The sequence below is a fragment of the Doryrhamphus excisus genome, linkage group LG18 (assembly GCF_037039965.1).
Source record: "Doryrhamphus excisus strain RoL-2023G ecotype Guam linkage group LG18, RoL_Dexc_Guam_v1.1, whole genome shotgun sequence".
In the NCBI taxonomy this organism is placed as follows: domain Eukaryota; kingdom Metazoa; phylum Chordata; class Actinopteri; order Syngnathiformes; family Syngnathidae; genus Doryrhamphus; species Doryrhamphus excisus.
In genome coordinates this window covers 5888796-6384177 of record NC_136374.1, presented here as the reverse complement: position 1 = coordinate 6384177, position 495382 = coordinate 5888796, and the positions used below count along the sequence as shown (strand labels likewise).

Sequence of the window (495382 nt, the reverse complement as noted above, 5' to 3'; positions counted from 1 at the left end):
CATTAGTTTGTTAAGTTTTGTCTCTTTGTTTGTCTATATATATGTACCTAAAACACAGAGCAATAGTCATAAACCATTTTATCCAAATTGCAAACTCAATGCCATTTAATTTCACTTTTAAAACGCATTAAAATACATAGAAATTAATTATTATATTACAGTAAATATTATTGTATTACAATATGGTAACTATTCATTAGAAATCCCACAGTTTATGGTAATGGTAATGGTTTTATTTCATTTGAACATGCATCAGATTACAATTGAGTGCATCCCATAATCAGTTCACAGTTCCACATGTCCAAAAGGAGTAGGAAGAAGCAAAGCTTATTAAATCATACCCTTCTATCTGGTACTTTTACAACCAGTTACATTTGTTCACTTCCTGCTTTCCATAATACAGTTGAAGGTTTTTTTGTTTCTTTTTTAATAATGTACCTCGTACCAAAGTAGGAAGTGATATGAGCATCCAATGACATAATGGGTACCATAGTAAGTGTCAATAATTCTCTTGTAGAGAAGTACTGGATGACATTTTTAGCTAATTGGTTATTTTTAGCCTTATGCGTTATTTTAGCTGTTTGAAGGTGAACTATATCAGCAAGTTGAAGTATTGGTGATTTTAGAATGTGTTTTTAGAATGTTTATGAATGTTTCATGCGAGTTGCCATTTGTCTTACTTTGCTGACGGTCATTGAAGGCACCATCTACCGTTCTATGATGCAAAGAGGGATGTATTTGGATGTATTTTACCCCTTTTTCTTTCACCTCATACTTGTACCCGAATGCTGATACTATGTGGGAACCCATAAAGGTAAGATTTGATGACTTTGAGTGCTAATGTGCATCATTGTGATAGTTCGATGCTAAATGGCTAATGCTAGCAAAACACTGGACTTCAGTTGCAGTCATCACATTGACAGCCCGTCAATAGCACCTGGAAGTCCAATTTAGCTGGCAGTTCAATGCCAAAATCATCAGAGAGATGTAAAAATGTAAAAACCACTGGTTAGTTGGGCCACTCTTATGCCAAGGTAGGATTCTATATGACAATAAAAACAATACCTGCACTGCCATGTAATCTGTGATAAGTCAAACACAGTGACAGTAGATACAAATAACTTTGGTTTTGCTACAAGAGCCATCTGCCAGCGCTTTGAAGCTGATTGACCCTAACACAATACACATACATATGCAGTATATATGAAATTACAAATAATTAATGATATTGTGCCCAACCCGCTTCAGCTGTGAGGGTGAAGGCCCGTACTGGGAAATTCCTCTTCTGCACTGAGCTACCCGTTAGTGACAGCCCCGCCAACCCGCATGCCTGACCACTCTTTTTAATGTACTTCATATGCAATGGAAAACCCCTCACAAAAAACACATGAAAGTATAGGGTAAGCGCCATGCTGATGTTAATGCACAACACGCCAATGTAGGGAGAAAGATGGGGGGAAAAAAATAACACAAAAACAAAACAAGAAAATCTACGAATTGGGGTTGGGGTGGGAGGCGATGTGTGGCGGCCTGGCGGGGGTTTGGATTTGTGTGTGCTGGGCCCTGCCAGCATTTGAGGTGGTCTCACCAAGGGGAATAGGAAACCAGTCAGTAAACGTACATAAAAATAGTAATTAAAATTATAATTTCAAAGTTAAAACATATAACGTTTAAAAATCAAATCAATAACAAGAAGTACAATGAAAAAAATGTACACAAAATAAAATACATAAAAATTACAAAAATTACATACGAATACAAAGCTAACATTTCCACCTCCATGCAACTGATCAAAATTACGGAGGAAATCACTAATGCTATAGATCATAAGAGGATTAGTTCTGAACTGGGTCAAAAGCTATACTTAGCTGACAGGAAGCAATACATAAAGCTAGGAGAATACACATCTGCAAGTTCATATATTATGTGCGGAGTTCCCCAGGGGTCAATACTAGGACCAAAACTGTTCAACTCGTACATCAATGATATCTCCAAAGTCATGAAAGACTTAGTTTGAATTATTTGTGGATGATGCAACTGCTTTTTGTTCCGGAGGGAGCACAGAAGAAATCAGGTCAGACAAGAAATGGTAAAAAAGATGGTTTGATGATAATAGATTGTCCTTGAAAAACTAAAATCATGCTGTTTGGTAACAGCAGAAAGGACACGCACCAGCAAATACAAATAGATGGTTAGACATTGAAAGGGTGAAGGAAAATACATTTCTGGGGATCACAATAGATGAAAATATGAGCTGGAAACCTCATATTACAAATATACAACATAAGGTGGCCAGAAATATTTCAGTATTGAACAAAGCAAAATTTGTTCTCAATCAGAAATCACTCCACACTCTTTATTGCTCTCTGGTTCGACCATATCTTACTTATTGTGTGGAAATATGGGCTAATAACTATAAAAGCAATCTTCACTCGCTAAATGTACTGCAAAAAAGGGCAGTAAGGATAATTCATAATGCCGCCTACCGAAAACATATTAACTCCTTATTTCTAAAATTTCTAAAACTTGCTGATATAGTTCATCTTCAAACAGCTAAAATAATGCATAAGGCTAAAAATAACCAATTAGCTAAAAATGTCATCCAATACTTCTCTACAAGAGAGGAGAAATATGATCTCAGGGAAGAAGTACATTTGAAACACTTATATGCTAGGACTACGTTAAAAAGCCATAGTATTTCAGTATGTGGAAGCGAACTATGGAATGGATTGAGTAAGGACCTCAAACAATGCACAACGATGAGCCAATTCAAGAAACAATACAAGCAGTTGATGTTTGCTAAATACAAGGATGAAGAGTCTTGAACCAGTCATATATAGTGACTGGTTATATAGTCACCAGTAGTCACCAGTGCTATATATATCACTATATTGACACTTACTATAGTACCCATTATGTCACTGGATGGTCATATCACCTCGTACTTTGGTACAAGGTACATTATTTAAAAAAAACCTTAAACTGTATTATGAAAGCAGGAAGTGAACAAATGTAACAGTTACTGATTGTAAAAGTACCAGATGGAGGGGTAGGATTTAATAAGCTTTGCTTCTTCCTACTCCTTTTGGACATGTGGAACTGTGAACTGATTATGGGATGCACTCAATTGTAATCTGATGCATGTTCAAATGAAATTAAACTATTACAATTACCATTACCAAATTAGTTTGTCTTAAAAACCAGTCTATAAAGTGTTTTTAGGTAGTGACTTGAAAAAAAATCAAAATTTGCAAAAGAAAAAACAATATTTGCTGCATTGGTGTGAGTTCTTTCACAAATAAGAACTAGTTCTTTTGACCTGTTCGTTCATGACTGATTTTTAGGTTGATATCGGGCCAATAATTATGGATGAGCGATAGTAATGGACAGCTCTAGTCAGGACCCATAGGACGGAGGACTGTTAGAAGTACAGCAGTAGATATTGCGAGGGGTTGTACATCGGGTTGTACATCAAAGCTTTCTCGATCTTACAATATTTCAGTGGACTTCCTGCTTCCGACCCAAACGGTGTGTTTAATTTATTCCACGCCCACTCCACTGCGATTGATCACACTTCCAAGTGCTCCCGAGGACTTCCAAAAATACGTATCAGAGTTTATTGAGTGCAGGAAATCTGGAAAAATTAGGAAGTCCATGTTGCATTTACGTCAGTAGAATGTCGTAAACCCGAGCGTGCAGAGCCACCCAACACTTCTTTCAGGGCTCATTTCCAAATACGCAAACCTCGTTATTTGAAACTTTGGCATCGTTTAACACGATAATTACACATTTTTGGGTCAGAAAAGTGGAAAAGCATTTAATTAAAGTCCTTTTCTAGAGAAAAAATATTGGGGGTACAGATGAATAAGGCAAAACAAAAAATACGTCTATTGTTCACACATTTGTTCCATATGCAATAACTTGAAATAACATCCTTTTTATGTGTTAGAATTTAGGGCTATTATAATTGATTTCATTGTATGAAACCACACTGTAATTTATTGTGGCTTTTGTTTGCAGGGTGTGAAGAAATAAACATGCATAGTCTATAAAGCATAAATAACGAAACCACTTCATGTTCAATATTGTTCTATAAGGATATCACATAATTGTAAACAGTGAACGGTTTTAGGTGTTGATGGATGTCATCATTTTCTTAAAAAAACAAGGTCAGCCTTTCATTATACATTCATATATACGTTATTTTGATGAGTTTATTATTATTCAGCTGTATGTGTCTAAGTGAGCTGTCAGACTTACTAGTTTTTAGTATTAACTCTCCTACAACTTTCATTTTTTTCTGCAGGGTTACTTTTTCTGCAATGTGCCGGTCACAGGCTCATAAAAAATGTGGTCCACAAATGGCCCACGGGCCACACCGATAACAGTGTGTGTGTGTGTTGTGTGTGCGTGTGCGTGTGCGTGTGTCTAGTATGGATAGTGGGAGGGAGGGGCTTTCTTTGTAATTGTTTTTCTTTTTTATTTGTTTTTAATTCTGTAAAGCACTTTGTGTTGCATGTCCTTGCAGGAAAAGTGCTCTACAAATAAAGTTGATTTGATTCGATATAAAGGCAGAGCACATAACCCTGTGGGATGCCATGACTAATCTCCACCTGTATAGAGTCCTTATTACTAATGGATATACAGTGAAGAAAATAAGTATTTGAACACCCTGCTATTTTGCTATTTCTCCCACTTAGAAATCATGGAGGGGTCTGAAATTTTCATCGTAGGTGCATGTCCACTGTGAGAGAGATAAACTAAAAAGAAAAATCCAGAAATCACAATGCATGATTTTTTAACAATTTATTTGTGTGATACAGCTGCAAATAAGTATTTGAACACCTGTGTATCATCTAGAATTCTGACCCTGAAAGACCTGTTAGTCTGCCCATTAGAAGTCCACCTGCACTCCATGTATCATCCTGAATCAGATGCACCTGTTTGAGGTCGTTAGCTGCATAAAGACACCTGTCCACCCCATACAATCAGTAAGACTTTAACTTGTAACATGGCGAAGACCAAAGAGCTGTCCAAAGACACCAGAGACAAAATTGTACACCTCCACAAGGCTGGAAAGGGCTACGGAGCAATTACCAAGCAGCTTGGTGAAAAAAGGTCCACTGTTGGAGCTATCATTAGAAAATGGAAGAAGCTAAACATGACGGTCAATCTCAATCGGAGTGGAGCCCCATGCAAGATATCACCTCGTGGGGTCTCAATGATTCTAAGAAAGGTGAGGAATCAGCCCAGAACTACACGACAGGACTTGGTCAATGACCTGAAAAGAGCTGGGACCACCGTTTCCAAGGTTACTGTAGGTAATACACTAAGACGTCATGATGTGAAATCATGCATGGCACGAAAGGTTCCCCTGCTTAAACCAGCACATGTCAAGGCCCGTCTTAAGTTTGCATATGACCATTTGGATGATACAGAGGAGTCATGGGAGAAAGTTTTATGGTCAGATGAGACCAAAATAGAACTTTTTGGTCATAATTCCAATAAGCGTGTTTGGAGGAAGAAGAATGAAGAGTACAATCCGAAGAACACCATCCCTACTGTGAAGCATGGGGGTGGTAGCATCATGCTTTGGGGGTGTTTTTCTGCACATGGGACAGGACGAGTGCACTGCATTAAAGAGAGGATGACTGGGGCCGTGTATTGTGAGATTTTGGGGAACAACCTCCTTCCCTCTGTCAGAGCATTGAAGATGGGTCGTGGCTGGGTCTTCCAACACGACAACGACCCGAAGCACACAGCCAGGAAAACCAAGGAGTGGCTCCGTAAGAAGCATATCAAGGTTCTAGCATGGCCCAGCCAGTCTCCAGACCTGAACCCAATCGAAAATCTTTGGAGGGAGCTCAAACTCCGTGTTTCTCAGCGACAGCCCAGAAACCTGACTGATCTAGAGAAGATCTGTGTGGAGGAGTGGGCCAAGATCCCTCCTGCAGTGTGTGCAAACCTGGTGAAAAACTACAGGAAACGTTTGACCTCTGTAATAGCAAACAAAGGCTACTGTACCAAATATTAACATTCATTTTCTCAGGTGTTCAAATACTTATTAGCAGCTGTATCACACAAATAAATTGTTAAAAAATCATGCATTGTGATTTCTGGATTTTTCTTTTTAGTTTATCTCTCTCACAGTGGACATGCACCTACGATGAAAATTTCAGACCCCTCCATGATTTCTAAGTGGGAGAAATAGCAAAATAGCAGGGTGTTCAAATACTTATTTTCTTCACTGTATATACACACTGCAGGTGATTTGAAAAATAGGACTGAAAGCATTTATTACAGTTCATTCAATGTTCTAATCTCCTTTTTTACAATTTGTTGGTCTACTGTGTCAAAAAATAAACAAGTACTGGAGCAAGGCCTTTCTGAGGCAGTGAATGGTAATGGTAATGGTTTTTATTTCATTTGAACATGCATCAGATTACAATTGAGTGCATCCCATAATCAGTTCACAGTTCCACATGTCCAAAAGGAGTAGGAAGAAGCAAAGCTTATTAAATCCTACCCCTCCATGTGGTACTTTTACAATCAGTAACTGTTACATTTGTTCACTTCCTGCTTTCCTAATTTTAATTTTGATTTTAATTTTAATTTTAATTTTAATTTTAATTTTAATTTTAATTTTAATTTTAATTTTAATTTTAATTTTAATTTTAATTTTAATTTTAATTTTAATTTTAATTTTAATTTTAATTTTAATTTTAATTTTAATTTCACAACAACACAAATTTTAATTTTCACAAATTTCAATTTCCACATACTGAAATGCTATGGCTTTTTAACGTAGTCCTAGCAGTGTTTCATATGTACTTCTTCCCTGAGATCATATTTCTCCTCTCTTGTAGAGAAGTATTGGATGACATTTTTAGCTAATTGGTTGTTTTTAGCCTTATGCATTATTTTAGCTGTTTGAAGATGAACTATATATAGTTCATATATGTTATCATATCATATCATGATATATCAGCAAGTTTAAGTAATTGTGATTTTAGAAATAAGGAGTTAGTATGTTCTCTGTAGGTGGCATTATGAATTATCCTTACTGACCTTTTTTGCAGTACATTTAGCGCGTGAAGATTGCTTTTATAGTTATTAGCCCATATTTCCACACAATAAGTAAGATATGGTAGAACCAGAGAGCAATAAAGAGTGTGGAGTGATTTCTGATTGAGAACAAATTTTGCTTTGTTCAATACTGAAATATTTCTGGCCACCTTATGTTGTATATTTGTAATATGAGGTTTCCAGCTCATATTTTCATCTATTGTGATCCCCAGAAATTTTTTTGTCCTTTTATAACTTTTCTGTGAGCTGTTCTTTGCATCCTAAATCCTGATTGAAAGTCCTCCAGTAGACAATGAACACATTTTGCATCAGCATTTTCTATATTCATAAGTAGTATTTCAACAATATTTTACATTGGTCTCAGCTCCATTCAAAGAGGGAGACTAGCAGCCACGTTTCTTTGTGTTTTTGGCTCTTTCTTGAAATTATTTCATTTAATGATGTCATAACTCTCGCAATAATGTTTCCCGTAATCCCTATTTGAACGATTTCCACATGCGAGAATAAAGCATGTTGCGCCATTTTGTTTGTAGTGCGGAGGAGCCTGATGAGGTGGATCCGATCAAGATGCCTTCAGGGCATGTCCACCTTGGGGTAGAAGACCCAGGACACGTTGAAGAACTGAACTGGCCTTCCCACCCACCGAGAAGAGGGAAGTCTGGGCTTCTCTGCTTAGGTTTCTTCCCCTGCCATCCGACCCTGGAAAAATATAAGAAAAGATGGATGGAAGTTTGTTTTTGTATTTGTAGTATTCTCCTTACTGGAATACTTATGTACATTTTGTCTTATTTTGCACATATTTGTGTTCCGTGAGGCATGGCGGTCTAGTGGTTAGCACGCACAGACCTCACAGCTAGGAAACTAGGGTTCAATTCCTCCCTCGACGATCTCTGTGTGGAGTTTGCATGTTCTCCCCGTGCATGAATGGGTTTTCTCCGGGTACTCCGGTTTCCTCCCACATTCCAAAAACATGCTAGGTTAATTAGCAACTCCAAATTGTCCATAGGTATGAATGTGAGTGTGAATGGTTGTTTGTCTATATGTGCCCTGTGATTGGCTGGCGACCAGTCAAGGGTGTACCCCACCTCTCGCCCGAAGACAGCTGGGATAGGCTCCAGCACCCCCTGCGACCCACGTGAGGATAAGCAATAGAAAATGAATGAATGAGTTCTCCTCCTATTTACTGTGGAAGTGGTAACTTTTTGTCTTATTTTGTCTTTCCCCAACCTCGGCCATCTCTGTGTGGAGTTTGCATGTTCTCCCCGTGCATGTGTGGGTTTTTTCCGGGTACTCCGGTTTCCTCCCACATTCCAAAAACATGCTAGGTTAATTGGCAACTCCAAATTGTCCATAGGTATGAATGTGAGTGTGAATGGTTGTTTGTCGATATGTGCCCTGTGATTGGCTGGCAACCAGTCCAGGGTGTACCCCGCCTCTTGCCCGAAGACATCTGGGATAGGCTCCAGCACCCCCATGACCCTCGTGAGGAAAAAGCGGTAGAAAATGAATGAATGAATGTGTTCTGTGATAAGATGTTCATCCATGCATTTATAATATGATAAGATTTGTGCATTTAAGAGTTATTCATCAACAAATATCCCTACAGTAACTACGCAGAGATAAAATCACCACAATTTATTGCAACTTTCACAACAAAGACTCAAAAAGACAAGTGCCACTATTGGGAAAAACTATTGGGAAATCAGGCGTCTCAAAAAAAAGCCTGAAAACTCCGGGCGGGGCTGCAGGATTTATGTTCCATAATTTCCAAGTGTCGTTTTTCTTATCCTGCTGTTTTAACGTGGAGCCCAGCAGCGTTCATGGCCGCATGTCGCTTGCTGTTAATTGGTAGCAGCTCTCAACCCCCCATTTTGGTTCCAGCTGGGGGGGCGGGAGTCATGAGGTGGTCTGCCACTGACACCAACATCATGCTTAGCTTTGTCTAAGCGTGAATGAGTGAATGTGAGATGTGCAAAAGTGAGCCTAGACACACAAACACTTATTAAGTTAAGTGTGTGCTAACAATGTGTTTACTGTGAGTCTGTCGCCAGCCACTTAAATGTTGTTTTAAATGTGTGTGTGTGTGTGTGTGTGTGTTGTTGTTGCTCTGATGTTGTTGTTCTGACGCAGCCTCCAGCTTGGCAAAATGGGATTTAGTTTAGATAGAATGCACCATGTGTGGAATGTGCTTTAAAATAACTTGAACTCACACAATCAGCATTTCCCTTACCATAGTAGAACCTACACAAGACTGGAATGCACCACAAGACCATCAACAAGATTGTAAAACCCACACAAGACTGGAATGGACTACACAACTATTAACAAGACGTTAACAAGACTGTAGAACCTACACAAGACCGGAATGGACTACACAACTATTAACAAGGTTGTAGAACCTACACAAGACCGGAATGGACAACACAATTATTAACAATATTGTAGAACCTACACAAGACTGGAATGGACTACACAACTATTAACAAGATTGTAGAACCTACACAAGACTGGAATGGACTACACGATTATTAACAAGACTGTAGAACCTACACAAGACCGGAATGGACTACACAACTATTAACAAGGTTGTAGAACCTACACAAGACCGTAATGGACTACACAATTATTAACAATATTGTAGAACCTACACAAGACTGGAATGCACCACAAGACCATCAACAAGATTGTAAAACCCACACAAGACTGGAATGGACTACACAACTATTAACAAGACGTTAACAAGACTGTAGAACCTACACAAGACCGGAATGGACTACACAACTATTAACAAGGTTGTAGAACCTACACAAGACCGGAATGGACAACACAATTATTAACAATATTGTAGAACCTACACAAGACTGGAATGGACTACACAACTATTAACAAGATTGTAGAACCTACACAAGACTGGAATGGACTACACGATTATTAACAAGACTGTAGAACCTACACAAGACCGGAATGGACTACACAACTATTAACAAGGTTGTAGAACCTACACAAGACCGTAATGGACTACACAATTATTAACAATATTGTAGAACCTACACAAGACTGGAATGGACTACACAACTATTAACAAGATTGTAGAACCTACACAAGACCGGAATGGACTACGCAATTATTAACAAGATTGTAGAACCTACACAAGACCGGAATGGACTACACAATTATTAACAAGATTGTAGAACCTACACAAGACCGGAATGGACTACACAACTATTAACAATATTGTAGAACCTACACTAGACCGGAATGCACCACAAGATCATCAAGATTGTAGAACCTACACAAGACCGGAATGGACTACACAATTATTAACAATATTGTAGAACCTACACAAGACCGGAATGGACTACACAACTATTAACAAGATTGTAGAACCTACACAAGACCGGAATGGACTACACGATTATTAACAAGACTGTAGAACCTACACAAGACTGGAATGGACTACACAACTATTAACAAGATTGTAGAACCTACACAAGACCGGAATGGACTACACAATTATTAACAATATTGTAGAACCTACACAAGACTGGAATGGACTACACAACTATTAACAAGACTGTAGAACCTACACAAGACCGGAATGGACTACACAATTATTAACAATATTGTAGAACCTACACAAGACCGGAATGGACTACACAACTATTAACAAGACTGTAGAACCTACACTAAACCGGAATGGACTACACAATTATTAACAATATTGTAGAACCTACACAAGACCGGAATGGACTACACAACTATTAACAAGATTGTAGAACCTACACAAGACTGGAATGGACTACACGATTATTAACAAGACTGTAGAACCTACACAAGACTGGAATGGACTACACAATTATAAACAAAATTGTTGGACCTACACAAGACTGGAATGGACTACACGATTATTAACAAGACTGTAGAACCTACACAAGACTGGAATGGACTACACAATTATTAACAAGATTGTAGAACCTACACAAGACCGGAATGCACCACAAGACCATCAACAAGATTGTAGAACCTACACAAGACTGGAATGCACCACAGGACCATCAACAAGATTGTAGACCTTTGCAAGACTGTAATGGACTATACAAGGCCATCAACAAAATTGTAGACCCACAGAAGACTGGAATGGACTATACAAGACCATCAACAAGATTGTAGAACCTACACAAGACTGGAATGGACTAAACAATTATTAACAAGATTGTAGAACCTACACAAGACTGGAATGGACTAAACAATTATTAACAAGATTGTAGAACCTACACAAGACTGGAATGGACTATATACAAGGCCATTAACAAAATTGTAGACCTACAGAAGACTGGAATGCATCACAAGACCATCAACAAGATTGCAGACCAATGCAAGACTGGATTGCACAACAAGACCACCAACAAGATTGTAGAACCTACACAAGACCGGAATGGACTACACAATTATTAACAATATTGTAGAACCTACACAAGACCGGAATGGACTACACAATTATTAACAAGATTGTAGAACCTATACAAGACTGGAATGGACTCCAAGGCCATCAACAAGATTGTAGGCCCACAGAAGACTGGAATGGACTATACAAGACCGTCAACAAGATTGTAGACCTACAGAAGACTGGAATGGACTACAAGACTCCCACCAGATTGTAGACCTGTACAAGACTAGAATGAACTACACAATTAACAAGACTGTAGACTGTAGGATATGTGCACAACAAAAAAAGATTTCTTTCTATTTGTGTTGTCTTAGTTTTTGCCCATTAATTATGATATTTTTGTAGTTATTATTATATTACAATATTAATATTTACGTCTTTCTGTTGAAGTAAATCAAACATGAAAATCATCATTATAAGGAGGTAATCTTACACAATCACCGGGGGATCAAATACTTTTATTCGCCACTCTCAGTGGCCACAACATTAGGTACAGCTAATGTGATCCAGCCAACTGTTGTTTCCGCCCCCCCACCGCACGTGTTTTTTATACGGAACATTCCACGAGATGACACATTTAATTGGCTTTTGGTAAATGCTTTATTAGGCCACAAAAACTTTCCAACAGGAGTCAGCTCAAAGAGAACCACAGCAAAGAGGATTTACGAGTACCTCAGAGTAATGGAATACTTCCTGGGAGGAGACCAGAATGTTTCGGGAATCGGCGGCGGCTCCTTCCTCAGCACAACAGTGGGATATGCTGCCCTCTGCTGGTCACTACTGGTTAGTGCATGTTATTCTGGTGCCGGCCCTCCATGTATTTTACTACAGTGTGCTACATGGAGGCTACTTCGGTTCGTTTTGAATTAACTTTTTTTTTTATCAGTAAAAGTATTTTAATTATTAAAAGTGTTATATTGTGTCTACTTCATCATACACACATAACATAACAACTGTAACAAAGTAGCTTAGTGTCCTTATCTACAACAAGAACAATTACATTCAAACTCACTTAACTCACTTGGTGTTATAATAATTTATACCACTAGATGGCAGCATTCACTCCGTATTTATTCTCCCCATTATGTGTGTGTGTGTGTGTGTGTGTGGTAGGGATTAGTTTTAGTGGAGAAGATTATCCAGTGCGAGGACTTGCCGCCTTTCCAGTGCCTCTCTCTTCTCACCTGTCAATCATCCTCAGCAGCGCCAACGGGGATGAGATGAGAAGCTCAGCAAGACACCATCCTCATCCTCACCCTCACCCTCATCCTCCATCCTGATTGATTACCTCCGCCAAGCAGACAAGGTTAGTTAGTCAGCTGAAGTACTACAAATCTTTATACAAACTTTACGCAGTGACTACTTCATATTTTAATAATGCTCATAAACAATGATAAAGTCTACAGTGGCTATTAAACTGATAGTTTGACATGAGTGTGATGGAAATACACCTTGTCCTGTGTTTGCTCCAATAATCCCGACCGGCTAACAGGATTGTTGGGGTCACGCCGGGACATGGCAGCGAGTCCACGGTACTCATTTAATAGATGGTTCAGGTCAGACCAGGAGAGGAAAACTGATCTTCATTATACGTTCAAGTTGCATCATCACAGCAGTGAAACTCATTCATGCAAACACGGACAAATAAGTCAATACTTCATCCAACGCTACGCTAGGTTGTCAAGATTTAAGTTATTGTTTTAAAAAGTAAAAACGACAAGAAAGACCTCTTTATCTAGAACAAGGGTCTCAAACACGCGGCCCCCGCCTTGATATGAGTTATAAGTTTGATATAAGTTTGATATGGATGCTGTATGGTATCATGTACCCAGAAAACATGATTACATTTGATTAATGTTCATGTTAAAGGTTAAATAACTGTTAATAGTTATCCTCCCTATCCGTGTGGAAGTGGTAAGTTTTTGGCTATTTAAGTTTAAAGGAAATAACTTGAAGGCTACCGTTTAGGTCGCTAGCTCTCTAGTTTGCGAGTTAGCATGTGTCTCAAGACCCTGCAGTTGCGCAATATGTTGTAAATAAAAAGAGTATAAATGTGACTATAGTCGTGTTTTGTCATGTCTACAGGGCTCTAATAATGCTTTGTTCATTTTAATCTGAAAAAATAATTTGTCTACCCACCAACTATATGTGGTTTCTTAAGTTTTTATTATTTGCCGTTTTATTATTATTATTATATTTATTTATTACTGATTGATTTTCTTTATTCTTGATTTGTTTATTTATTTTTCATCTTATTTTGTGGAGAACAGTGGAATGTTTTATCAGGGCTTTTATTGTAGAAAATCGGAACCAAAGCACTGAAAAAGTTTGTATATTTTTCTGTTTTTAATAAATGCGTTTTTTTTTTGGGGGGGGGGGGGGGGGTTGGAAAACCTGATGCGCCCCAGCCTTGCCCAGCTCCAGTGGTCCCCAGGTAAATTAAGTTTGAGACCCCTGATCTAGAAAGCGGGGAGTTGCACCCTCTAAGTGCTCCAGCAGGGGGCAGCAAAACATTTTCAGATGTTTTAAAGTACCAGGAAATACAAAGAAGAAGAAAAAATAGTGCCTAAAAAGTTGCTAACAGGCTAACATGCTTTTACGTTGAAAGTTGTCAACGGAAGAACGTTTAGCTTCATAGGAAAATGACGAGGCAAACATGGATGTTTATCTTTCTAAGATAAAGGCAGTTCCGCATTTGAGATGCATTAATAATTCAAGCTAAAAGGAAGCAGCTTTTAGCCAATTATGCTAATCATGCTCCTCAAATGTTTCAAGCTGAGTGCGTAAGTGCACACTCGCGTACCTATACTTTTGAGTGCACTCGCATGTGCATTCGCAGTGCTATATACTCAAAATGGTGAGTATGCGGCCATCTTGGGTGTGTAGCAAAAGGGGAGGGGCCAACTACGTACTGAATGTTGTCAAGCATGAAGAAAGGACATGAGTAAAAGACACAAGAAGTCTTCGATCGATGCTTTTAGAATAAAAACAGTCTTTTGTACCGAATGATCCACTACGGAAGAACTGCAACCAGCAGGTGGCGCACAAGAGCGTGCTGCTTGGAAAAGGAAGTGTCAGGTTTGAAAAGGTGTTTCCTAGCAAGCACAGGTTGCCGCCCACTGCTGTTGTTAAGCCGCTAAAAGGATTGACGTCTTCGGCCATGTCAGCAAGGTTAACCGCCAGCTGGACATGCGCTCGCATGGGGACGCTTCTCGGCCCGGCGACGTTTAACATGACATGTGTTGCGCCCTCATGAGGATGCGTCGCCGGCCTGCTAAGTTGGCGGCGACTTAGAGGATTGACCCGTGTGGCCGTGTCAGCGTGGTCAGTCTGAGTGGCCTTAATCACGCCACCTCAAACTGTCATGTGATAGAAAAACGCCTCCATAGATGTTTCTTTGACTTTGTGTTTTATTTTGGTCAGGAATTCTAATGATGGTCATGTGCAACTTCCATATAATCATCTACACCGAAAGTCCCTGAAGGCATCCTGTACTTTCACTGTTTCCCATTCATTCATTTTATGTGTGACGGCCTGCCTTGAATACATTTGGACCACCACAGATAGATTTGGCACTCGCATGTTTTTCTTTTAGATTTTAATCTATCTTTGATGCTTTCAGATTTTAAGCTACCATTTTTTTTTATATTTGGTCAAAAACGTTTTAAAATATTTGACTCTATCTTTTTCTTTTTGATTTGGCGCTGCCTTTTTTTAGACCTGCTACAACCTTGCTAGATTTGGTGTGACATTTTATTAGATTTGGTGCCTCTTGATGCTCTCAGATTTGAAGCTACCATTTTTTTTAGATTTGGTCAAAAACTTTAAAAATATTTAACTCTATCTTTTTCTTTTTGATTTGGCGCTGTCTTTTTTTTTTAGACCTAATTAATTTAGTGCTACCTATTTTTGGATGTGCTACAACCTTGGCAAAAAAAATAATTTAGATTTGGTACTATTTTTAAGAAAATGTTTTGGCGCTACCCTTTTTAAGGATTTGATGCTACCTCTTGATGCTTTTAGATTTGAAGCTACCATTTTTTTTAGATTTGGTCAAAAACTTTTTTTCTTTTTGATTTGGCGCTGCCTTTTTTTTTAGATCTGCTACAACCTTACTGGATTTGGTGTAACATTTTATTAGATTTGGTGAGATCTTTTTTTTTCAAGATTTGGCATAATTATTTCAACCTATTTTTGGATTTGCTACAACCTTGGCCAAAAAAAAATTATTTAGATTTGGTACTATTTTTTTTAAAAAATTTGGCGCTACCTTTTTTAAGGATTTGATGCTACCTTTTGACGCTCTCAGATTTGAAGCTACCATTTTTTTTTAGATTTGGTCAAAAACTTTTTAAAATATTTGACTCTATCTTTTTTACTTGGCGCTGCCTTTTTTTTGGACCTGCTACAACCTTGCTAGATTTAGTATGACATTTTATTAGATTTGGTGAAATCTTTTTTTCAAGATTATTAAAATTTAGATTTGGTACTATTTCAATTTGGCGCTACCTATTGTTACGTTTGATGCTCTGATTTGAAGCTACCATTTTTTTGGTGCCATTTTAAACTATTTCAATTTGGCGCTACCTATTAAAAAATATAGTTGCTGCTGCTTTTGACGCTCTGATTTGAAGCTACCATTTTGTTTATGGTTTGGTGAAAACTTTTAAAAAGATTTGACACATCTCATTATTATATTAACATTTGGTGCTACCTTTTTAAAGATTCAGTGAGATCTTTTTCTTTTTAATTTGGCGCTGCCTATTTTTGGATGTGCTACAACCTTGGCCAAAAAAAATTAATTTAGATTTGGTGCTATTTAAAAAAAATTGTTTTGGCGCTACCTTTTTTTAAGGATTTGATGCTACCTCTTGATGCTCTCAGATTTGAAGCTACTATTTTTTTTAGATTTAGTGACAACTTTTAAAAGGATTTGACACTTTTTGATCTTTTTTAAATTCTTTCTTTTTGATTTGGCGCTACCTTATTTTGAACGTGCTACAACCTTGCTAGATTTGCCATGAACTTATTTTCCGATTTAGTGAGATCTTTTTAAAAATTTGACACAATTCATTTCCAGAGATTTGATGCTACCTTTCATAGTCTCAAGTTTGAAGCTAGTTTGGGTGAAAACTTCTTTTGGTGCTACCTTTTTTTGGAACTGCTACAACCCTGGTAGATTGGTGAGATTTTTTTTTAGAGTTGGTGAGATCTTTTAGATTTGATTTGGTACTACTTTAAAGGTTTGAAGTTACTTTTTCTCAGATTTGAAGCTACTTTTAAAAAATTAGACCATTCCGTTTCAAAAAATTGTCCCAACCCTGTTTTTTGTAAATGTTTTCAAGTTGGTGAAATATTTTTCTTTTAGATTTGTTGCAACTTTTTTTTTTAGATTAGGTGAACATTTTTAATAAATTTTGCGTGCTATTTTTTAAAGTAGATTTGCTGCTATTTTTTTTATTTGGTATGACTTTTTTTGAATTATGTGGAAAGGTTTTAAAAGTTTTTGGTGTGACTATTTTGTGCTACATTTTTCTGAGTTTTTCTTTTTTTGCATTTGTCTTGAAATTTGGCCCAACCCTGTTTTTTGTAGATTTTCTCAAGTTGGTGAAATCTCTTTCTTTTAGATTTGATGCAATTTTTTTTTTTTAGATTAGGTGAAAATTTTAATAAATTTTGTATGCTATCTCTTTTAAAGTAGATTTGCTGCTACTTTTTTTTTAGATTTGGTATGACTTTTTTTGAATTATGTGGAAAGTTTTTAAAGGTTTTTGGTGTGACTATTTTGAGTTTTTTTTTACATTTGTCTTTAAATTTGGCACTACCTTTTATTTTTAGACTTATTGCAACCTTTTTTTTAGACTTAAACTTAACTTTTTTCCAATTTGGCGTGACCTTCTTTTTTAGACTTTGGACTTTTATTTTTAAGCATTTCGGTCCTAACTTTTGTTTTTGTTTTTTTTTTTGATTTGACACAACCTTTAAAAGATTTGGCGCTGTGCATGTGCATGCGTGTGAATGTGTATTCGGCATGCCAATCTCCACCAAGGTATTTCCAAAGCAGTCCAGATGAGAAACAAACAGCATTTTGTGCTCAATATCCTTCCAAGCTACAAGCAGCAATAAGACTGACCTATTGTGATAAAAGCTACAAGAAAACATTTAGTGGGGGCAAAAAGCACAGAGTAATGTCTTTCTCTCTTTCTTTGTGTGTGTGTGTGTGTGTGTGTGTGTGTGTGTGTGTGCAGAAATCCAATTGCTCTCGTCCTGGCTGAGCTTTGGAGGCTGAGAGGTGAAGTCGAGGAGTAGCGGGAGGTGGATGTTTTGGCTGGGTAATAACAGGGCTCCTTGCACTTCAAGACACTTTCTGTTTTAATGTCACATATTGGGCTGAGTTGGCCCCGCCGACGGGCGCAAGTTGCACATGAACTAACAAGCTTCCTGATGCGGGTTGCTTTGATATCTGACGTACGTATCGACTCCTGCTGCTCTTTAGTCGTAGTAAGGGTGGATTGGACAACATGGATGCTGTTGGGAATGAGGATGCATCGTTGTAAACATGACGTCGGCATCTTATTAACCTGTTTGCTCTGCGTTGACTTCCTGCGCATGACTCATCATCACGTGTGTGTGTGTGTGTGTAGACAGGACGTTTGTATCATTAAGTGCGTCCTCGCTAATGGAGCTGACTTTGAAGCGTGTGTGTGAGTGTGGGCATCAAAGGATGTGTGAATGCGAGCAAAAAATGACATCAGTGTTTCCCGATGTGACAGAAGGCACCACAGCATGTGGAAATGTTGTTAAAATGTATTTTTGTAGTTTTTTCATGGAAAGAAATATAAAGGCGGCCATGTTGCTTTGATAATATCAGCAGTCGGGATGAGCTTGCTGAATGTACACCTCCTTAAACATGCGGAAGGTGCGCTTTGTTTTTTCCATCCCACCAGACTTTTACAAACCCTTGTATTATGTCACCTGGAAGAGGTCGGAGGGGGAGGAGCCAGCCGATGTAGCTTATACGTACGCTGGTGCATTTTGTGTATTTCTGCATTCAAACTGTGGGTCGAGGTGAGTCCGACTATGTCTAGTCGGAATATCTCAACCTCTCAGGATCTTTCCCCACCAGAGAAGTGACATTCCATGTCCCAAGAACCAGATTTGGCTGCCGAAGACCAGGTCGCCCAGGCACCCGCCCTTGACCGCCACCCAACACACAATGCACCGGACTCTTATGCTTGCCCCTGTAGGTGGTGGGTCTACGAGGGGGAGATCCCGTGTGGATTCTTCGGGCTGGGCCCGGCCGGGCCCCACGGGTGAATGCCCGACCACCAGGCGCTCGCCTGCGAGCCCCTCCCCCAAGCTTGGCTCCAGGGTGAGGCCCCGGTAGCCCCGGTATATTTAATTATGTAAATGTGGATTTAAGTCAAATACAATTTAAAGGGAGCTTCATTCACACCCTGGACTGGTGGCCAGCCAATCACAGGGCACATATAGACAAACAACCATTCACACTCACATTCATACCTATGGACAATTTGGAGTCGCTAATTAACCTAGCATGTTTTTGGAATGTGGGAGGAAACCGGAGTACCCGGAGAAAACCCACGCATGCACGGGGAGAACATGCAAACTCCACACAGAGATGGCCGAGGGTGGAATTGAACCCTGGTCTCCTAGCTGTGAGGTCTGCACGCTAACCACTCGACCCCATTTTTCACTGTAATATTTTCATTCCAATATTTTCAATATTTTCATTCATTCTGGTTAGTACTCATTTAAGCTATGCCATCTTTTATGACCCCGCCTCTAAAAACCATCAGGAATCGAAACCAAGAATCTGAATCTGAGCCTGATCTATTTTTTATACCACTCATTAGGGTCGTGGGCATGCTGGAGTCTATCCCAGCTGTCTTCGGGTGAGAGGCGGGGTACACCCTGGACTGGTGGCCAGCCAATCACAGGGCACATATAGATAAACAACCATTCACACTCACATTCATACAATTTTCAGTCCCAAAAATTCCAGTCCCAAGGTTCTTCATTCGGTTCTCACACCTACACCCCGACTATTCCTGCACCAGGTGATAGTCTGGCCCATCCAGCACTATCGAAACAGGCAATGAAGTGGATGCTCTCACTCAATCTGTGGCTACATCCTGGTCCCTTCTCTTCCCATAACCCTTCCCCAATGTGCCAGACTCAGATTTTGATGACAGTCAATGATGTTACCTCATTCATTTTTTTCTACTTATCTGGTTCCAGGTTGCGAGGGCGGCAGTCTCAGTAGGGAAGCCCAGACCACCTCTTCCAGGTCTACCAGGAGGATAGCTACTGTATGTAACAGAATCCCTCCAGCGTGTCCAAGGACTTCCCCAGGGTCTTCTCCCGTCACCAGGGAGGCATCCGAGAAGCATCCAGCCACCTCAAGTGGCTCGGAGCAGCGGCTCGACTCCAAGCCCCTCCTGGATCACGGATCTTGGGGTGAGTCCAAGCTCATTTCAGCCACTCATTTCCGTCCGCAATCTCGTTTATTTGGTCGTGACCCGAGCTCTCTGTTCACCACGGCGGTCTGGTAAAGCAACCGCATTACTGCAGACTTTGCGCCGATCCACCTATCAAACCTCGCGCTCCAACCTTCTCTCACTCGTGAACAAGAGATACTTGCACTCCTCCACCTCATTCCCAATCCAACCTGTTTTGACTGAGAACATTGGCCTCGGATCGGCCATCAGAACCACAATGTCTGCAAATAGATGAGATCCTAAGGCCCCTGAACTGGACTCCCTTGAGTAAACCAGACTCGACAATTAAAAAATATTAAAGAAAACGTATGGTATTTTTGAAAGTTGTGATATATATTTTTTAAAAAGTTTAAGTTGATCTTTTTTTAAAAAGATTTGGGAAAATGTTACAATGTGGGAATAAAGTCAAAATATTTTTTTTCTTCTTTTTTTAAGTCCAAATATCATGGAAATAAAGTCAGAATATCACAAAATCTTTTAATATTTTCAAATATATATAATATATAAATATATAAAATAATATATAAATAATATATAAAAAATATATTTTATACAATATTTTACAAACATCATTTACAGATCAAGTTGAAATATTTGGGTAAAAAATTGCAAAAATTAGGTAGAAAAACAGCAAAGTTGACACTAATACTGTATACAGTATGACAGTGCTTAAATGGAGTTTCTTCTTCAAATACAGTATCTATAACTTCTTAGTAGACCCCGGTTCGATTCCCCCTCGGGCATTTCTCTGTGTGGAGTTTGCATGTTCTCCCCGTGCATGCGTGGGTTTTCTCCGGGTACTCCGGTTTCCTCCCACATTCCAAAAACATGCTAGGTTAATTAGCGACTCCAAATTGTCCATAGGTATGAATGTGAGTGTGAATGGTTGTTTGTCTATATGTGCCCTGTGATTGGCTGGCTGGCGACCAGTCCAGGGTGTACCCCGCCTCTCGTCCGAAGACAGCTGGGATAGGCTCCAGCAACCCTCGTGAGGATAAGCAGTATAGAAAATTGTCACTGTGATCATATGTCTTTAATAAAAAGGTGATTTAACACACTGAGCATTGAGATTGTCTTTAAGGAGGCCATCTATGTGTGTGTGTGTTTGTGTGTGTGTGTGTGTGTGTGTCCCAGTGCAGGCGACGTGGAGACAAGCGAGCCCACTATAAATCATAAACACAAGTGTCGGCTTTGTGTTGACGGCACCTCTGACTACACATCTTTGTAACACAAAACGTCCTTGGAAGACGCACACACAAACAAGATGCGGGGTTCAACCGACAACCCTCAAAATGTAAACATGCTGTTCCTAAGTAATACAAATAGAAATGGTCTGTTCCGGGGTCAAACTGCCTCTTTTACTCCTCTTGGTCAATTCTGTTAGGATGAGACAGTGGTCCAGACAAGGAGGGTGTGTCCACAGTGGACCATGTGATGCACACACAGTGGACGTCTGCGGACAATACAAAGTCATGTGCACGCTGAGTACTGATGCAGACCTTCATGCCTTGCAAGGACACTTGTTAGTGTGTTGTTGTTGCCGGGACAAAATGGACAACACTGTTGCTATGGAGACTTGAACTCAATAAAACACTTTGCCAGACAGTGTTTGTCTATGGTCCCCTTGTGGTAGCAATACACACACACAAACGCATGTCCTCTAGCAGTGTTCTTCATGAGCGGTGACTTCTTCTGTTGTACAAATGAAGCAGGTGGACACACAAGTTCATGATGTATCTTCTGCCATCTAGTGGAAGAACCTCAAAGTGTTTGTGCATTGAGACAAACAAACCCCCCTAATTCAAAAGTCAAATTCATGAATGACTTTGCTTTCACATCAAAGGAGGACAACACGCTTTACCCCCCCCCCCCCATCGCCCCCACCCATCCAAGGACGGGACAGTGGCACCGACGTCCTACTCGTAACCTCTGCCACCTGCTGATTGAATAACCTCGTCATCCAGACAACTAAATCCTTTTAACGTCTTCTTGCTGGATGACACGTCGCACCGTGAAGGATGAGCACGAACGCTGCCTTCAAGGAAAGTGGGAAAGGGGAAATATCCCATCTTATCAGGCCTGACCTCAAAGCATTCCTGTCCAAAAAAATGGCTGACAACCTTGGTAAACATTTTAAGAACATTAGTTGATATGCTGAAACATCTACTGTATAAGAAAACAACAAGGATGCAGGATTAGGGTGTACGCAGTAGGGTATAAAGTGTAAGATGTAGGGTGAAGGCTACAGATTAGAAGAGGATGTTCGATGCCGGATGTAGGGTGGAGGATTTAAGATGCAGGATAGGTTGTAGGGTGCAAGGTTATCAAAGTATCTGATCCAGAAGAGAAAGACAAGGATGTAGGATGCTGGGAGTACAATAGGATGCAGGTTGCAGGAGGGAATAGTTAGATGTAGGATGTATTCTGTAGGATCCAGGAAGTACAATGTGGGGTGTAGGATGCAGGATGACGGGTACAGGGTGTAAGATGTCAGATGTAGGTTAAGGGGGTGTAGACTGCCAGGGTGTAAGATGGATGGAATTAGGATGGAGATTTAGGGTACAGATACGTATACTGGGTCCAAGATGTAGGATGCAGGGTGTAGGATGTAGTAGGCTAAAGGGGGTATGGAGGATGTGGTAGGTAGGTAGGTAGGTAGGTAGGTAGGTAGGTAGGTAGGTAGGTAGGTAGGTAGGTAGGTAGGTAGGTAGGTAGGTAGGTAGGTAGGTAGGTAGGTAGGTAGGTAGGTCGGTCGATCGGTCGGTAGGTCGGTCGGTCGGTCGGTCGGTCGGTAGGTCGGTCGGTAGGTAGGTCGGTCGGTAGGTAGGTAGTGAGATATAGGATACAGAATGAAGGGTACTGGGTGTAAGATGTAGGATGCAAGGGGCTATAGGATGCAGGGTGGTAGGTAGGTAGGTAGGTAGGTAGGTAGGTAGGTAGGTAGGTAGGTAGGTAGGTAGGTAGGTAGGTAGGTAGGTAGGTCGGTCGGTCGGTCGGTCGGTCGGTCGGTCGGTCGGTAGGTTGATCGGTCGATCGATCGGTCGGTCGGTCGGTCGGTAGGTAGGTCGGTCAGTAGGTAGGTAGTGAGATATAGGATACAGAATGAAGGGTACTGGGTGTAAGATGTAGGACGCAAGGGGCTATAGGATGCAGGGTGGTAGGTAGGTAGGTAGGTAGGTAGGTAGGTAGGTAGGTAGGTAGGTAGGTCGGTAGGTAGTGAGATATAGGATACAGAATGAAGGGTACTGGGTGTAAGATGTAGGACGCAAGGGGCTATAGGATGCAGGGTGGTAGGTAGGTAGGTAGGTAGGTAGGTAGGTAGGTCGGTTGGTAGGTAGGGTGTGAGATATAGGATACAGAATGAAGGGTACAGGGTGTAAGATGTAGGACACATGGTGTAGGATAAGGGGCTATAGGATGCAGGGTGTGAGATTTAGGGTACAGAATGAAGGGTTTAAGATGCAGGGTGTGGGCTATGTAGGACGCAGGGTGCAGAGCTACGATGGTTTTCCATCCAGTGACTAATATGGTGGTGTGATCCAGTTGGAGTCAAGCGGAGGTCACACAGGATGCTTTCCTGCTGTGATGTAACAAAGCGTCACGTTTAACATCCTGCTGCAGCCATCATGTCATTTCCTCATCATCTCATCCCCTCCACACTCATTACGTTTTCATTTGTACAGGTGCTTTCATTCACTCGAGGTCATTTCCTTTTGACAGGCCTGCTTTTTATTCTCATTTCCTGTATATGCATATACAACATGTATACAACAATATACAACATATACAACATATAAAACATATACAACATATACAACATATACAACATATACAACATATACAGCATATACAACATATACAACATATACAACATATACAACATATACAACATATACAACATATACAACATATACAACATATACAACATACAGTGAAGAAAATAAGTATTTGAACACCCTGCTATTTTGCTATTTCTCCCACTTAGAAATCATGGAGGGGTCTGAAATTTTCATCGTAGGTGCATGTCCACTGTGAGAGAGATAAACTAAAAAGAAAAATCCAGAAATCACAATGCATGATTTTTTAACAATTTATTTGTGTGATACAGCTGCAAATAAGTATTTGAACACCTGAGAAAATGAATGTTAATATTTGGTACAGTAGCCTTTGTTTGCTATTACAGAGGTCAAACGTTTCCTGTAGTTTTTCACCAGGTTTGCACACACTGCAGGAGGGATCTTGGCCCACTCCTCCATACAGATCTTCTCTAGATCAGTCAGGTTTCTGGGCTGTCGCTGAGAAACACGGAGTTTGAGCTCCCTCCAAAGATTTTCGATTGGGTTCAGGTCTGGAGACTGGCTGGGCCATGCTAGAACCTTGATATGCTTCTTACGGAGCCACTCCTTGGTTTTCCTGGCTGTGTGCTTCGGGTCGTTGTCGTGTTGGAAGACCCAGCCACGACCCATCTTCAATGCTCTGACAGAGGGAAGGAGGTTGTTCCCCAAAATCTCACAATACACGGCCCCAGTCATCCTCTCTTTAATGCAGTGCACTCGTCCTGTCCCATGTGCAGAAAAACACCCCCAAAGCATGATGCTACCACCCCCATGCTTCACAGTAGGGATGGTGTTCTTCGGATTGTACTCTTCATTCTTCTTCCTCCAAACACGCTTATTGGAATTATGACCAAAAAGTTCTATTTTGGTCTCATCTGACCATAAAACTTTCTCCCATGACTCCTCTGTATCATCCAAATGGTCATATGCAAACTTAAGACGGGCCTTGACATGTGCTGGTTTAAGCAGGGGAACCTTTCGTGCCATGCATGATTTCACATCATGACGTCTTAGTGTATTACCTACAGTAACCTTGGAAACGGTGGTCCCAGCTCTTTTCAGGTCATTGACCAAGTCCTGTCGTGTAGTTCTGGGCTGATTCCTCACCTTTCTTAGAATCATTGAGACCCCACGAGGTGATATCTTGCATGGGGCTCCACTCCGATTGAGATTGACCGTCATGTTTAGCTTCTTCCATTTTCTAATGATAGCTCCAACAGTGGACCTTTTTTCACCAAGCTGCTTGGTAATTGCTCCGTAGCCCTTTCCAGCCTTGTGGAGGTGTACAATTTTGTCTCTGGTGTCTTTGGACAGCTCTTTGGTCTTCGCCATGTTACAAGTTAAAGTCTTACTGATTGTATGGGGTGGACAGGTGTCTTTATGCAGCTAACGACCTCAAACAGGTGCATCTGATTCAGGATGATACATGGAGTGCAGGTGGACTTCTAATGGGCAGACTAACAGGTCTTTCAGGGTCAGAATTCTAGATGATACACAGGTGTTCAAATACTTATTTGCAGCTGTATCACACAAATAAATTGTTAAAAAATCATGCATTGTGATTTCTGGATTTTTCTTTTTAGTTTATCTCTCTCACAGTGGACATGCACCTACGATGAAAATTTCAGACCCCTCCATGATTTCTAAGTGGGAGAAATAGCAAAATAGCAGGGTGTTCAAATACTTATTTTCTTCACTGTATATAACATTCATTCATTCATTCATTCATTCATTCATTCATTTTCTACCGCTTTTTCCTCACAAGGGTCGCGGGGGGGTGCTGGAGCCTATCCCAGCTGTCTTTGGGCGTGAGGCGGGGTACACCCTGGACTGCCAATCACAGGGCACATATAGACAAACAACCATTCACACTCACATTCATACCTATGGACAATTTGGAGTCGCTAATTAACCTAGCATGCTTTTGGAATGTGGGAGGAAACCGGAATACCCGGCGAAAACATACGCATGCACGGAGAGAACATGCAAACTCCACACAGAGATGGCCGAGGTTGGGGAAAGACAAAATAAGAAGCCAAAAAGTTACCACTTCCACATTAAATAGGAGGAGAACTCATTCATTCATTCATTTTCTATTGCTTATCCTCACGTGTGTTGCAGGGGGTGCCGGAGCCTATTGGAATTGAACCCTGGTCTCCTCGAGAGACCACTAGACCGCCGTGCCGCCCCATATACAACATATATTCTGCTTTTCTCGGTATGCAATACCAGGGCTAGCTTAGGACAATTTCAAGGGCCCCTGGCAGGGGCCTCGGAAAATTGTAAAATTGTAAAATGTTTTTTTTTAGTGGAGCCCAAAATCACATAGTATTTTTCATGGGGCCCCAAACCCCCAGGGGGGCACACCTATCCGCACGTAGAGGGGTGGCTCCGATTCTTATTCATGACTAGCAACCAAGAGTATACCACCATCACCACGTTGAGATGACAACCTGTAAATATGTCATCCTAACGAGGCGCCTTCACTCCTGACTGGGGGAGTTATTATGGGATGTCGTTACATCCCTCCGACCCTGCTGGCTTGTGTCATGGCTTCATAAATCTCTTTGGTGCTCATCCACAAATGTGACATCATGAAACAACTTAAACTTAACACACACACACATACACCATGCTGGGTAGGTATGTTTATGAACAAGTACTACTTTTTAAAATTGTATGATGGGACACATACTGTATTATCTACTGAAACTCCAAATGGGGACCCCTGATGTGTGTGTGTTACTGAAAATACCCAGAGAAGACCCTAAATCTGCCGCTGACCCCCTTGGCGGAGAGGTTGTGAGGGGTGTGCACAATGGATCAATACGAAATAAGTGATGATGCAGAGGTGAGAAGATGTCCTCATGCTAATCATCATTGATCCTCGCATCGCTAAATCGTGGAAATATTCATTAGCTGTCACTGTGACACACGTCATGTGACCACGGAGGACGACTCAAAGTGAGAGCAAATGTTGGCACAGCAGGATATGATGGCTATTTGGACACAAAAATAGGACTTTTTTTTTTTACACAACTATTTTTTTTACACGTACTGAGGAGTTCATCAGACATTTTCTTTGGGGTGAATTTTTCATTATTATTCACGGTCGGCAATAAGTTGATACCTGAATTGTCTAGATAGCCAATGGGGTGGCTGGAGAGGGAGCAGTTTGGCCACTCCCACCACTGACTTTTATTAGGACCGTCGATTAGAGCACTTAATAACTGTTTCTCCATACCTGTGCAAGGCCTTTTATCGACAGATCCTTCACACGGAAAGTTGTGTGTCGCAGTGAAATGAGGTGGTTAGGCTGAACTAATGTTCTGCGCCACAAAGCCCCGTTTGACAAAATTGTCCCCCAGCTGTGGGACTGGCCAAGGGTGGCCATCTCCACCCCGTAGCTTCGTCACTATGGTAGGATGCAAGATGGAGGACGCAGGTTGCAATGTGAGGATAGTAATAGCAAGGGACTTTTTAACATCCTCATACCCGTCATAGGCGGCACGGGGGATGAGTGGTTAGCGCGCTGATCTCACAGCTAGGAGACCAGGGTTCAATTCCACCCTCGGCCATCTCTGTGTGGAGTTTGCATGTTCTCCCCGTGCATGCGTAGGTTTTCTCCTCCCACATTCCAAAAACATGCTAGGTAAATTAGCGACTCCAAATTGTCCATAGGTATGAATGTGAGTGTGAATGGTTGTTTGTCTATATGTGCCCTGTGATTGGCTGGCGACCAGTCCAGGGTGTACCCCGCCTCTTGCCCGAAGATGGCTGGGATAGCCTCCAGCACCCCCCCCCCTCGTGAGGAATGAATGAATGAATGAAACCAACATTATTATATGTATAGTCGATCCAATCAGAGGAAATGATCACATTTGATTGAATCATGTGACCTTTGAACCCAGCCCCCTCGCTCAAGTTGTAAACGTCAATAGTGTTTTTATTCATACAAATGAGTGTTCTTGCACTGCTAGAGCACATTAATGCCATATCTAAACATTCATTTATTACTTGATAACATTTCCTCCTCAAACGGCTCGTACGGGCCCCGCCCCCTCCGCTCAGGATCGCGGAGAATTCAGGCGCTAAGACCTAGGGGAGCAGAAAGCCTTCGTCAAGCTACTATATTGAAGGAAGTACAAGCTGTGTCTTTACAAAGTTAAAGCTTATCTGGAATACGATAATGAGAAATAGTTCGAAAATACATGTTTTTTTATTTACATTCTTTGTGTGAAGCACGTAAAAAATGAAATATAGCAGTTATATTGTTTGTTGTTGTTGTTAGTTTTGCTTTAACTTAACGCCACGTCTTAGCTTATTAGCACGATTCGTGCACTGTGTATATGTGTGTGTGTGTGTGCGCGCGAGCGGCAAAGAGTCTCCGGTTGCTGCGTCTTATTTTGAAACGTCTCACCGGAAGCTGTGCTGTCCTCCACGCACGCGGGGCGTGTGACACCGGGTGAGGTTGCGCGCTGCCGCACGAGCCTCCTTCAGTCCGACACAGAGCCTCTGAGTGCGCGCCCACACGCACGAAACCCCGCGCCCAAGTTGAAATATGTGCGTTCATTAAGCGGCGTGTTTGGCGCCAACGGAGGCAATCTCTGTGTGCACGTGTTGTCACTCTTTGACTGAACTGACCATCGCAGGAGACACGCGCACGGGAGCTGGCGGGAGCATGTGAAAGAAGTTTGTCGGAAGACCAAAAAAAAGGAGAAAAAGAAATGGACGCGTGGGATCGCGTGCTTCTTTTACGCGCACTTTTCTTCTACTTGGCGCGTTTGGGAATTACTGGCGCTCAATTCTTCCCAGGTGAAGTAACTGCAAGCTGTTATTTTATTCTGTATTTGATTCTGCCTTGTTGTTAAGATGAGGGATGCTGCACCGGTTGGGGTGGTGTTGGTGGTGTCACCCCCCCCATCTTAAAGACTCTTAAAAAACTGCAATAGTGTTAATTGCTGACACTCTTTTGTAACAATTCAATAACAATTCAATTCAATACAATAACACAATATTACTAATAATATTTAATTTGTGTTATTGATGTTTCACAGTTTTGAGTCCCTTTGTAGTACTTATTGGGGGGGTACTTTCATATCCGCTTTGTAACTCGTCTATTTTATTTAATATGTACTTGTTAGGTTCCAGTGTATTTATAAAAGTGTGCAACTTTCAAAGCGTCTTGTGTTTAGTATTCAGAACCCGCACGCCCGTGAAAAGCAGGCTGAATGCAAGAGGCACAGACCCCCCCACCCCTCCCCCCGCACACACACACACACACACACGCACACAAACACCACCTTCAGCTTGGTTTGTTTAATAATAATAATAATGATAGCACAATAATGTGACACCTTTATTTAGTTTTATTATACAGTCAAATTGTTCTAATGTTAGCATGCTAAAGTTGATTTGATGGATTTCATTTACTTTATTCTGTAATGTCTGTATTTTTGAATGCGTGTGCGTGTGTGTGTGTGTGTGTGTTTTGAGTTCACTCTTGAGTAATTGTTGAACGTGTCATTCGCTTCTGCGTCTTTAGGGGGCGGTAGCGGCCCATCAGTTCTCGCTCGCTGTCTCACTCGCTCTGTTTCTCACACACAAACACACGCGCACACATGCGCGCGCATACGCACAGTGGCCTCACAGAGGAGATCATGTTGCTTCTCATAAAAAAAAGGCGTAATTTTTGTAAGATTCATTGCTGAATGAATGAGTTGAGTCTTTTATTTGTAAGCGCGTGGTCTTTTCAGCAGTTAAGTATGTTTAAAAAGTTGTTTATTACAGAAAAGACTTGCTTTGTCTTTTTTTAATAATTCACTTTAAATCATGATGAGTTCAAAACAATACGTAGAAATCAACTTCATTCTGTTTAATGGTTCTGTACGTCCTAGAAGATCTCATGTTGACATTTTTGCAGCACAAAATCATTGCTGCTGTGTGTGTGTAAAAATGTAAAAGCCCACATAGCAAACTTCAAATAACAAATATCATGCACTGTAGTGGTTTCCAAAGTGCGGCCCAATGGCTAATTTTGGCCTGTGGCTCATTTTTTAATGGCCCGGATTATATGTTAAAATAAAACGTGAATGTGATGTCTTATTAGATATTAGGCTATTTGGCTTAGTAGGCTATCACACAAAGTTGAGATGTTTTTTTCCGATAGTTAGCATATGTTGACCTACAATGGATCGGCCCCCATGTTTTAAAAAGTTAGGACACCCCATATTGCCGTTTGCGATATTGCTGTTTAACGTGTGAAAATGGTTCTTTTGGATTTTTTCTGACTGAGTAGTTGCAAAAGACAAAAAAGGCAGCGTTGTATTCTTGACCTTGAGAGGTGCTTGGCTGTGACCTTGAAGTAGGCTTTTCATCTTTAGTCGACACTTAACAAGATTTGTTTGGGAGCAGGAGGACTCTTTGATTTGTGCACAGACTCTATTAGGGAGCCCTTGATGGGACGCACGTGCACACCCTTTGGATGGACGTGCACGTTGGGGGAGAGTGAAGGGTTAATGGAGGAAGAGGACGTGTGTGACCTGGAGGACGATGAAGAAGACAACTTTAGCTCCGCCTCCTCAACACAGGCTGTTTGTTTCTATCACCTCTTGATTATTGATGAAGTCTAACAGTATTTCCCAAAGGGCTGCAATTCCTTTGTGGGGCTGGGTGGTGGCTTGGATACCAAATGGTTGGGTCAATGGCATGGATGCTGAATGACGAGGATACTGAAGGACGAGAATGCTGAATGATATGGTCGCTAAATGACGAGGATGCTGAATGATATGGTCGCTAAATGACTAGGATGCTGAATGATATGGTTGCTAAATGACGAGGATGCTGAAAGGCGAGAATGCTGAATGATGTGAATGTCGAATGATGAGGATGCTGAAAGATGAAAATGCTGAATGATGCTGCTACTGAATGATGAGGATGCTGAATGATGAGGATACCGAATGATGAGAATGCGGAATGATGAGGATGCTGAATGACAAGGATGCTGAATGATGTAGTTGTTGAATGATGGCAATGCTGAATGATGAGGATGCCGAAAGACAAGGATGCTGAATGATGAGGATACTTAATAACAAGGATGGTGAATGACAAGGATGCTGAAAGATGAGAATGCTGAATGATGCGCATACTGAATCTTTGAGGATGCTGAATGATGAGAATGCGGAATAATGAGGATGCTGAAAGATGAGGATGCTGAATGATGAGAATGCGGAATGATGAGGATGCTGAAAAATGAGGATGCTGAATGATGCAGGTACTGAATGATGTGGATGTTGAATGATGAAGATACCGAATGATGAGAATGTGGAATGATGAGAATGCGGAATGATGAGAATGTGGAATGATGATGATGCTGAAAGATGCTGATGCTGAATGATGCAAGTACTGAATGACTAGGATGATGAATGATGTGGATGCTGAATGATGAGGATACCGAATGATGAGAATGTTGAATGATGAGAATGCGGAATGATGAGGATGCTGAATCTTTGAGGACGCTGAATGACGAGGATGCTGAATGATGAGAGTGCGGAATGCTGAGGATGCTGAATCTTTGAGAACACTGAATGACGAGGATGCTGAATGATGAGAATGTGGAATGATGAGGATGCTGAAAAATGAGGATGCTGAATGATGCAGGTACTGAATGATGAGGATGCTGAATGATGTGGATGCTGAATGATGAGGATACCGAATGATGAGAATGTTGAATGATGAGAATGTGGAATGATGAGGATGCTGAATCTCTGAGGATGCTGAATGACGAGGATGCTGAATCTTTGAGGATGCTGAATGACGAGGATGCTGAATGATGAGAATGCGGAATGATGAGGATGCTGGAAAATGAGGATGCTGAATGATGCAGGTACTGAATGACTAGGATGCTGAATGATGTGGATGCTGAATGATGAGGATAACGAATGATGAGAATGTTGATTGATGAGAATGCAGAACGATGAGGATTCTGAATCTTTGAGGATACCGAATGATGAGACTGTTGAATGATGGGAATGCGGAATGATGAGGATGCTGAATCTTTGAGGATGCTGAATGACGAGGATGCTGAATGATGAGAATGCGGAATGGCGAGGATGCTGAAAAATGAGGATGCTGAATGATGCAGGTACTGAATGACTAGGATGCTGAATGATGTGGACGCTGAATGATGAGGATAACGAATGATGAGAATGTTGAATAATGAGAATGCGGAATGATGAGGATGCTGAATCTTTGAGGACGCTGAATGACGAGGATGCTGAATCTTTGAGGATGCTGAATGACGAGGATGCTGAATGATGGGAATGCGGAATGATGAGGATGCTGGAAAATGAGGATGCTGAATGATGCAGGTAATCAATGACTAGGATGCTGAATGATGTGGATGCTGAATGATGAGGATAACGAATGATGAGAATGTTGAATGATGGGAATGCGGAATGATGAGGATGCTGAATCTTTGAGGATGCTGAATGACGAGGATGCTGAATGATGAGAATGCGGAATGACGAGGATGCTGAAAAATGAGGATGCTGAATGATGCAGGTACTGAATGACTAGGATGCTGAATGATGTGGATGCTGAATGATGAGGATAACGAATGATGAGAATGTTGATTGATGAGAAAGCAGAATGATGAGGATGCTGAATCTTTGAGGATACCGAATGATGAGAATGTTGAATGATGGGAATGCGGAATGATGAGGATGCTGAATCTTTGAGGATGCTGAATGATGAGGATGCTGAATGATGTGGATGCTGAATGATGAGGATGCTGAATGATGAGGATAACGAATTATGAGAATGTTGAATGATGAGATTGTGGAATGATGAGGATGCTGAATCTTTGAGGATGCTGAATGATGAGAATGTGGAATGATGAGGATGCTGAAAAATGAGGATGCTGAATGACGTGGATGCTGAATGATGGGAATGCGGAATGATGAGGATGCTGGAAAATGAGGATGCTGAATGATGCAGGTAATCAATGACTAGGATGCTGAATGATGTGGATGCTGAATGATGAGGATAACGAATGATGAGAATGTTGAATGATGGGAATGCGGAATGATGAGGATGCTGAATCTTTGAGGATGCTGAATGACGAGGATGCTGAATGATGAGAATGCGGAATGACGAGGATGCTGAAAAATGAGGATGCTGAATGATGCAGGTACTGAATGACTAGGATGCTGAATGATGTGGATGCTGAATGATGAGGATAACGAATGATGAGAATGTTGATTGATGAGAAAGCAGAATGATGAGGATGCTGAATCTTTGAGGATACCGAATGATGAGAATGTTGAATGATGGGAATGCGGAATGATGAGGATGCTGAATCTTTGAGGATGCTGAATGATGAGGATGCTGAATGATGTGGATGCTGAATGATGAGGATGCTGAATGATGAGGATAACGAATTATGAGAATGTTGAATGATGAGATTGTGGAATGATGAGGATGCTGAATCTTTGAGGATGCTGAATGATGAGAATGTGGAATGATGAGGATGCTGAAAAATGAGGATGCTGAATGACGTGGATGCTGAATGATGAGAATGCGGAATGATGAGGATGCTGAAAAATGAGGATGCTGAATGACTTGGTTACGTTGTGCTGAATGACTCGAATGCTGGCTGATGCGGCGAATGATTTCGACGCTGAAATGGTGTCGATGCGAAATGAGTGGCGACTAATTAGAGGAGCACTTAAAGCTCTCCACGCTTGCATTGGCTGAGGTAATGGCGCAGTAAAACACTCCTACCATTGCCAGGACCCGTGTTGAGCAGGTGTGCGGCCAATTTCTCTTCTATAAGTGTGCGTTAAAGCTCCCGAGTCAAGTCCCAATTATTCAGCGAACGCCATCATGCTGAGGTGCTGTGAATTTCCAACTCTCTTTCTGCCAACTTCAAAACATCACAAAGTTTTAGTGCGTCCTCATGTTGGCACCCTCACATTAGCATTAGCATTGACTTGAAAATAGAGCCAGTGGTAAACAAATAGAGATAGCATTACTGTAAGTGTTAGCATGGTTGCTAATCAAGGAGCCTGGTGTGTGCAAAGGTTAATCGGGCCTCAAGAGGGTAAGACAATGAGGCAGGCCTTGTTAGCTTCTCTCGCTTTCTCTCTCTCTCTCTCTCTCTCACACACACACACACACACACACACACCGAGGAGTGAGTTAATTGGTTGTGTGAGGTAAATATTGTGCAGTGATTTAATGTCACTGTCGCACATACACGGCCCCCTGTGGACTGACTGTGTGTGTGTGTTTTCCTAATGAGCGCTTAAATCTCTTCATTTTAAATCATCGCCAAGTCAAATAGGAAACTGAGCCGAAAGGTCAAAGTCCTTACGTCAGGGGTCTCAAACTCAATTTACCTGGGGGCCACTGGAGCTAGGGTCTGGGCAAGGCTGGGCCGCATCAGGTTTTCAAAAAAAACCAAAAAAAAACGCATTTATTAAAAACAGAAAAATATACAAACTTTTTCAGTGCTTTGGTTCCAATTTTCTACAATAAAAGCTCTGATAAAACATTCCACTGTTCTCAAATATCTTAATTTTTATTTTTCTGCACAAAATAAGATGAAAAATAAACAAATCAAGAATAAAGAAAATCAATCAATCAGTAATAAATAAATATAATAATAATAACAAAACGGCAAATAATAAAAACTTTATTAGTTGGTGGGTAGACAAATTATTTTTTTCAGATTAAAATGAACAAAGCATTATTAGAGCCCTGTAGACATGACAAAACACGACTATAGTCACATTTATACTCTTTTTATTTACAACATATTGCGCAACTGCAGGGTCTTGAGACACATGCTAACTCGTAAACTAGAGAGCTAGCGACCTAAGCGGTAGCCTTCAAGTTATTTCCTTTAAACTTAAATAGCCCAAAACTTACCACTTCCACACCGGTAGGGAGGATAACTATTAACAGTTATTTAACCTTTAACATGAACATTAATCAAAGGTAATAATTTTTTCTGGGTACATGATACCATACAGCATCCATATCAAACTTGCGCGGGCCGCTCTAACATTAAACTTTCATATCAAGGCGGGGGCCTCAAACTAGTATCTTGCGGGCCACATTTGGCCCGCGGGCCACGGGCCGCGTGTTTGAGACCCCTGCCTTACGTCGTTTCCATCCTCAGCTGAACTTCGGGAAGGCTTCTGTGTCCGAACAAGGGCCTCGCTGACTTTTAATATCTGACCCGAGCCGACCGAGGCGGCGGGTCACACTGGTGCTCAAAAGGCATCCGTCGTGATGAGCATGAATCCACATGATTTTGACACGCTGCCTTTGAGCAACATTGTGTCCTTGTTGAGCTGGCCTTGTATGCTAATGAGATGCAAATGAGGCCAACATGCTTTATTGCACTCATTGTTGTCACTAACCAGTTGAAGACTTTATTGCATTTTTATATCATGCTAATCTATAGATATAAATGTGTGTGTGTGTGTGTGATAGGCAGCACTGATTGCTGCCCATTGTGCGGAAAACAACATAGTACGCTGTCATGGAATTCTGATGGTGTGTGTTCATGCTGTGAATGTCCAAATAAATGACTGACACGCAAACACGCACAGTATGGGGTAAAGACGCTCCATGACATTTGCAATCAGCGCTGCGTTCCCGTGTTTTCCCAGGATGAGCGCAAGTCCGAGGTTAATTCTCATTAATACTGATCTGACTTATTGATCATTCCTTCCTACTCTCCTCCGTGTCTTTCTTTACCTTTTTGTCCTTCTTCGCTCACACACCATCAGTCAAGAGAGGAAAAACAAGCAAATCTCCACAAGTAGCATCAACCAGGTGCCGCATGGTAATGAGTGGAGTACTTATCTATGCACTGTTGAAGCACTGCTTGCTTTGTGTTTATGCATGTTTGATTCAGCGGACGTGGATGTCATATTTCATATTTCATCATATTTGTGCAAATATTCTCTTACGCCAAAAGATTGTAATAGCAGTAGATTGACAAAATAAACAAATGCTATTTCCTGTGTTGACATATTGGATGTGCACTCTTAAATAAAGAGTAAAATTGATATTTTGATGATAATCTCGACTGTCTATCCCTCTACTTTGTCGCTCGTGGTAGAAAATGAATGAATGAATGAATGAATGAATAATAATTGACAAAAAATAATTTATTATTTTATAAATAAGTATTAATATGAATATTAATATTAATTATTATAAAGGATAAATAGAAATATATTTAATTAATAGTACTATATAATTAATATTAATATTAAATATTAATAAATGATATTAAAATATTAATACATAATAAACATAAATATAAATATAACTATATGAGTATGAATATGAATATGAATATGAATGTTAACATTAACATTAACATTAACATTAACATTAACATTAACATTAACATTAACATTAACATTAATAAATGATAGCATTTATAAAATATTAATAAATGATAGCATTTATAAAATATTAATAAATAATAAATATAAATATATTTTATTAGTATTAATATTTTAGGCTTAAATGAAGCATTTTCAAGCATAAAAATGGGAAAAATACAAGGCATTCAGAGGATTCAAAGATGTTGCGATGGTATTTAGTATTCTACAATGGCCACTGGGTGTCAGTAATGTTACCGGGGCTCGACAATAACGATGTACTGATGCCAAGTAGTTCTCACCTCAAGGATTCCCCATTTTTGTTTTTAATGTAGAGCCGTGATTACATTAATGAGACAATAGAGACCTCACAAAGTACTGTACAAAAACAGAAAAGAACAACAAACTTTCTCAGTGCTAATGTCTGTCTATGTTATTTCTCAATTATGTCTACTATATTGGTTAATAGGAGTGTAAAAGTGACTATAGGGGTGCTATTTCATGTATAGAGACCTCTAATGATGTTAAAAATGTATTTAGAAGGTGGTAAACAGATTTTCTATGCCCTAACTACCAGAATATTCAATTCACAAATAAGGAATTGACTGGGACCAATTAATTGTGATGAATGAGGGATCACTGTCTATAAGACTGAATTGGAAAAAAATATTAATGGATGCTAATCAAGGTTAGCATTGTGACAAAGAGTAAAAAGGATCTTTGGTGGAGCCTCCATGAGCCGATGCCCAAATGTTCTTGATGCTAAATGAGGCGTGAGGCACAAAGATAGCAGTGGGTTGTTAGCATGTTAGCATGGTTGGTTGCTAAGTGGTCAATGAGTGTGAAACAGCTGCAAAGACACTAACGTGCTGCAGGAGCACACGTGCGTGATCGTGATCTCCGGCGTTATTCCGAGTCAGTGACTTCAATGCTGGCAATCTGGAGGAGGAGACATGTGGTGGCCTTCTTTGAAAAGTTCGGAGAGGAGATCTTTTAAGGCTGGCGATATGGGCAACGATCTAAGAACATATTTGACACTGAACACCAAGTCTTAGGTGCCTGAGCACAGACAAAGGCCTTTCCTAAAACTGCTATGTTTATTCTTATTTTTTATTGTACTGTATGCATTTTGCTACTTTTCTTGTATTTTTAGGACCTTAATATTCATGAAAAATCACAAAAAATTGCAAGCATGTCAGTTTTGACAATAATAACTGAACACGAACCCCCCAAATTCACTCAGTAGTTCCCTCTTTAAACTTTTAAACTTTGACAACATGCCTCAGTAACCCATGTTTCAAAACAAACAGAAAGTCAGCCATTTTGGTTTCTGGCAGCAAATTTGGGCAGAGACCAAAGGAACCCAAATGAATATCCTGGATACTAGACAGACGATTGATATTATACTTATATTAAGAAGGATTTTAGGGCGTTCCATAAGATGTGGGTGGGGCGTGGTGTCAAAGTTGATGATCAATCGGACAATTTGTCACTAAACTGACTGACGAATACATCAGTTCCACAAGGTCAGGTCTTCATTAGAATTATACATATGATGAAAATGACACCTTCTTCATTTTTGACATACACAAAATTTTTGGTTTTGCACTGAATTCCACATTTTCATCACCATCATGGCATTTTCCCATATTTCTCAACCCATTCCAACTATTTTAGCATCAAATCATTCATCATTTCCCACTTTCCCCCCAATTGTTTAATCCTAAGAATTCTTACTACTTCTGCCTATCTCAAACCGATTCAAACCATCCTAATTAGGGATGTTCCGATCGGTATCGGCTGCTTTCAGTGAAAAAAGGATGGTATCGATATCGGCCAATACTTGCTTTAAAACAACGATTCCCTCCACCAATCAGCTTGTCTCATGGATGATCATGATCAGTATGGGTATTGGTATTGGACAATTTCACTCATGGATGATCGGGATTGGTATCAGTATCGGACGATTCCACTCATGGATGATTGGTATTGGTGTCGGTATTGGACAAATTCACTCATGGATGATCGGTATTGGACAATTTCACTCATGGATGATCGGGATTGGTATCGGTATCGGGCGATTCCACTCATGGATGATCGGAATCGGTATTGGACAATTTCACTCATGCATGATCGGGATTGGTATCGGGATTGGTATCGTATTGGACGATTCCACTCATGGATGATCGGAATCGGTATTGGACAATTTCACTCATGGATGATCGGAATCGGTATTGGACAATTTCACTCATGGATGATCGGGATTGGTATTGGTGTCGGACAATTTCACTCATTGATGATCAGGCTCGGTATTGGTACCGGATGATTTCACTCATGGATGATCGGTATTGGTATCAGATGATTTCACTCATTGATGATCGTGATCGGATGATTTCACTCATGGATGATCGGTATTGGTATCAGATGATTTCACTCATTGATGATCGTGATCGGATGATTTCACTCATGGATGATCGGAATCGGTATTGGACAATTTCACTCATGGATGATTGGGATCGGTATTGGTATCAGACAATTTCACTCAATAATCAGGCTCGGTATTGGTCTCTGTATCGGATGATTTCACTCACGAATGATCGGTATTGGTATCAGACAATTTCACTCGATGATCAGGCACGGTATTGGTATCGGATGATTTCACTCATGAACGATCGGTATTGGACAATTTCACTCATAGATGACCAGGATCGGTATTGGTATCGGACTATTTCACTCATTGATGATCGGGATCAGTATTGGTATCAGTATTGGACAATTTCACTCATGGATGATCGATACTGGCATTGGACGATTTCACTCATTGATGATCGGGATCGGTATTGGTATCAGATGATTTCACTCATTGATGATTGTGATCGGATGATTTCACTCATGGATGATCGGAATCGGTATTGCACAATTTCACTAATGGATGATCGGTATTGGTATCGGACAATTTCACTCATTGATGATCAGGCTCGATATTGGTATCGGATTTCACTCATGAATGATCGGTATTGGTATCTGTATTGGACAATTTCACCCATAGATGATCAGGATCGGTATTGGTATCGGACTATTTCACTCATAGATGATCAGGCTCGGTATTAGTATTGGTATTGGATGATTTCACCATGAATGATCGGTATTGGTCTTGGTATTGGACAATTTCACTCATAGATGATCATGGATCGGTATTGGTATGGGACTATTTCACTCATTGATGAACGGGATCGGTATTGGTATTGGACAATTTCACTCATGGATGATCGATACTGGTATTGGACGATTTCACTAATTGATGATTGGGATTGGTATCAGATGATTTCACTCATTGATGATCGTGATCGGATGATTTCACTCATGGATGATCGGAATCGGTATTGGACAATTTCACTCATGGATGATCGGGATCGGTATTGGTATCAGTATTGGACAATTTCACTGATGGATGATCGATACTGGCATCAAACGATTTCACTCATTGATGATCGGGATCGGTATTAGCAGCATTAAATCCTGATCGGAAGATCCCAAATCCTATGAAGATTTAAAAAAAACTTATTTGAGACACCATGGTCCATCAATTGACACATTTGAAAAAATTCCTGCATTTTCCGCAATTCCACATTTCCCACCACACAAATATATTCACTTTGAAAAACAACTGACAACTTTTCCAAGACCTACATGAAAAAATTCCGCTTAATTTCCCTCATTTGCCAAATTCTCACCTTTCTCAAAATTCCACATTTTCCAGAACACACATTTCCTTTTCATCTTAAGAATTCTTACTGTTTCCAAATTTCATAACAGAGTCAAATTGTCCTAAATTCCCGCATTTTTCCACCACTCTGCACAAATGTATTCCCATTGAAAATAAATGGACGAATTTTACAAAATCCACATGGAAACTGTAAAAAACCTTTCTTAACCAATTCAAGCCATTCCAACATCATGAATTCACTAACTAACAAATTCCCACATTCCAAAAATTCCACATCTTCCGTACAGCAATCATGCAATCTCACCTTTACTCTTTCACTTGTACGCGTGTGTGTGTGTCTGAGAAGTAGTTAGGACAAGTGGAAGAGAGTGAAAGTGTCCTTGGGCTTTTACAAGTTGGTGTTCTGACCCGAGTCAGAGGAAAGCTGTCTGTGCCGATGAAGGAGGTTATGGGAAGTGTGTGTGTGTGTGTGTGTGTGTGTGTTTTGAAGGCTGTCATAGCAAACAAGTGGAGGTGAAGAGAAGTCCCTGTGGTCTTTGTGTTTCTTTGTATGCTAGAGTGTGTGTGTGACTGTTCCACTCGAGCGCTTCGGTCTAGACCGGCTGTCAATCAATTAACCCCCCTCCTCCCCTCCAACTCACCGTGACACCCCGGAATCTGTAGCTGCTGTGCTAAAAAAATACTAAATAAATAAATAAAAAAAACACACTCAGAGAGTTAATTTGTTCTCAATCAGAAATCACTCCACACTCTTTATTGCTCTCTGGTTCTACCATATCTTACTTATTGTGTGGAAATATGGGCTAATAACTATAAAAGCAATCTTCACTCGCTAAATGTACTGCAAAAAAGGTCAGTAAGGATAATTCATAATGCCGCCTACAGAGAACATACTAACTCCTTATTTCTAAAATCACAAATACTTCAACTTGCTGATATAGTTCATCTTCAAACAGCTAAAATAATGCATAAGGCTAAAAATAACCAATTAGCTAAAAATGTCATCCAATACTTCTCTACAAGAGAGGAGAAATATGATCTCAGGGAAGAAGTACATTTGAAACACTTCTATGCTAGGACTACGTTATGCTAGCCATAGCATTTCAGTATGTGGAATCAAATTATGGAATGGATTGAGTAAGGAAATCAAACAATGCACAACGATGAGCCAATTCAAGAAACAATACAAGCAGTTGATGTTTGCTAAATACAAGGATGAAGAGTCTTGAACCAGTCATGATGTGCTATATATATCACTATGTTGACACTTACTATGGTAATGGTAATGGTTTTATTTCATTTGAACATGCATCAGATTACAATTGAGTGCATCCCATAATCAGTTCACAGTTCCACATGTCCAAAAGGAGTAGGAAGAAGCAAAGCTTATTAAATCCTACCCCTCCACCTGGTACTTTTACAATCACTAACTGTTACATTTGTTCACTTCCTGCTTTCCATAATACAGTTTAAGTTTTTTTTTGTTTGTTTTTTTTAATAATGTACCTCGTACCGAAGTACAAGGTGATATGAGCATCCAATGCCATAATGGGTACCATAGTAAGTGTCAGTATAGTGATATATATAGCACATCATGACTGGTTCAAGACTCTTCATCCTTGTATTTAGCAAACATCAACTGCTTCTATTGTTTCTTGTATTTCTACTATTATGTCATTGTATGGTCATATCACCTTGTACTTCGGTACGAGGTGCATTATTAAAAAAAACAACAACCCTAAACTGTATTATGGAAAGCAGGAAGTGAACAAATGTAACAGTTCCTGATTGTAAAAGTACCAGATGGAGGGGTAGGATTTAATAGGCTTTGCTTCTTCCTACTCCTTTTGGAAATGTGGAACTGTGAACTGATTATGGGATGCACTCAATTGTAATCTGATGCATGTTCAAATGAAATAAAACCATTAGCATTACACACTCAAACATTGTAAAGCTGAGGTATCTCAGCATCAGGCCTACAGAAATAATCTGTTCCAGTGTCAAACTGTGGCTGTCATCAGACTTTTATTCATGTAAAAGTGTAAAAATAAGTAAAGGACTGTGTTTCCTTGTTTGGAAGGCAGGGCCATTGAATCAAGTTGAATGTACAGACTTTGGTGTGTACTCTGAAGTACGCACATACAGTAGTGCATACAATACACAAGACCTCGTTAGCAGTTCAATTAGTGTACTTGACAGTCTGCTCCAAGGTCAGTGACAGCTTAGCAAACATTAGACTGTCAAATAGGCCAATGGAAGTCCCTGTGTGTGTGAGGAGGGAAAAATGGGGCCAGTGCTGAAAGGTGCATGCACCTGTCTAAAAGTATAAATATAAAAATACACATTCATGCCCTCGGCCATGACTGTCCTTGCTCTTTGGACCGCACCCCCAGTATGACCCGCTTTCACCACTGTGACCTCAGGTGGTTAAAACACGTGTGTGTGTGTGTGTGTGTGTGTGTGTGTGTGTGTGTGTGAAATACACCTAACATGATCACCAATGGAAACATCAAACTATTTTTCATCCTCCATTTGCTGTCATGTTGTGTTTTCTGCAAATGACTTTCTTCATGCTTCTGATTGCTATAGCGCCACCTGCTGCTTTGACATGCATAAGTGGGTACATTTCCATAGTGTGCTTTTTTTTTTCTTGATGAATTTTTTCCTGTTTTTTTTTTTCCCACATCGCCTTTAGCCTTCTCCGATATTGCCTAATGGACTAGCTGGTTCTATATGGTCTTACTTGGAGTGATGGAGTGTAGGCTGCTGTTAAGTCATTCTCTACCAAAGATGTATTGATGGTTGCAAAATGGTAATGGTAATGGTAATGGTAATGGTAATGGTAATGGTAATGGTAATGGTAATGGTAATGGTAATGGTAATGGTAATGGTAATGGTAATGGTTTTATTTCATTTGAACATGCATCAGATTACAATTGAGTGCATCCAATAATCAGTTCACAGTTCCACATGTCCAAAAGGAGTCCTACTCCTCCATCTGGTACTTTTACAATCAGTAACTGTTACATTTGTTCACTTCCTGCTTTCCATAATACAGTTTAAGGTTTTTTTCTTTTTTTTTCTTTTTTTTAAATAATGCACCTCGTACAAAGTGATGTGACCATACAATGACATAATGGGTACCATAGTAGAAATACAAGAAACAATACAAGCAGTTGATGTTTGCTAAATACAAGGATGAAGAGTCTTGAACCAGTCATGATGTGCTATATATATCACTATATTGACACTTACTATGGTACCCATTATGTCATTGGATGCTCATATCACCTTGTACTTCGGTACGAGGTACATTATTAAAACAAACAAACAAACAAAAAAACTTAAACTGTATTATGGAAAGCAGGAAGTGAACAAATGTAACAGTTACTGATTGTCAAAGTACCAGATGGAGGGGTAGGATTTAATAAGCTTTGCTTCTTGACTGGTTCAAGACTCTTCATCCTTGTATTTAGCAAACATCAACTGCTTGTATTGTTTCTTGAATTGGCTCATCGTTGTGCATTGTTTGAGGTCCTTACTCAAGGTCCTTACTCAATTGTAAATCGTTCATGGTGTTATGTTTTTTTTTTACACACTTTGGAAAAATATAGAGGGCTAAATTTGTTAAGATTGAAAATTATGATTGAAATGTATTGTTTCCCAAAAAGCCTTTTTAGTACATACCATGTTTATATATCCGGAGGACACGATATTCTGTGAGCCTTGAAAAATCCCAAAATTGCTGGGATTTAATGGGTTATGGTATGCCCCAGTATGAAAAAGGTACGTTTTTAAATTTGCTAGAATAGTCCATCATGCGGTCCTATTGTATGAGAAAGGGGAGACTTTGTCATGTCCCGTGTTATTCCTGACAGTTGGAACTGGGTTTTGATGTGCTGAAACCACAGGTGTGAGATGTGTCGCCAAAGTTGTGCAAATTATTTGTCATGGCATAACTAGCAGTGACATTAGCTACCTCTTTAGTACGCAGCGCCGGTGTGACAAGAGGTGTGTCTTCGTAGAGTTTTATATGTTGTATAATGTGGATTTACAGCAGTATCTCGGTTAACATCCGCCCTGGTTAGTGTGTTCTTTGGTTAACATCCAACATGTTTGCTAAAATGTTTGTGTTTTTTTTTAGTGTCCAAAATACCATCTGATTTGTTTACACCACCATCTTGGATCACACGACGAAGATCAATTTGTGGGCAGTGGGTGCCATTTTAGAGCAACAGTGTTTGTTTATGTCGGATTTTACTTGGCCACATAACAAAATACATGGACCGCACGAGGTGGCTCAAAACATAAACATTCAACTTACTTTAACATGTTTGCAGCTGGGAGTCAAACATAGCACACGTATCCTCGCTATCCTCGTTAAATGTTCAGTTGTCCATTCATTTGTTATTATTTTTGTATAATTTTCTGCATATAAAAATACACTTATTGACTATGAAATGTATTTTATGTTAACATTTTCTTCTGAAATAGATTCACTGGATTGACATTATTTTCTATGGGAAAATTGGCTTTGGTTAAAATTCAATTTGGTTTGAGTCGGACCTTCTGTTATGGATTAATGATGTTAACCAAGGCACCGCCGGCAGAACTTGATGGAGGCACTCATGTTGTCATTCCATCGATACTGTCCATCTGCGGTCACTGTTGTCAGTCGACATATTACTCACATCGAGGGTCACCAAGTGTGGAGATGTGATATTTCAAAATAAGACATTTTTAAGTACTTTAAGTATAATATGGTTAAACCATGAATCTGTGATATTTTTACTTAAGGTCATCATAGCGTTCAAATCAATTCACAGAAGTTAACAAGACAATTATGCATATATGGCAATGCTGCTCAGATTTTTATTCCATTCTTTCTTTTTTGTTGTCTTTTTTTGCTTTTATGTGCTTGGTTAAAAAAAAACAAAAAACAAAACTATCCAGTAAAAATCCTTTTGCTTTCCAAGGCTGCTGTAAAATGATGAATAGCTCAGTAAAAAAGCAGCAAACTCGTAAAATTTGTCAGTTCAAGATGATTAGCTCCTGCTTTTTTATGTCACACACACACACGCACACACAGACGCACACACACACACACACACACACTGCAGTGCTGCTGGGACGTGCAGGCGGATAAATAAAGCGCACGTTGACTGGTCTCGTGAGTGTTTGCTTACACGCGAGCTTGAATAACAATAACAATGCTGTTATATTTCATAACACACATTTTCAAATGTTTGCAAATGAAAAGGTGGTGTTAAAGCAGAATGCAGCCTTACTCCCTGACTAGTAGTATATATTATATATTATATATTATATATTATATATTATATATTATATATTATATATTATATATTATATATTATATATTATATATTATATATTATATATTATATATTATATATTATATATTCTATATTATATATTATATATTATATATTATATATTATATATTATATATTATGTATTATGTATTATGTATTATGTATTATATATTATATATTATACACAAACACACACAGTGTATATATTTATATATGCAGACATATACCACATTTAACACACATTTAATCCTCAACACCACAGGAACTCTACTATAGTGACAGGACCTGATCTCTCTGTATGTGTGTGTGTGTGCGTGTGTGTGTGAGACATTAGTATCAAAGTGGATTAGACGGCCTTTCGATGTGTCTAAGATTGAGGTCAACCTCAACAGCTTTGTGTTCCTGTCAAAGGTTAACATGATCCCCGTTTTTGGAGGCAGAAAAACAATTACAGCAGCATGAATCTAATCAAGTGTGTGTGTGTGTAGTAGTGATGAGTGTTGACATTGTATTGTGTGTTCCCTCATGCAGAACTAAAGGTTACAAGGTAATGCCCCCCCCCCCCCCCCCGGTACCCCAATTCATGTTGCAGTTAATTAAAGTGCCAACACAACCTTCTTGAAAACGTTTGGCCAGCGAGTAAGCCTTTCTTTCGCCCGCTCTCTCACACACACACACACAAATACGCACACAAGCGCACATACCATACTGATTAACCCCCCCCCCCCGTTTTCCTCAGGAAACTGGTGTTTCCTTTGCCTGTGTCCTCCTGATCCCACATTTTTAACAAAAAATATTGAATATAATTAATGATTATTCATTCATTTCGCGGGCGTGCTGGAGCCTATCCCAGCTGTCTTTGGGTGAGAGGCGGGGTACACCCTGGACTGGTGGCCAGCCAATCACAGGGCACATATAGACAAACAACCATTCACACTCACATTCATACCTATGGACAATTTGTAGTCGGCAATTAACCTAGCATGTTTTTGGAATGTGGGAGGAAACCGGAGTACCCGGAGAAAACCCACGGAGATGGCCGAGGGTGGAATTGAACTCGGGTCTCCTAGCTATGTGGCCTGCATGCTAACCACTGGTCCACCGTGAAGCCTTTTTGGGTAAGACACAGAAAAATGATAGCAACAAAGTGACATTCAAAATTATTGAATAGATTTAATGTACTATGATACAAAATTAAAATTTTGTAAGAACTCTTTAAATGTGTTCAATTAAGCAACAATAAGCTAGAATATGAGTTGATATAATTAATTTTATTAAATCCATAGCCTATCACAGCCTCAAACACTCACTGTTTTCCCCAGAGGGTGACAGTGGTATTACAAGACAAGAAAGCCTGTCTTTTTTTCACTCACATTTATTGGGGTAGTGGTAAATGACATTTAGATGTTGTGTGTGTGTGTGTGAGTGTGTATTTCTTACTGCACGTTCCCTTGGCGCCTCTTTGTTAACAGTTATTAAATCAGCTGTCAGCAAACATGGTGATGCCTTTAAATATTCCCATTAAGTTGCTTTAAAGCATATGCTGACTTATGCCATCTGCCCCCCCCCCCCGTACTCCTGGCGCACACATGCACACACACACACAAACGCACACACACAGAGTTAGGATGTGATGTAAGCGAGCAGTAAACAGACTCTTTCTGGCTCTTGGCTGCAGGCCTCGTCTAGTCTGGTCTGGTCTGGTCTCATGGATTCGGCGCTACTTTTTGACTCGCTGTGTTGCGTCGCCGCGCGTTATCTGTATCTGCACGTGAAGGCCTCTGATGGATGCACGGCTGCCTCAGGGGTAGCGAGGGGGATCAGTGCACGGAGACGATGGGGGGATTCAAAACACTGCAGGGTGTGTGTGTGTGTGTGTGTGTGTTTGCTTGCGTGACTTCCATGAGCACTTCAGTTCATGTGAATATTCATAAGATGTTTATGGTTGTTGTTGTTAAAGAATAAATGAGACGAGTCTAATGAGATATCTTCCATGTGGCTGTTTAGGCTCACATACTTTACATATCACCTACTGACCTTCCTTTAGCCTGCAGCCATCAAAACAGATACATATTTCATAAAAAACACAACCAAGGGTCAGCCAGGGGCTCCAAAAATAGCTACAAATACAAATATTTATAGTATATATATATATATATATAAAACATATATATTATACATATAACAATAGCCACCACTAATGTAAATTTATAGCATACTGCTATTAATGGATGTCATCCATCATCCATCCATCATTCATGTTTAACCCTTAGATGCATAAGTGCGGCAAAAATGATCCGGTCAGGTTGTTTTCTTGAAATATCTTCGTCATGAAAATTTTCGTATTCCAGGTATTCCTCAAAAAACATGTTTTTGCTATCATACCATTCACATTTTTAACTTACCTTTTATACATTTTAAGAAATTTTAGTTTTTGTGTTACTACCCCAACCTTCCATAAGTGCGGCAAAAATGATCCGGTCAGGTTGTTTTCTTGAAATATCTTCGTCATGAAAATTTTCATATTCCAGGTATTCCTCAAAAAACATGTTTTTGCTATCATACCATTCACATTTTTAACTTACCTTTTATACATTTTAAGAAATTTTAGTTTTTGTGTTACTACCCCAACCTTCCATAAGTGCGTCAAAAATGACCCGGTCAGGTTATTTTCTTGAAATATCTTTGTAATGAAAAATTGTTATCATTTCATATTCCAGGTATTCCTCAAAAATCATATTTTTGATATCATGCCGTTCACATTTTAACTTATCTTTTATACATTTTAAGAAAGTTTTGTTTTTGTGTTACTACCCCAACCTTCCATAAGTGGGTCAAAAATGACCTGGTTAGGTTGTTTTCTTGAAATATCTTCGTAATGAAAATTTTCATATTCCAGGTATTCCTAAAACATGTTTTTGCTATCATACCATTCACATTTTTAACTTACCTTTTATAAATTTTAAGAAATTTTAGTTTTTGTGTTACTACCCCAAGCTTCCATAAGTGGATCAAAAATGACCCGGTCAGGTTGTTTTCTTGAAATATCTTCGTCATGAAAATTTTCATAGTCCAGGTATTCCTCAAAAAACATGTTTTTGCTATCATACCATTCACATTTTTAACTAACCTTTTATAGATTTTAAGAAATTTTAGTTTTTGTGTTACTACCCCAAGCTTCCATAAGTGGGTCAAAAATGACCCGGTCAGGTTGTTTTCTTGAAAACAAAAAAGAACAGCAAAAATGAAATATATCTAACTTCTTAGCATCTTTCCAGCATTGTTTTAGCATTTTAGCAACACCCCTGGGGTTAGCTTTTGTGTTCATGGCTTTCATGATAAAAAAAATTATCAAATATATCTATAATATATATATAATATAAAATAAAAAAATATAAAATACATAAATAATATTAAAAAACTATAAAGACGATTCTCAGATTAAAAAATATATAATGTATATATAAAAGACTATTTAATATATAATTGATGTGGGACAGCAGTACTGTCAGTAGTGCTATAGAGTACGTATACAGTGTACTGACAGAAGTATACTTGCAACAACTGTGTATAAATCAGAGTGAACTTGAAGTCAAATATAATAAAATGAATGTGTTTCATGCCCTGCTTTTTATGCCGTTAGCGCCCCCCACCACCGCCCCCCCCCACCGCCGCCATATCTGTGCCACATGTGCACATAAATTAGCATGTCCTTGTGTACGTTGTACATGCTAACATTTTCCCTGATCACATTCGTTTTCATTACGCCCCTTTCCTGACATAGATCCTAATTGTGTGTGTGTGTGTTTGCATGTGTTTGCATGTGTGTGTGAGTTGCGCCCCCCTTCAAAAAGTAGAACTGCGCTATAGCTGTGGGCCCGCCCCCCCGACCGCAATGATGTTGAATATTGATGCCGCCCCCCCCCACCTGTTTACATCAGTGATCCAAGTAGATGTCTTTGATTTCTATTCCTTTCTAATGAGATGACTGAAAACGAGGGGGCGATAAATGCTAATTATGCTCATTGATGAATTCGTAGCGACTAGTTAGAGAAATGTTTTGCTGGTTTTTGAACTGCTGGAGGTTTTTGTTTTTTTTAATTTTTCCACTCATCTCACAGTGGATGCGAACGTTGATGCAAGTGTTGCTCCTGAAGGCATCAGCGTGTCTTCATCAAACGTCTTTAACGCTTTACATTTGCTTTAAAAGGCGGCCGACTGTCAGGCCGCACGGGAGCGTCGACTCTTCGACTTGAAAACTACATTTATTTACTTTTACTTGTTTACAAATTGCTGCTTTTATACATAAGTACTTGTAACAACATCCACCATGTTTGCGTGAATGTGATATTCCCGTTAACCTGCATGAAAATGTGGTGACGACGCCATTTTCAATGTGTTAAAACCTCTTCTGTATTATATACGTACTTAGTACTCATTCACTTCCTGTAGGGAACATTTAAGAACGGTTGTCATGTGACTAATGGTCACTAGCCATTCATTCATTCATTCATTCATTTTTAACCGCTTTTCCTCATGATGGTCGCGGCGATGCTTGAGCCTATCCCAGCTGTCTTCGTATGAGAGGCGGGGTACACCCTGGACTGGTGGCCAGCCAATCACAGGGCACATATAGACAAACAACCATTCACACTCACATTCATACCTATGGACAATTTGGAGTGGCCAATTAACCTAGCATGTTTTTGGAATGTGGGAGGAAACCGGAGTACCCGGAGAAAACCCACGCATGCACGGGGAGAACATGCAAACTCCACACAGAGATGGCCATGGGTGGAATTGAACCCTGGTCTCCTAGCTGTGAGGTCTGCGCGCTAACCACTTAACTGCCGTGCAACCCGGTCACTAGCCATTATTTCTATAAATATTATCAACAATTGTTTTTGAAGATTATAATCTTCAAAATGTAATATAACGTGAAATAATTTCATAGATTTTAAATTCTACTAATTGATTAAAAAGTATTGAATACATTAACTTCACTTAAGCCAAAAAAAAATGAGTACATGTTAATAAAAACAACAGTTGAAATGAGTTATGTACCCCGCCTCTCGCCCAAAGACAGATGGGATAGGCTCCAGCACCCCCGCGGCCTTCAAGAGGAAAAAGCGTTAGAAAATGAATGAATGTTAGTTTTCCAGCTGCACGGTGTGCACGTGGTTTGCCTACAGGCCACACAGCGCGACGACCCGAGTTCAGTTCCACCCTCAGCCATCTCTGTGTGGAGTTTGCATGTTCTCCCCGTGCATGCGTGGGTTTTCTCCGGGTACTCCGGTTTCCTCCCACATTCCAAAAACATGCTAGGTTAATTAGCGACTCCAAATTGTCCATAGGTATGAATGTGAGTGTGAATGGTTGTTTGTCTATATGTGCCATGTGATTGGCTGGCCAGCCGTGTTTTTGGAATGTGGGAGGAAACCGGAGTACCCGGAGAAAACCCACGCATGCACGGTGGAGAACATGCAAACTCAACACAGAGAAACCGAGGGTGGAATTGAACCCTGGTCTCCTAGCTGTGAGGTCTCCGCGCTAACCACTAGACCACCGTGCTGCCTCAATCAATTATATGTGTGAAAATAAACCTTACTATTGCGGTGTGCCACGGCCCAAGGACTGGAATACACCATCGCATTTCGGTGAGCGACGTCTGCCAAACGCCGGCAGCCGCAAACGAGGCGCATGAAGAAGCGAGCGTTAATTGATTCCACGACTTAAAGCGAGGCTTCTATTTTCAAACGCTTCTCAACAAATTAAAGGGGCTGTGCGTCAAAGCATATGCCTAATTAGCGGAGTGGGGTGCGTGCGCGACGCCGGAGGCTAGCGGAGAAGGCTAATGTACTGGAAAAAAATGTGCCTTCGCGCAATGTAGTGATGAGCATTTGGGACTTAATCATGTTGACACTTGGTCCGCCTCTCAGTCATCGGCGAAGCAGCTTCAGGAGCCAAAACATCCCTCAAGACAATCCCCGACAAAACGTGTAGCGCCACAGTGTGGGGGAAACCGGAATGATTCATATGGGTGGAATGAGTTCTTGATCATTCTGATGCCGATGCTGATGCTGATGCTGATGCTGATGCTGATGCTGATGCTGATGCTGATGCTGATGCTGATGCTGATTGACCCGTGTTATCTCTGTGGCAGGCGGCTGTAACTTTGAGGAGTCGTACAGCAGTTGTGGCTACAGTGTCTCTCTGGGAACCAATGGCTTCACCTGGGAACAAGTGGGCTCATGGGACAAGCCCACCTTGGACCACGCCTCGCATCCAGGTAAGTGTCAATCAATCATTCATCAATCAGTCAATCTCCAATTCGTACTGTATTTGCATCATTTTCATTGTGTTTGATTGTCAAGTTTTTACATAAAACACTTGCTATGTTAGTTAGTGCTATGTATTGATTGAATTTGCAATAATAACAATAATAACAATAATAATAATAATAATAATAATAATAATAATAATAATAATAATAATAATAATAATAATAATAATAATAATAATAATAATAATAATAATAATAATAATAATAATAATCTCTCTCTTATATCCCTACTATAGACGTAATATGAATGTAAATGTGACTATAGGGGTGTTATTTCATGTCTACAGGGCTCTAATACTGTTAAAGTTTGTATTTAGAATGGGTTTTCTATGATCTAACTCTTTTTGTTTTAATGACAACTAAAAATTTTTGATTAATCACACAAGCCCACATGATTACCAGGATTAATTGCATTTCTTTGTGATTAATTGTAATTAATTGATTAATTGATTTATTGTGATGTGCTGTGATAAATTGTGGAATCCGACTGCACGAGTGGTTAGCGCGCAGACCTCACAGCTGGGAGATCAGGGTTCAATTCCATCTTCGGCCATCTCTGTGTGGGGTTTGCATGTTCTCCCCGTGCACGCGTGGGTTTTCTCCGGGTACTCCGGTTTCCTCCCACATTCCAAAAACATGCTAGGTTAATTGGTGGGTGACTCCAAATTGTCCATAGGTATGAATGTGAGTGTGAATGAAAAGAAAAGTGTAAAAAGTATAATAGGTCCCCTTTAATGAGAATAATTCTTTCATCAGGTCTGGACTACTGTGACGCACTTTATTCTGGAATAAGTCACAATGCACGATAGCACTTAAAACTAGTTAGTCTAGAACTTTTGGGATGGCATTTTAGGGTACCAAAAAACAAAAAAACCTCTCCTCTCTGCATTGGCTGCTTGTTGGTTTTAAAATGTTATATCTTGTTTTTAATGCGTTGGCCCCACAGGGGAGACCTTGCCTTCTCTGTAATTGGCCCCCAAGCTGTGGCACTCTCTCCCCAGTTATGTACGCTTTGTCTATTTTCTGGCTTTTAACTCTGCATGAGTTGTGTGCTCCTCTTTGTCTTTTTAGTTTTGATTGGTTTACTTGATTGGTCTCACTTTTTATTTTATTTTGCCCATTTCTTGTATTTATTGTTTTTAATGTTGTTTTAATGTATTAAATGTTTTAGATAATATTTGTTTTATTGGTTTGACTGGATTCATTTGGTATTTTTATTTTTTTTACTTCTTAGTATTTATTATTTTACTAGTTTGTGCAGCACTTTGGAAACATCCATCCATCCATATGCTGGAGTCTATCCCAGCTGTCTTTGGGCGAGAGGCGGGATACACCCTGGACTGGTCGCCAGCCTATCACAGGGCACATATAGACAAACAACCATTCACACTCACATTCATACCCATGGACAATCTGGAGTGGTCAATTAACCTAACATGCATGTTTTTGTTGCTTAATTTAAAGGTTTTGGGCGGCACGGCGGTCGAGTGGTTAGCGCGCAGACCTCACAGCTAGGAGTCCAGGGTTCAATTCCACCCTCGGCTATCTCTGTGTGGAGTTTGCATGTTCTCCCCGTGCATGTGTGGGTTTTCTTCGGGTACTCCGGTTTCCTCCCACATTCCAAAAACATGCTAGGTTAATTAGCGACTCCAAATTGTCCATAGGTATGAATGTGAGTGTGAATGGTTGTTTGTCTATATGTGCCCTGTGATTGGCTGGCCACCAGTCCAGGGTGTACCCCGCCTCTCACCCGAAGACAGCTGCGATACAAAAGCGGTACAAAATGAATGAATGAATTTAAAGGTTTCTAATTGTATTGAAAAATAAAAGGAATATGGATTGGCTTACGGTTCGGGATGGATCTCAAACTCAATGTACCTGGGGTTCATTGGAGCTAGGGTCTGGGCAAGGCTGGGCCGCATCAGGTTTTCCAAAAAAAAACAAACGCATTTATTAAAAACAGAAAAATACACAAACTTTTTCAGTGCTTTGGTTCCGATTTTCTACAATAAAAGCTCTAATAAAACATTCCACTGCACAAAATAAGATGAAAAATAAATAAACAAATCAAGAATAAAAAAAATCAATCAATCAGTAATAAATAAATATAATAATAATAATAATAAAACGGCAAATAATAAAAACTTAAGAAACCACATATAGTTGGTGGGTAGACAAATAATTTTTTTCAGATTAAAATGAACAAAGCATTATTAGAGCCCTGTAGACATGACAAAACACGACTATAGTCACATTTATACTCTTTTTATTTACAACATATTGTGCAACTGCAGCGTCTTGAGACACATGCTAACTCGCAAACTAGAGAGCTAGCGACCTAAACGGTAGCCTTCAAGTTATTTCCTTTAAACTTAAATAGCCAAAAACTTACCACTTCCACACCGATAGGGAGGATAATTATTAACAGTTATTTAACCTTTAACATGAACATTAATCAAACGTAATAATTTTGTCTGGGTACATGATACCATACAGCATCCATATCAAACATATATCTCAAACATTAAACTTTCATATCAAGGCGGGGGCCTCAAACTATTGTGGCCCGCAGGCCGCGTGTTTGAGACCCCTGCTCTAGAAAGTGAAATTTAAGCTTGTGTAAGTGAGTGAAAAAAATTTGTGTTGTGTTGGCCTCCTCCTCTTTTCTCCCAGTATTTTTCCATCAGTCATATGTAAGTGTTGTGCAGCTGTGAGGATCTATGTGTCTTCTATGAGACTGAAAATGCACTGCGCAAATAGACTGCAAAGCATTTCGTCATAAACAGTTTTGACATCTGCAAGCAACTCTTAAAGGGACACACACAGAGCTTATACTCTGTAATTTATCAATCACTTTTCCTTCTTTGACGTTGCCGCCAGTCAAAGCTCTGTGATGTCGGCCAGTGATCACACACCGATGATTGGCATCTGTCAGATGCGGTGGAGGGAGATCCGTCAGGCTCCACCCGGCCGACCGTGATCTGATTCGAGTGAACGAATGCTCCTTGCCTCCATATGCTTGTCTCTCGGCGGCTATCTGTCTCATCTCTGGTTGCGGGCGGTGCTTGTCGTCGCCGATAACCATCATGCCTGTCACGTCGAAGGCGACTTATTGAGCGCACGTTGCTGTGGCGGCTATATAGATGTGATAGAGCGAGATGAGGACAAATTGTGTCTGTCAAGTCTCTTTTGTCTCCTGCTTAGAAGACTTTTGATGTGCACGCGCGTCTTTCAAAATGAACCTGTTTAATGTATTGTTAGTGTATAGCAGGATGCTACTATATATATATATATATATATATATATATATATATATATATATATATATATATATATATATATATATATAAACATTGTCTAGATTATCAAATCAACTTTATTTGTAGAGCACTTTTCCTGCCTGATTAAAAAAGTGTGTCTTTAATCTTCTTTTAAAAATATCAACAGTCTCTGCACCTCAAAAGAATCATATTAATAAATTGAATTCTTTTGTTACCTGGCTATTACTGAGGGATATAGAACATATGTCTTAAATCAATTAGTTTTATTTATTTTCTCATTTTAGTATTAATCTATAAAGAAACATCTATGGTGTTGGGGTGAATTTTGACCCATATATATTAATGTCAAGAAAAGGTAGAAAAAGTTATTGTTTTCAGCAACAGGTTCCCAGTATTTAAATTAAAATTGAGTGGTATAGTGACAAAAAAAGGCCTACATGCCCACACCAAAAGTATTAAAACCAAGTAACCAAGTAAGGAATAAATAAAAGGAATTAAAATTAAAATTAAAATTAAAATTAAAATTAAAATTAAAATTAAAATTAAAATTAAAATTAAAATTAAAATTAAAATTAAAATTAAAATTAAAATTAAAATTAAAATTAAAATTAAAATTAAAATTAAAATTAAAATTAATTAAATTAAATTAAATTAAATTAAATTTAATTGTGAAAGCAGGAAGTGAACAAATGTAACAGTTACTGATTGTAAAAGTACCAGATGGAGGGGTAAGATTTAATAAGCTTTGCTTCTTCCTACTCCTTTTGGACATATGGAACTGTGAACTGATTATGGGATGCACTCAATTGTAATCTGATGCATGTTCTAATGAAATGAAACCATTAGCATTACCATGATACCAGAAAGCTAACACAAGAGGTAGGTTAAACTCTTATGTAGGTGCAGCATAATTACAATATGCCCAAGGTAATATATATATATATATATATATATATATATATACAATGACAGAAAACAACAAAGCCATATAAAGTATGTGAAAATAGTGTAGTTTTGAACAATAAAAAAGTAAAATAATTAGGCTGACATCAAATTTGATGCCCCTGAACTACAACAAAGGTCTGCATTTTCCAACAAGGCTTTCTCTACCATATACTCCAAAACAAATGAATTTAGGGTTAGGCTTAATAAATGAGCATGCAAATACTATAATAATAATAGGCTCACTGAGCCTCTGCGTATGTCATCACCACCACAGTTGTCGTCTAATCTTTTCCTCTCTCGGCCTCCAAAGAGCGATGAGGCCGATGCAGTCGTCACTTGACAGCTCGTAGATCTGACAAGACCCGATCGGTGGCAACACCGCTCGCGCTCCGTCTTCATCTGCGTTCAGACGTGGTTGTCAAGTTCCTGACGGCTCGTAGATCTCTGGGAACGCCGCCGTTGGATTTGTGCAAATGCTTTGTTAACTTTTTATCGTCTTTGTTTTGGCACGCTGATGAAATCGTCTTTGGACGTATGACAGCGAGCGTTTGCGAGACGGCTAATGATGATGCATACGGTCCATACCAGAGAGCGTCACATGACCTTTTCATCTCTGCAAAACCACCACTGAAACTTTTCCTGTTGTTGGAATCCATCATCTTACTTTGCATTTTTTCTTCACTGATATGATATAAGTAATATAATCGTTTCATCTTTATTTGAGATTCTCATGTGATGCCACAAAAATGAGATGATATCATTATGGCAGTCTTTTCATTTTACATGGGGCAAGTTCGGGCAAGTAGTTCTCATCTTAAGGCAGGGGTCTCAAACTCAATTTACCTGGGGGCCACCAGAGCTCGGTTCTGCGTGAAGCCGGGCCGCATCAGGTTTTCAAAAAAACAAAAAAAAAAACGCATTTATTAAAAACTGGCAAAAAAATCAATAAAAAACCTATCTTCAATGCTTTTGCTTCTGCTATACCCTACACTTTTTCAGTACTTTGGTTCCGGTTTTCCACACCAAAATATCTGATAAAACATTCCACTGTTCTCAAATATCTTCATTTTTATTTTTCTATACACAAAATAAGATAAAAAATAAATAACAAACAAATTAACTAACCCTAACCACATACAGTTGGTAGAGAAATTATTTTTTTCAGATTCAAATGTACAGTATTAACAGTTATTTAACCTTTAACATGAACATTAATGAAACTTAATCATTTGACCCAATTAGCAAGTTAGCATCGTACTCAGTTCCATCTGGGAGCAGCGTGGTAACTTTAACAACATGTTTGACGAGATGCTTTATCTTGACGTGTATTTTCCCTTTTATTCCAAATCATTTCCTGCATTTATTTGTACCCGGCGTCATAAGCCTTTAGCTTCATTGCTAATACAAAGCAAAACAGGGCGGGGTAACAGGGTAGGGTAACAGTATGGGCGGGGCAAAACCATGTTAATTGTGTCCGGTGTGCACACAGCTTTAAGCTGTCATTTCAACATTAAACTTTGGCTTCAAGGTGGGGGCCTCAAACTAGCGTCTCACGGGCTGCATTTGGCCCGCGGGTTGCGAGTTTGAGACCCCTGCCTTAAGGATTTCCCATGGGCAGTAATTTTTGTTTTTAATGTAGAGCCCTGTAGTATCGCATGGTATCGTATCGTGAAGAGGGCGAATCGTATTGCATCGTATCGCCAGAAAATTCTATGTATCGTTAAAGTATGGTATCGCTGGCAGTGCATCGAGATGTGTATCGAATCGTCCTCAGTGCTGAGATTCACACCCCTATTCCATATGTGTTTATTTTCTATTGATGCATTTGGTTTGATGACCTCCAGTTCCTTTCTGCAGTTTAAATGTGCATGTGTTAAGATGAAAAATGTACTACTAGTACTTCCTTCTGACTCGCTTCTTTCCAATTCAACTCGAGAGTCGGTCCCATTATAATGTGTTCCATGCAACGTCATGATCTATGTAGGAAAACAACCACAAGAAATGATAATCATTTCATCTTTATTTGAGATTCTCATGTGATGCCACAAAAATTAGATGATATCATTATGGCAGTCTTTTCATTTTACATGGGGCAAGTTTGGGCAAGTAGTTCTCACCTTAAGGCAGGGGTCTCAAACACGCAGCCCGCGGGCCAAATGTGGCCCGTAGGACACTACTTTGAGGCCCCGCCTTGATATGAAAGTTTAATGTTAGTGCGGCCCACGCAAGTTTGATATGGTTGCTGTATGGTATCATGTACCCAGAAACAATTATTACGTTTGATTAATGTTCATGTTAAAGGTTAAATAACTGTTAATAGTTATCCTCCCTATCCATGTGGAAGTGGTAAGTTTTTGGCTATTTAAGTTTAAAGGAAATAACTTGAAGGCTACCGTTTAGGTCGCTCGCTCTCTAGTTTGCGAGTTAGCATGTGTCTCAAGACCCTGCAGTTGCGCAATATGTTGTAAATAAAAAGAGTATAAATGTGACTATAGTCGTGTTTTGTCATGTCTACAGGGCTCTAATAATGCTTTGTTCATTTTAATCTGAAAAAAATAATTTGTCTACCCACCAACTATATGTGGTTTCTTAAGTTTTTATTATTTGCCATTTTATTATTATTATTATTATATTATTATTATTGGTTTGTTTATTTATTTTTCATCTTATTTTGTGTAGAAAAATAAAAAGTAAGATATTTGACAACAGTGGAATGTTTTATCAGAGCTTTTCTTGTAGAAAATTGGAACCAAAGCAAATTAAAAAAAAAATTTTGTTTTTTATAAATGCGTTTTTTTTTTTTTGAAAACCTGATTCAAGTAAATTGAGTTTGAGACCCCCTGCCTTAAGGATTCCCCATTGGCAGTAATTTTTGTTTTTAATGTAGAGCCCTGAATATGTTCTTAGATTTGAACAGAATAAATAATGACTGGTCTTTATGTGAAATCCATCTCCAGAAGCTCCGGCCTTTCGCTTTAGTTTTCAGTCTTTAGCCTGCATTTGACAACCCAAACCTCTTTTTACTCTTTTTGTCATTGGAGGCAATTTGGGAAAGTCTGCTCGGGCTCAGCTGACAATGTCGAAGCAAAACAAAGTCTGTTTTTAGACTTTTTTTGAACAGCGACTGACAAGCAAACTGCGGCGTACGTGAAGCCTCTCGGCTCCGCCTGTCCTCGCGTTGCCTTTCAAGATTTCCATCGCAGACGTCCCCGCCTCCTGAGGCGACTCTGTCCTAAAATGTGCCTCCAGGTTTCCATCAGTGATCTTATTTTAACTTTGACAGCTTGACAGCAAAGAGTTGTACTTTGACATTTGTCTGCTTGTTTGTGTGTGTGTGTGTGTGTTGTGTGTGTGCTCAGCATTTTTTTTCTCCTTCAGAGGCTGAAAACAAACCAAGCCTAATCAGAGACACACACACACACACACACACACATGGTAATAGACTTGTAAATGACAGTGTTTGAACGTGTGTGTGTGGATCAAGTGGGGCTGATGGCTGCAGAGGTTAAACATCTCGTCTGCTTTTTTGGTCCGGGGTGCTGATTGGAGAGCTCTCGTGAGGCTGGACTTGATTGCGTTTGTGATTTGTGGGCAGATCTTGCAGCACAAATGGCAAGCGGCGGTAATGACATGTTGACGAACAGATCAACGTCGTTTCCCCCGTGTTTCAGTTGCCGCACTTCTGTACTCACTCTTGGTGATTTGACTGCATTCACGTTGAGAAGTATTGCGCAATGCAGTCATAATGCTGAAAAACGGCAAAAGGGGAGGGACTAAGTTGAAATAATGTAGCGGCGGAACGTAGTGAACAGAAAATGGGCGCATTTTGTGATCATCATTTCCAGTAAGTTCAATACCCTGTCAAACCTCGTGCCCTCAGGCGCTAAGTACACCGTGTACAATGTACACTTATTGAAGTATACTGACTGAAATATTCCATTTGAGACGCAGCCTTTGTTCTTTGTCAGCGTTGAAGCTCCGCTTCATACAAGCTCCTCGCTTTTGACGGGAAATGCAAGCCGTGTTTGAAGGCGAGTGAAACGTGCTCTCAGACATGAGGCACTTCTTTTTCTTTTGGGATCATTGGAATTCAGCATGGAGTCATCTCGTGCTTTGAGACGAGACGACTTAGCTAACGCACACACAACTTGTCTATGTAGGAAAAGCTGATTTTTCCAGAAAAAGCTTAAAGGTGACCTTTTGGCCATCTTTTGGTGCATATCACAATGTTGCTATGAAACCAGGGGTGTCCAAAGTACAGCCTAAGGGCCACTGGCGGCCCACAGTGCTGTTTTTTTTTTTTACTAAAAAATATTTTTTTACAAGAAAACTAATAAAAAAAACAAAACACTAAAAACACAAAAAATGAAAAAATAATTTTAGTCATTTTATAAGAAGAAAGTTGGAACATTAAGAGAAAAATATTGTAATATTATGAGGAAAAGTAAAATGTTACTATGTTGAAATATTGACGAAAAAATATTTTTTTAAGTCATAATATTATGAAAACAAACAGAACAACAAAAAGCTGTAATTTTTTGCCGTAAAAGGTTCTAATGTTAGAAGAAAAAGTTATTATGAGAATACATAATTCCAGGAAGAAAATTTACAAGACCAAAGTTGTAATTGTCAAGGGGAAAAAAACACCAAAAATTAAGAAAACAGTTGCCATTTTACCAAAATAAAGTAAAAATAGTTATAGAAAAAAAGTCATACATTAAAGAGAAAAAATGGCAATTTTAGAACAATAAACATGTAATATTATGAGGAGAAATAATGTTGTTTTAGTAGCGTAGAGTTGACATATTAATTAAAAAACTGAAATATTATATTTAAAAATCCTAATATGAGAAATAAAACAAAATTAAGTTGTCTGTTTTGGAAAATTAGTTAGGGGGAAAATGTGAATAAAGTCAAAATAGTATTGGAATATAGTAAAAATATTATGGAAATAAAGTCAAAATATTATTGGAATGAAGTCAAAATATTGTGAGAATAAAGTGAAAATATTATGGAAAATAAAGTCAACATATTATAGGAATAAAGAAAAAATAATATGGGAATAATGTCAAAATATTGTGAGAATTAAGTCAAAAGATTATGGAAATAAAGTCAAAATATGAGAGGAATAATGTCAAAATATTATGGGAATAAAGTCAAAATATTATGTGAATAAAGGTCAAATATTGTTGGAATAAGTCATAATTACAAGAAGAAAATGTATAAATAGAATGTTCAAATAGTTGGAAAAAAATAAAAAACACAACAGCAAAAATTAGAAAAACAGCTTTAATTTTACATATAAATTCTAAATATTTAGAGGGAAAAGGTCACAATTTTATGAGGATAAACTTGTAATATTGTGAGAAAAAATAACATTTTAGTAGTTGAAATATTAAAGAAAAAGTTTTTAATTCATAATATTATGGAAAAAGGTTATAATGTTAAATATAAATATGTAAATAAATATATAATATTTAAATATGTATAAATATTATGAGAATATACTCATAGTAATTTGACAAGAATAAAATAAAAAGGATCCTCCTCAAAGGTTTTCATATTATGAGGAAGAATAATATCATTTTGGAAACATAGAAATGAAACATTAAAGAAATACTGTATATACGTATGTTATATACATACGTTGATGAGTTGTTACGTTGATACGTTGGCATATCACCTCGTACTTTAAAATAAAAATTAAAATTAAAATTAAAATTAAAATTAAAATTAAAATTAAAATTAAAATTAAAATTAAAATTAAAATTAAAATTAAAATTAAAATTAAAATTAAAATTAAAATTAAAATTAAAATTAAAATTAAAATTAAAATTAAAATTAAAATTAAATAATTAATAATTAAATAATTAAATACAAAAATAATTTTAAAAATTCAATTAAATTATATTAGGAAAGCAGGAAGTGAACAAATGTAACAGTTACTGATTGTAAAAGTACCAGATGGAGGGGTAGGATTTAATAAGCTTTGCTTCTTCCTACTCCTTTTGGACATGTGGAACTGTGAACTGATTATGGGATGCACTCAATTGTAATCTGATGTATGTTCAAATGAAATAAAACCATTACCATTACCATTACCATTACCATTACCATTACCATTACCATTACCATTACCATTACCATTACCATTACCATTACCATTACCATACAGAATAACCTCTTAGCATATCTACATGTGTGGCAAAGTTCTTCACTAGGTGGCCCCCGCTGGATAGAGTTTTGACCCCTGGATTAAATGAAATCCACAAACTCCAATGAAACACTGAAGACTAAAGTCAAGTTTGATGCTTCCACGTTGCTTCCCGTGACGGCTCAGCCTGCAACAGCATGCGTTCATCTTGAAAGTCTTCATATTTTCTCCATCTTGCGGGTAAAGATCTGCGCCGGAGTCTTTCCTCTGCGTGTGAATAAGAGCAAGAAAGCAGCCAGCAGACGGAATGAATAAAAAACACACAAGACACTCTCACACGATTCATCAGGGGGAGCAATAAATGCCCATTTTTAAGAGCAAGGCAGCATATAAAAGCGGGGATGGCAGGAGTAATGGCTCCCTGTGGGCCCGTGATAACTCTCTGTGTTTATTTGTGAGCGCCAGCTAGACGGGGAGGCAATAATGTCTGGAAATGACACACAAGCTGCAAGGAAAGGAGCGCCAGCTCCGTTCCTTTCATTTTTCCATCCAGTCGGAGCCCCTGATGGCTTTCTTCTTCATTTGCAGTTAGCGGCGAGATGATACGCCCGCCGCCCGGCTGCCGGGTCCTCATTACCCGCTCCAAATGGGCCCCCGGGCCCGGCCGTGCTGCGCCTTTGTGCGCGCTTACCTGCGTGTCTTCGCGGATCCTGCTGCTGTCAGGCCATATAAATGACCGTAATATTCCCAAAGTGATTCTTGGCTTGAGGCAAATGGAAAAGAAATAAGCTCTTAGAGGAAATAACTGAACGTGTGTGCGCAACGAGGACGGCAAAAAGCTTCACTTGCAGACCTGGATGCTGAAAGCGGAGCCAGGTGATCCCAAAATACTCCATGCAGTCGCTTTGTGACTTTACTGGATGCAAGTTTTAGCATTGTTGCTAACTACGCAGCATATGCAGTATGACGTACTTTTCTTCTGGTTCTGAATTGTTTAGCGTCTAGGAGTTGTTCCACTGTGACGATTTATTTGAAGGGGTGTTAAATTAAAATTAAAATTAAAATTAAAATTGAAATTAAAATTAAAATTAAAATTAAAATTAAAATTAAAATTAAAATTAAAATTAAAATTAAAATTAAAATTAAAATTAAAATTAAAATTAAAATTAAAATTAAAATTAAAATTAAAATTAAAATTAAAATTAAATAGATATTTTTTAAAAATTAAATTAAATTATATTAGGAAAGCAGGAAGTGAACAAATGTAACACTTACTGATTATAAAAGTACCAGATGGAGGGGTAGGATTTAATAAGTTTTGCTTCTTCTTACTCCTTTTGGACATCTGGAACTGGGAACTGATTATGGGATGCACTCAATTGTAATCTGATGCATGTTCAAATGAAATAAAACCATTACCATTACCATGCTGAGAATTGTTCCGTGATTCATTGACTCGATTGTATCTTTCCAACAGGTCATTACTCTCATTCCACACAAATAACACATTCGTGCTTGCGTTCACCGTCGCTGACATGCAATCCACTGCAATATTTTAGACAGAAGCAAAAGATCTTTGACTGTTGACACTCAACTCGAGTTGACTCAACACTCAACAAAAATATGAATGCAACACTTTTGTTTTTGTTTTATGTACGTGTTTTGGCATTTTATAGCATGGAGCAGGCTAATGAATTAAAATACAAATACAAGGCATTCAGAAGACACATTAAACACTCGATATTCAACGCTGGTCACTAGGTGTCAGTAATGTTACATCGATGAGACAATAGCCAATAGTCTGCAATCTTGTTGATGGTCTTGGAGTCCATCCCAGTCTTGCTTTGGTCTGCAATCTTGTTGATGGTCTATTAGTGCATTCAGGTCTTGCGTAGGTCTACAATCTTGTTGATGGTCTTGTGGTGCATTCCAGTCTTATGTAGGTCTACAATCTTGTTGATGGTCTTGTGGTACATTCCAGTCTTGTGTAGGTCTACAATCTTGTTGATGGTCTTGTGGTGCATTCCAGTCTTGTGTAGGTCTACAATCTTGTTGATGGTCTTGGAGTCCATCTCAGTCTTGTATTGGTCTGCAATCTTGTTGATGGTCTATTAGTGCATTTCAGCCTTGCGTAGGTCTACAATCTTGTTGATGGTCTTGGAGTCCATCTCAGTCTTGCTTTGGTCTGCAATCTTGTTGATGGTCTTGTGGTGCATTCCAGTCTTGTGTAGGTCTACAATCTTATTGATGGCCTTGTACTCCATTCCAGTCTTTTGTAGGTCTACAATCTTGTTGATGGCCTTGTATAGTCCATTCCGGTCTTGTGTAGGTCTACAATCTTGTTGGTGGTCTTGTTGTGCAAACCAGTCTTGTGTAGGTCTACAATCTTGTTGATGGTCTTGGAGTCCACCTCAGTCTTGTATTGGTCTGCGATCTTGTTGATGGTCTTGTGGTGCATTCCAGTCTTGTGTAGGTCTACAATCTTGTTGGCAGTCTCGGAGTTCATCCCAGTCCTGCGTAGATTTACTATTGTGTTGGTGGCTTTGTTGTCCATCCCAGTCTTACAGTAGGTCTACAGTCTTGTCCCATGGTCTTGTCTTTTATCCACATACATAATGAGTTGAGCGACAGGACTCATTGAAAACGAAATTATTGTCTGAATTATTGCCAGATGTTTTGGGAATTCTCCATCCCTACTGTTTATATTTTGACTGATCGGATGTAATAGTATGCATGATTTAATTGAATGCAAATTTAAAATAATAATAATTAAAAATAAAATAAGATGGTCACTACAGGCACCACAGTGGAACGGATCCTTTTTTTTTGTCTCTTGGATACAAATAGCATTGTGTTGCATCACACTGCTGAATAATCCTCAAACATCATATGGTCGTCTTGTGGCTGACAGTTAAGCAGAAGAGGCTCCTTCGCCAAATGCATTATTTATTAATCAGCCGTGTTTCCATCAGACCGTGTTTCTGAAACGTCAGAGTCTCACACAGTCTCAAAGTCCTGCGGGTGTGAAGAGATTCGTTTTAGATCTCCAAAGGGTTCTTTAGCAAAGAGAAGGTGTCGCTTGCGCATCACAAAGTTGCAAAGACGAAAAGAAGAATGTTGGTAAAGTTTGGCAAGTTTGACCTTGTTCGTTCAAAGGGGGACAGTGGTTGTTTCCATGGCAACCGCTTGAAAACACCAACATTTGATGAGTGAAAATGACAGCGTTGCATTTAGAAACTGAAAGCATGTAAGACGTCAATGAAGACTTTAAAGGGGACCTATTTATTCATTCATTCATTTTCTACCGCTTTTTCCTCACAAGAGTCGCGGGATTGCTGGAGCCTATCCCAGCTGTCTTTGGGCAGGGCACACCCTGGACTGGTGGCCAGCCAATCACAGGGCACATATAGACAAACAACCATTCACACTCACATTCATACCTATGGACAATTTGGAGTGGCCAATTAACCTAGCATGTTTTTGGAATGTGGGAGGAAACTGGAGTACCCGGAGAAAACCCACGCATGCACGGGGAGAACATGCAAACTCCACACAGAGATGGCCGAGGGTGGAATTGAACCCTGGTCTCCTAGCTGTGAGGTCTGCGTGCTAACCACTCGTCCGCCATGCCGCCTATTTTGACATTATTCCAATCATATTTTTACTTTATTCCTATAATATTTTGACTTTATTCCCATAATATTTTGACTTTATTCCTGGAATATTTTGACTTTGTTCCCATAATATTTTGAATTTAGTCCTATAATATTTTGACATTATTGCCATAATATATTGACTTCATTATTTCCATAACGTTTTGACTTTATTCCTGTAATATTTTGACTTTATTTCCAGAATATTTTGACTTTATTTCCATATTATTTTTACTTTATTCCTATAATATTTTGACTTCATTTCCATAATATTTTGACTTTATTCTTGTAATATTTTGACTTTGTTCCCATAATATTTTGAATTTAGTCCTATAATATTTTGACATTATTGCCATAATATATTGACTTCATTCCTATATTATTGTGACTTTATTCCTGTAATATTTTGACTTTATTTCCAGAATATTTGGACTTTATTCCCATATTATTTTTACTTTATTCCTATAATATTTTGACTCTGTGCGCTAACCACTCGACCACCGTGCCGCCCGGGACCTATTATGTTTATAGTAATAATGTGTTGTTAGATTGTTGGATCGTATCAGCGTGCATTAATGGCGGACACACTATGCCTTCACTCAGTCAGTGTGGACCTACGTTACCACCCTTTGAGTTCAAACATGGTAACACTCATGAGCAACCAGCAACCTCTCCAAAGGCTTCATTTCTTTATTATCAACTCCTATACCCACAAAATTAGAAAGTGGGGTTCGTCAGTAGTCCGGAAGTCCTCGGGTGTCTCTGCTCTATAGGAGTCCACAACTCAATGCAAATGCAAAGGACTGAAATAATTGATAGAAACTGGAATTTTTGGAATTCAGTTGTCATTTTACCAAAATAAAGTAAAAATAGTTATAGAAAAAAAGTTATACATTAAAGAGAAAAAATTGGCAATTTTAGGACAATAACATGTAATATTATGAGTCGAAATAATGACGTTTTAGTAGCATAGAGTTGGCATATTCATTCAAAAACTGAAATATTATATTTAAAAATCCTAATATGAGAAATAAAACAAAATTAAGTTGTCTGTTTTGGAAAATTTGTGAAAAATGTGAATAAAGTCAAAATATTGTGAGATTAAAGTCAAAATATTATGGAAATAAAGTCAAAATATTATAGGACTAAATTCAAACTATGATGGGAATGAAGTCAAAATATTCTGGAAATAAAGTCAAAATATTCTGGGAATAAAGTCAAAATATTACAGGAATAAAGTCAAAACATTGTGGGAATAAAGTCCAAATATTATGGGAACAAAGTCAAAATATTATAGGAATAAAGTCAAAATATTACAGGAATAAAGTCAAAATATTATGGGAATAAAGGTAAAATATTGTTGGAAGTAAGTCATAATTACAAGAAGAAAATGTATAAATAGAAAGTTCAAATAGTTGTGGACTCCTATAGAGCTGCAACACCCGAGGACTTCTGGACTACTGCCGAACCCCACTTTCTAATTTTGTGGGTATATAATAAAGGGTTGATAATAAAGAAATGAAGCCTTTGGAGGGGTGGTTGCTGGTTGCTCATCAGTGTTAAAGTGTTTGTGAATATTCTCATTTGTTTAGGTCATTGTTGTGTATTGGACAACTTGAACAGTCCAGTTGCGATCAATTCAAGTCCCTGAGAATAGTAATAATAGGAAAAAAACTACAGTTTAGTTGTTACTGTTGCTTTCATTAGTGTGGGGCCTTTAAAATGTTCAAGGATACTGTTATGTGTTGTGTTAAAGAGTTTTGTGATATCCGACTGTCTGTGAATGTGACATGGGCCCTGATTGTGTGTGTGTGTGTTTATAAATCAATACGGCAAAGACTCACTTATGTGTAATTCAGTGTCTCGAATTTGCCTCAAAGGATGAATATGAGTACAAACACAGTACCAACTGTGTTTTTTGGGTATTTCATGTCATGTGTTGTGCGTAACGCATGTGTATCACTCCCACATGGCCGACCGACCTTGGGTATCTGAAAGGTCAACACAACCAATACGGTAAAGGCTTTTGGGATTTGGACTTCCCAGTTGCCCGATGTGTCAGTGGGATTGAGTGTGTCATGTGACTTATTGCCCCCCCCTCTGGGGGGGTGGTGAGGGGGCTTTCCTAAAGGCCTGATCGATAACGCCAATCCCACCTGTCTTTAACACCTTATTAGGAAAGGATTATGGCCGCCTCGCTTTGGCCTGCAGGTGTGTGTGTGTGTGTCATCCGTCCTTCTTTAACGGCAGGAAATCGATGAGCAGCCTCCACAGTGTGAATACACAAACATCCACGACCCTAAAATATCGACACCCACACCATATATACAGTATATAATACATCCAAATATGATATATTCGAATGCTCTTTATGTTTCGTGTGTGTGTTTGCGATGCACACATTCGGGGATGTGATGGAAATTAACATTTAGCATTGAATAAAACACAGTAGTACTATCTATCGTACTTGTATTGTACTTCATTCTACCATTACAGAATGAAGACTCTTGAACCAGTCATGATGTGCTATATATATCACTATATTGACACATACTATGGTACCCATTATGGCATTGGATGCTCATATCACCTTGTACTTCGGACCAAGGTACATTATTAAAAAAAAACAAAAAACAAAAAAAAAAACTTAAACTGTATTATGGAAAGCAGGAAGTGAACAAATGTAACAGTTACTGATTGTAAAAGTACCAGATGGAGGGGTAGGATTTAATAAGCTTTGCTTCTTCCTACTCCTTTTGGACATGTGGAACTGTGAACTGATTATGGGATGCACTCAATTGTAATCTGATGCATGTTCAAATGAAATAAAAACATTACCATTACCATTACCATTACCATTACCATTACCATTACCATTACCATTACCATTACCATTACCATTACCATTACCATTACTTCATGTCAATTGTCGTCATGATGCATGGAGGACGATCCAAATGAAATTGACAGCTTGGACACAACGGACTGATGTAGAGTCGCCAGTCCGCCTCTCGATCTCACGTTCCATCCTTCGCTCACTTGTGAACAAGACCCAGAGGTACTTTACCTTCTCGGACTGGACTTGGTTCTCATCCCCTGACCCGGAGATGGGACATTCCACCCTGCTCGGATGTGAACTGATCCAATGATCCAGTTGAAGATCACGTCTCAATGAAGCCAGCACGACCGCATCATCTGCAAAAACCAGAGAGCCAATCCTGCATCCTGAATCTGAGCCAAAGGGCACGCTGGTGGAGTCCAACTTTCACTGGAAATGAGTCTGACTTATTACTGGCAACGCTGACAAAGCCACCTGAATTAGAAGGTCTGGTACCCCATACTCCTGGAGTTCACCCCACAGCATTTCTCCAGTCGCATTATGGAATGCCTTCTCCAAGTCCACAGTTCCACAGTTTTTGTAAATTTGCATACAACCATCTCTGTGTGAAGTTTGCATGTTCTCCCCGTGCATGCGTGGGTTTTCTCCGGGTACTCCGGTTTCCTCCCACATTCCAAAAACATGTCCATAGGTATGAATGTGAGTGTGAATGGTTGTTTGTCTATATGTGCCCTGTGATTGGCTGGCCACCAGTCCAGGGTGTACCCCGCCTCTTGCCCGAAGACAGCTGGGATAGGCTCCAGCATCCCCCACGACCCTCGTGAGGAAAAAGCGGTAGAAAATGATTGAATGAATGAATGAATGAATGAATGCATACAACCAATTCTAATGCCAGCTCTGGAGGGAGCCATAAGCCACTTCACCAAAGTCTTAGCAAAGCCCAAGCGATCTCTAAAGTGAAGTTCCTCTTCCTCATCAGCCTTCTGTTGGGGCGGGGCCAATGATCAGGAAACGTCCCGGGAACTGTTTGCTGGTGCGTTGGTATGATCGGGCTGATGGCCAAGATGGCCTTGTCTCATATTTCCGCAACAAACAAGTCTCAGGTATATCTCAGCACTTAATTACAACAGAGGGAACATATTCCATTCTTAACAGCAACATGTTTCCCATGATGCATTTGTTTGCTCATTCAGAGAGCAGCTTCTTCTTATCTTCTGGTGGTCAATGAAGAGTCATCATGAAGATGCTTTTGGAGCCGTAAAGCCGTATGTGATATTGCATCGGCCAAATAAAGTCAAGTAAAGCTCGTAAAAGTAGTCTGCTGCTTCTTAACGACGGCCGTGAGAAGGAACCCTGTGAAGGTCAGCATGTAGCACACCTGCAGAGTTCACTTGTCTCTTCAAGGAATGTCTCATCAGTGTGATGATACACCAAAACATTCTCATCCTATCAAGCGTGGGCCTTTCCAAGGCGTGCAAACAGCGTTTTCCCGCGGTCAACTTGTCCAAATAACAAAGTCATGTCTCACTTGGAGCTCCCGGGCTCTTTGATCCAAAAGAAGACGCAGACAAAACAGCCCATCAGCCAAATGAAAGCGAGGTTTAAGAGCGACACGCGGTTGAAGAAAAACAAAAATAAGGAGAGAGCTTTGAGCCGAGACCCGAGGGAACAATTTGAGCTCCATGAGAAGATCTCGCAGCGCTCTCCATGCCATTGATCTCTCAAAAAGCTGCTTTCTGCTTTGCCGCTTTCATTTCTCGGCGTGAAAACTTGTTGTGTTTGTTGCTGACGGAGCTCAGAGAACGTGCTAGTTTGTTCTCACGCGGCTCACTGCTCTGTTAGCGTAGCGTGACACGTAGCGGTGGGGATGCTGTTCATTTTGTACCCACAGAAAATGTAGAAGAAAAATTTGAGCATCTTTGCATGGAATATTTTCTTTAATGTGTTTATACAGTGTATATCAGGGGTCTCAAACTCAATTTACCTGGGGGCCACTGGAGCTAGGGTCTGGGCAAGGCTGGGCCGCATCAGGTTTTCCCCCCAAAAAACGCATTTATTAAAAACAGAAAATTTTTCAAACTTTTTCAGTGCTTTGGTTCCGATTTTCTACAATAAAAGCTCTGATAAAACATTCCACTGTTCTCAAATATCTTAATTTTTATTTTTCTGCACAAAATAAGATGAAAAATAAATAAACAAATCAAGAATAAAGAAAATCAATCAATCAGTAATAAATAAATATAATAATAATAGTAAAATGGCAAATAATAAAAACTTAAGAAACCACATATAGTTGGTGGGTAGACAAATTTTTTTTTCAGATTAAAATGAACAAAGCATTATTAGAGCCCTGTAGACATGACAAAACACGACTATAGTCACATTTATACTCTTTTTATTTACAACATATTGCGCAACTGCAGGGTCTTGAGACACATGCTAACTCGCAAACTAGAGAGCTAGCGACCTAAACGGTAGCCTTCAAGTTATTTCCTTTAAACTTAAATAGCCAAAAACTTACCACTTCCACACGGATAGGGAGGATAACTATTCCTTGAACATGAACATTAATCAAACGTAATAATTTTTTCTGGGTACATGATACCATACAGCATCCATATCAAACTTGCGCAGCCCGCACTAACATTAAACTTTCATATCAAGGCGGGGGCCTCAAACTAGTGTCCTGCGGCAGACTAGTTTGAGACATGTTTGAGACCACTGGTGTATATATATATATATGTTAGGGTGCATCAAATTTGAATGGGAAATTTTAATTTCATAATATCAATTTGGCTGGCATTCCATTTTTTTCTAATGAACATAAAAATGTCTTTTGCAAAGTTTTAGGAAATCCATTGAGATTTAGGGGTGCCAACTCACACATAAACTTTTGTAAAATTTCGGAAAATGTGCAATTTCTAGTCTAATTGCCAAAATTTGACCTGGAAATGTTGGTTATAATGGACTTCTATATAGCATAATTTTCTATAGGGTTATCAAACTAAATATATTTGTTTTCGCTTTTGATTGTGTATTTCTCAGAATTCAACTTTCAAAATTCTCCATTCATTTGTCCTTATTGACAAAATGAATGGCGGTAAATGGGACATGTTCACATGGCCTTACCTTGAATTTTATGTAGCAGTGATGGATATTTGACATACATATAAAGTTTAAACACTTTCTTTTTTTTATTTTATTTGTATTTTATTGTAAACACAAAGTGCAATAGTGACACATTTAAATAACAAACAAATAAAAAATTCAAATAACAAACAGAACATTAACTAAACTTCAAACTTAATTGCTCAGTCTATTGTAAATATGAAGCATCAGTAATACTGTCTACTCTATATTACTGTTGTTGATGATAGGCTAGCTCAGCTATTAGCTAACTGTCATTAGCTAACTGTAGCTAGCTAATGTTAGCTACAGTAGAGGCAATGCACACTAAATACCTATAAATATGACTACAAATCATTCAAATTACAAAGACAAAACCACAAATTTGGTAGTAATATGTAATAAGAGTATAAATACCAACAAAAACATAAAGATCACATCAGAGTTCTTGAGCTGCAGTCTTTGCTGATCTCAAATCTCCATGGCGACCATTGAACTGTTCACCACTTTATTCCACAAAAACAGATATACGTATGGTGGCACCCCTAAATAATCATGTATTGGAAAAATATTTTGTATGTGTTGTTTCTACATATATTGGAACACTTTTAGTACCCAGCCATTTCAAAAGTCAATAATTGTGTTTTTTGATGCACCCTAATATATATATATATATATATATATATATATATATATATATATATATATATATATATATACACATATATATATACTGTGCTGGGTCCATTACACATCCAGGACACAAAACATATGGGACCTTGTGTGTGTGTGTGTGTGAAAAGGCTCAGAGGGGGAATTGGGTGCAATGAATGCCTGAAATGGAGGTCAAATGTGACATGTGTGTTACTGAGTCCATCATGATGATGATGATTATTCATCCTTTTATTCAACAAGTGTGTATTTTGTCTCATCAGCACCATATCCTCTTGGACCCCACCCTTTCATTAGAATCCCACATCAAACAGTTAACCCGGACTGCATTTTTCCATCTTAAGAACTCCGCCCATAACTAAAAACCCACCTCTTTAAATCTGTTTTTAATGTCTCACTTTTTATACCTGATTGCTGTGCCCCGCCCCGCTTTTACTCATGTTTTAACTGCGTATTAACCAATGAGTGTTGTATTTTAATGTATCTTTTACTCTCTTTACTTGTTTTTATTCAACTCCATTCTTCTGTAAAGTGTCTTGAGTATTTTGAAAAGCGCTATACAAATAAAATGTATTATTATTGAGCACTTCCTGGTTCCCAGCGTGCTTTGCGGCACCGTCGATGTAAATAGTTTGTCAGTTTGTAGTTAAAGTTGCATAGTTGTTCATTCTTGGTCTGCTGAACTAGTGAGAGTGCTTTTATTCGTCTGTTGTGGTCTTTCTTGTTGATTTTGAATTTAATGGGCTTAGTAAGGTGTGAAAAGCAAGCTAATTCTATTACTTGTGAAAACGCGCCTTAGATGTGATTCAACAGTGGGGCGGAGTACCGCGAATGCGTGTTTTGCGGGGTCCTCTGTAGCCAGGGCAACACAAAGCTGCCCCGGCGGATGCCTGACTGTAAATCATGCGGCGGAAAAATATATTGGCGAACCCACGCGTGTATCGGCCGATACGATTCAAGGAAAAAACACAAATATCGGCCCGATGTATCGGTCGAGCCTTAGTTTGTCCTAAACGGCCTCCCATAGAGGCTTCAATAAATGGTTACCATGTCAGGAAGGGAAAAAGTGAATCCTCAGTGTAGTGACGACTCACAACTTCTTTGAATTAATCTTACTTAGCCTTTTTAATGCTTGAAAATGCTTCATTTCGGGCAGAAATATGTACAATTGCTTAAATATGGATATTTCTGGACTAATAACAGGCTGTATTCATGTTATGTTACCATGAAATATCATAACATGAGCTTCTGATGTCATAATAAGTAATAAGAGCATCTTGAGTCACATTCAAAGTAGATAACTTTATTTAAAACACGAGTCTCAAATTAAACAAAACACTTGACAGAGTGGCAAAAGCAACATAAATCTTAATACGAGGAGTGTGTACCTGCGTGTGTATGTGTTAAGTGTGTGATGTGTGAGTGTGTTTATGTGTGTGAATAGGAAATGTAATCAGGACTGGTTCACTTTGGAGAGACCTGTTTAGACCAAGGCTGTAGTACTTTAACACACACACACACACACATGCATCGCTGCTATTTGCACCATTTACTCAAAGCAATTTCTCTTCCTGTGTGTGTGTGTGTGTGTGTGTGTGTGTGTGTGTGTGTCTGATGTTCTTATGGGGTGAAAGGCAGGTGAGGGGTTCAAGGTCACCTTCTAGCACAGACATTACTTTTGCTCTCTAACGCTCTAAAAGTCACCGCACTGGCCTTTCAAAATAAAATGTCATGACTCCACGTCGGCTATTAAAGCAACAATAAGGGACAGATCCCGGAAAAGTAGCATCATCACAAACCTTGCTTGCAGACTGCTTTATGCATGATATTGTGTCTTGTTAAGTACCTGCTTCATAAACAGGAAGTACACACACACACACACACACACACATCTATCCCACCTGCGTGATTCAGGATGTACAGTAAATCTGCTTGTGCACTGTGGAAGCGCTCCAAAGAGCAGATCTGCGCCGTAAAATACAGTTAGAGCGCCAGGCGACAGGCACAAAGTTCTTTATGTGGTCCTGCTGAGCCCTCAGGGAAGGATGCATTAATACCACACACACACACACACACTGTGGCAGTGATCATGTGAACATCTCATCACTTTATCAAATAAAAGAACCATTTCGCCTTCTGATGACTTTTCATTTCAATTGATGACATTTAAAATGTAAACAAGCCATCATGCTCATCTTTGTCCCTCTGTGGGCGTGGCTACAGGCGGCTTCATGGCGGTGAACGCGTCGGGCCGGGCGTCGGGTCAGAGGGCGCATCTGTACATGCCCAAGCTGAAGGAGAACGACACCCACTGCATCGACTTCCTCTACTCGCTCTCCAGCCGGGACGGAGCCAGCCCGGGCACGCTCAATATCTACATCAAGGTGTGTGTGTGTGTGCTGCTCTCCGAAATCCATTCTTGTTGATACGAACTGTACCAACCAAAATGTTGCATTTTTATGGGAATAAATATTAAACCAGGGCGGCACGGCGGTCTAGTGGTTAGCACGCAGACCTCACAGCTAGGAGACCAGGGTTCAATTCCACCCTCGGCCATCTCTGTGTGGAGTTTGCATGTTCTCCCCGTGCATGCGTGGGTTTTCTCCGGGTACTCCGGTTTCCTCCCACATTCCAAAAACATGCTAGGTTAATTGGCCACTCCAAATTGTCCATAGGTATGAATGTGAGTGTGAATGGTTGTTTGTCTATATGTGCCCTGTGATTGGCTGGCGACCAGTCCAGGGTGTACCCCGCCTCTCGCCCGAAGACAGCTGGGATAGGCTCCAGCACCCCCCGCGACCCTTGTGAGGAAAAAGCGGTAGAAAATGAATGAATGAAATATTAAACCAGGACACCCTCCCAAACCTACCCACCCCCAACACACATACACACACACTGACGCTAATTTTGTAGCTTATTTAAATAATTTGATGTCGGGGGCCGTAAGTGAGTAAGAAAGACTTCTTTAGAAAAAAATATAGTATTGTTATTTTTGTGAAATTTACATCTTTTTAAAAAAATGCATTTTTTTTTACATTGTCTTGAAATAAATTCACTGTGGGTAATTTTTACATAACAAAAAATAGAAATTTTTCCTAAAAAAGATGCATTACTTTTTGGGAATCTGGAAATATTTTTGAAAAAAATGACAATTTTATTGTCCTGCAAATCTCGACATTTTCCCAAAGAAAACTTACTACATTTCCCTCCAAAATATACTTATTAAAAAAACAATATAATAATGTAAATATATAGACATCTTTCCTAAAAAATACATGACCATTTTTTTCAAAATAAATATATATTTTTGAAAATATATAAAATTCTTCCCTACAAAAAATACTACTTATTTAAAGAATAATTTTTAGGAATTATACATCTTTTAAAAAGAAAATCTCGAAAAAAATACATTACATTTTTCTTCAAAATAAAATTTTTTTTTGAAAATATAGAAAATTCTTCCCTACAAAAAAAACTACTTATTTAAAGAATAATTTTTGGGACATATACATCTTTAAAAAAATTCCTTGAAAAAAAAATCATCTTTTAAAAAAAAATATTGACCTTTTTCCCCTTTAAAAGTACATTACTTCTTTCCTTGAAAATAATGATTTTTATAAAAATTTAAAATATAGAAAATTACCTAGAAATAAACATATTTTTTTTCTTGAAAATCTGGATATTTTCCATCCAGTCCATCTTGTGTCTGTCTATAAAAATATATTTTTTTCCTAAAAAGATGCATTACATTTTGGGAATCTATAAATATTTTTGAAAAAATAGCCAATTTTATTGTCCTGAAAATCTTCCTGGAAATAAACATATTTTATCTTGTGTCTATCTTGTGTCCATCTATAAGCTCTCTTGCTTGTGAGTGTTGTGTTTCCCCACGATGACATCACTCCTTTGAACGTGTGTGTCTGTGTGTTGCAGGTCAACGGTGGCGCTCAGAGTAACCCGGTATGGAACGTGTCTGACACCGTTACCGATGGTTGGGTGAAGGCTGAGCTCGCCATCTCCACGTTTTGGCCCAACTCCTACCAGGTGACCCCACCATCTCATTGGTTTGCTAACGCTACATTAACACCACACTTTATTAGCTACATATGACTCAGCCTTTACAGTTTTCCGAGGAAGAATATTTTGTAATATTGTCAGCACCGTGTGTTGAGCCGCATGTGAGGTCATAATATTAGAAACGGTAGGACTCAACGGTGGTCACACTTCACCGTTTCCACTGCTGAATCCTCACCGCAAGTCGTTGATATGCAGCCCGGGTCACAACACTGACAAGTACAGCCCGCTATGGATGCGTGTGTGTGGGTCAGGAGTGCACGGCCCTGCTGGCAGCCTGTCACTCTGCTGAATGTTTCAAGAGGAAGGCACACAGCCGTGAAAATAAAGCCAAGGAATATCAAGTCAGGGGATGACGACGACGACGATGAGGAGGAGGAAGAGCCGTGAGACAAATGAGGATTGATGACAAGACGACGGAGAGGCTCCATGAGACTGAAGAAGAAGTGCATTAGGACACTTGCTGACACTTTCTTTACTGGAAAACTCCCTCAGGAGTCCATCAGAGTGTGAAGTATGTGTGTGTGTGTGTGTGTGTGTTTCACCCATACTTGTTTTTTCCTCTTCCCAAGGTAATATTTGAAGCAGTTTCGGTCCAGGGACATCCGGGTGTCATTGCTGTTGACGACATTCGAGTTCTGGCTCATCCATGCCGTAAGTGTGTGTGTGTGTTAATAGCTGACCCTGCACAACTGTAGCCCCACTGAGCATCATCTGTTTCTCTCAAACACACACACACACACACGAACACACACACACGTAGAGAGTGATTGTGAGGCTTGCAGACAGATTGCAGGGAGGCAGGAAGAAGGTCCTAACTCAGGGTCTTCATCGCTCAAATCTGACAAGAAACTCCGCTCCAACAAACTCGCAGCATCGGCCCCCGCAGGCTCCTCCCCCTCCCACTGTTCACCCAGCCTGCCGACAACATTCCCTGTCCTCGCCCGCCTTTTTCTGTCGGCATCACACCTGAAGTCCAGTTTGTAGACGTGGGCCTGGGTCACAAGTCAGTCTGGGACTAGACTTTGTAGAACCTGTACACCCTTGAACTTGGTTGATACTTCTTCATCCCCGCCAACACCATTGTGAAACTTTTGTTCCGTGCAGTTCCCCTCCAAAACACTAGAGGCGTTGTGGGCCGTGGAATCGACTCAGTGAAGATGGTCTTAGAAGGGGGAGGAGCGAGCCGATGTTAGAAAAGCTTACCATTTCCACATTTTTTATGCTTCATTGAATGCATCATGGGCGGTCGAGTGTTTAGCGCGCAGACCTCACAGCTAGGAGACCAGGATTCAATTCCACCTTTGTCCATCTCTGTGTGGAGTTTGCATGCGTGGGTTTTCTCCGGGTACTCCGGTTTCCTCCCACATTCCAAAAACATGCTAGGTTAATTGGCCACTCCAAATTGTCCATAGGTATGAATGTGAGTGTGAATGGTTGTTTGTCTATATGTGCCCTGGGATTGGCTGGCCACCAGTCCAGGGTGTACCCCGCCGCTCGCCCGAAGACAGCTGGGATAGGCTCCAGCACGCCCGCAACCCTCGTGAGGATAAGCAATAGAAATTGAACAAATTAATGAGTTCTCCTCTTATTTTGTGTGGAAGTGGTAACTTTTTGGCTTCTTATTTTGTCTTTCCCCACCCTCGGCCATACGTGGGTTTTCTCCGGGTACTCCGGTTTTCCTCCCACATTCCAAAAACATGCTAGGTTAATTAGCGACTCCAAATTGTCCATAGGTATGAATGTGAGTGTGAATGGTTGTTTGTCTATATGTGCCCTGTGATTGGCTGGCCACCAGTCCAGGGTGTACCCCGCCTCTCGGCCAAAGACAGCTGGGATAGGCTCCAGCACCTCCGCGACCCTTGTGAGGAAAAAGCGGTAGAAAATGAATGAATGAATGAATGCATCATGGGCGGCACAGCGGTCGAGTGGACCTCACAGCTAAGAGACCAGGGTTCAATTCCACCCTCGGCCATCTCTGTGTGGAGTTTGCATGTTTTCCCCGTGCATGCGTGGGTTTTCTCCGAGTACTCCGGTTTCCTCCCACATTCCAAAAACATGCTAGGTTAATTAACGACTCCAATATGTGCCCTGTGATTGGCTGGCTACCAGTCCAGAGTGTACCCCGTCTCTCGGCCAAAGACAGCTGGGATAGGCTCCAGCACACCCGCGACTCTCATGAGGAGAAAGCCATAGAAAATGAATGAATGAATGCATCATTGTTGCCTCATCTTCCATTCCATCTTCAATTAGTGGCGATTCGCCATACATTTTGTACTTGAAGCTAAAAACTAGAAAGCATTTTTAGGGTTTAAATCTGCATTGCATCGTGAGTGAAAGATGGCAGTTGAAGAGTGAAGGGAGTTGAATGAAATCTGATCACTACACCAGCCACTGGAAATGGGAGGAGAACTTCAACGTCAAGCTGTCAGGAGGGTTTTGGAGAGAGAGGAGCGAGTCGTGTCAAAAAATTTTATGGACGGGGGATCTGTAAACATCTCACCTCGTATATTTCTGGAGTGTTTGGTCGAGAGAAATAATAGCTCAGCTGATTTTGGACCACCCTCAAAATCAGTAAGTGATGTTTTGTTCTACTGCGTGAAAAGAGTCACGTATGTTTCTCCAATGTTTGCTGCAGGGAAGGCGCCTCACTTCCTGCGTCTCCAGAACGTGGAGGTGAATGTGGGCCAGAACGCTTCCTTCCAGTGTACGGCCGGAGGAAAGTGGTCTCAGCATGATAAGCTGTGGCTCCAGGTCGGTACCATACCTTCACTCGTGCTGACCACTCTTGTCTGGTCCGCCAACATTTTTACAGTAATCCCTTTTGCTTTTCATTGCTTCACTGTTGAGACAATAGCCACCGCAGGAAGTACTGTATACAACAGGAAATTAAAAAAAGTCACGTGTGAGACTCTATTATGACTTTTATGTCTTATTCCTATATATGTCGACTTTATTGGGAATAGGAGTGTAAAGGTGACATCGTCACGAAGGCTTTAATGATGTTACAAAACACATTTAGAAAGTCAGAAACAGGAAAAATAATGTAATTTATGAATTATTTATTAATCTAATCAATTAATATAATATAATATAAATATAATATATATATATTAATATTACAATATATATATATATATAATAACTAATTTAATTCATATTATTAAGAATAAAGACGTTGTAATCTAACAAGGATCAATAACATTTTAATATTATGAGGAAAAATGATGTCATTTTAGTAGCATAAAGTTGAAATACGAATGTAAAACGTTATTTAATGTTGTCATAATATGGAAACAAAGAAAATAAAAAATAAAGTTGTCATTTTTACAAAATGTCACAATGTTACAAAAATGTAGTCAAAATATTATGGGAATACAAATATGACAAAAACATTTCCAAGATGATAAAATGGCAATTTTATGCGAATAAACTTGTGACATTGGAGGGAAAATAATGTAATTCATTAATTAGTTATTAATCTAATCAATTAATTTAATAACTAATTTAAGACATATTATTAAGAATAGAAAAGTCGCAATCTAACAAGGATCAATAACATTTTAATATTATGAGGAAAAATTATGTCATTTTAGTGGCATAAAGTTGAAATACGAATGAAAAACGTTATAAAAATAAGTTGTCATTTTTACAAAATGTCACAATGTTACAAAAATGTAGTCAAAATATTATGGGAATAAATTATGAAAAAAAACAAGACGATAAAATGGCAATTTTATGCGAATAAACTAATTTATGAATTACTTATTAATCTAATCAATTAATTTAATAACTATTTAATCTATTTTTTTAGTAATATTGGTAACAAATAAAACATAATAAAGTTGTAATTACTGGAAAATTTAGTTTGGGAAAAATGTATGGTATTATGGGAATAAAGTAAAAATTGAAAATGAAAATGTAGGATTTATTACGATTTACAAGGTATGTCCAAAAATTATCGGTTCTGATAATTATGGGCTTGATATCAGCATAAATATGGGGTGATATCAGTAGGCATTTAACTTTTAAGGAAAGCCAATGTAGAGCATGTAGCACAGATGTTAAAACGCCACATAGCAATGTAATAAGTAGATACCAACAGACAAGACACTACCACCGAATAATGCAGAATAACCAACATCTATGTAAACATGTAACTTATTAGCAATTTACAACAACAGTACAGCAAAGTATTCTGGCATGTTGGGGATTCCGCATCGAGCGCTAAGCATACGGACGCCAACATCGCCACCATATTGGATGTGGCAAGTGACAAAGAAATATAAGTTAATGCTACTTAAGTTAATCTACTCAGAGATGGGTTGAGTAGCCAACACAACAATTGTACTCATTTAAGAGTATTTTTATTCGACAACAATTGTGATGTTACACATATCCGTATCGATACCAGAATTCGAAATATCAGAAATATCGGCAACAAAGCCTATTGGACATCCCTAATAAGAGGAAAGTTTAAATATTTTGAAATTACAAAAGACACAAATAATAGGATTTTTTCTTAGCATATCTTCATGTGTTGCATCCTTTCATTTTTCCACCATGTCGTCCTCCCTGGAAAAATGTTTGGATCCCCCTGTCTAACTACAAAGCTACGGAATCCTACTTTGTAGGAATTGACTGATCAGGTCAGGTCTGGAACTAATTAAGCGCCTTACGGTAATACCATCTTAACTAACTTAACTTTATGTGCGTTGTTATGAATTCTAACAAATGGAACCATATTTCATCATTTATGCTAATTGCTAAGAAAAAAACCCAGGCAGTGTTTTGGACCACCTCAGCGTTCCCAGCTGTAATTCAAAGCTGATTAAAAAGCGTTTGTCGTGTTTTGCACCAATGACTCCATCTGTTTGCTTTCCCGCCTGCATTTATGTGACCAGCATGGAGATCCGGCGTGCGTACAAAACACTACTATGACGTGTGGGTGGGTTGTGGGGTGTGCTTCTGCAATAGATCCCTATGTCCATCTCTTGGTCCGTAGTGGATGTTCTGCTTCATCGTCATGGCAACCGAACACAATAACAATAACTATATGGCCCCCCCCTATGTGGCCCCATTGGCTAACATGGACGCTTCTGTGGTTACAGCAGTGGAACGGGAAAGACACGGCGCTCATGGTCACCAGAGTGGTCAACCACCGACGCTTCTCGTCCACCGTCAGCGTGGGCGACACGTCACAGCGTAGCACCAGCCGCTACCGTTGCGTCATCCGAACAGAAGGTGGCTCGGGAGTGTCCAACTACGCCGACCTCATCGTTAAAGGTCAGTTTCGGGCAAATATGCATCAACAGTCTTTGAAGATGTTTGCAAGCATTGTTGCAGTCTGAGCAAGCAGACCAGCACCATGGACAGCACCACGGCTGATAGAAACCCCTAATGCAGCAAACACTGAAAAATAACAATATTCATTCATTCATTTTATACCGCTTTTCCTCATGAGGGTCGCGGGGGGGTGCTGGAGCCTATCCCAGCTGTCTTCGGGCGAGAGGCGGGGTACACCCTGGACTGGTGGCCAGCCAATCACAGGGCACATATAGACAAACAACCATTCACACTCACATTCATTCGCCCTTGATGATAACATAAAGAGTTTAATTTAAGCAATGACATATTTTTACATCCATCCATTTTCTATACCGCTTATCCTCACGAGGGTCACGGGTATGCTGGAGCCTATCCCAGCTGGTACACCCTGGTCGTATATTTTCACATGATTAACTACAATATTGTATATCCAAAAATTTTTACTCTTATGAGCTATTTTTGTTGTCATCTTTATATTTGTCAAAACAACTGAGTCTTTAGATGGCATTCAAGGCATTACGAGGCATTAAAAGGAACACAAAACTGAAGAAACAAAGTGGTCTAATTAATTGTTTTTCCTATTATTACTTTATTCTCATAATATTTTGAATTTTTTCCCACAATTGTGTAACTTTTTCCACAAAAAAATCATAATATTACAACTTGTAAAAAATAACACCAATAATTTTAAATATTTCAACTAATTTTTCCTAATAAAAAAAATTATTTGTGTAAAATTGTGGCTTTTTTCTCTCATTAGAAAAAACTTTTATTCATTATTTTTATTTATTCTTGTAAAATTACAGTTGTTTTTTTTATTTCTGCTGGGTTTCTTCCACTTCTTCAACTTTCTTCTTGTAAATTTTATTCTTGTAACTATGCCTTTATTCTCATAATATTTTGACTTTGTTTCCAAAATTTACAACTTCATTCGTGGTGTTGTTTCTAATAATATTACCACTTTTCAACAATCATTTTTCTTCAATATTTCATCTCTGTGTGACTAAAATGCCATTATTTTTCTTCCTAATATTCTTTTTATGAAATGTTAGACTACACATTTTTCTCTTAATATTTTCACTATTCTCGTAAAATTTGTGTTGTATTTTCTATTTCTGCTGTTGTGGTTTTTTTTGTTATATTATCCAACTATTTAAACTTGCCTCAAAATGTCTTCTTTTCTTTTTGAATGACAGCATAATATTTCTTATTTTATTCTCATAACATGAAAATATTTTCTCCAATCAAATTTTCCGAAAAATTGCATGGTTTGTTTCTCATAATATTCTCAAAATATTCAACTTTATGCTACTGAAAGAGTGGCATTTTTGCTGGTAATATTATTCTCGTAAAATGCCGACTTTTTCTTGTTTGATTACAACTTTTTTGACTTAGTATTTATCCTTTAAAAATTAGTTATTTTTACCATTTCTGCTGTTAATTTTTTGTTAATTTATGTCATGTTTCTTCCATAAATTCCAACTTTATTTTGTTTTGTTGTTTCTCATCATATTAAGACTTTTATATAGACTTGTGTCCTATATATTTGAAGAGGGTAGAAGATGCAAGTCCCATGTGCACACACACGCTGCCCTGGGCACACCTGGATGAAGGCAGCACTAATTAACCTCCATTTCGCTTAGCCACCCAGGAGGACACACAAACACATGCAAACCCAAACTGCACACAACACGCACACAAACTCAGGTGACAAACGTGCACTCTGCATGAAAGCAGGAAGATACACACACACACACACACCTAAAATAATACACAAATGGAGCACAACGGGGAAAAAGTACAGACAGATTTAGCAACACACTCAGGCTGTATGTGTGTGTATGTGTGTGTGTATGATATTGTTCACTGATGGCATCATGGACTATTCCCCCTGGCAGTACGCATGGCACCTGAGCTTCACACACGTACGCCGAGGCAAACACACATTCATGCACACACACATACACACACACACACACAGGGTGCATGAGTGTGTGTTGCGCTAACAGATGGTAATGACACTTCGGGTCCCTGAACTCATCAAAATGTGGCACGCTCACACACTCACACACACACACACATGCGGCAGCTTTGCCACCAGATGCAAACATCCTTCACAGCCAATAAAAGGTTAACTGCGTCATTTATAGCAAATATTCACTGGCTCTTATTATTTCATTGCAATTTTCATTCCATTTCAAACCATAAATGTCAGCCAGGAAGTTGAAGCGTTGTGTGAAATGTCTTTGCACGTTAGCAAACATTTTAAGAAACCGAAACACACCAGATCATTTATTAGGTACCCATTCAACCTCATGGGCCAGAAATACTCATAGTGCGGGGAGGGGCTTGAGGAGGCTCTGGCAATAGTGCTATACCAGTGGTGTCTAAAGTGCAGCCCGCGTGCCATTTGCAACCTACAGCTTTTTTTTTCCATTCTAAAAATGTAATTTTACAAGAAAAAAGTCAAAATATTAAATGAATGTTAATGATGTTAACTGTAACTGATGTTAAATGTTAACTGTAAGTATTATATGAAATGCAATGTTCAAATTAATGTCATTTTTAAGTCATGATGTTGTGAGAATAAAGTAAAATATTAAAAAAAAAAAAGTCAAAATATTAAGTATGATGCTAACTGAAATACAATGTTCAAATTAATGTCATTTTTGAGTCATAATGTTGTGAGAATAAAGTAAAATATTAAAAAAAAAAGTCAAAATATTAAGTATGATCCTAACTGAAATACAATGTTCAAATTAATGTCATTTTTGAGTCATAATGTTGTGAGAATAAAGTCAAATATTATGGGAATATGACTGGAAAATGGAAAGAATACAAGTAATTTTGCAATTTGTTACAATCTGATGAGAGAAAAAGCTGTTAATTCATGGAAATAAAGTAATAAGCATCGCTTTAATAGCATAAAGTTGAAATATGAATATATTATAATATATAATATAGTGGCAATAGTGCTATACCAGTGGTGTCTAAAGTACAGCTTTTTTTTAATTCTAAAAATGTAATTTTACAAGAAAAAAGCTGCAAAAAGTCAAAATATTAAGTATGATGCTAACTGAAATACAACGTTCAAATTAATGTCATTTTTGAGTCATAATGTTGTGTAAAGTCAAATATTATGGGAATATGACTGGAAAATGGAAAGAACACGAGTAATTGAAAAGAATTGTAGAATAAAGTCAAATTATTAAGAGAATAAAGTTACAATCTGATGAGAGAAAAAGCCGTGAATTCATGGAAATAAAGTAATATGCATCGCTTTAATGACATAAAGTTGAAATATGAATATATTATAATATATAATATATTGGCAATAGTGCTATACCAGTGGTGTATAAAGTACAGCTTTTTTTCATTTTAAAAATGTAATTTTACAAGAAAAAAAGCTGCAAAAAAGTCAAAATATTAAGTATGATGCTAACTGAAATGCAATGTTCAAATTAATGTCATGTTCAAGTTAATGTTGTGAGAATAAAGTAAAATATTATGGGAATATGACCACTTTTCAAGTAGCTCTCCAAAGACTTTATTCATTTATTATCAACTCCCAAACCAACAAAATTAGAAAATGGGATTCAGCAGTTGTCCGGAAGTCTTCTGGAGGACTGCAGGAGTGTGACCAATCACGGGTGAACGGGCGTGACCAGAGGCGGGCTGTGGGAGGAAGAAACTAAAACAGACTGTTTTGGAAATTCATGGCATTACAGTCAGAATAGGTGGAGATTCTGGAAGATCTATAAAGTTTGTGAGCTTGTTATTGTGTGTAGCTACTCTATAGGAGTCCACGACTCAATACAAAGGGACCAAAATAGGTCTTCTTTCTTTTATGATGAGGAGAACATAATGTCATTTTAACAGAAAATTGGAAAATGATTCATTTTCTACCGCTTTTCCTCACGAGGGTCGCGGGGGGGCTGGAGCCTATCCCAGCAATCTTTGGGTGGGAGGCGGGGTTCACCCTGGACTGGTGGCCAGCCAGCCAATCACAGGGCACATATAGACAAACAACCATTCACACTCACATTCATACCTATGGACAATTTGGAGTGGCCAATTAACCTAGCATGTTTTTGGAATGTGGGAGGAAACCGGAGTACCCGGAGAAAACCCACGCATGCACGGGGAGAACATGCAAACTCCACACAGAGATGGCCGAGGGTGGAATTGAACTGTGGTCTCCTAGCTGTGAGGTCTGCGCGCTAACCACTCTCCCACCGTGCTGAAAATTGGAAATTGAGATTATTAGAAAATAAAAATTCCTACTTTCGATGATGAGCCGAGGATGGACCCGGAAACCATCAGGTTTCCATGTCTCGTGTTAAATGTAATGCTACATGTTATGCTATTTTCTACCAATAGGGGGGCGACATACTGTACAGTGGGAAGAGAGAACCAAGAGGGGCGGGGTCATGACAGTAAAGCAATGTTGCTGATTTGATTGATACTTTAGTTGCTGATGAAGAACAAAGAATCAGGTCTTCCGAGGAAAAGTGGGCGGAGCCAAGAATGTCATCACGTGTGACAGCGACAGATCGCTGCGGATGGTGTAATTCTATGAAAGGCTAACCACATTAGCCCACCTCCGCCGCACATCCAGCTTATTCTTCCTGCCGTTGTTGGCATCGGGATGGAACACGGCAAAGATTCCTTCCTCTTTCACAGTCTAGCGTGTTGATGACATGAGAGGCTGTTCCTTTGCTGAGGGTGCAGAGGCCAGCACGAACGAACGCAAGAGGAAATGTCTGCTTTCAGATCGTCTTTCAGGCGCTTTGCAAAGGCTAAATGTGCGTATCAGCAAAACATGCCGATAAACGACTTTCACACACGGCAGCGAGGCAGAGGTTATCCCGCCTCTCGCTGTCTCATTATTTCAACGCAATATAAAAACCTACAGAACAATCTTTGACCCCTATTTCAAGTCCGACGAGCAGCCAAACGGGTCAAAGGGTTCTCCATGTTGGTGGAGGTCACACAAGCCTTCATTTCAATGCATGGGCTTCTCTGAGGAGCACACCGCAGCATTCTCATGTCAAAAACCCTGAGCTCTTACGTAAGACACGCCTTCCAAAGCACACTTTACTATACGTACAACACAGGTGTCAAACTCAATTCCCAACATATCATTTACAGCAGGGGTCTCAAACTCAATTTACTTGGGGGCCACTGGAGCTAGGGTCTGGGCAAGGCTGGGCCGCATCAGGTTTTCCAAAAAAAAAAAAAACATTTATTAAAAACAGAAAAATGAATAAACTTTGCTTTGGTACCGAATTTCTACAGGAAAAGCTCTGATAAAACATTCCACTGTTCTCAAATATCTTAATTTTTATTTTTGTACACAAAATAAATAAACAAATCAAGAATAAAGAAAATCAATCAATCAGCAATAAATAAATATAATAATAATAATAAAACGGCAAATAATAAAAACTTAAGAAACCACATATAGTTGGTGGGTAGACAAATTATTTTTTTCAGATTAAAATGAACAAAGCATTATTAGAGCCCTGTAGACATGACAAAACACGACTATAGTCACATTTATACTCTTTTTATTTACAACATATTGCGCAACTTGCTTTATTGCTTTATAAAAATTGCATATATTTGAAAACGGCATCATATTTATACTGTATATCACATATATTTATGGAGGGCATCATATTTATACTGTATTTCACGTATATATTTATAGATGACATCATATTTATACTGTATTGCACATATATATATTATCATACATGTTCTTCATATATCAAATATATCACAGCATATAGATGTATCACATATCTTTATAAATATTGCATATATTTGAAAATGGCATCATATTTATACTGTATATCACATATATTTATAGATGACATCATATTTATACTGTATTTCCCATACATATCATATTATCAGGGCGGCACGGTGGTCTAGTGGTTAGCGTGCAGACCTCACAGCTAGGAGACCAGGGTTCAATTCCACCCTTGGGCATCTCTGTGTGGAGTTTGCATGTTCTCCCTGTTCTCTCCGGGTACTCCGGTTTCCTCCCACATTCCAAAAACATGCTAGGTTAATTGGCGACTCCAAATTGTCCATAGGTATGAATGTGAGTGTGAATGGTTGTTTGTCTATATGTGCCCTGTGATTGGCTGGCCACCAGTCCAGGGTGTACCCCGCCTCACGCCCAAAGACAGCTGGGATAGGCTCCAGCACCCCCCGCGACCCTCGTGAGGAAAAGCGGTAGAAAATGAATGAATGAATGAATCATATTATCATATAATCATATTATCTTCATATATCAAATATATCACAGCATGTAGATGTATCACATATCTACATGCATAGCTTTATAAATTTTGCATATATTTGAAAATGGCATCATATTTATACTGTATATCACATATATTTATAGATGGCATATTTATACTGTATTTCACGTATATATTTATAGATGACATCATATTTATACTGTATATCACATATATTTATAGATGGCATATTTATACTGTATTTCACGTATATATTTATAGATGACATCATATTTATATTGTATATCACATATATATCATATTTATACTGTATATTACAGATGTTTATTTGTAAAGTTGCAGCCTATATGGCCCTTGCTGTAAAAAGGTTTGGACCCCCCCCCCCCCCCCCCCCCCGCGTGATGTCGCTGGACTGTGTTGTGTGGATGCCTCACACTGTGTAGTTGCACTGCAGTAAAACTGCCTTTTGTGTCATTATGCTGTTGTGTGTGTGTGTATGTGTGTGTGTGTGTTGCCTGCCTGCCAGAGATAAGACTCAGCGGGGCGTAGCTCAGATTCACAACTGTCACTCTCAGAGGTGTATATGCGTGTGTGTGTGTGTGTGTGTGTGTGTCTGGGTGGTCATGAACCTGGGTATGGTTCAGAAATAACTCCTTGCAGCGTGTTTGTGTGTGTGTGTGTGTGTGTGTGTGTGTGTGATTCCTTGCCCACATACTGTACATCTTCTATATATTCTACCAGAACAAAAAAAAATCAATAGGAGCGTGGACACAGTACGACTGGTTCTGCGGAGGCCGGGTGGGCTCAGCCGTCCACCCACAGTGTCCACAAATAAAACCCTGCACGCTAGCGCCACCACAAGGCAACTCTTGCTGTTGAGTGCACACACTGTGAAGCACAACAACATGCAATACACTGACAGAACGGTGAGTCCACAGTGTCCAACGCGTAGCATCCTGAATAGTCACCGTTTTGCCGAGGTAGCAGAAGGGGAGGGGCTAACTGGAGTGGTTGCAATTCACCACTAAAAAAGGAGAGAAGAAGAAATGAGTAGATATGGTGATGTCAAGTTCACAGTGTACTTACTGAAGTGTACTCACATAAGTATTTGATGATTGGTATTCTATGGCCATCACTCTTTCTTTCATGTGCATCATCCTGCGTGTGTGTGTGTGTGTGTGTGTGTGTGTGTAAGAGCAGAATAGGGCACTTCTTAGAGAATTTGTGAGGAGACGTATAAGTAATGCATGAGCAGGTATGAGGTGTGGGGGATGACTGAAGGAGGCGCAGGAGGAGCAGAGGGGTGAGGGTGAAAAGTTGAAAGCAATGGAGGATGCGGATGATGATGATGATGATGATGTAAACACCAATGGAAGTGTCTTCAAACTGCTGAGCTCGCCCAGCCCAAGACATGCTCCGATGTGGACGTTCTCATGTCCGCTAGACAAGGGCATCGACATATTAGAAACAGGAGGATAATAATGGAACAGGAATGATAATAATATACATTGTCCGCCTCATCTCATCGGTGTGTGTGTTGCACTGTCAGCAACACACACACACACACACACACACGAGTGAACCCTCTGCTGAGACATTAACAGTAAAAAAGAAACACAGTGTCCTTCTTAACCCTCCGGGCGTTGTAACACGGCTCACTTTTAAAATTTTTTTTTTTGCACCCCACTGTAAACGCACCCCACTAAGATGAAACCAACACTATTTACTCCTAACACACACACACACACACACAGAGTGTTGATTTTAGCAACAGTGTGACTTCAGCAGAGTGTAAACGGCAGCCATCAACTCCTCCAGACATTCGCAGGCAGCTGCTGTCAATCAAACACACCAACACACATAGCGTCAACACACACATCACTGTGTTTTCTCCAAATAAAATGACACTAATGAAGGAACACTAACAAGGAATCATGTTCATAGTTTTCCCATCACTGTAGCAAGCTAGCTAGAATTATCCGCCTAGTTTCTGGTCTTTGGACTCCAAATCTGACTTTTACTACAGTGACATTTTGTTGTCAAAGAAGACCTATTATGAAAATTTTTCATCCCTTAATATAAATTCCGGACTCCTATAGGACAGCTACACAAAACTGTCTAGATCATCCAGAGTCTGCACCTATTCCAGCTGTATTTCCCTGAATGTCAGGCACATTTCAATGCAACCAGCAGCCACTGCTGAATGTAAGCATCTGAACCAGCATATACATTTTTTTCACATTTGATGTCAGATCAAAGTCGTCACGCATAATGGGAACTCAACCTACACTGGGGTGGGGGGGTCATTTGAGAGGGGTTAAAATTACACTCGACTGTGTTAAACCCTCCCACGCCTTCTATCTTCCCTCTTTACCATTTGCGCCTGTGGGAGGGACGGAGGCATGGGTGCGTCTACAGAATTAGATCCCGTAGAGTGTCCAGCCTTACAATGGTGGTACCACCACGGGGTGTCATTTTGTTGTCAAAGAAGACCTATTATAAAAAAAATTTCGTCCCTTTATATTGAGTTGTGGACTCCCATAGGGCAGCTACACACAGAAAACTGTCTAGATCATCCAGAGTCTGCACCTATTCCAGCTGTATTTCCTTGAATTAATTCATTCCACCCACGACCCACTTTCTGTGATTGGTCGCACTCATCTTCTATAGCTTACAGCTTGTTCCCTGGCACGCCCATATAAGGAGTGAGCCTGTGTTAGAAAAAATTATAAATAACTATGCACAATGCAGACACGTCACCAAAACCTCATAGGCAGGTTTTTCAGAGTGTCAGGCACATTTCAATGCAACCAGCAACCACTGTTGAATGTAAGCATCTAAACCAGCATATGCATTTTTGTCACCTTTGATGTCAGATCAAAGTCGTCACGCATAATGGGAACTCAACCTACATGGGGTGGGGTGGGGTGGGTGGGTCATTTGAAGGGGACCCCCACTGGGTCCAAGAATATTTGCTTCAACTCTTGTTATTGTTTTCATTATTAACTATTGAATTCAGACTGCGTGCCTTTATATAATGACAAATGGGGACAGAATAGCATAAAAATTCCCATCTGAAAACAATTATTATATTTTCTAACCTATTTAATCACATTATCAAAACATTCAGCTCAGGCTATTGATGTTCCACACCCCCCACATTCCCACTTTCCTTGGAATTCCACACTTTCCAAACACCAGTTTCCTTTGATCTAACAAATTGTTACTACTTCCACATTATAAATTTCCACAATTTTTGCCATCCCACAAAATTCCATTTAAAATAAAAAAAAAAAAATATTTAGTTCATTCATTACATCAAAATTTCCACATCTTAAAATGTCCCCCAAAATTCCACATTTTCTGGCCCGTAAAGTCCCATAGAAATAAATTGCCTTTCTCAAACCATTCCGGTGCCAAACCATTGGGGCTGTCTATTCCTCACGTTCCATCAATTCCCACTTTTTCCCCAATTCCACGTCCTTCATTTGGGCTCTTCAGCTCAGCATTCACACCCAATTTCCACACAAATTGCCCTCTCTAGTTTGTTTTATTGTTCTCGCTCATTCTGGAAATGACATCTACATTGGAATTATTCTCAGTGGATTGTTACACACACACACGCACACACACACACACAGTATAAAGGTGTGTGTGCATGTGTGAGTGATTGACAGCTGGCTCACTGGGCCTGCAGACTTCATCCATAATTCTATTCATAAATATTCTGATGCGGTCTTGAGGGAAGCCAAATATTCGGGTCAGTTCACCTTCTCCCACATGTTAATACTGTCAGCTAGTATATAAATATAAATATGAATATATGTCTGTGTGCTTGCAATGGAAGCAATAAAGCAAGCAAATGCTTTTAGAGTTGACAGCCTTGTTTTTTTTTCAAATGAGAAAGTCAAGTTGCTGTCAACAAAATGACAAATGAGTTTTCTAACCAAGCACTTTCACTTATCCAACGTCTCCTTTTTTTATTTTGGCGTATTGAAAGAGAGACGCACATGTCTCCCTTCAGTTCACATTAGCATCAGTTAGCATTGTGGCGTTGACAGCTGTAGCAGCAGGAAAGATCCATACAGTGGATCCCGCCCCCTTTCTGAAAATCAGCAAGCAAAGTCGCAAAGCTTGCTCCAAAAAAATACTTTTGTTAGAAAGCAGGTTGTTTATCCTGCAGAAAACACATCTCATTCCAACAGGCACTTATATTGCAAATGTTGATCAGAAAGTGGACGAGGACGTCAGCCAGCACCAAAGTTTGGAGGCGGAGGAGTAAGCCGTATGTCAAATTAAGATTAATTATGCAGAAAATAATATGAACAAGGGCTGCACGGTGGTCTAGTGGTTAGCGCGCGGACCTCATAGCTAGGAAACCCGAGTTCAATTCCACCCTCGGCCATCTCTGTGTGGAGTTTGCATGTTCTCCCCGTGCATGTGTGGGTTTTCTCCGGGTACTCCGGTTTCCTCCCACATTCCAAAAACATGCTAGGTTAATTTAGCGACTCCAAATTGCCCATAGGTATGAATGTGAGTGTGAATGTCTTACTGAGAACAAACACTTTGCTAACAGCACTCGATTCATCACACTGCAACTTAAAACTCAAAAGGTGTATAAACAAATACACAAACATGCCCCAAACATGCCGAATGGTTAGCATGTAGGCCACACAGTTAGGAGATCAGGAAGACGTGGGTTTGATTCTCATTGTGGAGTTTGCATGTTCTCCCCAAAACATGCTAGGTTAATTGGCCACTCCAAATTGTCCATAGGTATGAATGTGAGTGTGAATGGTTGTTTGTCTATATGTGCCCTGTGATTGGCTGGCCACCAGTCCAGGGTGTACCCCGCCTCTTGCCCCAATACAGCTGGGATAGGCTCCAGCACCCCTGCAACCCTCGTGAGGATAAGAATGAATGAATCAATAATATGAACAAATGTTTTCTTTCTTCCATTTTGTAGCTCCGCCCACTCCCATCGCCCCACCCGAGCTTCTGGCGGTGGGCGCCACCTACCTGTGGATCAAACCCAACGCTAACAGCATCATCGGCGACGGGCCTATCATCCTGAAAGAGGTGGAGTACCGCACCACCTCGGGAAACTGGGCCGAGACGCACGTGGTGGACGCCCCCACCTACAAGCTCTGGCACCTGGACCCCGATGTGGAATACGAGATCAAGGTCTTGCTGTCCAGACCTGGAGAGGGAGGAACGGGTCCCCCGGGACCGCCGCTGGTCACCAGGACCAAATGTGCAGGTAAGAGTCTTCCTGTTTGCTCGTCAGGCTTGTGATTGGCTGAAATGGAAGCACGCTCACACCAGCAAGGACGAAAAAGGGACAAGAACATATTTCCTTCGTCTTCTCAGAGAGAATCAAAGATGAGGATAATTGGGACATTAGGAAGCTGCTGGGAGATGAAGGCGGGGTGGGGGTGGGTGTGAGGGCAGGTTGGGGCAATCATGGCAAATAATGATGATGCCGGCGGGGGTGTGGAGTGCTCCTTCATCTGATCAAGTGGCCGCTTGTCACATCTTCATCCCCGCACACTTCCTGTCGTCTTGCTGCGTCTCAATTTGCACACTTGCCAACTTACACTCAGTGTACTTGCACTTAGTCTTTTGAGTGCATTAGTGCTTTCACACTAAGAAGTACTGCAAAATGCAGTACATTGCATTTCAGGATGCACTCCAAAAACAGTCGCCATCTTGCCTTGATAGCATAGTGGTGAACGACAATGTATTTTAGTCTAAAAGTACGGGAAACAGGAAAAACGGGAAGTTGGAGGGAAAAACACATGGATACTTTATTTAATTTCTTAAAATTAAAATTAAAATTAAAATTAAAATTAAAATTAAAATTAAAATTAAAATTAAAATTAAAATTAAAATTAAAATTAAAATTAAAATTAAAATTAAAATTAAAATTAAAATTAAAATTAAAATTAAAATTAAAATTAAAATTTAAATTTAAATTTAAATTTAAATTAAAATTAAAATTATTTTAATTTAAATTTTTTTTACTTTTTACTTTTTACTTTTTACTTTTTACTTTTTACTTTTTATTTATTTTTATTTATTTTTATTTATTTATTTATTTATTTTTATTTTTTATTTAATTAATAAAAAAGAATTGAATTTAAATAAATTTGAAATTAATTAAAATTAAAATTAAAATTAAAATTAAAATTAAAATTAAAATTAAAATTAAAATTAAAATTAAAATTAAAATTAAAATTAAAATTAAAATTAAAATTAAAATTCAGGAAATGCACTGAAACAATATGTAGTATTATACATGTATTATACACTGGTCACGTGGTGTCAGAAATGTTCGCCGCCATAAATCCAGGAACTAAAAAAAGCAAAAAAACAACAACAAGGAACTCTCCCAATGTCTTATTTTTTCTTATTATGTCTACTATATTGGGTAATAGGAGTGTGAAGATGACTATAGGGTTGTTATTTCAAGTCAGGAGTTATCTAATGATGTTAGGAAACATACTTAGAAGGTGGCGAATACGTTCTGTATTCTCTATGAAAGTATTTCATTTACACATAAAGAATCCCGTCAGGTCTGTAACCAGTTCACCGCAATAGAAGAGGGATTACTGCACATAGTTTAGACGGCGGTGACCAAATGTCCTCTTTTTTTCTACCTTGTCCTGGTAAGTGATGAAAATATCCCGGTTGTCATTGTTTCCATTTGAGTGTCGCTCCATTGCTCCATGCCACTTTGTGGCTTTTACAATTTGTGTTGCCAAAAAAGCCAAAGAAAAAGCCAAAGATAGTACTTGCCTAGATTAAGCCTGATAGAATCGGGGGTGTCATATCTCCCAAGTTCTTGCGATTCTTTAAGCACCGCTCAAACAAACCTGCCGCCACTTCCTGTTTACAAAAGAATAGATGCTGGCTGATGGGAAGTGATGGTGAACAGAGTTGCTGTGTTCAGTGTGTGTGTGTGTAGTAGAGATGAACATGTGTTTCAGGGCTATTTGCACTGTGTTAAGCTGTCACAACCATTCACAGGATGGTGTGTGTGTGTGTGCGTGTGTGTGTGATGGTATTGGAGCAGGCAGGTATGACAGGTGTTTTAAAGCCTGCTGGCTACGAGTAGCTTTGGTGTGTGTGTGTGTTCCTGGTTGTGTACCTTTTGTGTTTCTCTCTGTGTTCATGTTAGCATCTTTAACCGAGCCAAACATAAAATACATAAAAGCATAAATTATTATGAAGTTGAAAGGAAGAGGACAGTCATTCTTCATTTGTGGCGGATAATTGGTTTCAGACCCGACTGCAAAGTAGCGTTCCTTATTTATAAATGGAATATTTTGGAATAGAAAACCCATTTGCCACCTTCTAAATACTCTTTTTAACATTGTTAGAGACCTCTTGACATCAAATTACATCGCTATAAGAGAATAAGACGTAAATAAGCCTTCACATGTTAGTGTTGGGAGAGATTTCTCCACAGTGTACTTCCTGTGATGCTATTGTCTCATCAATGTCACATTAATGACACCTAGTGACCACTGTAGAGTACTACATATCATATCAAAGGTCTTTGAAAGCGTCTTCTGAATGCATTATATATGTATTTTATTTCATTCAGTCACTTTTATACTTGAAAATACTTCATTTGGGGCAGAAAACATGGAAAAAAGCAAATAACGTTCTCCTTATTTCTAAAATCACAAAAAAATCACAGGAAAGTGAGGCTGAAGTGTAACAACACAGCACTTGTTCAATGTTCCCCTAAATATACAACATAAGGTGGCCAGAAATATTTCAGTATTGAACAAAGCAAAATTTGTTCTCAATCAGAAATCACTCCACACTCTTTATTGCTCTCTGGTTCTACCATATCTTACTTATTGTGTGGAAATATGGGCTAATAACTATAAAAGCAATCTTCACTCGCTAAATGTTCTGCAAAAAAGGTCAGTAAGGATAATTCAAAATGCCGCCTACAGAGAACATACTAACTCCTTATTTCTAAAATCACAAATACTTCAACTTGCTGATATAGTTCATCTTCAAACAGCTAAAATAATGCATAAGGCTAAAAAAAACAATTAGCTAAAAATGTCATTTCAGTATGTGGAAATTGAAATTTGTGAAAATTACAATTTGTGTTGTTGTGAAATTAAAATTAAAATTAAAATTAAAATTAAAATTAAAATTAAAATTAAAATTAAAATTAAAATTAAAATTAAAATTAAAATTAAAATTAAAATTAAAATTAAAATTAAAATTAAAATTAAAATTAAAATTAAAATTGGAAAGCAGGAAGTGAACAAATGTAACAGTTACTGATTGTAAAAGTACCAGATGGAGGGGTAGGATTTAATAAGCTTTGCTTCTTCCTACTCCTTTTGGACATGTGGAACTGTGAACTGATTATGGGATGCACTCAATTGTAATCTGATGCATGTTCAAATGAAATAAAACCATTACCATTACCATTACCATTACCAAATGTGCATACTTTTGACTAATCAACCACCAGACATCAGGATTTATTTATTTTACTATATTTGCAAAAAACTGTGAAGCAGAAAACTCGGACGCGCTACATGGTGAGGGATTACTGTAAAGCGGGGGTCACATCTTGTGTACTTGTGTACGTGTGCTGTGTACATGCAAACCCGCATTGTGATTCACAGTTTTCCAAGCGCACTGACCATTTTTTGTGGAATGCTTCCCATTTTAGTTATGAAACAACATGTTTGAGACTCTTGGTATGCCAAGTAATGAACATAATAGAATAATAACAATGATAATAACAATGACATGTTTTATTTTGTCGCAACTGCAGATGTCTTTATGTGCTATTCATCAACCATCATGTTGTGCATAAATATGACATGATCCTCTATTCTCCTGGAAATCCATATAGGATTTTTATTTTTTAGCATTACCTGAATAAAATAGCCTTTTAATTCCCCAGCTGGCCATAAATCCTCCATTTTTCTGCCGTTCCTCCTGCTGCTTTACGGACAGCAGATGTTAATGTGAGTGCTGGCTAACTGGCCTCCATGACGCTCACATATGCATCCATAAATGATACACACCCATAAAGATGTTAATGTAAGTGTTGGCTCCTCCGCAATAAAGATGCTCTTCTCTGATTTGACTTTTCACCAAGGTGAGCAGCAGATGCTCGCTTAACCTGGCTCTCATGGACATACCAAACACAGTCAAAATGATACGACAGTTTGGTTCAGTCATCGAAATGTGTGGTAAAATCATCTTATTTAATAACAGAATATGATCTTATTGAATTATTGTGGGTTTATTTATTTATTTTTCTTATTTTTTTATTTTTTGGTGTGTCAAGGGGAGCTGCTAGCTCTCAAACAAGCCAGTTTTTTTGAGAATGAGACTTGAGACTTGAGAATTTTTTTTGTATTTTTTTCTTTAATTTCTTTATTCATTTCTTTATTCACCTGGTTAATTCAATTAATTCATTATGTTTTTTTTATCAATTGGAGTTTTCAAATCAATTTTTATTATTCATTTTCCATTTTTTTGTCAATTTAGTATTTTTTTCTTTAATTTCTTTATTCAATTCTTTATTCACCTGGTTAATTCAATTAATTTATTATGTTTTTTTTATCCACTGGAGTTTTCAAATCAATTTTTATTTTTAATTTTCCCATAATTTTTTTTAGTCAATGTAGTATTTTTTTCTTTAATTTCTTTATTAATTTCTTTATTCACGTGGTTAATTCAATTAAGTTATTATGTTTTTTTTATGCATTCGAGTTTTTAAATACATTTTTATTATTAATTTTTCCATAATTTTTTTTGTCAATTTAGTATTTTTTTCTTTAATTTCTTTATTCGTTTCTTTATTTACCTGGTTAATTCAATTAATTTATTATGTTTTTTTATCCATTGGAGTTTTCAAATCAATTTTTATCATTAATTTTTTCATATTTTTTTGTTCAATTTAGTATTTTTTCTTTAATTTCTTTATTCATTATTATTTTTTCCTAAACGTAATAAAAATTGCACCTAAGTAGACAAATTGATACAACCTGTAAAGACTGCTCGTAAAGACAATGTGTGACTATTCATTCAATATAGGAAAGCAGGTAAACTGTATATGAGTGGAGTTATACGTTATATAAAAGTTATATAAAATAGTTATATTAAATGATACGGAATATTATTTTGTCTTGTTCTCCGTTTTGAGTGAGAAGCGTGTGCTTGTCATTGTGGGGTGAGGGGGTGGGGTGTGTGAAGTTGGTCTCGCGAGCTGGAAGAGTGTGAAGCGTCGAATCGGCGGCGACAGACACACAAAGAAACACACCAAGCTGCAAACTCATGGCTTTATTGGGACATGAACATGTACCATGCCGACATGCGCTCTCACGGTGTATGCACATATACTCTATACTATACTATACATACATATACTATATACCACTACTATACTCTACTACAGTATACTTTATGTGTGTGTGAGGGATAGTGCCTGTTTCCTGCAGAACATTAGTGTGCAGTTCACACTCAGTAGTGTAGCAGCTTTAATCAACACTTGACTGAGCTGTGAGGAGACGATGAGTAACGCTAACGTTAGTGTGTGTGTGTGTGTGTGTGTGTGTGTCTCACACAGGGAGTTTGGATGAAAGCTGTCTGAGAAATTCTATCAGAGACAAAAAACATCTTAGATTAAGACAAGATAAATGGTTAGATAAAGGATTTTTTGCAAAAAGGAGAGAATAAATTGACAAATGCATGGCGATGTCACTTCCGCAAATGTGCGGATGATTCGGGATTCGGTAGTGTAGGCTCCACGACCACTCAGCGAACTTTGGAAGCATACGGAAGAGCCGAGTGACTAACGTCAGTCCCGGTTTAGGTTACAAGTATTTGACACATAGTCCACGTTCTTTCTTAAGTGTCATTACACATACAAAATGAAACACAATTAATCTATCTTAAAAGTAACTATTTCATCCTGATTAATCATAATTAATCCACTGCAACCTTAAAAGAAACATGAGTACTTACAATTCCAATCCCATAGTCCACATTCTTTCTTAAGTGTCATTACACATACAAAATGAAACACAATTAATCTATCTTAAAAGTAACTATTTCATCCTGATTAATCATAATTAATCCACTGCAACCTTAAAAGAAACATGAGTACTTACAATTCCAATCCCATAGTCCACATTCTTTCTTAAGTGTCATTACACATACAAAATGAAACACAATTAATCTATCTTAAAAGTAACTATTTCATCCTGATTAATCATAATTAATCCACTGCAACCTTAAAAGAAACATGAGTACTTACAATTCCAATCCCATAGTCCACATTCTTTCTTAAGTGTCATTACACATACAAAATGAAACACAATTAATCTATCTTAAAAGTAACTATTTCATCCTGATTAATCATAATTAATCCACTGCAACCTTAAAAGAAACATGAGTACTTACAATTCCAATCCCATAGTCCACATTCTTTCTTAAGTGTCATTACTCATACAAAATGAAACACAATTAATCTATCTTAAAAATAACTATTTCATCCTGATTAATCATAATTAATCCACTGCAACCTTAAAAGAAACATGAGTACTTACAATTCCAATCCAATCCCATAGTCCACATTCTTTCTCAAGTGTCATTACTCATACAAAATGAAACACAATGAATCTATCTTAAAAATAACAATTTCATCCTGATTAATCGTAATTAAACCACTGCAACCTTAAAAGAAACATGGGTACTTACAATTCCAATCCAATCCCATCGTCCACATTCTTTCTTAAGTGTCATTACTCATACAAAATGAAACACAATGAATCTATCTTAAAACTAACTATTTCATCCTGATTAATCATAATTAATCCACTGCAACCTTAAAAGAAACATGAGTACTTACAATTCCAATCCAATCCCATAGTCCACATTCTTTCTCAAGTGTCATTACTCATACAAAATGAAACACAATGAATCTATCTTAAAAATAACAATTTCATCCTGATTAATCATAATTAATCCACTGCAACCTTAAAAGAAACATGGGTACTTACAATTCCAATCCAATCCCATCGTCCACATTCTTTCTTAAGTGTCATTACTCATACAAAATGAAACACAATGAATCTATCTTAAAAATAACTATTTCATCCTGATTAATCATAATTAATCCACTGCAACCTTAAAAAAAACATGAGTTCTTACGATTCCAATCCCATAGTACACATTCTTTCTTACTTTTTATGAATTTTATGAAATTGTAGTTTTTGTGTTACTCCCCCAACCTTCCATAAGTGGGTCAAAAATGACCCGGTCCGGTTGTTTTCTTGAAATATCCTCGTAATGAAATTTTTTCATCATTTCATATTCCAGGTATTCCTAAAAAAACACGTTTTTAATATCGTGCCATTCACTTTTTTAACTTACCTTTTATAAATTTTAAGAAATTTTAGTTTTTGTGTTACTACCCCAACCTTCCATAAGTGGGTCAAAAATTTCTCAGATTCTCCTATGGTGTTCTTCTATATTTGTCTTTGACTTTCTTTGGTGTTTTGTAATAAAACAACAACATTATGCTTCAGCACACACACACACACACTTTGTGAATGTGTTGTTATTCCTCTATGGCAGGAACTCAAAGTGTGCTTTTTATTGGCGTCTGCGTTCTCGTCTTGTTTGAGTGTCTTTTTATTTGTGTGTTGCCTTTGTTGTTACAAAGGACTGATGTGTCTCGTTTAGAGCGGGATAAGGGGCTGTTTGGACCCTTTGTGTGTGTGTGGGGGGGGGTAGGGGGGCACCTACGGGCTGTAGTCGTACTCACAATTAACGAAGCAGAAATTGGATCCTTTGCTGCAGCCTTGCTCTTGTGTGTTTGGATCTTATTTGAGGGCAAAATGGGAACATCTTGCTTCCTTGTCAAACTCCTACAGTGATTGTGTGTGTGTGTGTGTGTGTGTGTGTGTGTGTGTGCGTGTGTGTGTTATAGCCCATTGGCTGACAAGATGAAAGCCATTAAAGACCACAGGTTGCGCTTTAATTGGTGCTCTTTCATAATTGGCCTGTTGGGGCAGATTTGTTTCCAGGGCAACAAGCTAGTTTCTCTGTCTCTAAAGTTAGTGTGCTCGGGGGAGGGGAGGTGGAGGGCGAGGAGGAGGTGGTGTTGATGCTAAGGGGAATTGAGGGTGATGATGCTTGGATGGAGTCAAGAGAGAAGCAATGAGGGATGAAGCCAGGGTGTCAGCACTCATTGCGTACGCTGAAACCACAACATTATCTCACACAACGTTATCCTTGTCAGGTCTTTGGCTGGAATGTGTGCGGAATAGAATGGTTTGTGTAAATGCTGGAGAAGGAACAATGGGAGGATGTTGGGGGAGATACCGTACATGATGTCTTTGTGTCATTTGCATAATCGGCCGTGACGCAAAACCCAATGTAAAACAAATCTGTTTGGTTTAAGTCGTTAGAAATGTCTCAAAATCTTATTTAATAACAGAATATGATCTTATTGACTTATTGTGGGTTGTTTTTTTGGTGTGTCAAGGGGAGCTGCTAGCTCCCGGGCGAGAGGCGGGGCATACCCCGGACTGGTGGCCAGCCAATCACAGGGCACATATAGACAAACAACCATTCACACTCACATTCATACCTATGGACAATTTGGAGTGGCCAATTAACCTAGCATGTTTTTGGAATGTGGGAGGAAACCGGAATACCCGGAGAAAACCCACGCATGCACGGGGAGAACATGCAAACTCCACACAGAGATGGCCAAGGATGGAATTGAACTTGGGTCTCCTAGCTGTGAAGCCTATGTGCTAACCACCCGGCGTCTGTGCAGCCCTGGTTCTGTATATTTTTAATAGAAATAGTAGTCATGCCAAAATGTTGTGTTGCTGCTGGATGTTCACAGTATCTGAGTGATACTGTAGTGGGGGTGCTGGAGCCTATCCCAGCTGACTTCAGGTGAAAGGCGGGGTACACCCTGGACTGGTGGCCAGCCAATCACAGGGCACATATAGACAAACAACCATTCACACTCACATTCATACCTAGCATGTTTTTGGAATGTGGGAGGAAACCGGAGTACCCGGAGAAAACCCACGTATGCACGGGGAGAACATGCAAACTCCACACAGAGATGGCGGAGGGTGGAATTGAACCCTGGTCTCCTAGCTGTGAGATCTGCGCGCTAACCACTTGACCGCCGTACAGCCCTCCTAGTTAATTTAATTAATTTATTATGTTTTTTTAATCCAATGGAGTTTTAAAATCAATTTTTATTAATTTTTCCATATTTTTTTTGTCAATTTAGTATTTTTTCTTTAATTTCTTTATTCATTGTTTTTTTTCCTAAACATAATAAAAGTTGCACCTAAGTAGACAAATTGATACAACCTGTAAAGACTGCTTCTAAAGACAATGTGTGACTATTCATTCAATATAGGAAAGCAGGTATACTGTATATGAGTGGAGACGAAATGAGGAAGGGCAGACTCGCATGCCCAGACGCCCACGGCTATCAAAATCAGGTGATAAGCATGTAGAAACAAGTGGATAAAAATAGTAGCAAGTCACTGTGACGTTAATGTATACTAATATTAGCATAATGGAATGGAGTAATGGACACATAGCATTGCTGAAACTAACCATATTTTCCCAACATAGTGTAACCGTGTTATATTACTAGCATGCTTTAATTTTGAGTATTGTGTATTGTGTACGTAGAATCGTCATCAGCTACAGAGGCCGGTGGCTATGGCTTGCAAAGGGAAAAAATCCTTAACGAAGCTAATGTGTTTCGTTATATGCAGACGGAAAAGTAACGACCAGCCATTCATTGACATTATAGTGTGAATGTGCCCCTAATATTAAATGAAATGCATAGTAAGCCCTGTGGTGGAGTAGTATGTAGCGTATGTAGCGTATGTAGCGTATGTAGCGTATGTAGCGTATGTAGCGTATGTAGCGTATGTAGCGTATGTAGCGTATGTAGCGTATGTAGCGTATGTAGCGTATGTAGCGTATGTAGCATATGTAGCGTATAGCATGAGCTGCACGAATGCAACGCGTGTATTTGTTTTTAACCTCTTCAACAAAGTGATACACATACACACACATAGGAATAAAACCAAGATGAATAGCATTCACTGATCGGGGCTGCAAGTGTGTATGTGTGTGTGATGCGGTCATACACAGTTGTGTGTGTGTGTGTGTGTGTGTGTGTTGAGCTCATTAAGAGCAGCCAGCAGACTTGAGTGACCCCTCTGTTCTTTGTCCGGCGTCTAACGAGCGATGAGAGCTGGAGGGAAGAGGAGGCTGATGAAGAGGCGCATGTAAAGTAGACGCACGGGGGGGGGGGGGGGGGGACTACCGTAATGCTACACAACACAACACAAGAAGAAAGAGTACAAAGGCGTGGGGTGGAGATGGAGAGAGAAATCGAAGGAGGAATCATTGAGGACAAACTGACTCCATGTCTGCTTTTTGTCCGTCAAACGTACTTTTATCGCTCGTATTTTTACTGAAAGCAACGCCGACTCCTTCGCTTTCCACCTGTTCTAGCTCCGCCTTTCTTTATTTCACATCCAAGCCAAGTATGACACGCTGGAAGATGAACATGCTGATAGATAAACATGAACAGGTGGTCGGAATTATGCCTTATTCATTCATTTCCTATGCAGCGTAGTCCTATTTGGATCACGGGAGAATGCTGGAGCCTATCCCAGCTGACTTACCAATCGCATATGCCTAAGTTAACACCAAAAATAGAGTAATAAAACATGAAATACAAGAATTAAATAGAAATGGTAATACGGTGAAAGCTTGGTTAGCATCATGAAGCCGTTCCAGAAGGTCTCACTCTAACCAAAATGTACTCTAACCAAGGGGTTCTCAAATGGTCTCAACTTGGGAACACATTTTCCAATGTTTGTTATTTATTGAAATCATTTTTCTTTTTATTGTTTACACACGGCGGTCGATTGGTTAGCGCGCAGACCTCACAGCTAGGAAACCAGGGTTCAATTCCACCCTCGGCCATCTCTGTGTGGACATGAACAGGTGGTCGGAATTATGCCTTATTTTCATTTCCTATGCAGCTTAATCCTATTTGGGTCACGGGAGAATGCTGGAGCCTATCCCAGCTGACTGGCAAAAAAATATGGAAAAATTCACAACAAATTGATTTAAAAACTCAAATGGATTAAAAAAAACATAATAAATTAATTAAATTAACTAGGAGGGCGGCATGGCGGACAAGTGGTTAGCGCGCAGACCTCACAGCTAGGAGACCAGGGTTCAATTCCACCCTCGGCCATCTCTGTGTGGAGTTTGCATGTTCTCCCTGTGCATGCGTGGGTTTTCTCCGGGTACTCCGGTTTCCTCCCACATTCCAAAAACATGCTAGGTTAATTAGCGACTCCAAATTGTCCATAGGTATGAATGTGAGTGTGAATGGTTGTTTGTCTATACAGTGAAGAAAATAAGTATTTGAACACCCTGCTATTTTGCTATTTCTCCCACTTAGAAATCATGGAGGGGTCTGAAATTTTCATCGTAGGTGCATGTCCACTGTGAGAGAGATAAACTAAAAAGAAAAATCCAGAAATCACAATGCATGATTTTTTAACAATTTATTTGTGTGATACAGCTGCAAATAAGTATTTGAACACCTGAGAAAATGAATGTTAATATTTGGTACAGTAGCCTTTGTTTGCTATTACAGAGGTCAAACGTTTCCTGTAGTTTTTCACCAGGTTTGCACACACTGCAGGAGGGATCTTGGCCCACTCCTCCACACAGATCTTCTCTAGATCAGTCAGGTTTCTGGGCTGTCGCTGAGAAACACGGAGTTTGAGCTCCCTCCAAAGATTTTCGATTGGGTTCAGGTCTGGAGACTGGCTGGGCCATGCTAGAACCTTGATATGCTTCTTACGGAGCCACTCCTTGGTTTTCCTGGCTGTGTGCTTCGGGTCGTTGTCGTGTTGGAAGACCCAGCCACGACCCATCTTCAATGCTCTGACAGAGGGAAGGAGGTTGTTCCCCAAAATCTCACAATACACGGCCCCAGTCATCCTCTCTTTAATGCAGTGCACTCGTCCTGTCCCATGTGCAGAAAAACACCCCCAAAGCATGATGCTACCACCCCCATGCTTCACAGTAGGGATGGTGTTCTTCGGATTGTACTCTTCATTCTTCTTCCTCCAAACACGCTTATTGGAATTATGACCAAAAAGTTCTATTTTGGTCTCATCTGACCATAAAACTTTCTCCCATGACTCCTCTGTATCATCCAAATGGTCATATGCAAACTTAAGACGGGCCTTGACATGTGCTGGTTTAAGCAGGGGAACCTTTCGTGCCATGCATGATTTCACATCATGACGTCTTAGTGTATTACCTACAGTAACCTTGGAAACGGTGGTCCCAGCTCTTTTCAGGTCATTGACCAAGTCCTGTCGTGTAGTTCTGGGCTGATTCCTCACCTTTCTTAGAATCATTGAGACCCCACGAGGTGATATCTTGCATGGGGCTCCACTCCGATTGAGATTGACCGTCATGTTTAGCTTCTTCCATTTTCTAATGATAGCTCCAACAGTGGACCTTTTTTCACCAAGCTGCTTGGTAATTGCTCCGTAGCCCTTTCCAGCCTTGTGGAGGTGTACAATTTTGTCTCTGGTGTCTTTGGACAGCTCTTTGGTCTTCGCCATGTTACAAGTTAAAGTCTTACTGATTGTATGGGGTGGACAGGTGTCTTTATGCAGCTAACGACCTCAAACAGGTGCATCTGATTCAGGATGATACATGGAGTGCAGGTGGACTTCTAATGGGCAGACTAACAGGTCTTTCAGGGTCAGAATTCTAGATGATACACAGGTGTTCAAATACTTATTTGCAGCTGTATCACACAAATAAATTGTTAAAAAATCATGCATTGTGATTTCTGGATTTTTCTTTTTAGTTTATCTCTCTCACAGTGGACATGCACCTACGATGAAAATTTCAGACCCCTCCATGATTTCTAAGTGGGAGAAATAGCAAAATAGCAGGGTGTTCAAATACTTATTTTCTTCACTGTATGTGCCCTGTGATTGGCTGTACCCCGCCTCTTGCCCAAAGATAGCTGGGATAGGCTCCAGCACCCCCTGCAACCCTCGTGAGGAAAAGCAGTCGAAAATGAATGAATGAATGTTTACACATTTATTTAAATTGTTATAATTTTTATTTGTATTATCTTGAAGTCATTTTGAACATCCATCCATCCATTTTCAATGCCGCTTATTCTCATTAGTTTTGGTTTAAGTATAAGGTGTCCCACGTGTGCTGTCTTAAATGGTGATGGGATTATTAAAGGCGGGCCTTCCATCTCTGTTAGTTGAAGATGCTGTGAGATGAACACGGCCTCGTTAAAATCACCTCCACTTTGCACTTTTTCACTCGCGATCAAAGCACTGAAAATACCAAGATCCTAACACGCTACCGCTTCCTTCCACACTTGTTTTTTTTTTTTGTCAAACTTGTTTTTGTTGAACTTTGTTGTCATCTCCTGGAGGGAAAGATCACTCTCAAAGGCCTCCAGGACAATGAGCTTCAATTAGTATAGTTGGTATAGTTTCAATTATACTACACACTGTACTCGTCTTCCTGTGCTACTGCAGTTTGTGCCAACATTATTTATGGTAATGGTAATGGTAATGGTTTTATTTCATTTGAACATGCATCAGATTACAATTGAGTGCATCCCATAATCAGTTCACAGTTCCACATGTCCAAAAAGAGTAGGAAGAAGCAAAGCTTATTAAATCCTACCCCTCCATCTGGTATTTTTACAATCAGTAACTGTTACATTTGTTCGCTTCCTGCTTTCCATAATACAGTTTAAGGTTTTATTTTTATTTTTATTTTTATTTTTATTTTTATTTTTATTTTTATTTTTATTTTTATTTTTATTTTTATTTTTATTTTTATTTTTATTTTTATTTTTATTTTTATTTTTATTTTTATTTTTATTTTTCACAACAACACAAATTTTAATTTTCACAAATTTCAATTCAAATTTCTCTGTAGGCGGCATTATGAATTATCCTTACTGACCTTTTTTGCAGTACATTTAGCGAGTGAAGATTGCTTTTATAGTTATTAGCCCATATTTCCACACAATAAGTAAGATATGGTAGAACCAGAGAGCAATAAAGAGTGTGGAGCGATTTCTGATTGAGAAAAAATTTTGCTTTGTTCAATACTGAAATATTTCTGGCCTATTTATCACTCCCGTCCTAAAATATGTCTGGTCAATTGTAAGATGGCATTTAGTTACCAATATTAGGGATGCTCCCATCAGGGTTTTGCACACACCTATCACATAGTTGAAGTGTGGATGTCTCGTCCTGTCACTAATGGAGCTCCTCAGTGCAGTGAGTGTGTGTTGGAGGGGGTGGCAGCCTCTTGTCCACCTCCTCCACCTGTTCCAGAGGACACCCCAGGACAGAGCTGGCCTTCTTATTCAGCTTCCTGTCAGCTGCCATGATGCTGCTCCCCCAGCAGACCACACCATAGAAGATGGCAGAGTCATAAACGGTCTTCAGGAGTGCCCACTGCACCCCACAGGACCAGATCCTCCAGAGCAGATTTTTTTGTTGTCTTGTCAGTCCAGTCCAGTTTACGGTTCAGATGAACACCCAGGTACTTATAAGATGTCACGTCTCAGTGGATGTCATCTCTCCTTGGATGTTCACTGGTGACGGGGAGGTGTGGGTGCGCCACCAAAATCCACAATCATTTCCTTGGTCTTGCTGGTATTTATCACAAGGTGGTCTCTGACCCACAGTCCTCACACACACTGTGAGGTAGTCCACAATGCAGTATGTGATGTGATGGTCCACCCCGGAACGGAACATTCCATTTTATACTTGAAAAGTGGGTGTTGCATATTTGGGGATTAAACCCGCATTGTGTCGGCAGTTAACAATGGCAATTGAAGAGAGAAGTGGAGGGTTCTGGAGCTGTGTCTGGTTTAATAACTACAACAGTCACTTTTATTGGAAATGTTGATCCGAAATTGGACGAGAACATCAATGTCAAGCTAGCAGGAGAGTTTGGAGTGTGATTTTTCAGCATACATACGTAAGCTATATGATGAAATATATAGTTATTGTAGAAGATATGTATTATTGTTGAAAGAGACGATGACAAGTGAGTCAGCGTGCAGACAAAGATTGACGATGGACACTTTGAAAACATTCTTATGTTCCTTTACGGCGTATCAATCCTTTTTGTTTTATGAATCCTTTCCCCTTTATGGCGTCTTTTTATGGCTGCTTTTTATGAATCCATCGTGTTGCTCGCTGCTGCTGGCTTCCGTGCAAATGTTGGAGCGAGGCCATCAGTCGTCACAATCTTTTCCTTCTGCAGTGGAGTGTTCCGCCTCTAATTGGCTGAAGGACATTATGCTAACGAGCCGTCTTCATAACTTTCCTCTCGGCCCCTCGGCCCCGCCGTGACATTTCCTCTTGGAGAACCCCCCCCTCTCTCCCCCAAGCCCCCTCAGGTCACAGCCCAAATCTGTGGGCCCGTCACTCTGTCTTTGTCAGCCAATTAGAGGCCGGCTTCAGGTGCTTAACCCCCCCAGCCTGCCCGTCAATCCACTCATTATCCGGCCGACTAATGCTGCAGATCCTTCTCCTTATTCGTGATCACATCAGCTTTGATCCTTTTGATACTTTTACACTTTTACACTTCCCTTGTTACCTGCCCCCCCCCCCTTTTATTCATCTACTTCCTCTTCTCCCCCCCCCTCCCCAACGTCAACAGCGGTTATTTGAGCGATCTTCAACCCTCCAGGCGTCACATCAAACTCCCGTCTGTCAATGTGAATTAACCTGCGTCAGCACACAATGGAGGTAGCTCGATGTGGAGGAGGGGGAGTGTGGGGGGGGCAATGCAGGCTCGGTGGATATTCATGAAAAAAAAAAAAACGCTTGACGTTATTTTTCCATCCTGCGCTAAGAAGGTCAGATTTTTTTAAGAAACATGCCTTTTTGTCAATTTCAGGATCAACCGTTTAAGACCATAGCCCAAAAAAAGTAGAAATTCATTCATTTTCTACCGCTTTTTCCTCACGATGGTCGCAGGGGGTGCTGGAGCCTATCCCAGCCTATCTTTGGGCGAGAGGCGGGGTACACCCTGGACTGGTCGCCAGCCAAGCACAGGGCACATATAGACAAACAACCATTCACACTCACATTCATACCTATGGACAATTTGGAGTCGCTAATTAACCTAGCATGTTTTTGGAATGTGGGAGGAAACCGGAGTACCCGGAGTACCCGGAGAAAACCCACGCATGCATGGTGGAGAACATGCAAACTCCACACAGAGATGGAGGGTGGAATTGAACCCTGGTCTCCTAGCTGTGAGGTCTGCGTGCTAACCATTCGACCGCCGTGCCGCCTAATGTGTAAACAATAAAAAGAAAAATGATTTCAATAAATAACAAACATTGGAAAATGTGTTCCCAAGTTGAGACCATTTGAGAACCCCTTGGTTAGAGTACATTTTGGTTAGAGTGTGACCTTCTGGAACGGCTTCATGATGCTAACAAAGCTTTCACCGTATTACCATTTCAATTTAATTATTGTATTTCATGTTTTATTACTCTATTTTAGGTGTTAACTTAGGCATATGCGATTGGTAAGTCAGCTGGGATAGGCTCCAGCATTCTCCCGTGACCCAAATAGGATTAAGCTGCATAGGAAATGAAAATAAGGCATAATTCCGACCACCTGTTCATGTTTATCTATCAGCATGTTCATCTTGCAGCGTAAACTCCACACAGAGATGGCCGAGGGTGGAATTGAACCCTGGTCTTCTAGCTGTGAGGTCTGCGCGCTAACCACTCGACCGCCGTGCCGCCCAAAAAGTAGAAATAAACACTTTAAAAAAGGACTCAGTAACGAGTAGCTGCGTCATTCTTGTCGCGTCATCACCTCAAAGATGGGTTGATGATTGATGCCAGCGTTTCCAGGAGGCTCCAGGCGGCTGAAACTGTTGTCCAGTTTTGTAAACTAAGCTTTGCCGTCCATTCCCAAATGTTCTCAATTGTATTTAGATGAGGGAAAGATCCAGGGTGGTCCAAAAGAGTGAGCTTAGTCCTTTGTCAGACGGGCATTGTGTTCTTTTGAAAAAGCCAGTCATTCCCGCACAGATGAGGGCCTTCAGGCATTTGGGACGCCCCCTGCAATACCTCTGCATAGCTACTTCGAAGCCCACTTAGCACCTCCTGAAGAAGCAACAGTGCAAAATATTGAAACATTTTCTATCTGGTATCTCTATCTTAATAACAAGTGTATATGTTACATTATTGATGCTAAATGTCTTCCTTATTTACATACCGGAGGTGTTTTTAACTCATGTTTTTCTCTCTCCGACGAGGTTCGGCTTTGTAAAAAAATAATACTGCTCAAAGTATTTCTGAGCTGTTGCTGACATTTAAAAATAACGCCTTAAACGGGGCACTTTATTACATATGTTGATCTTTTGTGCTTTTGGTATTAGCTGAGGATTTCAGCGTAGCTAAAGGTTTGTCGTGAGGAAGATTATTATGCTTATATTTTATATGTTTATTAAAAAAAGAGAATGGTTGCACAGCGGTTGAGTGGTTAGCGCACAGACCTCGCAGCGAGGAGATCCGAGTTGAGTCTCGGGCATCTCTGTGTGGAGGTTGTTCTTCCCGTGCATGCGTGGATTTTAACATGCTACGTTAATTCGCGACTCCAAATTGTCCATAGGTATGAATGTGAGTGTGAATGGTTGTTTGTCTCTATGTGCTCTGTGATTGGCTGGCCACCAGTCCAGGGTGGACCCCACCTCTCGCCCAAAGAGAGCTGGGATAGGCTCCAGCACCTCCTTGACCCTTGTGAGGATAAGCTGTAGAAAATGAATGAATGAATGAATGAAGATATACATTGGGGGCTGCACGGTGGTCGAGTGGTTAGCGCGCAGACCTCACAGCTAGGACACCCGAGTTCAGTCTCACCCTTTTCTCCGGGTACTCCGGTTTCCTCCCACATTCCAAAAAAACATGCTAGGTTAATTAGCGACTCCAAATTGTCCATAGGTATGAATGTGAGTGTGAATGGTGGTTTGTCTATATGTGCCCTGTGTTTGGCTGGCCACCTGAAGACAGCTGGGAAAATGAATGAATGAATGAATATTTACATTTTAATGAAACAACTTATGTTATTTGACTTATATTGACATTCAATATAAATATATTGAGGTCCATATCGAGGTCCATATGGTCCAACTCTATTACATCACTTATGGGGACTAGTCCAAGTCACATTTTAGGACATTTATAGTATGTCTTTTCATGTGTTAATGACAAAAAAAGCATGTTTTGTTTTAGTAACAACATTGTAATTTTCAATCAATCAATGGCAGCTTCAATAAATGGGAGGTGAAACATTCAACTTATATGTATAGTTTTCATTTTTCATTTTTCATTCTCAGCGGCTTCTCTCTCTCTCTCTCTCTGTCTCATACTGCCACAACTCAATTGCCCCCCCCCCGTTCGCTCCTCAGCAGCCTGCAGGCTACCACCATATTAATAAAAGTAGATTTCAGGCTGATTTACTTTCTACTGTACTGTTTCAGCTCTGAGCGTCTTCTCCTTGCAGTTTATGACATTACTGAATGTCTTCATCTTGTCTCCAAGCAACCAGCATGGCGGCGCACTGAAGACCAAACGACACTCTGACCCACAGTATCAGAGTATCATGTACCCAGAAAAAAGTATTACTTTTGATTAATGTTCATGTTAAAGGTTAAATAGTAACTGTTAATAGTTATCCTCCCTATTCGTGTGGAAGTGGTAAGTTTTTGGCTATTTAAGTTTAAAGGAAATAACTTGAAGGCTACCGTTTAGGTCGCTAGCCCTCGAGTTAGCATGTGTCTCAAGACCCTGCAGTTGCGCAATATGTTGTAAATAAAAAGAGTATAAATGTGACTATAGTCGTGTTTTGTCATGTCTACAGGGCTCTAATAATGCTTTGTTCATTTTAATCTGAAAAATTAATTTGTCTACCCACCAACTATATGTTGTTTCTTAAGTTTTTATTATTTGCCATTTTATTATTATTATTATATTTATTTATTACTGATTGATTTTTTTTATTCTTGATTTGTTTATTTATTTTTCATCTTATTTTGTGCAGAAAAATAAAAATTAAGATATTTGAGAACAGTGGAATGTTTTATCAGAGCTTAATTTTTTCTGGGTACATGATACCATACAGCATCCATATCAAACTTGCGCGGGCCGCACTAACATTAAACTTTCATATCAAGGCAGGGGCCTCAAACTAGGGGCCGCGTGTTTGAGACCCCTGGGTTAAAGGAATATTCCATCCCCGTTCAATTCTTTCCGTTTGAGCAAATAAACCAAATACAATTGGAATATTTGTGTCCATGTATACTATTGACATGATGGCTATTGACATAATATTTGCAAATGATGATTAATAAATGTTAATTATAAAAAGTGATATTGGATAATTCCTCACGGCTCACCTGACGGTTTCTCAAGGTACACTAGTGTGGTGGAACATCACTGGGCTAGTTCATTATTTGCTTTAACAACAAGTTATTAGTTCCACTATAAACGATGTTGTTCACTGAGAAATGAAAGAAAATGTCAAATTAGAGCCTATGGGAGGGGAGAGGGGGGGGGGGGGGGCACGGAAAGTTGCCCTGAGTCAGACGCTTTCAAACGAGCGCTCGGTCCCTCGCAGGGAGACGTAATTAAAATCCACTAAAAGGCATCTGCTTCTTGTCGATTTAATCCAATTTACCCGAGTCGTGAAGCCACAGGGTGTCGCTTTGTGTGCCTTTTACGACTTTTATGTGCGTCTGAGTGTTGCTGCGCATGATGAGCGTTCGGTTGGTTGCCGATGCTAATGTTTGGAGGTTGGCTGCTAATATAACATTATTCTCTATCTCCAAATATTAGGCACAGCACTGCGGTCGCAATAATAACCAGTTGAACCTCCATGCAGTGACTGGGGTGCAGGAGGCAGGATTTTGATGTGTTCAAATTTTTCATAACTATTTCTCATATATCATTGTCGATCAAGCGCAAATATTATTATAGAAATAACCTTGTCAGGACAGAAGGCAGCAGAGGAGAAGTCATTTGGAGTTTTCCATCCATGAAGAGAGAAGTCTTGCTGAGATCTAGACCACGTAGAGATGTCTGAAATAAGAGCAGGAAGCGAGTGAAATGGGAATGAGGGGGGGACTCCGAGAACAGAGAGGAAAATGAGAAGCGTCTGGAGGCAGCAAGATTGATTTCCGCTCTTCCTTTTCTCCCCCTCTTCTCCCCGGACCCTCTCCCTCAAGTCTTTGGATTAATGGCTCCATACCTACTGCTCATTCATCACATTTAGAAAGGCTTCCCAAAACACACGGCCTTGCCGGATTCTTCCCGCGTGAACTAGATTCCAACCTGCCCAAACATCCAAACATCCATTTAAGAGCTGCAAAAACATCAAGAACATTGTTGTGTTCTCTTGTGGGCGCCATAGGAAGGATGCTGCAGTAGTCACATGACACATACCTCTTACAATTGGAGACAAGGGAGATCAGCTGATGACAAGCTTGTCTCTGGTTCTGTTGTTGGGGCCGTCCTTGGATGTGGTTGTCAGACCCAAGGATTCCAAAGTTCACTACTGACCAAGTGTCCTTTAAGACTAAACGGGATAGTCAAAGACACTCAAGGGGGAGTCACACTCAGAGGGGAGTCATCGTGTTAAGCTAACTCGGACCCTAACTCCAACCCAAAAGCAGTATTTTTAGTCATGCCATTAAATGATCTTGACTAGCTGACTGGATGTGAACCACATACTGTTTTGTTTTGGTCGACCTTGCCATGTCCTATCGAGGGTCACTTGTATGAGTTTGTCCATGGGACGGGGCGCCATGCGATGCTGCGACACGCTTCAATGTTTCACCTTGTCACTCTGTGTCAACTGTGACCTTTCACAGTGAGTGTGATTGCTAACATAACAAGCTTCGACCCTTCCTGACTCAGGAGGACGCAAACCCTCTGGTCTCTCTGGAAATCTTTGTCTCTGACTTTCCAACATTCCATTTTGTTTTTATATCATTTATATCAGGCTGGGTACACCCTGGACTGGTGGCCAGCCAATCACAGGGCACATATAGACAAACAACCATTCACACTCACATTCATACCTATGGACAATTTGGAGTCGCCAATTAACCTAGCATGTTTTTGGAATGTGGGAGGAAACCGGAGTACCCGGAGAAAACCCACGCATGCACGGGGAGAACATGCAAACTCCACACAGAGATGGCCGAGGGTGGAATTGAACCCTGGTCTCCTAGCTGTGAGGTCTGCGCGCTAACCACTCGACCGCCGTGCCGCCCAGCATTCGATTTAACCATCTGAAAATTCCAATAAAGACATGAATTTCCAAAGGAATCTGGCGATGCTAGTTCTTACCTTTTCCATTCAATTCTTAGTGTTAGCATGTAGTAATGCTAGCAATGCAGAAAGCTAAAGTACAATAAAAACAGCATTAGATTTAACCGTCTGAAAATTCCAATAAAGTGATGAATTTCCAAAAGAATCTGGTGATGCTGGTTCTTACCTCATTCATTCAATTCTTAGTCTTAGCATGTGGTAATGCTAGCATTAGATTTAACCATCTGAAAATTCCAATAACGACATGAATTTCCAAAGGAATCTGGCGATGCTAGTTCTTACCTTTTCCATTAAATTCTTAGTGTTAGCATGTAGTAATGCTAGCAATGCAGAAAGCTAAAGTACAATTAAAACAGCATTACATTTAACCGTCTGAAAATTCCAATAAAGACATGAATTTCCAAAGGCATCTGGTGATGCTGGTTCTTACCTTTTCCATTCAATTCTTAGTGTTGGAGTCAAAGAGAAATTAGCAATCTGTCCCGCTGGGCTGCGACTGACTGCCAGACGGTCAGATTATCCTGAAAGATTAGCTTCTTTATTTCCACTGCTGGATTAAGATGGCCGCCATGCTTGGGATTTACTTGGCTGCTGTTCACCGTTTGGCTCATTGGTCTCGTAAATCAGATTTTGCTAACGTAGTTTGAGTCTTTGTAGACCATAGAGGGCTTTGATTTATTGCTAATCCTGGCCGGATCTGATTATTTGGCTCTGTTTCCTGTGTGTTGGTGTTTGTGGGGTTGAGGAACGGGATGGTACATAATGTAGAGATGGTATAACATGTTGAGAATATCATGGCGGTAATCTATCTAATCGCATGTCGAAATTCTTCAGCATTACGTAGGTTACATGAACTTTTGCCAGGACATATGATGCTGAGTTTCACCACTGACTTATTGAACGATTGTTTTGTCACTGACATAAGACAAAAGCTAGGTTGGAGAATAGTCATTGATTCTGAGTGATTCAACATTATGTCTGAAAGTATTCAGACATATTTTGTCTTGATCAGATCAAAAAATGGTATTTCTCGGCTTATGATAAGATTTCACTCAAGCACCGATACTGTCGATAAGTAATCGTCCTGCATATCTTTTATTCATGATGTTCTGATGTTGGGGTCTGTCCATTTGATATGTTGAATTTGAGCTTTCCTTTCCTTTTTCTATCCCCTTAAAATTGCTATGATTTAAGTCTGGTTATAAAGCCAACCATCCCTCCGTCTGTCCGTTTGTCCATCCATGCGTCCATTCATCCATCCATCCATCCATCCATCCATCCATCCATCCATCTATCCATGCGTCCATCCATCCGTCCATCAATCATCCGTCTGTCCATCCGTCCATCCATCCATTTGATCGTTTGTCCATTCATGCATCCATCCATCCATCCATGCGTCCATCCATCCATCCGTCCATTTGTCCATCCATGCATCCATCAGTCCATCCATCCATCCATCCATCCATCGAGCCATCAATCCATCAATCCACCCGTCTGACCGTTTGTCCATCCATGCGTCCATCCATCCATTTGACCGTTTGTCCATTCATGCATCCATCGATCCATCCATGCGTCCATCCATCCGTCCATTCATCCATCCATCCGTCCATTTGTCCATTTGTCCATCCATGCATCCATCAGTCCATCCATCCATTTATCCATCGATCCATCAATCCACCCGTCTGACCGTTTGTCCATCCATGCGTCCATCCATCCATCCGTACATCCATGCGTCCATCCATCCGTCCATCCATCCATCCATCCATCCATGCGTCCATCCATCTGTCCATCCATCCATCCATGCGTCCATCCATCTGTCCGTTTGTCCATCCATCCGTCCATCCATCCGTCTGACCGTTTGTCCAGCCATGCGTCCATCCATCCGTCTGTCCATTTGTCCATCCATGCGTCCATCCGTCCATCCATCTATCCATCCATCCATCCATCCACCCATCCATGCGTCCATCCATCCATGCGTCCATCCATCTGTCCGTTTGTCCATCCATCCATCCATCCATCCATCCGTCTGACCGTTTGTCCAGCCATGCGTCCATCCATCCATCCGTCCATCCATCCATCTATTCATGCGTCCATCCATCCATCAATCCGTCTGTCCATCCGTCCATCCATCCATCTGACCGTTTGTCCATCCATGCGTCCATCCATCCATCCATGCGTCCATCCATCCGTCCATCCATCCATCCGTCCACCCGTCTGACCGTTTGTCCATCCATGCGTCCATCCATCCGTACGTCCATCCATCCATCCATGCGTCCATCCATGTGTCCATCCATACATCCATACATCCATCCATCCATCCATGCGTCCATCCATTCGTCCATCCATCCATCCATCCATCCATCTATCCATCCATCCGTATGTCCATTTGTCCATCCATGCGCCCATCCATCCGTCCATCCATCCATGCGTCCATCCATCCGTCCATCCATCCATCTATCCATCCATCCGTCTGTCCATTTGTCCATCCATGCGTCCATCCATCCATCCATCCATCCATCCATCCATCCATCCATCCATCCATCCATCCATCCATCTCCAATGTGTCATGGGTCTTCCCCGAGTCCTTCTACCGGTCCAACGCACACCAAGGGAGGTCGTCCGGAAGTCATCCCCAAGCAACCTCATCTGGCTCCGTCCGGTTCTACTCAGAACCTCTCACAGACAATGCTTCTCACCTTACCTCTAAAAGAGACAGCCTAGTCATCCTACGGCGAAAACTCATTTTAACCCGCTTGTATCCATATCTTTGTCCTTAGGGTCACAACCTAAATCTCATGACCATAGGTGAGGGTAGGAACTTAGATCAACCGACAGATTGAGAGCACCCCTCGTGACACTCGTGAGGAAAAAGCGGTAGAAAATGAATGAATGAACATTATATATTATATACATTATATATTACCTTATCACTCTGTGTGATACAGAATTTATCAAAGTGGCCCCATGTTGTTCTATTTTTCACTGAAAAAATGTTGGACACCCCTCATGTTCAGCAGGGGATGGTGTGGTCTTCAAAGGCGGACCTAGACTTCTGGGCGGTTGTCCATGGTGGAAGTGAGGAATCACATAGATGTACATTATTTGAGTTTAGTCACTGTCTTGATGGGGTTTTCATGACTTTGAGGCCACTTCAGGTACTCTTTTTTTATTTCTTGTGGGAAAGCTGATGGCCCACTGTGCTGACCTGTACATGGGGCCAGACGTCATCTTCTCAGAAGGCTTCCAAATGTCAGTCTGTGGTGGTCTGATCCAGGAACGGTAGATTACTTTACAGGATTTGCTCTTTAAGTCAAAACACAGACTCTTAAAATCCCTCAGCATCCGCAGGGAGTCGGAAGTAGGCAGCCAAACACGGACACGGTATCTCTGACTTTGTGGAACACCACCACCTCTTATCCTCCTCGGTTCTGCCGCTTCGAGCCCCCCTGTTGCCAGAAATGAAACATATCAACGCAATCCCGTCTCAGATGGCTTTATCTGTCATGTCTAATCTGCTCTCATTGGGCTAATCCATAAATCCATTGGTCAACGCAACATGATGTGTTTACTTGTAAGGCTATTTACTTGTAAGGCTATTTGTTTGGACTGGGGTTGATATCCCTAATTGGGATTTTTTTTTTAAAATCCAATCACAGCTTAATTTCTTTTATGTAGAAAATGTAATCAGTGCTAACGGTTATAATGTTAGAATGGAATTACATTGGTTGTTTGTTTAGCAGTAAGGACTTTAAAATTGGTCCCGGTGGCGTTCTAACAAGACAAAAGCCTCTTTAAATCCCAAAACTAGTTGTTCTTTTACACACAGAATGTGTTTCTCTCAGCGTGTTGCAAATCATTCATTGATTAGCGGAACACGAGTAAAAGCACGTGGCTAATGAGTGCATCTTGTGACCTGCTCAAGTTTCCGCTGTTGGCTGATTGACGCTAATTAGGCAAAACCAGCTTTGTGGCACTGCGGCTTTAAACGAGCTTGTTAGCTCACCGTCAGTCAAGCTACATAAAGCGCGGTATGGGAGTCCAGCATATGGTGGACAACAATGGTGCGTTTGTGTTTTGCCCGCAATGTGGATGCTTAGAAAGACACGAAGTTGGCAAAGTGATATTACATCACATTGCTTACACACTTTATGTCTTTGTTTTAATGACTAGTTAGTGGAAGACATAGTTTTTTGCATTAATCTGATGCGTAAAAGACAACAGCACAGTTAACATATTTTTGGGTGCGTACATTTTTCTGGTTTTGATGCGTTATTAATATACTGTGGGAATCCAATTAATCACAAAACATCTTTGTTAGCAGCCCGGCAACCAGAACCAAAAGGCGTTGTCCTTCATTGATGTCATCAGTGGTTGACTCTGTCGTACTTTGCGAACTAAGCACAAGTCTGCTTTTAAGAGGAGCCAAAGAAAGTGGAAACACGACTGAATTCAAGAAATAACTCATAGCAAAACAGGAAGGTAGTGTCCAAGTGGATCTCTCTGCCACATCGTTTCTTTGTCAACAGTCAAGTTTTTAATGAGGGTAAAATTAACCCTTATTTATCCCTGTTCATTCACAATTGATTGTCATATAGAAACGTCTTTCATGTACTATAATTGTACATTGAATTGAAGCAAAATTTGTTCTCAATCAGAAATCACTTCACTTTAATAATCAGAATAATGATAATAATAATGATAATAAGAATAAGAATAATAGTAAAAAAAATAAGAATTATGATGATGGTGATGATGATGAAGATTAGGATGATGATGGTGATTTCTACACCGATTTCTATACCAATTACATTATTAAAACAAAAAACAACCTTAAACTGTATTATGGAAAGCAGGAAGTGAACAAATGTAACAGTTACTGATTGTAAAAGTAGAGATAAAGATGGAGGGGTAGGATTTAATAAGCTTTGCTTCTTCCTACTCCTTTTGGACATGTGGAACTGTGACCTGATTATGGGATGCACTCAATTGTAATCTGATGCATGTTCAAATGAAATTAAACCATTAGCATTACCATTACCATTACCATTACCATTACCATTACCATTACCATTACCATTACCATTACCATTACCATTACCATTACCATTACCATTACCATTACCATTTTTATGAACATGTTTTGTGCTAACATTGTTGAGACTTGTGGTGTTACCGTGCTAGCTAGCAAAGAATTAGGGTCAACCGCTGAGGACACCATAGACCAGAGGTAGGGAACCTATGGCTCGGGAGCCAGGTAGGGCTCTTTTGATGACTGTATCTGGCTCTCAAGCATTTCTTACCACAATAAAAAGGTATTTTTGCTAACATTTTAAAGTAAACCATCACAGAAATGACTGTTAAAAATAATATTCAAAATCAACAACTTTCTTATGCATTTTAATTCGTCCATCTATATTCTGCTGCAATACGGCCAACCATATCTATCTTTCCTGATGATATTTCCCAGGTCAAACACCAAAACTTGATTATTACTGGGTAATGCTGTAGTCTACCTCGGTCATTGAGATGTCAAAAAAACATGTAAATGTAAACTTTCCTCCTTTAGTCAAATAGCTAAAGCTGCAGAACCAAGCCTTCTGACGAAGATGGCCAAAAGAATGAAATACGTCTACGGAGTACGGTGCAAAACTATGCAGCAGCAGAAGTTGTATTAATGGCAACAAGTATTTGATTTATTATTAGACACTGCGCTGCTCACGAAAGTGTGCTGGCCACACCCCATTGGTGTGGGGTAGTGTGCCTGGTCTACGTAATTAGAGTCCATTATATCTAAAACTGTTGGTCTTACATAAAAATGCACACATTTTATTGTATTCAATGTTTAAAAAAATGTATATGGCTCTCACAGATACACATTTTAAAATATCTGGCCTTCATGGCTCTCTTCGCCAAAAAGGTTCCCGACCCCTGCCATAGACTGACTTCCACTTCCTGTTTCCATGTATTGGCAAGCTAATATGCTGTGCTTTGTGATGAAAATACATGAAGAACATTAAGAACACGACATATTGTATGCTAACCGTAAAATGTACGGACACATTTTGGTGTGAGCTTTCAACATTGACCAAAAACATGCTATGCTAACCTTGCTGGAAATAACCAACATAGACAAAAAAAACAAAACCTTAAACTGTAATATGGAAAGCAGGAAGTAAAAAAATGCAACAGTTAGTGATTGTAAAAGTACCAGATGGAGGGGTAGGATTTAATAAGCTTTGCTTCTTCCTACTCCTTTTGGACATGTGGAACTGTGAACTGATTATGGGATGCACTCAATTGTAATCTGATGCATGTTCAAATGAAATAAAACCATTACCATTACCATTACCAATTAATCGTAGTTCAACCCAACATAGACTAGCTAGCTACCTGTAATTACCGCCATTGTGTTTTCAGCAACAGCTTGGAATTCCTGGAACAGGAATGTAAATTGCCAAGTAACTTTTATTCCGGTCCAACTATGTCTCCTCCAGATCCAGTCCACGGTCCCCAGAACGTCAATGTGGTGGACGTCCGGGCGCGTCTTTTGACCATACAATGGGAGACGTTTGGCTACGCTGTGACACGCTGTCACAGCTACAATCTGACGGTACGATACACTCTTTTGATACGGCATTATTTCACAAGACAACAGTGTTTCATCACACTTGTAGCATAAACCTTGTCAATAATAACAACTTTGCTGTTTTCCTGTGCAGGTGCAGTACCAGTACGTCTTCAACCAGCAGGAATTTGTGGCCGAGGAGCTCATCCAGACGTCGTCCCGCTATACCCTGAGGGACCTCAGGCCCTTTGTTACGGTTCGACTGAGACTGGTTCTAGCCAACCCCGAGGGCAGCAAAGAGAGTGAAGAGATCGTCAAGCAAACGGAGGAGGACGGTGAGTGCAAACACAACACCACAACAGACCAATTTGTGTAGAATCCTCAATCATTTTTGTGTGTGGACGGGTAAAACCGAGCTCTTTGTTTTGTGCTGTAAGAAATATCGGACATTATCTCATGTTGAACCTCGTTTAACAACAGAACATTAAATTATTGGCTTATGGGAGTAGGTTTCACACAGGCGTTAAAAAATAAACATTTCTGTTGTGTGTACACTGATTTTCAAGATGGCGTACACATCATTGTACATGTAGATTCTTATTATTAATATCATTAATTATAGGGATATTTATGTTTGTATTATTTATTTATTATTATTTATTATTTATTTATTATTTATTTATGTATTATGATTTATTTATTATATGTATATTATATATATATATATATATATATATATATATATATATATGTATGTATGTATATATATATATATATATATATATATATACGTATATGTATACGTATATATATATATATATATATATATATATATATGTATATATTATTTTATAGTCTGTAACACATTCTGATTTGAAGTTATATTACAAATTTAAATTATCAGTGATTTTAATTAAATCATAAATATTCTTATAAATTCTTAAACATATTCTTATTATTAGTCCTATTATTAATTATAGGAATATTTATGTTTGTATTCATTGTATTTATTTGTGTTGTATTTATTTATTATATGTATATTATTATATATATATATATATATATATATATATATATATTATTTTATATGATGTAACACATTATGATTTTAAGTTATATTACAAATTGAAATTATTAGTGATTTTAATTCAATCATAAATATTCTTATAAATTCTTAAACATATTCTTATTATTATTCCTATTATTAATTATATGAATATTATTGTATTTATTTGTGTTGTATTTATTTATTATATGTATCTTATTATTATATATATATTATTTTATATGATGTAACACATTCTGATTTGAAGTTATATTACAAATTGAAATTATCAGTGATTTTAATTCAATCATAAATATTCTTATAAATTCTTAAATATATTCTTATTTTTCTTATTATTAATTATAGGAATATCTATGTTTGTATTTATTTGTGTTGTATTTATTTATTATATGTATCTTATTATTATATGTATATTATTTTATATTATGTAACACATTCTGATTTGAAGTTATATTACAAATTTAAATTACCACTGATTTTAATTCAATCATAAATATTTTTATAAATTCTTAAATATATTCTTCTTCTTATTCTTATTATTAGTTATAGGAATATTTATGTTTGTATTTATTTGTGTTGTATTTATTTATGTATTAATGATATTTTTGTGTTGTATAAGAGTGTGTATGAGGGCTGACCGCGTGATGCCTGATGGAGAAAGAGCATTCCAAAAGTGATTTCCATGTTTGTGTAATAACGCTTTGATGGCTGTCGGCTCTCGGCACAACATGTCTGTGATAAAGTGGAATAGCTTGACTCCATTATTGCAGCGTGCATGATAAGCAGGTTAAAAAGTTCCTTCTAATGATCCCACACGTCCTCAGGCCTTGCCGCCCGCCTGATGATATCCACGCTAATATACACGGAATTAGCTTCCAGGGAACATCGCATCCCAGCCAAGTGCATGCTCGTCTTACAAAGCCTTTAAAACCCACCCGGCATGACTGTGGAGCAGCATTTGCTTGGGGGGAGGTTGGGGGGGGTGTACGGGAGGAGGGAAAAGGCATAATTGCTTTGTTCTTAATTGTTTTTTATTTAACCGTCGTTGATCTCCAGTTTGTAATTCCCTAATTAGAGAGCGGAAAAGCAATTGTACGCATGGAGGCTAATTACTGTTTGCGCTGGATGGCATTTTATAGCGATGACTGCACGGAAGCCAAACGTGCACGCGCACACACCTTTTGTTACATTGTAACAGGCCTGTAGAAGCCTGGAAATAATACATATTTTATTTTAATATTATTTTTCCAAATATTTGCATAAAGAGTGTTATTATTCATTTTATTTGTTTACTATTTAACATAGTTATATATTATTTTTATTATTTTTAATATGATTGTTAAAAATAAATAACTTATTTCTTACGCATGGCGGTCGAGTGGTTAGCGTGCAGACCTCACAGCTAGGAGACTAGAGTTCTAGAGGTATGAATGTGAGTGTGAATGGTTGTTTGTCTATATGTGCCCTGTGATTGGCTGGCCACCAGTCCAGGGTGTACCCCACCTCTCGCCCAAAGACAGATGGGATAGGCTCCAGCACCCCCCGCGACCCTCGTGAGGAAAAAGCGGTAGAAAATGAATGAATTTTAATATATTTTTTATTATTTTAAGTATAATAAGTAATAAAAAATAATATATATTTCTTTACGATCAAAAAGACACTGGCAATTTTTGGGAGCGGAAATTTTTACTGTCAAAAAACAGATGAATTAATAAATACCTAAACATAATTTCTTTAATAAAAGCAGAATGTATAGTTGTGTTCTATATGGAAGCTACCTTTAAATTATTTCTGTAATATAATAAATAAAACCTTTTCAAGGTGGTGAAGGGTGCCTGCCATTGGGTATTGGGGGGGGGGGGGTGCCTCGCTAATATAATAACCACCGCTCTATCACACATCTTGCTATGTGCACTCCTCTGTTGTTATTTTCATCCACTTTTCCATACGCCGGTAATTTCAAACGACAGTTTGACACTACAAACCCAGGGTGAGGCACCCGAAGGTGCCTGGGAGACAAATGTTGCGTGCCGTCATTGTTCACAGCAGCCCATTAACCTAAACGTGACACTGGTATTTGTCAGGAAGCTGTCAGGTGGACCTGATGCAGCTGCTTTCCCGCCAGGCGTCCTATTTGTCAAAGCTATGTCACCTCTACAGCCCCGTGCCGCCTTCACACTTCTTCACTATTCATTCTCACACCGTGTCACAAGTTGGTTACACTTTTTTTTATGATGCTGAGAAATAATCATGTCTGTTTAGATGCACACATGACTCTATGTGTTGTCATTTATGATCTGTATTTGTACGTCTATTCACGTCAAAGGTTTTTGCGTCAACATGATTGAACCAACAATGGCTGCCGAGCACAAATGAGTACTTGTTGACGTGACATTTTCAATATTGCCCCCCCCACACCCCCTCTCATAAGAAGTAATGGACACATGCCTTGTAATCCCATGCTGACTTAATCCAGACAAGCTTGAAGATGAGCAATGATTACTGCATGTCCTCGCTGGAGCCCAGATGAGGATTTGGTCCAAGAACAGCACAGACCAGCTGTGTGGTGATGAAAACCATGGAATTACACAATATCACAACCCCCCCACGACAGATTAGATAATATCAGGATACTATTGATTTTAAGTCTAAATGTTGAGTAGCATTCAAGCACCAAAATTCTTCTATTTCTTTTTGTTCTTATTCCGCCTTGTTTTTTTGACACTCAACTACTTCCACATTTCTGAACCAAATCAAACCATTCCAACTTCAAAATGTTAAGATCATTCCGGACATTTGGCATATCGAGTCACATTTTTTTTTCTCATGTCTTCTGTAACATTCCGATTTGGAAATTGGTAATGGTTTTATTTCATTTGAACATGCATCAGATTACAATTGAGTGCATCCCATAATCAGTTCCCAGTTCCACATGTCCAAAAGGAGTAGGAAGCAGCAAAGCAGTAAGTATTATTAAAAAATAAAAATAAAACCTTAAACTGTATTATGGAAAGCAGGAAGTGAACAAATGTAACAGTTACAAAACATGACTATAGTCACATTTATACTCTTTTTATTTACAACATATTGCGCAACTGCAGGGTCTTGAGACACATGCTAACTCGCAAACTAGAGAGCTAGCGACCTAAACGGTAGCCTTCAAGTTATTTCCTTTAAACTTAAATAGCCTAAAAAATACCACTTCCACACGGATAGGGAGGATAACTATTAACAGTTATTTAACCTTTGACATGAACATTAATCAAATAATTTATAATTTTTTCTGGGTACATGATACCATACAGCATCCATAACAAACATTAAACTTTCATATCAAGGCGGGGGCCTCAAACTAGTGTCCTGCGGGCCACATTTGGCCCGCGGGCCGCGTGTTTGAGACCCCTGGTATACACCAAACAATGCAGTAGAATATGTGAGGGGCATGCTGGCACCTCATGGCACCCCCCCACCAGTCAGTAATAAAGTGATGACTGTAAGTCAGCTCAACAACACACCAGGCTTACAAATAAAAGTTTTCACAAAGAGTCAAACTTCCAAACGAGGCTGAGCTGAGGATCAGACGAAAATGCTGGAAGCAGACATGAGGAACATCATTTTTGTAATCAAAGTGGTTTCCTTTTGAGCCGTTTAGTCGCTCCTTTGGCATGGCACTCCCATACGTGGAGGCAGGGGGGGTGCATTAGGATGTCATACATCCAGGCGGTGCTGGGAGGTTTTGGAACACCAGCAGAGCAAATGTGGGGGCCTGCATGAGAAGGGAATTGAGGCGAAAGTAGATGTTCACATGAAAGCCTTGATTAAAGAGTGAAAGTAGTGCTGCTAATGACGAGGAATCGTGTTTTGGGGGCACAGGGAGGGAGACGGGGAAAGGAAAGCCAAAGAAGGAAAAGTAAATTGATTTCATGGCGCTAAAGACAATTAAACATGTAGGACTTCGTCACAAGAATAGCACATTTTTAAAAGTGGAGCATGCTGGAAGTTAATCAAGTTGAGGTCAGCATTATCTGCTCAATCCTCAAGGTGCACGGCAACGTGCACACACACACACACACACACACACACACACACACATGCTCACATGCACAAGTGAATGATAAGGTGTTGAATGGAAATGACAGAATCTAATTGCGTTTCTTTGTTAGGCTGATTTCATTTGCAGGCGCGGCCTTAATCAACACATTTTAATTACTAAATCAAAACAGTCCGTAATTATTTGGAGGCTATTTGTCAGTGTCCATCATACACCACCACTGGTAAACCATCGTTGTCGCTGGCGTGACAGAAAAACATTAATCACAGCTGAAACAAAACAATTACACAACTTGACATATGAATTTGCAACAACTTTTAACGTCTTTTTTGTCAAGGAGCTGGAAACTATCATAACTGGTACAAAACTGGTTTTGGGTGAGAGAGCAAATAAGGTTACATAAGCCATTGATGGGGCTGCACGGTGGACGAGTGGTTGGCGCACAGGCCTCACAGCTAGGAGACCCCAGTTCAATTCCACCCTCAGGCATCTCTGTGTGGAGTCTGCATGTTCTCCCCGTGCATGCTTGGGTTTTCTCCCGGTACTCCGGTTTCCTCCCACATTCCAAAATTTATTATTATTATAATTATTTAATAATTTGGTCTTTGCTAGTTTAAAATATATAGGATACATAGGAAAAATGTTGTGCTTCTTATAGATATGTATATGGGCTAGAACGGCAACAATGAATCGATGGTTAAACGATGACCCAATTAATCGATGTCAGCCGCTCCTTTTGTGGCAGGGCTGAAATGTAGTGGAAATATTTTTGGGTATTAGCTTAATTTCTGGCGGCACGGCGGTCGAGTGGTTAGCACGCAGACCTCACAGCTAGGAGACCAGGGTTCAATTCCACCCTCGACCATCTCTGTGTGGAGTTTGCATGTTCTCCCCGTGCATGTGTGGGTTTTCTCCGGGTACTCCGGTTTCCTCCCACATTCCAAAAACATGCTCAGTTTTGGAATGCTCATTCCAGTGTTCCAAATTTGCTCTCTTAATAGAATACATCGGAAAAATGTTGTGCTTCTTGTAGATATGTATATGAGCTAGAACAGCAACAATTAATCAATTAATTGATGGTTAAATGATGACCCAATTAATCGATGTCAGCTGCTCCTTTTGTGACAGGGCTGAAATGCAGTGGAAATTCATTCATTCATTTTCTACCGCTTATCCTCACGAGGGTCGCGGGGGGTGCTGGAGCCTATCCCAGCTGTCTTTGTGTGAGAGGCGGGGTACACCCTGGACGGGTGGCCAGCCAATCACAGGGCACATATAGACAAACAACCATTCACACTCACATTCATACCTAATTAACCTAGCATGTTTTTGGAATGTGGGAGGAAACCGGAGTACCCGGAGAAAACCCACGCATACACAGGGAGAACATACAAACTCCACACAGAGATGGCCGAGGGTGGAATTGAACTGGGTCTCCTGCGTGCAAGCCACTCTTCATAACATTCTGGAGTATATGCAAATTGCCATCATAAAAACCGAGGCAGTAGACTTGGTGAAAATTCACATTTGTGTCATTCTTAAAACATTTGGCTGTGATTGTACATGATCACACTTTGCAGTTGGAGTTTGATTATAGACACCGTTAGTGTGCAGTTTTGAAGGTGTGAAGGTGTGTCATCGTGTTTGTGGCGCGTACTCACCGTGAGTGTGCAGTGTATTGTGTAGCGCAGCGTGTAGTGTGATGTGTTGCACAGCTTAACACTGTGATTTATTTTTTTTAATGCTTGCCAGCTTCACGTGCTGACAACAAATCTGACACGTCTGCTTGCACTCAAAGAGTCTTTGGGAAAACGTACAAGAAGACACTTTGGCATGTTTATTAATAGACAGATTTTAGTAGTTTCAGTTTGATGGTTTCCAGGTTTCATTTTATTTTTGAGAATTACTCGGACACGGCTTAACCTTTACTTTCATTACAAATTTACAAATATGTGCTGGAAACCTCATATTACAAATATACAACATAAGGTGGCCAGAAATATTTCAGTATTGAACAAAGCAAAATTTGTTCTCAATCAGAAATCACTCCACACTCTTTATTGCTCTTTGGTTCTACCATATCTTACTTATTGTGTGGAAATATGGGCTAATAACTATAAAAGCAATCTTCACTCGCTAAATGTACTGCAAAAAAGGTCAGTAAGGATAATTCATAATGCCGCCTACAGAGAACATACTAACTCCTTATTTCTAAAATCACAAATACTTCAACTTGCTGATATAGTTCATCTTCAAACAGCTAAAATAATGCATAAGGCTAAAAATAACCAATTAGCTAAAAATGTCATCCAATACTTCTCTACAAGAGAGGAGAAATATGATCTCAGGGAAGAAGTACATTTGAAACACTTCTATGCTAGGACTACGTTATGCTAGCCATCGCATTTCAGTATGTGGAATCAAACTATGGAATGGATTGAGTAAGGAAATCAAACAATGCACAACGATGAGCCAATTCAAGAAACAATACAAGCAGTTGATGTTTGCTAAATACAAGGATGAAGAGTCTTGAACCAGTCATGATGTGCTATATATATCACTATATTGACACTTACTATGGTACCCATTATGGCATTGGATGCTCATATCACCTTGTACTCGGTACGAGGTACATTTTTAAAACATAAAAAAAAACCTTAAACTGTATTATGGAAAGCAGGAAGTGAACAAATGTAACAGTTACTGATTGTAAAAGTACCAGATGGAGGGGTAGGATTTAATAAGCTTTGCTTCTTCCTACTCCTTTTGGACATGTGGAACTGTGAACTGATTATGGGATGCACTCAATTGTAATCTGATGCATGTTCAAATGAAATTAAACCATTACCATTCATTGTCATATTCCAAATAATTGCCATCATTTGCTGGTGATAACAGATTAGAGAACATAAAAAGTCCAATGTCCAGTCGGTACTCATGTGGACGTGTTTGATGTTCTGGTGCAGTGCCTGGCTCGGTGCCCATGGAGTCCCTACAGAACACGCCCTATGAGGAAAAGATCTTCCTCCAGTGGAAGGCTCCCAATGAGACCAACGGAATCATCACGCAGTACGAGGTGAGTCAGCAGTCCTTCATCATACCAGTTCTCAAACACAAACCATCCACCGATATGAAGTGGTCTTTGTGGAAGCCAGTTGATTAGCTGAAGTGGTTCATCCATTATTTTAGTGTGCTTTGTTACACCTGGTCCAGTTTTTTCAGTGATGTGGTTAAGTCTTCTGTACTTTAGGTTTTAACTTAGAGGTCAAGAGGTCTTTGCAACCTCACTCAGTACAAATATATAATAATAATAACAATATTTCCAAACACGACTTTAGGGGTCTATGGATACTTAAGTAAATATCAGACCTACTCAGTGGGAAATTAATATTTCATGCCAACTTCCATTCACATTACGTATGACCCGTATCCAGGAATAGATATGAAGAGTCAGAGGAAGTTATTAAAAAGTTCTCTTAGCGTGATCCAAGAACTATGTGGAAATACAAGCGGGTGGTCCGTGGAGTTACTCCCTGACAGCCTTCACGTGCTCTTTGGGAAGGGATTGACTGGGATAGACGTCTGTGTGTGTATGTATGTGTGTGTGTGTGTGTGTGTGTGTGTGTGTGGGAGATGGTTTCTTCAGGCTAAAGTTGAGTTGAACCTTCCAACTAATGAATTATTGACCTCCATCTCTTTGGCTGTCACTGCGTCTGTCTCGCTACTCCCCAAGATGACAAAAATGATCCCGAAAGAATAAAGTGCTTTTTTTTTTTGACACTCACTCTGGGCAATGAGACACATTCCTGCGTTGAAATCTTGACTTGGCTTTTGGAAATTGGGACAATTCAGCAGCAGTACTTGGCACTTGTTTTCTGTCCTTTCATCTGTGAAATGCAAATTTACATCATTTTTAATGGACTGTAACCATTGATGTGAGGTTCATAATGGCTGGTGAGGCACTTGGAGGTTTTTCATGTTAATACAGGTTGATCATAAACCAGAAAAAAACAGAATCATTCACATTTATAAAACATGTTATGAAATAGTTCTTAGTTACAGTCGTCCACTAAGAATAGTATGCGTAAAATCGTGTACATTTGTCAAATATACAGTCTGGTCCCTAGGCCAATTTTGGTAATGGTAATGGTTTTATTTCGTTTGAACATGCATCAGATTGCAATTGAATGCAACACATAATCACTTCACAGTTCCACATGTCCAAAAGGAGTAGGAAGATGTAAAAACAGGTTGGTGCCGACCCCAACACAAGAGGAGGGTTAAAATGGCAGTGATTGAAAAAAATACACTTTTGCAAATTGTCCAGTTCCTTCACATGTGTTGTTACATGTATATCACTTAGGGACTTGATGAGTACAAGTAAAGCAAAAAAGCAGTACTGAAGCCATTTTAACACACTTACAGTGTTTGTATGGCTTCCTATGGTTTAGTCAAAAATACAGATTGAATGCTTAGAGATGATGTCACCAAGCAGCAGCAGCACTTTAGTAACTTCTTAACCCTCCTCTTGTGTTAGGGTCGGCACCGACCTGTTTTATATTTTAATGCATAAAAAGAATCACATAACATTTGTTTATTGCATCAAGGCTTTTGACTTTGTCAGGAAACTCTATTTCAACAAAATAAAACCAAAAAAATTTTTTCTTACTACATTTTAAAATGGTCCGGTTGAAATTATGACCACTGTATTGTTAGGGTCGGTTTCGACCCGGTTATAATAATATGACTATGAAGCAATATTTTGAGCTAAAACTGAAATCATAAGTGTACAATTAGCCAACACAATGACAACCAGCTCCTCTTCTCATCATGTAAGCTTCAGGGGATTCTCATTTTGACCGCTTTTCCAATATACCAGCAGAAAAACAATGTCCAGACATGTGAGGTGAATTCACTCATTTGATTGGCTGATTTCACATTTACAATTTGGATCATGGAAAGAATGGCAAGAAGTACAGTGAACCAAGATCTGGACCTGTTCTGCTTTTTCATTTCACTTTATACTAAAGTTCTGTTGCTGAAAACAATCACTTTTTCTACCTTTTCTTGACATTAATATATATGGGTCAAAATTCACCCCAACATCATAGATGTTTCTTTAGTGATTAATACTAAAATGAGAAAATAAATCAAACTAATTGATTTAAGAGATATGTTCTATAGCCCTCAGTAATAGCCAGGTAACAAAATAATTCAATTTATTAATATGATTCTTTTGAGGTTCATTTTGGAAATTAAAATGGAGGGGTATAGTGACAAAAAAAGGCCTACATGCCCACACCAAAAGTATTAAAACCAACATTTTCATGGATGAGGAAGCCTAAGAAGGTAACCAAGACATGAGAAGCAAATTTGATGGTAACTTATTGTTTTTAGTGTATTTTATAGCTGATTTAATACATGGGTCAAAACCGACCCGTTAACATAAGAGATGATACCAGAACGCTAACACAAGAGGAAGGTTAATGTTGTATTGCAAATCCTCCTGTGTCTATATTGTCAAGCCATCTCCGTCTGCCGCCATCTTCTTCTCACAAAATTGCCTCTATTTTCTCTGGCGCACATTTCCTCCACCATTACTTCAATCTCCTGTCTCTTCGTGCACGGCGGAGACCACTCAAAACGGTCTCTGAGGCCTCCATTGGCCCTCGACCCACTGCTTGAGAAGCAATTTGTGCAGCTCTCAGGAGCTTTGCTTGGTTTGGTTTCCTTCATTAACATAAATTTCGGCTTTCTCAGCGCTCAGGCCGGCGGAGGCGGCGGGACGCGGCATAATCTATTAAACTTATCAGAGCCTGCACACAATGCGCTGCTATTAGGGATAATTACTATAATTGCAGCTATTGTGGGGATTAAAGGCATCATCTGCAACATCTAAAGGGGCTCTTGTCACATCCCATCCTGCTCTGTTGTCTCTTGTCTTTTCTCTTTTTAACCCTACTCTGCCCCCGTCGCTTTTGAGGAGGGAGACCAGATGATCTGGTCTGTGGACAAAGACAGGGAGGAGGGGGGGAGGAGATAGGATAGGAATAGGAGGGTGCAGGTGGAGAACTGTGAGGAGAGATAAGCCGGAATGAGAAGAACCAGAGGAGAAGATAAAGGTCCTGAATGAGCCAAGCACTACCACCTGAATGCAAATCACTACATCACGTCTCTTCAATGTTCGAGGATAATTGCAGCTAATTATGGGATTAAAGCAAGCATCGTCAGGGATCTAATGGGGTCGGAGTACAGACCCTCGCTGTTTATGAAAGATAGGAGAGACAACGCCATGAAGGAGCAATAGGAGAATAAAGATGATAGTTTGAAGGGCGGCGTGTCAAATAGCTCAAAATCTTTGAAACGCGAGGACATGGTGCGTGTTTCTTTGCGGGTATTTGGAAAACACCTTGGAATGACATTGGAATGACTAAATAGCGGTGGCATGAGATCATAACATGATGAGACTGATGATGAAAAAATGAACTGGACATTTTTCCGGATTCCATATATTGCCATGCCTGTTTTCCTCGTCTCTGGCCTCCAAAAAAAGGCAGCACGAGGGTTCACTCTGTGCATTGGTTCAGCACCAAGTTGCTTCATAGAACAGCTTGAACAAAACGGGATCTCTTTTAGTCATACAATCACGTTTATTGCCAATTGCGCCCCCTTCCGGTGCTCACAGGAAGTTGGTCCCAAATGAAAGCCTGTGCCCACTTATGGGGGGGGGGAGTCGGCCTCGGGAAAAATGCCGTAGCACGTACCGTTCTCCAGTTATTTGGTTTTGGTACAAGCTACCAAGACCTCCTTCACTCCTATACCTAACCCTAACCCCTAACCCTGTGTATGTTTTGCGGACTACCACTAGCACTAGCATGCACACAGCAAAAGAGTGGAACCTCGTGAGAAGCAATGCAACATAACATCGTAGAAATTAGCAAGGAAAAAAGATAATTGCAAAGCTAAATCGCAAAGCTCCCATGGAGTAAAGAGCAAGGAGCCCATCAACAGGATGTCTGCAGAATGTGTTTGATGGTAACATAAAAGGCAACAAAACTAACTTTCCCGCCTGAAACATATCCACCTGACCCAGTTTTCAAATCTGAGAGAAAAAAAAAGCTACACACCCTCAGTCAACACTCACAAAGTCAATACAAACTAACAGCACAAAACGGTATGCATTCAAATAAAGTCATGGCAAAAGAAATGATGCTCTTTAAACATTTGCAGCATTTCTGGAAATGCTGCAAATGTTTCATAGACAGTACAGATTTAGGGCTGGCCATCAATTAAACTATGATTAATTGGTAATGGTAATGGTGATGGTTTTATTTCATTTGAACATGCATCAGATTCCAATTGAGTGCATCCCATAATCAGTTCACAGTTCCACATGTCCAAAAGGAGTAGGAAGAAGCAAAGCTTATTAAATCCTACCCCTCCATCTGGTACTTTTACAATCAGTAACTGTTACATTTGTTCACTTCCTGCTTTCCATAATACAGTTTAAAGTTGTTGTTTTTTAATAATGTACCTCGTACCGAGTACAAGGTGATATGAGCATCCAATGACATAATGGGTACCATAGTAAGTGTCAATATAGTGATATATATAGCACATCATGACTGGTTCAAGACTCTTCATCCTTGTATTTAGCAAACATCAACTGCTTGTATTGTTTCTTGAATTGGCTCATCGTTGTGCATTGTTTGATTTCCTTACTCAATCCATTCCATAGTTTGATTCCACATACTGAAATGCTATGGCTAGCATAACGTAGTCCTAGCATAGAAGTGTTTCAAATGTACTTCTTCCCTGAGATCATATTTCTCCTCTCTTGTAGAGAAGTATTGGATGACATTTTTAGCTAATTGGTTATTTTTAGCCTTATGCATCATTTTAGCTGTTTGAAGATGAACTATATCAGCAAGTTGAAGTATTTGTGATCTTAGAAATAAGGAGTTAGTATGTTCTCTGTAGGCGGCATTATGAATTATCCTTACTGACCTTTTTTGCAGTACATTTAGCGAGTGAAGATTGCTTTTATAGTTATTAGCCCATATTTCCACACAATAAATAAGATATGGTAGAACCAGAGAGCAACAAAGAGTGTGGAGTGATTTCTGATTGAGAACAAATTTTGCTTTGTTCAATATTGGAATATTTCTGGCCACCTTATGTTTTATCTTTGAAAGACCATTTCAAAGTTTTTAATGCACCTATCAATGTGAGATTGGATAATATGTTTGCTCTTGGCTAATCTTAGTTTATTAAGCATTCTGTTTTTTAACAGCTCAACACAATTTGAACATTAATGTATAAAATCTGGTGTGAGTACACATAAAGTTCCGACAAGGTTGGCAAGTCTGCTAGTGTTCCGTACCAAAATACCTGATCACAAATACACGTACAGTGGGGAATCAAGTATAGAAGTTAAGTAGAGAATGTAATTGTCCATAAATCTTAATTATGGAAAGACATTTTGGATAATTGTATGTTCCTTCCTGCCTATGGTGTTGGGGTGCCTTCCTGAGGGAACTCTAAAGGTCCTGTTATTTTTCCAGCGCACAAAGTAGGATGTTGACATGTAGTTTAGACTCTGGTGGAAGGACAAAAGGTGGTCGGACTAAAGAGAAGTTCATTTGTGTACGGAAGCAGCAGGATGTAGACACCACTTTCATCTTATGTGAAGCCGAAAGCGTCCTCGGGAATCAATGAAGTAAATGTTTTTGCTTCATCCTCAACGGCTCCTCATGGATTCGGTATTGACGGTTTGGTGATGCCACCCACGGATCATGACCTCGTCAATCCCATCTTTGATCCACTCATCAGAACATCCCAGCATGAGGGGGGTCCTCTCCCATCGGCCACCTTGCCCTCCCCCCTGCAGGTTCTTTATTATTCCCAGATACCTGCAAACCCCGCAGATGCCGGCTCCGACATCGATTAGATCAAAGCAGTGAAGCAAAGGGTGAGGCTCGCCGAGCAACCGATAAGTCAAAGAGCTTCCGTGCACCGCCTCGTCTTGTGGCTTCAATTAGCTACATCTGAAATTTCCTCCATTGATTTCCTTTTGTGCTGCCGATTTGTTGTGAAGACCACCTAAAAAGAGAACAGGGATGCACTCAGAAAGGAAGCGAGCGCCGAATGTCAATGAAATGCGGCAGCAAAGAGCAACTCTTGGCCAAATATCATGTGACGCATGATTGACAGCTGGAGAAATGTCACTGTCATTCCGCACAACCAGGGCTGCCAAAGGTGACTTTGGAATCTTTGTCATTTCAAGCACAAAAGTATAGCATAAGATTGAATGTAATTTACTAGTATTTGATCAGAACTGCACTCAGAAGGCACCTCACACGTTGGTCCCAGTCCAGCATTCAGTCCTGCATTCATGTTCCAAGGCTTGTATCAATCATTGACGTGTAGTGAGATTCACGACTGGCGAGGCACTGCCTTTGGACGCTTTTTTAATGTTAATGCAGGTTGTTCATTTACAGCAGTGGTTGCCAACCCTTTTGAATTTATGGACTAGTTTGCAGTTCAATAAACGTCTGGTGACCTATGCCGCATGAAAGGGCCGTTGAACATGCTCAGACATACATAATGAAAGTAAAGGCAAAAACATGTGGACTTTCTAACTTAATAAAGGCCTTTTACATACAGTAGTTCTTTGCAAAGCTATGTGTGTGAAAGTTTCCTTCCACCCTACCCACACACCGGTACTGCTTGGGGTTGAGTGGTTAGCAAGGAAGGAAAGAAGGAAGGAAGGATGGAAGGATGGGAAGGAAGGAAGGATAGGAAGGAAGGAAGGAAGGATGGGAAGGAAGGATGGGAAGGAAGGAAGTAAGGAAGGAAGGAAGGAAGGAAGGAAAGAAGGAAGGATGGGAAGGAAGGAAGGAGGGATGGGAAGGAAGGATGGGAAGGATGGAAGGATGGGAAGGAAGGATGGGAAGGGAGGAAGGAGGGATGGGAAGGAGGGATGGGAAGGAAGAAAGGAAGGAAGGATGGAAGGAAGGATGGGAAGGAAGGAAGGAAGGATGGGAAGGAAGGAAGGAAGGAAAGATGGGAAGGAAGGAAGTAAGGAAGGAGGGATGGGAAGGAAGGATGGAAGGATGGGAATGAAGGAAGAATGGGAAGGATGGGAAGGAAGGAAGGAAGGGAGGGACGGAAGGAAGGATGGGATGGAAGGAAGAATGGGAAGGAAGGAAGGGAAGGAAGGATGGGAAGGAAGGAAGGAAGAAAGGATGGGAAGGAAGGAGGGATGGGAAGGAGAGATGGGAAGGAGGGATGGGAAGGAAGGAAGGAAGCATGGGAGGGAAGGAAGGAAGGAAAGATGGGAAGGAAGGAAGTAAGGAAGGAGGGATGGGAAGGAAGGATGGGAAGGAAGGATGGAAGGAAGGTTGGGAAGGATGGGAAGGATGGGAAGGAAGGAAGGAAGGGAGGGAAGGGAGGGAAGGGAGGGAAGGAAGGAAGGATGGGAAGGAAGGAAGGATGGGAAGGAAGGAAGGGAAGGAAGGATGGGAAGGAAGGAAGGAAGGAAGAAAGGATGGGAAGGGAGGAGGGATGGGAAGGAGAGATGGGAAGGAGGGATGGGAATGAAGGAAGGAAGGAAGGAAGGATGGGAAGGAAGGAAGGAAGGAAGGATGGGAAGGAGGGATGGGAAGGAGGGATGGGAAGGAAGGATGGAAAGATGGGAAGGAAGGAAGGGAAGGAAGGATGGGAAGGAAGGAAGGAATGAAGGATGGGAAGGAAGGAAGGATAGAAAGGATGGGAATGATGGGAAGGATGGGAAGGATGGGAAGGATGGGAAGGATGGGAAGGATGGGAAAGAAGGATGGAAGTAAGTAAGTAAGTAAGTAAGTAAGTAAGGAAGGAAGGAAGGGTTCTGCTGCTTGCAGCCTGTAGAGTCTGTAGAGTCGGTGTATGACCGGCCAATCACAGAACACGAGTAAACATACGTGTTTTATGTTCGTACTCATGAAAAATGCATTACCCGTCATACGCTACGTCTATTGTAGGCGTTTTTGTTTCCATATATTTTTCCACTCTGGAAAGCGTTTTTTAAAAATACTGTTTCAAGTCATCTAGAACAGCGTTTCCATGCAGATGAGAGGCTAAAGTGATGAAATACTTTGCTATTTTGACCTGGAAAAGTTGCCGTTTGCATAGCCCCTGACACAAGCCCCGGGAAATAGCTGTCTTTTGCTATGCCTGCCGGTAACGTGCAACTCGTAACCCAAATTTGAGGTCATAGTTCAAAGCAAAGAATGAGCCGATAGACAGCTTGCATTTAAAAACCACTCGTTAGTTAGGACACTTGTATGATGCCAGGGTACCACTGTAGAAATTACAATATAAATGCTCTCTTCTTTCTGCCATTTAAAGCTCGACACCTCAACTCACAATGGCAGTAGGCACAAATAACTTTGGTTATTATTTGGAATAATACCCATTCCTGCTGAAACTTTGTTGCCGCTTGTGGCGCCACATCAACTGCTACACCCCTGCATTTCCACAAACTTCGACTCCTGGTTGATTATGGTCAAACTGTGTTATAAAAACCATAAAAGTTTTACTTTGATCATAAGATCATATATATAGACCTTGTAGATGCATAGAACAGTCTGTCAAGCCCATGGATTAATAAAGCCCTTGTGAAGTATCCATTCCGACTTATGATTTATGACTTCATATCCTTAGGCCACCGGTCTTATATTCCAAAATATTTTGTATATTCCAAAGAGTCGACGCTGATAAAGATGTTGCAGACATACCTTGTTACTCATCACATTCTAGCTCCCAGCTATCACAGCACAAAGTTGTGTCATTACTGTGAATAACCAAACGCTGTAGTCTGCACGCAGGGCTTTAATCAATCACCATAATCAATACCGGCAAGCAATTTGGCATTTACTCCAGAGAGTTGTTGTGATGCAGCTGTTGCGTTGAGTAAAAAGAGCAGCCGCAAACTTGTGAGCATCTCTGCCGCCGTCTCTGGTGTGCTCACAAAAGACATCATTGATTCAGCAGCATCACACTTGGGGGAGAGGCTGCATGTGGAAGTATTGTTTTTGCATTCACGGCTCAAAATATATCTTAAATGTTATAGAAAATGACTCTTCCATGGCTCATTGTCTGCCGTGTGGCATTGTTGCATTGTCAATGATGGATGATGTTTAGCTGGGCTTTCAAGTCCTTGAGCTGCCGACCCCATTTACTCCGTCATGTCGCCTCTTTGGCCTGCAGGGGAATAGCGCGCTATCGCTTACACCTGTGTCGACTCTCAGCGCCTTTGTGCCGGCCCGACTCATTTACTCATCATAGCCTAGTGTGGACCAACTCCCGCAGGAACATCTCAATCGGTAAAAGGGTTCAAGTTTCTGCACGGCTGCAATTATGAGCTCTGTAAGACGGGAGGAAAAAGCATGCAAAATATTCCGATGTCACTCAGTAGACTGCAGAGCTCAACAATCCTGGTTGGGTTTGTTTCTCGTTTGTGGATGCTACTGACCACTGTACATTCCAACACAGTCACATGACTTACATATGTATTTTATATACTCCGAAACCGGAGTACACGGAGAAAACCAGCATTCCAGCATGTGGAATCAAATTATGGAACACATTGAGCAAGTTTGTTAAAGTGCAACCACTGTTTTTTTTTCCCCAGATTGGCTGCTTCAAATAACAATGGCTCACTTCCTGTTTGGTTCTTGAGCCTTTCTTATGTGTCCTCTGTGCTTGCAAATTTTGGCTAGTTTTTGTGCATTTTAAGACTCTTAAAAATGCAAGAAAAGTCGCGGAATAATAATAATAATAATAATAAGCAGCAGTTTCAAGAGGGTCTTCACACAGCTACCACTTGCTACTCTGGCTCTAATAATAACTTAATCATTATTCTGTATTTAATTGAAGGGAATAAGCATTTTTTGTAGGTGGTATGGAAAGTCATGTTGGCAAGCCCAGAGGTCCAAGTAAAATGTGCAGTATTGCTTTAAAAAAAGCCCACAGTTTTGTATTTTTTCTACTACTGCTATACTTTTTTACAGCCTAGTATACAGCTTAGATAGTTCCTGTGAGAAATCGTAGAACATCAACGTTACATTTTGGAGTGAGGGCAGGGGTAGCAAGTTGTGTGTCCAAAATAGACATTTTCATGGCCATATCAACTCTTGGTTTTTCGCCATTCACTGGTGGTCCCGGAAGGTAAAAGCGAGGATATACTGCAGGGGTCTCAAACACAATTTACTTGGGGATCAGTGGGTGAGACTGGGCCGCATCAGGTTTTCCAAAAAAAAAACAAAAAAAAACGCATTTATTAAAAAAAAAAATTAAAACTTCATTTGGTTCCAATTTTCTACAAAAAAACCTGTGATAAAACATTCCACTGTTCTCAAATATCTTACTTTTTATTTTTCTACACAAAATAAGATGAAAAATAAATAAACAAATCAAGAATAAAGAAAATCAATCAACCAGTAATAAATAAATATAATAATAATAATAATAAAACGGCAAATAATAAAAACTTAAGAAACCACATATAGTTGGTGGGTAGACAAATTATTTTTTTCAGATTAAAATGAACAAAGCATTATTAGAGCCCTGTAGACATGAGAAAACACGACTATAGTCACATTTATACTCTTTTTATTTACAATATATTTATATATTTATTTATTGCGCAACTGCAGGGTCTTGAGACACATGCTAACTCGCAAACTAGAGAGCTAGCGACCTAAACGGTAGCCTTCAAGTTATTTCCTTTAAACTTAAATAGCCAAAAACTTACCACTTCCACACGGATAGGGAGGATAACTATTAACAGTTATTTAACCTTTAACATGAACATTAATCAAACGTAATAATTTTTTCTGGGTACATGATACCATACAGCATCCATATCAAACTTGCGTGGGCCGCACTAACATTAAACTTTCATATCAAGGCGGGGGCCTCAAACTAGTGTCCTGCGGGCCACATTTTGCCCGCGGGCCGCGTGTTTGAGACCCCTGATCTAGTGTATTCTAAAAATGTCAAACGAAACAGACATGACAGAGAAACAGCGAGATTGTCTGGGCTCTTTGGGAAGAGGATTGTGCGATGAAGCGGGTCATGAACACGCTTGAAGGAGGAGCTTCACTGGCCCTTGGCTGGGGCCGGGGCGGGGGCGCAGGGGGGTGTCCCTAAGAGACCGTGTCCAAGTGTCCTTGAGCAAGACACTTTTATGCCCCTCAAAGAATAGTCTTGCACATTTTATACTGTCATGGGAGTGTGTGTGTGTGTGTGTGTGTATGAACAAGGCCACACCGCTCTTTGAGTACCATTAAGGGAGAGTCGGTGGCGTATGAAGCATCCATCTCCATTTCTCTACACACAATTATCCACTATACGCTCATTTGTCAGGAACGACTACTTCCTGCCAGCAAACACTCATCCTGGCCATTCCCAATCTTTCCGTCCCACCAGACGTCACAAGGACAACTGCTTAAATGGCTTGTCAGGTAAAAAGCTAATGAGGTGTATTAGCATACACATCCTTCCTCTCTCCACTTGTCCAGAATTCACTTCCTGTTTCAAAAGTAGCATTGAGCTGGTTGGTCTGCCGGATGACGAGGTTGCGTCCTCTGTTGGAAGATTAGCGTCCCAGCTGCTCACAAGCTTTGATGATGGTTGGTCCCGGGCTTGTGGTCTTTGTGCGGCTCTGGTGTGTTGATTCATCTCAGGCAGAAATAACAACTGTTACTGGGCTGTTGAGGCTGTTTGGTTGCTTTTCTCGCTGAAGGCTTATCAAGGGCGAGCACGAGGAAAGAAGCAGCTCTGCAAGGAAGAATTATTACACTGTCGCTCTCAGGTTAGCTGGTCTAATGAGTAACGGAAGGTATTTGGGACGGAGAGCAGACCAGAGATTGTGTTTTTGTTATGTGTTGTGCTGGGCTTTATTTTGCCCTCACATTGTATGATTCAGATGCTGATTCAGAACTGCAAATTTATTTCTGGAGGTTCAGTATTTTCTAATTAGACTGTTTGGACCAGCTCTTCTCCACCCAGATTTGGGTTTTCACAATGTACTTGCCGTATTTTATGAATCTATTCCCTCAGCTGAGGGACAGCTGAGCAATTTCCACAAATGTCAGGTTCCCTCTCATCATTGTGGGAGTCAGTCTCATTCTCAAGTTCAGTAATGATGCAGCGAAACTTGGACAACATTTAAAGCCCAGATTCTTTTATTCCAACAGCTGTGAAATAAGTCCAAGAGTCTTGAGGACAGTTTACAATTGAATTCGAGCAAGACTAGATACATAAAATTCCAATGCCGGCTCTGGAGAGAGAAATGAGTGGCCAAAAAAGGTTTAACAAAGTACAGTCTTTCTCTGAAGAGGCACCCTGTTCCATCCAAGTCACAAACATCAAATGGTGTCAATCAGTTGACATCAAAATCCCCTCCTGATTGGCTGTTGCTTCTCCGCAACCTGGTCGGCTGACAGCATCTCATCTGGCAGGCAAAACTCTTTTTTACTTTTCTATTATCCAAACAAGTCAGCGGTAAGATGCAAATATTGTACATGCAATAAACGTGTTACGCTAGGTGGCACTTGTGCCAGATGTTGAGGACCCCAGAGCATGCACCAAGGAAGCATGCAATGTGCAGGCGGGACGAGGCATGCCAGGGGAACAATGGAAGTGGAATGGTATAAGAAGGCCTAATGGCTGATGGGCAACAGGTGTGCAGACCAGGAGAACAAGGCAGGAGTCTGCTGCAGGATAGAACAGAGACAACAGGGGGCAGTAGACTAAATCATAGATCATTGCATTTGTTGTGCTTGGTCCCATGCAAAACCTTCAAAAAGCATGCACTGAACTCTGATACGGAAATGTGTTGTTGGTTTTTTGACTCATTCATTCTTGTTGCTATTATTTTACAGTGGGCTGATAAAAACTCAATAATCTTCTTATGGCTGAGTTTTTTTCCTTAACTATGGGTAATTACCTTTATGCCGAGGGTGCGGCGTTCTCCAGGGGTCAATACTGGGGCCAAAACTGTTCAACTTGTATATAAATGATATCTCCAAAATAACGAAAGACTTAAAGTTGGTATTATTTGTGGATGATACCACTGCTTTTTGTTCTGGTGGGAGTACAGACGAAATCATTAGAAAGGTCAGAGAAGAAATGGTCTCACTAAAAAGATGGTTTGATGATAATAGATTGTCCTTGAACTTAAGTAAAACTAAAATCATGCTGTTTGGTAACAGCAGAAAGGACACGCACCAGCAAATACAAATAGATGGTTAGACATTGAAAGGGTGAACGAAAATACATTTCTGGGGATCACAATAGATGAAAATATGAGCTGGAAACCTCATATTACAAATATACAACATAAGGTGGCCAGAAATATTTCAGTATTGAACAAAGCAAAATTTGTTCTCAATCAGAAATCACTCCACAATCTTTATTGCTCTCTGGTTCTACCATATCTTACTTATTGTGTGGAAATATGGGCTAATAACTATAAAAGCAATCTTCACTCGCTAAATGTACTGCAAAAAAGGTCAGTAAGGATAATTCATAATGCCGCCTACAGAGAACATACTAACTCCTTATTTCTAAAATTTCTAAAACTTGCTGATATAGTTTATCTTCAAACAGCTAAAATAATGCATAAGGCTAAAAATAACCAATTAGCTAAAAATGTCACCCAATATTTCTCTACAAGAGAAGAGAAATATGATCTCAGGGAAGAAGTACATTTGAAACACTTCTATGCTAGGACTACGTTAAAAAGCCATCACATTTCAGTATGTGGAATCAAACTATGGAATGGATTGAGTAAGGAAATCAAACAATGCACAACGATGAGCCAATTCAAGAAACAATACAAGCAGTTGATGTTTGCTAAATACAAGGATGAAGAGTCTTGAACCAGTCATGATGTGCTATAAATATCACTATATTGACACTTACTATGGTACCCATTATGGCATTGGATGCTCATATCACCTCGTACTTAGGTACGAGGTACATTATTAAAAAAAAACCTGAAACTGTATTATGAAAGCAGGAAGTGAACAAATGTAACAGTTACTGATTGTAAAAGTACCAGATGGAGGGGTAGGATTTAATAAGCTTTGCTTCTTCCTACTCCTTTTGGACATGTGGAACTGTGAACTGATTATGGGATGCACTCAATTGTAATCTGATGCATGTTCAAATGAAATAAAACCATTACCATTACCATTACCATTACCATTACCATTACCATTACCATTACCATTACCATTACCATTACCATTACCATTACCATTACCATTACCATTACCATTACCATTACCATTACCATTACCATTACCATGCACAGCAAAAAGTGAGGCAGTCATAGCTGCTCGTCTGCACCGCATGCATTTCATTTCAAAAGTCTACTTTTCAGTTGAGACTATAATGCGTTCCCCTCAAATGTTCCATTAAAGAAAGCTTGCAGGTGTTTATTGTTGTGTGAGTGAGAGTTTGCATCTATTCATATCTGGCCGGAAGGAACGACTGTGACATCCCAAATTGGAGGAGAAGGAGACTGCTGCGTTCCAAAAGGAAAGTTGTGAAAAGAGAACAGCTTACGCGACAGTGGAGAACTTTCAGTTTATTTTGGTTTTATTTTGCTCTTTGCAGCTGAAAGACAATGCTGAGTATCACGCCATCACCGCAGGGAACTGCTGCAGAAGCAGAGCATTATGGGATGCACGGTACTTACATGCGGGGATCACGTTGAGAAGCTTGAGAGTGTCTGTCCTTTTTTTTTTTTTCGCATGTATTCTTGGAAGGAGAAGGTGACCGAAATCTGACAGGCTATTGGCGAGATTAGCACCAAACCGCATGCTGACCACAATTTCTGACGTTGATGTTTTCACTTGAATGTGACGGTACAAATACAGGAGGGTTGTCATATGGGAATGGCAAATGTGAAATTATTATTATTGTTGTGTGAACAGTATTCACACCATAATAATAGTAATAATAATAATTCAGCATCACGTCAAGGTGTGAAGTATGTAAATAATAATTTCTGGTTACACAAGTGCAGGATGAAGAGGTGTTTAAGTTCTAATTCAGTGCTCTTGTGTGGGCGTCACTCCGATGGGAGCGTGCCCAGTGCAGCTTCCTGTGAGCTCAGACGCGTGTCTTTCATTTACCTCAAGATAATGCTTTGTTTACTGGGAATGCTCCAATCAGGCTTTTATGCTGCTGATACCGATAACGATAATTTGGGAGTGAAATCTGCACTTGCAAGTGTGGACAAAGATGATCAGCATATGATATGATGCTTTTTCACTGAACTTCTGATACCGATTGGTAGCCGACTGATCAGAGCACCCGTGGTGTTTACACCAGGGGTCTCAAACTCAATGTACCTGGGGGCCACTGGAGCTAGGGTCTGGGCAAGGCTGGGCCGCATCAGTTTTTCCAAAAAAACAAAAACAAAAAAAAAACGCATTTATTAAAAACAGAAAAATATACAAACTTTTTCAGTGCTTTGGTTCCGATTTTCTACAATAAAAGCTCTGATAAAACATTCCACTGTTCTCAAATATCTTAATTTTTATTTTTCTGCACAAAATAAAATGAAAAATAAACAAATCAAGAATGAAGAAAATCAATCAATCAGGAATAAATAAATATAATAATAATAATAATAAAACGGCAAATAATAAAAACTTAAGAAACCACATATAGTTGGTGGGTAGACAAATTATTTTTTTCAGATTAAAATGAACAAAGCATTATTAGAGCCCTGTAGACATGACAAAACACGACTATAGTCACATTTATACTCTTTTTATTTACAACATATTGCGCAACTGCAGGGTCTTGAGACACATGCTAACTCGCAATCTAGAGAGCTAGCGACCTAAACGGTAGCCTTCAAGTTATTTCCTTTAAACTTAAATAGCCAAAAACTTACCACTTCCACACGGATAGGGAGGATAACTATTAACAGTTATTTAACCTTTAACATGAACATTAATCAAAGGTAATAATTTTTTCTGGGTACATGATACCATATAGCATCCATATCAAACTTGCGCGGGCCGCACTAACATTAAACTTTCATATCAAGGCGGGGGCCTCAAACTAGTGTCCTGCGGGCCACATTTGGCCCGCGGGCCACATGTTTTAGACCCCTGGTTTACACGTAATAGCTTCAACTACTCGGTCTTGAAAACTATCACTGCACGCAACAGACAAGATTTCAAATTAAAGTACAAGATAGTAAATGTGGATGAAAAAATATCATTGTGTAGTTCCGACTGTTTGAATTCATATTTCTAATCAATAGTTCAGAGAGAATGGAGCGGGCTGATTTAGTAAGGCAACAATACAACCGCTGCAGAGGCCTCGGAGATGGCCAAAAGGGAAGCTTTATTCAATAACGATGCTTTTATTGGCTTCAGATGATGAGAGCATCAACTCAAAGCATAAAAAGGACAGAAGTAAAAAGATCAATTGGAAGTTCCGCAGGAGTAAGAGACAGCAAAGCACATTACGGGAGTCCAAAGATGTCTTTTCTCGTAGAATAATAAAACATGGAAAATGGAAAAAACTGAATTGAAATAGCGTTGCTGCCGCACACATCCCACAGCGGTGCCTCGTAAACATTGTTTATTTCTCTAAAGACACACACACACACACACACACACACTGTGGAATGTATTTGTAAGCTCCTTCAAGGGTCGGAACGCAGTCCACTTCTTTCTTTCTTTCTGTCATTAAGCTCGATAATAATCAACAGTGGATCATCGGAAACAACGTTCAGCTTGACAGCTTATTAAAAAAATGGCTGCGTCTGTCTATGAGACAATCATCTTATTATTGAAGGGAAAGATTAATAAACTGCAGTCATTAATTATGATAAAGCCTGCTAGGGCGTATGTTAAAGTGCCGTATACACAACCATGTTTACCGTACATTCATTTATTTATTTGTGGCAGCCCACCATGGGTACTTTTTTTTTTTTTTTTTAGAATTGGCACTACCTTTTTTTAGATGTGGTTCTTCCTTTTTTTTTGATTTTGTGGCACCTTTTTTAGATGAGGTGCATTGTGGTCCTTTTTAGGATTTTGGCAGTACTTTTCTTTCAAAATTGGCACTATTTAAAAAAAAACGTGCAACCTTTTTTTTTAGTACCTTTTTGTACCTTTTTTGATTCCTTTTCTAGCTCTCTAGCACAACCTTTTTTTTAAAGATTTGGTGCTACCCGGGCGGCACGGCGGTCGAGTGGTTAGCGTGCAGACCTCACAGCTAGGACACCAAGGTTCAATTCCACCCTCGGCCATCTCTGTGTGGAGTTTGCATGTTCTCCCCGTGCATGCGTGGGTTTTCTCCGGGTACACCGGTTTCCTCCCACATTCCAAAAACATGCTAGGTTAATTAGCGACTCCAAATTGTCCATAGGTATGAATGTGAGTGTGAATGGTTGTTTGTCTATATGTGCCCTGTGATTGGCTGGCGACCAGTCCAGGGTGTACCCCGCTTCTCGCCCAAAGACAGCTGGGATAGGCTCCAGCACCCCCGCGACCCTCGTGAGGAAAATGCGGTAGAAAATGAATGAATGTTTGGGGTTCAATTAGTTAGGTCCCAATGATGTGTATTGTTAGCTAGCTCATTCTAACTCGTTTTCTTTTTTTTTTTCCTTTCTTTTTTTTTTTTTTTTTACAAATGCTTGTGTGCGTGTGGCTGGATGGAGTCCATCATCCACGGAGACCAAGTTATGAAGATAAATTGGGAGGTTGGGGGTTTGGTGTTGAGAGGATGACTCAGTCAATAACGTTGAGCGTAAAAAACTTTGAGAGATTCCTGACACCATGCAAGCGTAGATAAAATAGATGATATTTTATTGTACAGCCTTTCAATCCAGCTTCTGTAAATGGTTATTGATTGCTTTGCTGAGGGGGCGGGCCGGCGTCCGTATCTGCAGCGGCGCTTTGTGTGCCATTGCAGAGCGACGTTTCATTGGGCAAAGGTTTTGTCCCGCGTGGCTCAATCTGAGAGGCGCTTACTTGTTTTGTCGCGGGGGAGTTAAATGCCAAGAAAGATGATGGAGAAAAAAAAAAGGGTAAAAAGAGAAGAAATAGACCGTCACATTTGCAGACGCTTAGATGGAGTGTCCATTCTGGCCCAGGCGACCTGGTGACCTCTGCTGGAGCGTTCACTACACTCACAAACAGCAGCGCAATGCAGATGATGACTTTTCCAAATGTCGTCTTGAGGTACGCATCACATGACCAGTTTAGGCTTTTAAAACCTTGGACTTGAAAGAAACCACTGAACAAGATGGTGTGTTAAAAACAACAGACTTGAATTGAAAGTACATTCGTAAACCCTTATGGGGGGCACAGTAGTACTTAGGAGAGTTAGGTATCTTTATATATACATATATATATATTGTTTTTTTTTGAAATGATAAGCAGTGCCCGAACCGGTACTTTAAAAAAAACAAAAACATACAAATTATATCCCTTAAATAGTTGAATTATATAAATAAAATGCTAACTAAGTTAAAAATTCAGCAATATGATGTAAAACTGGGCGGCACGGTGTTGGAGTGATTAGCGCGCAGACCTCACAGCTAGGAGACCAGTGTTCAATTCCGCTCTCGGCCATCTCTGTGTGGAGTTTGCATGTTCTCCCTGTGCATGTGTGGGTTTTCTCCGGGTACTCCGGTTTCCTCCCACATTCCAAAAACATGCTAGGCTAATTCATTTTTTACCACTTTCCCTCACGAGGGTCGCGGGGGGTGCTGGAGCCTATCCCAGTTGTCTTCGGGCAAGAGGTGGGGTACACCCTGGACTGGTGGCCAGCCAATCACAGGGCACATATAGACAAACAACCATTCACACTCACATTCATACCTATGGACAATTTGGAGTCGCCAATTAACCTAGCATGTTTTTGGAATGTGGGAGGAAACCGGAGTACCCGGAGAAAACCCACGCATGCACGGGGAGAACATGCAAACTCCACACAGAGATGGCCGAGGGTGGGATTGAACCCTGGTCTCCTATCTGTGAGGTCTATGCGCTAACCACTCGACCGCCGTGCCGCCGCCCACTTGGACCATTCATTCATTCATTTTCTACCGCTTTTCCTCACGAGGGTCGCGAGGGGTGCTGGAGCCTATCCCAGCTGTCTTTGGCCGAGAGGCGGGGTACACCCTGGACTGGTGGCCAGCCAATCACAGGGCACATATAGACAAACAACCATTCACACTCACATTCATACCTATGGACAATTTGGAGTCGCTAATTAACCTAGCATGTTTTTGGAATGTGGGAGGAAACCGGAGTACCCGGAGAAAACCCACACATGCACGGGGAGAACATGCAAACTCCACACAGAAATGGCCGAGGGTGGACTTGAACCCTGGTCTCCTAGCTATGAGGTCTGCGGCTAACCACTCGACCGCCCTTGCCACCCGCTAGGTTAATTAGCGACTCCAAATTGTCCATAGGTATGAATGTGAGTGTGAATGGTTGTTTGTCTATATGTGCCCTGTGATTGGCTGGCCACCAGTCCAGGGTGTACCCCACCTCTCGCTCGAAGACAGCTGGGATAGGCTCCAGCACCCCCGCGACCCTCGTGAGGATAAGAGGTAGAAAATGAATGAATGGGGCACCAAGGGCCACACAGTGGCTAGCATGTAGGCCACAGTAGTTTGCATGTTTTTCCTGTGTCTTTTCCGGGTACTCCATATTGGAATGGATTCAGTGGATTTACTTTAATTGGGAAAATTTGATTCATTTTTTGTATGATTTATGAGTTAGGGTTAGGGTTAGTGTGTGGATTGTTTTGCCTCTACACTCCCTATTTTCTGACTTTCAGGCTGACATTGAGGCGTCGTGCACACAAACGCACATGAGGAAGTGTTTGGGCTGGAACTATTAATGTGTTTACCCCCGTCCGTCAGTTCTGTCATCCACATTGACGACTGAGACTGTGTGTGTGTGCGTGTTGTGGTGGGTGGTCATCGACTGGAAGCTAGCCCAGGGCAATATGGCGCCGCACACTGACAGTTCTTTTGACAGACGCTTTAGTGGAGTGCGTCTGCTGGGTTTGTGGCCCCGAGTCAATTTGGGGAATGGGGATTGCTTGAAGTGCTAAATTGATTTGTATGACAATTTAGTCGAGTGCAGTCGATGAGCTAGTTAGATAGCGGGGGCCGTACAGAAACTAGCATGTTGGGTTAACTGGAGACTCTAATCCAGGGGTCTCAAACTCAATTTACCTGGGGGCCACTGGAACTAGGGTCTGGGTGAGACTGGGCCGCATGAGGTTTTCCAAAAAAAAACAAAAAACGCATTTATTAAAAACAGAAAAATGAATAAACTTTGCTTTGGTTCTGATTCTCTACAAGAAAAGCTCTGATAAAACATTCCACTGTTCTCAAATGTCTTAATTATTATTTTTCTACACAAAATAAGATGAAAAATAAATAAACAAATCAAGAATAAAGAAAATCAATCAATCAGTAATAAATAAATATAATAATAATAATAAAACGAAACCACATATAGTTGGTGGGTAGACAAATTATTTTTTTCTGATTAAAATTAACAAAGCATTATTAGAGCCCTGTAGACATGACAAAACACAACTAAACAAACAAAAAAAACACAACTGCAGACACATGCTAACTCGCAAACTAGAGAGCTAGCGACCTAAATGGTAGCCTTCAAGTTATTTCCTTTAAACCTAAATAGCCCAAAACATACCACTTCCACACGGATAGGGAGGATAACTATTAACAGTTATTTAACCTTTAACATGAACATTAATCAAACGTAATAATTTTTTCTGGGTACATGATACCATACAGCATCCATATCAAACTTGCGCGGGCCGCACTAGCATTAAACTTTCATATCAAGGCGGGGCCTCAAACTAGTTTCCTGCGGGCCACATTTGGCCCGCGGGCCGCGTGTTTGAGACCCCTGCTCTAATCCGTAGGTGGGGTTATGAATGCTTGTTTCTAAGAGTTTCTTTTCATTGCGAGTACTTCTCCAAGATGTCCATTCAGCTGCAGTGTCCTGAAAGTGTCCTGTCCTCCTCCAGATCACCTACAAGGGCCTGAGCTCGCTGGACCCAAGCGCTGATTTAACCACCCAGTGGGGAAAGGTGACCAAGCCCACCAACGAGACCCACCACCTGTTTGTAGCCCTCTACCCGGGCACCACCTACTTCTTCACGCTCAAAGCCTCCACCAGTAAAGGCTCCGGCCCACCCGTCACCACCCGCATCACCACCAAGATAGCAGGTGAGACTTTCACGTGTCCTGGTTGCTTTCTGGTGACATTTCCTTGCTCCCTTTTACATTCCCCATAGACTGTTTTTCTTTTGGCTATCACAGAGTCCATTTTGAGATGACTTTCGACGTCACAGTCGAAATGTCACCACAAGAAAGGATATCGGTAAAGTTTGAAAGCTGAGCTGAGAAAAGCTCCTCCAGTGTGGATCTGAATAATTTCTTTACGCTTAGAAGGTCTGCTTTGCTTCACAATGGAACTCATGACTGCTAAATGAAATGCTAATGGTGAGGTTTACGTTTCAATGTTCTCAGTGAATGGCCAAAAGGAATCGATACGCCCGTTTTCCATACACGGCTCGCTCCTCCCCCTCCAAACCTGACATTTTGGATCAACATTTGCAATAAAAATGACTGTATTGTAAATAGTCCCACCTCCAGAATCCTCCCCCTTCTTTCTTTTGTTGCTAGGGGGTGTCCAAACTTTTTCCATTTGGGCCACTTAGTGAAAAATGAAAGGATGCAACTTTGTCATTTTTATATTTTCTAAAGCAACACATGTGATATGCTAAGAGGTTAGATACAGCATCTTAGCTTTAGGCATATAGGTGAAAAATACTATTATTTGTATCAACTTTATTAGTTAGGCTTCACGGCGGTCAAGTGGTTAGCTTGCAGGCCACACAGCTAGCAGACCCGAATTTGATTCCACCCTCGGCCATCTCTGTGTGGAGTATGCATGTTCTCCCCCCCCCTCACATTCCAAAAAAACATGCTAGGTTAATTGGCGACTCCAAATTGTCCATATGTATGAATGTGAGTGTGAATGGTTGTTTGTCTATATGTGCCCTGTGATTGGCTGGCCACCAGTCCAGGGTGTACCCCGCCTCTCGCCCCAAGACAGCTGGGATAGGCTCCAGCACCACCGACCCCTGTGAGGATAATCGGTAGAAAATGAATGAATGAATGAACTTTACTAGTTACTCTTTTCCCCCCATTTTTTTCATTAACAAAAAAATATTTTTAAAATAATTGTATATTCAATTTTTGTAATATTGAAGAGCTGCTTTAAAATGTGAATTTCTCTTGGAGATTGACATTATTCCCATATAATATATCGTTCCCCAGCCTACTTCTCCAATTATAAAAAAATAATTGCTTTTGTTTACTTCCCATAATAGTAATAATAATAATAATTATTATTATATTATTATTATTATTATTATTAATAATAATAATAAAATAATTATTCATGTTAAATTTCATTACATTATTAATTGATTAATTAATTAATATTAAATTATATTAAATATAATTAAATATTACAAATATTATAATAATATAAATATAATATAAATATAACATAACAATAATATAATAATAATAATAATAATAATAATAATATACTATTAAACTATCATTATTATTATTATTATTATTATTATTATTATATAAGTAATAATAAACTATTATTATTATTATTATATTACAAAAAAATAAAAATAAATAAATAATAATAATAATAATAATAATAATAATAATAATAATAATAATAATAATAATAATAATAATAATAATAATAATAATAATAATAATAATAATAATAATAATAATAATAATAATAATAATAACAATAATACTATTTTATTATTATTATTATTACTATATAAATAATAATAAACTATTATTATTATATTAAAAATCCAAATCCAAATACAAATACAAATAATTGCCTTTAAAAAATATATATATAAATCATTCTTAGAATTATCATTCTCATAAATCATTCCTCCTCCTTTGCTGCAGCACGTACGACTATCGTGACCCAGAGAACCAGAGTGTAGAGCGGGTGAAGCCGCCCGCCATGGCCGGGCAAGGCGCATTAATGTCGGATACGCTGTCCTGCCGTGTGTTGTGTATTGCTGGTGGAATGTGGGAGGAGTCACTGCATTGGCGGTGTACACAATTTAATTTTACACTTGCGCCACACGCACTCCTCCTGGATGAGTTCTGGTTGTCCTTAGACCCAACAGGGTCCGACTGGTCTTGTTGAGTTGTGGTTAGACCATGTCTTTGTCGGCCTCAATCCTGCACTATTGACGTTGACACATCTTCAGCGTGACCTTTCCAGCGAACCTCCATTCCTCCATCATCCTCTTCTACGTGTTGCCAAGAGACAGGAAGTATCAAAAGAAGAAGATGGGAAAAAGTTTCATCCACGTGTGGAACACGGACGGCTCGCTGGAAATGTCACGCCATGGCCAATCTTGTTGATCTCACTCAGAAGTCCGAAGATAAAATGGTGATAGATGCATGGTGTGAGGGTGGGGTGGCCGGGGCGTGGGGGCTGGGGTTGTTAATTACCGAAATGCCACAGCAATGTGGGAAAAATGTGGATGCTCTGGTCCAGTTCACACATTGGTGACATTCATGATGACAACATGGCAGACATTCATAAGTTCAGGAAGAGGAAACCTTCACTTTCATCAGTCACGGAAAAGCGGAATGTTAGCATTTAGTTCGGAATAATAGACACAATCACTGTGCTTTCTGGCCATAGATTTGATTCTATGTTCATTTTTATGATTATAAGTTAGTCATCAACCAAAGCTGTCCTCTCCCCCAGCCCCCACCATGCCAGAGTACGAGTCCGAGGCGCCGTTGAACGAGACCGAGTCAACCATCACCGTCCTGCTCAAGCCTGCCAAGTCCCGTGGAGCGCCCATCAGGTATCCCGACCTCACTGCCCCCCCCATTTTTTTTTACCTCCTCCAAGGATGAATGTAAAAGAGAGATTGTGTATTAACATAACCATGTATTTTATTTGAAAACTATTTAAAAACTATTATCAAAATATATTAAAATCTACTGTATATGCAAATATTATTTAAAAATTATTTATAAATAACTGTATTAATATATAAATATAAATGTATTTATATATAGTATATATGCAATATACATAAAATGAATAGCATATTATATATTCATATAGATAATAAAACATATATGGTTGTTTGTCTATATGTGCCCTGTGATTGGCTGGCGACCAGTCCAGGGTGTACCCAGCCTCGCGCCCGAAGACAGCTGGGAAAATTATATATATATATGAAAATTGTAAATACCATTTAATATTTTCATATTATATTTATTATTGTATAAAACTAAATATAAAACAAAATTGCATTCAAATAAAAATATTGCTTAAAAAACGGATTTAAATCTATGTTTAAAAATTAAAATATTTAAACAATTGTAAATGTGTATTTATATGTATCTTTATATCACAACAATTGATACATACATACATTTATTACATAGATTAATTTATAATGTAATATATATATATACAGTAATGTAGTATATATTATAATCAATTCTAAATGTATAATCAATTCTATTCATTTTTAAATGCAATTTAATATGTCCGTATTATATTTAAACCTTTTTTGGACAAAATGTGCAATCAATTTCAATATAAAGTGGCCAGAATATTTTTGAAATAAATAATAACATATGTCTTTGGTATGTTTTGGTTGACCATTCTGCTTGCATGTATGATTTATGTATGGATTCATTGTGAATGGAAAGAAAGTAGTATTGTCCCAATGGGTGCAGCCTTTGCGGAGGTCCAGCTTCCATCATTTTGAAAAGCAAACAAACTAGTTCAATTTGAACTTGTTAGCAGTCGTGTGGTATTTGACTTTATTGCTGGTTTGTGTAAAATCCCTTTGCTAATCTTCTGATTTTTCTGAAATACAATTATGGTCTTCCTCTGGTGTAAAGACGGCTGGGCTGTAATTACTGGCAGCTTTTTCAATCTGAGATCAATCCAATGAAATTGGTGCCAGTAGACATAAGGAGAGCGAGCATGGAGGTGGTTTTCCTTTCTTTTTTCAGCTTTTATGAATTCTCCAAGACAGATTGACTTGCTCCCCAGAGGAAGAGGTAGCAACACTTTGGAACGGATTATTCCCCAACATGGTTTTGGTCATCAGCAATGATCTTAACCTTCCTCTTGTATTAGCTTTCTGGTATCATCTCTTATGTTAACGGGTCGGTTTTGACCTGTGTATTAAATCAGCTATAAAATACACTAAAAACAATAAGTTACCATCAAATTTGCTTCTCATGTCTTGGTTACCTTCTTAGGCTTCCTCATCCATGAAAATGTTGCTTTTAATACTTTTGGTGTGGGCATGTAGGCCTTTTTTGTCACTATACCCCTCCATTTTAATTTCCAAAAATGGTCAAATGAACCTCAAAAGAATCATATTAATAAATTGAATTCTTTTGTTACCTGGCTATTACTGAGGGATATAGAACATATCTCTTAAATCAATTAGTTTGATTTATTTTCTCATTTTAGTATTAATCACTAAAGAAACATCTATGGTGTTGGGGTGAATTTTGACCCATATATATTAATGTCAAGAAAAGGTAGAAAAAGTGATTGTTTTCAGCAACAGAACTTTAGTATAAAGTGAAATGAAAAAGCAGAACAGGTCCAGATCTTGGTTCACTGTACTTCTTGCCATTCTTTCCATGATCCAAATATCTTACTTATTGTGTGGAAATATGGGCTAATAACTATAAAAGCAATCTTCACTCGCTAAATGTACTGCAAAAAAGGTCAGTAAGGATAATTCATAATGCCGCCTACAGAGAACATACTAACTCCTTATTTCTAAAATCACAAATACTTCAACTTGCTGATATAGTTCATCTTCAAACAGCTAAAATAATGCATAAGGCTAAAAATAACCAATTAGCTAAAAATGTCATCCAATACTTCTCTACAAGAGAGGAGAAATATGATCTCAGGGAAGAAGTACATTTGAAACACTTCTATGCTAGGACTACGTTATGCTAGCCATAGCATTTCAGTATGTGGAATCAAACTATGGAATGGATTGAGTAAGGAAATCAAACAAAGCAATTGTATGGTCATATCACCTCGTACTTCGGTACGAGGTGCAAAAACAAAAACACCCTTAAACTGTATTATGGAAAGCAGGAAGTGAACAAATGTAACAGTTACTGATTGTAAAAGTACCAGATGATAAAATAGAATCACAGGGCACATATAGACAAACAACCATTCACACTCACATTCATACCTATGGACAATTTGGAGTGGCCAATTAACCTAGCATGTTTTTGGAATGTGGGAGGAAACCGGAGTACCCGGAGAAAACCCACGCATGCACGGGGAGAACATGCAAACTCCACACAGAGATGGCCGAGGGTGGAATTGAACCTGGTCTCCGAGCTGTGAGGTCTGCGTGCTAACCACTAGACCACCGTGCCGAGAATAAAAACATCTTTCTCGTTGTTTTGACGTTATTTTCATAAAATCCCCCCTGCTTGGGTTTTTTTTTCCAACTATTTCAACTTCATTCTTGTTAATATTCTTCTCATAAAATTGACTTTATTTTCATGATATTTGGACTTTATTTTTGTAACATAAACTTTCCATCAAACCTCATTTGATTTATTTGTTGTTTGTTTTTCATCAAATTATGATTTAAAAAAAACATCTATCTGTAATATTTCAACTTTTTTCCTCATAATATTAATATTACTTATTCTCATGAAATTACAACTTTTTCTCTTCACTCTTTTGACTTTATTGTTGCAAAATTACTGCAGATTTTTCAGTTTTTGTCATTTTTCATGTGAAATTCTATTTTTTTGGCTCAAAATATTGCTTCATCGTTATATTATTATAACCGGGTTGAAACCGACCCTAACAATACAGTGGTCATAATTTCAACCAGACCATTTTAAAATGTAGTAAAAATGATTTTTTTGTTTTTATTTTGTTGAAATAGTTTCCTGACAAAGTCAAAAAGCCTTGATGCAATAAACAAATGTTATGTGATTCTTTTTATGCATTAAAATGTAAAACGGGTCGGTGCCGACCCTAACACAAGAGGAGGGTTAATGAAAGTGGGCAATGATTGGCCCCCGCCACGCAAACATACATTAGCATCAATGTGCTTGAAGTATAAGCACTGACATGCCTTGGAGGAGGTAATACCCCTTCAATGTGGTTGTGTCATTTTAAATAGGAGTCATATTGTTGTGTCATCAGCTCCTACCAGCTGGTCGTGAGAGAAGAGCGCAAGTCCAAGGCCCGTCGCGCCGCCTCCGAAGCCCCCGAGTGCTTTGCTGCCCCCTTCAGCGTCCGCAACGCCTCCGTGTTGAACTCGCCTTACTACATGGCGGCCGAGCTGCCGCCGTCCAGTCTCACCATGGTGCAGCCCTTCACGGTGGGGGACAACAAGAGCTACGGCGGCTTCTGGAACCCCCCGCTGTCCCCTGCCAAGAGCTACAGTATCTACTTCCAGGCCGTGAGCAGAGCCAGTGGGGTGAGTCACTTCATTAGGGGCACAAGGGTACGACATTTATTGTGAATATGTTCAATATTTGTGTTTATGTTTATGAAGCTTTGAAGCTTTGGTGCTTTTATTCTTGTCATGTTTTACCGCAAGCAAAACTTTTTGGCAAGCAGGGGAGTGGGGCGGCATCTGGTCTGGTGATGCTGCCATGTACCGAAAAGCAGATTCCTCACCGTGTGCTGCCTTGGAGACGAGCTGGGGTCTCGCATGGCGGCCTGGTTTGGGGCCGGGGGGGATCACGTGGAGAGTGATGTGTGCCAGATGTTTGTAGCAGCATCATCTCTGCTCCTCGTTTCAGGGCATCAGTCAGTCCAATCGATGGGGTTACTTATAGATATTTTTATTGTTAATAAGCTTGCTCAGCTTGGTTTAATTCATATAATAAGTCGAGTGGTGGTTAGCGCACAGACGTCACAGCTAGGAGACCAACAAAACAAAAAGCAACGTTGTATTTTTATTTGATATAATAAAAAAATAAAAGTAATTAAAAAAGTAATTTCAAAGTAAAGTAATTTCAAATGAAAATATTATAATATAATATTATAATATAATTAATTAATTATAATATTAATATTATAATTTTTTATCTAATAAAAAATCATGTAACAATGATATATATATTTTTTTAATTCAAAAATAAATTATATAATTTAAATATTTTGAACTGGGCGGCATGGCGGTCTAGTGGTTAGCACAAAGACCTCACAGCTAGGAGACCAGGGCTCAATTTCACCCTCTGCCATCTCTGTGTGGAGTTTGCATGTTCTCCCCGTGCATGCGTGGGGTTTCTCCGGGTACTCCGGTTTCCTCCCACATTCCAAAAACATGCTAGGTTAATTAGCGACTCCAAATTGTCCATAGGTATGAATGTGAGTGTGAATGGTTGTTTGTCTATATGTGCCCTGTGATTGGCTGGCCACCAGTCCAGGGTGTACCCCGCCTCTCGCCCAAAGACAGCTGGGATAGGCTCCAGCTTTTCCTTGAAGCATGAATGACGATGGGCTCTCATGGGTCGGAACTGCTCATCAGCTCACGTAATGCGCTCAAACAAACACGCAAACATTCACACAGCCGCCATTGTTGCAAAGACAGGAGGAGGTTGAGGAGACGATGGCACATCATAGAGAAACAACAACAGGCATCTCACTAGGTGGAAAAATGTTTTTGACAAGTAAGAAAAAATGTAAACTGTCCAAGATGCTCTGTCAATCAAAGTCACACTCACACAAAAACACACACACACACACACACAGCAGTTGACAGGTGATGGTGCTAAACGTGCACCCACTCTGAACATGTCGGAGTTGTCCCTCCTCTGCAGCTGGAAGGGCTTTTCCTCTCCTGGGAAAGACTTTCTACAAGATGTTGGAGTGTGTCCATTTGTGAGGTCACAGATGTTGGAGATGCTTTAGTTCTTCCACAGCAAACTCTTCCAAGCATGTCTTTATAGTGCAGTGGGGACAGAACAATTTGGAAGCATTAAAATGTCCAAAATGTCTTGAAGCATGAAGATTCAGGTACATTCAGGTACATTCAGGTACATTCAGTCATGATGAGATCCATAATATCATTGTTTCATTCATTCATTTTCTTCCACTTATTCTCATGATGGTGCTGGAGCCTATCCCAGCTATTCACACTCACATTCATACCTATGGACAATTTGGAGTCACCAATTAACCTAGCATGTTTTTGGAATGTGGGAGGAAACCGGAATACCCAGAGAAAACCCACGCATGCACGGAGAGAACATGCAAAGCTCTACACAGAGATGGCCGAGGGTGGAATTGAACTCGGGTCTTCTAGTTGTTGTCATGAAGTACTCATGAACAAATTCATGCACAGCACTTCTACCTGATGATTGGACAGAAATAGGTACAGGAGAGGAGGTTGCATTGCAGCTGCATCATCCACACTCACTTAGAATTCTTATCTGGTTTCACACACACACACACACACACACACACACACACACACACACACACACACACACATCTTCACCATAAACAACATGCAGCCTCTCTGGATGGAGGCAATAAATTAGTCCTCCATTTATTAACTTTGCTGCTATAGCATCCTCCTGAGGTTTGGCCCATTAGCATCCACGAAGGCGAGGCAGCGCGGTGGATTGGTGGAGAGAACTGGTCCTCTGAGTGGACTCTCTCTCCACGGACACAACTGTGGCTGTTGGCTTGATACGGACTCCCCCAAAAAAATCAGTCTATGCAGTCGAACCTCTGAAGTCCAACAGTGGTTGTACACGTACATCTGCAGGAAGTCAGTGGGTTCTGAAATATTCCATGTTATTAGACAGTGTACCTAATGACGTGTATTTAGATAAGTTAAATAAAATATAATAAAATAAATGTAATTAAATAAATTAATATAAAAATAAAAAAAATATTCAAATTAATTTAAATTAAATACATTAATTTTAACATTTAATTTATTAATAAATTAATTTAAATTAAATACATTAATTTTAAAAATAATTAAAATTAAATTAATTAATTGTAAAAATATTAATAAATTAATTCATCAATAAATTAATTTTAAAATACTTTATTAATACATTAATTTATTGATAAATTAATTTATTGATAAATTAATTTAAATTTAATAAATTTAATAAATTTAATAAAATTAATAAATTTAATGAAATACATTTACTATATACAGTAAATGTTTGGATGTAAATGCAGCAGTAATGCAGGCAACGGAAGCAGGTGCACAGCGGACATCACCATCCATCACCCCCGGGTGCTGCTCCTGGATGCTGGCGCTCGCCATCTCACATCTTAAAATGTTTTCTTTTTGGCGTCAGAGGCGAGCAGCTGTTGCGTCCCCGACAACCCGCGCACTGGAAAGCGATTGTCTGGTAAATGAATTCCGCCCGAACGGCGTGAAGTCGTCTTTTCAACACCTCCGCTAAATGCAAATGTGTCGCCAGCTTAAGTCGTTAACTCTGAAGGAATTCCGTTGACTTTCAACTCAGCGGGGAGAAATGGAGTTACCAGGGTTTAACCTGTTGCAGAAAAGAATGAACATAAGTAATTATATGCAGTAGGGGAATAAATATTGCTGATTTTGTAGGTTTACAAAAATACATATGAACAGTCTACAGTATTACAGCAAACTTTCTTACTAATACTTGTCTTGCTAACTGTCCTCCCAACTCCCTCGACATCGTTAAGAAGTGTAGTCCATTCCAGTCTTGAGTAGGTCTACAATCTTATCAATGGTCTTGTAGTCTATATTTGCAATGGTGGTCTTGTAGTCCACTTCAGTGTTGTGCAGATTGACCATTTTGTTGATGGTTTAGCATCTATTCCAGTCTTAAGGTCCACTGTCTTGTCAATTGTCTTGTAGTCCACTCCAGTCTTGTGCAGGTCTACCATTTTGTTGATGGTTTAGCATCTATTCCAGTCTTAAGGTTCACTGTCTTGTCAATTGTCTTGTAGTCCACTCCAGTCTTGTGCAGGTCTACCATTTTGTTGATTGTTTAGTATCTATTCCAGTCTTAAGGTCCACTGTCTTGTCAATTGTCATGTAGTCAACTCCAGTCTTGTGCAGGTCTACCATTTTGTTGATGGTTTAGTATCTATTCCAGTCTTTTGGTTCACTGTCTTGTTAATTGTGTTGTAGTCCACTCCAGACTTGTTGATGGTCTTGTAGTCCATTCCAGTCCCGTGCAGGTCTACAATCTTTTCAGTCATCTTGTAGTCTGTGCCAGTCTTATATTGGTCTACAATCTTGTCAATGGTGGTCTTGTAGTCCACTCCAGACTTGTGCAGATTTACCATTTTGTTGATGGTTTATTATCTATTCCAGTCTTTAGGTCCACTGTCTTGTTAATTGTCTTGTAGTCCACTACAGTCTTGTGCAGGTCTACCATTTTGTGAATTGAATTGGCTCATCGTTGTGCATTGTTTGATTTCCTTACTCAATCCATTCCATAGTTTGATTCCACATACTGAAATGCTATGGCTAGCATAACGTAGTCCTAGCATAGAAGTGTTTCAAATGTACTTCTTCCCTGAGATCATATTTCTCCTCTCTTGTAGAGAAGTATTGGATGACATTTTTAGCTAATTGGTTATTTTTAGCCTTATGCATTATTTTAGCTGTTTGAAGATGAACTATATCAGCAAGTTGAAGTATTTGTGATTTTAGAAATAAGGAGTTAGTATGTTCTCTGTAGGCGGCATTATGAATTATCCTTACTGACCTTTTTTGCAGTACATTTAGCGAGTGAAGATTGCTTTTATAGTTATTAGCCCATATTTCCACACAATAAGTAAGATATGGTAGAACCAGAGAGCAATAAAGAGTGTGGAGTGATTTCTGATTGAGAACAAATTTTGCTTTGTTCAATACTGAAATATTTCTGGCCACCTTATGTTGTATATTTTGTAATATGAGGTTTCCAGCTCATATTTTCATCTATTGTGATCCCCAGAAATGTATTTTCGTTCACCCTTTCAATGTCCACACCGTCTATTTGTATTTGCTGGTGCGTGTCCTTTCTGCTGTTACCAAACAGCATGATTTTAGTTTTATTTAAGTTCAGTACCATAAAAAGGATCAACTTTACACCAATTATTTTCTTAAATTTTGGAATTTTCCAGCAGGTGAGTGAAGCATTTGATGGAAACATTATAACGTAGGCGTCAATAAAAGTTGTCCAGAAGCAATACTCAGTGGTGTGATTGTTAGCATCAGTCAGTTGTCGTCTGACCTAAACGTTCTCTCCGGTCTCTTTTCATTGCAGGAAACCAAGATCAACTGCGTGCGTCTGGCGAACAAAGGTATGAGCAGCCCTCCACTCACGCACCACTCATGTAGTTGTTCATATAGCGGCGTCTATGCTAATGCTAGAGTAACACGTACACGATGAGGCTGAGGTGCTCAATCAACTCACACACATTCAACTCACTCCCATCCTAACCTCACATCATGTGACCCTGCATGATTCCATGACTCAGCATCATTACTCGAGATTCCTACCTTCATCCTACTCCATCATCCCGACTTGGATCACGTCGGGATGCAGAGCGTGACACGTACTTCCACACCTCCTTGTTCTTCATGTCATCTTTGTGTGTGTGTGTATGTGTGTGTGTGTGTGTGCACGGAGGTGTGCAGTGTGTCCATGCAGCATGCACGTGTGCTCACGTTTAACTTTGTGGCCATCTTCACGTACGCATGGAGGCAGGCGGCTGGCGAGTGGGCTCCGGTGACTCACTCCTGCTACTCGCTGCAGCCACGCAAGTCCACATCTGAGGGCGTTTGGACCGTTGTCGTACGGAACAAGCTATATTTAAGAGCCAGCCTGATCTGACGAAAAACACACTGGAAACTTAATAGACTTCATTCTGGACCTAAATTCATACACTTAATCTCATAATTGGATTTGGAGCTCAAATTTGGAACTCAACGTCCCTATCGTGTATGCATATAAACTGAATAGTTCTGTAAACAATGCTAGAAAATATGCTTAAATAATTGCAATGAACCTGTAGTGTTCAATCAGCCATAATAGCCAATTTGTTTAGCAGTCAGATGCTATTTATTACATAAACACAGATGTCTTTATGACTATAATGATAGCAGAACATGAATAAAACATCACACAAACTTGAAATACAGTATTTAAGTGCTTAAACATGGAGAATTTTTGATTGGTAGATGCAAATGATCTGTGGTCAGAATGAATCAGTGGCGGGCCGCCACAAATAAATAAATGTATGGGAAACACTGGGGAGGGACGAAACAAAAAGCATCGTTGTATTTTTATTTGATATAATAAAAAAATAAATGTAATTAAAAAAGTAATTTCAAAGTAAAGTAATTTCAAATGAAAATATTATAATATTATAATATAATTAATTAATTATAATATTAATATTATAATTTTTTATCAAATAAAAATTATTGTAACAATGATATATATGTTTTTAATTCAAAAATAAATTATATAATTTAAATATTTTGAACTGGGTGGCCCGGCGGTCTAGTGGTTAGCGCGCAGACCTCACAGCTAGGAGACCAGGGTTCAATTTCACCCTCGGCCATCTCTGTGTGGAGTTTGCATGTTCTCCCTGTGCATGTGTGGGTTTTCTCCGGGTACTCCGGTTTCCTCCCACATTCCAAAAACATGCTAGGTTAATTAGCGACTCCAAATTGTCCATAGGTATGAATGTGAGTGTGAATGGTTGTTTGTCTATATGTGCCCTGTGATTGGCTAGCCGCCAGTCCAGGGTGTACCCCGCCTCTCGCCCGAAGACAGCTGGGATAGGCTCCAGCACCCCTGCGACCCTCGTGAGGAAAAAGCGGTAGAAAATGAATGAATGAATATAAATATAATAAAAATTAAAAGTAATTAAAAAAGCAATTTCAAATGAAAATATTATAATATAATATTATAATATAATTAATTAATTGTAATATTCATATTATAATTTTTATATAATAAAAATGTATGTAACAATTATATATATTTTTTAATTCAAAAATAAATTATATAATTTAAATATTTTTACATAAATTTTGAACTAAAATAAGGATAATTTTTTTTTATAATATGTACTGACAGAAATATTATGTTTGAGACATCATTAATTCATTAGCTTAGACGTGGGAGTGCGTGATCAGGCTGCTTTCACGTAAGCAACGAGCCACAAAGTTATTGTTTGTGTTTCTTGTCCACTGTCTTATCCTTGTCCATTCTTTTATTTCTTTATTTCATGTGTAAATTTAAAAAAAATGTTTTCCAAACCTCCAGCCCTCAGGCTGACATGGATCAGATCCCAGTTGTCACCACATTTGCATTAACCCAAAACTTAACACCACCTCAAACGCACCTTGTGGGCCCTAACCTGGCAGAGGGTATCAGAGCTCCACCATGATTGTTGATGAGAATGTTCTAGAATGATCTGCTTCTGTCCTCTAGAACACACTGAAGCTTGATGCAACCCTTCCTGCGCCTTTTTGCTTAGACTATTCTTTCTTCTGTCCTTTTTTTGTGGTTGTTTTTTTTTTTTTTCTCTCTCCTGCCTGTCTCTCTTGCTGGCCGGCGGGGATGTGCGGCGCGGGGCCTTAGTGGTGATAGGTAGGGGACAAATAACCACGCCGTACATTCTAGTCATCCCAAGCGAAGGTGATTATTGCTTTACAGGCAGAATATTTGCTTCCCCCGTGTCATCACAGTCAACACAACACAAACCCTCACTCATTTTTGGTGGTCGCAAACCTAACACCCCGTCCCCAATGCACCCACCCCTACCTGTACGACCTGTCCCCTTCCCCATCTTTGTGTTGACGGATGTTATTTTTGTAAGTTTAGTTGTTGTCGTGTTTCCTTGTCATTATCATTTTGCCGCATTTGTTTGCTTGTCTGCTTTCAGTGTCGCTGGCTGTGTTTGAGCATGTACACACACACACACACACACACTTGAGCAGCTTTCATGTGTCGCTTCCTGACACAGGGTAACCCAACAAAAGTCTGGGCTCAGGGGTGAAACACACAAAAATTAAAAATTTAATAATTTCTACATTTTTTTTTTTGTAAATGGATACAAAATAGTTTTATTCAGAAAAATAACATATGGTTAGAAATCCTTCAATTTATACATGTTTAATGCAAGCGCCGACTTCTTCCCTGGTCCTTGAACGCATCGCTTAACTTTGCCAATGCATTTCCACCCACGATGCACAGATATGACTACTTTAGTGTACTTTTCTGTTTTTTTCTTTCACCTCCTATTTGATCCCAAATGCTGATTTCAGTAGTGTTTTAAATCATCAAAATACGGGAATATACTGCAAACTTTGACATGTTATCATCATAGTACGTGTTAATGCATGGTCACAGTATGTATATTACAGGGCTTCATAATCGAAATGCGTGTATCCCAATTGCAGCATTGTAAGCTAGCTCCTATTAACTTGTTTTGTTGTGTTATAATGCACAGAAAGAAATATGAGTTCATGTCTCACATAAGGATTGTTAAGGATGGGCAAAATTTTAAAAAGATGCAGTGCCCAGTGATGACGTGGAATTACGAGAAGCACGTTTATTTTATAAGGTAGCTCATCTTAGCCGTAAATACACATTGTCATGAAAATATCTTCCATACACAATTGGAATTGCATGGGTGACTGCATCTTCCTTAATCACATGCACAGGCATTACAGTTTGTTAAAGACATAGTAGCACATGAGTTTCTGTGATTAATCTCATTTTTAATTTCAAATATGCCTGTCATGTATTTTTGACTGGGGCATCACATTAATTTCTTCAACATTTCCGATACTCGTAATGAAAAGGCTTTCTGACAAAATGACTAATAAAAATACGGGAATATACTGCAAACTATTACATGTTATCATCATAGTACGTGTTAATGCATGGTCACAGTATGTATATTACAGGGCTTCATAATCGAAATAGGTATATCCCGATGGTGGCATTGTAAGCTAGCTCCTAGCTAGCAAAATTTTAAAAATATGCAGTGCCCAGTGACGACGTGGAATTAATGTATGTAGCTCATCTTAGCCTTAAATACACATTAAATACACATATCTTCCATACACAATTGGAATTGCATGGGTGACTGCATCTTCCTTAATCACATGCACAGGCATTACTTTTACAGTTTGTTAAAGACATAGTAGCCATGTGTACTTTCATTCTTTATGTAGACCTCGTTGGAAAAAGTTAAGGCACCCCTGAGGTACCGTGATTGGATGAAGGCGTGTCCCAAGAAGCATAACTCGTATAAGAGTACTTATTACTCGCGTGACAAAACGTTCTCATAAACCTGCTCCTCACCTCGTCCTTTTTTTTTTTTTTTTAACAGGCTTTTATCAGATGATTTGTGCCGTGTGTTTTATCACAGTTGACAAGCTTATATTGGCACGTGAGCGTATACAGTTTATGTGAAGTGAGAATATACTGTGATATATGAGATGTGCATCCACTGAAAGAGCACATTTATATTGGATGATTCTTCCAATTATCCAGCAAGGCCTGAGGCTTTTCCATACCAGGTGCATTTCCAGTCATCCTAAATCAATTTCTGTCTGACATGACAGCAATTAATCTGATGCCAATACCCCCTAGTCTCATTTGTTGTAGTAATAAATGTATTCTAATAATAAATGAAGATATTATGATGACAGGCGTTTGTAGTAAATCCAGTCATGCATGTGATCTGAATCGTGTTTTCCGTGCACGTCTGCTTTAATCCGAAATACAATGATGCCTGCCGCTCGTCGTCCCACGGGAAACGCAACTTGCGATGATATGAAAATGTACGAGTGGAATGAGATGCAAATATTACCTCTGTTGTTATTACTATTACAGTACTACAGTACTACTAGGTTCAAGAGGGGCATTCCTGAAAGTGCAAGAAACTAATTTGGTGGTTTTGACACGTAAATAGGTGATCGGTTCCGTTCTAATTAGACCTTTGACCCCAGCTACCTCCTCCAGTCTGTTGCTACTGAGAAAATCAATAGTGAGCTTGCTGCGGTTCATCAAGCTAGTCGTGCTGACTTGTACTTGGAAATGACCCGTACCTAGTCAGGAGGGTGGCGGTCGGCCGTGACTTGAATGCAGATGCTTCATTAGAGAGGAGACGTTGCTGCTGCGTGCGTTGCTACCGTGAGGTGTCACTTTCAATCGTCTTTGCCATTAGCGGCGAGGTGCGCTGCCGCCGCTGCCGTCGCTGCTGCCCCTGATGCAACAAGGTGCTGGTAGTTAGCTGAACGCAAACGTGGGCGTGAGCGAGCGTGACTGAAATACAAGAAGAGTCAAAGACCCAATCAGAGCCGTCTAAACCACCACTGACCCGCGCTGGCTCACACGCACACGCTCACCCACACAGACAGGACACACACACACAGAAATTGAACAACCCACTATGTTTGTGTTCTCTCACGACAGCACAAACATCTCACTGGGGCGGTTCTTCGGGGGTGTAAGAGGTGCCTGGCTATATCTTTGACTGGGGTGTCTTGATTATTTCTGACAAAATGACTGATGATCAATTATTGCAAAACTTCTTCTCGATTAATTAATCTCAGTTTGTGATTATGGCAAGTGACTATTCGGAATTAATCACCTGTTTGCTTTGTTATTCCCCATCAATACGCAGGCCATGTGCACCAATCCATGATTAATCAAACACAGTAATCACATGGGTTTGTGTGATTAATCTCATTTTTAATCTCAAATATGCCTGTCATGTATTTTTGACTGGGGCATCACATTAATTTCGTCATCATTTCCGATACTCATAATGAAAAGGCTTTCTGACAAAATAACTGATGTGCAATTATTCCAAATCTTCTTCTTGATTAATTAATCTCAGTTTGTGATTATGGCAAGTGACTATTCGGAATTAATCACCTGTTTGCTTTGTTATTCCCCATCAATACGCAGGCCATGTGCACCAATCCATGATTAATCAAACACAGTAATCACATGGGTTTGTGTGATTAATCTCATTTTTAATCTCAAATATGCCCAGCTGTCTTTGGGCGAGAGGCGGGGTACACTCTGGACTGGTGGCCAGCCAATCACAGGGCACATTTAGACAAACAACCATTCACACTCACATTCATACCTATGGACAATTTGGAGTCGCCAATTAACCTAGCATGTTTTTGGAATGTGGGAGGAAACCGGAGTACCCGGAGAAAACCCACGCATGCAAAGTCCACACAGAGATGGCCGAGGGTGGAATTGAACCCTGGTCTCCTAGCTGTGAGGTCTGCACACTAACCACTCGGCAACTGTGCAGCCGGATTCCACAATTAATCACAAAGAAATGCAATTAATCCTGGTAATCATGTGGGCTTGTGTGATTAATCTCAATTTTAACCACTCCCACTATTTGGTAATTCCATGAAACCTCAGTTTCCCTGTGGTTTCAGTTTCCGGATGCCTTAATCATTGCTGTAATAAGGGGTTAACTGGTGCTGCTCAACAGAAAACACACACTTTTCATACCTGATGTGATTTTTAGTTTAGTGTAGTTTAAAGCTGACAGAGGGATAAGATACTCAACACAACAACACACGGCAAACATTCATCGTGTGTTAATGCACACACAAATAATACATCTTTAAAGTACGCACACATACACACACTGTCACATGCAGCATAGTTCAGATCAGTAATCCAGTTAAACATACTCAGTCATGCTAACGCTAATCCGCAGAGGATGCACCCCCCCCCCCCCCCCCCATCATGAAACTTGCATAAGGTGCACGCTGCAGACAGACTTGCAGTCAGGAGTTGCATTCATTTTCCGCACATTATGCATACATGCATGCATGTGTAAGTACCAACGCTAAAAGTCAACATATGTTTGAATGAATATGTAATCATATAAGATAATTTATATTTACATGCACTTCTCTGCCTGGCTGGGAACAGCCAGCCTATGCAAGAACACACACACACACACACAAGATAAAAATAAAGACGCACCTAATATCTCATTCGGGGCCTCTGTGAGAATCAATCTTCTGTGTTTGGATGAGATTAACTTTTTAATATCTGCGGTCTTACCCATAATTCCCCTGTGAACATTTCATCGTGGAATCTGAGCGGGATAAACAACAGGAACAAATAAAAAATGTAGACAAACGCATTATTATACCACACGTACACATCGCATAAGAATGCTGTTGTCATGGTTACTGTTGCAAATGCAATAAATTAAATGCTCCATGTTTATAAAGTCTGTTTTTGGCCGTGGCAACATCTCATTTTCATTTGTTGTTTTTTTTTACGTTAGGGCAAGAACCCTCGTGGTTTTTACTGCTATCTGGACACTTGGTGTTGCTAAGCTAGCTCAGTTCAATGAAATTATTGATTTGCTTCTTTTTAGCTCCTTTTTAATGGTGAATTGCAACCACCCGACAGAGCATTTTTTGCAACGTAAAGTTAAATACACAAGTGTGTACTTATGCACTCAAAAGTGTAAGTATGCAAGCATGCACTTATTAGGGTTAGGCGATCATTTTTATATACTGGTATACGGGTCATACGTAAACAAGCCGCTGCTGACTTTTTTGATACATGAGATAAATGAAATATTGTCAGCTTCAGGAGAAGGAACATTCATGTGGGGACCCCTCAAAAAAACACTAAACCGGGTGGCACAGTGGTCTAGTGGTTAGCACGCAGACCTCACAGCTAGGAGACCAGGGTTCAATTCCACCCTCGGCCATCTCTGTGTGGAGTTTGCATGTTCTCCCCGTGCATACGTGGGTTTTCTCCGGGTACACCGGTTTCCAAACATGCTAGGTTAATTAGCGACTCCAAATTGTCCATAGGTATGAATGTGAGTGCGAATGGTTGGCCCGCAGGACACTAGTTTGAGGCTTAATATGAAAGTTTAATGTTAGTGCGGCCCGGCAAGTTTGATATGGATGCTGTATGGTATCATGTACCCAGAAAAAATTATTACGTTTGATTAATGTTCATGTTAAAGGTTAAATAACTGTTAATAGTTATCCTCCCTATCCGTGTGGAAGTGGTAAGTTTTTGGCTATTTAAGTTTAAAGGAAATAACTTGAAGGCTACCGTTTAGGTCGCTAGCTATCTAGTTTGCAAGTTAGCATGTGTCTCAAGACGCTGCAGTTGCGCAATATGTTGTAAATAAAAAGAGTATAAATGTGACTATAGTCGTGTTTTGTCATGTCTACAGGGCTCTAATAATGCTTTGTTCATTTTATTCTGAAAAAAATAATTTGTCTACCCACCAACTATATGTGGTTTCTTAAGTTTTTATTATTTGCCGTTTTATTATTATTATATTTATTTATTACTGATTGATTGATTTTCTTTATTCTTGATTTGTTCATGTATTTTCCATCTTATTTTGTGTAGAAAAATAAAAAGTAAGATATTTGAGAACAGTGGAATGTTTTATCAGAGCTTTTCTTGTAGAAAATTCGAACCAAAGCAAAGTTTAAATTTTTTTTTTGTTTTTAATAAATGCGTTTTTTTGCAAAGCAATTGCATGGGTGACTACATCTTCCGTAATCACAACAGACATTACAGTTATTTTTAAAAAAATAAATAGTAGCAGTGTGTAGTGGTGTGTAGTTTGTTACCAATAAATAAATGTGCTTTACAATTTAAGACAAAGGTATTGTCCATCAGTCTTCTTTAGCCGTGCTGGCTGCTAATCACCCCCCCTCCCTCAAGCCACAATAGCTCTAGCTCAGTCAGGCCGAGGGTGGGATGGGTGGAGGAGGCAGGGGGGTCTTTGGAATGGCCCAGAGTGCTGTTAAATGGAGCTGAACCCTTCAGCAGATGGCCTCCTCCACTGTGACATGTCGAACTGGTCAAGCCGGTCCACGGCGGGCCGGTTAAGTGTGGACAAATGGGGGTCGTGTGCTAATGTGCCAGGTGACGCTTAGCGGGGAATGATGGAACCGTGATGAACCTCTGAGGCTGATTAGGAGGTCAGGGACCAGACGGAGGTGCTTGAACTCACCTCTGTCTCCCTTGTAAGAACAACGTGCATGACGGGGGTGGTCTTTATGATATCGGAAGGGAGCAGAACAGGAAGTGAAGAACAAAGCATCAAAATTCTTCAAGTCCACTTGTTGTTTATTTATCCTAAGGACTTAATTGTAAACATTTTCTTCTTGATTCCAATATTTGAAATATTGTATTTGGTATTATTGTCTTTCTTTGTCCTTTTATATTATTTTGACCCCCATCGTTTTCACTTAGGAGACCTCTGACCTTTCCCTGAAAATATTTTCTCTTTACTGCACACACACACACGCACACACACACGCACACATGCCCTCCCGATCTTTTAAGCTTGGATAACCACAGCTCATCTTTGACTCGCACCCCTGAGGCCCCCCCCTGTGTTTACAATTCACTGCATGTTGCACGTGACCTTGAATGAACCGTGACCTTGACCGTGTGCATCGGTGCACCTGACAAAGTGTAGAGTTTTTGCTTGTGTGAACATTGGAGGATGCTCTCTGGATGAAGCTTGGTGTTTTTGAGCACTTGACATTTTGAAAGAATCTTTCGCCGCTTTGGCAAGGATGGTCTTAAAGTGAGGATACCTTCTCTTTACAACCGTACAAATGTCAAACTGAACTTTTCGTCATCTTCCAAATAAAGCAGAGATAATAAGTATTTGATCCCCTGTAACAGTACATATTTTTTATGGTAGTTTTACTCTTAACAAAGAGAGACAGAATCTAAGAAAAATATCTTCCATAAACATGATAAAAAAAACAAATACATGTAATTCAGTTCATATAAAAGTCACACAAACACTTTCTTACATGCAAAACTATCCACCATGGGCAAGACCAAAGAGCTGCCCTCAGAGACTTTAGATTTTAGACCTGGAATGGACTACAAGACCACCAAGAAGTTTGTATACCTGCACAAGACTGGAATTGACTACAGGACCATCAAAAAGATTGTAGACCTATCTGAGGCATCAAGAAGATTCGAGACCTACACAAGACTGGAATTGACTACAAGACCGTTGAAAAAATAGAAGACCTACACAAGACTAACAAACTACATGACAATCAAGAAGATCATTGATCTGCACAATACATAGAATGGACTACAAGACCATCAAGATGATTGTAGAACTACACAAGACTGGACCGGACTACAAGACCATCGAAAAGATTGTAGACTGGAGCTTGGTGAGAAAGAGAGCACTATTGGCGCAATCATTGATCAATGGAAGAAATCCAAAATAAAAGTAAAAACAAAAAATAAAACCCTCACTCTGGAGCTCCAGCCAAGGTTTCACTTTATGGGGTAAGGAGGATAATGGTGAGAAAGATGAAGGAGCAGCCCGCAATGACAAGAGTGGAGCTGCTTGATGATGTCAAGGGATTTGGGAGCAAGGAACTTGAATGGAACTCTAGACAGAGAAATAGAGAATCAGAATTAGAATGGCCTTTATTGTCATTGTATCATAACAACAAAATTTGAATGCAACTCCACGGTGCATTGTGTAGAAAGTAAAAATAATAATAAGGAACAGGATCAAAATTGCACATTTCCACTAATAATGCAGTATCCTGTAGTAATGCATAAGGCTAAAAACAACCAATTAGCCAAAAATGTCATCCAATACTTCTCTACAAGAGAGGAGAAATATGATCTCAGGGAAGAAGTACATTTGAAACACTTCTATGCTAGGACTACGTTATGCTAGCCATAGCATTTCAGTATGTGGAATCAAACTATGGAATGGATTGAGTAAGGAAATCAAACAATGCACAACGATGAGCCAATTCAAGAAACAATACAAGCAGTTGATGTTTGCTAAATACAAGGATGAAGAGTCTTGAACCAGTCATGATGTGCTATATATATCACTATATTGACACTTACTATGGTACCCATTATGGCATTGGATGCTCATATCACCTTGTACTTCGGTATGTGACAAAAATTAAAATTAAAATTAAAATTGTAGAACTATTTTATTTTATTTTATTTTATTTTATTTTATTTTATTTTATTTTATTTTATTTTATTTTATTTTATTTTATTTTATTTTATTTTATTTAAATTTAAATGTAAATTGTAGAACTTTTTATTTTTATTTTTATTTTTATTTTTAATTTTATTTTTATTTTTATTTTTATTTTTATTTTTATTTTTATTTTTATTTTTATTTTTATTTTTATTAAGATAAAATAAAATAAAATAAAATAAAATAAAATAAAAACTTAAACTATATTAGGAAAGCAGGAAGTGAACAAATGTAACAGTTACTGATTGTAAAAGTACCAGATGGAGGGGTAGGATCTAATAAGCTTTGCTTCTTCCTACTCCTTTTGGACATGTGGAACTGTGAACTGATTATGGAATGCACTCAATTGTCATCTGATGCATGTTCAAATGAAATAAAACCATTACCATTACCATTACCATTACCATTGAAGCTTAGAATATAAAATGCATGAGAATGATAATATAAAACCAACAAAATGGAGGTTTGACAGAAACATTCTGCTTGGTCCTCTACCTCCTGATAGCATCCTCCTTGCTATAGTTAGTGTTTGAAAGAAGTGATCATGCCATTCTTCCAAAGCAAACACACACAACGCTTCAACACACTCTTCCACAGCAAGCCTGCACTGTGTTCATCGTTTGTGATGTTGCCTCCTGCATGCTGACTTTCCAACATCTTCACCTTGGGATTGTTGCCTGGGTGTGTGTGTTTGCTACGTGTGTAATGTGTTTGCATCACTTGGCTTATTATACACTATTACTTTCCCATGACTGCGTGTGTGTTTGTGTGTGTGTGTGTGTGTGCGTGCGCACGTGTGTATTGTGATATATAGGCGCGTCCACACAGGACTCGGACGCCATCGAGCCCGAGAAGCCCGTTGATGGCACGGTCAAGCTAGCCGGTGTGATCACCGGCATCCTCATGTTCATCATCATCCTCCTGGGCGTGGTTCTCACCTTCAAGCGCAGGTTGGTCATAAGAGTCAAAAGTTGTATTTGTGTATTGGGGGAACATCTCTGACACTGGAACCTCTCATGTTTGATGTAGTCGTTTTTCCACACCTGTAAAATGTGTCAACATTGGCCAGGTATGTTAAAGAATGATTTAGTAGCTGAAATACTAATATTTGGAATAATATTAGCATCTTTGGTGAGTTACAATGTAAAAGATGACACTCCTTAATCCAGGGGTTTTGACATTTTTTCCAGTGAGGGACACATAGTGAAAAATGAAAGGATGCAACGTTTTTTGCAAAGCACCACATTACATATGCTAATACGTTATATATATTTAAAAAAAAACCAGCCTGTTATTACTGTCAACCATTTTTTCCCAATTATTTGAACTTTCTTCTTAAATAATAAATTTAAATATTATTTTTGTAATTTTATCACTTCACTCCCATAATATTATAACATAACCCAATCTAACTTTCCAAGCAAATTTATTTTTTAATTTTTTAAATTTTATTCTCCTTAATTCCATTTTTTTTCTTCCAATATTTTGACTTTATTTTATGAATTTCTGCTGTTTTATTTTACATTTTCCAACCATTCCAATTACTTCTTGCGAATTGTATTTGTGTAATTATTTACCCTTTTATTATTTCCATAATATTTTGACTTCATTCTCCTTTTAGGTTTTTACTTTTGTTTCTCATTATACAGGGTCAGGCAAAATGATCTGACACATTTGTAGATTAAGTAAAAGAAGAAAAGAAAGTAAAGAAAAAAAAATTGTTTTTATTTTTGAAAAGTATATATAATGCCATTCTGTTTCATTGTGTTTTAAAAATTAAATCAGTTCTGCCGGTGCGAGGTCGGCCTATTGATTTTGGTTTCAATGCAGATCCAGTAGCTCTGAAGTTGTCACCAGTCCAATTCATGGCAGCAACTGAAAAAAAAAAAAAAAAAAACAATGGCATTATAAAGAAACAAAGCAAAATGGCATTATATGAAAAAAATGGCATTATATGTACAACAATAAAAACACTTTTTTGTTGTTTTACTTTATTTGCCTTTTATTTAACCTGCAAATGTGTCAGATCATTTTGCCATCATATAGCCATCAATTTTCTATGCCACTTATTCTCATTAGGTTATATCTGTTAAAAAATATTTTGTCTTTAACATTTTCAACTTTTTGTAAATTCTGGTAAAATTACGACTTTTTCATGTTAGGTTACAACTTTTTACTCAGAACATTTTGACTATTGTTCGATTTTTCTATGCCACTTATCCTCATTAGGTTATATCCGTTAAAGTATTTTGTCTTTAACATTTTCAACTTTTTATACATTTTTGTAAAATTACGACTTTTTCATGTTAGATAACAACTTTTTACTCTGAATATTTTGAAAATGTTTCGATTTTTCTATGCCACTTAGCCTCATTAGGTTATATCTGTTAAAAAAAAGTATTTTGTCTTTAACATTTTCAATTTTTTGTAAATTCTTGTAAAATTATGACTTTTTCATGTTAGGTTACAACTTTTTACTCAGAATATTTTGACTATTTTTCGATGAGGATATCTGTTAAAAAAGGTATTTTGTCTTTAACATTTTCAACTTTTTCTAAATTCTTGTAAAATTACGACTTTTTCATGTTAGGTTACAACTTTTTACTCTGAATATTTTGACTATTTTTCGATTTTTCTATGCCACTTATCCTCATTAGGTTATATCTGTTAAAAAGTGTTTTGTCTTTAACATTTTCAACTTTTTGTAAATTCTTGTAAAATTACAACTTTTTCATGTTAGGTTACAACTTTTTACTCGGAATATTTTGACTATTTTTTGATGAGGATGTCTGTTAAAAAAGTATTTTGTCTTTAACATTTTCAACTTTTTGTAAATTCTTGTAAAATTACGACTTTTTCATGTTAGGTTACAACTTTTTACTCTGAATATTTGGACTTCATTCTTATGAAATTACTTCCATTTTTACTGTTATTTTGTTTTCTTTGGACATCCCTGCTTTAATATTCTTATGCTTTTTATACTGACTAAGCGTTGCCTATTGGTCACTTTCTAACTGGTTGGTGTTATGCCACGTTCAAGCATGCTAGAGGTTCCAGTGTCGTTTGTAACTCACATTCACTCACTGGCCACTTCATTAGGTACACCGTCTAATGAGATCCAAAAATGATCACATGCTCCATCAGGGAGCTTTTGATGTTATGATCATTTTTTGTTATTGTGTAATGGTACAGTACATTTCAAAGTAAAAGACACCCAAAAATTTGAGAGTTTAATTTGAAAGAAACCATCTTAAGTAGTCTCACCGCCAAATGTTTTATTAATTTATCCATGTATGGTTTAACATGCGCACCATCACCTGCTTCTCTTTCTCTCTCTTCTTCTCTCCATCACACCGGTGTGCACGCCTCACTTCCACCTGTGCACACCTTTTGTATGTATTTGTGTGTGTGTGTGTGTGTGTGTGTGAGACATACAGGCACGTCTTCACCTCCTCACTGTTGCCAGTCAGAAAAAAACAAGCATCGTTCAACTTAGCGGCGTGTTTTAAGCGTCTTTAATTTAGGTACGTTAGTTAAGACAATGAAGCCTTCCAGACGTTTCGTGCCACGCGTGTCACTTTTGACAGAGGACGGCGAGTAAGTGCTTTGTTGCTGATTGCATTAGCATTTTTCTCAGATGCTTGCCACTCTTCAAAATCACCGTCAGGTTCCGTTGACATATAGAATTTTCCACAGCGAGGAGCCACTCATGCTTGTGTGTATTCTAAGCAAAAAAAAAAAATGTAATTTTTGCGGAACTGTGTGGGAGGCTGGAAAGGTGTCTCAGCCTCAATGTGTGAATGGGGCCAAAAACAAGACGCTCAAGCAATCAGGGAGCTCAAAGTCACACTGATTTCCTGGTAATAATAATTGTACGTGTACACTTCACAGCTCCATTTTAAAACCAGTTGAAAAATGTTGCGCTGTTGGATCTTATGCTAAGAGTCCACTGGGCCGGTGCCAGTTGGTGCCAGTTCACGCCAAAGATTGTGTGACGTTCGCTCAGCATATTGCCATGTTGCCGTTATTCGGCACCACAGCGAGCCAACTACGCGTCAATCACATCATCTTTCGTGTGAACTGGCCCGGTGGACTCCTAGCATCATTGGCGCAACTCGGCTCACGCCATTACATTCCAGTGGATTCCAATAGGCGGATTGTTTGTGACATTTGGTTCCACTTGGTGGACACTTCACACTAATTGCTTGAAGCAAGATTTGAAATTTTAGACATTTTCTTGCCGCCAAATTCAATTTTTGCCACCATTACGGGCCACCATGTGCCACTTGGAAGGCAGTTTGAGCCACTGCACCCCACTAGGCACCTTATTGGTGACACAAGGTGCCACAGCAAATTGCATTGGCGCAAGAAAACAAGCATGAAAGTGAAATAGGCTCTTCATCATAAGGTCAAGCTTTAAAAGACATGAAAATAGAAATAAAAAAATTGCAGGCTGCATGGTGGTTGAGTGGGTAGCGCACAGACCTCACAGCTAGGGTACTCCGGTTTCCTCCCACATTCCAAAAACATGCTAAGTTAATTGGCGACTCCAAATTGTCCATAGGTATGAATGTGAGTGTGAATGGTTGTTTGTCAATATGTGCCCTGTGATTGGCTGGCCACCAGTCCAGGGTGTACCCCGCCTCTCGCCCAAAGTCAGCTGGGAGAGGCTCCAGCACCCCCGCGACCCTCGTGAGCATAAAAGAAAATGAATGAATGAATGTAAAATACAAATATTCACAAATAAGACATTCAGAAGATGCATTCAAAGACACTGTGGTGGTATGTAGTACTCTATATGATCACTAGGTGTCAGTAATGTTGGGTATGTCTTATATGTATTATTTTGTTTAAATACGTCAACCATTTTGGGTAGTATTTAAGGTAACATGACTTTGTTTGTTTCTTTTGGCTTTTTCCTGACTTTGAGGTGTTACTTTAAGTCTCCAGGACTCTCATTTAGAAGGTTTTAAACAGGTTTTCCACCAAAAAAATCCATTTATAAATCAGGAATCCTACTTTGTGGAAGTCTTATCACGGTCGGGTCTGGAAGCCATTAACTACCATGAAGGAGGGATTACTGTATCATGTATATTCTATAGTCCACTTGATGATGGATACAACCCTAGTGCAGCGCGGCTCAAATGGGGCGGTGGTCACCTCCCAATCCGAAGGTCCGATCTTCCGTACTCCCTTGAGCTTGTCGACTATATCCTTGTGCAAGATACTGAAGTCCCTTTTGTGTAGTATGAAGAATAAATCCAAAGAGTATAAAAGATTAACAGAAAGCCTGGCCGGGGTCAAGCGTTTATGCTAATCAGATGCTAACAAGGCTTACAGGTTATTGTGTCAGCTGGAGGGCAGTGGGAGGAGAGAAGCAGAGAATGCGTGATGGGGAGCATCCCAACGGTGCAACGGAAAAGCTATGAGGAGCATCATATCATGGATGCCATAAGAGGAGGAACGTCTTTATGTCGTTTTCCTGTACAGAATGTCGTCTAGACATAGGAACGTTGGCCGTATCATGGAGCGACATCCATATTTCATTCCACACATTTAAGTACTGTTTTCCCTCCCCAATCAAAAATGTCTCCCAAGCCTTTCAGAGCCTATAAATTATTCCCGGGTAAAAAAAAAATATATAATAATTGTGATGTGAGCACGCAGGATTGTCTGATTAATCTTGCAGAGCGACGTTTACACGCATTTCTCCTGGAGTTTGTCTTCCAGGCAAGACCGAACATGTTGCTAATAAAGAAGCGTACAAGCCAGGAATGTTGGACACGAGTGAAGTCTTAATGGGAATGTGATGTTCCTGCAGCCGGGGCGGCCCTCAGGGCTTGAAGGACCGGCACCGGAGGGTCCGCTTCCATCCAAAAGAAGACCATCAATAAATAATGAAAGGCTGCCTCTAACGTGCCTGATAGAAAACACGTTTTATTTAAACCTTTTACACGCCTGATGGCCTTCAACTCCGCACATCAAAAATCCGACCTGCGGCCATCTCGCAAAAAAGTGCATTAGCTCCCTGCCACGCCCTCAGGAGAACACTCTGGTTCTACCAGTGGTGGGAAGTTCATTTGGTGTCTCGTCCCTCAGTGGGGGCTTACAATAGCACCAGTATCACGTCACAATCATACGAACCATCAATAATAGGAATAGTAATAATAATAATTGTAATAATATAATAATAAAAATAAATAAAAATAATAATAAATAATAAAAATATAATAATAGTAAAAATGTTTTTACTATTTTACTATTTTTTACTATTATAAAAATAATAATAAATAATAAAAATATAATAATAGTAAAAAATGTGTAAGGGTGACTATAGGGGTGTTATTTCATGTCTGGAGGGCTCTAATATTGTCAATGACCATATTTAGAAGGTCGTAAACAGGTTTACTATGTCTTGCATGTCTGATTTTCTACTATATTGGGTGATGGGAGTGTAAGGGTGACTATAGGGGTGTTATTTCATGTCTGGAGGGCTCTAATAACATTAGACAAAACGGTCAGAAACAGGTGTACTATGTCTTATATGTCTATTTTTATTTTGTTAGGCCACTGTATCAGGTAGTAGGAGTGTAACAGTGACTATAGGGGTGTTATTTAATGTCCAGAGGGCTCTAATATTGTCAATGACCACATTTAGAAGGTCGTCAACAGATTTACTATGTCTTGTATGTCTGATTTTCTCTCATTATGTCTACTATATTGGATAAGAGGAGTGTAAGGGTGACTATAGGGGTGTTATTTCATGTCTAGAGGACTCTAATAACATTAGACAAAACATATTTAAAAGGTCAGAAACAGGTGTACTATGTCTTATATGTCTATTTTTATTTTGTTAGGCCACTGTATCAGGTAGTAGGAGTGTAACAGTGACTATAGGGGTGTTATTAAATGTCCAGATGGCTCTAATATTGTCAATGACCATATTTAGAAGGTTGTAATCAGATTTACTATGTCTTGTATGTCTGATTATCTTTCATTACGTTTACTATATTGGGTAATAGGAGTGTAAGGGTGACTATAGGGGTGTTATTTCATGTCTAGAGGGCTCTAATAACATTAGACAAAACATATTTAATAGGTCAGAAACAGGTGTACTATGTCTTATATGTCTATTTTTATTTTATTATGGCCACTGTATCATGTAGTAGGAGTGTAACAGTGAGTATAGGGGTGTTATTGAATGTCCAGAGGGCTCCAATAATATTAAAAACATGTATTAAAATGAAAATATCCCATTTATACATAAGGACTCCCACTTTGTGGAAATTCACTTGCCACAGTGGAGTCTGAAGTAAATTTATTGCAATAAAGGAGGGATTATAGTGAAGTATAACACGTTTAGCATGTTTACATTGGAATGGCATTTTGGTTGAATTGAGACTATCCAAGGTTGTGAAAAAGTGGCACTTGGGTTGGGACAAAATAGTGAAATTACACGTGTTATAATAATAATAATAATAATAATAATTGTCTTTGTCACTGATTAGCATGTCTGTGTTGGATGAGTTTTAGCCTTTTAAGAAAATAAAAATGTTGGATTTTTCAGCATGAGGCTCACTGTGGTAAAAATATGGACCCCCCAGCCTCAGGTCATTGCTTTGCACGTCTTCAATAATGAAGCAATGAAACTCTAAATTCAAATTTGTGCAAGAAGTCAAGTATGCACGCAAACGCACACACCATCGTGCTTCTCCACAAGAATAATTAGCTGCTCACATTTGAGAGGTTTTTATTGTTGCAAGAAAAGAATTTCTTTTCCATTGTTCCAAAATGTGTCAGAAAGAAAGGTTTGGAATGTGACATTGTCATGTGACATTGAAGATTGGCGGAATGTTCCTAAAAGTGTCACATCAGCACCATTCTGTAATTAGCATCATCCAAAAGACTGCAAAGATGGAAATGATGAATTTCTCTCACACGGTAGCTGAAAATGTGTATTTATTTATTTATTTTTTGTCAACAGTCAATGAAATGATGGATTGAATCAAAAACGTTGAGAAAAAAAAAGGACGTATGCTCACTATCATGACCTCTCTGACTCAAGTCTCTCGCCCTTTTATGTCTCTCTCCGTCCTGCTTCCTGGTTTTGGCTCCGCCCCTTCCTGTCCTGCCCTGTACCTGCCTTGCCCTTGCTCCGATAGAGAGATTCACACATGGAGAACTCTGAGCGTGGGGTATTGTATGTTTGCTTCTAAACATCACCTCCTTCTCCCTTCTCCTCTTTCCTTTCCCTTCCAACTCATCTTGTCAGGCGACGCAACACGACACTCTCTCACTCATGCTGGTTCGTTCGTGACCCACCTTGTTATTATTCTTTTAGTGTATGTATTCATATTATTTATCTACATTATGTACAACAATATAGGCGGCACGGCGGTCGAGTGGTTAGCGCGCAGACCTCACAGCTAGGACACCAAGGTTCAATTCCACCCTTGGCCATCTCTGTGTGGAGTTTGCATGTTCTCCCCGTGCATGCGTGGGTTTTCTCCGGGTACTCCGGTTTCCTCCCACATTCCAAAAAATGCTAGGTTAATTGGCGGCTCCAAATTGTGAGTGTGAATGGTTGTTTGTCTATATGTGCCCTGTGATTGGCTGGCCACCAGTCCAGGGTGTACCCCGCCTCTCGCCCAATTATTATCTTATTTATTAATATTTTTGAAAATTATATTTGTAGTAATTTTTTTCAATTTTTTCAACTTTTTTCAAATGTATTCTCATTATTTGTATACATTTATTTTTTTTAATTCTATTTATATTATGTTATGTAAAAAAAAAATTAAAAAGTCAGAGGGACCCTTATTTTTTTCAACTTTAATTTTTCTAGTCAAAAATACATATTTCTGTAATTGTATTACTATTATGCATATACATTTATATTTTTATATTAATTGCAATAATATTAAGTAAAAAATAATGAATGCACAATTATATATGTATTTATTTTACTGTATTATTTTAAAAATAGGTACGTTTTTATTAATATTATTTATGTGCATTTTAATTTGAAAAAATATATTGTATCAAGTGAAAAATAAAGCCTATATGTATTATAATGTTTTATTATATATATATATATATATATATATATATATATATATATATATATTAATTTGTTGGGTTAAAATATATTAATTTTAATTTTAAATTTTTCAATATAGCCTTAAGTAAAGTATGCAAGTATATTAAGTAAACATAAAAAAATCAAAAATACACTTCTTGCTCAAGATTTTTGCACAGCAAATAGTAGAAAAATATTGAAAATATGTACCGCTGCCGTCGAAGTTGCTGTCAGACCCCATTGATATCAATATCAATAATAAATAAATCAATGTTATGTTTTAATAAATCAATAATCGTTTCCTCAAGTATAATACTATATTCTACTCCAGTGAGTATCATGTCTATTTAAGTTTAACGCCCCCGTTTTAGAGTTCCATTTGCACGTGATTTGATATTATTAGTAAGACAAAATGATGAGCCCCCCCACCGCCCAATACAAGGCAGGGGGAAACATTGTAGCGCAACTTTGATAATTACAGTGGATGTTGATTTATTTTGCTGGTGCAAATGAAACGGAGGAGTGGCATTAGTATGCATTCAATTGTGGCCAAATGAAAGATTTCCACCCACACCGCCGTGGGCTCAAAGACGACGTGCGCCTGTCGTGCTGATGAAACTCCAAACCTCACCTCGCTTCTTCCGTAAAAGCCTCATTTACATCCCGGGTGTCAAATGAAGCTTTTTAAAGTTCACTTTTCCTGTTGAAGAACGTGAGGGCAAAGATGCTGCTTGGGCTTGCAAGAAGGCACATTGCATCACGTCGTTCTGGCGTTGCCATAGCGACCACCACCTCCTTACCTGGACCAGCTAGGACCTCAAGCCGGTCTCAGTTAACACTCGAGATGCACCTTGTTGTTAACGGGCTTACGGGCTTGAAATGGCCAACCTCAGAGATGTGAAAAAGACAGTATAAAGGTGCAAAGAAGTTCATGTCAGCTTCGTCATATCGGTGAAAAAGCCTATTATTAGTATCAACTTCTCCTTGCTCTTTTTTTCTTTTCTTTAATATTTAAATTTTTTTCTTCAATAGTCTTCATACATTTTCTTTTCGTAAAAGTAGGACTTAATTTCCAGAATATTTTGACTTTATTTCCATTAATATTATAACTGTCTCCCCAAGCTTACATCCCACAAATGACACTTTTATTTTGTTTGTTTGGCGCAATATCACAACTTTAAAACAGCAACATATTTGTCTTAATTTACTATCAGTGCTACTAAATAAATATTTTCCTTCACAATATTATGACTTTATTTTTTTGAAATTAGGATATTTTCATCTTTAATATTATTTTGGTTGTCTATATGTCCCTCGTGAGGATAAGCAGTAAAAAAAAATTTTTTTATATTTTTATTACTTTATTATTATTTTTTTATTGTTGTTTTTTCCATTTCAACTTTGTTATTATAAATAGTCTTCTTGTAATTAGGACTTTCTATAATAATATAATAATTATATATGCAATATATATAATGATATAATAATTTCTATAATATTTATATTTATATAAATATATTTTTTTATATTTATGAGTTTTCCAAAAAACTTTAGTAGTTGTTTTGTTTGTTTCTCCTAATATTACTGTACTATTACATTTTTTGTATGTATTAATATTTCAACATTACGCCACTAAAATGATTTCTTACGCTATTCCAGTCAATAACTTCTTCCGACCTTTTCTCTTAATATTATTATTTTTTATTGTTGTTTTTTTCCATTTCATGTTTTTTTTTTCTATTTCAACTTTGTTATTGTAAATAGTCTTCTTTTAATTAGGACTTTCTATAATAATATAATAATGATATATGTAATATATATTCTATATCTATAATGATATAATAATTTCTGTAATATTTATATAAATATATATTTTTATATTCTGTTATATTTATGAGTTTTCCAAAAAACTTTTGTTGTTTTTTTTGTTTCTCATAATATTACTGTACTATTTAAATTTTTTGCATATATTAATATTTCAACATTATGTCACTAAAATGATGTCTTAGGTTATTCCTGTCAATAACTTTTTCTTCCGACTTTTTCTCTTAATATTTGGAGTTTTTTCTTGGAAAATATTTTTTTTTTCCAATTTTTTATTTAAAGTTTTGTTTTGTTTTGTTTTGTTTTGTTTTTTTTACACTTCCCCCCTTCCCCTTGATTTAAACATTCAGATCTGTCAGGACATTCCACCTATTTATTTTCCACCTCCAAAAAAATTCCCCCTTTTCTAAAGTTCCACATTCAAATTACTCCTACTTCCAATCCTAACCATCCCAAACCACAAAGAGCCAGCTCATTAAAAATGCCCAGATTGACAGAATTCTACCGTTTTTTGTTTTTTTTTAACAGTTTCACAGCTCCGAAGATGTCGTACTTTTCCAATAATTCTACATTTTCCATGCAACATTTCAGTTCAGCTTCCCAGCATTCACACATTGCCTTGTGGAGTTATGGAGTAGTAGTAGTACTGTAGTATGTTTTTATTCTCCTAATATACTTTCATTATTTGTGACTTGTTTCTGCTAGCAAAAAAACCGAGTCAAGTTAGTTGTCAGCATTGTACATCTGCTCTCACTATTTTGCTTCTTTGTCTTTATTTCACTCTCGCGCACACACGCACACACACACACACACACACACACAACCTGTTTTTTTTACAGCATATGAATATTTATGGGCACTTTTAGCATCTGCAGCTTTTACAGCCAGGCTGTGGGCGCTGGGTACTTTATTAACATCCTGAGAAGAAGAATGCTGTTACAAAGCTTGTCTATGAAGGTGTGACGGCCACTCTGTCTAATATTGGCATACATAGGAAGTGGATCGGCAGGGAATATTTTGTGGTCTGCTTTACATTTAATGAAGAGGCAGTGTGTGTGTGTGTGTGTGTGTGTGTGTGTGTGTGTGTGTGTGCTCTTGGCAATGGAGGTCTGGATCGATCATCTGAACCTGTCATCACGCCACACATTCATCTCTCCTTTCATCTTGTCTTCTTTTGCTCTTCCTTTCCGTCTCTCTCAGCGGGTGATGGAGCCGTCAGATGTGCTCATTTCTGACACGTAAATATATAAATATGTAGCTTCTTTTACTTCGTAATGCTTTTATTAGTTTGGGAGACACGCTTAACGAATGGAAGAGCCAATCAAGATGTCCGAAAAGAAGGAGGAAGAAGCACAACTTCCTTTTCTCCACACCTCAGCAAAGACTGATAATTTTTTCTCTTCCTGGTTTTAAATATTATTTTAGCATCTTTAGCACCTTTAGCATTTTAGCATTAAAATATTATCCAATATTTAATAAGATTGTAATCTAACAAGGGGAAAAATAATAATAATAGATACAATAATACATAAAAATAGATAATAGGTCAAATGGATTATGCCAGGGGTGTCCAAAGTGCAGTCTATTTCTTGGATCGCAGCATATTCTAAGAATATTACCAAAAAAAAAAATTAAAAAGAGGAAAAATCAGTCACTTTACAGGAATAAAGTCAAAATATAAAGAGAAAAAAGTTCAATCCAATAAAGAAAAGTCATACTTCCATGAGAATAATGTTGTCATATTATGAGGAAAAATAATGTCATTTTAAGGTTGAAACAAGGTTGCATAAAATTGAAGAAATAATATATTAATAAAATATTTTGATAAAAGTTGTATATTATGCAAATTCGGGATGTCTGGTATTAGCAAAAAAATGCAATATCGATTCATTATTGGTATCATATTTTTTCCGATCATGAAAAACAATATTTAAAAAAATGCTTTATACAACACATACATGTGTTCATTCCGCCACATGAGATATGTCATGTTACACATAATGGCTAATATCGGTTTTCGGGAAAAAAACAACATCGGACATACAAAGAGGTAATTTTGGGGAATTGTTGTGGAAAAAGTTATAATATTAGGAGAATAAAGTCAAAGTACAAAGACAAAGTCAAGTCAAAGACAAAGTAGCAAATAAAGATTTACAAAGTTGCTCAAGACAGAAAGACAAAAGGTCAGAAGCAAAAACGAAGCGTGCGATGTGCAGGCAGAACGAGGCATTACAGGGCAAGCCATTTGACAATGGAAGTGGAACACTGGAAGTGGAATAGTATAAGAAGGCCTAATGGCTGATGGGCAACACGTGTGCAGACCAGGAGAACAAGGCAGGAGTCTGCTGCAGGACAGAGAATAGACAACAGGGGGCAGCAAGTGCAGATCATGACAAAAATTAAAGTCATAATTATGAAAGACAACTTGACAGGAAGGGAACTGAAATGGTTAAAACAACAACAGCAGCAGAAATGGAAAAGAAAGCTATGAGAATTAATTCAAAATATTACTAGAAAAAAGTCGTATTTTAACCAGAAAAATTGCACTATTGTAGGAAAATAAACTCATCATGTTATCTAATCATTTGAGTCATTTTTGTCAGAGTTGAAATATGTTTTGAAATGTGTTTTTTTTTTAAGTTGTAAAATTATGAGAAACAAAAACAATTAGGTTGGGGAAAAGTGGAGTTATAAGGGTAAAGTCGATATTACAAAAAGCTAATTTACAAAGGTTATTGAAGAAGGAAGTTGAGATATTCAGAATGTTTTTATAAAGCAAAAATGTGAAAAGGAGGAAGGAGTGAAATTGATACCAAAAATAAAATATGGCTATATTATATATTTATATATAATCACAAAACTAAGCTACAATTAGTAGCAAAGTTGCATCCTTTTGTTTTTTTTTCACGACATGGCCCTGGCTGGAAAAATGTTTGGACACCCGTGGCTTATCCCCTGATGAAGGGGGGGAAAAATCCAAATAAAATTGAATCCATAAAAATAAATAATGCTGAAATCATGAACTCATGATCAACACACATACATTTGGAGTAGTTACTCAGGAACTGATGAAGGACTAATGAGGAACTCATGAGTAGAGTAGTTACTGACTAAGGTATCAAGGCAAATACATTGGAGTAGCTACTGAGGAACTAATTAAAAATAATGAGGACTAATGAACTAAGACACAAACATTTGGAGTAGTTACTCAGGGAATAATGAGGAACTGGTGAAAAACGAATAAGTAATACACATATACTTTCAGTAGTTACTCATGAACTAATTAAGAACTAATGGAGACTGTGTAGAGTAGTTACTGAGGAACTAAGGCACATAGATTTAGAGTGGTTACTGAGTAACACATGAAGAACTAATGGGGAACTAATGATAGGCACATAAAATAGAGTAGTTACTCAGGAACTGATGATGAACTCATGATTAACACATACATTTGGAGTAGTTATTCAGGAACTGATGAAGAACTAATGATGAACTCATGATTAACACACATACATTTGGAATAGTTACTCAGGAACTAATGAAGGACTAATGAGGAACTTGTGCGTAGAGTATTTACTGATGAACCAAGGCAAATACATTGGAGTAGTTACTGAGGAACTAATTAAAAATAATGAGGATCCAATGACCAAGACACAAACATTTGGAGTAGTTACTCAGGGAATAATGAGGAACTGATGAGGAACTAATAAGTAATACACATATATTTTCAGTAGTTACTCATGAACTAATCAAGAACTAATGGAGACTGTGTAGAGTAGTTACTGAGGAACTAATTAAAAATAATGAGGATCCAATGACTAAGACACAAACATTTGGAGTAGTTACTCAGGGAATAATGAGGAACTGATGAAAAACTAATAAGTAATACACATATATTTTCAGAACTAATCAAGAACTAATGGAGACTGAGTAGAGTAGTTACTGAGGCTAAGGCACATAGATTTAGAGTGGTTACTGAGTAACAAATTAAGAACTAATGAGGAATAAAATAGAGTAGTTATTCAGGAACTGATGAAGAACTAATGATGAACTCATGATTAACACACATACATTTGGAGTAGTTATTCGGGAACTAATGAAGGACTAATGAGAAACTCATGAGTAGAGTAGTTACTGACTAAGGTAGTAAGGCAAATACATTTGAGTAGTTACTGAGGAAAAATAATGAGGATCTGATGACTAAGACACAAACATTTGGAGTAGTTACTCAGGGAATAATGAGGAACTGATGAGGAACTAATAAGTAATACACATATACTTTCAGTAGTTACTCATGAACTAATCAAGAACTAATGGAGACTGAGTAGAGTAGTTACTGAGAATGGATGGATGGAATGAACGGATAAATCATATCAGACACAATCATTCTCAGCTTTCTTCTCAAGGCCATAAAAAGGATTTTAAAAACAAACAAAGAAAAGCACTAATTGTTATACTTTGTTATACTTCGTTTATGGTCGCTGTTGACGTCAATGTTATTTACTAAGATGTGTTTGGACGCTCTTTGGTCTTCATGAGGATGTTCTGACTCCAACATCCAATCCAGAGGAAAGACGATGTCCTTCACTAATCAATCAACTGAATGTTGTGTCCTTCTTCTTCTTCTTCTTCTTCATCGGCCTCACCTTCACCATGCCTCAGAAGACATGCTTATTCCTACTCTTATTACCTGTAAGTAAACATCTCACTGGACTTCCTTTTGGCTTCTCACACACACATACATTTGCTTCACCAAATGGCTTCCCTCTTCCGTGCGATTGATTGGAAATGGTGGTTGTGTTGTTGTCTGAAGCGGGCGGAGGGTCATGGTAATGGTAATGGTAATGGTAATGGTAATGGTAATGGTAATGGTAATGGTAATGGTAATGGTAATGGTAATGGTAATGGTAATGGTTTTATTTCATTTGAACATGCATCAGATTACAATTGAGTGCATCCCATAATCAGTTCACAGTTCCACATGTCCAAAAGGAGTAGGAAGAAGCAAAGCTTATTAAATCCTACTCCTCCATCTGGTACTTTTACAATCAGTAAGTGTTACATTTGTTCACTTCCTGCTTTCCTAATTTTAATTTTAATTTTAATTTTAATTTTAATTTTAATTTTAATTTTAATTTTAATTTTAATTTTAATTTTAATTTTAATTTTAATTTTAATTTTAATTTTAATTTTAATTTTAATTTTAATTTTAATTTTAATTTTAATTTTAATTTTAATTTTAATTTTAATTTCCACATACTGAAATGCTATGGCTTTTTAACGTAGTCCTTGCATATAAGTGTTTTATTTAAATGTAGTTCTTCCCTGAGATCATATTTCTCCTCTCTTGTAGAGAAGTATTGGATGACATTTTTAGCTAATTGGTTATTTTTAGCCTTATGCATTATTTTAGCTGTTTGAAGATGAACTATATCAGCAAGTTGAAGTATTTGTGATTTTAGAAATAAGGAGTTAGTATGTTCTCTGTAGGCGGCATTATGAATTATCCTTACTGACCTTTTTTGCAGTACATTTAGCGAGTGAAGATTGCTTTTATAGTTATTAGCCCATATTTCCACACAATAAGTAAGATATGGTAGAACCAGAGAGCAATAAAGAGTGTGGAGTGATTTCTGATTGAGAACAAATTTTGCTTTGTTCAATACTGAAATATTTCTGGCCACCTTATGTTGTATATTTAGGGAAACATCGAACAAGTGCTGTGTTGTTACACTTCAGCCTCACTTTCCTGAGATTAGGCTAAAAAGTTGCCGGGAGGACATTTGGACTCTCGGCAGTTTGGTGTGGTTGTTTGCGGGATCCGTCTCTTCACGCTAAAAGGTTAATGTGATTCACTGTTATCTTCTCCAGCAAGTGGCCATTTTCCTGCACATTAACCACTTCTAATGAGCTGCTATTATAACACACACACACACACACACACCTGTACACACACACTAATCCTTGTGGAGAATTTTAAAGGTCCCTGATTCTCAAGCTGCCTTTCAAGCTCTTCAGAAGCAGCAGGACCATGGTCTTATTGGACGAGTCATTGCTCCGCTTCTTAGAACTCTGCATCCACCTGAGGCGGCTGGGCCCGCCGACATCGCAACCCCAAACGCAATTAGTTCCACTTCTGTTTCTTTAGTCTCATCATGAAAGTCAGAGGAGGATAGACAGGAAGTTACGTGATGTATGACGCAATCAAAATAATCAGTCATAAATCGAAAATCAGTCATTTGAGGAGTTGTCATTTGAATGAGTAGAGTGGTTGTTGAGGAACTAATGAAGAACTAATCAGGATCTAATGAATAAGGCACAAAAATTAGGAGGCGTTCCTCGGGGAATAATGAAGAACTGATGAGGAACTAATAAGTAATACGCATGAAGTTTGAGTTGTTCTCAGAACTAATCAAGAACTACTGGGGAGGAACTACATCACATAGATTTAGAGTGGTTACTGAGTAACAAATTAAGAACTAATGAGGAACTAATGATAGGCACATAACATAGAGTAGTTACTCAGGAACTGATGATGAACTCATGATTAACACATACATTTGGAGTAGTTATTCAGGAACTGATGAAGAACTAATGAGGAACTCGTGTGTAGAGTAGTTACTGACGAACCAAGGCAAATACATTTGAGTAGTTACTGAGGAACTAATTAAAAAAATAATGAGGATCTGATGACTAAGACACAAACATTTGGAGTAATAAATTAAGAACTAAGGAACAGGCACATGAAAATAGAGTAGTTACTGAGGAACTAATGAAGAACTAACGATGAACTCATGATTAACGCATATATATTTAGAGTAGTTACTGAGGAACTAATGAAGAACTAACGATGAACTCATGATTAACGCATATATATTTAGAGTAGTTACTGAGGAACTAGTGAAGAACTAACGATGAACTCATGATTAACGCATATATATTTAGAGTAGTTACTGAGGAACTAGTGAAGAACTAACAATGAACTCATGATTAACGCATATATATTTAGAGTAGTTACTGAAGAACTAGTGAAGAACTAACAATGAACTCATGATTAACGCATATATATTTAGAGTAGTTATTGAGGAACTAGTGAAGAACTAACAATGAACTCATGATTAATGCATATATATTGAGAGTAGTTACTGAGGAACTAGTGAAGAACTAACAATGAACTCATGATTAACACATATATGTTTAGAGTAGTTACTGAGGAATTAGTGAAGAACTAACAATGAACTCATGATTAACGCATATATATTTAGAGTAGTTACTGAGGAACTAGTGAAGAACTAACAATGAACTCATGATTAACGCATATATATTTAGAGTAGTTACTGAGGAACTAGTGAAGAACTAACAATGAACTCATGATTAACGCACATATATTTAGAGTAGTTACCGAGGAACTAGTGAAGAACTAACAATGAACTCATGATTAGTTACTGAGGAACGAGTGAAGAACGAACAATGAACTCATGATTAACGCATATATATTTAGAGTAGTTGCTGAGGAACTAGTGTGAGTATTAGTAAGAACTTTTATTATTAGTCAGAACTGAGTTTTGGTTGGGTTAGGGTTAGGGTCGGCGGGGCGTGCCAAAAGGCAAACCAGGCATTTGCCTGGGGCCCCGGCTTTTAGGGTGCCCCCCTCAGACCGGGTGCCCCAAGTGCTAGTACACGTATTGCAGAGACACGACAACAATGGGCTTTTACGATGCAATTATGAAACAACGACATAGCAATCCCCCTGGGGGGGCAGGGGAGGGGCATGCCTGATCGGACCCAACCGCACACACAGAGGGCATATGGGGATTGGTATGATATGCTGCGATGAGTTGAGCCTGTGATGTGCTCATGAAAGTTTGTTTGGGTCTGGCCTCCAGCCTTCCTTGGAGCTGCCGCCATGTTGGCATGCCTTTGCCTCGGGGCTGGGGGCGTTGCTGCAGGATATTTCAGCGCGCCGGCTGAGGACTTTTTCAGCCTTCACACGGGACGTCAGTCCATCCCCGGACAAGCCGAGCAAACTCTCATTTGATTGGACGCCTAAGGTTGCCCCCGTCGACACCATCAAATTAAAAGCACCCCCTCCTGCTTGGTAGAAAGACTCCATAATCCAATGAATAATCCCATTAAATATCACTTTCATAACAGTGGACGCATCAATTTACAATCTAATTGATGAGGAACTTGATGAGGAACCCCACTTGAGCCCATACGGGGCAACCAACCCCAACATATGTTGATAGAGGACCACCTGTAAGAAGTTCCATCAAATACGACTTTGATAATTCTGTCAACTTTTCTTCAGAACATGTTTTACCCATCAGCTCCATTTTTCGACAAATGAAAGTTCTAAGCCTCTTTTAGAGACTTGAAAAGGTTTTCATCAAGTGGCGGAGATCCCATCAGTCTGACACAAGTTTCGGAATGAAAGACAGAAAACCACCAAAGAAGAAGAAAAAAATGTTTTTTTTATTTGAAGTAGGAGCTCGTTAGCCGGCGTTACACGGCTAATGTAGCAAACGAGCTCCAATTAAGCTGCAGTGTTTTCGCTCAATAGTTCCCCCAAAGTGGCTTGGCTTCATCTCATCTTTGTGCCTCTCCCAGATAACGCCCCCCCGACTTGGTACCACGGGGAGGGGGAGCGCCGTGCTCATCGGCTCCTAAAAAACATCCACGCGTCGCTCATTATCCACACATCAAACGGCTGCAATTAACGCTCCGGGGGCACAAAGTAGTCCATGATTCTCGTGGCGGTCGGCGCCCACTCGGCTCACCTCGTTGCTTAATGAACTGGCGCCGTGACATTCATCGGAGAGCACCACGCCGCTCTCGTTGCCGCGTACAATATGCAAGGAATTTGTCATTTAAACGAGTCCATTAACGGGATGAATGTGTGCCAGCCGGCGGAGACCATTGCTCTTACGTCGTGCACGCGCACATGCACTTCCTTTTACGGTCTTCTTCGTCCGCACCTCCTCCTCGTCCTTCTTCTCGCCGTCGCAGTATCGTCTCATCTGTACCTGCACTCAGCTAGCCAACCATCGCTAAGTGCTAGCTTTGGAGGACGTCTTCGCTTAATTCATCTTTCATGATTGATTGACGCTTGCATATTTTATTATCCCATATCAAAACCTTGCCTTGCCGTCAAGCTCATAAGTCGCATTGCCGGCAAAATGTCAAATTTCCATCGAGGGTTGGATTCCCAACAGGGCCGCCCTTTGCCCCAATTGTGTTTATTACTTCGGTTTGGTGGTCTCGGGTTCTGATGTGGTCCGCCTGGCTTCACAGGCCGTGATCTTCAACTCTCACTCGCAGCCGAGTGTGAACCGGTTGGGAAAAGGGCGCCATTTCCGATGCGGCATCTGCAGTCATAGCGTGGACTGGTGGCCAGCCAATCACAGGGACAAGACAAACAACCATTCACACTCACATTCATACCTATGGACAATTTGGAGTCGCCAATTAACCTAGCATGTTTTTGGAATGTGGGAGGAAACCGGAGTACCTGGAGAAAACCCACGCATGCACGGGGAGAACATGCAAACTCCACACAGAGATTCCATATTGTGGAATCGAACCCTGGTCCTCCTAGCTGTGAGGTCTGCGCACTAACCACTAGACCGCCGTGCCGCCCACGTTATAACATAAAAGTCAGAATTGCGAGAAGAACTTTTACAAGAAAAAAATTAAAATTGTGGGGCGGCACGGCGGTTGAGTGGTTAGCGCTGTGCTGTGCTGTGATTAATTGTGGAATCCGACTGCATGAGTGGTTTGCGCGCAGACCTCACAGCTAGGAGACCAGGGTTCAATTCCACCCTCTATTTGTGCCCTGTGATTGGCTGGCCACCAGTCCAGGGTGTACCCCGCCTCTCACCCGAAGACAGCTGGGATAGGCTCCAGCACCCCCGCGACCCTCGTGAGGAAAAAGCGGTAGAAAATGAATGAATGAATGAGTTCTCCTCCTATTTTGTGTGGAAGTGGTAACTTTTTGGCTTCTTATTTTGTCTTTCCCCACCCTCGGCCATTTCTGTGTGGAGTTTGCATGTTCTCCCCGTGCATGCGTGGGTTTTCTCCGGGTACTCCGGTTTCCTCCCACATTCCAAAAACATGCTAGGTTAATTAGCGACTCCAAATTGTCCATAGGTATGAATGTGAGTGTGAATGGTTGTTTGTCTATATGTGCCCTGTGATTGGCTGGCCACCAGTCCAGGGTGTACTCCGCCTCTCGCCCGCAGACAGCTGGGATAGGCTCCAGCACCCCCCCCCAACACGTGTGACGAAAAAGCGGTAGAAAATGAATGAATGAATGTTTCCAACAGTCCCAAAGTTCCTGGCTTTCCACAGAATCCCACATTGAAATCAACATTTTTCCACATTTCCACGCAGTCAAACATTATATCATTACAACATTCCACATCCCCCGATTTCCCTCCTTTCCTGTACTTCCACATTAGAATTCACCCGCATCTTCTACTTTGGTTGTGCAACTGCAATGCATCATATTGGGAATGTCAGAACGGCACATTACAGCGTTCATCCAAAGTCAGCATCATTATCTTTCTTGCATGGAATCTCTAGTGCACGTGTTCCTAATGAAGTGGCCAATGAAGGTGTATTTGCTCCACAGGAAGTTGGCCAAGAAGCACAAGGAGACGGCCAGCAGCTCCACCCAGCAGAGAGAGATGGGACCTGTCACCACGGCGGATAAGAGCACCACCAAAGTCAGCACGCTGCACAAAGACGACCCCTTCTCCACCTCCAGCCAGGATCTCAACGGCTTCAGTGAGTCCACATCAGTGGTGTGTCGGTCATGAACGAACGGGTCAAAAGAACTAGTTTGTTTTTGTGAATGAATGAGGTCACCGCCCCTAAAATACTGTTCAGTCCGTTCAGTTGCAAATGCTTTTTTTTGATTGGCTTGAGAGTCAGTTCACTGTTCCTTTTGCAGGGCGGGACTATGTGCGTGCTTGTCTGTCTTATCCTATCGGCGCGCTTCGCTCTGTGGGTGGGTGGGGTTAGCTGACTTAAAGACTGAGACCGAGAGATTGACACTGACACTTGACACTGTCGGTGACCTTGTTCATTCCGTTCACAAAAAGGAACTAGTTCTTTTGACCCGTTCGTTCATGACCGACACAACAATAGTCATCCACCACAAGTGTTGTTGCGCTGTTGAGTCGGAACGAACGTGAACATGAGTGAACGAACTGACTCGACACGGCTGACCGGGTCCATGCACAGGGGGAGATCACAGGCTAATGACCAGTTGACCGAAACGAACGAAACAAACAAAATTAACAAAACGAACGAAATGAACAAAATGAACAAAATAATACTAAATTTACTAAATTTACTAAATTTACTAAATTTACTAAATTTACTAAATTAATGAAATGAACAGATCTTTTTACTGAATGAACCGGAATGATCCGGTTCACTGAAATGAACCGTTTTGCCCATGAGTGAACGGACTGACTCGACACGGCTGACCGGGTCCATGAACAGGGGGAGATCACAGGCTAATGACCAGTTGACCGAAACGAACGAAATGAATGAAACGAACGAAATGAACAAAACGAACGAAATGAACAAAATGAACGAAATGAACAAAATGAACAAAATAATACTAAATTTACTAAATTTACTAAATTTACTAAATTTACTAAATTTACTAAATTTACTACATTTACTAAATTTACTAAATGTACTAAATTTACTAAATTAATGAAATGAACAGATCTTTTTACTGAATGAACCGGAATTATCCGGTTCACTGAAATGAACCATTTTGCCCATGAGTGAACGGACTGACTCGACACGGCTGACCGGGTCCATGCACAGGGGGAGATCACAGGCTAATGACCAGTTGACCGAAATGAACTAAATGAACGAAACGAACGAAATGAACGAAATGAACGAAATGAATGAAATGAACGAAATGAATGAAATGAACGAAATGAACGAAATGAATGAAATGAACGAAATGAACGAAATGAACGAAATGAATGAAATGAACGAAATGAATGAAATTAACTAAATTAACTAAATTAATGAAATGAACAGATCTTTTTCACTGAATGAACCGGAATGATCCGGTTCACTGAAATGAACCGTTTTGCCCATGAGTGAACGGACTGACTCGACACGGCTGACCGGGTCCATGCACAGGGGGAGATCACAGGCTAATGCCCAGTTGAAGGAAATGAACGAAATTTACGAAATGAACGAAATTGACGAAATGAACAAAATTAATTAAATGAACAGATCTTTTTACTGAATGAACCGGAATGATCCGGTTCACTGAAATGAACGGTTTTGCCCATGAGTGAACAGACTGACTCGACACGGCTGATTGGGTCCATGCACAGGGGGAGATCACAGGCTAAAGACCAGTTGACCGAAACGAACAAAATGAATGAAACAAGCGAAACTAACAAAATGAACGAAACACACGGAATGAACAAAATGAACGAAAAGAACGAAATGAACAAAATGAACCTTGTTTTGTTTTTGATTTTTTTCAAAAGGTCCAAAGAAAGTTACGAACGTACGAAAAAAGTCATATTTTGGGAATAATGGGAAGCTAATAAATCCACTCAAGTCACCCTGAAATATTAACACAAAATGTTTTAATAGAGAATAACAGTTTAGGCCAAAACTTAAAAAATGAAAAGTTTGAGTTGAGTGTTTCACTGAATGTGGAAAAAAAACAAACTTTGTACGCCCCTGCTTTATGATTTAAATTGTATGCTTCTATACTTTGCAGAGATTGCTTTTTGTGTGTGTGTGTGTGTGTGTGTGTGTGAGCACCATAATGATAAAGTACTATACATGAGGGTATTTTTCACCTGAAAATGTCACGCTGGCCTTTCGGGAGTGCTTAGCCGCTGAAAGCCAAGGTTAGCACTGAGCTACTTTGCAGTGAGTCAGCGCTGCACTCGTTTTACACCAAGCAGCATGCGGACCGGAGCCCAAGTCTCTGTCATTCCTGCTGCATGTGGCTCAAAGAGAAAGAACCACAGCCATCATTGTTGACTTTTCAGAAGTACTCTACTGATTTGGATGGATAATAACACAGGTGGCCCTCAATTTCCATCACAGCTCAAAATATATGCTATTCCGTATACTGCAGACATGGTCATCATATGAAATATTCTCCATTGCAGAATGTTACTGTCATGTAACAATAATCCCTAACATGGCCGACTGTTGCGACTGTAACACATGCCAAGCTAAAGAACCGGAACACATTAACAACAACACACACAAGCATAATTCTTATATATGTCTTATTTTCTCTTATATTTATATCTCCTATATGCGTAATATGAATGTAAATGTGACTATAGGGGTGTTATTTCATGTCTACAGGGCTCTAATACTGTTAAAATGTGTATTTAGAATGTCTTTTCTATGATCTAACTGTTTTTGTTTTAATGACAACAAAAAAATTGAGATTAATCACACAAGCCCACATTATTACCAGGATTAATTGCATTTCTTTGTGATTAATTGTGATTAATTAATCAATTGAGCTGTGCTGTGATTAATTGTGGAATCCGACTGCACAAGTGGTTAGCGCGCAGACCTCACAGCTAGGAGACCAGGGTTCAATTCCACCCTCTATTTGTGCCCTGTGATTGGCTGGCCACCAGTCCAGGGTGCACCCCGCCTCTCACCCGAAGACAGCTGGGATAGGCTCCAGCACCCCTCGCAACCCTTGTGAGGATCAGCAATCAAAAATGAATGAATGAATGAGTTCTCCTCCTATTTTTTGTGGAAGTGGTAACTTTTTGGCTTCTTATTTTGTCTTTGCCCACCCTCGGCCGTCTCTGTGTGGAGTTTCCATGTTCTCCCCGTGCATGCGTGGTTTTTCCTCGGGTACTCCAGTTTCCTCCCACATTCCAAAAACATGCTAGGTTAATTAGCGACTCCAAATTGTCCATAGGTATGAATGTGAGTGTGAATGGTTGTTTGTCTATATGTGCCCTGTGATTGGCTGGCCACCAGTCCAGGGTGTACTCCACCTCTCACCCAAAAGACAGCTGGGATAGGCTCCAGCACGCCCGCGACCCTCGTGAGGAAAAAGCAGTAGAAAATGAATGAATGAATGAATGAATGAATAATTCAGGGTCCGGTTTCAAACATGTTAGAATTAAAGACGTAAGAAAAAACACTTGTTGTGGAGGCCAGCAGGTGTTTTTGGTCCATCCAGAGAGATACTCCGCTGTGTGCCAGTAACCAATAAAATCACAACTACTGTATATCACATTTACTGCCAGTCATTGTACGCTGTAGTCACTGGCTGGGGGGGGGGGGGGGGGGGGGACTTTGCAGTGTCATCACGCACACACACAGATCGAGCCTAAGTCTTAATAAGACAGTAAAATGCTGAGTCATGTGAGAAGAGTCAATAACATTTGCACAGATGGAAGATGGCAGAGTAAGGTTGTGTGTGTGTGTGTATTTGTCCGTGTTAAGGCCTCTTTTTAGGGGTTGCAGGACCAAAACATATGCTTGCATCGAAAAAGTCCACCATGTCAGGGGTGTACTTAATTAATCAATTGTACTTAACCCTCCTCTTGTGTTAGGGTCGGCACCGACCCGTTTTACATTTTAATGCATAAAAAGAATCACATAACATTTGTTTATTGCATCAAGGCTTTTTGACTTTGTCAGGAAACTCTATTTCAACAAAATAAAACCGAAAAAATCATTTTTACTACTTTTTAAAATGGTCTGGTTGAAATTATGACCACTGTATTGTTAGGGTCGGTTTCGACCCGGTTATAATAATATGACTATAAAGCAATATTTTGAGCCAAAAAATGGAATTTCGTATGAAAAATGACAAAAACTGAAAAATCTGTAGTAATTTTGCAACAATAAAGTAAAAGAGTGAAGGAAAAAGTTGGCAATAATTAGAAAAAAGTTGTAATTTTATGAAAATAAATGTTACAAAAATAAAGTCCAAATATCATGAAAATAAAGTCAATTTTATGAGAAGAATATTGACAAGAATGAAGTTGAAATAATTGGAGAAAAAAAAAACAAGCAAGGGGGATTTTATGAAAATAACGTCAAAACATTAAGAGAAAAATGTTTTTATTCTATCAAGAAAAAAGTAGCAATTTTATGAGAATAAATTCATGATTCCATTTAAGTCTTCCAGGTCCTGAAGCAGCAAAACGCTGACCTTAACTGAGCCAAGTGAGGCCTCGAGTTCTTTGGATGTTGTTGTGGGGTCTTTTGTAACCTCTTGGATGAGTCGTCGCTGTGCTCTTAGGGTCATTTTGGTTGGCCACAATGTTGGCCACTGTTCCAAGTTTTGGTTAATTGGACTGTGCAAGTGTAAAAAACAAAATGGTGCACTCGTGCAAGCACATTTTACAACCCCTTCATCTCTAGCTCTGTGACCTAAGCTGTTGTTGTTGTTGTTGTTGTTGTCAAACTCATGTGCTAAAATACTTTTTTTATGCATCGTAACTATTCTGTAAAGGTACGGATGCATATTTCGAGAAAAAAATTGCCCCTCAGCTTTGTCAGATTGCTTTAAAAGCCTATTATTATTATCAATTTCACTCCTTGTGGAATATTAAGACTTTATTTCCATAATGTTACAACCTGTTTTTGCAAGAAATTTCCTCACAATTTTATGACTATGAAAAGTAGTAACATTTAAAATGACATTAATTTTCATATTTTTTCTCTCAATTATTTGGACTATATTATTGTATTATTACTGCTGTTTTTTCTCTTTTTTAATTTTCCACAATTTCTATTTTTTTTGGTCAATTTTTTTCTCACAATTCTGACTTTTATGTTATAACGTTATAATGTAACTTTTTATATGACTTTTATATAACTCTCTATATAACTTTTTCTGAAACCTAATTTTCCAATGAATGCAACACTTTTGTTTTATTTGTTTCTCTTAATATTAAAACAGTTTTAATATTAAAATATTTTAAAATATTTTTTTTCTTGGATATTACAACTTTTTTCTCTACACCCTGGACTGGTGGCCAGCCAATCACAGGGCACATATAGACAAACAACCATTCACACTCAGATTCATACCTATGGACAATTTGGAGTCACCAATTAACCTAGCATGTTTTTGGAATGTGGGAGGAAACCGGAGTACCCGGAGAAAACCCACGCATGCACGGGGAGAACATGCAAACTCCACACAGAGAAGGGTGGGCTCAATATTTTGAATTATTATTTTTTTTTATTATATATTATTATATTATTATTATTTACTGAGCTTTTTGGGGGGTTCCTTGCTAAATGATATTTTCAGAATTTGCTGTGGGCCAATGAAAAAGACAGCAAATGGCCCCCAGGCCGCACTTTGGCCACCCCTGATTGAAGTGCAAGAGAGGGTGAAAGTGTTATAAGGAGTGGTGTGTGTGTGTGTGTGTGTGTGTGTGATAGAGTAGGGGTGTACCTAATGAAGTGTCCAGCGGTTGTCAGAACAAAACAATCCCGTTTTTCATTCCCGCTAGTTGCTGTGTTTTTTTTTTTATATCGACTTTTCCAAAGCCCTAACATGCCTGCTCATCAAAGAGAGAGTGTGGCACGTTTAAGTGCTCAATCACATGACACTGCTTTTGTCGGAGAATTCGATACGGTAGCAGGGATGGCGCCATTAGCGTTTCTCTTGAATATGGACTATTGATCTTTTTTTTGTGTGTGATGTTTCCATCGTAAGAGGTCACTCATGTCTCAATGTTCTTGTTTTTCTCTCCTCTCCTTTCGTTCTGTCACATCTTCTTCTATTATCTCCTGGCGTTACTGTACTTCTCACCTCCTTTTCACCTCCTCAGCCTCCCCCTCCTCCTGCTCCTTCTCCATGCAGGGAAGCAAGACGCTGCAGAGCAAATCCCTGCTCAATTCCTACTACTCAGGTACACACACACACACACACATTTTGGAACCATGTCAGTGGAAATATGACAATATTCTGTTTGTGGTACGGCAGCAGTACACACCACTCACTTCTGGTCATGTGATTGCAAGGTCATTGTTTAACCTTCCTCTTGTGTTATCTTTCTGGTATCATGTCTTATGTTAACGGGTCGGTTTTGACCCATGTATTAAATCAGCTATAAAATACACTAAAAACAATAAGTTACCATCAAATTTGCTTCTCATGTCTTGGTTACCTTCTTAGGCTTCCTCATCCATGAAAATGTTGCTTTTAATACTTTTGGTGTGGGCATGTAGGCCTTTTTTTGTCACTATACCCCTCCATTTTAATTTCCAAAAATGGTCAAATGAACCTCAAAAGAATCATATTAATAAATTGAATTCTTTTGTTACCTGGCTATTACTGAGGGATATAGAACATATCTCTTAAATCAATTAGTTTTATTTATTTTCTCATTTTAGTATGAATCACTAAAGAAACATCTATGGTGTGGGGGTGAATTTTGACCCATATATATTAATGTCAAGAAAAGGTAGAAAAAGTTATTGTTTTCAGCAACAGAACTTTAGTATAAAGTGAAAAGAAAAAGCAGAACAGGTCCAGATCTTGGTTCACTGTACTTCTTGCCATTCTTTCCATGATCCAAATTGTAAATGTGAAATCAGCCGACCCTAACACAAGAGGAGGGTTAATAAAAAAAACACTTTCAAGGCACCAGTGCCAAATTGTTAATAGGTTAATTAGCGACTCCAAATTGTCCATAGGTATGAATGTGAGTGTGAATGGTTGTTTGTCTATATGTGCCCTGTGATTGGCTGGCGACCAGTCCAGGGCCCAAGACAAAGACAGCTGGGATAGGCTCCAGCACCCCCGCGACCCTCGTGTGGAAAAGCAGTAGAAAATGAATGAATGAATGTTTGGCCAAGACGTACGAAGTCAAGGAACCAAATGTCATTCATCATCACACTTTTGTTTTAGGCTAAGTCAGGTGTGTCCAAAGCACGGCACAGGAGCCATTTGTGGCCCATGGATGTTTTTTTTACATTCATTTGCACATTCTAAAAATATTTAACATGAAAATGACAATAATGTAGTCATATTTTAAGGAAAAATAGGATCATTTTCGGGGCATGAAGTTGAAATATGACAGAAAGATGTTATTTGTTAAAGGCCATAATATTATAAGAATGAAACAAAACAATGAATGAATGAATTAGGTTGTGGAAAAAGTTGTAAAAATATGACAATATTACAGTAATTAAGTCCTAGTTATGAGAAAATGTTCAAGAAGAAAGTATTGGTAAAACAGCTGAAATTCCATGAGAATAAAGTGAAAATATGAAGAGAAAAAGGTTTATTATAAACTCCAAATATGATGGTAATCATATGGTAATGTTTGATTCATCTTGAACACCCAACAACGATGGGGGAACTACACTTTTTGGGGAATTTTTCCCATCATTTTTATGTTAAACATGAACACATATTTCTTTTCTGTGCATTATAACAAGAGAAAACTCATTAATATGAGCTAGCTAACAATGCTGTCTTGGGATTCACCTATCTGGACTATGAATCCCTCTAAAAAAAAACGCTGTCATGGTTTGATATTCATACATTAACACGTACACTGATGATAACATGTAATAATTGTAGTATCTTGCAGTATTTTGATGATAGCGAAATTTTAAAACGCTTATAAAGGCACATTTATACAGATATTATGCTAGTTTCTTCAATAACAGCAGCATAGATAGAGCTTCTTGGGATGGCTGTGTCTTCCAGCACAATACTAAAATTTGGACACCCATGGTTTAGGCTTTTTTTCTGTTTAGCATTTTGTTGTTGTACCCAAAATAAATGTAAAACGAGGTCTATCGACCCATATGGTGTTCTTACGGTCTTCCACGCCATCCATACCTAATGAGTACGCCGCGGTGTGTCGTGTGTGTTAATGACGGCGATGTGTTCTTCAACATGCAGTGTCCAAAGAGCCCGTCCCCGCCACCACTTCCCTGGGTAAGACAAGCATGTCCTCACCTTCACTTGAAGACATTAACATTGACCGTGTGTCCTCAGCTAATGAGCTCTATGCTAATTAGCGCCATCGCTCATCTCTTCGTCTACATTTTACTGCTGCTACTGTCACCTCGCGTCACACCTTCGCCGCCCTGCTTCCTGACATCCATCCATTCATCAATTGCTTATTTCCTCATCCGCCCATCCGTCATCCATCGGATGCGGACCGACAAACTTATATGGACATGGTCCTTAGTCAATCAATCAATCAATCAATCAATCAGAGGTCCGAGCTGTCCCAATACTTTTGTCCACATCATGGCAGATAAATTCCCACCAGAACACAAACCCCGCCCCCCTATCCATCCTCCATCTCCAGGACCAGATGTTGTTGTGTACATCCTGCTGAGTAGAACACTTATTTGTATCGACTGCATTGGCCCAGCATGATGTTTCCGGAATGTTCTTTCCACAAATCCGATTCCTCCTCCATCCAATGTGGCACCTGCACTGAATCCAAAGAAACATCAGGCTGATGTTCATCACGTCTTCTGATTCTTTCTGTGTGAATCATTTCATCTTCTTTGTTACCTTGGCATCACTTCAGCAAGTTAGTTAGTACAGAACCGCTTTCCATACATGATGGGATAAGGAGGACCCAGTTACATTTGAGTCTGGATCTTAGATAAGCTAATACGTTATATATATATATATTTTAAGAAAAAAACTACATCTCAGCTTGGTCATATACTGAAGGTGAAAAAGTGTATTTTTACCAGCAACTTCGATTTCAACATATTTTCAACTTTCTTTTTTTTAATATTTTTTAATAATATTTAGATTTTATTCACATTTTGAAACTTTTTTCCCCAACCTAAAATTCCATAAAATAATGACAACTTCATTTTGTTTAATTTGCTCAATGATTTACGTGAATTATTATTTATACAAAATTATTATTATTATTATTATTATTATTATTATTATTATTATTATTATTATTATTATTATTATTATTATTATTATTATTATTATTATTATTATTATTATTATATTATTATTATTATTATTATTATTATTATTATTATTATTATTATTATTATTATTATTATTATTATTATTATTATTATTATTATTATTATTATTGCTAGTATTATTATGCTATGATATGAAATTAAATATTATATTATATTATATTATATTATATTATATTATATTATATTATATTATATTATATTATATTATATTATATTATATTATATTATATTATATTATATTATATTATATTATATTATATTATATTATATTATATTATATTATATTATATTTCTCTTGAATATTTCAACTCTGTGCTCTGAAGTGATGTTATGTTTTTCTTATAGTTCTTATAATTTTTCTAATAGTTTATTTACATAAAACAGCAAACAAAAACTGTTTTTTTCTCTTCATATTTTGACTTTATTCGGATAAAACGATTTATTCTGATAAAACTCTTGTAATCATGACTTTATTTTTTTATTAATAGTTTGACTTTATTCCTGTTGCATAACTTTTTCTTTGTTAATTTGTCATGTTAATTTTTTCCTTTAATATTCCAACTTCATCCTGTTTTTTCATTGTACAAATATAATTCACCATATAATATATTATTAACAAAATAATATATATATGTCATTTTATTAATAATAAAAAAATTGTAAAGTTGAAATTTTACTCGAGTAATATTGTAATATTATGAGGAAAAATAACATCATTTTAGTAGCGGAAAATTTGGACAATTAAACAAATGAACTGCAAAAAAGATTTTTTTTCTTACAAAAACAAAGTCAAAATATTAAGAGAAAACAGTGGTATGTAATGAGAAAAAAGTACCAATTTTACATGTAAACATGTAATATGAGGAAAAAGTCTGCCATTTTGGTAGCATAGAGTTGCATTATTTTTCTAAAGTATTTTGGGAATAATGTCAGAATATTTTGTGACCAAAGTCAGAATATTATGGAAAGAACATTTACAAAGATTATTTAAGAAGAAAGTTGTCATATTTGGAAAATGTAAAAAAAAAAACGAAGGGCAAAAATGTAAAGCAGTTGTCCATGATAACTTGCACAGAAAGCTTTCTAGATCTTCCAGATTCTGCACCTCTCTGCAGTGTTTTCATGGACCCAAATGATCTATTACTCAATTCACTCCACCCCCCGTCCACTCTGCTGTGATTGGTCACACTCCCAAGCGCTCCCGAGAACTTCCGGCTACGTAGGTCCGTGTTTACTTAGTGTAGGCAATCTGCACCCATATAAGGAAGTCCGGACCATTGTAGGTAGAACTCGGTGTTAGAACTCTGTAAACCCGAGCCATCCAAAATGCCTTTTAGGGCTCACTTCCAAATGCGCAAACCGCTTTGGCGCTTTGGTTTCAAACGGGAATACAACATTCTAACGACATTTATAGGTCAGAAAAGTGGAAAAGGGATAATTCAATAAAATAAAATAAGGGCGGCACGGCGGATGAGTGGTTAGCGTGCAGACCTCACAGCTAGGAGACCAGGGTTCAATTCCACCCTCGGCCATCTCTGTGCCGAGTTTGCATGTTCTCCCCGTGCATGCGTGGGTTTTCTCCGGGTACTCCGGTTTCCTCCCACATTCCAAAAACATGCTAGGTTAATTAGCGACTCCAAATTGTCCACCAGTCCAGGTTGTACCCCGCCTCTCGCCCGAAGACAGCTGGGATAGGCTCCAGCACGCCCGCAACCCTCGTGAAGATAAGCAATAGAAAATGAATGAATGAATGAGTTCTCCTCCTATTTTGTGTGGAAGTGGTAACTTTTTGGCTTCTTATTTTGTCTTTCCCCACCTTCGGCCATCTCTGTGTGGAGTTTGCATGTTCTCCCCGTGCATGTGTGGGTTTTCTCTGGGTACTCCGGTTTCCTCCCACATTCCAAAAACATGCTAGGTTAATTGGTGACTCCAAATTGTCCAAAAAGGTATGAATGTGAGTGTGAATGGTTGTTTGTCTATATGTGCCCTGTGATTGGCTGGCCACCAGTCCAGGGTGTACACTGCCTCTCACCTGAAGACAGCTGGTATAGGCTCCAGCATCCCCCACGACCCTCGTCAGGAAAAGTGGTAGAAAATGAATGAATGAATGATTCTACTGTAAATCACCACTACCCCACTCCCTTTAAAGTACATCAGTACATGACTATGATGTATGTTGATGCGGTAGAAAATGAATGAATGAATGAAAATAAAATAAATAATTTGATTTGGAAAGGCAGCAGCTGTATCATTACACCAGCAGATATTAACAGATATTAACTAACTATGTTCTGCTCTCCTAGATATTCCGCAACATTTTCAAATTTAAAATAAAACAGCTGATTCCCAAAGTAAAAGATCAACATTCTGACACGTTTCAGGAAGTTGGCAACTCGGGTCGTTTGTCAAAAGCCCAATTGGAAAAATGAGAAGTTATTAAGAAAGACAGACGTGCAGATTGAGGGATGAAAGTCAAAGTAAATCCAGTACACTAAGCAGAGTGTGTGTGTGTGTGTGTGTGTGTGTGTGTTGTAGCAGCTGTGTAGCTTTGTGCACGGCTCAGGTGTTGCCTCAGCTTTGTTTGACACACAATCAGGCAAACACAAAGCAACACTCGGCCACCTCCCAAAGGAGCAAGGACGCATGGGGGGGTTGGGAGGGGGGGGGGGGTATGTTAATGCTGATGCCATGCAAATCCCGAGGATCAGGAGAAGACGGCCGCAGCCTCGCGCCTCTTATGTGCAAACACGTCTCGCTTTCTCGCAATCAATTTTCCCCCGACGCTGACGCACGCAGCGAGGCTGCCCCGGCGTCCTCTTCCCGCTCGTCTCGGGCAGCCTTTTGTGTCACGGCAAGGACGGCCCGTCGTCACTTTCTTCGGCGAGGCCGCGTAAAGTTACTCGTAGAAGTGCAAAGGAATAAAAGTAAAGAAAGTAAAGGCTGGTAAATAGAAAAACATGAAACACAATTAGTCTTCATCATCAAGCGTGGAACATGCGCTCTCTGAATGGACTTTTTAGTGTTTTATCCCCTCATGGGCAATTATTCTCCCGTGGTCTCGCTCAGCATAGCATTAGCTGAATGCAGGGTGATTACAACTAATAGTAGCCATTTTGTGTGGCCATAATGTGTCAGCGCCGAGTAATTGAAGGTGAGTGCTGGGTTGGGAGAGAGTCATTTTTAACCTTTATGTGCTCCGAGTGGATGGAGCCGCATCTTGACTCTCTGCTTACACAGCTTATATGACATATTATATGGAATATATTATATTTGTAGCGCTCTCTTCTTGTAATGCTCTCTTCTATTCTTTCTTAGTCTTAGTCTGCGCTCTCTTACAATCGATGTTTTATTCTTTATCTCGGAGCTGCAGATACATTTGATAGCATAATAGTGGGAAGACCGACGTGCTGTAAAACGAGCTGCGAGACCCGTCTTTTCTCTTCTGTGTGGATAGAGGCTGGTTTTAGACCGCCAGTACATCTACACCAATAGTGCACCACAGAGGCACCATAGTGACAGGTTTAAGCAAAATAATGCACCACTAAGATAAATAGTGACCGGTTTTTGGCAAAATAGTGCACCACTAAGGTAAATAGTGACCCGTTTTTGGCAAAATAGTGCACCACTAAGGTAAATAGTGACCGCTTTTTGGCAAAATAGTGCACCACTAAGGTAAATAGTGACCGTTTTTTGGCAAAATACTGCACTAATAAGGTAAATAGTGACAGGTTTTGGCAAAATACTGCAACACTAAGGTAAATAGTGACCAGTTTTTGGCAAAATAGTGCACAACTAAGGTAAATAGTGACAGGTTTTGGCAAAATACTGCAACACTAAGGTAAATAGTGACCGGTTTTTGGCAAAATAGTGCACCACTAAGGTAAATAGTGACCCGTTTTTGGCAAAATAGTGCACCACTAAGGTAAACAGTGACCCGTTTTTTGGCAAAATAGTGCACCACTAAGGTAAATAGTGACCGGTTTTTGGCAAGATAGTGCACCACTAAGGTAAATACTGTCAGATTTTAGCAAAATAGTGCACCAATAAGGTAAATAATGACCGGTTTTGGCAAAAACCACTAAGGTCAATAGTGATAAGTTTTGGCAAAATAGTGCACCACTAAGGTAAATGCTGTCAGATTTTAGCAAAATAGTGCACCAATAAGGTAAATAATGACCGGTTTTGGCAAAAACCACTAAGGTAAATAGTGATAAGTTTTGGCAAAATACTGCACCACTAAGGTATCAGATTTGAGCAAAATAGTGCACCAATAAGGTAAATAGTGATGCACCACTAAGGTAAATACTGTCAGATTTTAGCAAAATAGCACACCACTAAGGTAAATAGTGAAAAGTTTTGGCAAAATACTGCACCACTTAGGTAAACAGTGATAAGTTTTGGCAAAATGCTGCACCAATAAGGTAAATAGTGACAGGTTTTGGCAAAATACTGCAACACTAAGGTAAACATTGATACGTTTTGGCAAAATAGTGCACCAATAAGGTAGATAGTGACGGGTTTTGGCAAAATACTACACCACTAAGGTAAATAGTGACGGGTTTTGGCAAAATACTGCACCACTGAGGTAAACAGTGATAAGTTTTGGCAAAATACTGCACCAATAAGGTAAATAGTGACAGGTTTTAGCAAAATACTGCACCAATAAGATAAATAGTGACAGGTTTTGGCAAAATAGTGCACCACTAAGGTAAATAGTGACAGATTTTAGCAAAATAGTGCACCAATAAGGTAAATAGTGACCGGTTTTGGCAAAATAGCACACCACTAAGGTAAACAGTGATAAGTTTTGGCAAAATACTGCCCCAATAAGGTAAATAGTGCCAGGTTTTGGCTTAATACTACACCACTAATGTAAATAGTGATGGGTTTTGGCAAAATACTGTACCACTAAGGTGAATACTGTCAGGTTTTAGCAAATGAGTGCACCAATAATGTAAATAGTGACAGGTTTTGGCAAAATAGTGCACCTCTAAGGTAAATACTCTCAGATTTTAGCAAAGTAGTGCACCACTAAGGTAAATAGATGGTAGATAGTAGATAGATACTTTATTCATCCCCATGGGGAAATTCGGAAATACTGTCAGGTTTTGGCAAAATAGTGCACCACTGAGGTAAATTGTCATACGTTTTGGCAAAGTACTGCACCACCAAGATAAATACTGTCAGGTTTTAGCAAAATAGTAGACCGATAAGGTAAATGGTGACAGGTTTTCGCAAAATAGTGCACCACTAAGGTAAATAATGAGATGTTTCAGCCAAATACTGTGAGGTTTTAGCCAAATAAGGCACTATTAGGGGCTGCACGGCGGTCGTGTGGTTAGCGCGCAGACCTCACAGCTTGGAGACCCGAGTTCAATCCCACCCTCGGGTACTCCGGTTTCCTCCCACATTCCAAAAACATGCTAGGTTAATTAGCGACTCCAAATTGTCCATAGGTATGAATGTGAGTGTGAATGGTTGTTTGTCTATATGTGCCCTGTGATTGGCTGGCGACCAGTCCAGGGTGTACCCTCGCCCGAAGACAGCTGGGATAAGCTCCAGCACCCCCTGCGACCCTCGTGAGGAAAAGCGGTAGAAAATAAATAAATAAATGAAGGCACCACGAACGCAAACAGGGATAGGTTTTAGCAAAATAGTGCACCACCAAGGTAAATGATGGCAGGTTTTAACAAAATTCCATTCTGATCTATTTTTATTCCTTGTAACCCCCCCTGTACTCTTTTGCATCTGACATTTGTGCCCCCCCCCCCCAGTAATGAGCTCAGCTGTTAGTTCCCGCATTTGAAACTTACACTTCACTGCCTTAATGTCTTAGGATTTATTTTCTTTCTTTACCAAAGAGAATTCCATGTGACCTCTAGCCAATCACAGCAGGCCACACAAGAGGTCACATGCTCTCTCACTTACGTATTGAAACATTGACCTCATTCCGGTCCTTTTATTAGGAACACCTTTTAGAAGGTGGCGGCAGGTGCACGCCGCATAAAAACATGGCATGATGTACTACGTGCACGTTGGTAGTGGGGGCGGAGTCAGGAGTCACCCGTTCAACTGTAAGCGAGTTTCAATAAACTGCGGAATGAGCGTAGTCGCTCTCTATTCACACACACACACACACACACACATGCAGTGTGTGTCAGTGTGGGGTCAGTAAATCCTCCCATTAGCACAGCGATGTCTTCATCATAGTCAGTGTTGTGAAGCTGCTGCTATGGCTCCATTTCATGGCTGGCTTGGTGCACATGTGACCTTGGCGCGTACACACACACACACACACACACACACACACACAGGGAAGCCAAATAGCAGTGTGCACAGGCAGGAAGTTGCGTGTCGACATTTGCATTTAAACAAGTGTGTGTCCTTGACGTCAGCGGCTGAGTTGTGTGTCGTTTGCACACCTGTGTGTGTAGTTTGTGCACCGTGACACACCTTACCCTCAAACTAATGACACCCTCTTAAGGCCTGAAAGCAACTAAATGTGACCTAGAAATAAAAAAAACGTCATCATAACGATGCCCCCATCGATTTGTAGCAAGGAGCAGAGTGGTTGTCACGGAAACTTACATCAACAGCGTTGGTGGCTTATCGTTTTGGCTCCTCGGGTGTAGCGTTAGCACTCATGCTAGGGTACCAAGGAAGAAAAAGCTCATTGTTTTTCACCTCCACCCCATCAGCTCCTGTCTGAATGTACCAAATGCTTGTTGTTGTTGTTGTTGTTGTTGTTGTTGTTGTTGTTGTTGTTGTTGTCATGGTAACCCCGCCTCCGCTTTACAGACAGCAGCCAACCGTCCCTCGCCCAACCCTCGCTGACGCTGCAGAGCTTCCCGTACGGCGGCCGTGAGTCCGTGGAACTCGCCTACCAGAGCGGTACGTGCTGGCCATTTATGTTCTAGTTCTTCCACACCAAACTCCTCCAAGCGTGCTGGTTGGATGTTGGCTGGGTAGCAGGTCACCACCCTCGGGCATCTCTGTGTGGAGTTTACATGTTCCCCCTGTGCATGCGTGGGTTTTCTCCGGTTTTCCTCCCACATTCCAAAAACATGCTAGGTTAATTAGCGACGCCAAATTATCCATAGGTATGAATGTGAGTGTGAATGGTTGTTTGTCTATATGTGCCCTGTGATTGGCTGGCCACCAGTTCAGGGTGTACCCTGCCTCTCGCCCAAAGACAACTAGGATAGGCTCCAGCACGCCCGCAACCCTCGTGAGGATAAGCAATAGAAAATGAATGAATGAATGAGTTCTCCTCCTATTTTGTGTGGAAGTGGTAACTTTTTGGCTTCTTATTTTGTCTTTCCCCACCCTCGGCCATCTCTGTGTGGAGTTTGCATGTTTTCCCCGTGCCTGCGTGGGTTTTCTCCGGGTACTCTGGTTTCCTCCCACATTCCAAAAAACATGCTAGGTTAATTAGCGACTCCAAATTGTCCATAGGTATGAATGTGAGTGTGAATGGTTGTTTGTCTTTATGTGCCCTGTGATTGGCTGGCCACCAGTCCAGGGCGTACCCCGCCTCTCCCCCAAAGACAGGCTCCAGCACCCCCGCAACCCTCGTGAGGAAAAGCGGTAGAAAATGAATGCATGAATGAATAATTGTGGAATCCCACACATCACTGGCATGTTGATGGATTAACAGTGCAAACAAGATTAATTGTAATTAATCATACATAATTGATCACACAAACCGAGACAATTAATTGAATAATAAGGCAAACAGGTGATTAATTCCAAATATTAACTTGCAATAATCACAAACTGAGATTAATTTATCAAGAAGAAGATTTGGAATAATTGCACATCAGTCATTTTGTCAGAAAGCCTTTTCATTATGAGTATCGGAAATGATGAAGAAATTAATGTGATGCCCCAGTCAAAAATACATGACATTTTTTATTTGAGATTAAAAATGAGATTAATCACACAAACCCATGTGATTACTGTGTTTGATCAATCATGGATCGGTGCACATGGTCTGCGTATTGATGGGGAATAACAAAGCAAACAGGTGATTAATTCCGAATAGTCACTTGCCATAATCACAAATAAGGCACTATTAGGGGCTGCACGGCGGTCGTGTGGTTAGCGCGCAGACCTCACAGCTTGGAGACCCGAGTTCAATCCCACCCTCGGGTACTCCGGTTTCCTCCCACATTCCAAAAACATGCTAGGTTAATTAGCGACTCCAAATTGTCCATAGGTATGAATGTGAGTGTGAATGGTTGTTTGTCTATATGTGCCCTGTGATTGGCTGGCGACCAGTCCAGGGTGTACCCTCGCCCAAAGACAGCTGGGATAGGCTCCAGCACCCCCCGCGACCCTCGTCAGGAAAAGTGGTAGAAAATGAATGAATGAATGATTCTACTGTAAATCACCACTACCCCACTACCTTTAAAATACATCAGTACATGACTATGATGTATTGTATTCTTTATGCTATGATTTGAATTGCTGTACACTACTTTTACTGATTTACCAAACACATTAGGTCAATTTATCGCCGATACAAGCCTACGCTTTTAGCTAGTATTGGCTAGGAAATGAAATCAATGGTGTCGTACATCAGTAGCGCTCACACTGCAGCAATGTTTACTTCCCTCAACACGGAAATGCGAGCAATGTCATCCATTTGCGTAAGCACTTTGAACATAACGTGAACCACCACATCAAAAAAATCGTATTTAACAAAAATCCATATGCAGTGTGAACGTAGCGTCAGTAGCATGTGATTGTATTAACTGACTCTTGTTCAACCTCCATTAATTTACAAAGACCTGTGGTCCAGTACTTTTGTCCGTCTGCTGATCTTTGTCCTCCATCCGTCTTTCAGGTCAGTTCCAGGCGGGTCAGTTTCAACCAGCCATCCGAGTGGCAGACCTCCTCCAACACATCACTCAGATGAAATGTGGTCAGGGATACGGCTTCAAGGAGGAGTACGAGGTAAACACACACAGTAGATACATGAATACCAGGATAGGGAGGGGAGTGGCTCCTAAGTCCGTCAGGGCACCAGTGGCATAAGGAACATCATTCATTTTGGTTTGGAGTTGACTTTTTATGCACCACCCATAATGCACCACTTCCGTAGCCACACTCCCCCTAACCGACGCGTGTGCGTGTCTGCAGGCCTTGGCGGAGGGACAGATGGCGCCCTGGGATAGCGCCAAGATATTTATTAATATACTTAAATTATGATATTTATAATATTTATTAGGGCGGCACGGCGGTCGAGTGGTTAGCGCGCAGACCTCACAGCTTGGAGACCCGAGTTCAATCCCACCCTCGGCCATCTCTGTGTGGAGTTTGCATGTTCTCCCCGTGCATGCGTGGGTTTTCTCCGGGTACTCCAGTTTCCTCCCACATTCCAAAAACATGCTAGGTTAATTGGCGACTCCAAATTGTCCATAGGTATGAATGTGAGTGTGAATGGTTGTATATATGTCTATATGTGCCCTGTGATTGGCTGGCGACCAGTCCAGGGTGTACCCCGCCTCACACCCAAAGACAGCTGGGATAGGCTCCAGCACGCCCGCAACCCTCGTGAGGATAAGCAATAGAAAATGAATGAATGAATGAGTTCTCCTCCTATTTTGTGTGGAAGTGGTAACTTTTTGGCTTCTTATTTTGTCTTTCCCCATGGTTGTTTGTCTATATGTGCCCTGTGATTGGCTGGCCACCAGTCCGGGGTGTAAGACAGCTGGAATAGGCTCCAGCACCACCTGCGACCCTCGTGAGGAAAAGCGATAGAAAATAAATGAATGAATGAATAATATTTATTAGACGACTTACTTCAGCAGAGGCACTGGGATTGAACTTCACTTCATCTTTTTTGCTACACGCTTCTTCTCCGCGGAAGCAAAGCAAACCTTTGAGAGATGATAACTTTTATATATATATAATTTAACTTGAAGAAAACTTTTAAAAAAGGCAAAAATTTTAAAATCAGCAGTAATTTTACAAGAATAAACTAAAAATATTCAAAGAAAAATATTGTAATTTAACTCGTTCAATACTAAAGACGTATTTATTTGTTTTTATAATCCTGAATGTGGGCTGCACGGCGGGCGAGTGGTTAGCGTGCAGACCTCACAGCTAGGAGACCAGAGTTTAATCCCACCCTTGGCCATCTCTGTGTGGATTTTGCATGTTCTCCTCGTGCATGCGTGGGTTTTCTCCGGGTACTCCGGTTTCCTCCCACATTCCAAAAACATGCTAGGTTAATTGGCCACTCCAAATTGTCCATAGGTATGAATGTGAGTGTGAATGGTTGTTTGTCTTTATGTGCCCTGTGATTGGCTGGCCACCAGTCCAGGGTGTACCACGCCTCTCGCCCCAAGACAGCTGGGATAGGCTCCAGCACCCCCCTGTGACCCTTGTGAGGAAAAGCGGTAGAAAATGAATGAATGAATCCTGAATGTGTTACTTTACGGAATATCAAGTAGAAAAGTTACATCCTCTTTACACTAGCCTTATTAAAAAGAAAAATAAAATCCAAATACTATTATGTTTTTCCACTTTTCTGACCTGTAAATGTTACAGTGTTGTATTATCGTGTTAAAGGATGCCAAAGTTTCAGATAACAAGGTTTGCACATTTGGAAATGAAGTTGTCACTGCCGTGACATCACAGTGAGCCTGTGGGAAGTCACCGGCCACACTCCTCCTAACCGAAGCGTGTCTGCAGGCCTTGGCGGAGGGACAGACGGCGCCCTGGGAAAGTGCCAAGAAGGATGAGAACCGCAACAAGAATCGCTACGGCAACATCATCGCTTGTGAGTACCGCAATTACTCGTGCTCTTTCTGCCTGTTCGCCGTCCTTGTTAGCATCATGTGATTAGCATCTTTCTCTTTGGTTTGGTTTTGCTATGGATGACAAAAAGATTGAGTCCACAAGATTTTGGGTCTTTTGTCGAGTTTAGGCCAGTCCATTTGTTGATGCTTTGTTCCATAATTTGTTTTTAATGGCACCTCTTCCCAAAATAGCAATCATCACATTTAAAATGCTTTCCTGTTTTGGAGTTATAGCGCCACCTGTATGTGCTTAGCTGCACTGATAACTTCCAGATGCCTTCTCATTTCCATACATTCATTCATTCATTTTCTAGCGCTTTTCCTCACGAGGGTCGCAGGGGTGCTGGAGCCTACCCCAGCTGTCTTCGGGCGAGAGGCGGGGTACACCCCGGACTGGTGGCCAGCCAATCACAGGGCACATATAGACAAACAACCATTCACACTCACATTCATACCTATGGACAATTTGGAGTCGCTAATTAACCTAGCATGTTTTTGGAATGTGGGAGGAAACCGGAGTACCCGGAGAAAACCCACGCATGCACGGGGAGAACATGCAACTCTTTAGTCAAGGGTGGAATTGAACCCTGGTCTCCTAGCTGTGAGGTCAACCACACAACCGAGTTAAATATTTTTCTTTGACTATTTTTAGTTTATTCTTGTAAAATTACTGCTGATTTTCAATTTTTGCCTTTTTTTAAAGTTTTCTTGTTAAATGATATCAGAATGTGCCACCGGCCAATAAAAAAACAGCCCCAGGCTGCAAATGGCACCTTGGCCACACCCCTGGCGTAGATTAATAAATACAAAAAAACTGTAAGTTATCATCTCTCAAAGGTTTGCTTTGCTTCCGCGGAGAAGAAGCGTGTAGCAAAAAAAGGTGAAGTGAAGTTCAATCCCAGCGCTTCTGCTGAAGCAAGTCGTCTAATAAAGACAACGCACTCCGCCATCTCCCTCAGGGCTTTTTACAACATTTTCTTAAGGAAATGAGCCTTTGTACAATGGCGGCCAGCAAGATGGACACTTTCCATTACCAGGCACTGGTAATTAAAGTATTTGTCCTAATAGGAAATTTATCATAATTCCTGTTGGCCATCAAGGCCGTGACAGCCTATTTCACTTCTGCACACTTTTATTTCAAAGCCTTCACGCTGGTGTCGCGTCTACGCCTCGACACGGAGACCTTTAATTGGACGTGCACGCCCACATGCACGTCCCAGCGGCCCGGTCTGGTGGAAGCTCACAGCGTGCACGACAATGCGACAGAATGACGTTTAGTGCATTTTACACAGAAATAACGCCTGCTTCAAACTGTGTTAATGCTTCCTTCCACACGCTGCACTCATTTATCCCAACTTGCCTGTTACATTAAAGCGCTTGGAATATTAAAACAAGGCATGTGCTGGTAAGCCTCTGTGTTTTGGAGGAAAAAAAAAAATGTTACCAAAATTTGGTAACAGACAAATAAGTGGCTCCATGTGTGTTGCGTGGGCTTGCATGCTCTGAGCAAGAAAGTGAAGGTTACTGCCCTCACAGGGTCAATAACCTAGTGTGACCTATGACCTATGATTTTTGCTTGGCCAGTAAATTAGACAATATTATTTCATATCTGTACAGTAGAGTTAGTATTTTCTTACTGGCCAATTTTTCAAATACAGAAGAGAGATCATTTTTATCATTATTTCATTCTGGAGATTTTAAAGCTATTTTTGCGAGTGAGTGTGAATGGCTGTTTGTCTATATGTGCCCTGTGATTGGCTGGCCACCAGTCCAGGGTGTACCCCACCTCTCGCCCGAAGACAGCTGGGATAGGCTCCAGCACCCCCAGCTGGGATAGGCTCCAGCACCCCCTGCGACCCTTGTGAGGAAAAAGCGGTAGAAAATGAATGAATGAATGAACTCGTTCAATACTAAAGACGTATTTATTTGTTTTTATAATCCTGAATGTGTTACATCTCTGTGTGGAGTTTGCATGTTCTCCCCGTGCATGCGTGGGTTTTCTCCGGGTACTCCGGTTTCCTCCCACATTCCAAAAACATGCTAGGCTAATTGGCCACTCCAAATTGTCCATAGGTATGAATGTGAGTGTGAATGGTTGTTTGTCTATATGTGCCCTGTGATTGGCTGGCGACCAGTCCAGGGTGTACCCCGCCTCTCGCCCCAAGACATCTGGGATAGGCTCCAGCACCCCCGCAACCCTCGTGAGGAAAAGCGGTAGAAAATGAATGAATGAATCCTGAATGTGTTACTTTACGGAATATCAAGTGGAAAAGTTACATCCTTTAATTTTTAATGATGTGGCTCTCGCTGGGAAAATGTTTAGTCACCCCTGCTGAATGCTACGACAACACTCTTTTTTGGTGACGATGTCTCTTTACATTAGCCTTATTAAAAAGAAAAGAAATTCCTAATACATTTAATAAATAATAGTGGACCTTTTATGCTGTTTCCACTTTTCTGACCTGTAAATGTTACAATGTTGTATTACCATGTTAAAGGTTGCCAAATGTGACATCACAGTGAGACTGTGGGAAGTCACCGGCCCAGGTAGAAGCCCTGTTTTGTCTAAGATTTCACTATGTCAGCACAGAGCAATGGCTCACAGTTTTTTTTTAGGTTTGAGAGGAAGCTAACTTGCCTAAAGAGACAAGCATCAAGGTGGTCTGGACTATACGTAGCGGGACTGTCCTGTTGCTGAAGTTGGATGCCTTTCCAATGTTACTTGGTCATGTTGAAGAGTCAGAAGTGCAAGCTTCTAACTGTATTCATTTTGTATAAGTAAGTGGTTGTGTAGCATTATAGAGTGTGCATACAGGGAGCGTCTTACCTGCATGCATTTAAATTACAAGGTTACCCATGTCTGGAATTGCTAATAGCCCTTTTCAGTACAATGAGTGGATCTACCCAAGTTATTTTATACACGGGTAGTCCCGGCAAAAAATGTGTAAAGACCACATTTCAACTATTGATGTTGTGTAAAGATTGTCTTAAGGTAGTAAACGCAGACCTACGTCACCACTCATTTTATACACGGGAAGTCAGGGGTCTCCAACCAGTAGACCAGTAGCTGATGAGCTACCTAACCACAAATAGCTCTCTAAAGGGTTCATTCATTTATGATCAACTACTATACCAACAAAATTAGAAAGTGGGCTTCAGCAGTACTATGGAAGTCCTCGGGAGAGCTCGGGAGTGTGATCACAGTGGAGTGGGTGCCCTCGGAGGCAGGAATGAATTAAAACGGACTGTTTTGGAAATCCAAGGAAAAACGACTGGAATAGGTGCAGATTCTGCAGAAAGAGGAGCAAAATCTGGAAGATCTAGAAAGCTTTCTGCGCGGTTTATCATGTATGGCTGCTCTATAGGAGTCCACAATTTAATACAACGGTATAAACAGTGCTTATAACTAGTATGGACATTTCAAGTCTATGATTTCTGACTTGACCCGACCCATCTTGTCTTAACTTGAGATTTAACTTGGACTTGAGATGAAAGACTTGAGTTGGCAAAACACTGACTTTCTCGATGTTAAGTACAGTAAGAAGAATATTTGACATCAAACAAGAGAAGAAATATAGTGATATATATAGCACATCATGAGTGGTTCAAGACTCTTCGTCCTTGTATTTAGCAAACATCAACTGCTTGTATTGTTTCTTGAATTGGCTCATCGTTGTGCATTGTTTGATTTCCTTACTCAATCCATTCCATAGTTTGATTCCACATACTGAAATGCTATGGCTAGCATAACGTAGTCCTAGCATAGAAGTGTTTCATATGTACTTCTTCCCTGAGATCATATTTCTCCTCTCTTGTAGAGAAGTATTGGATGACATTTTTAGGGAATTGGTTATTTTTAGCCTTATGCATTATTTTAGCTGTTTGAAGATGAACTATATCAGCAACTTGAAGTGATTTTAGAAATAAGGAGTTAGTATGTTCTCTGTAGGCGGCATTATGAATTATCCTTACTGACCTTTTTTGCAGTACATTTAGCGAGTGAAGATTGCTTTTATAGTTATTAGCCCATATTTCCACACAATAAGTAAGATATGGTAGAACCAGAGAGCAATAAAGAGTGTGGAGTGATTTCTGATTGAGAACAAATTTTGCTTTGTTCAATACTGAAATATTTCTGGCCACCTTATGTTGCATATTTGTAATATGAGGTTTCCAGCTCATATTTTCATCTATTGTGATCCCCAGAAATATATTTTCCTTCACCCTTTCAATGTCTAACCATCTATTTGTATTTGTTGGTGCATGTCCTTTCTGCTGTTACCAAACAGCATGTTTTTAGTTTTACTTACTGACACAATGATAACTGACACAATGTTCAAAAATGTATTTTTTGCAATAATTTTTTAGGGAAAAAATGGAATTGAAATTGAATCCAGTGAAAACTTGGATGTACAAAAGCCAAGATACCACTGTAAGTATTTTTCTGGTCAACTAGTAACCGGTGAATCACAATGTCTTTGAATGCGTCTTCTCAATGCTTTATATTTGTATTTTACTTCATTTAGCTATTTTAATGCTTGAAAATGCTCACGACGGTGGGGATGGCTTCAATGATGTAGAATAAGATTGGGAGTTTGGTGAACTTACTTAGCAGTCATTTTGCAAATGTCAATTTGCTGGCTTGTTGTATTTTGCTTGTATTTTTCCTATTACCATGTCAAGGACAAAAAAACAGGTCAACAGCCCCCCACAACAGGACACAATGAAGAGGTCGGCAGATAATAGCGCTAACAAAGTGCAGTGTGGTTTGTTAATGACGGAGCTGATTGCATTCATCTTCCTCCTCTCCAGCACTTTGGGGTGACAGCAGGTGGTGAGTTCTTATGTTCTTTTGAAAGAATTGCTGGCGTGGAAGGACATAAAAAACATCCAGGGAAGATGAAGAGATGATGAGCAGAACAATTAGCGAGTCTTAATTACAAAGTTCGAGATTGTGTCTGGTGATTATGTCTCAAATATAAGAGGGTGGCAGTGTGATATTGGCTGATGAGCATGAAAAATATGACATCAAGACACTGCTGTCTACTGTAGTCACTGGGCACTTCATTAAAGGGGAGCTATTATGCTCATTTTCCAGCCCTTTGTATTCAGGTGTGGACTCCTACAGAGCAGCTACACACAATAACCAGCAAAAAAGCTTTGTAGATCTTCCAGAATCTGCACCTATTCCAGCTTTATTTCTTGGATTTTGTGCTTCCCGCGAAAACGGGATCCGTTTCCAGGCACGCCCACTCCACTGTATTTAGTCACACTCCCAAGTGCTCAGGAGGACTTCCGGATAGCTGCCGAACCCAACTTTATTGGAGTTGATCAATGCGATTTATTAGATCACATACAGCCATATGTGTTGGATCCCGAATCTGATCTGGAAGCTGAGACTGGACAGTGGACTCCTATAGAGCAGATACATACAATAACCAGCAAAAAAGCTCTGTAGATCTTCCAGAATCTGCACCTATTCCAGCTTTATTTCTTGGATTTTGTGCTTCCCGCGAAAACAGGATCCGTTTCCAGGCACGCCCACTCCACTGTATTTAGTCACACTCCCAAGTGCTCAGGAGGACTTCCGGATAGCTGCCGAACCCAACTTGATTGGAGTTGATAAATGCGATTTATTAGATCACATACAGCCATATGTGTTGGATCCCGAATCTGATCCGGAAGCAGAGACTGGACAGTGGACTCCTATAGAGCAGATACACACAATAACCAGCAAAAAAGCTTTGTAGATCTTCCAGAATCTGCACCTATTCCAGCTTTATTTCTTGGATTTTGTGCTTCCCGCGAAAACGGGATTCATTTCCAGGCACACAATCACACTGTGTGTCTTTAGTCACACTCCCAAGTGCTCAGGAGGACTTCCGGATAGCTGCCGAACCCTACTTTATTGGAGTTGATAAATGCGATTTATTAGATCACATACAGCCATATGTGTTGGATCCCGAATCTGATCCGGAAGCAGAGACTGGACAGTGGACTCCTATAGAGCAGATACACACAATAACCAGCAAAAAAGCTTTGTAGATCTTCCAGAATCTGTACCTATTGCAGCTTTATTTCTTGGATTTTGTGCTTCCCGTGAAAACGGGATCCATTTCCAGGCACACAGTCACACTGTGTGTCTTTAGTCACACACGGGATCCAACACATACAGCCATATGTGTTGGAGCCCGAATCTGATCCGGAAGCAGAGACTGGAAAGTCTGAAATTTCTCTATAAAAAAGTTACTTCAAGACGTCTCATTAGCATTTTAGCGTTAGGTTTTCTACAACAACATATTTGGATGTTGTTGTGGGGTCTTTTGTGACTGCTGGAGTCATCGCTGCGCTCTTGGAGTCAGTTGAGTCCTGGGAATGTTCATCATTGTTCCATCACTTTGTCATTTGTGGATAATGGCTCTCACTGTGGTTCGCTAGAATCCCAAAGCTTAAGAAATGGCTTTATAACCTTTCCAGACTGATGTATTTCAGGGAGCCAATCATTTTTTCACACAGGGCCATGTAGATTTTTTTATCCATTAATAATCCATCAATTTTATATTTTGCTTAACCTCACCAGGGTCGCAGGGATATGCTGGAGCCTTTCCCAGCTGACTTTAGGCGAGAGGTGGGGTCCACGCTGGACTGGTCGTTGCTAAGATTAATTCCAAAGTGCACTTTGTGTTCAGTTGTGTTGTCAATGACTAATATTTCAATTTATTTGATAATCTGACAAATCTGCTAATGAGAACTCAGGAAGGGGGCAAATACCTTTTCACACCAGGGTGTAAATCTGTGGTAATAATGTTGAATTATGATTTTGGTGACACTTTTGAGAGGTATTTTACGATATTCAACAGTATGCTTATTATTGTTGCAGCCAAGACACATTTACTTCTGCTTGGCATTTTCAGAAAAGACCTTCGGAAATTTTTTGTACATCACAGTGTTATACTATGTGTGTGTGTGTGTGTGTCTGTGTGTCTGTCAGGAAACATTCCAAGTTGTTTGACACATCAGCTGGAGGCAGCGCCGGACTTAATAGGCTATTACACACTTTAATACCCTCCATCTTGCTCACACACATACACACACACACACACACACACACAAACACACATTTATTTGTGCATAATGTCAGAAAATATACACAAGTGTCTATTTAAAAAAAAGTGCACACACCCACAGATAGTCAAGCCTGTTGAACAGAACACACACACGTGTCGTCCATTGCACAAACAAGCACAGAGAGACACACAAACAAACACACAACCGCCCAGTCCATTAAGCTCTCTAACGCCTTGAGCCAGCCTGACTCTGCGGCGAGTTAACTGATTAGCGAGATCCGTGACGGACGCAGTCGTGCTACGCGGCGCCTGAAGTGTGCGAGCGGGGTGTGTGTGTTTAGTGGCTTGTAGATTTGTGCAGAGAGGATTGAAGGAGGCAAAAGTTGTTGTTCAGCACTTTCAAGGAGCTGCTGCAAATTTGTTTGCCTTTTCCATTAAAGTTGACTTCATCACTTTAAGCTGCTCCGCACGTTAACTCCTCCTTTGCTTCCCGTGAGGATTCTCGTGTGACGTTTAACTGCTACCGCGGTCCTTATTTCCATGCCATGTTGGGAAGATGAACGTGTTTGGCTTGATATTCTTCTTATGGAATGTACTGTACTGTAAAAAAGTAACAACAAGGAACACTCCCATATACATCTCATGTGTCTTATTTACGGGCTGCACGATGGTGAGTGGTTAGCGCGCATGCCACACAGCTAGGCAACCTTAGTCCGATTCCACCCTCGGCCATCTCTGTGTGGAGTTTGCATGTTCTCCCCGTGCATGCATGGGTTTTCTCCAGGTACTCCGGTTTCCTCCCACATTCCAAAAACATGCTAGGTTAATTAGCGACTCCAAATTGTCCATAGGTATGAATGTGAGTGTGAATGGTTGTTTGTCTATATGTGCCCTGTGATTGGCTGGCCACCAGTCCAGGGTGTACCACGCCTCTCTCCAAATTGGGACAGGCTCCAGCACCCTTGTAACCCTAGTGAGGATAAGCGGTAGAAAATGAATGAATTAATGTCTTATTTTCTCTTATTATATCTACTATATTGGGTAATAGGAGTGCAAAGGTGACTATAGGGGTGTTATTTCATGTCTAGAGTGCTCTAATACATAAATAGATACTTTATTAATGGGGTGTAACAATTTGTTTTAATAACGCCTCACCATTCGTTGTTTTTGATACGATTCAAGGACGACATTGGTTCATTTAGAACAATATGATCCGAAATGATTCAGTATTTTTAAGTTGATTCAGTGACTTTTTAGCCCAAAATTCAACCAGTTTGACTGTGAAATAAATACTTGGATACTGGGCAGTGCAGGTGAGGTTTCCTAGATTTCCATTCTTTTTGGAGTACAAATAAATCAATAAAAAGTATACGTAAATTCTCGATTTTTACCATTAATTATTAATTCACACTTCATTTCAATAAAGTAGAACCAACAGGTTGAATTAACAATGAATGAATTAACAAGTTAAATTAAATCATGTCTTTGTTTAATTCTATTTGATAAAACATGAACTTATTTTTTTTTTTTTTCATCCAGAGAAAAAGTACCTTAGGTTCCAATTGCTTTAGGCAGTGCTTGAGTCACAAGACAAAAGATGATGCATCAGATTTTAACAACATTTCTCCAGGTAGATATTAAAGTGAATTTATATCCTACATACCCTTTATCATCTCCTGAAGCTCCGATCCATGAGTTTGAACGGCTTAAAATTGGATTTAAGTCAAAGCACTCAATGTGGTCCAACACAGAAGAGTCTTGAACGGGTCATGTTGTGTTACCATTTAGATGGTTATATTTCTGATCATTATTTATTATGGTTGGGAAAAAAATGACATTATATCACTATATTGTCACTTTACCTTACACAAAAATAAATATAAATGTATACTTATATACTTGCTGAACACACATTGATGTAGTTGGATCATAGGAATAAATATAAATAATTTCTATTGTTAAATTGTTTAAAATGATATCTTCAATTTTGACAGAAGCATTGAACTGCACGTTTGTATTGTTCTCGTAAAATGTTTGCCTGTAACCATATTCATTCATTCATTCTTTCATTTTCTATTGCTTATCCTCACGAGGGTCGCGGGGGTGCTGGAGCCAGGCGAGAGGTGGGGTACACCCTGGACTGGTGGCCAGCCAATCACAGGGCACATATAGACAAACAACCATTCACACTCACATTCATACCTATGGACAATTTGGAGTGGCCAATTAACCTAGCATGTTTTTGGAATGTGGGAGGAAACCGGAGTACCCGGAGAAAACCCAGAAATGCAAACTCCGCACAGAGATGGCTGAGGGTGGGATTTTCATTTTACAAGGGGCAAGTTCTGGCAAGTACAGTAAAGTCTCGTTATATCGATATCGGTTATATCGAAGTACTGCTTATTACGATACTGTTTTCATTTCCCGGCAAATTTCTAGTCTTTTATGATATAATTAGTTCCGTTAGTATGATACCCGGTTATTATGATAATCCGGTTACTACGATGCCCTTTTCATCTCCCGCCAGCCAATTTGGTCTGCTTATATCAATACAAAAGCAGCTTAAATCAATCTTTGCTTAAGGATTTCAATACCAAAAAAGAACACGGCAAACGGCTGCTTCCAGTCAACTTTATTTTTCACACTTCCACCACCAGAGCGCAGCGCACACACACCGATTCCCGCACTTCCTGGTTCACAGGTCATGCTCAACTCGCCTCACATAGCTGGCCAAACACATGCCTGCAACAGAAGAACCAACTGACATAGCATACACACCTATTCCAACAAAGACACAAGCGTACAAATACATGTATTTAATTGTGTTGTATTCAGATATCTTTTATCGCTTGCAATAATCACTGTTTTTCATATGTACATGCTGGCGTTCGTGGTTTCTCTCGTATGTATAGATACTATACACACGAGAGAAACCACGAACGCAGTTGGTTCTTCTGTTGCAGGCATGTGTTTGGCCAGCTATGTGGGGCGGGTTGAGCATGACCTGTGAACCAGGAAGTGCGGGAATCGGTGTGTGTGCTGTGCTCTGGTGGTGGAAGTGTGAAAAATAAAGTTGACTGGAAGCAGCCGTTCGCCGTGTTCTTTTTTGGTATTGAAATCCTTAAGCAAAGATTGATTAAAGCTGCTCGACATTGTTCTATACTATAAAACAATGTCGAGTGCATTATTGCCCACTTTTAATGCAGTTCGGCGCAGGATCGGATATATCGACAGTCCGGTTATATCGATATTTTTTCCGACTCCCGACAATATCGATATATAACGAGACTTTACTGTAGTTCTCACCTTAAGGATTCCCCATGGGCAAGTCATTTTTGTTTTTAACGTAGAGCCCTGATGTTGTTGAATTGAACCAATTTCTATTATTTATTATTATTTATTTTCTAGGGGGGGATTTCTTTGTTTTGTGTTTGACCTTTTGAAACGAATACATAGCAAAAGGTGTCATGTTATATACCTTATTTGTGTGTCTACATGGACACACATTTGCAATTTCTTACCTTGTTGTCTGCATCTTTTGCGTGAGGAGTGACAGCATTCATTATATGGCATGTCTTGATTTTGACGTTTTGGATGAGTTTGGAGTCTTTAGTGCTGTGAGATGCGCATGTTTGGATTACTGTGGATATTCTTATTATTGTTATAATGATGGGTTGAATAGAAGTAAACTAAATATTTTGCAAGGCTTCTTTGTGTTTGTGTACTGCTAAATGTCATGATTAGCATATGCCTTCAAGAAGGACCTGAAGCAGCAGGAGTTGCCACGTTAGCTATGATGCCGTCAGGTTTCTGTGTCTCAAAAAATTCCAGCTCCCTTCTTCTTTATGGCTGGAATATGAACACAGGTCAGTTTGGTTCACTTGAGAAGTTTTCCTCAACAAAACTTGTCCAGCGGCTCTCAGGGAATGGCGAGTGGAGAGAAAGTAAAAGCTTAGAGGGGAGCGGGTCACGAGGTCTTGAGGAGAGGAAGACTCAGCAGAGAAGTGTAGCTCATTAATGAGTAATGGACTTGTGACCTTTCACCCTGGGACTACGCTCTTTGGGATGTTGCTGCAGAGAACAACATGAGCACACAACTGTTCTACCCATTCACATCCACGCTGGAGATTGAATAGAACAGAACTTTATTGTCACTCTTACAGGAACAGTGAAAATCCAAATGATATAGACCAGGGGTCTCAAACTCAATTTACCTGGGGGCCACTGGAGCTAGGGTCTGGGCAAGGCTGGTCCGCATCAGGTTTTCCAAAAAAAACTTATTAAAAATTTATTAAAAACAGAAAAATATACAAACTTTTTCAGTGCTTTGGTTCCGATTGTCTACAATAAAAGCTCTGATAAAACATTCCACTGTTCTCAAATATCTTAATTTTTATTTTTCTGCACAAAAAAAGCAGAAAAATAAATAAACAAATCAAGAAAAAAGAAAATCAATCAATCAGTAATAAATAAATATAATAATAATAATAATAAAACCGCAAATAATAAAAACTTAAGAAACCACATATAGTTGGTGGAGAAATTATTTTTTTCAGATTAAAATTAACAAAGCATTATTAGAGCCCTCTAGACATGACAAAACATACTTTTTCATACTTTTTTATTTACAACATATTGCGCAACTGCTGGGTCTTGAGACACATGCTAACTCGCAAGCTAGAGAGCTAGCGACCTAAACGGTAGCCTCCAAGTTATTTCCTTTAAACTTAAATAGCCAAAAACGTACCACTTCCACACGGATAGGGAGAATAACTATTAACAGTTATTTAACCTTTAACATGAACATTAATCAAACGTAATAATTTTTTCTGGGTACATGATACCATACAGCATCCATATCAAACTTGCGCGGGCCGCACTAACATTAAACTTTCATATCAAGGCGGGGGCCTCAAACTAGTGTCCTGGGGTGTTTGAGACCCCTGATATAGACAGACTTGGTGGTCATTCTGGTTGCCGCGTCGTCTTGGAGCCTACGTGAAATCCATAGGGATGGAGATGTTGTGTTTTCTAGTCAGTGGTCCACAAACAAAAAGATAGACCATGGTCCAATCGTTGCCCCACATTGATGATTCAGATTTGCAAGCAATGCGCTTTGACACTGTTGCCATACTCAACTACTAATGATGCAGCATCGGGATCTACTTTGACATGATCACGAGAGGACAGGTGATCAAAACAACAACCTTTGGATTTTGGAGACGACCACCTGAGCCATGCTGCCCCCGGATGTGGATGTCGCTTCGATTTGGTTACCACTTCACTAGAAGCATAATAAAGGCTTTTTCGGAATGGAATATTTTCACAGCTTTTACAATAAAAACATCTGGGTGGACTTTCACTCTGTTGTCGTCACTCACTGAAAGGCAAAAATGCCCCTCGCGTTTAGGTGAAGATTTGCATATTTAGCGCTAAGCCACAGCTGTGGAGCTTAAACGTGTCAAGACGCCATCACCGACTTTGCTGTAGCATAATTGAGCCTTCAGTCCTGCGTCTCAGTCCAGATCTCTGGAGGCGCCGTAAGAGGTTCCAGTCATTAGTAAGCAATCCACTGCTGAGGGCATTCAAACATGGGAGTCAGATATAGTCATAGTAGTCAACAATTTCACTGGCAAGAAAACTAGAAATCAATACAGCCAGAAGAGGATAATGATGTTGGGAATGGAACATTTTCCACTCCACTTTTAGACAAAGTGCAGCAAATGGGCTTATCTACCACAGAGACAGAACACACTCAGAAGATCTTTCACGTGGAAAAAAATACTCTGTTGTATTTGTATATCTGCACACACACACACACACACATTGTTTGTAGATATGCCACTTTTTGAATCTATGGTAATGGTAATGGTAATGGTTTTATTTCATTTGAACATGCATCAGATTACAATTGAGTGCATCCCATAATCAGTTCACAGTTCCACATGTCCAAAAGGAGTAGGAAGAAGCAAAGCTTATTAAATCCTACCCCTCCATCTGGTACTTTTACAATCAGTAACTGTTACATTTGTTCACTTCCTGCTTTCCATAATACAGTTTAAGGTTTTTTTTCTTATTTTTTTACGAAGTGATATGACCATACAATGACGTTATGTGTACCATAGTAACTGTTTTTTTTACATTAGTAGAGCCTTCTAGACATAATATAACACCCCTATAGTCACCTTTCAACACCTATTACCAAATATAGGAGACATAATAAGGGAAAATAAGTCATTTAAGCCATAAGACCCGTGTTCATGTGGCAGGAGTAGGTCTGGTGCTTGTGTGTCTCACTTGACATTACAGTAACATTACTGACACCAAGTGACTTTTAGCTATTAGCTATTTTATCAATTAGGCCAAAGAGCACAGAAAAATACATGGAATTTGAAGCGGCAAAGCGACGAGAGATTACTGTAGTTTTTTGTAAAAGTAATTAATAACCAGTTTAAGTAACTTTTAAGTTGCTTTTTTGAAAAACCTTCACATATGTAAGATTGTATTTTTGAGCGGTTTTCATGAGCTAGCTGCATCAAGTAGTGGCGCGTGGCGTTGAAAATGGCCCCCTGTTTGTTCACTTCCTGCTTTCCATATTACAGTTTAAGGTTTTTTTTGTTTGTTTTTTTGTTGTTTTTTTTAATAATGCACCTCGTACCGAAGTACAAGGTGATATGAGCATCCAATGACATAATGGGTACCATAGTAAGTGTCAATATAGTGATATATATAGCACATCATGACTGGTTCAAGACTCTTCATCCTTGTATTTAGCAAACATCAACTGCTTGTATTGTTTCTTGAATTGGCTCATCGTTGTGCATTGTTCGAGGTCCTTACTCAATCCATTGCATAGTTATATGGATATATCTGAGGAGTGATTAGCTATCCAACTTCTACATCCTACCAACAAAAACGGTTTACAAGTTTACGCCCATTGTACCACCTCTCTGGTAAAAGTCCTTGAAAAAAAAGCTTTGGAGATTGATTGAACTTTGCCTTTGTTGGCAACAATTGGTAATTCTGAACTGTCCATGAGACTCCTAGACTCATTTCACAGCTGTTAGACTAAAACAATCTTAATTTTCACTCTGTAAAACCAGGGATAGAAATCCAGCTATTAGCACCAGACAATTATTTGTAATAACTACGACTGGGTGTTCGGTCAGGTTTTAGGTCTGGGTCTTTATTACAGCTGTGCCCCCATGGGCCATGATCCCTGTCTCTTCTAGGAGGATATCTGTATCTTATTGTCATAACGGGTCCCTCCCTGGCATAGCTGATGTTTCTACTGAGAGTTGAACCAACATCTTTCCAGTTCTATCCAGTACTTCCCACAGTGCTCACATCCACCTAATAACAACCTTTCATTCATTCATTCATTCATTCATTTTCTACCGCTTTTCCTCACAAGGGTCGCGGTGGCTGTAATTCTAGTCTTGCACAGTTATTGCACAGTTATTGCACAGTTATTGCACAGTAATTGCACAGTTAAAAAATAAAGAGAATTTAAAAAGCACAGAGTACAGATAAATACGTATTCCCCAGCTGTCTTTGGGCGAGACTGGCGACCCTGGACTGGTGGCCAGCCAATCACAGGGCACATATAGACAACCAACCATTCACACTCACATTCATACCTATGGACAATTTGGAGTCGCCAATTAACCTAGCATGTTTTTTGGAATATGGGAGGAAAACCGGAGTACCCAGAGAAAACCCATGCATGCACGGGGAGAACATGCAAACTCCACACAGAGAAGGTGGAATTGAACCCTGGTCTCCTAGCTGTGAGGTCTGCACGCTAACCACTCGGCTGCCGTGCCGCCCTAATAAGAACCTCTTTACTCTAAACAAGTGGGCTGCAGCTATTTAAAACTTTTGAACACAGTCCCCCCCCCCCCCCCCACACACACACACATACACACATACACACACACAATCAGCCTCTGCAAACCTGTGGACTGTGTCCAGATCTGCGGTGTTTTTGCAAGCCAGCACCTCCTGCCAATTCAGCCCAATTAGAGGCTCCCCTCCCTGGGCAGAGAGCAGCAAAGAGTGCCCCTCCCTCCAGGCTTCACACGGGTCGCTGTGGTGTTATGACAGCTTCTGACACGGGCCCAGTGCAATTACCAGTATGTGAGGCGGCGAAGCAGCATGGGCTAATGGAGCAGGAGAAGGGGGATGGAACAAGGTAGATGGAGAAAAGAACTAAAGGAAGAAGATGCGAGGCACGAGGATGAGGAGTAATGAAGGCGCGCCTGGTGGACAAATGACCCCCTGCTGCGTTTGTTGGCCAGGAATAACGATGTGTGAGGATGACGGCTTTGTGGTGGCGTTGATGCAAGGCAGACGAATCGCCACATGTGATTCTCCTCAAGGTGATCCCACTGGATCCAGTTCTTCTCAATAATATCATACTGATTACTGTCATTGAGCCCTACTGCTCTAAGTCGGCGTGGAAACTTGATTCTTGTGGATCAAAGTCTCTTCAATGCTGTCTCCACCACTGTTGGCCGTTAATAACACAGTTATTGTCTGGATCAACCTAATTTTAGCTTTAAAACCTGCTCAACATTTTTCCAAATAGCAACACACTAATTACTTTAATTACCAGCACTAACTTTTAATTCCATTAATAATGGCGATGGTGTAAAACGAATGGTTCGACAGATGGTTCCAAGCAAAGCCTTAGCGTGTTTTCGTCTTCGTCCATATGTGGCAGATGTGAAGGAGCCATGATGGTTGACCTCCAGCACGGTGCCACCTGTGCCGAGTCAGTTGGCAGCTGTGCTTTGTGGGTCAGTGTAACTTTAGGCCTGTTGTGTTCTTGTGTTATCTGACCCCACAGACGACCACACCAGAGTGCGACTGCAGCTGCTCGACGGAGAGCCCCACTCGGACTACATCAATGCCAACTTTATTGATGTGAGTGCACACACACACACACACACACACACACACACACTCAATAAATAGCAATAGAGTGTCTGGGTTCACTTTCAGATTTCAGTGATTGTAGAAAGTTAGTGCTGTATTGATTGAATTTGCAATAATAGTAATAATAATAATAATCTCTCTCTTATATCCCTACTATATACGTAGTATGAATGTAAATGTGACTATAGGGGTGTTATTTCATGTCTACAGGGCTCTAATACTGTTAAAATTTGTATTTAGAATGGGTTTTCTATGATCTAACTCTTTTTGTTTTAATGACAACTAAAAAATTGAGATTAATCACAAAAACCCACATGATTACCAGGATTAATTGAATTTCTTTGTGATTAATTGTGATTAATTAATCAATTGTGTTGTGCTGTGATTAATTGTGGAATCCGACTGCACGAGTGGTTAGCGCGCAGACCTCACAGCTAGGAGACCAGGGTTCAATTCCACCCTCGGCCATCTCTGTGTGGAGTTTGCATGTTCTCCCCGTGCATGCGTGGGTTTTCTTCGGGTACTCCGGTTTCCTCCCACATTCCAAAAACATGCTAGGTTAATTGGCGACTCCAAATTGTCCATAGGTATGAATGTGAGTGTGAATGGTTGTTTGTCTATATGTGCCTTGTGATTGGCTGGCGACCAGTCCAGGGTGTACCCCGCCTCTCGCCCGAAGACAGCTGGGATAGGCTCCAGCACCCCCGCGACCCTCGTGAGGAAAAAGCGGTAGAAAATGAATGAAAGTATTTTTATTATTATTATAATAAGTGAATATAGATTCTTACAGCATTGAGCATTTTAGGTTTTTAACATTATCCGAGCCCCTAGACATGATATAACATCCCATAGTCATATGTACACTACTATTACCCAAAACAGTATGCAATCTAAGGCATAAATAAGACATATAGAATCAAACGTTAGCATTATTAGAGTTACATACTGCGGAGGCTATTGTGTCATCAATGTAACATTACTGACACCTAGTGACCAGTGCAGCATACTACATATCATCATATGTTTTTGAATGCGTCTTCTGAATGCCTTATATTTGTATTTTACTTCATTCACTCATTTTTATGCTAAAATTTTTTTTCATTTGAACAAGAAATATATAAAATGTTTTTTAAAATGCATATTTTGGGGCTAATATGAAACATGATTCTTTATTGCAGTGGTTCAGAAACCTTTTTTGCTGTGACCCCCTGTAGGAGATGTTATTAACTCTGGCGCCTAAAAGGTTAATCATGAAATGTGTTCACGTGTGTTTCTCCCCAGCAATAACGTCCGGTCCCCACCTAGGGGGCGTGCAGTTATATGTCAAAGTGAATACATGCACTGCATGTTAAGGTTAAAGAGAACACAGAGTTCATAAAATCTCACCATCTCTCACTGGTCATTGTGTGTTTTAATAACGCTAGTAATTAGGATACTTTTAATTAGACGTGAAGAGGAAGGATATGAGAAGGAAGTTCGAGATAGAAAACAAGTGTAGTGTTGGAAATGAGAAAATTAAATCCCCCCCAGTGATGATAAAAGCATTCTCTCAGCGTCTTTTTAATGAAAATGTGAACGTGATAAATGTTTTCATCTCCACTGACATGAGGATGAGGAAGGTGAGGATGTTGAGGACGGTCGTTAGCCGTGTGGTGGTCACTCCCACTTTGGGGGAGTGGGGATATTATTTAATTTGATGTTTATGCATAAAAACAACCTTGACTTATGCTGCTGGGAGGAGGGGGGGCACTTGAGGGAGAGGAGGCGGGTGATGGTGGGAGGGAAAAAGATAATTAGGACAGGAAATGAACACAATGCAGAAAATAAATAAAAACATGAAGCTTTGCAGTGATTTCATCCATTTCCAGACGCCAGAGTCAAGAATGATGTACAAAAAATACTTTATTGCTAGGAACACTAAAATCCTCCAAAACAGCAGCAATAACGAAAAGGCTGGGAGCAAAGTACAGATTGATTATTAATCCTTTCCAAAAGGTGTCTCCTAAAGAATCATTTGAGTTTTACATTGAGGAAACAATGTCAAATACATAAATGAAGAAGTAAATAGATAAAAGAAAGTTGAACTATTTCAGCCGGTCTGTACAAAATAACACATCAAAAAGTGATCATTTTAACTACAGCAAAGCATGCTGGGAAATGCGTAAAATGCCCATTCCACAGATGCAAACTCTTCCACGTTACACAGCGGACGGATTGTGATGTTTTTGTGTTTTGTGATAAAATAGTGTAGCTGATGAAGAGGGGTCTGATCACCAATCACGTTATTGATACGAACAGCACTGCCAAAATAACCATAGAACCATAACCATAGAAATAACCATAGAAATTTCAAGCGTGAATGAAAGCACATTTATAATTAAATTAAATTAAATTAAATTAAATTAAATTAAATTAAATTAAATTAAATTAAATTAAATTAAATTAAATTAAATTAAATTAAATTAAATTAAATTAAATTAAAAAACAAAACAAAACAAGGGCGGCACGGTGGTGAGTGGTTAGCGCGCAGACCAGGGTTCAATTCCACCCTCTGCCATCTCTGTGTGGAGTTTGCATGTTCTCCCCGTGCATGCGTGGGTTTTCTCCGGGTACTCCGGTTTCCTCCCACATTCCGAAAACATGCTAGGTTAATTAGCCACTCCAAATTGTCCATAGGTATGAATGTGAGTGTGAGTGGTTGTTTGTCTATATGTGCCCTGTGATTGGCTGGCGACCAGCCCAGGGTGTACCCCGCCTCTCGCCCAAAGACAGCTGGGATAGGCTCCAGCAACCCCTGCGACCCTCGTGAGGAAAAGCGGTAGAAAATGAATGACTGAAAATAAAATAAAATAAAATAAAATAAAATAAAATAAAATAAAATAAAATAAAATAAAATAAAATAAAATAAAATAAAATAAAATAAAATAAAATAAAATAAAATAAAATATTTTTATTATTCAGCTTTCATATTTCTCAGCTTCTTTAGCAAATGTCTGACACGCAACATTTTTGGGCCCTATAGTGGGATATTTTGCAGCCGTAATGAAACTCAATGCCTCATCAATGCAGGGCACCCAGTGTTCTACAAAAGGTAGAAAGAAGACAGAAACTGAGCTGTTCATGGTTGTACGAATTGATGAGACAGTATTCAGAAGGTGGTAAACAGGTTTTCTATGTTCTACTTAGCAAAATACTGGACTTAAAAATAAGGAATCCTACTTTGCGGTAATTCACATTTTTTGACACAATGTTTTACAAATGGTGTAAATGTATCACTGTACAAATGAATAAAGCCAGAAACAGGTGCAAAGGAATCTGGCAAAAGAGTCCAAAGGAGCAGGAAGCACCTCAACGGGGACTGCCAGAGACAGGAGTCAGACATAGATACAAAAACAAAATGGACGTGGAAGTCGTGCATGGAGGCAAATGCATGAACACTGGCGGAAAGATACAATGAAAGCATGACTCTATTTTTGTGAAAAAATCCAATCAAAGTGAGTCATAACGGTCATGAATTCAAACACTGTATATTGTGTTTAGTAGAAGATGTACAGTGGTGAGAGCAGGTGGAACGGGTGACATTGACATTGACGCCAGTGTAGTGTTGGGGAGGGAAGCAGAAGGTGAGACGACGGACACCTTTTAACGTCAGCCTTTGTTGTCTCTCTCAGGGGTACCACAGACCCAGACATTACGTTGCCACGCAAGGTAATTCACGTGTATGTGTATGTGTGTGTGTGTGTGCATGCTCCATGTGGGCCTTTTGGGCTGGATGCTATTACCTCAACCTCCTAAATTTAAACCGCCTTATAAAAAAAATCCCCTCGACAAATTTAAGAGCCCATTACCTCCAAGCCACCAACTGCTGTCTGCTGTTCATTGTGTGTGTGTGTGTGTGCATGTGTATGTTCATGTATTTGATGTGTGTGTGTGTGTGTATCAGGGCCCATGCAGGAGACAGTGAGGGATTTCTGGAGGATGGTGTGGCAGGAGAACTCGGCCTCCATCGTCATGGTGACCAACCTAGTAGAGGTGGGCAGGGTGAGTCGCTGGTAAATAAAATGTTGTCCACTTTTGTTCTCTTAAAAGTAGTGACATGGTGGGAGTTATGGTATGGTATATATATTATATATATATATATATATATATATATATATTATGTACGGTGTATGGTATGATGTATGGTGTGGTATGATATGCTTGGTATAGTATGGAATGGGGTATGTGTATGTATGGTTTAGTATGGAATGGTGTATGTATGGTATGGTATAGTATGGAATGGTGTATGGTATGGTATGGTATATGTATGGTATGGTGTGTGGTATCTTATGTACAGTGTATGGTATGGTGTATGGCAGGGGTGGGCAAACTACGGCCCGGGGGCCACATGCGGCCCACCAAGCGTTTGAATCCGGCCCGCCAGTTGCTTTCTAAGTATTTCAACTTTTAACATACAAACTGGCAACATGACTTGCAAGTCTTATTTAGTAAAAAAAAACAACAAAACTGTCAAATTAAATGACGTAGTTAGATGTGGTGTGATGTTTAAAGTGCTCCTGAAAAAAAGGGACATGAAAACATACAGCTGATAGTATATAACACTTACAGATAAAATTAGACAAAAAAAAATTCAAGGAAAATTATAAGTATAAAATAGTGTGTGTGTTAAATATATATATATATATATATATATATATGTTCTGGCCCCCCCGGACAATTTTGTTTCCTCAATGCGGCCCACGAGTGAAAGTATTTGCCCACCCCTGGTGTATGGTGTGGTATGATATGGTGCTTGGTATATTATGGAATGATGTATGTGTGGTATGGTATAGTATGGAATGGTGTATGTGTTGTATGGTAGTTATGTCAGGGGTAGGCAAACATTTTGACTCGCGGGCCGCATTGATTCAACACAATTGACCAGACTATATATATTACACATATAATTATAATATTATAATAATAATATAACAGTCCACCTGGAATTATTATATATGTAAAAGTGTCATGCAACCTTCTATATGTGCTTGTGTTTTTTGCAGGAGCACTTTGTAAACAGCAGACCACATCAAATAAACAAATTGATTAAAAAAGCTACCTAAACCATCAAAAGGTTGGCTGTAGCCATGATGCCAGGTTGTATATTAAGTTTCAATGAAATACTTTGGAAAGAACGGACGGGCCGTATTTAAACACTTGGCGGGCCGGATGTGGCCCCTGGGCCGTAGTTTGCCCACCCATGCTGTATGTGTGGTGTGGTGTGGTATGGTATAGTCTGGAATGGTGTATATGTTGCATAGTGTTGGTATGGTGTATGTGTGGCATGGTATAGTATGGAATGGTATGGTGTATATGTGGTATGGTGTATGGTGTGGTATGGTATAGTATGGAATGGTATGGAATGGTGTATGTGTTGTATGGTATGGTTTACGATGTGACGGGTTCACAAACTTTTTGCAATGGCATACCCCTTGAGACGTGCTACCTACTCCTGCACACTAAAAAGCATAGACCTTTTTTAACCTTCATTTACTTGAAATTTTGAAAAAATAAGGGAGTAATTGTGGTTACAAAAATGTCAAATTTTAATGAAAGTTAAATGAGTTGGATGAGCACTGGTAAATAGATCATTATTTGTCCTACAGTACATATATTTTATTTCAGTCGGATGTAGGGATCCTTCCATTTGAATGGGTTGTACTAAAGCTTTACTTTTGTCCACTTGCAATCGCTATGATGAAAGTTTGCATATTAATATGATACCAAATTGAATGGGAAAGCTTAACAAACGTGATAAAGCACTATCCATAGAACTAAAATACATACCAGCGATAAAGCCTCATTTTCGGTGGAATCTCCACTCTCTCATCCTGAGAGGCAGATAAATTGACAGGTTTTCAGAGTGCGGGGATTGAAACAAGTCTCCTTCCTTTCTGCTCTGACTGTGCGTGCTGCACTTTGAGGCGTTCGGGTGCACTCGTAATTGTTTGTCTCAGGATTTTGACCCACAGAAAATGGGAATGACTAATGTAAACGGTACCAAGCCATAGAGACGTAATGTACCTCTACTGTTGATGTATTTGTTGCATGATGGCGTTCATGTCCTGGTGTGTGCAGGTGAAGTGTGTGCGTTACTGGCCCGACGAGACGGAAGTTTACGGCGACATCAAGGTCACCTTGGTGGAAACGGAACCGCTGGCCGAGTACGTCATTCGCACCTTCACCGTTCAAAAGGTAAAGCTTGAACCATGAACTTTACAAATAAGCTTCGTACCCGGCTCACTTTGCATAAGATGTCTTTGGACTTGTTTTTGCTTTGCAACAACCAATTAAAAAATAGCAGCTATTTAGCTGTTGAGCTAACAATCAGTTAATGCCGCACTAATTATGACCTCAAAAACAGCTTATGACGAGCTAACAACAAGCTGAGAAAAAAAAACATCTTATGACAAGCGAACAACGTGCTAATGGCAAGCTAACAACCACCTAACGACAAACTAACAACAAGCTCCTCACCATCCAACAATGGCTAATAACCAGCTAGCAACAAGTTAACCACCATCTAACGACAAGCTAGCAACTAGCTAATGACATGGTAACAACCATGTAATGACAAACAAGCTAATGATGAGCTAAAAAAAACAGCTAATGATGCGGTGACAACCAGATGACGAAACAGCCAGTTAATGACGAGGCAACAACTAGCTAACGCTGAGGCAACAACAAGCTAAACAATAATGACTAGTGATTAACTAGCAACCAGTTAAGGACAAGTTAACAACCGTCTTAACAACAAGCTAGCAACAAGTTAACAACCAGGCTAATGTCAGGCTAATAATCATCTAATGACAAGCAACCAGTTATTGACAAGCTAAAAACCGTCCAACGATGAGCTAACAACCAGATGACGGAAAGCTAACAACACGCTAACAACAAGTTAACAATCAGTTAATGTCAGGCTAACAATCATCGAATGACAAGGAACCAGTTATTGACAAGCTAAAAACCGTCCAACGATGAGGGAAAGCTAACAACGAGCTAATGGCAAGCTAAACAAAGAGCTAACAACCAGCTAATTATAAGCTAACAACTAGCTAATGATAAGATAGCAACTTGCTAACATCAAGCTGACAATCATGTGATGATGAGCTAAAAACCAGCTAACACTGAAATAACCAGCTAATAGTACGCTGACTACCAATTAATGGTGGACAAACAACAAGCTAACAAACATCTAGCGATGTGCTAACAACCAGTTAATGACGAGGCAACAACTAGCTAACGCTGAGGCAACACCAAGCTAAACAATAATGACTAATGATTAACTAGCAACCAGTTAAGGACAAGTTAACAACCGTTTTAACCACACGCTAACAACAAGTTAAAAAACAGTTAATGTCAGGCTAACAATCATCTAATTACAAGCAACCAGTTAACAACCGTCTTAACAACAAGCTAACAACAAGTTAACAACCAGTTAATGTCAGGCTAACAATCATCTAATGACAAGCAACCAGTTATTGACAAGCTAAAAATCATCCAACGATGAGCTAACAACCAGATGACCAGATGAAAGCTAACAATGAGCTAACGGCAAGCTAAACAAAGAGCTAACAACCAGCTAATTACGTATAAGCTAACAACTAGCTAATGATAAGGTAGCAACTTGCTAATGCTGAGGCAACACCAAGCTAAACAATAATGACTAATGATTAACTAGCAACCAGTTAAGGACAAGTTAACAACCGTCTAGCCGTCTAAGGCTAAGAATCATCTAATGACAAGCAACCAGTTATTGACAAGCTAAAAAACGTTGAAAAGCTTACAACCAGATGACGGAAAGCTAACAACGAGCTAACGGAAAGCTAACGAAAGAGCTGACAACCAGCTAATTATAAGCTAACAACTAGCTAATGATAAGGTAGCAACTTGCTAACACTGAAATAACCAGCTAATGGTATGCTAACTACCAGTTAATGATGGACTAATGACAAGCTAACAGACATCTAACAATGTGCTAACAAGAAGGTAATGAGGACCTAACAAGAGGTAACAAGGAGGTAAGTATGAGGTAAGAGTGAGTGTTGCTGTGTCAGTCACAAGGTGTTTATCCTCTTCAACTGAAAGGCATGTGAAGGCACATTTCAAGCAGCCAGCATTCATGGCAGATTTAAGTAGAAGTCAACAGCGTGTGTTTTTCAGGAAGCTGTCAGAAGAGCTCCGACTCCTTACTTTGCTCACTTTCCCTCCCACCGCTGCCGTGTCATGTCGCTCTTCCTTTGCTGCCGTCGTCCTCCATCCTCAGGCTTTTCCTCCTCAGGCTTTTCCTCCTCAGGCATGCCAAAGCAGCTTATGAAGACGTGCCTCAAAGTCCGTGCTGTCAGCTCGTTTAGCACGCCATTAATCCCTATCACCTCTCTCTCTGTGTGCGTGTGTGTGTGTGCGTGTGTGTGCGAGTGTGCGTATGAGAACAAAGACGAAGCCAGAGCAAAATAATCTAATGTGCAGGTTTGTCACCCCGTTAAGTAGTTTTAATTGCGTGGAACGTGGCAAACAGGATGTTAATGAAAAGGTTTATTAAAAGCAAATCCCAGGAGATTAAGGGAGCAAGAGAATGTGGCAGAGTGAGACGCAAAGCGGGAGAACATCTTTGCAAATGAGCTGTCAGTTTGTGAGAAGGTCAAAAGACATGCTAGATTTTACTACACGTGTGTGTGTGTGTGTGTGTGTTAATTCATTAAAATGAATGAAAGAGTAGCAGTTTCACAAAGATGCAGTAATAGCAGGGGTGTAATGGTATAGCAGTGAGGGCCACAATTTGAAAAATGAAAGGCTGCAAATTTTGATATTTTGTAAATCAACACATGTAGGTAGTCCAAGAAGTTATATGAATAATAATAATAATAATAATAATGTAGGCTCCAGCACCCCCCCCCCCCGCGACCCTTGTGAGGAAAAGCGTTAGAAAATGAATTAATACATTTTTATTATTATTATTATTAATAATAATAATAATGCATTTTATTTGTATAGCGCTTTTCAAAATACTCAGACACTTTACAGAAGAATGGAGTTGAATAAAGCAAGTAAACAGTAAAAAATACATTAAAAAATAAAATATATATATATAGTATACGTATGTGTGTGTGTGTGTGTATATATATATATATATACTATATATATATTTATATCATTCATTCATTTTCTACCGCTTTTCCTCACGAGGGTCGCGGGGGTGCTGGAGCCTACCCCAGCTGTCTTCGGGCGAGAGGCGGGGTACACCCTGGACTGGTGGCCAGCCAATCACAGGGCACATATAGACAAACAACCATTCACACTCACATTCATACCTATGGACAATTTTCAGCGGCCAATTAACCTAGCATGTTTTTGGAATGTGGGAGGAAACCGGAGAATACCTGGAATATGAAATGATGAAAAATTTTCATTACGAAGATATTTCAAGAAAACAACCTGACCGGTTCAATTTTGACCCACTTATGGAAGGTTGGGGTAGTAACACAAAAACTAAAATTTCTTAAAATTTATGAAAGTTAAGTTAAAAATGTGAATGGTATGATAGCAAAAACATGTTTTTTGAGGAATACCTGGAATATAAAATGATGAAAATTTTTCATTATGAAGATATTTCAAGAAAACAACCTGACCGGGTCATTTTTGACCCACTTATGCATCTAAGGGTTAATTGGCGACTCCAAATTGTCCATAGGTATGAATGTGAGTGTGAATGGTTGTTTGTCTATATGTATGTGCCTGAAGCCTGAAGACATCTGGTATATGCTCCAGCACCCCCGCCAACCTTGTGAGGATAAGCGGTAGAAAATTAATGAATAATAAAAATAAAAATATAATTTATGTAAAATTACAACCTTTTCTCATTAACTTACAATTTTTATGTCTTGATATTTTGACTTTGTTCTTCTAAAATTACTGCAGACTTTTTTGTTAAATTATATTTTTAGAATGATCCAAAATGGCCCTCGGGCTTCACTTTGGACACCCCTGTGGTCGGCCATCATCTTGGTTTGGGTTTTGAGGTTGCGAGTGGCTGCAGTAGCACCAGGGATCCCATTCTTACCTGTCGAGAGAAAGATGAGACCCTTTTCTGTCTGCAGCGGTGGAATCAATGATGGTGAATTATTGAAGGGGTGGTATGGATCCACGGGGAGCCACAGAAAGGAGGCTTCCTCTCAGAGCTGCTCAAAAGTTGGGAAATCTATCGACCCCCGGGGAGGTGCATCAGATTCACTATGATGCAGGTGCCAGGAATATTTCCAAGGTTCAGGGCAAGGACGCCCGCTGACCTCAGCAAGAGAAAACGCCCATTTCTTTATACGATGGAACCTCCAAAGTTGTACAAGTGAAATAAAACATGAAGAATTTGGCCCCAAACATACAGTAGACTATATATTTCCTGTGCGTCATAAATAGAATGCGGCCTCTTTGAAGCGAGTCATGTCATCTTCTCCAGTCCAAGCTTCCCAAAGGAGTTCTATGGTGAGATCATCTGCTTGCTAAATGAGACAAATGGGCCCTGGCTGAGTCGTCGTGTCCTTCATTAAAGGCGGCCATTTTGCCATCCCAGGGAACGATTTCAATTTCGTTTCAAGTCAGCGTGGTTCCTGCTGAACGCTGGCGATCCTCCAGACTTTCCCAAAAGGGCCATCGTGGGCTGTGACGGATGGCGTCTTCAGCACAGCGCCTGCCTTTTTTCATGAGATGGATTTCTCTGGAAATGACAGAATCGACTCGCCAAAGAACTCCAACAATGTCTTAATAATATCAGACACTTTAACAAACACTACAAGTATTTGTTGTTTACTTTTATTATATTTTATGCTGTTTACAAGCTCTAAGGAATCACAAGAATGCTGGCAAATATGTCATTTCATTCATTTCTTAGTTGTTACATCGTCCAGGGTGTCCAAAGTGCAGCCCAGGGGCCATTTGCGGCACACTGCTGTTTTTTTTTGTTTGTTTTATAGTTTTTAAGATATCATTTAACAAGAAAACTACAAAGGCTGCATATATGGGAGAAACATCATTTATTACGGTCATTCTACAAGAATGATGTCATATTATGAGGAGAAATATTAGTTTTAGTAGCATGGAGTTGAAATATTAAAGAAAATTTTGTTTTTTAAGTCGTAATATTATGAGAAACAAGCAAAACATAAAGTAATTTTGGGAAACTTAGGTTGGAGGTTGGAGAAAAAGTTTGAATATTATGGGCATAAGTCATAATACTTTAAGAAAAAAAATCATACTATATTTGGGGGAAATGGGAAAATCTGCAGTAATTTCACAAGAATTGACTCAAATTATCAATACAAAAATGTTGTGGAAAAAGTTGTAATTTTATAGGAATAAGTCACTTGAAAGAAATAGGTCATTTTAGTATCATGAAGTGATAAATAATAATTTCACAAGAATTGACTCAAAATATCAATACAAAAATGTTGTGAAAAAGTTGTAATTTTATAGGAATAGATCATTTTAGTATCATGAAGCGGACATTTTTGAGAAAATAATATGTAGTGTTTCTCTAGTCATATTACGTGAAGAAAATTCACAAGAAGAAAAATTTAAACAAAAAAAAAAAATTTAACAGGAGAAAAGTCCAAATATGGTAAGAAAAAGTTATATTCTATCAAGAAAAACAACACAATGTAACAAGAATAAACTTGTATTAATGTAAAATATTTATAATTTAGTAATAATAAAATTAATAAAATATTACAGAAATTATCTTAGATATTTTATTATCAGAAACAAAGAAGGACAGGTTGCCATTTTGGGAAAAATTGGGGAAAACTCATAATATTTAAATAAACTCATAATATTATGCGAATAATATTTTCATAAAAATATTATGAAACAAATTATTTTTAAATAATTAATTAATTTAATTTTTGAATTTTTTTATAAAAAAAAAACAAATGTGGGGGAAAAAGAGCACAGAGTGAGGTCGATATTAATATTAAGTTTTTTTTCCCCTATATGAAAAAGCCGAGATGCAGGTTTTTTTTCTTGAATTGTATCTTAACTTCTTAACTTGTGTTGCTTTACAAAATGTGAAATTGGTCCTTCCTTTCATTTTTCACGATGTGGCCGTCACTGGAAAAACGTTTGGATGTCTTGCATGTACTCATACATTATATATAATACGTATACATTATACAGGGGTACCTTGCCTTTTGCTACAAATCTGTTCCAAAGAACTGACTCTGTATGGAAACCAATATACTATAAATGGCTGACTTGATGGAAGACTGTTGCTATGGTGTTTTTCAGAAGGGTCACCATGAACTACGAGAACTGCGGCAGTTCCATTTCACCAGCTGGCCCGACCACGGTGTTCCCTGCTACGCCACCGGACTACTGGGTTTCATACGGCAGGTCAAGTTCCTCAACCCGCCGGACGCCGGGCCCATTGTAGCGCACTGCAGGTAGAAGTCATGCATTTTATTTCATTCTTCACTCACCTCCGACATCTAGTTGCCCCGTATGTCCTTGAAGCTGTCATCAATATGTGTGTTTTAACCCTCCTCTTGTGTTAGGGTCGGCACCGACCCGTTTTACATTTTAATGCATAAAAAGAATCACATAACATTTGTTTATTGCATCAAGGCTTTTTGACTTTGTCAGGAAACTCTATTTCAACAAAATAAAACCAGAAAAATCATTTTTACTACATTTTAAGATGGTCTGGTTGAAATTATGACCACTGTATTGTTAGGGTCAGTTTCGACCCGGTTATAATAATATGACTATAAAGCTATATTTTGAGCCAAAACGGAAATCATAAGTGTACAATCAGCCAACACAATGACAACCAGCTCCTCTTCTCATCATGTAAGCTTCAGGGGATTCTCATTTTGACCGCTTTTCCAATATACCAGCAGAAAAACAATGTCCAGACATGTGAGGTGAATTCACAACTGCTTGTATTGTTTTTTGAATTGGCTCATCGTTGTGCATTGTTTGATTTCCTTACTCAATCCATTCCATAGTTTGATTCCACATACTGAAATGCTATGGCTAGCATAACGTAGTCCTAGCATAGAAGTGTTTCAAATGTACTTCTTCCCTGAGATCATATTTCTCCTCTCTTGTAGAGAAGTATTGGATGACATTTTTAGTTAATTGGTTATTTTTAGCCTTATGCATTATTTTAGCTGTTTGAAGATGAACTATATCAGCAAGTTGAAGTATTTGTGATTTTAGAAATAAGGAGTTAGTATGTTCTCTGTAGGCGGCATTATGAATTATCCTTACTGACCTTTTTTGCAGTACATTTAGTTAGTCAAGATTGCTTTTATAGTTATTAGCCCATATTTCCACACAATAAGTAAGATATTTGGATCATGGAAAAAATGGCAAGAAGTACAGTGAACCAAGATCTGGACCTGTTCTGCTTTTTCATTTCACTTTATACTAAAGAACTTTTTCTACCTTTTCTTGACATTAATATATATGGGTCAAAATTCACCCCAACACCATAGATGTTTCTTTAGTGATTCATACTAAAATGAGAAAATAAATAAAACTAATTGATTTAAGAGATATGTTCTATATCCCTCAGTAATAGCCAGGTAACAAAATAATTCAATTTATGAATATGATTCTTTTGAGGTTCATTTGACCATTTTTGGAAATTAAAATGGAGGGGTATAGTGACAAAAAAAGGCCTACATGCCCACACCAAAAGTATTAAAAGCAACATTTTCATGGATGAGGAAGCCTAAGAAGGTAACCAAGACATGAGAAGCAAATTTGATGGTAACTTATTGTTTTTAGTGTATTTTATAGCTGATTTAATACATGGGTCAAAACCGACCTGTTAACATAAGAGATGATACCAGAAAGCTAACACATACATAACCACATAAATAACATAAACCCTGCGACCCTCGTGAGGATAAGCGGTAGAAAATGAATGAATGAACATAATATATCATATAATAATACAAATACTGTCTATAAGAATGTATCCTTGAATTACTTTGAATTACCCCCCCCCCCCCCCCAATTATAATGGTATGGCAAACATTGGACAGTTGGACACATGTAAATAAACAGAAACGTATGAGAGGAGACAGCGGGAAAAGTTATGGCAGTCGCTTCCAATTTCCAGGGGCACTCGCTATTTACCTGTATCGCACACACACACACACACACACACACACACACACACACACACACACACACTGTTGTGGACTCAACATTAATCAAGCAGGTGACAGGTAATCTGCAGAGGCGCTCCCCCTCGTCCTCTTCCATCCCCTCACCCCTCCCTCCCTGGCCTTCCATCGACACCTCTTTTTGTTCCTACCTCTCTGACCCCCTCCCTTGCCCACGCCACACACCCCGCCCCCTCCATCCATCCATCCATCAACTTCTGATGTGTCTCTCATTCATCTTTCAGAATGGGTCGCCCAAACACTTGACATTTGTTATTAAAGTCTCAATTGTCTGTGACGTGTAAACGGGGGCCCATTTTCAACGCCACGCGCCACTACTTGATGCAGCTAGCTCATGAAAGCCGCTCAAAAATACAATCTTACAGGTTTTTCAAAAAAGCAACTTAAAAGTTACTTAAACTGGTTATTAATTACTTTTACGAAAAACTACGGCAATCCCTTGTTGCTTTGCCGCTTCAAATTGCGTGTATTTTTCTGTGCTCTTTGGCCTAAATGATCAAAAATAGCTGAAAGTCACTTGGTGTCAGTAATGTTACTGTAATGTCAAGTGAGACACACAAGCACCAGACCTACTCCTGCCACATGAACACGGGTCTTATGGCTTAAATGACTTATTTTCCCTTATTATGTCTCCTATATTGGGTAATAGGTGTGGAATGGTGACTATAGGCGTGTTACATTATGTCTAGAAGGCTCTACTAATGTAAAAAAAAAAAAGTTACTATGGTAAACGTAATGTCATTGTATGGTCATATCACCTCATACTTCAGTACAGGACAAAAAATTAAAACATGAAATTTTTTTTTTTTTAAATACGACCTTAAACTGTATTATGGAAAACAGGAAGTGAACAAATGTAACAGTTGCTGATTGTAAAAGTACCAGATGGAGGGGTAGGATTTAATAAGCTTTGCTTCTTCCTACTCCTTTTGGACATGTGGAACTGTGAACTGATTATGGGATGCACTCAATTGTAATCTGATGCATGTTCAAATGAAATAAAACCATTACCATTAAAAAAAAACGTATTTATTTTTGTTTGGTGGTGGCAGTGCTGGTGCAGGACGGACAGGCTGCTTCATTGCCGTGGACATCATGCTGGACATGGCGGAGAATGAAGGCGTGGTGGACATTTTCAACTGTATCCGCGAGCTGCGGTCCCAGCGGGTGAACATGGTGCAGACAGAGGTGAGCGTCTGTGTTAATGGCTAATGGAATGAATGACTCTGATGTGGACAAATGATCCAAGTATTCAAATTAGCTGTGCCACAAGTTCACCACTCACCACACATCACTTGCAAAGATGTATTTACACAAAATATTTAGATGTTTTTTCCTCTTTTTTTGCCCCAGGGGCACAAAGTTTACGCACATTTCAGTTTCAAATGTGCAAAATGAAATAGTTCATGGTGATATTTGTTTGAAAAAATTGTATTTTCATGTAAACATGTTGTTTATGTTGCGGCATTGTTGTTTCGACATTTTGGCGAAATATACATATATGGCTAAATTTGTGTCTTATTACAAAAATATTTTTTTCTTCCTTTTTTGGGGGGAGTACTGACCTCTTGCTGAAACTTATGTTGTGCTTATTTATTTATTCATTTATGTATTCATTTATTTATATATTTATTTATTTATTTATTTATTCTCCACATTATTATTTATTATTATACGTGAGCCAGGCAATTCGTTGGCAATTTCATTGCTATCTATCTATCCATCCATCCATCCATCCATCCATCCATCCATCCATCCATCTATCTCTATCTATCTATCTATCTATCTATCTATCTATCTATCTATCTATCTATCTATCTATCTATCTATCTATCTATCTATCTATCTATCTATCTATCTATCTATCTATCTATCTATCTATCTATCTATCTATCTAATTACTAGAGAACAGAAAAAGGTAGAAGCAAATGTTTTTTTTGTTTGTTTTAATTTAATATAGCCAAAGAACACAATATTCTGTGTGCCTTGAGAAATCGGTAAAAATCATCAAAAATGGCCGTCCCCGAGAGGGACGCCTTTTTGAAAAATGGCTGGGATTGAAAGAATAATATTATTGACTCATTGACTCAAGAAGGTATTCCAAGCATTAAAAAATGTTTTAATTAAAGTTAAAAAATATATTTTAAAAATGTTATATTTTTTTTTATTAAATGAAAAAATAATCAAATTATTGGGCAATTGTGGAGTAATATGATGAGGCATTTATACATTTATATTTGATGTAGATTTTACAGTCGGCATTCCAAGTGCCTTAATGAAGTGGTGTGCTTTCTTGGCAGCGTCAGCGATGATATGAGATATTAGGAGCGACTGTATCGTCCTCAAACGCAGGACAATAGCTAATCCATGATTAATTCATGAGGCACTGTTGCCTCACAATTGAAACCTTTGACTTCACCTCCAGAAGATTCCATTGCTGCGTTTAAAAGTCTTCGTCATTGAACTTTTAATCTTTGAAACGTGGGGGAGTGGTTTGTGTCTCTGCTGGATGCTTCCATCATCCTCATCAAAACATCCAGAACACTAAACTCATCACACACCAACTTAACAATCAAAAGGTATAATTATGAAACCAGCTCAACCGAATCATTCATTCATTTTCTACCACTTATTCTCACGCGGGTCGCGGTGGGTGCTGGAGCCTATCCCAGTTGTCTTTGGGCGAGAGGCGGGGTCCACCCTGGACTGAGTACCCGGAGAAAACTCACACATGCACGGGGAGAACATGCAAACTCCACACAGAGATGGCCGAGGGTGGAATTGAACCCTGGTCTCTTAGCTGTGAGGTTTGCGTGCTAACCACTCGAACGCCGTGCAGCCCTCATCAAAACAGTTCACAGTAATTCATCCTTTCAAAGGCAGAAGACGTGAATGAGTGTGCACGAGTGTGCATGAGTGTGCGTGGCAATGGCCTGAGGTGGGAAGTCCCCCTTCCGCCCGTAAGACCACAATCAACATTCGCCGCAGCAAACTTGCAACAACAGATGCGTGTGTGCAAAGTGGGTGGCGACATTAGCATGCGGCGTGTGCTCTGCTTGCCGTGGTGCGCCGGTTCGAGCACAAAGACAACGTTTGATCCCGCGCATGGAAAGACTGCACCCGTCCTTTCAATTTTTTGGCAGCCTGCAAGGCGAGCAAATAATGGGACAGACGTGTCGAGAAAGACAAACATTTCACTGCTCCTGATGGACTCCTGATGGCGTTTGTGTGCAGAAACAATTGCATGGATCAGGGCTGTCCAAACTTTTACCAACAGTGAAAACTGAAATATTTTTTCCAGAAAAAACTGTTTCTCAACTTTCTCATATAGGCGAAAAATCAGCGTCAATCTTTTTAATCTTTTCTTGCAATTGTGTTATATATTACAAACAACATATATATTGTACATAGTTCTCTTTCTTCTCAATATTATATTTTTCTTCTTAAATAACAATTTTCTTAATTTCTTAATATTTTGAGTTATGCTGAGTATTTTCAGTTATGCTGATTTTACAATTTTTGCAGTTTTTAATTTTCATAATTTTTCTTATGTAACATTATGACTTTATTACCAACCCTACAACTTTATTTCTGTAATATTATAGATTTTCTCCAATTTTTTTTTGTTTCTCATAACATTACGAGAAAAAAACAGATTTATGCTTGAATATTTCAACTCTATGCTATTAAAATGACTTGTTTTTTCTAATAATATTGCAATATTACAAGCTTATTCTTGTAAAAAAATTTTATCTTAATAATTTGACTTTATTCTTCTGAAATCTTTAACTGCTTTTTCTTTCTTTCATATTTCTACTCAATGGTGCTAAAATTACATAATTTTTCCTCATAAAAGTTTGTTCTTGTAAAGTTCTGAGTTGTATTTTTTAATTCCTTCAATTTTCCTCTCATAATTTGGACTTTATTTCCGTATATTTTTTACTTTATTCTTGTAACATAACTTCATTTATAGCTTTATAAATTTTTATTAATTCTTTTTTTAAGATTTCAGTTTTATGCTGCTAAAATGACGTAATTCTTCCTCATAAAATTACAACTTTTTTTGTTGAATTATAGATTTTTGCTATTTTGTTTTGTCTTTTTAATTATATTTTTAGAATGTGCTGCAGGCCAATAAAAAAACCCTATGGTCACCCCTCCCTGGCACGGATTCTACGTAAAACCACAGCAAACAAAGCTGGTTATGTCACATGGTCGCTTGTTGCCAGGCAGAACTCGTGGGGCTCAATTCTAACTGCCCCAAAGTAGAAAGTAACTTTTTTTAAAAAATGTTCTTTTCTTGTATTTTGGCAGGAACAATACGTGTTCGTCCACGACGCCATCTTGGAGGCGTGTTTGTGCGGCAACACAGCCATCCCCGTGTGCGACTTCCGAGCCATCTACTACAACATCAACAGACTGGATCCTCAGACCAACTCCAGCCAGATCAAAGACGAGTTCCAGGTGAGGTCCTGAGGCCATTGTCTGGGAATGAGGAGAACAGCATATCTGTCGTTGCCACGGCGACCATGCATTGCCCCTCTGATCTTTCATGTTTTTTATTGTTGAACATGGACATTTCTTTTAATTAGCGCGCAGACCTCACAGCTAGGAGACCAGGGTTCAATTCCACCCTCGGCCATCTCTGTGTGGAGTTTGCATGTTCTCCCCGTGCATGCGTGGGTTTTCTCCGGGTACTCCGGTTTCCTCCCACATTCCAAAAACATGCTAGGTTAATTGGCGACTCCAAATTGTCCATAGGTATGAATGTGAGTGTGAATGGTTGTTTGTCTATATGTGCCCTGTGATTGACTGGCCACCAGTCCAAGGTGGACCCCGCCTCTCGCCCAAAGACAGCTGGGATAGGCTCCAGCACCCACCGCGACCCGCGTGATAATAAGCGGTAGAAAATGAATGAATGAATGAATGCTTCGGTTGAGCTGGTTTCATAATTATACCTTTTGAGTGTTAAGTTGGTGTGTGATGAGTTTAGTGTTCTTTGTAAGAACACTAACACATTCCAAAAACATGCGAGGTTAATTGGCGAGTCCAAATTGTCCATAGGTATGAATGTGAGTGTGAATGGTTGTTTGTCTATATGTGCCCTGTGATTGGCTGGCCACCAGTCCAGGGTGGGCCCCGAAGACAGCTGGGATAGACTTGTGAGGATAAGCAGTAGAAAATGAATGAATGAATGTTTTTTAATCAAATGTATTAATATATATATATACATATATATATATATATATTACTATATATTACTTTTTATTTATTATTATTTTTATTATGATTTTTTTTATTTTGATGAAATGTGAATGTACTGTATGTTTAATATTCTGTAGATTTAGGATTTGGGATTTTTTTTTTTGTTTTTTTTTTTGTGATGCCCACAAACGTGTTTCATGAAATATGTTTTGGACCCTGACTGTGTACTTTTTGTACTGTTCTAGTATTTAGGCTTCTGCTTATTTCCTTCCATACTTTATATTTCTTTTCACCAGACACTTAATATAGTGACCCCTAGAGTGCGGCCAGAGGACTGCAGTGTAGGTTTGCTACCCAGGAACCACGACAAGAACCGCAGCATGGATGTTCTGTCTGCGGACCGCTGCCTGCCTTTCCTCATCTCGGTGGATGGCGAGAGCTCCAACTACATCAATGCAGCTTTGATGGATGTAAGGATAGACGCAGCTGGCTTGTGTGTGTGTGTGTGTGTGTGTGTGTGTGTGCACGTGTGTTTGCTTGCTCATGCATGCTCCATCTCGACTCCCCCAGAGCCACAAACAGCCGGCGGCCTTCATCGTTACCCAGCATCCTTTGCCAAACACCATGGGCGACTTCTGGAGGCTGGTGTTTGACTACAACTGCTCGTCCATCGTCATGCTCAACGAGATGGACGCCGCACAGGTGCAAGACGTGCACGCACACACACCCACACTTCCTGCTTTTGGCCAAGTCGTTCTCCTCTTAGGGTTTACTCACAGCAGCCCAAAAGGACCACGGCTGCATGCCGGCAAAGTCTGATAGTTTGGAAAGTGGTCAGCAACTTTTAGCATGAAAACGGTCATTTTCATGGGCTAAATAAACAAAACACCCTTTTTTCCAAAATGGATATGCATAAAATGACAATGTTATCTTTCTCTCTCTAAAATTACAACTTTTTAGTCTAAATATTTATATATTATATTTATATATATTATTTATATTATTTTATATATATTTATATATATGTATTATAATATTATATTTATAAATATGTATTAATATTTATTCTTGTAGAATTTCTGCAGTTTTTTTCAATTTCCAAATTGAGATGAAATACAATGCAGTTATCCTATTTTAGACTTTTTGTAATTTGTCCTTTTTTTAATCATTGCTTCAGTTACTCGCCCCTCAAGTTATTAATATACACATACCAAAGCATTAATTAATAAATAATACATAAGATTATGAAATATTTCAAATAATTCAAACAATAATAATAATAATAATAATAATAATAAAATGTATTTGTAACACGCTTTTCAAAATACTCAAAGACACTGTACAGTAGAATGGAGTTGAATAAAAACAAGTAAACAGAGTAAAAGATACATTAAAATACAACATTCATTCATTAATACACAGTTAAAACATGAGTAAAAAAACAATAAATATAAAATTATATATATATATATATAAATATTATATAAAAATATATGCATAATTAATGTATATTCATGTAAAATTATATAATAATGTAAATTCAATAAATTGCATTAAAAATAAGAACACATTTATTTATATCACACATATTCGAAATCATTAAAAAATTATATTATTTTAATAATGTGTCCAGACTTTAAACTGGACAGATTCAACAGATACGCCCCAACACAATCCATAATATCAATACAGAAACACTCAAAACAATCCAAGTAAAGCCCCCAGCATGCTGGCTCAGCAGCCCCGACGTGTGCCTGTAATAAAGACGCGTCATTTAATGAATGCCATGTCTGCTCTTGTAGTAAGCAATGAATGACAGCTGGCTCCTTGCACAAAAGAAATAATCAACTGGAAAAAAAAACAACTCATCAAATATTCCACAAACATCAGGGAAATGGCGGTAAAATATGCTGATGTGACAGGGAAAGCTGTCTGTCATAACAGTCACTAAGACTTGACTCCTCCACAGTTATGTATGCAGTACTGGCCGGAGAAAAGCTCCTGCTGCTACGGACCCATTCAGGTGGAATTCATCTCAGCAGACATCGATGATGACATCATCAATCGCATCTTCAGGATCTGCAACATGGCCAGGGTACGCAAGCTCTTCTTAACTTCCTGTTTCTTTCCCAATCAATCAATAAAGCTAGCACTCTAGCGGCATCATGTTGTCGGTAGACTCCGGTGTGACCTCATCTACCGGCCCGCCCCCCCTACTGCCCCGCTCTCATTCTCGCTGGTCACACACATCGCCAGCTGAGCATGAAGTAGTTCAAATCATGGCCGCCACACCGTCCGGTAAGCCATCAGGTGCGGAGGGGGAGGCTCGGTGCAATCCCCACAGGAAGCGGAGAAGCGTTAGAAACGTTTGCCTCTGCGCGTCTGCTCCGGCGATAGCAAATTGGCCTGACAGCAGCGGTGGGGTTTTTCTATTTCAGGGCGATGGATGCCAAGGTGCCTCGGGCACAGTCGAGCAAAAAGGTGCCATGAAATTGAATGAAAGGTTTCCCAAAGAAAAGACATTTAGTGCCAGAACAACATGAAAAATGACTCATTTCAATCAACGACGCATACTTGTAGGACGATGCCTCTGGCAAATTTTTTTTTGGGTGTTTTCATATGGTTTTAGATATACTTTTTACATCTCCAACCAATTCATTCATAATGGATAGTTCATATTAAGGTGGATATGCATAAAATGACAATGTTATCTTGTAAAATTATAACCATTTCACATTGAATTACAACTTTTTTTCTCTAAATATTTATTAATATATGTATAAATATGTATTAATATTTATTCTTGTAGAATTTCTGCAAAGTTTTTTTCAATTTCCAAGTTGTGATGAAATGCAATGCAGTTATCCCATTTTAGACTTCTTGTAATTTGTCCTTTTTTTTAGTCATTGCTTCAGTTACTCGCCCCTCAAGTTATTAAGCATAAACATAAACATACCATAGCATTAATTAATAAATAATACATAAGATAATTAAATATTTCAAATAATAATAATAATGTTTTAGATATACTTTTTACATCTCCAACCAATTAATTCATAATGGATAGTTCATATTAAGGTGGAGTTGACAACAACAAACTCTAATTTTCTGTCCCTCTATGATTTTTTTAATGTTTACTTAATCAAGTTACTTAATATAAATATATTATAAATGTACATAAATAACAATGAAATTTCTATATAGAAATATTTTTAAATAATACTGACATCACAGTGAGCTGAGCTTCCTTACATGGCCGTGCCCGGGTGCAAGCTGTTTGCTGTACAAGCCGAGTGGGAATGCCCTGAGGTGGGCTGTGGGTGGAATACATTTTTGTAAATCCAAGGAAATACAGGTGCAAATTCTGGAACATATAGAAAGTGAAATTTATTTATTTTTAATTTAAAATTAATTAATTAAAAAATAATAATAATAATTTAATGTAATTTAATAAAATAAAATAAAAAAGTGTTATTGTGTGTTGCTGCTCTATAGGAGTCCACAACTCAATAAATGAGCATAAAAGGTCCCCTTTAAGGTCTGGACAAATAAACATAGACAGCATCCAATTATGCAATAGAAATATATTTTTAATTAAATGAAAAATTTTTGTGGGTGTTTTCGTATGGTTTTAGATATACTTTTTACATCTTCAACCAATCAATCAATTGATAATGAATACTTTATATTAAGGTGGAGTTGAACTCTAATTTTCTGTCACTTTATAATGTATTTTTTTAATGTTTACTTAATCAAGTTACTTAATATTAATATATTATAAATGTACACAAATAACAATAACATTTCAATATATAAATATTTTTAAATATTATTTTTTTAAAAATAAAATAAACTATAATATTTTAAGAGTGTTGTTTTTATTTTTAAAATAATTGTATATGAATTTTGTATGAATAAATAAAACAATGACAGGAAATAAAATATTTTTTATGTGTATTATTACCAGGCTTTCGCAGGCCGTCTAAAACAATGCTTGAGAAACATATCAAACCATTTCATTTTTGTGAATGAAAATGGAGTTAAAATCCTACGTGTGTGTATTTACTGCTGCAGCAGCTCCAATCTCCACGCTAGACATAATGACTCTCCTCATGAAACAACACTGCTGACTAAAATAGCACATTTCTCATTTCAGGTTGTTATAGTTGCACATTACTTACAGAAGCATTAGTCTCCAAGGCAGAAGCGTATTATGAAATATTTGGGTATGTTCTATCATCTGTTTGTGTGCTGAACTGCACTGTCACTCGCTAAATGTACTGCAAAAAAGGTCAGTAAGGATAATTCATAATGCTGCCTACAGAGAACATACTAACTCCTTATTTCTAAAATCACAATTACTTAAACTTGCTGATATAGTTCATCTTCAAACAGCTAAAATAATGCATAAGGCTAAAAATAACCAATTAGCTAAAAATGTCATCCAATACTTCTCTACAAGAGAGGAGAAATATGATCTCAGGGAAGAAGTACATTTGAAACACTTATATGCTAGGACTATGTTAAAAAGCCGTACAATCTTACATATGTGAAGGTTTTTCAAAAAAGCAACTTAAAAGTTACTTAAACTGGTAATTAATTACTTTTATGAAAAACTACAGTAATCCCTTGTTGCCACTTCAAATTCCATGTATTTTTCTGTACTCTGGCCTAAATGATATGTCAGTGTCAGTAATGTTACTGTAATGTCAAGTGAGACACACAAGCACCAGACCTACTCCTACCACATGAACACGGGTCTTATGGCTTAAATGATGGCTTATTATGTCTCCTATATTGGGTAATAGGTGTGGAAAGGTGACTATAGGGGTGTTATATTATGTCTAGAAGGCTCTACTAATGTAAAAAAAAAACCAGTTACTATGGTACACATAATGTCATTGTATGGTCATATCACCTCGTACTTCGGTACGGGACATAAAATTAAAAAACAAAAAAAAAACCAACAAAAAAAACCTTAAACTGTATTATGGAAAGAAGGAAGTGAACAAATGTAACAGTTACTGATTGTAAAAGTACCAGATGGAGGGGTAGGATTTAATAAGCTTTGCTTCTTCCTACTCCTTTTGGACATGTGGAACTGGGAACTTATTATGGGATGCACTCAATTGTAATCTGATGCATGTTCAAATGAAATAAAACCATTACCATTACAATAAAGTCAATGAATTATTGCAGCCACTAGTTGTCGCCAAAACAACCACCACCCCTGGGTACTCCATTCGCTTGAGTCATTTGTCACAGAGTGCCGATAGATACATTTTTTATTTTTATTTTTATTATTTTTTTTTAGATAGATTTTAAACATTTAACCATTTTTTAAATTTATTTAGTAATTTAAAATTGCTAGTCGTGGTGGGCATCTTTCATGCACAAAATGCAATTTTCAAGGTTGCTGTATGTGTTGTGTTGTTTGGAATGTTGAAGATGTTTCCTCTGAGCTTCAGTAGTTCTGCGTTGGTCTTTTGGGACGTATGGTTCGTTTTTGATCATTCATTTTCCAGACGATAAATGAAGGATATTTGGTCTTCCAGGTTGAGTTCGTAACGTCGGCTTTGTCTCTCCTCAGCCACAGGATGGCTATCGCCTGGTGCAGCACTTCCAGTTCATCGGGTGGCCAGCCTACAGGGACACGCCCCTCTCCAAGCGCTCCATCCTGCAGCTGGTCAGGCGGCTGGCCAAGTGGCAGGAGCAGTACGATGGCGGAGACGGGAGGACGGTCGTGCACTGCCTGTAAGTCCCGGGCGCTGCTTGAGTATGTGATGTTTCTGTGCTCTTTGTGTGCCGTTGAAGCCCAAACTTTTCGCAGTCCCGTTGAACCTGAAACAATGTGCTATCACTGCAAGTACTTCTCAAAAAAACAAAAAATGGTTCTATTAAGCAGACCCTGAGCTAGTCCCCGAGACTTATCCACATTTTATCCATCGTAGACCTCAAGGACTATTTTGGACTATTGTGTTCAAGTCATATTTTTCCAATGAAAATGTTTTTTTTTGCGGTGTTCTCAAACTCATTTTCCTCAATGCCAGTAGCATTTAGACCGATTCTGTCTTTGGGGGATAAAATTCAGCTTTTAGCTTTCTAAAGATCCCAAATCCACCTGTAGTCCAAATGGTTCAAGGAAAGCTTTACAGATACTTTGCGTATGACCTTTTTTTTTTTTTTTTTTTTTTTTAGCAATTTAACCAAAAAGTTGCAAAAAAAAACTCAGAGGTTAAAGAGTTTATTTTGCAGAAAGTTTGACACTTGGCTCTGTGGGAGGTTGTGATGTTGAAAGATTTGTTCCAGTGGGAAAAAGTCGGCAAGTGGCATCAATCTCTGAACACAAAGCACTTAGAGACCTTTGGCTGAGATTGCTTGCTCTTCTGTGGCCTACAGACTCGCTGAATAACAAAATGAAAACCCACAAAATCAATTTATGAGTCTCAGGTAACCTCAAGGTAAGACTTTGCTACACCAGTCGATTGAAAGGAAAATAATGGAAATGTATTTGCATCAGGGCCGCATGGTGGCTTCACATCCTAGTTTTGAAGTTTTTAATCTTCATTGAGACGCCTCATGCAGGATGCAGGCTTCTTAGATGAGGACACCTGCCATACACATCCGTCCTTTTGGGAATTTGACCTCCATTAGTGGGCTATATCGGTCCTTTGTAGACTTAGCATGAAGTTGCATGCAGTGTTGAAAGGGCCATCGCAGGGTGGCTATCTGGCAACACATCCGAGAAAATCCACAATTTCCACTATTCTTCATTTTCCATCATTCATTTTCTACCGCTTATCCTCATGAGGGTCGCGGGGGTGCTGGAGCCTATCCCAGCTGTCTTCGGGCGAGAGGCAGGGTACACCCTGGACTGGTGGCCAGCCAATCACAGGGCACATATAGACAAACAACCATTCACACTCACATTCATACCTATGGACAATTTGGAGTCGCTAATTAACCTAGCATGTTTTTGGAATGTGTTAGTGTTCTTATAAAGAACACTAAACTCATCACACACCAACTTAACACTCAAAAGGTATAATTATGAAACCAGCTCAACCGAATCATTCATTCATTCATTTTCTACCACTTATCCTCACCAGGGACATATAGACAAACAACCATTCACACTCACATTCATACCTATGGACAATTTGGAGTCGCTAATTAACCTAGCATGTTTTTAGAATGTGGGAGGAAACCGGAGTACCCGGAGAAAACCCACGCATGCACGGGGAGAACATGCAAACTCCACACAGAGATGACCGAGGGTGGTATTGAACCCTGGTCTCCTAGCTGTGAGGTCTGCGCACTAACCTGTCTGTCTGTTTATGACCGGTGACCCAATTCTCTCCTCTCTGCAGAACGGGCGGCGGGCGTTCCGGAACCTTCTGTGCCATCTGCAGCATCAATGAGATGATCCAGCAGCAGAACATCGTGGACGTGTTCCACACGGTCAAAACCCTGAGGAACAACAAGACCAACATGGTGGAGACCATGGTGAGGAGATCTTTATTGGCTGAAATGGAACTAAAAAAAAGCAAGCTAATGTTTTTCCTCTTGCTAGGAACAATACAAGTTCTGCTACGAGGTTGCTCTGGAGGCCCTCAGCTCCTTCTGATGTACCATCAACGCAACACGCGGACGCACAACAAAACATAAAACAAAGCTTTGCGTTGACGGACGCCAACTTGTCAGGATGCGTGCGTCTGCATCGAGCGTTGGCTTCCGTCACGTTGAAGGACGTGTACAAAGGAAGAAGAAGAAGAAGAAGACGAGACGTTTATGAAAGCTTTTTCAGCTTTGTGTGGCTGCGGGCTGTCATGTGATTATTGTACAGTCTCTGACTTTTTAGATTATTCTACGCCTTGAATGTTGTCTCCGTCGACGTGCTAGATGCACACCTGCACACATGTGGCCTTGACTCCGCCCCTTGACGCAATCTTTCAAGCAATTGTGGGGCGGAGTCACGTGCAACAACAACAAACCTGAACATCCGTCTAGGTCAGAAAAGCGGAGAGAAGAGTAAGCAAAATATGTTGTGAAGTTCTTGACAGGTTTGCTGTCCACTGATTGGCTACCAAAGATGAATAAGTCAATGATAAATGGTCCAGAAGCCGGAATAGCTTGCGGACCACCTCATGACAAGAGTGTGAGAGCGCAGGTTTGAACGTTGTTGCAAACATAAACGGTTGCACGAGCGGACATGTTGGTGTGCATCCACCCAGGCTGTAAATAAGAAGACAACCACAGTCAAACAATCATTCCGTCCTTTCTTTCTTCTCTTCTTGAATTCTGTCCATGTTGTCCAAACGTCGGAGTATTTCTTTACTTTGCTCTCAGCTGTGCTCGGACTCGCATGGAAAGAAGAATAAGCCAAATGGGAGAAATTATTCCTTATGTTGGTCCATCTATCGTGTTGTATAGCGGCCTACCAGACCATCCATGCTTGTTTTTAAGTTGTTTTTTACATATCTGTACATCAGACTGCTTTATTTATTATTTTTTTTTATTTGGATAATTTTGTTATTTTTAATTCTGCAACATTTTTTATTTTTATTTTTTTTTTTTAGGCGTCTGGAACATTTTTTAAATGTCCATAGCAAAGTGTTGATTCTTCATCTGTTTGTTGACGTTGGGTCCAGTCGGGCTTGGCTGGCTGGCGACGCCTCGTTTCAGCTGCTTTTATATTTTCCTTTTGATGTTGTTTAGTTTTTTTGGTCTTGAATTTGTACATTTGTTTTTGTATAATTCCAAAATTATTTGTCCGGAAAAGTGCTTAGATTGACATTGGTTGTTTAGTTGTTTGAAATGTGGTTAATAATAAAAATCTAATAAAGGGACCAAAATGCTGAATGTTTGATTTCATTACATCATACCAATAATGTCATCACAATTCCGCTAAACCAGGGGTGCTCATTAAGTCGATCGCGATCTACCGGTTGATCGCGGAGGTGGTACTGGTCGATGGCTGGTCGCGGCGTGACATTAAAAAAATATCATCCTAGCATCAATGCCGTCACTTGATTGATATACAGGGCAGCCATTCAGATGACAACTGAATGTTGCCCTTCGGGTGGCCAATCAAATCAAACAACGTCTCTAAGTGCAGCAGAACTTGCGATGTCAGCCTATGATCCATCCCCGTTACTTGATTGACATACAGGACAACCAATCAGATGACAACTGAATTTTGACCTTTAGGTCACCGCTCATGCGTAAACAACAATGCAAAGTGCTAAGCTAGTCGGCGAATTGCGTCAGATTTTAAGCCCTTGCTAAAGTTTATGGTCACTAAAATGAGTGAAGTAGCTGGACCAAGTAAAAAGGCAAAAACATATCACTTCCATACGGAATGGGAGGTGGACTTTTTTTTCACAATGTCTTTTTCAAAGTGCGTTTGCCTGGCTAACCTGGCTAACCTGGCTAACCTGGCTAACCTGGCTAACCTGGCTAACCTGGCTAACCTGGCTATCAGCAGCTACTGTCCGGACTATGCATCCCTGGCTGATTCAATTCAGTGCAAGTCATCAAAGTAAACTCAGGTAATTACAAAAAATGTTAATAGTTAATTATGTGTGTTTTACAATATTGGCTCATTTGGTTATGTAAGGTACATCAACATACATTGTACGTACAAATAATCCTCAATACATTTGAAAATAAATAGATGTTTTGCATTTTTGTAGTGGGTAGATCATTTTGACTCTGTCATTTTAAAAGTAGCTCGCATGCTGAAAAAGTGTGAGCACCCCTGCGCTAAACCTTATGTGGGGCTACATGGCACCGTCACAGCTAGGAGACCCATGTTCAATTCCAGTCTCGGCCATCTCTGTGTGGAGTTTGCATGTTCTCCCCGTGCATGCGTGGGTTTCTCCAAGGACTCCGACTTCCTCCCACATTACTCTCTCGCCCGAAGACAGCTGGGATAGGCTCCAGCATGAAGATAAAATTCTGCTAATCCTTCAAATTTAAAAAAAGTCACCACAAGCAGCCTGATTTGTTTCCTCTGCCAATCAATCAGTGGATGTTAAACGCAGAAGCTGACCCTTCATTCTTTATTTAGATGCTGGCTTCCCACCGGAGCTCATTAATATTCATGAGCCAGCATTAGCATGCACACAAGGACGGAGCCTGCACTTTGACCGTCCATCAGCCAAACGGCGCCACTCCCGCAACGAAAGACATCCGTCAGCTCAGCTTTGGGCCATCGTGATGTTTGCTAACTCCATGACAGTTTTCTGTTTTTTCACCCTGTCAGGATCATCAATGCCGGTGGAATCAAACTGATGCTAACATGTCAGCCATGCTGGCCAATCAGTGCAAAGTCACGTTAAGCTAGTGCTTCTCAAACAGTGCGGCAGGCCCCCTGGGGGGGTGCACGGGGTACTGTCAGGGGGCCTCATTTCAAGAGGCTTTCATTTCAATCCAGACCTACCAACATGTACAAATTTATAGTACTCAACTTATATGCTTAATATGCTTATATGTGCTCCATTTTGTTCAGTCTGTGCAGTACAGGAAAATATATAAATATTATCAGTTTCTTTAGTATTTCAATTTTTTTTTGGGGGGGGGGGGGCCCAAAAAAAAATCAATTTCTTCGGGGGCAGCATGACAGAAAATAATTGAGAAGCCAAGCATCTTTTTAGTCTTACATGACAGTTTAGAGCAGGACAATGAAACTCGTGGCAATATTAAGTCTCAATACATCTTACAAAAAAAGTGCCTCAAGGCATGCTGGGAGGCCGGAAGCATTTCATTGATTTATCTTGACTACATTCAATTTTCTCTTTATGTTTCGGCATTAGACCGGAGCGTGAGACAACACATAAACAAACTTATTTTTCCATCACTCACTGGCGCCGTGAATCAAAGCGTTAGCGGGCCTGTTAGCGCCTAGACAAGCATTTTGTACTCATCAAACGGCAAAAACGAGAATGTCTCGTCAAGAAGCGGTGGGATAAAAAGCGGAGCTGCCGTGACTTCACAGGGAATTTTAGATGATTGCAAACGCAAACGGTGCTGCGGCGCCTTTTTTTAACTTTTCCGCCATAACGCTGAAGACAAAGAGACAAAAAAATTGACACTAATTAGCGGCACAGGATAATGACAAATATGAATAAATAAACACTTCTTGATATGATACAGTAACATTAATAATTTGACCTGGGTTATCGGCATTTTTTTTTGGGCTCTATTGTTTCAAATGAAGCTGCTAAATATCAATATAAGTGACTGTATAGAATATGCTAACGCTAATGCTGAAGCTGTAGGATCGCTAACTCCTTGGAATGTAAATAAGGTACACTGTTACATGTGCCCTGTGATTGGCTGGCCACCAGTCCAGGGTGTACCCCACCTCTCGCCCGAAGACAGCTGGGATAGGCTCCAGCACCCCCCGCGACCCTTGTGAGGATAAGCAGTAGAAAATGAATGAATGAATGAATGTTGCAAGTTCCTGGGAATAGTGAAAAGTGTACAAAAATGTACCTGAGTGAAGTTGGCCAACTTCCTACCTTAAAACTCAAATAGTTTTGTGCGGGCAAAATGAACGTCTGTGCTGTTTTTGTGTTTTAGTTATTACAGTTTATTAGATAAGTCAACCAAAGCTCACCCTGCCCCTCCCCCCCCCAACATGATCCCAATTGAACTGGAATGGTGGCATTTTTTGTGCTCGTTTTGTGCTTTTTTTGCAGGTAAAATGAACATTAGTCGTCTTGAGAGCAGTCATGGAGGAAATGAATGAGCTCATAATCACATACAGTAATGGTAATGGTAATGGTAATGGTAATGGTAATGGTAATGGTAATGGTAATGGTTTTATTTCATTTGAACATGCATCAGATTACAATTGAGTGCATCCCATAATCAGTTCACAGTTCCACATGTCCAAAAGGAGTAGGAAGAAGCAAAGCTTATTAAATCCTACCCCTCCATCTGGTACTTTTACAATCAGTAACTGTTACATTTGTTCACTTCCTGCTTTCCATAATACAGTTAATGTTTTTTTTTTAAATAATGCACTTTGTACCGAAGTACGAGGTGATATGAGCATCCAATGCCATAATGGGTACCATAGTAAGTGTCAATATAGTGATATATATAGCACATCATGACTGGTTCAAGACTCTTCATCCTTGTATTTAGCAAACATCAACTGCTTGTATTGTTTCTTGAATTGGCTCATCGTTGTGCATTGTTTGATTTCCTTACTCAATCCATTCCATTCCATATTGTGCTGCTCTTGTGGTTTTCATTTACTTTATTAATTTTGAATAAAGATTGAGGGATAAAAAGATGTTCTGCTTTACAAATGATTTACTGTATTTCAATACATTCATTCATTCATTTTCTACCGCTCTCGAGGGGTGCTGGAGCCTATCCCAGCTGTCTTCGGGCGTCCAGGCGGGGTACACCCTGGACTGGTGGCCAGCCAATCACAGGGCACATATAGACAAACAACCATTCACACTCACATTCATACCTATGGACAATTTGGAGTCACCAATTAACCTAGCATGTTTTTGGAATGTGGGAGGAAACCGGAGTACCCGGAGAAAACCCATGCATGCACGGGGAGAACATGCAATCATCCACACAGAGATGGCCGAGGGTGGAATTGAACCCTGGTCTCCTAGCTGTGAAATACAAATATTTTAAAAGTATTTGTTCAAATTAATTATTTGTAAAAAAAATAATAATAATTGTGCCGTTCCGAATACTGTATTCGGGTTATATGTATGTATTATACATGTATGTATTACAAATGTATGTATTATACATGTATGTATTAGACATGTATATATTATACATGTATGTATTATCTACAGCTAAGTTTCAGTGATGCAGGTGGATTCTTCTTTCTTGCTTTTTATTAGTCACCTGGTTTCCCTTCTAAAGGTTCAATAATTCAACCTGCTACCTTCTGACATGTCAGCACATCACACACACACACACACACACACACACACACACACAACTCTGAATAAGAACTTATGCAATATTGATACTGTTAATAAATATAATGATTATTTGACAGCCTGGAGGAAGGTCTAAATAACATTCTCCCTCTGTGTGTGTGTTGTGTGTGTGTGTGTGTGTGTGTGTGTGTGTGTGTGTGCGAATCATAACATCGCAGTATTGACACCATCCGCGCCTTCCAAAAAAAAAACGACATACATATTCCATGATTTATCCAATATGAAAGCACCTCGGTGGTGCTTTACTGTACACAAAAACAAATCAAGTACTTTATTATAACGTTTGCAAAAGAAGGCTAACGTAGCTGCACTTAGCATCACTGAAACACAGCGTGCATTTGGTGGCGTTCAAACCCAAATGTAATATACACAAAAGTACACACCTCCATATGGACACTCACAGCACATGGGTGCTACCATTTTATCCCTGATGTCTTTATTGGTATGCTATTATTACAGTAATAATGATGTGAGATTTTAAATACTGCAACTGTATTGCAGTAATTGTGTTTACTACCACGGTTCATGTCTTCATTGTTACTATTGCTACTGGTAAGTTGGACTGTTTTGACTATTTCAGTGATATCATCTCCATTGTGACCCTTAGCCATCATTGACATTTATGGGATTTTTTATGGGATTTATGGGAATTCTTGTTGCTGCTGTTTTTGTCTCGCTCTTTTTTTGTGTGTGTATGTTTACATTTTAATTTTTGTGTACTTTTTAATAGTAGTGCAGGTGGTTCTCGGTTTACGGCATTCTGTTCTATGATTATGAATGCACTTCCGTAAATTATTAATAGCGTACAAAAAGAAAAACAAGAAGCGAATTTTGGTCGTGACTATATCTGCATCTGTATCTGTTCATCCATCTAAATCAGGGGTCTCAAACTTGCGGCCTGCGGGCCAAAAGGGGCACGCGGGATGCTATTTTGAGGCCCCCAACCTTGATATGAAAGTTTAATGTGTGAGTTTGATATGGATGCTGTATGGCATCATGTACCCAGAAGTGACAGCTTAAATTGTTTATTTATTTTTTCATCTTATTTTGTGTAGAAAAATAAAAATTAAGATATTTGCACTGAAAAAAGTGTAGGGTATTGCAGAAGCACAACCATTGAAGACAGTTTATTTATTTATTTTTCTGTTTTTAATAAATACATTTTTTTTTTAGTTTGAGACCCCTGATCTAAATGATCTGGATCCGTATCAGTACTCTCAGTGGGCGAGGCATAAACCGGAAATGGGTGTGTCTTTACCTGAAATGGGTGGATCTTAATATCTGCACATTATCTGTCAGCCATGTTGACTGTATTTTCTCAAAAGCACCATGTTCAGTACTACAAGCAGTTTTAACTGCTTTTATCAGCTGAAAAAAGCAAAGAAAAAAAAATACTGTCAGTGACTGATGCACAATCGTGCCCGTTGTCTTGTCAAATGCACCGTGTGTGTTATGAACAAAATTTTAAATTGCAAGTTGCATACTGCAATGTATTGCAATGTGTATGTACCGAAGGCACCGGTGCCATTGTAGTACAGAGTATGCATCCTTAGTCCCTTTTACATTCAACCAGTAGAGATGAACTATGAATGTCATATTACTGTACTTTGCCCACATGTTACTCTGCCGATGTACGGCTTGCAACTTATTCTTGTTTTCTTTTTGTACAGTATTAATAATTTATGGAAGTGCATTCATAATCATAGAACAGAAAGGCGTAAACCGAGAATCATCTGCACTACTATTAAAAGGCACACAAAAATTAAAATGTAAACACACAAAATAAAAAAGAAATGTAATATCATGATTGGCTGTGACCTCCATGAAGACACACATCATGTACACCAGGGGTCTCAAACTCAATTTACTTGGGGGCCACTGGAGCTAGGGTCAGGACGAGACTGGGCCGCATCAGGTTTTCCAAAAAAACGCATTTATGAAAAACAGAAAAATGAATAAACTTTGCTTTGGTTTTGATTTTCTACAATAAAAGCTCTGATAAAACATTCCATTGTTCTCAAATATCTTACTTTTTATTTTTCTACACAAAATAAGATGAAAAATAAATGAACAAATCAAGAATAAAGAAAATCAATCAATCAGTAATAAATAAATAAATATAATAATAACAATAAAAGGGCAAATAATAAAACCTTAAGAAACCACATATAGTTGGTGGGTAGACAAATTATTTTTTTCAGATTAAAATGAACAAAGCATTATTAGAGCCCTGTAGACATGACAAAACACGACTATAGTCACATTTATATTCTTTTTATTTACAACATATTGCGCAACTGCAGGGTCTTGAGACACATGCTAACTCGCAAACTAGAGAGCTAGCGACCTAAACGGTAGCCTTCAAGTTATTTCCTTTAAACTTAAATAGCCAAAAACTTACCACTTCCACACGGATAGGGAGGATAACTATTAACAGTTATTTAACCTTTAACATGAACATTAATCAAACGTAATAATTTTTTCTGGGTACATGATACCATACAGCATCCATATCAAACTAACATTGAACTTTCATATCAAGGCGAGGGCCTCAAACTAGTGTCCTGCGGGCCACATTTGGCCCGCGGGCCGTGTGTTTGAGACCCCTGATGTGAAGAATGAAGTGTAGAATGTGTTCCACTTTCAGGCCTTATTAGCTGCAAAGGTGAGTGCCTTATTGTCTTTATGTCGCCACAGATGTATTTCTACGTGTGTGTGTGTGTGTGTGTGAGTTGTGTGTGTGTGAATGTTGTAGCTTGACACCTTGATGACCTGATCATTGTGTAGAGGATGATTGCTGGCAATCATTGCTCTGCCTGCTCACTTTCATTCCCAGTGTTTCTCTCTCATATACACACATGCACACACACACACACACACACACACAGTTCTGTCTCGGTAGGTCATCGTCTTCACTCATCACTTCTTTCTCTCTCTCCAACCTTTGAGTGGCCGTCACTCTCTGTTTTAGCCCAGCCACACACACACAGGAGGACAGGTTGATCTGACTGCAGTGCCAATGATCTCGCCACAGTCATCTAAGTCTGAGTGATGAAGGCCATTGCAAACAAATAATGCTGTGAAATGGAGCCTTGTGTGTGCAACGTAACAATACCCGTGCACAAGCGTTTAGACGTCAAGTGCAAATGAGAAAATCAGCGACGTTGATGAATGAAGTCATGTTGTGTCTCAATCTGGCGCCCTAGCGTACTTAATGGGACCGTGTGTATAAGAAAGAGTGTATAAGTATGTTCATGCGACACAGCATCAGTGCACCGCTCTTCCGCTCTAATACCGTCAATATGGGGGCAGGTGGTTGCAATCCACCACTGAAAAGGAGAGAAGAAGAAGTATGTACATTTCTGGTAAGTGCTTAGTGACGGTAAGGGTCATCATTTGCACATTCAGGGAATAAGCTAACAAGCTAAAACCTGTCAGGTTCAAACTCCTGTGACACTTGTAAAAACACTTCAATACAGAAATACAGAAGAGACAGACAACAATATTCAAAGTTACTTGCAGCGAGGAGAGTGAAACCACATACCCAGTTCACACTCCTCTCTTTTTATTCTCTTTTCGGGGGTCCCTACTACATGCTCGTACAACTCTAAGGGGGGGAAGGCAATTGTATTTGTTTGTCTATGTGTGTGTGTATATGTGAGAGTAATTACTTTTACTGTTTTATGAGTTCTTATCTTGGCACATTTTTGCAGGATTAACATGAACATCTGCAGGGTCGCTGTTGGCGCATCCAGGCACCTCCAGGACCTGGGGGTCGCTGGGCGTCTCTGATCAGGGTCACGGGAACATTCCCTTTTCAGCACATTCAAACACTTTCTATTGTCTAAGCAAATGGATATAAGAGTGATAACTAACACTATATTCATTGTATCTACATTTTATTCTAACAGTATGCAGTTCACACTTCTTTCTTTTTATTCTCTTTTCGGGGGTCCCTACTACATGGTCGTGCAACTCTAAAAGGGGGGGCAGTTGCACGAGCTGTATTTGTTTGTCTAAGTGTGTGTATGTGAGAGTAATTACTTTTAATGTTTTATGAGTTCTTATCTTGACACATTTTTGCAGGATTGACAGGAACATCTGCAGAGTCGCTGTTGGCGCATCCAGGCACCTCCAGGACCCGGGTGTCGCTGGGGGTCTCTGATCAGGGTCAAGGGAACATTCCATCTTCAGCACATTCAAACACTTTCTATTGTCTAAGCAAATGGATATAAGAGTGATAACTAATAGTATATTCATTCTATCTACATTTTATTTTAACAGTATGCAGTTCACATTATGCAGTTTTTATTCTCTTTTCGGGGGTTCCTACTACATGGTCGTGCAACTTTTAGGGGTGGGGGGAAGGCAGTTGCACGAGCTCTATTTGGTTGTCTATGTGTGTGTGTATATGTGAGAGTAATTACTTTTACTGTTTTATGAGTTCTTATCTTGGCACATTTTTGCAGGATTAACATGAACATCTGCAGGGTCGCTGTTGGCGCATCCAGGCACCTCCAGGACCTGGGGGTCGCTGGGCGTCTCTGATCAGGGTCACGGGAACATTCCCTTTTCAGCACATTCAAACACTTTCTATTGTCTAAGCAAATGGATATAAGAGTGATAACTAACACTATATTCATTGTATCTACATTTTATTCTAACAGTATGCAGTTCACACTTCTTTCTTTTTATTCTCTTTTCGGGGGTCCCTACTACATGGTCGTGCAACTCTAAAAGGGGGGGCAGTTGCACGAGCTGTATTTGTTTGTCTAAGTGTGTGTATGTGAGAGTAATTACTTTTAATGTTTTATGAGTTCTTATCTTGACACATTTTTGCAGGATTGACAGGAACATCTGCAGAGTCGCTGTTGGCGCATCCAGGCACCTCCAGGACCCGGGTGTCGCTGGGGGTCTCTGATCAGGGTCAAGGGAACATTCCATCTTCAGCACATTCAAACACTTTCTATTGTCTAAGCAAATGGATATAAGAGTGATAACTAATAGTATATTCATTCTATCTACATTTTATTTTAACAGTATGCAGTTCACATTATGCAGTTTTTATTCTCTTTTCGGGGGTTCCTACTACATGGTCGTGCAACTTTTAGGGGTGGGGGGAAGGCAGTTGCACGAGCTCTATTTGGTTGTCTATGTGTGTGTGTATATGTGAGAGTAATTACTTTTATTGTTTTATGAGTTCTTATCTTGACACATTCTTGCAGGATTAACATGAACATCCGCAGGGTTGCTGTTGCCGCATCCAGGCACCTCCAGGACCTGTGGGTGACTGGGGGTCTCTGATCAGGGTCACAGGAACATTCCCTCTTCAGCACATTCAAACACTTTCTATTGTTTAAGCAACTGGATATAAGGGTGATAACTAACACTATATTCATTCTATCTGTGAGGTAGCATTTCTTTAGCATATTTTCATTGTTAGAGCAGAGACAATCAATTTCTGACCTTCCAAATACAGATTTTAACATCATAAGAGCCCTTTAGACATGAAATAAAACCCTTATAGTCACTTTTATGCTCCTGTTACCCAATATATAAGATTAAAATTTTGCCATAAATTAACCACCATGCTATAAAAGGGTTCAATGTTTAAGAAAAAAGTATCAGCTTTTTCACTGCACTTTACAATATTTTAAGCTAAGAAATACATAAATATGCATATTTTTGATGAATAGCCTGAATGCAAGCACAGAAGATTGATGATCTATGAATTATTATCAATTATTATGTTTCAAACCAGTGTGAAGAGGTGAGGGATTACAGTACTGCAGTACTACTTTGGTCAGTTAAGAGTTACTTCACTGACGCTTGTGGGCTTTGATGTTCTGGTACCAACAATTTTCCCCACGTCTGTAATTACACCTCTTGGCCTCTTGAGGCAGCAGACTTGTAAGCGATGTGGTTCACAGGCAAGGACAAAGGAGATGCTAGCAGGCCCCAGAAAGAGCGAGAAGAAGGATGAGGAGTGTGAGGAAGAGTGCGGCTGTGTCACACAAGGCCTTTTTATAAAAGTATGCTTCTCTGCCATGGAGGGCTTGAATCGTCCCTCAGGCTGGCTGGCTCTGTTATCACAGGACTAAATAGAGATACCATTTTCCCCCCAAAAGAGAGACAATTTTCTCCTCCATGCTCTTTGCTCGACGCAAAGGTTGCTGTAATTTAGCTCCTCGCCCGGGGAGGAACACGGTGCCACAGCCGGGTCGTCACAAAGCATCCGCTCACCAAAATGCCAAAGAGATTATTCTTCATCTCAGGAAGGAAAAAGACGACTGGGCGACGGGGAAGAGAAGGAAAGAAGGTGTGTGTGTGGGGGGGGGGGGTACAGGTGACAGGGCAAAAGACTGAAAGGGGGGAGAGATGCGGGGGGAGGGGGGTTGAGGAGACAAAGACAGAAGAGCTTAGGAGAAGATACAAGTAGATGATTAAAAGTGAGTAGATGAAGGTTTGGGTGGGGGGCTGGGGGGGGCACCGAGGGGAATGATGGAGGCAGCGAGCCAGAGTGTAGAGGAGATAAGAAGCTGTGAGCTAATCAAAGACGAGCCCAGATGATGAGTGCAAACTAGAGGAGGGATAATAGGAGAAGAAGCGGATAAGAAGGGGTGGAGGAGGCGACACATGAAAGCCTGCAGGTTGACGCAGGGGGAGAAGATTCCACAATCCAGAGGGACAAACGTCTACTTCTTCATCATCAGCAACTCTCCAGGCCTCAAAGAAGGTTGATTTCATCCTGCTGGTCGTCGTCATGCATCCATATGTTCAGAAGGTAACACCGTGTAGGCGTTGGGACGGGTACAGGAAGTGAAAGGTGAAGAAGGGAATGTTTATGTATAGATCAGCTGGGGTGCGTCCTCTGGTGAGGTCATTGATGGTGGATCTGGTCTAGTGTACATGTCACTTCAAGAAACGAGTCAAGTTCCGTGTCAATGATTTTTGGGGGTTTTGGACCCCCACAGTGGGGAATGACTGGCAAAGACCACAAACTAAATCAAATCAACTTTATTTGTAGAGCACTTTTCCTGCAAGGACATGCAACACAAAGTGCTTTACAGAATTAAAAACAATTACCACAATTAAAAAGAAAAACAATTACAAAGAAAGCCCCTCCGTCCCACCCTCCATACTAGACACACACACACCCACACCCACTCCCACACAAACACAATCACACACAGTAGGGAGACATGGCATGGCACTGAGGATCAAGGAAACGCCACCTTTGGGGCCGTCAACACTGGGAGGACCGCAGGCCATGCCATCGGGGGACCAGCACCTGGGCCCCCCGACTCCGACAGACGGGCGAACCCCCACATCAAAGGGAGGAACCCCCAGTCGGCTGGGTCGAAGGGACCCAAGAACGGCACCCCCTCAGCAGACCTGACACAGTCCCCAGTGTGTAGGACCCCCCCATGAGGAAACACTGGAGTTAAAAAACTAAGACCATAAAATAGGACTAAAAATATTTTTTAAAATATGAGTTAAAAGCCTGATTAAAAAGGTGTGTCTTTAATCGTCTTTTAAAAATATCAACAGTCTCTGCAGTCCTGAGGCTCTCTGGCAGGCTGTTCCACAGGTGGGGGCCATAGTGGCTAAATGCTGCCTCACCGTGGGTTTTTGTTCTGGGTTTTGGTATCGTTAAAAGGCCAGTGCCGGAGGACCGCAGGGCCCGCGGGGGTTGATATGGTAAAAGCAGATCAGATAAATAAGAAGGTGCAAGGCCGTTAAGACATTTAAAAACCAGTAAGAGAATCTTAAAATCCATCCTGAAGCAAACGGGGAACCAATGTAGCGACTTTAAAACCGGTGTAAGTAAGACTTATTTATATGTCTTTTACAGTTTTTTGGAGTGAAAGGCAAATAGATGTCACACTGAAAGAGATGACTGTTTGATAGGTTTTAAGAAACGGACAAGTTCCAGGTCAAGGATTTTAGGGGGTTTTGGGACCCCCAACAGTGGGTAAATGATATAGTCGAATGACTGGCAAAGACCACAAACTAGAGTTAGCATGATCTCACAGCTGTTGACGAATTTTTAAAACCGAATACTCGCTTCAAAGACTTATTTATATTTCTTTCACAGTTTTTTAGAGTGAGAGGCAAAAAGATGTCACACTGAAAAAGGTGACTGTTCGATAGGTTTTAAGAAACGGACAAGTTCCAGGTCAATGATTTTAGGGGGTTTTGGGACCCCCAACAGTGGGTAAATGATATAGTAGAATGACTGGCAAAGACCACAAACTAGAGTAAGCATGATCCCACAGCTGTTGATGAATTTTTAAAACCGAATACTTGCTCAATGACTTATTTATATGTCTTTTACAGTTTTTTGGCGTGAGAGACAAATTTTTAAAACCGAATGCTCGCTTCAAAGACTTATTTATATGTCGGGGCCATAGTGGCTAAATGCTGCCTCACCGTGGGTTTTTGTTCTGGGTTTTGGTATCGTTAAAAGGCCAGTGCCGGAGGACCGCAGGGCCCGCGGGGGTTGATATGGTAAAAGCAGATCAGATAAATAAGAAGGTGCAAGGCCGTTAAGACATTTAAAAACCAGTAAGAGAATCTTAAAATCCATCCTGAAGCAAACGGGGAACCAATGTAGCGACTTTAAAACCGGTGTAAGTAAGACTTATTTATACGTATGTCTTTTACAGTTTTTTGGAGTGAGAAGCAAAAAGAGGTCACACTGAAAGAGGTGACTGTTCGATAGGTTTTAAGAAACGGACAAGTTCCAGGTCAATGATTTTAGGGGGTTTTGGGACCCCCGCAGTGTGGAAATGATATGGTAGAATGACCTGCAAAGACCACAAACCCGAGTTAGCATGATTTCACAGCTGTTGACGAATTTTTAAAACCGAATGCTCACTTCAAAGACTTATTTATATGTCTTTTACAGTTTTTTGGAGTGAGAGGCAAAAAGAGGTCACACTGAAAGAGGTGACCGTTCGATAGGTTTTAAGAAACAAGAGACAAGTTCCAGGTCAATGATTTTAGGGGTTTGGGACCCCCAACAGTGGGTAAATGATATAGTAGAATGACTGGCAAAGACCACAAACTAGAGTCAGCATGATCCCACAGCTGTTGATGAATTTTTAAAACCAAATACTCACTTCAAAGACTTATTTATATGTCTTTTACAGTTTTTTGGAGTGAGAAGCAAAAAGAGGTCACACTGAAAGAGGTGACTGACAAAAAAGGCTACAATGTGGTAGAAGTGCATTAATCTTTTGCATGTATTAACACACTCGAGAGAGCGTGGATGGGTAGGTTATGCATCATGGAAAAATTTTAACAGTAAGAAATTCACGGTAATTCATTCCAAAGGTCATATCATAAAAAAAACATGAAGACATTCAGACATTTCATCCAAGAACTTTAGTTAGCGCCCTAACTCTCAAAAAGAATCAGAATTGAGAATCTTTAGGAATTGGAATGGAAACGAGGAATCACATAATCATCCATGTAGTTGGATGCTCCAAGTGTGGCATCCTTATAAAAACATGTCCAGTGTTTCCCCCACAGGACAAAAAAAGTACTGCATGAGCTGCACGAGAGTACGACTAGCCTCTCACAGTGTGTCCATATGCACGCTGGAGTGGTGTCGGACAGTAAAATATGCTGCTGTAGAGGAATGAAGGCTGTCCAGCAGGGATCGCAGACATCATTATTCCAGGTAGAAGCCTGACTTATCACCTCTTCCTTCCCGGCTGCGTGCTGGCTGCTCCATACTAATAAACACACACACACACACACACAGCCTCATCATATCGTCATGGCGCTGGATGGAGCCTTGACCCTTGACCCTTATGTACAAGTATGCTGATATGCATGACATTCACACATGTCACCCTGCACATATTCAGGCCTAAACACAGGCAACTTCATTTAACCTGCACGGGAGCCATCATGTCTTCATTGGACCGCCCACCTTGCTTTGTGTTCCCGGGGTCACGCCCCAACATGAACACCATGTATCTCCATATTGGCTAACGTGACGCATGAAGACAATTTACCAACAAAAGTATAAGCAAGTACATTTAAAAACTTGTACTCTGGTATCGGCGAATGGTCACACAGCGTGACCATTTGTGGCGCTCGCTCCTCTGTCGCCACGGTAACCACCCCTGCCGCAATTACTTGTTCCCTCCCGCCGACACGTCGACAATCATACTAATCATTTTAATTCAAATGTTTCACTTCCACTTTGGCGCTCGGCACACGGTCTGACACGCTGATCGCATCGGCGAACCGCTCGATAGTGCGGACGGACGGTTTGATTCCTCCTCCTCTAAAACGGATTAGGGATGATTATTGTGGGCGCCAAAGTTTTACCCGCAGGACTCACCCAGGACCCTGTATTTACCTGATGTATTCAGTCTCAGAGTCAAAGATGTGGCTTCACTTCCTCTTGTGCTTGGGAGAGAGTGAAGAAGGGGAAAGGGAACTCCAACATTGTTTGTTAAATACAAAAATATCTATCTCTTAACACTTCTCATCCCAAATGTTCCTTCCTTCCTTCCTTCCTTCCTTCCTTCCTTCTCACTGTCCAGAGTTTCATACTTTGCACTTTACGTTTACTGATCTGGATGTTTGTGCCACATAGAAATATGCAGCTTTTTACATTTGCAGTTCCTTCCTTCCTTCCTTCCTTCCTTCCTTCCTTCCTTCCTTCCTTCCTTCCTTCCTTCCTTCCTTCCTTCCTTCCTTCCTTCCTTCCTTCCTTCCTTCCTTCCTTCCTTCCTTCCTTCCTTCCTTCCTTCCTTCATTGCTTCCTTCCTTCCTTCCTTCCTTCCTTCCTTCCTTCTCACTGTCCAGAGTTTCATACTTTGCACTTTACGTTTACTGATCTGGATGTTTGTGCCACATAGAAATATGCAGCTTTTCACATTTGCAGTTCCTTCCTTCCTTCCTTCCTTCCTTCCTTCCTTCCTTCCTTCCTTCCTTCCTTCTTTCCTTCCTTCCTTCCTTCCTTCCTTCCTTCCTTCCTTCCTTATCATTTCACTGTCCAGAGTTTCATACTTTGCACTTTACGTTTACTGATCCGGATGTTTGTGCCACATAGAAATGTGCAGCTTTTCACATTTGCAGTTCCTTCCTTCCTTCCTTCCTTCCTTCCTTCCTTCCTCCCTCCCTTCCTTCCTTCCTTCCTTCCTCTTCCTAGAATTTTATACTTTGGACTTTATGTTTACTGATCCGGATGTTTGTGCCACATAGAAATGTGCAGCTTTTCACATTTGCAATCAGCATAATTTCAGTTGATTATTATTTGTGAAATGATTAAGACTAACCCGTCTTATTTTGTTGAGGATGCTATTTAACGTGACGATTGCTTAGGATTTTTTAGTTGGAAGGGAGAACTGCTACCAGTCTTGGTATCGGATGATATCGTTATTAATAATAATTGTTATTAATAATAAGTGCTGGACAGTATCGTCATATGGGATATCAGTAAGAAAGACAGCATCAAGCATCTCTTAATTATTTCTCATGGAAAAATAATACCAACATTTTTTTGTTAGTTTCTTTCAGCTTTTTCCTTATTAAGGAGTTGCCACAGCAGCATACTGATTTTGGCTTGAGCCCTTTATATTCCAGATGGCCTTTCTGACGAATACTGATGATGCTTACTAGTGGAGATTTGAACCTCCAAAGTCCAGAACGCTAACCACTGCACCACGGCGTTATGAGGAATTGTTTTGATTATTATTAAAATAGTATTTTCTTTGAAATAAGCATAATAACAATTATTAGATTATACAGTAGATTATTAAAACATTTTTAATAAAATAAAAATGAATGAATGAATGAATTAATATAATTCATATTATATTGATCCCAAAATTATTTTATGAATTAATTAAAATTTGTAATCCAATTAATTTCATATAAAGGTTAATAACAGTTTGTTAATAGTTCATTTTATATTAAATAAATTACAAAATTAAAATTAAAAATGTATTCAATAAAATGCATAAAAACAATAAAATGTAAAATAAGATTTTAATTTATATGAATTATCTATTATTAGATTTATAGTTCATATTTATATATTTATATTTGTTATTATTATTATATAGATTTATCACATTATAATAATAAAATAGTATTATATACATTTAAAAATATTTGATACATTCATTAATAGTTTATTTTAATTAAATTAATTACAATTATTAAATTAAATGTATTAAATCAAATTTATAAAAATTAAAAAAACAAAATGTAAAATACAATTTCAATTTATATGAGTTATTTATTATTTATTGATTTTGTATTATATCGGAGGTGCAAAACGACTTTTCTCAAGCTAAATTGTTTAACATCGAGTCAATCTATTCATGAAATAAAACATTTTTTTTGAGATATAACTGTGATAATTAAAAAATGCTAAAAAAAAAAATCCTCCAAGAAAATCTCCTGAATGCATTGAACAAAATATGCAGGTTGGAAATGCAATTTTTGAAAGACCAACATTATATCAGCTTTGCAGGTGATTGAAGTTAATTGTTAATTGAAGGTGATTACAAATATGATGATTATTTGTCCTGTGTGTTGTACTATGCCCAGGAGTATCTGATAAGAAGGTAGAAAACACAGAATAACCACAAATAAAGTCATTTATTAGCAAAGTCACAACGATATTTTAGCTCGTTTAGCAACAGAGATGAATGTTAAGATGGTTTTCCGCGGTGAGCGATCAGGAGGTCAAACGGCAGTCGCATTAGCCGCTGTTGAACTTTGGGGAGATAAGAGTTCATCATCTTCCTCTCCGCATCTATCCATCATCTCTACCGTTTCATAAGCCCCCACCTCCACATTCTCCTTCCCTGCTGATCCCCCGCCGCCTGCCTGAGATATATAATCAATCCCACAGTTCCTCCCACTTCCAGCTCATTGAAACGGGAAGCATTTAAAATGTCAATTAGGAGCTAATTCAATTAAGGGCACAATGTGATTTAGGCATTTTGCTCCTCTCGCCTCCAGCTATGGATAAATGTGTCTGGCTCCACAGAGGAAAAGATGCTCAGCTGCTGCACAAAGGAGCTTCTCTTCAGGGAGGCAGAGGAGGGGCGGGGGGGCAGGAGGAGGTCAGCGTCTCCTCCACGGAGGAGAGAGGGAAAGGGAAGGAAAGTAAGTGAAAGTCAGCAACAAACAGGGAGGAACGGGTGTCCAAAGTTTAGGTCAATATTTTGGGTCCATTTTTTGGTTTGCATGCAATGTGGTGCACGTTTTGGTGTATCACAAAAATAGTTGCACTAGTTAGCAGCCTATTAGCTATTAGCTTAGTCTATTGTATTTTTATGTGCAAAAAACAATTCTAAATGCATGGAAATTCTGAATTAAAACACATATTTAAGGTCTATTTTACCGTCATTGAAGATAAGATTGTTGGCAGAGACATGTGGAATGGACACCACCTTCCTGTTTTGCCATGAGTTAGTTCTTTAATTCAATTCAATGCCAGTTGCTACTTTCGTTGGCTCCATTTTGGCAAATTTTGCAGCCGTGGTCAAAAGAAAAGAATTCCGGGTTGGAGTACAGTATGTTTCGGTTAGAGGCTAGAGATTCCGGAGTGGATGAATGATGCTACCCAAGATTCCACTGTACTGTGTATTGACATTGGATCATGTACAAAATATGGTGGCCTCATTTTTTTTGGGGGGGGGGGGGCAGGAGGAGGTCAACGTCTCCTCCATGGAGGAGAAAGGGAAAGGGAAGGAAAGTAAGTGAAAGTCAGAAACAAACAGGAGGGACGGTTGTCCAAAGTTTAGGTCAATATTTTGGGTCCATTTTTTGGTGTATCACAAGACATCCTAGTTAGCAGCCTATTAGCTTGCTGATGTCAGCTCCTTCTATATAGTCTATTGTATTTTTATGTGCATAAAACAATTCTAAATGCATAGAAATTATGAATAAAAAGGATAAAGAGACATGTGGAACAGACACCACCTTCCTGTTTTGCCATGAGTTAGTTCTTCAATTCAATCTTTATCAAAATGCTGCCAGTTGCAACTTTCATTGGCTCCATTTTGGCTAATTTTGCAGCCGTGGTCAAAAGAAAAGAATTCCGGGTTGGAGTAGTAGCAGCATGTTTCGGTTAGAGGCTAGAGATTCCGAAGCGGATGAATGATGCTACCCAAGATTCCACTGTACTGTGTATTGACATTGGATCATGTACAAAATATATTGAAGTGGCCTCGCTGCGTCCCTTCATTTTTCGGAATGTGACCCTCGCTGGAGAAGGTTTGGAGCATCCCTACAGAGGAAGGTGAGTGAAAGAAAAGGAGAGGACAAAACGAAAAAGGAAATGAAAGGCAAAGTGTGGAGGTGATGGTGGGATGTTGGGGGGGGGGGCAAGGGGTGAAGATGAAGAGAGTTGTTGCTGCTAAATGGACTATTGATTGAGAGGAGATGAGATTTTCTGAGTAAACATATAACCAGACTGCATGTACAATGTGTGTGTGTGTGTCTCCATGGTGATTTAATGCAGCTTCAGTCCACAAGGCCAAAGGTCATGGAAAGGCGGCAACACTCGCAGGTCACATGACGTCTGCAGAAGTCATTACGGACGGTGTCTTCTTGTGTGATAAATACAAGCATGGTTTGTTGAAAGAGTTTCGCATAAAACTTTGGTTTCAAGTGGACATTGCCCTCTTGATGTTGTGCAGATATTACCACCATTATGTCAAGATATGAATCATTCCTATTCATATGTTTCATCTTTTCTTTTTTTGCTAAAAGTGATTTTTTAAAGAGAACATTAGTATTTAATATCAACCAGTTTTTCCTTGTTACATTTTTTGCTCTATTTTTCTATTAATAAAAAAAAAATAATAAAAAATAAAACAATAAAAAAATAAAACAATAAAAAAATAAAAAATAAAACAATAAAAAAACAAAAAAATTAAAAAATTAAAAAATTAAAAAATTAAAAAATTAAAAAATTAAAAAATTAAAAAATTAAAAAATTAAAAAATTAAAAAATTAAAAAATTAAAAAATTAAAAAATTAAAAAATTAAAAAATTAAAAAATTAAAAAATTTGAAAATTAAAAAAATGGATGGATTGAAAAAATAATAATAAAATAAAATAATATTTTTTCATTCATTTTCTATTTTATTTTATAATTTTATGAAAATAATTACAATAGTTATCATATTCATTATGATTAATTAGGATATATAGACATAGACTTTCTTTATTGTCATTGCACAATAACACAGCAGTGAAATTGCCAACGAAATGTCGTTGCCTGGCTCCCATGTAATAATAAATAAAAAATAATAAATTAATAATAAATAAATAAATAAAATAATAAGTGTGGAAAAGGTTATAAAGCCTTTTTTAGAGCTTTGGGACTCCAGAAAACCACAGCGAGAGCCATTATCCACAAATCTAAATAGACAGAAATCACTTTCAAAAAGTAATTTATTGAAAACAACAATTAATCTGAAATAGGCTGTTTATCAGCGGATCAAAAGGTTAAGACCATCACTCAAAACATTACAAAAACTCTCCAAACCAGAACAAAAACATCTCAGGAAGACTAGTAATGAGTAGCTTCACCGTTCTTGTCAATCACTTCAAAAAGTAGTTGGGAACCTTGGGAAGATTTTGGGAACATTGCTCCAAGTGGTGAAGATGGCTTCATCAAGGGCATCAAGTGTCTGGAACTGATGGCCATTTTTATAAACATCCCTTGCCATCCATCCCTGAATGTTCTCTATGGGATTTAAATCGGGGTCATTACTGTTAACAAAGTACCGAAATAACAAACCACACCACAGGTCTTTCTACTCGGACTTGGCTGTGGGCCTGAAGGTCGGACAATCGATACCTGATGGGATAAAAAAAAAAGCAAAAGCACACAAAGAAACCAAAATATGGAATATATGGTAATTATACCACTATTATATCATTCTATTATACAATCTAAACAGTCTAAATCAGTGGTGTCTAAACTATTCCCAACAGAAACCCCATCGTGAAAAATGAAAGGACGCAACTTCAGCACTTTGATATTTTGTATATCAATACATGTAGATATGCTAAGAAGTTTTATATATTTCAAGACAAAAACAGCATCCCAGCATTGTTATATAGGTGAAAAAGCCAATTATTAGTATGAACTCATTGCCCTTTTTCCCCATTTTTGATGTTCTTTTTTAAAATTTCCCAATTATTTACATTTTAAATAATCTACGTAAATTCTCTTTTCCTAATATTATGACTTTATTGCCATAAAATTGCAACTTTTCCCGAACCCAAATTTTAAAATTTTTTATTTAGCTTTATTTGTTTATCATATTATTACCACTTCAAAAAAATATTTTGACTTTAATTTATTTTACTTTATTTTCCACTCTCCAACACTACAAAAATGGCATTATTTTTCCTTAGAATATTATTCGGTTATTTTTCATTTATCATCATAGTTTTTTTAATATAACCAAAATTTCAGGTTTCTGATGTTCTTCTGATAATTTGGACTTTAATAATAATAATTTAATAATATGTATTTAGTTTTGTTTGTTTTGAAGTTTTTAATTTAATTTAATTTAATTTAATTTAATTTAATTTAATTTAATTTAATTTAATTTAATTTAATTTAATTTAATTTAATTTTGTTTGTTTTGAAGTTTTCAATTTTACTCTAAATTTTACTACTAAAATAACAGCTGTTTTTTCGCATTTCTGCTGTTTTGTACCAAATTTTCCCAAAATCACATTTTAATTTGTTATTGACATACATAAGTTTCACTTTATATGGGGGCGCAGCAACTGCTATCTGGACTTTCCTTCTGGGCCTTTTCATTGGTATTACTCCTTTTTTAATACAATCTAAAAAGCTTTTAAAGGGGACATATTATTCTCATTTTACACCCTTTGTATTGAGTTGTGGACTCCTATAGAGCAGCTACACACAATAACCCACACAGAAGACGATCTATATCTTCCAGATTTTGGCACCTCTTTCAAATGCTCTGTCTTAATTTATTCCACATATTCCAAGCATGCCCACTCCACTGTGATTGGTCACACTCCCAAGAATTCCTGAAGACTTCCAAACTACTGCCGAACTCTGTTTTTAAATTTGGTTGGTGTAGGAGTTGACATTATGGAAAGCAGGAAGTGAACAAATGTAACTCCTTTTGGACATGTGGAACTGTGAACTGATTATGTGATGCATTCAATTGTAATCTGATGCATGTTCAAATGAAATAAAACCATTACCATTACCAAAATCATGATATTATAAGATGGTGAGTGACATGATTAGAAATGTGTTCCTGTGACTATTGAACTCCGAAAAAAGCCTTCAGAAGGCAAACACCTTCTCTCGTCTATCCCTCGTGTGTGTGCGTAAAAAGCTACGCCCAACGATTTATTTCCTGTTTAATCAGGTTTGGCAGAGCGGTGTGAGCTCAGCGTCAAGGTGTATTTATGGTGTGTGTGTGTGTGTGTATGAACGTCTTAGAGGAAGTATTTATAGCTTGTGGTCCAATCTGTGCTCCATCCAGCTGCAGTGAGGAGATAGTGCTTTCTAACTCAACACAGATCGCTCATGCCAACATATTTCACCGTCTCACACACAAACAAGCGTGCATGCACACGCACACACACACACACGCACACACACACGCACTCAGGTGCAAACACAAACAAGCCAGTAGGCTGGTGCACAAACTTGAGCACTCAGTGGACCTCACTATAAAGTTTGAAGGTGCGTTTTTGGTATCATTCTTTTTCAACTTCAAGAAGTGATTTATTTTGTTGGACAGTACTTGTTGTACGCAAAAGAATACAGTAATCCTTCGCCACATCACGCTTTCAATTTGTCGACTTCACTCTATCATTAATTATTCATTTTCTACCGCTTATCCTCACGAGGGTCGTGGTCGCCAGCCAATCATAGGACACATATAGACAAACAACCATTCACACTCACATTCATACCTATGGACAATTTGGAGTCGCCAATTAATCTAGCATGTTTTTGGAATGTGGGAGGAAACCGGAGTACCCGGAGAAAACCCACGCATGCACGGGGAGAACATGCAAACTCCACACAGAGATGGCCGAGGGTGGAATTGAACCCTGGTCTCCTAGCTGTGAGGTCTGCGCGCTAACCACACGACCGCCATGCAGCTCCTCTATCATCCAAAATGTACAAAAAATGTGATTATTTAATGAGATTTGACATTTTTGACCTAAATTGAGGTGATGCATTCAAAGACACAGAAACTGGAACAACAACAAGAAACTCTGTGTTTATATTATGTCTTATTGTCTCTTAATCCTTAACACTGATGTTACTGTTGCAGCCTTGACCTGCGCCAAGCTAAAATTCGGTTCCACTCACAATCCCTTTCTGTACCCCCCCCCCCCCCACACACACACAAAAACGGTACGCAAGTCTTATTTATGTCTTATTTGGTTTGTCTTAAGAGGTCTTATTTCATGTGTGGAGAACCCTGATAATGTTATCATTTGTATTGACAAGGTTGTAAATGGGTTTTCTATGCTCCTAACTATGACAATATTGCCCTTCTAATTAAAGAGGCTTTTTGTATTGCGTTGTGGACTCCTATAGAGCAGCTACACACAATAACCCCACAATAGAAAAAATTCTAGATCTTTCAGAATCTGCACCTATTCCACCTGTATATCCCAAACGGCCCATTTCAATTAAAATCCGCTGTACAAGCTAGATATACGCCCATATAAGGAAGTCATTGACATCTCAAAAAAGCTGTACATGCAAGACAAAATAATAACAAAGCCACAAACTGTCACTTCTTTGAAATAACGGCTAGAAATACATTTACCATCCTCACCTTCGCTACTCTCACTGAATGAATAATGCTAATAAATCCAAATCATTTACAGTCACGCTGTGTGTGTGTGTGTGTGTGTGTGTGCGGAAGGGAAAGGGGGAAAGGGGGGGGGCATTTCACCACTGATTAGCAGACGTCATTAAACTACAAGATGTTGTCAGTGCTCAGCTCCTCGTTAGCCTCTGATGCATTTCCCTCGTTAGCCGCCATCATGTCAGTGTGTGTTTGTTGATTCAGACGTGTGTGTGTGTGTGTGTGTGTGTGTCAATGTGTCGTTAACTGGCTAATTCAGCGTGAAACCTTCAATGCCTTCGGATTGTGGGATTCCTCATGGATTACAAAGTGAGAAGGGGTGAAAGGGAGGGAGGAGAGAATCCATCCATTGTCATGCATCCTTCCAATCAATCGATCTTCTATCTATCTATCATCCATCCATCCATCATAAAACCATCCGTCTATGTACTCATCTATCCAATCCATCCATCATCCAGTCAACCCACCTGTCCATCTATCCCTCATCTATCTTTGTATCCATCACCTTGCGATCCATCTAGCTACTAGCCCATCCATCATCTATCACCCATGCTTGCATGTACAGTATAAGTAGGGTATGTACTACATGTATGAAGTATTTAGGGGAACTATATATTAGACTCCTTATCATCTTGGTCACTTATAGACTCTTAGACTCCATTCTCTGTGCAATATCTGATCAACCTCCACGTGCAATATTAAGGTTCTAAATGCAATATATTAAGTTCTATGAGAAGTATTTCTATAATGCCTCATATTAACTCACTAGCAAGATCTCATAGTGTATAGACTGGTCATATATCTCATCTCGATTCATATTATCTGCATACTGTATTTGTATATAACTGTGTAAAAACTGTGTATTTGTGTAAAACTGTTGATTTTGTTAATACTTGGGTTGTTTATATTGTTTATTTTTCTATATTGTGTATTTTGTACTGCTTAACTGATTATGTACTCTTGCTGCTGTGCAATGCAAATTTCCCCACTAAGGGACGAATAAAGGCATATCTTATCTTATCTTACTCACATTGCATAGTCATGTGATCATTTTTGGAATTTTGCCCATCATCCACAATATAAAGCTATAAAAAGAGACAGCTCACTTTTGCATGTAGTGTAGTAATAGGTGCATTCATGATAACATGTAATAACAGGAATCATGTCATAATAATGAGCGGTCTCTTTTTATAGTTTTTATCTTTTTAAGATACAGAAAAGAAAAAGACGTATGTGTTGTTGTCTCTCATAAGGATTGTGGAAATTTCCCACAAAGTTTTTTTGTGGAGAATCACAAAAAAAAAAAACAATGAGAGAGAGAAGGAGTTTTAACAGGAGGAGAAGTTTCTTTGGGCGTCAGTTCGAAACAGTCGATTCCCTCCAGTCCGCTGGCCTTGCATTTGTTTTGCATTCCAACAGAAGATGAAATTGTTCATTTTTGATCTTGTATCATTATTCCAGAACAAAATAATCTTGATGGGTAAAAGGAGCAAAAGGAGCGGTCCAAACAATATGTATAGTATACAGTTGATGTCATTTATATTGTAGTTTTTTAATATTGACAAAATTTCAGGTTTCTGATTGTAAATGTTCTTCTGATAATTTAATTTAATTTAATTTAATTTAATTTAATTTAATTTAATTTAATTTAATTTAATTTAATTTAATTTAATTTAATTTAATTTAATTTAATTTAATTTAATTTAATTTAATTTAATTTAATTTAATTTAATTTAATTTAATTTAATTTAATTTAATTTAATGTATTTAGTTTTGTTTGTTTTTAAGTTTTCAATTTTATTCTGGTAAAATAACAGCTGTTTTTTTCCCCATTTCTGCTGTTTTGTACCAAATTTTCCCAAAATCCCATTTTAATTTGTTATTTACAAACATAAATTTCACTTTATATGGGGGTGCAGCAACTGCTATCTGGACTTTTCATTGATATTACTGCTTTTTTTAATACAATCTAAAAAGCTTTTAAAAGGGGGCACATTATTCTCATTTTACGCTCTTTGTATAGAGTTGTGGACTCCTATAGAGAAGCTACACACAATAACCCTCACAGAAAACTCTCTATATCTTCCAGATTTGGCACCTCTTTCAAATGCTCTGTCGTAATTTATTATACAGATTTATATATATATATATGTATTTTTTTTTATACAGAACAAAATAATCTGGATGGGCCTTGCTCTGTAAAAGGAGCGGTCCAAACAATATGTATAGTATACAGTTAGTGTCATTTATACTGTAGTTTTTTTAATATTGCCAAAATTTCAGGTTTCTGATTGTAAATGTTCTTCTGATATTAGGAATTTAATTTAATTTAATTTAATTTAATTTAATTTAATTTAATTTAATTTAATTTAATTTAATTTAATTTAATTTAATTTAATTTAATTTAATTTAATTTAATTTAATTTAATTTAATTTAATTTATATCATAGTTTTTTTAATATTGCCAAAATTTCAGGTTTCTGATTGTAAATGTTCTTCTGATAATTTGGACTTTAATAATAATAATTTAATAATATGTATTTAGTTTTGTTTGTTTTGAAGTTTTAATTTAATTTAATTTAATTTAATTTAATTTAATTTAATTTAATTTAATTTAATTTAATTTAATTTAATTTAATTTAATTTAATTTAATAATATGTATTTAGTTTTGTTTGTTTTGAAGTTTTCAATTTCATTCTTGTAAAATAGCAGCTGTTTTTTTTCCCCATTTCTGCTGTTTTGTACCAAATTTTCCCAAAACCACATTTTAATTTGTTATTTACAAACATAAATTTCACTTTATATGGGGGCACGGCAACTGCTATCTGGACTTTCCTTCTGGGCCTTTTCATTGATATTACTCCTTTTTCAATACAATCTAAAAAGCTTTTAAAGGGGACATATTATTCTCATTTTACGCTCTTTGTATCGAGTTGTGGACTCCTATAGAGCAGCTACACACAATAACCCGCACAGAAAACTCTCTATATCTTCCAGATTTGGCACCTCTTTCAAATGCTCTGTCTAAATTTACTATACAGATTTATTTTGTATACAGCTCTGTAAAAGGAGCGGTCCAAACAATATGTATAGTATACAGTTGGTGTCATGTACTGGACGTGTTGCAGTAGTTTTTAATTCAGGATCTCGTGGAGCTCGTCGGTGAGGTCATGTCAGGGTCAGGTCTAATGGTGTAATCCCTCTGTGTTTTTTAATCCAATAATTCCCTACTGTACTTAAATGATGGAGGGCTACATAATCCCACATCATAGCAAAGCATCTGGAGACTTTTGTAACGCTCACTTTCGCTTCTTGATATTTGAAACGTTTGGTCTTAAAAATTTGATCTGAGTGAGTTTTATACACACACCATATACACACACATACGGCCAATCACAGCTGCTGTAAGTACACTGTGTGTACTACGTACTGGAAATGATAATCAACTTTCATACACTTCCTGTTCTTCTTCTTCTCCCGTTTTTAATGGTGAATTGCAACCACTGAACTTAGTTTCTCCTCTTCTGCTACATTAGGTGGTTGGGATCCATCACTGCACACTCACTTGTACTCGTTTTAACACACTTATGCACTCAAAATACGAAGTGTAAGTACACAAATGCACCAATTAAAACTGGTCAGGCTTAAAATTAGTTTTTTTTTCATTATTAAAAAAATAAAAAATGGGCTTGTGGCTCATTCTAAAAATATCATTTAAATATATAATATTAATAAATTAATAAAAATTAATTAATATAATAAAAATGGGAAAAAATCATTTTACAAGAATAAAGTCAAAATATAAAAAAAAGAAATTGTATTCTAACAACAGAATATTTGACGAGAATAACGTCGTAATGTCAGGAAAATGAACATCACTTTAGTATCATAAACTTATAACAAATATTAAATACATTGATTAAAATCATAATATTAAGAAGAATAGCATCAATAATGAAGTTGTAATTATTTAGAAAAATTATGAGTGGAAAAATATAAAATGTTGGGGAAAAAATATGATGATGATAAAGTCATAATTACTAGAATGACATTTCTTAAAAAAGAGGGTGAAATAGCTGTAAAATTTAAATAAATCAGTAGAACGATGTAGTCTTACAAAATAAGTAATTCACTTAAATACACATAAACTTGTAATATTATACAAATAATGTAGTTTTAGCAACATAAAGTTGGAATATTACTTTGGGATTGGGGAAAATTTTATTTGACTGTGGGAATAAATATGTTTACTATAACAAAAATAATGTTTACAAAGATTATTTGTGAAGGTTGAAACTTTTTGGAAAAAACAGCCAAAATCAGGTTGGGAGGGGACAAACTTTAAAATATTATGTGGTAAAATAATGTTGTTTTAGCAGCATAAAAGTTGGAATATCATGAGAAACAAACTAAACTTGTAACTTTTGGACGCCTGGATTGGGGAAAAGGTTATTCTACGATGGGAATAAATGTAATAATAGGACAAAAATAATATTTACTAAGACATTAGTACTAATATTAATACCAATACTAAAATAAATAAAACTAAATACTAATATAAATAATATTTACAAAGCTTGTTTGTGAAGAAATGTTTGGAAATTAGAGGAAAAAAGAAAAATGGATACTAATAATTTAATTTCACAGAGCTGAGATGCATTTTTTCCTATAATATGAAATATATAGATATATATTTATACATTTTTAGCATAATATTTACAAAGATTATTTGTGAAGGTTGAAACTTTTTGGAAAAAACAGCCAAAATCAGGGTGGGAGGGGAGAAAGTTATAATCTAATATAATTTTAGAATTATAATTTTTTTTAAATTTTAATAATATTATGTGGCAAAATAATGTTGTTTTAGCAGCATAAAAGTTGGAATATCATGAGAAACAAAACAAACTTGTAACTTTTGGACGCCTGGTTTGGAGTAAAGGTTATTCTAAGATGGGAATAAATGTAATAGTATGACAAAAATAATATTTACTAAAATATTAGTACTAATATTAACACTAAAACTAAAATAAATAAAACTAAATACTAATATTTACTAATATAAGTAATATTTGCCAAGCTTATTTGTGAAGAAATGTTTGGAAATGAGAGGAATAAAGAAAAATGGATACTCATTCATTCATTCATTCATTTTCTACCGCTTTTCCTCACTAAAAATTTAATTTCACAGAGCTGAGATGCATTTTTTTCCTTAAATATGAAATATATATGTACGTTTTTAGCATAATGCGTACCAAAATCACCAAAAGTGTGAAAGTCTACACAACATAATCATTCCCACAATGAATGAAATATGCTGACAACAGCTTCTGAAACCTCACAAACCAAAGTTGAGTTGTGACTTTGAAGGGAATAAAAAAAGAGACTTTTTGCCTCCTTGGCCAAACAAAAAAAGCGTCCTAAGAAAGTGATGAGTCATGGCTTGACTTTCATGGCTGAGTTTCTTTTCAGTGTCGGTCAGCACAAACATCAACATGAAAAAACAATAGTAGCTCGGTCTGCTCGGTGCTTCTCACAATGGAGGACGAGGAGCGACCCCTCCCCAGGGGTGCATGACATTTACACGAACAATCCCTGCGTGACGTCGGTGTACTTAAAGAGCTCACGGCTTAGAAAGGAAACAGAAGCGGGCATTAAGAGCAGCACAAAGTGGATAATTGCGCCGACAAAGCTGTAGCATCCAGGGTGGAAAGCGATACGCAGCGAAAGTGAAAATCCTGCGTTAAGCTTTGTTTACACGACGTCCAAAAAGCTAGCGAGCATCTAATCTGTTAAGTGTGCGGCCATTGTCCCTCTATTGGTGTCACTTCCCGCTCTTCAGCCCGGCCTTCTCGTCGTGCCGCCATCACAAAAGAGCTTAAAGCTGAGCACTTAAAAAGGCCGCTCTAAGCCCTAAAGTGAGCCCCGCAGTCATTACAGCGCGCCGCTAATGTTGAGTCTGGACGCCGGGTTGACCCAAAAACACTCCCATCGTGTTAAGCTGTCTTTAACCTGATCGTGGCGTGTGTGGCCTTCTTTACTTTGAAGTCTTTAATGCTTCCCTGTCTGTCCTTCAGTCATCGCACGCCCAATTCCACTCAGAAGAAAAGCATTTAGCGCAGGGGTCTCAAACATGCGCCCCGCCTTGATATGAAAGTTTAATGTTAGTGCGGCCCGCAAAGTTTGATATGGATGCTGTATGGTATCATGTACCCAGAAAAAATTATTACGTTTGATTAATGTTCATGTTAAAGGTTAAATAACTGTTAATAGTTATCCTCCCTATCCGTGTGGAAGTGGTAAGTTTTTGGCTATTTAAGTTTAAAGGAAATAACTTGAAGGCTACCGTTTAGGTCGCTAGCTCTCTAGTTTGCGAGTTAGCATGTGTCTCAAGACCCTGCAGTTGCGCAATATGTTGTAAATAAAAAGAGTATAAATGTGACTATAGTCGTGTTTTGTCATGTCTACAGGGCTCTAATAATGCTTTGTTCATTTTAATCTGAAAAAAATAATTTGTCTACCCACCAACTATATGTGGTTTCTTAAGTTTTTATTATTTGCTGTTTTATTATTATTATTATATTTATTTATTACTGATTGATTGATTTTCTTTATTCTTGATTTATTTATTTATTTTTCATCTTGTTTTGTGCAGAAAAATAAAAATTAAGATATTTGAGAACAGTGGAATGTTTTATCAGAGCTTTTATTGTAGAAAATCGGAACCAAAGCACTGAAAAAGTTTGTATATTTTTCTGTTTTTAATAAATGCGTTGTTGTTTTTTTGGAAAACCTGATGCGGCCCAGCCTTGCCCAGACCCTAGCTCCAGTGGCCCCCAGGTAAATTGAGTTTGAGACCCCTGATTTAGTGAGATAAAACCACTTCATTACTTTGTCACAAAAAACAAGCAGCCACCTTACGTTACAAAACTGCTGCCACCAAGTGGCCAGGGTCGGTATTGCTGCGTCTGCATGATTCTTTAAGTAATTTTGTTTTGTGGCTGTAAAGCAAAGCGGTGTTGTGATGCCACAAAATACTGTAGGCGGGGTCAGTAGGGCAACACGGTAAGTGAGCAAACGCTACCAAGTTGCCGTTAAGCGAGAGTCATACATCACACTCACCGTAATGGATGGCTCACTGAGGAAGACGCGCCCACCTTCGGCCCTTGAGGAGACCTTCGCTAATGAGTTTGTAGATTTGATTATATCATCTGTCCCCCACGCACACACACACACACACCTCAATCGCTCTCATTTTATCCCACTGAGGGCGAGACGGCACTTTAGGGAAGGCCGATGTGTGCATGACATCAAGGCTGACTGGAAATGAGAGCAGAGTGAAGAACTGGAGCAGAAAGGTGAATTGTGGGTATTTTTGGTGAGCTTGCAGCGTGAACTCAGACCTAATGGGCCAGGCTTTTCTATTAGCAGAACACTGGGGAGAGCAACATTGTGCATCGTGAAGTGTGGCAAAAAGAATCCAATGATGCAATTTTGAGTGAATACTGAGGCTGGGCTGAAATGTACAAACATCTGACAGGGGATCGAACCAGAAACCATCAGGTTGGGAGATGGCCTGAGCCATGCTATCGTGCTACATGTCATGTGAAATCAGTTTTCAAACTGATTCACTTTTGCTATTTCCAAAAAGTGTTGCTTCAAAATGATAATATAAATGAGAAAAATCAAAAGTCAAAATGCAATCATCAAATTATGTCACCAGGCTCAGAAATGGTCAGATTGGACTTTGGCCAAAAAACTTTGGAAACCACTCTGTGGAAATGAACATTAATTTCTACCAGTGCATTGAAATTGGCCATTCCTTACCAATGGGGAAAATCCATTCATTCATTTTCTACCGCTTTTACTCACAAGGGTCGCGGGCATGCTGGAGCCTATCCCAGCTGTCTTCAGGTGAAAGACGGGGTACACCCTGGAGTGGTGGCCAGCCAATCCCAGGGCACATATAGACAAACAACCATTCACACTCACATTCATACCTATGGACAATTTAGAGTCGCTAATTAACCTAGCATGTTTTTGGAATGTGGGAGGAAACCGGAGTACCCGGAGAAAACCCATAGGTAAGAATGTGAGGATAAGCAGTAGAAAAATGAATGAATGAATGAATCTTGTGGCTTATACAGCCGTGTGGTAATTTATGGCTAAATTTTAATCCAACGACATCTCCTTTATTTCAGTAACGGTAGCTCTTTCTTTGAAAGTAGCCAATCACGAGGGATCAGTGAACTCACAACAAGCTCGTCCACCCATTTGAAAGCGTCATTACAAAATAAAACAGTCGGACTCATGGTGTCATCTTACTAAGAACACTAAACTCATCACACAGCAACTTAACATTCAAAAGGTATAACAAAGAAATATACAAAAAAGTACCAATACCAGTTACAAATGACCCATCCACCCATTTCCTATGATGCTTGTCTTAAATATGTATGTTTTTTTTAGTGTTAAGTTGCTGTGTGATGAGTTTAGTGTTCTGTGTTTAGTATAAATGTGAATTTAGTATGAATGTGAGTGCGAATGGTTTGAGAAATGCGGGGGTAGTTAGTGGGCCTAAAAAATGACTCATAAAAAGAATAACTAAATTGAAAATGGCGGCAATTTTTTTTTAGCAAGTGAATCCCTCTCAGCATTTCAAAAACTGCTAACCTTGTAACATTTGTGCTTTGCTTTATGAAAGTATTGATGAGGAAAAAAAGATGTCTGGTACGTTTGTCCGTATAAGTTCTTGTTTTTTTGAATCACTATTGCTTTTGTTTAGTATTTACATAGCTGTGTGGATGTGTATATTCATACAAGCCGTTAACATCAACACATACTGCCTTCGGTACTGGTTAACGGATCCAAAAAAACGAGGAAATACAATAAAAAAAATGTCAACTGTACTCTGGACCTGAAGTCTCAATCTTCACTTCAGTTCAGCTAAAAAAAACAAGAAGATGTTACACATGCACGCTTTTCTTTGCTGTGCCAGGGACACAGACCTGGATTACACGCCCGCCTTTGATGGCACGCCAACCAAGAACCAAGGTACAAAGACGGCACATTTACATTCACACACACACACAAAGACATTGCTGGCACATCCTCATCTTGGCTCACATCCTCTTAGAGGAGAATATAAGCCAAACCTTTCATCATAGTAAACATTTGCTATTTTAGAAGTCATCCATTTGCATTCCCCATCTGTGTGTGTGTGTGTGTGTGTGTGTGTGTTGAGGAGCACATTGTATCAAGAGGTTTCAGGAGAATGATACTCAGGGTGGAAAAGTTAATCCCAACTGCAAACACATTAGTCACACTTCCTGCACACACACACATACACACACATGCATGCACACGCACACACAGCTACTCAGGTGACTCGTGATTGCCCCCTCCTGATCAACGGGAGTGTTTTGTAATGCCGCAGTGTGTATTAGTGTGTGTGTGTGTGTAGGACAGATGGGCAGGCGGGACAAGGATCTGATCATAATTTGACTTTTTTTCCACAGGACGATCGCATGAGGTAGAAAAGCAGTGATGTCATGATATCACCATGAGATCATAGCACTTCCTAAAGATCCGGTGAGATCATGATGGTATTGGTTAAAAACTCAAGTCCCAGACCAGTACTGGACATTCCAAATGTGTCTTTACAGTACTATAACACCAATAAACATGTTCATCTTGTGATTTTTGCCATGACAAATACCACTGAAAAACATACAATAATGTAGGTATAACATTTGCATGTATTTTTTTTGCCTAAAATAAGCATTTTCATGCATAATAATAATATTAACAATAATGATATGATCATAACCATCATAACATGGGTTACTGTTTTAGCCATAGCCCACAACAAGCGAAAACTCAACTCTGAACCTGCAATCCAACTGTATTAAATGCTTCCTACTTCATGGAAATTTGCTTTTCTCGGTCTGGAACCATTCATTCATTCATTTTCTACCGCTTTTTCCTCACGAGCATCGTGGGGGTGCTGGAGCCTATCTCAGCTGTCTTCGGGCGAGAGGAGGGATACACCCTGGACCGGTCGCCAGCTAATCACATATAGACAAACAACCATTCACACTCACATTCATACCTATGGACAATTTGCAAACTCCACACAGAGATGGCCGAGGGTGGAATTGAACCCTGGTCTCCTCGCTGTGAGGTCTGCGCGCTACTCGACTGCCGTGCCGCCCGGTCTGGAACCAATTAACCAGCATAAATTACTGTGTTTTTCATGCCAAATTGCTTGCTAAGCATGGATTGTTGAAGTTTGTCAAAGATGCGGAACAGGGGCTATTTAGGGCCCAAGGCTTGATTTTTATTGGCTCCCTGTACAATTTGATAATAAGAGTAAGAAAAGAAATAGAGCAAAGAGTGTGAAGATTGATTGATTCATTCATTCATTTTCTACCGCTTATCCTCATGAGGGTCGCGGGGGTGCTGGAGCCTATCCCAGCTGTCTTCGGGCGAGAGACGGGGTACACCCTGGACTGGTGGCCAGCCAATCACAGGGCACATATAGACAAACAACCATTCACACTCACATTCATACCTATGGACAATTTGGAGTCGCTAATTGTGAGTGTGAATGGTTGTTTGTCTATATGTGCCCTGTGATTGGCTGGTGACCAGTCCAGGGTGTACCCCACCCCTGGGATAGGCTCCAGCAACACCGCGACCCATATGAGATTAATAATTAATGGATAATGAATGAATTTATCTATGACAGCTGTATCCAAAAAATGTTCTATTCAGTGAGTACTTTCATTTTGTAATTGTTTTTTAAAACTTTTTTGCTGTCTTTAAGATGCTGAGATGACAGAGACATGGTTGCAGTTGTGAAGTCATCAAAGTGAACTTCCTGTGAGCCGATTTGTCGACAGTGTGGCAGCTTGTTTGGTCTCGGTGCTGGCGAGTGGATTTACGACGCGGCCCATGACGCCTCTGCCGCCTCCGTGATATATGCTTTGTAATAAAATCCATGTGTCTCCAGAAATGCTGCCTCACTGATAAGCTCGGCACTGAAAACTCTGTCAAATCAGGACATGAGGGCATTTTTCACAGAGACGCTCAGTCTTCACCGTGTGGGAAGGACACTTTTTTTGGCTTCTTTTTCATTCATCACAAGGCAGGCTGGGCGGGGAAGGAGTGGTTGGTGCAGAACCCAAAGGTTGGAGTTAGGGGTTTTCTACCAATCTCTACTTGTTGTGTAGAGTTTACATGTTCCGGGTTAAGTTGGATTCATTCGTTCGTTCATTCGTTCGTTCGTTCGTTCGTTCGTTCATTCGTTCATTCATTCTCTACCGCTTTTCCTCACAAGGGTCGCGGGGGTGCTGGAGCCTATCCCAGCTGTCTTCGGGCGAGAGGCGGGGTACACCCTGGACTGGTCGCCAGCCAATAACAGGGCACATATAGACAAACAACCATTCACACTCACATTCATACCTATGGACAATTTGGAGTCACCAATTAACCTAGCATGTTTTTGGAATGTGGGAGGAAAACCGGAGTACCCGGAAAAAACCCACGCATGCACGGGGAGAACATGCAAACTCCACACAGAGATGGCTGAGGTTGGAATCGAACCCTGGTCTCCTAACTGTGAGGTCTGCGTGGTAACCACTTGACCACAACATAAATCCTTATACGAACAATTCTGAATACGGAAAAAGGCTTCAAAGAAATTTCCATTTCATTTCACAAAAAAACATTCAAAATATGAAATCCAAAGTGCTGCCCAAAAGTGCAGCGGTCCCCCCTGAAGTCATTTTGTAGCGTCTCATGAAGGCTTTGGTGAATTTTGAAGGAAAATAACCATGCATCCTACAAAAGTGAAGACAATTTTTAAAAAGTATAAAGGTTAAACTTGGTTGCACGGCGGTCGAGTGGTTAGCGCGCAGACCTCACAGCTAGGAGACCAGGGTTCAATCCCACCCTCGGCCATCTCTGTGTGGAGTTTGCATGTTCTCCCCGTGCTTGCGTGGGTTTTCTCCGGATACTCCGGTTTCCTCCCACATTCCAAAAACATGCTAGGTTAATTGGCCACTCCAAATTGTCCATAGGTATGAATGTGAGTGTGAATGGTTGTTTGTCTATATGTGCCCTGTGATTGGCTGGCCACCAGTCCAGGGTGTACCGTGCCTCTCGCCAAAAGACAGCTGGGATAGGCTCCAGCACCCCCCGCTGGTGCCACCTCGTGAGGAAAAAGCGGTAGAAAATGAATGAATAAAAAATTTAACTTATACATGATTTCTGCCATCTGTACTCCTCCACATCAAGTTCACCTCAAAAGGTAAAGTGTTATTTTCCATTCATATTCATTTTTCAGTTATTATTTTCTCATTGTTTTTAAAATGTGTGTACATGTAAAGCATTTTGTTGTCATTTAGGAACATATTTATTTTGAGTGGTAACTGTATCTATACTTTATATGGCTGGAACAAATTAGTCCATAACAACTTGATGATGATCACTGTATATATATATAGATATATATATTAGGGTGCATCAAAAACCACAATTATTGACTTTTGAAATGGCAGGGTACTAAAAGTGTTCCAATATATGTAGAAACAACACATACAAAATATTTTTCCAATACATGATTATTTAGGGGTGCCACCATACGTATATCTGTTTTTGTGGAATAATGTGGTGAACAGTTCAATGGTCGCCATGGAGATTTGAGGTCAGCAAAGACTGCAGCTCAAGAACTCTGATGTGATCTTTATGTTTTTGTTGGTATTTATACTCTTATTACATATTACTACCAAATTTGTGGTTTTGTCTTTGTAATTTTAATGATTTGTAGTCATATTTATAGATATGTAGTGCTCATTGCCTCTACTGTAGCTAACATTAGCTAGCTACAGTTAGCTAATGACAGTTAGCTAATAGCTGAGCTAGCCTATCATCAACAACAGTAATATAGAGTACAGTATATTTATTGTGAGTAGTACTGTAGTCCTACATAATCTGATACACATACACTTGTCCATTGATTATTTTACCCGGTAGTCACAATTTTCCATCATAGAACACGAAGAAATGGATATGACGACGCTTTCAAATGAAAGGTGATGGATATGGCTGTCAAAGAAGAAACTCAAGTCATGCACAGATCCTGTGTTAGAATAAAATAACTTCAATAAGTTTTGAAAGGCTGGGACTACTGCCAGGAGTAGAGCACACCAAAAAAGAGAGAGGCAGACAAGGTGTGTGATGAAGCAATTATGATGCTGTTCTATTCCGACACAGTTATGGTTGTCTATGTTACATACTATGTTACTATTTGGCACTGTTTAAATAGCCATGTTGCACCATTATTTGGCACACAATTTTAGGAACACGGTATTTATTTTATTAAAAGTTCCAAAACTCTTTCAGTGTACTAAATATGCCATTTCATAATGTAGACTCCTGCTGCTTATACACCCTTACGGTTTATACAGTATACTATGTATAAATCCTTTTTTTACTTTAAATGTAGTACTTAAACCGGCTTTGGCACCGGTGCAGCTTATAGGCAGAAATTTACAGTAGTCCGTTAAGACAGCATGCGGGCACATCGTGTTTTCTTACTAAGAACACTAAACTCATCACACAGCAACTTAACACTCAAAAGGTATAACTAAGAAATATACAAAAAAGTACCAATACCAGTTACAAACAACCCATCCACCCATTTTCTATGATGCTTGTCCAAAATATGTATGTTTTTTCGAGTGTTAAGTTACTGTGTGATGAAAACCCACGCATGCACGGGGAGAACATGCAAACTCCACACAGAGATGGCCGAGGGTGGAATTGAACCTAGCTGTGAGGTCTGCGCGCTAACCACTAGACCACCGTGCTGCCCTGTTCTGTCCAATTTCATTCAAAGTACCTTGAAAGTGCTCATGACATCAAACCTGGTCTTCAGTGATTTGGCGGCCAAATGTTTAGTTGTGTTTGACTACAATAGTGGCAGAAAAACCTTCCCTGTCCGTTCATTCATTCATTCATTCATTTTCTACCCATTTTTCCTTACGAGGGTCGCGTAGGGTGCTGGAGCCTATCCCAGCTGTCTTCGGGCGTGATGCGGGATACACCCTGGACTGGTGGCCAGCCAATCATAGGGCACATATAGACAAACAACCATTCACACTCACATTCATACCTATGGACAATTTGGAGTCGCTAATTAACCTAGCATGTTTTTGGAATGTGGGAGGAAACCGGAGTACCCGGAGAAAACCCATAGGTATGAATGTGACCCCCGTGTGAGGATAAGCGGTAGAAAATGAATGAATCTGACAGGAGCCAATCACAAGGTATCAGTGAACAGTCTGACTCATGGTGTCATCTTACTAAGAACACTAAACTCATCACACAGCAACTTAACACTCAAAAGGTATAACTAAGAAATATACAAAAAAGTACCAATACCAGTTACAAACGACCCATCCATGTTTTTTCGAGTGTTAAGTTACTGTGTGATGAAAACCCACGCATGCACGGGGAGAACATGCAAACTCCACACAGAGATGGCCGAGGGTGGAATTGAACCTAGCTGCGAGGTCTGCGCGCTAACCACTAGACCACCGTGCTGCCCTGTCCTGTCCAATTTCATTCAAAGTACCTTGAAAGTGCTCGTGACATCAAACCTGGTCTTCAGTGATTTGGCGGCCAAATCTGGTTCCTGGAATGACATGGAATGTTGCTTCTCTGGTCGTTGAGACATTCCGACATCGTGTTTTGACTGATGCTGCTCCCTTGCCACGACCCAGGTGTGTCACGATCGGTCTCGAGAGCTTTAAGGTTCGACCCCAGGATGCAGAGAGCAGGACCAAATGCAGGTAAATAATATTTATTGCATACAATAATAGCATTAGCAGGAAAAAGCAACTCAGGGAGCATACGTACAAACGATATAATGATCCCACGCGGGGAGAAGCACACACCTGAACTAAATAGACCAGACAAATTAGGGACAGGTGTGGGAGATAAGGACAACCAAGGCAGACACGGGAAAACAGGAAGTCCAATACAAAATAAGAGTGTCCAAAACAGAAACCAAAGCCCAAGAAGGTAACTCAAACAAACTGTCACATGGGATCTCCCAGACACATGCAGTCTTCTTGCAGTACGCCACATCATGTCCAAGAACATCCTCGGTCAAGCCTCCCTGAAAAGCAATAACTGCCCTCAAAGTAAATGTCTTTCCTTGGAGCAGGACATGGAAATGGACTTTACACAAGGGAAATTCTGTTTGGAAGACATTCCTTTGTGCTGGAGTTGCTGCCAAATGGCTGCCAAGTCACTGTCAATACAGACAGGTTTTCCCAGCTTGTATCTATGAGTGATCTTCCCTGTACACTTCATCGACACTGAGATGGACTTTGGACTGGTCTGAGGCAGGGAGTGTTCAGGAAGGCTGAGTCCTTCCACAGCACAAGATGTGACATGTGACAGAAGTCAGCAGGACAGTGATGGCGGTAGAAAGAGTGGGACTACCCTTGTGTAGAAGACAAGGGCACATATAGACAAACAACCATTCACACTCACATTCATACCTAGAGTGTTAAGTTACTGTGTGATGAAAACCCACGCATGCACAGAGAGAACATGCAAACTCCACACAGAGATGGCCGAGGGTGGAATTGAAACCTTGTCTCCAAGCTGTGAGGTCTGTGCACTAACCACTCGACCGCCGTGCAGCCGAGATTGCAGTCTTGTTTCATTAAATAAACACTAGCTAAATGTTGCAGGGTCCAAACATTCCCCTCAGAAGGTTCGGCCATAGATTTGTTGGGTGACACCCAATGTATCACACCCCTCGTCAGACTCCTCACGAGTCTTCTACAGTGGACACAGGGTCAGCAGCAGCAGTGTCGCTTTGGCAGAACAAATCCTTACATCTCCTTCAATGAAGTGAAACCATGGCTAATTAAAAGATAGCCGCTTATAAATCGATCCGTTTCATGTTTGAAAAGACTTTTTTTTTCCTGTTTTTGAACTGTTTCAACAGAACATAGTGATGCTGGCCCTGAGGGACCATTATTCCGACATGAAAACATACCGTCTGGTTAGTTTTCTATATGAGGGTCTTGTGTTTTGTGTTTTAGTTGTGTTTGACTACAATAGTGGCAGAAAAACCTTCCCTGTCCGTTCATTCATTCAATCATTCATTTTCTACCCATTTTTCCTTACGAGGGTTGCGTAGGGTGCTGGAGCCTATCCCAGCTGTCTTCGGGCGTGATGCGGGATACACCCTGGACTGGTGGCCAGCCAATCATAGGGCACATATAGACAAACAACCATTCACACTCATATTCATACCTATGGACAATTTGGAGTCGCTAATTAACCTAGCATGTTTTTGGAATGTGGGAGGAAACCGGAGTACCCGGAGAAAACCCATAGGTATGAATGTGACCCCCGTGTGAGGATAAGCGGTAGAAAATGAATAAATCTGACAGGAGCCAATCACAAGGGATCAGTGAACAGTCTGACTCATGGTGTCATCTTACTAAGAACACTAAACTCATCACACAGCAACTTAACACTCAAAAGGTATAACTAAGAAATATACAAAAAAGTACCAATACCAGTTACAAACGACCCATCCACCCATTTTCTATGATGCTTGTCCAAAATATGTATGTTTTTTTGAGTGTTAAGTTACTGTGTGATGAAAACCCACGCATGCACGGGGAGAACATGCAAACTCCACACAGAGATGGCCGAGGGTGGAATTGAACCTAGCTGCGAGGTCTGCGCGCTAACCACTAGACCACCGTGCTGCCCTGTCCTGTCCAATTTCATTCAAAGTACCTTGAAAGTGCTCGTGACATCAAACCTGGTCTTCAGTGATTTGGCGGCCAAATCTGGTTCCTGGAATGACATGGAATGTTGCTTCTCTGGTCGTTGAGACATTCCGACATCGTGTTTTGACTGATGCTGCTCCCTTGCCACGACCCAGGTGTGTCACGATCGGTCTCGAGAGCTTTAAGGTTCGACCCCAGGATGCAGAGAGCAGGACCAAATGCAGGTAAATAATATTTATTGCATACAATAATAGCATTAGCAGGAAAAAGCAACTCAGGGAGCATACGTACAAACGATATAATGATCCCACGCGGGGAGAAGCACACACCTGAACTAAATAGACCAGACAAATTAGGGACAGGTGTGGGAGATAAGGACAACCAAGGCAGACACGGGAAAACAGGAAGTCCAATACAAAATAAGAGTGTCCAAAACAGAAACCAAAGCCCAAGAAGGTAACTCAAACAAACTGTCACATGGGATCTCCCAGACACATGCAGTCTTCTTGCAGTACGCCACATCATGTCCAAGAACATCCTCGGTCAAGCCTCCCTGAAAAGCAATAACTGCCCTCAAAGTAAATGTCTTTCCTTGGAGCAGGACATGGAAATGGACTTTACACAAGGGAAATTCTGTTTGGAAGACATTCCTTTGTGCTGGAGTTGCTGCCAAATGGCTGCCAAGTCACTGTCAATACAGACAGGTTTTCCCAGCTTGTATCTATGAGTGATCTTCCCTGTACACTTCATCGACACTGAGATGGACTTTGGACTGGTCTGAGGCAGGGAGTGTTCAGGAAGGCTGAGTCCTTCCACAGCACAAGATGTGACATGTGACAGAAGTCAGCAGGACAGTGATGGCGGTAGAAAGAGTGGGACTACCCTTGTGTAGAAGACAAGGGCACATATAGACAAACAACCATTCACACTCACATTCATACCTAGAGTGTTAAGTTACTGTGTGATGAAAACCCACGCATGCACAGAGAGAACATGCAAACTCCACACAGAGATGGCCGAGGGTGGAATTGAAACCTTGTCTCCGAGCTGTGAGGTCTGTGCGCTAACCACTCGACCGCCGTGCAGCCGAGATTGCAGTCTTGTTTCATTAAATAAACACAAGCTAAATGTTGCAGGGTCCAAACATTCCCCTCAGAAGATTCGGCCATAGATTTGTTGGGTGACACCCAATGTATCACACCCCTCGTCAGACTCCTCACGAGTCTTCTACAGTGGACACAGGGTCAGCAGCAGCAGTGTCGCTTTGGCAGAACAAATCCTTACATCTCCTTCAATGAAGTGAAACCATGGCTAATTAAAAGATAGCCGCTTATAAATCGATCCGTTTCATGTTTGAAAAGACTTTTTTTTTCCTGTTTTTGAACTGTTTCAACAGAACATAGTGATGCTGGCCCTGAGGGACCATTATTCCGACATGAAAACATACCGTCTGGTTAGTTTTCTATATGAGGGTCTTGTGTTTTGTGTTTTAGTTGTGTTTGACTACAATAGTGGCAGAAAAACCTTCCCTGTCCGTTCATTCATTCAATCATTCATTTTCTACCCATTTTTCCTTACGAGGGTTGCGTAGGGTGCTGGAGCCTATCCCAGCTGTCTTCGGGCGTGATGCGGGATACACCCTGGACTGGTGGCCAGCCAATCATAGGGCACATATAGACAAACAACCATTCACACTCATATTCATACCTATGGACAATTTGGAGTCGCTAATTAACCTAGCATGTTTTTGGAATGTGGGAGGAAACCGGAGTACCCGGAGAAAACCCATAGGTATGAATGTGACCCCCGTGTGAGGATAAGCGGTAGAAAATGAATAAATCTGACAGGAGCCAATCACAAGGGATCAGTGAACAGTCTGACTCATGGTGTCATCTTACTAAGAACACTAAACTCATCACACAGCAACTTAACACTCAAAAGGTATAACTAAGAAATATACAAAAAAGTACCAATACCAGTTACAAACGACCCATCCACCCATTTTCTATGATGCTTGTCCAAAATATGTATGTTTTTTTGAGTGTTAAGTTACTGTGTGATGAAAACCCACGCATGCACGGGGAGAACATGCAAACTCCACACAGAGATGGCCGAGGGTGGAATTGAACCTAGCTGCGAGGTCTGCGCGCTAACCACTAGACCACCGTGCTGCCCTGTCCTGTCCAATTTCATTCAAAGTACCTTGAAAGTGCTCATGACACCAAACCTGGTCTTCAGTGATTTGGCGGCCAAATCTGCTTCCTGGAATGACATGGAATGTTACTTCTCTGGTCGATGAAACATTCCGACTCAACATAATCAGACTCACCTCAACCCACAGTTTGGGTTCTGGAGTCAAACTCATCGACAGAGGCTGGACGGAATTGAACCTAGCTGTGAGGTCTGCGCGCTAACCACTAGACCACTGTGCTGCCCTGCCCTGTCCAATTTCCTTCAAAGTACCTTGAAAGTGCTCATGACACCAAACCTGGTCTTCAGTGATTTGGCGGCCAAATCTGGTTTCTGGAATGACATGGAATGTTACTTCTCTGGTCGATGAAACATTCCGACTCAACATAATCAGACTCACCTCAACCCACAGTTTGGGTTCTGGAGTCAAACTCATCGACAGAGGCTGGACTTTGTTTTACTTTGGAGTTGGTGCAGGGAAGTGGGTCTTATTTAGCGCCAATTCACAACACAAATTGTTGAATTTGGCGACTGAGGCAAGGAAAAACATCTCAGCTGAAATCTACCTGATAGAGTTGACTTTCTTGATTGGAAGTGTGTGTGTGTAACAAAGATAGGAAGGACAAGAGATGATCTACACCCCACATCCAAGCAAACCAAAGTGTTGTGTTAACATCGAGACAACTGGCCTCCCTTCAATGTTCAATGTCTGGAACATTCCGTTGCTGGGAGGCTGACTGGTGAGGCGGTGTGTTCACGGAAAGCCTCCAGGAGACGACGGCATGTCAGTGCAATGTGTGTGTTATCGGTAGCTGTGGCAGTGCTGCGGCCCGACAGATAAGGGAGCGCTCAGCCGTGCAGGTGCTTTGCTACCATGGCAACATCCCAAACACGGCCAGGCTTGGAAACGCCACTCATGTTGAGAGAAAGTTGATGTTTTTCATTTGTTCGTCTTGTTAATATGATACAACAATTTTAAAAAAAGCGGTTCAGGGGTCTTGGGGGTATGCTGGAGCCTATCCCAGCTGACTTCGGACAACCATTCACACTCACATTCATACCTATGGACAATTTGGAGTCGCCATATTTTTGGAATGTGGGAGGAAACCGGAATACCCGGAGAAAATGCATGCACGGGGAGAACATGCACACAGAGATGATATTTAGAATTTATTCCCATAATATAACTTTTTCTAACCAAATTTTAAAAAAATTACAACCATGTTTTGTTTGTTTCAACATTTTTTTCTTCATTATTATTTTTTTTCTTGTTTATTTTTTAAATATTTTTTTCCTCATAGTATTATGAGTTCTCATAAATTTCCTTTTTCTCTTTTTTCCCTTTTCTCTTTTTTCTCTTAATACTTCTAATAAAATGAGAATTTTTTTTTTATTTTCTACTGTTTTGACTTTATTCCTATAATGTCACAACTTTTCCCCAACCTAACTTTCCAAAAAAATCATTGTTTTTTATTCTCATGATATTATGACTTAGTTTTTTCCTTTAATGCTATTTAAATGTTATTCTTCTTCATGATATTATGACTTTATTTTTGTAAAATAGCAACTTTTGTGTTGTGAGAATATAACTGTTTAGATTTTGATTTACAGCTGATTTTTTTTTTTTTATTTCAACTTTTTTCATGCAATTTTTTTCTGGTAATTATGACTTTAGTCCCATAATATTATTACTTTATTCTCGCAATATTATATATTTTTCCTCAACCTATTTTTCCAAAAATTACAACTGTATTTGTTGTTTTTTAAATTTCTCTTGAATATTTCAACGTTATGCTTCTGAAAATCCATAAATGTCATAAAAAAAGTCATAAATGTCACCACACGTCATTGTTCCAAACATTCATTCATTCATATTCTACCGCTTTTCCTCACGAGGGTCACGGGGGTGCTGGAGCCTATCCCAGCTGTCTTCAGGCAAGAGGCAGGGTACACCCTGGACTGGTGGCCAGCCAATCACAGGGCACATATAGACAAACAACCATTCACACTCACATTCATACCTATGGACAATTTGGAGTGACCAATTAACCTAGCATGTTTTTGGAATGTGGGAGGTGTACCCGGAGGAAACCCTGGTCTCCTAGCTGTGAGGTCTGCGCGCTAACCACTAGACCGCCGTGCCACTGTTCCAAACATATGTTAAAATATATGACTTTTTGAAGATTTTGAAAAAGCAGCTGCTCATTTGTTGAGGCGGCAACATCAATTAGCAGCTTTTAGCCCGGGGGGGCCGTCAGAGACACCCACAATGGGCAGCAGCAGGAGATTAGTGCTTTTTCCGGATTAACTTCCTCCATGGCCTCCGTTGGGGCCGCTTGGGTGAATGCTGGATGATGACTGGAAGCTAAAAAGAAACTAGCCCCCTAGACGGCTAATCACATGATCCGAACCCCATTACAGTAATCCACAATCTGAGACGTTTTATTGACTGTTGTGGTTTGACGGCAAAGGGCAGGCTGTCAGAGAGCGAGAGAGCGAGAGAGCGAGGGAGCAAGAAGAAGACAGCGAGAAGTAATAGCATCAGTAAGCTCTTCCTTCCCGGCCATTTACGCTTCTTTTAAATGTCACTGTAATGTTTTTTTAATGCCCCATGAGCCTCGCATCAGGCATGACAATGAGATTCCTCTCGGTCTTGTTTACCGACTGGCTCATTTCAGGCCGATTAAGACGTTAGCAGCAACGTTTACAAGGAGCGCTGATTAGCCGGCGCTTAAATGTCACTTACTTTGGCACATTTCAGCGGCAAACTATCTGACTGAATCCACCGACATCGAGTATTGGAAGATGAGAGGAAACTTTTGACTTCTTAGGAATTCTCATTGCTAAGAATATTAGTGCAAGTTTTTCGCAATACAATAAATCTTGCAAGTCCCATTTTGACTTAGAGTATAACTGTTTAGATTTTGACTTACAGCTGATTTTTTTTCCAAGTATTGGAAGATAAGAGGAAACTTTTGACTTCCAATATACCCGCTGTGAATTCTCATTGCTGAGAATATGAGTGCAAGTTTTACGCAATACAATAAATCTTGCAAGTCCCATTTTGACTGTCAAGGAATCTGAGATTCATTCATTCATGTTTTGTTTGTTTCAACATTTTTTTCTTCATTATTTTTTAAATATTTTTTTCCTCATAGTATTATGAGTTCTCATAAATGTCTTTTTTCCTCTTTTTTCCCTTTTCTCTTTTTTCTCTTAATATTTCTAATAAAATGAGAATATTTTTAAAATTTTCTACTGTTTTGACTTTATTCTTATAATGTCACAACTTTTTCCCAACCTAATTTTCCAAAAAAATCATTGTTTTTTATTCTCATGATATTATGACTTAATTTTTTTAAACTACGGTCTCCAAGTTGTGTGGCCTTTGCGCTCACCAGGTATCTGAGATATATAAACAAAAATACCCAAAGAAAGTATCTTTGACAAAACGGAAATAAAAGACCAAGAAAAATAATGTAGAGTGGAGTTGTAATATTGAACAAAAAGTACATATTTTCAAAAAATAATGAATTCAATGAAGTCAGAATTTTGTGAAAAACAAACAAAATAAAGTTGCATCTTTGGAAAATTTAAATTGGGGAAGAAGTTCTGAGAATTTATGTCCCCCGGTGGAGCTGGAGGAGTTGGCTGGGGACCGGGAAGTCTGGGCTTTCCTACTGAGATGGCTTCGGCCGCGACCCGGACCCATGCCCGGATAAGCAGAGGAAAATGGATGGGTAAATGAATGGAATAATGGTAATGGTAATGGTAATGGTAATGGTAATGGTAATGGTAATGGTAATGGTAATGGTAATGGTAATGGTAATGGTTTTATTTCATTTGAACATGCATCAGATTACAATTGAGTGCATCCCATAATCAGTTCACAGTTCCACATGTCCAAAAGGAGTAGGAAGAAGCAAAGCTTATTAAATCCTACCCCTCCATCTGGTACTTTTACAAGCAGTAACTGTTACATTTGTTCACTTCCTGCTTTCCATAATACAGTTTAGGGTTTTTTTTAATAATGCACCTCGTACCGAAGTACGAGGTGATATGAGCATCCAATGCCATAATGGGTACCATAGTAAGTGTCAATATAGTGATATATATAGCACATCATGACTGGTTCAAGACTCTTCATCCTTGTATTTAGCAAACATCAACTGCTTGTATTGTTTCTTGAATTGGCTCATCGTTGTGCATTGTTTGATTTCCTTACTCAATCCATTCCATAGTTTGATTCCACATACTGAAATGCTATGGCTAGCATAACGTAGTCCTAGCATATAAGTGTTTCAAATGTACTTCTTCCCTGAGATCATATTTCTCCTCTCTTGTAGAGAAGTATTGGATGACATTTTTCCACATATTTCCACCCAATAAGTAAGATATGGTAGAACCAGAGAGCAATAAAGAGTGTGGAGTGATTTCTGATTGAGAACAAATTTTGCTTTGTTCAATACTGAAATATTTCTGGCCACCTTATGTTGTATATTTGTAATATGAGGTTTCCAGCTCATATTTTCATCTATTGTGATCCCCAGAAATTTATTTCTGTTCACCCTTTCAATGTCTACACCGTCTATTTGTATTTTAGTTTAGTTTAATTTTAATTTTACTTAGGTAAAGTTAAATATATTACGAGAAAAAAATTACGAGAAAAAAATAGTAATATTTGGAAATTTGGAACGAAAATAAAAGCTAACATGGCCAAAATGCCATCTGAGTCCATCACAGTTGTGAGTCCGCCTCCGAGACCGAATGGACGAAACCCAAAAACAGTTCAGCATTGACTCTCATCTTTGTGTTTGCATATTTTAAAGATTGAGGACAGAGCTCCATTCCACAGCAGGGAACAGGCGGCAACAAGAGGAGGGGAAAAAGAGGAAATGATGTGCTTGTTTTGTGGCGCTCTGCCGATTAGATGCCGACAGATGTGAACAATCACTGTGACGGATTGAGGAAAATCTGCCCGCGAGCTTCCTCTTTCTTTTCCACACGCACACAACACACATTGGTGTGTCTGGTCTTGTCATCTAATTCCCGTGAAACAACGGACACACACACAGCAAAAATGGTCCTTATCTCCTTGCCTCACGCACGACATCGCTGTAATGTCGTTTTGCTTCTATGAACGATGTCATGAAATTATCCTCGTCACCAAATGAGAAAATGAAGCTGCATTCGGAATCGCCCTCTTTCTTACCTTGACGTCTTCATAGTCTTACAATAGTTTGACAGCTACTGATATGGATGCAGCCATCATTTTACTTCAATAATGTCATAATCCATCCATCTATTTTCTGTGCTGTTTATCCTGGAGCCTATCCGAGCTGTCTTTGGGCGAGAGGCGGGAAAGACAAATGCAGTAATGTCATAATATTACAGAAAATAAAGTCATTTTAGTAGAATAATGTTGAAAAATTAAAGAAAAAAGGTGTTGTGTTTTTAAAAGGCATAATGATATTATAATAAATTAACAAAACAACAAATATAGTTGTAATTTTTGGGAAAAAAAGGTGATGGATGTGCATAAATACGATGGGAATAAAGTCATAATTTACAATAAGGACATTTAAATAATTGTATAATAAAAAAACAACAGCATAAATGGGAACATATATGTAATTTTAAAAGAATAAAGTAAAAATATTAAGAAAGAAAGTTGTATTTTATGAGAATCACAACATAATATTGCAAGGAAAAATTATTTCCATCATATAGTTGTAATTTTGGGGGGAAAAAAGGTTGTGGATGTGCATAACTCTACAAGAATAAAGTCAAAATATGATGGGAATAAAGTCATAAATTACAATAAGGACATTTAAATAATTCATTCATTCATTCATTTTCTACCACTTTTTCCTCACGAGGGTCGTGGGGGTGCTGGAGCCTATCCCAGCTGTCTTCGGCGAGAGGCGGGGTACACCCTGGACTGGTGGCCAGCCAATCACAGGGCACATATAGACAAACAACCATTCACACTCACATTCATACCTATGGACAATTTGGAGTGGCCAATTAACCTAGCATGTTTTTGGAATGTGGGAGGAAACCGGAGTACCCGGAGAAAACCCACGCATGCACGGGGAGAACATGCAAACTCCACACAGAGATGGCCGAGGGTGGGAATTGAACTGGTCTCCTAGCTGTGAGGTCTGCGCGCTAACCACTAGACCGCCGTGCCGCCCATTTAAATAACTGTATAATAAAAACAACAAGAGCATAAATGGGAAAATATATGTAATTTTAAAAGAATAAAGTAAAAATATTAAGAAAGAAAGTTGTAATTTTAAGAGAATCACAACATAATATTGCAAGGAAAAATGATTTCCATTAAATCAAAATGTTTAGAATGCTGTTGGATTACCGTAGGAATATTTAGAATGCATTCAGGGTGCCGTCAGAATGTTTCATATTTTTTCACTTTGAATACACTTTGAATGTTTTTAGCATGCTCAAAACATTCGGGCTGACCGCAATAATGTGCTAGGATATTTGGAATGCTCTCAGAATGTAGTCAGAATTTTTAGAATGGACTTGGAATATCCAGGAATAATTCAGTAATTGCAATTCAGAAAGTATTCTGGCATTCATTTTAGTGGCATGAAATTGAAATTTGAGAGAAAAAACTTTATTTATTGCAACTTATTTTTAGTTTTTATTATTTTTTAGTGGTTAGCACGCAGACCTCGCAGCTAGGAGACCAGGGTTCAATCCCACCCTCGGCCATCTCTGTGTGGAGTTTACATGTTCTCCCACATTATTCCAAAAACATGCTAGATTAATTGGTGACTCCAAATTGTCCATAGGTATGAATGTGAGTGTGAATGGTTGTTTGTCTATATGTGCCCTGTGATTGGCTGGCCACCAGTCCAGGGTGGCCAGCACCCCCCGTGAATGAATTAATATTATAAGACAAAAAAAAAAAAGTTTAATTTTTTGGGGGAAGATTAGGTTGGAGAAAAGGTTACAATATTATGGGAATAATGTCAAAATAGTATGAGAATAAAGTCATGATATCACAAAAAGAAAATTTACGATTATATATAAAATATCAAAGTGGAAAAGTTGTATCCTTTCATTTTTCACTATGTGGCCTTGCATTTGAACACCCCTGCCCTAATAAAGTAATCCACCTCTTAGTACCACCATAATATACAAAAACGCAATATTACAAGCGTAGTGACAAATATGAGACAAATCTGAAATCTGATTGGTTAAAGGAACAGTCCCATTACTAATATTAGGTAACATGGGCCAGCATTCCTGATGGACTTTATTTACTGGAAACAAATACTAGAATTGAAGTCGTGAAAAGTCCAAGGGTGTACCCCACCTCTTGCTCAAAGACAGCTGGGATAGGCTCCAGCACGACTGCGACCCTGGTGAGGATAAGCGGTAGAAAATGAATGAATGAATGAATGTCTATTGGTCATTGATCACACCACTGGACCCCAGCCTAGACCTGTTAATCATGCTGTAGTAACTTCGAGTATTCTTCCGTGGTATGTTCAAGGACAAGTGTTAAGTGCATATTGTGAATGCATTGACGGGTGTGGAGAGAAAAGCAGCCCGAGATGGAGTGTGTGTCCTTGTTATGTGAAAGATCGGTGTCTTTCTCATAACACACAAACACTTTCCAAGCACCTTGCCTCATCCCTCAATGGGCGAAAAAGTGGATTTCACACGCCGGCTGGTGGTTTAGCGTCACAATGTGCAACACTTTTATTTGCTGCTTTGTCAGAACAATAAAGGATGCTTGTCTGCACAGTTGAGACGTGTGTGTAGTTTTGTACCTGGCTGCGTACTCCACAAGAGCACATTATACACGTGCAATAACACCTCGGGGTAAACAGTAAAAACAAACAACAAATCCTGCACATTATTTTCCAGTAATGGAAGACTGTGTCTCATTTATGGACCTGTTGTGGACTTCTACAGAGCAGCAACACACAATAACTAGCAAAGACTAGATCTTCCAGAATCTGCGCCTATTTCTGCTGTATTTCTTTGGATTTTGTGCTTCCTGTGACAATGGTGAAACAAAAATGACTTGCCCATGGGGAATCCTTAAGGTGAGAACTACTTGCCCGAACTTGCCCCATGTAAAATGAAAAGACTGCCATAATGATATCATCTCATTTTTGTGGCATCACATGAGAATCTCAAATAAAGATGAAATGATTATTATTATAATGATAAACGACAATTTATCTCTTTAAAATGTCCACTTTTAACATAAGGTCATATGTGTTAGATCCAGAAGACCGGACGAGAAAAGAGGTTATTTCAAGAGGTCTCGCAATGGTAAGTACCTTTAGCATTTTAGCGTTTTCTACAGCGTCGGTAACCTGTAATGTGGTCATTACACATTTTTATGATGGACTACCAGTGCTTACAAAACTTGGGTCTGCACACTTTATAATGCTACACGGACAACTGCTGTTGTTCCGTGGCTTACACAAATAAACACAGTTAGGACACTGATAAATTGTTACTTACTGCTTGCTCCTCGGACTCCACATGACCAAGAAACGTTGGAACGTCAGGCTTCGGCAACAGTTTGTTGGCTAGTCCAGCTGAATACTGGCCCATGTTCACAAAACAGTCCGGTGTGAAATGCCGTTGACAGATTAAAATACAAAAGAAGCAGGGGGAAGCAGAGCTTTGGGGAGGGGAGAGAGTGTATCTGGCTTTCCATGCCCATATAAGGAAGCCTGTGCCTCTGTGACATCACAAAAGTACAATGTTACCACGCCCTCTGAAACCAAGCGTTTTGAGCCATTCCAAAATTCTTTCAGGGAGAATACAAGGTCAGAAAAGTGGAAAAATCATGATAGGTGCCTTTTAACATGACGTGGTGGTAGGACTGAGGTTGTAGAATCAGGTCCTGATGGTTGCTGGTTCAATCCTCAGTCGGTTGAATGGGTTTCAACCACTTTCTCAGCATTCATACTCCGTTTCAGTTGTGGATTCACATACAATTTGTCGAAAAAATAAAAAAAAAATCCAGGCTTTAGGGGTGAAGTGTGCACCTGTATGGTACAATTACGCCCTGAGTCATCTGCGGGGCTTGATGAAGTGGGTTATTGGTTGCCTGAGTGAAATGATCAATCAATGCACTGTCCTGACTTTACTCAACAACAAACCAGTCAGACAAATCATTTTCATTGAATGCAAGTCCCTGCTTCTCTGATATCACGCAGCTGTCAGGATCACCTTGTTTTCCAGTCACCACACAGATGTCTGATGCGCTTTGTCGGCACAATACGTATTCCCGCAGTCATGGAAGAAATGAGTAGACCAGCCTTGTTTCTTCAGTTTTGTGTTCATGTTAATGCCTGATACAACTAAAACTACATTTGGACAAATCTAATAATGAGCTGCATGGCGGAGAAGTGGTTAGGGCGCAGGCCTCAGAGCTAGAGACACAAGTTTGATTCCACCCTCGGGTATCTCTGTGTGGAGTTTGCATGTACTCCCCCCGTGCATGTGTGGGTTTTCTCCGTGGACTCCGGTTTCCTCCAACATTCCAAAAACATGCTAGATTAATTGGCCGAAGACAGCTGGGATAGGTTCCAACGTCCCCGTGACCCTCGTGAGGATAAGCGGTAGAAAATTAATGAATGAAAATATAATAATGACAGCAAAAATTTGATTAAACCAGTACTTATCAAATAGGTGGGAGGGCGGGTGGCCCTACCAACATGTACAAATTTATAGTACTCAACATGTAATTTTATTCTGGAATATGCTTGCATGCTCTCCTTTGTTGCATTTTCCTGGTTTCATTTTTAGGTTCAGCCTGTACAGTACAGATAAATGAATAAATACTGTCAGTTTCTCTAGTAGTACAAATTGAGGGGGCGGGAAAAAATGTCTGTCCTTTAGGGAGTTCATGACAGAAAATAATTGAGAAGCACTGGATTAAATTCCCATGAGCTATTTTTTCTGGCAAATAAACAAATGTATCTTTAGTTATACCAACAGTAAACTGAACAAGAAATGAAATACTATTGTCATCACTTTCATTCACATTCACATTCACATCACATCCATTTTCCTAGCAATAGTTTTCATTTGACCTCAAGGTATCCTTGAAGGCACCACAACACAACACGCAGATATCATGTCATAATTTAGCGGGTAGGCAGGTATCAAAGTATGTCCAGGAGGTGAGGTGTGGCCCCAAAGATTGGTTATGCTCTAGGACTGGCCCTGATGAGCTTATTGGATCAAAACTCTCCTTGAGGTTGACCCAAAATGTGCAAAAATCTGAGAGTGGCGATCATTGTCACATGATCAAACTATGGATGGAGAAAATGACTACAGTACATGGATTTACTACTTATTCATGCATTATTTATGCATGGTATTCTGTATATGGAAGTCTCTGCCTAATATGATATTGTCAGGTTCAAACTCCTGTGACACTTTTAAAAACACTTACAGTGAAGAAAATAAGTATTTGAACACCCTGCTATTTTGCTATTTCTCCCACTTAGAAATCATGGAGGGGTCTGAAATTTTCATCGTAGGTGCATGTCCACTGTGAGAGAGATAAACTAAAAAGAAAAATCCAGAAATCACAATGCATGATTTTTTAACAATTTATTTGTGTGATACAGCTGCTAATAAGTATTTGAACACCTGAGAAAATGAATGTTAATATTTGGTACAGTAGCCTTTGTTTGCTATTACAGAGGTCAAACGTTTCCTGTAGTTTTTCACCAGGTTTGCACACACTGCAGGAGGGATCTTGGCCCACTCCTCCACACAGATCTTCTCTAGATCAGTCAGGTTTCTGGGCTGTCGCTGAGAAACACGGAGTTTGAGCTCCCTCCAAAGATTTTCGATTGGGTTCAGGTCTGGAGACTGGCTGGGCCATGCTAGAACCTTGATATGCTTCTTACGGAGCCACTCCTTGGTTTTCCTGGCTGTGTGCTTCGGGTCGTTGTCGTGTTGGAAGACCCAGCCACGACCCATCTTCAATGCTCTGACAGAGGGAAGGAGGTTGTTCCCCAAAATCTCACAATACACGGCCCCAGTCATCCTCTCTTTAATGCAGTGCACTCGTCCTGTCCCATGTGCAGAAAAACACCCCCAAAGCATGATGCTACCACCCCCATGCTTCACAGTAGGGATGGTGTTCTTCGGATTGTACTCTTCATTCTTCTTCCTCCAAACACGCTTATTGGAATTATGACCAAAAAGTTCTATTTTGGTCTCATCTGACCATAAAACTTTCTCCCATGACTCCTCTGTATCATCCAAATGGTCATATGCAAACTTAAGACGGGCCTTGACATGTGCTGGTTTAAGCAGGGGAACCTTTCGTGCCATGCATGATTTCACATCATGACGTCTTAGTGTATTACCTACAGTAACCTTGGAAACGGTGGTCCCAGCTCTTTTCAGGTCATTGACCAAGTCCTGTCGTGTAGTTCTGGGCTGATTCCTCACCTTTCTTAGAATCATTGAGACCCCACGAGGTGATATCTTGCATGGGGCTCCACTCCGATTGAGATTGACCGTCATGTTTAGCTTCTTCCATTTTCTAATGATAGCTCCAACAGTGGACCTTTTTTCACCAAGCTGCTTGGTAATTGCTCCGTAGCCCTTTCCAGCCTTGTGGAGGTGTACAATTTTGTCTCTGGTGTCTTTGGACAGCTCTTTGGTCTTCGCCATGTTACAAGTTAAAGTCTTACTGATTGTATGGGGTGGACAGGTGTCATTATGCAGCTAACGACCTCAAACAGGTGCATCTGATTCAGGATGATACATGGAGTGCAGGTGGACTTCTAATGGGCAGACTAACAGGTCTTTCAGGGTCAGAATTCTAGATGATACACAGGTGTTCAAATACTTATTTGCAGCTGTATCACACAAATAAATTGTTAAAAAATCATGCATTGTGATTTCTGGATTTTTCTTTTTAGTTTATCTCTCTCACAGTGGACATGCACCTACGATGAAAATTTCAGACCCCTCCATGATTTCTAAGTGGGAGAAATAGCAAAATAGCAGGGTGTTCAAATACTTATTTTCTTCACTGTAAATACAGAAATACAGAAGAGACAGAAAACAATATTCAAAGTTACTCGCAGCGAGGAGAGTGAAACCACATACCCAGTGACATGCCGCTCCACTCTGAATATGCAGTTGACACTCCTCTCTTTTTATTCTCTTTTCGGGGTCCCTACTACATAGTAGTGCAACTCTAAGGGGGGGGGGGGTATTTGTTTGTCTATGTGTGTGTGTATATGTGAGAGTCATTACTTTTATTGTTTTATGAGTTCTTATCTTGACATCTTGGATTAACATGAACATCTGCAGGGTTTGAGGCCCTTCTCAATCCCACTGACATACCTTCCATAGAGGAAGCAAAGTCTGAGGACACATACGTGGACAGTGCCATCACCGTGGCTGAGGTATCTGGGGTGGTTAAAATGCTCCGGGGGTTCCGTGGAGAATTCCTCAAGGCTCTGGATGTTGAGGGACTGTCTTGGCTGACACATCTCTGCAACATTGCATGGAAGTTGGGAACAGTACCTTTGGATTGGCAGACCGGGGTGGTGGTCCCCCTTTTCAAGAAGGGTGACCGGAGGGTGTGTTCCAACTACAGGGGGATCACACTCCTCAGCCGCCCTGGGAAAGTTTATTCCAGGGTGCTGGAGAGAAGGGTATGACCGTTGGCCGAACCTCTGATACAAGAGGTTCAATGCGGTTTTCGTCCTGGTTGTGGAACACTGGACCAGTTCTACACCCTCACGAGGGTGCTTGAGGGTGCATGGGAGTTTGCCCAACCAGTCTACATGTGCTTTGTGGATCTGGAAAAGACATTCGACTGTGTCCCTCGTAGCGTTCTTTGGGGGGTGCTCCGGGAGTACGGGATTGGTGGCGTGCTACTACGTGCTATCCGGTCCTTGTACAAACGGGGCAGGACTCTGGTTCGCATTGCCAGTAGTAAGTCAAGCCTGTTTCTGGTAAACGTTGGCCTCCGCCAAGGCTGCCCTTTGTCACCGATTCTGTTCACAATTGTCATGGACAGAATTTCTAGGCGTAGCCAAGGTGTTGAGGGAGTCCAGTTCGGGAGCCTTAGAATCTCATCTCTGCTATTTGCAGATGATGTGGTTCTTATGGCTTCTTCGGGCTGCGACCTTCAGCGTTTACTGGGACGGTGTGCATCTGAGTGTGAAGCGTCTCGGATGAGACTCAGTACCTCCAAATCAGATGCCATGGTTCTCAGTCGGAAAAGGGTGGAGTGCTCCCTCCGGGTTGGGAATGAGGTCCTGCCCCAGGTGGAGGAGTTTAAGTATCTTGGGGTCTTGTTCACGAGTGAGGGAAAGTGGGAGCGTGAGGTCGACAGACGGATCGGTGCAGCTTCGGCAGTAATGCGGTCGCTGTACCGGACCGTCGTGGTGAAAAGAGAGCTGAGCCGGAGGGCAAAGCTCTCAATTTACCAGTCGATCTATGTTCCCACCCTCACCTATGGTCATGAGCTTTGGGTCATGACTGAAAGAATGAGATGGCGGATACAGGCGGCTGAAATGAGTTTCCTCTGTAGGGTAGCTGGACTCACCCTAAGGGTGAGGAGCTCAGTCATCTGGGAGGGGCTCAGAGTAGAGCCGCTTCTCCTTCACATTGAGAGGAGTCAGTTGAGATGGCTTGGGCATCTAGTCCGGATGCCTCCCGGACGCCTCCCGGGTGAGGTGGTCCGGGCCCAGCAGGGAAAAGGCCCCGGGGCAGACCTAGGACACGCTGGAGGGATTATGTCTCACAGCTGGCCTGGGAACGCCTTGGTGTCCTCCCGGTGGAGCTGGAGGAGGTGGCCGGGGACCGGAAAGTCTGGGCTTCCCTACTAAGATTGCTGCCCCCGCGACCCGGACCCAGATAAGCGGAGGAAAATGGATGGATGGATGGATCTGCAGGGTTGCTGTTGGCGCATCCATTAGTTCCCTCTGTAGGGTGGTTGGATCATCCGGAGACGCTCAGAGTAGAGCCGCTACTCCTTCACATTGCCAGTTGAGGTGGCTCGGGCATCTAGTCCAGATGCCTTCCTGGTGTTCTGGGCATGCCCAACCGGGAGGAGGCCCTCAGACATGCTGGAGGGATTACATGTGTCTCAGAGGTAGAAGAAAAGTTTATTTAAGTTTTATTTTATTGAAATAAAAGAAATAAAAGAAAAAAAAGAACTCATAGGTCAAATATGAAAAAGTGGTAATATTGCGAGAATCATGTTGTTTATTAAAAGGAAATATAACGTCATTTTAATAGCATGATGTTGAAAATTTAAAAAAAGTTGTTTTTAAGTTACAATAAAACAAAGAACATAGCCAATAATGTTGCAAATTTAAAAAAAAATAGGTTGTGGAAAAAGTTATAATATTTTGGAAACAAAGTCATAATTACTAGAAGAACATTTACAAGGAGAAAGCTGAAATAGTTGGTTAGTTAAATACAAAACATATATGTATTTTATTTTGACTATTTAGTTAAGTTTATTCTACCCACATTTTTTTTAATACTATTAGGAAAGATATTGGGTACACCCTGGACTGGTGGCCAGCCAATCACAGGGCACATATAGACAAACAACCATTCACACTCACATTCATACCTATGGACAATTTGGAGTGGCCAATTAACCTAGCATGTTTTTGGAATGTGGGAGGAAACCGGAGTACCCGGAGAAAACCCACGCATGCACGGGGAGAACATGCAAACTCCACACAGAGATGGCCGAGGGTCTCCTAGCCGTGCCGCCGCAAAGAAAATTACAAAATAATAATAATTCTAATAATAATTTTGGGTAAAAAGAGCAGAGTGAAGTTGATACTAATAATAATTAAAAAATTACAAAAATCAAAATTAAAATAAAATAACTTTTTTTATTAAAATAAAAATGACCATTTTTATTTTTTCTTGTAATATATATCTATAACTTTTTAGAATATCTGTATGTATGGTTTAAAAAGTGACAGAGTTGCAGCATTTCATTTTCATGTGTCCTCTGCTGAAACCAGAAATGTTTCCTTCTCCCATGAAGTAAACAAACCCTGACTTTAAAAGCATCGAAAGGACATTTTAACGCTAAAGACAGGTTGTGCTTGCTGCCGCCGTTCATCCTCACCATAAACTCGTTATGCAAATTAAAGCTCATCAACTGGGAATGCGTCTGCATATATGCCGTTTGTCTGCATGACATTTGCAATGTGCTTTTACTCTTTAGGACGCACATTTACGTTCTTCGCAAAGCGCGGTGGCAGGCAGGCGGGCAGAACTGGGGGAGGGGGGTGTCCCCTGGGTGAAAACTTTCTGGGTTACAACGTGAGTCAGGCAGGAAGCGTCCCTCGTGTGGAGACCTTCAAATCCCTGTTATCATTAATAAAGCCCCCCACCCAAGGGGGCATCCACTCGCCCACCTGCCACCCTCTCTAATTAACTCACTAATTGACTCATTTAAATCTGCCTAATTATTTTTATCAATTACATTCAATTGCGCTGATTGCACGTTTCCCGTTCAGAGTGAAGGGCGGCGACTTGGCGTACGAGAAAAAGAGCGAGACAAGCGAGGAATAAACGTGTTTGGGAGTAATAACGACTAATGCGTGGACTAATTACTTCAGTCAATTGATCGTTTTGTCTTAATTGATTTAAGCTCGTTAGAAGGGTACGCCGCCAGCTTCATCAGATGGCTTTGAGCTCTTTATCTCGATGACAGTAATTGGAGGTGAATGTTCTCATTTCTTCACGTTCTTTCCCTTAACGGGGCTGGAAAGATATCCGTTATAATTAACGACAACTCCTGCAAATCTGCCAATTGGAAGAAGAAATTTAGCTGAGAGCTTTTCTGGATGAAGGACAGAGACGGAGTTTATTTTTAGAGAAATTAATTGTGATCATAGAACACGGGAAGTGGTTTTCCGGGAAAATATGGTTTGTTATTGCACATTATTCGATTTTATTTGATGATAATGAATAATATTTATAATTATGCAATACAATACATATGTATTTCTAATCACACTGACATGCTTGCTTATGCTCTGCTCAAGGCTCGTGGCCTCCTGTTTCCAAAGCAAGTCCTCCATATGCTTATCACCTTATTCAAAAAGCCTTGGGTGGCAAGGCATGTGAGTCTGCCCTTCAACGTCTCTGTCCCTCACCGGAGAAAGAGATTACCCCTACCCTTGCGTATGTGGTTTCTTATATGAACTAACAATTTACCATGAATAGTCAGACATTGCCAGTAGAAGCTGTCTGTTCCATTCAAGTTGTATTAAAAGGGACCTATTATGCGCACGCACCAGCAAATACAAATAGACGGTGTGAACATTGAAAGGGTGAAGGAAAATACATTTCTGGGGATCACAATAGATGAAAATATGAGCTGGAAACCTCATATTACAAATATACAACATAAGGTGGCCAGAAATATTTCAGTATTGAACAAAGCAAAATTTGTTCTCAATCAGAAATCACTCCACACTCTTTATTGCTCTCTGGTTCTACCATATCTTACTTATTGTGTGGAAATATGGGCTAATAACTATAAAAGCAATCTTCACTCGCTAAATGTACTGCAAAAAAAGGTCAGTAAGGATAATTCATAATGCCGCCTACAGAGAACATACTAACTCATTATTTCTAAAATCACAAATACTTCAACTTGCTGATATAGTTCATCTTATCAGCTAAAATAATGCATAAGGCTAAAAATAACCAATTAGCTAAAAATGTCATCCAATACTTCTCTACAAGAGAGGAGAAATATGATCTCAGGGAAGAAGTACATTTGAAACACTTCTATGCTAGGACTACGTTATGCTAGCCATAGCATTTCAGTATGTGGAATCAAACTATGGAATGGATTGAGTAAGGAAATCAAACAATGCACAACGATGAGCCAATTCAAGAAACAATACAAGCAGTTGATGTTTGCTAAATACAAGGATGAAGAGTCTTGAACCAGTCATGATGTGCTATATATATCACTATATTGACACTTACTATGGTACCCATTATGGCATTGGATGCTCATATCACCTTGTACTTCGGTACGAGGTACATTATTTAAAAAAAAACCCAAAAACCTTAAACTGTATAATGGAAAACAGGAAGTGACAAATGTAACAGTGACCTCCACTTTGTACTTAGGACACCCTGGGTCTAAAACACGTTTGTGTGTGTAGATGAGTTGTCTTATCTGAGAAACACCGGCTATCATAAAATCGGGATCACTTTCTGCTCCAAAAAATAACGACAAAACACAAAAACAAACACGTATCCCGATGAGAAGAAGTCATTTCAGTAGAAATTGTGTGTGTATTGTCGACTTATCCTATCAACATGTTGAACTCTAGTCAACATCTGAGGATCGAATCAGCAACCATCAGGTTAGGAGATGACGACTCTAGCAGAGTAAACAGAATGTTACATGTCATTCATTCATTCATTTTCTACCGTTTTTCCTCACAAGGGTTGTGGGGTCTTCGGGCGAGAGGCGGGGTACACCCTAGACTGGTGGCCAGCCAATCACAGGGCACATATAGACAAACAACCATTCACACTCACATTCATACCTATGGACAATTTGGAATTAACCTAGCATGTTTTTGGAATGTGGGAGGAAACCGGAGTACCCGGAGAAAACCCACGCATGCACGGGGAGAACATGCAAACTCTACACAGAGATGGCCGAGGGTGGAATTGAACCCTGGTCTCTTAGCTGTGAGGTCTGAGCGCTAACCTCTACACCGCCATGCAGCCAACAAAAAAAAGGGGGACTCTAATGGCTGAATTTAAGGGGTTCATGTTCATGACCAGGCTGCACGGTGACCGAGTGGTTAGCGTGCAGGCTATGTACATATATATATATATATATATATATACATATATATATATATATATATATATATATATATATATGTTTATATGCGCATCTCTCATGCCATCATCTTCATCAAAAACAAAGTCAACGAACCCTGGTCTCCTAGCTGTGAGGTCTGCGCGCTAACCACTCGACCGCCGTGCCGCCCATATTACTTTTATATTATAAGTAATGTAATATTATTATAAGATCAAGTCAAAATATGATGGGAATAAAATCATATTACGGGAAGAATATTTACAAAGATAATTATGAAGAAAACAAAAAAGATGGGAGAAAAAAGAGCAAAGAGTCAAGTTGATATTAATAATGCATAAAATATCAATAACTTCTTAGCATATCTACACGTGCTGATTTACAAAATATCAAAGGGGCAAAGTTGTATCCTTCCATTTTTTACTATGTGGCCCTTGTTATAAAATGTTTGTACACCCGTAAACTATACCAACTTTCCATAATGGGGGGGCCGCAGAGAGAGGTCCAGATTTCAAACGGTTCTGTAACTCGACTACGGTCCGGTCCTGATTCTCCACCAGATTGCCATCCTTCCTATTTAGCTCTGCCATTTATTTCCTGAAATGGATCTTTGAGAGGGCTGAGAGTATTGCGGAATTTCACATCCAAGATGATGTGGCCAGTGTGCGCGTGCATGTGTGTATGTAGGTGTGTGTGTTGGTGTGTGAGAGAGAGACTTCCTGCCCATCCAGCCATGGAGTCTGATGCACAAGAAGATATGCCTCTGCAGGGAATGGCTGCTACTGTGTGTGTGTGTGTGTGTGTGTGTGTGAAACTTCACTATCTAGCATTAAATCCTCCTTGAGTCTCTTGACTGACACACACACACACACACACACACACACATGAAGTCCCACTTTTAAAGTTTGATATTGGCTGCTGAAGGCTTCAAACTTTAACAGTAAACTTGAAAAGTGTGCAAAGAAAAGTTGGATGCATACTGCGACTCTTGGTAAAGAGCACAAAGTGTTTGTCGTCATTGTAGTCATTTGTTGTGAAAAAAATCGTGAAAAAATGTATTTCTATCTGCGTTTAAATGTCTTTAATTCTGAGTTAAATATGTAAAAAAAATGTGATTAATCACGATCAAATATTTTAATCAATTGAAAGCCCTAATAATAATGCATACAATACAATATTTGTTGGTGCCTTTCAAAGTTACCTTACATGCAATAAAATAAGCACAACAGAGCATCCACAATAAAAAAAACAAAAGAATAGTCAGATATTTAACACAAAAATCAGAGATTCCAAACAATAAGCAGTTTTGAACAAGTGTGGTGTGTTTTTAGTTGGGATGGCAAGTAGTCAGCTGTCCAGTGGCCGTTAGATCCAAAGTCTGGGTGCCGAATTTTTAAGCGAAAAGTTACAGGCCGGGCGAGTCACTGCTCAGAATCACACAAATCACACTGAATTTGCACATTTCCTCATTAAATTAGAAAACTAAGATGAGGCTTTGTGTGTGTTTGTGGTGGTGGGGGCTGTGGTTTGGATAGGTGCTTGTCACTGCCGTCCTTCTACAGAGAGGAAAATCCAATGCCAGCGTGTTTTCTTCAATAGCTAGATCTAAGATGAGATATATTTTCATGCTCTGCTGTGTGTACTTTATACACACATGAAAAGTAAGACCACAAATGGTTCTGAGTTTCATAAAAGAATAAATCAATGAGACGTATTTAAGTAATTATGTCGAGGACCAATACAAATGTAACTCTGGACAAACTCATTTCGGCCACCCTTGAAGTCGATCAGTAAGTCAAGAGTTGTGGCAACCAAACAGCAACACAAATCAACAAGCGACATGACAAATAATAAGCAGTATAACACATCAGCGTGCTTGTGTTGTTTATGACAACACTAATTATAAACGTGACTTGTGGCAAAAGCTGTTCAGTGATGAATGAAAACATTATATAATATGCTTGGACAATGGTAATGGTAATGGTAATGGTAATGGTAATGGTAATGGTAATGGTAATGGTAATGGTAATGGTAATGGTAATGGTAATGGTAATGGTAATGGTAATGGTTTTATTTCATTTGAACATGCATCAGATTACAATTGAGTGCATCCCATAATCAGTTCACAGTTCCACATGTCCAAAAGGAGTAGGAAGAAGCAAAGCTTATTAAATCCTACCCCTCCATCTGGTACTTTTACAATCAGTAACTGTTACATTTGTTCACTTCCTGCTTTCCATAATACAGTTTAAGGGTTATTATTATTATTTTTTTTTTAATAATGCACCTCGTACCGAAGTAGGAGGTGATATGAGCATCCAATGCCATAATGGGTACCATAGTAAGTGTCAATATAGTGATATATATAGCACATCATGACTGGTTCAAGACTCTTCATCCTTGTATTTAGCAAACATCAACTGCTTGTATTGTTTCTTGAATTGGCTCATCGTTGTGCATTGTTTGATTTCCTTACTCAATCCATTCCATAGTTTGATTCCACATACTGAAATGCTATGGCTAGCATAACGTAGTCCTAGCATATAAGTGTTTCAAATGTACTTCTTCCCTGAGATCATATTTCTCCTCTCTTGTAGAGAAATATTGGATGACATTTTTAGCTAATTGGTTATTTTTAGCCTTATGCATTATTTTAGCTGTTTGAAGATGAACTATATCAGCAAGTTGAAGTATTTGTGATTTTAGAAATAAGGAGTTAGTATGTTCTCTGTAGGCGGCATTATGAATTATCCTTACTGACCTTTTTTTGCAGTACATTTAGTTATTAGCCCATATTTCCACACAATAAGTAAGATATGGTAGAACCAGAGAGCAATAAAGAGTGTGGAGTGATTTCTGATTGAGAACAAATTTTGCTTTGTTCAATACTGAAATATTTCTGGCCACCTTATGTTGTATATTTGTAATATGAGGTTTCCAGCTCATATTTTCATCTATTGTGATCCCCAGAAATGTATTTTCATTTACCCTTTCATTTACCCTTTACCCATGTCCTTTCTGCTGTTACCAAACAGCATGATTTTAGTTTTACTTAAGTTCAAGGACAATCTATTATCATCAAACCATCTTTTTAGTGTGACCATTTCTTCTCTGACCTTTCTAATGATTTCGTCTGTATTCCCTCCAGAACAAAAAGCAGTGGTATCATCCGCAAATAATAGCAGCTTTAAGTGTTTCGTAACTTTGGAGATATCATTAATGTACAAGTTGAACAGTTTTGGCCCCGGTATTGATCCCTGGGGAACTCCGCACGTAATATATGAACTATAATAAAAATATAATGAAAATACATCCGTCCTAGAATTTTGTTAACAAGAAGCGGAAATAAGGTCCTGAAAGACGCATATATCATTTTACTGCCAGAGGGCGGATGTGAATACGACTGCGTGGTATTTACACCATGAGCAATGTCATCCAACACCTTCAGCTAGAAAAGGCTGCCTTGAATTTTCCTGCAGCGAGTTGCACTTGTGTGATATTCATATTGCAGGTCTCAAAGGGTTACTCCCAATATCAAATATTAATTCAGTCAGTTCAGAAATGGGCTGATTTGAATATTGACTGCATGTTGAAAAGACAACAATAATCCTTTTAAACCAACATCAGCAGCTTTTCCCTTGCTCTATCCAACACACACACACACACACACACATCCAAGCAAGGTCTCGCGGGAGAGACTGGGTCCAGGTATGCTACTTTAATCATCCGACATGACGGGTGCTGTGAGACAACACAAACTGAAAATCCCTGCAGCAGCGAGCCTGCGGCGCTACAAGCTAGCGGCCGAGGCTGATCTTGATTCAGCTCCTGTTTATTGAAATCCACAGAGACGGTCACCTTCATCTCTGCAGGCAACACCGCAGCCTCGTCTACACTACAAAAGAGCCCGCTGGAGGAGTATGTTGAATAAACCAACGTGCGCCATGCTCAGGAATCTAGTTATCCGCCGTCCAGCCCTCAGAGGAGCACCGCACCTGCAAAAAAAACGCTGAGGGAGGAGTGTGAGGACAAAAAACCAAGCCTTTCTTTGGACAAATTAATTAAAAAGTTTGATGGGGATTCGCACCACTCGATTGTTTGTCAAATTCTTGGAGGATGCTTTGTTAGGAAATGTTTGCTATGAACCAAGCAAGCACGACATCCAGGAGAAAATCTTTTTGTGTGTTCAGTCCGGCCCTTTTAGCAGGGCGTCTTCCAATGTGAAATCACTATCTGAGTCCAAAGGTCAGTTTAGCAATTGATTCTATTTGGAGTGAATGCCAGAAATAGCAATGCAAGCGCTGGAGAGAACGGTCAGCCACCCAGCCAGTCCAAGCGGTCTCCTTTTCCTCATATGCTTTCTGTGGAGCTGGTCCCAATGATCAGGGCGTTTATGAGTTTATTGATAAGATCCAGGACATACTAAGATGAAATGTCATGTGATTGTGTTATCTCTCTGCAGTAGTCATGCAGAACAGAGTGGAAAATGTTCCATTCCTAACTTGGTTTGTGAACGATAGGCTGATGCAACTGGGTAACTGGTTTGACAAGCAGGCATTGATAGCCATGATACGACTAGCGACTAGCGACCGTGACACATGCACTGTAGATTACTGTAACCAATGAGTAATTCACAATGAGTGATTCCTGATAGCAATTTACTATCAATGCAGTTTTTTCTTTTGCTGGACTCAAATGCATCTGGTTCCAATCATACCTCACCAATCGTCAACAATTCGTGCACATAAATAGCTGCTCCTCCTCCATAGCCCCTTTACCTCAAGGTGTTCCCCAAGGTTCGGTGCTTGGTCCTCTTCTCTTCATCCTCTACATCCTTCCACTTGGCAATATCATCCGTCGACATGGCCTCAATTTCCACAGCTACGCCGATGATATTGAACTACACATTTCCCCCACCTCCATCAACTCCAACATCCACTCCACCCTCACCAACTGCTTAACTGATATCAAAACTTGGATGGAACTAAATTTTCTTAAACTTAACAGTGACAAAACAGATATTATAATCATCGGTCCCACCCATAACTTCTATCTTCAATTTGACAGCGCCACCCTCACTCCATCCCCGCTCATCCGCAACCTTGGTATCCTCCTTGACCCCACTCTTTCATTTGAACCCCACATCAAACAGTTAACCCAGACTGCATTTTTCCATCTTAAGAACATAGCCCGACTCCGTCCATCACTTACATTCTCTGCTGCTGAATCCCTGATCCATGCATTCATCCCAACCAGAATGGACTACTGCAACAGTATTCTCTAGGGTACACCTTCCAAAACCCTCAACAAACTACAATATATTCAGAACCTCCTCACCTCCACCCGCTCCTGTCAACACATTACCCCGGTCCTCCAAAACCTCCACTGGCTTCCCGTCCCCCAACGCATTCACTTCAAAGTTCTTCTCATAACCTACAAAGCCCTCCACGATCTGACCCCCCCATATCTCACAGACCTGCTCCATCCACACAATCCCCCGTGTCCCCTTCGCTCCTCAGACTCCAACCTCCTGGCACTCCCCTGTAAGACCAAGCTCCGAACCTGGGGTGACAGAGCCTTCTCCATCGCTGCCCCCACCCTCTGGAACTCTTTGCCCCATTCACTCCGTGCTTGCCCTGACCTTCCCAGTTTCAAAAAACAACTAAAAAACCACCTTTTAAAATCTGTTTTTAAAGTCTAACTTTTTATACCTGACTGCTGTGCCCCGCCCCACTTTTACTCATGTTTTAACTGTGTATTAACCAATGAATGTTGTATTTTAATGTATCTTTTACTCTGTTTACTTGTTTTTATTCAACTCCATTCTTCTGTAAAGTGAGTATTTTGAAAAGCGCTATACAAATAAAACGTATTATTATTATTATTATTATTATTATTATCTCTTCATTCCACAGTTTCACTTCCAATGAGAATAAACAAACTAAATATTTTTGTGAAAAAAGTAAATCATATCACAAAACCCCTTAAAATGTCCTGAGAATAGTTCAAAGAACTTGCTAGCCCGCAAAAAATAGTTATAGAGCTCTATACTTGTATGTGTGCGTGTTATATGAAGGAGTGAGTGTGTGCCGAGGTGCTTGGGATGCTTCAGCAGCAGGCATGATGATGATGATGACGATGACGGTGTCCTCTTCCTCCACTAGGGTCACAAGCAACAGCAGCAGTCTCTCACATCCAAATCCAGGAAAGCAGCATAGCGTCGTGCGGTGATGGATTGAACATTATTCTAATGAATACAGACCCACCATCCACCAGTAGGAGCCTGGACTTTGTGTATATTCGTGCACCGCATATTCACATTAGCATATAACATCATAAAATCTTTCCTCTCCCGACCCTCATTGGAAGCTATAGGAAGCGCTTATTTCTGCAAAAGGAGGATCTACTAAATATTGATGTCATTTTTTTTCTTGGGGTGCCCAAATTCATGCACCTGCCTACTTTAGTTTAAATAATTATTGCACACTTTCTGTGAATCCTATAATCCTCATTTCAATTCTAATCTATCAGTGTGTTGGTCTGCTATATGGTATATTTACCAACAACCAATACATAAAGTAAAGTAGTAGTGGGAGAAAGTTAAATGGTGTGTTCAATGGCCGTCAAAAAAGTGGGGCAGATTACTGCTCACAACAAAAACATACAAAAAAATGTGTGATTTTATAACTCTTTTCTAAAATAACAATATTCCATATTCTCCAAATTGTAAGAATGCCACTTTTATACAATCTTTATCTTTATTTAATAACATAAAATTAAAGTCTACAGCAACAAAAGTAAGCATTGAATCGTATTGATTCATATTGCATCAAATCTTATGGTATCATATGTACACTGTATCCAATATTCCTGTTTTTAAAATATTTATTCATTCATTCATTTTCTACCGTTTATCCTCACGAGGGTTGCGGGTATGCTGGAGCCTATCCCAGCTGTCTTGGGGAAGTGGTGGTGTACACCCTGGACTGGTGGCAAGCCCTGTCACATTCATACCTATGGACAATTTGGAGTGGCCAATTAACCTAGCATGTTTTTGGAATGTGGGAGGAAACCGGAGTACCCGGAGAAAACCCACGCATGCACGGGGAGAACATGCAAACTCCACACAGAGATGCCTGAGAGTGGAATCGAACTCGGGCCTGCGCGCTAACCACTCGTGCAGTTGTTTCTAAAAGATATAATTTTTTAATCATATCATAACCCATGTGGCGGTACGGCGGTCGAGTGGTTAGTGTGCAGACCTCACAGCTAGGGGACCCGAGTTCGATTCCACAAATTGTCCATAGGTATGAATGTGAGTGTGAATGGTTGTTTGTCTATATGTGCAATGTGATTGGCTGGTCACCAGTCCAGAGTGTAGACCACCTCTCCCCCAAGACAGCTGGGATAGGCTCCAGAACCCCCCGCGACCCTTGTGAGGAAAAAGCTGTAGAAAATGAATGAATCATAACCCATGTAGGAATATGGATATTGAAGAGATTTACATGCCTATTCGTAACATATGTGACCTGAAGAGTGGAAATATTCCCAGTAGTTTGCCATCATTAACACTACAAAAAAAAAAAAGGAAAAAGATGGCAGCCCTTAATTTACCGAGTTGACCATGTGTTGGCATGAAATGTTTTCATTGGAGGACATCATAACCATAAACTGGTTGGCTGTCAGCTGTTCTTTATTGACACTTGGGTTTTCAAATAAGTACATTATTCGATCCGGCCCTTTAAAAGGATGAACATCCATCCACATGGATTATTTTATTCTAACAGCTGTGAAATGAATGAGTGCAGGAGTCTCAAGGACAGTTTACAATTTCATTCAAACCAACGCCAGCACTGAGGAGAGCGACTAGCGGCCGACCTCGTCTGAGGTAGAGAACCACATTGCAATACTTCGTCTAAAACAGAAAATATTGGATTCCTGACATCATACACACAAATAGATAGTATTTAAGAAGGAAACGGTAAGTATGGAAGCCACAGAATTGTCTTCCTTGATAGACACGCACTCATCAGTGTAATTAGTGCAGCCTCAGCGGGTGTCGCACACAAACAGGCGCGTCTGCCTTTAAATATGGATGCCATTACTGCTGGCGTCACGCTTATTGGTCACAGGTGTTTTCTCCAAATGAAAAGCATTCATCCTGACTGCAAGTCAAGATGCAGTAAAACTGTCTGGCTGCAGGCAGGAGATGCGGAAGTGCCTCCGATTTCTTATTCCTTCTTATATTTTCTTATTCCTTCCAAAAATGATATAAGTCATAAAGATACACATAATCAAAGTGTGGGCCTGCACGGCGAATAAGTGTTTAGAGCGCATGCCTCGCAGCTAGGAGACCCCAGTTCAATTCCACCCTCGGCTATCTCTGTGTGGAGTTTGCATGTTCTCCCCGTGCATGCGTGGGTTTTCTCCGGGTACTCCGGTTTCCTCCCACATTCCAAAAACATGCTAGGTTAATTGGCGACTCCAAATTGTCCATAGGTATGAATGTGAGTGTGAATGGTTGTTTGTCTATATGTGCCCTGTGATTGGCTGGCCACCAGTCCAGGGTGTACCCCGCCTCTCGCCCAAAGACAGCTGGGATAGGCTCCAGCAGCCCCCGCGACCCTCGTGAGAAAAAGCGGTAGAAAATGAATGAATGAATGAATGGCTGCACGGCGGTCGAGTGGTTCACGCGCAGACCTTGCATCTAGGGGACCATGGTTCAATTCCACCCTCGGCTATCTCTGTGTGGAGTTTGCATGTTCTCCCCGTGCATGCGTGGGTTTTCTCCGGGTACTCCGGTTTCCTCCCACATTCCAAAAACATGCTAGGTTAATTGGCGACTCCAAATTGTCCATAGGTATGAATGTGAGTGTGAATGGTTGTTTGTCTATATGTGCCCTGTGATTGGCTGGCCACCAGTCCAGGGTGTACCCCGCCTCTCGCCCAAAGACAGCTGGGATAGGCTCCAGCAGCCCCCGCGACCCTCGTGAGAAAAAGCGGTAGAAAATGAATGAATGAATGAATGGCTGCACGGCGGTCGAGTGGTTCACGCGCAGACCTTGCATCTAGGGGACCATGGTTCAATTCCACCCTCGGCTATCTCTGTGTGGAGTTTGCATGTTCTCCCCGTGCATGCGTGGGTTTTCTCCGGGTACTCCGGTTTCCTCCCACATTCCAAAAACATGCTAGGTTAATTAGCGACTCCAAATTGTCCATAGGTATGAATGTGAGTGTGAATGGTTGTTTGTCTATATGTGCCCTGTGATTGGCTGGCCACCATCCAAGAGATGGCCGAGGGTGGATTTGAACCCTGGTCTCCTATGTTTCCGTTTGACGTCAAGCAAAAGCAATTCTTTTTCACGCTGCGTGCTGTCATGAAGACCGCCCCCCCCCTCTCCCAGGGTGCCACGATACACGTAGCGAGCCCACCAATCCCATCCGTGAGCCGCAGGATGAAGACCAGCAGCTTTTCCAGCGCTTGTGAGGGCCGATGGACTCCACCCAAGAATAAAAAGTGGGAGATATTTAGCTGCTGGGTAAATAGGCCGAGTGAAAGCAGTGTTTGATGTCGGTGCTGCCGGCATGGCAAAGCGAGGGGCTCTAATCCTCCACTGGGATTGGGGCGGAAACAAAGTAGACCAGGAAGGGGCTTAAGGGGAGTGGACCGTAAAAGGTAATCAGCGCTAGATGGAGGCGCTAGCAGGCTACGCTGACAAAAACAAACCTTTCAAGAAGGATGACCTTTCCTAAGCGAAGAGTTGACAAGTACAGCGTCCGAACACAAGACGTGTTTTGGCTGGTGGGTGGAAATTCAGTAAACACAAATCACAAAGCGACTTTGATGGGGAAGTCGTCAATGCTCGATCGTGGCCTTTAACGTCTGACAAACACCTCAGGATGTTGCCGCTATGACTCCATATTCCACGCTACAAAACTCTACTTGGAACATGTGTACTCTTGAACTTTTCATGCTCTCAAACGGACACTGAAGACAAGCTTGCAGACACATTCACGTCTCCTAATGCTAATTAAAGCTATGTGAAATGTAACACTGAGGTCAAAGCATAGCAGTAAAAAATAAAAAGAATCACATAACATTTGTTTATTGCATCAAGGCTTTTTGACTTTGGCAGGAAACTCTATTTCAACAAAATAAAACCAAAAAATATATTTTTACTACATTTTAAAATGGTCTGGTTGAAATTATGACCACTGTATTGTTAGGGTCAGTTTCGACCCGGTTATAATAATATGACTATAAAGCAATATTTTAGCCAAAACTGAAATCATAAGTGTACAATTAGCCAACACAATGACAACCAGCTCCTCTTCTCATCATGTAAGCTTCAGGGCAGGGGTCTCAAACTCAATTTACCTGGGGGCCACTGGAGCTAGGGTCTTTTTCCCCCCAAAAAAACAAAATGCATTTATTAAAAACAGAAAAATACACAAACTTTTTCAGTGCTTTGGTTCCCATTTTCTACAAGAAAAGCTCTGATAAAGCATTCCACTGTTCTCAGATATCTTCATTTTTTTCCTGCACAAAATAAGATGAAAAATAAATAAACAAATCAAGAATAAAGAAACTCATAAATAAACTAATAAACTAATAAAATGGCAAATAATAAAAACTTAAGAAACCACATATAGTTGGTGAGTAGACAAATTATTTTTTTCAGATTAAAATGAACCAAGCATTATTAGAGCCCTGTAGACATGACAAAACACGACTATAGTCACATTTATACTCTTTTTATTTACAACATATTGCGCAACTGCAGGGTCTTGAGACACATGCTAACTCGCAAACTAGAGAGCTAGCGACCTAAACGGTAGCCTTCAAGTTATTTCCTTTAAACTTAAATAGCCAAAAACTTACCACTTCCACACGGATAGGGAGGATAACTATTAACAGTTATTTAACCTTTAACATGAACATTAATCAAACGTAATAATTTTTTCTGGGTACATGATACCATACAGCACCCATATCAAACTTTCATATCAAGGCGGGGGCCTCAAACTAGTGTCCTGCGGGCTACATTTGGCCCGCGGGCCACATGTTTGAGACCCCTGCTTCAGGGGATTCTCATTTTGACCGCTTTTCCAATATACCAGCAGAAAAACAATGCCCAGACATGTGAGGTGAATTCACTCATTTGATTGGCTGATTTCACATTTACAATTTGGATCATGGAAAGAATGGCAAGAAGTACAGTGAACCAAGATCTGGACCTGTTCTGCTTTTTCATTTCACTTTACACTAAAGTTCTGTTGCTGAAAACAATCACTTTTTCTACCTTTTCTTGACATTAATATATATGGGTCAAAATTCACCCCAACACCATAGATGTTTCTTTAGTGATTAATACTAAAATGAGAAAATAAATAAAACTAATTGATTTAAGAGATATGTTCTATATCCCTCAGTAATAGCCAGGTAACAAAATAATTCAATTTATTAATATGATTCTTTTGAGGTTCATTTGACCATTTTTGGAAATTAAAATGGAGGGGTATAGTGACAAAAAAAGGCCTACATGCCCACACCAAAAGTATTAAAAGCAACATTTTCATGGATGAGGAAGCCTAAGAAGGTAACCAAGACATGAGAAGCAAATTTGATGGTAACTTATTGTTTTTAGTGTATTTTATAGCTGATTTAATACATGGGTCAAAACCGACCCGTTAACATAAGAGATGATACCAGAAAGCTAACACAAGAGGAAGGTTAAACAATCAAGAAAAACTGTAATAAATACACACCACTGTGTGTGTGTGTGTGTGTGTGTGTGTGTGAGAGAGAGAGAGAGAGAGAGAGAGAGAGAGAGAAAGACGTCAGCCTGGAGTTGAGGAATGACCGTGTAATCGTCGCTTTGCTCAGCACCCATCTATCCTGCAAGCATCCCTTCTTACACACTCTCTCTCAAACACACACACAACTATATTTCAACCACACACACACACAGATAACCATCTCCAGCTATGCAGGACTTGCAGGCAGACGGACAAATATTAATACGCCAGACCGACGACACAATTGCACACACATCAACTCACAACTTGCCATAAATTATTATCATTGCAGTCTGACCTGTCTGTCAACTCCAACCACTTCACCCTTTAAAGTGTGTGTATGTGTGTGTGTGTGTGTGTGTGTGTGTGCAACTCCCCCCGCTATCAACAAATGAAAGAGAAGAAGCCATTTTTACTGAGCGCATTTATTGGTAGTGTTTCTGCTTTTATTTATTGATTGAATCATTTATTTATTTTTATTTATTTAATTACATTTTATTTTTTTTAAAAAGCCAGTGTTTCTGCTTTTATTCTTTCATGTATTTATATTTTATTTAAAAATTATATTATTTATTTTATTATGTGTGCTGATGTGTGCTTATTTTTCAATTTTTTTTCCTTTTTTCAAATTTAGATTTTGTTTGATTTATTCATATTTTATTTTAAGAAAGTATTGTTTCCACTTTTTTATTTATTCATGTAATTATTCTTTCTTTTTAAATTTTATTTATTTATATTTTATTTCCATAGTATATTATTATGTTCAAAATAAAAATGTCTTTCTCTTGAATTATTTTTTCATTTTTTTCTATTGAGATTTTATTCTTAAAAGGTAGTTCAAATGTTTATTCATACTTTAAAAATAATATAATTTTTTTAAAAAGTTATATTTACTTGTATTTAATTTTTAAACTTACTCATATTGTTTGTTTTTTGTAATTTTTTTTTAATGTATTTATGTTTTTTTAAAAGGTACTTTCTGTTTTTTATTTAATTTAGTTTTTCATTATTCATTCATTCATTCATTTTCTACCGCTTATCCTCACGGGGGTGCTGGAGCCTATCCCAGGTGTCTTCGGGCGAGAGGCGGGGTACACCCTGGACTGGTGGCCAGCCAATCACAGGGCACATATAGACAAACAACCATTCACACTCACATTCATACCTATGGACAATTTGGAGTGGCCAATTAACCTAGCATGTTTTTGGAATGTGGGAGGAAACCGGAGTACCCGGAGAAAACCCCCGCATGCACGGGGAGAACATGCAAACTCCACACAGAGATGGCTGAGGGTGGAATTGAACCCTGGTCTCTTAGTTGTGAGTTTTTCATTAGTATTTTTATTATCTTTATTTGGATTCTATTTTTACAAAGATAGTAATTTTTGTTTTTTATTTATTCATTCATGCTTAATTATTTATATATTGATGTATTTTATATAATTGTGTTTCTGCACTTTATTTGTATTTATTTTATGAATTTTTTATGAATTTGTTTAAAGTAGTGTTTTTGCTAATGTCATTCAAGTCAGATGTTTACATTTTGTGTGAGTTTCATTTGGATTCCCACATTGCCCGTGTGGTGCAGTTACATTGTGTGTTCCACATGTGTTACTTACTATTTTTGGTTGCACCGTGAGTGAGGTCATTTGGTGCATATTGGGTATAATCTGGAATAAAAAGCAACAAGGAGACAGTTTAGCGTTTTGGTTTGCCAGCAGCATGAAGTGTTGATTACGAGCTCAGTGTTCTGCCTTTTGTTGCTTCATCCGTCATGACGATGAAATGCTGTGTCACATTTATGGCAGCTTTCCTGCAGTATGAAACACTTGTTGCATGATGAGGTATCATTTTTCTTCAGCAGTGGGCTCAAAATACACATTTATACAAATGAAAAAAAACTCTAAATGTGTCTTAACTGCATGCCGAGGGCCAATAAAAAACACAGGCCGGGCCCTGAGAAACACTTTGGATATGGTTTTTAAGTTTTGTATTACACTGTTGAATGTTTCTATAACAGATTGTCATACACCAGGGATGGCAAGGAAAGAAGGATGGATACAGAGAAGTGCACTTCCTAAGTCTTAGACGTCATTTCACTTCTTCTCTTTCTGTCTTTTCACTTTGGATGCAAAGTGATTGCATGTTTTCTTCAGCTGGGATTCATTTTGGATGAGTTCAGGTTGTCTTTCTGGCCATAAAAGAAGCACTCAGTGTGACACTGCCGCCCCCTGTTGGTCATCCCAGGACACACAAACAACAAAAAGCGCTCTTTAGTCTATAACAGTGATTTTCAACCACTTCAGCCATAATTTTACTCACAATTTTACAAGTTCTTTCTCATGATACAGCAGCTTTTTTTCTAGTTATAATTTTTTTTACCTTGTAATATTTTTACTGGGTTTTTTTGTTATTTTTTGCTATTGTATTTTTAATTTAGATTTTATTCCCATTTGTGGGAATAAATTTATTTATTATTATTATTTATTATTTATTATTATATATTATTTAGTATTATTTATGTATTTATATGCAAATATTATAATATTTGCACTTATTCACATTATAACTTTTAAGAATTACAACTTCATTGGTAGTTTCATAATATGATGACTTTAAAAATAATGTTTTTTTATTCATATTTTAAATTATTTTTCTTGAATGTTTACATTTGGACCAATAAAAAAACAGCAGCAGGCTACAAATGACCTCCACCCTGTTACTCATTACTTATTAATTATAACTTATTACTTATGAATTATAATACTTATTACTTATTAATTATAATACTTATTACTCATTAATTACTCATAATTTTACAAGTTCTTTCTCATGATACAGCAGCTTTTTTTCTAGTTATAATACGACTTTTACCTTGTAATATTTTTGTTTGTATTTTTAATTTTGATTTTATTCCCATATATGGAAAGAAATTTATTTATTCATTATTATTTATTATTATTTATTATCATATATATTATTTAGTATTATGGATTTATTTATATGCAAATATTATAATATTTGCACTTATTCACATTTAACTTTTGACTTTTAAGAATTACAACTTCATTGGTAGTTTCATAATATGATGACTTTTGTTTATTTTTTGCTATTGTATTTTTAATTTTGATTTTATTCCCATATATGGGAAGAAATGTATTTATTACTATTATTTATTATTTATATATTATTTAGTATTATTTATTCATTTATATGCAAATATTATAATATTTGCAATTATTCACATTATAACTTTTAAGAATTAAAACTTCATTGGTAGTTTAATAATATGATGTTCTTTTTAATTCATAATTTAAATTATTTTTCTTGAATTTTTAAATTTGAACCAATAAAAAAACAAAGGACCTCCACCCTGTACTGAGGACACCCTGGGTGTAAAACACATTTGTGTGTGTAGATGAGTTGTCTCATCTGAGAAACACCGGCTATCATAAAATCGGGATCACTTTTTTTAAATTCTCAATGAGTTTTAAACATTGTTAAATAAAGGCAAAAAACTCAAATAAAAAAGTTCTACACTGCAGTAGGCTTACAAAAATATTTGGTTATAAAAAACATATAATGTCATAAATGCATCATTAATGTAGTCATATTACTTTTGGGAACATCCCCAAACCATTCACTAAAATGTGGCTATAGCAACATGAATAATAATAATAAAGAATAATAAAGATAATAAAGAATAATGATAAGAAAAACAGGAGGAAAATGAGCTGTATTTAGTGTGTAGTCACCTAACAACAACATTTTATACCGTCTGTTTTTAAAAATGGACATGAAACGCCTGCAAGGAAACCATAGAGTCATTAGCCTATAGACACGTCTCTCTGTGTCACACTTCACATTCACTTCCAGGTAATTACCAAGTGTACCAGTGTTTTTTTTTCTATTTAAAACATAAACTAAATAAAGACACATTCAGATGTAATTACCGGTACTTATTTCAGGCAAACCAATGTGTTTCAAAATGATCACGTTTGCTTCAAGAATTCCACATATTGATGTTTGAACATTGATAATATTGGTAAGTCAGACATGTGACACAATGTATAAACGTTAGTCTCCTCCTGTCCTTCATGTTCTTCCTTAGATTTTTTGGTAAAAAAAAAAGCCCATAATAGTATTTTGTTGCACAGTGCTACCTCACTGTTCATTCGCACTTTAGCTTTTTTTAAACAGTGTTTTTACATACATTGGATTCTGTGTCCTTGTTGTGTATGAGACTGATCTCTCTGTGTTTTGTTGTATATGTCTGTTATTGTTAACTACTGCTATCATTAGACGATGATCAACAGTCCTGATTGACTAAGGGATAACCCACTCATTGTATACTGTGTTCCAGTTGGCTGTAGACCAGGGGTCTCAAACACGCGGCCCGCGGGCCAAATGTGGCCCGCAGGACACTAGTTTGAGGCCCCCGCTATGATATGAAAGTTTAATGTTAGTGCGGTGCGCGCAAGTTTGATATGGATGCTGTATGGTATCATGTACCCAGAAAAAATTATTACGTTTGATTAATGTTCATGTTAAAGGTTAAATAACTGTTAATAGTTATCCTCCCTATCCGTGTGGAAGTGGTAAGTTTTTGGCTATTTAAGTTTAAAGGAAATAACTTGGAGGCTACCGTTTAGGTCGCTAGCTCTCTAGTTTGCAAGTTAGCATGTGTCTCAAGACCCTGCAGTTGCGCAATATGTTGTAAATAAAAAGAGTATAAATGTGACTATAGTCGTGTTTTGTCATGTCTACAGGGCTCTAATAATGCTTTGGTCATTTTAATCTGAAAAAAATAATTTGTCTACCCACCAACTATATGTGGTTTCTTAAGTTTTTATTATTTGCCGTTTTACTATTATTATTATTATTATATTTATTTATTACTGATTGATTGATTTTCTTTATTCTTGATTTGTTTATTTATTTGTCATCTTATTTTGTGCAGAAAAATAAAAATTAAGATATTTGAGAACAGTGCAATGTTTTATCAGAGCTTTTATTTGGAACCAAAGCACTGAAAAAGTTTGTATATTTTTCTGTTTTTAATAAATGCATTTTTTTTTGGTTTTTTTTGGAAAACCTGATGCGGCCCAGCCTTTCCCAGACCCGAGCTCCAGTAAATTGAGTTTGAGACCCCTGCTGTAGACCATTGTCACCTTCTTCATCTCCGTAATCCACCATTGCAATATTTTGTGTTTGTTAGCGATCATAGTTGTATGATCTTCAGTCAACGAGTACAAAAATATTACAACAGGAGTAATATGTTTTAACAAGGAAACAAAAACACTACATGGTGAAAAGTCCCTCCTGCACTATAAGTATAACATATATAACAACAAACACAAAAACAAACACAAATCCCAATGAGAGGAAGTCATTTCAGTAGAAATTGTGTGTGTATTGTCGACTTATCCTACAAACATGTTGAAATCTATTCAACATCTGAGGATCGCATCAGCAACCAGTTCTTTCTCATGATACAGCAGCTTTTTTTCTAGTTAAAATACGACTTTTACCTTGTAATATTTTTACTGGGTTTTTTTTTTGTTATTTTTTGCTATTGTATTATTCCCATAATATTTGCACTTATTCACATTATGGTAATGGTAATGGTAATGGTAATGGTAATGGTAATGGTAATGGTTTAATTTCATTTAAACATGCATCAGATTACAATTGAGTGCATCCCATAATCAGTTCACAGTTCCACATGTCCAAAAGGAGTAGGAAGAAGCAAAGCTTATTAAATCCTACCCCTCCATCTGGTACTTTTACAATCACTAACTGTTACATTTGTTCACTTCCTGCTTTCCATAATACAGTTTAAGGTGGGGGTTTTTTTGTTTGTTTATTTTTTGTTTTTTTTAATAATGCACCTAGTACCGAAGTACGAGGTGATAATAACATAACTATAACTATAACATTATAACTTTTAAGAATTACAACTTCATCGGTAGTTTCATAATATGATGACTTTAAAAATAATGTTTTTTTAATTCATATTTGAAATTATTTTTCTTGAATTTTTAAATTTGGATTAGGTTAGGAGATGACGACTCTGGCAGAGTAAACAGAATGTTACATGTCATGTTAAATGTTAAATGCATTCCCACCAATAGGTACAGCTATAATTGTAAAACTATAAAAACATGTTTTTTGTTAACATTTTTGTCTCTCTAGAATGGATGACTTGGATTAAAATGATTTTTTTATGAGAGTCGGACCTTCTGGAACAAATTCCAATGTATTCTTATTGCTGGTGGATGCAAATGTGTGGTCTTAGAATATGAATAGGAACACTGTGTGCATGCAAACACGGTCAGTGTTCACTCTTGGCAGCTCTCCACTCCTCATCACCTCATCAACCGCTCTCTTCCTGCTTCTCCTCATCTTCATCCCTCCCGCCCGGCTTTCGCCATCCCAATTTTCTTTGCTTGCATCCGCAGAGATTTGCTCCCGCGAGGAAGGCGGCAGGTAATCCCAGGAAGTGTTTTTTGGAGAAGCGGCATGCTTGGAGACAGATAAACACCTTCTCCTGTGACACTTCTTCATCCTTTCCTGCTAATAGAAAGCATTCAACTCAGAAACACACTCACTGTTTATCATCTTCCTAGTCCCTAATGTGTGTGTGTGTGTGTGTGTGTGTGTGCGCTACAATGTTGCATGGTGTTTTATTTCACATTTATTTGTGAAAAACCCAACTTTTCCAAATATCCCCAAAACAATGGATTGAAATGGCTTCACAATTTTTGTCTTGAAATGGGCAATTTGTGGGCCATGGTTGTTGTTTTTGTTTTATTTTTAACCTTCCTCTTGTGTTAGCTTTCTGGTATCATCTCTTATGTTAACGGGTCGGTTTTGACCCATGTATTAAATCAGCTATAAAATACACTAAAAACAATAAGTTACCATCAAATTTGCTTCTCATGTCTTGGTTACCTTCTTAGGCTTCCTCATCCATGAAAATGTTGCTTTTAATACTTTTGGTGTGGGCATGTAGGCCTTTTTTGTCACTATACCCCTCCATTTTAATTTCCAAAAATGGTCAAATGAACCTCAAAAGAATCATTAATAAATTGAATTCTTTTGTTACCTGGCTATTACTGAGGGATATAGAACATATCTCTTAAATCAATTAGTTTTATTTATTTTCTCATTTTAGTATTAATCACTAAAGAAACATCCATGGTGTTGGGGTGAATTTTGACCCATATATATTAATGTCAAGAAAAGGTAGAAAAAGTTATTGTTTTCAGCAACAGAACTTTAGTATAAAGTGAAATGAAAAAGCAGAACAGGTTCAGATCTTGGTTCACTGTACTTCTTCTACAGGACCTATTAAAATCCCACACGGTCATTTGATAAGATGGTAAATGGTCTTATTAACTAAATATTATAAACAAAATAGCTTATTTTGAGAGTTATTTGCTCCATTTTAGCATTTCTGAAGTAAACTAGACAAAAGTTTGTTTTGAAATGAAGGGTATATATTGCAGTGTAGTAGATTTGGAACAGCTCGACAACTAAGTACACACAGAATTATTCAGACGAGGAGTAGGAGAGGAGAGGAGGTGAGTTTGGGAGAAGATTAGATCAGGATGGAAGGAGGCGATATAGCCTGGCTAGAAAATTGGAGGTAGAGAAGGGTCATGTAGAGGAAGAGGAGCAGAAGAGAGGAACTTGGAAGCTTTGGAATTGGTCTGTGAAGACGAGAGGGAATGAGATTGTGGGAGTAGGAAGAGCAAGAAGATGGAAATGGAAAGAGGAAGATTAGGGAAGTGGAGGAGACCAGGTGATGGACACTGAACACCCTCGATAGTCACCATTTTGGCTATGTAGCAGATAATAAAAATCCTGTAAATCCAAGCAAATAAAAGGCGATGATGCAACTCCACGGTAAAAGAGAGCACATTTGGTATTAAGCCAAAAAAACGTCCACAAGCTGGAAGTGGAAGTGTATTTTATAAGAACATCTTTCCCATTGAAATACATGTGCAGCAGAAACCAGGAGGCGAAAAGGCAAAGGAACTTACACCTTCAAAGGAATTGAGCGCATACAGTTTTAGTCATGACACCAATTGTACTGCAGAAATACAGCTGAAGGGAGTCGTGGTAGGGTGGCATGCATATCTCTGGTAGCGTACTGTTCTGGGGGCCGGGTCAAATGTGGAAGCGGGCCGTGTCCGACCCCGGGGCCTTGATTTGGGGATGCCTGGTGTAAATAGAATTATCTTTGTAATTTAAAAAAACATGTAAAACAACCGGGTGGCACGGATGTAGAGTGGTTAGCACGCAGACCTCACAGCTAGGAGACAATCAGTAACTGTTACATTTGTTCACTTCCTGCTTTCCATAATACAGTGTAAGGTTGTTGTTTTTTTTTAATAATGCACCTCGTACAGAAGTACAAGGTGATATGAGCATCCAATGACATAATGGGTACCATAGTAACTGTCAATATATAGTGATATAGTGATGAATATTAATTTAATTTAATTTAATTTAATTTAATTTAATTTAATTTAATTTAATTTAATTTAATTTAATTTAATTTAATTTAATTTAATTTAATTTAATTTAATTTAATTTAATTTAATTTAATTTAATTTAAAGCGGTAGGAAATTAATGAAAAATGAAATCTGTTTCCTATGGCGCTAATCCTCACAAGGGTCGCGGTATGCTGGAGCCCATCCCAGCTGTCTTCAGGCGAGAGGTGGGGTACACCCTGGACTGGTCGCCAGCCAATCACATGGCACATGTAGACAAACAACCATTCACACTCACATTCATACCTATGGTCGCCAATTAACCTAATGCTAGCAGTCCACTGGGCCGGCGCCAGTTGGTGCCAGTTCGCTGCAATGCAATATGCTGTGGCACGGCGGTCGAGTGGTTAGCACGCACACCTCACATTATTTTTCTTCATCATATTACAAGTTTATTATTAAACAGCTAGGAGACCAGGGTTCAATTCCACAGTCTGCCATCTCTGTGTGGAGTTTGCGTGGGTTTTCTCCGGGTACTCCGGTTTCCTCCCACATTCCAAAAACATGCTAGGTTAATTGCTGACTCCAAATTATCCATAGGTATGAATATGAGTGTGAATGGTTGTTTGTCTATATGTGCCCTGTGATTGGCTGGCGACCAGTCCAGGGTGTATTGTATATTCATAACAATGTATGCACCCTTGCATTGTCTACTGGACCAGGAAGTGCACAGCATACTTATTGCAGTGTACTGATGGAGCACGTTACTGTGTCATGTGACAGTAAAGAGTCGACACACACATGTACTGGTCTGACCCTTGACCCCAGCTGTTTTGTTAGCGCTCCGCTATTGTTGCGTGTTTACCGGGGATCATTAAACGCTGACTGCTCAGGTGGAGTAAAGAAATACAAAAGAGGCGCTGAAAGAAGTCGCTGCCATGCATTATGCATGAGAGCGCACGTGGGAGGGGGCGAGATCTGCGGCAAGCGCCAGCCTAAAGTCACACTTTCATATCACTTTAAATCCTAAATGAATGCATAATGCATGAGGAAATGGGACTCGGCTTTCACGTCACGTCTCTTGGCGACAGTCAGACATCGTTTGTACGTTCATTTGCATTTGAAACACATTTAGAGGCCATGCCAAAGCAATATGTCGACATGATCATAATACAATGAACATACATTTGTTGTTGGTCGTCCAACTTGGTGGAAGAACATGACTTCACTCGTGTGCGTAGTCTTACAGGACACTTTATTAGGTACTGCCGGCCCGACCCAAAGTGGCGAGATTCTCAGCGAGATTGTATGTAGCACCCAACCTTCACCCGCAATTTGCAGTGTTTTTACTGTTGTCTTTTAGAACTTTATTCTGACCTGAACACACCGGATGGATGGATGGATGGATGGATGGATGGATGGATGGATCGATGGATTGATGTTTCGATGGATCGATGGCTTGAGCCTGGCTCCCGTATAATAATAAATAATATATAATAATGTGCAGAATAAATAAATGACATCAAATATGAACAACAATGTACAGCGTAAACAGTAATTTGTAAATTTCAAGAAAATTAGCAAGAAGAAAATTTAAATAGCTGGGGGGAAAAAAAACGACATAATAATTTGAAATAAAAAGGTGTAGTTGCTATTTTATGAGAACAAACTTGTAATATGATGAGGAAAAATAATGTCATTTTAGTGGCATGAAGTTGAAATATTAAATTAAAAAGATTATTAATTCATATATTTTTAAAGCGAGGGATTACTGTATGTCAGGGTTGTCCGAAGTTTTTTTTTTATTGGCCAGTGGCGCAAGATATACACAAAATATCATTTAAAGAGAAAAAAAAGGTCAATTCAGTAGTAATTTAAAATTAAAAAGATTTATACAAACACAAGAAATCTAAATATTAAGAGAAAAAAGTTATTTTTACAGTTGTAATATTGAGAAAAACAAAACCAAATAAAGGAAGTTTGGGGAAATCTGAAAAAGGTGCGATATTGTTGGAATAGCGTCATCATTTCAAGAAAATTAACAAGAAGAAAATTTAAATAATTGGGGGAAAAAAACAACATAATAATTTGAAAAAAACGGTATAGTTGCTATTTTATGAGAACAAACTTGTAATATGATGAGGAAAAATAATGTCATTTTAGTGGCATGAAGTTGAAATATTACATTAAAAGATTATTAATTCATATATTTTTAAAACGCAAAATTCAATGCACAAAGTGGCAAGGGATTACTGTATGTCAGGGGTGTCCAAAGTTTTTTTATTGGGCAGTGGCACAAAATATACACAAAATATCATTTAACGAGGAAAAAAGGTCAATTCAGCAGTAATTTAAAATTAAAAGTAATTATACAAACACAAGAAATCTACATATTAAGAGAAAAAAGTTGTTTTACCAGTTGTAATATTGTGAAAAACAAAGAAAACCAAATAAAATAAGTTTGGGGAAATCTGAAAAAGGTGCGATATTGTTGGAATAGCGTCATCATTTCAAGAACATTAGCAAGAAGAAAATTTAAATAGTTGGCGGGAAAAAAACAACACAATAATTTGAAAAAAAAGTGTATTTGCTATTTTATGAGAACAAATTTGTAATATGATGAGGAAAACTTATGTCATTATAGTGGCATGAAGTTGAAATATTAATTTAAAAAGATTATTAATTCATATATTTTTAAAACGCAAAATTCAATGCACAAAGCGGCGAGGGATTACTGTATGTCAGGGGTGTCCAAAGTTTTTTTTATTGGCCAGTGGCACAAAATATACACAAAATCTCATTTAACAAGGAAAAAAAGGTCAATTCAGTAGTAATTTAAAAATTAAAATAATTATACAAACACAAGAAATCTAAATATTAAGAGAAAAAAAAGTTTTTACAGTTGTAATATTGTGAAAAAAAACAAAACAAAATAAAGTAAGTTTGGGGAAATCTGTTTGTGGAAAGAGGTGCGATATTGTTGGAATAGCGTCATCATTTCAAGAAAATTAGCAAGAAGAAAATTTAAATAGTTGGGGAAAAAAAACAACATAATAATTTGAAAAATAAGTCTATTTGCTATTTTATGAGAACAAACTTGTAATATGATGAGGACAAATAATGTCATTTTAGTGGCATGAAGTTGAAATATTAAATTAAAAAGATGTTGTTTTTTTAAGTAAAGTAAATATTTAAATTTTTAGAAAATTAGGTTGTGAAAAACCTATGTTATGGGAATAAAGTCATGTGAGAATATGACTATGAGAAGAAAACGAACGCCCATCCCAAACTTCTTTCAGGGCTCACTTCCAAATACACAAACCTCATTATTCGAAACGTTGGAATGGTTTAACACGAGAATACAACATTCTAACTACATTTATAGACCAGAAAACTGAGAAAAGCATCATAGGTCATACACTGTATGCAATTTGACTGCAGGCAGAAGAAACAGTTCTTGTGGGAGTCGAACTGGTGTGAATGAAGCAGGCAAACAAAGAATACATTTCAATGAAATTGAATATTATAAATGTTTTGGAAAAGGGGGTAAGTGGAACTAAATATTACAATAAAACAATTTATTAAACAGAAAACCACAGCTTGCATGTTGCTGGATATAAGCTTTTTGAGGAAAAAGGAAACAAAATAAACTCTGTGAAAAAATCCTGATCTGTAAAGGCCGGAAAACAACAATATTTCATATTGGTGATTCCTCAAAATAGAAAAAAATATCTGTTTGTAATCAAGGTGCTGGAATTATTCTAGTAATTGCTGCAGCCCACAAGTGTTGTAAAATACTAAAAATAAAATATTTAAGATTCATTCATTTTCTACCGCTTTTTCCTCACAAGGGTCGCGGGGGTGCTGGAGTCTATCCCAGCTGTCTTCGGGCGAGAGGCGGGGTACACCCTGGACTGGTGGCCAGCCAATCACAGGGCACATATAGACAAACAACCATTCACACTCACATTCATACCTATGGACAATTTGGAGTGGCCAATTAACCTAGCATGTTTTTGGAATGTGGGAGGAAACCGGAGTACCCGGAGAAAACCCACGCATGCACAGGGAGAACATGCAAACTCCACTCAGAGACGGCCGAGGGCGGGAACCGAACCCCGGTTAAACCCCAGAGAGACCCCAGAGAGAGTATTTGGTTATTATTTGGTTATTATTTATTTCACAAATAGTATTATTTATTTTATTAATAGTGTTAATAGTGTTATTATTTATTTCCGACTTATTTTTTCTGTGAAGATCCCGGAAAGGGTTATTAATATTTGGTTTTGTGTGGCTTTCTGGAAAACAATAAATGTTTATGTTTAGACACCCATGCAATCGTTACATTTTCTGCTACAAACTGTGACCCCTGCCCCCCATCAGAGCAGGGAAAAGTTATGTGGCCCTCACAGGAAAAAGTTTGGGGACCCCTGGTGTACAGTATACACAGCTCTACTCTAGCCACACAATACAAAAATAAATACATGTAAATTTTTGTTTGACCCTGTTTATGTATCAGTATGTGTATTATTGCATGATGCTGTACATGAGTGGTATGGCTGTCCCTCCAAGACATCACTAAGTATGCAGGGCTTCTTCCTGTGTTTCTACCTGCAGCCAAGACATCGTCAGAGCAAAGCTGAGCTTTCGTCTGGCTTCTATAATGAGGGCATCCATTCCCTGTGACCCTGTCCTGCACCCCCTCGCTTCTCTATGGGACGTCCTTGCTTTGAATCATGGAGGAAACCTAGCAAGATTGTTAATGCGCAGCAACATGCGGCCTGTGTAAAAAGTACTATGGTGGACAGACCATCACCATCACCACGGTGATAGATTGCTTGGAGGAGCCCTGAATCTGTGCCGGGAGGGTGTCACTGTAGTCGTCTATATAAATGACACCATGGGGGCCTTTTAAAGAATTTGCCTGGAGACATGTGCCTTCTGTCCACACAACAGTAACCCTTTGGTACCTGGTGGAATGCTAACCCGGGAAAAGCATTATCGCATTCCCTCGCTGATTCAGTGCGCTTCCACTAGATGGCAGAAGGTGCGCCATGAACCCTGTGTATCCGCCTCTTTCACGCAGACATCAGAATAAGTCTTGGCTTGGTTGCGTCCTGTGAGATTGTCTCGTGTGAGAGTGTCTTGGCTCGGTGAAGGCTGGGAAAGACTGCTGTAGAGACCCTGCAGCTTCGTCCCGCCTCCTCCTCCTCCTCCTCCTCTCCTCTCGGAGACAGAGTGAAGAAGCAGGAGGTGAAAGCTTCATTAAAAATGAAAGAGGTCATTATAAGGATGGAGATGTAGACGCCTAATGGCCAAAAGCAGAAAGCTTGACACTCACTGCCTCCTTCTTGTCAGAACACACACTGCTGATTGCGTAAATGGCTCCTTGTCACTCAAACCAAGGTCTACTGAGTGCTTTTCTGGATTCTTCCACTTCCAGCTAATAGAACTGTTGTTACCTTTTGTAATTAATGTAGAGTGAGGAGTGGCTGAAGTAATGCATCGCCCTGTTTCATGCTGGCAAAGTCCTAATTTTAGGACAATATCATCATTATGATGAGAAATAATATGGTATAAATATGAAATCTTACAAATAATCACTTTAGTAGCATGACATTGAAAGAATTTATAATATTATGTGAAACAAACAAAACATGTAATTTTTGGCCACGGAAAAAGATCTCAGAAAATCTCAGAAAATCTCAGAAAATCTCAGAAAAATCTCAGAAAATCTCAGAAAATCTCAGAAAATCTCAGAAAATCTCAGAAAATCTCAGAAAATTAAAACTACAGAAATTGAAAAAACATTTATTATACATAATAATATTATGTAATATTGTATAATAATAATTTAATATGATCTAATTTATATATTGTATCATGTAATATTTATTGACATTTATTATGGAAAAATTCCAAAATTGAAATGAAAAAAACAATTTGTGAGAATAAAATCGAAATATTAAGAGAAAAACATAACTAATGAGGACACATCATTTTTATGAGAATAATGTAATGTTAAAAGGGAAAATAATGTTATTTTAGCAGCATAAATATTACATATTTTTATATTTTAAAGAAAACAAAACAAAAGATGAAATTAGAATTTTAGGAAAATTATGAGGAGTAAATAGTATTATGTACAATGGCATAATAAGAAAATTGACATGAAGAAAGTTTAACTGTTAAAAATAAAATATTTTTTATGTCATCAAATGGAAAGAAACAACTGTAATTTTATGAGAATAAAGTCAAAATATTTAGAGAAAAATTATATTCTTCTAATAAGAAAGAATCTTAATTTTACGAGAATGAGCTTGTAATGTACAAGGCAAAATAATGTCAGTTCAGTAGCATAGAGTTGCAACAATAAAAAAATATATAAATTTTTTGTCATAGTATTATGAGGAACAAACACATACAGAAAATGTTGTAAAAAATAGATTGTGGAAAAAACTCTAATGGTATCAGAATAAAGTAAAAAATGTTGTGGGAATAAAGTCATAATTACAAGAAGAAAAAGAAAGTTGAAATACTTACAGATTTAACAAAAGAACAACAGCATAAGTTCAGTAGCATAGACTTGCAATAATAAAGAAAAAATAACGTTTTTGTCATAGTATTATGAGGAACAAACTGTTGTAAAAAAATTGGCAAAAAAATAGATTGCGGAAAAAACTCTAATGGTATCAGAATAAAGTAAAAATGTTGTGGGAATAAAGTCATAATTACAAGACAAAAATGAAAGTTGAAGTACTTACAGATTTAACAAAAGAACAACAGCATAAGTTGAACAAACTGCTGTAATTTTACAAGAATAAAGTCAAAATACGAAGAGAAAAATTATACTGTGATGAGAAAAAAGAAAAAAAATTAATAGCATAAAATTGAAATATTAAACAAAAAACATGTTCACTTTTCAAGTTGTAATCTTATGAGAAAAATATAAAACTGTAACCTGTAAGTTATATTATGGGAATAAAATCACATTACGAGAACATAATATAGAAATATTATTTAAAGAAGAATGTCAAAAAAATTTGGAAAATTAAATGAAACTAAAGCAGCGAAAATGTGAAATGCAAAAGAGCAAAGTTAAGGGTAAAGTTAAATATTTAAATACTAATATGGTTTTTCACTTACAGTACATGTTCTAAGCATACAGTAGCATACAGTATCTAAATGTGTTGCTTCACAAAATATCAAAGTTCTCCTTGCATCCTTTCATTTTTCACAAGATCATCACGGCTAGAAAATCATTTGGACACCTCTGGTGTAGTTGAAGTACTTTTCTTTTTTTTTTAACAGCGTATCTTAATATTTCCTCCTCCTCCTCGCTGACCTCCCTGCCAGTTGTCAGCCAGCTGGCTGGCTCGCCAACTCTAATGAAAATCCTTTACACCTTATTAAGCAGGACTAATGAAGCGCCCTGCTACACTCACTCAGCGTATCCAAATCTCAGGTGGCTGTGTGGCGTGTGAGTTTCGTGATTAGAAGGCTTCCCGCGCACATTTTCTCACAAAGTGTCTGCCAACGTCAAAGAAGTGATGCGCGTCCAGCTCGTCCTCCTACACGCTGCAACATGTCACTCAGTCCGTGAGATGCCTTCTGCGGGTTGGACATCTGTGACAGTCAACATCGTCACAAACGTCACACCGACGTTTAACATCCTTCAGCTTGTAAAATCTGGCGGCGAAGCACCAAAATGTGACTCAAAAGTTATTAAAAAATGTGTTAGCTCACCACGCCTTGTTTCTGAAAGCATCAAAAAGTCCTTATTTTATACAATTTTATACTAATTTTAGACAATATCATCATTATGATGAAAAATAATATGGCATAAGTATGACATCTTATAGATAATCATTTTAGTAGCATGAAGTTGAAAGAAGTTATAATATTATGTGAAACTAACAAAACATGTCATTTTTGGCCACGGGAAAAAAATCTCGGAAAATCTCAGAAAATCTCAGAAAAATCTCAGAAAATCTCAGAAAATCTCAGAAAATCTCAAAAAATTAAAACTACAGAAAATAAAAGAACATTTATTATATATAATACCAATATTATGTAATATTGTATAATAATAATAATTTAATATTAGATAATTTATATATTGTATCATGTAATATTTATTTACATTTATTATGGAAAAATTCCAAAATTGAAATGAAAAAAATAATTTGTGAGAATAAAGTCAAAATATTAACAGAAAAACATAACTAATGAGGACACGTAATTTTTATGACAATAATGTAATGTTAAAAGGGAAAATAAGGTCATTTTAGCAGCATAAATATTAAATATTTTTATATTTTAAAGCTAATTTTACCTGACTTTACACTACCCAATAGAAGACAGAAAAAGAGAAAATAAGCAATGTAAGAGACTGTTGGCTGGGACACTAGATGATGATGATGACTAGAAATCACAGAAAATCTCAGAAAATCTCAGAAAATCTCAGAAAATCTCAGAAAATCTCAGAAAATCTCAGAAAATCTCAGAAAATCTTAGAAAATCTCAGAAAATCTCAGAAAATCTCAGAAAATTAAAACTACAGAAATTGAAAAAACACTATTATTATATATAATAACAATAAGATGTCATTGGCTAATTTTCATCTTATATGCATGCGATGTTGTAACAGATACAAATAAACCCGGTCACTTCATGTTGGAATAAAGCTGTATATATCATTTAATTACATTATATTGCTTTATATTATCCAAGTTACTATTGCACACACATAGATCACACATTTGTATGATTCATCTTGTTTATGCAGGCACACAATAGCGGGATGTCTCCTTGAGGCACCCAGTAGGCACCCAGTACCAGGATGTCTCTTTGAACCATTTATTTCTGTTATCTGAAGATATGCTTTAATGTTGAAAAGGCTCAACCAATTTGTATTGCTCCCCCTCCCTTTAGAAGGTTGAGACTTATGTAATAGGGCATACCTAACTTTTAATAAAAGGATGGAGAGCAGAGACTGTTTCAGAGTGGGTCGGATGAATGTTACTGAACAGTCTCTGAACACTCTCCTTGCAAGCTTATATCTCACGTCTTTGTGTCTTCTTTCACAGTTGGTGATGATGTTTTGGGTTTAACCCTAACACTTCATTAAAATAAAAATGATTTTACATCTGTAACTTCACTCTGAGCAACATTTGTGTAACAATATAGAGTGTGCATACAGTGTCTTACCTGCATGCTTTCGAATTACAAGCTCACCCATATCCGAAGTCGCAAAGCCTTTTCCGCCACAATTGGTGGATTGACCTGAGTTTTTTTTACTATAAAGGTAGTAAAAAGAACAAACAGACTGAAAAACAGCTTCTTCCCAAGAGCCATTACCACCCTGAACTCAGACATACAACAAGCCCGGTCATTAGCGTAATGCAAGTGTGCAATATTTCCATCACCGCCTCTGTTACTACCTAACTAACTCAATACACTCAATATAATACACTCATGTGACTTTTACTCATCTGTATACACCAGTCATTATTTGCACTAAGGTCCATTCATCACTGCACTAAAATTAATATACGTATATGCAATATGTCTGCTCCTGTATATGCTCCGATGCAATATTATGTGCATATTTTGGATATCTTGTATATATCTTGTTAAAGTGTCTTTTTTTTACTCTACTTTTTGTATACTTTTTAACTTTCAATTTAATCTTGTTGTACATTTTGTATAATGACAATAAAGGCCATTCCATTCCATTCCATTCCAGTATCTCATGAACTACCAGTCGCTCCTAACCACTTTTCAAATAGCTCTGCAAAAACTTTATTCATTTATTATCAACTCCTATAGCGACAAAATTAGAAAGTGGGGTGAACCGGGAGAACTTGGGAGTGTGATCAGTCACAGTGGAGTGGGCGTACCCAGAGACAGGCCGTGGAGAAATACATTAAACCAGACCGCTTTGGAAATCCAAGGAAATACAGCTGGAATAAGTGCAGATTCTGGAAGATCTAGAAAGCTTTCTGTTATGTTTTCATCATGTTATTATGTGTAGCTGCTCTACAGGAGTCCACAACTCAAGACAAAGGACCAAAAAATGAATTTGGCAGGTAAAATGTGACAACAATTAATAAAACTTTTGTGATAGCCAGAGTTTGACCCTGGCACAAATTATTTCTATTGTGTTTTTTTTGTTTACTATTTTACACTGGATCTCTCCTTTTTACACTTGTATGGCACTCCCCTGTAAGACCAAGCTCCGAACCTGGGGTGACAGAGCCTTCTCCATCGCTGCCCCCACCCTCTGGAACTCTTTGCCCCATTCACTCCGTGCTTGCCATTCATCCATTTTCCTCCGCTTATCTGGGTCCGGGTTCCGGGGGCAGCAGTCTTAGTAGGGAAGCCCAGAGTCCCCGGCCACCTCCTACAGCTCCACCGGGAGAACACCAAGTCGTTCCCAGGCCAGCTGTGAGACCCATGCATCCGCCCTTGACCACCACCCAACACACAATGCACCAGACCCTTATGCTTGCCCCCGTAGGTGGTGGGTCTACGAGGGGGAGATCCCGTGTGGCTTCTTCGGGCTGGGCCCTGCCGGGCTCCACGGGTGACGGCCCGACCACCAGGTGCTCACCTGCGAGCCCCTCCCCTGGGCTTGGCTCCAGGGTGAGGCCCCGATATCCCACATCCGGGCGAGGTACGGTTCCTCCTCTTGTTTTTATTCATTTGGGTTTTCTGAATCACTCTTGGTCTGTCCCGTCACCTCGGACCTGTTTGCCTTGGGAGACCTTACCAGGGGCATATAGCCCCAGACAACATAGCTCCTCGGATCACTCGGGCACTCAAACCCCTCCACCACGATAAGGTGGTGATTCACAGAGTATTATTATTATTATTACTATTATTATTATTATTATTATTATTATTATTATTATTATTATTATTATTATTATTATTATTCATTTTCTATCGCTTACCCCCACGAGGGTCGCGGAGGGTGCTGGAGCCTATCCCAGCTGTCTTCAAGTGAGAGGCGGGGTACACCCTGGACTGGTGGCCAGCCAATCACAAGGCACATATAGACAAACAACCATTCACACTCACATTCATACCTATGGACAATTTGGGGTCGCCAATTAACCTAGCATGTTTTTGGAATGTGGGAGGAAACCGGAGTACCCGGAGAAAACCCACGCATGCACGGGGAGAACATGCAAACTCCACACAGAAATATATTATTATTATTATTATTATTATTATTATTATTATTATTATTATTATTATTATTATTATTATTATTATTATTATTATTTAAGAAAGTTAAAATGTGAATTTGAACATTGCCTGCACACGGTATAAAGCCTTTAGGATGTCCACAATTTGACCCAGGAACAGATTATTTCTATTTTATATGCCATGCATGTGTAAATAAAAGTGCTGCTAATATAAGAGTAGGTAGGATGGAGTGTAGGATGAGTATGCAAATTCATTTGCATGTATACAGCAGAGCAAATAAAACATCAGCCAAGAATAAAACCTCCCACTAAGATATTAGAGACAATTGTACTCACCACTCACTGCCAGAAGAGTATAAAATAACTTTCATAATGTTGTGCACGGTGTTTAGGATGGTTGATGGATGGATGATTGATGTGGTTGGGTTGGTGGGATTCCTGTAATTCCTCTCTCTCATGTACACACACACACACACACACAGATATATATTAACCTCCCACTCGGTGCAGGATTGAAGGGTATAAAAGTGTGTTGGCCCAAGTAGTGTCGGCGTTATCTTGAGCGCAGCGTTAATCCTGCGTGCACTCCTACGCCGTACTCGGCTGCTCATTGAGGTGTCACATCACATTTGTCCCCAGCGTGCACGACTGATGGCACTCTGACAGATTAGGGATGGGAGCAATAGTGCACGTGGAAACACCCACTGTCACACAAGACAACAGGGCTTTACTATTTCAATCCCATTCAATTCAATTCAATTGTTTTTTTTGTCTTTTCTATTAAAAAGATAAACACGGTGCATGTTCCAATGGCAGACTTTTATTTTTTATTTTTATTTATTTTATTTTTTGCTTATTACAAGCAGAGTTTGCATGTTCTCCCCGTGCATGCGTGGGTTTTCTCCGGGTACTCCGGTTTCCTCCCACATTCCAAAAACATGCTAGGTTAATTGGTCACTCCAAATTGTCCATAGGTATGAATGTGAGTGTGAATGGTTGTTTGTCTATATGTGCCCTGTGATTGGCTGGCGACCAGTCCAGGGTGTACCCCACCCGCCTCTTGCCCGAAGGCAGCTGGGATAGGCTCCAGCACCCCCGCGACCCTTGTGAGGATAAGCGGTAGAAAATGAATGAATGAATTTTTTTAAAGACATACTATCACGAGAAACAAACTTAAAAAAATTAAGTTGTAATTTTTGGAAAACGGCATTAGGGGGAATTTATAACATTACAGGAATAAAGTCAAAAAAATATTATGAGAAACAAAATACAAGAAGAAAGTTGAAATAGTTGGACAATTTTGAAAAACAAAAACAGTAAAAATGGAACATTTTATGAGAAGCAAATTAAAACATTAAGAGGAAAAAAGTCATATTACAAGGAAAAAAGAATAAGACCTCATCGCGCATTCAAAGCAGTAGCACACAGGGGTCACAAAAAGTCATTAGCCTGTTTGTGGTGAATAATGGCGCTATATTAAGTGTAGCTGCCATTACATTGAGGCTAAAATTATACATTAGATGCATGAAAAATGACATTTTTTCCCTCATACCTAATGTTGCTGACTGAGTAATCACTTGATCAAGCCTCTAATATTGTACATGGTAATACATTGGTACCATTGTTTGCTGCTATTTGGTTTATTTTAGAAATATTTTAATTTCCTACTTGTGATTTTTTTTCTCATAATGTGACTTTATTTCCAAATTATTTTAACTATATAATTCAAAGATGATAACTCAATATTTTAACTTTCTCAAAAATCCTAACTTTATTATTTTGTTTTGTTTGTCATAATAGTACAACTTAAAATAATAACTTTTCATAACTTAATTCTTTAATATTTCAACGTCATGCTTCTACAACAAGGGTCTCAAACACGTGTCCCGCAGGCCAAATGTGGCCCGCAGGACACTAGTTTGAGGCCCCCGCCTTGATATGAAAGTTTAATGTTAGTGCGGCCCGCGCAAGTTTGATATGGATGCTGTATGGTATCATGTACCCAGAAAAAATTATTATGTTTGATTAATGTTCATGTTAAAGGTTAAATAACTGTTAATAGTTATCCTCCCTATCCGTGTGGAAGTGGTAAGTTTTTGGCTATTTAAGTTTAAAGGAAAGGAAACTCGAAGGCTACCGTTTAGGTGACTAGCTCTCTAGTTTGCAAATTAGCATGTGTCTCAAGACCCTGCAGATGCGCAATATGTTGTAAATAAAAAGAGTATAAATGTGACTATAGTCGTGTTTTGTCATGTCTACAGGGCTCTAATAATGCTTTGTTCATTTTAATCTGAAAAAAATAATTTGTCTACCCACCAACTATATGTGGTTTCTTAAGTTTTTATTTGCCATTTTATTATTATTATTATATTCATTTATTACTGATTGATTGATTTTCTTTATTCTTGATGTGTTTATTTAATTTTCATCTTATTTTGTGCAAAAAAATAAAAATTAAGATATTTGAGAACAGTGGAATGTTTTATCAGAGCTTTTCTTGTAGAAAATCGGAACCAAAGCACTGAAAAAGTTTGTATATTTTGTTTTTTTTTTTGAAAACCTGATGCAGCCCAGCCTTGCCCAGACCCCAGCTCCAGTGGCCCCCAGGTAAATTGAGTTTGAGACCCCTGTTCTACAATAATAGTTGTCCCTTCATAATAATACACTTTGTTGTTTCTCATGAGTGCACTTAGACACCCCTACTAAAAGGCTGATTTAGAATCTCACAGTCCAACAGAAGATTGTGGATGAGCTGGAGTAGGACTTAAACATCAAGGATGTACAGCAGCTGTGTGATGCTGGCATGACAACATGGGCCAGGACCTCTGAGGAACACTGGCAGGATGATTTCCAAAACGTTTAGGAGGAAATCAGTGACAGCAGTACCCTGAAAGCAGCACATCATCTTCTCAGTTTTGTCTGAAAGGAGTCTGGAAAAATTCTTCTCACCCAGCCCCTGTGGCATGAACACCTGCCACACACCATGCTCCATCTGGAGGCTACAACCCCTCCCCCGACCCCCACCCCCAAACACACGTGTGTACATCTGCTATGTCAAAGTGATGCTCGGTGGGGTTGAAGCAGAGTGAATGGAACGTGATACAGGTGATGGATGCTGCCCAGTGATGACACAATAAGTTCTGGTTCCTGTTCTATGGGCATCATCACAATTTTTCCCTTTGCCATCACTGGCATCATTGTGTGTTGGAATCAGAAAATTGCTATCATTTGCAATGCAGCATTTCTAGCTGTTTAAATAGGTAGACTACCGTATTTTTTCACACTTTTTTCATAGGTTGGCTGTTCCTGCGACTTATACTCCAGAGCGACTTCATTCATTCATTCATCATTTTCTACCGCTTTTTCCTCACGAGGGTCGCGGGAGTGCTGGAGCCTATCCCAGCTGTCTTTGGGCGAGAGGCGGGGTACACCCTGGACTGGTGGCCAGCCAATCACAGGGCACATATAGACAAACAACCATTCACACTCACATTCATACCTATGGACAATTTAGAGTCGCTAATTAACCTAGCATGTTTTTGGAAACTGGAGTACCCGGAGAAAACCCACGCATGCATGGGGAGAACATGCAAACTCCACACAGAGATGGCCGAGGGTAGGGAAAGACAAAATAATAAGCCAAAGACTTACCACTTCCACACAAAATAGGAGGAGACCTCATTCATTCATTCATTCATTTTCTATTGCTTATCCTCACGAGGGTTGCGGGGGGTGCTGGAGCCTATCCCAGCTGTCTTCGGGCAAGAGGCGGGTGGGGTACACCCTGGACTGGTGGCCAGCCAATCACAGGGCACATATAGACAAACAACCATTCACACTCACATTCATACCTATGGACAATTTGGAGTCGCCAATTAACCTAGCATGTTTTTGGAATGTGGGAGGAAACCGGAGTACCCGGAGAAAACCCACGCATGCATGGGGAGAACATGCAAACTCCACACAGAGATGGCCAAGGGTAGGGAAAGACGAAATAAGAAGCCAAAAAGTTACCACTTCCACACAAAATAGGAGGAGAACTCATTCATTTTTTATTGCTTATTCTCACGAGGGTTCCGGGGGTGCTGGAGCCAAACTCCACACAGAGATGACCAAGGGTGGAATTGAACCCTGGTCTCCCAGCTGTGAGGTCTGCGCACTAACCACTTGACCGCTGTGCCGCCTGAGACCGCAATCTTGAATAATAAAAAACTTATTTGTTATGTCAAAAAAAAATGCTGTCACTGTTTTCAATGGGGTTTTGACAGATTTACAACATTTTGATTTCATCATATCGGGCCAGCCACAGCAGTTTGTGGAAATAATGTCATGAAATATATGAAGTCAATAAATCACTTTACTTTCTGGCCTTGTTCTTTGTTTCATTTTTGTATTTAATATTTAATATATATCTGATCATGAAAACTGCATTATATCTGTATCTGTATGGCCTGTCTGAAAGATGGGCCAACACAAACGATCAGAGCGCCAACACAAGGAATCTGACTTTGTGCGTCAGTGTGATAAGACAAGATGAACTTTTTTTCCCCTGATGTTTAACAGGCTGCCATTGAGCCTGGAAAGACAACTAATAAAAACTCACAGCAGGAGCAGTGACAGTAATTGCATATTTATGTTTTATGCAGAAGCACAGCGTGTGATGCTCATGTGGGTGTACGCACAATGGGCTGTGGGACGCCACGCCGCATGTGTGTGTGCGTGTGTGTGTATCAAAGCTCGACGTGAAGCCGGTGTGTGTTGCGTCCCACGTGTGCTGACAGCAATAACGGACACAGTTTGGCTTGTTTGATCGCAGCGCTCGAGGCTCACACACGTGTGTAGACACACACACACATGCGACGTGCGTGTGGTAATATGTCGCTACTGGTGACCCGCTTGGCAAATGGAAGCCTCTGGAAGGATTGTTGGCGGCCAATCCACCACAGAGGACAAGTATGGACAACACGAATGAGGAGGAAACCTACCTACCTACCCACCTACCTACCTACCCACCTACCTGATAAGGTAACACCAGGATAGCTATGTTGGTTAGGTAGATACTTTATTCATCTACCTACCTACCTACCTACCTACCTACCTACCTATGTACCTACCTGATAAGGTAACACCAGGATAGCTACGTTGGTTAGGTAGATACTTTATTCATCTACCTACCTACCTACCTACCTATGTACCTACCTGATAAGGTAACACCAGGATAGCTACGTTGGTTAGGTAGATACTTTATTCATCTACCTACCTACCTACCTACCTATGTACCTACCTGATAAGGTAACACCAGGATAGCTACGTTGGTTAGGTAGATACTTTATTCATCTATCTACCTACCTACCTACCTACCTACTTACCTACCTACCTACTTACCTACCTGACAAGTTAACACCAGGAAAGCTACGTTGGTTAGGTAGATAGGTAGGTAGGTAGGTAGGTAGGTAGGTAGGTAGGTAGGTAGGTAGGTAGGTAGGTAGGTAGGTAGGTAGGTAGGTAGGTAGGTAGGTAGGTCGGTCGGTCGGTCGGTCGGTCGGTCGGTCGGTCGGTCGGTCGGTCGGTCGGTCGGTCGGTAGGTAGGTAGGTAGGTAGGTAGGTAGGTAGGTAGGTAGGTAGGTAGGTAGGTAGGTAGGTAGGTAGGTAGGTAGTTGAATAAAGTATCTACCAACGTATACCAACGTAGCTATCCTGGTGTTAACTTGTCAGGTAGGTACATAGGTAGGTAGGTAGGTAGGTAGGTAGGTAGGTAGGTAGGTAGGTAGGTAGGTAGGTAGGTAGGTAGGTAGGTAGGTAGGTAGGTAGGTAGGTAGGTAGGTGAATAAAATATCTACCTAACCAACGTAGCTATCCTGGTGTTAACTTGTCAGGTAGGTACATAGGTAGGTAGGTAGGTAGGTAGGTAGGTAGGTAGGTAGGTAGGTAGGTAGGTAGGTAGGTAGGTAGGTAAGTAGGTAGGTAAGTAGGTAGGTAAGTAGGTAGGTAGGTAGGTAGGTAGGTGAATAAAGTATCTACCTAACCAACGTAGCTATCCTGGTGTTAACTTGTCAGGTACATCGGTAGGTAGGTAGGTAAGTAGGTAGGTAGGTAGGTAGGTAGGTAGGTAGGTAGGTAGGTAGGTAGGTAGGTAGGTAGGTAGGTAGGTAGGTAGGTAGGTAGGTAGGTAGGTAGGTAGGAGGTAGGTAGGTAAGTAGGTAGGTAAGTAGGTAGGTAGGTAGGTAGGTAGGTAGGTAGGTAGGGAGGCAGGTAGGTAGATAGATGAATAAAGTATCTCCCTAACCAACGTAGCTATCCTGGTGTTAACTTGTCAGGTAGGTACATAGGTAGGTAGGTAGGTAGGTAAGTAGGTAGGTAGGTAGGTAGGTAGGTAGGTAGGTAGGTAGGTAGGTAGGTAGGTAGGTAGGTAGGTAAGTAGGTAAGTAGGTAGGTAGGTAGGTAGGTAGGTAGGTAGGTGAATAAAGTATCTACCTAACCAACGTAGCTATCCTGGTGTTAACTTGTCAGGTACATAGGTAGGTAGGTAGGTAGGTAGGTAGGTAGGTAGGTAGGTAGGTAGGTAGGTAGTTGAATAAAGTATCTACCTAACCAACGTAGCTATCCTGGTGTTAACTTGGCTTCCAGGCAGGCAGGCAGGCCTGATTGTTGGGTTCTACAAGAGTTGAATGCTCACTTGTCAACAAGAGTTGAAAACACTGCCCCCTAGCTAGTTTTTAGAGAATTGCAAATCATGTCTCTACTCTACTATAACACGAAATCCCAACTACCTTTTTGTGGTAACAAATTACATTCATGAAGGCATCATTTTGTTACTATCTCAATTACTTTTTTCGGAAGGAAACTAGTAACTGTACCTAATTACCTTTTTCACAGACTGAGGTGACAAGGAAGCCCCGTAGTGTGCGTCCGGACATCTACAAAACGTGGCACACCAAGACACAATGAAGTGTGTGTCCCAGAGTCATCAATATTCAAGAGGATTTCTCATCATGGAAAAGTTTCTGCAGCACAGCTTGTCACATTCCTGGCAGCGCTGTGAAGACACAAACGTGTGTTGTGGTCAGCTCAGAGATAGGCGACTGGCTGCCAGTCAGGAGAAAGCCCGTTGTTAGAAACCCCGTAGAGAAGATAGGAGCTGAGGCAGCACTTTTCTCTGCCAGCTACTTTTCAAAAGATGCTTGGAGATAAAACTGCTTTTCAGTGCAAGAATGACACGTGTTTTCACACTAACTCGGCTTCCAACATCAAATCCAACGCAGCAAGTAGATTACGGCAAAATCCAGCCTGTGAATGACACGAGAGTGGCCTGTGAGTTCCGTTCCAAAGCGGATTCCTAAAAACACTGTCCACTCTTGTCACTTAGACGATCTATGACTAGCAGTTTTGCAGTAGCTTCAGTGTGTTCAATGTTGTACTTTATGTAAAACAAAGACAAGCATGCCTTATTTTACACTCGTATTTGTACTTGTATATTTCTTAGTTTACCTTTTGAGTGATAAGTTGCTGTTGTGATTTTAGCCTTCTGATAATGATACCATGAGTCTGATTGTTATAATGAGGAATGACCTCCTGTGATTTCCGACGTTGTAGTTCTGAAGTATACGAGCTGTCACATGATATTTTTCAAAGTTCAAAGTTTTTTTTTGCAAAAGTGCTCTGAAATTTGGGTGAGTTTTCATGCATTTTAAGGCCCTCAAAAATACAATAGGTATATAAAATAAACAGCAGTTGCAAAATGGCCTTCGGACATCAGTGCTCAGGCCCAAATAACAAGTGTAGGGGTCGGCAACCCATGGTGCTAGAGCCACATGTGGCAACAGCCTCTTTGTTGTGGCTCCCTTCGAAATGCTTGGATATTTTCTGAAAAAAAAAAAAATTCACGTCTTTGTAATGAGCTAAAAATATCAGACTTTCTGTGAGACCATGAATGCATCCTGAGTGAGGTCTGACCAGTGATTGGATGAGCACAAGGAAGGCAGGGGAAGCTGGTGTTTGTCTGCCTGCATTGGTTGAGATCTGACAGAACACGCATTCCCCCAACGCTGTAAACGTAACCATTAATATATCTCCCTCAAAAAGAAACATCTCAGAAGAAAAACTCATTTTTTTCTGAGGGTGTGCAAATGTAGTGTTGTCCCAAATCCATTACTGTTGTTGTGCATTTTCTGGAAATGTTTTTTTTTAATTGTGAGTTGAAACCACTTGAGTTAGCCCCAGGTGGTCTCCATCTGTAGGTATGTGTAACTGACTGTTTAAGTGCAGTACAGATCGTTTTTTAGAACCGGCATGTAAGCTGTAAGCATTAACGAGGATGCAGAGATAATTGGTGGCAAGTTAGTGCACACCTGCCTGCTTTGTGAGTTCTCTTTATGCAAGTTAGCAGAAAAAGACATCACATAAGAGACTTGAAAGGCACTTCCTGATGCAGGAGACTCCGTGTGGTTGAGAAAATCGAATTGAGAGCGAGAAAATAGAAGGAAAAAAAGAAAGTGGATGAGGTTTTGTGGAGAAAAAGCACCTGGGATTCTGGTCGCTTGTCATTTTTCACCTTTTGCTCCTCTGAAGCCTCCTCACATCTTCATCGTTGCCCACTTTTACCTTTGATTTGCACTTCATCGCGCTCTTCATTTCCACTTCCCCCGCCTCCCTTCGTCTCTCGCCTTCATCTCCGCCTCATCCCGCCACATTTTCCCCCCCATTTGCTCCATTTCATCTTCTTCCTGTTCCCCTCTTCCTTTCATCCCCTCCCCGCCGCACAATCCCAAGCCTGCTACGCTAACCTGCTTGCATCGCTGATTGCATTCTGCAGGATGGCACTAAAGCAGCAGGCAAGCACACCTGCAGAGCATGCATGCACACACACACACAACACACACATATGAAGTTCCAGCATGCTCTTCTTTAGTGCACTTTGAAGGAATGAGAAGCCAGCCTGGCATCACTCACTGCGTGCAGGTGGGTGGGTGCAAAAGAAAAGATGGAAGAGCTGAATTTGTTCCAACACTTTGTGCTGATAATGAAGACGCCGCTGTGAGCGTTTGGGCTTTTTGTGGTCAGCTGGATTTTTTTTTTTTTTTAGAAATACAGAAAAAACATGGGAATAGAAGGACACTGCATGGGAAAGAAGGACAAAATATGTGAGTTTCCTGGGCAACATGGGAGAGTTGACAGTGGGGACGAACCATTATCCGTATAGATAATGCATTTTTGACGAGTAAGAACATGAAAGTACATCTCATTATTAGGAGAGCTTTGGGAGCTCATCATTAGGAGCTTTGGGAGCCTGCAGTGATTCATTCACGCACGTGGCGCAATTGGCAGGTTGAAAACGGCTCATGTGGCATTACGTGCTCCTCGGCTCACCTCCATACCTCCATTTTGGTTTGTATCTAAAAGCTTTTAAAAAAAATTTTTTTAAACTTTGAACTTTTTTGTAAGGCATATACGGTGCATATGACAAGACATCGCTGTGCAGGCTTGTGTTGCATCAGGTCACTTATGCAGCGACTTAGCTTGGGTACCATGACCCCATTTTTCTTAAATTTTTCTTATTCCAGTAAGTCATTAAATCATAAAAGAGGCATGTCAACGACAATATAAGAATTTTATTAATTTTTACTAGGCAGTAAACGAACTGGTAACAGTAACCGTAATTTTGACCAGCCACGACCTGCACAGTCGTAAGTACAAGAGCTACATCAATTATTCTGCCTATTATGGGTTATCATACTACATTATATAGTGTGGTAAAATATTACACTGTCAGGTTTAAACCCCAACACTTGTAAAAAACACTGCCTGTACAAAAGAAGACACAGAGAGATGAGTTTCTTTTTACTTGCAAGGAGAGTGATCAGGAACCGTTCAGTAACAATTCGCCACCTCACTCTGAAGCAGTTCCTGCCCTCTTGCCTTTTTATTGAAGGAAGGCCCTGGTTACAATCAGTTTTCTGAGGGAAGGGGGGTTTAATTATTCCAGTTGAAACCAGTTTCTTTGTACAACATGTTATCCATAATGTGTGAACAATCTTCATCCTTGACATGTGATTCTCTGGTGATACACACATACCCTTTGAGGTCATCTACTTCTGACCCGTGCCTGTGTCCCCTGAGGGTGTTAAAAACTATCTGCTGAGGGATGTTCTGTCTTCCCTTAATCACGATGTACTCACGAGTGCAGGCGTCACAGCATTAATCTTACATTGTTATGTGAGTGATATCAAGCACATGTACAGCGTTAATCTTACTTTGTTATGTGAGTGTTACAAAATGTTTGTAGGTCATGAGAAACCTAGGTCATAAGAATATAGTAAAAATAGGTCATAAGAATATAGTAAAAATAGAATAACTTTATGTACAATTATTCCAACATTTCCCTCCTGTTTATTCATTTTGCAATATATTCTCCCATCCTCCGTTGACCTCTTCTTTTTAGATTTTCAGTCCTGGCAAGTCCGAGAAATGCCATGATGTTTCATCATTTATCTCTTCAGTTTCGGTGTCTTCATTGTCGCTGTCTTCTTGGGGCTCCCCTTTTGGAGTAAGGAGCGCATATATTTCTGACACCTCTTGCTTAATTGGTTGGATAGCAGTGGTGATTAGCCTGGTGCACAAAAACTCTAATGCAGGGAATGCAACAACATCCACATAAGGTGAGAATAGCTGCAAATACAGCGATTAACATTAAAACTGACATTATCAGTTGTTTATATTTGCCAAATACGTCTCCAAAACCATCCCACATTGACGTGTCAACTCCAGAATGGTCTTTCATCTTGCTGTTAAGGGACCTTAGACCTTCTAAGGCCTTGGTGAGACTCCCGTCCGCTGCCGTGTTGTTCAGAATGAACGTGCAGCACTGATCACCAAAGATGGCACATACTCCGCCCTTCTCCGCCAGGAGCATGTCAACAGCAATTCTGTTTTGGAAAGCCATGAGGGAGGTAGCTGACAGTTGTTCATGGATGGCGGAGAACCCTCTTTCAGTGTTGTTTCCTAATTTCTGCACGTTATAGTGGATGTAGTTGATTCTGTCTACATTTTTGTTAATTGTGCACCACCAGCAAATCGATGATTCAAAACCTGCTGCTATCTGGTTGACTAATTTGTATTTATCAGGGACTCCTCTCGGAACTCCAATACTGTCTATGTAGGTGGGATCATTTTTATCCCACCCTGACACTGATCTCTTTGATTCTGGGTTTGTTATGTCTACCATCTCTATTGATTGACACTCAGTATCATTCAATCTTCCTAATTTGATTCCAACACCTGTTCCGTTTATGCATGAGAAATTTCCTACAGCTACCTTCAATTTTCCTAATTTGATTCCAACACCTGTTCTGTTTATGCAAGAGAAGTTTCCTATAGCTACCTTTTTAGAAAATACTGTTTTTGTTTTTTCAGTGGAAGTAAGAGGATAGACCTTATCCCATTGTGAACAATTTATTTTTTTTTTTTTCTTCTTCTTTCTTATGCAATGGTTTTATTCATTACTTCGATCAAACAATCTATTCCCATAGTTGAAGGCACTACTTGTAACAGTGGTCTGGCTCCTATACATACTACACAATCTCCTTGATTTGACATTTTTGCTGCCTGTTCCACTAGCAGCAGCCAGTTATTACTTTGTTGTGAAATGCCCGTAGTGGCATGAAACCAATCATCTGTATTTCGAATTACGGCTATTTTAACTCCAGCGTGACGTGTGTAGTTATTTGTGATTGGCAGTTCAACAGGGGTCATGGTTTGATTTTCACAAATAATTATAGGAAAGTAGGGATCTACCCCAGAAGCGTAGGCCCATAAAAGGAAACCCCAACACGAGGTGTTTAAAATAGTGGCCAATGGTCGGTCATATGGGTTGAGCTTGGCTGAGCTAAAGGCAAATGTCATACTTAATGTGGCTCCATGTTTCTTTAACATAATTTTATTATGGAAATACTTGGCTTCTAATGTGGTACCAGGTGCCCAGTAGTCACCTTCCTGGGTGGTAATCAATGTGTCCCAACTTAAATCTAACACGTGTCCAGTAACATACCACCAATAACTAGCATATGTCTCCCCTGACACCTGACGTCTGTTTGTAAATCCTTTCAATGATGATATGGGTATTTGGTAGTCGAATTTGGGGCTATGGTCATACATATGGAGTTGTTGTATGCCCACCTAATTATCCAAGGTGTTTGTTCGATCTGCGTTTGTGATCGGTTAGGGTCCCCACACTTCTTTTCTGCATGTTAATATTTTTTTTTATTTTTATTTTTTCCATAGTGGCAGTGACATCACTATTATTGCTCCGATCAGTCCTCCTACTGCTGCTAATTAATTATTTTTATTTTTTTTTATTTATTTTTTATTTTTATGCGTCTGAGTGATCATCTTACCAGCAGGCTTGCAACCCCTCCTAATAACGCAACAGAGTTGTGGACAATCTTCACCGGTTTGAGACGACTGCAAACTAGAATTACAGCCCCCTTTGTAGCCGGACTTCCTCTGAAGGTTGTTGAGGAGCTACAAATCTACAGCAGATACCACAATGCTATTATCATGACGCAAACAGGTATAGTTAGGGTAAATACTAAGATGGAGATGGATAATTTAGTCATAGTTTATCACTGTAAATTTTTTCTGGAATACCATAGCGTGGAATTATGTCTTTGCATAGAGCTTTAGCTAGTGTTAGTGCATCTGGATGTTTTGTAGGAAACAGTTCTATCCATTTTGAAAATGAGTCTATTATCACTAAACAGAATTTTTTCCCTTCACTGTTGTTGAGTTCAATGAAGTCCATGTGTATTTCTTGAAATAAGTATTGTGGTTCTTTGAAATTGGCCACGCCGAGGTCGCAAGCTGCCCTGGGCATTGTGTTTTGCACACGTTAAACACGCTCTACAAAAAGTTTTTTTTTTTTGAATAAGAATTCAATCCCTACGTAGTGAAGTGGGTGTTAATAGCACACTATTGTGCCACAGCACATATCCCTCCTGTTGAGACATGTGTGAAACCATGGCTCAAAATAGCGTCCCACTTATGCAATTTTTTGGCAAGATTGTTTTATTATCTATCGACATATTAACATTTTTGTCCAGGATTGCTTTATTCCTTAGCCAGTGGTCAATTTCTTGCTTTGGACTCTGTTGTTGCATGTCTGCCAGGATCTCAAAGTGTACTTGTAATTTTTCTGTGTTAAGAAGGTTCAGTTCCTTTAGTGTCGCTTGTTTTACCATTTTATCAGTGAACATATTTCCTAAAGATATTGAATCCGTATTATTAGTATGTGCCGTGCATTTACATACAGCAATTTGTTTTGGCAATTGCACTGCTTCTCGTAAAGTTGTTAATAATCATGCATGAGTTACTGGTTTTCCCGTTGATGTTATCATACCTCTGTTTTGCCAATATTGTGCAAAGATATGTACTGTTGAATATAATATTGGCTATCAGTATAAATTGTCACCTTTTGACCTTTCATTAATGTGCATGCTTCTGTAAGCGCTATGACTGCATAGCCTGTTATTGTTTTTCCCAAATATATATATATTTTTTTTTTTCTTTGAGGAACCATCTATAAAATCACCCCTTTTTGTTAGTGTCTGATCTAATAAGTCTGGTCTATACTTTGCAGTTTGTGTTGTTAGCTCATAACAATCACGTGGTTGGCCTTCCTCAGGGAATGGTAGAAGGGTAGCTGGGTTGAGCGTGGTGCATCGCTCAAGTGTTAAATGTGGTTTAGCTTCATTTAAGATTGCTTGTTTTCTATCTGTTAGAATGGTTCGCCCTTGTCCTGTCAACTGATGGCCTAAATACTTCACTGATTGCTTACAAAATTGTAGTTTGCCTTTACTCACTTTATGGCCCTCTTTCGCTAAATGGTGCAATAAGGCTATTGTGTCTTCTTCACATGACTTCCTACAGGAGGGATGTCATCTACATATAATAATTTCTGGCTTCCATTTGGGGGTTCAAACGTGGACATACTGGCCATCATTGCTTGTGAATAAATTGTCGGCCTTTCACAATATTCTTGTGGTAAGCGTGTATACGTATATATATATATTATTTATTCATGTATTTATTTATATTTTCTCTTTTCTGCAACCGTAAATGCGAACCTGAACTGTCTTTCTCTATTAGAATGGAGAAGAATGCCTGATGTCTACTACGGTGAACCATGTGACATCTGTTGGTAAAGAATTTAAAAATGTGTGTGGGTCAGGCACACAAGGTGCTCTCGCCACCACAGCTTGATTTACAACTTGTCCTGTATCATTCTCCATCCCACAGAGAGTGGCACTTTTCTCACTGGGAAAATAGGGATATTACATGGTGGGTTATCGCATTCTACTAAGACTCAAATCTTCTATTGCTGGTTTTATTCCTTCATATGAATTTAGTTTTATTAGGTGTACTTGTAATTATACTACTGGTTGATCATTTGGTTCTGGTTGTATTTGTTAAGACAAGCCTAGTCGTGCTGAATATAGCTTTTGGTTCCTTTTGTACTGGCTTTTGACACAATCACGGGCGAAGTGACCTTCTTCACCGCAATTCCAACATCCAACCTTGTTGGGATAGTTTTGTATATTCTGTCTACCTGTTCCTCTACCTCTTCCTCCAAATCTTCTCCGAGTTGGCCTAACCCTTCTTTCGTTACCTTCCTTTTGTGTATAAAATGTGTCTGAGTCTTTCTCCTTCATTACTTTTTCTTCATCTTTCTGATACTCATGAAGTAAAATTTCCCTTACTATCTTATAACTCTTCTTTTTTACAACCTTCACTTTCTGCTCCATCTGTTCTTTTTCTTTTTCTTTCTGCTGTCTCTCCTTCTCCTGCTTTTTCTTTTCTTCTCTTTCCTGCCTTGCCCTTCTTTCACCTTCCTCTCGCTGTCCTGCTATTTTCATCCAGACTTGTGTCTGCTCATAGCCTTCTTTTTTTTCATTTTCTTCTCGTTTTGCTTACATTTCTTTTTTATGTTTTGTTGTAACTCCTTAATACATGCCGTAGATAATTTTCCGTTGAATTTGTGCTGTTTTATCCAATAATATAGGGGTCTACTGCTAGACTATCCTCTTTTTCAACTACCTTCCAGTCCTTGCACGGAAGTTCTTCAAGGACTTTTTGTTTTTCTTTACTTTGTCCCTTCCCCCTTTTGAACTAAATTTGGACCCAGTGGTTCTTAACACCTGTCGTGTTCTAACACTGGGGTTATTTTCAACAAGATGGTGATCAACAACCTTTTGTGGTAAAATTCTCTTCAACCTTTTCAGGTGGAATTTTCTTGCCTACAAGCATCCACAAAGGCTCACCATTTGCTTCTTGTTGGTTTGGTATAAAACACAGTTACCTAGTGGTAATTGTATTTTCATTCATACATTCACATTCACACTTTGCGCGCGTTATTTTCCAGCCCAGAGGACTCCGCATATCCTATGTAGAGTTTAACTAGTCTGTTTCAACTAGGGGCGTCTACTCCACCTACGGAATTTAACTGTCGGACCTGATAGAGCCTAGAATTGTCAGGGTTTGTTATTTTACTTTTTTTTCCACATTCACACTTCGCGCGTTTTTATTTTTCCAGCCCAGAGGACTCCGGCATCCTGTAGAGTTTAACTAGTCTGTTTCAACTAGGGGAGTCTACCCTCCACGGAATTTAACTGTCTGACCTGATAGAGTCTAGTATTGTCAGGGTTTGTACTTCGCGTTTTTATTTTTTCTCTTCTTCTTCTATTTTACTCTTCTTCTTCTTCTAACCTGCAGGGTTTGTCTTCTGTTTTACTTTTCTTACATTCATTCCTTTTAAACAAAATTTGTACTCACAGTCTCTGCGTCTCTGGATTTCCTTCAACCTTCCGATCCCAACCCGCAAGAGAGGGACCAGTCCCGGAAAGGGTCTTGATGCTGTGGCCACAGTCTTGCCTGGATCTCGCTTGCCCGCTGGGATCGTCAGGTGTCTTGGAATCCGGCTCGAAGGACCAATAAAATGTCAGGTTTAAACCCCAACACTTGTAAAAAACACTGCCTGTACAAAAGAAGACACAGAGAGATGAGTTTCTTTTTACTTGCAAGGAGAGTGATCAGGAACCGTTCAGTAACAATTCGCCACCTCACTCTGAAGCAGTTCCTGCCCTCTTGCCTTTTTATTGAAGGAAGGCCCTGGTTACAATCAGTTTTCTGAGGGAAGGGGGGTTTAATTATTCCAGTTGAAACCAGTTTCTTTGTACAACATGTTATCCATAATGTGTGAACAATCTTCATCCTTGACATGTGATTCTCTGGTGATACACACATACCCTTTGAGGTCATCTACTTCTGACCCGTGCCTGTGTCCCCTGAGGGTGTTAAAAACTATCTGCTGAGGGATGTTCTGTCTTCCCTTAATCACGATGTACTCACGAGTGCAGGCGTCACAGCATTAATCTTACATTGTTATGTGAGTGATATCAAGCACATGTACAGCGTTAATCTTACTTTGTTATGTGAGTGTTACAAAATGTTTGTAGGTCATGAGAAACCTAGGTCATAAGAATATAGTAAAAATAGGTCATAAGAATATAGTAAAAATAGAATAACTTTATGTACAATTATTCCAACATACACCCATCTCAATATAAACTTGCTTGTAGTACTGAATGCAGTGCTTTTGAAAAAACACAGTGAAGATTACTTCCCTATTTGCCATCACTGGTTATTTCACTGGTTTCAAAAATTATTACATAATCTTACAGATAACTTACTAACATATACAGTACACACATGACTGCAAAAATAATAATAATAGGAACTTGTGATCAATCCATGTCAATTTCAGACTTAAAATAATGTACCAATGTAAGTCCCACCCATTTCCAGTTTAGCCACGCCCACTTACAATTCATGGCCCGCCAACTCCGAGTACAGATAATTTAAATGGGTGAACAGGTACACATACATAGTGGGGTACTCACTCATTCCTAATTGACAGGTATGATTGGTTCCCCCGGCTGTCACTCAAGAGGATGGGTTCAATTTTACTGTACATTAAATATGTGATCTATAAAGTTCAATAATTATTTTAATCTCCGTGTGATATTTTTATTCTTTTTGGAAGGAGCACTGAAAAAATGGCAGGTGGGGGGGAATCCTAGCAACCAACATGAGGAACAAATACAAGTAAGACTGCGTCTCAATTGGCGCACTTGCACCAAATCTTCACAGTTCACATATTTAGTTTTAACAACTGGGCCCTTTCAAAAAATATATATATTGTCAGTCTGCAAAGTTCTTTTCGTCAAAAGTTTCTTTGAGTTTTGGGTCTGAGTGCACTCTATTGTTTGTCATTAGCCACGTTTACATGAGGAATTCTTCTCTTTCCGCATGGAATCTTTCCGAATGACCTTTTTGAAAGCAACGGTATACATGGAAAGGAATATTCCAGTCACTTTTCAGCTAACTAGCATGATGCACCTAGCTTCTCATATTCCGATTCCAAATGTCCTTTTTTATTTTATTTGAGCATCTCATTGAGTATCATTGAGTATCTTGGTTTTCTTTTAATCAAAATATAAGCCCTAACTTTGAGTCGCCGTTCAATAAAAATCTTGTCGGTACTTGGATGTTACACTCAAAATGGTGAGAGTGCAGTGGTGGGACATTTCCCACCCTCAATAGTTAAGCATTGTGGATTTGGAGTGGAATGGGGGGACTCATTTGAAATAATGGTAGCTGAGGAGCAACCTGTAGCCGAGAAAGTAGGAAACAGAAGAAGAATATTGCTAATATTGTGAAGGAAATCTCGACCTCGCTTACTTCGAGGCGATCTCCTTGATGGATATCGAATTAAGGATATGGGCAGACTAAATAACCAAACTGGTATATGAAAACCAGAGTATTTATTCCTGATACAAACAATATCTAATACAGACGTCCGGGCTTAGTTGCTTTCCCTGTATGCCAACAGTAAGTTGGGTCTTAGTACAGCGCAGCTGCAAAAAAGCACCCTTTCTTTCCCTGCCCGGCTTTTTATACATTTCAAGATTGTGCAAGACGTGGACCAATCAGCACGCGCCGTCCCCCTGGTTTCAGCATCACCGGCCCATCTCTGTTTTTTCTTGTCGGCAACAACGGTGCCAGGACGTCTGGAACGTTCTGCGATTTCTTGTGCTGTAAACAAGTCAGTACTTGTGAAACTATTTGTTTGTATTTATCTGTTTTTAAGATATACGCTGCTTCGCGTAAAAAACATCTTCATAAGCTATGTGCTTGATTTTAACTTTATTGTTAGTGTGAAATCCTCCTCCTGAGGACTCTAAGTGGGTTTCAAAGTGGGTAAGGGAATCTTAAAGAACCAAATTATAGAATGAGAACCAGATTATTTATTCCTGACAACAATATGCAGTCCCTGTACGCCTACAAGTAAGCGGGTCTTATTACAGCGCAGCTGGCCACCTGTGTGAGTGCGTGTATAAGTATTTGTATTTGTGAGACCATGTGTTTGCTTTTATCTTTAGCTAGCAAAATTGCAAATACCTTCATTAGCTAGCCAAAATATGAGCAAATACCTTCACCAGTAACTTTGCAAAAACAGTAATGTTGTACTTTATCAAACACTCAGAAACTAAGCTGACAGTATACACAGAATACATCTGAATGTGTATTACATTATTCCATTTGATACGCAGCCTGATTCTTGTGTAAATGTAAAATAAATAGAAGCGTAAGAAAGAATGTTGTGTTGAAAGTGACAAAATAGGGATTTAAGTTCAACCAAAGCAGACTGGAGGTGGTCCTCAGGGAAGCGTCTGAAGTACCCTTTCATTTCATTGAACTTTGGAGCTCCTCCTTTCCCTATCACTCTGTGTTATAATGTCATGTGCTTTAAAAGGACGGGATGGATGAAGGCGGAAGAAGCTTCTGGTTGCTGTGGAACTTCCATCATGAAAGACGAGGAGCTGGAGGCATCATCTCATTGCTTCCGATTGTATAGATGTTTTCTTAAAGGGTCATAAATCAGTCTTTTCACCTCCAGGTGTGAGCGTGTTTCACACGTTGAACAGATTAACAGGTCAGATCCTCCGCTCTCCAAGCCTCCAGCATGTTTCCATCTTGAGCTGACCCGAGCATCACCTCCACTCACAGGCAAGACGAGCGCAATTACCAAGCAAATTGTCTCGTCTGGATCCGACTTGGAGCCTGGCGGAATATGAGACTGCTCAGACGATGCATGCGTGTTTTTGTGCCGGAATGCATGTTGGGAACATAATAGAATGGAGATGGTAAACCAGCAGGCCCGCTTTCAGATCATTCTGACCTCTAACAAAAAACAGGCTGCAAAACCATTTTCCTTTAATAATAATGCAATTCTAAGTATTCTTTCGTGCCCTTTTCATCAGATATTGATATAGATATAGATATAGAGTGATGAGATTAAAGCTCTTTGTGATGAATGATTCTCAGCAAACACATAAAAGTCCTTGCTTTCCTGACTATTTAATTAGAACAAGTGAGCATCCTTCATCAAATGTTTTATTTATTTATTTATTTATTACATTTGGGAGGATAGGAAGTGTGCTAGGCTATGATCAGTGGTGCTAGGGCGTCATCTAGTGTCAGTAACTCAAAGTCTGAACAAAAGTGCAGCATACTGCCAGGACGTTTTTCATTCATTCATTTCGCTTTTTCCTCACGAGGGTCGCAGGGGGTGCTGGAGCCTATCCCAGCTGTCTTCGGGCGAGAGGCGAGGTACACCCTAGACTGGTGGCCAGCCAATCACAGGGCACATATAGACAAACAACCATTCACACTCACATTCATACCTATGGACAATTTGGAGTCACCAATTAACCTAGCATGTTTTTGGAATGTGGGAGGAAACCGGAGAAAACCCACGCATGCACGGGGAGAACATGCAAACTCCACACAGAGATGGCCGAGGGTGGAATTGAACCCTGGTCTCCTAGCTGTGAGGTCTGTGCGCTAACCACTCGTCCTGCCAGGATTCTTAATGCCAATATTTACCCATATTTTTTTTTCTTCTGTTCAATACTGTCAATCTCCCCAGGTATTATATCAAGTTAGCCCCTCCCTTTCACCTTTTAGCGTTCACACAGCAAAAAACCACCACAAATTAAAAGAATTATGATTATCAGATCATAATGATTATCAGAAGACAATTTAAGAAACAACCAAGTTGGACTGTATCCATGTCATGAATCGATCAATGCTTTTGGGGGTGACGGACCCCCCCCCCCAAAAAGGAGGAATTATGTGGTGGAATGAAGAGAGCTCCAGAAACCTTTTCAGCGAGAGTCACATAGTGAAATATAGTGACAAATGAAATACACACACACACACACACACACACATACATACACTGTGGTATGAAAACATTTATTGGTAATTAATTACTGGTCATTTTCAAGATACAACCAACAACCAAATTTAGACACCGTCTGTAACTCCTATAAACTTCATTTCACTTCTCATACATTAGCGTGTTTGGTCTGCTAAATGATATATTTAGCTGAAATTGCTGATCCAAACAACCAATGATTTATGAAGGGAAATCTTGAAAATTACCAGTGTTGACCAAACTTTTTCATACTACTGTAAACGGTGATTCTGGTTTGTTCCGCCAAATTGAGGTGATAAACTGCGATTTGACTTTTTAAAAGCTTTTAACATACAGCCGTATGTGTTGGATTCCAAATTCAATCCGGACGGAGACTTGACAGTCCAAAGTTTGTCAAGAAAAGGTTACTTCAAGACGTCTCTGCATTAGGTTTTCTATAGCATCAGTAACGTATGTTGCAGCCAATGTCATAATATTTGTAATATTTTGACCAAACCTCATGCTGACGGACCTAAATGACATTTTTAATGAATGTATCACAGTGCATTAGTAACCACGAAACCTCCTAACACACGGATGGAACAACTGTACATCTCCATGTTGAAGGTATTTGCTGAATTTTGCTAGCTAAAGATAAAAGCAAACACATAGTCTCACAAATACAAAGGATACTTATACACGCACCCACACAAAAAAAGAGGACTAACGTGATATCTGACAGTTAAGGTGAAAACATCGAGTACGCATATTACTGCAAAGGAAAGATGCCTTGATGCCACAGCAAACAAACGAAAGCAGAAACACCATGACAGCGGTTCAAGCAAGGGCAGTGACGAAAGCTGATTGGTCCATGACTCCAGCCTCAGGACTCCAGCCTCGAGTGTATAAAAGGCCGGGCAGGGAAAGGAAGGGTGCTTTTTTGCAGCTGCGCTGTAATAAAACCCGCTTACTTGTAGGAATACAGGGACTGCAGATAAGCCCGGACGTCTGTATTAGGTATTGTTGTCAGGAATAAACAATCTGGTTCTCATTCTATAATTTGGTTCTTTAAGATTCCCTTATGCAGCTGCGCTGTAATAAGACCCGCTTACTTGTAGGCATACAGGGACTGCAGATAAGCCCGGACGTCTGTATTAGGTATTGTTGTCGGGAATAAACAATCTGGTTCTCATTCTATAATTTGGTTCTTTAAGATTCCCTTATGCAGCTGCGCTGTAATAAGACCTGCTTACTTGTAGGCATACATGGACTGCAGATAAGCCCGGATGTCTGTATTCGGTATTGTTGTCGAGAATAAACAATCTGGTTCTCATTCTATAATTCGGTTCTTTAAGATTCCCTTATCCTCTATTCAAAACCCACTTAGAGTCCTCACAGGGAGGATTTCTACAATGTGAACCCACTTAGGCATTGATGCACAGAAGGGCATCAACTGATCTAGATGTCTAAAGGTTAGCCTTTATTCAAGAATACAGACATTAAGCACAAACAAAGCAACAGGACAAGACTTGGACCTGGACAACAAACATTTTTTTACAAAGTATGGAAGCACTGGAATCAGTCATGTGTGAAAACGACATTTCCTTTGACTTCTGTATGTGCCGTCTTCAGAGTCATGCTGTCTCTCAATTCACACACTTGGGTAATTAAATGTCGTCTCCAATTCACACACTTGGGTACTTACATGTCGTCTCCAATTCACAAGTGCGTTCACACTGATGTAAACCACTTCACACCCGCCCCCCTCAATAGTCTCAGTGGCAGAAGGAGAGGGACTAACTTGTAATATATGTATATATATTATCTAATAAGTGGTTGTGGTTTATTAAATACTGTGATCAGCCATTGATACGGAACAGTACTAAGTAGTATACTTGCTGAAGCGTACTGACAAAGTATTCCATTTGATACACAGCATATGACTGGGAACATTCATGACAGTAGGTGTGCATGTGTGTAACCTTCCTTTACAAAGTGACATCGCCAACTAGTGGTCTGTCATGTGTAACACACTCATCCCTGCTGAAGAAGAAACGACCAAGTTACACTGTATTATTGGGGGTCAAGGGACCCCCCCAAAATTGAATGACTCAGTACTGAATAATAGTGTCTTGCAAACTAGGCCACAAAACGTGATCATTTCACAATTTAACAAGAAAAAGGCAATGAAGAAAAGCCCACCAATCAGGTGAGCACTGACTTGACGTTTAAGGTGATCTCAGGTCAGTTTCCTGCTGGATGTTAGTCAAAGTAATAGTTCTGCACAAATATGGCGTGGGCGCCTCTGAAAATGGGAGCAAAATTGTAAATGAGAGCTTGCTCCTCTTCTATGGCACTGGAGAAGGTGTGTCGGTTCTTCATGGCTGGAAGAGACAAGATGAGGAAGATAAAATGGTCACACTAAAAAGATGGTTTGATGATAATAGATTGTCCTTGAACCTAAGTAAAACTAAAATCATGCTGTTTGGTAACAGCAGAAAGGACACGCACCAGCAAATACAAATAGACAGTATGGACATTGAAAGGGTGAACAAAATTTCACAATAGATGAAAATATGAGCTGGAAACCTCATATTACAAATATACAACATAAGGTGGACAGAAATATTTCAGTATTGAACAAAGCAAAATTTGTTCTCAATCAGAAATCACTCCACACTCTTTATTGCTCTCTGGTTCTACCATATCTTACTTATTGTGTGGAAATATGGGCTAATAACTATAAAAGCAATCTTCACTCGCTAAATGTACTGCAAAAAAGGTCAGTAAGGATAATTCATAATGCCGCCTACAGAGAACATACTAACTCCTTATTTCTAAAATCACAAATACTTCAACTTGCTGATATAGTTCATCTTCAAACAGCTAAAATAATGCATAAGGCTAAAAACAACAAATTAGCTAAAAATGTGCTATACATATCACTATATTGACACTTACTATGGTACCCATTATGTCATTGGATGCTCATATCACCTTGTACTACGGTACGAGGTACATTATTGGAAAAAAAACCAAACAAACTTAAACTGTATTATGGAAAGCAGGAAGTGAACAAATGTAACAGTTACTGATTGTAAAAGTACCAGATGGAGGGGTAGGATTTAATAAGCTTTGCTTCTTCCTACTCCTTTTGGACATGTGTAACTGTGAACTGATTATGGGATGCATTCAATTGTAATCTGATGCATGTTCAAATGAAATAAAAAACTATTGATTTCGCACATTGCATGTTTGGGATGAGCATTCCTTCCAACAAATGAGCAAATTACCTTCTGAAACAAAGAAGCTGGCAGTGTAGAAGGAGGCTTGCACGGCAGAGGTGGAATGGACCATGCCGGGCTTATCCACCCACTCGTAGGGGGCTTTCTCTGGATGCCACTGCACAGCGTAGAAGGGGTAGTGGTAGGCTGCGGGGTGGTAATCACAAACATGTTAAACTCTTTGTCTTAATGCGGAGTATCGATACACCTTCCCTAGTGATGGGAATGACCTTCCATGGTGGAGATGAAGTCCTTCTTCCCATCCGTGTTGGTGGACAACACCTTGTAGAACCTCTTCAGCTTGGCGTTGCGGCTGAAATTCTAAAGGTTCACAGACTTTGCATTAGCATTGGCATCCTCCAGCAGTGATGTCATTAAGTCAAAAGAAAAAAAATTATAAATATAATAAAGATTTAAAACTAATGTGCATGGAAAATACCTGAAGAGAGAGACTCCAGCTGTGGAAGTTAGCGGTGATGTTCTCCTGAGCCAGAGACTGCATTAGGTCCTTTGGAAAGTTGTGGAACAGACGGCTGGACTCAGACGCTGGAGGACCAGAACAAGAGTGAGTCCGCCTTGGGTTACCGTGACACTAAATCAAGTCTTAGCACCAGTAAGTCAAGAGTCACAAGGCCAGAATTTATGCGGAAAAGAAATGTGGACCTGGCGTGAAAGTAAGCTGCAGCGCCACGGCCTTGGTGTCGGTAAGGGTCAAGAGGTTCTTGTTGGCTGTCAAGACCGTCAGCTGCTGGAAGCCCTGACACGTCCCCCAGATGGGGAAGTAGTCGCCCCCATTGTTGGCCTACAGGAGGTGGAAAGGATATCTTTCAGTATAGAAAATGAATGGATGCTAAACCAATTTGCACACTTGCATACTTACTTACACTGACATGAGTTTTTTTCTTTTTGATAAAAAGATGATCTATATTGTTTGCACTTGTGTTGTTAGATTTTTTGAAAGCGAATGGTAGTAAAAGTATTAATTTATATAGCGGGAAGTGAACCACCCGCCGTAGCTAAGACCAGTTATTGTAAGTGGACACATTCTGTGTTCATTCATTTTCTACTGCTTTTTCCTCACGAGGGTCGCGGGGGTGCTGGAGCCTATCCCAGCTGTCTTTAAGCGAGAGGCGAGGTACACCCTGGACTGCCAGCCAGCCAATCACAGGGCACATATAGACAAACAACCACTCACACTCACATTCATACCTATGGACAATTTGGAGTCGCTAATTAACCTAGCATGTTTTTGGAATGTGGGAGGAAACCGGAGTACCCAGAGAAAACCCACGCGTGCACGGGGAGAACATGCAAACTCCACACAGAGATGGCAGAGGGTGGAATTGAACCCTGGTCTCCTAGCTGTGAGGTCTGCACGCTAACCACTCGACCGCCGTGCACCAAACATAATAAAAAAGGGTCTTCCTGCTCATTAAGAAGCCGATTTGAAACAATAATTGAAGGATAAGCAAGTCCAAGGTCATTTAAATTTAACATTTAGTCTTCATCTCTGTGTCTTTGACATTGGGCACCTCAGCATCAGACATGTCATATCATCAGCGGTTTGAATAAATACCTATTATGGGACCTATTATGCTAATTTTAAGCCCTTTGTATTGAATTGCGGATGCCTACAGAGTAGCTACACACACAGAAAGCTTTCGAGAACTTCCAAAAACTACACCTATTCCAGCTGCACCATTTTTTTCCAAAAGAATGTGTTTTAATTTATTCCAACAACACTCTACTTCTGGGCATGCCCACTCTGTGATAAACTGTGGAGCAGAGCGGGTAGGAGAGCAGGCGCACAGCTGGTACTTGGACATGCCCATTTAAGGAAGGCCAGCTCAAGAAAACCAACGCATTGATCGCAGTTCCAGGATGGAAAACCAAGCGTTTTGAGTAAGGATCGACCGATATATCGAGCCAATGCGTTTTTTCCTTGTATCGGTATCAGCCGATACAAGCGTGGGCTCGCCAAGCTTTGTGGTGTTGCGCAAGACACGTAGTCACGCTAACCTGCCCCCACTGTTGAATCACATCAAGGGTGCCTTTTCTCAAGTAATAGAGTTAGCTTGCTTTTAACACTTTACTAAGCCCATCACATTTCACTGGGTGATCGCTAGGCATACCAGTTTAAGTCACGGTGGGACAACAAGAAAGCCCAAAGACATCACATACCAACGCAACAGACGAATAAAAGCACTCTCACTAGCGTGTCGTGTTATGTGTGTGCGCTCTATCCGAGCACGCACACACACACACACAAAAGGAATTGAAGCAGCCGTCACGCTGCGGAAGAGAATTCATCACATCGATGCTAGATAAATTGAAACTACGACAGAAATGTTTTGCACATGATTGAACATTTATTCCTTTTAAAATTGATAATGCCGTTTAAATGTGTCTTTAAGAAAGCTGAATCTACTGTGTTCAGTGTTTACATTTCAATAAATATTTGTTTAAACAGGAGACCTGGAATATTTGCTATCATGGTCATTTTTTCATGTAAATTGAGGGATTAAAAGCAGCATCGACCATCAGCTAAGGGTGATGGGAAAAAATTGGTATCAGCATCAGCCCCCAAAAAAACATATCAGTCAATCCCTACTTTTGAGCCATGCCAAACTCCTTTCAGGGTTCACTTCCAAATGCTCAATGATAGCATTACCTGAAACTTTGGCATAGCTTAACACAATACAACAACAAAGTGACGTATGGGGTTGTGATCGACAGCACCTTAGGTCAGGGTGCCATTTTGTGGGCAGAGCCTTGAGCAATCTTTGAGCACCATCAACCGATAAACCATAGTATGTTTTAAGATGTATGGCCTCCACTACTGCCCGTGTGCTGGTGTCGGAATGAATGACCCACTCATGTCATCTCCGATTGGCACCATCTACCTTCAAAGCGAGGTTGTAAAAGATCTTAGCGGCTCGAGTGTACTGCGACGTCTGGATGTCCACGTCTCCTCCCGGCAGCAACAACCTGAGGACACGTGTTGGATTTATTCTTTCGAATTTTTGTGAACGGGCGTGGATGTCTCGTCCACTCACCCGTTAATGGAGGAGAAGATCTTGGCATATTCCTCCTCTGTACGATTGATTCTAGAGGGCAAATGAAGAAAGCAATAGCAATGATGTCATTACCTCAGTCATTTGTGCACATTACAATCACAATTGTTACTACATAATATAATAATACAATAGATAATATATACTATATACATACAAATGTCACTTATACTCCCTCCAATACTCGTGGAACTATATAAATATATAATTTAACATAATTATAGTAGCCTATGATTGTGTTAAGTTATGAGATATATAACAATATTATGGTAATGGTAATGTTTTTTTCATTTGAACATGCATCAGATTACAATTGAATGCATCCCATAATCAGTTCACAGTTCCACATGTCCAAAAGGAGTAGGAAGAAGCAAAGCTTATTAAATCCTACCCCTCCATCTGGTACTTTTTTCACTTCCTGCTTTCCTAATATAGTTTAAGGTTATTTTTAAATTTGTATTTATTTATTTATTTATTTTAATTTTTTGGTTTTGTTTTTTTATGAGAGAAACAAACAAAACAACCAATAACTACAAAAAACAAACTAAAATCTATGTTGTGAAAAAAGGCATAATGTTATGAGAATAAAAAATACATTGTGGGAAAGTCAAAATTACAACACAATTCACCAATAAAACAGCTGAAATGGAAAAAAACTGCTGCAACTTTACTACACTGAAGTCCCAAATATTAACACAAAAATGTAATCTAATGTAAAAATAGTTGGCAGTGGGGAAAGTGTGTCCAAATCTTTGACTGCTTGTGTATACGTTAGGAAGTCCGAATAAGACATAAGGATAGAGAACTTCCTAAATGAGCAACGTATAAACAAGCACAGGATCTTGTTTCAGTGAAGAAAAACACTCAGATTTTTGTTTTCAACAGAAAAGGGGGGAATCCTATTATAGGACTCCTTCTAGAAAATTATCTAAAGAGCTAAATTCCTTAAAGTTGAGTACTGCCACAAAGTCAGCCCATTCTGACGCACAGCACTCTATGTCGCGGTTCCATGTGTGCATGTTTGGGTGGGCGGAGTCAATGTTAATGAGGATCATTATCATTAGAATCATTATCCTGAATTTATCTATTACCTCAGTTATTTCATAAGGTATTCTATACAGTACATTATATGTATATATTTGTTACTTTTATTATCACCATGGAAGGTGAAAAAGCATCACATGAACACTCCAGGGTTCTCCTACCTGATGGGAACCACGCGGGCCCCGGCACCTTCCAAGTATTTGACATAGCAGGCGGCAATGTAGGAGGAGCCAGTGGCATAGTGGTCACCCGGCAGGACTTCCTGTGCCAGCACACCTGAGGAGGACAAGGACACAATGACCAACATATGGCAAAATGAGTGGGGGAATGGAACAGGACCAGCTGGAACCCATAGAAGACATTTTTTACGACAAATTCCTGTCAAGACACGTGTCATGTTACATTCTTCATGCTAAATCTACAAAAAATATCTCAACCTGACATTTCATTGTGCTTAGTACAGCAAACTAATGCAAGGAAATTACAGTGGAACCTCAGTTAGCATACACCTGAAAATAGCTACCATTGAAAATATAAACCAAAATGTTGCCTCGGTTTGCATACATTTTCTGGTTAGCGCACAATACTGCACAAGCATTATTGTGTCATTAATATACGACATGTTCTTAATGTATTTTTATCACACCCAAGGTCTTTGTTCGCATCCTATTGGCTTGCTTCCTGTAAACAGCAAGTGTGATGCAAATGATGTCATCAGTGGTTGACTCTGTAGTTCTTTGCTGACTGACAAAGCTATGGAACTAATAGTTTTACATGCATAAAATAATTCTAAAAGCATCTAAATTACGAATGAAAAAGTGATAAATGAACATTTAAGGTTCCTTTTACCTCCAGGTTTAGAAATGTTTTTTTATACAGTATATTTTTTTCAAGCATAAAAATGGCTAGATGAAGTAAAATACATATATCAAGCATTGAGAAGACACATTTAAGGATGTTGGTGATATGTAGTATTCATTCTACGCTGGTCGCTAGGTGTCAGTAATGAGTCCGTCTCACTACCCCAGGTACTATACAGAACAGGAAGTAAAGCAAGAACCAGGAACCGTTGCAATATTATGTCTTATTTTCATTTATTTTGGCTACTATCAGGTAAGAGGAGTGTAATTGTGACTATAGACGTGTTATTACACATATTACGTTAAAAGCATATTTATAAGGTGACAATCAGTGTTCTATGATCTTACTACCAAAATAAAAAATCATACTTTGTGTAAATTCACTTATCACGATAAACGGGGGTTACTGTAAATAGCGGTTGCTGGTGTTACACTTGATTGTATTGCACATAGATGTTAACAGGGACCTGGGGGGAGGGGCGTCGTCTTTAAGTGTCCAAGTGGTTGGGGGTGGAGGGGCAGAGGCATTTGACGGCTTGGTGGCAAAAGCAGTTTCTGAGGCTGGCGGTTATAGGAACAGTGCATAACTTCTTTTTACACTTGCATGGCAGTTAAGAACGCTAAAATGTGACTTCAAGCTTGCGTTGTAGATTAGGTGTTGGTTGTAGTTTTACCCTGGAACAGATTATTTCTATTTCCTTGGAATTGTCTTTTCCAAATATGAATGGAAGGGCTACTTGTGTTGCACTCTCTTGCAGCAATTGTTTAGTCACACATGCAGGAGTCACATCTTGTTTTTCAGGTTTGAATCCGCTTTCTGGTCTGAGGTCACTGATGTTTACCTAGAAAAGTCTCCTCTTGTGTTGTGAGCATCTTTAAATGGCAGCTTTATTATCGTCGGTTGAACCTTGCTTTTTGACCATCTACTCTTTGAATCCTTGGCCTGCTTTCAAAAAGCCATAAAGCAGATCTGACAGAAACTTAGAACACAATGAAATCTCCCACTGCGTCATCATGAGCAATGAACACGTGACATTTCCAAGACAAATACGGCAGTTTCTTTTCGGGCATTAAACATGACTGGTTATGCAACACAGGTTGGCACGAGAGACGGTTATGTTACCAACACTGAAAAATAAAATAATTGTATATACATCAAAGATGACTGACAACATCTTACCGATGAGCGGCCGTTCATTGAGCTGCGGGATCCTCGCCGCCGAGCACACACAGGCGGCCAGCAGCACCAGTAGAACCATCCGGAACACGCTGCAGAACCCAAGATGCTGCAGTGATGAGGAGGAGGAAGAGGAAGAGGGGGGCGTCTCCCTCCAGTCTGGAAACATCCACAAAGTCACGTGGAAGAGGACGAACCCCCCCCTCCCAGGTACACAAAACACAGCTGGAACAATAAGCCGATAATATCTAAGTGACGTTATCAGAAGCGATATCATTAAATAAATTATTATTATATTATTATTATCACTAATTCAAATCGTTTTAAACGTTTGTTCAAGTAAAAAATCCTGAATTTGCTAATTTCCTGATCAAATACAGGACAGAAAGCTAAGATGACGGCTCGTCTCGGTTTAATGGGCAACCACCCACCCCGCCAGCAGGGGCGCCATAAAGGGCGGAAAGTTAAAAAAATAGTTACATTATTTTTCTTATTTTTCGTTCTGGTTGAATGTGTGTGTATGTTAGAACAAAAATCGCTGGTATTTGTTAGTAACAGTGAAATATCGACATTGACCAAAAGTAGACGTGCATATTGACTGACCACCCCTGTACCTACATTAAATGGTTTGGTCCACCGTTATTGGACAGAACATAATGTATGTACGAACGTAAATGGTCAATAACCATACCTCATATATGTAATACATTGAGGGTTATGGGAGGAATTCGGTTAGGCCTTTGGTTGGCCTCAAAGAGGTTTTGGCAAACTGTCCGGAACAACACAAGAGGGGAGCAGTGCCCGGTCCACACCGGGGGCCTGCTGACCTATCCTGAGGATGTAGTCGGATGGTGTAAGGAATACAAAATGTCAAAATGCTACTCGTTCTAGGTATTACAGAATCTGCACCTATTCCTGTTGTACTTCTTTGGATTTCATGCTTCCAGCAAAAAAGGTGTGTTTTAATTTATTCCACCCACCTCCAGCTACATCTTTGTTCCCACTACCAATAGGAGGACGTCCGGTTTGTGCCGCTAGCTGCGAACCCAAATTAGTAGGAGTTGCTAAACTGTATAAGAGTTGATAATAAGCGGCGATTTATCTTTTAAAAATGTCCACTTTTAACATACATTAAAGTGTTGGAACCCGTATCCACTCTGGAATTAGAGGCTGGACAGTCCGAATTTTGTCAAGAAAAGAGGTTTCTTCAAGACATCTCTCAATGGTAAGTAGTTTTAGCATTTTAGCGGTAATGTGTAATGTTTTTTGTGCGACTACCAGTCTTTTAAAAAAACTCGGGTAGAGCCACTGAGTGTAGTGGGAAATGTTTGATAGCAAGCCCTCTCCCTGATGCTACACAGGCAATGGCTTTTGTTCTGTGATTTACATAAAAGACAGTTGGGACACTGATAAATTGTTACTTCCTGCTTACTGGTAGGGAATCAGGGACCACTTGTGTCTGATGGAATTAGGTTTTAGGAATTTTTAGGAAGTGGCATGGTGGTCGAGTGGTTATCGAGCTAGGATACCAGGGTTCAATTCCACTCTCGGCCATCTCTGTGTGGAGTTTGCATGTTCTCGCCATGCATGCGTGGGTTTTCTCCGGGTACTCCGGTTTCCTCCCACATTCCAAAAACATGCTAGGTTAATTGGCCACTCCAAATTGTCCATAGGTATGAATGTGAGTGTGAATGGTTGTTTGTCTATATGTGCCTTGTGATTGGCTGGCGACCAGTCCAGGGTGTACCCCGCCTCTCCCCCAAAGACAGTTGGGATTCCTCGTGAGGAAAAAGCGTTTAGAAAATCAATTAATGAATTTTTAGGAATTGTAAACAAATGTGTCATTCCCTTGCTAGCAACTTAAACATAAAAGCAGAGCCCGAGGAGATCCTCAGACCTGCCAGCAGACCACACGTTGGTGCAGTGGGGCCTGGGTTCCTTCTGGAAGCCTCATGAGGCTGGAGTTGTATCAGGACTTCCTGGATGACGAATGCTTTGATGCCATTGGCTGGCTCACTGCCCTGTTCTCCAGACCTGAATCTAATGCAGCACCTCTGGGACATCATGCACCATTGCACCACAGACTGTCTCCTGGAGCCGATACTCTGATCCAGGTCTGGGAGGATAGGTCCCCTAGGGGGAGACCCATCCTTCATCTCATTAAGCGAGCACCCAGATGTTGTAGGAATTGCATACAGACCTTGCAAAAGTACAATTTCAAGTTAGATGTACCTTTGTAATGTCAGATCAAGTACTTCACATACTGCAACTTCAGTCAGCAGTTTGTGTGCTTTGACTGCATTGGTTCAATTTGGCTCAGTGAAGTACACACTGCAGTGCAGTACTTAGAACTGACCACTGGAGGCCGCAATCCTCCATCAAAACATCCCTCTGAGCTTGTGTGTGTAAACCCTCCAAGGCTGCTCCACTTCTGATTTGTTTGGATTCAGAAACTGGTTTCCCGTCGCAAATAGTGGAAATAGAAGTATTAAATATATTAAATATAAAATAATCTTAAAAACAAAATATTCCAGGGTTCAAGGGTCCAACTCGTCGTACATCCAGTCTAACACCCTTGACTGTCATACAGGTGTCAAAAAAGGTTCACCACTAATAGCAAAAGGTAGAAACAGTAAGACCTCAGCTCACCATGCAATGTTTTGGTACAATCGTCAACTTCATGTCAACTTAGCATGGTTTTGGCGCACTTGCGTACATGTACATGTAAGTGCACTTTAAGGCTAATTCATTTGTACAATGCAGAAGTGGGGTTGAAAAAGAGCTGTCGGATATTTTAGGGGGGCGGTGCAAATGTTGAGTGGAATACTTGCAATTCACTACTAAAAAGAAGAGACGCATCAGGTAAATTTGGCTATCCTGACAGCACTGTACACAAAATGAACTCGGGAATACTCGGGAACACTCGGGAACTAAGTACACAGTATAGTATACTTATTAAAGTGCACCGGTGGAATTGATTTGACTCTGGAACAGGTTATTTCAGTTTAGAGGGACATATAGAAAAATACATTGACAGAAAGAGAGAGAGAGGGGTGGGGGCGAGGGGGGAGGTCGGTGCTGCAGCGGTCCAGTGGGTCTAGGCGACCATCATCGGTTCCTCACAGGAGCATCCTCATCTCCACACTGAGAGAAGACACAGACAGTGTTTTGGTTGTCCCCCCCTCCCCCACCCTTGCACAGGACCTACTGCCCCCATCTTCATCCTGTCCATATCCTCCTCCTCCTCCTCCTGTCATCATGCCGGCGTGGCGGAGGAACCTGACTTTCTGCCTGCAGCGACTGCAAGAGGAAGAGGAAGGTAGGAAGCCCACAACTATGCATGCACGAGCGCGTGTTCGCTTGGCTTCACGTGAGTGTGCTTGGACTTTTTGGAATAAGTGCGTGTGCGCGGGCGAGAGTTTTCCCCCTTTCCCCCCTCTTGCACGAGGGCTAGCACCCCCGATGCTGACAGGTGTGCGTGTGCGCGTGTGAGTGAAGGAGACTGACGTGCTTGGCTTTGATGTGTGGCGAGAGACACGTGATTTTTTTCAACAAAACAAAATGCGTGTGTTTATTGTGATGGCGTCATTGGAGGCGGCTGATGTTTGTGTGCTCTTCAATTGTCTCTGCCCCCCACCACCACCACCTCCCACCCCCACCCGTGGTCATGTTCTGCATTGACATGTAATAGTGACACAAAGTTGACCAGGCAGAGGCGGGAGCCACCTGTTCATTCATTCATTCATTCATTCATTTTCTACCGCTTTTTCCTCACGAGGGTAGCGGGGCATGCTGGAGCCTATCCCTACTGTCTTTGGGCGAGAGGCGGGGTACACCCTGGACTGGTGGCCAGCCAATCACAGGGCACATATAGACAAACAACCATTCACACTCACATTCATACCTATGGACAATTTGGAGTGGACAATTAACCTAGCATGTTTTGGGAATGTGGGAGGAAACCCACGCATGCACGGGGAGAACATGCAAACTCCACACAGACTTAGCCGACGAGGAAATCAAACTTGGGTCTCCTAGTTGTGAGGCCTGCGCGTTAGAGTTGAGACATGATTTGCAATTTTCTAAAAACTAGCTACGGGGAATTGTTTTCAACGCTTGTTGACCCCAACAATCCCTTTTGTTGACTAGCCGTTTAGCTTCCTGTTGTGTCGTAGTGAATAAAGGATTGTTGCAGCGAACAATTATTTTAATAACCGATTAATTTGTGGATTATTTTTGTATTAATCTTTGAATCGGATAAAAAAACACACATTTTGAATGTGCCTCTTTATTCAGAAATAGAAGATTTGAACTGATGGACCATTCATTCATTTTCTACCGCTTTTTCCTCGCGAGGGTCACGGTGGTGCTGGAGCCTATCCCAGCTGTCTTTGGGCGAGAGGTGGGGTACACCCCGGACTGGTGGCCAGCCAATCACAGGGCACATATAGACAAACAACCATTCACACTCACATTCATGTTCTATGGACAATTTGGAGTCGCCAATTAACCTAGCATGTTTTTGGAATGTGGGAGGAAACCGGAGTACCCGGAGAAAACCCACGCATGCACGGGGAGAACATGCAAACTCCACACAGAGATGGCAGAGGGTGGAATTGAACCCTGGTCTCCTAGCTGTGAGGTCTGCACGCTAACCACTCGACCGCCGTGCCGCCAGAGGGCACCGAACATTATAAAAAAGGGACTTCCTGCTCATTAAGAAGCCGATTTCAAACAATAATTGAAGGAGATAAATGTATTAACATTTCAAGGGGACCTATTATGAGATGGCCGAGGGTGGAATTGAACCCTGGTTTCCTAGCTGTGAGGTCTGCCCACTAACCACTCGACCACCGTGCCACATATATGTTTCGTTATTTTAATTTGTTTTTTGTTATATATATTTAATCTACAAAAATTAAACTTGGGGACTTAATGGGTATTTTTTAAATAAAATATTTTTACATATTTCTGTGTATCACGCTCCAAACCAACAAAATGTAACAATATGTCAACCTGGAAAGCAGCGAGGTGTACAAGCGTATTCAAGAGTCAAAAAGGGTGCCCACTTGAATGAGAACTTCATTGTCATGAGACGTTTGAGGTTCAGCATTCTGCCGGTTAGTGTTTTGACTTGTTCCCAAACAGAACGTCAGCTTGTGAAATTGTGTTGTGTTCTGGCTCCAGTGACCCGGCTGTCCTACTGATTACTGCCTTATGGCCGCATGAATTGCAGTTGGAGCCCATAAACTGGACCGGGGTCCTCCTGTTTAATAGGTGTCGCTTCACTGCAAACTGCTGATGAAAAATACCGCAAATCATTATCATGGTGCGCTGCTTAATTAAGTTCCCTTGGCTGCCCTTCCACATGGCGATGACCTCGTGACTGCATCGCTCGGACGTCTGCTGGCACCTTCACAACAAAAGCTTGTGAGATACTATTTGACATGTTTGGTAATGGCATAAAACGTATTCAGGTACATTAGGTTTTTTCCAGTATTTTCTGAGGTGGTTCATTTTTTGACAAGAGTTAAAATATTACTGATTTTATACTGATTGTATAAACGGGCGGTCGAGTGGTTAGCGCGCAGACTTGACAGCTAGGAGTCCAGGGTTCAATTCCACCCTCGGCCATCTCTGTGTGGAGTTTGCATGTATGCGTGGGCCAAAAACATGCTAGGTTAATTGGCCACTCCAAATTGTCCATAGGTATGAATGTGAGTGTGAATGGTTGTTTGTCTATATGTGCCCTGTGATTGGCTGGCCACCAGTCCAGGGTGTACCCCGCCTCTCAACCAAAGACAGCTGGGATAGGCTCCAGCACCCCTGCGACCCTCATGAGGAAACTAACTACAAACTACAAAATGATTCACTTATACTAAACATATGGAATTCAGCATTAAATTATCCATCCATTCATCCATTTTCTATACCGCTTATCCTCAGTAGGGTCGCGGGCATGCTGGAGTCTATCCCAGCTCTCTTTGGGCGAGAGGCAGGGTACACCCTGGACTGGTAATAAGCCTGAGGGGGGTGTAAAGCCGGGCTTTCTTGGTCCCAACCAGGTTACGTCCAGACTTTCATCTTCAAATCGGCTCTGAAAGCACAGCTGTTTCACTTTGGAGCTCATTCGGAGCTGGTGTCATCATTTATTGAGAATGTGGGAGACAGAAAAGCAACACTACTATGAGATCACACTGATTCGCTAGCATTCCCTGATTCAATTTTCGACAAGAGAAATAGATTTTCAGCTGAGAGAACATCAGGAATAAAATTCAAGATGAAATGTTTATAATCAGGCTAATGTTTGCAGACGTCAATGTTAGTGGCGTCCTTGCGTGCCAGTTTGTCATCTTATAGTACAATATTTGCTGCAAGAACTGCAGCCAGGGGTGTAACGGTGTAAGTTTTTTTAATAATGATTCGATTCGTATCAAGATTCGTTACGATCCAAATTGATCCAGTAACTTCTTAGCCAAAAATTCAGAGTCTAACTGTGAAATAAATACCTGGTTACTGGACAGTGTGGGTGAAGTTTCCAATATTCCTGTTGTTTTTGAAGGGAATCAGGAAGAAATTAATTATGAATATGAACAAGTAAGTAGGGCTGCACACTGGTTAGTGGTTAACGCGCAGGGCTCACAGGTAGGAGACCCAAGTTCAATTTCCCCGTCGGCTATCTCTGTGTGGAGTTTGCATGTTCTATGTGGGTTTTCTCCGGTTTCCTCCCACATTCCAAAAACATGCAAGGTTAATTGGCAACTCCAAATTGTCCATAGGTATGAATGTGAGTGTGAATGGTTGTTTGTAATGGTAATGGTAATGGTAATGGTTTTATTTCATTTGAACATGCATCAGATTACAATTGAGTGCATCCCATAATCAGTTCACAGTTCCACATGTCCAAAAGGAGTAGGAAGAAGCAAAGCTTATTAAATCCTACCCCTCCATCTGGCACTTTTACAATCAGTAACTGTTACATTTGTTCACTTCCTGCTTTCCATAATACAGTTTAGTTGATTTTTTTTAATAATGCACCTTGTACCGAAGTACGAGGTGATATGAGCATCCAATGCCATAATGGGTACCATAGTAAGTGTCAATATAGTGATATATATAGCACATCATGACTGGTTCAAGACTCTTCATCCTTGTATTTAGCAAACATCAACTGCTTGTATTGTTTCTTGAATTGGCTCATCGTTGTGCATTGTTTGATTTCCTTACTCAATCCATTCCATAGTTTGATTCCACATACTGAAATGCTATGGCTAGCATAACGTAGTCCTAGCATAGAAGTGTTTCAAATGTACTTCTTCCCTAAGATCATATTTCTCCTCTCTTGTAGAGAAGTATTGGATGACATTTTTAGCTAATTGGTTATTTTTAGCCTTATGCATTATTTTAGCTGTTTGAAGATGAACTATATCAGCAAGTTGAAGTATTTGTGATTTTAGAAATTGTCTATATGTGCCCTGTGATTGGCTGGCCACCAGTCCTGTGTTCGACCTGTGTTCCTCCGTGCATGCGTGTGTTTTCTCCGGGTACTCCGGTTTCCTCCCACATTCCAAAAACATGCTAGGTTAATTGGCGACTCCAAATTGTCCATAGGTATGAATGTGAGTGTGAATGCCCAAAGTCAGCTGGGATAGACCCCAGCATACCCCCGCACCCCTTGTAAGGATAAGCGGCATAGAGAATGGTTGGATGAAAAACATGACTTGAAATTAAATTTCATTCCTCATTCACATTTCTACACCGAGTATTAAATAAGTTTTATATTGGGAAGTAGTGACTTTCCCATCAAGACAATGTTGATGTCAGCGCAGGACTAGAAAGTGAGTTGACAATCCAGAGCCAAAGTAGTTTGGAAGCCGCACACAACTGCAGCCACTACAGATCGTGGTTTTATATCGAAACTGCTTCATGGCAGATGTTACAATCAGTTGAGGGTGCAAAACGAGACTTAGTGGAGCTTGTTGCTGTGTCTACCAGAGTCAGCGTGAGTGGTACTTTGATCTGAATCAAGACCAGGGTTAGTCAGATTTGTCACACAATGACCAATGACCATCTGCTTGCCGTGACATGCATAACACATACAATGAAAACAGAGGCACAAGAAAAATAAACACATCCAACTATCTGTTAGTATACAATACAAAGATTAGAAGGGTGCTGCCAAATTGTGCAGCAGTTCTGTTAAGTGGTAACTGTAAATGGAACGCCATTGTTGGAATAAAAATCATTCCATCCACAGGTGGCCAATAAATATAAAATGCAAAATCCAAACATATGCCAATTTGCCAACGGACTGTACAGTATGTAATTAGAAACCCACGCATTAGCTGATCATCAGGGTTTGATAGACACATCAAGAGGGAAATGAAACTAAAGATGGTGATGACTGGCTGACTGGCTGACCCTTACATGGTGTGTTTGCGTGCAGTCTGTGTAATGCATTTACAAGTAGCTTCCTCACCGCCATGTAAGCGTTTGATCAAAACATCTCATTCCCGTGTTGATGGATTATGCAGAGTGCACGCGTATGTTTATGTGGAAGAGACACGCTCTTCCACAAGCCTTCAATCATCATGCAGACGGCGGGCCGATCATTTAAGGGCACAAACAATAACGGCTTGTGTGATTTGAAAGGCGGGGCTGAGAGAAAGAGTGGAGGCTGCAAAGGAGAAGAAACACAGCAAATTTTCTTTTTATCTATAAATCATGAAGGATCAAATGTTTATATATGATAGTGTGACAAATGGCGAGGCTGTGATTGCCTTTTAATAAGGCTTAGTGCTTATCGCTAATTGATGTGTGTGTGTGTGTGTGTGTGTGTGAGGGAGCAAGAGTGAGAGAGAGACCTTTGTTGTTGTTTATCATCTTTTTACAAGTGCAAATATGAGAAAATTCTCCTATTTTCTGAAGTCGATAAAGTCCTTAAATCCTCCTGGAGGATGATTATTAGCTAACAAGTCAATCATCTCAAGGCTTTTACTGTAATTGAAACAAATATGAAGCAACATTTAATTTAACATAGTTTCCCGTTTCAATACTCACATCTTTGTGATGAAAAGCGTCTCTCTCAGCTTCATCCACTGCATTCTCCTGTCAGCTGACACCGACAGTAGCGGCGCTGCTGCACTCATGTGTATGTTTGTTGTGACTGTGACTATGAAAAAGGTTGACACCTTCAAAAAGATCTATACACACGTAAGCTGTAGAAATCCTCCCCCTGAGGACTCTAAGTGGGTTTCAAATAGAAGATAAGGGAATCTTAAAGAACCAAATTATAGAATGAGAACCAGATTGTTTATTCCTGACAACAATACCTAATACAGATGTCCGGGCTTATCTGCAGTCCCTGTATGCCTACAAGTAAGCGGGTCTTATTATCAGCTTTCGCCACTGCCCTTGCTTGAACCGCTTTCATGGTGTTTCTGCTTTTGTTTGTTCGCTGGGGCATCAAGACGTCTGGAACATTCTGCTTTTCCTTTGTTGCAAAGCAAGTTGTCATATGCGTACTCAATGTTTCCACCTTAACTGTCAGTTGTCAGGTTAGTCCCTTTTTTGTGTATAAGTATCTTCATTCATTCCTACCGCTTTTTCCTCACAAGGGTCACGGGGGTTGCTGGAGCCTATCCCAGCTGTCTTGGGGCGAGAGGCGGGGTACACCCTGGACTGGTCGCCAGGTGCAATCACAGGGCACATATATAGACAAACAACCATTCACACTCACATTCATACCCATGGACAATTTGGAGTCGCCAATTAACCTAGCATGTTTTTGGATTGTGGGAGTACCCGGAGAAAAACCCACGCATGCACGGGGAGAACATGCAAACTCCACACAGAGATGGCCGAGGTTGGAATTGAACCCTGGTCTCCTAGCTGTGAGGTCTGCGCGCTAACCACTCGACCACCGTGCCGCCCCTGTATAAGTATCTTTTGTCTGTATTTATGTGTTTGCTTTTATCTTTAGCTAGCAAAATTGAGCAAATACCTTCAAAGCGTACCGCCAGCGATTTTAGCCAAGATTTGAGTGATGTGTCAATAGTTTTCACTGAGGAAGAAACATAGATAACTTGCAGAACAGAACAAGGCTTTAACCATGATTGGAATTATTTATTCGAAGAGAAGAGAATGGTAAGTGTAAATTACCTTGGAGTTGCTCATCCTTCAATTATTGTTTTAAAATGGGCTTCTTAATGAGCTTAAAGGGGTCTTTGTAGCCTGTTTTAGTGTATATTTTGCTGCAGCTGCTGCCCTGCCCGCCCCCGCCCTTGCCAACATCCATCCATTTTGCATGCTGCTTATCCTCATCTCTCTGTGAAATGTGTTTTGTGACATGAACAATGCTTTGAATGCTAGTCGCTACTATGGCCTAGTGTTTACATATGTAAATATGACTTACTGTTCTGTCACAACTTGGATGGGGTTCGTCTTGTCCCTTCTTGTGTAGCATAGCATCAGTAATAGCATTCTAGCATCCAAATGCGCTTATATTGTACTTTCAAGCCAGATGCTTCTTGTGAAGGTGTTTGCTCAGTGGTCTTCAGTGAAATGAACTTCGCAAAGAACAGAATGCAGGTGATGCGTCTTTCTCTGTAGTTGCTTTGTTCATTGTAAAAAAATAAAATAAAAACTTACAATATCACTCAGACACTGGGAATGACCAGCGGCAACACAATGATTTGGTATGACTACTATTTTGATGAAAATAGTCATAGTCATTAGGAGTGACCATTATGTTAGAGGCCATGGAGATAAAGTCAGGTATTGTGCAAGGTCAGAACAAGAACACCTTTCATATTAAAGAGTTGGTCCAAGACCTGAGAGGTAAGTGATATGTAAAACTGGTACATAGACATAGCAACATTTCTACAACTTTCCACATTTACGTACACACAACATCAAGGTTTACGTCAATATTGTCTATAGACAAAATCTTCTTGACGGAACACTCAGGTTTGGTGGAACCTGTCTTCTCTAATGGAACATTCACCGCCTGTTATGTGTTGGACAGTTGAGGGAAGTGTAGGGTCCTGCGCCTGCTGATTTTTTCCGTTGAGGACATCCATGACATCTCTCTATTTGGAACCATCATAACAGGTTTGTTGTGGCACTGTTTGGTCTAGGGACAGTGCCACTGAAGAAAAGACAGGAAGCAGAACTGGAGGTAGCAGAGATGAGGATGCTGAGGTTCACATTGGGAGTGACTAGGATGGATAGGATCAGGAATGAGTACATCAGAGGTACATTACATGTTAGAGACCTTGGAGATAAAGTCAGAGAGATGGTTAGAGGAGAGATAGTGAATATTTTGGTAGAAGGATGCTGCCAGGTAGGAGGCGTAGAAGAAGACCAAAGAGGAGGTTTATGGATGTAGTGAAGGAGGACATGAGGGTAGTTGGTGTGAGAGAGACAGATCCAGAAGACACGGTTGGATAGAGGAGATTGATTTGCTGTGGCGACCCCTGAAGGGAAAAGCCCAAAGAGAAAGAAGAAGAATATTCATTCATTCATTTTCTACCGCTTTTTCCTCACGAGGGTCGTGGGGGGTGCTGGAGCCTATCCCAGCTGTCTTCGGGCGAGAGGCGGGGTACACCCTGGACTGGTCGCCAGCCAATCACAGGGCACATATAGACAAACAACCATTCACACTCACATTCATACCTATGGACAATTTGGAGTCACCAATTAACCTAGCATGTTTTTGGAATGTGGGAGGAAACCGGAGTACCCGGAGAAAACCCACGCGTGCACGGGGAGAACATGCAAACTCCACACAGAGATGGCCGAGGGTGGGAATTGAACCCTGGTCCCCTAGCTGTGAGGTCTGCGCGCTAACCACTAGACCGCCGTGCCGCCAGAAGAAGAATATTTTGATGAAAAATGAACAAAGTAGACGGCCCCCAGCCTCTAAAGCCCTTGTTTAAGGTGCTATAGTCTTATGTATATGCCTTCACCGATGTCACTTCTGAAACGTCCCCTTTTCCAAGACCGATATTTGCAATTTTTCCCGCCATGGACTTGAAATGTAATTATTATTATTATTTTTTTTTTTTACAAATTTATCGTTTGCTTTCAAAAACGGGGCCGAACGGTGGACGAATGTTCTTCGTGCATGGGTTTATTGTACAGTATATTCATTGACACAAGGCTCCAACATGGATCTTCAGACATCTTCCCAACAGAACATTCCGGAACATGGAACAAGATAACAATGACATGTAATTCCAGTTCTCCATCAACATCATATTCTTGAGCTTTGAGTGTATGCTGACTGTGAATGTCTTTACTGTAGTTTGTTCGAGTTTTTTTTCTTGCCTAGTTTGCAAGACACTCTATTAGTCAATACCGAGTCATTCAACCATCAAATTCCCCCCTTTTGGGGGTCCATCAACCATTGATCAATCCATTGATTGATTGATGACATGGATAAAGTACAACTCGGTCATTTTTTGAAGTCCCTTTTGAGAATGAAAATAATGTATTTATTCATTATTCATTTATTGTATATTAAATTACACAAGGCTCTGGCATGGATCATCAGATATATTTTCCAAGGTGCTGGAGAAGGTAGTTGCTGCACAGCTCCAAACCCACCTCAAAGACAACAACATCTTTGAGAAGTTCCAGTCTGGGTTTCGGTCAGCTCACAGCACTGAGACAGCCCTAGCAAGGGTCACCATTGACCTTCTGATGGCGGCAGATGCTCGATGTCCATCCCTTCTCGTCCTCCTCGACCTATCGGCAGCGTTTGACACAGTCGACCACGCTATCCTCCTGGATCGTCTGCACTCCACCGTTGGTCTCTGTGACCTGGCCCTGAGCTGGTTCCAGTCCTATTTGGCTGGACGGACTGAGTGCGTCTTCCTTGGAGGCGCTAAATCATCAACCCAGCCTGTCTCCTGTGGTGTCCCACAGGGATCCATCCTTGGCCCCCTCTTATTTACCATATATATGCTCCCCCTCATCAGCAGTCACGGTGTGTCATTTTACTGCCATGCTGACGTTTTATGCTTTCTTTGTAGCACTTTGAGATTTCTGTAATGTAAAGTGCAATATAAATAAAATTTATTTTTATTATTGTTGTTATTATTATTACTTGCTGACTTTGTATGTGTTCAGTTACTTCTGATTTCCCAAGGCACTTTAGTCAATAATGAGCCATTCAACCATCTAATTTCTCGCTTTTGGGGGTCCCTTAACCCCCAAAACCGCTGATTGCTTGATGGCATTGATAGAGTATAACTTTAGAATCATTTCTTGAAGTGACTTCTGATAAATGGTCTGGTGAACAGAAGCGAGTAAATATGGCGATTGTTATTGTTGACTGATTGACTTATTGATTGTCAATACCGGTAAATACGCAATGACAGTAATGGGTTTGGGACAGCTTGTCACAATTCAAGTCAGAACTAATAGTGTGGTACAGCATACTTATTGAAGTGCACTGATGGAGGTATTCCTTTTGAGACACAACCAATGTGTACTTGTTATGATGCAACAAAATAACAAAATGAGAAAACAAGATTTGACCATAATGGCTTGGTGCCAGCTTCAGTTTTCTCCAATCTTTGACCTAATTTGCCTCGTTTTTTGGCTTTCTCGCCACTCTGTTTGCATCCCTCTGAAAGACTTGTTCCAATATTTTACTTTTCAGAATCAATCAGAAGTCTTTTTGTCCCATTTTGCCCGAGGAAAAGAAGCTGCCTAATACATGTGCATACCCGCTGTGTCTCAAATGGAATACTGTACTTCCACTTGTACTATTATGTTTTGCTGTAATATAGGAACCCAAGATGAAGTATAGAGCCTGAATACATACTCTGCTACAAAAATCCCCAGCTGCATAGGCTGTCCCAACCGCCGCATCAAACACTGAATACACAGAGACAAAGTATGGCAGTATTGTGCAAGTTCATAGTTCAAAAGGTCAGTAAGGATAATTCACAATGCCGCCTACAGGTATGTTATCTGTAGGCAAAAAAGGTCAGTAAGGATAATTCATAATGCCGCCTACAGAGAACATACTAACTCCTTATTTCTAAAATCACAAATACTTCAACTTGCTGATATAGTTCATCTTCAAACAGCTAAAATAATGCATAAGGCTAAAAATAACCAATTAGCTAAAAATGTCATCCAATACTTCTCTACAAGAGAGGACAAATAAATAAACAAAAAAAATATCTTAAACTGTATTATGGAAAGCAGGAAGTGACCAAATGTAACAGTTACTGATTGTAAAAGTACCAGATGGAGGGGTAGGATTTAATAAGCTTTGCTTCTTCCTACTCCTTTTGGACATGTGGAACTGTGAACTGATTATGGGATGCACTCAATTGTAATCTGATGCATGTTCAAATGAAATAAAACCATTACCATTACCATTACCATTACCATTACCATTACCATTACCATTACCATTACCATTACCATTACCATTACCATTACCATTACCATTACCATTACCATAGTTCTCATGAACTAATTCAAAGTTCACTTCACGCAGTATAAATATGAATAGTTCATGTTCATAGTTCACATTTCAATTTTGAGCGGGTTTAAAGTTAATTTAATTTTGTTTTAGCTGAAAAGTGAGAAAGAAAGGTTGACTTTGTTTTTAGAAGAAAACTATGACATCCATAATCACCTACTGTATAGTTCAGTGTTTACAGCTATGTATTGTCCCAGTGGGATTGGAGAAGAATATTGAATATAAAGCGGTTTTCTTTATTCATGCATGTTTATTTCTTCACAGTCTACAAACAAAAGCCACAACAAATTATAGTGTTGTTTCATGCAATGAAATTCATTGTACTGCACCCTAAATTCTGTCACATAAAATGGATTAAGTTATTGCATATGGAACAAATGTGTGGACAATAGATACAATTTATGTTTTATTCATCTGTTTCCCCACTACTGTTCCTTTTGCTGGTTTGTTACGCTAGTGTGTTCAATGCTGTGCGAACCACGTTGAGTACGTTGAGGGCAGTGACAAAAACATGCTGTTCATATCTCTCGTCAGTTAATAACTGGAGTATATCTATAGTTCATGTTCAAGTTCTTTATTTAAAAATACATTGCGTTTAGTTCAACTGTCTTAGAAAAAGGAACGTGTTGAATGAATGCATTTTTTTTAACTCGTTCATGCACAACATTGAAATATGGTAACAACTTGCCAACATAGAATACATACCAGGACTCTTGTGAGCAGGTCATGTCCAAGACATTCATTCATTCATTCATTCATTTTCTACCGCTTTTTCCTCACGAGGGTCGCAGGGGTGCTGGAGCCTATTAGCGTATTATATTTCTATAATGCCTCATATTAATTCACTAGCAAGATCTCAGTGTATAGACTGGTCATATATCTCATCTTGTTTCATATTATCTGCATACTGTATTTGTATATAACTCTGGGTAAAACTGTTGATTTTGTTAATACTTGGGTTGTTTATATTGTTTATTTTTCTATATCGTGTATTTTGTACTGCTTAGCTGATTCTGTACTCTACTTGCTGCTGTTCAATGCAAATTTATCCACTGAGGGACAAATAAAGGCACGTGTTATCTTATCTTATTATGCCACAAAATGGGGTGTCCAAACTAAATTCCATCCATCTGTCCTGATTATTTCGTCTTGTTTTCTGCATGTAAAACTATAATTACTTTCTATAAAATGCATTTTTGGCTCATCATTTCCAAATCCATTACATACACACTCTTTATTGCTCTCTGGTTCTACCATATCTTACTTATTGTGTGGAAATATGGGCTAATAACTATAAAAGCAATCTTCACTGACTAAATGTACTGCAAAAAAGGTCAGTAAGGATAATTCATAATGCCGCCTACAGAGAACATACTAACTCCTTATTTCTAAAATCACAAATACTTCAACTTGCTGATATAGTTCATCTTCAAACAGCTAAAATAATGCATAAGGCTAAAAATAACCAATTAGCTAAAAATGTCATCCAATACTTCTCTACAAGAGAGGAGAAATATGATCTCAGGGAAGAAGTACATTTGAAACACTTCTATGCTAGGACTACGTTATGCTAGCCATAGCATTTCAGTATGTGGAATCAAACTATGGAATGGATTGAGTAAGGAAATCAAACAATGCACAACGATGAGCCAATTCAAGAAACAATACAAGCAGTTGATGTTTGCTAAATACAAGGATGAAGAGTCTTGAACCAGTCATGATGTGCTATATATATCACTATATTGACACTTACTATGGTACCCATTATGTCATTGGATGCTCATATCACCTTGTACTTCGGTACGAGGTGCATTATTTAAAAAAACAGCATTAAACTGTATTATGGAAAGCAGGAAGTGAACAAATATAACATTTTCTGATTGTGAAAGTACCAGATGGAGGGGTAGGATTTAATAAGCTTTGCTTCTTCCTACTCCTTTTGGACATGTGGAACTGTGAACTGATTATGGGATGCACTCAATTGTAATCTGATGCATGTTCAAATGAAATAAAACCATTACCATTACATATGTTACCAGAAACCAGAAAACCAGAAATAACAATAGCAATTATTTACGTACTTCTTCTTGTATTCTTTTTAAAGCTGATTTCAAAAACTCAACAGAGTATTATCACCAACATTTGAATCATCCTATAAACCTCTGTACTTCGAAAATAAAATCTAAGTACACAAGTGTGTATATGAGCACTCCAAAAATTTAAAATAAAAAAGTGTAAGTACAAAAGTGTGCACTTCTCCACTGAAAAAGCTAAGTGTAAGCACGGAACCGTGCCAATCTGGACACAGCAAGGGTGCTAATTTCTGTATGCCACACCCTTTTTTCATAAGACAAATTTGCTTCCATTAAGTTAGTACTGAACCCAGAGTGGGAAAGCATGGTGTGAAATCATCATAGACTCACAAGACTCATTTTTGACTACTGCCTGACTAATCAATGTGTTGTATGTGGCAGTGCATGCCAATATCATTCTCAATACGACAATATTGATCAGTGTTGGCACAAACATGAGTCCTCATGTTTATCCGAAATAATATAGCAAAATGTAGGATTACTTATTTGGATGTTGCTCAAATGAAATTATAGAAGCTTGCAGTGGAGTTTGACCTTCAGTGCATCTTGCACCTTGTACAGTAACATCATATGAATGTCACGCTATCTGCTGTTGTTGTATTCAATCTTACACAAAGTGATGTTTAAATCCAGTGTGTGTGTGTGTGTGTGTGTGTGTGTGTGTGTGTGTAATGTGACGAGCATCTCCTCTGAGCTGGATTTGTTACCTTGGCCTTTAGAGACTCACAGGATGTCCTCCCATTGCTTGCAGTGTGTGTGTGTGTGTGTGTGTGTGTGTGTGTGTGCAGGATGCGTGAAGAAGGCATGTTGCCGTGGGTTAGCAGTGGGCTAGAGCGGGAACGCCGCTTCAGTCATAATTGGATCTGACGATGAGTCATGCGGCAGAAACAACAAACAGTCTTCCCTCCTTCCTCCTCCTCCTCCTCCTCCTCCTCCTCCTCTTCTGTGTTTCCATTTCCTTCTTTGCTTTCCGCTCGGCGTCCTTCATCCCTTTTTTCCAGCATCAATATGGAAAATGTTGTTTTTCTGTGGATTTCATTTTCATTTACGACACTGGCGTTCTTGTCGTCTTTGTGCTATATTTTACTTTGTTTACTTGTGTGTTGACGCGTCTCAGTGATATCGCTCCCAATTAGCATCATGATATCTGTTTTATGACCATCGCTGGTTGCCATATTTACACGGAATTTATAAGGAATCAAATGCGGTAATGATTTTAAGGAATACAGTCATATAAAAAAAATATACTTATATTAAGAGACATTGCGATATATCATGTCTATCACATAGTCGCTGCATAGCAAGGGTGTCCAAAGTGCGGCCTGGGGGTCATTTGCGATTAGCTGCTCTTTTATTATTTACCCACTACACTAGACCTTTTTATGAATAGAAAAATAAATGAATTGAAAGATTAGAACGAAAAAGTTATTTTCCTTTTCGCTCCATCTGGTCTGGATGACAAGAGGGTCCACTCTGCATGTGTTTGTGCACATTGGTTCCAAGAGTGAACCCTCCTGTCAGACACTTAGTGCCCCATTATATGGAGGCAGGGCTACCAGTGAGTGGATGCACACACAGAGTGCTAGTAGTTAGCAAGTTAGCAATCGAACTATATTATTAATGAACGCACAATGTTTTGTAAGCCCAATGCCACAGCCCCTAGTGTGGAGGTGCAGCAGAGTCTTGGTCCCTACAGTCAATGTTGACTGAGGCGTTTGATTGGCAAAGTAAATATAATATTACGAGGGCTGGTGCGTCCGCCAGGCGTTGTGGCCTTCAGAGCAGAGACGAAGGCAAAAGATGGTAAAAAAAATGGTATTTAATGGTAACAAAAGGCGCTCACAGTGGAGGGAGAAGCACAGTGCAACAAAAGACGCCAGTAACAGAAGGTCACCGGGAGCTGAAAGCACAACAAAAGGCACAAAGCAACAAACAAGGAAAAACTAGGAAAGAGTAAGCAGCAGAAAACAGTACTACTAAGGTAGTAGTAGTAAGGAAAGTTCATGGACGACAATGTGACGGGGGCTTGCTGGGCCGCATGGCATAAGAAGGCCTAACTGAAGATTGGCTCCAGGTGTACTGGGCAGATGAGCAAGGTTTTTTTTTGGGGGGGGGGGCATGTGTGAATCATGACATGTAAAACGAAACTGCAGAAAATGCTGCGCGCTCACAGACACTGTCGCTCACTGAATTGCAAAAGAAGTGCAACCTTTACCAAAAACTTGATACTAAAAATAAGATTTTTCACCTATATCACAGAGATACAGTTTTATTATATATGTATATATATATATATATATATATATATATATATATATATATATATATATATATATATATATATATATATATATAATGTATATATAAATTGGATACATTGCTTATTTATAAATGCAATATTTTGGTGTTTAGAGTGTAGAAAGACTGTTTACGACCTTCTAAATCTGTTTTTTAACATTGGTGAAGCCAACTGGACATGAAGTAACACCCCTATAGCGACCTTTACACTCCCCAATATACCCAATATAGTATACATAAAACACAGAAAATGACACGTGTATGCTATAAATATGTTCCATAGGGGAGCGGAGTGAGGGGCGGACAGGAAGTGACGTTGGCGGTTTGACTTTTAAACTTGGCTTGAATTGCAGTTCAAACCTGCATTAAAGCCTGTCGTTCCGTCTATCCAGTCTGGTGCTTGTGTATCTTTTTTTTTTTTTTTTAACCTTTTTTTTAACCTAGCATGTTTTTGGAATGTGGGAGGAAACCGGAGTACCCGGAGAAAACCCACGCATGCACGGGGAGAACATGCAAACTCCACACAGAGATGGCCGAGGGTGGAATTGAACCCTGGTGTCCTAGCTGTGAGATCTGCGCGCTAACCACTAGAACGCCTTGCAGCCGCATTTGGTTAAATATGCTAATGTATTTACTCACAATTGGCCATATTGAAGCACAAAACAACATGGTTTATTAATGAATATACTGTATTTTTGAAAAACGAGCGAAGCCGTGAGGCGCAAAGTGTTGAGGGATTACTGCATCGCCCCCCCGCCCCCTGCATTTCATGTCATTCTGTTTGTGCTTCCTTCTTGATTTAAGTCCTTCAAGGTCTGATTGCTTTTTTTAGGGGGGTATATAGACCACGTGTGACGGAGCCTCGTGGTCCACACATGCGAGTCGGGTCGCACTAAATCTCTGCTTCTATTTGCTGTGCTACACGGCACTTTTTTGCAGAGGTATGTGCTTTTTCCTCCTCCAAACACAGATTAGGCCCATCCCCTGCGGGAAAGAGATTTATGAGTCCTGGAATGAGATTTTTTTTTTTGTCAGTGTATGACCCACACAGACAAATTTTGGAAAGCGCCGGTCCATGTCAGAAGTTGGACCGTGCTCCCTCCTCTTTCCGTGTTAAGGTTGCTTGGCCTTTGTTAGAAGACGGTCCTCATTACTAATAAGTGATGACTCGTACCTTTTCCAAGATGGATTATTGACTGTGGGGGTCACACGGTTAAGTGACCTAACTACGTTCTTGTCTCGACTCCCTCCAACACAACTTCCTCCTCCTCTGCTCCCTCTTATCCCTACATGGGCCGCCCCGTCATTTGTCTTGGTCTTTGCTCTTTGGCGCGTCTCAAATTGAAATTTCCTCATGCTCCAATGCATCGCCGCCGCAGTTTTAAAGCGATCTTCTGCTACATCCTATTCCCTATTCCCTATTCCACCCCAGCCTCAACCCCACCCACCCTGTGCGAGCTCACATTGTCCACACTTGTCTGGGTCGTCCTGATTATTAGCCCCTGTGGAGCTACTGTACCTTATCATTTTTATGCTGTCCTAAATGGCCAAAGGTGACAATTTGGAGTCGCTAATTAACCTAGCATGTTTTTGGAATGTGGGAGGAATCCGGAGTACCCGGAGAGAACATGCAAACTCCACACAGAGATGGCCGAGGGTGGAATTGAACCTTTGTCTACTAGCTGTGAGGTCTGCACGCTAACCACTCGACCGCCATGCCGCCCTTTTCTCTGTTCTTCTAAAATGGTAACCAGTTGGGTGGTTAGCAGATGACTGTTTCTAGCAAGTAGAAGTACCTCTACTTTGCCAAACTACAATGCCATCTATAGGTCAGGCTCGTAATTACGATTTATTAAATCTGTTATTACCATCGTCCCTCATTCATGATGGCCGACCGCCATAAGTGAATTTTTGCAAAGTAAGATTCAATGTTAATAAATTTAATATTTTAATACAGCATAAAAATATGTTAATGCTTTCTAAATACCATTATGAGAGCCCTGTAAACCTGAAATAACACCTCTATAGTCACTTTTATTCTCGTATTATTCTTTGTTTACAGCATATTATGGGATCACTGCAGGTACACAAGAGACATGCATAGCTGACTGGTGGCCAGCCAATCACAGGGGACATACAGACAAACAACCATTCACACTCATATTCATACCTATGGACAATTAACCTAGCATGTTTTTGGAATGTGGGAGGAAACCGGAGTACCCGGAGAAAACCCACGCATGCACGTGGAGAACATGCAAACTCCACACAGAGATGGCCGAGGGTGGAATTGAACTCGGGTCTCCTAGCTGTGTGGCCTGCGCGCTAACCACTCGACCGCTGTGCTGCCCACACATCAAGGTTTACATCAATATTGTCTGTAGACAAAATCTTCTTGACGGAACACTCGGGTTTGGTGGAACCTGTCTTCTCTAATGGAACGTTCATCGCCGGTTACGTGATGGACAGTTGAGGGAAGTGTAGGGTCCTGCGCCTGCTGATTTTTTCCGTTGAGGACATCCATGACATCTCTCTATTTGGAACCATCATAACAGGTCTGTTGTGGCACTGTTTGGTCTAGAGACAGTGCCACTGCACTGGAGGTAGCAGAGATGAGGATGCTGAGGTTCACATTGGGAGTGACCAGGATGGATAGGATCAGGAATGAGTACATCAGAGGTACATTACATGTTAGAGACCTTGGAGATAAAGTCAGAGAGATGGTTAGGACATGTCCAGAGGAGAGATAGTGAATATTTTGGTAGAAGGATGCTGCCAGGTAGGAGGCGTAGAAGAAGACCAAAGAGGAGGTTTATGGATGTAGTGAAGGAGGACATGAGGGTAGTTGGTGTGAGAGAGACAGATCCAGAAGACACGGTTGGATGGAGGAGATTGATTTGCTGTGGCGATCCCTGAAGGGAAAAGCCCAAAGAGAAAGAAGAAGAAGAATATTTGGATGAAAAATGAACAAAGTAGACCGCCCCCAGCCTATAGAGCCTTTAAGATGCGCCTATAGTCTTATGTATACGCTTTCACCGATGTCACTTCTGACACGCCCGAGAAAAATTTTACTCATGAGAAGAACATTGTGATGTTATGAGGAAAAATAACACAATTTCAGCAGCATTAAGTTGAAATAGTAAAGCATAAAGACATTTTGTTAAGAAAACAACAAATAAAGTTGTAACTTTTGGAAAATAATGTTGAGGAAAATGTTCTAATGTTAAAGGGGACCTATTATGCTCATTCACCCAGCTAAACACAATAACCCTCACAGAAAGCTTTCCAGATCTTCCAGATTCTACACATATTTCAGCAGTGTTTACCTGGACTTCCTGCTTCTGATCACTATACTTCCAGGGCTCTACATTGGGAATGGGGAATCCTTAAGGTGAGAACTACTTGCCCGTACTTGCCCCATGTAAAATGAAAAGATCCATCCATCCATCCATCCATCCATCCATCCATCCATCCATCAAGTCATAATACTATGAATTTTGTTATGAAGATTACTCAAAAAGAAAGGTGAAAAATTTAGACAATGAAAAAAATGTATGTTACAGAGCTTAGATTCTGTTTTTCATTATATATATTAGCATTAACATTAGCATTCATACTATATATAGCATTGGGTTAAACACCCTTAGAGCCTTTGACCCTTAGATCCTTTAATCTGCCAGTAAGTGGCCTTCGGTGGAAAAAAATTTAATAATCAGTTCCAGGGTCAAACCGTGGCCATTTATTCACTGTGTTGTCAATAACATTGTTAACTTCCACGCACTTAAGCCACAGGAATCTAAAGAAAAAGAAAAACACGTACATGAGTTCATCCTTAGCTGCTTGCTGAGGTGAGGTCTCATGGTGGGGGGGGGTCGGGGGGTTAGAGGAGGACGAGAGGAAGGAGAGAAGCGTAGCAGCGGGCTGTATCTCCAAGAAGGAAAGCCTAAAAGGCTCCAAAGCACATGTAAAGCAGAACTAATCAGTCCAACGTCTGCACTCAGAGCGGACGTCATGGTGCAACACTTTAACTGGCTGCTAATTGCCAGTCTTATCGTAAGGACGGGAGAAATGCAGACACGGCAGATTGTTCAAATCACGCCGAGAGATCCGCCTTTAAGTTGGAGCGAGGCTGACGAGCGCGTTCACACTCAGAGAACAAGCTTTGAATTCCTGCGTAAAATGTACAGTACATGACGACGGTTATGGAAATGGAAGTGTTTATCCCCGCGTATCAACCCTCAGTAGTCACCATTTTGGCTCTGTAGCATAAGGGGGGGGGGGCAACCTAACACAAAGTGATGGCGTAATCACTATTATGAATATTAGAAGGAACAAATTGGGAGCATCAAGTTGAAAAATTTTATATTTAAAATAAATTTTTTTATTAGGTTGCAGAAAAAGAAAATATCCAAAGATTATTTAAGAGGAAAACTGAAATAGTTAGGTGAAAAAAAACAAGAAATCAAACAGAAAATGAAAAAAAATCTGCAACAGTTCTACCAGAATAAAGTCAAAACATGAAGATAATTATTAATATAACTAAAAAAAAACAGTAATAGAAAACAAAAGCTAAAACTGAAGAATTTGCAGTAATTTTTACAAGAATAAAATCAAAATATAAAATTATTATAAATATTAGAAGGAACAAATTGGGAGCATCAAGTTGAAAAATTTTATATTTAAAACAAATCTTTTAATTAGGTTGCAGAAAAAGAAAATATTCAAAGATTATTTAAGAGGAGAACTGAAATAGTTAGGGGAAAAAAACAAGAAATCAAACAGAAAATAAAAAAAAATCTGCAACAGTTCTACCAGAATAAAGTCAAAATATTAAGATAATTATTTAATAAACTTAGACCCATTCTGCTCATTTTTACAGCCCTTTGTATTGAATTGTGGACTCCTATAGAGCAGCTACACACAATAACCCTCATCGAAAGCTTTCTAGATCTTCCAGAATCTGCACCTATTCTAGCTGTATTTCCTTGGATTTGTAAAAATTATCTTTTTAAATTTATTCCACTCAAATCCCACCTCCGAGCACGCCCACCTGGGTGTGATTGGTCCCACGGTTTGTACTCGGGCAACCCTTATAAGCATTATTTCTTGTAATTACTCACTTGGTAGATTAATTGGCCCTTAGACTGATTTACCGAGATGATTTCTCAATCACGAAACACTTCCAAAATCTAATTATATTAAGACAAAATAAAATAGTTGTGCTAAAATCCCTCAATAGAACACTCTATATTAACTTGATAATAATAATCATCAGACAATTTAAAAATTTGTCTTTTTTTGGAGAAAAATTTAATAAAAATGACTTTATTTTTATTTTTACCAAAAATCTGCAAATATGCAGGGATTGACGGTATGCGCCTGGAAGTATTCTGAAGCGGCCGCAGAGTGATGAGTGTCAATGTTGGCACTGCAGTGTTGTGTGTTTGATGAATGTGTTGCAGCAGAGCTACACAAAGAGTCCCAGCGTGTCACTGCCTCATTAGCACGTTGCTTTAATTAACCAAACACTTTGCTATTGACGTTGGCGGAGCGCAGCAGGACGCATACATAGCACATGCTTCTACGGCTGCAGCTATTGAATATTTTAGTATTCGGGTATTCTACTGAAAATTCCTTTGATTAATCGAGTAATTGGATAAAACATATTGGTTAAAGAACAATTACAAAAATACGACATTTCTTTTAGTAATAAAAGTCCATTTGGTTTCATTTTTTTTAGTTTCCACGATAATCATTGACACTGTTTTTTAAAGTCATGTATGTGTTTAGTGCAAATTCTGTCCACTCAACATAAGCGCTACAAGTCCAGACCATCATTACGCTTGACGGGGCTCTGTGTCTGCCTGTGTGTGTGTTTTGGCGTACTGAACAGGAGCAGCAGGCAGATTCCATTCCGGTCATGCATGAGTACACATCTGCAAGGAAAACACAGTCTCTCTCTATCTCACACACACACACACACACACACACACACATCTGGGCCCAAACACTGGAGAACACAACAGTGCGCAGCCTTTGAGGTGACTTTTGAGTTAGCTCTGTATCTTCATTCACACGTCAGGGAGACGTGGATGGATGTCTTCTGAAGATGTTTTTGGATGAGACCTAAAACTGAGAAAAAACTGCATCTCTGCTTCATCATATAGGTTAACTTCAGTCTTTGCTATTTTTTTTCATTTCATTTTGCAACTTGTTTCTTAAATAATCATTGTAAAAAAATTTAGTGATATTATGTCTTTATTGCGGGCTGCACGGTGTCCGAGTGGTTAACACACAGACCTCACATCTAGGAGACCCGAGTTCATTCCCACCCTCGAGTTTGCATGTTCTCCCTGTGCATGCGCTGGTTTTCTCCGGGTACTCCGGTTTCCTCCCACATTCCAAAAACATGCTAGGTTAATTAGCGACTCCAAATTGTCCATAGGTATGAATGTGAGTGTGAATGGTTGTTTGTCTATATGTGCCCTGTGATTGGCTGGCCCCGCGTCTGGCCCAAAAACAGCTGGGATAGGCTCCAGCACCCCCCTGCGACCCTCGTGAGGAAAAAGCGGTAGAAAATGAATGAATGAACAGGATATCCAAAGTTTTCCAAATGTTTAAATATTTTAGTCAGATTGATCGCAGTTTTTAAATTAATTAATCATTAATTAATCATGAAACTATGTCTGAAATATGCCCATTTTTACTGTGTGTAATTAACAAAAAGATACATGATTTTTTTTTACTGTGTACTTGTTTGTATTAACTAGGAATTGACCGATATGATTTTTTTCGGGCCGATGCCGATATTGATTTTTTTCCATCACCCTTAGCCGATGGCTTGGGCCAATATTTGTGGCCGATACTGCTTTTGCTGCCTCAATTTACATGAAAAAAATGACAATGATAACAAATATTACAGGTCTCATGTTTAAACAAATATTTATTGAAATGTAAACACTGAACACAGTAGGATTCGGCTTTCTTAAAGACACATTTAAACGGCATTATCAACTCGTGGGGCATGCTGGAGCCTATCCCAGCTGTCTGGGAGGAAACCGGAGTACCCGGAGAAAACCCACGCATGCACGGGGAGAACATACAAACTCCACACAGAGATGGCCGAGGATGGAATTGAACCCGGGTCTCTCGTGCCGCCCTGTCTGTAAATCATGCGGCGGAAAAATACATCGGCGAACCTGTATCGGCCGATACCGATTCAAGTAAAGAACGCAAATATCGGCCGTCGATCCTTAGTATTAACAGCGCCACAATGAACCAAATATGTCAATCAAGCTAAAAGATATCACACACGTCAAAAGTATTCTCTTTAATTTCAATCACACTCGGTGTTATTATGAGCAATGAGGGGTTGCGTTCAAAGACATTATGTGATTTAATGTCAATTAACACAGCATACGTGTTGAGGTGACAGACAGCATTCCCATGCGTGTGCCCTGTTCCTCGGAAATATGTCGCCAACTAGCTGCCTGGCATGCAATGACTTCTCGACAACGTTGCTGATCATAAGTGAAACGTTGCCAACGTACGCTCAGCCCGATGCTGACATTTGCACAAGAAGAGAGAACAGCAGAGGAAATAAAAAGTTGAACTTTATTAGTTTTCCTCTGAGGGTTCCGATGTCTTTGATGTCTTAGCGATGCGTCTCTTCAATTGTCAACCTTTGAAATAGAAATAACACAGGAAATGATGCAACGGTTTATTTGTGTTTGAAAGGACTGCGGTGTGTGTCCGCACGCACACACACACACAAACACAACAACATACAGTATACACTCCAATATAGGCTATTATACAAACAAACATTTGCATAGTGGCTGGGTGATGGACGTCTGCACCAATTCAAACAAGACGCTGGCGCCAGCCCCTCCGAGGCCACCTAGTTGGACCCAATTCCACCTTTGGCTCCGGTCCAATTTCTCTTTCGGCGTGTGTGAGTATGATTGATGTGATGCCACAGTGATTGATGTGCGTGGAAGCCGGGAAGAAGGCGCCGTGAGGACCTTTGATCCACATCTTTACACCTTTGAACACACAGATTGTTTATGACAGGGACGATGGCTCACTTCTGCTTACAGTGTGTTTATCTGTTTGGATGTGGCTATTCTGAAGTGTCAGACCATCAAGTGTTGACCATCAAGGAAGACTACAATATCTACCGTTCTCTTTTCTGTGAGCTCTTAAGATAGCGGTTAGCATCATTAGCGCTTCCATCTCACGTTCGAACCCCATGACATGGTTGATACCGTCTTTATCCAGCAACCTTTATACCGTCTTTTTTGCTGTTCACTCCCACCACGCAGCCTCTCCACCTCCATATCTACAATTGCTACACGTAGCAAAGCTAACATCTGCTTCGGAGTGTAAACAAACAACGGAGCAAACGGTAAACTACAAACAAGATGAACAACCAATAGCTGCACACTTGCTTAAGGGGTCAGCACGGCACATAAAACAACACCAACGTAATAAATAAAGCACTAAAAGACGATGAGCTGCCTTCACTAGCTTGAATAAAAATAAAAATAAAAATAAAAATAAAAATAAAAATAAAAATAAAAATAAAAATAAAAATAAAAATAAAAATAAAAATAAAAATAAAAATAAAAATAAAAATAAAAATAAAAATAAAAATAAAAATAAAAATAATAAACCTGCCTTCACTAGCTTGAACTCTGGCTGCGCCATCTTGACACATGAGACCTTCGCATCAAATCCAGTCGATCTACTATCGTTCAACTATGAACGATATGCTTGTTTTTGATATTGTGCTTAATAGAAATATCAATATTTTTTAAAATATTGATATATCACCCAGCCTTACGGTGATGAGAACCGTATTGAGTCAACAAGGAACACTGTTACAAATACTTGTTGTTAAAAACAATTGAAAAAAAATAAAAAAAATAATAAAAAGTATAATAATAATATAATAAAAACAATAACATTATAATATAATAAAAATAATAATAACAACAATTGAAATGAACAATTTGTGGTTTATTTAAGTTTTTATGAAAATTATTATTTCCAAAAGTACTTTCGGTTTTGATGACTTACTTCCGGTCGGTTTTCCGTGTAGGACAAGACATTGTTGGATGCCATCCATGTTGAATTATCAGGCAGGAATGTAAGTGTCATTAAATTATGGTTTATTCAGAAAAGTTTTAATAAGCTCGGTTCCCTTCCCTGCTGACTACCAGTATAGACCAGTATAGACCAGCATATATCGTGTTTTCATGTTGGTATACTTGTCTCCAGACCAGTGCTTTAACTCGCTGTCAACAATATCTTAACACTACAAGTTCTATTAATAGTATAAAATACTAACTGGAGTCATACTACTACTACTACTAGTAGTATTGTAGTATTGTTTTGTGTAACCGTGTCAGTCAAAGGTTCTGCTACAAGAACCCGTCGTTCAAATAAAGAACAGAGGAGATTAGCATATTTAAAAGCACCGAAGTGCTCCTCCCGATGCGATTGTCTTTGTAGTCACGTGTTGAATTCCCTCCTGGTGTCATCTTCCCCGCCGCCTTGCAGTCTGACACAGAAAAAAAGTGATAATCCAATAAAGTGGAAAATTGACACACTAATACATCCAAAACGTGCTAAAACAGCGTGAAAGTGCGTTTCTGTGTGGATTTCTCTGCGTTACATCACTTCTCTGAACCCCGCTGGGAGATTCATTAGCATAATAATTAAGCCAGAGCTGTTTGTTCCTGTTTTGCTGCACACTGCGGTCGATTCTCTACTTCCACCATCATGCATGTGTGTGCTTCTCATGAATGCAGTGATTGACACATAAGACAGTGACGAGACAACTTGAATCTTGGACCTCCTTGAAGAGCAAACTTTGCTGACAAGACCAGTGTTGTTATCACAGGAATAGATTGACATGACTGGAGGTGTAATGCGGAGGGAGTATAATGATGTTCCCTCTAATGAATTGATTAGCATTTAAATAGCTATGAAAGCGACTCCGAGGAGCATCTGGATGCATGGACATGCTACATGATGTGTCATTGTCCATTTTGAGGTGGAAGTGAACAAATTCTGTATGTCAAATTACACACTTATTATTCATTCATTCATTCTGGGTGCTGGAGCCTATCCCAGCTGTCTTTGGGTGAGAGGCGGGGTACACCCTGGACTGGTGGCCAGCCAATCACAGGACACATATAGACAAACAACCATTCACACTCACATTCATACCTATGGACAATTTGGAGTCGCTAATTAACCTAGCATGTTTTTGGAATGTGGGAGGAAACCGGAGTACCCGGAGAAAACCCACGCATGCATGGGGAGAACATGCAAACTCCACACAGAGATGGCAGAGGGTGGAATTGAACTCGGGTCTCCTAGCTGTGAGGTCTGTGCACTAACCACTCGACCGCCGTGCAGCCACACACTTATTAAACATGTTTAAATTATAAAGTGTATAGAGAGTACCTATCGATAGTAGCTATACATTACATACAATTTTGATTTAAATGGGAGGGTCTGCACGTTGGAAAGTGGTTAGCACACAGGCCTCACATTTAGGAGACCCGAGTTCAATTCCACCCTCGGCTTTGTTTGTCTATATGTGGCCTGTGATTGGCTGGCCACCAGTCCAGGGTGTACCCCACCTCTCGCCCGAAGACAGCTGGGATAGGCTCCAGCACCCCCGCAACCCTCGTGAAGATAAGCGGTAGAAAATGAATGAATGAATGAATGAATGAAAATATGAATGGGAGTCACAGGTAGAGCAACTGACAGCAAATATGGTGCGTTCAAGGACCACCGAACAATCCATCCATACATTCTTTCGCCTATCTGAAGTTGCCTACTTCATCTATTTCCTGCCGATGGATCCCAAGGACATACCCTAAACACTTTTATCTTCAGTGACATATTGCAGCTAAGAGCTTTGTAGGACTTCAGGAGGTTTGCCACCAGCTGCTTATAATTATCTGTCTTGTAGTTGCATCTTTAATGTGCAAAACGTATCAAAGTGGCCTCCGCATGATTCACGTTTTCTGTATGTGTTTGAGCATGTGTCCGTTTGTTGTCACATAGTCGAGATCAGTAGCATGGAAGTCGTGGTCATGAGTGAGTCGGCCATATTGAGAGTGATGCGGGGCGTTCATTTGATGACTTACAAGCACTCAAGTGTACACAAGTCACAATGGAGGTTGAACTCTGAGCCAGCAATTAAAAAGTTGCTATGGCAACATGGACACAGCTTTAGTCCACTAATCCGTTAATGCTCGCAGCTCCTGGAGAGACATGCACACCGCATAAACCAGTCGCACGCTGCACGAGCAGGCGTCTCATCATTTAGTCGTCGTCATTGTTGTTGAACGCTCGCCTTCATTAGCGACGCCACATCTCACGAGGTTTGTATATTTCTATGTTTTTTTATAACGAAACTGTTTAAACCCAATGGTACTCTAATTTTCTAACCCAGTTTTTGAAACAAAAACATGAACAAAAAACAGCAAATATAAGGCGAGATTCATGATCATAAACTAATTTCTGCAGTGTTTAGGCTTCCTGTACAGAATGTCTAACATTAAAGGAACAATACTTTAATATCTTTTTATGGATTTATTAATAACATACATCTCTTCTTGAACGTGGTCGACGTTGAGCTGCATAAGCAAGGCCTCTCGCAGCGTTCCATTGCTACTGAGGTTGGACGCAGTAAGAAAGTCATTCTACATTTTCTACAAGATCCCGAGCATTACGGAACGAGCTGAGCTGGAGGATGCGATTGCCGTCAAGACACAGGGTGGTCCTCGACCCAAACGAAGGCCCTTACTTGTGCCGACTGCAGCGTAATAACCATCAGACGGCATCTTTTGTTTTTGAAAAAGGTTTCAAAAAACAAAAAACATATTCAAAGACCTTGTTTTCTTCAACGCCACAATACTGCCTGTTTAGGCTTTGCCAGGGAGCATCAAACATGGGACATTGAAAGGTGGAAAAAAGTTTGATTCGCTGATGATAAAAATTGGCAGTCCAGATGGCTTCCAACATTACTAGCATGACAAGGAGATCCCACCTGAGATGTTTTCTATCCGGTACAGTGGGAGTGACCAGGATGGATAGGATCATGAACGAATCCATCAGAGGTACATTACATGTTAGAGGCCTTGGAGATGAAGTCAGAGATAGATGCAGAAGACAGGGTTGGATGGAGGAGATTGATTTGCTGTGGCGACCCCCTGAAGGGAAAAGCCCAAAGAGAAAGAAGAAACAATAAAACTAAAATATATAGAAATGCAAAATAAAATAAGCCGTGCATTATTTCAAGGCATTTGCGGGCCACATAAAATGATGTGGCTGGCCTTGAGTTTGACACCTGTGATGTAGAGCAGTGATTTTCAACCTTTTTTGAGCCACGGCACGTTTTTTACATTGGAAAAATCTTGTGGCACACCACTAACCAAAAATGTTCCAAAATGTCACCACGACCTCACACGTGCATCAATAAGTCTATCGGAGGAACAAGGTAGGTGTTGCCACACGGACCAATATTACATTGCTCTGCCAGTCTTTACACCACAGACACTCCACAGTAGCCACGTTTTTACATGACCACTTTTTCTGTTTCCGAATGACCTTTCGGGAAACAATGGTATCCATGGAAAGGAATATTACAATCTCTTGTCTACATGCACCGTGAAAATCAACCAGAATAGTCAATAGGGCATGCCCAGTAAACGTAAACATCAACATCACGTGATACCGGCTTCCCCAAGTTTTTCTTTCACTTGTTGGAATAACTCCGTATTGCCAGTTTTTCGTCTGTCCAGTCTTGAAATTTAGTTTGAATCAAAAACACACTTTGCTTAGTCCAGTGCCGATTGCTGGCCTCCATTTTTAATAGTGAAGAACGTCTGGATCTGCGTGTTACGTCATATCTGAGCATGCGCTGAAAGAACGCACCCGGGATCAATTTAAACAGGAAAAGATCAAATTCAATCTTGCTAATATTTTATAATTAAACTCAGGACATGTTTTATATAGATACATATATATTTTCTTTTTTAATAAAACTGCACTTGTGAATAAAGTATAAAAGGGTTTAGATTCTGTTTCACAGATGGCGGTAATGCATACGAAAGCTGCTTGCCAACCGCCAATAAACAACAGAAGAAGAAAAACACCACGAAGAAGAAGGCACCCTGACAACTTTCCGTTTGAGCGGGTACAAGATACCTCAATCGGATTGGTTAAAGGAATATTCCATCCCTGTTCAATTCTTTCCGTTTGAGCAAATAAACCAAATGCAATTGGAATATTTGGGTCCATGTATACTATTGACATAATGGCTATTGACATCATATTTGCAAATGATGATTAATAAATGTTAATTATAAAAAGTGATATTGGATAATTCCTGACGGTTTCTCAAGGTACACTAGTGTGCCGCGGCACAGTGCTTGAAAATCACTGATGTAGAGAATGGGGACAGTCATGATGACAGTTGATTATTATGAATATAGCAATAAAGACATAGCCTCGTTGCCCCCAGTACCGAGGTATTTCAGGCACAAGGGGCCATTATAATCTCTGCCATCACCTTCCTTCTCTTCATGTCGCTCAAAGATTTAACATGTAACCTCAGGTCGCATTCAATATTTCTCTTTTCCCCCTCCGCTCTGTTTATAGAGCATGTCATCCTCAGGGATAAGCGTACACTTTTGTTTTCCTCTCCATTTATTTTGGCTCCTTAACCTCCACACATGTCCCTGTCCCCCCATTCCTCCCTGAGCTGTGGAACAGACGGTGGCCTCAGGCTATGGTATCAGTGGCAGCAGAGCTCCCAAAACGCTTCAATAATGCAACGTTCAATAATGCAGCAGTCTGACTGCACCATAGGCTCCATATTCAGTAATTCATAGCTCGTTAATGAAGCCCAAGTTATGCAGGAACCTAACTGCTTGATGTTGACCTTTTTGCATGACGCTCTCTTTTTACACCCGTGTAGAACACCACTGCTATTGGAAGGCCTTTGACCAGCATTGACATGGAATTATGGCCATCTTGTATTTCTTCCAGACATGATTAATAAGTTACATCGAGGATCATTACACAAGATGTTGATTTAAAAAAGACAGGATATAGCTTGTACAATTCATTCATTCATTTTCCACCGCTTTTTCCTCACGAGGGTCCGGGGGGGGGGGTGCTGGAGCCTATCCCAGCTGTCTTTGGGCGAGAGGCGGGGTACACCCTGGACTGGTGGCCAGCCAATCACAGGGCACATATAGACAAACAACCATTCACACTCACATTCATACCTATGGACAATTTGGAGTGGCCAATTAACCTAGCATGTGTTTGGAATGTGGGAGGAAACCGGAGTATCCGGAGAAAACCCACGCATGCACGGGGAGAACATGGAAACGCCACACACAGATGTCTTTAAAAAAATTATTTTAAAAAAAATATGACAAATTTATGCGACTAAAATTACATTATTTTTTACCCATAATAGTATGGTTTTTTTGGTCAGAATCGACATTTTTTCTCTATAATTAATTATTTAAAAGTCAAATTTTCCCAGTATTTCATCATTTTTCTTGTAATTTTTTTTCTTTCAATATTACAACTTTATTTCTATCATATTTGGATCTTATCCCCATCATATTATGAGTTACACCCTGGACTCGTGGCCAGCCAATCACAGGGCACATATAGACAAACAACCATTCACACTCACATTCATACCTATGGACAATTTGGAGTGGCCAATTAACCTAGCATGTTTTTGGAATGTGGGAGGAAACCGGAGTATCCGGAGAAAACCCACGCATGCACGTGGAGAACATGCAAACTCACACGGAGATGGCCGAGGGTGGAATTGAACCCTGGTCTCCTAGCTGTGGGATGTGCGTGCTAACCACTCAGCTTGTACAGTAATAAAGGAAAAAAATAAGAAAAATAAGAAAATAAAGTCAACTAATAGACTATATATAAATTAATAGAAGACCAAAATTTGCCTTATTTTCACTTAATTTTCTAAAACTTTCAACTTGACTGGACCCAGCATGCCTTGCAGGCACCATGTGAATAAACATTGAAATGTACATATTTGTTGCTGTTGATACTGTCAGGTGAGAAACCGTATTTTTAATATAAATACCGTATATGGTGTGTATGGTTATGAAAGACCCCATCTTTGGAACCGTCTTTTCCCCAGTTTTCCAATTCCTTCTAAAGTGCTCACAGTGCTGAAAGATGGCGACAAGAAGGATGAAAAAAAAAGCTAATTGAAATGCAAACCATAAGCGTGAGACAGAGAGACGAGGATAATATTCCCGTCCGGCGCGAGTCCCTCCGTCACCGTGAGGAAAGACAAATCTGGAGGGAGGTGAACATCAAAGAGAATGACTGAATGAATGACACGCACATGCATGAATGCTAATAGAACCTGGACAAGAAAAGGCTGCTGATAATCCACAACTCAATTACTTCGACTGGACTTTTCCAGTACTGATTTTGAAGTATCTAATCCGAGGTGGCCCAAGCAGGACAGATCATAACGGTATCAAGGTCATTCCTTAGTAGAACTTCACATATAGTGGGGGGAGGGGGGGGGGGTAGTGAAACAGAGTGGAAAACAATGATTGAGGGAAATTTAATTTGTATCCCCTACCAACCCAGCACAGACCAGCTTTTATTTCAGGCCAAGGTCTCGCAACCCAGTGGTGGTAAAGGTGCTTACAGCTCAGACCAGCCCAGAATTACAAGGGATGAGCTGGATGATGATGTCAATGGAGTTGTGAGCAACTCCAGTCGCAACTCCATTGCTGTGCTCACAACTCCATTGACATCATCATCCATTGACATCATCCAGCAACTCCAGTCACAACTCCATTGCTGTGCTCACAACTCCATTGACATCATCATCCAGCTCATCCCTTGTCATTCTGGGCTGGTCTGAGCTGTAAGCACCCTTACCACCACTGGGTTGCTAGATCTTGGCTGGAGGGTTGACCGTTCTCTCCAGCGAATTTCACATTGCAATTGTGCTCACAACTCCATTGACATCATCATCCATTGACATCATCCAGCAACTGCAGTCACAACTCCATTGCTGTGCTCACAACTCCATTGACATCATCATCCAGCTCATCCCTTGTCATTCTGGGCTGGTCTGAGCTGTAAGCACCCTTACCACCACTGGGTTGCTAGATCTTGGCTGGAGGGTTGACCGTTCTCTCCAGCAAATTTCACATTGCAATTGTGCTCACAACTCCATTGACATCATCATCCATTGACATCATCCAGCAACTGCAGTCACAACTCCATTGCTGTGCTCACAACTCCATTGACATCATCATCCAGCTCATCCCTTGTCATTCTGGGCTGGTCTGAGCTGTACGCACCCTTACCACCACTGGGTTGCTAGACCTTGCCTGGAGGGTTGACCATTCTCTCCAGCGCCTTTCGCATTGCAATTGAGCTCACAACTCCATTGGCATCATCATCCAGCTCATCCCTTGTCATTCTGGGCTGGTCTGAGCTGTAAGCACCCTTACCACCACAAGGTTGCTAGACCTTGGCTGGAGGGTTGACCGTTCTCTCCAATGCCTTTCGCATTGCAATTGTGCTCACAACTCCATTGACATCATCATCCAGCTCATCCCTTGTCATTCTGGGCTGGTCTGAGCTGTAAACACCCTTACCACCACTGGGTTGCTAGACCTTGGCTGGAGGGTTGACCGTTCTCTCCAGCGCCTTTCGCATTGCAATTGAGCTCACAACTCCATTGACATCATCATTCAGCTCATCCCTTGTCATTCTGGGCTGGTCTGAGCTGTAAGCACCCTTACCACCAGACAAGCATTGGCCAGACACATTGCTGTCATGGATTAAGATCCTGCAGCCATATAGACATGTCGACTCTTGACATGAAAACACCTGAATGACTCACGCATCAAGTGAACTCAGCAGAGAAATAGTGACTCTGAGTCCAAACCTATTGTAAAATTTCTGCTTTGGATATGTTTCTCTCACCAAAATCCTTCCTTCAAATATTTATTTCCCCTTAAGGTATATGCCAGACAAAGAACCCTATTAGTATGAACTGTGTCCCATCCAGGATACTTGCTGGGGTTCAGTTGTAGACGGTTTTCATAAAGGGTTGTGTGTTTGTGTTTGTTCGTGCTGTGTGTGCATGTATGTGTTTTTGGCTGCAGGCTGTAAGCTAGCACAGATGCTAACACAGGCAGACTGGCTGCCATCTTGTTTTTGCTACTACTTCTAATACTCACACACGCATGCACACACACAATTACACATGAGCACATCAATTCTGGCTTCTCTGAAACGCTCAGTGTGGCGTGATGACAGAAAACCACCACAAATCTACACAAGCGTATGTGCACGCATGCTGCGAGAATATTACTGCACTAAAGGGGAACCTATTATGCTCATTTTTTGGCCCTTTGTATTGAGTTGTAGACTCCTATAGAGCAGCTACACAGAATACCAACAAAGAAAGCTTTCTAGATCTTCCAGATTCTGCACCTATTCCAGCATTAGTCCCTGGATTTCCAAAACGGTCTCTTTTCATTTAAAACACCCACTTCGCTATGATTGGTTACACTTCCAAACGCTCCTGAGAACTTCCAGACTATTGCCTAACGCCTAATAATTTGTCAGTCTACGAGTTGATAATAAATGAATAAACCCTTTTTGAGAGCGACTTGAAAAGTGGTTAAGAGCTACTGGTAGCTCATGACCTACCCAATGGAAACCCCTGTGTTACCATGTATGAATTCAAAGAGTGGTAACGTAGGTCGCCGTTTATTGAGAGAAGACAATGTTGACACAACATTAGTTGTGTAAATTTGGTCATTAAATGTTTTTTTTTTTTTTTCAGGACTACACTTGTAGTGGGTCTACTGTAAACTCCAGTAGACCCACTGATTGTGGTGGAAAAGGCCATCAGCAACTCCTGACAGGACTACACTACTACTACTATGCTTACTTAGGACACTGATGTTACTTACAGCTTTCAACCAATGACCAAATAATTTTGAAAAGCCATCAGGTTTCGGCAGCAGTTTGGGACACAGCCCAGCTACGACCAAGTGAAAGAGCAGTTTGGGTGAACCTGCTGAGAAAGGATGCTCATCTCGTCCCAATAATTCAATCATATTTGGGGTTATTTGCTTAGCCGTCTAACTGTCACGCACATACAAGTGAGTGTCGGCTAAGCTAGCCGACTTGCTGCACTGTGTGCCTCGAAAACTCTGCATACTCTGTTAAGTGTTTGTTCTTCAAATTAAATTCAACGGGCTCCCCTGGCAAGATATTGTCTTGTTGCATGTGTTGCGAAATGCAAACTTTAGGAGTTTTAGGGTTAATTGGGTTTTGTGTTTGAGTAATAATGGCATGCATCTTCAATATGACTTTCTCTGTAATGTTGCACCTTGTAATGTTGCGGTTTTGTATATTATTATTGTTTGTATAATTATGATGGGATAGTAGTGGTTTCCCTCATACCAATAGTAGTATATGATGGTAACCAGGGCTCGACAATAATGATGTACTGATGGTAAGTTCAAACAAAATTCGGGGAAGTAAATCCAATCAGTGATATTCCCGTCGGGCAAGTGCACTTTGGCATGCCATACTGCCAAGAGTTTTTTTTAAAAGCGGTTTTTGTTGGGTGTTGGTAAAACACGGACTGTGTAATTCCGGTGGTAATTTACAAACCAATCCTTGTAAATCTTGAAATGGACCAATCAGAATCATTTATTTAGACCGCAGTCCAGAGTCCGTGTTTTACCCACACCCGTTCTTGTTCGCGATCAACCAATCAGCGATCGTTTGACGAGGAGAACATCTATCATGGCGTCCCTGCCAACATGGTCTAATTCTTCAACAACTTGTGAAGGAAAACAGCAAAAAGTGATGAACCAGTGCCTCCTAAACAAGTATTTTATTAGCGGCAGCAAATCAAATGATGGCACAGGTGAGTGAATCACATTGCTGTGACAATTTGAAGTGGTCACAATGAAACCCCACCGATTAGATCCAATACCAAGTGCTGATTTTGCACAAGCTACAAAATCTAACGCTTCCATTTCTCTGTGGATTTTTCTCACCTTTGCTTCACAAATTATTGTTTGACCATTGAGCATTTTTTTGTGGATTAAAAACACTTTACTAGTACACAAATGTGTCTATTCAATAATGTTTCATTGTGGTGCACAACTTCTAAAAGGCAAAGTGCCTAGAAGTCTCTTGACAATCCAGATTTCCATGCAACGTCATGATCTATGTAGGAAAACAACCACAAGAAATGATAATCATTTCATCTTTATTTGAGATTCTCATGTGATGCCGCAAAAATGAGATGATATCATTATGGCAGTCTTTTCATTTTACATGGGGCAAGTTCGGGCAAGTAGTTCTCACCTTAAAGATTCCCCATGGGCAAATAATTTTTGTTTTTAATGTAGAGCCCCGGTAATATCGGTACCAACAACCTGCCATTGTGTCCAGTGTATACTCGTGGTGAAGGTAAACCAGTCTCATTATTTTTGCTTTCAGTTTTAACATTTTTTGTGCGGGCATGATGTCAAACAAAAGGATCGATGGGACGCTCCCGAGTGCAAAGAATGTAAGAGTGTATGAGTTAAATCAATAGCATTCTTCATAGCAGCGTTGACAAAGAGGACAAGCGCCAGGACATCGATGAGACAAACTGGCAGCTCATTGTGTGAACATTCGTCGTCAATCTTTTGTGCGCCTGTGATGGTTCAAAGCTCGTGTACTTTTCACAGAGTCATCTATTGATGCTGACGAGGGAGGAGCGTTCTAACCAGAGAATCACCAGCTGAGCTCTTCACACTCGCACACAAAAAGACCACACAACACACAAAAGTCACCTTTGTCAAGCAATCAGTCAAGTTTATTCCTTGTGATCAGGACGCTGTGTTTTAATCTCGGCTCTGCTGGTAAGACTGTGAGGTGAGCGTGCAGCAGCAGATTTGTTTCGGAGTGCAGACTATTGCTCTTCTTAGTGTGCAACACACCACTTGCATACACAACGCGGAAAGTGTCTGAGTCATTGCGCAGATAAAGTCGAGTCAACGAGGCCACATAAAGTCTAATATTTCAGGTTTGTCGAGAGAAGAAATATAAACTCATCTGTCTATGTCGGTGTAAGCAACCTACTGCTATTCGAGGGTATTGTGCAAGGTCACAGCAAGAACACCTTTCATATTAAAGAGTTGGTCCAAGACCCGAGAGGTAAGTGATATGTAAAACTGGTACGTAGACATAGCAACATTTCTACAACTTTCCACATTTACGTACACACAACATCAAGGTTTACGTCAATATTGTCTATAGACAAAATCTTCTTGACGGAACATTCGGGTTCTATCAAACCCGATCCCATCCCTGATGGAACATTCACCGCCGGTTACGTGATGGACAGTTGAGGGAAGTGTAGGATTCTTTCCATTGAGGACATCCAGTCTAATATTTCAGGTTTGTCGAGAGAAGAAATATAAACTCATCTGTCTATGTCGGTGTAAGCAACCTACTGCTATTCGAGGGTATTGTGCAAGGTCAGAGCAAGAACACGTTTCATAACCATCATAACAGGTCTGTTGTGGCACTGTTTGGTCTAGAGACAGTGCCACTGAAGAAAAGACAGGAAGCAGAACTGGAGGTAGCAGAAATGAGGATGCTGAGGTTCACATTGGGAGTGACCAGGATGGATAGGATCTGGAACAAGTACATCAGAGGGACATTACATGTTAGAGACCTTGGAGATAAAGTCAGAGAAATGGTTAGGACATGTCCAGAGGAGAGATAGTGAATATTTTGGTAGATATGATATTATATTATATTATAATATTTTAGCTATCCAACCATCTTCTGAATATAAACATTTCATCTGTGACTTTTTTAATTAGCTCTCGTGTGCTTTCCCCAGAACAACAGTCAGTAGTATCATCTGCAAATAATACCATCTTGAAGTCTTTTGTTACTTAACAGATGCCATTGATATACAAGTTGAACAGTTTTGGTCCCAGTATTGACCCCTGGGGTACTCCACACGTAATATTCAAACAGATGTAAATTGTTCTAGCTTTACGTATTGCTTCCTGCTGGCAAGATAACTTTTCAAAACCAGTCCTTTTATTCTGTAGTACTGTTCCTAATAATACTGTTTAAAATTCCCCATAGTATGATAAATATAATATATTCTTCCTACAGCAATGTAATCAATATTCAATATTCCCAATATCATTGATTATAACTTAATGACGTCAAAATCAAACACACAATACCTCCAAGACAAAAAGTAATAAATTTGTCGTTTTATTGTCTTGGCAGCTTTATATTACATGCTGATCAAAACCAGTATTTGCATACACATTCTCAACAACTCTATGCACATTTACTTGAAGTTTTCCAGATACTTAAATTAAAATATTTGAACATGAACTTGTCTGGGGACTCCACAGTGGGCTCTTCTATCTCCGGGGCTAGTACTGCATTAAAGGGAACTTTCAGTTAATACTTGAGCTTGTTTTTCACATGATATTTAATTTCTTGTTTATTTCTTGACAGATAAAGAAGTTGAACAAAAAGTGACATTTTTTAAGCAAAAAGGCCTAAATGTAGGCCTAAATCGTTTATTTTGTTGGTTTCTCTTAATATTATGACTTTTATCAAATATATTTAAGAATATTAATTGTATACTGAAATGACATTATTTTTCCTCATATTATAAGTTTATTCTCTTAATATTTTGACTTTATTCTTGTAAAATTACAGCAGTTATTTCAGTTTTTGCAGTTTTTTTTAATTTTCAAAGATGTCTTTTCCCCCCATATTATTTTTACTTTATCCACATGCTATGGAATTTTATGCATTTTTTAATATTTCATCTTCATGCTACTAAAATTATGCTATTTCTCTCTCTCTAAGTTTCTGCTGTTGCTGTATTTTCTATTGTTTTGTTTTCCTGTTTTAAATCATATTTTTAGAACATGCTGCCAGCCAGTAGAAATAAACATCCAAGGCTGTGAACGGCCCCCGACCCACACTTTGAGCGCCCTTGGAATAAAGCCTTTGCGAGCATGTATATTTTGCATTCTAGTGATTCTATCTGGCAGAATCCAACATTCCTAAGTGAAGTAGCAGCCGTCACAATGGTGCCTAATGGAGTGCAACGCTGCCTGTGCGCCTCTCTGCAGATTAATGAGGCATGCGGAGGGATATATGAAGATAAAAACATCACTTGTTTTATTCGCCTGCGTTTTATTGCAGAGGTGTAGTTGTGTGAACAAGCCGTGAGGGTAAAATAGAGGAGGAGGGGGGAAACAGTCACAACCGTGACCAGATGTCCTTTTATCTCCAAATTTGGAAGCAATTATGATTTGGAACGTTTGTCCATGTTGGAAATGTGATGATAAAGTGGCATCATAATGTACACAGGCTGACGTCTTATGATGGAATATGAACGAATGAGCCTTCCCTTTGCTGTGGTGAGTCATACTGTAGGGTGTTCATAATGTCAAACACAAGAGGGCGCTACGTCTACACTGTATGTGACTACATCATGGAAACAACTCAGGGAAATCAAGCAAATTGATAAATAAGTAACTTTTGAGAGGCACTATGAGAATGATGTCAAAACAATAACCATACAGTTAATTTCCCTGAGATATATCTATTTTTTTTTAATAATGTAAAATATTCCACCTTCGGCGATTTCTGTGTGGAGTTTACATGTTCTCCCTGTGCATGCGTGGGTTTTCCACCACATTCCAAAAACATGCTAGGTTAATTGACAACTCCAAATTGTCCATAGGTATGAATGTGAGTGTGAATGGTTGTTTGTCTATATGTGCCCTGTGATTGGCTGGCCACCAGTCCAGGGTGTCTCGCCCGAAGACAGCTGGGATAGGCTCCAGCATCCCCTGTGACCCTCGTGATGAAAAAAAGCGGTAGAAAATGAATGAATGAATGAAAAATATTTTGTAGGTTGGACTTCATTGCTGAAGCCACTTACCTGGACCAGGAAACACCTCTAAAATGCTCTCATATATTACGCTATGCCTTGGTGCTTCTCTCTTTTTGTGTGTGTGTTTTAGCCTTCACATCCGGCAGTCATTTCAGTTTAAATCTTCTTGTTTGGGATGTGCAGCCTCAGGCCAGAGAGCCAAAATATACCACAGTCATGAATAACTCCCCCTGTGTAGCTGTTACACACACACACGCACATAAACACCACGCACACAGTTCCCTGCAGCTGTCTCCCAATCGTACTACAACAGCTGACAATTTGAATAGCTGCACATTTCCTCTCTGCATCACTTACACAATGTAGCTCCCTACAAAACATGGCCTTCGTGTATCCTCACACACACACACACACACACACAGAGTCTCTGGGTCATTGTGTTAATTAATTAGCCAAGCAACAAACCAGCATGGACTTAATAGAAAGCCTGTCACCTCCCTCCAGCCTGCAAGATATGGCGGCTTCCTCAAGCCACGTGCAGCCAGCCACACACACACACAAACATATATATATGCTAATGCAGTTGACTTTCCTTCCTGTTTCATGTTAGCATCGGTGCCTGCTGGGATGTTACTTGTTACTTTAGCATCAATGACGTAAACATGCATGCACACACTCACATGTTATTTTAAATCCAAAATCCAAAGCTGACCAAAGGGCCCCAGTCCAGGGTGTACACTCTCTCTCGCCGGAAGTCATCTGGGATAGGCTCCAGCATACCCCCGCAACTAGTGATGGCGAGATGAACCATTTCAGTCAACTGGTTCGAGAATGGATTAATTTCTTGAAGCTTCATGTGCACACGAAACCACCTGCTGGCCTTGGATACAATTACAGGCGGATGGATCTTCATGTGTGATGCATTGAATGCTGATCTGTTTTGGCTCTTGGAAATGATTATGTACTACAAAAAAATGTATAACCAAATGATTAATCTACAAAGTGTAAGATAAAATATTCAGTATATATAAAATACTGAATGTTTTCTTGTCCATAAATGCCATGTATCATGTGATATGGCTAGCTTCATCATGATTGTGTTGGTAATACTGTAATATATTAATATTATAATGTAGTACTATTAACCTTACCATGGACGGGTGAAGGTCCAGTTTCATCTTTATATTCATGAAAGGCACGTTAATGCCTGAACATGGATGAGGTGTTATTATTGTACCTCACAATAAACACAATAAGCACTTCCCCTCACAATAACAATGACAAACAGCGAAAATACAGGTTTTGAAATGCAAACATACCATCTCTTCACAACAACGCGTCAGATCTCATAAGATGACTACACCAACAGTTGCTCATTTGTTTCCAGCATTATTGGCTAAACAAACATTTGAACAGTCAAACAGTTATACAATAGTATTTGTGATGTTAAGACATTGTCTTCACATGTCAATCTAGTGACAATTTCCACAGCCAATGTATACTTTTCACATATCTTTAGTACAATAATATCAGTAACACATTTCACATATTGCAGTTAGCCTGCTTAATGCTATTCACCATACATTAAGGACTGCTAGCATTAGCCGTTCACATGTGCTCAAATGCTCTACAAAACATTTATAACAGACCACTTTGCAGTCAGCTGTTTACTTTGGCATCTTTCTACACTCGTTTGTACAAATTATTTATACTTTACACTAACCTGTGTTACAGAATTAGGAAGACAATCCACTATGAATTGATGTGTATTGACCATGAGGATTTATTCTTCCTCTGTCATTTTATCACCTACTCTATGCCACCATCGCTGCTAGCACCCCCTAGTGGATCCTGCGGTATTACACCCAAACACCAACAATAGAAATTTGGATTATTTTAGACGCAAACAGATTTAAAAATAGTATGATGTCTGTTTTTACAACTGAATTTTATATATTAGACATGAATCATTACTACTTTTAACGGTTTTAAACAAATTTATGCATTTAAAACTGTTTTTAACTATGTTAACTTATTGTATCTTTTTATGTACCTTATACTTGCAGTGATGGCCAGTCACCCTTTTCTTAAAAGAGAAATTTTTTTCTTAAATATTTCAAGTCTATGCTACTAAAATGATATTATTTTGTCTCATAATGAAAAGAGTTTACTCCCAATTTTTTTAAAAACTTTTTGTCTAACTAGAATATAACTTTTCCCCTCCAATTATTGACTTTATCCTCTTAAAATGACCTGTTTTATCCACTTTGGCTGTTTTATTTCAACTTTCTTTTTGTATATTCCCATCTTGTAATTCTGACTTTATTCACATAATATTTAAACTTCATTCTTGTAACATTAGAATTTTTTCAAAATTTAAATACTGTTGTTTTATTTGTTTCTCACACTTTTTTAAAGATTTTTTTTAGCATTTATACTTCATGCTTCTAAAATACATTATTTTTACTCATAATATTACAAAGTTATTTTCATGAAATTATGATGTTTTCTTGTTAGATTATAGCTTTTTTCTTGTGTGACATTTTCAGCATGATATAGTATGATATATCACCTCGTACTTTGGTACGAGGTGCATTATTAAATAAAAAAAACAACAACAAAAAAAACCTTAAACTGTATTATAGAAAGCAGGAAGTGAACAAATGTAACAGTTACTGATTGTAAAAGTACCAGATGGAGGGGTAGGATTTAATAAGCTTTGCTTCTTCCTACTCCTTTTGGACATGTGGAACTGTGAACTGATTATGGGATGCACTCAATTGTAATCTGATGCATGTTCAAATGAAATAAAACCATTACCATTACCATTACCATTACCATTACCATTACCATTACCATTACCATTACCATTACCATTACCATTACCATTACCATTACCATTACCATTACCATACTGTGCTACATGTTGCGTGTCCGCTGTAAAAAGTTCACCTCAAAGCAGATCTTCGGTCATGGCTGTTGGGGTGCCAAAGACAGGGGCGTGGCTTTCCTTGTTTTTGTTGTCACCGTCAGGACACATCAGGATTTAGACTTCCTCACCTTGAAATGAATTGGTGGACCACTTGGTGGATTTGGTTGAATGTCAGTATTTGACTTCTGATGCTATTGTATGCGTTTTAAAATATTATGTGTTTCAGGGAGAGGAAACAGGAGCAGCTTCCAGAATGAATGAATACATTTATCTTTAAACTGTGCTTTTTTTCCTGCAATGCAGTCTGGGAATATTTGTGCTCATCCAAGTGGGCATGCATGGTGTGTGTGTGTGTATGTGTGTGTGTCCATCACACACTACACTGCTGCTCTCCTGACCCATTTAACTTCCTTTGTATGCCACCAACACATTCCTCTGCTGGCTGTGTTACTATGGCAACACATGCTTCAAACACGTGTGTGTGCGAGCCTGTTGAAGTCTATTAAGAGCATCTTTGGAATGTTTCACGGTTGGATTTAGGAATAATGAGGAAACACCTCCCAAAATAGGATACTGATGCTTTAAAACAGAAACTATTTGAAGGAAAAGCCGCATTACAGTGTAATGCAAAGGTGTCCAAAGTGATGCACTGGGGCTTTTTTTAGTGGTGGCTCTCTGCAAATTTAATTGTTGTTCAAATTGTTTTGTTGGTGGCTGTGTTCCACAATTTTGATGACTTTGGACTTGACTTGGAAATTGTCACGTTGGGCCTTGAGAGCTTTGCGGTTCGACACCACGATGCAGAGAGCAGGACCAAAAGTGCAGATAAAACGCTGAGTTTAATGCAATAATAGCAGCAGCAGGATAACAGATGACAACCACCAAACAAGCCAAACCATAGAAAATGAAGCCACAACAGAACGAGCACACACCTGAACTAAATAGGGATTAGGGAATTAGAGGCAAGAGCGTGAAAAGAGCAGGGATAAGGAAAACGGAAGGGAACAACAAAGGAAGTGGTTACAAAGTAGGGGCATGGACACCGGAACAGAGGCAAAGAAGGAACTAAAAGAGCTGTCACGAGGGGGTAACGCCCACATCATGACGGAAATATCATGAAAGGCTTGCACATGACACCAATGACTTGACTTGAAGTTTAGTCTAATGACTTGAAAATATTGACGTTTTTAGTGCTGAGTAAAATGTTTCCCCATTTGAAGTATTCAACTAAGGTGATTGTTATTATGTCATTTCCATCTTTTGCCACAGAATTGGCCTCATCCAATGCTGAATGCTTACATGTGTTTGATGGTGTTGGTGTGGTTTTGGACATTGCTGCACATGCCCTGTCCCGTCGGCCACTGTGTGGAAGCCCTCAGGAGGCACCGTCAGTGCTGCAGTGTGCTAAAGAGGAGAACAATCAGGCAGAATAAGACCAGTGCTGTTCCCTCATCTTCACCTCACTTTAACACCCCCCCTCCCCCTCATTCATATTCCTGCTAACATAGGAGCAATGGGCTGATGTGACTGATGGTAGCGCCTTCTCCTGAGGTCGAGGAAAAGCGGAAAAAGTTTGCTTTTGTGCCGCAGTAGCTGCTGACATTGGTGCACATTTTGGGAAGCTTTAGCTTGAGGGAACTTACTGCAAGGCTTTTAGGTTGGCATTTTTTGAGATGTGCATTTTTTTCCTAATCCATTTTTTGTTTAGCAAATGTAATGTAATGGCAAAAACACATGAGCCGCATTCCTATTGGGTAATAATAATGATAATGCTGGGCTTACAGTGTTATTATTCATATTATGATACCATAATACAAAAGGGCAGTGGCTAGACCTTGTCATGGAGCCAGTTTTGAATGGAGAAGTTAGACGAAGTGGTATTATAAGGATACAGAACAATAACCCTAACCCCCTAACCCCCCTAACCCTGCCCTAACCCTGCCCTAACCCTGCCCTAACCCTAACCCCCTAACCCTACCCTAACCCTACCCTAATCCCGCTAACCCTACCCTAACCCCCCTAACCCCTAACCCTTAACCTGAACCCTACCCTAACCCTCTACGCCTAAGCCTAACTAACCCTAACCCCACCCTAACCCTAACCTTAACCCTACCCTACCCCCTAACCCCTAACCCCTAACCCCTAACCCTAACCCCTAACCATAACCATAACCATAACCCTAACCCGAACCCGAACCCTAACCCCTAACCCTCTAACTCTAACCCTAAACCTAATCTTAACTAACCCTAACCCCACCCTAACCCTACCCTAACCCTAACCTTACCCGAACCCTAACTCCCCCAACCCTAACCCCTAACCCTATACCCTACCATAACCGTAACCCTACCCTAACCTCCCTAACCCTAACCCCTAACCCCTAACCCCTAACCCCTAACCCTAACCCCTAACCCTAACCCTACCATAACCCTAACCCGAACCCAAACCCGAACCAGAACCCGAACCTGAACCCTAACCCTAAACTTACCCTAACCCCTAACCCCTAACCCTAACCCCTAACCCCTAACCATAACCCCTAACCATAACCCCTAACCCTAACCCTACCATAACCCCAACTCTAACGCTAACCTAACCCTCTAACTCTAACCCTAACCCTCTAACCCTAACCCTCAAACCCTAACCTTAACCCTCAAACCCTAACGCTAACCCTAACTAACCCTGACACTAACCCTCCCCTACCCAACCCTACCCTAACCCTACACTAACCCCTAACCTCTAACCCCTAACCCCTAACCCTAACCCTAACCCTAACCCTAACCCTAACCCTACCCTACCCTAACCTAACCCTAACGCTACCCTAACCCTAGTCCTAACCCTAACCCTAACCCTAACGCTACCCTAACCCTAACCCTCTAACCCTAACCCTCTAACCCTAGCCCTCAAACCCTAACCCCAGCCTTAACCCGAACTAACCCTAACCCTAACTAACCCTAACCTCTAACCCTAAACTAACCTAAGCCTAACCCCTAACCCTAACTAACCCTAACTAACCCTAACTAACCCTAACCCCTAACTCCTAACCCCTAAACCCTAAACCCTAAACCCTAAACCCTAAACCCTAAACCCTAAACTAACCTAAGCCTAACCCCTAACCCTAACGAACCCTAAACCTCACTAATCCTAACCCCTAAACCCTAAACCCTAAACCCTAAACCCTAAACCCTAAACTAACCTAAGCCTAACCCCTAACCCTAACGAACCCTAAACCTCACTAACCCTAACCCCTAACCGTAAACCCTAAACGAACCTAAGCCTAAACCCTAACCCTAACGCTACCATAACTCTAACCCTACCCTAACCCGAATCCTAATCCTAACCCTAACCCTAACCCTAACCCTAACCCTAACCCTAACCCTAACCCTAACCCTAACCTTACCTTACCTTAATCCTAACCCTAACCCCTAACACTAACCCCTAACCGCTAAACCTACCATAACCCTAACCCTACCCCAACCCTACCCTAACCCTACCCTAACCCTACCCTACCCTAACCCTAACCCCTAACCATAACCATAACCCTAACCCCCAACCCTAACCCCTAACCCCACCCTAACCCTCACCCTACCCTAACCCTAACTAACACTAACCCTCACTAACCCTCACTAACCCTCACTAACCCTCACTAACCCTCACTAACCCTCACTAACCCTAACACCTAACCCCTAACCCTAAACTAACCTAAGCCTAACCCCTAACCCTAACGCTACCCTAACGCTAGCCCTACCCTAGCCCTACCCTAACCCGAACCCTACCCTAACCCCTACCCTAACCCCTAACCATAACCCCCTAACCCCCTAACCCCCTAACCCTAACCCTCTAACTCTAACCCAAACAAACCCTAACCCCACCCTAACCCTAACCTTACTCTAACCCCCCCAACCTTAACCCTTAATCCTAACCCCTAACCTCTAACCCCTAACCCCTAAGCCTAACCTTCTAACTCTAACCCTAACCATAACTAACCCTAACGCTACCCTAACCCTAACCCTAACCCTAACCCTCTAACCCTAACCCTCTAACCCTAGCCCTCAAACCCTAACCCCAGCCCTAACCCGAACTAACCCTAACCCTAACTAACCCTAACCTCTAACCCTAAACTAACCTAAGCCTAACCCCTAACCCTAACTAACCCTAACCCCTAACTCCTAACCCCTAAACCCTAAACCCTAAACCCTAAACCCTAAACTAACCTAAGCCTAACCCCTAACCCTAACGACCCTAAACCTCACTAACCCTAACCCCTAACCCCTAACCGTAAACCCTAAACGAACCTAAGCCTAACCCCTAACACTAACGCTACCATAACTCTAACCCTACCCTAACCCGAATCCTAACCCTAACCCTAACCCTAACCCTAACCTTACCTTAATCCTAACCCTAACCCTAACCCCTAACACTAACCCCTAACCGCTAAACCTACCATAACCCTAACCCTACCCCAACCCTACCCTAACCCTACCCTAACCCTACCCTAACCCTAACCCTAACCCTAACCCTAACCCTAACCCCTAACCCCTAACCATAACCATAACCATAACCCTAACCCCCAACCCTAACCCCTAACCCCTAACCCTCTCTAACCCTAAACCTAACCCTAACTAACCCTAACCCCACCCTAACCCTCACCCTACCCTAACCCTAACTAACACTAACCCTCACTAACCCTCACTAACCCTCACTAACCCTCACTAACCCTCACTAACCCTAACACCTAACCCCTAACCCTAAACTAACCTAAGCCTAACCCCTAACCCTAACGCTACCCTAACGCTAGCCCTACCCTAGCCCTACCCTAACCCGAACCCTACCCTAACCCCTAACCCCTAACCCCTAACCCCTAACCTCTAACCCCTAACCCCTAACCCCTAACCATAACCCCCTAATCCCCTAGCCTTAACCCTCTAACTCTAACCCAAACAAACCCTAACCCCACCCTAACCCTAACCTTACCCTAACCCCCCCAACCTTAACCCTTAATCCTAACCCCTAACCCCTAACCTCTAACCCCTAACCCTAAGCCTAACCCCCAACCCTAACCCCTAACCCCTAACCCTAACCCTCACTAACCCTAACACCTAACACCTAACACCTAACACCTAACACCCAACACCTAACACCTAACACCTAACCCTAAACCCTAAACTAACCTGAGCCTAACCCCTAACCCTAACCCTACCCGAACCCTAGCCCTACCCGAACCTTAACCCCTAGCCCCTAACCATAACCCCCTAACCCCCTAACCCCCTAACCCTAACCCCTAACCCTAACCCTAACCCTAACCCTCTAACCCTAACCCTCTAACCCTAACCCTAACCCTAACCCTAACCCTAACCCTAACCCTAACCCTAACCCTAACCCTAACTAACCCTAACCCCACCCTAACCCTAACCCTCTAACCTTAACCCTCTAACTCTAACCCTAACTAACCCTAACCCCACCCTAACCCCACCCTAACCTTACCCTAACCCTAACCCCCCAACCCTAACGCCCCAACCCTAACCCTTAATCCTAACCCCCAACCCTGACCCTAACACTGCCATAACTCTAACCCTAACCCTAACCCTCTAACCCTAAACCTAACGCTCAAACCCTAACCTTAACCCTAACCCGAACCTTAACCCTCAAACCCTAACCCTAATCCTAACCCCAACAGTAACCCTACCCTACCCTAACCCTAACTTACCCTAACCCTACCTTAACCCTAACCCTACCCTAAGCCTAACCCTAACGCTACCCTAGCCCTAGCCCTAGCCCTAGCCCTAGCCCTAGCCCTAGCCCTAGCCCTAACCTGAACCTGAACCTGAACCTGAACCTGAACCTGAACCCTCTAACCCTAACCCTCTAACTCTAACCCTAACCCTCTAACCCTAACCCTCTAACCATAACCCTCAAACCCTAACCCGAACCCTAACCCTCTAACCCTAACCCTAACCCTAACCCTAACCCTAACCCTAACCCTCTAACCCTAACCCTCTAACCCTAACCCTAACCCCAGCCCTAACCTTACCCCCCAACCCTAACCCTAACCCTAACCCTCTAACCCTAACCCTCTAACCCTAACCCTAACTAACCCTAACCCCACCCTAACCCTCTAACCTTAACCCTCTAACTCTAACCCTAACTAACCCTAACCCCACCCTAACCTTACCCTAACCCTAACCCCCCAACCCTAACGCCCCAACCCTTAATCCTAACCCCCAACCCTGACCCTAACACTGCCATAACTCTAACCCTAACCCTAACCCTCTAACCCTAAACCTAACGCTCAAACCCTAACCTTAACCCTAAACCGAACCTTAACCCTCAAACCCTAACCCTAATCCTAACCCTAACAGTAACCCTACCCTACCCTAACCCTAACTTACCCTAACCCTACCTTAACCCTAACCCTACCCTAAGCCTAACCCTAACGCTACCCTAGCCCTAGCCCTAGCCCTAACCTGAACCTGAACCTGAACCTGAACCTGAACCTGAACCTGAACCTGAACCTGAACCTGAACCTGAACCTGAACCCTCTAACCCTAACCCTCTAACTCTAACCCTAACCCTCTAACCCTACCCCTCTAACCCTACCCCTCTAACCATAACCCTCAAACCCTAACCCGAACCCGAACCCGAACCCGAACCCGAACCCGAACCCTAACCCTCTAACCCTAACCCTAACCCTAACCCTCTAACCCTAACCCTAACCCCAACCCTAACCTTACCCCCCCAACCCTAACCCCTAAGCCCCTAACCCTAACGCTCTAATCCTAACCCTAACTAACCCTATCCTAACTGTAACTAACCCCAACCCTAACCCTACCCTACCCTAACACTAATCCTAACCCTAAACCCTAACCATAACGCTACCCTAACCCTAACCCTACCCTACCCTAACCTAACCCTAACTAACCCTAAATAACCCCAACTAACCCTAACTAACCCTAACCCTCTAACCCTAACCTACCCTAACCCTAACACTACCCTAACCCTATCCCTATCCCTAACCCTATCCCTATCCCTAACCCTAACCCTATCCCTAACCCTATCCCTATCCCTAACCCTATCCCTATCCCTATCCCTAACCCTATCCCTAACCCTATCCCTAACCCTATCCCTAACCCTATCCCTAACCCTATCCCTAACCCTTACCCTTACCCTAACCCTACCCTAACTAACCCTAACCCTACCCTAACTAACCCCAATCCTAACCTAACACTAACCCTTACCCTAAAATCCTAACCCTAACTAACCCTAACCCTACCCTAACCCTAACCCTACCCTAACCCCCCTAACCCTCCCTAACCCTAACCCCTAACCCTAACCCTAACCCTCTAACCCTCTAACTCTAACCCTATAACCCTAACCCTAACTCTAACCCTTACCCTCAAACCCTAACCCTAACCCTACCCTAACCCTACCCTAACCCTAACCAACCCTAACCCCTAACCCCTAACCCCTAACCCCTAACCCCTAACCCCTAACCCTAACGCTCTAACCCTAACTAAACCTATCCTAACTGTAACTAACCCCAACTTTAACCCTACCCTACCCTAACCCTAACCCCTAACCCTAAACCCTAACCATAACGCTACCCTAACCCTACCGTACCCTAACCTAACCCTAACTAACCCTAACTAACCCTAACCTACCCTAACCCTAACACTACCCTAACCCTATCCCTAACCCTTACCCTTACCCTTACCCTTACCCTTACCCTTACCCTTACCCTTACCCTTACCCTAACCCTAACCCTAACCCTAACCATGACCATAACCCCTAACCCTCTAACCCTAACCCTCAAACCTTAACTCTAACCCTAACTCTAACCCTAACTAACCCTAACCCTACCCTAACCCTAACTAACCCTAACCTAACACTAACCCTTACCCTAAAATCCTAACCCTAACTAACCCTAACCCTATCCCTAAGGCTACCCTAACCCTACCCTAACCCTACCCTAACCCCCTAACCCTCCCTAACCCTAACCCCTAACCCTAACCCTCTAACCTTCTAACCCTCTAACCCTAACCCTCTAACCCTAACCCTAACTCTAACCCTTACCCTCAAACCCTAACCCTAACCCTAACCAACCCTAACCCTACCCTAACCTTACCCTCACCCTACCCTAACCCTAACTAACCCTAACCCCAAACCCTAACCCTAAACCCTACCCCTACCCCTACCCCTAACCCTAACCCTAACCCTAACCCCTAACCCTACCCTACCCTACCCTACCCTACCCTAACCCTACCCCTACCCCTACCCTAACCCTAACTAACCCTAACCCCTAACCCAAACCCTAACCCTAAACCCTAACTCTAACCCTAACTCTAACCCTAACTCTAACCCTAACCCTAACCCCTAACCCTACCCCAACCCTAACGCTACCCTAACTCCTAACCCTAACCCCTAACCCTAACCCCCTAACCCCTAACCCGTCGCTAACCCTAACCCCCTAACCCTACCCTAACCCCCTAACCTTAAGCCTAACCCCCAACCCTACCCATACCCCTAACCCCTAACCCCTAACCCCTAACCCCTAACCTCTAACCCCCTAACACCTAACCCTAACCCTACTGGTCCACTGGTCCTTCCAATTACAAAGACTACATTTGGAGAAGTTTGAACATCCCAATAAATCTGGAAAATACTTTGCTAACCAACTAAAACTTAATAAAGAAAAAAACTCTATCTCCTCCATTAGAAACTCAGAAGGTAACATCACTCACCTTCTGGAGGAAATTAATTCAGTCTTTAGGGACTTTTATAAAAAAACTATCCACACCTCAGATGAACCCTTCTGTTCCAGGCATTGAAACATTTCTTAGCACCATAGAATTACCAAAATTAGAAAAAAATGACAGCCCTGGACTTACCCATTTCACTAACAGATAATGCCAAATAACAAGGCACCAGGACCGGAGAGGTTCCCTGCCGAATTTTATAAAACATTCTGGTCATTGCTAGCCCCAATTTCACTTATTAATGCGGATCTTAAAATAATGTGCAAAGTATTAGCTAGAAGACTCATATAATACATCCCGATCAATTAGGATTTATCAAGGGGAGACACTCAGTTAGCAATGTACGCCGCTTAACCAATCTGATTGATCGCTTTATCATCCGTAATTTGGAAACCACAATCGTCTCACTAGACGCTGAAAAAGCATTCCACAGAGTTAACTGGAAATTTCTCTTAGCAACCCTTCAGAAATTTGGCTTTGGAGAGTCATTTAGAACGTGGATCCAAATATTATATAGCACCCCAAAGGCCTCCGTTCGAACCAATAGTCTGATCTCTCCAGAATTCACTTTACAAAGAGGTACTAGGCAAGGTTGTCCACTCTCCCCCTCATTGTTTGCTATCTTCATTGAACCTCTTGCAGCTGCAGTTCGACAACATGTAAATATTAAAGGGATCCACACAACGAATGTTCATCATAAGATAAGCCTTTATACTCTTATACTCTTCACCAAGCTATCACACTCATCAATAACTTTCGCACCTTTTCGGACTACTCTATTAACTGGTCTAAATCCATAGTATTGCCCATTAACTTTGTTTTCCAGAGCACCCCTTCTATACCACTGCGTTTGGGTAATATCAGGTATTTGGGCATCAACATTTCCTCCAATCTGTCAGACATGATCAGCTTGAATTATACCCCACTGTTGAAATCAATTGAGGATGATCTTGAACGTTGGAGAACTTTGCCGATCTCTCTTATGGGCAGAGTATCCACTGTGAAAATGATGATATTACCAAGGATAAATTATCTGTTCTCTATGATCCCAACCAAACCATCTATAACTTGGTTTAAGTCATTAGATTCATATATAAATACATTTCTTTGGAAAAATAAGCCAGCACGAATAAGCCTAAAAACATTACAAAGATCTAAAGAATGTGGGGGCTTAGAACTGCCAAATTTCTCCAATTACTTCCTGGCAAATAGGCTACAGTATATCTTAAAATGGATAAAACCTAACCCCTTGGATCAGTTATGGCTAGACATTGAACAATCATTTAGTCAAGAAATCCCCATCTTTAACTTACCTTTCATAAGTCAAATCCTAAGGAAAAACGATTGTATAAATATAAAAACCACTCTGACAGCTTGGTAGGAATTTTTAAAAATAACTAGGTCCTCGCTCAATCCTTGCCAGTACACTCCGATCTGGAATAACCCTGATATATTGCTTAAAATAAAACCTTGGATTTTACAACATGTCATGAAAAAGGAATAAGTTGCATGGAAAATATCATAAGGGGGGAAAAGTTTGTGTCATTCACTTACCTTGTTACACAGTATGGATTCAGCCAGAATACATTTATTGAATACTCACAAATTAAATCCATAATTAGAGCTACTTTCAGTAACATATCTTGGGAAAGCTATCCCACCATTGACCAATTCTTAAACGTATCTGCTCCCCAAACATTATCCAAGCTGTACATTCTATTGTCAAAGTGTGACAACACCGTTGGGGTTCCAGTCTCCAAATGGAACCTAGATTTATCTACAAGCTGTAAACCTTAGTTCTGGAAGCAAATATGCCTTAATTCTTCCCGTTTAATAAAAAATCCCAACCTACAGTTGGTTCAGTTCAAAACCCTTCATAGAGTACACTACACAGGACAGAGAATGTTTAAAATGGGTCTAACCGACTCTAACATCTGTGTACACTGCCCAGATCATGTAGTAGATGATTATTTACACTCCATGTGGGCATGTGCCCCCATTAGTAATTTCTGACAAGCAGTGTGTGAAGACCTTTCATTGGCACTTGGGACCTCTATTCCTTCCTCACCTGTATTATGCTTGTTGGGCAATCTTTCTCCAGCAGGGGTCTCAAACACGCGGCCCGCGGGCCAAATGTGGCCCCCGCCTTGATATGAAAGTTTAATGTTAGTGCGGCCCGCGCAAGTTTGATATGGATGCTGTATGGTATCATGTACCCAGAAAAAATTATTATGTTTGATTAATGTTCATGTTAAAGGTTAAATAACTGTTAATAGTTATCCTCCCTATCCATGTGGAAGTGGTAAGTTTTTGGCTTTTTAAGTTTAAAGGAAATAACTTGGAGGCTACCGTTTAGGTCGCTAGCTCTCTAGTTTGCGAGTTAGCATGTGTCTCAAGACCCTGCAGTTGCGCAATATGTTGTAAATAAAAAAAGTATAAATGTGACTATAGTCGTGTTTTGTCATGTCTACAGGGCTCTAATAATGCTTTGTTCATTTTAATCTGAAAAAAATAATTTGTCTACCCACCAACTATATGTGGTTTCTTAAGTTTTTATTATTTGCCGTTTTATTATTATTATTATATTTATTTATTACTGATTGATTGATTTTCTTTATTCTTGATTTGTTTATTTAATTTATTTCTTATTTTGTGCAGAAAAATAAAAATTAAGATATTTGAGAACAGTGGAATGTTTTATCAGAGCTTTTCTTGTAGAAAATCGGAACCAAAGCAAAGTTTATTCATTTTTCCGTTTTTAATAAATGCGTTTTTTTATTTTTTGGAAAACCTGATGAGGCCCAGCCTCACCCAGACCCTAGCTCCAGTGGCCTCCAGGTAAATTGAGTTTGAGACCCCTGTTCTACAGTCAACGGAGAAACAAATCACACACAACTCCTCATCACAGCGTTAAGCATCGCTAAGAAAACCATTCTTATCAATTGGAAATCCAAAAAAAACTGAACATAGCCCTTTACAAAAATCTTCTGTTAGATCATATAGCAATTGAGCAAATTAGCAAATTGTTACATACTGGTTGCGCTTTGACTCTTGTCTGACTCAGTAAAAGATTATGTGATTGGAGCGTAGTGGCTTGCTGTGGCGCCGAATTAATGTTCGCTCAGCATGTTGCCATGTAGCCGTTATTCGGTGCCACAGCGAGCCACTACACGCCAATCACATAATGTTAGGCGTGAACTGGCACCAAATGGTGCCGGGCCAGTGGACTCCTAGCATCACTGGCGCTACTTGGCTCGTGCCATTACATTCCAGTGGATTCCAATAAGCAAATTGTTTGCGACATTTGGTTCCACGTGGTGGACACTTCGTGCTGATTGGAGATTTTAAACATTTTGAAAATTTCTTGCTGCCAAACTCAATTTTTGCAGCTGTTACGGTTAGCCAGTCGGGAGGCAGTTTGAGCCACTGCACGCCGCTGGGCACCATATTGGAGACACTTGGTGCTACAGCAAATTGCATTGATGCCAACTGGCCCAGTGGACTCTCAGCCTTACACGTTACTGATGCTGTAGAAAACCTAATGATAAAATGCTCTTGGGTCCAAGACCGAGCCACTCTACCCAGCCTCCTTCAATGACCAACGAGTGTTACCACTGAAGGCAACTCAATCTTTCACTTACCTGGGCAGAACCGTCACAAACACCAACTCTGCAGATCTGGAAGTGGAAAGGAGGATCCAGTCACAAGAGACTTTGTTGTCATGTTGTCATGACCTCAGTAGTAAAACCAAAGTCAAATTGGATTCAGTTGCAGTTCTCCGTTGCCAGCTGTATTCCACGGAGTGCACAACTCTGTATTGAAGATACATCAAAGCCCTGACAAGACTCCAGCTGTCCTACTGTCCATCCTGAACATGAAGTGACAAGACAGTATCCCAGACGATGAGGTTAAACGGTTGTCGGTCAGTGTGGACTCCCAAATAACCATATCAAAGCTTTGCTGGGCAGAGCATGTACGTACCTCGGATGGCCAACAAGAGACTGACTGGCAAACGCTGCCTTCTACTTAGAACCGAGCCAAGGAAAAGGAGCCACAGAGGATAAAAATTGCGCTTCAAAGAAGTCTTAAAATGACATATGAAGAGACTTGGCATCCCGCAAGGTACCTGGGAGGAAGTGGCACTTCAGAGAAACGACTGGCAACCGTAGAACGGCAGTGCCAGCAAGAATATCAGTGTGAGCGTGACCGATGAAACTTGGGAGCAACCCTAAGCAGCCTAATGAATACATATTTTTTTATTCATTCATTCATTCATTCATTTTCTACCGCTTTTTTCCTCACGAGGGTCGCGGGAGTGCTGGAGCCTATCCCAGCTGTCTTTGGGCGAGAGGCGGGGTACACCCTGGACTGGTCGCCAGCCAGTCACAGGGCAATACATTAAATCATTATTTTTAAAAATACATGTTTACATTTAAATTAATTCTATAAATTTAAATATTTAATATATTACAAATATATACAAAATATGTTTAAAATGATTTATATTTAATTGAAATAAAACTATTTTCTTATTTTAATTCTATAACTTTAAAGATTTTATATATTACAAATATACACAAAATATATTTAAAATGATTTATATTTAATTGAATTAAAAATAAGAAAATATTTTATATAAGAAAATATTTTTAATAGCGAATAACAAATGATGAACAATTCATTATTTCTACCGCAACCGAGTGTTGCAGGGGTGCTGGAGCCTATCCTAGCTGCCTTCGGTCGAGAGGCGAGGTCTGGTCGCCAGCCAATCACAGGGCAGTAAATTAAATCATTGTTTTTAAAAATACATGTTTACGTTTGAATTAATTATATAAATTTAAAGATTTTATATATTGCAAATATACGCAAAATATGTTTAAAATGATTTATATTTAATTGAATTAAAAATAAGAAAATATTTTATATAAGAAAATATTTTTAATTCAATTAATTAATTAATTTTTAATTTTAATTAAAAATAAGAAAAATAAGAAAATAAGTCCTCCTGGTGGTCCGGGGGGTGGCGTAGCTGGCACAATCTCTGGTGGGGCCCTCCGGGGGGGAGCTGGCAGGCCGGACTGGCTGCCACGATGGGCTGGGTGGGGCTCGTGGTTGGTCCTGTGGCCCAGGGCTTGCTCCGGCGGCTGTCTTGCCCGGCTCGGTTGTAATTGTGATTACTATCACGGTTCATGTCTTCATTGTTACTATTGCTACTGGTAAGTTGGACTGTTTCATTTCACTGATATCATCTCCATTTTGACCCTTAGCCATCATTGACATTTAACTGTTCTGTTTGTCTCTGTTGTTGTTTTGGGAATTCTTGTTGCTGTTGTTTTTGTCTCTCCCTCTACTGCCCCCCACCCCACCTTTCTCTTCTTCTTTTCTGTTCTTCTTCTTGCTCCGGTCCAGTCGCTCCAAATGGCATAACAAAAACATCAAATAACGGCAAATAAAATTTCATGGTACAGGGAAGTTGTAGCCAACACCTTTCCTGACACAGAGCAAATCTGTCTAGCATGTAAGGGCATTTAGATCAACAATACTATCTGCCCCAATGGCTGGACGGGACAAAAAAAAAAAAAAAATAAGAAAATATTTTTAATTCAATTAAATATAAATCATTTTAAACATATTTAAACATATTTGCAATATATAAAATCTTTAAATATATATAATTAATTCAAACGTAAACATGTATTTTTAAAAATAATGATTTAATTTACTGCCCTGTGATTGGCTGGCGACCAGACCTCGCCTCTCGACCGAAGGCAGCTAGGATAGGCTCCAGCACCCCTGCAACACTCATGAGAATAAGCGGTAGAAAAAAATGAATGATTTTGTTTATAATTTGTTATTCGCTTATTAATTTAATTGTGAATATATTATTTATCGGGCTGCACAGCGGTCGAGTGGTTAGCGCGCAGACCTCACAGCTAGGAGACCAGTGTTCAATTCCACCCTCGGCCATCTCTGTGTGGAGTTTGCATGTTCTCCTCATGCATGCATGGGTTTTCTCCGGGTACTCCGGTCTCCTCCTATATTCCAATTTGGCCATTCCAAATTGTTGTGAGGAAAAAGCGGTAGAAAATGAATGAATGAATGAACAGGATATCCAAACGACGACCTGGTGTTTTTGCTCTTATTTGGTCCATCATTTCAAATCTTCTATTTCTGAATAAAGAGGCACATTCAAAATCTGTGTTTTTTTTTATCCGATTCAAAGATTAATCAAAAACTAATCCACAAATTAATCGGTTATTAAAATAATTGTTTGCTACGCAATCCTTTATTCACTACGACACAACAGGAAGCTAAACGGCTAGTCAACAAAAGGGATTGTTGGGGTCAACAAGCGTTGAAAACAATTCCCCGTAGCTAGTTTTTAGAGAATTGCCAATCATGTCTCAACTCTAACGCGCAGGCCTCACAGCTAGGAGACCCAAGTTCAATTCCCTCGTCGGCCATCTCTGTGTGGAGTTTGCATGTTCTCCCCGTGCATGCGTGGGTTTTCTCCGGGTACTCCGGTTTCCTCCCACATTCCAAAAACATGCTAGGTTAATTGGTGACTCCAAATTGTCCATATGTATGAATGTGAGTGTGAATGGTTGTTTGTCTATATGTGCCCTGTGATTGGCTGTCCACCAGTCCAGGGTGTACCCCGCCTCTCACCCGAAGACAGCTGGGATAGGCTCCAGCGCCCCTGTGACCCTCGTGAGGATAAGCGGTAGAAAACGAATGAATTAATGAACTTGTGAGGAGGGATGAGTGGTTAGCGCAGAGGCCACACAGCTAAAAGACCCAAGTTCAATTCCACCCTCAGCCATTTCTGTGTGGAGTTTGCATGTTCTCCTCGTGCATGCGTGGGTTTTCTCCAGGTACTCCAGTTTCCCCCGCCTCTCGCCCGAAGACAGCTGGGATAGGCTCCAGCACCCCCGCGACCCTCGTGAGGAAAAGCAGTAGAAAATGAATGAATGAATATAAGTTTTTTTCAATAATTTATCATTTCACATATAATTTATTATTCACAAACTTCTTTGTGTCTATTATATTTCCAGACTTTAGGAACAGTTGCTTTATTTTAAGAATTAATTATTAAAAGTATAATTTATTATTCACTTATTAATTCCCATTAATTAAACTAAAGATCTTCCTATCATATCAAGTGTACATTGAACTTCCAGACTTCATGGACAGCCTGTATTCTTACGGCGATAAAAGTCATAAATCTTTGATATCCGTATAAATAACCACTCTGTCTTCTAATACCTCCTCCATCTGTCTCCTCCGTCCATCAGTCCATTCGTCTGAGACGTTTGTCTTTCTTTGTCTTTGCGGTGCAAATGTTTCTTGCTGTCTGTCACTCGCTCGGCTTCATCATGGGCGTCGTAGCGGCTCAGCTCACACGCTTACTTGACAGCAAGACAAAGGCGAAGGAAAGAGGTGGGCGTGTCTGATGGACAGGCGAGGAGGGACACCATCACTCCCGTTCAAAGCGGACAGGAAGCCTTTTGTTGTTCCTCTGACTTTTCTTTTTAGATCATGTTTGACTCAATTGAAGTAATACACGATGTCTGATACGGTGCACTAAACACATCATGCGTAACAGACATGCAGACGATCAAACCACAGACAGATTTTATTTACATTTGTAGGCCAATCAAGCAAGGGTTTGAGGAAAATATTAATAGTGTGCATTAATATTGTTGTTGCAAAGTTTCATGCTCCTCAAAGTTACCTGCGCTCACTGATTCACGAGTTGATGAAACGCTTGCATGACAGGTTCAAGTAGAGTACAAGTGATGCTCGCTCACACACTTAACTTCCAACAACCTGCAATCGTGGAATTATCCATTTAAGCACTTGTGTGTGTGCGTGTGTGTGTGTTCAAATGCAAGGCAATATCCATCAGCACAGATGCAACCAGGTGAAAAATAAGTCTATGACAAAAAGAAGAACAGGCAATGGTGCGTAACAAAATAAACTAAAGTACAGTGAATAAAAAATCCAATTAAACACGGCTTAAACCAAAAAAAGCAGCTGGGGGTGGGGGGAACGAGGCAAGGCAGAAGACATACTACTGATGGGTACACAGGGTAGACATGAAGTAATATGCAGCAAATATTGTTCGCAATAAACATCCTGTGCAATAACTGTGCAATAAACCATGCAATAAATTTGTGGCTTGATCGACATGCACACAGCTATAAATAGTGTATATATAACTTCTTGATTTGTATGACCTTGATTTTCCACTTTATGTTCTAAGATTGTGTGGCATGTGAATGTTTTGGATTATTGCACAGGTGAGCCTCAGGATGGCCACAATAAAAGGCTGCTAGAAAACTGGCCGCTTGTGTTGTGTAGCGGCTGTCTGGCCGGCTGTTTATCTTTAGCTGAAGGTATCGGACGTGGAGATCCTGGGCTGGCGTGATCACATGTGGTGTGCGGCTGTGGATGTACTGCCAAATTCTCCCATAGGCCTCAGGGAATGGAATATGGTAGAGCAGTGGTGTCCAAAGTGCAGCCGGGGGCCATTTATGGCTCGGCTCGCATTCTAAAATTATATTAACTTAATATAAAAATAACAAGAGAAATGAAAAAAATGCAAAAAATTTTAAGACAAAAAAAGTGTATTCTAATGACAAAAAAAATGCAATTCTCCGAGAATAAACTGGTAATATAATGAAGACAAAGAATATAGTTTTAGAATCACAAAATTGAAATATTATTTTTGAAACTGAATATTACAAGAAACAAACAAAAAAAGTTGTATTTTTTTATTAAGTTGGTTAAAGTCTGAAGTCCAAATATTATGGCAATATAGTCATATTATGAAAAAAATTATTATAATATAGTGAATATATGAAATCTTTTTCAACTATATCACAAAGCTGATAAAAAAAATTCTTGAAATGTACTGTATATTTTTAAGACAAAAAAAAGCAATTTTCCGAGAATAAATATAATAATAATATAATGGCTATAATAATATGATGAAGACAACTAATATACTTTTAGGATCACAAAAATTAAATATTAAATTAAATATTAATTAAATATTGTTTTTGAAACAGAATATTACAAGAAACAAACAAAAAAAGTTGTATTTTTTTTATTGATTGGTTAAAAAATGCAAATATTATGGGCCTGAAGTCCAAATATTATGGCAATATAGTCATATTATGAAAAAGAAATAAGAAGGAAGTTGAAATATTTGGAAAATTAAAAAAAAAACAGCAAAAGTGACAAAACAACTAAATATATTCTATTATAATATAGTGAATATACTAAATCTTTTTCAACTATAGCACAAAGCTGATAAAAAAATTATTGAAATGTACTGTATATTTTTAAGACAAAAAATGTATTCTAATGACAAAAAATGCAATTTTCCGAGAATAAATATAATAATAATATAATGGCTATAATAATAAAATTATGATGACTACAAATAATATAGTTTTAAGGTCACAAAAATTTAATATTAAATTCAATATTAGTTAAATATAATTTTTGAAACAGAATATTACAAGGAACAAACAAAACAAGTTGTATTTTTTCATTAAGTTGGTTAAAAAATTCCAATATTATGGGAAATCCCAGACAGCTGTTCTGGTAGACATTTATGCTCCCTCACACATTTTGGAGTGGCCTTTTATTGTGGCCAGCCCAAGGCACACCTATGCAATAATCATGCATTCTCATTTGTTCTGAATAATAAGTGAGGTTTTCTTGCCGCCACAGGGATCCCTCACTCACTTTTATTGTTAGCTTTAGCTTGAAAGGAGATGGCGATGGTTTGATCCCAGCGGTATGTCTGATGATTGCTGATGTCTTTGTTGCAGCGTTAGCGTGTATTGGTCTTAAACCCTTCTGCATGGCATTGGTCATTGGATTGAATGAGAAGGTAAATTTTGTTATATTTTGGCAACCTGAGAGTTTGGGATGCCGGATGCGGGGGCGATGCTGCTGCTGCTGGGGTGGGGGCCACGGGGAGAGAGACAGAGAGAGGAGGGGAGGAGGGGGAGAAGATGTGAAGCCTCTCGCTTCAACAACCCCTGGAAACTCTGCTGTCTGGCTGCTTTCGTCTTGCTGCTCATTGGACTTTGTCAGCACAGAGAAAGAGGAGGGAGGAAAAGTCGGACACTGCGCGGGTTGGGGGGGGGAAGGGGCGGTCACATAGAGTGATGTCGGTGACGAAGATGAGGGGTCTTTTGGAAGAGACAGAAAAATGAACCCGTGAAAATATGAACCACTAAAGTTTCTCCTGAATCAGAGGCAGACTTGCTCACTCGCTCGCTCAAGGATGGACAAAGTGGAGCGAGTGATGAAGATGGTGAAGAGGATGTCGCCGAGGAAGAAGAGGAGAGAAGGAGGAAGAACAGTGGGAGAGCTGGAGAGCCCGGACACCTTCTGTGATGAACTGTGTCGCTTCAGGCTCTGTATCGGCGGTGAGCGTGCATGTGTGTGAGTGTGTGTGTGTGTGTGTGTGTTCATTCATCCTTTATTTAACTGGGCAAAAATATCTTTGACAAGAGTGACCTGGGCAAGACAGCAACATACGACAAAGTTTCTGACAAGACAAAAATACAATCGATCAGTGAGTGTAAAAAGTTAACTGACTCACATTTACAATAAACCAAGTAGAAGTATTTAAACCAAGTGGTGTGCCGTCAGGGCCAGCAAAACAGTCTCTGGTAGAAGTGACCTACATTTACAACTTCAATTCTAGTATTTGATCCAGGAAGTATTAATTCAGTCTATATAAACCAGTACTTCTAATGACTTTCTGTCGTGCCCCATCAAGGGACAATTTCTGTCCCTTATTGGTAATGGTAATGGTAATGGTAATGGTAATGGTAATGGTAATGGTAATGGTAATGGTAATGGTAATGGTAATGGTAATGGTAATGGTAATGGTAATGGTAATGGTAATGGTAATGGTTTTATTTCATTTGAACATGCATCAGATTACAATTGAGTGCATCCCATAATCAGTTCACAGTTCCACATGTCCAAAAGGAGTAGGAAGAAGCAAAGCTTATTAAATCCTACCCCTCCATCTGGTACTTTTACAATCAGTAACTGTTACATTTGTTCACTTCCTGCTTTCCATAAAACAGTTTAAGTTTTTTTTTTGTTTTTTTTTTAATAATGTACCTCGTACCGAAGTACAAGGTGATATGAGCATCCAATGCCATAATGGGTACCATAGTAAGTGTCAATATAGTGATATATATAGCACATCATGACTGGTTCAAGACTCTTCATCCTTGTATTTAGCAAACATCAACTGCTTGTATTGTTTCTTGAATTGGCTCATCGTTGTGCATTGTTTGATTTCCTTACTCAATCCATTCCATAGTTTGATTCCACATACTGAAATGCTATGGCTTTTTTATGTTCTCTGTAGGCGGCATTATGAATTATCCTTACTGACCTTTTTTGCAGTACATTTAGCAAGTGAAGATTGCTTTTATAGTTATTAGCCCATATTTCCACACAATAAGTAAGATATGGTAGAACCAGAGAGCAATAAAGAGTGTGGAGTGATTTCTGATTGAGAACAAATTTTGCTTTGTTCAATATTGAAATATTTCTGGCCACCTTATGTTGTATATTTGTAATATGAGGTTTCCAGCTCATATTTTCATCTATTGTGATCCCCAGAAATGTATTTTCCTTCACCCTTTCAATGTCTACACCGTCCATTTGTATTTGCTGGTGCGTGTCCTTTCTGCTGTTACCAAACAGCATGATTTCAGTTTTACTTAGGTTCAAGGACAATCTATTATCATCAAACCATCTTTTTAGTGTGACCATTTCTTCTCTGACCTTTCTAATGATTTCATCTGTACTCCCTCCAGAACAAAAAGCAGTGGTATCATCCGCAAATAATACCAGCTTTAAGTCTTTCGTAACTTTGGAGATATCATTGATGTACAAGTTGAACAGTTTTGGCCCCAGTATTGACCCCTGGGGAACTCCGCACGTAATATATGAACTTGCAGATGTGTATTCTCAACATTTTACAACTTCAATTCTAGTATTTGATCCAGGAAGTATTCATTCAGTCTATATAGACCAGTACTTCTAATGACTTTCTGTCGTGCCCCATCAAGGGACCATTTCTGTTCCTGATTAGCGTACTTCTTAGCTGCATTGCTTCCAATATGTTATGTGCTTGCCATGTCAATGTAATCTGCCCAGGATTTCCAGAATCAGGATTAATTCAACACTATTAGCAATGGGGTTGTTCCTTTAATCAATCAGATTTGCCTCACAGAGCCATCTAGCAGGCCCAAAATAAGGTCAGCATCTGTCTGTCCTCTGACTGGTTGATCAATGCAAATCAAAGACGGCGGTACCTCGATTAACATCTGTGACAGTTTTGTGGTTAACATTAGATCGCTATCGGCTGATACTTGCATTAAAACCGACCCCCTCCACCAATTAGCCCCGCCCCAGCTGCAGCATCCAGAACCAGCATGTCTACCGTGTGTAGGGACTTCCAGTCTTTGTTAGAGTGATAAAAGCTCTGCACTCTTCAAAACGTGCCTCAAAAGTGTCTCACCTAAGTGGCGCTTTGAAAAGCTTTAGATCGGTGTAGCGTTTGGGGGTTGAGGGTTTGAGGCTCACGATGTGATCAGGCAGCGGCTATAAAGCCCCGGTCCCAACCCGCTGTACTTGCGAGAAATGAGGGCATGAGTAGCGCCTCATTTTGGATTTGGGAGCATGCAGACATTATGTAGCACTTTTAGTGCAGGAGGCACTTTCGTTGTGTGGGGCTGCGTTGGACTCCGGATGATACTTCGGATGAAACGGGTGTTGTGCACACCTATATCACACTGATATTGTATCTCCTTCCTGGGCACAGAAGAGGGTGTCGGCTGCGTCTGCGCTTCAGCAGGCAGCAGATGCCTACTTGTCATTCAGGTTTTCAATTCATAAACTGAGAAGGCTACAAATAAATGCATTGCGAAATTCGAGCATTTTGTTCACGGTCTAGTAAAACAAGCATATTGGCTTTGTTTGGCTTGAAATAAGATATTGAAGGAAATCTCAAACTCCCTTACTTCGAGGCGATCTCCTTGTAGGATATGGGCAGACTAAATAACCAAACCGGTATATGAGAACCGTATTTATTCCTGATACAAACAATATCTAATACAGATGTCTGGGCTTAGTTGCTTTCCCTGTATGCCAACAGTAAGTTGGGTCTTAGTACAGCGCAGCTGCAAAAAAGCACCCTTTCTTTCCCTGCCCGGCTTTTTATACATTTCAAGATTGTGCAAGACGTGGACCAATCAGCACGCGCCGTCGCCGTGGTTTGAGCATCACCAGCCCATCTCTGTCTTTCTTGTCAGCAAGGACGATGCCAGGATGTCTGGAACGTTCTGCGATTTCTTCTGCTGTAAACAAGTCATATCATGCATACCAGATATCTCCTGCCTTGGTCATCACTCTAGTTCTCTTGTGTGTGTGTGTGTGTGTGGTGTCAAGGGTCATACTAAGTTTGTCAGTACTTGTGAAACTATGTGTTTGTATTTAACTGTGTTTAAGTTATACGCTGCATTGCATACTAGAAAACATCTTCATACTACTGCTATGTGCTTGATTTTAACTTTATTGTTAGCTAGCCAAAATATGAGCAAATACCTTCATAATGAAAATAAATTATTTTTTGTCAGGTATTCACACGGTCATGCCCTCCCCATGACTAAAGCTAAGAAACTTTCTCTGTTTGAATGTGGTCTGATTGTTAAGCTGCATCAGCAGGGCCTCTCACAGCGCTCCATTGCTACTGAGGTTGTACGCAGTAAGAAAGTCATTCTATATTTTTGGAAAAGATCCTCAGCATTACGGAAAAAAAAAGTCAAAAATGACATCTGCACTGAGCCAAGGGATCTGATTGGCTTTCCATCAAGACACAGGGCGGCTCTTGACCCAAATGAAGGCCCTTACTGCTCTCTGATGATCAAAAATGTAACCTTGGCGGTCCAAATGGCTTCCAACGTTACTGGAATGACAAGGAGATCCCACCTGAGATGTTTTCTTCTCGGTACAGTGGGAGTGACCAGGATGGATGGGATCAGGAACAAGTCACCATAGGGACATTACATGCCTTGGAGATAAAGTCTGTCGTGATCGGGGTGCTTTTTCATTCAGTGGAACACTGGAGCCTCCGGTGGTGCAGGGTTGTCAAACGGTGGTCTCTTACCTGCAGATGCTGCAGTGGGCATCCATCATGACTGAGGGCCTGGTCTGTGTGGTAACAGATGGGGTTTTCAACTGGAGAACTCTGCAGTTCACAATACTGGCTTGACCAAGGACTTTTTTCAGGGAGAATAACGTCACTCTTTTGGACCATCCAACATGTTCCCCTGATTTAAATCCCATAGAGAACATTCAGGGATGGATGGCAAGGGATGTTTATAAAAATGGCCATCAGTTCCAGACAGTTGATGCCCTTGATGAAGCCATCTTCACCACTTGGAGCAATGTTCCCAAAATATTCCCAATAGCCTCCTATTTTTTTGAGGTGATTAACAAGAACGGTGGAGCTACTCATTACTGAGTCCTATTGAGAATTTTTTTTTCTTCTAGTTTGGAGAGTTTTTTGTAATGTTTTGAGCAATGGTCTTAAACGTTTCATCAGCAGATAAACAGCCTATTTCACTTTAATTGTTGTTTATTTGTAACTTTTTCAAAGTGTTTTTTGTCACACTCCCCCTTTTTGCTTTTGTGTATTGTAGTTCTACTAAAACCTGGTTAAGATCCAAATTTAGCAAAGGTAAATTCTGGCTATTTTTCAATTGACCTTAAGATCTTTTTACAGTTTTGCTAATTATGGTTGCAGCAAAATAATTTTATTTTCTTTAAAAAAAATAGACAAAAGTGATGTTAAATGCTCATTTGTCAATTGATTTGTCGTGTAAATTTAAATGAATGTAGAACTATAATTTTTCCCTATCCAATATGTTTTGGGTTCAACATTTTTGGGTGTGTGAAACGGATTAATTGGATTTATATAATTTTCACTGAGAAAATGTCCCTTGGTTAGAGTCCGTTTTGGTTACAGTCCAAATCTTCTGGTCAAGGCCCCACTGTAGTTCAAAGTGCTTTGCACACAATGACAGACGAGGAGGAGGAGAAAATGACTTGGTGTTGGACATTCCAAATGTTTCCGGAAAAAAGGTAGACATTGTAAGGGGAGGCCCCGAAGCTAGCTAGCTTGTTTCAGCTCAAGAAAGGGTTGTCTGATACTTGCTGGGGAGGTCAAATGTTCTGTCGTGCTTTGACCTCAAGTGGTTATGCTTTTATGTGTCTGAGCAATGTTTGCTGATTACCTGTGTTGACAGGTATGCTATGCTGTCGCTATTTGTTTAATATTGTTTTTTTTTTTTTTTTTTACCAGAGCAAGAAGTTGATAAAGATTCTCTGGTCTTGTTGATGACTTGGTTACAGTCAAGGCCATGTGACTAGTTGACTTGCAGTGTTAATTAAATGTGCAGATCAGATCGCATCTTCAAAACAGTTCTTGTGTTGCTGTAATTAGTGCTTTATTAGTTGTGTGTGTGTGTATGTGTGTGCTAGCTCATGTTCTTCAAAGAGTTTTTAGAATAAATCAGTTTCATTTTAAGGGGCAGACTGGATTTAAATGACTTTGATGTAACAAAGAGGTCAGTGAGGAAAGACCAATGTGTGTGTGTTTGTGTTGTTCATGACAAAAAGTGCAGCACCTCAGCACAAAAAAGCAGAAGCAGACTTCAAAGTGCATCACAACAGCATAGGAGACGCCAAGACGTCTTAAATCTTTTTCTAGAAACATCTTCAGCCGGGGTGTCGAAAGATGTTGGACACTGGAGAGCTTTTAGAATCTTCAGTGTACAATATGTATGAAAATGGACCCTCCATATAAGCATGTGGACCTACTATGTACGTATCCGGAAGTCCTCAGGAGCGCTTGGGTTTGTGACCAATCACAGCAGAGTGGGCGTACCGAGAGGAGGGCCGGGCGTGGAGTAAATTCAACAGACCGTTTGGGATGTCTATGGAAATCCTGCAGAAAGAAGTGCAGAATCTGGAAGATCTAGAGAGCTTTGTGTGTTGGTTATTGTGTGGAGCTGCTCTCTCTGTTGGAGTCCACAACTCAATACAAAGCGCCAAAAATGTGCACACTAGGTCAGAAAGCATACAACAAGTTAGGAAAGAGAGCAACAAGGCAATCGAGGGGATGCCAGAAAAATAAACCTAACCCTAACCAGAATGAAAAAGGACAAACTTGTCATAAATATTTAGCATGGAGGTTTGTAACAAGCAAAAGAGTAGCCAGGAAGTAGTGGCACAGGGAGGAGAACTCAGGTCGATACAAGGGAATAATCTGGAGTGCATATGCGGGTTTTATAGATCAGGCTATGGGCTATGGGCAAATCCACACAAATATGGATATTTTTGGTAATGGTTATGGGTATGGTAATGGTTTTATTTCATTTGAACATGCATCAGATTACAATTGAGTGCATCCCATAATCAGTTCACAGTTCCACATGTCCAAAAGGAGTAGGAAGAAGCAAAGCTTATTAAATCCTACCCCTCCATCTGGTACTTTTACAATCAGTAACTGTTACATTTGTTCACTTCCTGCTTTCCATAATACAGTTTAAGGTTGTTGTTTTTTTTAATTTTAATTTTTCAATATTTTGTCCCGTACCCAAGTACAAGGTGATATGAGCATCCAATGCCATAATGGGTACCATAGTAAGTGTCAATATAGTGATATATATAGCACATCATGACTGGTTCAAGACTCTTCATCCTTGTATTTAGCAAACATCAACTGCTTGTATTGTTTCTTGAATTGGCTCATCGTTGTGCATTGTTTGATTTCCTTACTCAATCCATTCCATAGTTTGATTCCACATACTGAAATGCTATGGCTAGCATAACGTAGTCCTAGCATATAAGTGTTTCAAATGTACTTCTTCCCTGAGATCATATTTCTCCTCTCTTGTAGAGAAGTATTGGATGACATTTTTAGCTAATTGGTTATTTTTAGCCTTATGCATTATTTTAGCTGTTTGAAGATGAACTATATCAGCAAGTTGAAGTATTTGTGATTTTAGAAATAAGGAGTTAGTATGTTCTCTGTAGGCGGCATTATGAATTATCCTTACTGACAACACAGGCAAAACAGGAATTACAATAAAAACACCAGTGTCATGACAAAGACTCATTTGCATGATGCACAGGTGACATTTGTGTCTTCATGGACCACCGTAGAGGACATATTGAAGACATTGTCTATTTCGACTTTCTTTTAGAAAGTTGAAAAATCTCAGCTGAGAGGAATGAAAGAGTCCCGCATCTTCCTCGGAATGACAATCAGCTTGGTGACACAGATTCCTCCCTTTTTAATAATAGGAAAAAATTGCTTTGTTTTCACTCACAAAAGCATGTGAAGGTGAGACGCTGCCTGTGAAAAGTTGAAATACGGACAGGAGAAATTGTTTCTTCATAGAGCAAAAACAAATACAACATATATAAATTCAATATATTGACTCTCTGTCCTCCAGTCAGCTGTTTGTAGACAAATCTTAATGAGGAACACAGAAGAACATAGCAGTGGATTTGTTCTCCATATTTGGCAATAACAGACCTGCTTGGCTTTCTTCTCATTCTTCCACAACAAACTGGAAGCTGTTGCTGGCAATAGAGTCTGCAATGCTATTATAATGCTATCGTATACCTTTAAGGCTACCTATTATACTCATTGTGTGACTCTTTGTATTGAGTTGTGGATTCAATACAATAATATACAATATATACACTTGTAGATCTTCCAGAATCTGCACCTATTCCAGTTGGATTTCTACTTTTTGATTTTTTTTCCGGCACGCCCACGCCGCTGTGATAAGTCACACTCTTCCTGACTACTACGAACAACACTTTAATAAATAAATTATTAAATGTTTAGGATCTGGGGCTGCACGGCAGTCGAGTGGTTAGCACACAGACCTCACAGCTAGGAGACCAGGGTTCAATTCCACCCTCGGTCATCTCTGTGTGGATGATTGCATGTTCTCCCCGTGCATGCGTGGGTTTTCTCAGGGTACTCCGGTTTCCTCCCACATTCCAAAAACATGCTAGGTTAATTAGCGACTCCAAATTGTCCATACGTAGGTATGAATGTGAGTGTGAGTGGTTGTTTGGGAATTCACTAAGTGCAGACAATCATGGCACAACATCGGTTGTCTAAATGTGGTCATTACACGCTTTTTGCAGGACTACCGTGTTCCAGACAGAGAACACTATGGTTGGTCCAACTCTGTGGATGCAATTAATACACCTTTGCCGACACGCTTTTTTGAGTTGTTTTTGGAAAGCTTAAGTGTTTCCCATTACATGCCGTCTACAGCTGCTTCTTTTTAGCTGTTTTTATATCTTTAGAACGCACAGAAAAGAGAAAGACATTCAGTATGTAGTCATGTCTCACAAGAGGATTGTGAATGATTCACAAAAAAGCACAGTTTAACTTTTAACCATGTTTTTTATGAGCAATGAAGGGTTGCGTTCAAAGACGCAATGTGATTCACATTTTGAGCGCCTTTTTTTCGGATTTCCCAGCATACAACATTCATTCATTCATTCATTTTCTACCGCTTTTCCTCACAAGGGTCGCGGGGGGTGCTGGAGCCTATTCCAGCTGTCTTTGGGCGAGAGGTGGAGTACACCCTGGACTGGTGGCCAGCCAATCACAGGGCACATATAGACAAACAACCGTTCACACTCACATTCATACCTATGGACAATTTGGAGTCACCAATTAACCTAGCATGTTTTTGGAATGTGGGAGGAAACCGGAGTACCCGGAGAAAACCCACGCATGCACGGGGAGAACATGCAAACTCCACAAAGAGATGGACGAGGGTGGCATTGAACCCTGGTCTCCTAGCTGTGAGGTCCGCTAACCACTCGACCGCCGGTTTCCTCCCACATTCCAAAACCATGCTAGGCGACTCCAAATTGTCCATAGGTATGAATGTGAGTGTGAATGGTTGTTTGTCTATATGTGCCCTGTGATTGGCTGGCGACCAGTCCAGGGTGTACCCCCCCTGAATGAATGAAATAAATTAGTTACCACAGTTTTCCCTGAATATTAAGACTTTATTCTTGTAAAATTACAGCTGTTTTTTTTTCATTTCTGCTTTTTATTCTGCTTGTTTCCTCTCATAATTATGACTTTATTTTTATAATATTTTGACTTTATTATTGTAACACTGTCGTTTTTTCTGCAACGCAATGTTCCAAAAGTTTTTGTTTTCTTAAATATTAAAAAAACAGCCACGCTCCACACTTTCACCATGTTGTATTTATGCCTTATATGTATTATTTTATTATATTTTGTTCACTATATTGGGTAATAGGAGTGTAAAGGTGACCATAGGGGTGTTATATCATGTATAGAGGGCTACAATAATGTTGGAAACTGTATTTAGAAGGTCGTAAACAGGTTTTCTATGCTCTAACTATGAATATTCCATTTATAAACAAGGAATCCGAGGGATTGCTGTACATAAATGTTTCAACCCAAATGTGGCCCATGAATCCAAATAATTGCCCCTGCTGTAATAATATGAGAGTACAGTTAAAGCACTGCGGGAGTCATTGAGGCTGAGCAGCTAAATTTAGCTCTTCAATCCCTTTTTTCTCATCATTCCACCTCCACACCTTGAGCGAGCCGGTCGCGCCCTCCTTGCTCTGGTTCCTGCTTCGTGGATGATACAGCAGTCGGGTGTGGGCGGCTCTGTGCTACTTCTTGGAGAAACTTCTCCACTCTTATTACTGACTGGAGCTTCATGAGTCATTCATCCTTGGAGAGAGAGAGATGCTGGCATTGTTGGTTGTCAGTCAAGCTGAAACACTTTTGTCTCCCGTCACCCTCAGGTTGCATTGCGTCTGCTTATGGAGAGCCGGATTATCATAACTGTATTTACTGTACATGTGATAGTACTTCACACCAGAAGATCTAGAATATCTTATGGACATATTCTTGATGATGACCATGCGAGAAGGAGAAGGAGGAACATTCATCTGAATAAGGAAAAAAAGTGAAGCTCACGCCTGCTTCTTCTCTCCGAGTTCCACTTTCCCTGCACTCACCGTCACTCAGCTGTCATCTGCAGCTCGACCTCATCTCATTTTGCTGACAAACTTAGTAAAACTTAGCTATACTTGTCACTTTGCTCGGAGGCTGGTCTGGTACGAGCCAGTGGTTAGTGGTCACATTTAGGTCACGCCCCTGGCTATGCCTCAAAGGATGCTGATTGGTCCTTGTAGACGGCTTAAAAACTTCCACTGAGTGACAAGTTGACTGCTCGAGCTTTTGGATCATCTGCTGGGTCTGTGCAATTCTCATTCAGTAAACTCTGGTTCGAGTCCCCAGGGTTACTTGGGTTATGTTGGTGCCAGGACGCTGGTTTAGTGGGGTGAGTCTAACACAGATGTGTCCAAAGTCCAGCCCGGGTGCCATTTGTGTATTGCAGCTGTTTTTTTTTATTGGCCTTTTATATAACCAGAAAAAAAACAGTAAAAATCAGCAGTCATTAAAAAAAAAATTAATTTAAATTAATATTAAAAGAAAAAAGTTGTCATCAAACAAGAAAAGATGTTTATTGTTTGAGAATAACTTAGTTTTATTATAAGTGAAAATAACACGATTTTAGTATCATAAATTTGAATATTAAAGACAAAAGTCAGACTATTATGAGAATAGAATGAGAATAGAAACAGAATGAGAATAACGTCAAAACGGGAATGGGAATAAAGTCATAATTATGGGAAAACAAACAGCTGTAATTTTAGGTGAATAAATTCAAAATATTACATGAGAAAAGTCATATTATAATGAGATGTAAACATTGTAATTTCATGAGGAAAATTAAAACAATTTTGATAGCATAGTTTTATAATAATAATAATAATTATTATTATTATTATTATAATATTCTTTTAAAAATTTTAAAAATAATAATAATAATATTAATGATAATAATAATAATAATTATTATTATTATTACTATTACTATTATTAGTATTATTATTATTATATAAATAATATTATATAATATAATAAATTCATTATTATAATAATACATAATAATAATAATAATAATAATAACTATATTATTATTATTAATAATAATTGTATTATTATTTGTCACGGTACGGCTTGAGAGCTTTACGGTTCGACCCCAGGATGCAGAGAGCAGGACCAATTGCAGGTAAATTATATTTATTTTGTGCAATAATAGCAGCAAAAGGAAAAAGCAACTCAACTTGCTGACGGACAAATGATAATGATCCCACACAGGGAGACGCACACACCTGAACTAAATAGAAGGACAAAATAGGGACAGGTGTGGGTAACCATGGCAACCAAGGCAACAGAGGAAGTCCAACACAAAAACCAAACAAACTGTCATGCACAAACCCGCACAGGGCGTGACCGTGACAGTACACCCCCCTCAAGGACGGATCCTAGACGTCCAAAAATATTCTCAGTCAAAGAGGGATGGGTGGTGGGGGGACCGGAGGTGGGTCGCCGACGGGATCCTTCTGGGGGCCGGCCGGGGCGGCAGGCAGCACGACCCCTCCAAGTGATGGAGGGAATGGTTGGGTCGGCGGAGGTGGTAAGCACTCTCCGGGGGGCGCCCTCGACTATGCGCGGGGTAGGCCTCCTCAGGGGGGCGCCCTGGGTGCAGAACCTGAGCCCCGGCAGAGAGTCTAGAGGTAGGCGGCGTCCGGCCCTGACGCGGAGACGGCGAAGCAGCAGGCGTCCGGCCCTGACGCGGAGACGGCGAAGCAGCAGGCGTCCGGCCCTGACGCGGAGACGGCGAAGCAGCAGGCGTCCGGCCCTGACGCGGAGACGGCGAAGCAGCAGGCGTCCGGCCCTGACACGGAGACGGCGAAGAAGCAGGCGTCCGGCCCTGACACGGAGATGGCGAAGAAGCAGGCGTCCGGCCCTGACACGGAGACGGCGAAGAAGCAGGCGTCCGGCCCTGACGCGGAGACGGCGAAGAAGCAGGCGTCCGGCCCTGATGCGGAGACGGCGAAGAAGCAGGCGTCCGGCCCTGACGCGGAGACGGCGAAGAAGCAGGCGTCCGGCCCTGACGCGGAGACGGCGAAGAAGCAGGCGTCCGGCCCTGACGCGGAGACGGCGAAGAAGCAGGCGTCCGACCCTGACGCAGCGACGGTGAAGCAGCAGGCGTCGACCATGCCAGAGCCTGTCCATCTGCTCCAGCAAGCCCTGCTGCTCGTCCTGCAGGTGGAGTGGGCTGTGCCTCCTCACTCCCCCAGCAGGTGGCGCCATCCTCCCCTTCCATTGGTGGGCTGGGCTGTGCTTCCAGCATAGCCCAGCAGGTGGTACTAGCCCCCCCTCTCGAAGGCGGATCCCAGACGCCGTCATCAGAGGGAGCCGAAACCAGGGAAGGGAGGCTTGGAGGAAGGTCACTGGCTCCTCAAGGTCAGCAGTCCCGGCCGCAGCCACTTGTTTGGGCTTGAAGCTGCGAGGCTTGGGCATGGGAGGAATTAGGGACACCGCGCAGCTTGGCATGGGAGCCGGGTCTTGGAAACCCCTGGGGCTGCGCGGCTTGGGCACAGGCGGAATCCGGGATGCCACGCATCTTGGCACGGGAGCCGGGTCTTGGGAACCCCTGGGGCTCCGCGGATTGGGGACTGGAGGAATCTGTGAGGCCACGCCGCTTGGCACGGGAGCCGGGTCTTGAGAACACCTGGGGCTGCGTGGCTTAGGGACTGGAGGAATCTGTGGAGTCACGCCGCTTGGCACAAGAGCCGGGGTTTGAAGAACCTTGAAGCTGCGTGGCTTGGGGACTGCTTGGGGATGCCACGCAGCTTGGCACGGGAGCCGGGTCTTGGGAACCCCAGGGGCTGCGTGGCTTGGGCACTGGAGGAATCTGTGACGCCACGCAGCTTGGCACGGGAGCCGGGTCTTGGAAACCCCTGGGGCTGCGTGGCTTGGGAACTGGAGGAATCTGTGACGCCACACAGCTTGGCACGGGAGCCGGGTCTTGGAAACACCTGGGGCTGCGTGGCTTGGACACTGGAGGAATACGGGGCGCCTCGCCACTTGGCACGGGAGCCGTCGGGGAATGCACGACGGGCTGCAACTCGGCAGCAGCGAGAGGGTTGAGCTGTGCCGTGATGTGACATGGCGAGGCGGAAGAGGGCGGCCACACCTCTTGGCGACGTGCCGTGCGTCGGCGACGCCGCCGCGTCAGAGGGTGTGCAGCGAGTACCGGGAACACCGACACCATGGGCACTAGGGTGCCGTCCGGCCCCCACACCATGGTCTCCAGTTCCTCTGGGGTGTACCTTGCACACTCTTGCTCCATCGCCTTGAAAAACTGCCGGGTCCAGTCGTCGAGCTCCGCGAGATCGTCGCCGGGTTCGTCGAAGCCGGCAGGGCATGAGGGCAGGTGCACCTCGACTTGGCATGGAGGGGAAGACGAGCTTGGCTTCGCTCTGTGGCGCCGCGGCTTGCGTCGGCGTCGCGGAGGGTTAGGAGTGCCGTCGGTGGGTCCGGGATGCAGCCACGCCGTGGAAACGAACGTGTCGTCCGGACCGCACACCAAGTCCTCTATCTCCCATGGCGGCATCGCCATCTCCTCGTCCTCCATGGCCTTGATGAGCTGCCAGGTCCAAAAATCGCTCTCCGGGAGGTCGTCGTCACTTGGTGGGATCATTCTGTCACAGTACGACTTGAGAGCTTTACGGTTCAACCCCAGGATGCAGAGAGCAGGACCAATTGCAGGTAAATTATATTTATTTTGTGCAATAATAGCAGCAAAAGGAAAAAGCAACTCAACTTGCTGATGGACAAATGATAATGATCCCACACAGGGAGACGCACACACCTGAACTAAATAGAAGGACAAATTAGGGACAGGTGTGGGTAACCATGGCAACCAAGGCAACAGAGGAAGTCCAACACAAAAACCAAACAAACTGTCATGCACAAACCCGCACAGGGCGTGACAATTATTATTATTATTATCATTATTATTATTAATTGTTATTAATTATTATTATTATTGTTATTATTATTATTATTATTGTTATTATTATTATTATTATAAAAACAAAATGAACATTCATTCATTCATTTTCTACCGCTTATTCTCTCGTGGGGGTGCTGGAGCCTATCCCAGCTGTACACTCTGGACTGGTGGCCAGCCAATCACAGGGCACATATAGACAAACAACCATTCACACTCACATTCATACCTATGGACAATTTGGAGTGGCCAATTAACCTAGCATGTTTTTGGAATGTGTTAGTGTTTTTACAAAGAACACTAAACTCATCACACACCAACTTGACACTCAAAAGGTATAATTATGAAACCAGCTCAACCGAATCATTCATTCATTCATTCATTTTCTACAGCTTATCCTCACGAGGGTTGCAGGGGATGCTAGAGTCTATCCCAGCTGTCTTTGGGCGAGAGGCGGGGTACACCCTGGACTGGTGGCCAGCCAATCACAGGGCACATATAGACAAACAACCATTCACACTCACATTCATACCTATGGACAATTTGGAGTCGCCAATTAACCTAACATGTTTTTGGAATGTGTTAGTGTTCTTACAAAGAACACTAAACTCATCACACACCAACTTAACACTCAAAAGGTATAATTATGAAACCAGCTCAACCGAATCATTCATTCATTCATTCATTTTCTACCCCTTATTCTCACGAGGGTCGCGGTGGGTGCTGGAGTCTATCCCAGCTGTCTTTGGGCGAGAGGCGGGCTCCACCCTGGACTGAGTACCCGGAGAAAACCCACGCATGCACGGGGAGAACATGCAAACTCCAAACAGAGATGGCCGAGGGTGGAATTGAACCCTGGTCTCCTAGCTGTGTCTTCGGGCGAGAGGCGGGGTACACCCTGGACTGGTGGCCAGCCAATCACAGGGCACATATAGACAAACAACCATTCACACTCACATTCATACCTATGGACAATTTGGAGTCGCCAATTAACCTAGCATGTTTTTGGAATGTGGGAGGAAACCGGAGTACCCGGAGAAAACCCATGCATGTACGGGGAATTGAACCCTGGTCTCGTAGCTGTGAGGTCTGCGTGAGGTCTGCGTGATAACCACTTGACCGCCGTGCCGCCCCAAAATGAACATATTTTGGGAAAATTTATTTTGGGAAAAAGTTATAATATTATGGGAATGAAGTCATAATATTATGAAAAAATGTATAGGGATTATTTAAGATGAAAGTTGAAATATATGGAAATAAAAAAAACATCAGAACCATAGGGGAAAAAAAGAGTATAGAGTGAATATATATCCTATATAAAAACAGAAAAACGGTTGGACACCCCCGGTCAAACAGATGCCAGCCGGTACGGCTGTGCCAAAGCATGTTGGTGAAGCCGACTCCGTAAGACTGAAAAAGAGCCACACTGGATGACAAGTTGACAGCTGGGGGCTTTTAGCTCATCCATCTGTGGACTGTGATTCGATTGAGCCTGCAACAGCGTGAGAAAAAATGTTTTATTTTTTGTCCTTTTATGTGACTTTTTTACACGGCAAGGGAATGTACCTTTGTGGCATTGTTATATGTCACTCTAAAGTTTAACAAGCACAATTCATTAAAAATGCAAGTGGTTATTATATGCTCAGTCTGTCTATGTTTAAGGGAATCTTTACTGAAGCAAACAACAGGTTCCCTTTTGGGAAGGTCATCTTTAACAATGTGAAAGTCACTTGTCCGTTGTATTATTGTATTCAGTATTTCATTGTTTGTGGAGTTATGTCATTGATAATAGTGATGTATTAACTAGTGATGTGCCGGGGCTTCGAAGTGTGTGTTGAGTAATCGAGTGGGCACTTCGTGATTCATTGGGGGAGGGGCCGGAATTGATGACGTCCGAAGCCTCGCTGCCCGGCTGTACCATGTGACGGCTTCGGGAAAAGGTTTGGAATTTGCCACGATGTTTGCCTGTCACTCAGCGATATAAACCCCTCAGGCTCAAACATTCAAATGTGGGCTTTTGTGGTGAGAGTCAGTCAGTTGAGCGTGTGGATAGTATTTGTCGATGGTTCGGTTACTATACGGTTACGTTAGTTTGGGGTTCAGAGAGAGAAGATATGGAGCAGCTAGAAAGAGGAAATAGTGTGGAAACATTTTGACTTGATCAGTAAGCCAAATCAACACTATTAATAGATGGTATGTTTGCGTTTCCAAACCTGTATTTTCACTGTTTGTCATTGTTATTGAGAGGTGAAGTGCTTATTGGGGTACAATAATAACACCTCATCCATGTTCAGGCATTAACGTGCCTTTCATGAACATAAAGATGAAACTGGACCTTCACCCGTCCATGGTAAGGTTCATAGTACTACATTATAATATTAATATATTACAGTATTACCAACACAATCATGATGAAGCTAGCCATATCACATGATACATGGCATTTATAGACAAGAAAACATTCAGTATTTTATATATACTGTATATTTTATCTTACACTTTGTAGATTAATCATTTGGTTATACAATTTTTTGTAGTACATAATCATTTCCAAGAGCCAAAACAGATCAGCATTCAATGCATCACACATGAAGATACTAAGGATCGACCGTTACATCAGCCAGCCGATATATTGGGCCGATATTTACATTTTTTCCTTGTATCGGTATTGGCCGATACGCGCGTGTATTTTTCCACCGCACGAATCCTACTGTGTTCAGTGTTTACATTTCAATAAATATTTGTTTAAACATGAGATAATATTTATCATTGTCATTTTTTCATGTAAATTGAGGGATCAAAAGCAGTATCGGCCACAAATATCGGCCCAAGCAAAATCGGCCATCGGCTAAGGGTGATGGAAAAAAATCGGTATCGGCATCGGCCCCCCAAAAAAAACATATCGGTCGATCCCTAGAAGATCCATCCGCCTGTAATTGTATCCAAGGCCAGCAGGTGGTTTCGTGTGCACATGAAGCTTCAAGAAATGAATCCATTCTCCAACCAGTTGACTGAAATGGTTCGAAGCCTCATGGGGCTTCATCTCGCCATCACTAGTATTAACCCAAGCTAAATTGGGATTCGAACAGGTGTACAGAGTTTGTCTTACATGGGGATACTTACCAAGGGAGTCACCTGCAGGTATGTTTGGGGAGAAGCCGCCATGAGTCTCTGGGTTTTATAGGTTATAGGACGTCATTAATGACATCATCAGACCATACCATGTACTGGGGATGGGGGAGGGGGTTGTAAGGTTGGATGGGTGTTTAATCTTGGGTTTGGGTAGGGAAATATGTGTATGGGTTCATGTTTTATGGAGAGCTGTAGTAACAGTGGGGTCGCATCAGATGATGGTGTTGAAATTCAGTTTTAAGAGTTTCATGATTAGATGTGTTCAATTCCCGCCCTCGGCCATCTCTGTGTGGAGTTTGCATGTTCTCCCCGTGCATGCGTGGGTTTTCTCCGGGTACTCCGGTTTCCTCCCACATTCCAAAAACATGCTAGGTTAATTGGCCACTCCAAATTGTCCATAGGTATGAATGTGAGTGTGAATGGTTGTTTGTCTATATGTGCCCTGTGATTGGCTGGCGACCAGTCCAGGGTGTACCCCGCCTCTCGCCCGAAGACAGCTGGGATAGGCTCCAGCACCCCCCGCGACCCTCGTGAGGAAAAAGCGGTAGAAAATGAATGAATGATTAGATGTGTTTTGTAGACCAACCTATGGACGAAAGTGGGACATTCCGGGCAGATTGGGAGCCCTATAAGGGGAGCGGTAGGGGAACACTTTTTTTTTTCTTTTTCTTCTTGTTGTTTTGGGAAGTCAAGTCATTTTTTTTCCAATTTAATTTTTTTGTTTTTCGTGTTTTCCATAAGTTTCTCTGCCAAGCTAAATAAATATGCCTAGACTGGGTGAACTGCAAGTCTGCCTCCTGAATTGTTTTGGCCTTCGGTCACCACATTACGACAAACAAGATAAGAGAGAAAGCCTGTGTCGTTGTGCAGTTGAGCTCCAAGCAGGCGTGTTGTCTTCTCTGCATAAGGACACTTAGCACACCGACACAGCGGCCGGCGGTCTCAAGGGCTACTTGACGGCCTGATACGCTCGCTGGCGTGATTGCAAAAGCTCGCTGGCAAAAGCCAGTCAGCCCTTTTCTTTTTCTCTGCGGACGCCCGGGTCAGGAGGTTGATTGGCGGACGGACACAGCGGGGCGGAATGGACCTCACGTGTCCGCACGTGGGCTTGAGAATGTGTGACACGGCTTTATTTCATCAGCGGTTAAAGCATTCGGAGGTGTTTTCAAATCCGAGGATGCCACTTTGATACTTTGTAAAACTTGGACAGTTATTAGATTTTTTTTGTTAAAATCTTTTTTTGCTAAATACAAGGATGAAGAGTCTTGAACCAGTCATGATGTGCTATATATATCACTATATTGACACTTACTATGGTACCCATTATGTCATTGGATGCTCATATCACCTTGTACTTTGGTACGGGACAAAAAATTACAAAATTTAAAAATAAAAAAACCGAACAAAAAAAAAACCTTAAACTGTATTATGGAAAGCAGGAAGTGAACAAATGTAACAGTTACTGATTGTAAAAGTACCAGATGGAGGGGTAGGATTTAATAAGCTTTGCTTCCTCCTAGCAGCAGGGCGATCGAGTGGTTAGCGCACAGACCTCACAGCTAGGAGACCAGGGTTCAATTCCACCCAGGGTTCAACTCCACCCTCAGCCATCTGTGTGTGTCCTAGCGGCACGGCGGTCGAGTGGTTAGCGCACAGACCACACAGCTAGGAGACCAGGGTTCAATTCCACCCAGGGTTCAATTCCACCCTCTGCCATCTCTGTGTGTCCTAGCGGCACGGCGGTGGAGTGGTTAGCGTGCAGAACTCACAGCTAGGAGACCAGGGTTCAATTCCACCCTCGGCCATCTCTGTGTGTCCTAGTGGCACAGCGGTCGAGTGGATAGCGTGCAGACCTCACAGCTAGGAGACCAGGGTTCAATTCCACCCTCAGCCATCTCTGTGTGGAGTTTGTTCTCCCCGTGCATGCATGGGTTTTCTCCGGGTACTCCGGTTTCCTCCCACATTCCATAAACATGCTAGGTTAATTGGCCACCAGTTCAGGGTGTACCCCGCCTTTCACCCGAAGACAGCTAAGATAGGCTCCAGCACCCCCCGCGACCCTCGTGAGGAAAAGCGGTAGAAAATGAAATGAAATGCTTCTTCCTACTCCTTTTGGACATGGAACTGTGAACTGATTATGGGATGCACTCAATTGTAATCTGATGCATGTTCAAATGAAATAAAACCATTACCATTACCATTACCATTACCATTACCATTACCATTACCATTACCATTACCATTACCATTACCATTACCATTACCATTACCATTACCATTACATTTGTTGTTTATTTTGTAGTTTTCTTGTTTATCACTTCAAAACATAAGAAATTGAAGTAATCAGTTGTTGTGTGGGTGTACTGTTGTACATGTGTGTTTACCTCCCGTCTGCAAAGGACAATAAATAAAAGAAGCAAGGATATTTCCTTTCTGAATCCAGTCGTGTGCTGTGCGGCCATGTTGGCTAATCTCAGCAGAGCAGACCGCTCTGATGATTTATTAAAGCGGTCGCTCACACTCTCTCCTCACTCTTCTACTTTATGGCATTCCGACGGAAACGGCTTAATCCTCAATGGGCTCAGCACCATTTCCGCCGCAGCTTCTGTGGCTTCGCAGCGAGTTTGGAATGAATTGTTATCCTCACACGCGTTTATCCCACGTACTTCATCTCTAAAGTGCTCACAGCCACCAGGGGGCGTTTCTGTATGTTGTCCAGCTTTGCCTCACCTGTCATGATGAAAAAAAAAAAAAATCACGATAGAATTAAATAAATACCAATCAAGCATTTGTAACATTTTAAGTAAAATGTGTAGAATTTGAGCATTTCCTGATCAAAAACAGGGCAAAAATGTAATGTAATTCTGAAGGTCCACTGGGCCGGTGATTTGCACGCCAATGCAATTTGCAGTGGGGCCGAGTGTCGCCAATAAGGTGCCGAGTGGCATGCAGTGGCTCAAACTGCCTTCCAACTTGCTTGTGTTGGCCTGCGGCAAAAATTTAGTTTGGCGGCAAGAAAATTTCAAAATGGTTAAAATCTTTGCAAACAATCCGCCTATTGGAATCAACTGGAATGTAATGGCGCGAGCCAAGTTGCGCCAATGATGGTAGGAGTTCACTGGGCTGGCGCTGGTTGGTGCCAGTTCACGTCAATGCAATTTGCAGTGGGGCCGAGTGTCACCAATAAAGTGACGGGTGGCATGCAGTGGCTCAAACTGCCTCCCAACTTGCTCGTGTTGGCCCACGGCAAAAATTTTGTTTGGCGGCAAGAAAATTTCAAAATGGTTAAAATCTTTGCAAACAATCCGCCTATTGGAATCAACTGGAATGTAATGGCGCGAGCCAAATTCCGCCAATGATGCTTGGAGTCCACTGGGCTGGCGCTGGTTGGTGCCAGCTCACGCCAATGCAATTTGCGGTGGGGCCGAGTGTCGCCAATTAGGTGCAGAGTGGCATGCAGTGGCTCAAACTGCCTCCCAACTTGCTCGTGGGGGCCCGTAACAGCGGCAAAAATTGAGTTTGGCGGCAAGAAAATTTCAAAACGCTTAAAATCTTTGCAAACTATCCGCCTATTGGAATCCACTGGAATGTAATGGCGCGAGCCAAGTTCTGCCAATGATGCTTGGAGTCCACTGGGCCTGACCTGGTTGGTGCCAGGTCAGGCCAATGTATTTTGCAGTGGGGCCAAGTTTGGCGGCAAGAAAATTTCAAAACGGTTAAAATCTTCCCATCCGCCTATTGGAATCAATTGGAATGTAATGGCGCGAGCCAAGTTCCGCCAATGATGCTAGGAGTCCACTGGGCCGGTGCCAGTTGGTGCCAGTTCGAGCCACTACACGCCAATCACATAATCTTTGGCGCAAACTGGCACCAAGTGGACTCCTAGCATGAAGTGTGGAAACTGAGCCTTCCGTCTGAGTGCACTGCACTAAGTACACTCAGAATTGAATGGCGATGGCACTTGGAGCCCCCCCCCCCTCCTCGAACATTTCTAACGTGGTGAGTCAAGTGGAATGATTGGACTCATTCTAAATCAAATGAGGTCAGGTTTGAACCCCACAAACGTTTCATTTCCTTTCTTCACGGTTTCATCAGCAGCTACCTGTTTTCTGGCTTCTCACTACGCCTGCACGGCTCAGCAGCATCTTTCATCATCCTTCTCATCCATGAATGTGCAGAACATGTTGAACAAACATCCTGTTCTTATTTATTACTGTTGTGTGTGGGCCTCGTGAGAAGAATATAGACAGGAAGTTAGTTGAAGTTGGCAGACTCACATTTAAAGATGGAAGGTTTTTTTGTGTGTGTGAATTAGCAATGAAGATCTTCACTACTAATTCCTCTTTCGCTTGATCAGGGGATCAAACACTTCAGTATTCCCCCCACTGTACATGTACAAAAAAGTTCTAGAGTGTAAAAAGTTCTTGTGTTGTTGTTGTCATGGTTACTACAAGCTTTCAATTGTCAACCGGAGGCAGCACATCAATCATCTGCAAACATCTCATCTCCTTGCTGACTGCATTCCCTGGCCGGAAATTGGAAATGTGTAAAAAAATAAAATAAAACCGAGGCGGTCACCCAAGTAGGCAGGCGAGCGATGTCGTCCCTGGGGGAGGTCAGCAGCAAGCGAGGAGGACAATGAAAATGAAGTGTATCAGAGCGACATTGAGGAGGCAGCTTCATTTCACGCCGCTTCCCACACACGCACGAGCTGAACCAGCGAGCCAGCAGCTAGAGAGAGAGAGAGAGGGAGAAAGAAGGAGGGGGGGTGGTTGTAATGGTGGGGGGGGTTAGAGGATGCTGGAATCTCCCGCTCAATCGCAAGCGCTTCAGCATGTGACTTCTCCAGCGATGCTCGCTCTGTCCTCCACCATGTCTGACTGAAGCAGGAAGAAGGATGTTCTCAGTGTCGCTCAAGTGCCGCTTAGGGGTCATCAGGCGCCAAGCCAAGGGTACTGTGAGTGTGTGTGTGTGTGTGTGTGTGTGTGTGTTTGTAATTCATCATCAGGTGTCTTTTATGCAAAGTTGGCATCTTGAGATCTCCTTGTGCCTTTAACAGTATATAATGATGTGTTTGTGTACGTGTGGGCGTGCACCTTCAGGCTTGTTGTGCTGACCTCCCCGGTGAGCATGTGTGTGTGTGTGTGTGTGTGTGTTTACAGTCAGTATGTTTATTTCCCCGTGTGCATTCATAGTAAAGAGCCTCCTCCTGCTGATGTATTCATGTTACATCTTCATTTTACACCTTCTCTCAGGCTCTGCTGGAAAAAGAAAACAAACGATACAAAACTTGCTGAGAAGAGCAGCTGATGCTCTAATTTTGGTTTGTGAAGAAAATGTGCTAAAGGGTCATCTGGTTGTGTGTGTGTGTGTGTGTGTGTGTTGTGTAGAGCTGCGTCAGGGCAGCAGCAACAGGTTGTATATTTGTATATTGTGGTTTCATATAGTTTTGATGAACGCTGACATGTTGATGTCGTATATTTAATTCATGAGTACTGTCATGCCCCGTACATTTCTTAAATGCTCGGACGTGCTAGTCGATGTTTTTTTTTTTTTTTAAAGCTGTCATAATTCATTCATGTTCAACGTGCCGGTTGTGTTCAACAAACTTGCTCAACGCAGCGATGTGGAGAGCTGAATATTCATGATGATAAAAAGTCATCTTTTGCTTCAGTCTTAAGTGACTTTAAATCATTCAACTTGTGAGGAGGGATGAGTGGTTAGCGCGCAGGCCACACAACTAAAAGACCCGAGTTCAATTCCACCCTCGGGCATCTCTGTGTAGAGCTTTGCATGTTCTCCCTGTGCATGCGTGGGTTTTCTCCGGGTACTCCGGTTTCCTCCCACATTCCAAAAACATGCTAGGTTAATTGGCCACTCCAAATTGTCCATAGGTATGAATGTGAGTGTGAATGGTTGTTTGTCTATATGTGCCCTGTGATTGGCTGGCCACCAGTCCAGGGTGTACCCCGCCTCTCACCCGAAGACAGCTGGGATAGGCTCCAGCAACCCCCCCCCCGACCCCCCGCGACCCTCGTGAGGAAAAATCGGTAGAAAATGAATGAATGAACTTGTGAGGAGGGATGAGTGGTTAGTGTGCAGGCTACACAGCTAAAAGACCCAAGTTCAATTCCACCCTCGGGCATCTCTGTGTGGCGTTTGCATGTTCTCCCCGTGCATGTGTGGGTTTTCTCCGGGTACTCCGGTTTCCTCCCACATTCCAAAAACATGATCGGTTAATTGGCCATTCCAAATTGTCCATAGGTATGAATGTGAGTGTGAATGGTTGTTTGAACTGCTATTGATGTGTTCAGGTCAGAATAAAGTTATTAAGTAGTGGCAGCCTCTTGTTGTGGCTAGTCTTTTATCATGTAATAGAGAGATGTGGCTTGATGCGCATGCGTTAATGATGCTAAATAGGGCTGCACGGCGGACAAGTGGTTAGTGCGCAGACCTCACAACTAGGAGACCAGGGTTCAATTCCACCCTCGGCCATCTCTGTGTGGAGTTTGCATGTTCTCCCCGTGCATGCGTGGGTTTTCTCCGGGTACTCCGGTTTCCTCCCACATTCCAAAAACATGCTAGGTTAATTGGCCACTCCAAATTGTCCATAGGTATGAATGTGAGTGTGAATGGTTGTTTGTCTATATGTGCCTTGTGATTGGCTGGCCACCAGTCCAGGGTGTACCCCAACTGGGATAGGCTCCAGCACCCCCGCGACCGTCATGAGGATAAGCGGTAAAAAATGAATGAATGAACTTGTGAGGAGACTGAAAAATGTCATCGAGTGAAGTCACAAAATTCAAAGCGTGACTGTACTTTCGTCAGTACACTTCAATATGTACAGTGTACCCGGTTACTTTCCTAGACCTCCACCAATGGTGGAAAATTGTGAATAATGTAAATAATGGATGCACCCATGAAATAATGCCTGTTTTTGGTACTCCTGGCATCTGGTGCTTCTCAACTGGTCTGGTCTTTATTATTAGATATTAATGTTGTTGTTTTTTTGCATTTTTAAACACAACTGCAGATGTCTCCAAGTGGAACTGGGGCACATTATTAAAACAACTAAGGAAGAAAATGGTGAATGTATTTGGTAAAATGAAATAAACTATTTTAAATTGTCCCTTGGCTATCTTTCATCCAAAGTCAACAAGAAATGACAAAAGCCACAATGCAGATTTTTTTGCAAATAATAACCCACCAAGAATGTGTCCCAGATCCACCTTTGGCTCACGACCCATCAGTTAAGAACCACTACACCGTATGATATGCCTTTAAATGATGTTTCATACAGTAAAAAACAACTTCAGGCTTACAGTTGACAACAGTCGTTCCCAAACGTTTCACCACCGTGTACCCCTTTAGACATCTGACTGGAAGTCGTGTACCCCCTACTCCTTAGCAGCACTTCTATTTGTTTTTTGTGTTTGCAACAACAACGTGTGCTAGCTTGTTTAACTAGGAGCACGAGTGATGTCAGCCGTGTGGCAGTATTTTTTATGTTTTAAAAGCCCAAACATATGTCGCAGCTGAGTGTAAAACTTGTCATGCACCAGTTTCCCATCATGAATCGATCAATGGTTTTGGGGGTAAAGGGACCTGCAAATGGGTGGAAGAACTCAGTATTGAATAATAATGTAGAAGGAGTTAAACAGATACTGTGTAGCTAGCACAAAAGAATGTGCTGTTAATGGTGTTAAAGTGCAATCAGTGGGTATGTAAACAAAAGACTAATTGATTTAGATGGTTTCTTGTGTGGAAGTTCTGTCTTCCTTTTGTCCAAGACTTCCTGTGTAAGTGTGACTGGATCAAAAGGCGTCACCGCTCATTCGAGTTGTGGCCCCAAGTCCATAATCCACTGAGCTAGAACACCTGGCCTCCAAAGCCAACGTGCGCCGTACCGGATTCACTTTTCCTCCCCGTGGTTGTTCACTTGCAGCTGACCTTTCCTTGTCAGCACTCCGCAGGGTTCAGCTTCTAATTCATTGTGCACACTGGCAGCAAGCACAGTCTGCTACACTTGCTGGAGCCTTTTCCGTCAGCATCTCCAGCATTCATCCAGTGGCGTGAATGAATGAGTACAGGAAGTGCAAAGCAGCCTTTTGGGAGTCAATGTAAGAGTTCTTCTAGGCACCCTTGGAACTCGAGTGTGTTTCATACTATTGCAGTACAAATAAAGTAAGTCCTGTACAATTAGAGTGCAGGCCTAACAGCTATGAGAACCGAGTTCAATTCCACCCTCGTCTCTGTGTGGAGTTTGCATGTTCTCTTGCTTCCTCCTGTTGGAGAAGAAATTCTCTTCAACCGAATTAAGGCCTCCAAGACCACTTGTTTAACCCTCCTCTTGTGTTAGGGTCGCATAAAAAGAATCACATAACATTTGTTTATTGCATCAAGGCTTTTTGACTTTGTCAGGAAACTCTATTTCAACAAAATAAAACCAAAAAAATATTTTTTACTACATTTTAAAATGGTCTGGTTGAAATTATGACTACTGTATTGTTCGGGCCAGTTTCGACCCGGTTATAATAATATGACTATAAAGCAATATTTTGAGCCAAAACTGAAATCATAAGTGTACAATTAGCCAACACAATGACAACCAGCTCCTCTTCTCATCATGTAAGCTTCAGGGGATTCTCATTTTGACCGCTTTTCCAATATACCAGCAGAAAAACAATGTCCAGACATGTGAGGTGAATTCACTCATTTGATTGGCTGATTTCACATTTACAATTTGGATCATGGAAAGAATGGCAAGAAGTACAGTGAACCAAGATCTGGACCTGTTCTGCTTTTTCATTTCACTTTATACTAAAGTTCTGTTGCTGAAAACAATAACTTTTTCTACCTTTTCTTGACATTATTTCCTGACAAATTTTGCTTTGTTCAATACTGAAATATTCCGGGCCACCTTATGTTGTATATTTGTTTCCAGCTCATATTTTCATCTATTGTGATCCCCAGAAATGTATTTTCCTTCACCCTTTCAATGTCTACAACATCTAATTGTATTTGCTGGTGCGTGTCCTTTCTGCTGTTACCAAACAGCATGATTTTAGTTTTACTTAAGTTCAAGGACAATCTATTATCATCAAACCATCTTTTTAGTGTGACCATTTCTTCTCTGACCTTTCTAATGATTTCGTTTGTATTCCCTCCAGAACAAAAAGCAGTGGTATCATCCGCAAATAATACCAGCTTTAAGTCTTTCATGACTTTGGAGATATCATTGATGTACAAGTTGAACAGTTTTGGTCCCAGTATTGACCCCTGGGGAACTCTGCATGTAATAAATGAACTTGCGGATGTGTATTCTCCTAGCTGTACGTATTGCTTCTTGTCAGCTAAGTAGTTTTTGACCCAGTTCAGAACTAATCCTCTTATTCTGTACCTTTATAATTTAGTTATTAGGATGTCGTGATTGATTGTAAAATAAATATTCAAGACCATTTTTTGTGTTGTTTATGTTGTGGCATCATTGTTTAGATGTTTTGGCTAAATATATACGTATGGCTAAATTTGTGTCAAAGTTTTCACAAAAAGTATTTTTTCTCCCTGATATTTTGCTGAAACTTACCTATGTTTGACTGCTGATTACTAAAGAACAGAAAAAGGTAGAAACAAAATGCCTGGGATTGAATGAGTACAATAAAGATGCTTGTTATGAAGGGTTATGGATTCCATAAGGGGCCAGGTTATGGTGTGTTTTACATACAGATGATAATGTCAACATGGTCCTTGTTGTTAGGGGTGTCCTGGGACAACCTTTTTTATACAATACCAATATTGTAGCGGATAAGCACAATATTGTACGTCAGTTTTGTTAACCCATTGTTATTGTTCTGCTACAACCAATGACTTTTTGCCATCTTGTGGGTGTATCTCCCATTTTGCAAATGTTTACAAACGGCGTTTGATTTTTGAGGGAACCGTGGTCTTGGGAAAGCCTTGTCATTTGTTGTGATGCTGCTTCAAACGCACTGTGAGGTCGGTTGTATTCAATTACCCCTTATGCATGACAAGTTGTGTATCTTTTTCATCACTCTTACATCTTGCTAAACAACCTGTAGTGATCACGTGACTGGAATAGCCTGCTTGTATCAGAATGTTGATATCAGAACTTTTCTGTGCTAATATTGCACCGGGGTGGCACGGCGGTCGAGTGGTTAGCGCACAGACCTCACAGTTAGGAGACCAGGGTTCAATTCCACCCTCGGCCATCTCTGTGTGGAGTTTGCATGTTCTCCCCGTGCATGTGTGGGTTTTCTCCGGGTACTCCGGTTTCCTCCCACATTCCAAAAACATGCTAGGTTAATTGGGGACTCCAAATTGTCCATAGGTATGAATGTGAGTGTGAATGGTTGTTTGTCTATATGTGCCCTGTGATTGGCTGGCCACCAGTCCAGGGTGTACCCCGCCTCTCGCCCGAAGACAGCTGGGATAGGCTTCAGCACGCCCGCGACCCTCGTGAGGATAAGCAATAGAATATTAATGAATGAATGAGTTCTCCTCCTATTTTGTGTGGAAGTGGTAACTTTTTGGCTTCTTATTTTGTCTTTCCCCACCCTCGGCCATCTCTGTGTGGAGTTTGCATGTTCTCCCCGTGCATGCGTGGGTTTTCTCAGGGTACTCCGGTTTCCTCCCACATTCCAAAAACATGCTAGGTTAATTGGTGACTCCAAATTGTCCATAGGTATGAATGTGAGTGTGAATGGTTGTTTGTCTATATGTGCCCTGTGATTGGCTGGCCACCAGTCCAGGGTGTACCCCGCCTCTCGCCCGAAGACAGCTGGGATAGGCTTCAGCACGCCCGCGACCCTCGTGAGGATAAGCAATAGAATATTAATGAATGAATGAGTTCTCCTCCTATTTTGTGTGGAAGTGGTAACGTTTTGGCTTCTTATTTTGTCTTTCCCCACCCTCGGCCATCTCTGTGTGGAGTTTGCATGTTCTCCCCGTGCATGCGTGGGTTTTCTCAGGGTACTCCGGTTTCCTCCCACATTCCAAAAACATGCTAGGTTAATTGGTGACTCCAAATTGTCCATAGGTATGAATGTGAGTGTGAATGGTTGTTTGTCTATATGTATGTGCCCTGTGATTGGCTGGCCACCAGTCCAGGGTGTACCCCGCCTCTCGCCCGAAGACAGCTGGGATAGGCTTCAGCACGCCCGCGACCCTCGTGAGGATAAGCAATAGAATATTAATGAATGAATGAGTTCTCCTCCTATTTTGTGTGGAAGTGGTAACTTTTTGGCTTCTTATTTTGTCTTTCCCCACCCTCGGACATCTCTGTGTGGAGTTTCCATGTTCTCCCCGTGCATGCGTGGGTTTTTCTCCGGGTACTCCGATTTCCTCCCACATTCCAAAAACATGCTAGATTAATTGGCCACTCCAAATTATCCATAGGTATGAATGTGAGTGTGAATGGTTGTTTGTCTATATGTGCCCTGTGATTGGCTGGCCACCAGTCCAGGGTGTACCCCGCCTCTCACCCAAACACAGCTGGGATAGGCTCCAGCACCCCCGCGACCCTCGTGAGGAAAAGCGCTAGAAAATGAATGACTGAAAGAAATATTGGACCGATACCTGTATCTGATATCGATATCAGATCGGGGCACCCTGGCTTTTGGAGCTATTTTGGTTTTGTTGATATGTTAATGTTGACAACGACTTTTTATTTTTTATTGTATTGATCCCAGTCGACAATAATCATTTCGCTCTTAAATTAGTCACTTCTGGTCTTTGGAAAGTTCCCAAGTGGACCATCCGCGCTATTCCGGTGGCCGATGCATCACAATGGTGATTGGATTAGTGAAGGCTGTGTTCTTCCAGCAATAACCACACATCATCGCTTTCCTGGATATCTCAAGAAAAAAAACTGCATCTCAGCTTTGTCATGTCGGTGAAAAAGGCCGTTATTAGGATCAACTTCATTCATTGTCCTTTTTTGCCATTTTGCGTTTTTTAATTTCCCCAAATATGTCAACTTTCTTCTTAAATATTCTTCTTAAATTTTCTTTTATGATTTTTTCCAATGCTATTTCCCCTCAAACTAATTTCTAATTTTTTTCTGTTTTTTTCCAATTATTTCCAATTATTTTTATTCTTGTCAATTGTATTCTCCTCATGATTACTTTGTTATAATGTCTCAATTCTTTAATGTTTCAACATTATGCTGCTAAAATGGCATTTTTTCCCTCATAACATTATGACATTATTCTTGTAAAATTACAACTTTTCCTCATTAGATTATTTGAACTTTTTTCTCTTAAAGCTTTGACTTTTTTCTTATAATATATTTCATTGATTCCCATAATATTGAGTTTTTACCCACCAAATTTTCCAGAAATGCATAAATATTTTGTTTTGTTCCTTATAATATTACAACTTACAAAAAAATATTACAACTTAAAAAAACTTTTTTACATTTTTTTAAAAACTTTTTTTAAACTTTTTTTTAATTTTTTTCACTAATAGTTCAACCCTATGCTACTAAAATTACATTATACTTCCTTTTTTAATACTTTCTTCTTAGTTTTTCTTGTTAAATTATATTTTTAGAACATGCTGCGGGTCAATAAAAAGCAACCATGTGCCACAAAAGCCCCACGGCCAGCACTTTGGACACCCCGGTGTAAAAGGTTAGTTTTAGTCTGCCGGAAACTTTCAACAAACTGTCATTTGAAGCTGTCACTCGTCTCCTTCGGTGCTCGCTAATCCAAAGTGCTGTCCTGCTTTTAGCTAAAGCTCTCCGTCTCCTGCAGAGCTACTTAGCGGAGACGGGGAGGCGGTGGACTCGCTGGAGTGACGTGCTCCTGCGGCAGCGTGAACACAAAGGTTCATGGAGAGGAAAAAGATGCCACCAATGACAAATATGTCTTGGAGGTCTCCGGCCTTGTCTTCTAAAAAAAAAAATCTAAATGCAGACGATGCTGATAAAAATGAAAAATGCAGACGAGGAGAAGCGATACGTCTGTAATGAGCTCCCAGGTGGTTTGAAAGTCCTAGGGTAATCAGAGTGTCACTCAGTTTAACGAACAGTCCATCAGCGTTGCTGACAGTGATGCTCTTTCTGGAAGCTTCCTAAACGTCCAATTATCTTCTTTTTTTTGGGAGCTAGAAGAGCAGGAGCCACATGAGAACTTTTAGGACAGCACAGCCTAGCAGTAGCATATGTGGCAAAATATCTCATACAACACACACAAACACACTAATAGCGGAGCAGAGTGAGAGTAAGAGAGGAAGACTCACAATGGATGTTTAATAGATGATGAGATGTTTTAAATGGACTCTTGGCTGCTGTAATTCACAGTTAGTGTGGCCATCATTGTGTGTACGCAAGACAAACTGCTAGGGTGGTGGTGTCACTTCCTCTCCTCCAGTGATGTGATGCAGCCTCACCACGGTGACAGCGCCCTCTGGCGACCTGTCTGAGAAGGTGTCCTGTGTTCAACACAAGCACAATAATGGTGATGGTAATGGTAATGGTTTAATTTCATTTGAACATGCATCAGATTACAATTGAGTGCATCCCATAATCAGTTCACAGTTACACATGTCCAAAAGGAGTAGGAAGAAGCAAAGCTTATTAAATCCTACGCCTCCATCTGGTACTTTTACAATCAGTAACTGTTACATTTGTTCACTCCCTGCTTTCCCAATATAGTTTTATTTAATTTAATTTAATTTAATTTTATTTTATTTTATTTTATTTTATTTTATTTTATTTTATTTTATTTTATTTTATTTTATTTTATTTTATTTTATTTTATTTTATTTTATTTTATTTTATTTTATTTTATTTTATTTTATTTTATTTTATTTTATTTTATTTTATTTTATTTTATGTCGCGTACCAAAGTACGAGGTGATATGAGCATCCAATGCCATAATGGGTACCATAGTAAGTGTCAATATAGTGATATATATAGCACATCATGACTGGTTCAAGACTCTTCATCCTTGTATTTAGCAAACATCAACTGCTTGTATTGTTTCTTGAATTGGCTCATCGTTGTGCATTGTTTGATTTCCTTACTCAATCCATTCCATAGTTTGATTCCACATACTGAAATGCTATGGCTAGCATAACGTAGTCCTAGCATAGAAGTGTTTCAAATGTACTTCTTCCCTGAGATCATATTTCTCCTCTCTTGTAGAGAAGTATTGGATGACATTTTTAGCTAATTGGTTATTTTTAGCCTTATGCATTATTTTAGCTGTTTGAAGATGAACTATATCAGCAAGTTGAAGTATTTGTGATTTTAGAAATAAGGAGTTAGTATGTTCTCTGTATATTCATCATTAAATGATGAATAGATCTACAGGGTTATTTGAAAGTGACTCCATGTTTAAACATGTAGTTTATTTGTTACAAGAAATGAACATGAGGAGTGTATTGCATGGGGTTTTATTCAAAATTCCATATGGGCGCCAGCATTTGTCACCAATAACCGGGTCAATGAAAAGTGAGCATTGTCATCTTTGTAAAGATGCTCATTTTTTTATGGCTTGAATCCATTCAGTTTGCTTTGCAAGACCCTACCAGGGACATGTAGCCCCCGACAACAAAAGATAACACACACTCACTCACTCAAAGCCCTTCATAGGTTATAAACGAGATAATGCATTTTTGTCGGATACGAGTATGAAACGCGTACATATGTGTATTTGTGTTTAAAGAAAAAGCTCATTATGTATTCACTTTTCACGCTCTGTGATTGGCCAGTCACACACAGCGACCGCTTCTCCCGAGACAGTGGCTTCACACGGTGCGATTAGGAAGTTGAAAACGGCTCACAGTTTGTCACAATGCCTCCACTTCATTAGGTTTCTCCAGCTCGTCTCTAGTTTGGTTTATGTCTAAAGTTACTTGGTAAACCAGTTGTGTAACATGCACCATTCATAGTTCTGTAGCACTGCATTTTTTTAGACAGAGGGCACGATCGTACATCAGTCACTGCTTGTTTCAGGTGGTTTGGCTGGTGATATAAAGTCAGTTGGGGCGGCACGGTGTACTAGTGGTTAGCGCGCAGACCTCACAGCTAGGAGACCAGGGTTCAATTCCACTCTTGGCCATCTCTGTGTGGAGTTTGCATCTTCTCCCCGTGCATGCGTGGGTTTTCTCCGGGTACTCCGGTTTCCAAAAACATGCTAGGTTAATTGGCCACTCCAAATTGTCCATAGGTATGAATGTGAGTGGGAATGGTTGTTTGTCTTTATGTGCCCTGTGATTGGCCAGCCACCAGTCTCGCCCGAAGACAGCTGGGATAGGCTCCAGCAACCCCCGCGACCCTCGTGAGGAAAAGCGGTAGAAAATTAATGAACGAAAAAGTCAGTTGGAAAACTGCTTGTAATACTGAGAAAAATACAGTCAACAAGGCTGACATAACATTATTGTTATGTTTATTGTCATATTTGCATGAATCACCAACTTCAAACAGCTCATATATATATATATATGTATATGAAATAATTATAATATATATAAATAATGGGACAATGACCTGTGTAGAGTCGGGCCCCGGTTGGCATCATACTTTCAGCTGCTCTCAGATTGAGTTCCATTATGCGTGACGTCTTTGATCTGTCATCAGATGTGTTGGGACAATGAATACAAAAATGTACATGCTGGTTCAGACGGTTATATGAAACAGTTGTTTCTGTCATTGTTTTTCCACTGAAATATGTGCGACACTCTGAAAAATGTGCCTGTGAGGTTTTGTTGACGTGTCTGCGCTGTGCACCTGTCTGACAATTTACCACTGCGCAGACTGCGCTTCGCCTGCGCCAAGAATAGACTGTGTCAGAGCCAGCGAGCTTTCTTCGCACTTTCGTCGCGCTGTTTTGCCACAAAATTGTCACTGCGCCAAGCTGAAAATGTGGACTCCTCCCCTGGTGAGCCACCACGCCCATCTCGGTGGAGTCCAGTCAACCAAATTACCAAATTGGCTGCGCACATTGGTGCACTGGACCAAATTACCACTGTGTGGGCTGCGCCACAAATTTAGAGTGTATGTGTATGTGTACAGGTGTGTATAGGGGTGTTATTTTTCAGCCTACAGGGCTTTAATATTATTAAAAACTATATTTAGAAGATGGTTTTCTGAGCTCAAACTACCAAAATATTTACCAGAAATATATCTATAAATAACCACCCTTGGCCATCTCTGTGTGGAGTTTGCATGTTCTCCCCGTGCATGCGTGGGTTTTCTCCGGGTACTCCGGTTTCCTCCCACATTCCAAAAACATGCTAGGTTAATTGGCCACTCCAAATTGAGTCCACTGGGCCGGCGCCAGTTGGTGCCAGTTCGCGCCAGTTCGCGCCAGTTCGCGCCAGTTCGCGCCAGTTCGCGCCAGTTCGCGCCAATGCAATTGGCCTTGGCGCCTCGTGTCTCCAATAAGGTGCCTAGTGTATACACGGTTGATTGGCTCCGTAACTGCAGAAAAAATCGAGTTTGGCGGCAAGAAAATGTCAAAATGTTTAAAATCTCGGGCCTTACAGCTCGGAGACCCAGGTTCAATTCCACGCTCGGCCATCTCTGTGTGGAGTTTGCATGTTCTCCCCGTGCATGTGTGGGTTTTCTCCGGGTACTCCGGTTTCCTCCCACATTCCAAAAACATGCTAGGTTAATTAGCGACTCCAAATTGTCCATAGGTATGAATGTGAGTGTGAATGGTTGTTTGTCTATATGTGCTCTGTGATTGGCTGGCGACCAGTCCAGGGTGTACCCCACCTCTCGCCCGAAGACAGCGAGGGATAGGGGGATAGGCTCCAGCACCCCCGCGACCCTTGTGAGGAAAAGCTAAAAAAAATCCTACCTTTCTATGTTGGGTCTGGAACCAATCAACTGTGTATACCCCATTAATTAGCCACGGGCTAATAAAAAACAAGTTGTGACCTGACTATATCTTACAGACCGCATTATGGCCACCCCTGGCCTGTTCAGACAGGAAGTGAGGAAGGAAGCTTTAAATGTGGTTTTAATCACATGATCAAAGTATCCAGCGTCTCTGTAGTGTGTGTGTGTGTGTGTTTGAGATGAATGTTTGATCACGTCAAGGGAGATTTGTGACACATTTGGAGCGCAGACGGCTGACATGATGCTCATTAGGGGAAGAAGGTGAGAGATGGATGAGGAACGAGACAGACGGATGATCTTCTTCATGAATTATTACAAAAACGACAAATGAAGGAAGTAGGATGAAGATCTGCCAGCGAGAGAGAGAGGTGTGACGGTGGAGCAGACCAAGTACGAGATCATACGAGCAATGAATGAAGCTTGAGTGTCCAGCAATAATCCAACATGTCTGTACAGTAATGAAAGCCTCGGCTGCAGAATAATGATGCTAATTCTGCAATTATGGATGTGCAGCTTTGAGAATTGTGTGGGAGTCATCAACTCTGAAGCTCCTTTTAAAGATAGATGATGTATTTGGGGGTCACATGATGCAGCGTGAGCCACCGCCACCGCCACTGCCGCCGCCGCTACAGTCTTTTGTGTCAGCAGGCGAGTATCGTCTAGGCCTCGTCACCACTCGACTGACTTCAAACGATCCAATTTGTCTACGTGGACGCTTTAGTTGTTGTTTGCGAGGCGAGGAGCGTCTGATGTGCTCGGCAAAGCAGCTTTGGAGTGCGGGAACACGACATCATTCAGGCAACAAATCTCTTCACAATGCGCTTTGTCCATAAGGAAACAGCTTCATGTCACAAATAATCTTTTTAGTCAACTTTGCATTCTTACCCCTTTTCTACTGGAGCCAACTTTGGTCCTGGTGCTGGATTCAGCAGCCGGGTGGAACCTGAAGTGGTGAGCCGTGTCATTACATCACAGGGGTTTGCCTCCAATCAGCAAATAACATTACTAACAATAGCATGTTCCATTCTTAGAGTTGCAATGCGATGTAATAAGAATAGCAGGTATTTGCTGATTTTTTTTTCTGTGAGCCCGCCTACTTCATTATGGTAATGGTAATGGTAATGGTAATGGTAATGGTAATGGTAATGGTAATGGTAATGGTAATGGTAATGGTAATGGTAATGGTTTAATTTCATTTGAACATGCATCAGATTACAATTGAGTGCATCCCATAATCAGTTCACAGTTCCACATGTCCAAAAGGAGTAGGAAGAAGCAAAGCTTATTAAATCCTACCCCTGCATCTGGTACTTTTACAATCAGTAACTGTTACATTTGTTCACTTCCTGCTTTCCATAATACAGTTTACATTTTTTTTAAATAATGTACAAGGTGATATGAGCATCCAATGACATAATGGGTACCATAGTAAGTGTCAATATAGTGATATATATAGCACATCATGACTGGTTCAAGACTCTTCATCCTTGTATTTAGCAAACATCAACTGCTTGTATTGTTTCTTGAATTGGCTCATCGTTGTGCATTGTTTGATTTCCTTACTCAATCCATTCCATAGTTTGATTCCACATACTGAAATGCTATGGCTAGCATAACGTAGTCCTAGCATAGAAGTGTTTCAAATGTACTTCTTCCCTGAGATCATATTTCTCCTCTCTTGTAGAAAAGTATTGGATGACATTTTTAGCTAATTGGTTATTTTTAGCCTTATGCATTATTTTAGCTGTTTGAAGATGAACTATATCAGCAAGTTGAAGTATTTGTGATTTTAGAAATAAGGAGTTAGTATGTTCTCTGTAGGCAGCATTATGAATTATCCTTACTGACCTTTTTTGCAATACATTTAGCGAGTGAAGATTGCTTTTATAGTTATTAGCCCATATTTCCACACAATAAGTAAGATATGGTAGAACCAGAGAGCAATAAAGAGTGTGGAGTGATTTCGGATTGAGAACAAATTTTGCTTTGTTCAATGCTGAAATATTTCTGGCCATTAAGCAAAGTTTGTCCAAAAAAAGTTAGAGTGGAAAAAGTGTATTTGTGGCTCTTCTCGGTATACCTGACGCAATCAAAACTTTCTAGCTCTGAATCAATTCCAGTCTGATGTGAACCCATTCGATCTTTGAATCCATTCTGGTTCCTTTAAGAAGGAAGCACCATGAGCGTAGTGGAACGAGGCCAGCCCCGCCACTTGCTGTTAGGGAAGACTTCAGAGCACAAGAACCCTGCTGATTTTGAAAGATACGTGTCACAGCTGGGGATGATGACGTCCATATTTGATATTTTTATTATTATTTATTAGATGCAATGTGACAAAAAATATAAAATATAAACAATACAACATGTGTATATATACGTATATATATATATATATATATATATATATATATATATATATATATATATATATATATTATTTTCTTCTACCGCTTATCCTCACGAAGGTCATGGGGGTGCTGGAGCCTATCCCAGCTGTCTTGGGGTGAGAGGCGGGGTACACCCTGGACTGGTCTATATATGTATATATATATATTGTTATTTCTGGATCATGTTCAACCTTTTTGTTTTGCCTGAAAATAATGAGCCTTCATGCATGCTTCATTAACTACAGTGTGTGTGTGTGTGTGTGTGTGTGCGTGAGGGTCTATTTTAGTCAAGTTTGGAATGTTTTGGTGAGATGTGTTTGTTTTTGCCTCCATGGGATCTTTATTGGATCTGGCAGAACCTTCCTGGCATGCATGGAAATATGTGTGTATGTGTGTGTGTGTGTGTGTGTGAAAGGGCCATGCAAAACATGAGAAATAACAAAAAGCAAAAGCTAATAAGCTACAAAAGACCATTAGGTGAAGAGACAGAAAGAGAACAAGCAAAGAACGATGCAGCAACATTTGCATACGCAGAATGACAAAGGCTGTATCTCATTTAGCCTTTAGCAATATCTTGGGCGTCCCTTAACCCCCAAAACCATAATTTGATTGACAGTCCAACTTGGTCGTTTTTTTCTTGAAATGACTTGAATTGACTGATAATCATAATGCAATTCTTGTCTTTAGTGTTTTTATTGCTGTTTTTTATGTCCTTCATGTAAAGTGTGTAAAACTCAACTAACATCTCAGTCCAGGAACGGAACTGTACAGCAAAATGTTGTGGAGTGTCAGTAACCAGATGTGATCAAAATGATAGCAGAAGAACAACCAAACAAACGAAATTGTGAAAAGGTGATCCAAATGTTGCGATAACAGTCCGTGAAGTGGATGAGTGGTTAGCACGCAGGCCTCACAGTTTGGAGTTCAATTCCACCCTCGGCCATCTCTGTGTGCCGTTTGCATGTTCTCCCTGTGCATGTGTGGGTTTACTCCGGTTTCTTCCCACATTCCAAAAACATGCTAATTAATTGGCGACTCCAAATTGTCCATAGGTATGAATGTGAGTGTGAATGGTTGTTTGTCTATATGTGCCCTGTGATTGGCTGGCCACCAGTGCCACGTTGCGGCGTATGACTAACTTGTAACATTTCTATGTATAGTTGGCAACCTTAATGACTTAGTGAGCTTTCTTAGTGAAAAGTGAAGAATCCAACAGTGACAAAGTGGACTGATGATCTCAAGTCAACATCATCATCATCATCATCAGACTTTGCTGTACTTTTGCTTCCGTCTCACACGCATGATGCTCCAGCGAATTTCCCGACTTAGAAACTTCTTTCTGGGACGCTCCAGATCGATGAAGCGACAGAAGCAGCCTGCTGACTGCACTTTTATTTTCACCTTCACATCACCCAAAACACGCTGACGGGGGAGAAAAAAAACAAACTTGCTTGTTTTTTGGGTTTGAAAGTGTCACCCGCCTGCAGCCGCCCGCTTTGCCTTCCACGCGTTGACAGCGCGGAGGAGGAAAACGTTTGTTCGCCAGCAATCGCCAGGCGGCGTTCACTCTTACGCGATGTTCCCATGCTGCTCAAAGCCTAAAATTAAACCTTGTCATCCTGCAGGGATCACACAAGACGTATAGGTACATCACAGTAAACAAATAAATTGCTTCAAGGGTACTGGAGAAATGTCCCGACATGAGGATGATAAAAACTTTCTCATCCCTCACTCATGTGTGCTTGCTTCAACTTTGTTTTTGATGAAGATGACGGCATGAGCGATGCGCATATAAACATAAATATATATGCACATAGCCTGCACGCTAACCACTCGGTCACCGTGCAGCCTGGTCGTGAACATGAACCCCTTAAATTCAGCCATTAGAGTCCCTTTTTTTCTGTTGGCTGCACGGCGGTCTAGAGGTTAGTGCGCAGACCTCACAGCTAGGAAACAACAGCTAGGTTCAATTCCACCCTCGGCCATCTCTGTGTGGAGTTTGCATGTTTCTCCGGGTACTCCGGTTTCCTTCCACATTCCAAAAACATGCTAGGTTAATCGGCCATTCCGAATTGTCCATAGGTATAAATGTGAGTGTGAATGGTTGTTTGTCTATATGTGCCCTGTGATTGGCTGGCCACCAGTCCAGGGTGTAGCCCGCCTCTCGCCCGAAGACAGCTGGAATAGGCTCCAGGACCCCCTGCGACCCTCGTGAGGAAAAGCGGTAGAAAATGAATGAATGAATGAGTTATCCTCCTATTTTGTGTGGAAGTGGTAACTTTTTGGCTTCTTATTTTGTCTTTCCCCACCTTCGGACATCTCTGTGTGGAGTTTCCATGTTCTCCTCATGCATGCGTGGGTTTTCTCCGGGTACTCCGGTTTCCTCCCACATTCCAAAAACATGCTAGGTTAATTGGTGACTCCAAATTGTCCATAGGTATGAATGTGAGTGTGAATGGTTGTTTGTCTATATGTGCCCTGTGATTGGCTGGCGACCAGTCCAGGGTGTACCCCACCTCTCACTTGAAGACAGCTGGGATAGGCTCCAGTTATTAGATAGTTATTAGATAGGCTCTAGTTATTACGTAATAACTAGACAGTGTAGGATCCCATAGGATCAGCAACCTGACACTTAAGTGTACTGTGGGGTTGAAAGGGTTTTGTGATTTCTGTTGACCAGTAATTGCCTCTTGGGAGACCTCCTCCCCGATCTGGATGTGGAACAGTGGTGCGTGATGTCCCAGAGGTTCTGGATTGGATTTAGGTTTGGAGAACGGACAGGGTACCTGTCCTGGTGTGCTGCCATGTTTCCTGGTATCCCCTTCACGCTTTGGGCACCGTGCTGGGAGATGACATAACCCCGCGCTGTACCACATGCCGACATTCAGTATTGCAGTACTTTCATCTTTTGGTGGCACTTTCATCACCTTGCGCACCCACTACTCCCCCGCGCACAAGACACTGGGAATCTTAGGGGGGGGGGGAGGGAAAATGGGGCATCAATAGTCCCGAAGGCTTTAAGCTGCAACTTTTTTTCATAATCACAAGAGAAAGAGAGAAACAGGAGTGTAAAAGTGAACAAAGACCAGGAGGAGAATGTGATGAAGTCCTGATGTCCTCAGACTGGAAGCAGCAGATTGACAAGAAACCTTCATAGACGTGATTGCAGCTTTTAGGGCGAGGAGGAGGAAGAGGAGGCACAGAGAGAGAGGAAGAGGGGCGGAGGTTTGAGGGGTGCAGACAGAAGTTATGCCTCCCTCTTTCTCCTCCGCTCTTCCTCGAGGAGAGAACCTCTGAATCCTGTCTGGAAGCGGCAAGGCGTGAAGATGCTTTTTCTTCAGGCTATATTGAAGAGAAGGCTGCTGCTGCAGAAAGGTAGACTTCCTGTTCAACTTTCACGCCTCATAAAGCGTCCTCACTGTTTTCTGCATGTAATTTGCACCTTCATGTTTACGTCTGCGTTGGTCCTGATGATGCTACCTCAAACTTTCATCATTTCCGTTCAGACCATCTTTGCAGATTGTTTGATCAAATATGAGGTTGTTTTTGGTCTTTTGGAGATCCCATCTATCTGGCATTGGTGTTTCTCGTTAAGAAAGTCACCTTGTATCGCATATTGCTATGAAAATTTTGTTTTTGGGGCCGCGGAGTGCTGAATGATTCATCTAAAGCAGTTTTTTTTCTTTTCTGTTTCTTGCATTTCTTTTTTGCCGCACGGTCGTGACAGAGCGACTCTCCGACTGCTGCCGGTGTTTGTCGGTTTGTCTGAGACGCGCTCTTCTTCCCTCCGGTCCTCTCTGATGATTTATTTATGGATCGGGGGATCTCCGGCTTTGAAGTGAAGCCTGGAGATGGAGAGCAAAGGGAGGGAAATGGGGACAAACTGCCGCCATTCGGCCCGTGGAGGCGCGCCACGCTGGGACTCCTGATGAGACACGTCTGAAGGTTCTTTCGTTACTTTTTACCGACTGACAGCTGACAAGCTCGTTAAGACAAACCTTGGACCTCCGTACCCTTGTGATGTCTGATTGGCTAAAGTCAGTACGGTCCGATCCAAAACAAAAAAAGTTTCATTTGAAAGCATTCTTGCGCTCACAATGGAACAAATGCTTCGTCTCAGCTGGGATACTTCCAGCAGTACACTTCTATAAGTATACCGTGTATACTGTGTACACGGTGTGTACATCGTGCAGGGGTGTCCAAACTTCTTCCAAGGATGCAACTTTGTCTTGTTGACATGTTATACATGTCACATGTAAGTTATATTTCAAGAAAAACAGCATTGCAGTTTTACTATTAAAAAATAGCCTATTACAGGATCATCTTTTTCCCATTTTTGCTGTTGTTTTTAACAATCTCTAAATATGTCAACTTTTCGAAATTCCATCCATCCATATATTAATTTTCTATGCCGCTTATCCTCATTAGTGTCGCGGGGGTAGGCTGGAGCTTATCCCAGCTGCCTTTAAATTAGACGTGGGGTACAACCTGGACTGTTTGTTTTTTCAAATATATTCCTGGAATATTTTAACTTTTCTCCCACATGAAATAGGATTTTATTTTGTATTGTATTGTATTGTAATTAGAGGCGCTCTGATGGATCATTGGCCAATTTCAGTGAAAAAGGATCAAAATCGATAATTTGAAACGTTGATGCCCTCCGCCGATCAGCGATGTCCGCTCCGGGCGCAAAAGTCGGCTAAATCTGCGCTTCAGAAGGCAGCGGATGTGGCTGGAGGGGCCCAGCAGAGGTGGATAAACCTGCTTTTATTCAGGTTGTCAGTTGATAATGTGTAGCTCTCACAAGAAAAAAACCTTGATGACCCCTCATATTTATACTGCATGTATGTGATCAGTAGGGGTGTGAATCTCAGCACTGAGGACGATTCGATACACATCTCGATGCACTGCCAGTGATACGATACTTTAACGATACATGGAATTTTCTGGCGAAACGATGCGATGCAATTCACTCTCTTCACGATGCGATGATACGATAATAATTTAGTTCACATTAATGCAATCTGATATGATATGGTGCAATTTCTTGCGATATGATGCAATTCAACATAATGCAAATAAGCAAAGGGAAAAAAATGGAATTCAGTTCAATTGCATCCATACCCAGTGAATGAGTCGATGCACTCGATATCCCGCGCTCGATATTTCAATTATTAGTTATTTATGATTTTTTTTTAATAAAATTTAAACATTTTGACCTTTTTCTTATTACAATATGACTTTTTTTAATTAGCGTTTTTCTTGGAAATTTTCCCATAATGTTTTGACTGTTTTCCCGTAACATTATAACATTTTTCCACATCTTAATTTTCCAAAAATCACATCTTTAGTCATTGTTTTGTTTCTTATAATTTTTGGATTTGAATATTAAACACTTTAATACTTTAATATTTCAAGTCCATGCTACTAAAAGACATTAATATTACAACGTTATTCTTGTAAAACATTTTTTGCAGTGTTCTTACAATGTTTTTCTTGTAATATTTGGACTTAATTCTTGGAAAATTACTGCTGATCAATTCAATTTGTAATGTTGCCTTTAGGTGTCTTAGTAAATTGAATTGAACATGAATAACAGCATTTGGATCGCCCCATGAAATACCTGCCAGCTTTCCCCCATTTCTCAGTAGTATAATCATTAAAGTAATTTTTTCTCGCCCTTTTTCTACACACTGGAAGGTCGCAGGTTTGAATCCCACTGAGGATCTTCATGTCGAAATTTGACTCGGTTGTTGGTCCAGCGACGCTCATCTACTCGTGACAAGGGAGCAGACAGAAGCTTCACTTCCGATGAGCACTGACATTTTGGTGAAAAGTTCACCGTGTGCTGAGTTTCATGCAACCCAGCAAGCGTTTCTTCTTCCAGCGTGGGTGTAGTCTCCGCCAATATACCACGACGTGACAAATCCAGAACACAATACGGGACATCAAATGTATTGCTGTTATTCCACACTCAATTCCAATTACAATTCCAACACTTTTATTTTTGTTTTTGCTCCCATCATTCTTGAGCTCAACTCGGAAATATATTGCCCTAACACATTGTTGTCATTCATTCATTTTCTATTCCTCTCGAGGGTCGCGGGGGTGCTGGAGCCTATCCCAGCTGTCTTTGGGCGAGAGGCAGAGTACACCCTGGACTGGTGGCCAGCCAATCACAGGGCACATATGGACAAACAACCATTCACACTCACAGGGCACATATAGACAAACAACCATTCACACTCACATTCATACCTATGAACAATTTGGAGTGGCCAATTAACCTAGCATGTTTTTGGAATGTGGGAGGAAACCGGAGTACCCGGAGAAAACCCACGCATGCACGGGGAGAACATGCAAACTCCACACAGAGATGGCCGAGGGTGGAATTGAACCCTTGTCTCCTAGCTGTGAGGTCTGCGCACTAACCACTAGTCCGCCATGCAGCTGAGCAACAAAAAAAGGGGGGCTCTAATGGCTGAATTTAAGGGGTTCATGTTTTTGGAATGTGGGAGGAAACTGGAGTACCCGGAGAAAACCCATACATGCACGGGGAGAACATGCAAACTCCACACAGAGATGTCAGAGGGTGGGGAAAGACAAAATAAGAAGCTAAAAAGTTACCACTTCCACACAAAATAGGAGGAGAACTCATTCATTAATTTTCTATTGCTTATCCTCAAGAGGGTCGCGGGCGTGCTGGAGCCTATCCCAGCTGTCTTCGAGCGAGAGGCGGGGTACACCCTGGACTGGTCGCCAGCCAATCGACAAACAACCATTCACACTCACATTCATACCTATGGACAATTTGGAGTGGCCAATTAATCTAACATGTTTTTGGAATGTGGGAGGAAACCGGAATACCCGGAGAAAACCCACGCATGCACGGGGAGAACATGCAAACTCCACACAGAGACGGCCGAGGGTGGAATTGAACCCTGGTCTTCTAGCTGTGTGGTCTGTGCGCTAACCACTCGACCGCCGTGCCGCCCATATTGTTGTCAAACGTGTCTAAATGTGTGCCTGTGAGCAATTCTCCTTTGCCGAGATAATCCGTCCACCTCACAGGTGTGGTGTATCAACATGCTGATTCGACAGCAGGCTGCCCACAATAAAATGCCACACCAGAAAATGTGTGGTTTTATCACACAGCACAATGCGGCAGATGTGGCAGGAGTTGAGGGAGCATGCAGCGGGCATGCTGACTGCAGGGCTGTCCATCTGATTGTTCATTTCATTTCGAGACTTAGGACAGCACCACAAGGGATGTAAGTACACAGTGTATGCAGTTTACTTACTGAAGAGTACTGACAGAAGCATTTGGGACACAGCATTGGTGTCATGGCCAGGTTGACCTCTGTTTTAAGAGCGTGTGTGTTTAAGGTTACCTTGATTGCTTTGAAACAATATGAGAACCGTATTGCTTGGAATGGATTTGGTCTGTGTGAAGGTTCAATTGTTTGTTGGTTTTTGTAGCCTCTGATTTGATATCGCATACATGATTTTTTGTTACATAATTTTATATAACATATCAATTTTGTGAACTGGATTCTACAAAAATCTAAAAAACTGTGTGTGTCAAAATTCAGTTGATAAAAATCCACTTCAGAAAAATTTGTGAAAAGTTTGTGAAATAATAATAAGTGTAAAAAAACATGAAAAGTGAAAAAATATTAACGGAAAAAATGAAATGTTCATACCATAGTGAGCTTCATATACTATATATCAGGGCTTGTCGAAGCTGTCAAAAAATTAATACAAAATGAACAATTAATGAAATTAATAACATCAATTATATATATATATATATAAATTATATAGATATTATATTATATAATAATATATATATATAATTTTGTTACTGAATTTGTGATTTTTTGTGTAAAAATAAATAAATAAATAAAAAATAATAAATAAATAAACAATTAATAAAATTAATAACATCAATTATATATATATATATATATATACAGTTGATGTTATATATGTGAAATAATCAGTGTAAAAAAACATGAAAAGTCAAAAAATATTAACGTAAAAAATGAAATGTTCATACCATAGTGAGCTTCATATATATATCAGGGCTTGTCAAAGCTGTCAAAAATTGTTATAAAAAAATAAACAATAAATAAAATTAATAACATCAATTATATATATATGTGTGTGTAATTTTGTTAAATTTTGTTACTGAATTTATGTGATATTTTGTGTAAAAATAAATAAATAAATAAAAAATAAATATACAATTAATAAAATTAACATCAATTATTTATATATATATATAATTGATGTAATTAATTTTATTAATTGTATATATTTTTTTTAGTTATTTATTTTTTTATTTATTTTTACACAAAAATATCACAAATTCAGTAACAAAATGTAACAAAATTTTTGTTAGACACTTGTTAGAAGTACATGTATTTTCACTTCAGTACACATTCACTTACAAATTCCAAATTCCAATACAAAAAAAATCTGTCAGTTGGTCATTTAGTTGTCGTAACCCTAAAACTTAATTTTGAAACTCTGAAAACACTGAATTTCTAAAGACATTTTGCTTGAAAATGTTCAATAACATTTTTCTGCGTCAAGCCATGTAAACGATGTCGTTCACAAAAATCTTCAGTTGCATAAATTCAGTCAGCCTACGTTTTTCATCAAGAAACAAATGAATCTTCATGTCGTCTGCCGCCCCACATGATGATGTGCTGTTTCCTGTCTGCATCCCGCCTCTTCCTGCGCCCCCCCCCCCCATCCCCTCTCTCCTCTCAGCAATGCAGATGCACCTTCTTTGATTTTGTCGCCAGAGATTAATTAGCATGCTAGTAGGAGGCCTATTTATACCGGCCTCCGCAAGAGGGAAACAAGATGGTGGTGGGGGGGGGGGGTGTTAGGAGAGAGTGATAGAGAGAGAGACAGAAGAAGAATAGAAACAGCAAATGTTTAGCGGAAGTCGTATCTTTAAGTGCAAACTCTGCGAGTTGTGTCATCATGTAAACTTTCAGGCTGCAGATTAAAAAAGCAACATGACTTTTTTTTTTAAATAATAAATGAATTGTTAAATAAAAGCAATGCTCGCACATGCAGTACAACCCACACCGTACCGCCTGCTAGGCAGAGAAGCTCCACTTCTGTTTGAAACATTTTCAAATTCTTACTCTTCCAGTTGATTTGGTCCTGTGGGGACTCTTCCTCTTCCAATCATTTGCTCTCATGCTCCCCCTAGGGGACAGGCATTTTTCTACACACACTCTGAATTGAAATACTGTCACCCCTTGTTTATGGTAATGGTAATGGTAATGGTAATGGTAATGGTAATGGTAATGGTAATGGTAATGGTAATGGTAATGGTAATGGTTATATTTCATTTGAACATGCATCAGATTACAATTGAGTGCATCCCATAATCAGTTCCCAGTTACACATGTCCAAAAGGAGTAGGAAGAAGCAAAGCTTATTAAATTCTACCCCTCCATCTGGTACTTTTACAATCAGTAACTGTTAGATTTGTTCACTTCCTGCTTTCATAATACAGTTTAGGGTTGTTTTTTTTTAAATAATGCACCTTGTACTGAAGTACAAGGTGATGTGAGCATCCAATGCCATAATGGGTACCATAGTAAGTGTCAATATAGTGATATATATAGCACATCATGACTGGTTCAAGACTCTTCATCCTTGTATTTAGCAAACATCAACTGCTTGTATTGTTTCTTGAATTGGCTCATCGTTGTGCATTGTTTGATTTCCTTACTCAATCCATTCCATAGTTTGATTCCACATACTGAAATGCTATGGCTAGCATAACGTAGTCCTAGCATAGAAGTGTTTCAAATGTAGTTCTTCCCTGAGATCATATTTCTCCTCTCTTGTAGAGAAGTATTGGATGACATTTTTAGCTAATTGGTTATTTTTAGCCTTATGCATTATTTTAGCTGTTTGAAGATGAACTATATCAGCAAGTTGAAGTATTTGTGATTTTAGAAATAAGGAGTTAGTATGTTCTCTGTAGGCGGCATTATGAATTATCCTTACTGACCTTTTTTGCAGTACATTTAGCGAGTGAAGATTGCTTTTATAGTTATTAGCCCATATTTCCACACAATAAGTAAGATATGGTAGAACCAGAGAGCAATAAAGAGTGTGGAGTGATTTCTGATTGAGAACAAATTTTGCTTTGTTCAATACTGAAATATTTCTGGCCACCTTATGTTGTATATTTGTAATATGAGGTTTCCAGCTCATATTTTCATCTATTGTGATCCCCAGAAATGTATTTTCCTTCACCCTTTCAATGTCTACACCGTCTATTTGTATTTGCTGGTGTGTGTCCTTTCTGCTGTTACCAAACAGCATGATTTTAGTTTTACTTAGGTTCATGGACAATCTATTATCATCAAACCATCTTTTTAGTGTGACCATTTCTTCTCTGACTTTTCTAATGATTTCGTCTGTACTCCCTCCAGAACAAAAAGCAGTGGTATCATCCGCAAATAATACCAGCTTTAAGTCTTTCGTAACTTTGGAGATATCATTGATGTACAAGTTGAACAGTTTTGGCCCCGTTTATGGCGGTTGATTGGTTCCCGACCTGATCATGAAGTGAATTTCCACAATGTAGTATTCCTTCATTTTAAATTGAATATTTCAGTCATCAAAGCACAGAAAGCCTCTTTACCGCCTTCGACAATCACTTTTTTAAATTAGAGCCCTCTGCACATGAAGTAGCATCCCTATAGTCACCTTCACCCAATGACAAATTTCCCCACTGAGGGATGAATAAAGGCATATCCTAATCTTAATTTTAATCTTAATGACATAATAAGAGAAAATAATCCCCGTGCATGTGTGGGTTTTCTCCGGGTACTCCGGTTTCCTCCCACATTCCAAAAACATGCTAGGTTAATTGGCCACTCCAAATTGTCCATAGGTATGAATGTGAGTGTGAATGGTTGTTTGTCTATATGTGCCCTGTGATTGGCTGGCCACCAGTCCAGGGTGTACCCCGCCTCACGCCCGAAGACAGCTGGGATAGGCTCCAGCACCCCCGCGACCCTCGTGAGGAAAAGCGGTAGAAAATGAATGAATGAATGAATATCCAATTGCACATGTTAGCATTAGAAGAATTCCATCTATCCATCCACTTTATTCCGGATGTCCGGGTCCGGGTCACTGGGGAAACAGTAGTCTCAGTCAGGAAGTTCAGACTTCCTGGTCTCCAGCCACCCCCTGCATGCCCAGAACTCCTCACCAGGGAGGCGTCCGGGAGCCAAATCAACTTATCCTCACCCTACGGAGGAAACTCATTTTCGCCGCTGGTTCCACGATCTTATTCTTTCGGTCATGAAGAGTTCCTTGTTGATGTTTCTCTTGTTCCTTCCGACTTCTTGTGGTGGCCATTCTCTCATCAATGACAGTAGTGCCCCCTGTTGAGTGGGGGGAAGACTGCAGAAGTAAAAGCCTATTTTGACAGTGTGAGGTCCACAGCCAGGTGATTAGCAAAAGGTTGCATTGTAATTTGGGAGTTTGAAGCAGATGAACATTTTTACACGAGGCAGCCATCACGAGCGGGCAACTGGCAGCGACAACAACAAACAAGCAAAAATATGAACAAATGGACTCAGCAAAGAAGAAGAAAAATACGAGGCACACTGGCCTCATTGTGTCAGCAGGAAAGTGTCTGAGTTGAGCATCTTCATTTCATCTTTGCTGGCTAATGGAAAATGTTGCGTCATCACACCCAGCAGCTTTACAACTTCTTACCTTCCTACCATCTTCTCCATGCTGGTTAATAGTCAACACGCAAATCATACCATAACTGGGGCATTTGAAAACCAAGTCTCACGTTGTTTTCATAGTTTGACTTCGAGTTGTCCCATAATTTCTAATAAGCTTGTGTCATGGAGGCTGATGTGCCTGTAAGTAATGTGCAACTATAATCATAGAATACTTGTGTGGCTACAGTCCTGAGCTAACCTTTAAGACCAGTTGAAGAACTTCACTAAAGGCCCCCTGCAGTGCGCCATTGCTGCTAAGACAGTCATTTGAAACTTCATCAAACATCCTGAGGGTCATGGAACACAACAAATGAAACTGTAGACCCAAAAAAGTGTCACGACTGTCCGTCAAGACACTGGACCATCCTTGGTTCACATGAAGGTTGTTAAAAAAAAAAAGAAAAAAACATCTTCAAAGTCCTGGGCTCCTTCAATGGCGCAAAATTGTCTGTTTTGAATTTGCAGTAGAGACATTGAAAGGGGATGTAACCTTGGCGGCCCTGATGGCGTCCAATGGCGGGAGGTGGGGGATGGGGGGGTGTTGTCAGTCTTCATTTAGCCCACTTGTACAGGTCGTGTCAGACGAGCGACATCAGAGAAGCCATGTCCCTGATGACTGGCGAAACAATCACCTGAGGGGGGCTGAAGTCAATAAAGTCACCTCACGCCACCTCATTGCCTTGTCCTTCTCCCTTTTTCCCCTCGCCTACGTCTCGTCTTATTCACAGCATTCTCGCGGAGACAGTCGGTAAAAGTTAGCCTTTGCGTTGAGAATTGCGTTAACCAAAAGACACGGACCAAAGACATACACTAGTGTTACAATGACAGCAAAAAGAATGCAGAAATAACAAATATGTAAGGGAAAATGTGTTGGAAATGTATGTCATAGCAGCGCTCTTTATAAGTATATTTTAGAAGCTTTTTGTGAAATCTAAGGTATGCTGGAGCTGTAGGTCATTGATGGCCTTGAGCACAAATAAAAGGACTTTATGATAATGGTAATGGTTTTATTTCATTTGAACATGCATCAGATTGGCGGCACGGTGGTCAAGTGGTTAGCGTGCAGACCTCACAGCTAGGAGACCAGGGTTCAATTCCACCCTCAGCCATCTCTGTGTGGAGTTTGCATGTTCTCTCTGTGCATGCGTGGGTTTTCTCCGGGTACTCCGGTTTCCTCCCACATTCCAAAAACATGCTAGGTTAATTGGCCACTCCAAATTGTCCATAGGTATGAATGTGAGTGTGAATGGTTGTTTGTCTATATGTGCCCTGTGATTGGCTGGCCACCAGTCCAGGGAAGAAGCAAAGCTTATTAAATCCTACCCCTACTTTTACAATCAGTAACTGTTACATTTGTTCACTTCCTGCTTTTCTAATATAATTGAAGTTTTTTTTTGTAATGTACCGAAGTACAAGGTGATATGACCATACAATGCCATAATGGGTACCATAGTAATTGTAATATAGTGATATATATAGCACATCATGACTGGTTCAAGAGCTTCAGGTTGTGCAGGGGCGTCAAATGATGGCTATGTGGAGATGTTGCAGTAGACTGAAGTCTGTGTGGTAAAGACTGGCTTTTAAACGCAGGACAAAGGTTCTTCTTCCAGAGGAATAAGCTTACTCTTTTGGTCCATCCTGCGTGTTCCCCTGATCTAAATTCAATGGAGAACATTTGGGGATGGATGGCAAGGGACGTTTACAAAATAGACGTCAGTTCCAGACTGTGGATGCCCTCCGTGATGCCATCAACATTACCACCAGCCTCCTGGAAAAATGTTTTTGTTTCACTCCCATTTCTTTTTTTTTGATTTTGAACCTTCACCAAGAACCTTCTTGTCCAGAAGAACAGAAGAACAGCACAAAATGTCAATTCTTAAAAATGTTCAATTGTGTTAATGTCTGGACAGTATTTCACACAGTCAGCTCTTCATCATCATAGTTGCGTGTTCTCCTCTTCATCGGGCCTGTCGTTCCAAAGATGTATGCAAGAGGAAGATTTCGGGGATGAAGAGCATTGCAGCGTGAGTTTGAATGAATTCGATCTTTTAGCAAAGTGTTGCTGGTTTTCATCATGTCAGCCATGACGTTTCCTCTTCTTTTAGTATTCTTCATCATTCATCTGGTCTTCATCATCATCGTGCAAGCACAAGACTGTCATTTGCCGCCTCTTGAGTTCTTACCCATAATCCTCGGAGTGTGGATTCATTTGTGCTTGAAGCCTCCGACGAGGAGATAAGACTAGACGACAACGCCTCATAGCACCGCAACCGTCTTCTTTCTGTTTCCTCTGGAAATGTGTGTATACAAGTAATGTGTGTGTATACTCTTAGTACACTCGTTAAACACTTAGTACACTCACGTTAAAATATTAAAGACAATTTTTGAAAAAACAAATTAGCAATTTTTGGAAAAATTAGTTTGCAGACAAAGTTATAGTATTACAAGAATAAAGTGAAATTATTATGAGAATAGTCATAATTACGAGAACAATATTTACAAGAAGAAATAGAACAGTAGGAAAATATTATTATTAAAGGAGGTGAAGAAGCATGTGCAGGCAGGATGGAACGGGTGGAGAAAAGTGTCAGGCGTGATGTGATAGAAGAGTTTCAGCTAAAATGAAAGGAAAGGTATACAAAACTGTGGTGAGACCAGCCATGTTGTTTGGTCTGGAGACAGTACCACTGAGGGAAAGACTGGATGTAGCAGAGATGAGGATACTGAGGTTCTCATTGGGAGTGACCAGGATGGATAGGATCAGGAAGGAGTACATCAGAGTGACATTACATGTTATAGAGGCCTTGCAGATAGTCAGAGAGGCCAGACTGAGATGGTTGGGACATGTCCAGAGGAGAGATAGTAAATATATTGGTAGAAGGATGCTGTATTTAGAGCTACCAGGTAGGAGGCTTGCTGCAGCATATCCAAGCTTTCTTGGGGCGAGAGGCGGGGTACAGCCTGGACTGGTCGTGTAAACAACACCCAACCTTAATAAGGATGAGGATGAAGCCACAGAATAATAATTTAATAATAAAGAAATAATTTATCAAATGTATAACAATAGAATAACATTAAAAAGTAATCAATAATTAGTAATAAAATGTAATTGTAAAAATTGTAAATAAGTAAATTTTTAAATAAAAAATAAAAATAAAATAAAAAATAAAATAAAAAATTTTCAAAATCAGGATAATTTCTTAAATATTAGAAATATTTTAAATATTGTAGAATGTTGCAGCACAGATGAAGAAAGAGTAGAACAAGCAGCTGCTGTGTGCTGCGAGTCTGCGTGTGTTTGTGTGTGAGTCAGCTGCGTCTTGCGGGCAGACAGGATGCCAGTGAAATGATGCTGATGCAAAGATGCAGATTGAACTTTTTTGAGGGGGAGGAAAGTAGGTCATGAAGAGGCGGGCGTGTGAGTGAGCGCCACAAAGAACTGACCAAAACAGAGAGAGAGTAAGAAGAAATAGGCTTATTACTATCAGCAGCCGTGTGTGTGTATGTGTGTGTGTGTGTGTTTATATGTTCAAATGTGAATGCTGCACATGAAAATGAATCAGACAATAGAGAGGTGATTTGATGCGACTGCACTGTGCACGCACAATGCTTGTGCATGTGTGTGCACAATCATGGTGCAGAAAGTGCAGAAATGGTTTCTGCTAAAATTACTACTAAAAATAAATATATATTATAACTAGAATACCTTATTTTCCGCACTATGACTCATACTTAAAAGCCTTCTCAAAAATCAACAAGGTGCCTGATACTCTGGTGCACCTTATGTGTAAAAATGTTGTGTTACTTCGGTCGTAGTGTTGGACCATTTCTGACACAGGGAAGTA

General features: G+C 39.9%; 3 protein-coding genes across 22 annotated transcripts in view; 2 read left to right on the top strand and 1 right to left on the bottom strand.

Moving 5' to 3' along the window:
• Nucleotides 1-28366: 28366 nt before the first annotated feature.
• On the top strand, nucleotides 28367-258509 carry ptprt (protein tyrosine phosphatase receptor type T). Of its 13 annotated transcripts, none has more exons than XM_058054355.2 (37): nucleotides 28367-28706; nucleotides 51522-51647; nucleotides 74595-74755; nucleotides 76305-76415; nucleotides 77018-77099; nucleotides 79084-79199; nucleotides 81557-81731; nucleotides 93015-93308; nucleotides 121052-121167; nucleotides 121277-121457; nucleotides 129206-129315; nucleotides 150348-150549; nucleotides 153164-153266; nucleotides 156635-156911; nucleotides 161713-161749; nucleotides 164053-164100; nucleotides 173316-173451; nucleotides 180664-180696; nucleotides 194038-194192; nucleotides 200243-200323; nucleotides 202330-202365; nucleotides 210201-210293; nucleotides 212251-212360; nucleotides 214104-214191; nucleotides 230120-230205; nucleotides 233889-233925; nucleotides 234161-234258; nucleotides 236335-236451; nucleotides 242533-242687; nucleotides 245495-245630; nucleotides 248757-248906; nucleotides 249944-250117; nucleotides 250218-250349; nucleotides 251617-251742; nucleotides 255238-255401; nucleotides 257018-257153; nucleotides 257221-258509. In XM_058054355.2, the coding sequence occupies exons 1-37, from the start codon at nucleotides 28619-28621 to the stop codon at nucleotides 257272-257274; spliced, it is 4524 nt and encodes a 1507-aa protein (XP_057910338.2). In that variant the 5' UTR covers nucleotides 28367-28618; the 3' UTR covers nucleotides 257275-258509. The 13 variants fall into 13 exon arrangements, with proteins under 13 accessions (XP_057910338.2, XP_057910336.2, XP_057910335.2 ...); XM_058054353.2 differs by lacking the exon at nucleotides 180664-180696 and adding an exon at nucleotides 188070-188096 and having other exon boundaries at nucleotides 164044-164100; XM_058054352.2 differs by lacking the exon at nucleotides 180664-180696 and adding an exon at nucleotides 188067-188096 and having other exon boundaries at nucleotides 164044-164100.
• A 113579-nt stretch (nucleotides 258510-372088) lies between these two features.
• Nucleotides 372089-379863, bottom strand: LOC131106521 (gamma-glutamyl hydrolase). The gene is made up of 9 exons (XM_058055679.2): nucleotides 379689-379863; nucleotides 377810-377924; nucleotides 376587-376637; nucleotides 376434-376518; nucleotides 374194-374332; nucleotides 373970-374076; nucleotides 373761-373851; nucleotides 373540-373677; nucleotides 372089-372630 (listed from the first exon to the last, which is right to left on the bottom strand). Exons 1-9 carry the CDS (start codon nucleotides 379852-379854, stop codon nucleotides 372509-372511), a joined length of 1014 nt encoding a protein of 337 aa, XP_057911662.2. The 5' UTR covers nucleotides 379855-379863; the 3' UTR covers nucleotides 372089-372508.
• Nucleotides 379864-382756: 2893 nt separating this feature from the next.
• The window catches only part of LOC131106519 (glutamate receptor-interacting protein 2-like), a 161933-nt gene continuing 49307 nt past the window's right edge, over nucleotides 382757-495382 (top strand). For 2 of the 8 annotated variants that reach the window (XM_058055669.2, XM_058055668.2), the window contains exon 1: nucleotides 443477-443735. In XM_058055669.2, coding sequence (XP_057911652.2) covers nucleotides 443591-443735 — 145 coding nt within the window. In that variant the 5' untranslated portion in view covers nucleotides 443477-443590. Of the gene's footprint in view, nucleotides 383005-443476; nucleotides 443736-465296; nucleotides 465446-482501; nucleotides 483127-495382 lie in introns of those variants that run through there. The other 6 variants (XM_058055674.2, XM_058055672.2, XM_058055676.2 and 3 more) reach the window with 4 other exon arrangements.

Bases quoted from the DNA above. Each gene is read 5' to 3' on its own strand.
- ptprt (XM_058054351.2), top strand. From the start codon at position 28,619: ATGGACGCGTGGGATCGCGTGCTTCTTTTACGCGCACTTTTCTTCTAC. The intron at 161,750-164,043 runs GTATGAGCAGCC...GCGGGGCCTTAG, and splicing joins CGTGCGTCTGGCGAACAAAG to TGGTGATAGGTAGGGGACAA. The intron at 202,366-210,200 runs GTAAGACAAGCA...TCCGCTTTACAG, and splicing joins CCCCGCCACCACTTCCCTGG to ACAGCAGCCAACCGTCCCTC.
- LOC131106521 (XM_058055679.2), bottom strand. From the start codon at position 379,854: ATGTTTCCAGACTGGAGGGAGACGCCCCCCTCTTCCTCTTCCTCCTCC. The intron at 376,638-377,809 runs GTAGGAGAACCC...TTTGCCCTCTAG, and splicing joins GCCCGCGTGGTTCCCATCAG to AATCAATCGTACAGAGGAGG. The intron at 374,077-374,193 runs GTCCACATTTCT...CTGGTCCTCCAG, and splicing joins GCAGCTTACTTTCACGCCAG to CGTCTGAGTCCAGCCGTCTG.